The sequence below is a fragment of the Camponotus vicinus genome, unplaced genomic scaffold (assembly GCF_025532165.1).
Source record: "Camponotus vicinus isolate PSW18456_S1 unplaced genomic scaffold, iyCamVici1.0 SCAF_6, whole genome shotgun sequence".
NCBI classification, from domain to species: Eukaryota; Metazoa; Arthropoda; class Insecta; order Hymenoptera; family Formicidae; genus Camponotus; species Camponotus vicinus.
The window spans coordinates 4,858,348-5,303,989 of NW_028141978.1; the positions used below are offsets into that span (position 1 = coordinate 4,858,348).

Below are 445,642 nucleotides of genomic sequence, written 5' to 3' on the forward strand. Positions count from 1 at the left end.
CGGACAAATTTGCATAGGTGCATAATGCATATGCATAAAGAAATTAATCAATCAAGTGTCTAAAAGAAGATGTCGTATTATTATCTTTCTCATATCAAACGAACGAATGTTTGACTTTCCGCGCATACGCATTACGCGCCTGTTTACAAATGCGATTCGATCGACGATCCAGGCGACTGCTGCTGCTACCTGGCGAGCGATCGAGGTAGTCGGCGCGAAATAAGGCGTCGGGAAATAATCACGCGGTTCGATCTGTCGGACGGCGATCCTGGATCGTCCGAGAGATGTCGGATGCCACTGGCGATTCGATTGGCGGCGAGTATCGCGCTACTTGGCCAAAAATGCAAAAAGGTAAGGTGTGGGCAGACACGTAGATAGATAGAGTGAACGATACGCTATGTCGGTTATATCCGTCTGGTCTAGGCGCGGCCTGGCCGCGGCCCGGTCGGTCGCCGGCCCGAGGATCCGTTATGATTCCCACCCGGCGAGCGATCGCTCCAGCGAACAGCAGACTCGCGGAGTCGTCGGGATGCTTTTCCGCCTTCTTCTCTATTCTTTTTCCGCGATATCGCTCCGTTCCCGCCGCGTAACGCCGCATTTTTGCCACGCGTCGCTCAGTTATTATCGGCGAGGAAGATGCGCGGCTCGAGACGGAAAGATTCGCATCCTCTAAAATGCCCCCGTGACGCGTACAAATTTCCGCGTCATTAATAATATCCGCGACGGTCGAATGCTCGATTTCCGTCGCCCATCTATGTCTCTCGTCGTCATTGATCGATCGGCTCGTTGCGCGCCAACTTCAGTCGTTTCCACCTTTCCCGAGGCGTCCTCCCACCTCCCGCTTTCGACGAAACTTTTAAATTAAGTTGTTGACCAGCGGTTACCATTAGCGGTTCAATTTTCTTCGGACAGGACCTGTCTTCGAAGAGATGAATTTTATATCAAAAGGTATATAAATCACGGGATTCTCAGGAAAAATTGTCCTTAGATTGTTGGAATTTTTCGTCGCGTTGCACGAGAATCGCGCGCGAGAGCGGAATGCTACTCGAATTAAATTCGCTCGTTGTAAAGTAACGCGATCGGACGCGTGTATCTTTGTTTCGCGGTGTCCTTTGAACGGCGCGATCTGTTTACGTAATCGGCGCGGGCGAGCGAGACAGTGTTATCGCGAACGAGCGAGAGAGCCCGTCTCTCGAGTCGTCGCCGTCGTCGTTACTTGGAACAACAGTCACATGGCCTCTCTGGACTAGACGAACGAGCGAGCGAAAGAGCAAGGTCTAGGCTGGCTAGCATTCAAGGTCGCGTACAGAGAGAGAGCGCGAAGCCCGGATCTATCCCCGCCCCAGATTTCTAGCGCCCTTCGCTCCTCGCTGTCCCCCCGCCTCTCTCTCTCTCTCTCTCTCTCCCTCCCTCTCCTGTTCCTTTCGCTCGCTCCGTCTATCGCGACGTTTCCCATCCCGCTCGCGAGAGAGCCGCGACCCGCGCCGCGTGTGCAACATCGATTTAACCATAAAAATTCCCCGCGCTCGACTCTATCACTCGGCTATTATTTCCCTGCTCGCCCGGGCCGCCGACGCGACGCGTTCCGCTCCCGGAATTCTCTGCTCTGTAAATGCGCGGCGAAGGAAGGCCTCGGGGCCGCACGTTATACCGTCGCGCGAGGAACGAGGAAGCGCGCGCGCATTGTACATGATCCGCTCGCGCGTATGCGAGAGCGTATCTACGGAGCGCGCGGAGAAGAGGAGAGAGAGAGAGAGAGAGATCGCGATCACATACTTTGTGTGTTCGGGTTCTCATAAGGAAACGAACGGAAGCGTGACGAATAAGATACTAGCTCTCCGCCGAGAGGCGACAGCTGATTCTCGCGCTCGCTCCGTTCGCTCGCTCGTTGCGAGGATGAAAGGGCGTATCGGCTATTAGGTCCCGTTACATACCACTACATCGGCGAGGCATTAGCGGCATTAGTCTTGTTCTATTCTCTTTCTCGCGTATACACATCTTGTTGGATTCTACGCGCGTAGGCAGTTTTCGAAATTTATATTTCAGATAAATATTTGTGCAGGAGACACATGCGCGATATATATAAATACATAGGATATATAACAGATACATTTTAGATGTGATCTTTTGCATTTTTAGAATAAAATTTTTAATGAGTAATATGTGTGCGATTATATCACACGAAAGAAATTGTCTTTTGCATCATCTTCAATTTTATAAATATTTTATTTAATTTCTAATATTACAAGATAATAATAGAAATAAATATTTCTAAAATATTACAAGATATATGAATAACAATAATGCCCAATATTAATACCCAAAATATTTTAGAAGTCAACAGACAATTTACGGAATATATAAGGGATCAAAAACTCATCGTCGTTTTTTGCGTAAAGACTTGTACAGTTAATTTAAAATCCAAAACTCTTTCTCTTTCACATTCTGATCCAGTCGCGACCTAGCAGAATCCAAGAAAGACTGTGTGTGTGTGTGTGTGTGTGTGCCGCGTCTTTTTCGTTGTGAACCCGGAAACGCTTTGCCTATGCGAAGAAGCGGCGCTGAATCTACAGAACGGTATATAACTACGGTAGCCTGGCACTGGGTTCTAAATTCAATTCTGTTGACCTAGATTAGGTGCTACGTGACACGATGGGAGTTCGCAGTTGACTTTCTTCCCTCGTCCTCTCTGTCCTTCTCTTGCTTTCACCGGGCTTTCTCTCGCATGTTCTCTCCAACAAGTGCAAGATAAATTTGTTATTTCTTGATGCGCGAGTGTAAATTAAAAGGAAATTTTTTTTATTAATAACAGTATTTAATTTCAATTACTTAATTTATTTTCAAAAGTTACTTTATAAAATTCCAAAAGGAAAAGTATTCTCGTCGAGATAAATCAATGAGAGAGAATTTAAGGCTTTTTCAAATATTCACAGAGTTGAATTGCGTTTTAACTGACGTTTTTATCACCTATTGAGAAAGAAGAGAGAAAGAGAGGAGAATCGTACGACTTTTTTTGCAACATTTAAACGGTCGAGAGGGGTTTCTTCTCTCGGAACCATCATTGTCGTCACTGTCGAGGGTATCGTGACAATGGAAAAGATCGAGGCAGAGTGGCGCCGAGTTAGCGAGAGATCGATGAATAATTTTGGAGTAGTGGACGGGCGAAAAGCCATTGATTGAAATTTTCATCAGCCTTTCGCGCGCGCGCGCCCGCTCGATTATTTATTCACGGAATAACGAACGGCCGCGACGAACTAGCGAGCGGAGCAACGAGGAGACCGGGAGATAAAAGGCGATGTCTAGATCCGTTTGAGACATTACTGGCCATTTACACGGCTTCGCCGTGAAACTTTGAAACGCATTTAAATCTCGGCCAGCTTGGACACGAATCGAAGGCGGTGGGAGAGGAGAGGAAATCCATGCGAGAATCTTTCTAATAGGCACGCTTTTTCCTCTATTTCTCGTACAGAAACATCGCACGTTTGTGCGCGTGCGAAATATATTTAAAAATTTATAATTAAAAAGAAGAGAAATAACCGGAAAGTTGACATTAATTCAAATCTCGTATTTTTCGTCGCATAATATTTGCCATATTTGGATATTATCTCGATAAAAGCGAGTGTCGGAGAAGGCCTGAAATTTATGCGGCAAAACGCGAGTCTGTGGAAGGTCATCTCATTTTATATGCGGTTTTGAACGGTAGAATCGCTCGGGCTTCACATACATATACGGGATTCGTTTTTGGCGAACAATCTCGAGACTCCTTCGTGACGAAGGAGCGAGAGAGGAGCAGCGACCGGTCGCGAGATCCTGCCAGCGAACGGTTTTGCGCAATCCCTGGCCTTCCCGTCCTCCTTTTCAGCAAATAGCTATCCGGCAAGAAACTTCCAATTCCGGATGTTGCGAGCGTATGGCGATACGAATATTATATCTATCCACATCACGGCTAAGTAACAGTTTCTATCAAAATAGATTAAATACATCGACTCTGCAAACTATGATTTTGCGATTCGGGGATTGATTTCGCGTTAATGATGTCACAAATATAATTAATTAAAATAAGAGATTTCTATACTTCTCCCATAAAAAATTTGTCACATTTTCTAAATTGCATGACACTCTTCTCGAATTATTTTATATCAATTTATAATTGTTATCTGTTTTTCAAGAGATTCGAATACGTTATATAAAATCTGAATATCGCTTCGTTTAAGGCCCTTGGAATTCAGAGTTCGTTGTCGACCCTGTGCCTTTAAAGGCCAACGATATCGGTCAAGCCAAGCTCTCCGTTCGTGTAAGCGACAGGCACTCACCATGTGCGGCGAAGATCTTTGTCAGTGTAGCGGTCACACACGTGGGCGCGCACATTCATATATATACACGCGTACACGGTAACCTTCCGCACTATATCTAGTCCTGTCCCTCAGTTCGCTATAACCGAGCCGAGAGCGTTTCCGGGGTAGGCGGCGAGCGTCGGTCGGAACCGGCTGAAAATAAGGGGCCGTAGGGGGTGAGGTGTGGATACACGTGTCGCTACGGGGTGGTTTGAGAGCGAGACAGACGCCGGGAGCCTCGGATACATCCCTCTCACGTGCACGAGCGAGGAAGGGAGTGGCGGATAAGAGGAAAGGGGATGAGCCGGGGTGAATCCCGCTTGTGGGTGCGCGGCTGGTCAGGTCAGGGATGGAGCTACAAGTGGTGATAAACGAGGCCGAATCCTCGTTATTACCCATTGGGGAAGAGACTCCGGGAATTCCTGCGGAATTCTGAACGCGCCGACTACTTGCCGCGTCGTTTTTCCGCCTCGCCGATCCCGATCGAACTTGTTGTCTTCTCTCCCTCTCTCTCTTTTTTTCTCTCATGTATGTATCTCCTATTCGCATAAGGGTAGTCACATTCCTTGTTAACTTTACCGAAACAATCAGCGGTCACATGTACATATTTCCCTATTAACTCCGCATGTGAATCGAGGGATTATAAAAGCGAAATTCGCATTCCCCGATGAGATTCTAAAATGGCCTTTATTGTGTAATATGCTTGATTATTTTAACTATCGTTGCATTCTTGTATCGATTATATTTGAAAATTATATTATAAGATATTTAACATTATAAAGGAAGAGAAAAGCAAAAGAAAATATACATAGATGTAATTAAATGAAGCAAATTAAGTTAACTATTTACTCATTGTTATTTTATGATGCGATTTTTTAGCTTTATAGATAAAGTTCTATCTTCTATAGGTGAATCACCTATTAAAAATAAAATAACAGTATAATATATTTTTGTTTGAATCGTGAAATTAGAGAAACTTAAAATAAAATGACAGTATATTATATTTTTGTTTGACTCGTGAAAAATTAGAGAAACTCTAAAACTTGACTTGGTATTTTTCTAGAAACAAGCTGGCTTTCTTTTAAAAGACGTTCTCGACGTTCCAAAAATATCTACGATTAATTTTTTCATGCGAACCTCAACGAAGCCTTAAGTTAAGAATCCTGGACTTTTCCAGCAGTGATCTTTTTGTAAATGATAAACGCGACTGAATGCCAAGTAGAATTAAGTGATGATTATTAGTACCAGACTTTTCTTCATGAATAACGAATGGTATGAATAATTGATAAATCACACGGTGGACGACTTGATGAATGGAGTATATAAAAGTCCAAACGAAGTAAAAGACTTTCCGTTTAGCGCTTTTATTTTTTTTTGCTCGTTTGATCATTTTATAAATATTTTACCATCATCTTTTCTCGATAATGTAAAAGCTCATAAAGATGCAACGACGACTATTAAGCTTTTAACTTTTCTTAGAAAGTTGTACAGATGAACACGAGAAAAGTGTTAGCGAGATTATAATGTTTTTAACTTTGCATAAAATCAGAAGCTCTTTACCAGCCTCGGGTCGCATACCATTTATATACAATGGTGTTCGTTCATTAAAGGGTTAAACCTGCTAGGATATTTCGCGCGATATTATTTTGACAGTTCCGTCGATGTTTTCACGATATTATTCTTATGCTTTTGCTTCTTATTTTTAATATTTCTTTAAACTGCAGCTCTCTTTAACTGCATGAGTAATCTCTCATGCAGTTATTTCCTTTTTTTCTGACCGTTTGCGTTAACGCTCGTCTAAAACTGCAAAATTATTCCACAAGACTTGCGTGTAATGCGCATATGACATTACTTATCGACCGTTCAGCTGGTAGCACCCGAGATGGGAGGATAGAAGGAAGTTTATCATATAGTGAACAAGTGATTTATATTCAAACACATGCAATGTGTTACATTTTCGCATTAAAAGTAATTCTTTTCCGTCTAATAGGATTCGATTTAATTAGATTAATTTAGATTTAATTAGATAATTTAGATTTAATTGCATTAATTCAAAAAACTTGTTTTTAGTTTCTATACGCAAACATAATATATTTTTTAATATTTCTTAATTATTTAAACGAAACAAATTTAAGATTCTTTATTTTCCATACTCGTATATTCTCAGTTTTTCTTAATATTTGATTTTGAGCGTCGGAAATGTGATATTTTGGTACACTATTATAAATCTCAAGAAGCGCTCGATATAATATTCTTCTACTTTGCCACTTTGGGCGTTTCGAAAGTACAAACGATACAGAGAAAGAAGACGTAAAAATTTGATCGAATGGCAACAAATAAACAAAGGTTATGCGGACAAAAGAAACGGTTAGTGAAAAAGGGTGGCATAAAGAGAAAGGCACAACCGTCATTGCCATTATCGAAAATGTCGTACGGGTGCCATGTATAATAGGTATCGTCGCGAAACTGAATACAAACGTCGCGTTAAAGTGCGAGAATCGAAGAAGAGAAATTGTGGGGTCTCGAGTTTGCGTGGAAACTCAGTGAATCGGAAAAGAAATGGTAGAGGATGAGTAGCTAAGAATATGCGAGAGACAGCGTGGGAAAATGTGGAAAGAGAGATGATGTAGAAAGAAGAGAAAGAGAGAAAACAACTGGCAAAGGATAAGTGTGCGTGCGAGAGAGAAAAGGGCGCAGTTATCGATTACGCTTACTTTGTCTTCATCGTCTCGTATCTCGTCGTACCTCAGTCTTCGGGGTAGTTCTTCGTCAGCTCTCCGGCAATCAAAAGAGCCGACATTCGCTATCCGGAGTGCAGACGGATCTGCCTGTGAAGAGCCGGGAAGTCGCAATAAAATTGACGTTGAAAAAGAAAAGAGATGGAATCGTTAATTTCCTCTCCAGTTTCCTCGCCTGGCCGCGCGTTCTCTCTCGCTCTTTCTTTCTCTTTTTTTTCCATCATCCTTTAGGGGTGCATATTGCAAACTCTATACTCTCGAACCCGTTTCGCGCCGTTCTCTCCTGTCGTTCTCGCGCCGGAAACGACATTACACACTTCACTTTAAAGACCGCTGTACAATGACTCTCGAAATTGAAAAACGTCCGACAAACGTGGCGAGGATTCATCTATTGTTCAGGTGTTTCGCGATTAATGCTTGATGCGAATTGAAAGAAGATGGAAGAGTTAAATTTGTCAAGTGATATTGCATCATTAAGTATAATTTTTTATATATGGAATATAAATATATTATTTTTGTTATTAAATATCGCGCGATATTGAGTTGAATATATATTGTTTAACAGAGGGTTGATGTAATAACGTAAACTTTCATCGTTCACGTCAAATTAAATAAATTGCTTCGTTTAATGGACTTGACATAGAGTGACATTTATTTCAAGAGCATTAATCATCTCGTAACATAAAATTATAATGTTTAAAATAAGAAGCTGACCATTTTTTTATTATGCTGTTATTCGGGCTTGCAGTTTGTTTTTCAAAATATCCCTATTCGCAATCCTAAGTATTCGCTGCTAATTAATGACATTGGAATTACCAAAAGAAAGAGAGCTCGACAAAAAAGCGTCTGATTACAATCATCATCTGGGAAAGACAGAAAATTGTTACAGATGAGTAAAGCATGGTAGTCAGAATCTGGATCTGTATCGCGGTTGATTGCAAGTTCAAAAATTTCGCATTTATCATAATTGGATAATCAAATTTTAATCGAGTAGCTTGTACGTGACTTCTTTGAATTATTCTATTTATGCGAACATGCAGTTTCTTCGAGGCCTCGTCATTGTCCAACCAGAACAAGATCCACGCTTCCCACCAATTCCGTCATTTACGGTATACATACCGCGAGGCCAATATTTGTGTCCACGTGGATGGCGAATTGGGTAATCAGTGAATGTTTGGGAGCCCTTTGGAAATTCATTAGCGTGCGCTTTTCGTGCACCCCGGGATGGATGGGGAACGCTACCGCATTTTGATGACGGACGTACGGGGTTGCGAGCGCGTGATTTTCACTGCGATCGAGCAAGAGTAAGCGACGGTGCCAGTGTGCCAGTTTCCGGGACAAGTTTCTTAAGAACCTGCGCTCCCGCCGAGCAAATGACATAGGAACGAGGAGGAATTGGATCGTGTAATTCCGGTAGGAAACGAGGACGGAGGTGGCCGCTGCCGCGACGACGTCGAGCACCGGAGTTTTCGTCGCCATCGACGCGAATCGAGCGCGATCATTATATACGAACTTTGGACGATTCGCGTAATTCGGTTACGCGATTCGGAATCGCGGGTTATTCTCGGCAAGCCGAGCAAAGGGACATCAAACTCGGATGGCAGATGTAAAATGGAAGCGCGAGATATCGATTACGCTTCCGCGTTTGTTCTCGTTTGGCGTTCGCCAAAATTGTCACGCGCTCGCTCACAACTCGCATATATATGCCGAACGCCGAACTATTCTTTGACGTGGTGTCGCATTTTTGTCTGGCTTCTCTAACAAAGCGGCCGCAGCAGTTTACAATGCGCTCGTGCACGCGATTCCTCCTGGCGCGCTCGCTCGTGTTGTTTCGAATCGCCGCGGGCGAAAGTGGAAACCGGGAGGGTGCAACGACAATTTTATATAGAGAACGAATCACGGCTGCATAAATTCATCGCAGAATTTCGCAATTTCGTGTTGGCCGACCAGTTAGCAAACCGATGGGAACAAATCAATGCCCTCTGGGCCCAACAACGGCAAATTAATATAGCTCCCGTCAGACTGCATTGATGATACGCAACAAATTAATGAAATGATAATTGCGCGGACCGATATTATTAGATGCGCGCATGAAAAAATTCTTTCGCATGAAATTTTCATGCGGAATTCATTTTGCAAGAAATTATGCCATATTTATTAAATTCCCCGCAGCTAAATATTAAGTTTAATTTTATAGGAGGAGGAAGAAAAATTACGTCTATATTAATTTAGTCTTAAACTCTATACAGACATACATTTTAGATATTAATACGAAAATGTATTATTTAGCATGTGATTTTTCCGAAGAAAATTAAAAGTGCCTCTTCTCAAAAGTGTATCTCAATTTTCTAATTATTTTGGATTTCTATATTAATTACGTTTATATCATCTCCTTGATGTTCCAACAAATATATTAAAGAAATATAATTGCAAAGAAAAAGACTAAGGAAATCTGTTATATATAGTCATGTTTTTCTTGATATCTTGATTGTTCGATCAAATACGTGATAGCGATTCGTGATAGCGATTCGTCGCGGAGAGTGCACGAGAACGGCCTGAATATTCGTTTAATATTGCGTTGCGGAGATTCATTCGTATAACCGGGCTGTTTGAATAAAGTCGCTAGGTTCATTGTTTATCAGAAAAGTCTGGTCCCGTTTTATGCTATGCCTCGATGACGACATCGACAACGAAGCGGAGAACCCGGCGGCGACGCGGTGTCGAGAGGAGGCTGCTAGTAGGTGTTGGGACTTCCATTTTTCAGTTTTTCCCCAGGTCATGCGACTTGTTTTTTTTTCTTCCTTTCTGCCACTTTCGTCGTCGTCGGAGCTTCCCAGCTCCGTAGCAGCAAACCGTGCTGTTGTCGGCGAGTTGGATCGCGAAATCACACGACGATCGCAAAAAAGGCAGAAGGAAGCGGAAGGAGAGAAGAAAAAACACCTTGTTGAGAGCGAAGGGTACAAACGCGACGATTAACTGAAAAACTCATGCTCAATTTGCGAAAGCTCAGTTCACCCTCTCACTGACTTTCTTTCAATATATAAAGTGTTCCGATTCACAATAATCACAGTTTCCTCTTCAAGTACTTATCATCTTGTCATTATCCTGATATTGATTTGTATTTTGAATCTTTTCACACAACTGTAAGCACCTATATCTCGTGTCTTAATTTCATAAATCTTAAAAATGAATTGTTACTTTTCTGGATATACTTGAATTTTAAAATTCCCGATATTGTGGATTTTGTATACCATACATGCTTTTTCAAATTTAATCTTCTAAATCTATAAAACTGCTAGATCAATTTTTTAAATTTTTATTTCCTTAAAATACTTTAATACATTTCTTGTGTCTAGAGTTAAGCGAAATCAGAGCAAAGCGAAAACACTTTGACGTGAATCACCTTCTACTCCTCTTTCTCTCGCTTTCATCCACTCTCTCGTTTCTATCCTCTCGTCTTCTTTCCTTCCGCGTACATACCCTCCACTACTTTCGCCCTGGTTTATACGTACTTATAAGCTGCTAAGCTTCTAAGCTTGCACTTGACGGTTGGTACGTAGTTGGTCGTACATACTCGGCCGCCGCACCGAAAAGCTCGCAAAGTTTATTAATGCTCGATTTTCCCGACGACCAAACGAAAGATTTCATCTGAATATACAATATATCAGCTTGTGTGCCGCTTAAGCCGACTCGCTGTGTCTTCCTGTCTTATGACAGTTACCCTCTTTTTGACTGAGCTATGCTTCTTTTTCTTTTCTACTGTTTACCAATGTACTCATTTAACGATCTGATATGCATATGTATTTTAAATAATAATTTATCTGTACAACGCTGATTTTTTCTTTTATTAAAATATTTAGTCGTGAAACGAAAGAAGTAATTTTTATAGCTGAAGTTTTTACAATTAGAAAGCGGTTTGTCACTTTTCCAATTTCATTTTTGTAAAACAATCAGCAAGTAAAATTTTTTTCTAATAGTATCTACAGAATCGCTGTTGATATTAGTTGATGAGACAAATTTGACACTTTACTAAATCTATATAGTATAATAATATTTGTTGTACAAACAACAATTTTTAATTCTCTGCCGAAATTTAAATATTTAAAAAATTTATTTTATATCTAAACAAATTAGATATTTATTTCAGTTTTATTTGTTTAAAATCCTTGAAAATAATAATAAAGGTGGACAAAATCAATTCTACAAATATATATTCTCTTTTATTTCAATTATAATCTTCTTTCTTTTTTAATTTTAACTCTTATAATATTAATATTATTCCCTATATTAAATTAGAACATTTTAAGTAATATTTTACCTAGGACTTTAATTTTGATAGCTTTTATCAAAAGGCCTGTAAATGTGAGCGATAGGCACGCAAAGGATTTTAATCGTTAATAGCTAATGCGTATACGACGATAATGTTAACATTCTGTAATAACGTAAGACAGAAAAAGAAAGGGAGAGACAGAGCTGCTGCCATGCGTTGTTAATGTCAGCCACTCCGTTAGACACGTCACCGCTGTCCCTGCGCCAATAACAACGATGACGATAAAGACACAGCAGCGATAAGATGATACTATATACAGTTTAATTAAAATAATGTCAAAAAGGGTGATATTCTCTCTTGCGTGAAAATGTATCAAGTAGTAATTTCGTGGCATGGAAACGGAAGTTGGAAAAAGCAGGAAATGGGCAACCGACTAGCCACTGTGAAACGAAGTGAACGACATTGTGTTTTGTAATATTATACTACATATATAAGTTAGGTTTTGTCCCAGATAATTGAAGCGCATTCCGACGTGTGATCTCGTTCAGTTTTCACTCATAAATTTCTCATGAATGATCAAAGAGAGTTGTCAAAATTAAGCTAATATCAACATACAAAGTTACATGTTTTTCAGATTCTTAAAGTTTATACAAAAGAATATATCTTTAATCGGATGGAACAAATGAATGAATCAATTTGCATTTTTCTTTAAACAGAAAATTTTATAGATCTCTTTGAACTCTTTAATATTGGTATTCTAAGATATCCACCACCTTTTTACAATCCTATAAACGATTCGAGAGTAACAAGCGCAAAAATATTTGATGTTGAAAGTATATTCGTTCGTTCGTTATATAACGTGTTAAGTTGTCTGCCGGTAAGTTAATTTATTACAAAGATGGTGGATGGAGTAGCTCGAAGCACAAAGAGTCTCAAGGTAACGAAATTACACTCGAAATTGATGCATTACATTCGAAAGGCTAAAACGTGTATCGAATTTACTTTTACAACTCTCCCACACAACTGATTTGTATAAAATTATATAGTCTATTCTCGTAAAAAATAAACTTATTCGCGAGACAACAATTGTTGACGAATAAACAAATTTTGACACTGACTGAAAATTACAAAAAGCCGCGGCATCGCGAAAAGAATCGATTGTAACATTCGTTACGTAAAGCGATTCTCGGGTAACCGCATCGCACGATCGATTTATCGATCGCCCCTCGGAGAATGCTTCAACGCGGAATTATCCTCCGCACTCCTTACGACCGCGGACATGCCAGGAACTCCAAGACGTAAACCGCCAGCGGATCTCGGCGACGGTCCCGGCGATCGGTGCAGGATGCGTCGGTTGCGAATGCGACGTCCCGACCCGGGTATTGAGAGCACGATGCGATTCGACGAAGATAAACGGCGCGAACCAAACGGCGGAGACCGAGAAAGCTTGGCTGACGGAGACGGCGAACGAGCAGGAACGAGCAAAATGAGAGAGACGGTACACGCGCAAGAGGGACGGATAGTGGACAAAGAGCAACGGGGGAGAGTGGGGGTGAAAGTTTGAGGAAGGACGAGCGTGTTGCGTGTTCGGCGAGGGCGCGAAGAGGACGGGGAAGGACACGAGGAAATATAGCGAGCGATCGTGTGCAGGTGCACAGGAGAGGATTCGCGTACGGGCGGGTGAGTTGTGCGTACCAATCGGCGGGTGCAGAGTACGGTCCGCAGGCACGCAGGAGGAGGCGAAAACCGGGCACAGCCCCAGGAGCACGGCGGTGGCTTCCGCCATACGGGGCAAAACCGCCCCACGCCGGACCCGGGAAGCGGCGCGCGTCTGGTTGCGCTGGCGGGTGGCGGGTTGCACTGTCGAGTAGCGCGCGAAAAGGGGGTTCAACTCGACTCGATGTGCCAACGAGCGCACGAGAGAGAACGAGAGAGAGAAAGAGAGAGAGAGAGAGAGAGAAAGAGAGAGAGAGAGAGAGAGAGAGGGACGAGACGAGAAGGCGAGAGGGATCGCGGGGGAGGCGAGGCGGAGGATACGTCGGTCAGAGGAAGGGGAGGAAAGCGAGCGCGAAGAGACCGCGGGAGGGATAGGGATAGCTAGAAAGCGGCAAGGGTAGTGGCGATGGTGGTGGCGGCAGCGGCGGCGGCGGCGGCGGCAGCGATCCTCGGGTGGTGCCGGTAGAAGAGCGGAGGGTAGACGGAGGGAAGGCAGTGGCGACGGCGAACATAAAATCCCTCGCACATGCCTGGTGCATTCATTAGGGGGGATGTGCCCGTGCAGCGTACACGTCGACCTGCATCCACGCCACCCTCTCTCTCGGTGCCACCCCTGGCCTCAGTCGCGCTCCGCGGCCAACTTAGTGCACACGCCACTCCGTTGATCCTCCCTGGCGGACTCACTCGCGCTGCTACTCGCTGCATCGTAACCGTCTCCCATCGTCAACGTTGCATCGTCGAGTTCTCGTTAAGATCTCGAGTTTGCTGTGAGACGCGCGAACCGTGATAACGTGTGCTACACGAGTCGTTGCTCAATTTTAATCCCGTCGATCGCGAATTCGCGCCTCGCGCGACGATGATCGAGGCGAGCTGAAAGGACTTGGCGCGCAAGCCGACACGAGTGCGAGTTGATAATCCGAGTGCGGGAAAGTAAAACACGCATCGCACACATCGCGAAAGACTTTCGGACAACGAGAATCAGCGAAGGGCCTGCGGCCGCTTCCGGGAGTGGGAGCGAGGAAGAGGGCTTTCCTCGTCGTCTTCGTGGAAGATCGCCGACGGAAGATTGTCCATCCCAGCGTCTTGAGCAGCGCAGCGTCCGAAGAGGATCGCGTACGACAACGACACGGCTCTACGCGCCGCCGAAGGTTGCGGGAGGCCGACGGGATTTCATGTTCACGAATTTCAATAAACCAGGTAACGATGCGCCAGAGACCCGCCGGCGACGGAAAGTCCAGCTGCACGGAATTGGCGCGTCGACGTATCGCGAGTCTCGTTGCCGCGCCGCAACGCGTTTTCGCGATCGGGAAAGGGCGGGAACGCAACGGGGAGGGGATTTATCGATCGCGCGATCGATGACACGCGCGTTTCCGCCGCGCAACTTTTCCTGCGGGGGTGGAAAAACGGACGGAGAGACAGGCGTCGTGCGTCACGACGTCCCGTCGACATCGCTCCGAAATTGCTCGCCGCGATGTGCTGTCACTTGCGCTCGTTTCCTGCTCGCTACCCTCGAGATTACGAGTTGCAGCGAATAAATTTGCATGGACGAAAAGCGGCGCGTGTACCGTAATACTTTTTCTGGACGGGCTTTTATCCGCGCTATACGTAAATAAGTAGACTCGATCGCGAATCGAGCGGAAAATTCGGCGGAGACACAATTCGGGAGAAGTATCGTTGTCGGGAAAAGTAGCGGGAAATCATGCCGGGGAAAGTGGCGCGTATCCATGATAAAGCGGTCGTTAATATGACGGCCGAATGCCAGTCCTGTAATTTAACACATTTTATCAAATGGTATGTTTATCAGCTCGGCAATCGAGTCAAATAGCGGATTCGTTAGCGGGAAAAATGCGCGGTATGCGGATTTCGCACCGTTTCCTAGAGTTGCGTGGGCAGGTGCAAGGATGCAATTATTTACGGTGGCACGGCACGGTCGGATTCGAATTTCCATATTTTCGCTATTCGTTTGCGCGAATATTATTACTGCGCTTGCAGTAAAAGATGCATGGTATTTCCGATGAAATATGCCACGTTCAAGAAACGTGCCTTCTAAGGCGGTCTTATCTTGGCTCGCTTCTTCCTCGTTCGAGCGGGAACGATTTTGATAAAATAAAATTTTGTATAACGATAGGGTACAATCTTTGAAAAATTTAACATTTCTGAAATATAATTTCTTTTTCATTTTCGCACTTTTCACGCGTTAAACAATCGATAAAATACATCGCGCTTTTAAGAAATTTTTGTAGAAATAAATTTCTTATTTTATCGTTTTTTACTGAAAAATAACTAACAAAAGAATAATTTTTTAAGAAGACTCTTATATAGAACAAAATCTTGCTTATTGTATAAATAATCTATGAAAAAGAAAAACGTTTTTACCTAAAAGTAGAAAATTTTAATTTTAATTAAAATTTTAATATTTAAAGATGGGTATTATCAAAAGACAAAATATCGGTTGAACTTTAATGTGAGTTACAAGCTGATGCTTCTATTTGAACGGTGTCGATTAGCATCGCTCTTTTAACGGAAAATATAATATTTGACGATTCTCCCGCAGGAAATATTGCCATATTGATTTCAATTAATTTCTGCGGACATAGCTGTACGATTCATAGCGCGTTAATTACGAACAGGGCTATTACAAATGTTAACTAATTTCAGCCTCGCATTTCAACGTATTTGGCCGCATTTTTCCCGCGCGGTAGCGGCTATGTCTCTGATATATACACGCGTGGTAGTTAATGCCGTCGCTCTACGTCAAGCTTAATTTTTAATCCGCCGCGTAGTGCCGTGTCGTGAAATAATTCGCCGCTTATTATGCAAATTTAATCGCGCGTTTATCGCGAGGCGCGCTAATCGCAGATAACTTTCCCGCTTAACTTCACCGTTACGATGCGTTTACTCCTTTTTATTTTCCGACGTAACAAAGGACGTCCGGGCCGCTTTGTTTTCCCGGCAGCAGATACGCCCGCTAAACGCGGATTAAACATCCCCTCTGCGATCCCTCTCGACGCGATCATTGTGTCGCCGTTCTTATAATCGTCTAGGTGGTTACGCGCGACATTTATGTTCGGACACCAACTCAAGCTACGGCTGTTGCCGTCAACAATCAGCATCCATTCAATCGCTAATCACTCCGATCGGACGTTTCTCTTTCGACAAATTAAAATGGAAAAAAGGAAAAAATGTTTCCGATCTCTTATGCTCTTGCAAGGTGTCTAAACATAAGGATGTAAGAAAAATCATTCGGAGATTCTGGGTCGCGAATCGAGAAATAGATACTTTCGCAAGAAGACGAGCCGAATAACTCTCCGTGATGGTTCCGAGAGGCGGATACTCCCGAGTGAGCTTAGTTCTCCAAAGTTTTCCGATTCCCATCACCTTGGCGAGCATGGTTGCTCGGGACATCTCAAAGCATTTCTATTATTCGGATCGTTCTACTTTGGTCTCTCGAGTCATTTGGAGGGATATTTTGGAGCGCGGAACTCTCGAATATGTTTCTCCATTTCGTCCTTGCTACCAAGTCATAGCGTATTCGGTGTGACGGCGATGTTATAACGAGATCTTACGTCAATGGTGTGGCGTCTGCTCGCAAGAAAACGATTTCGTTTGAAGATTTCATGCTTCAAAGCGTGCACCGTCTTCTTCGTCCCGCGAATGTATTGTAATCGAGGAAAATGCACGCCCGAATGTGCAGCAGTGCGTCCTTTATCGGCGCGAGCGTTCTACATAGAGCTTTTCCGAATATTTGCACGTTATCGCTTGTGTTTGCGTCATGGACTCGAACTTTCAATTCCTAATCGATCCGAGGCGCCAGGCGGAATCTCGGAGACATAGAAACGCTGGCGTCTATTTGGTTCTTTGCGCGTTTACGTCGACGAAGATATAAAAAGAGAGAAAGAGAGGGAGAGAGAGAGAAAGGAAAAGAGTCAAATAGTTTCTATTTTTCTACGCTTATCGTTCGAAGCGAAAATCTATTTTTTTACGTCTCGCGAACTGTACTTTGCTCAAGAGAAAGCCCGAGAGACTCGGTTAAATAGTCGATATAATAGTCGTAGAAAACGGGAATGCGATAAGGCGTTCACCGTTGATTCATCAGCGGAATAAAAACGCGCGCGTCCGCGCTCGCGTTCGCAGCGTGCGAAGATCCACGCGTCGAAGATGAATTTCGGGCAGCGTTCAGAAGATAAAGCGCGCCGATGCGCCGCATCACTTTGTGCCGAAAGCGGCGTTTTCCCAGCCCGCGCGGCCGCGCTGCAGCTGCGGGAAATGCATCGATCGCCGATGCATTTCGATGGCACCAACGTCACGCTTCCGGCGTCAAAAGGCCAAGGTCGACCTCGCTTAATTGCGTGGACGATCGCCGACGTCTTGCCGACACGCAGGATACACAGGTCTGTTTTTTTTCCAAGAAAAAGAAAATATCTTCATTGTCTTTTGTCAAAGGATGAATCATTCTTTGACAAGAATATTAGCCTTATTAAATGCATGGAATAAATTATGTAATATCGATATATTTAAATGTATTCATAAGTTGCATACATTAAGTGAGATAAAAGAAGGTAATTTTCTCTTTTTGTATTGACGATATTTTTCAATCAATTCCCGAGCACGATATCGAGTAAAAATTATTTCGAGGAGTCTTTTAAATTTCTCGACTCTTTATTCACATATCATAACTTTTTTCGCGTTGATTACCTGAAAATATGAATGACATTTGTCTGTTCTCGAATCATCTCTATAAGTAGCTCGTTAGAGGGCGGATTTACTTAAGAAGATGAAAAAGCGCATGACGTAGTCAAACTAATTACGTAATCCTTATTAAAGTTCGTAGGTTGTTATTAAGTCAGGCTAGAAAGAATCTTTGTATCAGGACGTTCTTAGTGCGCGCGTTTAGTTTAATAAATGAGAGATGGGAACTCTGTGTGACTAAATAGTTTTGCATAATCAGGTTTATTATCGGACTAATTATTTATTGTTGGATTTAATTAACTTATATATATATTTAAAAAGTAGATTTTAAATCCTAGATTCTCTTATATTATTAATAATAGCTATAATATTATCTGTGTGAGAGTTTATAATTGGACATGTAAATCTTAAACATCAAAATATATTGTAGAATCATATTGAAATTCTTTTTAATTTTCGAAATTGTGCAGCAAAATATTCCACTCTCTTTTTTCGATTTTTTTGTTAACTGAGATTCGTTGAAATTTTCTGAAAATAGACGACGCGTTTTCACCAATATAATATTGACACATGTTATTTTAAATTCTTACTCGCGACAAAATATCCAGTATATAATTCTCCAGCATATAATTTCGTATATATACGCAGCGCGTATATATGTGTATACATGCGTATATGTGTGTGTGTGTGTGTGTGTGTGTGTGTATATCTATTCGTTTGATGTTTTAGGAGCTTTTTAAACGTGATATTATTCCATATCTTTTAAACGCCAACAAATAAACAAGTATATAGTGCATTTCGCATTTCACGATTAATATCTCATTTAAGGAAAAACAGGAAATTGCGATATGGAACTGAGTACAATTAGGACATGTCCGTGATTGCGAAATGAATCCCGATTGTACGGGTCAGATCAGCTTCCAGCTAGCTATTTCGAAATGGAGCGCGAAAACGCGAGATTGAATTTAAACGACAGATATTGCATCGTACGTCGCAACAAAATTTCATCGCGAACGCGATTAATTAGGTATTTTTAAATCGCGGTATTATTGCATTAAAAAAAAGTATACGGGAATATTGAATTTCTCATTTACATTGCGTTTATCGTATCATCGTTTTGACGTACGACCATTTTATTTCATTTATCGCATTTCTATCTTTGAGCGAGATATACTCGTGAGTCATAATTTTCAGCGATGTCGATGAAACCGCGGATTAAATCTGTTAACAGCCGTTCAAAGCTTGTAAATCCGCGTTGGAAATCTCGGTTGAGGAGATTTTCCAATTTTCCCCGTTGCCTATTGATTTCGCGTGAATAACACGATTATCGTTTGTGGAAAAGGGGAAAGAAGGGAGAAGGATAGTACCAAATGAATATCAGATACTCACGGTTTGCGCAAATTATCATTTATTATCGTTAAATGAAGCTAGAGGGTCCGATTCGTACATCGCGATTTTCCACAAAATGGAAAATGTTCTTTCGCGGAATTTTCTCTTTAATGTATCGAATACTGTTTTCGACTGATTGCGAGTATAGCTCTTTCAGTAGCTGACGACGAGTAGAAAACTAGAAAGAAAATGCAGTCGTGAAACGCGCGCGTATAGTTTTTCTCGCGCTCTTAAGCTCCACGCTTAACCAAATGGATGAAACCATGAGAATCTCTTTTTTACGCGATGCATTGTACGTTGGAAACTGATGTTTACGCGAGTTGCACTCTCGAATTTAATCCTCATTCTCAATCGCGGTTTGTACAAACATTCCCAGATTTTCACACACATTGGCAAGAAAGACGACGCAAGGAATAATAACGCTAAATTTTTTTTTAAATGTGTTAACATCTTAATAAAGCATCTTTCTTTATACGTGTCGTAAAATAAGTAAGTAGGTAAAGAGTCGTAAAATGTGTTGTGAAAACATAAAAAACTATTAGTTTCTCTTTTCGAAAATGTATAGAGAGGAAAATATACATTAGTAGTAGTAAAATTGTATTGACATTTCTTTAATTTATAATTTGCCATCTAAAAAAATTAAATTTCACAAGTAATAATATGCAAATTCAATCACACTCGTATTTTTTATGATGATCCAAAAATGCGTTTGTACAATTATTTTTAAATTAATTTCATATTTTTTCCTCTGCAATCATATTTACATTTCTTTGAAAAAAATCAAAATATTTTAAAATAATAAAAACTATTAATTTTTTTATACACATTAATATTAGATTTTATTAAACGAAGAGCACAATTGTTAATCAAATTTTGAAAGAAACAAGTTAATTAAAAGTATATATTAAAAAAATTACATATATGGAGGTCAAATATATTTTATATACTCTATTTATCTCTGATTTTTCTCATAAACTAAGCTTTGCAACGAATGTACGTGTTAAAATGAGTGCTGAATCACGATTAGATAAACGGATGAAATTAAGTTATTATATTTAGGGCTATATTTTTTTTTAAGTGTATCAACTCTGAATATAATAGTAACTTCATTTGCTCTTTAGATTACACGTTGCTAAAGGTCTATCACAACTTTTATGTAATTACGAAAGCACTATTTATATATGACAAAAAAATCAATAAGATGAGGATATTTATCTTAATGCATTTGCCTAAGCTCGGATAAATTAGTTATTTATTTTTTCATTATTCATTGCAGAATTATTTATCGATGATAGAAAAAATCAATTGTCTTTCAATAATCGTTGTAATCGGCATTTAATAAATATTTTGCACGAATATTGACACGAATTTATAAATAAATAATAAGTGGATGGAGATAGATCTTTAGTTTGCGTCATTAAAATATAATTTCAAATTGTATGGTTAATATTGTTTAACAAAAAAAACAAATCACATATATATCTGCGATTATTATAAAGCGTTTAGTATAGATGAGAATTTAATATTCCCACGCGTTTCGTGACGCATCGTTTGCTTTTTATAAAAATCGATGAATCGCAATAAGCGTAAAGTTAAAAGTATTCGATAGAGGTATATAACGCGCTGTTTGAATCGAGCGCCTCGCGCGCCATATCGCGTACGTAAGCGTGCGAAAGCGTGCGTTATTCGGAAAATAAGAAGGCCGGCATCGCGGATCGATATGGCGGTCGTTGGTATTCCGGCGCGATACACTCGAGCGGGATATATCGCGGGTCGCGATTACAGCATCTAGCGCGTATCGCGTATCTGGCACGCGATCCGAGATCCGACAGAAGACGTCGGCGACGCGAGGCGACGCAACGCGACGCGGCGTTGCCTTAACCGCGTTTGAATCCTCGCGCCCTTCGCGCCATTCCCCCGCGGCAGATGCACGAAGGTCAAAAGTATTTTAAAAATAAGGCCGTAGGCATTGGCAGATTGGTATGGCAGTGGACGTTAAGGGTCGGGTGGCGTTGTAATGGCAAAAAGTTTGCGAGAGGTGAGTAATCGACGTGTGCACGTTAGATAGAGGCGATATTTGGCGAAGGGTGCGCGATGTACGGCGCGTAAGCTGCGTCAGATCGGCGTAAATAAAGCGATGCGCCGTAGGTAGGACGAGTGGTTAGAAATCGGGCATCAACAAATCGAGTTTTCGCGAGGAGGCTCGTGGAGGCTAGACGAGCACGGCCGACAATGGCGCCCAAGCCTCGCGAATATTGACATTGCCAAAAACATTACCTCCGAATATATCGGATTATTATCGTATACGTGGGTGGCACGTACTGCGTCGCAATTAGTGATCTAACCTCGCGGTGGTCCCCGTGTCGCGGCTTATCGCGTAGGAATCCGTCGCGAATTACTTCGATCGGGCGCTAAGGTTATGCGAAAAAATGTTTTCTGCACGTATAGTAGCGCGGCGTGAACCCTGAAGGGTTTTACAGTTATACTGCAATGTGGCACATTTGCAGAAGCACGGAGGACGTTGTGCGCGGGTTTAGAGCCGCGATTTAATCTATCTGGGAGATATTGTCAGGACGATAGGAAAGTGTACGCGGAGGAAGTGTGCGAGGTAGCGATTTAAGGGTTAGGGAGGCATTCAGTTAGCCAGGGTTTGAGCATAACTTTTTATGTAGACGGTTCAAGGCAACTAGTTTGGTTGTAGGGTCGGGATTGGAGATAGACAAGATGGACCAGCAGTATTGTCTACGGTGGAACAATCATCCAGCCAACCTCACAGACGTTCTCAGCTCCCTGCTTGCTAGAGAGGCACTTTGTGACGTGACCCTGGCTTGTGTCGGAGAGACATTCAAGGCGCACCAAACCATACTATCCGCATGCAGTCCATATTTTGAGAGCATTTTCATACAAAACACCCATCCCCATCCAATTATATTCCTGAAAGATGTCAATGATACGGAGATGAAGGCGTTGCTGCACTTTATGTATAAGGGTGAAGTTAACGTTAGTCAGCATCTGCTACCGATGTTCCTTAAAACAGCAGAGGCATTGCAGATCAGAGGCCTCACCGATAATAGTGTAAATAACAAGACGGAGGAAAAGAGTCCATCGCCAGAGCCAGAAACGCAAACTGGAGTCAGACATAGCGATTCGCCTAATCTTCAGTCTCATCCTGAGAAAAGAAAAAGAAAACATTCAGGCAGCTACGATGTTTCCCTTTCTGGTCCGCCTAGTGAGAGATTCTTATCCGATTCTCAGGTATATAAATATATGTCATTTTTTTCTAACTGTATTTTGCGATAGATGGCACATTTTACTTTTATTCTTTTTAACATTCATTTATTATAATTTATACATTTTCCATCTTATTATCTTTTGTATCTTAAAACTTGGACTCTAACTCTAAGCTAAATTAAAGAAAATCATATTAGAAATGAACAACGTAGAATATTTTTTCTTTAAGTATATACAAGTATAATTTTCTAAAAATATTTTTGTTGGAATGTAGTTTATAAATACAAATTCTATTTTACTTCTCGTTACATTGCTTTGCAATAGCATTAGATATACTATATATTCCTTGTTAATTGCTTAAATTACACATTAGTATTTTTATTAAAATTTTTGATTTTGAAATAAACTAATATAAGCTAAAAATTTTTACACCAATATTGTTTTGTGTAAAACTTTTGTGAATAAATTTATGTAAAAGTTGATTTCTGTTTATATATCAGTAAACATATGTTACCGCTTAAAGATCTGTTTGATTGTGACTCATACAATATTATTGATGAATGTTATATGTATGTGTATGTGTGATTGCACAGCTTTCCAAATAACTTTATTTGTAGCCTTGGAGAGTTTAGGCCAAAAGCTAGTGTCTGTTGTATAATTCATGAGGCAGATATTACTATAAGGTGTCTTCTATATATTTTAATGTACAAATTGTATGTTCAAAATGAGATACAATTTATCCGTTCCAAAATATCAGGCATAATTTAACTATAAATCTATGTGATGCAACATAATATTTATTACTGACATTATCATTTAACAAAAATTTATCTCTTTATTGTAATAATTCCATCTATTATTTTTAACCAACATAATTTATTGATAGTTTTTTATTCTCTTAACTAAATTTTTAGTTGAAATAAGAGAGAGATGTAGCATTTAGAAAATATCGAGAAAATTTTTTTAATTGATTGTTTTCAGGCATCCTCGCAGTGTAGTTACAAATCGAGTCCTTCTGTAATTCCAAAGTTAAATAACGCCCTGGGAGTTGAGATGGAAGAGGGTGGTCGACCCATATCTCCTGCTTCACAACCACAGGCTTCTATAAAACAAGAGGTGGATCATCACTTACCGGACTTCCATGACAATATTTCCCTCCCTGTAAGTAATTTTTTATTTGTGCTTTTATACATGTTTCACATTTTTATTTTGAAATTAATTATTTCTTTCTATATTTCTTGCATCTATATAGTTTTAAACATGTGTATTATCCTTCCAATAAATATACACATATTTGATAACACAAAATAATGATTTTAAATACTTTAAATTTTTCAAAATTTGCATGTTATTTAATTTGTATGTAACAATATATATATGTATTTATTCTTATTTTATCAGTGTAAAGTAATAAATATTTTAAAAATTATTATTCATATAAGGAAACATATTATTTTTTTCCTCATATATTTTTATATCATGACGGTATAAAAGATAAAAAAGATAAGAAATGCTTTTACTTTTTTATCTGACTTTACGCGACTATATGAATTAAATATTTGTTTTTATGATTGACATTTTTTTATATTTATCTAAATATATAATTTTAAATTAATCATAAAAATGTACGCTACATATATACATACATACATACATACATACATACATATACATACATACATATATATATATATATAATTGCTTGATATATCATTTCCATAATTATATAATAAAACATAATTTTTTTATAATTATTTTTATATTTAAAGAATGATATATCGATTTACACATTTATGTTTTTAAAAAAATGCACATAAAATTGCTTGTGAATATTCTGTGGTGTGAGGTGTTTGTGTAACAAGGCATTTTGCTACATATTATTCCAGCATGTAATTCTGATCCTATTTATTCGTTAAGATATTTTTATTGCATCCGTAATTTTTTTCGCTATATGCGAAAGATATAAGACGCTATATGCTTCTTCTCGCTTAAAACGCTTTGCATATTCGTGAATGAAGTGCGAAGTTCTCGTAACACATATCGTGGAAATAATTTTCCCTATGACAGAGTTTCGTTACTGTTCCCACAATTGATGACGATTACTTACCGTCATCCTACAACTACTCAGTCAAAACAGACATGGGAAGGAAGGGATTTTCTAATTAGAGATTACAGAATTGGCTTTTCTGCTAAAAGAGATCAATTGATCGAGATGTGTTGATTAAGCACATATCCTTTCCTTCTCTGTTAACAGACTAGTATGGAGTGGGAGGTTCAGAGAGATGGGAAGAGTGACGAAACTATGGATGTACAGAACATGACTTCAAATCGTCCAGATTCGGCTGTGGTGCAAGTTTCTCGCGAAAGTGCCATCATGGCTGGAGGTTCTCTCTGTGTCAATATGTCAGGAACTACATCTGAATTTACTGGAAATTCATATAATCTAAGTCAAACCGTACTTGTGAACTCGCACAATTCGTATAAAAACAATAATGTTTATCCAATGCAATCTTATTCGTTACCCGAATGTAGTTCGAATGTTAAAACAATTGACAGTGATATGCATACATCGCTACGAATCAATCAGGAACCCGGAATGTCTGTAATTCAATCAACATTGTGCGCGAACTTGCAGCGTTCTATTCCGCAAGGTAGAAAGGCCGGTAGATTTAGACCAGGATGGTTAGAAACATATTCCTGGCTGCAATACGATGAACGATCGAATCTTATGTTTTGCAAATACTGTAGAAAGTGGAGCGAATCCATACCAGAAATTCGCACTTCATTCGCAGCGGGAAATGGCAATTTTAGACTTGAGATCGTGAACCATCACGATAAGTGCAAAGCACATAATCTATGTGTGGCTAAAGAAAGCGAAGCAAAAAAAAATTACGTTTATGCGACAAAGACCTGCTAGCCTCGATATTTATCGTATTCTACTCGTGCCTATCTAGCTTGTAATCCGTTCCGCTCAATTAATTTAAAAGAAATTAATATTAAATTAATAACTTATAAATACAACATTCACATCACGTAAACACCATATTTGAACAAAATTTCAACTAAATTCTTGTCTCTTTTAATAATTCGCTTTAAAATTTCAACTCAAACTTGTAATAATGAGAAACTTGTAACAGAATGTGTTACAAGCATATTATTATTTGGCTACCCACAATCTCTTCGATATTCCTAAATCTTTTTCTCCGGTTCTTTTATTTTAACTTTAAATTTTGTAATTCTTTTTGGATTTTATTCTATCCATCGTGTTTTTATTGCATCAGCAATTTTACAAGTGCATTCATACTTCGTTAAATGTAATTTAGTAGTTTTGCATATTTTTATGAGATGATTTTATTGATGTTAAAGTTATTGTTGTATGTAAAATTGTATAAAAAAATAATATGAACATTATTATAATATACACTATTTTATTGTGTTAAAAATACAAAATAAATAAATAAATATATATATATATGTGTATATATATATATTTAATAAAGCTGATTTAATATTTTTACTTTATAAAGAAAAGATATGATATATATACATATTTCTTGCGATTAACAACATATAATTTATATAACATTTGTACATTTAAATAGTATATAAAATAGTATATAACAGTATAATAGTATAAAATGATTTGTACAAGTTTTGTCCCGAAAATCATATAATTTTAATAGATGAATAAATAAAATGTATAATTCAAGTAGAATATGATAGAATATGATATGATAAATATGTTTATTTTTAAAACGATAAAGCGAAATATTTTGGAGATGTCTGAGAATTATAGAAAAATTTTAAAATTTTTTAAAAAATACACATTGTTATATAACTATGTATTGTTAGATCGCAGCTAGTAATTAATAAATTTTCAATATACGAGATAAAAGGATGTGTTAAAGCAAATATTTCTGAGATGATGTCATTCTGTGATGGATGCTTATATTTTTGAATTAGAAATAAAAATAGTTACAAAAATATTATTTATCGTTACATTATATTAATTAGAATCTTTAATCTTCTGTAATTAGAAATTATTATTTTTTAGTTTAATTGTAGTGACACATTTAAAAAATTTATTGCTAAACACTTATTCTTTTTTATTTATTGTTAAAAAGGTCGTATAAACTTTTATTAAGAAAATAAATATTATGTATCAATTTTTTTAAATAAAACACATATACTATTATCCATATGTGAGTAATAGTCATAAAGCGCAAATTACTTTTACATTATTGTCAAATTATAAATATATAATCGTTTATCGCTTATTTATAAATATATAATCGTTTTGTGTGCAGGGTCATCCAGTTGGACTGATGGGAGAAGATGGAGGGACCACGGCAGGGGCTCTCGGTGATGGTATTCAGGGGATCGAATCATCCGAGCACCATAATCCCCCGGAAATGCTCGACGGACTTGATGGTAAGATTGCACATTTTTTTTTAATTTTACGACCAAAATTTCATTTAGATTTAACATATTTCCTTATTTTTTTTTGTTTTGCACTCCAAGCCGTTCTGATTTGCGACTAACTTGTACGTTACGTGAAGATGATATTCGATATTATGTCAGACACGACTTTAACAATCAAACATGAATATTACGCTTGTGGCTATATTAGAGATAAAAGATTTATCAATGCACTTTTTACGACTTGCTTTAAATATTGCATTTAATTCACCACAATCTCGTCAAGAGATCTGACTTTACGTCTCTTGAACGTTTGATATCTCGCGGGTGAAAAGAATGATCTCTTTGTCAGTCGATGTGTGGGAAATATGTTACATCTAAGAAATCGAGGGACATCTGCATGCACGTTTTGCAAGAATTTGATACGAGTCGAGTCGTACGTAGGTATCGTACGAAGCGAGCATCCCTCTATTTCCAAATCTGGCAAGTGTAGTGAGTGTAATTTTAGAAAGTGAAAGATTTTCTCTATATGTATGTATATATATGAAATATATATGTACATGTATATGCGTACGTGCATGTGTGTATGTGTATATATATATATATATATATATATATATATATATATATATATATATATATATATATATGCATACATATTGACACGAATATGCACCGCGCTGTGTGTATATACATATATATATTTTTAACTACATATGTATATTACATGAACCCTTGGTGTTGTGGTGATGGTATCGTGCATTTGCTACATTCGTCATTGTGGTAGTTTTTAATTACGTGTGTTAATATATACAGAAAACATATAACAAAAACTCTCGTTGGTTTGGGACATGGTATCAGCAAATGGACTGTACTCCTATCTTTTTTCTCTCTCTTTTTTTTCTTTTTTTTCTCTTTTTTGTTGTGTCCGAGATTGCGATGGTGTGTGGGTGCGATTGGCTGAGTTCATCTCGCTGTTCTTACACGTGCGCGGGCGCACGTGCGTGCGTATGCGTGGTGTCACATTAACGAACTCCATTTGCGTGAATGCGCGTAAATGTGCGCCATGTGTGCGACATAACGTGTACATACATATGCATGTCATATATGTGTGTGCACATATGTATATATACACACATATATCACATGTGGACATCATATATGCGTATATTGCGTGCACGTACGGATGCTGATATATATACGCATATGTGCAGTTTTCACGGCGAGAGTCTCTGTGCATGTCTTTACGCTGTTTTTTTTTTCTATCTCTTATATACCCTTTGCCGTATCTTGCGTCACCGTGCCTAGCGATCTTGATCTTATATTCTCACGTCTCTCTTGCGCTGTTCGTTTCGATCTACACGAGTGAACGAGAATATTAGCAACAAAATGTGCAATCGGCGCATCTCGTTGCGCAATCCGTCATTTGCATTAATAAAGTTGTCGGTCGCAGGAAAAAAAAAACTCGTTACGTAAGACGTTTCCCATACACGTTGTTTGATACCACGAGATGAATATAGGAAGCTAAACGCGATTATTTAAGAATGAAGGATCCGAAGATTCTATAATCCCAACATCTCTTAAAATTAGAGAAAATAAAATATTTCACTTTAGAAAACTCCTAAGTCTTTTTTTTAACTTGAAAATCTCCATCGATTCTGAGATTAGGGATTGAAAGATTCGAGTTTTTGCATATATTTTTACATGTCTAGAAAAAGTATATAGGTAGGAATTTAAAGGATAAAACATTTTTAACGAGATATCTTCTATCATTTATGCGCATTAATACGTCATGCTTATTTATAGTCATAAGATTCTTATCCATCGTCGATGCATTAATAATAGTTGCCAGCAGCAGCAGAAGCAGTCTCAGGAAAAATCGTAACCCTAGCTCATTTTTCCTTCTAACGATTATTTCTGAAGCTAAGAAATATATGCGATTATACTCATTAAATTGATTTTGTTGCTAACTCTATTCTCCGTTCATATTTCGCATTCTCGACCTCGTGGCGATTTCGTCGTCATCATCGTCGTCGTCGTCATCAGTAGTAGTCGTTGATAGCCGCTCGATTATATATTCTTCTTGCGCGATTGCATATTCATATTATATCAAGTTAGTTAAAATGTTGCACGAGATACATTATGCAATAGTTGCCAATAGTCGCGCGTTTGATCTCCGACGAAGCAATTTATGTATAGGCGGTATTTGAGAACCAGGGAGGGCAAAGTCTATAGTTCATATCGCGATCTCCGTAGACGGAATTTGTCGTGCAAATATCGGTGAATTTCTTTCCTTATTGAGATCTTACATTGAAAATTTACTTTCTTTTCGATTTTCTTTTTGTTAATTTGACATCTCTTTCCTTCTTTCTTTTTCTCCTGTACGTATTGTGACAGTATCTTTAGTCTCTTGGAACGCGATGAAATGACAGTAGAATTGCGCTTTTTACATTGGTATTGACATTTGTTACGAGTAGGTAATTATAGATGAGAAAGAGCACAGGGTGAAGTCCTTGATGGAATTGACTGAATCTCTGTCTTGTTTTGATAAACGCAGAAAGATTTTAATTCTTTTTCTTTGAATTCTTCGTTATGTCCTTGGATCTTCCTGTTTTTCTATTTTTATGTCTACGTTATTTCTTCTGTGTAATTTCTTCATATATACACATATGTTTTTAGCGCGCTTATGAAAACAAAAGAGGAAATTAAGCAATTCCATTTATGTACATAACCCTGTATAAATACGAGTGTGGTGTTCGTTATGATATTCTCGTTGACTTTGAACGTAATAGAGAAAATTCCCTTTTCTCTGCAATTATTTGACGTAGAGTGTGACTTGGGAAGTATATAGAGTGCTCCATTTAACGTTATCATCTACAATATTTTTTTTCGCAATGGCGATCTGAAGACAGAATATTTAAATGTTTTGAAGGATTTTGACAATTTTAAAAATATATTGAAATATGTAAATTAGTAAAAAAAAGTTTCGAAAAAATAAAAAAGTATAAATTTCAATTTTATAAAATATGATAATACAACTATATAAAGTTACAGTTATATGATAATAAAACTATTATTTATAGTTTTATACATATTATTTGTTAATTTGTATATTGATGAATTATACAAATTTATTAAAATTTTATTAATACATAAATAATTTAGCTTTGTCAAAAAACCAGCAGTTACTAAAATAATATTTATCCCGCAAAAAATTCTTGTTTTCGAAAAAAATATTTTAATATGCATATTCAAATATTACATTACAATAAAAAAACATCTTGAATGTAAAATATTTCCATTTAGAATATCATATAAAAGGAAAATATATGTCGTTTTAAAAGCTAATAATTTTGGAAAAGCAATTTAACATTTATTTTGAAACTTTATTTTATAATTTTACATTTATAAATTTTTTTTATTAAACTGATTAGACGCGATGACTTTTTTTAATTCAAGAGATATTAGGAGATAGTGCAGAAATATTATTGCAGATAACATTGCGCAAGAAAAAGGAAGTGATTAAATGTGATAACGTCGAATCGACCATTCTTATCTTGGGATAATACTAGTAGACACAGTTGGCATTGTCCGTGGACTATCATGATGAATTCATTGAAACGGGACCTTGTATTCCAGGAACGACAAGGACTTGCAAAAAAGAAAAGGATATAAGTAAAGACAGTCACAATAAGTTAGAGCACTCGCAGATCGGTATGGAGTGTTGCAAGGTTTGCGGAAAGAGCGTAGCCAACATTAAAAAGCACATGAAATCGCACAACCCCGACAAACACGTATGTCATATCTGTATGATATCGTTGACCAGGTCAGACAATTTGAAAAGGCATATTAAACTCAAACACGGAATACGAGAAGGCTCCTTGATCTCGCCGTTTATGCGTATGGAACATAAACATTTCTTAGCCAAATCCGAATCGAGTTACTTGACTTAGTAACTCTTGCGTTGCATAATAATAGGCAGTGCGTACACGTGCAAAGTATATTAATCGCGGATTGCGTGAATTTTTGAACTAAAACTATTACAATTTTAATTCATCCAGGCGTTATTAAATTACAATAATTTACAATATTCTCTTAATTAGAACGCCTTAAACTATCGCGATATAGAGATATATATATATATATATAATTTGTCTTGTTGTTTGCTAACATTTGGCGCGAGACTATCGTAGGTTTCATTCATCCTTGGATTTTCGAAGCCATGGATATTTGAGCCCTTCGATTCTTCAGAAGACCTCGTATAACGCATGTATTATTCTTACATAATTTATTTTCCTATCGTAAAATGTAAGCTAGATTCGCGTGCATACGTTAGGGAGTTGGCTTGAAACCGGCGCATGTGCAACTTTTTGCCCGTGTTTCACGTTTCACGCGTAATTAGTAATAATTGCTACGATCAACGAAGTGTCACACGAAGTGTCGACCTCGTCGCACAGCTGTATACGTGACGATTATATAGAACGATGTGCCGTTAGGCGCGCATGCGTTTTTTTTTTCTCATTTAAAGTACTATTATATTTAAACTAAAGTTAAATCTATTTATTCTTGTGCGTTTATAGCTCCTAAGTATTTAATTCTAATGGATAAGAGACATGGGATTTCCGTTCTTGCTCAAGAGAACTAGAACTCCCTTAGCTGTAATGAAATATTTCTAGAATCAATGGCCGGAGATCTCAGTGAAAGTAATATCGAGTACAAAACTTTATTCGTGTTCTACCTCCCGCTAATCGTCTGATATCGCGTATCGTTCCGGAATACGGAAGATGAGTAACGTTCCTCCAAGATTACGGGGCCATTCCCTAATCTCGTAATCGCCCTTTTCATTTCCTCGAATCCTCGAATTGTTCTGATTCTGAAGATTTGCGGCTTGTCCGACTCTACGTCCTCAGACGTTTGGAATTTTGGATTACAGTATCTTTGGCTATATCGTTTGTAGGCGCGGCAGAAATATTATTTAACGATATTAAATCTCGTGCACATGTTGCAAAAAGTTTTGCATTATTCAGCAATCTTTCGATAAAATTTATTCGCTCGATAAAAAACGTGAACATATATATTTAGTGTTATAAAAAATTCATTTTATATATATGCAAAAATAATAATGTATCATGAAACTTTCGTATTCTTTAACGTTCGAATCAATCTCGATAATATAATGCAAAGCATTTTTCAATGCATGTACGGAATATATACATAAATATAAATATATATATATATATATACATATTTATACATATTATATTTACATGATATAGGTTGTGAATCATGTCAAAGACTGATTTCTGTGTGAGTCGCCGTGGCTCAAAAATAGTCATGATGAAACTAGTCCCGCAGGCCCATAGGCTGTTACGAGAAGGAAACAGGCTTCTTACTTGTGAGCTCATTTATATGGTGCCTTTCGCTTAAGTACAAGGATAAAATCATTAATGACGATAAATATATACGATGAATAGTAATTATAATAAACGAATACGATACCTCCCTTAGACAGTGCATGGTCATACGTTCGTAGTCCTTCGTACATCGTTATGTAACACACGTACCCTTTTTTCGCCGTCTTCGCATCGTTCATGCGACTTTGGGAAGAAATGGCGTCGAGCCAGTTTTTTTCTTATCTACCTACGTTCTTTCTCTATTTGTAGATGCGACACTTTTAGCTCTTCGAGCCATTGAATTCGCGCCAATAGCGGATGTAGATCAAGCAAATATGTCGAAGTTTTTTTTTTTTTTTGAAAGTATGCGATCGTACGTGCTAGCAAACGTATCTCGGCGATACTCTCGCGCATACGTTTAGTGTCATTTCATCATTAATTTCTTGTCTCTCCGGATTTCTGATTATTTAAACACGATTACTTATCTCGCAAATCGAGAATCTCGATTTTATTCTAAAGGAAAGGAACACATTACATAGAATTATATATTAAAATACATAAGATTACATGTTAAAATTGTACACACATTCTACGGGAATAAGTGTAATAAGGTTGTACCTTGCTCTTTCAATAGTTACAACATTTAATTTTTCTCCGTAATCATTGAAATTCGCTCTTCTCGTCTTTAAGAGTAATTCCTCGGTATTCTAGCAATTTTTCGAAACATTCTCATACGACTGGCGACGGCGAACTTTTGCTGTTTGTTCGTACAAAGCTGTTTCGTACAAAGCGACATCGCGATTTCACGGGAATGTAATGCAATCTCGCACGTTTGTTTCTCTCTCTACACTTACACTGCGCGTTACGCAACAACGTGCGTCGTCTCGTTTTGCTAAACAGATGTTCTGGAAGCGTCACGGTTTTCGGAACTAGCAAAAAGTGGACGCGCAAGACTCTCGGGAATCTATTTATCTGAGCCCCTGAAACATTTGCTTTGATTATGAATAATGATCACAAAATATTATTTGTGCCGAAAGAACTATCCATCTATTTCTCCTATTTTTTCCTTTTAATACGAAGATGTTATTTGCTTTTCATTCGCTGTTTCAATTTTTAAAATTTTTACAACAGATTGATTGAAAGCTATTATAATATATTTTAATGTGCAAATTTAAATTAATATGAAAGAATTTGAACTACTTTGAATTAAAAATTTTAAGATATTTGAATTTTCAAATTTTTTAAATTCAAAAATCTCTTTGCACTTTTTCTTTTCCGAATACTTGATTTCTTATCTTTCTCGGAAAGAATGAGCCATGAATATTTTCCGCGAGATAAAACCGCAGACTAAGTCCGAGATCGATTGCGTCGAACGGTAGTAAAAATTGCAAGAGTTTGGAATCACATAGCTCTGTCAATGACACATGTATCGACTCTTTTTCCGTTCTGGCAACTTGACTAACGACAAACAAGCGCTAGTTCAGAGCACAATGTGACACATGAACGATATTGCTCTTGAGAATCAAACGGATTGGAAATCGTTGTAAAATCTCTTTGTCAAATAATAATGAGAGACGATGTATATATCGAACATTTAATATTACTTTTTGCGTTTGGCGAATCATACGATGCGAGCATTTAATTTCGAGAAATTGTCTCTTCAGAAATGACCTATAAATATTAAAAACTCGGCACATATTTGTTATGCAGTAACATGGTATTTTCATTGCGATACTCTCAGGTATTCGTACGCGAAATTTGGTATCCTCAAGTACGGGATCTACGGACGGCACGAATTCTTGAATCTCTCAATTCCATCTCCATCCAACAAGGAGAACACGTAGCCGGGGCGACAATTCGGATCTGGTAATATTAATGTCGCGAGTTGGCCGTGACATGCAGCTCGTAACGGAGCTTTCTGCATTATATATATATACGTATATATATATATATATATATATATATATATATATATATATATGTCGCCATCGCACGAGACTTGAGAAACGTTGTCGCGTCACGGAGAGGCACTTCGGTATCATAATTTTGCGACCTTCAGCAGCAGAAAATCATACGTTCGTCTTTCCGGGTAACGTAGTTGGATAGTGTCGTTGCATTAGTGAGCAGAGCCTAAATGGAAATTAGTATCGTACGAGATTTTTCTTGCCACAGCATAATTAGGGCTCTCTTTCTCCCTCTCTCTATCGAACAATAAAGAACCAACGTTTTGCATCTCCTTGCGATAGTTCGGTCCATTGATCCATCGTTGCATCTAATTATACAGCATGCCCTTTATTATCCTAATTGTTCTCGCAGCGTGTTGTCCTCTTCTCGATTCTATCGATCCTTTTCAATAGTTTATCGAATTAAATCATATATTTTTAATTGCAAATTGATAAGTTTGATCCATTTCCCTGGATATATAGCTCTAGAAACAAAAATCGAGAGAACTTTTGTACTTTAGGCTTTAACTCAGCTTTACATTCCAATATTAGAAATTTTTTATATTCTTATATTATTTCTATATCTTCGTAAAATACGTTTAAACAATCATAATATTATCTTATAAATCATATGTGTGTTCAAGTAATTTCTTTTTATTAATTAAAATATCACAGAATATTATTGGATTAGAGTAAAATACAACACGTTTTTTTTAACAACTCCACAATCTTAACATTGTATAACTTGCGAGATTGTTCTAATCGGTTTTTCGCGTAAACTTTCTTCTTTTCTTTTTGCTTCCGCTCTTTTCGCCTTTTTCTCTATTTTCCCCTTGATGCTATTGTCGTCTGCAAAATCACTCGGAACTTCTCTTACTCGATACTTATTTTCTTCACCGAGGTTTATCCTCAACATCTATCGATCCTCGAATAAAGCTCCAATGACGACAACATATTATAGATTTTCTTTATTCTCGAAATGCATCAGTTGCTTAATATTCTCATACATGAGCGAACGCGATATTCGTCTATGAAGCTGCGAGATCTTCCAACCTCGATAAGCTCCTTAACTATATCTTCTCGCCCTTATTACATGAGCGCGCCTCACGGAGGTCGAATGGATGTGACAGTGGTTCGAGAACGAAGATAGGAGTGTCTTCAATAAGAGGATCACTGGGAGATGCACCCGAGTAATATCCCCGGTCGCTAAGAGTTTCGTTTCTCGAGCACACGATGAGAGGCTTTCGTCTCTTTTCCGCTCGTATCTGCTTACTTTAAACTCGACGGTTGGCTTAGCCGAGTAGACGAAAAGCCACTGCCTTGCGCCGATACGTCCTTGATAGTTCACTCGTCGAAGTAGCAGAAACTTCGTCTAACACGATCTCGCGATACTCACCATTAACCACTTAACCGTAGGAGCTTTATTAGCGTTCGAATCGTATCGACAATCTTCTCTAGCTTTACAAGCTTACAAAAGCTTTACAAAATGATTTTAAAGCTTTTTTTACAGTTTCAATTTATTTATATATTTGCATATTCAATTTCAGCAATTTTTGCTTAATTGTATAAAATAATTTTTGAAAAAAGCGGCGAAATCCATTCGTAAATTGTGTTCCTTTCAGTTTTTCGTAAGTAGACTCGACTATAAGAAAAACCACTCCTTTCTAGTTATATATAATGCATTCCCCTACTTATTAGATATGCAAATTTTTACTTTTTCGTACTGTTTGCATCGCGAGTACGTTTAAATTTTTAATATTTCTCGTACGCGACTATTGTAAACTCAAATAATCTAAATGGCCTTTGTATTTTCTCAGTATCGAATGATTAGATATAGGTAGTGTTATTCTCTTTGCATCGTGATATCCTTGTTATCGCCATTTCCGAGTAGTTCAATCAACCTTCCTTATGTCTCGAGTGGTTACATGTTCTGGGAGCGCTGCGATATTGTCTTCGAACAAACGGCATGTATTCCACAGACCTAAAGTGCTGTATAGCTCTATATCTATTGACAGGAATACTCGAAATGAACTTCCAACGTTTCGACTTTACGAGTAGTATTCTGGAAATCAACCGCATTGGGAAAGTTTGCGCGACGGAATTTCGTCTCTCCTTGAAATTCACCAGACATGATACGTGCAAATGCAACTTCATTATGAATAATTATATATGTATAGAAAAAATTTAGTTTTATGAGATTATGAAGAAAAATAGAATTTAAATTTAAATATATTATAATTGTATTATAATATATATATATATATATATATATATATATATATATATATGTATATAATATATATATTATATACATTATATAATAATATATTATATATATATATATATATAAAATTCTTGGATCTTTCAGGATCGATGATTATTTTGATATTTTCGCGAGTTTTACATAATATCTTTCACGTTAATAATCGTAAGTAATTCATGTGAAATCAAGAGAATTATTACCCGATCGATATATTATTCCTATAAAGAAATCGCGGTTCTTCAGCTCGGCTTTCACTGTGCGGAATTTAAGAAAAGCTCTTCTTTCGACAGAAACATCCGTAGTGTAAGACGACATAGTAGCAAGTACTTCTTCACGTGTGAATTTAGTGCGGCATCTGGTCCAAGAGAAAATAAAAAAAATGAGAGAAAGAAAAAGTATCGTTCTCCGCGACCATATGATCGTCATTCTCTGAGGGAGACACGAAATCCTGTACTATACTCGTACCGTGTAGACCGCTGTGTTGAATTCACGTGCATAGATCACAGTGCGTCCGCACTCCTCGGCACATATGCAATTTAGTCGAATGTACCGGAGGGAAGCGCGCACACAATGGAGGGTGGGAAACACACTCTGTTCTCTTCTTCTCGCTGCCTCGTCGTTGCTCCCTTCCCTCGTCGTCCTCTACGGCCGGCGTTGCGTCTCCTCGTTTCTACCCTTCCAACATCCCTCCTTTCTAACGGCTCTTTCTGACACAGCAGTACGACACGGTGATCGATGCCGGTATGCGAGAAAATATCGGGTTTTCATCCGTAAAATGATTGGACATTGTTAACACGAACGATTTTCAGGCTTTATGCACCTGACTATTTACATTTATTTAATTCGTGATTAGGCATTTAAATATTGAGAAAATTCTTTGAACAAAAAATTTTTCCAACGTTGATTAAAATTAAATTTGCATCACCGTCTCTTTTTTTGTAATTTTACATACTATATCATCCGAGTAATAAGAGCAAGAGATGAAAGCTCCACTAGGGCATGCATTCGGATGCATTATTCAAAATATAAACCACTGGCGTATATTCCCTTCGCGCGTATATCAACGTTGTCGGCCAAAAAATAGAGACAGCTTACGTGTGCAACGCCCGGTACAAAGTGTGTTAAGCTCCGAAAGGGCCCGTCCGTTTCTCTCGCTCTTCTCTGCATAATAAATCTTCTCAAGCATCCCCTCCATTGTACCGTGTCCTTCCCTCAGTCCTCCCCTTTCTCTCTTTCTCTTTGTCTCTTTCTTCATTACACGAACCACTGGTCTCTCTACCTACCGTTCTTTCTCTCGTTTCCTCTATCTCCGTTGCAGCCAGTGATGTCTCACTAGAGAGAAAGAGGGTTGTCCCGTGGTCAGGCAGTGAAGCACTGGCAGCTGGATCGCGTTGTTCTCCGCCCTTTAATCTCTTTGAGCCCAAGGGTGCTTGCGAATGAGAGACGGCGCAGATCCTAAATTTATAAAAGATATTCGTGGAAATTCCATAATATCGAAAAATCGATGACGACGCGCTTCCCATTTTTCTATTGCAACCGTATCAAATCATTATTTACGCATTTGAATCATTTGAAAATAAATATACTTTTGATGATTAGTTAAAGACAAAAAATCTTCTATTTTTGAGTAGAATAAACTAAGAGAAGATCGAAAAAAGAGAAGCAATAAGTACCTGCAGAGATAATATACGTTTCGGATCGATATTGAACGAACGCTGGAGAGGATATAAAACGCGCGTAGAGTACCTACTCGTAAAGTTTTGGGACGCTTGGAGACATGATTCGAGTGACTTCTGAATGGTTCTCTTATTAATAAATCTCGCTTCGATATATAATCTTTTGCTCTCCTATACAAGAGTATACTTCTCTAGATCTTACTTCATCGATCCACTCAAGATAGAATTGACTCTTTTGTCTGATGTCGGCTCGAAGAGTTGAGAAAATAGGCGTTTCATTTACAAATGGCTCGCTTCTTTGCACAAACAATATCGGACCCCCGTAATTTCCAAGAGTAGATTTCACATATCCGCCCCATTCGTCTCTGTCTTGGCAAATTTTGCAGGAATACTTTTACTTCCGACTGGCTCCACTTCCGTGCGACGCCCACTGTAGGTCCGCCGAGCATTTGAATACGCTTCGTGCCTCGCGATTCCGATATAAATCATCGTGCAAACACCCGCCGGTGATTGTAAGGGTCGCGTTACGTCTCCGATAGGATCAGTTTGAAGTCTCGAAATTAATCACGCTACCAAACGGCCGCTTGCTTGTTACACTAATACGTTGCTGCCGTCCGTCTTCTCCAAGCCGCGTTTTCCATACTTGCTTCCTTACATTCTGGCGCTTTCTTTCGAATGGCACGCGGAACTCATTCGCGCGACACGATATATTGAAACGTGAGCTTTTTACCAAAGCTTACAACTAAGATCTATCTACCAATCTAGCAATTTGGCAGTTGATCTTTGAATTTATTTATTTATTATTTAGTTCTTTTACTTTTTATTTTTTACTTTTATTTTTATATATATATTCTCTTCTTATTTAAATTATTAAATTTAATTTTCTTATTATTTATTTATTATGTAGATTTGTATTATTTTTTTTGTAAAGAATTTGTAAAGAATTGAAAACTTTGAACACTTTTTTCGCACTTTATATCGTTCTCAATATTCTGAGAGCTACTTTTAAGAACTAGTTTTGAGACACTAAACGACTTTTCGTTACAACACATTAATACAAAAGTAAAAGTTTATAGCGTGTACAACTCTATTCAGTACTTCAAGTTTCTTACTTTTTATGGTTCGTATGCAAAATAACAGAATGCGACATGAGTTATCAAAGAGGATCAGAAAGTCGCACGTGCTTTTAGAAATGTGGGCACGTGTTTGGCATACGCGCCTTTACATATATTCTCTATATATATAAATTGCATGTAAAAAAAATTAAATATATATTGATACGCAGGAACATGCATCGAAAATTCATATACGCGGAGACAATGCGGAAATTTCGATGAGAAACGTAGTTTAACTTCACGGCTAATTAGCTAATGTGTGCGCTAAGAAAAAAATCTAAAAGAATCTGTAGATTTGAACGTGGTTTGATATTTTGCACAAAAAGTTATTGATGCCACACGCTAAAAACGCGATGTCGGTAAAAGCTATTTCGACGACCTCGAAAAGTTATTTTCGACGCGTTGTATTTAATCATTCATCCACGATCAGTATCTCCCTTTTCACAGCCAAAGTTCCGCGATAGTTTTCAATTAATGCGTTAAAAAACTTTGTTTAATTAATACACCAAAGAGCATTATTTTTACATATACAAATGCATGATATTTACATGCTAGAGTGAAACGATTCGTTCTTTTTACATACATAAGTTTGCACGAATCTCGTGTATATATTAGGTATAAAAACATAGTGTCGCATAATATGACGTCGACAAAATATTACGTTTAGTATCATCAGTCAACGTCAGATTCGCAAATCAAGATCGTCGCGTCGATGCTCGAATCAAGATTGCGCCATCGAACTTCATTTTCGAACGTTAATTTCGCAGCACGAGAATAATCCTATTTCGCGTGGAGAAATATTGACATTGTCGGCGGCACATCGATTCCTTTTGCTCTATAACTAAAATATAATTAGTAGTGTCACGCTACCTATGGACACGTGTACTGCGCATTGCCCGTGCACGGCATTTTGCTGAATACTTTTCGTCACTCGGATCATGCGACATTGATCACGTAAAAAAATACCACGGAATTTTTCGTGGTTTAAATAAAAATGAATTTCCATCAAGTCTAATATGCCTTTATTAGACGTCAATTTTCGATGGATCTTTTTTGCATCGCTACTTTGGTTATATATTAAAAGCATAGAATATCATAATTGAATATCGAAATCCATAAGATCCATAATCTTATTTATTCGCCTTATCTAATCGTTGTCGAAGCCACCGATTATATGAAAATTCTAAGCTCGATCTCTAAATCATTAGATTTTTGTTTTTTGAATCTCTCTCAATTCCTTTGATGATCTTGAACATTAAAATGTTTATAAAAAATTGAAGATTAACAATTAAATATAAAATGTTAAATTCGTATAACAAATATATAAATATTAAATGTAGATATCTCGATTCGGAAAATTATCTACACATGTGCTGCGAGTCTACAGATCAATTTCCGAGTCATTTTTTTTTTTCGATATAGTAGGTTTCGTATTTTCTGCTTCGACATGCTTAAGAAAGGAAGTACGTTCGATAACGATGTTAGGGCTTATACTGCGTTGACCATCGCGCTTATTTTAAAAGCCTTTATCCTTTCCCTTTTTCCTCGTTCATACAAAAATTGTGCCATAAAAAATGCCTGCCTATGCGCCAACATAGATTAATGTAATTATCATAAGAAATTAATTATTCACTTTTAAAGATAACGTTTGTATACCTAGAGATTAGGATTTTTGTATGCGCGCGCCAAACAAAATTTTGCGCTACTTCGTTTAACCAAATTCACTACAAATTAAAAAATATCATTTTAATGTCACTTCGAATTTTTAGATATTTAACTTTTTAAGTTGTGATAGAATTTAAAAAAAAATTTGGATAGAATTTTAAAATTCAAAAAGTTTACTAGCTTTTTGAAACATCCGCGTTTAGTATCAATGAAAACTTACTTGTTTGTTTTCAAAATATTGAAAATGATCACTATTTAATAATTAGTTTCAAAGAAAGTATTGGAAAAGTGTTTTTGGCGCGCGTAACAAGTATTAAGATTTAAGTATAAATGAAGATAACCAAGTTATTTGACAAAATATTGTAATATTTTTGTACCGAAAAGAGATTTGTGAAATATAATAAACAATGATTATTCAATCTAACCTATCATATATTATGGATTACGGATATATGCTTTCTCGTCATACTCGATATTTTTATGTGATACAATGTCCAAATTCTATTATTTTTTTAAAATTTTCCGTTCTGCCAGAAAACAGAAAAAGAGGATGCATGCTTCGTGGTTCTCATGGCGAAAGAATCGCTCTATTTTTTTGTTACTTAATCGCATAACACGTGCGACAACGTGTGCGAAAAGAGAAAGAAAGAAAGAAAGAAAGAGAGAGAACCATATTTTGCATTTTCTGGGCAAAAAGAGCAAATTCTCGTTTACTTGAATTTTATCGTTTTCCGACATACATGGACGCTTTGCCTTTGCCACATTTTCAATCCTCTTTTCTTTATCTTCTCATATTTTCTTCCCTCTCTTTTTCTCCCCCTTTTTTATATGTATATTTTTCTTTTCTCACTCTTTCTCTCGTATTTATTCTTTGTTATTTACTCTTATATGAATCTTAAATAAATTTATTTGAATCGCGGAACATAATCGTAATAGCAATTGACATCCTTTCGTTCTTCACAAGAGACATTTTATTCTAACCCGGTGTTTTTCAACCTCAATTCCATGTGACAAACAAATCTTTCGCGACAAGTCTGAGGGAAAAAGTTAATTATCTTTTTGTAATCTTTTATAATCTCTTTTCTGCTTTGAAATGAATCCCAAACAATAGTAACAACACAAGGTGTTCGAGAAAGATATTTACAAATAATGGAATTCATCTTGTGCAAAATAAATAATCTTGTCGCACATATCGCGAGTTTGTAAAGTCTCTAAATCTGTCATGTTTTTATCAAAAAGTCAAGATCAAAGGGACTCAGAATGTATCATAATTTTGCGGAAGAGATATTATATCAATAGCAGAAGAAATTTAAGATCGATAGTTACTTGGAATATATATTATATTTTTACAAATATATATTTTTGCATTGTATTTTCCAGAAAATTAATGTATTCATGTCGAGAAATAACTTGATAATTAAATTTTGTATATATAATACACACAAATAATATTACGATAAATAATCTTGTTATAATTTTATATAATCTTGTATATAAATTTTTATTACAAAAATCTGTCTGCTATTGATATGTGACTTTTGATAAGCGCAACCTCCTTGCAATACATTTCGCCACTCTATCGCGCGTTTCAAGGCATTTCTATCATGCAGAAAGGGTTGAAAAACACTGTTCTAACCGAATCTAACCGAGGCTATTCCACTAACAAGAGAAAAAAGGTGCTCACACATATTTATATATATATTGCTCTCAACTTTGTGTATATGTATAATAAAAAGCGACATTGTACAAAGCCTTTTCAACAGCGTCGATGGGACGTCGTATCCACGACTGCATTTCGCACACTCGTCACGGAAACTCCCGGAAAAGTGGAAATGAAAAAGTAACACGGGGGAAGGGCGGACGATCGGGTTTCATTGAAAATCGAATGAGACGATGAAAGTTTTTAACTTGTCTGTTTCTTTTCCTTCCTGTCTCTCCTTCCTCCCTCTTCAGTCAATTCTTCCTTGGTCTTCTCATCGATCGGAAGCGCGGGGTGACCTTTCACCTTCTTTCTCTGGCGTTTCCGCGCACCGTCACGCGAATATTATTTAAATCGCGCATTAATCGGGAACGGAAGCTAGCGTGAATGCAGTCGATCGATATGACGTTACACCGCGGTAGCGTCGACAGCAATCGGCTCTTTGAGGAGCTAGACAGCAATTTAATCCTTTGTGGCACCCGCCATTTCCGCGAGAGTTTCAAGATGACGCTTGCATATACGGGATCGTTGGCAGAACACGCCCAAACATACCGTAACTCGCGCAAATATAATATACGCGAATAAGTTTTGTTATTCTATTGTTGCGATGGTGTATTATTTATTTTTTCTATTTTTTCAATTATTTTCTAAATAATTAATATACAAAGTTATATAGAAAATGTATAGAGAATTAATATCTAATTACAATGAAGAATTTAGTAAAATAATCTTAGTAATTGTGAGATACAACAAGTTTTTCTCAATATCTTTTTAATATTGTTTTAATTGAATATACAACAAAACTTTTAAAATGCATGCTGATTTACTCAATGCGCGAGTTGCGATATTTGTGCGAGTATTGTCGTGCGTTTTCTTGTAAAATTATTTTCTCCGGTGATTTCTTGTATTTTTACTTTGAAACGCGCTTTGCTTCACATTGCTGACTTCGTGGCAAAATAAAGTGGCACGTGACAGGTAACCATCGTGAAAATAAGGCAGTTTGCAAAGGGTTAACACGCGATATCATGCTTGGGGTATCGTTGGAATGGAGTCTCTTGCGAAAGTTCAGTCTATTCAAAATCCGAGATGGTCTTGCCCCGACAAGAATAAATGGCATTCTATAGGGTGTCTTATATAACAATCTATCAAGAGAGCGTAGCAATATATTATTTTTTCAAAAACTCTGGAACAAATATTTTCTTGGTTAAATTTTATTTTACTTTCTTCAAATATGAAGAATCTAAGATTCTTAAATATTTTAAGCAATTTAAAAAATTTAAAGATTTTTTCTAATCAAGGAAACATGAAAGATTAAAAAATATGAGAATTTGTTCCTACATATATGCTTAAAAATAGAGGCTAATTAAATCTTCATTAAACTTTTATCTTATTGAAAATACATTTGTATGAAGTTTTATCAACGATGTATGCGTCACACCCTATGTTTCCATTATGATTGTCAGCGGATATCCCGGATACGCTAAGTGAGATGCGTTAAAACGAATATTGATCAGTTCAAATGGGAGCGCGAGCTTTCAGGGACTCCATTTTTCCAGATCATGGAGCATCTCGAGTATCATTTCCCTGTCACGAGGAATCCGTCGAAGAGTAAATCACTTTTGATTCACAGTCAACGTCTCTCTCTCCGTAAAAATAAATTAAAATAGTTTTATGCGATATGATGCACTTTGAAACGCACATCATTTTTTAACGTAAATTTTATTATAGCGCATATTTATTTTGATCCAGATATCCTTAAAAACTTTGCACTCTCTTGATTACATACATTTTCTTTAAAATATAAACTTTGTATTTTTTTAAATACATGTATGTAGTGAAAATAATTATATTTTATTCATTGTCATGTCGATTATATTAAAACTTATGTCTGCGAATTACGCGTTCTAACAAAGGAGTCACATGAGAGAGACGCTTTGTAAAGGATTGGCTTTGAGGACAGGAGATGTTCCGAGGTGTTCTATGCGTCTCGGCAAGCAGGGATTTTCATGGCAGTACTATAACGGATTTATGCACATCACAACGCAGCGCGTGCGTATTTATGCGTATACGAGCGCGCGGAGTGAGCGGGCTCTCAGAGTGCTCCATTACGTTTTGGGTCTATCTCTTCCGTTTGAGATTTCGGGTGCCGGGCACTTGTGCCTCGAGACAGACAGAACCATTTGGCATCTTTGAATAATATAACGACCTCGTTTCCTCCGTGCATTAGGATATGGTAGGATAATTGTTTCGGTCGTCTCGCGTATATGTATCGTTTCAATAATTAATTCGACCGACTTGGCGTGTATAACGTCGCATGCGTGGTACGTCTTTTAATTTCTTTGAACAAAGTCTCGCGCGAATAACTTAATTATCTAAGTGTTGATCTCATACTTGGAATCTTGAGAACACATCGTGCATAAAACGGAAATAATGCACGGTCCACGATTAGTCAGTCTTTTAAGTAGCGAATGTCGATGTTGATTTCTTTTAGCTTGCGAGATATACATATTAATTATTTCATTCGTAGCACTTTATTATTATCGAGCTCACTCGTGGACTTAACGCGATACTAAGAGGACGAGAAAATTACCCATTTACGATTTCAGCTCGCTTTGCCTACGCACAAAACTTGTACGCCCATTTTGACGCTTTTTCTTTGATTAATCGCACTGGTTTGAAGTTTGATCGATGTTTAAAGAGAACTTACATGTCTGCGCTTTGATCGCACGTTTCCTCACGTGTACCTCAGTTTTAATCGCGTCGAGAGGCAAGTGTTTGCACCAAGTTTGAAAACGCGCGATGTACATTTTTTTCGATGCAACTCTGAATCGCTACTTGATACATATTTTAAATATTTTTAAAAAATATTTTTTAGTCTTTATATCAAACGACAATTGCATATCTGAAAAATAATCAGTAGTTGATGATTACATAATTATAAAAAATAATTTTTTGGAAATAAAATTCGAGGAACGAAAATGGAAAATAGAGTTATTATAAATACACATCATATATTTTTCCAAAAATTTTATAAAACAAACTTTTTGAAATGTTTAAGCAATAATGATGAGGGTGTTTTTTATTTTAAGCATTATTGTAAGCCATTGTCGTTTGTATATATTTTTATTTTTTATGAAGACGATACGAAATTTTTAGTGGATACGCGTTTTAGTTGCAAAGAGCAGTGACGATATTCATTTAACTCGCTAGCCCGAAGCGCTGCTTGATTTAATATTTATTCCTTCATTACATTCCCGCGTTTTTCATATCAGATATTTGCAAAAATAACCCATAAAAGCTGGCGTCTTTCACAAAGCAAAATTCCATGTTTTTAAATACGGAATTATTTAGCGCGTACAAAGAGCGTTTCTCGAAATTATTCAAAGTATGAAAAAAATGAGAAACCAGCGGGTCAATTTATTTAAATTTATTTAAACGATACTACATCTTATATCTTGCAAAAAATAACGGCGCTCCGAGGGAATGCGAAGGTAACGAGCGATCGATTTTTAATCAACAACCTCATATTTTCTCTATTCTCGCAAAAAAGTAATGTCATTTCACGAACGATTCCATTGTGCGAGAAGCTTATTTCGAACGTATTATAATATATTTATATTTTTCCGAAAATACGTTGATTTCTTTTTATTCAGTCAATTCTCGATTGCGAAAAGCGGCATTTTTTCAAAATCGTATCAGTATCATTTTTATAATGATCGTAACAAAAATAAAAAAAAGCTTTATTCACTTTTCTATTATTCGTACATTCGATTAAATGTTCGCATTTTGTTCTGTCTGTCTCTAGCGATTAAAATTAACGCGCATGCAGGATATATAACTAGTATACATACATTTACCAAAAGAATGGAAGGACTTTTAAGGGAAAGGGAAGAGACGTAGAGAGATAGGGAAGCAAAAGCGACTAAAAAATTCGGAGATGACGAACGCGCGATATTAATGAGAGTGAAATCAGGATCGGAGGATCCAAGGATACAAAGAGATCTTGTTCGCATCTGCGAGGAGTTAAATGTCCGACGAATCTCAGGGACTCAAGACCTCGGGGATCTTAGAATCCGAGGATTCGAGAAGCCGAGTATCTGTAGGTTCAAGATTCCGAAGATCGAATGTCTCAAGATCCTAGGACTCGATGATCTAGAGATCTCAGACTCGAGGAATTCGAGAATCCAAAGATTCAAAGACCCAACCCGGGATCTATGTCCACAATTCTGTTCCGAAGGATTCGAGGATCGAGGATCCTGGAATTCGCGAGACCTCCGGGATCCACGGAGTCGAATGCCTACCCAAGTATCCAAGGATCCGGCGACCCTTGAGAAAAGCCACTCTAGAAACAAAAAAAATAACGAGCTTAAATCGAGAAACGTATTCAAGTAAAATACTACAAAAAGCGAAAGCAGCATACGGAAACGGCATAGAAGTAACAGTAACGTAATCAGAATAACATGATGAAAAAATAGAATAAAAAAGAAAAAGTAAAAAAAGAGAGAGAGAGGGAAAGAGAAAGAAACGAGCCGCCGGCGATCGAGTGGCTCGCCGCGTAATTCGTGTTGGGAGGCCAACAGCTGAAAGTGACTTGTCTTGTGTTGATGTTGCAGGTTCAAAAGCCTGGCACATGCGGCTGACCTTTGACCGGGTGCCAGGCGGCTGCAACCTTCACAGGTGCAAGCTGTGCGGCAAGGTCGTGACGCACATCAGGAACCACTACCACGTCCACTTCCCTGGCAGGTTTGAGTGTCCTCTCTGTCGTGCCACGTATACACGTAGCGACAACCTGCGCACGCACTATAAATTCAAACACCCCGAAGCAAGAAAGATCGATCTTAATGATTTTATGGCGGGCTCGTTGGCGCTTTCAACGAGCAACGACACCATGAACACGCTATCCTAAAGACGCCGGAAAAGAGAGAGAGAAAGAGAGAGAGAAAGGGAAAAATGTGAGAGATTATATATATTTAATATATATTTAAATATATATTTAAAATATATAAATATATTAAATATATATTTAAATATGCATATATATTGAAACATAATATATATATGTAATAATACGCGTCCCGCAAGAATTATATATAAATGATAGAATATATATCGAGAGCACATGAATGGCTGCAGCCGCAGGGGGGTATTTCGCATACGGCGAAGATACGGTCCTGAAGTTACGGCCATTGGGGGGATTATAAGGGCCGGCCAATTTCGGCTTTTCTTCTTTCTCGAACACCAAATCTTTTGTAGATTTTACGCTTAAGGGATCGAGAAATTCTCCTATATGGGAGTCTTTTTTAACAAATAAAAATTGCAAAAAATGGCAAAAAAAAAGAACAGAGAAGATTAATATACAGCGATGTGTACAGTTTAGTGTGCGGTGACTTTTCTTGGGAGTGGGCTTGTTGTAGCTAGCTTGTCGAAGCTGTGAGGATTAAGTTTTCTTTTTCTTTTCTTTTCTTTTTTCTTTTTTTTTTCTTTTAGTAGGTGTCGCCGACGAGCGGGGTTAAAGTGCGAAACGAAAGTCGCGGGCCACGAACACGAGAGGTCGACGCTTCGCGTCGCGCGAAAGCGTTTCTCGCGTCGGGCTGATCCGAGGAGGAGAGGTTTCGCGATGAAATTTAATTCGTTGTATATCGCCGGACGAAGAAAGCTCGTTACATCGCGCGACGGCAACAATGACGACGCGTTGCTTTTTCTCGCTTTTGCGGCTCGTCGAACCGGTTCGACGCCGATTCGAACCGATCAGGAAGTGGGTCGCGTAATCCTCGAGGCTGCAACGCCTCGAGAATCCTTGGCCGTTGACTTGAGCGATCCAAATTGACATCTTCAATGTGGCAAGGCCGAGGCCTTCTCGAATTTCGAGTCGCTGAACCGAGATGAAGCCCCGCGTTGTCGATTGCGGTACCGTCGATCGATCGATCGATTCGAGACGAGCCGTATTGTATAGCGCAGGTCGCTTTATCGGAACCTCCCTCTTTATCACGAAAGAAACGCGCTCGCTCGCAAGAGGAAGGTTTGCTCTCTGTCTTTTACGCGGAGCGTCGTATCTACGTGTCTCGATCGTTGCCGATTGAATAATTTGTCGCGATGGATCATGCGCATCAATCTCGCACCCAATCGCGTCCGCGACAATGTCCAAAGACCGGGCAGCTTTATCTTTATTTTTTCCGTGGTGAAAAAACGGGCGCCGATCATCGATACTTTTAACGAGTGTTCGGGGAAAGTCGCGCGATTAAAACGATAAAATGTGAACGTTCGCACGGTTAGTGTGTGCGCGCTGATTTAATTACATAATTATAGTATATATATAAATACACATATATATAAATATTATATATAAAATGGGAGCAAACGTGGTGCCAATTTCCTCCCGTAGACGCCGCTGCCGATCGGTCGAGACGGCAGCCGGAAAGAAAATATTAATGATTCAATTAATTATATATCTATTAATTATAAAACTGAGTCGCTGGAAGTAATTCATTCGATACGCAGGGTGAGTCGTATAGTTGTTGAAGAGTTTATAGTTGAACTTCATATTAGATTGTAATCGTAATTTTATGATTATATACACGGGATATATACGCGCCTTCGGGAACCAGTAGCAATATTAACATTTACGCGTACACGCCTACGCACGTACGTGTTCCTTATAGGCCACATTACACGCAAAATATACACAGACACACATACACACACACATATGCACACGCAGATAGAACGTAGTTCACGAAACATCGGCACCGCGTTCGCGATACACGCAGCACGCATAAACGCGAGCAGCAGGAACACTCGTATACGCGCAAGTAACACGCAACGTAAATCGAGCGACAACGAAATTTCTGTCCTTTTGCATACGTTCGTAAAATTTTCACAACACTGCGTAGCGCACTTTGCAGTCTTAATATGAACTTTAACTATAAAACGCACGTTACTTGTTAATTAACACCTAAAGTTTATATAATATTATAACGGTTAAGCTGCACGCCGCGTTATTATAAAATAACCGCGACCGCTGGGTAAATAGTGGAAATCACGAAGACATTCCACGATTCGGGACTTAAATGCGTAGGCAACAAAATAAGGTTTTATTGTATTGGATGATTTATATAAGTACTATATTATTTTATACTTTATATAACCTATTACACACTAATAATCTATCATTGGTTGAAGATGTAGTTACGTTAAAGAATAATTTTTATTCATGGGATGTGGTCATACGATATTTGTATCGTTGTTGCACATTGATATTTAATTGGTTGGGGTGCAATCTGTTTGTTCTTCTTTTTTTCTTTGTTTGTTTTTTTTTCTCCGTACATCGTGAAATTTACGTGTAACACATATATACATATATATTATATCAATGGTAAAAGGAATACACCGATATACGCCGCTCGAAAGAAATTTGGAAATTATTTCTTCAAACGTTCGTTTTATCTAATATTTTAAAGATATTTTAATATCTTTTTAATATGTATGTATGTGTCCAAACTTAATCTTTATGTTTGCGACTTGCGACAGTATCTAAATGGTTTTAATGACGCTTAAATCCAACAGAATTGCCCGAAGAAGCAATCTTCTAATTATTTTGAGCGATGTATAGCCACATTTATTTACACACATGCACACATGAGAGAGAAGAGGATAGGCGTCTCACGGGTAGACCCGGGACAGAAACAAGAAGCTTTTCTTATCCGGACGAAAGCGTAGCGACCCCCACAGTCTAATCTTTTCAGACAGCGTGATTCACCTTAAGAATTCCCCGTTTTACAGACAACGCGAGATTAAGGTAATTACTAATTTGCGAAATTAATAATACCAAATTCGAGGCCAAAGTCATGGATCATAGTCGAAACTTTCTGCACATCCGAACGTTACAATTATAACGTTAATAACAGGGATAAAAGCATAGCGACCCCCCGCTCCCCATTTGATGACCTTCAATCTTTTTGACGGTCGGGAATCTTTCGCGCTATTTCGATTTTAAGTCTAAAAAGTTCTGATCGAGACACACCCATCCTATCGTTCTCGAGTAGCAGCAGATACATGATACAATAAGATATGTGATTGTCTATTCTATGGGGGTCGCTAGAAATACATACACGCAGGAATACATGGACATATGCATGTGCAATACATGCGTATACGCAGAGTCCGCTAGCTATTCAAAGAGCCAAACCGCAATATGTGATGAAATGATATTACCGTCGATCTTTTCTCTTTTTTTGCAAAAAAGGGGCACTTTGCATAGTTAAGGCTACGAACACGCATATATATATATCTATAATTTAATAATATATAATCAGAATATTAATATATTATTTGCAGATTATTGAGTATATATACATATATTAATATATTGGATAATTTATTTTATTTTGTTTTATCGTTTTATGATTTTATATATATGTTATTCACTGTGTTTATATATACACCGCGAAACATTATATTGCAATATGCGACACACGCAAGATTTATTTATTGACAGGTCGGATTGAATCGTTTTAAACTGCACTTGCAGGCCTACCTCCTTGGCTGAGAGATCACGCGCCGATCGACTTTTCTTTATTCTTTCTTTGCCTTTTTTTTACTTTTTTGTTCATTTCTTTATTACTTCTACGCATTAGGCAACGAACAGTTTGGCGCCGATGTGCATCTCAAATATGATCAATTATAACTGCCGAGAATATTCCGCGTGTATTATCGCAAAAGTTGATAATAACCTTCCAATTCTGATTCATATTAAACAATGATTTTTTATATTTTTCGGATAAATATTTATTTTCATGGTTCTATCTTAAAATTGTGAAATTTGTGGGACATTAGTTAATGAATTAAATTTCTTAAACGCGAAAGATATAAAATTTAACTCTATACTTAGAAATCAGTATTATCTTATAATCTCTCAGAGATTGATTACAATTTTAGACTCGGCAATTTAATAACACAAAATCGTTTCTTTCATACAGAGAAAAAAGCGAGAGGAAAAATTTTAACGCGAAAGAAACAGAATTTAGAGGAGAATAAGAGAGGAAACAACTTTTACGAGCAATGCCAATTTTTTCAGCGATTCCGTCTTCGAAAACAGGGGTATTCAAACTTGATGCTATAAAAAAAATATAAGATAATCTATTTAAAATACTATCAATAGATTTTTATCGCGATCATGTATTTTATATAAATTAATCATTAAAATTAAAAATACCAATATTCTTTTAATAAAAGAGAATTCTCATTGTTAATTCTGATTAAAAGAATAATTGACGTTGAGCTTTTTATAATATTTCTAGAACTGAATATTGTTAAAATCATGAGAATATTAATACAATTTATAAATTAATATAATTTATAAATTCTTTCCAAAATCTTGAAAGATCTCTAAAAGAAACTGCTCGATCAGCTTTTCGCTAGCGCTGTTTGAAAACCCCTGTATCAGAACGTCGGCGTGATATTTTTCCGCATGTTTCCACGATGCTTTCGATATGTTGAACGCGAATAAACGATAAGCGACAGTTAGAGACAGCGGCGTGCCCGCAGATTTTGTCGCACACGTGATTCTCTCTTTCTCTCTTGGTCGATGTCTCTCCTCTCGATGCACCACCCTTCACGGTGCATTGCGGGCTCTTTTCGACGAGGGAGAGAGAGAGCAAGATGCTCGTGGACAGGATCAATGTTTCATCGTGCGCGCGAAATTATGGCCCAAGCTGCAGAATCAGAACGCGCGGTTGTATTTAATTGGTTGACCGCAATAAAGTTTAACCAGAGTTTGCTTTTCATCTTTTGTCCTAATATTGCGAAAGTCAACTCCGTCGCCACTGTCGCTCTATCGTCATTAGAATGCAGTCGTTGTTAGTTAGTCGGCGGTTTAGAGAGGGACTCCATCCTTGGGAAACTTTCATTTTTGCCGCTCGTGCGCTACTAAATGTCGCAAGACGAATGAATGAGCGAAATCATTTCCGCAGCATCAATATATGCACACTTTTGGATGTTTTTAATTTTTTAAATCAATGCTGCACATCAGAGCTCTCGTGTATCGTAAAATTATGTAGATTGATATGAAAAAGTCATGCAACACACTAATGATGAATGATATTAATCGACGAATCATTGCGTGATTGTTACAGTTTTTTTTCTTAAAGCGCAGTAATATTAAATCGCGACTTTGTGGCCATCTCGCCAAATTAATTATTCGTAGAGATTTTTTTTATCATTATTATAATAGATATTTGATCGTATAGTTTAGATGAATGAAATAATTATGATATAATGAATCATTAATTATTGTAAGGTCAACTGCACGAATCTGCAAGTACAATATTATAGCACGAATAATGTGTAATATTGAAATAACATTTGATTTTCAATATTGCGCATCGTGCAATATTTACATAAACAATAGTGATGTATTTACACGGTTACGCGATTATTATTCAACAACACATTCGCGATTCGTACATGACTTTTCGCTCGTTTTGTATTTACATACGCGGTTGGACGTTCGTCGACGCACGGCCGCTGTCAATTTCCGGAATTGTTCATACACGAATTGTCAAATGGCCGCAAACGTACAAAACATCCGACAGCCGACATAAATGGTACACAAATGGTACTTTATACACGCGCATGCACATTCTTTTTACGCGTATAAAAGAATTCTCATATCGCGTAACGTCGATAACAATCTGCAAGAACGATTTCAACGCAATCAATTCTACGAGAATTGAATTAAGCTTGATAAGAATTCGTAATATGTATCCAGTCAGATTTTGAAATTTCTTTATTAAATCTTTTTTTTAAGGTTTTATATGTAAATTATCTTTGATATTTTTAGACTTAAAAATCTTTGAATTTCTGAGCTTTTCAAGTTCCTTTAATTATCTTTTTTGGAATAATTCTTGCCTTTCTCTGAGTCCTTTCAAAATTATTGATATACGAGTCCTAGTTGCTGTTGTAATTTCGTGTTTCATCACAGACCGGAAATCTGACGTGCGCTTTCACGTCCGTATCGATCGACTGACTCTCACGACGATCGAGAGCGTCCGAGTTCACCGATTACATGCAGACATGCGGAGCACGATGTTCGGTATGCTACGTATTTCAAATATTCGCGGATAAATAGCCGAGTGGAAAGCATCGTGGAAACATGTGAACCAGTGTCTTTTAAACGTTTCCATACAAGATTTCTCCGGAAGTCATCTCATTTTGAGTTTTAGATATCGTATTCTTAATTATGACACGATTGTAATTTTTTATTGTCTTATTTGAATCTGAAAATTTTAGAGAGAGCAATCGGATATTTTTCTCAAAAATTGTTGTTAAAATTATATTGTTAATCGAAGGTTGGAAGAAAAAGATACAATTTTTTCTTCTAAATCAATTATTAATATAGATAAAAATATAATATATTTATCTCTTTTTAAAAAAAAAATTAATATTTCATTTACTCAAAAATATATCTCAAAATTTTAAAATTGAATGATTGCATTGATACTCTCGTTGCGACTTATTGTTTTTATAGTGTCCAAATTTATTTCAACACGTTGTTTAAAAGGGAGGCAGAATCGCACGAAAAATCCAGATTTGAAAAAACACTACGAGAACGCCGATCCCCTTTCGAGGATGCGTAAATACGCGAGCAAAATCGAAAAACGACCGCGGATAAAGTCCCCGTCGACTGGGAGACGTAATCGGCATGGATTGTTCTGCGTTGAAACCAGATGAATGGACTTTCCGCCACCCCCACCCCCTCTATGTGCGTGCGAGCGGAAGGTGATACACGTGTGCAACACCACCGGAGATTTTTCGTTACCATCATCGCGCTTTTGCGGTGTCCCTCGTGTGTTGCATTATCGCGTCCGTGTTCACGGACTAATTTATTCGCGGTGTTTTATTTCCGGCCTTCGTCGACGCCGACGCGGGATTTGCTTTATGATTTCACCTTATCCCCCTTTGCTATCGCTTTTTCCTTTATGTATCTCGTATCCTCTTTCGCGACTTTACATTCTGCCACGTAAAATTTGACTGTACGATAGGAACGCGATATAGCGACAGCAAATTTTAAAAAACCTGCCAGAGAAATTTAAATGCGAAGTTGATGGTAAAGGGGGACTTAATGAGGTAATAATTTAGCTATATTATGATATGGACTGTTCCGAGCAAAATGTCAACGAATCAAAGATACTTTTGATGATCGCTATAACGAGAGAGAGTTATCGTATATTAATTCAATTTTTGGATTTAACATATAAAAGGACTTTAAAAAAATAAAAAAGGAAAAACGCGAATAAAAAGTATCTCTCGAATCTTGACACATTATGCATCGCGTGGTTTTTTTATTTTTGTTCAGATTGGCATACATACATCGCGACATCACCTCAAGGCCATTAGAAAATTAAAAACACGGTAAAAAAAAGTGAAATTCCTCGTAAATTCATTGTCAAGTACGAGCGCGTGAAAGTCGGAAAACTACACAATGCTGTTGTAATCTGTGCGACCATTGCAGCTCGGGCAACAATTGCAAAAGTACTGTCACAGGCGTCGTCGTCCGAACAAAACAAATAACTCGATAAAAAGCTAGGTCGAAGCGCGATATAAAAAAATATATAATTCCGTCAAATTTTTCGTCCAAGTATTATGAGCAAAATAAATCGACGAGGCCTATCATTACCAAAATCGGAAGCTTCTTATAGAGTTATAGATTAATGTAAAATAGAAAAAAAATTTTGTTGCTCATTTTAGAAGCAGTTTTTCGCAGCTAGTTGATTGCATTCGGTATTCTTTATCATTACAAATATTCGACAGTCTCAACATATCCGAGGATTCCAATATATTCTCCGTTAACAAATAATTGTCCCTTGGAATACGCGTGTTTGCCGCTGGTTATTCGACGCGACAAGACGTTATATTTCGTTTCGAACGACCCTCGGAAACCCGGTGCTTTTCTATGTCCCGTTGCCACCACATGCGATAGAGTATCGACATGTGATTCTCAAAAAAGAAGATCCCACGGAAAAGCTCGCCGCGAACGATAACGGCGTTATATGGAAGAGCGCGAGGCAATAACCTTTGGCGGAAAGTTTATTTTTCTGGTAGTGGCGTGACGCGCGCGCGAGAAAACGAATAAGACAGATTTCTATAAAGGTCTTCTTTTTCTAAATCCTGTGACTTTTGTACGACCGCTCGCAGAATTTCCTCTTTTTATTTACGAACTATATATACGATATATACACGGCTGAAACTTCTCGCTTTTCGTTTTTCCGCGGGCGGAGCATTGGAGCGGGCGAAATCATGAGAGTGGAACTTGTATACAGGATGTATATATGTGTATGTGTATTTGTGTCCCGAAACGACATATATATACATCACTAGCACGGGTGTATCTCTCTTGTCTATACTTCCCTCGTCCCTGAGGGGAGATTAATCTTAGGAATATTTAAGGATCTAAACACACGAAATCACCAAAATAATTCTTAACGTTCAATCATGCAAGTGTCAACTTTTATAAATGTTCGTATATATTTCATATGCAGTGTGTCAAAGATTCGAACAATTTCAGGCTCTAAATGTGTGCGAAACAAACTCTATGTAATTAATCCTTATATATAGAATATATTATAGCTAAGAGACGCGCGGTTCACTAGAAAGCGATTCAAGAAAGGAAAATCCTGCTAGTGATTTATATCTCTGTTAGGACGCGATTTTACACATGTAAAGGCTCGCATACATGTCCAATCGTACGTGTATCCGCGCACGGATAGCCAAAATACGCGTACATCCGCGGCACATGAAAAATAATAGGAGCGGAACATGTGCAGGAAGGAAAAGGGTGGGTGAAAAAGAGAGAGAGAGAAATACTCGGCACACAATTTTACAAAATATTGAATCGTCCTGCGCGCCGTCGTTTAACTCGGCCGCGGGTCATCTGGCTGTTATATCGAAATCTTTTATTAATTAAACGGAAATTACTACGATATATATATTACTATTATTACCACTACTGCTGCTACTACTACTACTACTACTATTACTATTACTACTATTGCTATCACTACTATTACTACTACTACTACCACTATTACAACTACTATTATTGCTATATATAGGTATTTATATATTTACAACTGCGTGGTATGGAGTGGAACATTGTGATATAATAGATTGGTGCTAACACCTTATTGAAATTGAGATAAATTTAATGAAAAATAAAAAAAATTGTGCAATATATATTGCGATAGTAAAAAATGCGGGGCATGGTGCTGTCGCGCGGTGGACAAGTTGCGTTCTCCGGATATTTTGAGTGGCGAGAACGAGCGGGCAAGGACGAACGAGTGGATAATGTTTCTTGAGTTTTCGAAATTCTCGAATTGCGCCCCGGAAATTCATTCGATTCGAGCGGTGAAGGGCGTGCATGGTTGAGTAACGCTCGAATTTCGGCCGCGTGATCCGCGATGCCGAATTACTCCGCTTGAAAAGCGGAGTAAAACCGGATCAGGAAGGATCAGGTCGTACAGACGCTTTAAGTACTTAAAGAAATTTAATTTTTTGACGCTTGACATTTGGTCTCACGTGAAAAAATACTTTGACCAGCCTTTGTATTGGGCAAAAAATTCCTCGAAACTTTTATTATTACTGTTAGAATGTTAGGTTTCATCATCGATGGTTCGCAAGTTATGATCCTTCGATTCAAAGTTACGCGTCGAAAGCGCGAATTTGGAGAAATTTAATGGGCGATGTTCGTGTTTTTACTCAACTAATGCGCGTATACGATGCGTCTCGATCTCAGCTGTGCTGACGAGGCTCTGAACTGTTCTCAGGATTGCATGGATCTCGGGGCCGGCACTCGAGGAGACGTTTTAAACGATTGAATGCGAGAGAAGCGAAGAAAGAAACTATGGCTGTGCAAGTGAACATTATGAATGTAGTTAAATAGGCGTTACCTAGGGATTAGGCTTAGCTGATAGGATAAAGGGCGCGTTTAGGCGTTTTGTTGTTTTTTTCTTTTGCCGCCGAGCGACAGCACCCCCTGCCCCCTTTGTACATTATTAAACTAAATAAAAAAAGTACTATTATTAATATCTCTTTATATAATAATATATATACAAATTACGGATTAACTATGGATATATATGTATATACACACATGATATATGTATATATATCTATCTTCATATATATATATATATATATACATTTTGTTATTTTTCTCGGGGGATGAATAAACTGTAATAATTGTAAATCATAATACAGGGGATCAGTGTTCCCCGCGAGAATACTGAACGTGTTCTACTCATCATTAAAAAAAAAATAAAATAAAATATGAATCGGCGCGACTGTCAGACTGAAAGTTGTGATTTTACACGGCGCGCGTGTAAATATAGAAAAACAAACCTCTAAAAATAGATTTGATGTTATGAACGAACGGCGAGGGAAAAAAAATCGTTATCCGTTGCATTTTTCGCATATTGTGTGATAAAGCGAGAACGAGTACGAACGCATACAAGAGAGAGAGAAAGAAGAAGCGTGAAAGAAGAAGTGAAAGAGAATCAGTTCGGGAATAAGTGAGAGATTTAAAGCGAGAGAGAGAGAGAGAGAGAGAGAGAGAATGTGTGCGTGCGTGCAAGAAAAAAAGGAACCAAATCGCGATCAACATCTTTTTTTTCCTAACATGTCGTCTCGTTCCTCTTTCGACACACATCCAAGAAAGATACGCATCACTGTTCCATCGTGCTCAACGCACTAAAAAGCTCAAATGTCTATAAATTTACGCGGCAAACTTTAAAAAAGTTCGGCAATCGAGGAAACTGATTCGGTCGAAGGAATCGTGATCGCAAATCTTTCAACGTGTGCGTACCAATCCATTTATTTTCTTGTTACATTGTTGGTTTCGGATCTGACGCTCCCTTTTATCCTCTTTTCGCCGAACTTTGGTTTCAACTCCTTATTTCCGGTCTTTTCTTTCCTCTCACCGTTGTTACTCATTTCGAAGATTCGAAAGCTTTCCGACAGTGCAGTTACTTACGGGGACACTATATATAAAAGCGATCGATCGATTAAACACTTGAATAGAAAGGAAGCAAAACACCCGCCCGACTTAAAGCGTATGTGTTTACGAATGAAGTCTGTGAACATAGAGAAAAACAAGCGTTTCGATTAGCACGATCATCGTCATCGTTGCCATCATTGTCATCCGTCTGGACCGGAAACGATGGCAATTACGACGATCGTCGATAGGGTCGAAGCGGCGGGATGCTCGAAAAAGTTGATATATGTTTTCGTTATATAAATGGCATTTGGCTCGAAACGTACAATAGGCAATATTTAGCGAAGAAAAGGAGAAAGTAAAAAATTCGCAGAGGAACTTCTGACCATGCCAATTAAGGGAATAAAATATTTAAGGCGGTAACCGGTTTTATTACGAGAAATTATTCTTACTACTATTTCTCTCTTATTGTTATATTATATTGTATTTTTATCCTTATGATTATTCTAACATAAAGTCTCTTATGTTTACAACTACATTATTATATATACATCTTTAATTCTAGTGTAGATAATACGGATGATAATGATGATGATGATAATAATAATGATGATATGATGATAAACAAAAAAAATGGAGAATTAATCACATGTGCATTTAATGTATTTCATACTAATTTTTTGATTAAACATAATTGTGTGTTAACCGAGTAGTCTATCTTTCTTTTTTCTTCCAGATCATATTTTTCCCTGTTTGACGTTCGCACGTTCGCTGAATAAGCGCAATTGTGTGTTACCCGGACCGTTTATCCTTCTTTATTCTTCCAGATTATTTTTTTCTCCGGTCGCACATTGTTCGCCGATTAAACATAATTATGTGTTAACCGAACCGACTACCTTTCTTTCTTTCAGGTCATTTTTCCCTCTGTTCGACGTTCGCACGGTGTTCGCCGATTATGTTTATATACTCTTGCTTATATATAATATATACTTTTTCAATTTTTACAATTGACTATTTGCGTCTTTCACGTTTCTATGTTTGTCGAACACCCTGGGAAAGTTATGTAGATTAATTCGAGATTAATTAGCGACATTTTTACGAGCGAGTATTATTAGATATTAAACAATCGTATATAATACGATGTTATTTGCGCGTCTGCACGTGATTGCTGTGCGCTTCATGACAGCCATTTAATCGCAGTGTCTGCAACAGAGCGTCTGTGAGGAATCACGTTCACTTCAACGCCGTGGACTACGACGACACCTTATCATTTAAGCTACGCTGAATTATTTCGTCGACTAGCTCGCGCGATAACGCTATTATTAGTGCGAAATAATGCAACGTTACAACGTTGCTGTGAATCTTTTCGTCGTCTTATCTTGAGACTATTTTATCGATTTATGACGTACGAATTTTTTCATTTTTTTATTCCATTTCTATTCTTTCTATTTTCAATATTTTATGTGATCGTACTGTCGAGTGAAACTGCATAAGGGAATGTAGAATTGCAAAAGTTGATCGAAGTTGAAAGTTTCTCGATAACCTCGGATTCTAAATTCTCAGAGTCAACATCTAGGTTTTTTCTTTTCCGGATTACTTAGTCGATTGAATTCACAATTTCGAGAGTTCTTAGTTCGTTATACCGCTTGAATCTTCAAACGTCTCGAGGACGTTTGGTTTATCATCCGAACGCAGGTTAGATCGCTGTAGTAAAAGAAGGCAACATGATAGACTCGAACAGCTTACATTTCCGAGTCACGTGTGCCCACGCTCTTATTGGAGCTCCGATTTTACGTCAACGTGTCGTTGCGTACATACGAGTATGTATAGCACGTTTTCGCATACGATACATACGGGGAATATGTTCTTCGCGATCGCAGCATCGTCTTCCTTTACCATACGAGAGAGGGATTTTTACGCAGTTCCTGAGATTTTTCGCAGTTACAATCCTTGATCCTTGCGAAGTTCTTTAGGGTTTATGTCAGTACGAATCCTCAAAAACGCGTGTTTCCTTCTCGAGACACGAAGCTGCGTGGATCTCAATCTGGAACAGAATCGTGATTATCGGCTCTATCCTGTTGATTTCTATAGATCGATTTTTCATTTCCTTTCGCAGACTATCGCGGTTTCCGTCGACGTTACAAAGTGATTGCTCTTTTTCGGGTCTCATAATGTTCAAAGAGTATATTTTTAATCTTTGATGTGTTTCCGAATGCTGAAAGATCGTTTTGTAATTTTCCCGAGATCTTCAGCGTGTTCGAATTCTTTAATATTTGACATTTTCGGTTCGCTGGATATCTTCGATTATTCCAGTGTCCTTTGATCTCGCGCCCCTCGAACAGGTAGTTTGATCTCACCACAAACCACACGTCGTGTATATCAATGTGTCGACGTCGTATACATAATTGGGTTTGCTCCAAGATTGTCACGCATCCTTATACGCACACGCCACACGCCACGGGAGATGGATTAAATAAAAGGAATAATGATTTCAATCTGATATCAAAGGGAAAAATTTGGCGGGAAATAAAGAGAGAAAGAGAGAGAGAAAGAAATAAAGCCGGGGAAATAGAGCGATGACACGTTGCGCGTGGAAAGAACGGGCTAATACGAGGTGCTTTGCTGACACTGTGGTTTCTGTTGTTGTGTTGCAGAGCTGAAAAATTGGCGGATATCACAGATATTTGCGAGACAGAGTAACAGCGACGAGAGGAGGCGGTGCTCGTTGTGCGGTAAGGTCGTGACGAACGTGCGCAATCATTATTACGTGCATTTCCCCGGAAAATATGCCTGCCCGCTCTGCCCAGCGGTGTACACGCGCAGCGACACTCTGCTCACGCACACGCGTACCAAGCACGCGCGCGTACCCGCGCAATAGCGCACGCACGCGTCGCAATACCGTGCCGCGTATTTCAAGCTGCGGATCTAGCGCGAATCACGAGAGATCGCTTCATCTTCCTCTTCTTTTTCTTCCTTTTTCTGTCGTTTCCTACTCCGTCTCGCGAGACGCGAGTTTGGTTGATAGATAAGTCATTTGTGATACTATACGCATATCGAAGGAACTGTATTAGGTGGACAAGATTATGTGTATATCGAAAGGCGAGGGATTTTTAAGAAATTAATCCTTAAGAAGGAACCTTAACATCTGAGAAGATAATCGTAAGATTGAAATGTAAATCGTTTCGTGAATTGGGGGACGTGGAAGCGTAAATGACAGTGTCCTGGACTGGAGAAACTGAATTACATGTTGGAAAAGGCAGATCCCTTAATTAGGAGTGCTTCGTGGAAAGTCAAAATGATTGCGTACGCAACACGGCACTCGCTCCCTCCCTTTCGAGCAATCAATAATTGACATTGCATTTAGCGCTATTTACAGACTTCTCCAGACGTACTTGAGTAATCGTAAAGACCGTGTGATTCTATCGTGTAAATATTAGCCTTCACCTCTTTCACCTCGCTTCTCCTTTCTATCTTTTTCCCTTTCTTCGACAACGAAAGGTGCCTGACGAACTAAATGCTCGAATCTTAGGATTTCAAATTTACACCGGCTGTATTTACACGAGTACGCGTTTTTAAATCTCTTTTTCGACTCGTTATTCGTGAGAGCGTGAATTAACTTGCAAAAGGATTCGATGTTTCCGGCTGGCAAGATTTAAAGACGAATCGAAGAAAAAGTCGAGATAGATGAAAGTGGCGGTCTCCTCGTTTCGTTCCTTCCCTTCTATAATTACAATTATTCCTATTTTGAATAATAAGTATGATAAAGGAAAAGGAATAAAAGGCGAGAAACATTATTCGATATTGAGTAGAATTTGTAAGTGGTTTTCTTTCAGGAGATATATATAATTGGACAGGAAAATTAAATCTACGATAAGTTTAATTACGAATGAATATAATTGTCATTAATATTGATAATTATTGATATTTTATGAGACAGATATTTACGTAATTACAGATGCATCGACCTACAGATAATGTATAATTATATGTAATTAGCTCTCTGCGTGTATAGATTAACATGTAAGGGAGTTGATATATTATAATTATTGCATTTGACACACACGACATATTTTAACAAAAATTAATTATAATTCTCTCCCTTGACAGAGAATACAGCCGAGATGTGAATGAGGTCATATTTTTTAAAGTTATAAACAATTAAAAAAGATACTTGATGTTAAGATACTTATTAATATCGAATCTTCAGAATGCGATATCCATTTAATCTTCAAGGGAGATCACTATATGCATATTCAGAGATCAATAATCCAATTCAATACAAATTTACAGATTTACATAGACGTTAAACGCATGTAGAAATTCATAGATCCGCAGCTTTTTGTATTATATAAGAAATGTATGTTGATAATGTGCAATGTGCCGAAAATGGATGTGTTCTTTCTTCAAAATGCCAAAGATAATTCGTGGAAACGTGTTATATGCGTTATATATAGTATAAATGAATGGCGACGTAATGGTGTAATAAGCGTCTGTGTTAAGTTTTCTAAAAAGTAGAAAGAGTTTAATTTCATTTTTTTACTTGTACCTTTGAATTCCTGCGATCGTCTCCGGCGAGGCCGGATTCGCCAGAGTTTTTCATGTTATATATTGCGTTATCTCTCATTCCAAGTCTTCTTCTGCGAAATCAAATGAATCATCTCACGGAAAGAAAGCGCGACGGAGCCGTTGATCTTTTCTCGTTCAAGAATAGAGGATGAAAATTAATGAAGGATCGATAACTCGAAGAACTCGTAGGTAAATCGCTCTCGCGTTTTAACGAACAAGAACAAATAATTTGAATCAGCTTTTACGCGTATGTACGATTTAGACTGTACGACTAATGGCCAATTATATAGAGTTAAGAAGGATTGACAAGGGTTCTTTGAGAAATGTAGATGCTTTATAAGACTATTCAATTAAGAGATGTATTATATACATATACATATATATACATGTACATATATATATATATATATATATATATATATATATATATATGTACGAAATAAAGAAGTTGGCATTACAATAATTTTCAAGATTTCAAACGAGAGACATACACCATTGTTAACACCACTCTAAACCATACCATTTTAACTGTTCTGTAGATTTTTAGTCTTTTTACTACGCAATGTGAATTATCGGATGCTTCATTCGCAGATAATCAGTTTCGATAATCGATATATACCGTTTCTTTGGAAAAGGGGAGGGAAGGGGTTGAATTGGTATTTGCCGGCACCGCAACGCCTTAATCAACTATCTTGATTATTCTCAAGTGCTCACAAGTAGTATGACGTTTGAATAAGAGATAATTTATATGCAAATTGGTAAAAATTATAATTTTCCACACTATTACTAAGAAACTCTGCAAAATAATTTTATTTAGATTTATTTTTTCAAATTATGAAAAAATATATTCCTGTCAACATTTCTTGACTTTTTGTTATTCTATTATTTTATAAATTATTACAAAAATTTTATAAATTTTTAAAAATTATTTTCTGGAAAATTAAATTGCTAATTATCCCTGATTGATTTTACTTACAATTGTGTGTAAATTATTTTTATCAATACCATTGATCGTTGATTAAGAAACTGCATAATTCATATTAGAACTTGATATAATCTGAGACTAAAAAGATTATTAATGTTGAAGAAGAGGAAGAAAAAAAATTATGCGTGGTTAATCACAAATTTACTTTTATTATTATTTATTATTCTATTTACAGTTATTGTGTTAAATGTAAAATCTTAAAAATTTTGTCTTTTAAACGTTCTATAAAATATTTAAGAGAGCAACCTTTCATCGTTCTCTATACAGTGCGTCCTGTATACAGATGATTCGTAAACTTTTTTTGTCAACACACTGACGACGATGAGAGCCTAATACAAGCATACGAATTTTCTGCGTTTTCTAGCACCGATTATTGGAGCTTTGTAGCGGATAATCCCATCCAATAACATCGGTAAATGTTCGGTTAAGATTTTTCTTCTTCACGGTTCCTGCATTAAAGCGATGCTAAAATACATTTTAAAGAATCCTGAAAAATGTTTTTAAATGACCCGACGAATCAGAGATTTCGTTTTTACATACGATTCGTGCATCTAAAAACGGCAATATTTTAAAATTTGACCTGTCGAAGGATCTTAAAGTAGTCTCAAGAATCTCAAGGGGCGTAGAGGCAGGTTATTCTTATTTCTTCTTCGTGTTCCATGACGGCATCGAGAACGTGAGTATAAATCTTGGAATGCTTGTGGAATATGTCTGCGCTTGTGAAAGAAATAGTGAATGTTGATTGTGCGTGCGTGGATGCGTTTACACATCATCAGACAAAGTCGATCATTTCGACCCACTGCCTGCCTTGTGACGTTTTTCTCGCGCGTTAGAGAAATTTTTCAAAAGACAATGTGCACAAATAATGTTTGCTTAATTTTTGCGTGTTTGAAAATTATTGACTAAGCTATCATTTTGCTCGTCACATTTTATTTATAATTCTAATACAAAAAATTAATTTATATTGAAATCAAAATTTATATCATTTTATATCGCTTAAAAAAATCTTAATTCTGTTTTATTATAGTTAATTCTGTTATTTATATATTTGCTTTATGTAATTATATTTCGTTTCTTCAAGATTCATGTATCAATTATTTAAAGTCACAAGAAAGCGTTCACGTCACCAGGTGTGATTCGCAAATTCATTAGACCGCTCAGAGACACTGATATTAAACACTGCATCAAACGAAATCCACCCACTGCACCAAGGGGTTCAAGAGTCTTGAGAAGATCTCGCAGACCGAAAATTTCAGGATCTAAAGCTGATTTCTGAAAGCACGGCGTCCTGAAATCAAAGGATCTGATGATTCAAGGAGTTCGGGAACTACGACAGACTAAAAAGGCTCGGAGATCCTGGGTAAACATGCGATCTTGGAAGAGATTCAACGAGCTCAGGATCTAAGGCTGTCGTGGATCCTGGACTCGTAGTAAAAATCTTCGGATCTGTCAGATGTTTCAGAATAAATTCGTGGCTACGATGGTGTTGATTGTGCACGAAGGGCATGTAGATGCTGTTGGGTTTTGCAGGTCCGATGCCGAGCGTGCCGGTCGGCCTCTCTTATCACGAGATGTTCGCCGTGTCGCTTAACAGTCCGGCGCTGTGGAGATGTCGCGCCTGCGGAAAGCAGGTGACCAATCGCTGGCACCACTTCCATATACATACCGCGCAGCGCTCGCTGTGTCCCTATTGCCCGGCCACCTACAGCAGGATCGACACGCTGCGCTCGCACATACGCACTAAGCACAGGGAGATGCTATTCGCCGGGAAGGGGTCCTTGTAGAGGACGGTGATTGCCCCGCGAAGGAAGCGGCCGCCGCCACTTCCGCCGCCGCGTCTGCTCCAGCGCCCGTTCGCGCCCTTCTTCGGTTTCGGATTACCCTGACCGTCTCCCGTGTCGCCGTACTCGGGGAATCCGTTCACCGAGTGGCGATAAAGCGTTCTCGAGAGGAGAGCGCGGGCTTGGATAGGTGGCAAGTGTTTCGCGCGCGATTAAGAAGGACTCGAAGATTCGTGGGTACCGAAATTCGAATGGTCGAGGGATCCTATTGTACGATTATAAATTCCGGAAGCTTCGATAAATTTAGGATTTTAAAACGACCGTTGCCAACTAATCGGATTCCAGCGTCTGAAAATCCGGGAGCTTGGAGGATCCTCAGGCCGAGCATCGTTTCTCCATGGAAAAACGTCAGAAAGGTATCGAAAAGTACTTTCCCAAGCATTTTCGGCGGATGTTGGACCAGCGATCGGCGCGATGGTATTGATTCGCGGGGCGAATCCACTCGACTTCAATGGCCTCATTAGCGATAATTATTTGCCGGTTAATCTGTTTGTCGCGTCTTCGATGACAAGCCACCACGCCGCTCTACGGGAGGGTGAGGTTGACAGACTGGAAGAACGGTTATCGATCATCGCGCCCTCGAAACTTCCGTCACATCTCGTGAGAGCGGCGGAAGGGCGGACGGGAAAATAAATAGGGCAAGGGGATCTATCGACGAGGTGCTCACGCGCTGACGGTCGGGCGGTATGGCTGGCACGAAGTCAGAATTTTGCGAGGACAATCGATCGATAAGTAACGCTTCAAATAGTTTTCGCGAAGAGCTGTATCTCGTTCGGTTCCCTCTTTCATATCTGCAGAGCGGATCGTCAGAAATGGTAAGAATGCTTTAAATATCTACTGATCATTTAAACGTTTCTATCATACATTTTTTTAATTTTAATATTCTAAATGATCTATTAAATTCTTAGAAATTGTTTTATAATTATTACAAGGCATTTAAAAATTTTGTTTGCACCATTTTATTATTTTATTTGAATAGTATTTTTTAATTATTATTTTTTAATACATTAAATATCATGTGGTACTTTCTTTCATTGTATGGCGGTTCATATTTTGAGTTAATTTGAAAAAATAGCGGAACCTATTATTTATAAAGGAATCTTGATTACATGTTTTACATGAATTACGGTAAAACTGAAAAATTGTGATTCGTAATCATGACAATGTACCGATTAACACATTATATTAACATATATCTTGTAGAATGTGTTTCTGATGGTCCGCTCTCGAAGATATTGCACAAAATATTACACATACGTCACATTCTTGTTGATCAATGAATTTTATTTGCTTAATTGATTTCCATCGAGTCGTCTTTATATCTTTGTGAATGATTTAGAAAGTAAGAAGAGTAAAAAAAGCACAAATGCACAAGAAAATACAAGGTGGCACGCGAATACCCACCATTTTCTAAGTAAAACGGTCTAATTAATATGCAATGGAAGGCTGAAACACGCGCTGTGATTTTCGAACACCGAAAAAAAAATTTTTTCAAAGGATACTACGAATTATCGTGATAGCGATCATTATCATTGTTACAAAGAGAAAATCCTTAATCGTATTAATCCTATTATATTGTTTCATTACGCGCGACAATTAACAATCGTTTCTTATAATTATAATTTACGTTACAAACGCAAACGGTCTATGTATGAGTGAACGAGAATGAGAGAATAATATATGTAGACTACACTGCCAATCCTCGGTATACGAAGACGAAAATTATTAAATTTTACTATATTTTTTAAATTTTTTGACAATTAAGAAATTAATTAAAAATTGGCATTTTTTAATTATTATTATTTGAGCTAATGTTTTATTATAATTTTTATTTTTTAATTTAATCTATCTTCATCTTCGAGGTCTAGATTGAAAAATTTTATGGACAATTTTAAAATCATTTTTTAGCTCGAAAAGAATTCTTCAAATTTATTTTGCTTGCTTATTCTTATATTAGATTTCAACCATGATGGGTTCGGCCCATGATGAATTATAAAAGATTATCGGCAAATTAGAAAACATTCCTGAGAATGCGAAAACTTGGAAACCTGAGAGAGATTTAATTAATTAATCGATAAACGTAATTTGATATCATTGCTGTGTACCCGCATTTGTCGTAGACCGAGGACGGCGGTAAATGAAACGTGTGACCAGAAGTGCATCCTGACGTCCGTAATAGTATTACGTGCGTGTGCGCCGAGGTATGTATATATACTTTGACGGTGGTTAACCGCCGTGTGTATAGAGAAGTCATGATTGTCCGTCCTGCGGAAAATTTGTGTGTTCCGTAATGGATGCGAGTCGTCGTCGGCATCGAGCCCTCCGAAAGCAGTAAGTATATCGAGAGTTGCCTGAATCCATATACTTTATCCGTGTACGCTATGTATAATGAATCAGACAGCGTATCACGCTGGCTGATACATAAACAAGAGAGCGACTTTCGATCGAGACGACTTCGGGTGCCTCGAGCTCTTCCACGAGGCTGCTCGATAACCACGTTATCGAAGCGATGCCGCGTGATAAGCGGGAACAGAATAAATCGGGGATCCTCAAACTTTGCACGATGCCCAGAAATTTTTTAATGCATAAATGATTCGCCGAGATTTCATAGTTTCTAAAAAAATTCAAAATCTTGCGAATTTTGAATCCTGCAACTTTTTAATTATCTCGTTTTGGAATTTCAACATTTTAAATGCTTTGATTGTCGAATTTACATTGTGAACGCAATATGCAAAAATATGCATTCTGAGTCACGCAATTCTTATGGGAATAATGTTGCGTTGTTTGAGGAAAACTTTTTTTCTTTTCCCCGTCTTAGGACACTATCCGCAACGAAATGACGTCTCGAGAGAGGCGCCGCATCATTTCAGATATACCCAGAATATTTCTCTTTGGACCAATACTCTTGATGTAATAAACGGTTGTAATCGCTGTCGAGGCTCGTAAAGTACCTAAGCAAACCTCACGCCGAGAGGAAAGTTTTTGACCGTGTGGTTCCTAAGTTTTATTCATAGCGAGTCAAGTCACAATAGGGATTATGTGATATATTAGGTGCGCGGTATATTTTTAAGGCCAATATAATTTACAGGGACGGACTGGCCCGATATCTCTTGGGAAGTGGAAATGTAATATTTATTCAAATTAATCATCGCTACGTACGTGTGTATATATAAAGTTTGCGAATTTGTCGAAAGAATTGTGTCACCATCCTCTCAATAATTAATATCAATTGTTCGCGTGCGATAGTTTGACGTGAAAATTATAAGAATTAAGTATATCTTGTGCGCTGATACATCAAACACATTTTATGCAACGTTAATTTTAATGGGTAATATTTTCTAATCGATTGAACGTGTATTAGTTAGATATTCGCCCTGTCAGCCAGTCCGTCCATGTCGATTTGCGTATTATGTGTAATTAATATTCGCAAATGCGAGAGAGTGAGAGAGAGGGAGAGAGAGTATCGAGATGGATCACGCGGCGATTTCTTTTTAGCATCGTCGTCGTCATCGGGGATGCGATCCTAATCGCGAAAGATGTACGTCGCCGCGACAAATTGCTCCAATCTCGAACCTTTATTGTAAAAATAGGTGTAAATATCAGAAATATAGGAGGAAGGGGGGATGTGATTCCATTATTATTTATTAATTTTCTTCAAGATAACGCAATTACGCGTAACGTTAGAAATTTGCTTCAGTATTTTTGGCGAAGTACATAAGCTTTTACGATATTTTACCATCAGCGAAAGTTTGCTCGATTAAACTCTGGCTAGTCTCGTCAAGAATTCGCACGTTACAGCTTCTCAAGCGTATCTGTAGTGATCACATTTCTAGTGAGATTTTACGTTAATTTTTCGTAGCACATTTTTTTATATTGTTTTTTTATATTTATCTTTCAGAAATATATTTTTGAATTTTGGATGGGAGGGAAGGAGGGCGATGATAAATATTTACGGTTGTGATAAAGAAACTATCGCTAACTAACGAATCGCGCGATTTTCTAGAGAAACGATTCAGTTTCGGGGTCTATTTAACACATTCAATTCCGATTAGCCGAAGATTGAATCGGAACGAATTAAAATCGCGCGACCCTCGTCGGGAGCGACTCGTCGGCGATTTATCTCGAGTTCACCGATAACAAGAGCGAGGGAGAATTCGCGCGACGTACACTTTTTCAATCGCGAGCTCGACGGTTCGCGCGCTCGATTTTTGTAATGTTCCGTGTTCGATCGACTTATTAAATCTGGGCTGTTTTTGAGGCGAGATTATCCCGCTTCGTGCCTCGCCTGTCGCGTCTCGACGGGGTCATAAATGGAAAGGGGGACACATGTATGTACACGTTCTCGTACCATTGTAAATAGAAGAGGAGGAAGAGGGATGCAATCGCGAGACTGGAGTGGTGTCATCTCGATGATACGTCCAAATGGAATTGTGACGTTTCCTCGATCAGCACAGATATGTCATACACGTCGATCCCATCGGAATCCTCCACACGATCAAAATGGAGCTAGGTATTTCATATACATAGGCTTACACGCGCATAACGTATATTACATAATACATATACATAGATAGCTAGATAGATGAGGGTATACGGGATGTATGTCACAAGAAGCGCGTACCATCGGCACACGAACATTTCCCTGGCAAGGATTTTCGGCACAGTTTTTTTAGCGAGAGCTCAATATTTGATATATTTCGATTGTGATATATTTGATATATTTCGATATTAAATATGTTCTAGTTGAATCTATGATTATTTCAATTTTTGTGTGTTTTATATTTCTGATAATTTTTACTTGAAATCTTTCTTCTTTCAAACGAAATATAAGCTTCTGGTATGCACTCCCTGCGAAACATCCCGTTTACTTATCACTGTGTTGGTGGTCCGGTATGGCGGAAATCGGAACTTCGAGCACAGCTATTTAATTTTTGCTCAGATGCCGCGATTTCCCGATCGATCTGCTGCACGAGGCAAATATTGACTTCCTCCGATGAACGACGATAGTTGAAGCCGGATACGACGCGGGTTTTTACGTTCTTCCAAACTTCAATAGAGCAAGTCGATCGCGACGTCAACGTGACACGGCGAGTTGCTTTCTGTCTTCCGTCTGTCTTTGCGCACTTTCCTTACAATTCCTTCAGTTAGACAACAATCTACAGAGATAAATATCGGAGAGAGAGAAAGAGAAAAGAAAGAGATCTTTGATTTTTCGATTATGTGATTCTGCGATTTTTAATGATATCTTAAATTCTTCGATCTAAAGATCGATCATCCTTGTGGACCTTAAATCTTTCGATGTACAAAATTGATCCGGTTACATCAACAATTTTAGCTAATTATTGATTAAGTCAATCATTTTCCTCTTCCTACATTATAGGCACAATTATGGACTAGAAAAAGAATAATTATTGGTAAACTAGGATTAATTAGTTGATTCTGGTCTTAGTATCTATTTATATTTTAACATTTATTCTTGACTCTTCGAATAGTATAATCTTTATGATGAAATAACGAATTATCTAGCTATGCTTTGCACAAAAAGATTATGCGAAGATATAACGATCGAGAGTAGCCTTGTTACGGATGCTACCTGTTTTTCTCAACGACTATTTGTAATAAACGCTACAGTTCCTAGACGCTTCGAAGCAGCGATCTCTTGCAACTCGACCACCGACATTCGACCGAATTATCGCTCTTGATACCAAATGTTCCTTAAGTTCTTTACGAAAATACTCTTGTAAATAGTCAACGTCTACGATAACCGAAACGCGTGCGATTTGTATGCGAGAAAGGTCAAATTAAAATGTGATAAGAAAGAGAGAGATAAGGAGAAGCTCTGCGAGTTTACCGATTGCCGAGATGACGGTTTTCAAAATGTACTAATTGTAAATTCAAAGAAAGATATTTTTAAAATTTTATTTCAAATATATTTATAAAAGATGTTCTATTTTAGAAATGTATATGTAATTAGTTAGATCTTTTTAATATTTTCTATTCCAAAAATTTTAAAATCATTTAGTATTTTTATTTATAAGGTAGTCCAAGATGTTGATTGTATTCTTCTCTCCATCGCGTGTAAATTAATAGATGATGTGATTCGTACGATTAGTAAATTTTGGAACCTGGTGCCCAACGGCGTATTCTCATCTCGACGGTTAGGATCAAACGTCAGTTATTGCACACACACACACACACACACACACACACACACACACACACACACATACACATGCTCGATGTAACTATATAAATATCGATATCAATCTGTCAGTCTCGTGTCTCTTTGATGGTACTTAAATGAAACGGCCCCTCGGGTCTCTATGCATTCAGCGGCGCAACGTCAATAATGTTCTCTAAAAAAGCGAAATATATATATATAAGTTAATAATAATAAAAAGAAAGAGTAAATAAATAAATAAATAAATCTTTTCTTCGTAGCACACGTTCCTCCTTTGGCCCGACATGCGACTCTCGAGCACGGATCTTTTGTACATAAAAAAACGCCGCGAACGCGGAGTCGCGGGTGCGACGCGCGCGAGAGGTAATAATTAATTAATTAATTAATTGACGCTCTGTCTTGTCGCAAGTCGTGAGCCGACCTTGCGTATAAACTCTTTGCTCGTTTATATGCGATGTATTTTTGTGAACAGTATTGAAAGTGCTACCGTTGTACAGTTATCATATGATAAATGTACTAATGATGTACCTATAATGTACATAGATATATTTAATTAAAGTGAATATGAATTTGTGTAATCCTCAGGTGCTCATTATCCATCTATTTCTCTCTACTCCCTATTCCCGTTTCCAGTTCGAAGATTCGAATATCCCTGGATTCTGCGAGAGATACCGTCGAATGCGACCCATCCTGATTAATGTCATCTGTCTCATCTTTGTCGTGTTAACTTACTGGTAAGAGACGCCAAGGTAAATTCCGTCACATTCAACTTGCCGAAAATTCAGAACCGCTTCATACGCGAGGCAAATGCGAATTAAAGGAGAAACTCGACTAATGAGTTTGTGTCGTTACCTTATTTCGATACGTTGCAGCGTGTTTGTGACGCTGAGGTCAGATCGAGATAGTATTTGGCATAAAAATATTACTACCGATGTGAGACATAATTATCTCGTAAAATATTCCAGACGCTTCAAGCTATATCCCGCTGTATTTATATTGTCGTTCGAGCTGTTTAAAGAGATCTGACGTAACGAATACGTCAGATAACGCCGAAAATACAAACATAGAATAATTAACGTATGAGTGCACTTAAAGTAGTAAAATTATTTTAAAAAATCGACTGCGTTTTTCTCAAAGCAAAAATCGAAAAATCCTCTATTCGAACAAATTTTTCTATCGCGTACATACAAAAATGAATTAATTAAAGAATCTTTTTGCAAAATTATAAGATCTGAACGGAAGAACACAACGGGAAGATTAAATCTAAACATTTTCAAATCAATCGCCGAGTCGAAAGATTATGAGATCAATACCACGGAATACGTTCCTGTTAATCCGGTCGTTTTTGTAAAGCCGCACAAAGGGACTGTGAATCGAACTTCGCCGTCTCGATATGACGGCGGGGACGCTTTAAAGCGCAGGTATTGTTTGATTATGGATAGGATTGACGTTTCGCCGGTGCGATCGTTCAAAGGAGTCTGAATGCATATCGATGTGCATATATATAAGAATAACAAGGAAATTGCTGAAATTATTCGACTGTTATTCGGATAGAATTAAAAAAACAAATCGTTATGAGTACAAGTCTGTCAATTTTACTAGCATATAAAATACAAATTATACAAAAAATTTGAGAACTATATTTTATATTAAAAAAAAATTGTATAAACAATGATGTATAAAATTGGACTTGAAAAAATAGCCTTATGTATTTTTGCATTATATATTAATAAAATTGATAGAATAGAATTTTTTATACTTGAAGCAGTTTGATTTTCAAAATTCTATTCATTTGTTTGCAAACAGCCGAATTTCAACAATTTCTCAATTGACACCATTTATTTAAAAAGTCATGTATATACATATTTATATAATTATATAGATAACACACACACAAGAGAACAATTTTACAAATCGCGATTACAATCTGATCACATTCGTTTTTTTTTTGTATAATACGCGAGACCGCGTGTCGACACGTTGTGACATTTACACTTAAAAGTTGTCGTCGTGAGAGACGATAAATGGAATTATGTCGCGATTTCAAAAGCGAAACAAGCGCATCTCGTCTCTCCTAGTTAAGAAATACATGCACCCTCTTTCGTAGCATTTTCGCGCATTATTTTACACCGAATGATCGCGCTTCTTCCGCGCTGCTTTTTCCTCTCTTCCTCCTCGGTATCTTTGCCAGACTTTATAGCGCACGTGACTCGGAAGTAAAATGATTGACGGGGACCAAGCGGAAATACGCGGGCACCGGTTCTACGTGCGTTACAAGCAAATTTGCAATTTCGAGAAAATAATAGCGAAAATAAGTCGGCGAACGACTTTGCGCGGCCGTCCAAGTTTTAAAACGCGTTTAAGCTTAGACCGTACGGTTCTGGATTATCGGAAATAGTATAAAATCGACATTATACGTGATATAGAGACTTTTCTCGTCTCTAAAACAGTATCTATCGATTCTGTGGGAAATGAATTTATTGGTGTTTAAAATTATAAATTATAAATTTTTGAGGTAAATATATGCGCACTTTGTAAACAGTAAATTGATTTAAAGAAAAAAAAATGTAGATTAAATAATGCATTTAAATGAAAAATGATAAACTATTTTTAATACCTACAAAATCATTATATGTGGCTAATCGAAAGTCATATTGGACCCCCACCGCCTGTGCCTTAAATCATGCAAGCGATGCCAAAGAGTCCACCCTCTCCTCACGATGAGGAGGATGAGGAAGTAGAGAGAATTTCTGAAAACTACTCTCCAGCAGTCCTTCTCCCTTCAAGAAGATGCACGATAAGACGTGGAGGGAGCTAAGAGTCGGGAGGATCCCGAGAGCCAGAAGGAGAAAAAGGTGAAGGAAGCCACAAAGAAAAGAAAAAGAAGGACAAAAACAAGGAGAAAAGCAAAGAGAAAGACTCCGGGAGGAAAAAGCTCTCGAAAATAATGAGAACCGAGACCCTAAAAGGCTGGCCCATCTGCTAATCATATTAGAAATGTCGCCCAACTCTACGCGGCAGACAGAACAGGTGAACTTGCTAAAGGAAATTCTTGAAGCTGTTAGGGGCCTTAAGTCTTCTTTAGATGACCTGAACAGGAAAAGTAATACTTATTACTCTGAATCAGGAATGAAGATCAGACTAGAATAGGTGTAGCTGAGACACGTATTGCGGGCTTACAGCAAGCACGTGTTGAAGCAGTAATACAGGGACCAAGTCAGCTCTTGGCAACAGCCACTCGTGCGACAGCCAGCACTTCGACATACACTCCAACACCTCATTTCAGTCGAACGGGACCTTCCACAACAAGAGGCCTTGGGCTAATGAAAAATGAATTGATCGTTCATTACAAAGTCCTTGTTGGAATCGAGAAAAAAGAATATCCTTTCCTTGTTTGAATTGCAGCTAGTAGCTCCTTTTGTCCTGATTGATCGATTTGATGTTATTCTACCCTGCAGGTAGGATTTCTGAACGTAGCCAAATGTGATGAATTATATGGTTATCATTATGAATGGTACTTATTATAAACCTGGGGCTCAATTCTTATGTATATGAAAACTATCGATAGTTATGAATAAATTATTTTCCTTGTCGACAACTATCAACTGTTAGTGCTTGTCGATAGTATCGATAAATATCGATAAACTTTGCATCCCTGCTAGCTACAGAACAAAAGACTCTCTGACTCTCTTGCAAATCTTCGACCGAGTGGAATATATCTTCCTTGACACTGCAGAAAAAAGGCATCTCTATTTCCTACCAAGTAAAGAACAACTCAGTCCTCTCTACACAAGTGAAAAGGTTTCTATTCTCATAATTCTTCTATTTCCTCAAAGGCAACAGAGGCTGCAAGGAGGAAGCTTATCGGGAAGAAGCTTCTTGTGTATATTCACGAGTATTTGCAACCGGAGGCCAAAGTCTATAGCGACGAGAAATTTCTAGAAGTCCTAAAAGAACATGGATGTTCTACCCCCGCATGAACATTATTGGTATCAAACTGGTCAGGAGTCGAAATGCGCTATTTGTTCCCTCTTGGAGTTGACTCAGGCTTTCTCGACAATTCAACAGTGGCAGTTGAGTGGTGCGCACCCGCTTAACATAACCTCAGAGGGGGAAGAGAGCCCGGACTCTATAACTGTTCCAATGCCGCATCAACATTATTGGTATCAAACTGGTCAGGGGTCGAAATGCGTTATTTGTTCCCTGATGGAGTTGATTGATGTTATCGAGACAATTCAACTGCGGCAGTATGGTGTTGTGCCCCCGCCTAACATAACCTCAGAGGGGGAGGAGAGCCCGGACCCGGACATGGACCGGGAATATGAACCCTTTATTTATTAGATCAAAGCCAATAGCTTTAAAGAATGTGTCTCTTAAAGAAAAATCGAAAGTTATATTGTTAAAATATATCTCTCTGTTAAAAAATTTCCAGTATATACAAATTTAAAGAAATAAAAATTATATAAATTCTATATAGAGATATTATAACGTTATTATTTTAAGAGAACAAAGTTTAAATAAATGCAAATATAACGCAATCTATCAATATTGCATTTTTGTCAAAAAAATTTATTCGATGATAAAAAATTATTTGAACATTAAATATTTTCGTTTAAAGATTTATTTTTTATGTATTTTCCTTAAATATAATGTTCTCTGAAATGTCTGAATTGATTCCAGGAAGTATTCATTTAAACTTTACATTTATTTCGATTATTATTACATTTATTTCCGCTTCTCATTCTGTTATCACTAATATTATGCAACACGCTGGAAGCCTGGAAGATTACATTACATTTTTTCAGTATGTAAAATGTGAAGAGAACTAGAGAATGCGTTCGGAAATCATACCGTAAGGTAAAGTAGCATTTAATTAACCAATCAGGAGCTAAGATTTCTTTGTTCTGATTGGTCAATTAAATGTTGTTCTCTTCACGAGTAGAATTTCCGAACAAATCCTAAATAAAGTAAGAGAGGAGAGATTTAATTACAATCTCGTTCGCCAGATGTCGCGTCATTGTTGGATATATAATCAAAAATCAAACAATTGACGCGTTATCTGAAAAGAAAGGATTTTCTTATCATCTTGGTACTTCGTTGACACGTTCAGATTCCAGTTACTCCAACTTTTCTGTTTTATTCCGTTTTAGTCAAAGCCAGTTTTCCTTGTAGCTTGTTCATTCAGTAAATCTACTGAAAAGCTACTGCTCGCTTGTACATACTGTAACTTGTCACGCAACAACAAATAGTTACGAGCATTGGATAACGATGACACTGGAGGCGATAAAATGGAACAGAGAGGAGAATAAGCTGGTAATTCTGGATCAGACGCTATTACCAGATATGACCCTCTATCTTTATATAGAGGATGTCCAGAATGGTTGGAAAGCTATCAACATGATGAAGGTAAATTTATGAATGTTTTTTTCAGAATATTTTGCGATGTTTATCAGAATAAATTATCTAATATTAATATAAAATATAATAAAATATAATGTTACTGTATCTCTTTCATATTACAATCAAGATGTACACTTTTTTTATTAATGTGTCCCCCAACTTATTTCGATAGTTATCGCTTTATATCAATTTTATACTTTTAATATGTTTTGTCAACTTGATAATATTGTTTTCTAGCAATTATTCGTTGGGCTAAATACTATACAAAAATAATGTCTCATTTTGTATAGTTATTTACATAAATTATATAAATATGATTGAGAGTTGATTACAATATATTTAAAATTTTTAACATATAAGAAGTATATTTAGTAATTATTTATAATTGCATTTTTAATTTTTGTAACATACATAGGTACGAGGTGCACCAGCCATAGCTATTGTAGGCTGTCTCAGTTTAGCATCGGAGATTATTAAGCATAAGGAATTCAAAAATAAGAAAGGCTTTTGTGATTTTATGAAGAATAAATTAAATTATCTTGTAACAGCACGTCCTACTGCTGTGAATATGAAAAAAGCAGCAGATGAATTCATAGAGTTGGCAAATGAACTTAGCAATGATTCTAATTATTCATTATCTTCTATGAAAGACAGGTATAATTTCATGGCTTTATACTTTTAAAGAAACATCTAAATAGTATGATTTATATCTCATTTTGAAATTATATTGTAGAATTTTAAATGATTTAGAAGGGATGTTGAAAATTGATGTGAAAGTCAATATGGCAATTGGAAATAATGGTGCACAGGAGATTTTATCGAAAAATGCATCTAAAGATAGTATCACAATCCTCACACACTGTAATACTGGGAGTCTCGCTACTGCAGGATACGGAACAGCTTTAGGCGTTATCAGATCTCTTCACAAAATGGGAAAGCTCAGTAAATATAGCTTGTTTCCTTGAAAAGATTATCTCGGTTGGATAATTAAGTTATAGACCTCAAGCATTATTTATTTTTTCCAGCTCACGTCTATTGTACCGAGACTAGGCCGTACAACCAAGGTGCCCGTCTGACTGCTTATGAATTAGTGCACGACAAAATACCGGCAACTTTAATTTGCGACGACATGGTTGCCGCGGTATTGAAAACGAAACAGATCACAGCAGTTGTGGTGGGTGCAGATAGAGTCACTCTAAATGGCGACACTGCCAACAAAATTGGGACTTATCAGGCAAGTGTCTTAATCTTTAAACGTTATATAGTGCGATGAACGATATTAATCTAAAAATAATTGGTTAAAATACAATAGCACATATATTTACATAGCTATCTATACTAATTACAGATTGCGATTCTGGCCAAATATCATAATGTTCCTTTCTATGTGGCCGCACCACGGACATCCATAGATACTAATATGCATAATGGTGATAACATAATCATCGAGAAGCGATCCGCGGAAGAAATAACTCACATAAACGGGAACAGAATCGCAGCAGAGGGAATAGAATGTTGGAATCCAGCGTTCGATGTGACACCAGCGAGTTTAATTACCGGGATAATTACAGAAATTGGTACTTTTTCACCGGAAGAGTTGAAAGGACACATTTGAAAAAGATACGAATGAATGCACGAATAAAAATTTTAATATAATAAAAAATATATATGTGCTTATGGATGCATTTATATGCGGGTGCATATACCAATTATAAATATCAAGATTCAAGACATTTAATTTTATTGCGTAAGTACTGTGCCATCATGAAGAAAAAATTGTATGATATGAAAACTCAGGGAAATTATTTACTATATTTAAAGAGTATATTGAAATCGTAATCCAAAAGAGGCTATAAAATTAAAAAACCTGTTGTAGTGTTTAATGGATGCGATTTCAATATTTGCCTTAAGAAATTACATAATTTTGTATAATACTTTGCTTGAATTTCTAAGGATGTTTACCACAATAGTGTAGTACAGTGTATGCCATGCTATTGCATGGTCCATAAGTGTCAAGAGATTTGTATTGAATAAAAAGAAGCAAATTTATTACATATCTTTGTATGATACCCGAAATATGCATATTTATCATTGTGTTACAATTGCCATATCATAACATTCAAAATTCAAATATTTAAGTTTTTACTAGTTATTAGATATATGATTGTAAACTCCTCGATCCTAAATTTCTTAATCCGTGAATCACATATTTATAAATCACATTCCTTCCGAATCTCTTTACATCCTTAATATTCGAATCCAATCCTTAGAAATTCTACGATTTTCGAAGCAACAAATCAATTTACTTAACATCATTCCTTAAAAATGAAAGAGTATGCTCTTTATCGTATATATAATTATGTTTATATTCGATTTGCAGTTTGCGCAGTAACGTATGATAAACACTCTAACTTATGCGAAATTATCCATAATCTATGATACCAACAAGTATCGTCGATACTTGTTCCTGCGGGAGAACACGAGGTTCTATTTTCGCCTTTGAAAGAGGTGCAGCGTGGGATACTGTTCGCATCGCGGGGTTTCCGCAGCGCGGTGCTTTAGTACCGTCAGCCTCGTCGTTTCGCGCGGAACTTGGATGCTTGGAATAGTTCCGTCACGCGCTGTAAAAGTTTTTCGCCGCACGCTGAAATCGGAACGCGGTTGGTGACCGTGTAATAGACAGACCGTGGTGTTTGTCGCTGCCTTCCGTAGCTGTCCGCAAGACCTTTCTGAGATCAGAAGTACGTCTCACAATTCCTGATGGAAGTGGACACGGAGAACATCAGGATGGATAAGACGGACATCAACAGCAACGATAACGATGAGGCGCCCACCGTCGAAGAGAATTACGAGATCACCACTACCAGACGCAAAACTATCCGCACCAGCTATAAGATTCAGGAGGTAAGTTGTCAACGACAATTGCATACATGATGTCCGCGATCACCGTAACTATCGTGGTAACTGCCGGCGCCGGAGGTAACTGCAGCGTGGGCGTTTATGTTGCTGCTATATGTGATTGTATAGCGGGGAGATTTTAGAGAGATAATATGTGTGAGAGCAATGAGTTCAGTGCATTCAGAAACGAAAACGCGAACTGCTTTCTCTCTCTCTTATAATTAAATAAAAATTAACTAGTTAAGATTTTACATGATTTCCGAGCTTCTAAGATTCAATGAAATACATATTTTTAAAATAGATATTTAAGCTCCAAAAATTTTAGCGAATTTTCAAATTAAATAGCTGAGATTTAAACACGAGAATTTCAATGAAACTGAAAGTTGTTTATTTATGGAAAACTCTAAATAGATGAATTCTGAAAAATGATTTTTATAGAGACTAGAAAAATGAGATAAAAGCTAAATATATACATATATTAACTCGCTTCACGATATTGATTCTATCTGTAATTTATTTTGGAACTCCATATGCTCTGGAATATTATTGGTATCGTTTATGCGCGGGCGTGATTATACTACAGACGATAGATTCAGAAGATCACGTGAATTAGTAAACTGTTCCACCAGTGTTTATTATTACGTATATCCAGAGAAACGCATACGATGCAGTCATAGATGCAACGCAAAATTCGTCGTGCAAGTGCGTCAAAGTCGCTGCATATGTAATTTGCCAAATATCGGCCCAACTATCATTTATCGTTTATTTATCGTTTCGCGCCCATTGTTGTATGATTGATATACTGAATTTGTTAGTTCAAATTTAATGCGAAGTTTGAAAGTCGTAAAGTTTTTTTCACGATCTTGAGCTGCGGAGGAACTTGTATTTTTCGCTTGTTGAAAGAGAGGATCCGCTGTCCCTCGAAAAACAAACGGTCACGATCCTACGTCATTGTCAGGACGACGATTTTAGAACTGGCAACGAACTCTCTTCGAACGCAGAAACGACGAGCGACGTAAATGAGTGGCTGACGACCGTTGTTTGCGATCGGACTTCCGATGAACAATGTATTCGTGTTCGTGTCTTCCTGTTCCACGTGTATCACGCGATTTCATAAATCAATCTTGAAGAAATTGTTATCTCAATCAGAAAAAACAGGGATGTCAAAATTAATATTATAAATATTCATTATTAAAAATTGATAACCGTAGCCTTTTTAAATAATATGAAACATTGATATTAATTGTGTGTGAGATCTTTCAGTATTAATATAAATAATTTTAGTTTACTAGAGTGTAAATTTTAATCAGCTTATCTAAAGCTTTTATTTTTATTATACAAACTGACAAAAAGATATTAATAAATTAAAATTATTTATATTAATATTAAGAGGCCTCTCTCAGAAAATGTCTCATATTATTTTCGAAAAAAAGCTTAATGTAGAAGGAATAAATTTTATAATATTAGATTAAAGACAATATAGGTATAATTGTTGAAAAATATATTTAAAGCATCAAAATACAAATGCGGCCACAAACTGTTTACATACTAATGAAAATTGTGAAATTCTTGGCTTAAGTTCGAATGTCATTTCAACGCTGTTACGCCGAATTAACTAAAGAACTCGTTTGGTATAAATTATGAGTACGTTGGTATTGAACAGCCTGAGATTTCCTGAATAAAAATAAAGAGAGAAAGTATCTATGCGAAGAAATTAGCCGCAAAGAGGGTTTTAATCGAAGGAAATTGCGAAAAAGGAGAAAACGCGATGAAAGAGAGAACCATCGAACGAACATGATCTTGTCGTAAACTTGGTCTCGTTTTTCGCTTGTAATGCAATTAACGGTCACAAAGCTGCTACCACGATTCTACATTTAAACGAGGAACGGCGCTTCGTTAAAGCGAAGCGTCTAAATTGCAGTCTACTTTGTCGAGGATAGCACGTGACAACATAAATTTCACCGGCGATCTGCTTTCGTGAAAGCGACGATCTGTTTCCTCCAGTGCTTGATGAAGATGCTCGCTTTTCGAACACCCTGTTGCAACACGACCATAGAAATTTAATCCGCGTAGCTAATTTTGAATTAGTATGTGTCCTGCCAACTGTGCATTTCGTCCGCGATGCGATTCGCCATATCAAAAATTTGTAGAAATAATGGGTACTTGTAAACAGTATAAGATATATTGCGCGTGCAAAGAGTTACGTAGATGATGGATTATTCGTAGGAAGATACTTCGGACGCGTGAAATATTGCAATAATATATGTTTTAACGTTATGATTTTCAATGTGAATGACGTTATCTCGATATTAAACGCTTAGTTTATACGACATTTTTGGAAAACCTTGAATTCTGTATATTTCCAGACTCAGTTACGTAGCCAAGGCAATCTAGCAATAATTTCTCGCGAGTGATGTACAATTCTTCGATGATCGTTCGCGGAACAGACGATCGCCGAAGTCTCGTCTCGACCTCGATGCTATTTTAAAAGTACGTCAACGCAATCGCTCGATCATTCTATCCTGCAAAGTCTGCGGAAGCGGCGGGAGCAACGATTTATCGAACAAATAAATGTATTTGAATATCGATGCCGCTATTTTTAAGTCATGGATGATGGCTGAGTCTCGCATGTTCTCGACTTTATAATTGCAGAGAAAAACGGGTTCATGTTTATGACAACACCATCGGTTTCCGGATAGACATATGTTGAAAGCGATTGTCGGAATACTTTGCTGGTCGAACGCGTATGATATAAAGTGACGGACAGGTAAATTCAGCTCGTGGACGAAATGCGCGGAAAGGCGAATGAAATTAACTGGACAAGATGTCAAACTCCAGCAAACAAACTTAGCAAACGTATGCGCGATTACTTGACGCTAATGTTTAAGGGGGTAAAAGATTGGCGTTTCACTCGCTGTTGAATCGTTTCAACGAAGATATTATATAGAAGCTAGAGACATTTTAACTGGCTGGCTGAAAGCAAACGAAAAGTGAACCAATAAGACGAGTTAAACAAGTTTCTTCGTGGCAGCTGTTGTACATAATGTAGAGAAACGTCGGCGAATTATCTAGGAGGGGACCGGAACAGAAATCAGTTTAAGTGCTGCGTTTGTGGCGTTGAAGTTTGGAAATGTTTGTCACTGCAATATTAACATTCGGAGAACCAGCCGAGAGTCTAGCCGAGTAATAATTTATTTAAAGACTGAAATTGTTTGATATTTATATCATAATCTAGAATTATTATTAAACTTTGTATGGATTCTTTAAGTTACTAATCTTCTAGACTTCGAAATCATGATTGAGTGCTTTCGATTAGCCGGATTTTTTTGAAGCATAATTAATTCTAAATAACGCCAAGAAAGAATTCGTCATTAGAATTCAAAATGAAAAGCGTAGAGGTTCTAATTGAAACGACAGGTATTTTCAAACTCTTGTCAAACGCTTTCTGCGAAACTTATGTTTAATTCACAAACGGCCAATGAAAGGAAACAGCTTGACAGCTAGATATAGAATTGTGGAAGAGGAAGAAAAGTTGTACGGGGCGAGAAGGAGAAAACACGAGGCGCCTATAAACTCGGCGACCTGTTTTCGTAGTCCGCGAATTTGTCCCGCAAATTATTCACCCTGTTCCTGACATCCAATTAATCATCGTAATTCTAAGTTATCCACTCGACTGACGATACCAGTAGTGGCAGCTGTTGAATTATTTTCGAGTTGCAGCCCCGCCCGATCTGAATGAGCTTTCTGTCTGTCATATTTCATAGAGAAATTGTGGAAAAGGATAAGAATATTCGTCGCGTTTCCAAGAATATCATCGATATACACGTCATCATTCTTTCGGTAAAAATGCATTCGACGGAACTAATAGGAGCTTGTAACTTTCTCTCTCTCTCGAAAGTAGTAGAATTCCTTCTCTCAGAGATGAAATAAAAAGTTCAAAAGAATTAATTTTTTATCATCATACACTCTAGAATGTATTATATTTTGCGTTGAATTTTTTTTTACATAAATTTCGTTCATAATATATCTGATTAAAATCGCTGGGAAAGGTTAATCGCATGCAAAAAATGCAGGAACGTCAAGTACTGAGAAATAAGTTGCCGGATTAACAACGATCAACGTTGACATTTAATGCGATTTATCGGAAGGGCGGGAGGAGGCATGCATTGCAGGTCGCGCACTGTAATATCTTTGCCGTTATCGGGGATATGCTCGCGCGCCGATAATGAAACACGACTTTAGTCGGCATCCCATTGTATTCCCGAACTCCCGCCCTATCGTTGGAGATTACTACGGGAAACCTGTTGAATATCATTCACGGAGGGGTTGAACCCGACATTCACAGTTACAGGCAAAGCCATTACTATTCTCTTCCACTACAAATACACAGGTAACTTCGCCCACTCGTGTACTCGTGCCGCTATTGTTAAAGGCCTCCGGCGATCGCAACTGCAGGTGTAAATGGAAACGAGACGGTTCATCGCGATGAACATTGTTCATGCAATACTGAATTCATGAATGCATGATTTGCGAAGCGGGAAAGCAGAAGAGATTACACGCTAAAATTGATTTTAGTTAATAACGATAAAAAAGTATTTATTTCGCTAACGCGTCTTATGAAAAATATGAATGTATCAGTTGTTAAAAATTAAGACGAAATGCTATTCTGTATTCACTGTCTTGTAACACTCGTACTCTTCTGTAACATCTCGTTATTCTAATAGTTCTGGAAATAATTTTGAAATTTTTGCATCTAGAAAACATTTAGTTATTTTCGATTTACCTCACGTCACAATTAATATTTATCAGAATCGTAATAATTAAAACATTCCGGAGAGGACTGAAATTTTTATGAAAGAGCCATGGAATCATTTCAACATTATCCGCTGATAGAAATAGATAAGGGTGAAAAAGACGTGAGAAAACGCGTTGTGAACTCTTGGCACGTGCAGCGTGACCTGACAAAAATTCCTCCTTGTCTTGGATCATCCGACCTTGCATCTAGGTGAGGCCGTAGGTGACGACTTTACGCTCCGCAATTAACGTCGCCGATAAAATCCCAAGCATCCGCGCTATCCGATCCGCGGATCAGAGCGATGGATTCGCGTTCCCAGCGAAACGCCGAATATCGCCCGCTGCATTTTAATGGGATTGTCACGGGATTATCAACGCGATTGAAGAGAAATTCGATACGCGATGCCACGTATCGGTTTTTAGATCGTAGGTGCTAAATACACGAATGTCCAGCCGAATGTTTTCTCTATCGGCCGCCAAATTCTATTTATCGAGAGTTCGTATCTGATGTACGATGCAGCTGACACCTCGTTTTCTTGCGTTTGCAACTGGCGGCGAGTGCTTCCGAAAATATTTCACTCGGTCGACGACGCGTCGTCGTCGGGCTGACGGCCGGGTTTTCGACGTTGCACTTAAATTTCATGCGACGCACTCGTAAATATCGGCGCGCGATTTCGGTTCCGGATGCAACAGGTCGAAACCATCGAATCTGCAACCTCGTCGCAGCTTATAAATAACCCGACGATGACGTAGGGCCACGACACATTTGGCGAATGACGTCAGAGTTACCGTGAGTGGGCGCGTATATGTGCAGTATATGGGCGATGTCATAAATCGGTTTACATTTTACGACTTTAAATATTTTTGTAAAATGCGCTCTCCCGATACGCGTTCGTACAAAACGCTTTCGCGAAATTTTACTGCCACGCGAAATTTTTACTGCCACGAGAAATTATACGAGTCATCCACCGCGAGCTCTTGGAAAGCTTTTCCGCGACCGAAACTGTGCATTACTTCGCGATTTATCTCGTTTTTTAATCCTAGGCTCCAATATTTAGATAAATTTTCGAGTAGGCTTTTATAGAATCGAAAGGATAAATTCCTTGAACTTATTTGTGTATCATAAAGGAAAATAATTCTGAATGAAGTGTCGGTCTCTTGGCAGACTTCGTTACGATTGCACGCTAAACGGATACATGTGCGAACAGCATATTTAGAGTTTTGCTACACTATCGTTTCGATCTAGATCCTTGATATAACGTGTGACAGATCGTAACGCAAGAGTCGAATTAACACGCTCTACTGCATCCGGCGCTCTTGAATATTTTATGTTCATTAAAACACGATGTTTCTGTGTATATTCTATGTATATTGTTGTGTCGCACAAAACTACAACTTTGCTTATCGAAATTTTATTTATATAAAAATTCTACAAAATTTACAATCTTGAAATTTTTTATCAATTTCGTAAATTTTACGATTTTGAATATCCTGAGATTTTGAATGTCTAATACTTATCTCCCTTCAAAGTTCTAAGTTCTCTTACATTCTTTTATTTCCGAAGCTTTTAGTGTCTTTAAAGTCCTCGAACATTTCATAAATATCGATGCTCTGAGGTCATCGATTATTATATTAATGTATCACTACGATAATATGTCCCTTTCAATCGTTCAAACAGACGTTTGGCAGTCGTTTGACACCCGCGATAATATTCTACGAGGCATCGGGTTTGCCGGACATTTTCTGGCAAACGAGACGTCGACGGAGATGGACGGTGTCGGGCTTTTCGGCGACGCCGGGCATCGATTTCGCGTGGTTGATCGAGAGAACCTAACCAAGAGATCGCTCGCAAATTATACGCGCATCCAGAATCCGGAGGCAATTTCATCGTGATGGCAGCGAAAATGTATGAAACGAACAGCCGGTACGCGCGTTACTCCGTTTCGCTTTCTGGTCGATGCCTCCCGGCGTTTCAATTAGTGAAGGCACCAGGCACCATCGGTCGATGGGCCGCTTTCGTCGTCGTCAGTCGTTCCGATCTCGAAATAGATCGAGTTCTCGCCGTTGCCTGTCCTCGGACCACCGTAAGCGGTGCCTGACCCTTTATTGCCCATTTTTCACGCCCGTACGATTAATCCCAACTTTGTCGGTGGCACGATTTAGGTGGACGAGCTTTGGGCGAGCTTCAGCCGTTCGTGAACCTTTGCCCTTAGAGTGTCAAACTTCTCGAACGCGTTGCTCATCGAAGGTTCGAAAATTGATTCTGAAAAGAATATTTCAGCCCAAATAAAAATCACTATTAAACATTTTGATTTGTCTCGAGATAATCAATAAACAATTATTAATTTAATTTAATATTATTAACTTTGAATATTTATAGTATTTTTTAATAGGTCGAGAATAATACAGTAAAGATATATACGACAGTATACAATGATAGAATACAATATAAATAATAATGTGACAGAATATATCACAAAAATTTAAAACATTGTTAAAAGCATAGCAGGAAAATTTTATACATTTATACAGAGAACGATTATGAAGCATGGACGCAATAGTGTCTGGATTTAAATGATTCGTACGCAAGAAATTGCGTCGGCATCGCGATAATCGAAACTCGAGACGGTATAATTGAAGCTTAATTAGCCAGGTGGCTCGCTATTTTTTATTACTGCGCTCCATTCGGTGTTTTAATTGGAAATGACAAACCATGACTTTCCATTTGATAAAGCATCGGTCTGCCACGGACACAGGAAAAATTGAAAAAAAAATCAATATGTTATCGAGAATAATTTTTGTCTTCGCTCAGGTCATCAAACTTATCATCATGCCAATCTCACGGACAATCAAAGTATAAAGAGGATTTGCTGGCATTGCATTATTTGTGTACAAAGTATTGCATAACGGCATTAAACAATTATTTATATGGTTTGCGGAGAAACTCGAATGAGCTAAGGATCTTAAGACAAAGGAAACATTAGATTTCACTGAATCAAAGATAATCTCGATAAATTTAAGATTATATATATTGTCTCTCTTTATTGTTACATGAGGCATCTTGTTTTAAAAATTAAATTTATTTTTCAAAAATTAGAAAAAAATCGAAATTTCTATTGATAAAAATGTATTGAAAAAATGTATCTAGTATTTTTGCCTTAATAAAAATCGCAGATTTAAAAATAATAGATTTGTGTGTTTTTGAAACTAGACTAGAAACTAAATCTTTTACATATTCGAAATGAAAAAATATATTTTGTATCTGCATATAAATTTTTCAAGGCTCGCGATTAAACATGTTATAACGTTCCAATAATACTTTTTTATTCTAACATAATTTTGCTTGTTTACCACACGTTGAAATGATAAGTTAGTTCGAGCGTCGGCGGTGAGGTTTGCTATAATTCATGGTCCGTGCGACGTGTATTTTTCGAAGGGGTGTGTTTTCGTACCTCACGCGTTAACCGGTCTGATAATGGGACTATCGATGACAGTGCTACGTAAGAAAGGTCAGGTCAGAATTGGGCAAGACGGAAACGAAGGTCGATTGGGGAAGGTCCGCGTTCTCAGATAGGATATATGGTTTTCGGCGCTGTAACGGAAGAGAAAACATTCGAACGCATCGTGTTGTTGCTGACGTAAGGATGCCCGGCATCGAAGGGAGGAGCGGTGAATCCGACTTAAAAATAACACGCCACTTGAAACAGCTGCGTCGATGGAAAGTTTCCTCTCTCGATTTCAGGATATAAAGCAGCATTCGATTCGCGATGGATTTCGATAATTTTATCAGATTAATTTAATATGAAGACGTTTTCATACAGGATACATTAAAAAATATATGTATTATATTGGTAGAACTTTTCTAAATAGTGATATAATAGCTTTAATATTTTATTGAGCAAATTTTGTAGTATTTAACACTTTAAATGACTATTTTAATATTTTTAACGTTTTTTTTTCTTTTCCATACGTTCTTCTTTACTCTCCATGTATTTAAGGATAAAACAATATGAAATTGACATTAAATAGATGATTGGATTTTTAATTTGCGCTCGCAAATAGGTTTGATATTGTGAATAAAGGACGCAATTATAACAATGCAAATGGTTGTTTCGGGCTTGACAAGACGGAAGAGACGGAAGGAGTTATTATATTCTATGTCAATAATAAAATTTTATCATCTCTTTGGCGCGGAGCTCCACTGTATCACGCTTGGTAATATCAAACGACACGCTCGCGCTGATTGCTATTTGCTCGGCGTCCATTTCGAAATAATTAATTATATTCCATAATTAACGTCGAATCCTCTGAATTTTGTTCACGTGTACTCGATGCTTTTGTTAAACTCGGACAACGAGCGTTGTATATAAGCAGTTTTGAAATACATTCTTCAATGTAGCTACTTCTTATAATTCGTAATTCGAAGCGCGAAATCTTTGCAAATATTGAATCGTATTGCAATGCAATATTCTTTGTAAAAAGAAACTCTCTTAAAATTAGATTCATACATAGAAACATAATTGATTGTGAGATACTTATTTTTTAGATGAGCCGATCAATTATACATGTCATATCTCGCGATTAATTTTCCGCTCTAATGTCGCATTTTCGGTCTGCGACTTTTTGAATTCGCAATCGTGGATTCGTCGCTCATAACGACGCATCTAGTTCGCCGATAATTTCTGTCCGTTTTCATTTTGTCGCGGAAATGTAAATGTCGATTCACGACTGCGGTTTTCTGATGGAAGTGTCAGATATCTTAATTACGCATCACGAACTTTGTATATAGGACAATCGAAAACTGCACGATTTGATTGTGTTTAAATTAAAAAAAAGATATATCGAAAATAGAATATTACCTTACGAAATATAAAAACAAAAGATGAAAAAATTTTTAATTACAATTAACACAAATTTTATAAATGGTCCAAATGATAAATCAATAATAATCAAAAAGAAGGCTATTTTTAGACCAAGCAAAGCGCAGGTGGTAATGCGTGACAAAAATTTTTTCAATAATTCTTTATAAATTCAATAATTCTTACAAACGTTTCGGTCCCTTTCAGACCCTCCTCAGTGTGACACAATAATATTCATATCAGATATAAAAGAGATACAAAAATAAATAAATGAAGATTACTGTATAGGTCGAAGGATAAAATTGTAAAAATAAACACAGTCAAACAAAAGAAATACCGTTAAGAATTTAAAATAAAAGCAGAATAAAACGCAAAAACCGCGGCGCAATACATTGTTTCCAAAAACGCTACGATGTTACCTAACAATCCTCACCGTCCCACGCAACTTACAAACGTCCGCCTTTAAAAATCCTTGATGTAATTGTTCCCACGAAAACGTTGGCCACCAAACTCACGCTCAAACACACCCCATCGAAATCCATCCAACCTGACGCTTTTCCCAAAGAACGCACGTTAGAGAAAAAGGATCCCGTGCAGTCAATGCTCAAGCGACAGTCCCATGGCAAACCAATGGTAAATATCTGTAAAGGGGGGGGGGGGAATGATAATTTTATTAAAGAAACACAATCAAGAATTGAAACTGAGAGTTGAAAATGGAATTAAGCCATGAAAATATTGTAATTTCGAGTAAATTAATTTATAGAAAACTAACAACGGAAGAACGAAAAAGAACCTTGCAGAAAAGTTGAAAGATAAATCAGAAATTACGTTGTTTACGAAATATAAAAATTTATTCTACGTACGTCTATAAATTTTTAATCATCCTGTATGCATTTTATGCTGCTATATCGCATATATAGCAGTAGTATGGAGAGTAATTTGATTTTTCCGGCGCAAAAAGGAGACCATTCCCCGGACGGAATTGCTTGCTCTCGCCCGCGATTGTTGTCCGTGTATGTGATGCATATTGAAAATTCGCACGAACGATCATCGGACAATCGACGTGCGAAATGAGCTCTTTAATCGCGCAGGTGATATCCCTGCGGCGTCAGAGGAAAACGTTTAATCCCCGCTCTGCATAAATTATTTTCCGAAATGGAATCGATCGATTTAACTTTCGTGTTGTACGTGCGCTGCGACACTCTCCAAATGTGAGAGAAATTTGCATAATGCGCGAAAATAGCGTACGGTATCTAAATGATGCCGGTTTAATAAAACTTTTGCGTGAAATATCGTCAATGGGAAATGTGGGACGTAAAGGAAAAATTGAAAAAAATATAAATACTAAATTAAAACATAGTATATTCTATTAAAACTGGAATCACATTTTTTAATCTCTTCTATTATATATTTGAATATTTTCCGTATAAATCCTTACATTTCCAATCTTATTAGATATTTAATTTCTACAATTATTTAAAAATTTTATTCTCGCTATCCATTGTGCAATTTATTGTTAGTCTATTATTTGTTTTATTCATTTAGTGATAGAGTTCGTTATTATATTATCAAAGCACATCAATATTTCCCAGAATTCCTTTTCTCAAGTCGAGAGCTTTTCTGGCAGCTCGACGACCGAGGGTAAAATCGAGCACAGTGTCTTCTTTGTACTAGCAATACGGGCTTGGCAAGCTTTTGCACCATCTAACGGTTCTTCCGGAAGAGTTTTCGCACGGACAGCTTTTAAGCTCGCGCGAAAGCTCACAAATGGCTGCCGCCATCTATTTGATAAATATAATTTTTATAAATAATTTCACGTTGAAATAAAGAGTTCGTCATCATTGCTATTGATCATCTATAACATAATAGTTAATTCAGATTTTATTAAAAATAATATAATTTTCATCTTTTTTTTTAAATATAAAAAATACAGATAAATTAATACAGATATTTTGCATCTTTTTATTGCTAATCGTAAACTTAAAAAAATTAAAATTGAATTGTGTAACTTTTGTGTATTAATATGAATTTTATTTCTTATATAAAATAACAGAAAATAATCAGAATATAATTTTATTTCTTATATAAAATAACAGAAAATAATTTCTTATATAAAATAACAGAAAATAATTTTTTGACTTTATATTTAGATTGAGGAGATTTCTTTATATATGTAAGTTTATAGATTTTGTAACGTATAAAAATGAGAAAGACAAATTAATTAATCAAACAAAAAGAAGTTAGAAAACTCGATATAATAAAATAAAATCAAATAGTTCCGTACCGCCAAGCTATTTCGCGTTTGTAATTCAGAAAATGTTCCTCGAATTATAGTCTCTTATTATTTTCACATCTATCATTTTTGTATTTAAATAACTCGACCGACATACGAATATCATCAAGTGATCCAATTTTACGTGTGTTCGCGCTAAATACTGAATTATGCATCGAATGCAGCGACTGTCGCAGTGCGCATATCATCGCGCTCGAACATTGCCAAAGAGAAATTCCGGGCGATTTAACAAAAAGGATTTGCATGGATACGACGGCGAAAATTATCGCGGCCGAGGAGACATCACCGGTTTGTCTCGTTTGAGCGAAAACATTGCTTCCGTTATTTCGCACCGTGAAATTCGCGGGCTGGCTCATCGGAGAGAAAAGAGAGAGAGAGAGAGAGAGAGATCTTCACAACCTTTCGCAATCTGTTTTACGCAACTCCCATCACGTACGTTGTCGACATCTTCGCAGGCGAAACAAATTATTTTCCGCGGATATTATTGCTTCTGCAGTAGCGATATGTAACATCTAGATTTGTTCCGCAATATTCAGATATGCGACTGATGAAATCAAAAGATTGCACGTGCAGGATCGATGTTTCCAAGACTTGCATATCGTAAAGATTTGTACAAGCGCGATATTCTCGTCGTCCAGGTACTCTTGGTCTCTTCTATTTGCGATACTTATTTTTAAGAAAAATAAACAATCGCGCGGTAAACGATAAGTTTCGATTCCTATGTATATTCAGTTCCACATATCTCCTTTGTTGTTTTATTCTACTTCCTATGTGCGAAAAATTTTAGGAGGGCGGTAGAGAACAAATTACCTATGTAACACAGATACGGGCCGTGTGTAAAACATTGCAAAATCGCCAAATCAGTATCATCTACAAGATGCACAATAGAATTCTCCGCTTTCTGAATATATCAGGAAATTAACCCGAAAAATTGTCCATCGATTTCTTCCTTAAGCATCTAATGGTCTATAATTTTAATGATATCTTTTTAAAAGAGATTCAAAAATCTAAAAGTACAGCTTTTTATTATTAAGATATTATTAGTGATGTTTCGAAGAGCATCGATTTTAAAGACAAGTTATCGATTTAAAAGATTAAGGACCAACTAACGAAGAATCGCCTCGGCATCTCGCACAATGCGCTTTTTCCCGTGCGTCGTCATCGTGGCGGGTGGCGGCCTAATTATATGTGTTTCTCCGTATTTCTGGAAGCGGTCCGCGGACGGGGCGCGGTGCGGCCCGCTCGCGGTAAAGTGGAGACGCGTTTCCCGACTTCAGTCGTGCGTGGTCCATCTCGAGAATCGCGCATATTTCGAGTTATCTCGCAACGCATTATCCGAGAGACAAGTCTCTCAGCGCGAACTAAGATTGTATTTTGGCCTCTTCGATCGCAGCATTCACGACCATCTAGCTCGTCCATGAAGCGATCACGCAGATATCGAAAGAACGAAAGAGCTCGGATCGATTAGTTGCATCCGTTGCAATTTTTTTCTTTTCGTTTAAAATGAATTTATTTCTCGTTAAAGATATTAAAATGTCCGCCATAATTTCATCAAAGATCGCGTGACATTTTTTTGGCTTATTAAGGCTGCTTCTCGATATTAAGAGTATCAAAATTTTATGTCAACGTTTCGGATTGGATAGATAGATTTTGATCCTAAATCCCCGTATCATTACATGTGACAATTAATTTGCTTCTCAACGAGCAAGGATTAGGGGTACTATGATTATGTACGAACTTGCAGAAATCTTTTTTGACGCGACGATAGATAATCGTAAGGATTTTTTAAAGTATCCGTCTTGTGAGGGATTTAGAAAGGAGTGACATTTAAACTGTGCGAAGCGAGATATTGCAATAATCATGGCGACCACGGAGATCTTCCAGGACTGGGATTCTCCTTATGAGAATCTCAACGCGATGAGGACCACTACTAAGACTACCAGAAAAACTACAACTACTACAACAACCACTAAACGAGAGGTAAAATCCGAAAGAGTTGATTAGATTTTAGATTCTTAATGAGTTTTAGTATGCGTTCTATATTTTTTTGATTTTTAAATATTTAAATTCTTCATTTCTTCTTCGAATTCTTCAATATATTATTAATAACATTCATTAACAAATACCGATTTACTTGTAAATGTTTTTAATTGTTGATGTTCATGTATAAATTTATAATTTTTAAATTCTTGGATTGTTTAGAATGCATAGGGTTTTTAGAAATCTCGAATCTTTTAGATTCTTAGATGGAATTTTTAAGTATATTTTTTACATTATAATTAAGTACTGAGGACTTTACTTTATTTACTTTTGTAATTATAAGTCTGGTGATCTTGCCAGAATTTGTCGCGCATTTCTGCTCTTGCATACATCACGCTGATCGCGTATCTTTACGCCTGTCAAATGAATCATAAACATACGAACGGAAGATTTAAGATGTTAGCTTGCGACTCGGAGATTTTCCGGATTAGCGTCAGTGGATTAAGTCCAGAATGGGTGGAAAGGCCAAGAAAAAGTCTTCTTTCTTGGCGCGTGTAAGTCGAGTGCACAAAGTAACTACTTGCGCATGCGATTATTCATCGAGAGTGGTTTAGAGATTTTCCGGCTGTTTATTCGCGTAAATCGACTCCGCGAAATAATGGCGGCTTTGGGTTCTGGCAATCGTTTTGTAAACGCGCGGAAGGCTCCATATTTTGAAATACATTCGTGTCTTTATGAAATTGACGGATTTTTCATCTTAAATAATAAGAAATATTTAGTTATAATATATATAACTAATATATATTTATTAATTCTTAGATTCTTTCAAATTTTTGTATTGATCAATTTACATGTATTCGATTATTGTGTATTTTTAAATATTTTTTTCTTTCCTTCTTTTTAAATATTCTTTTCTTTTCTAAATATACAAATATATTCATATTTCATCGCATTATTCTATCTTCTTAGAACAATGTGAGCCAAATGCAGAATACAGTAAACAAGTAGTCGAATTTCGGATCTTGTTAGCACCACTTTGACACTGTCAACGATACGTATGGCATATGTTGCAGTTCGGCTGTCGACAACCGCGCGTGATATGTTGGCATTGAAATTTCAAAACTGATAGAATGCATCCGGCTATTGTAAAAATATATTTGATATAAATACGACTAAAGTGACGCTAAACAAAAGCGGAAGACTCGGAAGGACTCGCGTCCGTTCGTTCAGCGAGACTTTTTCCGTTATCTATAAAAAGAATTCGGTGTCTTTTTGTGTCGCGGTTGCAGGTGCTGGCCACGTGCCAGATGACGTGAATAAAAATCGCAATAAAAAAAGATGATTGCGCAATTCTCGATGATTTGATATCCCATGGCCCGTTCCCTCCCGAATTTATGTACGGTTAAACGCTTCGCTTTTCTGCTCCAAGTGTGAAAGCGGCTGTTCATTCAGAGGCCAAGTCGATAATTGAAAACGTCACATTCAGTCGCTGACTCTCCAGCTTGTTGAACAACTTTATAGAAATATTAACGCATAAATAACGCGAATAAAGCGCGCTGCGTTTGCGTCAAAGCGCAATTCGACGTTTTAGATTTAACGGCTTCAGACTCTCGAAACTTTGGTCTCTCGATTCTGCGCGCGCGGGCTCTATAAATTTCATCGACGTAATATTCTTCGTTCGTCTTTCCGGCTCTCCTTGAGGCAACAATGTGTGTTTGGCTTTTGGCGTATCGACACCTGGCTCGGTTTCTCTGGCGATGATCGAATGAATGCGGCCTCAACGTGAAACCGTAATCAATTGCACATTTTATATGTTATATTTTTGAAATTATCTAGCGCGAATCATTTATGAAATACCAGATAGCTCGATATATTCTTGAAATGCTATCGGAAGTGCATTGTATTTTTGAGATTCGATCTTGCTCGTATCTTGCGCACTTAGATGCTGCGCTTACCTCACTAATTTTACATCCGTTTGAAGTTTCATTGATTATATTTTCGAAGCGGCACGATGGCTTGTTATTGGCCGTGAGTGCGAAAAGCGAAATGAAGGTTGTTCTCAGAAATTTTCACGAAAATGCCAGCGTGATCGTGATGAAAACTTTTGATGATCTGGTCAAGCCGTTGCCAAAAGACGCGGCAAGACTTATAAATTATCCACAAGGATAATTCGATTAATTCAGGCAGAGCGTGAAGTATCGTGGCGTACAATATAAATTGCGATGTTTTCTCGCAAAGTCGCACTTCGTTTTGGCGCGGCTCGAATACAATGCAGTCTCTACAGTCTAGAGTATGCAATTAGGAATACGCTTGAATACAATGCTAATGATAATTGACAGAACGTCAGCTATCTGTGACGGGGCTGCGCCTTTCGCAATATTTGCAGCGACTGGAGAAAAACGCGTGATACGTAGACGAGATATACACGCATGACGTATAATGCAACGTGCGTGGGTGGTCCTTGCAATTTTATGTCTTAACAACAGCATGAACGATCTTCCGGTTGGGCACGCAAGCTGAAAAACGAGCATAACTTTAAGAGCGTGATAAAGGTAGACTTTGGCAGGGTTTGCGCACAGAGTAGACGCGGCGCGTAAATCCCGAATTATTTACGACAAGAATCTATTAATTTCGTACAAAATCGTTTCGTTGTTCGCCGCCCTTCTCGCCTCGCCTCGTCCAGCCCGATTCTTGCACGCGAACTCTCCGGCTGCCAGGACAATCTTGCGAGAGGCGTGGGTCTCGCTGCTAAATCGGAAGTCGTAAAGCCGAGATTGTCGGGGTTGGCGCTCATAATAGAATACGCCGTACAATTGGCAGTTTCGATGTCATTTACCTCGCGAACTTTGTCGGACGATCATCGAGTAAAACCGTTCGTGATTTTCTTTTACAAACGATCATAAACGTCGGACTTGTTGTGCACATCACGTTCCGAAAATAGAATCACTTGCTCCCTCGGTACTCTGATTTTCTCTTTCTGTCTGTCTCCCTTGGACTTTTCTAATTATAAATCCCGAACTCTTTGTACACAACGCCGAGAATAGAATACGAAAGCTGCCGCGATAAATGAGGAGTTTCGAGGGTTTCTGACCTCGCCCGCGGTCATTATTCTCTCACGTGACAGAAAAAAATTAAGTACACGTGGATCCATATTTGCCATCGATAAAAGGATCCTTGAACTTTGTTCGAGAAGCACGATTGGATGTATGCATCTTCTCTTCGTTTGCGATTCGATTTTTTTGGATTCGCAATTCGCGATTTGCCAATAAAAATATTTACGTTGCCGGATGAGAACCAGATGCTTAGGCGGCATTCAGTCGGGAAAAGCTCTCATCCGAGCGAACGAAAATGATTTGTTCAAAGCGGTTCCATCCAAAATTGTTTCCGTCCTCTTGCACTTTGCACCGAACTCGGAATAACTTGAAAACCATATGAGTTTTTGAAAAGCATAGACTTTTTCTATTTCTCTCTTGTACAAAACTGTCGAGGATCTTATGACATTATACAACGAATTTTCTAAAAAGCGCATCTTATTTTTCTATATTTCTCCAAAACTCGAGCTAATTGAATTAAAATAGTGATTTATATCTAACAACTTTAAAATTCTAGGAGAGTAGGCGACTTTGTAGATTGATTCGACTGAAAATATGTATTCAAAAATATGGTTACTTCCAACTTCACGTTCTTGGAATGCATAAATTGCTTGGATTACGGAGATACTTCGTACAAGATGATGGCTCTTGAGGAGAGAGAAAGTTTCTATCCTTGGATATTTGTATATGACGCATTTAATAGTGTAAGAAAATTTACTTAGTGCATTTAGATCGCGGTATTTCATCTCCGGCATATAAAACGAGATCTCTCCGTGCTAGAAAGTATGTTACAAAAATATTGCAACGAACAATCGGATTTAATCGTGCGAACGCGGTGACCAGGTTGCGCGTAATTAGACAGAAGAAAAATGCAGCGTAATTTAAAAAAAAAAATGAAAGCGATGCTCTCTCAGAATAGACTATTGTTTTCATCTCGTGTTGTCAGACGGTTTAGATTCGCCATCTCAACGACCGGCTTTTCTCTCTTAGAATAGTATAAGTAGAGATTATTGCGTTGATATATTCTTGCGCGATCACATTGTGATACTTACGATTGCACTTTACGTAAATCATCATAGCATTAGCCTCAGTGTATTTATGAATCGCCTTTTAATTAAATCGCGAAGCATCGTCGATTGTGTAAGAGCTGTTGCCATAAATGTTGAGGATTTTTTTCGCCACTACTTTTGAATATGTAAATCGCTTGATTATGTATGATGCGAGGGCGGCTTTCATTACCGCGTCACGTATGCTACATCATGCATAAGAGTACATGGCTGACCTTTTCATCAGGCATTGCGGAACTTCCCACGCGTGTGCGGGTGAGCTGTGATCAACCGATCGTGACTAAGCAAAGGGCTCTTAAATGCGGGATTAGTCGAAGGGAGAAAGGCGTTGTTATGTTAACGATGATTCTTTTATGACGCCACGAATAGAAATGGATGGCTTCGAGTAGAGGCATTGAATTATTATTGAGTTGATGCACAAAAATATCATTCTTAAAGTAGAATATTTCCCGTTTTAATTATTTAATCATCAAAATCATATCTCTTTTAGAGATATGATTTCTCTCATCTCTCTTCGAATTTGTTTTAAGTATTAAGAGGAGCACATAGATAGCTACTGGAGAGTGAAAGAGGATGCTTTACAATTCCAATAACAGGCTTGCGCATTCGGCCATGGATCACATGTGTCTTTAATATTTGCGACATAAATCGAAAGAGTTCACAAACAGAGCGGAAATCCATAAAATGTCCCGAAGTACGCGACACATTGCTTCCTTTTATCCGTGATCGATTGTGTAACAGCGGAACGAAAATGTGCCAGTCAGCTTTGCGAGTCTGTTAAGCTAGATCGCATTAACATGCGCGATTATTTACGCGGAGATCGCAGAAACAACGTATATTAGGTATAATCCGCGTCATGTCAACGACCCCGTCGTTAGTTTCTCATCGTCGATGTTTCCGATCGATCACGCGCGTCGAGATTGATAACCGTCCCCTTTTCCCCTGTTTGTCGCTGACGGCGATCTCTATTTATTCGTAGACTCGAATATTTATCCGTCGTCGAATGCATCGGACAATAATCTCGTGTGTCATAGCTTAATTTATAAAATAATGTTCGAAAGCGAGGTACGGAAAGCTCACCGAGAGATCGTCTGGTTCATCGCGAGGAAATTGATCGATAGAGAAATGGAGCAAGCGCACATACGCATACACGAGTACGGAAGTGTGGGCGTTATCGATCAAGGACTGCGTTCTCGAAATACATCGATGAATCGATCGGGTCGAGACGCTTCGTCGTAGTCGTATTTTTGTAAATCGGTGATGCGCGGCGGAAAGTAACGACGGAATCTCGTCGACTCTTTCCACGGTTCTAAGATCAAGAACCCGTGATCTTTCGTGAAAATTCTCTTCAGGATTTATATCCTCTCTCCTTATTTCGAGACATACATACTTGGCGTTGAGAGACGAAGGGCTTCCATTTTTATGAAAGGTACGGAATACTTGTTCTTTAGTATTTTTTACAATAAAAGATTATTTTTTTTGTTTGTGTTTGTGTTTTTAATTTAAGAGATATTATTATCTTAATTTTTAAAAATATATATTATCATGGACAATTTTTAAATATATATATTATCATGGACAAATATTATTCCACAAGTTTTTCCCAGTAAATTTATAGCTTCTATTTGCTTAAAATTTTGTTTAGAAATATTTAAAGCGTAGAAAATCTTATATTTATAGAAAAAAAGGATATTATTAAACTGTTTTAAGGCTATAAATAAAAATTCTCTTGAGCTGACCTATGATAGGCTTTGTAGCCTAATTAACATAATTTAATGGCATTCGAATGCTGTTGATGTTTCCAAACATAATGTTAAAGTTCAAAAGATATCGTAAAGACGTCCCAAAGAGATTAGCTTGCTCATTAGATTCTTTTATGATACCTTTATGGCGGCTCGTAAATGTTTGTATAGTCTGGCAATTGATTGATCGTGAGTCTGTGTGATCATGTGTCGTATGTTGCAGAATATTAAATTATGTTTACATTTTTACGGTGCAAAATTCACGTAGCGGCATATACGGGACAATAATACCCTCCATTATTCAAATTTATAGGTATTTTATGGAAAATTCTATACAAGAAGCGCATGGCAATATCCTCGGTTGCATCTCTATCTAACGGTTGATATGTAGGTGCGATGAGGTCATCCGGCGAGTCCGTCAGATGATATCACGCCGGTCTTAAGCAGCAATACGTTGTTTACTCGGACAAGGGACGCCAGAGAGATGAAAATGCCATTCGAGCTAGCTGATAAATTTATCAAACGTCAGATGATATCTCGCTTTATTTGCAACACAAGGACAAAGCATTTGGCCGCATTATTGAATCAATCTTACGCAATGAATTCACTAAATAAAATGTCAATCTTTATAATGATTTGTTATTCAATTATATCTACATGGAATTTATCTTTTCAAGTAATTATATATTTTGATAACTTTTTTCACAAGCTTTTCATATTTTTAATCGAGTTTTAATCGACATTTATATATATTTACTTTGTTTAGCATCTCTTATTCATTAAATATACATATAATATATCCTAATGTTTTTCAAACATTCTTAAATCTCTCTCGAGAGAATTTGAATGTTCTCTTTCCACAATTCTGCAGGAAAATCACATTTAGACATAAGAGAGAAAAATGTAGACGGAAATTAATTTCCGCTGACATCATCACTTGTAATCTCGAGCGAAAACTTGGAAAAACTGGATCCTTTTACGGGAATCAGGACCCGGGGGCTCTCCAAGTGAAAGTCGTTTTGAACGCAATCGCCGCTGGCTCGTAGACTTCGCTACTCGTGCACAATACCGCTCTACCTGGCATCTCTCATCGAGGTTCCAGCATATAAAACTCAGTTGTTTAGTAGCGCTCCAGCTCCGGGCGACTCTTGTCTTAGTTTACGGTGCGCCGCTCCTTGCTCGTCTCACCTGACCGATTACGTTACCGTAAATCCAGAGTCTCATCTGCTTTGTCAGTCCCTTCGCGAACTCGTGCCTGTGTGTCACGTGAATATCTTACAGGTCACTCATTCCTGCGGCCTTCGTTGCGTAAGTACGGCTCCATTTACGGTAATCGTTGAAATTCGCTGTTTGCGTCGAGCTGTTATGGCAATGCGAGCTCTCGCAACAACAATTAACTTAATTGTACACAATATTACATCCTACCACATTTAAGGGCTTGATTTTAGCACTTGAGATTCAAACATTTAAGAAGAAAATTTAACAAAAATATATCGCTTTTTTAAATATTTCATATATTTTCATGAAATACGCGTTTCAGTTTAATCATAATAAGATGATACTTCAGATTGAATGTGCAAAATGTTTTCGCGAACTCTTTCGCATAGTTCCCAAACGATTTCGCATCTCAATTCCAGTGATGCCGCGCAGTCCATAATGGTTGTAGGCAAATAGCGCTTATTCGGATAATGCGTATTTTGCATGCGGTATTCGGAGAAAATGATCGAGTGCCACTAATTAACAACTAGCCAATATTTGATCAGTTTGCGCATATCAGCGATGCCTAGACGCTCCATTATTCTAGTAATTGAAACGGTACAATATCGCGACCGCGCTCGATTGTTCGACCAAACATCTGCGTTGACTAATCATACACAAACCTCGATCTAGCAAACTCCAAATTCTTTTCGCCAAAGTTGATTGAAATGCTCTATATGTTGCTCGAATATCTAGTTATCCACGAGACAGATTTCAGTTCAATAGAATAGAAATTTATTCGTAGTTCTGCTCTTCATTTACGAGATGTTAAAAGGCCTTCGCTCTTATTGTCTCAAGGAGTCTTATTTCGAGGACTATAAATTAAAATTGTACAAATAAAAAAATATTTAATGAACTTTAAAGTTTGATTCTTAGAAGGTTTTTAGGAGAATTAAATCTTCACAAAATTATTAATAACACGCAACATAGTGTTATTGATGCGAAACAAATAATACGAAATGCACGATATCATGAACGAACGTTTCAGTCATTGCACGTCCTCGTCGTTGAATTTGATGAATCGAGCCATCGATTTATAAGACGCATTACAAAATTTCAACGCTTCGTCGCCATCGTTAATAATTATTGCAAAAGGAGAGTTTTCACCAGGAAGTCGAAGATCGAAGCACTGTTCGGAGAGAGAAAGAGATGAATATTTACACGGTCTGTCAAACGTTACAATGGATAGAGCTACAAATTGATACATCTGTGCTATATCCTTATTAAGTATGGAAACCGGTAATTTCATTAATAATAAATGCATGTCGAATAACAAATAATTGAACAGTTTGTAAAGAAAGTATTAGTATTAAAGATCTGAAAAAGTAGAAATAATCCAAGTCTAGCACTGGAAAACTATTTGCTCTCTTAAACTTTATCTGAATCGTTATAATTTATATTTCTGATTTAATGCTTATCTAATATTTGTACACACTTAATTGTAATTTAATCTCGTCTTAGTTTCAGTTTAATCCGAATTTAATTCAAGTCAATCTTAATTTGATGTCAACATTCAATTTTATATAAATTAAAATTCCGTTTATTTTGATGACTTTGACAGTCATTCTTAATCTACAGATGCACGACGTCGATCTAATTAGTAACTGGAGTTTCACATCCGCCCAGCTTTGTCGCCAACTAACTAAAGATGACACGATAACCCAGATCACTTATATCGATATACTTTCACAATGCGCGAGATGGGGGCGATTTTATCCATTCTGGCCAAGTACCTGGCGTGTCGCCAACAGAAATCTGTTTGTACACAAAGAGAAAAGATCGAATAGGAAAAAGTTCGATCGGATCGAGGGGTCAAATTGGATCTGCATATCGGCGAGAAAAATAATTCGACATAATGAAAAAGATGCGACAAGAATACGCGGATTATCGATAGGACCGGCTTGATGAATCGCGACACGAAATTGCGTAACGCGCGTTTTGGCAGAACGCATTTCGTCGCCAACGATCGTAAACTTTGTGTAGTCGTGCCAGATAAATCGTCCGGCTGTGATTTATACCGCGATCGCGTCGCTAGCTAAGATTTGCGAGATCTGTAACGGTTATTATTATTGTTGTTATTATTATTGCGACGATAAACGCGTTGTAATTAGGCTAATTCTCCGAGAAGTGACTAATCATGCGTACTGATTGAAAAGTCACGCGATTGAAAATGGAACGAGTATCGAAGATAATTATCGCTATATCGATTACGGAGGCATTCTGGATCCGCTCGTCGGACGAGATTGCTTCAGGCCATTGAACAATGTCTGTCACGGTACCATTCGTCAGCTGCTAGACGCGCGCATAAATACTAGTAACGTTGTGGAACCACCGTTGTGGCGGTACGTTACGCTGTATAAAATGATGTTTAATGACCGTTACGCCGCAAACGAACCTTAAAGATCGCTTGATTCATATACGCTCCAAGTACCGTAGGTTGAATAAAATCGAGCAGAGGGAATCCACGTTCGAGAAATTAAAACAAAACGCGAATTTTCACGTCAATAACTGAGAATTGAATTAATAGATTAGATCTTTATTTTTTTCTGACATTGAATTCTTAATTCTCGGATTCTTATCTTTTAATAATTCTGTCGATGAAATTTTTCTTTTCGATTTGATTAAGATTGAGGTGGTTACTTGTTAAAGGAAAAAAAAATTCGAGATAATAGAGATGTAGCGCGAAAGTTATCGTTATGTTCGATGATGCGGATCTCGCAGTTTTCACTTCTCGCATCTGCTGAGCGATTAAGTACCGTTAGAAAAAAATTAGCTTTGGACGTGTCGCTATTCAATCTGTTCGTGAACGAGCGAGATGCGTGAGTGGCTCGCTTTCTCGTCGAAAGGAAAAAACTTGGTTGCGTTTTCTAACGCTCTGCTTCGTAAACTGTAGGAAGCGAATTTGTAGATATCTCGGGAAAGTCTGTAAATAATCTCAGAAATTTTAGAGAAATCCAATGAAATTATTATAGATGGCTGAAAATAATCGCTCAATCTCTGCCTTTAGCGATGTTGATGCAAGATAGTTCATATTCTGCATTGCCTCTCAGTCTTTAAATATTACCTTAACATTGAAAATATATATTTCGGAAAACTTGGATAAAAATATCTCGAACAGATGTGACTTTTGTATCTCTGACTTTTTTATGATGATCGTCTGGTCTCAGCGAGGAAAATAAGGAACCACGTGCGGTGTCTCGTGTAAAAGGTGATGTATTTTTAGTAGCTCATTCAAATTGAGCTAGTTCATTTTCTCCAGATTTTTCAAATTTTCTGTTCACATTCTGCGTTATTTCTCGCTTTTAACAATTATCTTGTCGTAAGCATTCATTATTCGAATCTGAAAATTTCAAGATGTAGAACTGCATAAAGTTAAACATACAGAGATAAAATTCTAAATCTTGAAGCAGCTATCAATGAAGAAAATTGTATTGTTTAGCAGCTAACACATTTAAAGAGAATCAACAGCCTCTCGTAGAAGATTTTTCGAACGAGATTTTGGAGTCGCGAAAGAGAAGGAGAAAGGTGTTGATGCGAATCCGCCGACGAGTGCAAAGTGCTAAGTTTCTCATCGCGCTCGGAAGGCATGGCAAGGGTGGTGTCGTTATTAATGCGGGCCTAGGTCACGGGCGGCGGAATGTCTCCTCGACTGGTCGCCGTAGCTGGTTAGTTCATAAGAAGGCCAGTGGCCGCGCTCTCGCGGCCACTATAAATAATCGGGTGCGCGGGTATGTCCAAGTATAGCCCGTTGGGAGGGTGCCAGTCTCAGCGAGGAAGCCTCAGCTATTTTTGAGGGCTGTCGCCGCTACTAACCGCTCGACGGACGGCACTCCGATCAGGACCGTCGACGGAGATGGCGATCCCGCTGCGTCTCTCCCTCCGGATGGGGATCATTGACGCGCGTATCGAGCCTCCTTTCACCCCTTTCACCCTTTTCCTCGCACCACCTTTCCTTTCCAGTCTGATATCGATTCATCTTCTCGCCCAGATCTTACTCTTACGGTGACCTTGAGCGGCGTCGAATCAGGTCGATTATGTCAATGTCGAGATTCCGCGGATTACGTGATCGAGATAGAAGGATAGAGGAACGGGACGCGGAGAAAAAAGAGGAAGGAACGGCAGCAGGAAGGGGAATTGCCGGTTTTGGCAACTTGCATTCACGTGCTAACTTCACGGTCAATCGTAAAACGAGGACTCCGAGGCTCGATTAATATGCGGATGACTCGTACTGTTTTACGCGTTACCGGATGCACACGCGGATAAATTTATACCGGCTCCCGATGCATGTTGAATACAAAAAAAATTAAGCGATGGACAGTGCATCTTAAATAGCAAACGCCTCACTGAAGAATGTTAGATATTTGATAGCGATGCTAGAATTGAAATTGTGATAGAGAGATGTATGAGGAATCAGTTATCAATCGAGATTACAGTCCATTTTTTATTGAAGAAATAAAAGCGACTGATATGAAGCTGAAAACCTTGAGATATTCAATATAGCTTATTTTATATTGTCACAATCTCCGCAGTCTCTGGTGCAATCATACATTTAAATTAGCTCTAGTATTAGCAGTGTCGTAAGGATACTCATAATTTAGCAGAAAGGGTAATCTCATTGCGGAAGAAGTGAAAGGCTTTAATCGATTGATTCGATTCTGCATGTAGTAAAATTATCTTCTATGAATTATTAAGAATAATGTACGATTCTTTTGAATAAAAATTCAAGTTATTCTAAACAAGAATTAAAGATTACTGATGTCGAACTTATAATCGAGAACGTATAACAGTTTTTTCAGGAATATTAATAATTTTCGGGTTTAGTAAAAGTACATATGTACATAAATTTATTAAGAAGAGTATTTTTAGATAAATATTTAAATATAGTTAAATATTTTTAGATTAGAATATTTGTCAAGTTTTTCATCATCTGGAAATTAAAATTTATATATGTGCGTGTATAAAAAAAGTCTGCATTAAGGAAAAACAATTTGTAAATAATCCTCCTCTATCTTATCTAATAATTATATATAAATAATATTATATATATATATATATATATATAAATATATTTTATATACAAATTATATACATATATATTTGTATATATAATATAAAGAATAAATAAAAAAGATAAATTGTAAAAAAGTAAAATAGTAAAAAAGGTAGATAGACATATATCCGTTTGTCTGTTATATTCCAATATTAATATCCAATATTAAATATACAATATTATTTTTAAAATTCCTCTATCGTGCATTCGCTTTGAATTTCCCGCCTCTTCGACTCTTATGCTCCATTCGCCGTAACATCTTCCAGCAACGCGCGTAGTTGTCCAAGCGACGCGCAATCAAAATCGCGTCAATCGTGCCGTATCATTGCCATTATAATCGTGCAAAAAGGAAGATTGCAATTCTAATTATCCTTGATTCATCTATGTCGGAAATAAGAATCGATTACGCATCATTTTGAAAAAAAAAGGTCTCGGAAAAAAGTGGACAAAAGTCGCATCGGGCGCGTAATCGACTCGATCTTCACGCAATCGCATTGTCAACGTTAAAAGGGCGCTGCCGCGATCTGGTGGGCTGGTCGGTGAATCGCGCGCGTCCGTACGTCGTCGTGTATCGAGACTGTGTGCGAGAATCCAGAGCAGGCGTTTCTCTCGGGCTTTTAACCCTCGAATTCACGCACCTAGCGACGGCACGCACAGGGCGCGAGGTCGCGTCCTGTCATCGTCATCATCATCATTGAGTAAGTCCCAGAGAAGGGGGGGGTCCATTCGTCAGCCGGGCGGTGGCCGCGGCGACGAAGCGATTCCGCTTTAATCACCATCGCCGATTTGGCACGCGAGTTGTCAATGAAAATCGATCCCGAATTATCTGGGTCAGAGGGCATCAGTCGCGTTGGACGCTCGCCGAATTTAAATGAGTCATATGATCGACGCGATCGGATCAGTCGATCGCGAACGCACGACCTGTCGACGTTCGGTGATTACGCTTTCGCGATAACAGAAATCGGTCGTGTCGTGTCAGTCAGTCCTCCTTGGCGGGGCGGCGCGTCTCGTATCGACATCTTTTTTTTTCCCTGCGGTCAATGCGCCCTTTGAATAATTGATCCGGCACGACAGACGGGCGCCGCAATAATTAGCCGGAAACGTCAATAACGCGCGACGGCCTTTCTTTTGTTTATAACGGCGAGAGTGTAGATGCGTTTCTTGACGTGATTGTATCTTAAATAGTAGAAGAGATAAAGTTTTATTCTAATTAAACGCTATTGTATAATATATCGGAGCTTATTGAGATACACGAGGATTTTTGCACTTGACTGTACATTATAAAATTTTACAAAATGTCGAGAAAACACTCGGTTGTTGACCAACGGCCATGGGATGATTTACAGACTTCCTCGTCAACCAAGACAACCACCATGACGACAGCAGCTAAGCTATATGGCAAGGACCTAAGCGAGTATGATGACATTGATGTGGATCAATTGTTGGCAGAGCTCACACCGGAGGAACTAAATATGCTGGCCAAGGAAGTGGACCCTGATGTAAGTCTGTTTGTTTATATAAATGATTAGTAATCTTATGTGTTTTTTCGTTGCTTTTTGGAAATAATTGAATTTAAATTATGTTTATAGGATAGCTTTATGCCACCTTCGCAACGTTGCAGTTATGAATGCAATAAGAGTCCTACAGGGCCGCTGAATCGAAAGAAACTCATTGAACATATCAACAAGCAAGCTTTAGAAACACCTGATATTCCAGAGTTGAAACCATATGTACCTGGTGTAGTTAGAGGAAAAAAAGTGAGTACATAGATTATAAAAATAGTTCTTTTATCATATAAAAGATGACATAATATTTATAGCATAATCTAATATTTGTCTTATAAAAATCTAAAGTCTGAAATTATAATTATAAAAGAAAAATATGTGTAGAAAGTCAATGTGCAGTTTTGCACAATATCTGTATCAATTATATGTATCGTTTCAGTGGATACCTCCGCCACAAGAGACTATAAAAGAAAAGGAAGCAGATGAACAGATTGCGATAGATCTTGGGGAAGAATACGAACAAGCGCTTTCAGCTGCTAGCCAAGAGGAAATTATTGATCTTGCTGGTAAAGATTGATCATTTCCTAAAGTCCATTGTATTGGAATTGAAAGATAAGCAATTATGTAAAATCGTCTCTTTCTTGCAGCTATTCTTGGTTTCCATTCCATGATGAATCAAGATCAGTATCACGCGTCTCTATTGAATTCTGGACAACCGGTCGGACTCGGCTGGGATGGAGTGACGAAAGCTAGTAAACCGAAAGTTTATCCTATGGAACCGCCCAATGATACGGACGTCGACGCCACTATTAAACAAGTGCGGAACGATGACTCCACTCTGACTGACTTAAACTGGAACAATATTAAAGTAAATAACAGCAATTGGCAAATATTTTCGTAAAGAGAACAATATATTTTATTCTAAGCTGGCAATGATATTTATTGCAGAATATTTCGGACGAAAAATTCGTACAATTGTTTGAAGGATTAGAAATGAACACACATCTTGAATCACTAAGTTTAACTAATGTTGGACTCAACGATAAAACTGCACAACGGCTGGCCGATGCTTTAGAGAAGAATTCGACACTCAAAGTACTCAAGTGCGCATTTTATATATTTTATATATTCTCACGTTAAAAGTGCATGCTGCTAACTTCTCTTATTATTATTGTAATGTTAAAATTTTTTTTTAGCGTGGAGACAAATTTCATAAGCCCACCTGTGATAGTAAGGCTGATCAGATCTCTTCTTAAGACAAAATCCATTGAAGAATTTCGATGTTCCAATCAGGTATATACATATATAGATCATTGTGTAAAATTATGTTAAAAATCCTATGACAAAAATAACGGTTCCATGAAATTTTAATATTTACATTATTTTTTAGAGATCGCAAGTACTAGGTAACAAGATCGAGATGGAAATGACACAATTGGTAGAACAAAACCCAACATTGCTGCGACTTGGGTTACATCTGGAGTTCAATGATGCTAGACATCGTGTGGCTGCACATTTGCAACGCAACATTGACAGGAGTAAGTACATAAAGAATATTGCAAAGATTTATAATATTTATCAGCGTATTATAGTTCATGGAAAACATGATTGGTATTCTATAAAACAAAACTATTATTTAATACCATTTCTAGACATAAAAGGGTGTCTTTTATAAAAATGATTAATTATTAATAAGAGAAGATTAGCATTGATTTATTTTTATAGTAAATTGCTATAACTAGATATAAAATCTAATGAAACATTGTGGTGTCTATATTTTAGCATTCAGAATAATACTCTTTCCACAGGTCAGCACGTAATAATCTTAAACAGATGTTATACAAATTGTATTAGTAATGAAGCGTCTCGCAGACGCATTTGATACTATTGTTTCTACTACGATGATAATTGTGCTATTTTCCATTTAGATGGGAGCAATTGTATGGGGGACTATGGAGACCATGTGACGAAATGCTTCTAATCCTTCTGAATCTGCTTCGTAGTCTCATGTAGCGCTTTACTGTAGCACATTTCATCATTTCATCTATTCATCCTGCTATATTCATTCATTATTTTTTTAGCTAGGGACATAGAGGTAATTATAAGCTCCTCGTCCCATCTCTATGCACTTGATAGAACTTTCTGACATAGTGTTTTTTCCCCAAATCTTTACCATTTAAAGAGATATAAAAGTAAATCTATATATAGGAGTGACTATTCTTCTTTAACATTTAAATTTTATTTAATAAATGCTGTTTTCTCCCCCTCAATAACGTATCAAGCCTCTTATGTCATGTTTTATACCTCCTGTCTTTATCATCTGCTTTTTCTTTATTACTCCTTCAAAAATCTATTTTATTTCGCGCATTTCCTTGTTATTAAAGAGATAGATAAAAAAATGTTTGTGCAAAGAACACAAACTGATCAGACTATGATCTGTCTGTTTCAATTTTCAGCGAAACATGGAGAAACGAAGATTAGAATAGTTTAATTTGGTATGAATCTGTCGACCAGTTTTCATATTTAATTAAACGCTTTAATAATTCAATTAACGATTAAATTCGTGCTTGATCGATGTTAAAAAATACAGTTTTTTTACGATCTTATTATTTAATAAGACGAAATATTCGGGACGCTTTCATGACTGATATGCTTCATTGTATTTTTAATTTATTGCTTCTTGCTTTCTGCTAAATCTAACATTAATATTACAGAAAGTAACAAGTGATATCTGAATTATCGTGTCACGTTAGACTTGATTTCCTAGCAAAACATGCAAATGAATTTGTAAATTCTTAAATTCCCGCGCGTGCAAATCTCTTAAAATTATATCTTCTTATTCTCCAATTATGGCATGCATCGCTATTGTAGAGACCAAGCAGAAATCCTTCAAAAATATTTTTAAAAAATATAAAAATTACAAAACTTTTGTATTGTTTTATCGAATTTGTCGAAAATTTATTCCCAATTCAAGCGAATGACTTAGATCGAATGACTATAATTTTAATTGATTATTTATTTGACTAGTCCGTCGTGTGGAGGCTCAAGCTAAGTTTCTAGCGATTTCTACTGGCCCTTCAACTTTCACCGTTGTTCCCGCAGATGACTTAAAAAATAGAGCGTAGCGCTATTGCAGCGCAGTGAGTAGTTTTATTATCAAAAGTGAGCTTGTCTTTTCCCATACGATTTTGATAACTTGTTCGAAATACTTACTTTGATCCTTGTACTCGCATTAATTCGTAATGATAACGTTTCAGTAAAATTTTAACATTAAAGAACCTTGAATTTAATAATTTCTTAATAACACTTAATATTTTTTATGACAAATGCAAAAGGATGCATCAGTTTGATGAGATTGATTATTCTTAGCTATCAATGACAATTCCGAATGTTCGGTATCTCAGTTTCAATATCCGATTCATCATTAGAGATAAAACTGTTTGTAATTTTATGTGCATTTTGAAAAACCTCTCTCACGACGAAAGTCATGTGTAACAATTATCTCCCGAATCTGTCTCAATACTAAGCGAATGTAATAATAGTTTATTCTCCACATTTGTCAGAATCAAACAGATATCAACATAAAATGATAAATGCAACTAATATTTCATCCCTCAACAATCCGTCGCACTATCTTATTTTGCATTATTGGCACTCTTATTGGTTACTTTTCCTTACTCTGTTTTCTTTTTTTTTGCATCTCGTCCACTTTCTTTTCAAATTTGACTACCTCACACTTTCTTTCTAATATCTCAATATACTATCATAATACATGCGACATACAGATGACAAGGGTTTAGGTTTTTATGATTCGAGTTCAGGGTTCCTTGGTCAAATCTTTCAGGCAGGATTAATGGATCGCCCCGGTCCCTACTCTACATTATACGTCACATTTATTTGTCGCATATGTATATAGGTGTTCGTTACAACATTCGTGTTCCTTTTATATGCAGTGTCGATATCGAGCTGCAATGTCCATCTTGATTCGCAAGATTGTTATAAAAAATATATGTAGATCGATTCTAGATATTTTGAACGATGCAAATCTTTCTTAAAGTTTCTGGTAAATTTTTGTTTGATTATTACAATTAATTAAAAATTAATTAAACATAATATATACTGATATTGATAATCAAAATCTTATCTTGCTAGTCGAGATTTGGTGCCGTGAAATCTCTTTTATCGTAAATCGTGTACTATCCACGACGGTAGACTCTGCAAGTCCACACAAACTGCGATATATATATACTCACGATACGTATTCTTTCCCAACAGTACGGAAAGATCTATCATTGCGGCTACAGTTCCGATTCTTTAACATGAACCATAGGAAACCTGCCTTGATTCAATGAAAGGTAGCTACCCGTTGTATGGTAGACTGTCAGCAGAATAAGCCGCACCTTTCCCTCTCGCGCGGGAAAGCTTAACCAACGCCAACGCTATTTTTACAGCTTCTACTAATTAGTGCTTTTTATTAAACAAGTTGCGCCACGAAAAGAAGCGTAATCGGTATGTTTAGACGCGATCGGAAAGAGAATATTCATCATATCGTTGTCGAGACATGATATATATTCTGTACAGATTCGCAACATTTTATACTTTCGCGAGATAGATTCGTCAAGTTCGATTTCGATGCTTCATTTTGAAAAGCAATTATACAATTTAAATGTAAATTATATTCTTTCCAGCCTAATTAGCGCATTGATATCGAGAAACAAAATTAAGTAGGTCTTACCATAATTATAGTCGCACAGTATTAAATCGGGTTTTCAGTGAAGAGAGTTGCGTGACTCTTAGAGCGTCGTGTATTTTGACGTACGCACATCACCATCATTACCGTTGCATCGCACCTATCTGCGATGCAATGGAGTTTAGATGCATCCTATCAAACGCAATGAAGTCATGACGCGTTAATTTCCACAGAAGCGAGGTTCCTAGGAGCTTTATTCCCCTCGCGTGACATCCTGCCGACATTAACCCGTCAGCTCGAAGACAGCCTAACACGCCGACGTTGGTGCAAACCGAATCTGACTGACGTCTCATACCGAGTGAATCGTTGTCTGAACTATTCGCGCGCGGATTTTTTTTTCTTTGCTCGAGCACCGCTCAATTATACGCGCACGTCTGTCTAACAAGTCTAGTCGAGCCTTCTCGTGAAAGAGATGAATAGTCTTCTTTTGGAATAATTAGGATGCATATGAAAAATCTCGCAATGCATTAATGTTTGATATTTTTATGAAAACGTGAAAGCATATTCGGTTCTCGGAAGCCTTGAAATCTTTAAAATCTCGAGTTTTGTACAAATAATTATTCCTTGGATTATTTTCTTCAATTATGATATTTCTTCTTTTTTGTATTTTAAGATTTCAAAATTGGAGTTTTGTCTATGAACTGAGTCTTCGAATTTTCATTTATTTCATTTTCAAATTTGTGAATCTTTCTTTCCTAATATAATTTTACAGGTTTAGTCTCTAGTTTTGAAAATATTCGTATGCGTATTATTGGGTTTTAATCTCCTGCGAAATTTTATGATACCCTCGATCGGCGCCGAGATATATCGTAACGATGACAAAACGCACGTACCGCGGAGGTGTTATTTTTAAAATGCAAATCATTGAGCTGAGAGAACAATTTACTCTTTCATCAGGGATTAACGGCGTGACCCGTGTTAATGAGTCTACAAATGCTCGCACCAGGCGCAAAATTGCTAATATTAATCGCGAATTGTATGCACGGCATTTTAAAATAATATCTTGCGCAGTGCTTTCATGTAACACGAAATGTTAATTGTTGATGCGGATGGATTTTATTGCGTGGAATTTGTTTAGGATTACAAAAAAATCTCGCTTGTAACTTGTATCTTTAGAGATTTTAGGGCTTACATTGCATTCGAGAGTAAAATAAATTTAATAACGTGAACCGTATAAATTATTACACATTTTATTAATGCAATCGTTACATTATGTTATGTCGTTTTCAAAATCAAATTATCATTCAAAAAAATGTAGATAATATAATTTTTAACGGAATTTTTTGTTTTAAATTTAATCGGTAAAAATATTCTAAAGAATAGCCAAGAATGATATATTGTCATTAATTTTAATAGAAAACATAATCTGACGATGAGAACTATTTACAAGCTTTTGTTTCATTTTCATTGGGTAAAATTCAAAATAATATAATCTCTGAATAAAAATGTGTATGGTTTATCCTATTAGAATTTTATACATTTCAGATCATATGTATATTCATGAAGAATGTATATATTTGTTTGATATTATCAGTATCGCTTATGTTATATTTTTGAACTCGCGTGACCCTTCCATCATCCTGCAGCTTCGTGCGGATTATTCGGGACTGAAGATTTAATTGCGCGAATAATTACAATAATTTTCACGATTTTCATTTAAACTGTTCGATGGATATATCGTCACAAAATTTCGCGCAGGAACGACGGATATCGACGTTTTTTGTTCGCGTTATACATCTTGCCGTCTTATTTCCCTAATAAAAAATGTCAACGTCAATAGTGAGAATTTTGACTTTTAGCGCTTCTCTGAAAGATTATTTTTTCGCTGCGTTAAACCGTTAGGTAGTTTTTTCTGCTCACTGCGGTTTTTTTCTATCGCAACGTAGACTAAAAATATTCCTCCTGAGAATAAATCTGTGGAGGACACGTGCATTAGATTAATGGTTCTCGCATCTTTCTGATGACTAACAACAATATTGTGTCGTTGTGTCTGTCTTTATCAATTTTACGAAAAATTCTTACTAACAGCGGAGATATACATAAAATTTACCACTTCTCGCTATTTACCTGCTTTTTGCATTTACGTACGAGTTTGTCGCTGTTACGCGTTCGTAATGCATATTAAACCTTTAGATACTTGGAATCCTCTGTTAATCCCTATAAAGGCACGGGCAAAAAATTTAATGGAACGTAATCGGGACGAGTGCGCCTCGAGCTTCGATAAATTACTTACGGGATCTTTAAATCTCCGCTCGATATTGCTAGACATACGGGAATAATTATGAGTTGATGATGAATTAACAATCACGAAAATTAAATCGGCGAATAAACGGGAATAAATTGTGAAATTTTTTCTTCGTCATTTTTTCCGTGGAATGTAATCGTATGTAAAATTCTTGAGGACTCTTAACGTTGATGCAAAAGCAGTTCGCGAGATTGATATATATTTTAAGGCATGCCATGTGTCGCTCGACTGAAATGCGAATACGAGACGTGCGCAAAATAAAACAAAAATAAAACACGATACTTTTGACCATTCATTATTATTGCATTGTCGTTACGCGCGTTAAACTAAAATGCATATCGTATATTTTAATTTCAACATTAATTTTAAATATAAAAACATTTTTATTAAATAAAATGTATACATTTTTTAACAATCTACGCGAATATATATGTAATACATTCAAACCGAGTTTTCGAGTTTGATAACAACGGGGTTGATAAAAAAAAAAGAAAGAAAAATCGGCGCTCGTTTAATCGCGAACGGCATAAAAAAGAAAATTGCGGTGTCGGCGATGGAATCTGCTGTTTCGCCCGATAGAGCGAAACAATTTGGCGAGACCACAGCGAGAACGAAAGACAATTAAAAAGCGACGCGCGCTCGGCGTGATCCACGCGAGGGGATGTTTTACGTCTCCGCCGCGCGTTATTTCTGCCACGCGGCGAGATTACTATTTTACGGCGCGGATTACCGCGCTCTACGCATCGCGTTTCGAAATACGTTCCTTTAATCATGTAATGTGCTTTTTGTCCGGCAACAATCGATCCTGCACGTCGTCACGGATAAACGGGAAAATTGTTCGACGATTGTGCTACAAAGATTACGAGATATCGCGTGTTCTTTTTTTCGTTCGAGAAATTGATACGCGATGATAATTCCGCGATTGTCCACGGGAATTTAATGCAATAACAAGTCCGATAAAAATAAAAGAGATTGTTTACATATGTCTCTTGAACTTTTATGATAGGATTTTTTTTAATTAAAGAATCGGATTAAAGATAATTGATAAAGCGCTTCTCGGATGCGCCGCAAGTCGAGCGATACGTATGTTTGTTTACGTTTTCTTTTTTTTATTTTCTTGCATATTCTTTACCGGCATGCATCGGATCGGTAGAGTATTTTTCTTTTTAGTTGCTAAACGCATATGATGACAGTGTTTCGGGTGTCTGTTGCAGTACGGCAGTCCCGGCTCGGGGTGGCAACATCTTAACGCGAAGTGGCGTTCGCCTAGGTATTTTATTTTGTACATATATATACATATATATAATACACAAGCACACATTATACACTATATACACATATATATATTATATTATGAATGTATACTCCTTTCACGCGCACATATCGACTGATCTTATTGCCGCCTATGTCAACACTTACGAGGCTTTAACCTACTTATCCTGTCGTTCGCCAAACGATTATTGTGTTTCTCGCGAGGAAACGCAAACGAAAATAGGGCGGCGATGGTGAAATGTCAAACAGCACGCCCATGTTATTTGATTCTATTTGCTGTGTGTACACAATATAACGAAATACGAAAATTCTCCGTTTTCGAGGGTCTCGATTCCCAGTTTTTAACTATGATGACCGACTCTTTTAAAGAATTCAAGATGTATGACTAATATATTTACAACTGTAAATAAAAAAAGGATGCGGTATAGTAATAACAAATTTAAACAAAGTTTCTCTCTCTAAGAATTGTTCCTTCGAATTTGGACTGTCACTGTAAATTTCATTTACAACTAATTCGATTAATTTATACACTCGTTAAGTAAATTGCACGATCGATATTCTTAATGATTATTCTATAATAAATTGAAGAAATATGTAAAAAATTGTATCTCTTAAAATATAGACTCAATTTAAATTCAAAGAACTTATCCCTGATTAATTTACATGATAATCGATATTCTTAGTAACCATTGTATAAATTTAAACGAGACGTAAGATTATTTCTTCCAATTTAAAGCAATTTTATTCACAATCGGGGGATTACATACAGATATTGCGAATTGATAAATTGATACTGATAAATTGCACGATGATCAATGTTCATTTTTAATGATCATTCTATAATAAGTTTGGAAGAAAAGCACTAAATTATCTCTTCCAATTCAGACTCATTTAAAGTTCGTAGCTAATCAGATTAATCGAGTCGCTTGTGAATTATTTATAACTTTGCGACGGTCAAACATTCTCGATGACTGTTCTATTTACATATCGTTATCTCGCGACCGTTGAGTATCTTTCGGAATGACCGCGCGATGATGGTGCTGGGAAGGAAATTTGCATAGGATCAACGACTGCGGAGAGGATATTTTATCGGTTACACGCCGTTGATGCGGGGACTTGTTGTCGCGCATGGCAATCGTCGAGATCGAAACACACGCAACGTACTCCGCCGACTACTGTCGCTTAATCGCATTTCTCCGTTTCTCGTTTACTCGCCGTTTCCTCCCCCTGCTGTTTTACATCCCTCTGAGCGACGCTGTACATATTCGCCGCCCACGTTGCATGAGTTTTCTCCGTATAGAACGCTGCACGCTTTAATGTAATTGTGCAATACACATATGTACTTCCTCCTCCTCTTATGGCTTGATTACATCGCGATGTACGATTTGCGAAATTAAACGGCGGGACAATTTCGCCGATGCCGCGATGATACGGAATTATTAATCGCTATTCCTGGATAACGCGTCCGCGTAAAAGTACCGCAAACTTTGCGAACGAAGCTTCCAATTTCTTTTGGTCGCGAGTCGCGAGTTATTTTGTTGGAAACGATCATAAACGAAGAATTTGTTATTAAACGCGCTCGTTAATTCAACTATGTTTCCACTTGCTCGGAGAATCATCGGTTTAAATTTTAACGATAGAATTTTCTCCCTCATGAAAAATTTCGAAAAGAGCGTCGCGTTTCAACTCCCAACTATCTATTATTAAATATTCTGTTAATTAAAGCTTAATTAACTACGTTGCGATGAAAGTATGCTGTTCTAAATCGGTAGAAAAGAGTTCATCGTTAAAACTAATATTGAAAGTTCTGACACGTATTTACTTGCTAAATATTATACCTTACAAACTGGAAGGCACTGTTGTTACTTTTGTAACAATCGATAGTAATTCGCGGTATTCGTCAAATAACAAACTTCTGACGGGGAATCACGCCTGATGTCGAGGTCTCTCGTTGCGCGAATTTCGAGAATCGCAACCTCGTGTTGTTATTGCAGACTGTTGCAAACCGGACGTTGCGTATCGAACGGGGCGAACGAGCGAGTCCGCGCTGTAACTCTTCCGCCCCACGATAACGACCGAAATATCTCGAGCGCGGCGAGCGCTCGATAAATATTTTTCACCAAGACTCGGAGCCATTTTATCGGATCCCCCTTTTACGCGCGGTCTCGTGCCGACCGGCCGATTAATTTCGTCGCGATTGCGCCGACATGCATTAAAGCGCATGCAAGCTTGCATCGGCCGCATATTATCCGATATAATGGCATGCTTAGCACGCTGTAGGCACCGTGACTTTTTTAAAGCCTGCCCCGATTAGCCGTTGTTATAGCTCGAGTTACGCGGAATCGTTATCGCGGATAAACGCGGATGGCAATTCGAAAGTTTCACCCTCTGTGTACGAGTAGTTCGATTTCATCTCACACACGAATATCGAAATTCGAATATCTCACACACACATGCACATGCTCTACAACTCTTTCCACTGCATTAAAAATTTTTAACATTTTTTTTATAATGTATGTTTAAAAAGATGTTACAATAAACAATATACAATACGTTGCAGCAAAGCTGATGTTCTCTCATGGATGATGTACATCGTGTATATCTTTATTCCGCACTTTTGGTAGTCTTATATATTTTATTCAGAAATGCATCATTGATTAACTGATATTATTTCTTTACACTTGGTCCTGTATGTAATTTACACGTTTGCATCCCCAAGACATAGACACCGTAGCACAACTGTATCTCCCGTAGTCAACTATAATTAACACGATCACTATATCTATATGTATACCTGCATTAAATTGGAATATTGCATACGCGGAATGTGTTAACGAGATATGTGTTAACCAATAGGCACATTATGCACAATTAGTACAAGGATAGCATCGGGATTTCACGTTAATAGTAATTAATGACTTAATGCACCGTGAGAGCATGGAGAAACATACTCTTGTTCTGATATTACTGATGTTCAAGTAGACTACTAATTTGTTGCGATTTAATGAAAGGAACATTCCCCGAGGATTGGATAATGCGGCACTATGGCGAGGCACGAAAAAAAATATATTAAAATTATTCATCGTGAAAGATGCAAATGGCTCAATATTATTATTATTAAAATCATAGCGCACACAAAGTTTTATAGACGCAATTTTTCAATTTAAATCCTCATCACACATGGATATTTACCGTTTATTTCTTTTTCCTTCTTTTTTTTTTAAGAAAGAGAATCGAGTTTTCCCAGGTACAATTTCAGAAACATTGATCTACATAAAAAGAAAAAAAAAATAATAGCAAAATTACCGAACGCAGGAAAACGCGAGAAACAACAGAACCGACGAAAAGGTTGGTTGTACGCAGCTTTGTCGGAAAAATAATGGAAGCTTCAATTACCGAATAGATTGCCTCGAATTTCTATTGACGGACGCTATTCTTCCATTTTACCGTTTCTTTCTTTTCGAGCCCTTTGTTTTTTCATTTTTTTTTTTTGTTCAATATCCGTTTGCCAATTTTTCAAAACAAAGTTACGCACTATCCGTCATACGCGTGTTTCGAGCGAATCGTGAGCTTTTTTATATGAATCTGTTTAAATGTATGGGCTTATTTTTTCGTATCTACAAGTTCGCACGTAGAAATTTTAGCCAAACCCAACCTTCTTCGTCTTGTCTGTATCAGATCTGTGAATTTTAATAATTCAATCGATATTTAATTCTACAACTAAAACTTTATTAAATTACGTAACTACAACTCAGTTTAGCTAGATATTTATGTGCAGTTTACATACTTTTATATAATTATACTTCAATAGATTTTTAAACTATTTAAACGTATTTTTTCTTGGCGATAAAATTTCCAGGCGTAACGATAACGACAGTCAAAAATTACAGATTATCGCACGATGACGCAACGAGTAGGTAAAACTCATTAAGAGATGAGAATGCGGCTTCTCTATCAAGTGGATTCTAAGCTTTCGTCGGCTTTACTTATCTTAGCTATCTATCCCGCGAATGGATTTCTTCGGGAACGAGGGTCTTCCCCAAAATCGTACGCGCGCGCGCAACTTCAGCGGTAATGATAAAGCGGATTCGCGACTTCGAAAGTGCGGAGACAGAGAAGACGAAGAGGGTGGAGTCTCGTTTTACGGTGCATTAAATTCTGACGAAATGGCTTGTTCTATATTGGCGGATCCGAATTATCCTGAAACAGATAAACAGACCGCCGACGGGAGCGAGGAGGAGAAAACATCGGGGACGTGGAAAAGGGGAGAAACAGGACAGCGACATTTCTAAGGAGGTTGTAGCGATGTTTTTTTGCGATTAAAGGGGAGAAGATGAAAAGGACAGGGGGCGAATCGGGAAAGATAGAAACAAGAAAGTATGATGGAAGTACTTTGGGATTTTCGAGGGAAGATGAAATCTAGGGACGCGTCAGTCGAGCGTGAAAAGCTCGACGGGGACTGTCTCGGCAGCTCCGCGAGTTTCTTTTCGTCTACTTTTTTACTAGTTCTATAGAGAAGATGTCGTATCTAGAGAAAGAGGAAGATTGCCGAGTTGTCTGTTTTTCTCGCCAATAGTTTAGTATCGCTCATAATAGCATCTCGATTCGCTCGTGATTGTTAGAATTTATTTGTCGCGATTACATCGCGATAAACAGCCAGCTGCGGAATTGAAGCTTCAAAAATAATGAACATGAGTTATTTCTTTAGAAGAAAAAAACGGATGCATTTAATGTAATCTCAAAATTGTAATAACAAATTTTCATTTACGCATAAAACAATCGGAAAAATCCCATCCCAAAGCGAATGGATATTTTTAAATCAAACTTCCATCTCTCTTGAAAAATTTGGTGTATTGAAATTGCATTCCTCTGGTGTCTCACGCACACTCCAATCGCGAGGTTGATTAACGGCGTAATTAATCGTATTTACCGCATCCGCTTTTAATTATCTGCGCTGCGGGCGGTCGGGAAAAATCTGCGCGAGTATCCGGGTGCTGCCGAAAAATCGACGATGATGGAAGCTACGGGAGGGAATTGTCCGACGGCTCGACTAATTACACCCTAACGTATTACGCTTGGTTCGCGCGTAGAGACGTTACGGGAATAATAAATTACTGCAACGGCTCGTCGTGCTTTCATCGCGGCGCGGGCGAGGCGGAACTCGATTACAAGCTCTGGCCCGGCATCTCTCGCGCGTTCCATGATAATTAATTCCCCATTAAATGCAGAATGCGGTTGTTTACTTAACACACGTCGTCGTACATGCCGGCAAAAGCCGACGCGGATGCTGCATTATTAGCGCGGAACCGCGAGATTTCTTCTCGTGGATCATTTCTTGCCGCGAGTAGCTCGATTTCATTGATACTCCGATAACGAATAACGCGCATACTACACAGTTATAGGCTGACATAGAGTCGCGTCGACACTCGAAATGCAAGGAAACGATAAACTCCTTCGCAGAGAGAAATGGTGAATAAATACAGCGTCCCTTGCGCGCAATTCGAATGTCTAAACTTTTCTTGGGCGCGAATCGTTTATCTCCGTATGGCAGACGCAGCCGTTCCCTAATCGGCAAAAAATTGCGAAACACGCCGCGCCAATAAATCTGATTTCTATCGGAAGCTACTACCGGGCGCGATTTTGTTCGCGAGACTCGACGCGATTTATCAGGAGGAGCGTGCCTGTTTTTATCACGAAGCACGGTCTTGAATAAAAATATCGCTATAAATACAAAGTGCGATGACAGCTCTCGATTCTTATTGGCAAACGTATAAAAACGGCGATAAAAGGGAAAGAAATTACCGCGCCTTGAGAATTCAACAATCGATTATTCCGAAAATAATCGAGTGGCTAATAAACGCCGTGATTAGCATAATCGCTGTACGACGAGATTTAACGATCGCGCGAGTGATTACGTATAATGTTATAATTTGAAATGATATAATTTCCGTTTTACGTGCACGCGGCACGGAGATTAACACCGGCACGAAATTTGTTGCCTCTACGACGGGAACTACAAGATTATTCGTCACACATTGAAGAGAAACGCGTGTGTATACCTGATGTACGATCATGCATACACGTATATATCAAAGTGTAATATTCTTCGTGCGAATTAATGCGGCAGGCTTTATATATATATATCTTTACAAGTGCCTGATGCGTAAACCGTTTTATCGCCATGGCAATGGCTTAACACAGTACGCGCGTTAATTACTTTTGCTTTACGACTGGCGAGACACGCAGTAATGAGAAAGAAAAAAGGGAAATCCGGGAAAAGTCTGCGCAGCAGTAGATTATTCTCATCCGAAGGATCTTCATGATGCAAATTACTTAAGATTCTTGTATTTATTTTCTAAGAGCTTTAACAACCGGTAGTCTGCGACAACATTTTGCGACGAAACTTTTACACGTCTACGGAAAATTACACATTGCGTCTCGAGATATCCTGTGTTATTGTCATTTGCATCATATTTATCAAGTGCTTCGTGATGAGCCGTCCTGTAAAAATATCTACAAAATAAATACAAGTCAAAATGAAATTTAATTTGAAATTGCTTTTATACAATATTTCTTGTAATCTTTATTAATGAGAGAAGAGATTCTTGAAAAGATTGTATTAAACTGAAATTAATTCAAGTTACGTGAAATAACCTCGCCACAGTGCCTATCTATCCGATCGTCACGCTCGACGATCCACATTCGAGGATTTAACAATCCAGAGATCAACGATTCCAAAATTTCTCTTGAGTACAATATTTAAAAAAAAATCACTAATCTAAATTATTGATCTGAAAACACACGAAGGTATGTGAATCCACAAGAATTGCATATGGTCGAGTTTTAAAATCTCCTAAACTGATCTTTGGGGAATCCTCGCGTCGATCATCAAGCCTCTAGAACACCATCCATCGTAATGGCTCCCTCGAGCATGTTTCTTTTTGGCAGATCGCCTGCGCCGCATGGGAAGAGCTTCCCGCAATTATACCATCGGCTGGGCCATACATTGATGATGATCGCCACGATGATGGCAACGACGATGACGAAGACGATAACACGCCGATGATCGCGCGTGAGTTTCTCGCTGCGTCTCGAAGCACCGTAAAACGGTCTGTACACATACATATATGGTATCATACCACAACGCAGTGGATCTTTAGATTCCCAGGAATCTTCGTATGCTTTGAATCCTTTGGATCTTGAAATTGTCGCGGACGTCATTCAAAACGAGATGCTCGATTGCGGAGGAGAAATCAGAAGCTTCGCATAATGCGATAAATTAATTTATGCGCGTGAATGTCTCTCGTCTTTGTTGCTCTAAAAAAAAATACATATAAATTTATATAAATATGTAGACCTGCACCAGAACTATGTCGCGCGAAAGATACTCTAATGACGATGTAAAACAAATTTAAATCGTTATATGGATGTGACATGTGACACACGGTATTGTTGATTTATATAATATATAATAAGACGAATATATATATTGTCTTGTAACTGTTAAGTCATTGAAGATGACTCGCGGTGGAAAATGATGCGAAAGGAGCCGGGATAACTTTTTTTATCGTAATGCGCACCAAGATTTCCGTTCATCGCTTTAACGTGGCTATCTAACTGGATTATTTAAATATTTATACACGAAAGAAAAGTTCTCTTTTAATTAATTCGACCAAACTTTTGCTCGAGTGTATCGTTGAACGATCGGGTACAAACTATATTCTGTGTTCATCTTTTTTTTTTTTTTTAAGAGAATATCTTACTATTTCACGTTCTATCTCTTTGCTAGCTACTGCCTGGTCATTGTAAAATGATTCATCGTCTTTTATGCTTCAGAAAGCAAATAATTATGTTCAATTAATAGTTTTAATACGTCACTATGTGATTGAAATGTATCTATGTATCGAAAAATTTATAAATATAAGAAATTAGGATTTTTTTCTCCAAAAATTAAAATGATCGAATCGATATAATTTTTAATGTAGAATGATTACTTCATTGTTTTCACATTGCATTATTTAAGTACCAATTGTTGTATTTTAATTAACTTTGGGCAGCACAATGTGTAAACATCATGACAATGCATTGAAATAGATTAATTAGCTGCGAACACACGCGCAAATTTTTCATTAAAAATAAATATCGAACGCGATACCACCGACCCGATCGTTCCGCTCGGTATATAATGTCACTGTAATATTCGCTATAAGGTACTAACTCGTTGTTTAAATTAATGATTAATTTAGTATACATATATATGTAATCAATCTGTACATATTGTCTTCAATGTCGTTTCTAATCGATCGATGTAACCTACGTGTTATAACGAAAGAGGGAATGGATTATTAACGCGTAAGAGAGAGGGTGGCATAGTTGTCTCTGTGTATGCATGTCCGTGTGGATGAGAGGGAGAAAAAGGAATCGGGAGTGCATGGGTGACGATAATTATACGGGAAAGTTTTACCAAGATAGATCACGCGCCGATTGGCATATCGCTGTATACTTGAACTTATTAAATGCATGGAAATACGCGGATCAAAAATACTTTTGCACTGTACTTGTTCGTTTATGAGTAGAATTGTAGAAAACGTATCGCACAGATGTAAAATATAATATATTGATTTGACATATTAAATCCTTATGTAATCTACAAATCTCTCTCTAGTATTTTTGCATTTTTTGGACGTTATGAATTTTTATGGATCTATCGATTCTCTGCGGACTTTGTAAAAGCCGCGCCTAAAAAAATTTTTTAACATTTTTCAATAAATGACATGCAAAGTTCTCTTTTGAGAAGCGTAGTTGGACTCGTGTAGTTGACAAGGGTAAGAGAAATCGATAACGAAATAGTATTGTAACCATATTTGTCTCGCTCGCCTTCCGAATGCATTCTTGATTGTTGTAAACACATTCGCGTATCTATTTACTCTGCCACACGGAACACTCATTACATTACGTACACAACATACCGAAACTCAAATGCACGCGCACGATCAAAGCCTTGTTGCTAAGCCTTATCTTGTAACACGAGGTTTAAATAAACTGCTGAGAAAAAGACATTGTCTTGTGTTTCGTTTATTGAGCTTATAAATCCATTAAAATCCATTTAAATCTATACAAGATGTAACGAATCAGTGCAAAGATTAATATTGTAATCTTCAATCTTTATTCACGCAAAGGATTAGATCATCTTGAGTTGGCAAATGACTCGATTTCTTGCGTTGTTTGATGCACAGAGAGCATCGCTACATTTTATGTAAAATTGCGTGACACGGAATAAACGAGAGAATGCAAGACTTCTCTTCCGATGTCGATGTATATATATCGCCGTACATATTTACCTTTTATCCAGTGCCTGATGCGACATCGTGGACTATTCAATAAAACGTCTTTTCTGATCTGTGTCTTGTAGGTGTTCTTTATTCTTTGTAAAATCATACAGCAAAAGCGATCGGATCTACACAGTGTAGTGAAGCGAGATACAAGTGAAGTGAACGTTCGCCGGACGAATGACGGATTTTTAAAGGAGTTTGCTTCTTCTCATCGCCTTGATCAATTCTTAATCCGAGGGATGATTTTTTTATTACTGAAAAAATCGATGAATGCTATTTTTCTTCTTACGTTAGAATTGATAAAACATAAAAAATGTTCGGGATTTTAAGGATTTTGAATTGCACATAACGTTTAGATATTTTCTATTTTTTTTTTATCAAATCCACGAATTTTTGTTTCAATCTTCCAATCTAGGAATTCTTTTAGATTCTTATCCTCGAATAAAGAATTGATATGCCGTTGATCCGTCCGCAAACTCGAGATACATATATTCCTTTCATCTTATTTTTTCTTTGAAAATTCGATTGGCCCGAATAGCGCAATATCCTTTCGTGAAAATCGTTGGCTAAAAGCGCCATTTCTGCGCACGTGACTTAGAAACTTAATAACTAATTCAGACGAAAAATACAAGTAATGCAAATATACGTATGTACCTAGATTCTATAATAAAAACTAGAAGTTTCCTCGAGATTAATTATATCCAAAATATATGTTACCTAAGATCTTATCGTCGGCTGGTGACGGTGGTGTGGCAATTAAATATCCAGCGATGTCAATTCATGATCGTGTGATGAAACAAATGTCTTTTATACAAATAGCTCTGTGGTACATAAAATTTGATTTCCCCTACTATAGTATAGGTATATATATATATAATATACATATATATTTATATTATATATTTTTATAATAGAGCTAATAAATAATAATAATCCCTTTTTTTAATAGTCAGTTGTAATTTCTGTGAAACCCGCCTATCCGGCGCTTAAAATACGATATCGTTTACACGTTACGTTATACGCTCTTCGCATTCGAAATTTTTAAAAACCACGATCTCTCTCTCTCTTTCTCTCTCTCTTTTTCTCCTGCGTCTTTCTCCCTCTCATCCCCCTTATGTCACTTTACGTACTCTATATCCTTACATATTAATGATTTACCGTAATGTGTGTGACGTGCTTAAGTTACTGGTTGCACTTACTGGTATCACCTGCCGCCAGAGCGGGGAGTCGCGCTCTCCCCGGTGTGGCCGTAACTTTAAAAAGCTTAAAAACCCCCGTACTTAGGCTAACGAACGTTAACGTCGCGGCGCGTGGCGCCGTTTCATCGAGTCCGCTCTAAAAAGCGCGTCGCTCGGCCCGACACTTTAGTGCCGTTCCTGGACTACGCGCGTAAATGCAATCAGTAGCGTATCCTTGCGTCCTTAAATCGTCGGTTCCTCGGATCCTCAGGCTTCGGACAGCCGCGAAGGAAACCTCGAGGGACTTTTGTAAAGCTACGGGGGACCCCAGGAACCTCGAATTGTCGAGCCCTTAGATACGAATGTGAAACATGTGGCTCGAAATGATCGTGCGACACGAGGACAGAGGGAACGTCTGTCTTCGTGAGAAACTCTTTAAATGCGCGCGCGTGTGTCGTGTGTAAATATGTGTGTATGTTATGCGTGTACACAGGAAACTTGTCGATGCTGCACGTTCGCGATCATTTTCGCCAGTGTTCTCGCGAGATGGAACGGTAGAAGAGTAAAAATGGCGACAATAAAAATGACAACAAGGACTATCTTCGTTACCACGATGACTATATATATATATATATATAGGAGCCGCAATTAATTTACGTCGCGTCAGTTTGACACGTCAACGGGTTTTCTTAATAATTAACGCTTTCAAACGGAACAGTTTCTAAAGTTGGAATGCATAAGGATGATACTATGATGGAATTTTGATCTTAATAAGCGCCGCCGAAACCTGAACACCCATAGACCCATATAAATCCACAGTTTCCTCAAGTTATTTTACTTTTATATTTATTCAGAATTTTTCTCTAGCAACATTTTTAAGATCCAGGAGTTACAGACGATTGATTTTCAGGGATCTTCAGATATCCAGATCCAGCAAACGTTTCATGCAATATCTACTACTCGCTTCTACGAGGATTGCGCGGCTATAATTCTACTTCTTTTCGTAATTAATATTTATAATTAATAATTATTCATAAGGATAGCTAAGCTTAGCTGTATCTGTTCGCCATATCTTCGTTTGCTAATTAGAAATCATAATTGTACTTTCACGTAATTTTTTTCATTTTTTTTCTTTCGTAAGATCAATCGAACGTCATCGACGGTGAATCAAGATGTGAGAGAAGATTCGAATGTTCAGAATAGCGCATTGAAAACGCGAGATTCTTTAATAGCGACGTACAATGAGATTCTTTACAAACGCGGCTTGTCTCTGATTCGTCGGGAATGACGAACGATTGCCCACTCAATAATTTATATTTTTTGCAACATTATTAGTAACATCACCGGCGGCGTGTGCGTCTTTTTTCGTATAACGTTCACGAGCGTGAAAATTTAAATCTCGCGTGGCATTTAATTTCTCGTCTCCCGCGTATCGACTCGAACATTCCCTTTTCGATTTATGGCAGCCCTGAAACCTCAGCTCTTTTACACCGACTGCGTGGCTGTCGAACAAGCTGAACATTAAGACACATCTACACGGAGAAATAGAGTTTCGCTATTTTTTCTTTTTTTTTTTGGTTCATCTAACGAGCAAACAGTTTTAATTAGAGTTTATGTATATTTTATATAGGTAATAATTGTAATAATAATAATAGTAATAATAATAATTCGTAATATCAATTCATCCCAACAACAAGTTTAAGTTATCATCTGATAGTGTATTTTGTTTTCTTTTTCTCTCCTTTTTCCTTTATCTCTCTTACCATCCTTTTTGCGATTCATTCTTCTTTAATCGATACTTTCTTCCTCATTAATATATATCTCTGTTTATTATATATATCTTTATTTGTTTTATATATATGTATAGACTGATATCAACACGTATAACATCGACCTTTTTTTATTTTTGTTAAACCAAGATCTTGTGAAGAAGGTTGTGGCTACTTCGATTACGCGCGCCTGCTAATTACAAATTCTCTTTTTATACGTGACTAACGCGAACAAGTCACCGGATCGTGTTGCGAAACTCAACGACCGATCCAATCAGTCAATTGTCTTTCATTTAGGTTTCGGCGTTTTATCAGTTGAACGTGAACTATTCTGCGTTTCTTGACGCTTCGCCTTTAAGGAGGACACGAAATTTCGAGGTTTTTACCCTCCTTCGAGTTTCGACCGTGCCAAGTACTCGTTTTCTTTTTTTTCAACCCTTTCGCTGCGAAGGAAGCGTACGCTTGCAGCCGGGACTTTATTCGTGAAAGAATGTGAAATCGATTTTTCCATAGCGAAGACGGAAACTAATTGGAAATCTTCGTTTGTTCTTTAATATTCAATATCCTTTAATATTCAATTCTTCGGGAGATAAGCTTACACGAGAATATTCGTTAAGAGAATATTAATTGAGGAATAAAGTTTAGCTTCTTTGTGCTTTCGTGTCCGTCTGGGTCCAAAATATAAAGAATATTTAAAAATTTAATAATTCAAGAACCAATCTTCTCGCGTAAAGTGTCACGATTGTAATATATTTGAGAAATAATTTTGCCGTCAAAAATTAATGTCTCTGTCACGTTTATAAAACATTTTACTTATTTCTCAGCCAGGACTTTAACCGGAGAATATTTCGTGCAGCGAAAGGGTTCGATATTTGATTTTCGTTTCTAATGGTAAGTCTATATAGTTTCTTCTTGGCCGCGTTCTTCGAAGTTTTCTTTCGAGACGGATCCTCGCTATTGCTTACACGCATACAGCTAAGGTCTTAATGGTAAATTCGCTATTTTAGATTCGATAGACAAAGTATATGTGTGTGTGTATGTATGTATGTATGTATGTGTTTGTGTGTGTAATGCAATGAGCATGAATGTCGAGGGAACAGAAAGTTCATTGGAATATAGTTATTACGATGGAGCGGTAGAACTGTCGTGGCACCGAAAGTAGACATGGTCACGGAATGTCTTCCCGTTCCCGTAAAAAAATAGGCGAGTCAAACGAAATGAATAGGAACTCATTCTGTAGAGAATTATGAGTCGTCTTTATAACGTCAGAAGGATTAATTGAACGATATCTCTCTTCGACTTTTCTCCAATTCATTGCCATTCTCTTCTTAATTTGTCTAAATGCGGAATAAAATGATTTATTTCTTTAATTTTTTTTTACTCTATAGAATGCACTTTCCTATTAATTTCTTTGAAAATTTACTCAATCCTAGAAAACATACTTTTAATTACAACAACTTGCAAGACTTAAGGAAAGCCAGAGAAATTAAGCGTCTCTTTTTCTGCTCTCGCGCATTCGAGATATCTTATTTTTTTATCTTTTATTTTTATTTTTTTTTTGCTAAATACGTGTATAATATACACGACACATCTTGACATACCTACTTTTTCCAGGGACCATTTTTAAAACTGCTTTTAAGGTAGAGCTCTCTACCGCTTCCTCCTGCTTCTTTTTCTCTTTGCTTTTCCTTTGATAATAATAATCGTACAAAAACTCAACCGCAAGCCCGCGATACGCGCAACGTGCGTGGCAGTATTCTCGGTAAGTAGACAGTGTAAAAACGATATGATACATAGCGGTATGCCGTGAACCCTTTACGCGAAACGACGAAAAGGTTAAGGTCACGGTATCTCGAAGGGAACGATGTTAGCTAGACGGGATGAACTTTACCCCGAGATACGTCAGTGTTGATTCGATGTGATCGGAGACTACCGCGAATCAATACGGCGACGCTACATTTATTTAAGCCGACCGATTTCCGAGAATCCAAAGAAATGGAAGTTCGAAAGTCTGTGGGATCTACAAGCATCCGAGAATCCGCGATTCTCTCTGGAAAAGTCGAAGAATCGAAAATTTACGGATTAGATGATTTATGAAAAATCCGCGGCCATCTTGAGATCCGACAGAATCCGACGATTCAAACTCAGAGGATCCAAGGATCGAGGAGCATTCTGAAGGATCCTGAAATCGGTTCGAATTTCCGAGACGGAAAGATCCGATGGATGGATCTGTTGTTCCGAAAGCGCTTACTCATTCGCTCTGCTAATTAATCGAATTGGTAACTGCGCGTTCGATTTTATTACCGTCGTCAATCGAAAAGGACGATCAACATTATTGCACTTGGTTTTATTACTGTCGTCGCTTCGGAAGGAAAGGATTATCGTATTTTACGTTTACGATTAGTGTCGTATAAAATCGTAGGATTCCGCGAAGGAATCGCGAAGTCTTGTTCTCAATGTTACGTGGAACTTTCTGATGTATCATTAAGTTCTTATTATGGCTCTCTACAACGTATGAGGTCAAAATTAAATCGCATAATTACCGATCGATCGATTATTCGACTGGTTTAAATTTCGTTTAAATTGATTTATATAATAGAAGAAGAGTAAATATTTTATTTCTCGATTCAAATAGCAAGACAGAGTGGCGATCGATGGTCAAACCGCGATTTCATTTGCACCTCACGCGTCCACTCGTTCGCTCGCTAACAATCGCATGATGTACGAGATGCAATCCGTCGTTGCCCTTGTACTCGAAGTAGGTTCCTCGAAATCTGCACCTCTTTCCCTGCCAATTTATCTTCCCACGCCCCTCCGTCCCTCAATAAATTTATTTAGATTATTTGGTACGATTAACCATTTATTTGGTACGATTAACGCTTCTAACCCGTAAAATTGTCCCGCTACGTCCACGGACGATTACTCAATAAATAATAGGCTATCCTGGCTTTTTTTTGAGGCCGTGCGATCGCGAATGCTCGATCGTCCTTCCGTCATTCCCTCGATGAGAGCGCCTCTCGTTCTTCGAGCGATCGTCCAACGTCTTCTTCTCAACTTTCGTGTCTTCCTCTCTCGTTAACGATTTTTTTAGAGTTACGTATACGCAAACGAATCCGCGGATCCCTAGACCCCCTCGAATCTTCGCGTATCCTTCGATCCTCGCCGCTGTCCTCGGCTCGTTAGGTCCCTGGATCTTTGGTCTCGCGGATTCTCGGGTTTCTAGATCTTCAGATTCTTGCAACTCTTCCCCTTCCCCGCTTCTTCAAGTTGCGATCCAACGTCAGGACGATCGATCGTGCGCCTTCTCGCGTTGCGTCGTCGCTGGCGCCGCTTCTCGCGCGAGAACGATCGTAAACGGCCCCAAGGAAATTCCTAATAGACGCATCTGCATAGATGCGAGACGATGCGACGCGATCAGGTTGCTTACAATTGCCACTTAGCTATCAATATCATGATCAGGTGAGGTGCGAGAGTGGCCAGCGATGCTCCGCCCGTCACCTGGACATCGCTATCCTTGAGAAATACGCCATCGATCACGTGGATTATTCCGTTGGTGCACTCGACGTCTGGACGTATGATATGGATTCTCTTACGCTGCCACTCCAAAATGTAGCCTGAAAAGAAACAAAGAGCGAAAGAGAGATTGACGATGATCTCTAAACCTGGGTGCTAGGGGCTGGTTACAAAATGAGGAGATTGTGAGAACTGAAAGCGCACTGCGATGCAAAATGCAAAGCTCTCTCGACCCGACGATTGCCCGGAGGATCGCCAGATCTCGAATTAACAACATGAGGATGGACGGATACAAGTCTACAAATCCTAAGACAATGTTGTAAAATGCTAAAGGAATATATAAAAATCGATGAATTGTAAAATTGAAAATTCAACCAAAAATTTTCAAAAATCAACGCTCTAATAATATATTTGACAAACTAAATAATATATCTAGTAATGAAAGACACATAACAGTGTCGTAAAATTATAATTAAAATTCTGTTGGCGTATTATCATCGCTAAATTCAACAATGCGAGAGTCACGAATCTAAATTTTCCTGTTATTTTTAATTTCAATTTTCTCACATTTATGGAGCTTAAAAAACTTTACAAGTTTAATTTATACAAGCATTGATTGCTGTTAAATCTCAAATATGCAGTAAATAAACAGTTTCTCACTTAAAGATTTAAAAGGAGAGCTTTCGACAAAACTATGAAATAGTTTCCAAAAAGAATGATCTTACTCTTTAAAGTATCAAACTAGATGTTAGATTGAAAATTGAGATCGAAAGTAGGAGAAAATGTTCGATTCGAGGTAACACGTTTGTGATTCCAACGTCACTTTCTTTCAAATTACTCAAGCATCTTTTCCTTTCGGTTAACAAAGTCGTCTACTTAAACTTTTCCTCGCCCATGTGATCCTCGTTGAATCGCCACGTAGGATCGTAAAACGGAGCAGAGTTAAAGGGCTTCGGGGAAACGCTTCGGAAATTCGTTCATAGACGAGAATGACCGGCTGAGCACGTAGCAATTAGCGCCGCGAATAATCAAGGAATTTGCATTTAAATGGTCGAAAGGTGCATAATAAATTGCGCGACGGTTCCGGCCCATAATAACGCGCGTTCGTTTCCGGTTCCCACCGGTCCAACGCCAAGATCACCTATCCTTCGCGAGTCGACATATTTGTCACGGAAAGTCTCGCACCGACGTCTCGTTCTCAACAACGTGGAAAATTCTGCGCGGACGTAGATATTCGTCATGCTCCGCATCGTAACGCGATGAAAAGGACTCTGTTTATGAGAGTCCGCGGGAGAATTTCCTGAACCTCGTACGGAAGTGGACGTTGCACTTCGCAGCGGTCTGACCGGAAATGAAATCCTTTCCGTAGTCTACACGCGTCGCTCTTTACGTGAAAAGTAGCCGACTCGCAAAGTAGCGCGGACTCGATACAAGTTAGTTGCTGCCTCAACAATTTCCAAATCAAATCAAACGAAATATTGCGTTAAAATTACACTTTTGTTTGTTAAAACTGTGCATAAACTGTTTCGTTTATTCGATAAACTCATTATTAGCGAGGATTATTTATAATTCGGTGTCGACTGATGCAACAAATTAATTATACCGCTTATTTCGATGTTAATACGATGACAGCGGGCTTTTCACAGCTTTAACATATAAAGGGCGTTTAAAATCTTTGATCGAAAACCGATCAAATCGTTTCTTTTGAAATAATTCGCTCTTGTCTCAAATTACAAAAAGTGTAAGCGTTATTGGAAGATCTCTCTTTTCCTCGTTTAAGACGTCGCATTTGCGCGATTTTCGCGAGCGGAAAGGGCGAAATTCTTATCTCACACGTCGCGCGAACACGTTTGCGGTTGTCTTTTTCTCGCGCGCAATACATGGAAATCGCGAAAGCGACGAGAGGGGTGACTCTCCTCATTCTCCCCGCGACAAAGGTAATGATATCCTATTGCCGTTGTTGTAGCAATTAATTTACGCGCAACAATGAGCGTACTCCTCGTCGTAATTAATTCCACCGTTCACAATGAGTATTGTTGCCCTCGCCGCAATTAATACGCTTTTGTTTCTCGCGTAGCGCGCGTTTCGTCCCACCTCGCTCTCTTTCATGCTGTCTTTTCTCTCTCTCTCCCCCCTTTTCTCTCTCTCTCTCTCTCTCTCTCTCGATTCGGTGACTTTTGACCTCGCATTAAAGCCTCCGCGAGTGTCAGCTGCGACTATAACGAAAATTGTCGGCCACAAGCGTGAACGCGTTCTATTGAATCGAGAATCCGCGTTTTAATTGGTCGTGAAAATCGGGGTGAAAACCTCTCGCTTTCGCGGATCGTTGATTGTATTGCGCGCACACACTTATATTATTTAATAGCGAGTCCGATCATCAAGTAGATGCTCTGAAACATCGAAAATAACAAAGGCGACTCTCGAATGAGAGGCTCGCGATGCATAGTTTAAGAACGTCTGCACAAAGTGACTACGATGCAATATAATTAAAATAATAAATCGAAATAAATTAAACCAAGCATCGACGGCTCATGGCCTGTCGCTAATCTCAGTGCGAACGAGGTCTATGCAGTCTCGCGCCGTGCGAAGTTCGAATTTTGTCGACAAAGGACGCCTCTTCGCCTCTCCCACGTCAGATCCCGTTCGTAGATCCTTTTCGTATACGTAAGCATAGCATAAAACTGAAAATCGTATGTCAGCGTAAGCATAAACTTGGCGATACGATCACTGGTAAGCTGAATCAGAACGTCGCAGCATCCAAGGATCTAACGATTCCAGGATCTAGTGAGTTTAGCAGTTTGGAATTCAAGGATCTAGGGCTCCTTCTGTTTAAGAGAGAATTCTTTTTAAGACACTATATAGCATAATCCTTGAAAATTTTTAATGAAACAAAATTATCTAAATGATCAAATTTAGAATAAAAAATATAAGAATTTAAAATTATAAGGATTCAAAAGATGGCCAGAAATTTCGCGGTACGCGTGCTTAAATATTCACGCATTTCACTCTCTTAAATGAAATCAAAGAAATCATCATTTCTATAAAGTAGTTGCAGTCATAAATATAATATTGGAAACGGTGAATTCTCATTGACAAAGATCAGTTAATGATAGCAGATGATTTTCCAGTGAAATTTTACTGTCATAATCAGTGAAACGTAAGAGAAAAGACTAAAATGTGAGTGTTTTCAGTGAAAATCAAGTGAAATGATCTCTCATCTTGGGAGAAATTTTCTTGTTACTTGAATCGATGACATATGCACTGATTCAGTTTAAGAGAGCAAAACTTAAATATCTGACAAGATTGAAAGCGAACTTCGCCGGAGTGAGTTACGCACGTAGTTTCGTCCTCTCGCGCACATACATACGCGTGACAAAACGCACAACATGTACGCGCGAGCGTGTAACGCGGTGCGTAATAGAGGGGTGCACTCCTCCACACTCAGTAAGTGCTTGCTCGTACAAAGTGAAAGCGCTCGTGTGTCGTCGACGACGTTTAAACACACTTAACTCAACTCACCGGATGTTTCTGGACGGATTGCGTTTTCGTCGTACTTCTCATCTACATGTAATCAGACAGCAACCAGGTTTGAGAGTGTCGGTGACAGGCGGTAATGTGACGCGACGACGGTTTCGCGACGACGAGAACAATCACGTGGCAGACGCGACAGTCGATCTCGATAGAGCGTTAACGTTTAAGCGGGTGTTTCGTCGCTCGGGGAACGCGAGCGTCGACGGGGAAACTTTCCCTAATGTATGTGTACTTGGCGAATTTACACACTAGTCTAGTTTACGCTCGAACGAAAGATCTCGCGCGCGTCAGACGAACGAAAATTTACGCGTCAGACGACCGACACCTTGAGGTGACGTATAAGATATGTATATATGCTGTGCACAAGTAAAAGGGTACGGTTACGGTGTACGTTACGAAATGAAACTACTCACTTTCGCCACTTTCCTTAACGCGAATCTTTAGATTGTCCCTGCTAGTCGTGAGCTTGATGGTGTCGTTGCTCATCTCTCTCAACTTCGCCATCGTATATGCCTGGTCCGCTATTACGAGATGCCGCTCCAAGATCTGCTTCGTCTATAAATGAGTCATACATTTTTATGATTAAATACAGTAGTGTAATTTTTTCCTTTTAATATAAGTGACTCTTTTTGCCCTCGCGTATTCGTGGTTTTTAAGAATTTATGAATTGAAGGACTTGAAAAATGCAAAAATATGGATATCAAGAATAACGAAAGCCTCGATGGGAACAAATTTGAATATGAGATCTACATGCGACGTGCACTTAGGAAGATTACTCACATGATAACTAAATTCGGGCATGAAGAGTTTCTTGACAGCTGACGGATATTGGGTCGCTGCATTAAACCAGGCTTTGTCAACCGGAGCAAAATACGTGAATCGCTTCGTCGTATCGTTCAGCTGATCGTTGAAGTTGCGTCGTTGGCCCAGAAAGTATGTCGAGCTGAAAAATACAAAGGAAAAAACGATTTCGACGGTTAATTTCGCGCTGATACCTCGAGGAAAATCGTGAAACGATTTTAGAAACGGTAAATAACATCGTAATGCCTCTCATCCGCGTTGCTTAAATCGGTTTAATTGAATCGTGCGGATTATAAGCACCGGGGAAATTTTTTCGAGGCAGGGGATTGCGAGTAGACCGCGGTAACATCGTGATGTTTACTCTATCCGCTTCCGAGGGCTCACCTTCGCGCGCTGCCTCTTACGGGATTAATCCGCCCTCTACTACCCGGTGCTTGATCTCTCTCGCGTTTTCTCTGTCACTCTCTCTCTCTTTCTCTCTTGCCTCGCTCTTTGTAAAGCCGCCGACCTCGCTCTCGTCTACCTGCGGAGAATGCATCGTCTCTTCCGCGGATATCAATTATAATTTTAAATTAGAAGATAATCCACACAACGCTTTCTTCGCGCGGAAATCTGCCGACAGTATGACGGGGCACGATTGTTGGTCGGCTATTTGGATCAACGTGCATAAACAATCTCCTCACGGAGAGAGAATCTCGGTTCTTCATTGTTGCATCTCGGACTTTGTAAACCGGAGAGTGCTCGGGTCATCAGCACTCCTTAAATCTGTCGTTAAACAAGATCCGCGCGAATCTTGAGAGATCTGTCGTCTGCGAATATTTAAATCGTAAAAATTGTATGACTCTCTAACATTTTGGAATCCTCATATCTTTTTTAGATTCCTAATGTAAATTTCAGCATCGATTCCTTGCCAACGCTTCAACTCCTTGAACTAATCGTTTCCTGGCGCCACCGGGAGATCCCTGAATATTCGGCTTCCTGTTGGATCTCGAATTCTCTCGATCATCTAGTAGAGTCGATCCTCTGAATTCTAGGACGACAGGATGCTGGAGTTAAACGGGATAGATCTGGATGCAGTGGAGAGTGCGACGAACCCGATATGTTCCAGGTCGGTAATCTCGCCGAGTGAGTTTATTTGCTTTTTGCGTGGCGCTTCGAGTGCCGACCGTTAAATTGGACAAGGAGGCAATATCGGAGCACGGCAGGCAGGAACGGAAGGCCAGGTTACGAATTTAATAGGTCCAACCCTGCGCAACTATGCAATTCCGGGCGTAAGACTCTTCACGATTATAGTTTTTACGTCGACGATACTGTCGAGCCGATGGGTTCGCGGTAATTGGAATGAGGATTTGTTGCGTTATTTTAATTAAATTCGAACGAGAAGAGGGCGAAGAGGGCGGGGTGGATGAATCGTGCACAGGAAAGAAAGGTTTGCCGGGGTCACGCGTGACGATAAGATTTTCTTTCAGGAATGGATAAGACGTGGTAGCAATGGTGGTGAAGATCATATCTATAAGCGAGAGCTCGTACAAGTAGATACTTAAGAATGAACATTGTCCTAATTATCGATGATAGAGACACTCGCGAAAGATAGAAATACTATTCTCGTAAGAAGATGAATCGTCCAATCATATCATTTCGTTGTGAGAGTAAAAATCAGATAAATCTACATATTTTATTCTCCTACGAGAGAAGAGAGTACAAAACAAAGGGGAAATTTTAGAAACCAAAGTGTAACGATTTATATCATTTTTATTCATGTTACTAGAATGTAAAATAAAATTAAAGACTTTAATGAGAAAGAGAGAGAGAGAGAGAGAGAGTGTCATTTATAAATAAAATTAAAATTTAATTTCAGATATCAAAATGCATACGATAGATATTTCTTCAGCCTTCTTCTTTCATTTAATGCAACTAACGCTTCGATGTTCGAGAGCTTTCATAAGACGAGAGTCGATGATCCGAGTCGCTTAGCATAAAGATGAATAAAGATGAAGAAGAGGAGGAGAGAGACTTACTTGAGCGTCGGGTCGGTCTTGAGTTTGTCGAGTACGGTGGTGTAGGGAACCCCGAGTAACCTGTCGATTATGTGAATAATCCCGTTGGTGGCTGCGATGTTGGCGGTAATAATGGTAGCGTTCACACCGCCGCCTTCCACGGTGACGGTCTGGTTTCCCCTCGGGCCTTCCACGACGTTGAAGTAGAGCTTCTTCCTGTCGGCAGCGGTCTGTACCTGCAAGAATTCGTGCGGAAGCTCTGTAACGGAATGCTCGCAACGTGGCGACGCGTGACTCGCGTCAACTGCCGGGGTCACGTGCACTGCTTTGAAAGGATTACATTATACGTTGAAGCTGCCACGCGATGCAGCCATAAGACAAGGGAGAGGATGCGAAGAAACGAGCTTTTGAATAAGAAGAACGCACAGAGAAGATGCTAAGAGCTTCAATAAACAAGATCGATTCTTCGAAGGTATTCGAAAGCATAATCTTCGAATTCATTGACTGGTTATCTATTAAAATGTGCCAATATAGTCTGTTCGAGATATTAATTTATAATTTCGATAACGTATATAATTTGCAGGAAAATGTTATACTTGGTATAATTTTCTCGAAATTTGGAAACTATGCAAAGAATCAAGCGAGCGAGAGAAACCTCGAAACCTTTCACCTTCGGAGAATTGACATTTCGTGCACAAATACAGGAGGGATCGCGCATACATATTTGAAGTCGGAAAGAAGGCGGAGAATTAAAAGTTCTTTGCGTTTCCGTGCTCGAAAATTTTCCGCACATATATATATATATATATATATATATATATATATATATATACATGCACAAGAGTGGAACGAAGAAGCAAAGTTTCGTGAGGCAGTTAGATATAAGTTTTCCACAGAGTTACGATTGTGCATGTTCGCTATTGAACATACGCCAATAAATATATCAATTTCACGACCTAAAGTCTGCGAAAAAATTCGACTAGTCATACTTCAATCTGTTGTTAAGATACAAATTGCGTTTCTGATATTCTAATCGTTACCTCAATAAAATAATTCGGCATAGTTATTACAGAGGATCAAAATCGAGTCATCGTAAAATTGCACAAAACTCAAGATAATATTTGTAAAAATATTGTATTGGTATTGAAAAATTTAAATTTTATCTTACAATAGTTTTGAGTGAATTTTGGCAGCAAAAAGTTTTTCTTTTCTATTGTTTTGTCTCGATTTTATTAACATTTTTTACCTAATATTAAAATTGCTTAAAATAATATTCAACATCATCTTTTTAATATAATTTAAGACAATTATTATTATTTGTATCAATTGTATCACTTGTTTGCTTCACAAAATATAATATATATTCTTTGTCTTTATGAAAGAGCAGAATGCAAACTCACACGATCAGAAAACAGCATACAGGTGTTGTATGCGAAGTTTTGTGAAGCTAAATGTTTATATAAAATTTATTATTTTGTTCATTATATTAAATTTGTTCTTTTTAAATTTGCTTTTTAATTCTGCTAACATTTTTATTTATTAAATAAAATTTTTAAAGTTCGTATAATATAATGTATGTAAATTTTTCTCATTTAATTTACAAATATACACTTTAGTTTTTTTTAAATAATATTGATAATCTTAGTTTTAGTATTATCTTGATAACTAATTAAAAATCTTGTCTTAATCTTATTTTAAATTTCGATACAAGACAATATCAAGACTAGACTTGAGAATCCTAAATCATCGCTCTACATTATCATCTTTAAGAAAAAAGAAAAATGAAAGCTTCCGTCCCTAACAATAGCGTGTCAATTACTTCGCGATTATGAGGACATCAAAGGGAAGTCATCAGTGGCGATAATTTTCGGAAGAAAATCGCGTAATCGCGGATCCGGGACGCGCTTTCGAGTGCGCGATCCGCTTTCTTATCGACGGACGCGAAATTTGATCTCGAGAGACAGCCATGTCAGGGCGCGATAGCGGAGTGAAACGAATCCCTTCGATCCGCCGGATTATCCAGACGATGCGGCGTACGTAGTCGTTCCCGGCAGTGCGAGCTTTTAACTTGCAAATATCGTCCGGATTGCAAATCGGCGCTCTCCATCCGTCACCCCGTCCCGTCTCTCTTTCTCTCCTCATTCGCTCCGTCGTCGATGTCGGGACGGAAAACTCGGCATAGAGAGCGCCAAGAGGCAACGATCCCTTTTCCGGCTGATCCAGCTCTCATGAATTTCCCGGTGTGCACTCAGAGCCACTTCCGGTTACTTTCTTGACGTTTATCCCGGGATTCTCCCAGCCGAGAGGCTGGGAAAATGTGTACGCGATGTCTCAAAAAAGATATCAGGAGTATATTTTCGGAGCTATTTGGCGTCGATTTTGCTTTAAAATGAAATGTAAAGCCGAGATTCGGAGTAGCTTCTCAGAGAGTAAAAAATTTAGAAAAGTCTTCAGTTTTGTAATGAGTTCTTATTTATTATTATTCCTGCATCTTTAGATTAATGGATTGAAAATTTTAAAATTTTTACAAAGATAAATCTCAATAGAGGTATCATCAAAATAAATATTTAATATTATTCCGACTAGAAATTCTATTAATCTATTTTGATTCTGTTGAATACATATATAATGGAATCTGTTTTTCTCGTTGTTTTAACAAAAATAAATGCCACGAATAAATAAAATATTTTATTTTTACTGATTTATAGTTTTAAACTGCTTACAGTGGAACGTGGCTTAAAGTGGAACGCTTTTAATTTAATAAGGTAGGGATTTTCAAACATTTTACGATTACTTTTTTGATAAGCACTCATTACTTCTGATATGTCTATGCAATTAATTTCCTATCCATAGCCGACTTTTCAAAACTCGCAGTTATCAATTAGCCGCGCGTAAAGTCACATCGCCGTCAGGACTTTTATTTGCACAGGGAACGATGTTGAATAAATTAATTACGAATACGAGTCGTAACAGAATAAATCACGCTACTGAAACAGAAAAGAAAAGCAAACGCGCGAGACGAGAAAGAGATTGAAATTGATTTATCTATCTTTTTGGATTCACTCAGAAATTCGCATAAAATTTGTACGTGTATTTCATTAATAACCAGAAGAGTTGGAAAGTCATTGAGTTAAATTAAATTTATCAAAGAGACTGCGATTTAATTAATAAAATATTTCGCGATCGTACAAGTTAAATATGAAATTAAATCAAGAATTTTCAGAGTTGGACGTTCATAAATCTGAAGATTAAAGGATAAAAGACAGAAAAATGTAAAAAAAAGTGTAGATCCAGAGAAGTCAGTCTTTAGCGATTCTTTAATCAATACTCGAATTACATCCCGGATTGAATTTGAATCTTAAATCAATATTCCAAACGAAATTACGCAAGGCGAGAGATATTCTCAGAACTCGACACTTTAAGTAACGCATGCCTAAAATACAAAGAGGAGAGCAGTTTCGCGGGATGATCGCGACTAAAATTGAATTTTACGTCGCGATGCCTTCTTTTCCGGGAGCGCTTTATCATTTCATCAGCGTACGCGAGAGAGTCGCTCTTCCGAGACGCGCACGCGTGGGAGGCGCGGGGTCATAAAGCATGAAAGCGGTGTAAAACATATCTCGACGATAAATTAGTGCACGCGAGCGCACTGGTGCGTGCGGTGCTTAATGCAAATCAGACTGGATAAAAAAAAGGAACAGGTACACAAAAAGAAACGTGCATATGTCTGGCGCGCGAAACGCATCGTGCCGTGTGCGTGAGTTGATGCACGGCATGTTTTTTTTCACGAGGGGTTGTTTGCTTATCATATCCTCGGACAGGGGTTATTAATTATTTTTTCTTTCGACCCCGACGCGCGCGCAGCTTAATGCAAATTGGTCTTGTTGCGAGTGAAGAAAAAAATTATATATTCTTTATTTCTAGCGCGGCAAAAGCGGCTGCCATGAGAGATTAATAAGGTAGCTTAGGAACGCGTTTCGCGACGTGCGGTAGACCTCGATGCTCTTGCAACTTGCTAACATTGTGCGAAATCTGGCATCTTCAAAAAAGGCAGACAACTATTGTGACAAGTTTTTATTACGACCATATAAAATGGACGAAATACAATGAAGAATACGTGAAGAATTCTACGAAAATTGTATGATAATTTTCGCGTAAAATGTAGAATTAAAATTTTGTTTATTTATATAATATTTCTATTTCATTGCAGAAACATTATTAAAAAATATACATATATTTATTTTATAAGTTTATTTTTACTCTCTCTCTCTCTCTTTCATGATTATCAAGTAAATGTACTTTTAAATATATTTATTTTATAATCTCAAATACTCTTTTATAGACATAAAGTAAAGATCAAAGCCTCTATTTAATCTCTATTTACTTGGAACATCAAAAACATCAAAATGTTAATCAGTTAATCCGAAATTATTATCTTTATATTAGCATGAGAGATTTTCTAAATCAGTCTGTATTTTATCATTGTTATTTGGACTCAAATCGTTTAGCTCGAACAACTGGCGGAAAGCGGATTCGTCGGCAGAATTGGCATAATACAACACACAGACGAAGGGTCTGAAACATCCTAATCAACGATCGGTCACGCGGCGGCAGCCATGCGAAAATGTCACGCCGCGCAGAAACTACGTTGTTTCCGATTAAGGGCGATTTACCCTTTGTTTACTGTGATTAATATATACACCGCTACATACTGCATGAAGCGCAAGCAGAGTCAATATTGGTTCGCGCACGTTCGTGCAGCGTGCGCGCAGTAAATAACGGCCGATATTGCCGATCGAATCGCCGTAACTACCAGCAATTAGCGAATTGGTATTAGCGCACCTGTTCGTAGCGCTTTTATGATAATCCATTCGTAAATTAATTGATAACGTCGCCTCGACCTATCGCGATCTGCTCGTGCCATGCTGGCGTCGCGATGATGTTAAATCGAATCGTCTCGTCGCTTCTCATTTTTCTCCGACGAATTTGATAACGGATTTGGCGAAAAAAGTACACACGTCTACAACTTGTCGATTGTCCTGATGTGGCAGTTCGTATCGCGGTGAATCGTATGTATGATTGGAGAGGTCGCACCGACTTTACAACCACTATCGTTCTCTCCTTGCTTTTATACGTCCGGCCGAATGTTTATTTATACTGTGATCGAATGTTAATTTATTAAAGAGCGGACGGAGTAATTAAAGCCAACATCCCATATCGACGCTGAATGATTGAAGCGGCTCGATGGATATTGAAGTGTAATTAGCTGTATCGGAGATTTCGCGTAATTGCGTTCATCGTGGCTCAATGTAGGTCGACGTTACGACGAGATACCGACGAGTTGTAGCTGTTGCGCTAGATAACACGGTAGATTTACATAGTCTCATCGTTATGTGGTTGTAATCATTAATTTTACGGAATGCGCGAATCGATGATATTTCTCTCTCTCTTTTTTTCTCTTTAACTTTTTTTTCTCTTCACCATCATCGAGCTTGCAAATTAACGCGTTGCTTTCCCGCGAATCTGCTTGAAATTAATGTTATCGCACTGAAAACACTTTTTTTGCACAATCATTCAATGAGGATTCAATACCCGTAAATTCGCTACGATCGATTCAATGATTGCGAACTTGTGCGTATTTCTGGAAAAAAAATTCGTGATTCCGTCTTTGATTTTAACACAAATTAATAATAAATTTAATTTTAACAAATTTAACTGTTTTATTTTATTCATTTTTTTATTAGAAAAAATCCATCGCAAAATTACGAAGAATGTTTGTCCTTATTTTGCAAATATTTCTTCGCGAGATACGTATTGCGAACCTTGTCCCGTTGATTCATGCGATTCGCGAATGCGACTCGTTAATATTCATTGTTATCTTAAGCAGGGGAATCGAGAAACGAATTAAATTGCCGAGACCGAGCGATCGATCGAGAAACATTTCCTTCCTGAAAAAGGATATCTTCTTGGCCGTCATAAAGTTCGTGCAGTTTGAAATCAAATTCTCACGACCACCTGGATGCAAGTTCCGGAAACTTAACCGCGAAAAGCGCGGCGTTTTGCGCACGCGAGAGTTTCGAAATAATACATATTATATTGGAAGTGCAACTGGCTATGGATATCGCAGACAATCGCAAAGACATGTAGGATGTATCCCGTGTTGGTGAGAAAGCGAACATCGCAGGATGCGCGGAACGCGTTGTTGCTTTACATTTCTTTCACTTTGCGAGTTTTCACGTAGGATATTAGGCAGTTTCCACATTCCGCAAAATAAAGAGATTTTATTACTCGATGATTCTATTTTTTAGTCTTGGCTCATTCTTTTTTGTGAGAAGAAATATAATAAAAATGAAATTATTATATTTTTAAGTAATTTTTATACGAAACGTTTTATATAATATTAATTATAATATTTTTGTAAAATATACCGAAAACTTCGTAAAATTTAATTATTATATTTATTATTATATTTATATTTAATTACTTTTCATATAATAATTTCTTTAATTAAATCTGAGATAATCTTTTTCAGAAAAATTTCGATTTTCAAAGAAAAAATTAAAAGCTGCTTCTAATTCAATCAGAGCTGCCTCTCCTCTTTTATAGTATTGCTATATATATCATATCTTTTATAGTATTAATATAGTATGAGTATAGTATTAGCGGCGCGGATCAATATATCCGATTAATATATCCGGATTAATATACCCGGTATTACGTTCGTTTGTTTGAAAATTGCAATCGAAATAACGCGTCAGAATTTCCATGCCACGTCGGCGTATTTTTCGACCGAGCATTTGCGTGACGCGATTCGTCCCGAAATCTCTCCCTACTTTTGTTTCATCCCTTGTTTTTTCGCGATCCCACGAGGTGCAATCGGCCGGGTATGATTTTTCACCGCGGATTTGCGAGACGTGTCGTATCGGCGGCACCCTATAAATTCGACGAGTGCGTATAGATAACACACGGGCAAATCTGTGCAAACATTGTTGCAAAGCCAATAAACTCAAATTCATTTCAAGAGCATTTCAGGAAGAAATTTATCGATTTTACACAATTATTGCGACGCCTTTCTTTTTCTCGCGCGCTTCAAAAATTATTGCGTATCGCGGAAAGCGCGTGCCACGTGCGTGGGTGCCTCCTCTTCGCTTGCGTATCGCGTATTTGACGGATATTTCGCCATTATTAATAGCGATCATCGTAATATGGCATTAATAACGGCAAGATTAATATAATAAATCGCGCGCGTCGGTGAAAAGTGATGCGCGTGAGCGATTACGCCGTCACTCTGTTGATTTTCTCGGCGCTTCGCGATTATGATATTTGCCGGTTTCTTGTCGTAATTGAGTTCTCGCGTGCGTTAACGAGACGCTCTCGGGGCCGCGTGGAAAATGACGAGTATGATTGATAGAGAGGATAACGGCATTGTACACTGCGATCTCATCTGTAAAGTGTCGGTGTAAGGGGAACGACGACAACCGGTCGAAAAATTCACCGACTTGCGAGAAAATTAATTAACGATGCGCTTGGTCGCGCGCGCCGGGAATACACACAAATATATACATATATTAAAATCGAGAATAAAGAGAGTTTATGACGTTTGCAATTTCATCCTCCGAACAAGGACTGTAAAAATAAACGAAGGGGAGGAGGACAAAGGAAAGAACCGCGGCGGAAAATTGCCGGAAGTTTTTTGTTATTCCGACGAAAAGTTCCACCATGCTGATTGGATGATAATGAGTCTCGAAAAGTGCGAAAACGAACCGGCGATGCCGATCGACTTTGAGCAAAGTTTAAGAGCAGAACAGCCTCGGCGCGTTGTTATGACGTTCAGGCGCGTCTCCTATTCCATCCCGCGAAACTTTTTATCTTCCAATCCACTTAATCCGAGGAAGCCGAGTTTTCTTATCGCCCGCGCCCAGGTGAGATCACTTTCGTTCGTCCTCGTCACCCTCTCGGTCGCGAAGAAAACTCCGCAGCTCCTCGCAAAAATACGCAATTATCGTTACATCGTGTTGCCGACGAAACGGCAGAAATCCATTCCGCCAGGCTGTCGAACCTTTCCGCAATTTTATTCGAGTCGTGCGATTCTCGATCTACGGGGTGACAGAAAAATCAGCCACGTTGGATATCAATTGCAATATCCGCGTATACTTATAATTCGTTCTCTCCGAAATACTCCGAAGAATAGAAAATTTCGAGGATGTACGACCTTGCAAGATAAAATGATTCGTACTCTCAAACATCAAATTCCGTCTGTAAAATTTTAATACGTGACTTTTCGATCACCTCGTATATCGTGTATCGCGGCAAGAATAGAAATCTCTTTGGTCGTTCGATTACTAAAGCTATTGGCGGGACGAGATTTATTGACGCTATCGATTGCCGAATGCCTGGTGCGGCGTGTTAGTGTTGGAAATGTTAACTCGCATTCGTTTTGCGCTCGTAATGCGCTCAACATCGGAAAACGCATGAAAGCAGACAGTGCAAATGGATGTGGACAGAGGAGAGAATTTGCAAAACAATTTGCGCAAAATTGAGAAAGTAGGGTGAATCTATAATTACCCCAAGGGTTGACTTCCCACTCAATGGTGGCTTTGAAAATAAACAAAGAGAAAAACATTGAATTAATCAATGTAATAACATGTATTCACGTGAATGATTGCTGATACAGCGTTTTCAGCAAAAATGCACGGAGAAAAATTCTCTTCAATGTAAGAGAAGCACAATATCAATTATTTCTCGTTAAGATCTTCAAACGAAATTGCAAAATATTAAATGAATCTTACAAATTATCATTATGTCATTATATAATTTATCGTATACTTAGAGCCTGTATATAAACAATTACATAGGCGAAATTAATATTTCACAATATCTCATCTATTATATGACAACATCTATTATCTCATCTATTATAGGATGCAAATGTATAACTTTACACATCAATTTCGACTTGTATCACAATTTTAGATTTTATCATCACATATATAAACGCAAAGAAAAAATAAGACTTACTTGGCTGATGCTCTTATTCTTGATATGTTCGATGGTTAGTTTCTCCTTGACATAATGCAGCTTGAGGATCTCCCTGATGCGCTTCTTGTCTTGCAGCATCTGCTTCACGCCTGGTTCCTCCAGCGCCTCGTTGCTAGGCGCAAAGAGGGTAACCTCACGCAAGTAACTGATGGTGCTCATGATGTCCTCTCCGAAATCGCGGATGGTCTCATAAAACTTGTACACCGGTCCGTCCTCCTTTTCCTACACGGAGAAAAAAGATTTCTGTCAATCGGTTACGCGGTGCTCGTTGCGCCTCGGTTCCACGAGGTGCCGTGTTTCAAGGGAAAAGAAAATGAGATACACAAATGAAAAAAGCGTAATAGAAACGTAACAGAAAGAGGAAACACCCAGAAGACGACATCGAGATTATTTATAAGGGATGGGAGAATCGATGGCGTCCAACTTCGGCTCAAAGTCATCAGCGTTCCATTACGCGTTAATCGGCAGAGACGCCTTTTCGTGTAACGGAATTTTACATGAACCACGCTGAATCCGGACGCCATTAACTCTTCGCAGAAAAACACGAAAAGCGACAAAAATAAGAAAAGTTAAAAGAGGATCTGGAGAAGTCGGAGGATAAGGAACACAAGTCAACGCGCGAAGTTCACGAAGTAAGCTCTCGGAGTTTCCATTACGTCTTCGTTTCCTATGAATTCCCGTAAATTGATTCTCATATTTGATCGCCAGCTATTTTCGACGAGCTGAAGTTGATTGAAATCTTCGTTGAAAAATCTATAAGATTCGACCGACTGGTGAATTCTGATAGAAATCGACATGTATAATTTGGAGAAAAATAAAATTGTTTATGAGGAAATAATATTTTATGTGGAAATGATAATTATCGTTGAAAGAACATTAAGAGAGATTCCTAAAAGATCGTTTAAGATCTTTCAAACAAATACTTGAAATTCAGAGAGTCGTGGACGAAACAGTCGCAATTAGACTGGCGTAACGAACTTGCAGCTTCGTGTAACTTGCGCCGTGAGGAAGAGACGAAATGAATTACTTATGGGAAGAAGACAAGGTGTAAGGGAAAAGAAAGCGTGACTCGGATGTGACCGTTGGTAGTTCACGGAAGTGGCAACATTACGTGACACACATATAATCCACGTTCCTTGTCCCAATTACTCGGAGTGCCAATTGTACTTCTTGTACGGAGGAAAATCATGCGACGCGATTAAATTACGGAAACTCGTAGAAACTAAAAGAAGTAAATAATTTCGACGTAATTCGGTGGCTAGTAAAAGTAAGGAGGAATAATGACATTTAACTTAATCAGAAATTCTTGATACTACAAAAACACATGAACAAATTTCTTACCAAATTTTAATACATGTCGCGTGATTTTCCGATAATTCCGTATAAGAAACTAAGTGATATCCCACTATGAAGCGCGACATATCAACACCGAGTACATCAAAATTATCGACAAAGATAATATCAGCATATCTTTTATCAAAAATATTAAAACAACATGTCGCGTCGTATTTAAATATTCTCTAAAAAATCACCTCTATTTTTTTACGCAATGTAATAAAATTGCAACTTTAAAATGAATTTTAAAAATGTGTTAAAATAATACATCGTAAATACAATATAATTTGACAAGTACTTTTTATTCTAAAATATATGGCGCTCTTTTGATAAATCTTAACTGGAGAGATTTTTTCTGTAAATTATACGGAAGACGAAATATTTTGAAAATCTTGAAAAATTTAAACGTTTAACTCTCGAGAGGAATATAGTTAAGAGAAGGAGACCCTCTCTCGTCTTTTTCCTGCTGAGAACAAGCACAGAAAATCCAATGTTCCTTTCGTAAAAAAATGGTTTACGAGATATCATAGAAGAGAACATGTAGAGATTTGAAAAATTTGAGGGATGGAAAAAAATATAACGCAAAAGTTAAAACGGATATTTTTTCTCGTACAACTCTAGTCGGATCGGATTATACCATGAAAAAAAAACGAAAAGGTAATTAACGAGATGGCAGTTAGCCATTCACAACGCCCGCAGCTTCGATGTGGTTCTCGGTGTTCATAGACGGGCTTAATGAGAGAGAATGACCGGAAAGCAAAGAGGAAGACTTTCGACGCAAAATAGAGATGGAATCGCGCGAGAAACCAATAGAATACACGAAATCCGATCATTGTGTCGGGAAATTACTTTTGGATATTATTGATCTATGCGAACGCGCGGTGGAAGAGAGGAGTAATCTTTTTGAATTTCTCTGTACTATCATAGGAGAATAAAAGTGCAAATCGTAATTTGAAAAGAACGATTACTTATTATAATATTTTAGAAAACGAAATAAAATCGAAAGATTTGAAAATTTAAGATTGTCTCGAACAAATTTTCGACTTTGATTGTCGCCCCTTTTTCTCGATATGTCTGTTGTAAGCGCAAAATTACACGATTCTCGATGCACCAGTCGGTTTGGTAGTATTACTAAAAAATGGGTAGTCTTTTTATACACTCCCAGATTAGAACAACGTCGGCCTTTGCGCGAGGAAAATCTGCGGAAGTCATTTCTCGCGTTCCTTTCCCGTTTGCCGAATGTTGTCAGCATTTCCTTCGTGGCACAAATCCCTCTTTTTTCCGTCTCCTCTTCCTCTTCCACCTATTTATTTCACCTTCCTTCTCGCTTTCCCTTTCTTTTTGCTCGTCTCTCTCGTTAATCTCTCTTTTGCAGGTTCGTGAGGCCAATGGGAAAGCCGAAAACTAAACGAAAGGGAGGATTACCTAGGCACCTGAAGGTGTTGCGGGAGAAAAATATTGATACAGGAGTAAAAAAGAAAGATGAAAAGAAACAGAGAAAAACGAGGGGAGGGGGCGGACAGAATCGTAACAGAAGTCGATCGGCGATCGTTAGCCGGGCTATCTGTCCGAACGAAAAAAGGCGAATTTAATAATGATATATCGCTACTGCTAGGATTTCCTTCTATGTCGGGACAAATTAATAAAAATGTAAGAGGGCGAGAGACGCGCAGCGCCACGAGGCTCGCCCTGTGCGACGGAAGATTAAGAGGAGAGGAAGAGAACTTCTCTTCCGCAACTTGAAATCGTATCGATCGGCGAAGGCTCGTTCCTCTGTTTTTCTCAACCTCTCGCTCGGCTACGTTCTTTTGTATTCAGAGCATCGAGCCGTGAAGTTGTATACGTGTCGGCAAAGTTTTCGTTCTGCAGCAGAAATACATCTTGAAACACGGAACAGTTTCAAAGAGCACGTAGCAGAGATTTTTGGTGATTCTTTGAAATATCTTTGTGGATCTTTAATTATTCCAAGGATTTTAGATATTTAGTTAATTGAGGTTTCGAGGATCAATAGATTAAAGAAAATAAAGATTTAGAGAATCTTGAGATTTTTATTACTAGAATCTTGGATCTTCTATCTATCCGATTCTTTTATCTTTATTCTATCGAGATATATATATTTCTTCATTTTGATTAAGCTCGATGCTCTACTTCGTTGCTTTTTATCATTTTTTTTTATTTATTCTATTATTTATATCACAATAATATTAACTTTCTTTGACTCAAATTTATATCACGTACTAGAACGGATCAGCGAAACGAGATTCCTCGATCGTATTTTTATGTAAATAGCCAGACGTCGTCGTAGAGACGATCCTGGATTTTACTACTTGTGTACAAAAATTTAAATGTTCAAGGATCAGACGATCCGCGTGACATCCCCGAATGTTAGAATCTGAGGAAGGATCTACGATTTCGATTGTCTGAAACGGATCGGGAGATTCAGCCATCCCGAGATCCGAGGATTCTCCAAGATCTCCAAGATCTTCGGTTTCAACAAGAATCTGAACATTCAGGGATCTTAAACGATCCACGAATCCAAAGATCCATAAGGAGTATTTCAAGATTCGAAGCAGATTCGAAACCGAGCATCCGTAGATCGATGGATTCGCGGATATACATGGCCCTTCGGCGACGAGATTGGCGTCTGAAAAGTGTCGTGTGTATTTTTTCGTAGTCTTATGACGAGTTCATTTAATAAGTACTTACGATGCCCTATACGACATGCAGAGTCCAATAGAGACATGCAAAGCACCACAGAATAACATCATTGAATCAATATAAAAATAGTAGACACATGTACACAATTGATCAAGAAAAAAAAGAAAAAAAATACAAAAGAGAAAGAGATCGCGCTCTCGACGGTAACAATACACAGAAAGATAGAGAGAGAGAGAGAGAAAGGGATCAAGCGTGAGACTCCTTTTATTCGGGAGCTCCGCGTGTCCTCTCTGAAAGAAAAATCGATTCCCCGTCTTTTGCTCGTTTCTCCCGACGACGTAAAACAGTTCGAGGCGCACGTTCTCCGTCAGCAAGAAAGATTGATCGCACCATCGCGATTTTTTACTACTATCACGTCGATATACTCTATACGCTAGCGAATTAATATCGCTTGTAAATTGATCGAGTAACCAAGTAGAGAGAGGAAAAGCGAGTTATTTTTCTTCGCGACGTGACGTCGCTACGGCGGCGCACAGAAGGTTAATTAGTCACCGATTACAAGGGTTACTCAGTCATTTGCAACTGCGATTAATTAAGCTGGTCGTACGGGACGGTTGAATCGACGCGCGATTTTTCGATGGAGGGTCCTCCGGCGTATTGTAAATTACAGGTCGAGATTATCAGTAGGTAATTAATAGAGAACCATGGAAATTTAGTGCGTTCAATGCGCCTGGACGGGTAATTACGATAAACGTCATTTCGCATGAAAACGACGATATCGCTACGCCGCTGCCGCGATACTCATCGTGAATAATGGCAAGACGACGACGACGTCGTTTAGAGAGCTTATTTATTAATTATGATCTACGGGCCCCCGAGGATTTCTATCAAGAAACATTCTCACGAACTTTCGCGGTTACGTTCCCTCGGGTCGGATAGAACAAAAGGGCTGATAAAAACAAATATTTTCGCAACCGCTCAACCGTTTACGATCCCCCGGATGCGATGATATCCGGGAGATCCGAGTTTCTTCGAAAAACCAAAGATTCCCTTGAAATACTGGATCCGAAAACCCAGGAGTTTGTGTGGTCTGTATTTAATTAAACTATGCATTAATTATAATCATCGTGGGTGGAGTGCCCCAGGAGAGACGTATATCCCAGCGGCGGGAGTTATTTTCTCAAGGAATTCACACGGCGCGTCGACCTTTCTTTAGCAAGAATTTAATTTAAAAAAAGCGCTTAAATACCGCGCAAAACTCTTTAATTTTCATTCTTTTCGAATGACTCCAAGCAATTAAGATTACGCATTTGCTAAAGAAAAATGGACTGGAGATTACTTGCGGAATATAACATTCCCACGACTGATACGCGTCTTTCCGGGAGCGTCCCGGGAACGATTATAGCGATATATAGATTAGGCGAGATGATGAGATGATTCGAGAAAGGGTGATGAATGGTAACAGCGTTCATGATCGAATGCACTGATAGATATGTCACGTGAGATCGCGGTTATGCCGTTATGTGAATGTCGCGAGGGCCGTATCATGATCTGTGAGAATCATGGGAGAAACGCGGCGCTTCTCCAACTTATATACCGTTATACACATGTTGAAGAAAGTTTTGCCCCATTTCACTTATAAATCTTCGGTATCGCACGCGACGAAGTAACCGAGATGCTGTCTATAAATATAACGATGAAAATTTCCGTCTTTTCTCTAAGCTCTATATTTCTAGCTTCCGAGCTTTCTCCTCTAAATTATTCGAGGATTTTCTCGCATCTTCCGACAGAGACGCTAGATAACTAATAGTCTATTTTCCAAAAATCTTGCTTCGAATATTGGAATTTAATAATTTACTTATTTGAAATTATTTCGCGTGCTCACCGAAAGGAAGATGATGCAAAACTTGATTGACATGTGTATCCGTCGTGTATATCGGTGCTCTCCCGTATTCAACATTCGAGCATGCGACATTCATAGGACTAATCAATTCTAGCAGTGCAACGTGCAGTGCGACTGTCGCTAAATACTGACTGATCTTTTTACAAGGAAGATTTCACTCGCGGCGGCTGGGCCCGTAATCAACGTTCCGTCGTAAAGAGCGCGCCTTGTAGTCATCGTAATCGTAAAATAGTCCTTATATGAGCATCTATCGCGTAATCGCGCGCTCATCTCTCGCGCGCGTTGGATAATACACTTTGGAAATGAAATTTTTACAGCGCATCCAAAGTACTAACTTCTCGGGCGGCAAGAGTGTTGTGCGAAAAAGTTTCGCTCTCGGCGAAACAACGCGATCATCTTCGTCGCCGAGGAAACTCTCTTCCTTTTTTGATACTTGCCGCGACTGAAAATCGACGCTATTTACAAGGGATGGCGAAAATGATAGTTTCTTTCGAGAAACGAGAAGATTACGCGATTGTATTGAAATGCGTTGAAATTAACTTCAATAGAATATAATATAACAATTGTTATATAATTATATATTAATAGTTCTCGAGAGCATTTATGTATTTGTTATTAATCTTCCTTGCAAGGTAAGAGAAAACAGTGCATTCTCATCCACAGGCGGCAGCTAGTAATTCGTACGAGCGCTGTTTCCAAGTCATCAATCAATCAGAACATAAAAAAATGACGAGCCGTCACATGTCTCGTTTTGTTTCATCGCGCCCCTTTAGCTTCCCTCTCTCTAGCGCACTGAAAAATTTACTCTTTAAACTCTCAATAAACCGAAAGAAACCCGTAATAAATAATTTCCGTACGAATCTCACAATTATATCGGGTGTAAAAAAAGAAGAAAGAAAGGAAGACAAAGGAATGTATCCGGAGATTCGCAAAACGTGCCGAAAGAGGCCCGAATTCAATCTTCATCAGGAAACCCATTACAACGGCGGAGAACAAAATTCCGCTCGTAAATCCTTTATCGTCGCCGCAACGCCGGACGAAGGAGCAGATCCTCCCTAAATCCCACTCGATCTCGTGCGTTAGAAATCTAAACTCGATATATCACGGTGGTTCCTCCTCCAATACATTCCTCCCCCTGTACATTATTAGACCCGCGTCGAGGGTCAGCGTGGCTTGGCGGGGTTACATCGATTTACGGGATCCAATCGCACGCGTGCGCGCCATCGATCGACGGTCTGATAAAAACGTAAGGAGTAAGTTGGTCGTATAACGCCGAACGTCGAAAATTTACGCCCTACATTCGGATACAGCGATAGAGGAGAAGAGAAGCGAACGGACGAGTGTCTCTCAAGTTTTCCTTTAACGATCTCGTAAAAGTCACTCCCGCGACACACGCGGCTGCGTTATTTTTTACCGGTCCTGTCCAAATGATTGCATTAATAATCGGTTAATAGTCGGCTTAATAGTCGGTTATATTTGCGAACTGTATTAGCACTTATTTTAGGATAAACTTGCGAACTTTACAAAATTTTTATCACGTCGAAAGTGCATTGGAAAATTTGAGATAATTTTTCACTAGAACCAATATGGAATTGTATTTTTGGGCTCGCACGTTAGAATGATAAGCCATCAAAAGTCATGAAACTTGTATAGCCTCTTTTATTATTATCGCAAAAGTGCATCCGGAAAATTTAAAGTAATTTTTGTTTTCGCTAGAATCAAAGTGGCATTATACTTTTAGAATCGCACATTGGAACGATAATGGATTACAAGGCATAAAATTTATATAGATTCTTTTATTATTAAAAGGGATAATAATTGCAAATTAATTGTTTTTACATTTATATTAAAATCTAAATTAAAGCGAAAATAAAAAGCTGGTTTCAGAATAATAGGAATAATAATTCCATGTTAAATAAAGGGAGAGGGAATTGAACGATTTAAAACATCATTTTAATATTGAAAATGACTAATGCGTCACAGTGATTTTTTTCTAGGATAGAAATAGCTTTTCAATGCCCGAGGATATATTTATGTCAGCGTTTTCGTTTTTCGGATTATTAACACGTCATTAGTATCGATGTTCATTATTCGGAGTGACACGCAGTTATAGTAAAAACGCGAGCAAGCTCTAGATTGGCTATGTGATTGATCGTGAATAAAGTTATTAATGATGCGGCTGATCGCCAAACGTTTATGTCACCGAAATGGGACGCGTTATTTTATTTTATTTAACAAGCATTTCGATTTAATGGCGCACGTTTGCGTTCCATCATTCAATAATTCCAATTTTAGGCAAAATCGTACCATGAAAATCTCAAATTCTACAAATCAAAGTAACAATCGTATACAAAAAAACATGTTTTATTAACTTTTTAATACAAGCTACATGACTTTAGTTTTTTCGTTTCTGTACGAAAAAGGAATATCGAAATACAAGTAATTTCGCGAGTTAATATTCGCGACTTTTAAAAAGTGCAGGCAGATATCACTGTGATTCCGCTTCCGTCACGAAGGTACGAAGAACGCCCCGGAACTTCTCGCGAACTTTCTTACATTTGACCGGACGCTTTTCTTCCGAGATAAAGCCACTGTCGACACGCGGCTGCAAGAAGGCAGCTCGCTTGCATTCCCTCTCTCGATGAGGTACGATTCTCTCGAGGAGGGACCTGAAATTTACGACGCTTGTTTGGCGCGCGCCTTGTCTTCACTATGGAAAACTCGCGAGAAGAAAGGAAAGAAAGAGAAAGAGAGAAAGCTTTCCGCGGACTTTTTTTCGCAACGGCATATTTCATTTCCCCGAGACTTCCCGCTTCTTTCGCGCGGCGCGTCGGAAACCCGGGCTTCCTTTCCTTAGGATTGTAAATGGCGAACGACCGCGTGTTGAGTAATGAATCCAGAAGGATCCTTGTTTCGGGTGGCAGACAATCACTCAACTTCCCGAGAGCGGAGAAACTCAGAAATCTCGAAATGCGAGAATACGAGAATGCCAAAGCTTCCAAGAGATCTTGAGAATCTTGGATTCTGCGGATTCTTAACCTGAGTATTGAACATAAAGCAAAGTTTCATAAATCAACAACTTCTTTCGTAATGTCCACTTGATATCATTTTTCGACTATGCGTGATAGAAAACTAGAATTCTATCGATAATATGAAAATTGCTGACATGCAAGTGTCATGTGTATACGTGTGTACATGTATATGCTTGTATGCGTGCATATATGTGTGTGTGCGTGTGTGTTATGTGTCGAGACTATGTCCTCGTTAACGTCCGTATATACATATCATACAATCTATCAGGCATGCTATAACGAAATTAAACCATAAGTTTTGTCTGTGATGCTCGCAGCGTGCGTTTCGAGTGCAATCGAGTGCAAGGCACGATTTTCTCTCTTCGGATCTTCGGTTAGGAATCGGTTAGGATTGGCTTGGCATATTCTGAAATGAGTCCGCGATCGATAATACGCGATATCCGTAATGGTTGGTTTTATCGGTTAACTTTGTATATATCGGGTAAATAAATTCTTCTGAGAGATAAAATATTCATAAAGTATTCACTCACGAGATATTACATAAGTTGTGCGCTTTTTCCTCATAATAAATTGATGATTAAATGTGCGATCGATATCTCGTGATGCAAATTCAGTTTGTCCAATATCAAATATAATAAATAACTAATAATACAGTTATAAGAAAATCAAAATTTTGTTAAAACAGTTGCAATTAAAGTTTAAAATTTTATTGCTGCGTTTTTCATTAAATTTTTAACTAGATCGTTAAATTTTATTAATGATACCTTAATATTGCAACAGTCATTATTTTTAGATTAATTTTTGGTATTTCTGGTTCTGGAAAAGCACACAATTACAGAACATACTGTGTAACAAACTCAAATATAAATTCTATTTTGTTCCAATTACAAGTTGAGAAACGTGCAAAAACCACCATCATTCTCGAGGTCCTCGTTATCCTTGTATTTTACTCTTATTCACTTTAAAACTTATAATAACTCGCACTTAAACATTAACTAAAATTATCCGTCCATCAAATTAGATGTAAAAAACGATTAAATAATATCTTGGCTTAATTTGCTTTGCAAGGCAAAATTGGCAAAATTTGATTTTTGACTCGTCGACAAAATTGGAAACTCGTCTCCAGTCGAAAAACGAATATTTTACAAGAAAAATCTATTAATAATAAATTATATCTGTAAACGAAAAAATTGTATTTTTAGTAAATTACTGGACTTATCGTGATAAGGTACAATAAAAATATTGTTTCTCATCACTTTTTATTTAAAAAATCTCTATAATTTTATTATCTTTTATTCTGAACGAATGAAGTGAAAAATATTTCGAAAAATTCAGTAAAATATGTAGAATAAACATGTTTATTTAAAATGTCTGGTCTCCTAAACTGGTCTCCTAAATATTTCAATATTCTAAGTTTAAATTTTTGAAAATTTAATAAAGGAATTTTAAGGATTCACGGAAATAGACATAAATGTAATATTCGACATCTAAGTATTGACAAAGATCTCAAAATCTCTGCTAAAGATGTTAGATATCTTTAAATTCTCCTGTACAGTTGTCTATACTTTTGAGAGCCTCGTCAGAATGCACAACAGCCGAGATTTCAACAATCCGATTTTTAGATTTTAGAAATCGTTAATGGGTCTGTGCAAAGATGTACCACAGAAAAAAAGAGGAATAAGTAGGACGGAATCCGCTTCGATTTGCATCATAAATAGCAGCGATGGTACAATCCCGGGGAAAAGGCTTCAAAAATCGCGCTGGGTGGCATAATGGTGCCGTGCAAAAAAAAAAAGAGAAGAAAAAAATGCGCGTTTTTACCGGGCGCGTCAAGCGTGAGGAGGATGAGGTCAGGCGGGGTAACGGGCCTGGGGAGAGAGGAAATAGGGATTTGAAAGAGTGCTGAAAAAGAGAGGCAATAGGACGCATAAAAAACACCGACTACAAAATGCAAAGTCAGCGGTCGCTCTACGCTCGCGAATGCGCACGAATGCGTGCGCGAATGCGTGCGCGTATGTGCATTTTATTTTTATTTTTTATTTTTATATTTTCTTCGTTTTTTCTCGCTTCTTTTTCGCCTTAGCATGCGGGCACGCGCACGCTATTCTCGCACTTTGCTGCTTCTCTACTTGCTCGGTGTATGGACGGACGCAGAAAAGGCGCACATCAAGCTCTCACGGTGGTTCATAGTTTGCATAGCTCGGCGACGTCATGTAATGCGCGCCAGTGTCCGCATTTATGGGCGACGCTGCTCGCAAGCGCAGGATCGATGAAACATGAAGGCGCTCTTCCTTTTACAGAAGGATGTGAGCGCGCATGGACGGCAAAAAATTTGGCATCATCTTCCGCCGGGAAGATGAGTAAGGGCTTTCGTACGAGACGATCCTTGGATAACAGCATCCAAGGATCTGAGAGAGAGAGAGCAACGTCCTCCGCTTTTTCGAGGCGATACTACTTCTTTCGTTACATCGATCCCGGAGAAATCTCTTCGCCAATAAAATCGAACATCGGCGGTGAAGGTAACGACGATGAGCGAGGAGATATGGCGGCGCACGAGAAGAGGCACATGAAGAAACGAAACTATTTAAAAGACGTGAATGTGCTTATGACAAGATAGAGAAATGTTGAAAGAGACAGATAACAAAAAAGTGATAAAAGAGAGTCGAAAATAATTCAGAATGGGCTGTTTGTGTGAATGATGTATGTATGATGTATATGTGTATATGTCACTATAAAAAAATACTACAAAATTTTATATTTCATATGTCTAACTCGAATTTTTATCCTTTTCTTTTATCGTTTTTGTTTTAAATATCAAATGGCACATTTTAAATATCAAATATCATGACACATGTTTTGCATAAGATTTCATCGTTATTTGATCAGAGAGAGAACTTTTAGAACGTAAATATTTGAAACGAAATCTCTCGTCTGATTAGATCTGACAGCTAATTAAATATATATCTATTCAAAGATGCTCTGTATAATTATAGTGACATGGTGACGTAGCGATGATCCGAATGAATGTATTAGAATGTAGTAGAGAGATAGAAATCAAGGCGAAAGTAGAGAAAAAGCCGGTGGCGAATTACCTTGAAGGACTGCATAGAGAAACCGGAAACCAGGGTTGGTCCATAACATAAGAAGCGAACAGAAAACAGAGAAAGGTAAACTTGTAATTAGGTCGCTCGCTGTAAGAGACATTGTAAGCGTTTCGCATGTAATTCCCTGCCAAGAAGATGGGCTGGGTGTGAGTTGACAGGGGTGAATAGTCTTATCTGTGTCTTTCTGTAGATCGATGGATCCAACGTGTGCTATCGGGTGCTGGAAGAACTTTTGCTACAGGATGAACAAACGTCGCAAAACTCAACTCAGGAAAAGCTATAATATTTAATAACGTTGCAATCAAATAGTCAATGTTTTAACGTGAAATTTGATGATTCTTGACGATCATCCTGTAAATTAGGGCATGAAAGCCATTCTATGTACAAAAGTATCAGGCTTTATAATAGAGAGAAACTTTCAGCGAAGTGCGTTTAATCTTTTAGCGCTGCAAAGTTGAAAATTGCAATTCATGCTAAATTTTCAAAGTATTTACATTTGTAGCACAAACTAAAAATTTGCTCAAAATTTCTTCCAAATAATCATAATGTAATTTTGCGAATCGAGAGCAACGGCTGCTGCTCTCGATTCCCTCTATCGATCGACTTGAACAATCGAGTTTTATTATTAGTGTTGCGGCAATATTAACTTATTATTGAACACCCTAGCAGCCAATTAACTCGCGAAGCGCCGTTGTTTGCGCATGTACACGACGCGCAAATATTTATCGCACAATTTCTCTCGGTTATACTCGGCCGCAAGTATTGGCGTAATTTGGAATAGAGGCGCGTGTGCGCCCGCGCCAAAAGTCGTCAGACGTTACCGTATTGCCTGGCGACGATTATGTCATCATGATTCACAATCGAATACGATAAACGCGCGATAAACTCGTCGCTAATTAGCCGGGCTTAATTACGCCAATACGATACGCTGTCACATATTTCCATAGGCTTCGTGCTCAATTTGATTTCCGACTCGATAAAAGCGCGCAATGCAGAAAATGTGCTCGCGCATATGTACATACATGTGTATATATGCGTAATATTATAATTCAATAAATTTAAACTATCTATCAGTGTCACGCGAGTGGCATAATTCTTGAGATTTTAGCGTTTCATGACTGCATTGATCGATCGCAATTCTAGTCTGAAATCGCCAAAAGATAGACGCAATCGCGTAGCCTGTGGATTGTGAGACATGAGTATAGGAAGTAATATTGATAGCGATATATTATAAAAATGCGATCTCCGCGAATGGCTGAGTACCAATCGTAAGGCATATCTCGACATGTTTTACGATCGTCGTAAAATCGTATCTTATATACGCAGTTTATGCAGTCTGCTATAGTGTTAATATAAAATACAGACGTGTTTTATTCGCATATACTCGTGATTTTATCTTTCGACCGGAGGAACAAGAGTCGCATACGTGATTGTTTGAAGACTGAGCGATCCAAGTCTTCGAATATATCGTTTAAATTCTTTTTCAATTCTTAATCAATTCTATAACAACCGTCAGACTTAATGAATACGTTTACGTTGATATTTAAAACGCGTTCGGGGACAACGAGTCGAGTCGACTGACGTCGACGCGTGTGAAATTGCACGTCGATTTCTAATTTCTGCCGAAGACAGAATTCACGCCAGTTATCACGTATGCGCGCAAAATTCCGCTCGAGTGCGCGGCTGTCTATTTTCGTCGCGGTGAACCGATAATTAATTACGACACGAGGACCGGGAAAACGCGAAAATGTCAACCGGTCGGTCGGCCGCGCCTCGATTGTCACAGCCGCGCGTAGGCGACGCGTTCTCGGCGGCGCGCATCTCGTGTGTCAGATGCACCGTACACTGCATATAATATGCACACACGGGACGTCCCGGTTTAACTTTTCAGGGGAATTACGCGCGAAACGCGCCACAGCGAGGCGGTGTTATCCCGTTTGAAATGCTGCTCAACTTCCTGGATGCATCGCGATCCCTGCACGCAGTTTAAATCCATAGCGCTAATAATGCGGGGTAGAGAAGATTTTCGAGAGTGCATATTCCAATATTAAAACGTCCAAGTTATATCTGACGGCTCGAGGAATGTATGATATATCGTATGTATGATATTATTCCTAAGAGGGAGAGATATCATTGTGTTATTAAATTTCTTCTCATGAATGAGTTTTTTGCATTTTTTAATGTAAAAATTTTGATACTTACATAATTCTCTCTCTCTTTTACGATTTTTAATACCTACAGCAATTTTGTCGCATACAATTCTCGCTCCTCGCGCAGGCAAAATTTTTCATCTTGCATCATTTGCATATTTAGGGCGCTATTTTCTATGCCAACTAGCGGTTAATTAGCGTACATTACGCAAACATCGATTTTCCCCTCGTATCGATCGTTCAACATCGTTTGGCTTTTAATCCTCTCGTCGTGAAATGGCGTGGAACACACATAGGTACGAGCGCGATATATTCAGTCGATGTAATTCGATTTCATGCGCGGTCGGATTAAACAATAATACGCTAAAGGATCGTCTGTACTGGCGCGTGTTGTGTCGAGTACACGACAACTTTTACGTTATATATTTTTTTTACCAATCTCTCATCGACGTCGGTCACGTCAAAAGTAGAATCGATGGTCCTTGTTGACCGCGTCAAAATACCATTCTGAATTTTCCGACAAATATTTTGCCATTTTTTTTGGAAAAAAAAACGTAAAACATTCTCGCCAAATCAATATTTTCTCCTAGCGCTGTAATACGATTTTTGTTCACTTTATGTCAAGAGATTCTTTGGTATTTTTTTTTGCGCTACAGTAGTTATTTAGAAAAGCTTGCATAACACGATAAAATTCTTCTACCATATCGATTATTAGAGCTTGAATTATATATTGCGAACATTAAATATATATTGATATGTGGAATGTAATTAAATTTCGGTTACTTCAGCGTCGATTGCGCAAGTATAAACGAATAAACGAGATAACAAATAGTACAAGAAAAAAATATATGCGCGATATTTAATCGTACGCGATGGCATGTGCGTTTTAATCTTCGATACGGTCGAATCAAATAATAACTGCGCGACGAGCCGGGGAATCGTTTATGTTCACACCTGGCTGTCATCAAACCCGATCAATTTTCCATTACTTTCCCTTTCATCAATAACGCTTTGTGGTCCATTTTAGCGATCACCGCTTCACGAAAATCTCTCCCATCACGTGCCGAGATGTATCGTCCGAATTTTTTAGCATGCGTGCAGATTGTGTGGCACGCATTTCAGAAATACATTAATTTCTTTTTATCGTATTAATATGATTCGATATGTATTTTATTGTGCATTAATATTATCTAAATTTTTATTCGCGAGAAAAAATAAATGTATTTTTGCGACTTTACTATAGTTGCAGATAATTAATTCGTATTATATTAGCAGGATGCGCGTTTGTTATTTTCACATTTTGCATTTATCCGTTTTTATCTCCATACGAAGAGAGAAAAATAAGTATATGTTCACAATCTTCTACTGCAGAAAATTATGTACACTTGACGGAGATTAGGAAAATAATCCCGTCATTTAAAAGAACCGTTTTGCCACGCGGAATTATTTCGCGACGTTATCACGCGTGCATTATTCGATCTCAGATGGAGGATACGAAACTGCACGGGGGGTTACTAAGGCGAGTACACGTTCGTTCAGCGAATTTTCCGCACGATCGTGCTGAGGCTGCGACTCCCGGCGAATTTGTACGCGACAAGTGACCCGGAGCTGCTGCGCGTTTTCCGAGTATGTACATCCGTATCTCCTTTCGTGTCGAATCGTTATTATTCACGGTACAGAAGTCGGGATTTTCTTGGCAAATTTTGCGGCCGAGACACCCGACAGCTGTACGACCCACTTTCGCAGCAGTCGCTGACAGTTCGACGAGTTGGCAGGTCAGGAAAGGGAGGAGGGGTGTGTCACCAGAATGGAACATTTAACGGAATGTAATGCCAGGCATTACAGATCGATAATGTTACCGGTTATGGTCCCAATACAGACTTTGATTGCCTCGACAGAATATTACGCGGGCAAATTGCAGGTAATTATATTCGTAGGGGAACAATGATTATTTCGATGATCGTCGAAGAGCGAGAGATATTCGGAAACTTTATGAATTTGTGGATTGTGGATGAACGCGACAAGATTTACAAGTCTCTCCGATATTTTTCTCGAATTCTCCTGGATTTATAAAGTTTCGTATTCTTCGGAAGCGCGTTTTTCACTTTTATATTACTTGGCGCGCTGATCTCTCTGTCGTGACATTTTTACGAATCGTATATCGGCTTTAATACAATTATCCCCGTGGAACGTTTTACGCGAGAGAGATAACCACTTTCGCTTTTACTAATGAAAACTTTTTCCGACATGCGCGAACTCAGCGCGATTCGATTTAACTCCATCCTTAAATCTGATTCTCCCTCGACGACGTTACAGCTATGTTACCGTCGCGTAGCTTTTGCTCGACGTTTACGCTCGTTCGCTGCAAACTAAACTGATCTCATGTACTAACTGTGTGCGTAACCACGGAAGTGCAATAATTCAATGAGCAAGTACGGGCACCTGAGCCTCGCCGTGAGCGGCAAGTAGGCCGTTTTGAAGTGAATCGTTGTACCGGAAGCCCATAATGAAACCACCCGCACACGCTCCGCCGCGATGGTGAAATCTTTAACCGCCGAATTAACGCTGCGAGGGACGTGAGATCGCACATGCGTTACGGCGCGATGAACACCAGGACGAGGAAGTTTCCGAGACTCAACTTATGGAGACGAATCAAGGAAGCGAACGAAGAAAAATAATGGATCCGTGAATCCGGGAACGTTGATATGTCCTGAATACATTCAAGTTTGATTACTGACATATCTCGGAGTTTTAAAATCGAGGGGTAAACCGCTGATCAAAATTATGTACACTAATACCTACTAATGCCCAATTCCTGGGCATTACTGCTAAATTTTTAAAATTTAATAATTTTAATTTTAATAAATTTAAAATTATTATTTGGAAAAAAAGACTTAATAATACTTTAATAACGTCCATAATACGCATTAATACTTCAATAAAACCTAATAATGCTCAAGTAATGCCCAGTAATGCCCAAGCAATGCCCAGTAATGGCTCAAATCTGTACACCGCAATGCCTTCAGCGGTTTACCCCTCGTTTAAAATTTTGAAGTTTCTGAACAATATGCCATTCGCGCTTTAAAAATTCAATATTTACGAAGCTCAAAGTATTAAGACTTTATTAAGGTTTTCGCGAATTCTATAACTTAATTTGTGAAAATACCTATAGAGTTTCTCAAAATTTAAAAAGAGAGAAAAAATGAAAAGGAGAGAATTCTTTTCATTCATTTGATCATTTTACCATTTGTAAAATGTTGGAGGGAGTCCCGATCGATCCTCGATGGATTTTCACGCTCTGATGTATGACATTTTCTGGATATTCGGATATCCTGAATGCGGAGAAGATGCAGCCTGCGACGCGATAGATGCCAATATACAGTATAGTACATAGAGTCTAGCATTTTCGCGAGAGAGATCGATATCCATCGGTGTCTCGTTCTATTTCAATTTTTCGACGAAGGAATTTTTCCTCTTCCGCTTTCCACGAAGGGGATAGATATCGCGAATGGAAGATCGTGACGTGGAAGAGGCGCAAAGGCGATCAAGAGGAGCTGGGCCGCCTTTCGAAGCCGAGAATCGAAGCGATTCGAATGCTCGGATTCGCGAATTGTTCTGCATAATTTCCGATTAGCGTCTCGTCTCGAGGAATTACAGTTACCAAGTTCTTACACTCTCCGTGGAATTTCGCCGACTGCCTCTCTCGCGAACGCCGCGGCGCCACGAGTTGCAGAGCTTTCCGCGGCGTCGATCGCATTCTCTTAAAGGAGAATTCCGTTCCGCGCGAATCCTTAAAGGCCCATCTCTCTCTCAAGCGACGTCGCTTCGCTGGCAATCTCAAAGTGCATAGCGAGCTTTTCGCCAGCGTTTACAACGCGATTCCCTTTGTTCAGCTACACAAGAGAAATGAAATTATTTGCGACGTCGAAGTTGTGATCTTAACATCCCGGAGAACGCTTCGACGCGTCGAAAGCTCAGACGTCAAGAGCCTTGCATAAATAAAATCGTTTGCGCGTGCAATTATCGCGAGAATTCAAAATCCGCGAATAATATTGACAATAAGCAAACGATAAAACGGTGACATTAACAAAACTTAAACAAAGCTTAATACTTTTATGACAATTAAACGATAATATCGCAAGGTGCATTTGTTATTTTGTTCTTCAAAGAATCCAAGAGATGTTATAAAGTTGTAATTTTTGAAAATAAAAAAAAATTCTCCCTTTCATAAGAAAATTTAGAGATATCCATGATTGACAAATATAAAAGTTTCCGTAATCATTTGCCATATTTTTTTCCACGCACTTCATAAATGTCGGAGAAAGAGAGAAAGAGCTACCTGCTTAGCTCAAATGGTTAAAGTTGTATCTTTGCGCTAGCGAAAGCTCATGGGAAGCTCGCGGCGACCGCAAACGTGTCCGGCAACGTAAAACTTTCCGACACCTCGTAGCGCGTTTTTCTCCTTTCGAGTACAGTTCCTTTTTCGGAAGAACGCGAGGGAGAGCTTAAAGATTTAATGCCGTGCCGGAGAAAAAGTTGTCGGTCGTGTAGCACGCGCTCATAAACGATCAACTTTGCCGAGTACCACTTTTCGCGATGCTTTTTTTTCCCTGAGATTTCCACTGATTTTCTTCTTCCGCGCGGAACGAGAGGAACTTTGCGAGGCACAACAGATCGACGGCTCTCTTACTTTCGCATTTCATGGTTCGTCGTGAACGATCGCCGGAGACACTTTTGTTATTGCGGTAGTTAGACGTTTGGCGAAAATAACATTGCGAGAAGCATCTTCAACTGTATCCTTGTTCACAAACTCGAAAAGAAAAACATTAGATTAGGGTTTTAAATGGTGAAAGATACACATTTGCTTTCGATAAATATCCAGATTCATACAATGTTAAAATACCTTACTTCTGATTCCGCAAATTTTTATAATTTGTGTAATTATATTTTTTCATATTAAATATTTCGTTTATTTATTATTCTCGCAATTTATCTTGATTATTTTGAAAAATTGATTTTATGATACTTGATGATAAATTCAATTTATTACTACAATGCAATTAATTAATAAATTTAAAAATGCCTTACGATTGATACTGCGTTGTCAATACTCGATAGCTCGATATACAAGGTAATCGATACTTTATTATGCGATAGTTACGGATATTAAATTAGTTTCATTACTTCCAGACTATAAGTTTCGAACAATTCCTTTTACGCTCTTCGGGAAACTTAGTGAACTCGTCTTGCGAGGTTTATTATTTATAGAAAATATTAAAAGGGAAAATTCAGAAGAACAGACTAAAAATAATCTTGTAATTAAAGGTTATCGAACGAACAGGAACCGCCTTTGATCTTCCGCTCGAAAAAATCTAAAGATTTTTTCACGCGCGCCGCAAAAGAAAAAATCTGCCGTCCATACATGTATATTTATAACACTTATAACCATAAATAACCAACGCATCATTTCCGTGGAAAAAATAAACTTAACTCTCCTCACATCACAATGCAGGCTTCTCGATCACCTTGTATACAAATCATATACTCGAAAGATCGCGTAAGTTAGCGGGCGAACAATGCACAAGAAGGAGGTTAGTTGTGGTTTGTAGAACTTGAGTTGAAAGAGGGGAGGGAGGGCTACTCGCAATATTCGACAAAGTACAAGGAGCGAATAGACTCAGAGGCTCTATGAGCATAAGATGCTTGCCGAAGTAGCAAGGTGAACAAGTTCGCTGTGTGGATACAGGCGAGAGAAGGGATCGCAACGCGATTCAAAGCGCGAGATAATGCTACAGTAGAGCAACTCGAATTCTCGATGTGTATATATATATTTCAGATATAATATATATGTGCTCGTATATATCTATTATATAGATGTACTGTTGTACGTGACAACTGGTGTGTCATTATTATTATGAGCGGAAGCGTGGAACGGAAGGACGAATGATCGACTCCGTTTCGTCCGAGCAAAACAGGAAATGGATGGATAAACGAGATAACAGTGTACTTCGTGTCGATCAGTAAATCACAAATTCGTTATTTATACATCTGTTAGTTTTGGAACAAACGTGTGCGGTTGATTCTCGTGTGTACATCAGCGCGCTTATCGGAAAAATGTGATAATGTAGAAAATTATTTAAACGATCAATACGCATCTGCGCCAATATTTGTTTGATTATTTACTTTCGTAGTTATTAAAATTTCATTAACTATATTTTTAATCAACAATATGTTCTAACGTTTCAAAGAGTCGATCGTCCTTCGTTCCTGCTTTCGATGATGAATGATATAATAACGAGGACATCGAATCGCGAGGTCGCATGAGTTCTTTTCAATTCTAGAACAAATCGGAATCAAAGAAAGTTTCAGAGAGAAGTTACTCGGCGATCTCAGCATTTCTGCATCGTTTCAACAGCCGGAAAACTCAAAAACTGAATAGATTCTTTCCGAAACACCTTTAGAGAGACGCGTACGCTTGGACCTTGATTCGATGTCCCGGTAACAGACGCAATTATGTTTAATTATGGTCTGGCGCGTGGTGTGAGACGTGTTGTCCCTCTTTCGCAGAGAAATGTAAAATCAAAAGGCAAGAGAGCACAGTCAAAGATCAAAGACATAGTGGACGATAGGGGAATGGAGGGAGGATCTACGAGAGGAGGCGGCGAGAGATCTGCGGTGTGAGACACACGAGGCGCGTGGTGCAGTGGCAGAACATGAAATTCTGTGCTCTCCTACACACCGATCTCGGGTACTTTGTCTTTGCTGTCTTTCATTTATCGAGTTTTCCCGCCTGTCTCGTTCTCAGTGTCTATGCGAGTGAACCTGGAAGTAAGTGATTAGTACCTCGCGTAAAACTATCGCCGACCGTCGATGGCAGTCCGAGTCCTTTAATTACTCCGTCTAATTTGATTGACAAACACGGTGTTTGCAAAATCTAAGAATCGTAAATTGAAAGAATCTTTAAAACATACTTAGGATTTTTGAAGTTTTCAATGTCAAAGAGAGATCCGATATATTCAATTTTATTTGTATTAAAAAAATGTTAAGCACTTCATCTAAAAAAAATTCGTCTTTTTGATCGTCTTACTTGATCGTTTCATTTGTCTCGACTATATCGACGATCGGGAAGTTTCTCGAGCACAAATACACAACATACAGGCTCGTTGAATCAAAGGACGAGTACGATTAATACGATTTGACGCGATCTGTCGGAACATTTCCTGCTAGGAAAAGTTCCGTCGCCTTTGATCCAAATTACGAGCCGAGAGGGTCTGGTGCAGACAGTAGGCGAGACGTGCCGAGGATCATTGCTGAAAAACAGTCGATATCGCATGTGACGACAGCTGTCACGTGAACATTCCATTCCTCTGTCCTGTGTAAAACGTTTGTATATATATATATATTATACATATGTGACACATACATACAGAGCGTATATAGGGTGATCTGCGCGATTATGCTAATCTTAAGCAGTTGTCGACTTTGTTGCCGGTAACAATAAAAATAAAAGATTGAAAAGAAAAATTACGTAGTTATCAAACCAATTATGCATAGCGACGCGAAAGTATATATATTCAACCGTGTATTTTTTAATTATATCGTTGCAGAAGCAGATGGTAACTACAATGTAAAATAGACTGTACAGCAGGCAAATAATCTGAATTTTTTAATGTCACCACACATACACACACACACACACACATTATCTGTACATCACAAAGGTAATTATACCATAAATGCGCCATTAGTCGCGCACATCACCCTATATACGCGCACATAGATAATGTGGCACGTATTGCAAGAGGCGAGGCCGCGGAACGGATGCGCTTATCGTAGAACGGAGTTGTGTGTTCCGATCGTTCATGTAGGCATTCGTGTGTGACAGTATATATCGTGAAGTGAAATAATGTTTCAGCGATATTTTTCTCGAATTTCCGCCGAGAAGTGGAACAGCTGTCCAATGGTGAATGAGAAGCGTCTCGAAGGAGGGTTGGACAAGTCAATGCGTTTCAATCGACGGAAACTGCATCGAGAGTCTTTGCACATTTGGGGCGATATCAGCTAAAAATGTTTGATAATCGCGTAGGCCATTATTAAAAATTGTGCGCGATTGCATTATTAAACTTGGATTTCGAATTATATATCGTTGAACTAATGTTTATATGTCTAAAATGTTTATAATTCAAGAGCTTCAAAAAGTTGAATATTTAAGAATTTACGATATAAGTCAATATTAAAAATTAAAATCTCAAACAAGTTGACATTTCAGTAAGATTAATTAATTAAATTAGAATTAAAATTAATTAAAAATTGGAATTGAAGTCTAAAGAGCTAAATAGATATTACATTTAAGGATTTAAGAATCTAATAACATAAATACTTGATAAATGATCGCTTTTTAATTAACATCGCTCCATAATGCCACATGTGTCGATATCGAAACAGCGAAGAATAAAATGAAATAAATATGAATCCTTATTTTTCGACGAGAAGAGACATTCTTGTAAAGAGTGATTTTGTGACCTAGTTATAGTTGTAGTACTTGTGCTTGACGGGTGCCACCTGCTCGAGTAATGAAATTGTTATTGACTTAAATAAAGTAGTTCGAACTAAAGTGGCTCGTTGTTCCTGTTATCCGAGCGATGATGCTGTTATTGAAGTAGAGAGTAACTGCACTTAAGTATATCAAGTATAAATTATTTGTTACACGTGTGATGCAGGAATACAGGCGAGTGTATTTCCTGTCAATGGCGGTGTTTTGGCTCGTGTTGCTGTTCAATGTAAAAAATGATTAGCAGAATATACGTAATGTGGAAAAATCATCTCTTCGTCGAGGAGTAGCCTATATCCCGGATACATCGACCTCGTCAAAAGACGCATTATTATACGCGTCAATTAAGTAGTAATATATCTCATCGGTCATTCTTTTATCCGGCTGCATTTCGTATATATAAAATATTGTATCATTGTACGAACACTGCGCAAAAAATAAAGAATTTTATTTGTTTAATTAAAATACTAAAAGACAAATTATTAGAATCTTGTGTCTAAAGGACTCAATTTTTGAGTTTCAAAAATCTTTGAAATCTTCACCTTTTTCAATATCGAAGGGCTCGAAAATCCTCGAGACTCGCCTTTTAAGTCCAACGTATAAAAATTCAGTCAAGGGCGTTTTACTGCGTAAAGTTGATCGGGTTGTCGAAAGCGTGCATATACCCGGAGTGTTACATTATCACGAGTTATTTCGAGTACGCGCACGTGCTCCGCGTGCAACCCTGGCGCTAAAATGGCTGCGCGAACTCGCTAAGATTAGAATCATTACGATACACGGGATCGGCGCTGTCGCGCCCAGCGGGATAGAATCTTTACGATTGCCGTAAAGCGTGTTCTCTTTCTCATTTCCGCTCGATTCCCAGCTTCGCGAATGCACACACACACGAAATGCAACGCTTATCTCGACGCGACGTTCTAGCCAGCGGTACAAATTGCCAGTCGCAAACGTTCTTTCCACACGTTCTTAAACGGTTAGTATCGCGGTGATCGTTCAATAACGTTCCCGCGAGAGTCCTCTCGACTATCATAACGTTAACAATAATAAGCATTCTCAGCTCGATAAGCGAACAAGTTAGATAAGTATGAAATACGCTCTACGACTCCATTTCGGTGCCGATAAGTGTTGTAAAACGTATAATTTTATAGCTACAATTGTAAAATAAATTATTTAGAAATTTTATATCGTCCCTCTCCGCAAATTCGGATACTTCGTATCTCCCTGAGCTTCTATCTCGCGCACTCTAACTGCGCGAAGGATGAAATTGGTCTTCGCGAATCTGCCACGAACCGGAAGCTTCCTTGCTGACTGCAATTGCCTCATTTAGCCCGAGTCTCGCATAGTTTGCGCAGCGGTCAAAATGTATGCTTCTGCATTCGACGATGAGAGCGGCAGCGATTACGTTCGCAGCGACGACGATGACGACGGTGACGGCGACGGTGTTGCACCCCTCCTCAATTCGTACACAATGCCGGGATCCTTTGAGGTCGACGTTACGGGGGTTCCGCGAAACACGTCACGTCGAGATATACGTATCGGGACACTGCGAATACTAATGCCCCTCTAATGCATCGCGCGGCCTGAATTCATAATAGATGCCAAGCGTCGCGTCGGCGAGATGAAGCACCCGCGCGCGTGAAGTTTCCGCGATTTATCGCAAACGTGTGTGTAAACGGTGAAAATAAATCGAGCTCTTTGTTTTTAAGAGATGGAACGAGAGAGAGAAGGAAAGAGATATGCGCGCGAATTGTTATTTCGATTCCGTCTCACCCGCAAAGTATCTATAAGCGATCTCTGAAAATACGCGATGAAAGCAATTGTTCTTTTTTTTTCGTTTGTCTTAGATCGCACAGCGATTCGAACGATATCCTTTGCGTGTATCGAAAATTGAATAAATTTTCCTTCTATCAATATTCAATCGTACGCTATGTTTTCTCACTCTGTTGGAGTTTAAACGTCATACAATCTGACAGTCAAAGTTTCGGGTTGGATAAATTTCTGAAATAACAATTCTCCGTCATAATATTCGCGTTTGGAGAATTTCACGTGTTCCATTATACTTCGTTCCTCTCATTATTATCGCGATGCTTTCTCTGCGCGCTGATACATCGCGAGTTGCTCAAAGGAGTTAAGCAAGGCGAGCAACGTGAAGAGAGAGGAAGCTCGCTCGACTCGCCGACTGTGAAAGAGCCCTCGTACATAGATATCAAACTCGAGGCTCACGGAAAAACGAAATCCGACGAATGGCGAGCTGTCGTCGCGCCTTTATAGTCGGCGGTGAATGAAGTTCCGAGAGGAACGGGTGGAAACAAAGGTCCGCATTCAATTTCGCAGAGAGCCCCGGTAAGGAGGTTTAAACGAAGTTATAAATTTCGACTTTTTCTTGCGCGTTCGGCTCGTATAAACCGGACCGGTCACAATGCTTTTACGAGCAGACGACTTTCCAGGTCGATTGCCGTCGCTTTTTCACCGCACGTACGTGTCGTTTGCATTAGCCGAGGTTATACGGAATGATTGAAGACCCGTGAAAAGCTCAATGAATTTTAGCAAGAGGATTTTACAGGTTTAACGTATTACAGCGTTTTTCAATTTCATTCAATTCAATAATATTCCTCTTTAGGGATCTCTCTCCCTATCTCTTTCCTTTTCTCTCTCTCTCGATACATCCGTAAATAATTTCCTCCAAATAATTTCTTTATTTTTTCAATTATACCATATATATCCGTTTATTTGAATTTCTAGGATTTGTAGCAAACTGTGAATGTTCATTTTTTATGAGAATACGAGAAATATGAAGATAATACCGCATAAAAATTTCGGTCAAATAATGCGCTTACGCATTTTTAAAAAATAAATATGCTGCTGTTCGAAATGCAAATGTACGTGTGCATCGCGAAATATGAAGATAGCATTGCATTTTTCTAAATGCAAATCTGTTTACATCTGCATCGCAAAACGCTAAAATAATATTTCTACACGTTTTACACGTTGAGATCATGTTTGAAAATGGGAGCGCATTTATATTTGATGTATACGGTGAAATTATTAATTTTAGATAGCAATTAATTTAGATAGCATTAACACGTACGTAGGATGTATTATTTCACGATCATTTTAATTTTAAACATTAGAGAAAGGGAGAGAAAGAGGGAGAATGCAATAATGCACTACCTTATGATTCTTTTAAATTATGTATATATATATGAAAATTTAAATTAAATTATAGCTCCTCGTAATATTTAACAATTTTCCCTAACGAAATGCAGCCGTATTTCAACGTAATCATTTTAATGAATGCGGACAAAATGACGTCGATGACGAGGCCGCGCCGGTCTAAAGCGATGCGACATCATGACGCATCGTACACATTATAAATCATTATATTTGCTCTTTATTAAACTAACCAACTGATTATTTTCATTATTCTCAACATGCGATGATTGAGTTTGGAATAATATTATCGTTTATCGTGTGCTGTTACCGCAAAATTTATCTTATCGCGAAACGATTCCGCAAAAACAAATCGACAGGATTATGCGATATTTTTTGCAAGAACGCAAGTCTCGAATTTTTTGTAAAAGTCGAATGAATCGATGTTACGGAAAACTGTATCGGCGGAACCGATGCGGTTTTCGAACAACGTTCGTAGATCCGATTAATGACGGATGATCAGGCACTGACCTCGAGAAAATCCTTCACGGTGGTGTCGACCACCATAAGCGGTCGTTGTATCAGGTGAACGACACCGTTGCGCACCGGGATGTTTCCCTTCACTATCTCTGCCAGTACCACTCCGGATGGGTGATTCGAATCGCCCACTAACGTGTTCGATTGGACATAGACTGAAAATCGGACTATCAATTAGACATCGAGGTACGTGCAAACCCGTTAAAGTTGTTAAAGCGTAGACATATCCCTTTAGTTGACTGTTTTATTACACGTGAAATCATCTCGCGGCGAGAATGGATCTGTTTTAGCAGGTAATAGAATACCGTCCACTCAATTGAATCACATCATTGTTTAAATAAATTAAATAAATAAATAAACAAATAAGTAAATTATCCCCTGAATTGAATCAATATTATTTCAAGTGTTCGAGCGGCCATTATTACCTTTATTATGCGCCTTCAGGAAGCTGACGGTGACTTTGAGATTGTCGGAAAATACAAGAGTTTTGTACTCGACGTTGTCAGGCGTCGGTGAAGTAAATAGGACTTCGTTGGGTAGAACGTGCCCATCGATCACCTGCTTATCAATCTTCTGTGGCCTCGGTTCTGGCTGTAACAGAAAGAATGCAGGGATTATCTCTGAAAAGAATCGATATGAAATTAAAGAAAAAAAAGATTCAAGTGGTATAAATTATCATTTCTATGACTGATTGTGCCACTTTTCGAGATTTTATTTACACTTTTTGTTATGTATAGAGAAGATAATATAATTTAATATATATATGAGACGGTAAATTTTTTATGAAAAAATTATCTACATCATTTTCTCTTTCTCTTTCAATTTTGAAAATCCTTTCGCACACACTTCCTTGTTACTAGATACACGGCATCCTTTCATCCGACACTTCAACCGGGCACAAAAGGATGGAGACCGCGTTGTCATGGCAACTCGATTTCTGCGCGGACCACCAACTTTAAATGCTATCCTTGCGCGAAAGGATCGACTTCGGAGGAAAAGTCGTCGGACGAAAGGTGACGAAGACACGGAAGGTGCCCGGGTCTCGATATCGGCCGCGGAATTCTCGACGGAAAGCGACCATCCCGTTGAGAGAGGAACTTTTCAAGATTGAGTCGTTACACAACCCTCCGCATCCCTTTCGACTCTTCCGGGTCTCTATTTTCCTCGCCTTCCCCTTGTTTTCCTTTTTTCGACCCGAGTCCATATGTACAGGCGCGAAACTTTCGGTAATTTCTGACGAAATGGCTCGTTTAACTCTGCCTCGTTTTTACGCTCCAACTTGGATTACACGCGCGAATGTTCATTGTACGTGCGAGCTGGATGTTGAAAATTGGAAAAAAAGCGGAATTCCGCGCCAAAATGTAGCGATGCGAGTATAATAAAATCCGAGGGAGGGAAGAGAGATGGTGGAATGCGCGCGGATTCATACACAACGAAATTCATAATTTTTAATTATTTTTTATTTCCGCCGGGGATTAATGGACGTTCCTTGAAACTATATTAAAAAAAAGGAATTAAAAATTCTAACGCGTTGCAAAATTTGTAATATACTGCAATTGGAAAAACATTGTTGAAAAAAACAAATTTTATGGCATTTGTGATGATAATATGACTAAGTAATTGTTTCAATCGGTATTGAATATTAAAGAAATGTAAAATAAGAATAATTAAAAAATAGTATGTCTAGAATTTTCGTTATAGGTTTTTCGTATAAATTATGTCTATATATATAAAATGGATGAAAAATTTTCTAAAACAATATTATGATAATATTAACCCCTTCACTGTCAGTGATCCCTATAGGGGCCAAAAAAATTCGTGCCACTTTTGCTGTGACCTCTATAGGGGCATCTTGAAAAAAACATGTTATTACTATTACGATTTGGTTGTCCTTGGGTATTTTAAGGTTTCTGAGGTCGCTGAATTCGAATCTGAAATCAGAATTTCGAACTTCAAAATGACGGATCAAAATTCAAAATAATTTTGGGTTTGAATAAAAATGGGTTTCTTATCGTTTTTGGGGTCGCCGAATTCGAATCTAATATTAGATTTTCCAAATTAAAAATTGCAAATTTAATATGGCGGACCAGAACAAATAGTTGCCATACATAAAAGATGTACAGTTTTTCTTCAATTACTTATAAATCCCGCTATCTGCCGAATCCAGAGTCACGAATTATCAAATCAAGCTGTTTACACAGAAGTGGAAACGTATACCAGTTTTCAAGAAATAAAAAAAATAAAAAAAGGGAGTCTCAATAACCGCCACGTTCTCGATTCGTGATTCTGGGTTCGGTAGAGAGCGGGATTTAAAAATAATTGAAGAGAGAAATATACAACCTTTATGTATGTCAACCATTTGTTCGAACTCTAATCCGCTATATTGGATTTGTCATTTTTAATTTGGAAAATCTGATATTAGGTTTGGATTTTGCAACCCTAAAAATGATACACATTTTTATTGAAATCCAAAATTATTTTAAATTTTGATCCGCCATATTGGATTCACCATTTTGAATTTTGTAATTCTGGCTTCAAATTCGGATTCGGCGACCTCAATAATATTTATACTGACGTATTCATGCAATTTTTAAAACTTTTCTCTTCAACACACTTTTGGCACGGAAAGTTTCTTTTCGCTTGACAGTGAAGGTTAATTATGTTAAATACGATTTTAAATACTTTCAAATATACCTGATATGTAAATTGGATAACGGTATCTGACGCAGATGCTTAAAAGAAACTCGTTCGCTTGAAGAAAATACGCTATAGAGACTTACATATGCATAGATAAATTTATATAGATAGAAAGTCGATCACCATCAAGAAAATAATCGACAAGAAAATCATTCGACTCTACGTTCGCGACGCTCGCGATTGACCAATCGCGAATAAAAATCTCTTTGTCCTGATTGGTCGATCAAACGTCGCGAAGACTTGCAATCAAGATTGAAGCGCGCTCTCTAAGTACGCGCGAGTTCACTCGCGCGATCACGTGACTGCATTTCCGCGATCGGTCAGTTCGCGCCGAGCGTCATCGGCGCGTAGTCGGGTCGCGATTGTTTCGTGATTTCGCGTATTTGCATCCGTCCGGAAGTCCAAGCGAATGTCGGGAGTGCCAAGTCCAACGATGGGCGATCATTTCAATGTGTTATTTGATCAAGTGCGATTCTTGGTTGTTTCTCGATATTAGTAACCGAGATATTATAATCCTTGCTTTCTGTTTCGCCGGAACGGTCCATTTTTTGTACGTTTGCACCTCGGAGAATACTTATCTGTTCGCATCTCGGTTTATTCGCTCGTCCGAATATCATATATTCGAAATATCGGGAAACTCGGAGAAATCGTGTCGATTCAGACAATCGTGGACAAACGATCTCGCTTTTTTAGCTACGATACGCGTATAATTCTAACTCTAGTTGCCGGCACTCGCGTCCGCCATGATTGCGACGCTCGCGTCTTCTCGGAATTCGCATCGGTCGAGCGCTGCAAATATCGAAGAATCTAACGAGCGATAGTTCGATTCCGCGTCGAATTCCATTCCGGGCAGATTTCGCGTACGAACGAGCGCCAAAATCCAACGGCGAGCGATCATTTCGGTGCGTTAATTGGCCCGATCGACTGCGGTCTCTCGCTTCGCCGATATTCGTCGGAAGAGTCCATTTTTTCAAACGTTCTCGGAATATTTACTCCTCCAAACGTCGCAAGTGTCCCATATTCGAGACATTGAGGAGTATCGCGAGAAACTCGGAAAAATTGCCGTAACTGACAGATGATCTCTCTCTTTCGCGCTACGATATACGCATAATTCCGTTGTAATTTTAGTAACCGATATTCACGTCCGCCATGATTGTTGATATTTCGCGCTTCTCGAAATTCATGTCGATCGAAGCAAGTCGAAAATGTCCAAGCATTAACAAACGATATTTCGATTCCGCGTCTTTTTTTTTGTCGAGTAGTCTATTCAGAAAATATCGTTTTGAATTAATATCGAGATGATTACGTTTTGAGATTACGATATTCTTATAATTTCATTTCAACTGTAATAGCCGGGGAATCGATGACGCTTCCCGGAATTCACATCGACCGAGCATGCGTTATCGTGCGTCTCGAAAACACCAAAGTATTTAATAACAAACTAAAGTGTGTACTAAAGATTGCTACACATAAAGTTACTTAAAAAAAATAACGATCATTTTAAATAATTAAAATTTAATCATTATATATTATCATTTTTTAGCAGAACATGTATTATTATTTCATCAATTTATATATCATGTCGTTACATTTAGATACTTTATATATAGTAATCTTTATTATATGCACATAATACATAATAATCTTTAATAGTGTGGTATAGTGCGGGAGTGACCGAATTTGCCTGTAACAGGCGACAGTTTAATCGATCGAACGTATGAAAAAAAACTCGTGAAATGTGAAATAAAGACAAAATCGTGTCCCGATTTTTTTTTAAAAGTCGCGAATAAATATGTACCTTTCGCGAGCGTGAGTATCGAAAATATCTACGGGCGTTCCGTTTTAAATGCATCAATTAATCGATCGCGAGACGCTCTCGAAAGCGATCAAACGCATTTCTTAAAGTTCAGAAACGATGTCAATCGTGTTCCATTAAAGAGATTATTCGGGAATACGTATTGTCTTTCCGCGAGTGTGATCGAGTGAATCCAAGGACGATCGTTTTACCGTTTTGATTCAATCCCTTTATCGATATCAATCACGTTTCATCGAATCCGCGTCTATCGGAAAAATTTTGTTTACGAATACGCGTGTTATCGCGAGTGGATTGAGTTTGAAAAGTGCGAACGCGTTGCGAGTGGATTGAGAAGCATCGATAAACATCGAGGGATTGTTTTAACGGATTAATGGATTACGTAATGGATTAATAGCCATTTCTTCGCAATATTCGGTAAGTGAAAATTTATATTTTCCTATCAATTTTTCACTTTTTTCATCTTAGAAATTATCCGATGCAAAAAACAGTAAGATACGATTAAAACTTTTTTCATTAAATAAACAAACGTTACACATATAAGGGCAATTTTTAAGATCATTTTTTATACAAAAAAAATACATACACTGATATATTATTCGTAAAATTTGTACGTTGGCATAATTGCGATTACATAGTAATTTTCTGAATCTCTAACGTAACAAGGGTGTAAAAGATATCGCGTGCTCGAGATATCGCGCACTTCGTCAACGTTAAGATAAATTTACGCGTGACGTCAGAATGTCGTACTTGTGACGCGACATTTGAAACGTCTAAGTGCCACATGCACGTATCTGCACGGAATAATTTACACCCGCTGGTAAAATGTCACATCGCGTAATGCTACTGTAACACGGTGTTCCCCGTGTAGGACGGTCTGAATGTGCGCATAAATCCCATAATGTCTAGGATAAAGAGATATATCGATATATCTCACGCAAGTTTTTCAATTTTAAACACATTTCCGTGATCAAATTTTAAATTAAAATTCTCTCTCTTCCTGCTTTTTACGCCAGTCTTTAAGTAAGTCGTGAATTATTCAATGTCAATATATTTTGCGGATATTTTTTTCACAATATTATAACTTAAACACGCGATATGAACTTTAAATACGCGCTTTTTCCGCTTTGAACGAGGCGCAACAACTGCTATTGTCCTCGAATCTTTCAAAGTCGGTCGCAGGGAAAGATATTAAAATCATCCCCCGGATGATCAATTTACGAAGGTCGCTAAGCCGCTTACCTTGAAACCCTCATCAACGGGGATGAAGAAGGTAAAACGACCCTCGGCTTTGAAGATAGACTCCTTCTTTTCGATGACGATCCGCTGTCGGAACGTACTAGAAAAAAAAAAAGGTTAATTACGACGACGTAGTGCACGAGACACGATATAATAAGGCAAATGAGAAAAGTTCGCGTATTTATGTTATTTAAATGATTCCCCGCGCCAAGTTTTTGTATTTATATTCAAATCAGAGGAACTGCATTAATTGATGAACCGGTGTAATAATATCTTTAGACGTAGAACTGTTCGAGAGGATAACATTAAGATATTTAAATTACATATTTAAGTTTAAAAACAATGGATTTTTTATGACACATTATTATTGAATGCAGAGTCAAATATTCACGATATTTAGTTTTTCTTAGTATCACGATAAGTAACTTAAAACGTTTCAAACTGAAGAATTTAATAATAGTTAAAGAACCTATGCGATAAAAGATATTTTCGCTTTTGAAACGCGATGTATATTTAAAACTGAAGTAACGATCTGAGATTCAAAGCGCTCTTTTTTCAAGCGCAATAAACATTTTCGTTACTTTTTATAATCATTAGACATTCTTACTCTCCCTTAAATATCTCTCGTTCGCATTATATAAATAGGATCAAATTCAGCGCTGATTTATATAGTTTACTCACCGTACGCGATGATCGCCCAAATTGAGATTTTCGCTCTGGTTCAGGAACTGAAACGCGTTCGGGTTGTAAATCGGCGTCTCCGGCGAGTTGGATCGTACTGGCTCCAGCACTTCGTTTATAATATGCAGCACCTGAAATGTAAAAAGTTTATTGATAACGTTAGCAGTTTATTGATAACGGAAATATTATAATTTCTCAAATGTACAACTCTTTTAGAAAACAAAGTATACATGTTAGAGTTTTATAAAATTCCTTTTATATTTATTTATATAATTAATATTAAATATTATAACATATATATAATTTTTGATTATTTTATTTTTGACTTCTTTCAATTATTATATTTTAGATGGGAAAAACATTTTTTGAATAAAATCAATTTGAGAATAAAAAAGAATACGTTTATTTAAATTAAATTGACAGAATGATTTTTAAATAATGATAATTCAAAGCTCATAGCTATATAAGAATATTAAAGCACGATTTTAAAGATAAAATTGAGAAATGGGGATATTTAATAAAGATCTTTTGTTCCGAAGACTAAAACATAATTAGCGGATGTAGGTAGGAATATTGAACTCTAGAAATTTCGAGATTAAGGTTTAGAGTTAGTTTCGTTTAAATTTTGAGAGTCTCTAACTTGCGTGCAAGGACTATGTTAATCTCGCCAAGTCGAACGGATCCATAAATCCGGCCGCGGCGGAGAAGACGAAGTGAGACAAACCGACGTCAAGCTCGTGACGCGAACTCTGTGGAAATGAGGACACGAAGAGAGACACGAAGATAAACCCTCCAAAGTGCGGAGGATGCGGAGATGGAGAGAGAGAAAGAGAAAGAAAGAGAGAATAGGAGTGCACGTAACGAGTATTTATCCTGCGGCGACGAGCGCGAGTTATATCGGGTCTGTCAGAAACATCTGACGCGCGCGCGCGCTTTAATAGAAAGCTCATGAAAGAGAGAAAAACATATTTATATTTGTGTGTATATGGGTCTGCGTGTGCGCATGTGTGTATGTATGTGTGTCTAGAAAGGTAACGCACCATGAAATACTCTTTCGCAAGACAGGTTTTTCTTTAGTTGCAATCACGAACAGGAGAGTTTCTTCGGCTTTATTTATCGCGATAAATAAAACAATTGTTTAATTAGAAACTTGTATAAAACGGCAGGCGTTTGACATGTCTCGTGCACATCTTTATATTACATTTTTGTGGAGGAAATAGAAATACGGAAAATAATTCTTTTTTTATAAAATTTCACGATCGAAAAGACGAAAGATGCGGTTCTTTTTCGCGCACTTTGTATAAGCTATTTCACGGGTGTCGAGTCGCGGGAAAGCGAGAAGATGTAGAAACTGTTACCCTCTTTGTGCATCTCCGTCGGGAACACGGGAAGCGCCATCGTTTACTGTCCCGAAAGGGAAAAAGTTCGTGACTAAAACGTTGCCGCCGCTATTTATTCGCTCTCTCCCGCGATCTCGTCCTGACTCTCTTATCTCGCGAGGGATATCCTGTTTCTATAGCTGTTTGCCTTCCTCCGTCTGGGAAAGAAAAGGAAAATGTAGGGCAGAACAAGGGCGTTGGGAAACATAAGCGCCAAAGTTGCAGCCTCCCGAGAGATTTCGCCCTCGGAATATCATTCGAAATATATTTTTGCCGCTTCGTGTTAATAAAAACACGTACATTTAACATGATTCTACTTATTATTAACATATCCATAATCTTCACCGTTTTGATATTACAATATATGTTCTACTATTTTTAATAAATACGATTAAATTTGAATAAGGACGGGAAAACAAAGCAACTTATTGAAAAACCGAGAAACTATGTTGATAGACGACATTAATAATAATTGAATTAACGTAATAATTTCATCCCTAGCGTCATTTTTTTAAATTATTATTAAAATGTTACAGATACCTGCCTGACATACGGCATTACAAGAGTTGGAAATAAACTATATATTTTAGAATCTCGTAAGTGCTTTTAAAACAAACATTTAAAATTTTCATAGAACCAGAAAAAAAACTTACAGCTCTAATGTGACGAGCGTTTGTAGAGCGTATAATTAAATATCCGCGCGATCCATCGTGGTCGCGCCGACAGTTTTAATACGAAATATCCATCACGGTGTCTGTAAAGATGAGGAGAAAAAAAGCTGGTCGTACGGAAAGTTGGCGCCTATGAGCTCTCCGAGAGGATAGGGAGAGAAAGAGAAAGAGAAAGAGAGAGCGCGCGGACAATGTGGAAGACTGTATGATAAGAGGAGAAAAAGAGAGACGGAGAAGGAACGCGTCCCATTTATCCAACGGAAAAAGACAAAACGACAACGACAGACGAGGACAGCGGGACGGGGAGAGGGGAGGTGGTGATAGTGGTGGTTGGCTAGAAACGAATCGTTTTACTCACGGAGAATGAGAGAGGAGAGCGAAGTTTGTGTTCCTTACGGGATAAGACGAGTCGAGCGAGGACGGCCATTTATCTTGCTCCTCGCGGTCGCGAGTCATCCGGAAAAGGGGATCGAACGCGGCAGGACGAATCCTTAATTTTTCACGCGATTACCCTATACGTCTGATTTCCCGCGTAACAACTAAATATGTATAAGGAAGACGTGGAAATTTCAAGACCCCAAGATAGATTTTTAAGATTGCAATAAAATCTTGAGAAATAAGGATTAAAAATAAAAATCTGGCGGCTCGCGATATCTCACCGATACCTCCGCGAACTATCGTTCGATCATGTTAATCTCGTCTCGAACTTCTCTCTTTGTTGCCTCTCAATTTCGCTCGAGCAGCGAGACCGCGACGACGCGGTTGGCTTACCGCGGGTGTATCGTAAAGTTAACGCTAATTAAACTTTACCGATAGTTGGGTCGGACCATTCGCGACCTCTCCGAGAGAGCGGGTTCCTTCTTAATCAGCCTGGCTACCAATATTCGCGATCGTGTATGGTACACAGGGGTATGAGTTATCATCTCAATGCACAGCGCGGCCCGTGCGCTCGCGTTTATTCCTCCCAAACGCCCCGCCGCGAGATAATCACGATTTGCGCGCGGTTAACGATGAATCTCACGTATCGTTATCTTTACGATAAACCCGCGCGAATATGGCTTTCGAACCAGAGATTAAAATTGACGCGAATTTCCAGGTATTCTAATAGAAAAATATCGCCAAATGACATATGGCATCGGGGAATATCGAGGGATAAACCGCTGAGGGCATTGCGGTGTACAGATTTGAGGCATTGCTTGGACATTACTTGGGCATTATTAGGTTTTATTGAAGTATTAATGCGTATTATGGGCGTTATTAAAGTATTATTAAGTCTTTTCTTCCAAATAATAATTTTAAATTTATTAAAATTAAAATTATTAAATTTTAAAAATTTAGCAGTAATGCCCAGGAATTGGGCATTAGTAGGCATTAGTGTACATAATTTTGATCAGCGGTTTACCCCTCGGGGAATATTTTAAGTTTGTTTTTTTCCTCAATTTTTTATCATGAACGATTATCTCTCCCTTTAAAAACGCTCTTTCGATAATTCTTTCGTGTAATTGAACATCCGCTGCTTGTGTCACAAATTCTGGCAAGAGTCCTTTAATGAAATACTTACATTTCGTATAAATTTAGAAAATAATGAACTCCTCGTTTCTCTAGTTAAAACGTTTCTGTGTGCTCTTCAATTAGCGCTCGAAAAGGTGCAAGAGGAAAACGAAGAACGGCAGGAACAGCAGAGCATTTAAGTTTGCAGTTGACGTACGTTAATAATTTTATACGCGCGGCAAGTCGCGGCTATTAAGTAATCAAATGCATTCTTTCCGCATGAATATTCAAGCCAAGGAGAGAGCGCGAAGGTAATTCTATGCAAAGTGGGGAATTCCAAATCCGAATTAGCTCCGCGCGATTCGAGTCATCGCCGGTATAGAAATCGCGCTAATTTTCATCCTTAGCTTCCGGTTTCTTGAGAAAGAGATAAAGTTCCGTACTTCTGTACATTCAATTATCATCGAGATTTATAACAAAGAGATGTAAAAAGGCGAACGGGATGAGAATCGCGACAATTTTCCGACATGCAAATGTTATTCTTAATGGAAACTAGAAATTAAGACGGCTGATATGTTTTTACAGATTGAAGCAAGCGTGAATCGCGGAATGAAATATCGTTAATTTTTAAAACGCAAAATTCTCCGATTATTTTAATCGAGATTCATTAATCTACGACGAATCAATGATCGAACGATGGAATAACGGGAAATTAGACTATTTTTTTAATCTTGAGATTCATTGAATCGAACAGAAAGAGAGAAAGAAGGATACATGATTAGCACTCGTATGGTATGATTTTTCTTACATTTCTTTTTATCCAACTTTTTATTTTTCCATGAATTTTTCATTCTATTTTTTTGTAATGGATGATTGCTTTCATTCTTTTTCTATGGTTTTATAATATTGTAGCCTTCTTTTTTTAGGTAGAGATGAATATTGCATTCGCTACACAAATGTTAACATTATAAATAGGTACAAATCTTATTTTTATCCTTATTTTTATTCGGGTCGTGGATTATTTTAAATAATTGCATTACATTGAGATCTCAGATTTGTTTCACTTTAATACAATTATTTAAGAAAAAAATTAAATTAGAAAGAAAAGCGAGAAATTTTAATTTTCTCGTAAAAAAAAATTTTGCACTTATTCATGTTTTATCGTAAATGTTTAAATAATTGATGATTTCTCGTTCGTTATTTCAAACGAATCTTAAAACATATTCAAGGTTAATCACATTCAAGATTACCTCCGTTATTTTAGTACACATTTTTATGTCTTTGCTACTCTATGAACAATTCTTTCTCCCTTGACGGCAACATGAACTTTCCAGCCAAGTGACTACCATCTTTATTTCACGTAAAGTCCGATACGAAACGCGGCTTCGACCCACCTCTCGCGCTTTACTCCATTCCGCCATCCGCGAAAAACTTCATCCCTTTCTTGCAACTATTCCGAGCGCCTCTCGCGGTGGCTGATTTTCAATTCTCCTCTTCACGGACAAACCGCTTGCACCACCGGCTTCCTGGTGCACTCAAGCATCCCCGGCGTTCCCGCCCTCCCTTTCTCTCCTTTTCCCACGGCAACCCTTCCCGTCATTCCACCCCGGCATTTTTCCCCTCCATTAACCGTAACTCTTTAGGCGATTCTGCCGGCGTTGGTGTAGTTATTCGGACTGGAATTTCTTTAGATTGTTGGAAAACAGGAGCGCAAGGGACTTGCTCGAGGGGGTAGCTGCGTTCCAGGAACGTATAATGAAATCAAAATCCCCACCGTCTTTTGAGATTAAAAACATCATCTCTTTTCATCTTTCTCTCTCTTTTGCCTTCTCGCTCTTTGATGCTTCTCTTTCCTATTGCTGTATGCGATGACAAACTTTGCTAAAATTCAAGTTGAATTCGTTGCAATCTGTGTTCTGTTTTGTCACAGATTGCTGACAAATTATCAAACAAGTTTACGAATTAAATAAGACGATGTTGTAGGATGAAATAGTCTTTGTATCTCAGGGGGAAAGGATTTGATAACGAAATTTGATGCCGAGACGGGGGTGACTTCTCTGTTGCTCGCAAGTCAAATAAAATATCATTCGATCGACAGGAAATAATATATATTGCATCTTCCGGGGAAAAAGCGGGGGACGACAACAAATCTGCGAGTATAAAAAATCCCAAATTGGATTGAAACCTCTCGAATTTCTCTCGTACTTACGAGTAGACTGATGTAATAAAACCGACTATAACTCTGGGGAGCCTCCCCCTCCTCGCGTTTTCCCCTTTTATTTCAACTTCCCGCACGATCTGCCAGGAAATCGAAACTCGGAAAAAGAGCTAAGATGTCATAAAACTCATATCTTAGGAAAACTGCGCGATAAAGCAACGCGAGAAAAAAATGCGTCAGTCAAATTTCTATGAATATCGCTATGAATTAAAATTAGACTTTTTTCAAAGGCTATAAATGCTTATAATATCGGAGATAAACCGAATAGAAATAAAACATTTTAAAAATAAAAATAAATCGTTCGAGAATAATTATTCGGATTAAAAAAAAGTGTTGCCCACGTTTTCAGCGATGCAACATTAAGCCCGATGCATAAGAAACGAAATTAACCATAAATTATTTACGACCGATCTTAAAATGTGCGCATCGACCCGTGCTATATTTCTAATCCGGCGTATCGTAAATACGATGTGTCCATAATCATAAAGTGGCGGAACGGACAGTTACGAGAGCGCCATTCGCTGAATTGCAACGCGATCGGCAAACTATCGGTTTCTATCGACGGGTGGAATGTTTGCGTGAGAATACGCGGTATCAGAAGGGGAGTGCATCGTGAGTTTGTCGAGCTCAAATTGGGAAGACACTCGACACACATACATATAGACACATATCATGCCGATATCGAGCGATTCCTCGTCGCGCGCGCGCCAGCGAAGAGCGCATCGCGATATGTAAAGGATAAAGTTTCGCCATCGGGACGGAATATTTCTCTCTTTCTCCATCATACACGAGACCCTTTGCTTCCGTTTGAGACGCCGCGAATAATGGAATACGTATGTCTATAGGATATACGTAAGGGGACAATGCGCATAAATCCATTCTCAAGTTGATAGATATGCAATGTGCTCACGAGACGCGGCACCGACTGAAAACGGATCGCTGACCTGTTCTATTGTTGGGAAGCAGCTCCTATTATAGTCACACTCGCGATAAAATATATTTGCAACGTTTTTATTTCGCGAATCCGATCTACGAGATCAAAATACCGCACAATTCTTTTATAAAATCAGATATTAATAATTGAAAGTTAAAGATAAAAGTATAACAACTGGGAAAAAATAATAATTGATGATAATAACGAGAATAACAGTTTTAAATCATGTAATATTCATTGAATATTGCACTTTTTAACTTTTATAAAATTAAATATTCTCTCATAACTGACAGCTGCAGAGAAGACAAATAATAGTTATACAATAATATTTATAAAGATAAAATAATATAACTCTGAAAATAAACCACTTTGAAATCAATTAAAAAACTGTATGAAAAATTATTTATTAAGAGTAAATGAATATGATTTATTTGTATTGTATATATTCTTTATAGTTTTTTAACATAAATGTTATTTATTTCAAGTTTCGACTCTAACCATTGCTATTATCGATTGTCAATATTTCACTTTCGTCTAACTCTTCCTATCAATCGTGCATTATTGAATCAATATTGTGCAATTAATAATTATGGGTGATTAATGTAAGTTATTCTAGGTGATCGCGGACCCCCATTCAGTGGCTAATTAGCGCAATCGTGATTATTAATGATAATGTTACAATCAATCATTATCACCAATTTTCACATAATGTACAACATGTACAAATTTTAGTTTTTGCGTCAAATTCAGACAATATATTTCAGCTTTCCACAACTATCCTTTTACAATGATATTTGTGTGTAATAAATACATTAACATATAAAATAATTTTAATTGTATCGAATCTGCATTAAATCTGACAAGCTATAAAATTACCTCTTGAAAAATAAAACATACGTATGTTGTATATTTTTTTTTTATTATTATTTAATTTTTTATTTTCTCAAAATAATGAATTGCAAGTTTAATTTTTTATTTAATTTAATGTATATATAACAATTTTTGCAAAAATGGAGAAAAGTCTGAATTCAAACTCATATTTACTAAAAAAATGAAGCGCGAGACGCGATTTATGAGTCGATATTTTCATGCTCTGGTAACGAGCAGGAAGTAGCTGAGGCAATGGAACTTCCGGGTTAAGTGGATGAGAAAAGTTTCCCTAATATTACCGGGAAGCAAGAGAGAGATTGATCTGCAGGCGAGCTCGTCGAAGGGATTAGTCGTAGCCCTGGCTAGTCCCGTGCGATTTTCATCAGGTGATGGTACTTTAACTATAGATTAAAGGATTCGTCTGGCAACCTGAAATGAGATCTACCTTCCCTACGCGACCGAAAACTCAAATCGGCTGAGAAGGGGGGATACGTTGAAAGGGAGATACGCTATCGACGACGAATTTACGGGTATTTGCAAAAGATTCCACCTTGATAGAGGTCCCATGAACGAAACTACTTGGCAGTATTTGCGCAAAATGCTATACCTTACAACGAATTGCCTCGAATATCTTTTCAAGGAACGAATTTATTTCGCAAGATTCTGTAAAAATCCGTAAATTTTACAGCGCACAAATTTAGCGTTTCCTACGAAATTATATATTTTCAAAAATTATATTTATGTATAATCGTCTCCATTTAATTGGCAAGACAGGGAAAGGGAGGAGGTACAAACTACACGGTAATTCTTGGCTAGCTTACAATTCGGTTGATTATTATAAATTATTATAAATCGCATGCGTTAACATCAGGATTAATTTGCAAGGAACAGTGAGAGCTCCATCGATAACCGACGAGTTGATGACTCTCGCGAGAATGCGAATGCCAGGAAGCGCCGTTCGACATTATCGAAGCCCGCGATATCCATCAACCTAATGGTCTCGCGGCCAAGGCGAGCGTGTAAAGCTCATTAAAAGCTCGTTAGAAAGCCGCCAGCGGCACATCGGGACGGTCGAGGTAACGTGGACGTTGTTACCGGGAAATCGGTCAGAAAAGTGGTAGTTGAATGCGAGGGAAATGAAAGCTTTACTCGTAAAGATAAACTCGCGATTTACGTGACACTAAAAATCTCTCGACTTTCTCTCGTCAAACAAGCATACGCTTGCATGTTTTACGCGACAGTAGTAAACTTTGTTTCTTAATTTTTATGTGTACAAATGTGTTTGAATTATATGTACAAAAACGTTTTTACGCTGCCAAATTTTTTATGAAATTTACTCCATCATATATAATGCTTCCGCAAACATTTTTTTGGGCAAACCTTTTTAAATATTTGTCTTCATGTAAAAATAATAGATTGGCGTGTTTAAGAATAATTATTAAACATTTCTCTATAAATACTCAAATATAAATACGAATAATATCAAAATAAAGTAAAATATTGAGATAAAAATATGATGAATTTCTGTCACTTTTCATTTACCTGAATCATGGTGTCGCCGTTGACTTTTAATTTGGATTGAAAGTTGCTCTGCTCCAAGAGAATCTTAGCGTTATTAATGTACACGTCCACGCCGTACTTTCCTGGTGTTCTAGTGATCCATAGAGGTGGGTTGCCTTCCAGTTCAGAGGATATCGAGTCCCTCAGCTCTTCGATCGTTAGAGGCCGGTTCGCTGTAACCGACAAAGAAAATATCTTGTTAATACTTTGCTCCATAAAATGTACTTCGGATGTTAAAAGGTAAAACCTTCTCATCGATACGCACATGAATAGAGTTGCTTTAGTTCTCTCCAAACAAAACCGCAAAGATTGCGATTTACTCCTTCGACAAATGCAAAGTTTTTAAGTTTTCAAGATTTTTTCTTGGTAAAAAAGAATAATGCGGGAAAAATAAAGAAAAAAAGCACGCGAAGAAAAATGCTGAAAATAACGTAAATGGCGAATGGGACAGAAACTGGAGATAGAGCAAACTTCAAAAAGTCCACAATGAAGCTACAATGCTCGTCGCTTTATTATCCCGTTACCGAGAAAACGTCCTCGTAATCTTGAGGTTTTTTCCTCTTATGCGAGCATATAGTAAGAAGCGCAGAGCAGAAACAACGTCCTTACTATTATTATTTGATACCACGAGAAAGATGCAGTTATGATAAATATTTATAGAACGCTAAATGTTTCATTAAAATTTGCAAAACAAAACACTTTTTTAGATTTAATTCTTAAATTTTTGGATACTTAAACTTTCTTTATGTTTTTGCAACATAATCTATACATTTTTTACCCAATTCTAAATATAATTTTCTTTAAATGTTGTATTGAAAAGTAATTTCCCGAATATACGAATCATGTTTTATAAAGATAGACTTCGAGATTGAGAAATCGATAGAATTAAATATGCATCCACAATTAAATAATTTTATTTGCACTTTAATATAAATGCCAATTAAATAAATCAGAATTCTAAATTTTTATTTTCTTCGAAATAACCAAACCAAATCAAAAATAAAATCTCGATTTAATTTCTGATTTTCCCTGTAGTTTTAACGTAAGAATCAGAATACTTTTGTACGTTCCTATCGAATATCGCGGCATTGTAGTTTCTAAGAATAATCCTGCTCACGACACAAGTGACTGCGAGTACCGTGCAAGCTCGGAAAGTCCAATCACCGTGAGGAAGAAAGCGGGCTGTCCATAGTACCGACAACAATGACGCTCATTACGAACGCTAGGGATTGAGCCGCGTTTCGTAAACCACCGGTCGTTTACCCATAAAAGTTTCCGGGACACAAGAAGCGGTCGGTGCCGTAGAATTTCGTTTTCTCGGCAGCGCGACGACGATTCGGGCGCGACGTCCTTGCGAGAAATAATTCTCCTCATTCGCGAGCTTTTCGCAAAATTGCATTGCATTACGACAGAATATATATCCCGTTTATCCACGGGTCGTAGAAATTATATTTTAAATTATACATTTTTCCCATCTGTCGTAACAGTCGAATCAAAGAGGCCATTGCGATTAAATTTTCGGCTCCTTTATTCCTTTAAATTCCTTTAAATTTCCTTTAAAATCTGCTTGGCTATTTTATTTTATTTTTTTTTTTTTTTCAAATTTTTAACGCTCGCACAAATAATGTTTGCATGTAAACGAGGAAATAAGAAAATTATCTTTAACATGCATAAATATATCGGCGATGATTCATCCGCAAACTTTGACAATTCGCCGACGTGAAAATTTATATGGTTCGCACTACATATATATGTACAATTATATTTAAATAATTATAATATTGGCAAAAGTTGCACATTTCTCTCGCAATACGAAAAGTAACATTTATGATGGCAGTTCGAAATTTAAAACTTTAAACCTGTTGTCTTTTATGCATCGCTCTCAAATATTCTTATATATGATATATACAACAATTATGCGATATATAAAATGTGTTGATCAGTTGAAGACTAATCATTGTTTTTAAAAAAGTATGGCTCAATAATGTACGTACTATTTAGGTCAAGTTTAATATAATGATTACGATGAAAAAAATTCATATATATTCGTAAAATTTTTTCGAGCTACAACTTATTAAGATAAATTTCTCTCGATACGCTATTCTTTTGGCATAAAGTGACTTCTGGCTTATCGTGTACGTACAAGCTTGGAGAAGCTCAGCGCTCGAAGAACCCATCAAGCCACGCCATACACTACATGCTTTTATATTTCCGTGACGCGTCGTCAATCACCCTAGAATGGTTGCATGCGTGATCTTTCTTCCGCTAGGTAGAAGACGGAATATACGAAGAGTGCATATATAAAATGTATTAGAATTTCGATATATTACGAAATATCGTGCATATGAATTTGAATGCAAGCTGAATTAATTGTATAATTATTTCGAATGTGTCAATTTTTTTTGTGGGAGAATCAAGTATTTTTTAAGTATTTAAAAAGATAATTGTTTCATTTTATTATTATATATTGCAAAATATTGTTTGGTCAGTAATTATAATTAATTATAATTTTTTTAGATTTGTATTATATTTTCTCTAAAATATTTAATCAGCATAAAATTTAACATCAAATACATGTATATTTTGCAGATAATTTATTCTATATAATAATAATATTTTAAATATTTATCTCCGATATACATGTATATTCCATACGGAAGCAAAATTTTTTTCAGCTCGTCGAAATTCGGTCGTAAGTCGGCGTGAAAATGCCAAGCACGTTCGAAAGTTGGTTAGGCGTCGACGAACAGCGATCGCATTATCGATCGAAGCGACGGTTTATCGAACGAATCGACGAATGGGGCTTTATTCGCACGCCGGCTGGATTTTTATAGCGCGTCTCTCTCCGCCGGAGCGCATTTTTCTTGTTACGCCGGAGAGTGCTTTATGCGACGTGATCGAGTCGCGGGAACGATCGTATGCCTCTCAGAGGGTAATATCTCCAAGCCCGGGGACTCGCGAGCGTTTTGTCCCAACAGCCGAGCCTTTTCGCTCTTTCAACGAGGCGACCGAATGATTAAGCTGCCGATCGATTCGCATTTATTTTCTTCCCCGCGAGCCCCGCCTGTCCGCCCGTCGTGGCGATGCGAGGCACAGGTGCTACCAGGCGACCACAAAACGAGAACAACCCGCGCAAAGCTGCTTGCGCATCGATTTATATCCCCCATTCCCCCTTATCCGCAGCCTCCACCTCTCGCGCGCGACGTCTCTACTCGTCTCTTCTGTCCGTTTTCGACGTATCCGAAATCCGACTTTCAAACATGCACGTCGGCTTCGTCTGATGAAGGCGAACCGCGCGTTGCTTTATTCGGACTGTGATAGATGGTCTCGGTACACATGTATTGTACAGCTAGATATTTTTGTGCTTCATAAAGAAGAAATTCCTTTTAAATGTATAACAAAGAAATTAGGAACGTGAAAGTAGAAACATTTGTATAGATGAACATCTACATAATTAAGTAAGCGTATGATTAAGAGATTTAAAAGAAGAAATATTAATCGTTCAAATAATATTCGATTGTATGTTGAAAATCTTTATTTTAGAAAGATGTCCTGAATTTATCTTTATTTAAATATACCTTTATATCTAAATATATCTTTATATATTTTAGATAGATGTCTTAAATTTTAAAATTATTCAACCTCAATTTTTTGATGTTTCGAATCTAGGTTTATAAAATCTTATGTGAGATAACTCTTCGAATTTTGAAATAAAATTACATATAAAATATAATATTTTTTTCTCAGCTATTATAGCTAATATAGCTTTTATATCTTTTATATACATATATAGCTTTCTATTTATTTATATATTTATTTTATTAGAGTATATATTATCTTTTATAGAGTATATAAATCTGTATCATATGGAAACATATCAGTTTTATTTTTTAAACGAAATGCATTTATATGCACATATGACATTTTATTCGCATCTGAATAATATCGCAGAGCTATAACAGGGCTGCGTTCGGGAAACATCACCCGAGTGTACCCGGGTATCATTTTATCCTTGTTTAACATTCGGTGAACAATAAGGATAAAATGATACCCGGGGGCACTCGGGTGATGTTTCCGAACGCAGCCCAGCTGTTCTAACGTCAGATGCTCTAAACTCTAGCAGATGCTGTCATATGGCGCCAGCTAGCGGCACAAGCTTTCCTTAATGCTGACTGTAACACGTTCGGTTACGTTACAGTCGTTTGCGCGTGGTCGCGTTGTGTGTTTCTCTGTGAGTGATTTGTTCCTCTTATTTGCGCTATTCGAGACGCGTATATTTAAGACAGACATATATTCGGCAGCTCTGTAACAGCACCGGTCGTAAAATGGAGAATGTTTCCGTGTCCAAGGTAAGTGATACGACGCATGCAACCTGTTGCTATCGCCTGCTTAACCTCAAAATGCATAGCATCAACATGCTAAACTGTTACTATGAATAATGATTCGTATATTTTCATTATTTGTCTTAAAAATTTAATGAAAAATGTTAATGAATATGTCTTTGTTGCGACTTTTTTGTATGCGTGTAATACTATTTTCACTTATATTATTAAAAAGAATTATATTTTATATATCTTTTTAAATTGGAACTGATTATCTAATAGCTTATTGTGTAAAGTTGACAAAAAAATTATTGTATTTAACATTAACACATGTAAAATTTGTATATTGTACATTAGGTAATTACACATTAACAACTTGTACAATAATTTTGTTTACATTTGCGATTTGCGATGTTTGTCATCTTCATCACAATATATATACATCCAAAACTAAAGCTAAATTAATACAAAATTTTTGCTAAAATAAGTTAACGTTGCGAACATATAAGCAATTAATTTTACAAATAATAAATTAACAAAATTATATATTATCCTTGTGGTTACTGCATCGTTGTCTCCTCGGATAATTCTCCTTCTCTGTTTTTTCTTTATTTATATGACATTTACTCAAAAATATAGTTCATTACACACACGCACTAATTATCAAAATATGAAAATTAACAATTTACTATCTCAGACAGCACAAAAAGGCCAAAAGATGTCTTAAAGACGTCTAGAGGACTTTAAGGCGTCTTTAAGTCGTCTTTTAGATGTCTTTTGGACATGTGTGCTGTCTCGAATACTTTATATAGAATATATATACTATTTTATATAGAACTCTTAATATTATTCACATATGATGTATAACTTTATTGTATATGCAATATACAATAAAACGCAAGAATCACAATTTATACAAAGTTGCAATCCATTCAGCATTGTAAAATAGCACGTCTGAATTTACACAATGCTATCTTAATTAAAATTTAATATTATTTATAATTAATAATATTAGTTTTAAAATATATATTTATATTAATGAAATATTTACATATAATATGTAATATATTAATTTTCATAAAATAAATTAAAAGTTTAATAATTAAAAAATATAGCAAATAATTTATTTTAAAAAGTAAAGTTTTATATCAAATTTTAATCAAGATTTTATAAATATTAAAATTTAAAATACTTAATATTAAAAAAAAAATATTTATATATAATATATGATATAATAATTCCACAATGTTAGTTAATGAATAATACTCGCATTATAACAATTCATTGTAAAACTAAAGAGATCTGCAAAATGCAAGAATATATTATCGCTTTACCGAATCGCAGGATGATTTTAATCGAATAATCACTCGTGTTTCAATGATCAATAATGTACTACAAATAACGCATTTATGACACGCGGTTCATAAATATTAATTTAGTATGGAATGAATATAATTCTCTTTGCGCGACATTATGTTAACACGAGACTAGTTGAGATGCGGTAATCGCGGAAGTTAATTAGTTGCGCAGGCTAACAGTCTCTGTTAGCACGGAATATAATCACGTTTGGCATCTCTTAGTACTTGTTACGATCGTGTCTAGAGAGATAATACACGACAACATACGAAGTGTCTTGTAATGCTTCCTTCGAGTCTCGTGTGAATAATAATAGTACTATTGTACATATTTAAATAACAGAATGTTATAAAAATTTTTACGATGTGTTTAATATATATATATATAGCCATTATTGGGTTATCAAATATCTTAGAATTTATATTATATCAAACAAATTTGACATTTAAATGGCAATTGCTGGGACGCATATATTATCTATTGATTTATTTATTCGAAATCGCGTGAATCGACAAAACGATGGTATATTTTTGGATATTGCATTTTGCGAATATTTACTTTTAATTTTAACTTGTACATGTCTCTCTATTCACTTATGTTATAATTAGAGATGATAAAATGCGTGCGTATATTATTCATTAGTAACAGAGAAAATATATTGTATAAATTCAAACACGGGATTTTCCAGTGTCGAGCGAATCATAGTTTCATAATTGTTACTTTTGCATTCTCTTGTTATATAAATAAAGTTGTATTCGATTAACGTCGGAATGTTACGTATCGTGTGATTATAATTAACCATGTTTTCGCGAATGAATATTACATGAATGATATGAAAGAGCAATAAACATGAGAACAGAAGAAGGAACAGATGGTCCGGGGACGCATGACGGAATAATCATGGAATGTATGAGCAATTTCATTATTCTAAATATTATTAATTTATTATAATAAATAAAATTGAGTAAAATTTAATTGCTTCCTAAGCGTTAATGATTCACTTGAACAATTAACTTCGCGCGCACATAAAATACATTTTAATACTAAAATCAAAAGAGAAATATTTTTTTAATATACTTTATTTTTGTACGTCAAACCAACATCGCCTTGTTATTTTAATTTAAACGATGAGTAATAAATCTGATATTAATACAATATATGTCGAGAGTAAATAATTCGGGAAACATTTTAATATCAAAAGAGATGGAGAGCAATTAATTGCAATTAATACATAATATAATTTACAGAATGATAGATGTCAGGACGTTTTCGAATATTTTTTAAAGCTTATTTTGCGACTAAATTCAGAATTATTTCAATAATAAGAATTTGATAAAACAATTTCATATCAAGTTGATATAAAGTTAATTTATTTTGGTTTTTACTATATAATTACAGTATTCTGTGCAATCAACTGTGACAATTTAATACATATTTTTGAAATCTATTTACAGCATTTTGGAAGCAAAGATGCTAGCATAATGTTAAGCATTTTTATTATTAATTTTCTACTAATTGGTAAAAGCAATAAATTTTAGAACAACAAATAATTATCAATAAATTGACATTTAATTATGTTATATATTCAAATTTTACTTCTCTCGATGCGAGATTAATGAAAGTCAATTTGCAAGAAAATTACATTTTATCTTTTTTAATTATATACAATTTGATGTATAATAATTCTTATAATATATACAATAAAATTTAAAAGTGCGTGAAATTTTGAAGTGACAAAGACAATAATATCGTTATTTTAATGTAAGACAAATATTGCATACGTAATAGAGCATAATATCAATTACGATTTTTTTAGGGTGTATTTGCTTACAAAGGTAGTTACAGAATTGGCAAAAGGAAAAGAAAAGCTAAATACCCAGAATATTTTGACGAACCTTGGTATATTGCATATAGCGAAACTTGGAGATATATTGAACAAGCTGCAGAGGTACACAGTATATATCGTGCATTTAGTTTCATCCATAAATCTCAATTTAACAGACGCCAGAGTACCTAACAGAATGCGTTAATATTTCAGAATGTCAGAGCCAAAATGTTTCAACAGGTTATGTCCAATTTGGAGACTTTTGTGTCAAAAATAAAATCGAATCCATTAAATACAACATCCTATGAAATACCTACAGCTATTTTGTTAACAGGTGAAAACATATGTTAAACCTGCTACAATTTTTATGAAAAATTATACTCTTATACTTTTTTACATTTAATTTATCTAATAATCTACCTAAGCTAAAATTTTATTTCGAATTACTAAGGAATATTTTTTTCATTAGCGAATTTCGATAAATACAATTTACAAATAAATTAAAATTATAGGGGTTAATGTTCCCGATCACACGACACTTTTCGATACAGCGATATCTAAGCTTAGCAAGATAACGTCACACGTAGCAGTGCTATGGAGTAAAGACTGTAACAATTTGAAAAATATCATCGAAGATACTATATATCAATTTATTCAAAAATCGAAATCGGTTAGTTCGCAATAATAGTTGCGTACAAGTTTTGCTTATTTCAATTTTCAAATATAAATCATTATTATTTGTAGGATGATGTTCCTCAATTGCGTAAAAGTCAATGCACTATGCGTGCCTTAAAAGAATGGTTTGTCGAATATGAGGATCCTGAAGATCCTTTGATCATAATTTTACCAGATTTCGAGAGTTTTTCCACTAACGTTTTACACGATTTTATTTTGGTGTTAAGGTATGGTATTAATTTTTAATGATAATGTTTTAATGGATCATGCAAGATACACTTGCATGATCAATAAATTATTTAAATTCACGCACATGATAAACAATTGTGAAAAAAATTCTCTAATAAAAAATTTTTGCAGTTCATACAGAAATACATTGAAGTTCGTACTTATATTTGGTGTCGCGACAACATTACATATTGTACATAGATCACTGACATATGACGTCACATCCAAGTTAGTAGTACAGGCAAGTTAAGCAAAAATTTTTGCACAACACCGCTTATAATATTTTCATATTTTGTATTATATTTGCTATTCGCTTTTAGGTATTCCATACACAAACACAAGTCGAAACACTATCCGATGTACTAGAGAACACTGTCTTCTCCTCAAAAATCCCATTCAAATTAATCGGTCGTGCGTTTCAATTACTGACCGATATTTTCCTGTTCTATGATTTTTCGGTTGATAATTTTTTACAAAATTTTAAGGTAACAAAAAATGAAAGAATCAATTCCTCGCAATACACTACTTGTAAATGTTTCATTTTTTTTAGATATGTATGATACAGCATTTTTACGGTAATAATATAAGCTCTCTGTGTTGTAAACCAAAAGACATTAAAGAAAGGATATCTAAACTCGCAGATGAAAACATCGCAGACATTAAAAATTTACCGTCTATTGCAAAATACTTGAAGACATCTAGCAAAGTAACGAATGGGAACGATAAACTTAGCGACATAGAATTTAAGGTTCGTACTGTTTACAAGAATTAAAAGGAGGCCATCAAAAATCATATATACTATCAATAACAGAGGAATATCTTTCAATTAATACATTAATATATATAATTGAGTTTATATATTTTTAAAATTTTAATTTAACATCTCATCAAGCTACTTAATAAAAAGAATAATTTTTTTAATAAGGTTTTTCTGAAATTTGTGTCCGAATAGAATTATTATTGATGTATAATTTTGACTACATGTGCTCTTGAATTATCGCCTTCAAAAACTCAATTTCTTGTAGGAACTACTGGAATCGTTATTAATTAAATTTCACAAATTTATGAATCAGTTTTTAATCATTTTAAGATGTTTGCACTGCTTAGTTGCTCCATTACCAGGCGCGCCAATGGGTAAACAGGTATAATGCTTTATCAATTTAAGATGAAATATTGATATATATGTATATATATATTTCACATATATGTTATACATATATCAGAAGTCGAAATCTCACGAAACAATATAAAAATTATTTTAGTTGCGAGAAGTTTACACCAAAGCGGTTTATACGAATAATCTCACAGAATCATGCGAATATAAAGAATGTTTGAAATTATTGGGATTTTTGTCGAAGGAGGAACTCCTCTCGAAACTCGAATCTATCATAAAGATCATTGAAGATTCCAAAGATCCGGTGATTAAGAAAATTAAAACCAATCTCGACTCTCGCATCAATGCGATTCGAGAGGCTAGCTTAAGTGCCACAAAAGGATCTTTTGAAATAATCAGCGTGGAGGAAAAACTTAGTCGTATGCAGCTAAAGGAAGTATGTGTGAATATCATTCTTTAATTTTTTTACGCTCGAAAAATACCTTCGTGTCACGTTACATTATTTTTTACTGCTAAACTAATGTTTTCATATTAAATAATATCAAGCTGATAAAATACAAGTTTATTTTTATTATACTTTATGTATAAATTAACCAGATTTTACCATTTTACGTAAAGTCACGAAAGTAATTTCTTTTTCTCTCTTCACTGTCACAATCGAATACAAATCAATATCTCGTACCCTAGAGATGAAGATTGTCGACGAAGTATGAACGCGGTGATTAGTGACTTTCATTCAATTCTACCACGTGTCCTCTTTTCAGAAATTGCTTAAAATGAGTCAGCAGCAGTCGCGTTCCGCTTACAAACAGGCGCAACACGATTTAATCGATTATCTGGATCGAGAAGTCTTTTCCGTTCACCTGATCGAGCCGAGTCGCGTGACGGCTCACGAGATATTCTGTTACAGCGACGGAAACCTGGCGAAGCACCACATCCGCGGCTCTTTGAGGGCCGCCATACACATGGGATTGAACGATCCGCAGATGTACCTGGATGTGAGTGGACAAGTTCGGCATGAATGGCTCGCGCACGCGATTTCATTATTTCATTATTTTTCTCGCGTCATCGAACATATCGAGTATGCCCGACAAATCGTTCACGGCAAATTGAATCTTTAAATAATATAAATACATCTATATAAATATATACGCAGTCTCGCGTTCGAAGCCTCGTGCATTAATGCTCACGTATTAAAAATCCAGTATAAAAAGGACGAGAAAAGAGACGATATCATTTATCGATTTCATGCATTTTAAATTGTTAAATCACTTGTGATTTGTGATTTTAAATTATTCAACCTTTAAATTTTTTACTTTTCAATACTATCGGCTCATCTTTTTTTCTCTTGTCCCTTCTTCCGGGACTTTCGAATTGATATAGCGGAATTCGTATTAATATGACACAATCAGTTTTTAAGTACAGGCGATCTTTGGATTAATCGATCTCGCTGCAGGCTGTCGCGGTATTTAATCTTTCTTCATACGAGCCATTCATCGGCGACCGCTGAAAAAAATTGCTCTTATCTCATTTTTCCGCGATGCAGTTAATTGGAAATGCATATTTCAGTGCGATTGCTGCAAATTGGAAAACGACGACGACATTCCGCGCACGCTGCCCGACCTGAGTATAATTTATAAGCTGCATTTGGAGTCCAGGAAGCTGATCAATATGTACGACTGGCTACAGGTAACAATCCCGGCCCGTGCTCATGTTTACAGGTTAATCCCTGTTACACTTACGGTCACGAACTCGGCGGACCGTCTCGTGATTTTAATCGCCGCCGCCACCGCCCCCGCCGCGAGCGATTCACGCAAGCACGTCATTGTAAGCAAGGCGCACACAAGGAGTGCCGAGTGCTTTATCGCCGGCCGGTTGTTAGCCAGTAAAATGCTTCTTGTGAAAATTGCGCCGGCGAAAACGTGCTCTAAGCTGAACGGTTCAACGACGCCGATCGCGAGAGAATTATTGGACGTTTAACATACGAGAGATTAAGACCTTTTTTTCGTAATAAAATTTTTTTCTTCATTATTAAGTTTTTTTTGGTAAGAAATTCAAGAGCTTTGTTTCTCAAGGTCTTTAAGTTTTTGTTATTTGAAATATATTTTGACATTCTTGAAATTTTAAATTATTCCTCATTTTGATTGCGTATTTTTAGTTTTATTGTTAAGACGACGCAATATATTCTTTTAGGCGTTCCTGACAATCATAGATCCGCAAACTCAGGCTACGGAGCAGCGCGATGTGGATCCGCAGCTACAGTATCCTTTATAAAAGTTTCCGCGCGAGAAGCAACCCTCGCGTTCAAAGTGATCGACTCTCGTCGTGATTTGTATTATCTACGTTGTCTTTGAAATTCATATCATGCCTCCTAACGCGCGGATCTTACTCCGTAGACGTAACTTCAGCGAATTAGATGCCTCCTAGTTTGAATAATTCGCACGTATTATCTCGCATTTCATCACGTAGTAACTTATCCTTAACGGAGAGAATTCACAGAGCTCGGTTTACTCAAGCGGTTGCCGCCTTGCAGTTCCTCGGTTTCATCAAGACTTCGCGAAGGAAGACGGATCATGTAAAACGCCTTACGTAATAACAATATTGCGTGTTTGATTGTTTGTCTTGTTTGTTCATACAACTTGTTATGCGTGGTAAAAACATATTTTCGAAATATTTTATTTTGTATCATTTATACGAGAATGAATAAAACAGTATTTTAAAATAAGTGAATCTCCTTTTCTTCTAAGCGCAATCTCATGTATATCTCCCAATTTAAATATTTATTCACTTTCAAAATTCGAAGATGTTGGCATTGAATAATTTTTAATTTTTGATTTTAATTATAAATAAAGATGTAAAAATTGCATGCACACACAATGATTTAATATACATATAAAATATTGATGCTTATGAATTTTATGAATTTTATGAATTAAGAAAATTAAAGCTGGATTTACGGATTCGACTGAATGTCCTAGATTGACATGTACATCTTAATGAAATATTTTTTATCATTTTCACGATAATGACTTGAACGTGATTGAAGACGCGTATCTTGTGTATTTATTTTAATCTTCGTTTTTTAGAATCGAAAAGATGACGGAAGTTATTATATCGAGTTCGTAGTGGAATAATTTAACGACTTGCACATATATCGATGATCGCGCGTTCCGTATTTGCATAAATTTTCGCCCGTCGTGATCTTGAAATCCCGAAGCAAACCGACGTGCAATTTTTCTTTCGTTTCTTTTCTTCGGCTCTCAAAAAATCCGCAATATCGATTACACCGTCTTTGTGGCGGCGTCGAGCGTGCCACGCGTTCCACAGAGATGTGAAAAAAATTCGGCCGAGAGCACACGGCAATCGTTTCCGCATTTTAACGTGGACGAATATCGATTAATCGGATTCCGTCGACGGCCTTTTTTCTCGCCCAGCGACACGGTTGAAAGTTAACATTCCAAGCGACAATTTTTAATCCTTCGTTCGATGATGGATGAAATTTATTTGTGTCAAAATTTAACGGTAATGCCTTTCTAAAAAAATTTTTTCTTTAAATAAAATTAAGACCAATATTCCAGAAGGAATTAAAAGTAAAATCCAACAAAATTGTAGATGACGAATGATTTATGCTTTTTGAAGCTTACGAAAGTTTACGCAGTTACGTAATATTATCCGCTTATCTCTCTAGCCCACATCAAAGTTACCTATTTCTATTATATTCGTGAACGTGACGACATTATCGGTCCTCGTTACACGTCATGTCCTCGCGAACAATCCCCGCGTTACAATCCATTGTCACGAGTATCGTGACGTAGCACATTCACAGTACAGATCCACCGGGATAATGTTCGGACAAAGCCAGACGTAGATTGCCCCTGCGTTTCTCTCTCTCTCCCTTCCTCCCCCTCTCTCTCTCTCTCTTTCGGTTAATCATAAAATAATCCCGGATTCAAAGGAGAGTGACGATGCACAGGCAAGGATTCGGTAAAGGTTACCGTCCATGCATTGATTGGAAGGGATGCTCCTGATGCACAGAGTACGTTAACCCTTGGCTCGCCTTTGACCCTTGCCGAGAAAGGACAAGGGATGTGGAAAGGTACAGAAAGGGGTGAGCTTGGATAGCATCCTCCGTTGTGCAGGAAGGTTCAAGGATATAGGATAACTTCGGTGTCAAAGGAGCGTATTGTGAAATTTCCTGAGAGGATCTTTCGTATCGCGTTCGTAGACATGGATCTGCCTACGGTACTTAATTTTTAAATTTAAAAAATCGAAGAAAAAAACAATTTTAGGATCTAGTTGAACTTTAAAAATACACTTTTTTAAATTCTATGCTATTGAAAACTTAATTAGTCGACAAAAATCCTATGATTCGCATATTAAAAAACGGCTGGACGTGATACTTGATTTTTAAAAAATTTGAGAAACTCTAAAATCCTCGTAATAGATGAGTATGTTGGGTATAATATCCTAAAATATAAGATTCAAAGAATATTATAAGATTTGAATTTGCTAACAATTAAAGATGTAAAAAAAAGAGATCTCTTATGATATTTCGTATCACACACATATAAAGCATCGGAACACAATAATTTCGATATCAAAGGAAATGAAAGTCCTGAGAGTCGGGTATTCTGAGGACGTTGTTCTATTGGTCTTCGCGGAGGACTTTGGCTCGTATGCAGATGAATGGAGATACGAGGCAACCGAGCTTGCATATCCACTTTGCCTTTCACGTTGAACGCAACGCGGGATCGGGTGGTGATATCGATTCGACGCGTTCCCGAAGGTCTCGCTTGGATTGATGGCTATCTTACTTCAAATGGACCGACGCGGCGGGATGGTATGACGAGATATGGCTGCGTTTCAGAGATTGTGCATTGATAAATAAAACAGCTCTCATGAGATTAGACGAATTATGGAAATAATTTTTTGTTCGAATCAGTAATAAAAAATTTGCTTCTTCCCTACAAATATATTTTGAGGACTAGTCTTAATTAAATAAAGATGTCAGATTGCGTTAAAGAATTTTTTGATTAAGATTGAGCTCGGCGCCATCCTATATATTTGCCACGTAGCTTACATACGAGATAGTGAATTAAGTGTCTTACGAGGAGATAAATTTTCAAGAGAAAAGTTTTGTTTCAATAACGCCAAATCTGTTTTCGCACTCTCTATCTTTCTCGCGTCGCGTCCCGATCCTTATCCGCATCCCGCATCGATCCTCGCGCTTCCACATGCCCGAAGAAAATCCATTTGCAAGAAAAATCTATGAGGGAGGTCCACTTCTCCAACTCGAGCAAAGTGCAGATACGCGGCGAGAATCAGTTTTCCGGGTCGGGGCTGCCTGAACTCTCGTAACCTTCGTGCTCAATCGACGGCGCGACCCCGATATCCTTTCGGCATCCTCTTTAACTTGTCGCTATCGTTATATCGGATCTGCTCGGCGACGGTCGACGGAGAAACGAAGTCTATTCTTTTTCCGGCTGTGCATGCACGCGCGAGACCGACTTGTATATTTCTCGGATACGATTGCACCGATTTCTCTCCGAAGCACATAGCTCTTCCGGCGAAACAAAACCAACAAAACTTTATTCTGTTTCGCTGCGAAAAGCCTTTCCTCCATCATTTTTGAAAAATTACTTAGTTACTTTGTTATTCTGCGTTATAGAAATGAATCAAAATAAGTTTGATAAGTATTTATGTAACGATTCAATTGCTTTCTTGTACCTTTGAGGTGAAGGATCGATTTAAAAATTCGACTTAATTTTTTCATCATGTCAAATTTCGCTCGACTTGAGAATTTAAAAAAATATTTACTTCTGGCCCATTTTTTCGATTTTATAACTTTCTAAAATTTTCATCGAAGGGATGACACCGCGTGTACGTACACATGTGGACGCGAACGTTTCTGTTTCGACGTGATGTAATTTAAAATCAATGTGATATTCGATATCGATAAAACGATTGGCGAGTAGATAGATGACGCGCATTACGATGTCGTCGACGCGTTCGCCGCGGTTTTCACAAGTACCTACAATTACCAATTATAATAGCGCGCCGACTAATTAGTAAACAGTAGTAATAACAACGCGCGTTTATCGATCAGCGACCTGGGAACCGACCGCATCGCTCGCTAATAATCATCAGTTTCAGCCGTTCCCTCGTTTGCCGGGTGACCGCTCGCGGATTCTCCTTCTCGTTAGACAAGTAAAAACTGGTATTTGGAGGTTTCGTGAAAGAAAAATAAAATGTTGATTAAGAGAGAATTTTTTCCCATATTTTTAATTCATCTTCGTCGCTATAGATCCACAAATTGTAAATATTGAACTTTTCGAGCGGATATATTTACATCAATATAATGTAAGATAGAGACTTATCAGAGTATCATTCCCCCCAAGCTAAATAAAGGCTGGTATTTTGAAGTTTCATGAAAGAAAAATAGAATGTTGGTCAAGAGAGAATTTTTTTCCGTTATTACAACATTTAAGTAGCGTACCGTTTTTTTATTCTTTATGCGGCTCTCTATTTGCGGATTCGAATATCCGAACATCCGATATATGCAATATTCTTCTGCGCATTTCAAAGACAAATGTGTGTCGGATAAAATCTCTTTTTATTATCCATTAATATTATTTCGATAATTTTCTCATATTCTTTTTCTGATTTATTCTTTCCGAAGAATTATATAGTTTTACTCCGATAATGTAAATTCACGAACATTCGAGGATTAATATATATCTCTTGCGGAGAACAATCTGTGCGTCATAGCGCTTTTATCTCCAAATACAACGACACACACATACAGACATCTCTTCGGAGATCCGCGAATACCGTAGAAAACTACCCTCGGGTATCTCGGAATTTCTCAGCGCAGATGACTACATTTCCCATGGGAGACGGTCTTCCTTCTCGGACTTATTTTCGTGCAAGATGAAAGGAAGCGTTTGCGGTGGTCACAGAGTGTCGCGAGGAGAGGGAAGTGCTCTCGAATCCTTAGAGGTCTCTACAAGCCGTCCTCCAACACGGAAATCAATCTCGACAGCTTCTCGCATCAATCTCGCATCACACCTGAAGCGCCCAATCACGTCCGCGCGGGGTGTCCGCTGTTCGTCCATTTGGGAAAAAAGTTCGCCTCGAAAATCCTCGTGTGGCACGAGAGAATAGCCGATGACGAGAAGCAAGAGGGACGATACCTTCGCCTGAGATCGCTCGCCTGGATGAGCGGTTGGGTATATTGGTTCCCGATAGATGGACCGGCCATCGAACAAATTTTTTATCACGGAAGAAGTACGTCGTGAACATCACTTAGAATTCGAAATATCGATTTTACAACATTTGGAAGATAATTTGCGCATCTAAAATATAAAATTCTCCTCCATGGGGATTGATAAAAAATCTATGAATACAAAGTAATGAATGCAAATTAGCGCGCTTCAAAGGGAAAGCTCAAGAATTGCCCAATGCATTGAGCTTTTGCTCGATAATTATCGATCACAGTCATAGAATGAGAGCAAAGGAGATTGGATGTGACTTCTGATAGGACGCCATAACTACTACGTGGTAAGAGGATTGGAAGCTCATTTTGCACGAGCTTCGATAGCTCCATCGAGAGGCAATCATATGATAGAATTTATCATGAATAGCCCATCAAAGATAGCCGCGAAATTCATTTGCAACGTACGCTCGATATTTGGTAACGTGAGCGAAACTACCTATTTGAATTTATGAATGTATTAAATTGCATAAATAAATGGATTACGTAGAAACATAATTTATAAATAATTAAAGTGAAAAATTAATGTTGTTACGTAAAAATGTGATTCATAAATGTGACAATTTAAATTCTTTATTCTATTTCATATGTAATTTTTTATCTTGTAATATCCTGCTTTATTAAAACCTCGTATATGTCGTGTAATTAAATGTAAAGCTGCGAGGTAAAACAGTCCGACGATATTAATGGCAATATTATGAATTTGTCCTACTTTGATAAAGTCGCTGGCTCAATCTACTCTCTTTCTCTCTCTCTCTCTCTCTCTTCCTCTCTAATCCATCATATAAAATTAATAAGTCTCGATGCAACACAAATGCAAATGAATGGTGCAACGTAATTAAAAATCAATGCTGTCATCAGAACTCGGGTCAAAATAGATTCGTAATATTACTAACCGCGTCAATTAATGTCAACCGCTCGTAAATTGTGTCGCGTTTTATCGTGACTCTTTGCAATGCTCAATTAAATTTTCGCGGACGTGCGAATAAATTGTTGGCAACATAAAAATATATACGCCGAAATGTATGCCGTAATTTGCAACCAACGTATATTTTTCGCTCGTCCGTTCGCCTGCGCAATTCATATTTAAATATCAAAAAATATCCGTGTTGAAACTTTCATATTGCATGTATGCCGTGAGATATATGTATACGTGTTGAATCCTTTATTTATACACATTTTTTTAACAAAAATATAGTCGTAGTTTACAACGCGATAAGCGCGATATTTCTTTAATAATCACAATTTATTTCCACATAGTTCGCGTATTTACACAAAAGGGTTAAATCCGCCGTACTTTTCGCACGAAGAATAAACATATCAGTCACGACGATTACGCGTTATCTCGGATGGAGGGAGGGGGAGCGTTTCATTGCCGTAAATCCTGATAGAAGCCCCTGCGCTTTTGAACCTGACCCCTCGCTTGTCGTCACCCTCCGCAAACGCGTTATTGCGATTGAGTGCAGCCAACACTCGTGCTGAACATCGATCCTCGAGCGTGTCAGAAGCCTCGACATTAATGCACGTTGTCGCGCGTAATTATGAATCAGAATCGAGTAATCCTGCAGGATAATGTAGCGTGAGCCGCGAGAAGAGCGCTTTGTGGAGTCCATCCGTCGCAAGAGGATCACGGACGAGCGGGCAAAAATTATCGACCTATTATCGGATAAAGCCAGAGACTGTATATCCCGGGATAATTATTTTTCAGCAGAATTTCAGCAACATATATAGCAACGGTCCGAAATAATTTCGCGTTATTGCGCAAAGCCCGATGTTATCATGCGAGTCGAATAATTTCCCATTTAATTTCGGGCAGATTTGTGCACGTGTCAAGGCTAGAGCGTTTATCACAGTCGCACTCGTACACGCTGATGAGATTCCGTGAGTTCTGTCACACGATAATTCTCGTGAAATAATAATATGCAGAAATTTCAGCATCAGTGTGCAAAATACAGAAATAATCCTTACTCTATATACATTATAATGCAAGATATTATCGTCGTTTATTTGCATTGTTTTCAGAGTCACTGTATTAGTCGCGGATAGAATATTGCGGTATAAAGCACACTCGAATTTACATGTAATAATCGCAAATGATAATCGATGTGGAAGTTGTATCGCGAGGTAGAAATTATAATTATTAATATTATATTTAGTTCTAATTATATAGCTAAATTCATTTGTTATTTTTGTAATCCTTGGAGTTCTCAATTCTAAAAATCTCCAATCTCCTTACACAAGTGTTTATGTACTTTATTCATATCATCTGTTAATTTTATCGTTTAGAGATTTAATTAAAAAAATTAAAATTGATAAAAATTTAATAATAATAAATAATAACATTTATGATATATATGCGATATAACTAAAGTTTCTCTCTCTCTCTCTCTCTCTCTCTTTCTGAAAAACCGACCATATCTTGTCTCCAATCACGAGTGGGGTAAGTTCTCCCGCTGTGGGCAAGTAATTCGCAATTGGCTCTGCTAATTCTCCGCGCGCGGGCCTTTTCGGCTAATTTCAATTAGGGATAATTGATTGCTTTACACCCGTCGTTCGTACTCGGCCCGTCCTCTTTGTCCGCGCTCGACAGAGGACCACTTCGCGACGGAGACAGTCGTCAAGATCGAAAGGCGGAGTGAGACATCGCGGAGTGAGAAAGAGAGAGAACGCTTGTGGGTGGAGTAGAGTACGATATCTCCTTCAACAATCGAGGGTCCGAGCAGAACGTGGAAGCAGGGTAAGAGGGGGGAATTTAATCGCATGCGGTCCATTCCTATTCAACCATTCAATCCAACTACCATTGCAGTCAGCTACCGTGAAGGATATCGCTCCTCTAATTGTTGACCATCGATCACTCGATGATCGAGTAAGCGCGAAAAGACGGAAGATTAACATGTTTTCGATTAATTCAGGTCTCTTTTGTCACGATTCTTTAAAGGTTTAAAATCTTCCAAAACAAACACAAGTATTTTTTAAAGATTTCAAAATGTTCAAATATTCACACACCCACTCGCACAGTCAGATGTCATCGAGCGACGAGTTTCTATATCCGGCTGCGACACCCCTTCTCGTTAAAGCCCGCGGCGGTCTCGCGATTGCGATGAAGAAAATGTTTGCGCGAAACAAGGAATTAAGGGGGGCGTCGCCGCTTTATGCGAAAACTCCCTCCTCTCGCACGTGCGAGGTCTCTTCTCGCCCTAGGCAAGAAGAGGGAAGATTGCTTCGACTTGGCACAGCCGAGCAAAATTTTATCCCGATAAGAGATAAATATAAGGAGAGAATTTTTTATAAATATTTTTATATATTTAAATTTCTCTTATAATCTTGCGCCCTTTTTACATGTTCTCAATCCAGTCTCATTCTATAATAATCGCAAACTTTTCTCTACTCTGTTAATCTGCCACTAATTCATGAGAAATCATATGCGAATATATCGCATAATTAAGCATTAATTTATTGCTAATTTCTTGTTTTAATTGTATTGTTTTTATTGTTGTTTTAATTTTGAAGTTATTGTTTGCGAAATAGGTTTAACAAATAATCAAAAAGATACAATTATTATGCACAGTTCTATGACTATCTGGATCGTAGTTTACTTGATTGGTTTTTGTATTTTAAAAATTACTGCTTGAAATAACAAATTCTTTCATGTTTTTATTATTTAATTTATCGAGAACTTTTTTGTGTTATAGAATTCTGCGTTGAGGCATATGTATATATTTAGTTTTTAATCAATTTATAAGAATTTCAAAAAATAAAAAAAGAATATATTACATATGTCACACATATATTATACAATGATGTAATTATCGCGAAGACAAGTAAATATTCAATTTACAAATGTAATTTACAAATAAACGAACGTGTATTTAAACACACTTATACAAAACATTTGATAATTTAAACAATTATAGATTTCTTACCTCGTGATTGCTCATTCAATGTTCCCTCGATACATCTTTTTCTCCCTTGTTTATCCTTTGCTCCTTCATGGCACTCACTCGCGAAAACACAATTAATTACAATCACGCGCTACTACGTAATACTCTGGACGCAATTAATCTCACATTTTACTTGATATCGCAACGGAAAAACATTAAATAAAATTTACGCGAACATTACAATCACATTTATCACGTTTATCTTTGTTACTAACGAATAATATGCACAAGTACATTTGAGGTAATTTTACTATAATCTTACTTTTAATTAATTAATCACGCACGTGATAACCGCTAATTGTAATCGTAGAGAATGAACGCGTTTTATATCTCCGAATATTTATCGCGATCGTGCTTTGGAAGATAATACGACACACGGAAAGCACGTTCTACTCATTCGAGTTCGACCGCGCGACTGACACCGTACGTAAACATTAGCGCGGTACACGTCACAAGAATTCGGTAGCGTAGTGTAGGATCGTTGTATGTAAACAATAGCGTTACAAAAATTCGGCGGTGTGATAGAATCAACACAGCGCGCTTAAATTATATTTTGTTTTCTTTATACATAATGTAATCTTTACTGTAATCTTTACACATAAAATTCACATAATATTATCGTGAATATTACTTCACAGATATTAATGCGTAAAAATCTCGTTTCGTAATGAGATGCAACAAATCAATATTGTATTGTTTATTCTTATAAATTGCTTGAAAGCTATATATAGGGTATGTCACGAAATAAGAGCTACAATAAAAAAGTTGTTCAAAAATTAAGTAAAAATATTTGAATTTCGTTTTTTATTTCAAGCAGTAGTTTTTGAGATACAAGTCTAAAGCTGTGTAATCATATAAATATATATATATATATATATATATATATATATATATATATTGCATTTAAATGATGATTTATTCATGAACTGCGCACATGGTAATATTAATAATTGAGCAATTTTGATTTACCAAGTTTATTTTGCGAGAAATAAATTTGGGATTAGAATAACAAATTGAATGGATAATAAATTAATTGCGCAATATACATCGAAATATAATTTCTTGCAGCGAGAGAAAAAAATTGACGGATTTTTTTTTACATTATCTTACGTGTTATCTCCTTGGATACTCGTTTTATTTATCGTGCACTTCTCTTAATCCTCCTCTTCGTCCTATTCCTCTTTTCTCGTTCGAAGTGCGGCGGAGGTTTTATTTATACGATGCCACCCGTTATTGCCGTTTCGTGCCATTGGGACGCGCGGAAGAGGGTTGGTGGCCTTCATTAGGTCTTCTTCGTATTTAATCCAACTTGAATGCCAGTGTCGTGGAATGGGAATAGGGCTGTATTTCATTCTCGCAGAATGCCCCTCGGGGTATTTTGTAGCCATCCAAGCCACGCGGACCAATTCGAGTCACTGACGGATAAGCGTCGTTCTCTTGCGCGCGATGCGGTTTCGTCTCGTACCTGATTAATTAAAGCCGGATGCGCGCGATACTCCGCGGAATTTCGAATGCTCGCAGCGTATGTATAAGAGGGTGAATTCTTTAGCGAGCTTAAAAAAGCGACGGCCGTAAGTTATCAAGCGCGAACATGCGCGCCGTATCAGCGCTAGCGATAATAAATGCGCGGGCAGATTTCTCGCGAAAATGTAACCAATTTATTCTCGTCGCGACGTACGAATGCGACGTCGGCCTCCGTACGTCGTAGCCGCGATGGTATCGTTTGGCTTTCCGGGCACACGAAAAAAAAATGTTTCGGCATAATTACGTCGTTCCGAGAGCGAATCATCGCCGAGAAGGTGTAATGAGGCACCAGCTGTTTCCTCGCGCGGTCACGAATGCGCGCCACCGGACTCGTTACATAAATAATTTCTCTTTATTCAGGTAATTGCTTTTTATTAAGATGATTTGTTGAAAGAGTTTTTAAAGTTTCGCTGTTTCTATGGGCTTTCGGTGCCATGCTATGGGCAGTTTCTTCTCTCTTTAAGAAAATAATGTACTAAATTAGAAAAGAATTTATTACATGTTCGTAAAAGAGTCATATCGAAAGATCAAAGCGCGCATTATCAAAATCATTATATGGACGATAATTATACGCGCGTGCAAAGGTAATTAGGTTGTGCATATCGCGAAGTAATATAAAAAAAATGACTTTTTGCGCGCGCAATAACTGTGGAATTCGCGGCGCGTATCGGCCGGCTAGTTTTTATTATAACATAAAGTACGCAGGGCCATGTCTGTAACAACCGGCATATGAAAGCAATTAGGAAGAAGTTTACGAGTGGCGCGAGGGTCTCGACGAGCGCGTTCCTTAAAAAGATTTTAATTACAACCTATAAACGCGACGGGCGGTCGCATTTAAGTCTCGTTTCATTATCGCGCCGAGCCTCGCAATCCTTTAGCCGTCTTGACATTTATATATGACATAATTATGATTTTTCTGACATGGCAACGCGCCCTCGACAACTGGAAAGTGTCGGGAGCAACCGCTTTTTTTGCGCTTTGCGCCATCATCTTTTCTCGATGTCGAGACGAATCCTCGTTTCTCTCGACGAGGAAAATGCATCCTACTCGTTTTACTCGGCGCGAAAAAGCAGATGCGCGCATTTGAAAAATTATTATGCGAGATGATTCATCCGGTGGTCTTATCTTAATTGGTTTAAACTCAGCGGCGAGACCGCCGCCGCCACGAGGAGCAGATTGGAATTTCTGGTGGCGCATGCACGATTATGCCGGTAGCGTACACGCGATAAAACGTTGCGGAATTAAACGAGATTAAAATCTGTAGGGATTACCAGCCACATCAAAGCGGCTCTTTCTTTTTGCGACTCGTGTATATTCAAATCTGTCGGAATTTTAATCTTTCGCTTTCTTTAATGAGAACATGCAGAAAAACTGAATAATATACTGGACCGAATATTACAAAAAGTCTAATAAAATAATTATATACGCGAGAAGCTTTTATCACGTGGAAATATCGGAATTGCCGGTGCACAAACGTGCACCTTTCCGTAAAAGCTGTCGGATAAATGAAGAAACGAGGATTAAAAATGTAAAGTCCCGTTAATCTTTGAAAATAAATTTCGATTTTGCGGCGAAATTGGAGAAAAATATGTCTCATCAATTTACACGCTCGACGATCGCATATGGTCCGCGAATCGGATTTATATCGAATGAAATCCTCTCCTCTCTCGCGGAGCTTAAGCTCACCGTTTCTCCGCTAATTCTCACAACCGACACTCCACCGTGATTCAATAATAAGTCAATAATAAACTCGATCAACCGGGAGAGATCTCGCCGTCCCCTCCTCCCTCTTCATCTCCCGTGCACTTGGCGAGTTCGCGCAGTCCCCGACAAGACAAACGAAGCCGTCCCTTTCCTGGCCTGTAGCTACAAGATGTGTCACAGACGCCCGAACGGCTTGTTCCCCGGCACGTAGAGCACTGTGTAACCAACTTCCGCTCGCTCGTGGGGCACGAACTCAAAGTCGACGACGCGCACACACACATAAGCGCGCACACATACACATACAAACACACATATATATTATATATATACACTATTCGACTCCTTTCGTCTTCGCGAGCGTTTCCTATATACCTATATACGGACTATACAGTGTCTTTAAGTTTCGCACAAAGACCGAAGGAGCAGTTAAGTTACCTAGAAGCCAGAGTTCGCACCATTCTCCTTTGTCATGCCTCTCTTTCCTATTCCCCTCCCCTGACCACCAATCTCGCAGCCACCCATCTAGCGACCGACGCTCTCCGGGTCTTCTTTGCTTGTCCTCTCCGCGCCTTCTTCGTCCCCGGGGCGACCCAAGTCTTTAACTTTGCGCGACTAAATTTGCCGGCAGTCGAAATACCCCGCCATTGTCACCGTCGCATGTCACGAACGGAATGAAAGAGCGTCTCGTCTGGCTCCAAGTGTTTTGAATTGTCGTTTAGATTCGTCATATCTGCGATTGTTCGAAACCGTAGATTCTCAACGAGACGCGGGCTAAAAATCTTCTATCGTAAGATACTCTGGAAACTGATTCGAAATTTCCTACGCCCCTTATTAAAATTAGATTTCAATTCTTTGCCGAGCATCGAAACTCTTGAAAAATTCAAGTGTAATCGTTCCCGCGAATACGTGCGATACGTAGAAATGTTCTTTGTTAACCTCGTGCAATTTTAGCCACGCCGTATCTTTTGCAAGGCATTATCTCGCCGCACAATGTGACTTTGGAATGAACGGCTCGCCCGCTGCGGTTGACCTACACTCCTTAAATCTTTACTCGATCATCCATGTATTTCAAGTAGGATAATATCCAGCCTCCCGACTGTCGTAAGCTTCCACCGTCGAGTCTCTACACCTGTGTCGCTTCACTCGTAAAAGTTCCTTCCATTCAAATTTTATCGCGAATACAACTTGGATGCTTTCTTCGGTCGCTTTAAAAATTGTAACAAATTTTTATTCCGCTTACGACTCGAAGTGTACGAGACATTTGTATGCATTTAAAAGCTGGATTTGTAAAACGCGGAACGAATCGTAGAATTTGTATAATTTACAATGAAATGAATTATTTTTGTTCGGAAAAAATTTCTTTCGAATTATTCGAATAGCAAGATATCATTAAAAACGCTTAGCCTTTGAGATTCGACTGAGAGCGAGAAATCGCGTGGCGCAAGAATGAACGGGATGGAGGAGCACGTCCGGGGTGAGACGAGGGAAAGTCGAGGTAGTCGGGCGAGAGGTAAAATGATAAATTAAACCGACCGCAGTAACGCTCGGCCGCAAAACAAGGCGGGTTAAGCTGCGGAATTATGAAAGTTCCAAGACTAATTGTGAAACTTTTCGCGATGTACAAAATTGCAGTAGATTCGCGCGCGATAGAGAGAGAGAGAGAGAGAGAGAGACAGCGCAGGGTCAGTCCTTTCGCTATCGCTCGAGGCAAAGTGCCGCCGAGATAGGCGCCGACTTGACGAGATAAAGAGAGCCTTTTCTTACCGCCAGGGACCCGACACTCTCAAGGGATAAAGGGAACGAAGTCATAGTTTCGACCTCTTAGTTCTCCATCCCGTTTGAATTCTGCGCCAACGAAAAAAAAAAAAATGAATTCCACGTTTGTCCAAAGTTACGGTCGGGTAAATTGCGATTTGCTATAATTCCGCCAAAGTTTATTGTCCGCGAGTCGTCGCGAAAAAGTGCGCAACGTCCAGATAAACGAAAATTTAAACATATTTAAAACGTCAAGAATTTAAATCCCTAAAAAAGTTACGGGCGCAAATATCCATAAGTTGAGAGAGATTCGTAATCTAATGTGACGGGATGTAAAGTAAAATATTACTCTTACGTAAAGTGGCGTGTTATTATGAAAGTACGTAACAAAAATGTCGAAGCGAATAATGTTACAAAGTTACTTATCTCCCGTTCATTAGCCCTAGTAAATAATTTTCAGCTTACGCTTTGAGCTGCTTCGAATCGATGCAGTCAACAGCATCACGCGAGCATAACTATCGTCGTGCTTTCTCGAAGGCATCAAGCCGGCGTCTTTTATTTACCCCGCATCACGGCGAGTGGGAAGGGCGGGGAAAGAGCGGATGACGGGGCGAAGGGAAGGAGGATAATGTAATTCTTGACAATCTCTTTCACAAGACGCGTCTCGTAAAAAGTCTTTTGCACGCGGTAATTTCGTTCGAGCTGTTTGCTCTCCAATACGTCGCTCTGGCGTAGACAAAAAAAAGACAAGGTGAAGCGTTCGACGAGCAGTCGACGAGGAGTAGAAGCAGCGGCCCGTCGACGAACGTCACCGGCAACGACCCTCCTTCCTTCGTTCCCGTTGTCGTCGTCGTCCTCGTAGTAGTTCATGGAAAAAATGCCTCGGGCCGAATAACATTGATCGCATCAACGAAAGTCAACGACCTTACGACCTTTGGTTATTCAGTCCGAACATTTCCCGCGGTAGTTTCCGAGGTAATTCGTCCGAGTAACTCGCGACATTATTCCCGATGGAGGAAAACGGACTTAAAGAATAAGTACCCGGGAGTGTATCGTTGACAGAAGTTTGTTTTGATACTTTTATTGTGGTGAGAATGAGTTTCAAGAGAGGAACATTTCTCTCAGATTAGCCACACGCGTGGCGCTAGTATTTTTTCTTTTTTTTTAAATAATTGAAAGAAAATCCTCCATCACTCAAAGCATCATATAAGGTGTTACTTATCACATTATTTTTTTTATATAAGCAAAAATAAATTAACACATACATTTTAATTTTTTAAAAATAAATTAACACATACATTTTAATTTAAACATACATTTTAATTTTTTTCCATCGACAACAATCTTTCTTTTACGCTTCTGCAAATTTTCACTATACCGGATGTTCCCCCGAATCGTTTAACAGACTCGCCAGGAGATTCGCATAATAATACCGACCACCCCACCATGAAAGCTCGCTCCATGAAACGCTCGTTTTCCGGTGCGACGCTCACCGAGAGGGTCACGGGTACGCGCGGCTTAGCCGTTGAAATCGGATTAATTATTTCCCGGCGTGGTCGGTTGCGCGGTCGAAGGCGCGGCCCTTTCTTATCGCCGGGTTTAACGCAAGCACGGAAGGGCACGCGCCGGGGCCGGGGAGCGGAGCCGCTCTACGAGTCTGTTTACCTTCGAGTCTCCGTCGAGATCGATGGCGCCATGCCACGCCGATGCGACTATCCGTGTAAACGTTTCGCCAGGTCGCCCCGCGCGCGCGGCAACGCAAACATCGCGCGACGAAATTACACACCGCGCGCGACATCGTAAACACACGGACGATGCGGACGCGAAGACGGCTAGACGGGGCGAGACGGGGCGAGCCGGGGGCCGGGGCGAGGCGAACGAGGGAGGATGCGCCTAACGAGGCCCGTCGTCGCGTTTACCGTAATCCGCTAAGGATAATATAGATTTTGATTGAGCAGGTTGTTTGCCGCGTATTCCTTATTGATCAAAGACGACGCGTCTCTTCGACGACTGGATGATCGAAACGATGAATTTCAGGCACGATCGAAAAAACGATTTAATAAAGTTTCTTCTATTCCAACTTTCTTATTAAAGTATAGCGTTTTGAAAATACGAGTCTTTTCTCTTGACGACTTTATTGATTTTTCACATATTTTTCCGACGCAGAAATTGTCCGATTATTTCGAAATTCGCGATAGTCGAGGAACGCTTTTGCGTCGATGGAAATTATACGCGGATATTAAAAAACGTACTACGTATTTCTTCGATATTCAAAATGAGAACAATTCGCGTGAATGCGATTGCCTTGCGCGCGCGCGAGCTCGTTTCCATTTCCATTCGACGCACAATAAAGTGCAACAGGATGCATTAACGCGAACGGATCGACTGACACGTCGGCTCGTTGACGCTGCGCGATATTAGTCAGCTACGCTCAATCGCAATGCTCCTCTCTTTCTCCCCTACCCGTTCTTCCCTTTCTATCAGGATCTACATTGATGAATGCCCAAATGGATGGTCGAATGGCCGTAAACGCGAATACGTCGATAACGTTACGGCTACCGTTGCTTCCCGTTATATTCGTGGCCATTGAAGAAGCCCTGAATTACGAAAGCGCGTAAACGTCCGGCGCGCATATAGAATGCATCTTCCGATCCGCCGCGGCTTTGCAGCTCGGCGGATGCATTACGGATGCAAACGTTCGGTCGAGATCAAAGCGCGAAATACCGAAACTCGGCTCGGTGAAGCTAATGCACTTCGGCGCGAAAGCCGAGCGAAGCGAAAGCCGGACGAAGAAAGGAAATAATGCAGATGCGGTAGAGGCAGGGACGGTCTCGTGCAAACTGTGGAAATTGAGTTTCCGATCGTGTCGAGAATTTTCCCGCGTCGTCGCGACCCCCGGTTCCGGAAAACGCGTGATACAATAGCGGAGACAACGAAATTTTCTCGATTGTTTGTGGATTTCGCAGATGCGTGAAGATATTCAAATGTTGCATCGCATGCGCGCGCGCGCATATATACTTTTTATCATTTTATCCTTTTTTCAGAGATTAATTTATAAAATTTTCTTATACGTCTCCAATTTTTTAATATTATATAATCTTAGTAGAAAAAATTTTAGAATATTTTTTCAGGTATCTGCAAAGTATCTTTGCTTAAATGATATATTCTATATTTTTATTTTAACGAAATCAATGAAAATTTGATTTTTTGATATTTTACGATATACTCACACATGTGATACAGAACCAAATTCTTAAGGTTTCCGCCGTACTTCTGGAATGCCCGATTAGTCGGCGCAAACACAGTCACGTGGCGATACGTCAGAGTTGTATTGGCCACCTGACTAGCCTCCAGGAGTTGATAAAACTGTAACAGAAAATTGCAATATGGATTTAAAGCGATCTAGTCTTACTCTTTGATCATCGCGCCACAAATTAACGGACGTGCAATGTGCGTAAAAAAAAAAGAAGAAAAGAAGAAACGGCGCTTATGGCATTATATCCTGCGCGCACCCATATTTCGCGTTCCCCGAACAAAATCAAACAATCGCTCGCCGAGCTCGAAAGGGAAGGCTTATAGGAGGTCGTTAAATTAATCATCGTCCTCGCATGATAAAGCAGGAAACGAGGCCGGAACGAAGCGATCGATTCCGACACCGGCTCCAACGCTTCTTCGCCGTGAGCGAAAAAAGAGAATCCATCCTCCCCGTCTACGACGATAACATGCCTCGCGTAATTCGCATCAGCGGGGATTAAAGTTCTCGCAGTTTGCATCTCGAATTCGGGCAAACGCGGGTTCGACGCGCGCCAACTAAAGCATTTAATCCGACGTGTCGGTTGGAATTTTCCGTGGACTTTCATCCGCTGGCGGCGGCGGTGATGGCACAAAGGAACCTCGTTAGTTATCAATGCTTAATTAGCCGGATACAAAGTCCGATATACCAACGGGTATTACGAGTCCGCCCTCTCCCCTGCAGAGCTCTTCTCCCTTTTCCGTCGGCCATCGCGTCGCTTGAGAGTCGGGGAAAAAACATACCGCTGAAAGATATTAGACTCGTTGGAACGTTAAATATTTTTCAACGCTCGATTTTAAGCAGTTCTCGTTACACGCGCGTTTCGATTCTCGCTTTTCAAACGTATTTTCCGATTAATCGCTGTGTAATTACCGCTTTTGTGATTTTACATCGTAATTATCACAACGATATTATAATTATTATGTCGTAACGTTGTCACGATAGGACAGCGTAAAATGTTTTAATAAAATTTTTAATTCCGCGCTCGCGATATTTCGCGACGATTGCGCGCGACATTTATGCATCCGAACGATTCCACTCTGTGAAACGTAGAAAAACGAATTCATTCGCATTAGACTCGGAAAGTATGTCGGCCGGAACATATATATATGATAAAACCCGTCGTTGCTGTAGCTCGCTTTGTCGATTTTATGACGCGTGTGGCATTCGAACAAGTTTTACCGCACAAAAGCGTCGCCGAGGCTTCCGATTCTCGTAAAACTCCGCACGACTATCGTAAAAACGCGATTATTTCGTCTCATTGCTCGAAACTCCGCTACTGAGGGAGAACTATGTCGGCACTCGGCTATAATAAACTGCTAAAGTTTCCGTACGCGAGAGGGTATACCTTGCCGGTGATTTTTCCGCCGCGACAGCACCCCCTCGTTCTAACGCGCGGACAGTTGTTCGAGCTTTCGACTTTGTTAATAGAGTAATTTTGCATTTTATACTTTCCTGTTTCTACGCGCGATCATGTTCTATATCCAACGTTAAACCTACTTTTTTCCAATGTCGTTGAATCCGCCCACGACATTCTCTTATACAGGGTAGACCATTTTAATCAATACACGCGAATATCTCGAATAGGAGAAGTTTTTTCAAAAAATGTTTCAAACAAAAATTGTATGGCTTGAAGGGGGCCAATATGTAATTTGCAATTAACAATTACATATTTTTTCTTCGAAACAACTATGTGTTTTCTTTACACCAATTGATTCCTCTCATTATTTTGTACATAAAAGTATTAAGGTAAGATAATCGAGAAATGAATATTTTACAAGATATTTTACGGTTTATGTAAAATTAAGAAATGATTTCAAGCCTTATAACTCAAAAAGGACTTGAGGGAAAAATATTTTATTATAGTGTTTTGGAAAGCCCTCGAGATAAGCTACAAGAATGTGTAATAAAAAATAGGGGGTTCCGTTTAAGAAATTGACGATGACCTTCACGTGACCTTCAAATGACTCTCCAAGGTCTAATCATTGCCACCATCTGATGGCCCCCTTCAAGCCATACAACTTTTGTTTGAAACATTTTTTGAAAAAACCTCCTATTCGAGATATTCGCGTATTGATTAAAATGGTCTACCCTGTAGATTAAAAAGAATAAAATTTTGTCTCGATGTAACTTTAATTCCGCTTTACAAGTCGCAAACGACTTTCGGAAAGACTTTGGTTTCGATTGTGTAAAATCAAAATGTTGGTTCGCGAGTTGTTAAAGCTGTAAGTTTCGTGGACGACACTGTCGGAGGCGGGAAACTTTGTTACCGCGGTCATATATGCTAATTAGTACACGGCGGGATAATTGGCAGGGAGATTCAGGGAGCAAGGTCTATTAGTTGCATTGGTCGGTCGGTGGTGTCGGCAGGAAATTTCTGATTAATTAGTGGAAGCTGTATCCGCGAGGATGCGGTTCATTCAGGACGCTTCTATATTTCACGATAATCGACGTCGCGTCTTGTCGTGCGCGGTATAAATTTAGATCTTAAATTGAAAGCTCGATGAGGCGCGATGCATTCGGGATATTATTTATGGAGGAATAACAGAAATACTTCAATAACGAAATTTATGAAGGTGTTACAAATACGTTGAAAATCTTTTTTCATTCCTCGAATAATGGGGCCCGTCGTTCAATTCTCGTTAAGAATAATGGCCACGCGGGCCCAATTTGTGAAAAATAATGGTGAAACATGGCTGCGACCTCCTTTATCTCTCTCGCCCCTTATCCGCGCGGCGCTCTCTTATCCCCTTTGCCTCCCTTTAACGAAGCTCTTGAGTAATGGAGACATGTCGTGACTCCCGGCAATTAATGCGAGTTGGTTCGTCGAGGCGAGCCCGAGAGAACGACGGGATTGGTCGGGAGTAATAGACAAAAGGAGAGAGAGACATGGCAAAAAACAGCTCCGCGGATAGAAAAAGGTTTCTAGCTTAGTAATCGAGACGTTGTGTTTCGCGTGTCGATTGTCTCACAGGTAGACACAAGAGTTTTATCAAGTCTCGTATAATATCAGCCACTCGAGAGACCTCAAATCGCGAAAAACTCGAGGTTTTTAAGTCATTTTAGATAGTCAACAGTTTGGAATCTGTCGCAAGAAAGAAAGTTAAAATCGTTTGAAAGAGATCCGAACGGTTAAGACCTGGTTTTTTCAATGTTTTTGCAAGAACTTTTTGACATTTATATTCTATTTGTCTCTCGATTTCTTGAGTTAAATCGAAAGACTTTCGTATCAAGCAAGATAAATTATTTTAAAGAGTAAATTATTAAAAAAATTTGCACGTTTGTAAAAATTCACTCGATTGCTTTTATTTATAAAATTTGTTGGCAAAACCATCAAAATGTAAAAGTGTTTGTTTATCGAGCGCGCCGAACGTATAGCAATATATGTATTATGCGTTATTAAATCGTGCAAACATTTACATTTGTAAATCTGCTTTTTTTATTCGATAAATAAAAATAATCGCTCCGATAGGTTAAACGGGGAAAAACGATTCCAGATGTTGCCATGAAATGTAATGGAGAACCTGGAGAGACCATCGCGACGAGTCGGAAATTAGATTAAATTGTACGCTAAGATATTTTCTATTTTCTCTCCAACTTTCTGATATCATTTTATCGCGTTACGTGCTTTCGAAATATCGCGCGCGATCTGAGAATAACTTGGTAGCCAAATTTATCATCTCAAAATAAATATATTGTTTTCCGTGTTCCATTTTTCAAGATTATTTGCATCTAATAGATTCAAGCATAATTTTTCGAGAATAATCTTTGTGCTTGTTCGGACATTTTTCAAAACTAGAGGCGACTTGTGAAAATCCAGCTATTGGCGAAGATTTACGTTCTCGTGTTAAAATTACGCGCATAATAAATAAATGCGACATGAATCTTAATTTTATGTTCCACGTCTTAATTCATGTTCACGTTTCAGCCCTCGAGGCATTTTATCTCACGGCATACATCAGCGTCTGACGTTTTGCTGCCGGTTATATATTCTTTTAAAACCGTGCTTACTATTTTTGTTATAGAGAAATAATTAACGAGAAGTTAAATATCCTGTTTGTATTTTCGTTATTACGCTACATTTATCATAACGCATGCAAATGTAATATACAAAGAAAATAATAATTATTTCAACTCGATCTGGTAAAATTAATAGCTTTTTTGGTTATTTGATAATTGAATTCTGTAACATTTTTACAAGATTCATTCTCTCAACATTATTATTCATCTTTTACAGCCTCAATTTTTTGATTTTGAAATATCACTTTTTCTACTTCATTCAAGTTGTAATCGAACATTGTATCGTATCTTTGTCGCAAAGCAGATGTAATAATCATACTTAATTTCAATCATTATGTAAATTATAAAAAACAAGAAAAAAAAGAAATGAAGAACACGAAGACTTTGCGCTTTTACAAACTAGTGAGTTTGAATAAGAGATGAGTCGCGTCCACTACAAGATGAAAGTAACGAAATTTAATTAAGGTGAGCTTACGCATTAAAAAGTTTTCCTGCGCCAGTCCAGTTGCAACTTGAACTTTACATGGTTGCACTAATAAAGCGACATTCGATTCGCGTGCTTCTATCTCCTCGTTTTGCTCGCGAAAGCTATCTTGACGAGATATATTCTACAATAGATGTACGTCGCTTTTCGCATGCGAGCAAAAATATAAATTGTTGTTTAAAAAATGACGTAAAAGTCGTTAATCAAATACACTTGATGAACGAGGATCGTGCATCACCATTTTAAATCCATTACATTATGTATTAAGATGTATCGGACATCAGGGGATGTCCTTAAACTTTTCGCATTTCTACGAAAAGCGTGGGTTGTTTATTTTTGTTGTATGTCACTTCACTCCCTTGTTTTTATTCTTCTATGCCCTAACGACCGCGCCCTCGGTGGATACGGATATTTATGCGAATGGGTGAACTTCCAGGGTCGCGACGAGATGTGCCCCGTCGTTTATGAGTCAACGATATCGTCACTCAGGCGAGAGCTTTTGCGAATTACATTCACGCGTCAAAGAGTCGCGATTAATCTGCATATTATTATGCCAGCTCATCCGTACGAGCGCGCTTTAGTGCTTTACATGAGTTCACCGAGTTAGGACACTTGGAATATATTCTCGTAGAAGTCGGTGTAATCTAGGTGATATAAAAGATGAAAAAATTTTTACGAAATCTTTCAAGCGTACGTGAATTTCTGCGAAATTTTATATTTTAAAATATTTTAATTTTTTATGCATATTAAATTTCTTATAGGATTAAAGAGCGAAATATTTAGATTCGCATTCCCTCAAGAGCGTCGATAGCGCGCACAGTAGTGATTCATTGATGATGAACGTGTGTTTGTATTCTATATTTATTTTTGTTAAACGACGAAGTGATTCATCCACGGGAATAGATTCAATCGGATGCACACGATCACATGCAAATTAATATGTCGTGCGACGTTTTCCCGTCTCTTTTCTCCCCTTAAAAATATTCAATCTGAAACTATTCGATGCGCGTAGACACAATAACGAGCAAACTTGTGTCAATATACGTTATATTCGAGGGACGATCACGCTTGCTAACATCACTTGGATGCATTGATGGAACAGCAATATCATTTCAACTCGATAGTCGACAGAACGTCGTCTCGATGTAATCAGAAGTAACGCAAAGCCAAGGACAACACCTTAGCAATCATGTTGCAGTTTCTCTTTGATATAACTGGTGCCATTACTACGTGCAAATTACTTCTCGATTCGATATCGGAGCTATAAAGCGTTTCTGGCTTGCGCCCGATAACCTCTTTGTTGCTTTGCATCAATATCATAGACGTGTATATCTGTATGTTTAGACATTTCTAGATATATCGAGTGTCTCGAATTATCGCTATTATTACACCGGCTACATGTTCTTTGATTAATCTCAACTCAATCTCTGGCTCGTGCAAAATTAAGACCTCCGATAAAATAATTATGAGGATGATTAAAATTCAAGATTCTCAGAGAGCAAAATCCTTGACTGATTTCGTTCAGTAAATTATTACCTCTAATTTACTCATCATACGATATTCATCATTAGTGAGATTAAAAATTGAAAGATTATGAATGAGAAAACTGAGACTGAATCGATGGTAGAAACCGAGGTCGTTAGTTTCGGGACGCTCTGTATATAATGCGCATCGCGCTCTGCATATCGAAAGCATAGATGGGCTGCATAGATGCATTATGTCTGCGCATTATGCAGCATGGCTCGTTGAGGCAATTCCATTGTAAATTGACCGCGTGCGCATTGATAGGAGAAACGCGCGTCGACAAGAAGGGTGCCAGAGACGGTGAAAAGGATACCGGGGTGGATTAGGAGGAGGGTCGTCGCTTGCGTCGGAAAAGCGTGAGTCGGTAAAAGCCCTTATATTGAATACGTGGGTCACATCTCAATATCTCGATGCACTTACTCGCGCCACCGATATTTCGCCTTCGGGACTTGTCTGAGAGAGCGTCACGTGTGCCCTGCCAATACTAGCGATAAGTAGCGATCTAAAGATTCGAGCTCGCGGTTCTCAAGATTATGAATAATAAGATAGAGACGAACAATCTATAATTCTAATCCGGTCGTTTAGGGGAAATTGTTCCGCGAATTTATTTGCATTTTGTAATTAATAGCGAGCAATTATAAATTGGAAGCAATAACGCGCGCAAAATGTTTGAATATTTGCTCTGTTTAGAATATTCTCCTGCTCAACGAAGCTTTAAATACGGTATTAATTCGAGATACACGTCCGAACGGAGCGAGCAATTTCGGCCGATTAAATTATTTTGGGTTCGCGGAAATTTCCTGTAATATATAGCGGGCTATCTGTCACACATTGTGCAGTCTCCATGTACGTAAAAGAATTTATGGATCTATGGTTTGCGATAGCGCGAAAGGCCGTTACGTTAAAATATTAAACGCCATCTATTAAACTTTCATGGTTCGCATGATTCTGCGATCGTCGTGTACTTTATCGGTCGTAATTTCTCGCGAACGGTCGGGAAATTTACTTCATGTGCCACGTGACTCATCGCCGTGGCATCGTCGTCCCCTTATAAACAATTCGGAGAAATGAATTTCGGACAAGAAGAGAGAGAGAGAGAGTATGAGGGTGAGATCGCCGACTGGCGCCATCGGAACGACCCCTTAAATCCGACCCCATCGTGGGGATCACGACTTCCCTAGATGTTCGTGATCGCCATACGTTGCAATGTCGGGTCGTTATCGATACTCGTCGCTTATCTCGTCAGTCTTTGTCGTTTGATTCATAATATCTTTCATGTCGATTGTTAGAAAGGAGAAAAATCCTAGCAGCGAGTCGTAACGACATGAGAAAATAAAGCAAAAATTAAATCGATGGAAAGAACAAGCATTTAATGGAAAAGATAATCCCCGAAAAATCACAGTTGGTTGGGAATATAAAAAAAAATGGGCTTCATCTCTCGATTCATAAATATTTCATGTTCCGATGATGAACGTTCATCATGGGAACTACCCCGCTGTTAACGTTATTTATGTTACGTGCCGGAACGAATGGCATGCTGGTTACTTAGCGATATGAAAATTCTCGAATTACCATCGTCGTCGAGTCATCCGAGCACGCCTGTCTCTCGCGACTCGCTGTCTTTGACGATCGATCATCCGTCCCTCGCGAGACATTTTTCGAGGAGCATGATGCACGACGATGTAAGATGTCCGTCTATTCATTTTCTCATGACTCGGTAAATCGAATTTTCGCGAATAAACGTTTGATATTTGAATTTCTTTGAACAGCTATCGATACGATTAACAGATACTGCAAGATTCTAACGTTTCAAAGTGTATATATGACGGTTTAAAATTCAAATGAAAAAATTCAATCAGAATTCCAAATTGAAAAAGGAGATTCAAATATACATTCAGCAATTCAAAGAAAGCGAGCATCGATTTATATACATTTCCGGGATTTTTTCCCTGCGAGATTAAATGAATTCTCTAAGAAGATTAATTTTCTCATTAAAAATCGCGACAATAAATTGTTAAAAAATTTATTCGAAATCATCAACACGATAATTGATTATGCACCCTCAATATCATATCGCAATATGTCCTCAATCAAACGAAGACGGCCCCTGGAGAATTTCGTCGGATTCGCGAATCGTATCCTTAAGGGGTTAATCCGGCGACGTGATAATTAATGATACGGCCGCATCGGAACGGAAGCGCGTACGCAACTCGCTGAATAATTAAACGCGCGTCCCGCGACGACGCGACGCGCGGTATCGCGGCGGATTAAAAACAAGGAGGAAGCGGTTGTTGATCGAACCGGCATTACCCGGTTGTGTGTATCGTCGTGCGTCCCCCGCCGCGCGCGCGTTCGCACGCCGCGGCCCCAGACCTCATTAACAATTAGAATCCGCAGTGATTATGCTCGCGCTAATTGGTAATCAATATTCAGTATAACCATTAAAGGCCGGTCCGGCAACTGAATATCGATAGGATCGACTGCTGAATCCGCAGCCGATTAACAGTAAGCGATACGACGGAAGGAGGGGACCGGAATCGGGAAGTAACAATACCGCATCCGGCGGCCGGAATATTACGTGACCTGGATTACGTCGACAAGTTTTCGCGCGGCTTCGGCATAATTTATATCGATAATCGAGTTGAACTTGGAGAAATCTTCATCTTGTAGAACGCATCTTGTCTATTCGCGTGTATGTATGCGGGTGCGATACGTAGCGGAATGAATTTCTTGGGTCTTGGGTCAGCATTTTATGACACATACGTAGATACTCAAGTTCGCGAGAGGATTTATGAACTCAATTATGAATTAAAACATTCGTTCGTCGCTCTCGCGTCGCTCCTCGTGCGGGCTTCTCTCCGGTAACTTTGATTGAGTGAGTTTACTGCAAAGTTGGTCTATAACCCGTCTACTTTTTGGACGTTCACGGAGCAAGCGGAAGAGACTCGCGCGTCGGAGGTGCGAGAGAAAGAGAGGGAGGGAAAGAGAGCAGGATATCATCTACTTCACCTCGTCTCGCGGTCAGGCCTCGATCAATTAAAACTTCACCGAGTTTGATTTATCGAACGACTTTGATTGCGGCTCCGTTAAAAGAGGGTGTGCGCGCGCCACCGGCAATTTCTTCTCCCAAACTTCCCCAACTTTGAAAGTTCTGAAAATGATCTAGTTGCTGTCTTCCAGTTCGCTCAATTATGTCACGTGTTACTTTTCATGAAGTATGCGCGCGAGTAATAATATTAATATATATTAGAAACACCCAAGTTTTGATATAGAAAACTGTAATATCCAAGATATTACAGTTTCTTCTCGCGTCTTCTCGGATGACAGATGCCGATCCGTGTGCTCTCTCGAATCAACGAGGGGTCCCGAATTCCATCCAAATCTCCAGCGAACTAGTTTCGGTCAAAGTAGGTGGTAATTTCACAGTAACGGCAACTACCGCACCGCCACACATCCGATTTACTCTGGTCGAGCGAGCGGTATCCGGGCGCGATCTGCTATTCCCGCGAGGAACTTCGCTCCTCGTTTATCTTCATTATCGTCGTATCTGTCCTCGGTTACGGCAACGCGGGCGGAACGTGAGAACCTCGCGTTTGCTAAACGCGCCTCCGTTCAATCGGTCCACGCGTATATAAACATATGAATATTTATGAGACATTTATCGGAGATGGAGCCGTGGCCGTGGATGTTATCGATTCTATTTTTCCGGATCGTTTTTCGGTTTGATTCCGGTCCTGGGCGATCCCGTCGCCATCATCGATGTCGGAGGTTTCGCGCCCCGCTGTTTCGTACAACGTTTTTCCATTTATCTGCGACGCCGGTGTTTACTATAACCCGACGTACCATATATACTACGCACCGGAGCTTTATTTTTCCGCTGATCCTCCTTTGACCAGCGATGAGGCGCGTATAAACGGACTGCCCTCTTCCTCTTCCGCCGCGAGTTTGCCCCGCTTTTGTTTTTCATCTATTCTTTTTTTCCTTTAGCCGTCTCTTTGTCTCTTTGTCGTTTCTGTTGCGCTCTCTGCTTCGCTTTCACTTGCCGAGTTTGTCCTGCCTCTCGATACTCTTTCACATTGGAGGCAAGGTGTATTTTTTTTAAATTAAGTTCGAATAAAGTTGATTTTTTTACATTTATACACGTTAAATATTTGAAAACTGTAATCCGTTATTTTATTTAAAAACTCAGTTTCAATCATAAAAATAGCATTTTAGAATCTAAAATCTGTCACTTGGAGAATGTGAGACATTGAAAAAAAATTCTTTCTCAATATATATATATTTGTCGCGGTAGAAATGTCGTTTCCATTTTCCATACGATTCTCTGAAAGAAGATTGAAAGAGGTGTTTCAGTTTACATCCCGTGGCATTTTCCGTTTGATAGTCGATAGAGATCGACGGTTGGGGTGATAAAGAGTGCGCGGCACACTTCGAATTTTCGGCATATTTACGACGGAATTGATTTAGGGAGTCCCTCTGTTTTGAGCGTGCGAGCATGGCGTAGTCCATTTAAAAGCCGAGCAAATAAACAGAGAAGTTCGTGTACGTAACGACGCCACGAACGGGTCGTGGGGAAACATGCCATGGCTCGAAACCTCTCAACAAAATGAAATTTGATTTACCTCGAAGCCCACAGGAAGGAATCCTTAAGAGGTAAACAAGGGGCCGAAACTTGTACAAAAGCTTGCACTACGGACCATGTTAATCCCATCATCTTCAATGTTTTCGTTATAAATTACATATATATATATAACTGTGTAAATCTGATATTTGAGGTACTAAAAATGCGAGAATTTAAATGTCAAAAAGTTCGATAAATTTCAATAATTTTTATAGTTATTTTTAGGTGAGAAAACCGAATTATTCGATGGGATTTTTCTCTCCAACAAAACATATATATGTATGTGTGTACGTATATGTAAAACTATTTAATCCCCTCTGTTATTATATAGAAACATATACAGGAAACACAGCGCGTTGAGGGGACGAGAGAATAACAAAATAAACTGTTAACGATAAAGCGACGCGCAAAACGCGCAATTTGGCGGTATGTAATTAAACAAAAGCATCGCTTCAAAAGGCACCCACCAGGGAGACGATTAGGATTTCAATACGACCGCATTTTGCGCAATTCGCGGTGCGTCTGCAAAAAGCGCATTTGCAATCCAAAGAGAGCGGCGTCCGGATTCACATGCAAAATAATTTCGTAAATTGGTACAAGATAATTAGATTAAACGATATGTTCGTGATCCATTAGCTAATTAAATCGCAGAATTACGTTTATGGTAATTAACAATCGCGTAATACAATGGCACGGTCGTTTGTCCGCTCGACAGGACGCACGGCAATAAGGATAACGATATTGTCATTGTGTGATCGCGGAATAATAAATAATTATCGCGATTCGCGTCGCCGATTAATTCCTCTCATCATTTCAAATTTAGATGCGCGTCACCGCTTTGATTTATAATCTCGTTTTCTACGGAATGAAAATCTCTCCGCTGTCCGGACAATCCTTCTTCCCTTTCGCGTTAGACTTTAACGGCGAAAGGGCAAGGAATCTTTCGCTGAAAGGTTTCGCTTTACCCTTTTCAGACGCGCCGTTGCGCAACACTGAGAGACTCTTGTAACAATGCTTTTGCCCTTCTTCCTCCGGAAAACCCTTTTCGTCCGGTCGACACGCACGGACTATTTCCTGCTCGAGAGATGACGCTCTTTGGATGATTTGATAATTCTGTAGAGAATAGCGTGATGCGACGCGTATAAAATAATTTCTTTATTTGATGGAATAATTATCTGCCTGGAAGGAAAGCGACGCGTTTATGGATTAGCAAAATTAATGAAGACAAAGAGGAATTTTAATCTTTCACGATTTTAAACGATAAAAAATTTGTAAAAAGAAACGATTAAATGCAATTTCGAAAATTAGTCGTTGTCATCTCTCGTACTTGAAACTCGGCAGCAACAAAAGAATTGTATTATTTTCGTTTGCTCTACCTGTCGAATTTCACGAATGTAGCGAACTCGTTCGCGGACATTTTTTGCAAGGACGAATGGTGGCAAAGGAGACTATTTCTTTTTCAGTAGAATGTTTGGCTATTACAATGTAACGCTTGTCATCAAAAGGCACTTCAAAGAGTCTGTATATCGGCCGCTCGCTATGAAATAAAACCCGAGAGTCTCTTTCCGCCAAGTTTCGGACACGGCGAGAGAGATTGATCGTCGGCAACGTAGCGTATTACGAAATCTATGTTCCATTTCGCTCGCGCATAGTACTCGGAGGTACTTTTGCCCGATTCGTTTCGCGTCTTCTTTGTGCACGAGCTGTCGGCAACGAGGCGTGTCGGAGTGGCTGTTTGTAGTGTCAAAACGTCGGACGAAATCGAAGTCCGGGATGTTTTTGGACGTCGAGCTGGATCTACTACGGTGGCTTCGTACGGATGGTAGTCGCTGGAAAACAGCGTCTTCAAGTCCGACACGGTTTCGAATTCTCGATAGAACGATCGAAACTTTAGACACGGTGACTACTACCTGTTTCACAGATCGACGTTAATGTCCAAGTAATGACAGTTTTGTGTAAAATTCTTGCACGCTTGTCTTGAAACTGATAAGTTTAATTTACATTAGAAGACTCTTTACATCAGATGCGGATTTAAAACAATAGGATGTATGATGTAAGATTTTTTAATAAATATATTAATTGAAAGAAAAATTTATATATAAAACATATACATGATTTACAAAATTGCACATGATATTTTATAAATGTATAAAATTGGTGAATTTTAAAATTGAAAAATTGATGAAATTTAAAAATACATTAGTGTTAAAAAGAATTCGAAAGTCGTTTTTGAAATAAATATTTCAAAGATTTTTCTGTCACTGTATGCAATTCGATTATTTTACAATCATGTACTTTGATCTTGAAAATATAACATTTTCTTTTACTCGATTTGCGTTTATTATAATATTTAATTAATGGACGTTTCATTCATTTATCTACATATCAGTAACTTTATCCCGGAATCACGCGGCCCTTCGAACATTGCGTGACAGACGGCTATCTAGCCCAGGGGTTGTCAGACCATAACTGTAAAGTCCTAAAATCATTAACGAGTTTGCGCGTACCCCATTCCGTTTCGAGAATAAATCTGTTGATTTCTAGACAGGATTAGGGTCGGACAGTAAACAAATATAGCACTTATCGATAATTCGTAAAAATCTGCGGACCCCTTTTGGGTCGTCGTTAAACACCAGGAAGAGAGGGATGGCGACTGGTTTGAGTATACCCGACGGCGATTAAACGACAACTGTTAGGAGCGGAATCCCCGGCTTCGTCGAGCCGCATCTGCGCGTCCTTCGTGCATTTCTCGATCGACCTCTTTCGATAAAACTGTCCCCCCTTTTTACGCCTTGCTGATCGTCGAAAGGAAAAGTCGACACGATAGATTATGATCCGATAACTGCGGAGAAACAGCTTCCGGCAATGGCTGACTCCTCGTTTTAACGTCAGACTTGGTTGGTGACTTGAGGCTATTTTACCGATCAACCTTCGAAGGGCTCCTCGAAGATAAGAGAATTGTCAGCGAAATTTCGAAAAGTAGTAAAATTATAGTGGAGAGAACGACCTATAAACTTATAATAATCTGGCTTTATACATTACATCGATTTTCTTCGGCAAATATTGTTTCTTAATATTCGACAAGTTTCTGAAAATTAATTAGGTTTAAATTAAAGTTGTAAAGGAATTTTAATTTTTTGAGTAAATTTTAAGTAATAAAAGTCAAATATATAAAATATTGCGCAAAAATGTATTCAACATCAAAGAATTCCCATTTAAAAAAATAGAGTTCCATTTGCATCCTAATAACACATATATCAAACGTAGATCAAATCAAACTTTTCACATTTTTTACCCTGAAAATAAATTGCTTCAAAAAATTATAACTCGGCGCGCAATATTTCATACATTTCTCTGCTCATATACATTCAATGTATTCATATTTTATTTTATATATTTTTCTTCCTTTTATGTTACTTAATATATGAATTAATTCGTATATAATATCGTAAAATCGAATGGGAAATTTCACCAAGAAGATATGCTACTGGAAAGATGAACATCATCAATCAGGCAAAGACATATATATATGCATCCATCCGAAATGAACTTTATCCGTCATGTAACCGCATGCGAAGTAGCAGGTGAAAAGCATCGTGATGCGCGTCGTCAAGAAAAATTCTCTCACGGAAAAAAATTTATAAAATATGCATTACGCGCTCGCGAGAGAGAGAGAGAGAGAGAGAGAGAGAGAGAGAGAGAAAGAAAAAATTTCCTATACACCGCGTTTCAGTGGACATTCATTTGGCCGCGTAACGGCGCTTTGTCGCACGAAGCGGAATGCTCCTTGGTAAGGTATTTTGCCGGCGTGTGTTCTTTTTTCGGAACCCGGTGGCAATCGCCGGCAGCAGGCGCCGGATTTCAAAGGCGAAAAAGCTTGCGCGCGCGCGCGCGAGCTCGTCACCAACCCTTTCCCGAGCATGTGTCTCCGACTCCGCAAAAACAAACGACGAGACGACTGCGTCGTTGCATCGCCATCGGTCCTTCTTTGAAACGCGATATAAAACACGAACTACTTCCCCGTTCCCTTTGCTCGAATCCATATATTTAACTGGCGCGCGGCGGACTTGCTGTGGAATAAAAAAAAAAAAGAAAGTCACGAAGGTAGATTTTACAATCCTGTTCTTGGACGCGGAGCAGAGCTGCACAAGCAGCGTATCTCTAGCGTGTGTCCTTTCATAATTTTTCTCGGCGCGTGAATCTTCCATGCGGCCTGCGCCAGCCGACTCTGTACATTTTCGGTAGTACGCGAAAGAATAAAAATAGAAAAAGAGAGAGAGAGATTTAAAGAAACTCGTAGAATTAACGAATAACGGCGAATATGCAGATTCCAGAAAAGAGAAAAATCAAAAATTCCATTCGAGTAATACAAATTATCGTAGATGAGAAAAAAAAGACACAATTGGATAGAATATTTATAAAATATAATATTGTGTAATTACAAAATCGCGCAAGAATGTAAATAATTGTGAAATATGGCGGGAAATATTTTACGTGCTAATATAACTTAAATGAATAGAGTAGAATAGAATCGGGAGAGAAAGAGAGAGGGGGAGTTTACATCGTGCGTTTACGCGCGCGCGCGCAGCTATATTTTCTAATGGCGGAGGGGGGATTAATGAAACGTGTCTATTAATTAGTAGCTAAGTGTTATGCGGCATATCCATTAGTGATAATCACGTTAACTAAAATCGGGGAATCAGGCAGCGAGGCGCCGATAGTATTTAACGTGCGCGACCGGGATGAATTATCGGATGTCTCTGGTAATTATCAGATAAATATTACACGGGATGTATCCATTAGCGGCGATCGCGCGCTCGCCAGTTAGATGTGCCTAGATTTCATAAACCTGACATGGGTGCATGCGGTCTGTGCGTCGATAACGCTATAAATAAACGGAAATCCGAAGCGAATTGCCGAATATCGTAGAGCCGTTTATATGTGTCCGCTCCATCGCGATCGCATGCATGTATGTATGTACATGTTTTCCTGCATTACGTTACTGTTACATCGCGCGCGGAAATCCGCGGCACGCCAAATCTATTTTGTTGCCGTCCTTCTTGCAGATTGCCGCGTGCGTGCTACTACAGTTACTCCAATTACGGTTCTCCGCGATGCTCGTTACCGACTGCCTGCCTTGCTCGTTTCCGTTGATAGATCCCCGTATTTTCCACGTGATTTTACCACGTGCAGCCAGCACGAATCGATCGCAACGCGACCGTCTATGTCCGAGCTCTACTTTTCGCCGGTACACTTGGGTGAAAGAGAGAGAGAATTTGCGGTAAACTCGACTCGCGAATCTTGTTTGGAGCCGCACGCGGTGCAATCTGGAAGCGCGACCTGCACGATATCCGGCAATTCTCTCATCCTGCGGGCTTTTACAACACAATAAGATGATTACGCGATCGACACATTCGGACATTGGCCCTTTCATCGCATTCTCCGTGTCCCTTCGCAGATTTCATTCTACGCGGGACAAGACAGCGCGGATGCGCCGACATGGGTCGGGAATGGTGGCGAAAGGACAGACGACACGGAAACGTAATAAAGCCCGATATAGTCCAAGGACGACGAGGACAGATTGGGAAGTAACCGAACGACCGAAAGAGATCGAACGACGCATCGGGCGAGGATGAAAAGGGAGCGAACGAACGGGAAGAGAAATGGACGAGGGAGTGGACGACAGCGGGCGCGGAGGCGGCAAATTGAAGCTCGGGTAAGTGGAAAGCCAATTTCAAGTTTCTTGTTGTGAAAATAAGATCATGGAAAATTATTGGGTGTCGTAACGGTCGCGCGACACGTTCCCATCTTCGCGCGGTCGCGAACGGATAGAATCTTTCGCAACGGGAAAATTGGAAACCGCTTTGTCGGCGTATTATGGGAATCCGGCCGGATGCAGCCGAGAGATTTTCAGCGCCGATGTGTCAACGACGCGACGCGATACGCTCGATTTTCGCGAGTCGACTAGGCGGAAAGCCCGTAGCGGATCATCGCGAAAATTCGAGAGATAATTTATGCGCGCGATCGTAAATGCGGATGTCCCATTTCGAGAGTAAATTATCTCGTTTCGCGTGCGACAGAGGAACGCGAAACGCATCGCGTAAAAGTAATATTCAGGCAGGCGGGGATGGACGGAGGGAGGGGATAATCGAGATTTTTGAGTATCGTGTAACATATTATGGAATCTAACCGCGCGGAATTGCAGCGTGATTCGACCGTCCGCGCGTTTTTAATTAAACGCCACGCTTAATGAAGAATTTCGATAGATGCGCGCGGACGATTATATTCCGTCCATTTCCCGTGTCCGCGGGCAAATGATCGGCGGGTACATTTACACAGCACCGGCCGGGTATGCGTTTTGCAATCGTCGTGCCGTTTAATTTATTTCTCCCCCCCCATCCTCACTTACTTCCCTTCCCAATCCAATCCCCGTTAGTGTGCCGTGACGAAATTAAATTTAGGCGTTTGTTTATACGCGCGCAGCGTGCTGTGCGCGCGACGAGATTATCGGCTAGCAACGTTGTTCTATCGAAAATGTCCGACCGCGAAAATGAAAGCGGACGTGTCGCGCTTTCAGACATTTTGCAAATTTGCGGCCGCGCACGCATTCAATTAAATTAACAAATTTTATTCGGCCGCGCGACGATTATCCCTCCCGCGTAGCGGCCATAAATTTTACGAAAATAATAATCGGGGTGAACCCGGAACAGAGAAATTTCGGAGAGGGAATCGTTCGTTTTCTTCCCCTCCTTAAACTAACGTCGCGATCTCCTCCGACGATCAATTTGCCACTTTGACGACATTAATAATGTCAACATCTTGATTCACACTCTCGAAGAATAATATTGTCCCGCAATTACTTTCCGCTTTCGCGATGTTGGAGCGAAGATAGCTGGAACTGTGCAGTCGGTTTCCGAGTGTTTGTACACGCGAGGCAATAAATTTCTGTTCTCTCAACCATTCGCTTAAGGAGCGAAGAGATGCAGGGACGAAAATACGCTTAAAAATAATTTTAATTATTCTCGCGATAGACGAATCGATGTAACGATATGTTATTGTAATATTCGTGTGTACTATTCAAAATCCGCATAGTATTTTGCTTTGATATCTGTCGCAATGTTGCAAGACCTAGGGAGTTATCATCTTCCCAGACTTCATCGAGAGGTATCCTGTTAATCGTTCCAAAGACAAGAGGGCACTCGACGACGGTCCATCGACGATCGTATATCGAATTAGGTCATATCTTATACGCTCTCGTGTTTGTGCTTCGATACAAACACAAGTGCAAGAGCACACAACGTGTGTATATCCCCGAAAGTCCTACGCTCGGTCCTACGTTCGTTACGGACCGGAGCACCATAGTTGAACTTAACTTTGCTCACGGGATGTTTGTCGGTTAATTCTCTGAGTCGTATTACATGTACATGCAGCTGGCATGGAAAACGGGGCTGGATCTCCGTTATATACTTGGTTCTTCGTCGTACATCGGGTCGATTTTGTTCTTTTCAACGTCGTGCTATAATATTCATCGCACAGAACATCCATTCAACGTACAAAGATAAAACCAAATAGAATTTTCCGACAAATTCATTAAACACATAATAACTTTGACAACTTTATATGTGCCATAATTATCATGGTGAGCTCTCGGATCGCATGACGGCTTTTTAGTTAACGTAGTTGCAATGGTAGTAGAATGGCTTCCGTATAGACAGGGAAGGGGGAAAAGGAGGATCATAATAGACTGTAATTGCCCCTAATGAAATATAATCATTGTTTCCACGCTGCTACCAGCATTCTGTATTAAAGCGATCCCGAAACTTTGTTTTTGAGTTATTTATGAGATTAACGCGTAATGAAATATAGTCTCGTTTATGGCAAATATGCCCGTCGGCGTTAAGGGATATATACAATGGAAGTTTATACTCGTATAAATTCCAGCGTCAACCGAATTAATTACTACTTCGAATCGAAAGTATCGCGAGCGCGGAAAATCGCGCGCGATAAATAACGGGTCGATACGTGAGAATTTATCAGTTTTCCATCTTTTTTTCTTTTTTTTCTCCTCTTTTTGTCCGTTCGATTCCGCACACGAACGGCGGGCTCTCATCGGGGAAAACGCTTGACAAATTTATCTGCCACTACTGCCGCTCTAAAGGACAGCCGTACGTGTACCACGTATAGCGTTTATCGATCCTATCGAGTATGCGAAGACACGTTTCTGCTTTCGGGTATAGTATCGAACGGAAGTAACACGGCCGCGTAATCGCGAACTGTGAATGGCCCGGATTCGAAAAATCGATCCGCATAAGAATTAATTCGCGGGAGAGAATAAAATGGTCGAAAAAAGAAATTAAAATCTTGTTTCACATTTCCTCGTCGCCATCGTCTAACATATCGCCGGATATACTTCAAGTCTATGGCGAGTAAGATTCGAGAGTGTAAAATCGGATTAATCACCGAATTATACGATTCTTAATCAAATCCCGTCTTTCCGTCCTACGAGCGCGTACGATTAATCTTCCGGAGTCTTCCGGCTCGTATCTATTTAATTATCCCTTACACTATCTCGTCTACGTAATTATTCTCGAGGATTCGCAATTTATTTAATTATCGGCCGGTGCACATCTTGCTGCTTCGCATTCGATTCGATTTTCAATGATGCCCGTGTCACTTGCTGGCAAAAACCACGCAGATCTTCCGAGTCTGATAATCGTCTAAAATTGCAATCATTCGTACGTCAAGGAGGAACGTTGAGGATTCGGTTTCTCGGATAAATCTTGTACAAGTTGTAACGTCATTCTGTCAATTTTCGCTTCTTCCGTTATCAAGAGAGAAAGGGAGAGAAAAAGAGAAGGCTGAAAACATACGACTGAAGGATGCGAATCTGTTATTCTTCACAACAGGCGCGAGTTTGCGGAATCTCGGGAGAATCTCCGGCCCTATAAGTTTTTCGCGAGGAGCTACGAGAAATCGAGAAGCGATAGATCGTGATTTTCGCGATTAATACGACCGGAATGTAAACGCAAGTGAGGAATTTTACTTGCCCGAGTGTCCTTTGATCATTTGGTAACTACGGTTAACTCGGAATAATGAAACTGACGCTTTACGCTCACTTCGGTTCGCCTTAATTAGTGCCGTAATTAAATGGAAGTTTAAGCAGCGAATGGAGCTCGCTCCGAAGTCCATGAAATCTTCGACGTACTCGACCTGGGTCCTCTTCCACTTGCTTCTTACACGTGCGACTTCATTTTCTACTCAACTTTGTTGTATTAGACGTCGTCGTGTAATTCTATACATATATGCATATCTGATTTAACTATTTGACGCATGTTAATCTACTGATTACAATCTTGATTACATAATCATGTAAGTCTTTGTGAAAGTTTCCAAAGTAAATTCTTTTCTGAACATTTTGCCTATCCTCGAATCTCATGGATTAATTCCATTAATTTCGACACTTTTTCCTTGCAAAAATTATTTAAAAAATTGCTTAGAATTTATTTGGTCAAATTACAAGATTCTAATATCTGAAATAATCGCTCGTGAGGCTAGTGCAAAATTGAGAATGAGGAGGGATCCCAGTATTAATTCGAGAGACCTCGAAAGTCAATAGTTCAATTTCGTAGAATAAATTCTCGTCGATTCCTTCCGCGACGTCCTCCCACCTTACATCGAGCTAAAATGTAGATGAGATATCCTGAATATGTATATTATACGTGAGTAAATACGAAGAATATCTACAGACATATATAGAGATACGTATTTCATACGAGTTGTTACTCTCTCGTTCTCTTGCTCGTAAAGTCAACATTAGGTACGCGTATAATGTTGATCGCCTGCCTCCTCGCGTTGAAACATACTCTCTCTCTCTCTTTCTCTCTTCGCCCCCGCTCTCAAATGCGGCAACAAATGTTTCCCCTCGTGCTCACGTCCTCAGTTTTGCTCACGAACTTGTCTTCAGATCGAACAGATCGCGCGGGCGACCTGAGGGCAACGTGTCGGCTGGCACGATAACTGGACGGTGTCGCCCGCGAATGGAAGTAGCTCGTTAATGGCGAAAGTTCCGGAGTGGATCGATCGTTCGAGAAAACAACCGTCCTCCGCCTGTATTCCCGCTAGAAGAACGTGACGTGAGGGTGGAAGACGTCGAAGAGGGTCACAACCCGAGCACCGTCTCGACGTAATGCTTTTTTGATATTCTACGAGTGGCTACGTGGATCTCGTTGGCCGATCGATCGATACGTCGTCGGATAGAAAGTGTAGGGCTCTTGGAAAAAACGCGGGAATTGGCCAAAAGCTTATTATTTATTATCCCATGCGAATAGAATTTGCGGATCAAGACGCGAAGACGTATCTGTGATTTTGCAAAACTTATGATTATGGATCTAGTTTATTATAGGAATGAAAAGTAGCCTTTTTTGGCACATGTTAATATTTAATCTCGAGACGAATGATTTTCACTACCTTTCCGTGTATTACTTTCATGTTCGCGTCTCGTGTTACGCTTTCTGGGCAATTTCATTATCGGTCGCAGTAATGAAAAAATGTACGAATGCGAGGATATAAATTTCAACCCCGAGGTACTTTCCTCTTTGTGTTCTTATCCGACTCCCCGCGGAAGAATCGTAACGGTAGAAAGAAGATGGGGAAAACTTTTCTGATGCGCGTGTAGATCGCTCGCGTATTAAGGTGCCTGTACATCGAAGAAGGGGGAGGAAGGCATGCTCGGAAGCATCGTCGAGCGAGTGGAACACCGTGACGAGGAGAAACGTTGCGCACGTAACGCCCTTTTGATATTCTCCTTACGAGCGTCTACGTGATCGCTCGTGATCGAAGGCTGACGCGAAACTGCGCGCGCTACCATCCTCCGCGCCATTACATCTCTCACATGGGAGATGGGGCAGGGGGAGAGCGAGAGATCTCCCGGGAGGTTCCGCCGCTGCTGCTCGATTTCCACCATCGTCTCGCGAAACGACCCTGGTCTCCGCCACCCGCGGTTCCCCACGACTCTCCTCCGGAACGACGACGATCCTGGAACTATCCTGGCGTGTGAACCCTCTCTCTCTCTCTCTCTCCCTCTTCCTTTCTGTCTCGCTCTTTCTCTCACCGAGCAAATGGCCTGGCCAAAGTACCCGGTCTTGCTGAGAATTACCGCCTCGGGAGAGAACAGTTACGGTCTCGGGCTTCGATCCGTTGATAATTCCACTAATCGTGAATGAGCGCGCGGACCCTGGAAACTACCACGTAAAACTGCAACGATACTGCGGAGGATCGCGCCGCGAAGACGCGCATAACCCAGGGTGTAGATTCCGTGATACAGAGTCCCCTCTTCCTCTTCCTACCTTCACTCTCTAGCCTTGAACATTTTAGATCCCCCCGCCTCGTAAAATCCTTATGTACTCGGATCTGGAAGATCCTTCAATCTTTATATGCTAGGATATCCAACATTCCCGAGATCTCAGCTCCTTGTCTCCTTGCTCGGGAGTCTCGAAACCCAGGATTTTTCGTTACTCGACGATCGCGCGAAGCGAAACGTCCTTCTTTTATCTTGAGATTTCACGTAAATCGACAAGGGTAACCCGCGCGCGGGATTTTCGACGGGACTGGTCTCTTACCTTGCGCGATTTTATCTTTTGGACCATTAAAAATGGAGGAGCAAAAAAGGGAAAGCGGCGAATTTACTATCGGGACGAGCGCTTTTCAACGCGGTTCCACAGCGCTACAACAGCCATGCAACTGTTAATTGCAGACTAGCCGAATAACTATTATTCCAGTAAGTGGCGCGCTAGGAACTTTCGGCATTAACAATCTACCGGTGCGAAGCAGCGGAGCCATAGTTACTGCATTTCAATGCATCGGTTTCAACGTCACGGTTTCCGCAATCGAAAAACTTTACCATTAGCAAAATCGATTCGCAGCCGCTTCGATTGTACCAAGGTTATCCCGTAGCGAGGACCAATTGTGAATAATAATACTACGGGAGGAATCGGGAACTAATAAATGTACAGAGATCCAGCAAATACGAGAGTTAACTTAGATCGGCCCTAATATCTATAGAGATTCCCCAAGATCAATATTTCAGAAATTATATCCGGAAGGAATTAATATTTCTCATTAAATTAATGGTAATTAAATATATCGAAAATTGCATTTAAATGAGATATAAATAAGAATGCTCTCAAATCGGCAAATATATTTAACTAAAATCATCGTATGATCTTAAATAACTGTAAATTTTCAATTTTCCGAAAAAATCACGCAAAATGATCGCATGTCACGATCGTTTGACTTGCCGAGTGCGTGGATGGAGGTTCATATTTCATCAGTGCGTACTGCAAACATGATTGGAGATGAATAAAAAATAGCAGGACGCGTGAGCGCGAATGACAGTGCTCGCTTCGTAGTATATTTTTGCGCGAGTAAAAAAAATTGCGCGATGTTATGTATTCTGGATAATCGCTATCGTTTTTATCGAATTAGTTGCGCAAGTTCGTATTTCATGCGACGCGCGTACGAACGCGCTTTTTCTATCATTTTGTCCGAGTGTACCGGCGATTTTTTCACAGATTTTTAACATTTGTTTATTTGCAGCTTCTGTGATATATCGCGTCCCAATACGCGACAATATTGAGAGATTATTCACTATGTATTTATCATGCAATGAGAGACACTAAAACCCTTTTGCAATTCAATTACCTTATCGACGAAACTTTTTAAGTTTGAGAAATTTAAAAAAAATGTTTATTATGTGCTCTCTATTAATGTTTTTGATCATTTAAAATCCCGTATGATTTTTCGACATCGACGTATGAATTTCTTTTTTTAACTAATAACTTTCGTAATATCACGAGATTTATTAGAAGATAAAAATATATATGCGATCGCGTATAATTCTATTACAAAAATTTATTGAATATCCTTTCAAAAATAAGAATTTATTAAAGAATAAATTATATATATTTATATATTATTATAGCTTTTATATTTTCAGAGTTTATATTACTTAGTCAGTATTATATGAACTCTTTTAGTCTATGATGTAGCTACTTATATATATTTAATAATATCATTTTATGCTCTATAGATTTCTTTTGTATTTTTTTAGGAATAAACTATCGTTCATTATTATTCATTTTTCTAGACTAGATCAAATATTTGCAACGTGATGCTCGATAAATATATCCGAGCATATTCATTTTATCGCTTGAAAATTGTACGTAGTAGTTGATGCGTTTGTGTGGCAAACATACCTCATATTTCGTCTACACGTACAGTCTTAAATAATGATGCGATGTTTTCAAACATTTGCAACATTGTATTTTAGACGTTGAAAAATCTTGCGAAATAATCTCGTAGCACGCTTGGTGCAATTATTGAAAAGCATCAAGAGAGTAATATATATATGTACATATATATATGAATCGTATTTCATCACACGCAATAAACGGATTTAACGTGACAAATTGCCGGTATCGTATATTTCGTTGATCAATGTTTTCCATGCGTAATGGACCATACGTAATGAATTAGGCACACCACTCGTATTTTATTACCCAAACAGTCGAATAAATGGAGAAGAATAAATAAAAGAGATCATGCGAGAGTGAAAAATTGAACGATTGATTAAAATGGCGCTTTTGTAAATTTCCAAATTTGCACCGATGTCGCTTTCACAAACGTATGAAAAAAACGGACACACATATTTACATTTCGTCACATTACATGTCGAACCCGTATCGTTCTCTCAAACATGGCAATTAATAAAGGTTGTCGTTAACAATTATGATAATCTGCGATAAACAATCATTTAGTACAAGTACATAAGCGATGAGTACAGTAGACACGATCAACAGAACGTAATATGCAAATATATTTAATCGATCAATGGACGACTGCTTCGCAAAACGCGATCGGTATCTACTTGATAGTCACACAGAATAGTCGTAATACATTTCATGTTCCTTGTCGGAGACATGAAATATTTCTTACTCATAATAAAAAATGCATATTCAAATTATATATATATATATATATATATATATATATATATATATATATATATATATGTATGTATGTATTATATAAATACACTGAAAAAAAGTAATGTTGAATTAACAACATCGGTGTAATTGGAATTTATTTTATTAATTCAATAACATTATTATCAAATCAATACATGGTGTATTAATTTGATTAAAATGTTATTGAATTAATAAAATAAATTCCAATTACACTGATGTTGTTGGTTCAACATTATTTTTTTCTTAGTGTAAACTCTTGAAAAAATTACTCTGGATTTGAAACAATTTTTCCAGAAATGTTGAAAACAGAAATTCGAAGCATATGGATCCTCTTTTCCAAAAGCATAAGAAAGGTCGACTCATCCGTGCAGCACGAAAATTGTATCTCCCAACTCCCCCAACTCGTCTCTGGCATCGTAACAGTAACATTGTTGGCAAGTGTACCAGCGCCAAATACGAGCTTCGATAAATTGCGCGACCTGTTTACCGCAAAAAAGCTGGGCGAATTTCGAAGAGGAAGACCGGCCGCGCCGCGTCGCGTCGCCAGATTGTAAACTCGTTTACGTACGCACGAGAGCATTGTTTTTATCGTGGCTTGTATCACGGATGAATTGCAGCACGCTCGTAATCGTATATCGTGTGCTATGATAGCGTTTCCCCTTCCGGAAAATTATAGAGTCCCGCGTGTCATCGAACTTGCGAGGGCTGTCTGTTTTATTTCGAAAGAGATAAAAAATGACCATGGAAACAATTATAAAACTTTTGTCATACACTTTTCATTTCGATATAATAATCTCGTTAATATTATTTACGTAATCTTTTTTTCGATAATTTTATCTCGGTGAAGCAATTTTATTGTAGATATTACATTTATTGCGTCCGGAAATGCAATTTCTCGTGCAGCCTTAAGAGGATATCCGTGTGATCCGATTATTTATTCCGTTGGTTGAATAATTATCTTTTTCGAAATTAAATTTGTAAAATCGCTCAAATTTTCGCAGGAGCAAATTATTTTTATTTGAACATAAAACCTGTCTTTCCGGTATATATTTAAAATATTCAGCGACGCTTGATTCGCTCTATTCATTGCTCTCTGTTACCGTGAAGAAGAGGACCGAAATTTTCGACGTAATGATTAATTACGCTTGAAGTCAGAGTGTAACCGCATTAATCTTGAATCTCCGCGAATTTCGGAATCGCGCAGATGGAACGGATCGAACGTTCGCCCACCTGTAGAGTCGTTTTTGCGCGATAGTCGCGAGTTTCTTACGTTCATCGCGTACTCACGTACGAGTTTGCAGTGACGTAACGGATGTTTTTACGATGACACCTTGCATATAACCGCTGTGATCAGACTCGCATTATGCGCCGGATTGCTCAAAATGGATCGTCACAGTGTACCTTAAATGCATGATGTCATTTGCATGATGAGCAGCGAAAGAAAGGCTTGCGCTATCGTTCTATAAAATAGTAGTCCCATAATATGCCAATTCGTTCCCGTAAATAAATATTAAAATTACAGAGAAGCGAGAAAAAAGAAAGTAAGATTGAAATTTCAACAAGATATTGTTTCGACTCTCATAATAGAAATATGGAAGCCGGAAGAGAAACCGTCTCTTCGGGAGATTTTGCGCGGAGAAAATTTTCTCCCAAAGGTACGGCCGGTGGCGAAACACGCATATACATACACACACACACGCACGCCCGCGCGCGGGCGAGCGGGAACTCTTCGCAAACACGCCGGGTTTTCGTAATCCGCTTCCGCGAGCGTTTATCACGGCGACACGGGGGTTTTCGTGGGGGATTAATACGATTTCGTAGTAATTGGAAACGCAAGCGTGTGCCGGACGGAATTACATTCCTGCCTCTGCCGAGACCGCGCGCGATCCGGATACGAAAACACACGGGCCAACCCAAAGGCGCGAAGCGCGAGTTCACGGGATCTCGTATAAATAGTATCGCGAATGCGCCGCGTTAATTATCGGAGAGGATAAGCCACTGTTTCGAATGGAGTTTGCCGCCACTGTGTAAATCGAGTGTCGGCAAGTCCGGGGATCGAAGATCTTTATCCGAGAGCTCGCAAATGGCGAACGATCTAATTATCCCTTATGATGAACTCGTCTTGCAAGTCGCGCGCGAATCAGAATCAACCAAAAAAGAAGAAATTATGACATGAAATTTTAAAATCTTTTAGAGGCTTTTAGAAAACAATATAAAGCGCGAACATAATCATATTTGACAGTGATCTTTGAGGCAATTTTCGCGATATCTCGAGAGATTTTTATCGCGTTATCTCGCAATTATGTAGATGTGTATTACAGGATAGCGTTTTATAGTCTTCTTAACTCGAAAGATTGACGTTCGTATTACGCAAAATCCAGGCCGGTGAATCTTCTTAAGAGTGTAAAGACGAGAGATGGTAAAAGGGAAGGAGAGAGGGGGCAAAAATTGAATCACTTAGCGTCCGCTATTAGTCACCGTTAACTCAACCATCGTACGGCGGTTTAATATACCGAGGAGGGACGAGATGATGGAAAAGGGTGGCAAACAAATTAATATCTCGTCCACGATGCTATACCTGTCTTATCTTTTCCATAACGATCGCCATCTTTCGATATTCTCTGCTCTCTCTCTCTCTCTCTCTCTCTCTCTCTCTCTCTCTCTCTCTCTCTCTCTCTCTCTCTTCGTTCTGTATCGTCCCTGCTTTGAATAATTTGCTAAAGACTAAGACACTTGTCGATTTCGTTAACTTTTGTCGCCAATTTCGAAGCATTTCTTTGGCACTTTTCGTTCTATTTAACGGAACGAGAACACGTTCTTCATTCCCTCACTTTATAGAAACGCTTAGAGCATTCGAGGAATGCACGGAACACAATTTCTTGACTTTGCTTTTATCTAAAAGCTCGATTCGAGAATTATGAGTTTAATGCAAGCATCTTAAGGTCAAACGTCGAAAGGGCGTTTCCCGGTTCTTCGCTTAAATTCATCTCTCGTAGCTTATAGTAGAAATCGTCGGGCCCATTAATACCAAAGGACAATCACGGTTCACTTCCTACCGTATGAAACGTCGTTCTATCCGTCCGAGCGCTCGATCGGTTGTCTCGCTCTCATCAATTATTCCGGCCGATGAATTTTACGCTCGTTAAACCGACACCCTACGGACGGTGTTCGAGCACCATTAAAAAGTTCACACTGCCGTCGGCGTCCCGTGGAGCGATCACTTATCGACACTTATGTCGACATCATTCCCCACTCCGTTCGAGAACGTTCCGCGTTTCCAGCCACCCATTTCTCGGATTTAAGGCGACGTTTCGCATTGCAAAACGGAGTTAACCGAGAGATTGTTGAGCGATCGCGGAACTTTACTTTATAGAAATTAGAATTAAAAGACGAGTGTTCTAAAAAGCTAAAATTCCGGACAACTATAAGGACTCCCATGACTAGGAGCGTGTCTAAAGTTTCTCCAAAGGGAGAGGAAACGTTAAAGAGAACTCGATGATTCAAGCATCCTGAAATTCGAGGCTTTCAGCCTTTCAAGGCTCGAGTTTTCGACGCTATAAAGTTTAACGCAACTAACGGATTTAAGAACCTAAGTTAGCATCGATGAGATAAGGAGAGGAGAAAAGAGAGAATCGATTTAAATATTTTTATCGAGAATTTTTGGATTCTTATATTAGTTGAGAAGAGAGTGCAATTAAAACTTACGAAAACTGAGGGAGTCTTTAGCAAGGAGAAGAACGACGATCGCTTAATAACTTCGTCGGCGAAAGGAAGTTGGTCGTACGGACTATGTGCAAGAACTAGCGTTTTCCCTCATAGGGCTCGTGCAACAAACGCCGACTTTTAATTCACTTCGCAATTTGTCTTTAATTAACTCTCAAGTTTGTAATGCATATTAAGCAGTCGGCTTCTAGCAGCTAGGTCATGTCGCCGCATCGCGCCAACTTGCATCATGTTCGATAAGAGTAATTTCTTTTGTATCGCCGCATTTTTTTCGAATGCGTTGATCCAAAAAGTTTGCCAATTATTAATCATTCTTGTGATGCATATAAATTTCTATATACGAAAATATATATTCTTGTGTGTCGTATGAGCTTTACAGGATTCAAACTTGATCTACTTCACTGTTTATAATTTTCTTAATTTAAATACCAGCATTAATTAGTGTGTATCATGTCGAGTCGATGAGATACGAGCTTTCGAAAGCTTTGGGCCTTTGAATATTCGATTTTAGCTTGCAGAATCTATAAATTTTGAACAATAAACACGCGACCTATTTCGCGAGAAATTATTATTTCGCGATTTCGCACGGTTGACATCTACGATCCAATTAGAACGAACGCGCTGTCGCCTCGCGAACCGCGATATATTCAAGCGAGAATAAACTCGCTGCCCGAAAATTGTGTGTCGAGAGGAAGAGAATCTAACGGATTGTTTGCAACATCGAGGCGGTAAATTGCGAAGTTGAATTGACGGTCGCACGAAACGCGACAGATTTTCGCCTGATTGCGTGCGATCGGGGCTCCAATGGGGCTGTCCACGAAATCTATGACGCCCTCAGAAAGCATCGTGAAGAGAGAGAGAGAGGGTTCGCGCTACCCTCGAGGACACGAATTACGAGGGGGATGATTTCTCCGATGTGCGATTAAAGCGACGGATGAGCGACGCGATCCGTGACGAGACTACGCCTCGTCCATTCTCGAGCGATCGATATCGCCGACATCCGCTCCATGAATTAGTTATCGCGTTTTATTTACAAAATGGTCGCCGATGTAGTGGAATAATTACGCTGTTCGTCGTATAATGTCACGTTGTTTTTTTTATCGACACAAAGCGTTATTAGAAGTAACGATGTAAGAAATTTTACACGTTACATCTCTCAGACTATAAATCATTTGCGACGGTCTCGGGATCATTAAGGAAGACAAGTTGGACGGCGCTCGATGCTTATGCTCAAATTCCGTGGCAATTGTTCCTAACAATTCACGTCAAGTGAAGGCGAGAGAATCGAACAAAGAAGGAGGAGGAGAGAGAGGAAGGTGAAAGAACACAACACGGGGATGGAGAAAGGATAGAGGATCTAGGGAGAGAGAGAGAGAGAGAAACGGATGTGCAAGGACCGTCGAGGATAGCTTCCTTGGAAAGCCGGGGTTTCCCGTAATTTCCCGAGGGTAAAGCTATAGGAACGTGCTGGCCTCGTCGTCGACGAACGTCGTCTTCGTCGCTGGAGACGACGAGGCCGCTAATCTCTCGAGGTGCAGCGCGAGAAATCCACGTCGAGCAAGGGGAAATGGGAAACCGCATCACGGTGGACAGCGGGATCTGTGCGGGAGTCGACACCTTCTCTCGAAATACCAATAATTTCCGCATAAAGCGTTTCAATAAAACCTTCGATTCTTATGCCTTCAACTCCTTATATGCTTAGATTTTCAATTCTGAATCTATTAATGCTTATATCTATCTGTCAAGATATAGAAAACTTGTATTTTTAGAGCTATACATATGTATTTTTGTGTAAAAGTTGATTCTCGAGTCTCCTTCCTCTCTCTCTTCCATATTTCTAGATCAGATATTTTAAGATCCTTAGCTTATAATAGAAGATAAATAACAAGAATGCTATTTTTAGAGCAAGATTATATGAACAGGGAGGATTGACATTTAACGAAGATTCACGGTATATTTACTTTTGATTGCCTCTCCGTCTGTCTTTCTTCGTCATCTTGCGTGACGCGACTTTCATTCCGCGTGAATAACGACGCTCAAATATCCAAGACGAGGTCTCATTCCCAGCGCCTAATTTAACCCTCAACCGCGCTCTCCTCGACTTTCCGTCCGATTTCTCTCGAATGGGAGAACCAGGCTGCTCGCGACAGTTCGCCGGAGGAGAATAACCGCAGGCTGCGACCGTGTTAAGGCGGGATATGCCCGAGTCATCTGCCGCGAGTAAATTTCGCGGCGTCTCCCGGTCTTAGCCGGAGCCGACATGGACAATCGGAAGGAGGAAGGGGGGAGGAAGGACTCGGCAAAGTCACGGATCTGCTTTTGCGGCTGATCGAGTTGTATGGCAAGACGGGGCGAGATATTGGACCGCGGCCAACGCAATTTTCGACTTCCTATTCTTTTCGCCGCTTTGACTCGGTGTAAACAACGAGATACGACTGTGAAGAACATATGTACGTGACGCCATACAGCACGCTCGAGATTGTTCGCATACGGTTGTCACTTGCTATCGTCGAAAAACGAAAGCGTGCTGGTGATCTAGACAATATCGAGTTTCGAGAATTTGAAAGATTTAAGGGTCGCGCGGTTTAGAAATCCAAAGGTGTAAAAAGAATGATCGATGCACGTATTTCGAGATAAGAGTTCAAAGGGTTTCAAGATCGCATATTTTGAAAAATCAAAAATGTAAGGATCCAAGAATTAAAAAATGTAAGAATTAAAAATTCTTAGACGTCTCTTGTAGCTTCTAAATCTTAAAATTCCAAGAGTCGAGCGTTCCAGAGGAAATTGCAACACAAGCGTTTATAGATTGAAGAATCCTAGGGCGTTCGTTTACATTTACACGTACGTGAGGCTTATCCCGTCCGAATAAATCGAGCGATGTAGCTGGGTAATCTCGGTCGGGTCAGATTTTGAAATGGATTCCGTGAGATCGGTTAACATCGTCCTGGCCCCGTGCGGGTCTACGGAATCGCAGGAATTGCCTGGTCGGCTAAGCCCGTCGAGATTGCTTCCTGTTTCCCGTGCGACACGTCCTTATTTCTTAAAAAAAGAAGCGTCGCGATAAACCTCGACGAGTAGCGGCGCCACGTGACCTCCGAAGTAAAGGCGAGAAAGTAAAAGGTAGCAATTCGCGAGCGAGCGAGAGCAGTCCTTCAGGAATGCTCGTATTCCGGAATATTTAAATCCCAGGATCCCGGAGATTCCCCTTGAATCTTTACAGTCTTGAATCATGGATTCCTTGTAACTTTAGATCCTTGCAATTTCTCTCAACGAGTCGCAGACAATAAGATTCACTTTTCGCGGAAGAGCCAGGGAAACGACGACAAATACGCGTGTCTCTGGTTATTAAATTAAATTTATCCGACTCGGTAAAGCAAATCCTGATACATCGGTTTGTCATAATGAAGACAACCGCGTTTCACAAAACGTCGTGCAAAATGGCGACATTGTGTCGGCGGAAAGCTCCCTCGATGCCGCGATGGTCTTAAGTTCAATTGCGAGAGAATGGTCCCACTGCCAACAGTATTAAAAGGATTATGGAAGGAAAATGGGAAGAGTCACGCGCGAGGAACGCGCTTGTACAAATAAGACATAAATAGGATTCTCAACACGCGCTATTTCATCGCGATCGTTGGAACGATTGAAGCATTCGTAGTAGGACAAACGAAATAAATCTATCATTTATAAAACTTATCTTATGTAAAATCACACATTTCTCTTTCTAAAACGATTTTCAAAGATAATCTATTATTTAAAAAAAGAAAAAAATCGTTTTTAAATATAAAATTATACAAATTATAAACATGTCGCGCTCTTGTTCCGATTTAATATTATTACGAGAAATGATTGTGACTCGATATATCTTTTAATGCTTCAACATGTAAAGCGCTCGTCAGTGCAGCGACCATGCCGTCGCCGTCGCGGCGTATGAATTTCTATCGTGCATTACCCATACGAGTTTAAGTGCTGTTTGAATCGCGCCGGTAAAAAGTTGCCCGTTCGCGGGAGGAAATCGAGCGACACGTTTGGAAGAGCGCCAAATGCGGGCATTGTTTTACGAGTGGGAATTCCCGGGAATATTTCGCGCTGTGACATCACCTTGGAGCCTGGGATCGTGGGGAAACTTTCGATCCTTTGTATCCTTCGAGCTCTCTTTGATCCTGCAACTATGATAAATGTATGAATGCTGTTTGAATATTAAAATCCGTTTTAAATATTAAAATTGCAGATAAAAGTTATAACGCTTTTAAAAAACTAATTATTTATTTTATTGCGATTACAATATTTGAATAATTTCAAAGCTTTTAACAAATTATTAACAGTGTGTGAAATTTGTCTCTCCTTGCGATTTTTTCACCATGAATCCGCAGGATTTCCACATTGCCATTTTCGAAGTACGCGAACAATATTTTTGTATCATTAGAAAACCACATTTCTCTACATTACGCTGTTTTTTTCACTCGAACGAACGCGCGGAGTAAATTGAGCATATTGAGAGTGCTCTCGTATCGCGCTTTGCGTCATTAAAGCGGCGTATAAAGCGGAATCGCTGGAACCGTAAGTGTGCCACTATGCCAGAGATACGATCGATATATCGCGCCATGACGAGAGGGAGGAAATGCGGCGGGGGAGCGTTTCATCCGGACTCTGGTCGCGACTTTACGGACGTCGTCGAACGACGACGGTTGCCGGGGATACATCTCGAGTTCCGGGCGATTCGTCGGCGCCTCCCGCGAGATGCTCCCGAGACGCTCGCGAAACAATTCGTGATTTTTCCGGGACCGATCCGAGGACGCATCGATGCCAAATAGCATCGCGGAAGGTCGTTATATGGATACATCGGATAGATTCCTTTTTTTTTTCCAATGTTCGTAGCAAATGGATACCGCGTTCGTTGCGCGCATCGTCATGCTCGTTATTTTCGCAAAACAACACTTCGTTATCGTGCTCGGATGCATGCATCCGCAACATGAACACCGGGTTCTATCCAGGGACCCATCAGACATCGATGTGCTCTATATTTGTAAATGTATTTTTTTTATCTCGCGACGTATCCGTCCCGTCCGATTATTTCATTAAAATTTTCATTATTCTATGCGCAGTATTCGGGTCTTGAAAGAATCCGGATATCCGGATATCCGGAGAATTTTATCGAAATTAAAACTCCGATTTCAAGATACATTGTTTCGAGAATCTCTAGACGCTATTCGCGAATTATTTCTCACTTTTTCCTTCCCCTCGTAAAAAGCTTCGAGAAGGAAGTAGCTTCGTAGGCACTTCCTTCCGAGCGTGGCCATCGCGTAAATATCCGTATCCATTTACATCGTACTATTCCGACGATTTACGCCGCCGTTTTCTCCCATCCGGCGCAACAATTATCGCCGGTCTAAATTACATAGCTAGCCAAGATCGATCGCGCTATCCTCGAGGTCAGCGATCCACTATTCCGATGCGCACGAGAAGCGAGGAACATCGTACCATCATCGCAATGTTATACGTTAAAGTATCCACGGATGCGGCTCGGATCTCATTGACCTCGTTTGATCTCAAGTCGCGATTCTGAAGGGGAGGTCGGCGAGTTTTACGTTAGTCGGCGAGCGTGATTTTAAACAAAACTAGACCGACGGGTGAAACATTTTCGGTCTAACGTCTCTTCGACTCGCAATTACGACGTCGCTTTTCGTCTCTATCATCAATATACGCCCGGGTAATTGCCAGGTTACCGTCGACCACAACGAACACCCGTCGGAAACTGAAACATTGAGAGCCGTATCGCTGCCGCACGCGATCAGGTGGGCTTGAGCAAGCTTTACTTGGGGGGAGATAATTCGCTCGCAGTAATCGCGTTAGCCTTGAATTTTTGGATATCTAGGTTCCAAGCGCTTTAAAATTACACATACTTTGTATCCTTGAACCTTTAATTCCTTTTCAATCTCTCAAAGTCTTTTTAAATTGATGATTGAGTTGAAGATTCCGACGAAATAAATACAGAGCTCGATATCTATCTTCATTTTAATTTGATCATTATTTTGCGCGAGGAAAAATTTTATGCAATGTCATTTATCGTGGTTGTGATATTTCAAGCACACGCAAAGTTCTAAGAATACAAGTATTCTCGAAAGCACGCAAATAAACGACGAAATTACATATAAAATCAGATATCCGATAAATTAATTAATAGTTTTTAGTTTTTAATTAATAGAACAGTCTGATGATTACGTTAAAATAATTTCGCCGAAATGTCGCTCTCGTAAAAGGAACGGAAAGTTGTTCAATTAGTTTCGCCAAGATTTCGTAGAAATTGGCCGACTAGTAATTAACTAGTAATTAACGCAGAGATAATTACGCTAATTGCATGCAGCTGCAAAGTCGGCCGTTTCGACGACTTCGTGATCATGTGTGGGACCAACTTGAACAACAGTTGACAGGAAAGCCCAGTGCTTTACCGCAGTGTTGACTATAGGCAAGCTCGACGGCGAAGAGGAGGCGGTAACTAGGTTGCCGCAGAGTGACGTCACAATTGCTCCAACCTAACCCACTTCGAGCACGATGCCGTGGCCATCTCGTATTACGCAAATATCACCCCAAAATTACATCTCTCTCTCTCTCTCTCTCTCCCTCTTTCTATGTATATTTGACCCGTTTCTCGCTCGAATTCTGATGCAGCTGACCTTGCAGCATTTCGCAACGTGCGTCATAAAGAACAGCGCATCCCATTCCCGTCAAGGATACGACGAGGAATGGAGCGTCCAAGGACGCTGAGTATCCGGGGCTTCACGAATACATGCACCTAAGCATCCTAGAATCCGAGAATTCTAGGCTACATGTGGTACACTAAGATCATAAGTTCCAAGGCTTCGAGATGACCCAAACCCTCTCGATCCCCCAGGAATGTAATTAAAGACTTCCGTGAGACATGAAACCACTATAAATTTTGCGAATAAAAATCGTATTAAAACCACAAAAAGAGTAATAATTAAAATCTCTTTGGTATAATCGAGAGATTGCGTCAAACGCGCGTTGAAACATTCCTGCCTCCCGTAAATACCGGATGACAATATTACGCTTGTTACGTGACAAAAAGGAAAGGGAATAAACGATACACGGGACGTTGTAAGCGCCATCATTACGGACGTCGCACGGCCATATTCAATCAACGAGGTAAACGCAATTATATCAGATAATACGACGTGTAAAGAGATGATTTGCATCGGCGGCCCCGACCCGACCCATTGTTCCGGGCTCTTCTTCTCGATGTAGGTCGGCGCAAAAGCTCGCGTGCTAACTCGCAGTTCTCGGGGCCGAGACCGGCCGCCGACCCTTCGCGCGCGCGACTACATCCCTTAACTTAACGACCGTCTTCCGCGAGCCTCGCCTCGCCCCGGCTCGTGTCGGCGTCTTAACCAAAACGTTTTCGTCGCGCGGGCCGAGTTCTTCGCTGGGACGATGTATGGCGCGGATCGCGGAACTACGTCCGGCATCAGGAAAATCCGTATAAGGGCGCTTCGCAATTTCCGCGACACGCGATCGAGCGGCGCGGCTCGAGTTAGACCCTCACGACGATGAAAGTGCACGTTTGGCTGAATGTGCGTTTCCGAGGATCGTTATTTATCGCTCAATTAATTATGTTTGAGAGAAAAGTCGATGCGTAATAAACATATCTATATTCATATGTAGTTATTTGTATAAAATGGAATAATAATTAATATTGCAAAATTTCAATGTAATTTAAAAATGCAAATTTTTTTACAGGATTTATTTACGATATCAGGTTCGTATAATAATTAAATTATTATCTCACGCGATAAATTTTCACGTAACATTATTTATGTTTTTTATAAAAATCTTATAATGTTCTTATAAAATTTCTTAAAATTATTATAAAATTGCAACTCGAGTTTCTCTTACGGAGAATAAAAATGTCAAAGATACGGGATTGAAGGTATTTATCTCGGACGTATTTATTGCAATTTTTATATCGAGGATTTTTACACCGATTTGTCGCACTATCGGTAACACTAGGATGACATGCGCACATATCCTCAACGAAGCGGTAAAATAAATACGTGGAAATCCACCGGTAGCGCTTCGCGGAGAAGCGAGAGGATTTGTCGCCGGGGATTAAACGAAATTTATAAAGTTCTCGTTGCACTAAATACCGTTATTAAGTCGCCTGCGCTTTCCACGATCCCGCTTCGAGTTCAGACTCGCCTTTCATGTCAATTCCCGCGCACCGTTTCACCCTTTCAACGCGGCCGCCTTTCGAACGCCAGTAAACTGCGGATAAAGCGAAAGCAACTTGTTCCCCACCTTCGCGATCTCCCCTCGTCCATTTGGCACTCGCTATCTTGATTCATCGGGCCGCCGGAAGCGAGATATCCGTTCCAAAGTTGATTGGGACTCGTTCCAAGGCGGTAAACGCGAATCTTTTGCGCGATCATGGAATTTATTTTAACGCAAACTAACATAACTTTTTCTCTTCCGTTTTGTAGAAATTTAAAGAGATTGATTAACGATAACATGAGCGGATGAAACGAGCAACATTTAATTACGATATTTACGTCTTCATCGTTAATTCAAGTTAACAACGTTTGAAATAAATTTCTAATTAATTTGTCCATCTATCTAGCTGTCTGCTACCAATTCGGTTACAACGATAAGCGAACCGGTGCCTGACTTGTATCAACTTTCTCCACTCATTATTAATTATGCTTTCAAGTTTCGAAAAAATGATCTTATATAAGCTGTCGTCTAGACTAAAAAAAATTACGAACCCGCAGCCTTTTAACGAGCGCCCTTATCGTCCGCGCGTGCGTTGGTCACAATAAACGACCGAGAACGCGCGTTCTCTCGTCGACCGTATTAATTACACGCGCGATACATATCGCGCGAGGTGTCGAGCCCCTGGTCGGGGCGGCATCCCTCCTCGCCCTCTCTCCCTTTCCGCGGTGTTCTCGTCGGTGTCGCTTTAGGTCGCGTTAACACGCGAGATAACGGCGTCGCGTCGCGTCGCGTCGCGTCGTTGCTGTTCTCGGGAAGGAGGTAGAGGAAGCTCGGATCGTAACGAAGTCACGCGCACGGCGTGTCAATTCGGCGCATTTGGTGCGGTCGATGGTGTAGTCGCCGGCTGGCGGCACCGAATAGCAGTGCATGCGGCGAGCAGCGCGCGCGGGCCATTACATGCCGTAATACAGTCGCAGGCTAGTCTCGCCGTAATGCGAGAGATATCCTGCGAAATTGTACGCGACTATATTCCACGTCCGATGCGCCAGTCGCGGCATCGGTCGTGTAGCCTGGCCATTAAGCCACCAGACACGCTCCGCGCGATCGCCCATAGATCATCGATCGTGACCCACCCTCGATCCTCTAATCGCGTCGCCCTCGTTCCTCGCGTTACGTAACAAAGATAGATACGGAGCATCTTCACTATTCCGTCTATAGACGCATTTTTTCCTCGATGCAAAATTCATGCGTGTTCTCGTAATAGAGATAGGATATAAATATACTTTTTGAAAATTGATATTATAGTCAAGAATTACGTCATTTTAGAATTAAGTAATAATTCAGTAGGATTTTGAGACTACATAAGCTCGAGAAATTTTATGATTCGAAAATTTAAGAAATATCTAAAATTAAGATATAGGAATAATTTAAGTCAACATGTATAAATTATGTAAGCTATATATCTAGTTTTAATCACATCATTATCGATTTGATTTTTAAATTCTATTTTGCACTTATTTATGTTTCTCTATGCAAATATCTTCATTTATTCTTAATTTTATCATATATCTAAAAAGAAGAAATATATTAAAATATGTAGCTATCATTGCACGACTACTCGATTAATATCATTACGTAGGACATCGAAAGAAACCAAATCGCAAAGTTCTAGGATTCGAGAACTCTTGAGAAATCAAGCATCCGCGGATTTCGAACTTTTCTAAAGAGTCCGAGGTTAAGTGGATCAGAAATGCAGAGGTTTAAAAATCATAAAGTACGAGAGCGTTTGAGAGGCGGGGGAGGGAAATCAACGATCCAGGAGATCATTGGTCTTAATAGCCGAGGATTCGAGGAGCCAGGAATCCATTGATATACAGCTACCTCTAATCCCTCCAATGCTGTGGAAGCTCGGAAGCTTTGCCAAGATATCGCGAGTAGCCAAGTCTACAAGTACAAGCGCGTAAGAGAAGCATTCTCTTAATATTCCAAACTAATAAACATCGAGATAAAACTTTTCATTCAAGATTACAGATACGGTCGCGTCCCTCTATTTACATGTCGAAACACTCGATAAAACCGAGAGACGAAATCGAAGAAGAGAAGCACTTCGAGCATCGCGCGACGTCTCGGATGATCGCCTCGCGCTTCCTGTTTTCCGTTTGAACTGAGAGGACAAGGAAATAAGGGAAGGGAGAGTGCCTTCTACTTCGTTACTCGGTACAATCGAGCGCGAGAGCGATGCACCCGATGGTGCACCGTGGATAATCTGCGCGACCATCGCGCATTTCCCCCCACATTTTCCCTCCCTTCCTGTCTTGACTCGCGCGTCGTCCATTCCGTCGGCAAATTTCCGTTCCAATTTACCGGGACGGCGTCTCCGACGACGATGCCCCGCAAGAGGGTCACGGTAGAAATGGATATTTGAATCTTTCGAGCTTTCATCGCCGCGAGAACTTTGCTTCCTGAGAACGGTATTTGAATAGCTGCGTGAATAATTCCATTTTCTGTTATCGAAACACCAAGAAATATTTAATTCATAATTAAGCGTCTGAAAGTTTAATGAATAAATTCTGAAGGCGTAGCGCGAATATTAAGAATATTGGAATATATATGATTTAATTGGATCATTAAATCTTGATCGGAAACGGAGTAAATGTAAACCGATTACCGTTAAATCGTTAGAAATATATTCCAATAGTTTAATGTTAAATTAAAGATATCAGAGTAAATCAAACATTATTAGATTCCCCATATCAACAAGTATTAAAGCTTTTTTAAATTCACGCGGAAAATTATCGAGTTTTTTATAACGATTCTCCGAACGGAAATTACTAAAACGGAAGATACACATAATTATTAATTTTTAATCTAGCTAGATTTATTTATAAGATTTTTCAATATATATCCGAAACGATCTCATCTTCATTGTTTGTCGAGAAAATGAAAAATTAGTACAAGAAATTTTTCGCTGGAATATTTTTCCTCTTAATTTTTTTAATAATCTTTGTAATAAATTGTAAAGTGAATCGAAAGGAATAAAAAATATCTACGAGTTAATTTGACCGCTACGCAATGTTTCAAAAGCACTCGCAATGAAATTTATTCATAGCCGTAGTTCATCGTATCATTCGTTTCACTTGCGATTAGCTCGTTTCCTATCGCCCCGCTTCTCTTTTTTCCACAATGTCCCGAGGGATGACTAAATAATAAACGGGTAGCAACGTTCGCTTCATACGACGTTGCAGAATGCCATGAGAGGGAATTATGAATGGATGAGACGGGGTGCTTCTAAGTAATCTTTTCTGATGCTCACGGAGGTGTGGAGCGCTTTAAAGCAGCGCTGTAAAATGGGATATTCGCTTACAACTTTGGATCTATCATCGCCGCTAGAATAATAATCTTTCATGCACAACCGCGCTCTCGAAAGATCTATTGTTGATGAGCATCGCTACTAAATGCATTATCATACATGTAATGCATGACACAGATAACAAAGTCACGTAACTCTCTTCTCTCTATTAGTAATATAATATATTTTGACTGAAACATAGTACTTTACTATAATAGAAATTTTTTAGATATTTAAATTGGTAAATATATTTAAATATATTTAAATTTATATTTAAATATACTTAATATATTTAGATATATTTGACGGTGTTGGTACGCATAAATGCCATTCGTTAAAATCAGATTGTTTTATTTTCAATTATTCGTCGTGAAACGCGACTCTACAAAGTTGTAATTAAATAAATACACAATATAAACGAGAGAGATGATATTTGGATAGCGCTCATTAATTTAAAAGCGTATACTTGCGTATCTATATCTACAATGTACCGACAATATTTGCATTATAACATATATAACCAATATTTGTACATTTGAATTTCATGTAGCTCATAGATTCGTGTCGCGCTACTTTTCATTCTGTACATTTGCCATTTTTAAATTCCGAACAGATAAAACACAAGCTTTAAGATATCGCAAAGACCGTAAATCTCATAAAGATACTTGATTTGCATTGATCTATTAAATCTCCGATTAGTTAGTTCCGTCAACTTTGCTATAAAGAAAATGTATGAAGTTTTTCGACGATTATATCTATTTCGAAAGCGAAAAGAAGCAAAATAAAATTCGTAAAATAATTGCAAAATAATTATTAATATGTAACTCGGCAGAGAGGATTTATTTTGTTAATTTTAGTGATTACATTGCGTCGTCAAGTGACTCGAAATAATCGAAAATATTTTTATTTAATATACATAAATTTATTATCGTATAATTTCACAAACATTTTTATACAATCTTGATAATTAAACACACACGTCATATATCAGAAATGAAGATAAATCATTCATTGATTTATTGATTTGTCGCTATTAAATTTTTAAAATCCATCGAATATTAATGCAAATTGTGGCGTTTCGATTACATTGTCGAGCATAACATTCTATGGTGTATTCGCGTTTATATGTATATTATATTATTCTATGAGGAAAAATATTCTCGAAATACACCATATGGTAAAATACGATTGGCAGGGTCTTTTAAGAATGACACTTTTCCGCGCAAGATGCGTGCCAATGCATACGCCGATTTTCCATATGTGTAAATAGACGTGTATACAAAGTAGATCTCGCGGCTTCGCGATGCGAAAGCGCGAATCTTAGCTGATGCGAGGAGGCATTAAATTTATTCGTTCGTCGCGAAGACTAAGGCAACAAATTCGTCGCGACATGCATTATTCATAGACCCGACATTCCGTTGGATCCCATTTGATCTTTGCGTGGATCTTGCACTACAGAATTTAAGCGCCGACATGCGAGTCAAAGGGAATCTCCTTAATGAAAAATGACGCCGCTATCGCTCCAAGATGGCTAATATCACTCATACTCGGCAGTAATTATTTCGCACCAGTCTCGTTTTAAATAAATTTTTTAAGAAAGTACTCTCCGGCAAAGTAATCCTTTCTGTTGCTCGGCGCGCTTGCCTCTTTTCGCCGCAGAATTGAAGAAATTTATTTGCGTATATAAAATGTAATATCTTGAAACAAGATATTGATATAACTCTCTTTTTTCTCTTCTTTCCATCTCCCTCTTCCTTGGGAGAGAGATAACATACCGCACATAAATTACTCTCCAGACACATACTAAACCGTTTTCGACCATTTATAACATAGGGGTTGGATAAGATTTTGATAAGAAAATAATTTTATGTCGCTTGAAAATAAAAATACGTAGATAAAGAAATATGCACGTAAACCAGTCTATATGTATGAATATTTTTCAATAACGTTTTTATCTTTGTGAATTTTAACCGAGATAATTATTATCCTCTCTCGCTCTTTATCTCTCTTCCTTTTTCTCAAACTAATAACGTGAATTACATCTACGCTCTGAGGAGGATCCATGGCCCCCATGACCCGCAGGCTCCTGACTCATTCCCCAGGATGGGACAATTAACTCGACTGAATTGTCCGTTAAAAGGTCTCGACACTGACGGCTCAAGGCGATCTCCCTTTTAACGAATACAAAGCCCGTCTTTTCGTGCCGGTGCTCGCGTCTTTGCAGGCGCCGTCGTTTTAAAGCATCGTCAGAATCGGTCTCGCTTGGAAACGACTCGCTCGAATATCGAAGTGGTTAAATAATCGCGGAAACTTAAATAACGGTGCCCCGATCATTTCGAATCTTGAGTTTGATTTCGAACAATGACGAGGAAATTGATGAAAATTTAACCGCTTCACGCCCAAACGCGTTAAATGGATCCAATTAATAATTCAACTCTCAACTTTGTTCAATGAAAGACGCAATTAAATAATTTCCCCACACTTTACACTAATAAATATCGTATTGCAGACTTAATATCGTACTTGCTTCTTATGCAAGAAACCGATAATGCAGTTTTCATCTCGGAGAAGCTGACGATATAAAAAGCTACCGGAGCAAGCGCGATAATTTGTATCAATCTTACAAATTATTTCAAAAAGTTAGCGAACCGAGTATCTATCTATAGCGTGAGAAAACGCCATTACTTTTTGCCAACGTCTGATAACGAGGAAATATCCGAGTATCTCGAATTAAATGCAAAATTAATGCGACGACTCGGCTCTAATTGCGAGAAGCAGCGATTTCAAGCACGCCTCGGAACAAGCGAGCATCTACTAATTATCTCCGCGACAGTTATCCGACAAGAAAATAAGCAAGCCGCCCCTTCTCTCTATCTCGCTCCCTGTCTCTCTCTCTTCCAGTTACGTTAATGCGTTTCTTCGCGGGGATTTTTGCCAGCCGCTCGCAACAAATACCTCCGAAGACGAGTAATTTCCGTCGCTGTTCCGCTTTTCCCCGAGAGCCCGGCGCCGCATTCGAGCAGACACGATGACGCTTCCGCGCAGCGAGACTGCGAGCTCGCAAACGTCGCGGAAGATCCGTGGGGAAGCGACGGAGGCGCCGGATCCCCTCGAACTCCATATATCTTGTTGATGGATGTTGTTAGGGTCCGGCGATTGTGCGGCGTTTCTCTCTATCGCGCGTGGCACCGTGTGCCTTTCTCGTCTTAATCTCGTAACGTCGCTCTTAGTAGCTGAGTTTGCATTTCTGTCGTCCGTAATTGCTCCTGAGACGACCATCTCGAGACGGGACGGGCGGCGGGCGAGAGTCGGAGCTTTCAGGATGAAACGTCGATGTTGGATATCAAGAGCCGGATTAGAACAGCATTCGGAGAGGTCTCTATAGCCTCTTAATCCATGCATGTAGTATATTTGATTCATGTCGTGTCTACCGGGATCTTTAGATCTCGTGATCTTAATAATTAATGGAATTTTGAATCTCGATATCCTCGAAACTTTGTGTTGTTAAATATTAACGTATCGCGTGGACTCAGATTTAAGTCGACAAGCTTTCGAAACTTTGCTACAACAAATGATATTTAACATTTTAAATACCAACTGTTATTAGCTTCAATTTGGATATTTAAAAAATCTCATTCTTTATTGATTTCTTTTTTGATATCTGATGATTTCAAGAGCCTCAATTCAAAGTTGCGATTATCTGTGCAATCCAAGGCTGTTTAAGGAAATCCAAGGCTTTTCGGGAACTAGAATATTCGCGCAAGTTGCTAGACAAACAATCTGGCCTTATTTCTCGATCGATCAAGATCGATGTTCGCAAAGACCAACCAAAGCTTCGTAGAACTGCGTGGAATTTCATGATTTTCGAGGATATAGCTCGTCCGCCGCTCTCTATCTTTTACAGGCTTCGCCAAAAAGTAACATCGTAAAGATCGAGATAATCCGAAGCATTACGTTTCTTCGGTAACCCGCGCGAGTCCCAAAATATCATCCCGCCCACACAATCCCGGGACGTCCGCAATCGGTAAATATCCCACACTGTCGTTTGGTATAAGAGCGGGAGGAAGAGCGGTGTCGACTTATATACGTTGGCTCTCTTTTATCCGCGCCAGTGGTCCATCTACCAAAAGCCCAACTCGTCTCTCGCGTTCGAAGGCATTTCGGAAGATTCCGATACGATACATAGTCTGCGAGAAGTAATTCTCAAAATCGATTTAATTTTATCTCTCTCTCTTTCTCTCTCTCTTTTTCGCGTTCGTATTTTTGCTACGCGATGGACTTTGCGAATATCGAAATTGAATTTGATTAGAAAAGACGCGGAAATTATATATATTTTGAATATTAAATAATATTATTATTAGATTTATCAGGAAATTTTTTTAGATTTATCTAGAAATGTAACGATTTTTTTAGCACTAAATCGCGACAATTAGATTTGGTTAAATTTGGATTTCTTCACTCAACTGATTAAATTTCTTCGTCAACTGATTAAATCATTAGCTGCTACGATCTCTCTTTATCTTTACTTTCAATCGATTACTTTCCGCTGCTCGTTTTCATCTCATTCTTGATAGCAACAATGATTCCACATCTCGGAAAGAGGCTTCCATGACGGATATCGTCGAGAATGGCTGTGATTTACGAGGTCGGCGAGGCGCAATAAGTTCTCGCGTCGATAAATCGAGGCCGAAACTTGGATGGCGATAACTTGTTTTGGCACTTTCCTTTCGCCGAAACTCCAGGATTCAGCGGCGTTGCGATTTCATCCGGTAATATCGCGATCGGAAGAAAAATCGATTCGATTCTCTCACGTCGATTCTAATGACGCGGCGCATTGTGAGATTTTAATTCTACACGCTTCTAAATTTTTTTACGCAAAGCATCGATATATTCGACAAATTATATACGATTGCGAAGATTAGATCTAGATTCGGAAAATGAAAATTATCGATTTGAAAAGAGGAATCTATCGCTAAAAAACAATGCTCAACCTTTTTCTACAATGCAACTAATTTAATAAAAGTTGGCAGAGAGTTTGCGGGGCCATTAAATTCCTTCGGACCGCCAAATTAATTCCCTAGGCTCTCGCCTGACTCGCGTCGTACCCGTCGCGAATTAAGCTTCTCTTCAGTTCGCCGGGAACGTACGGGCTGAACAAACGGTCGGCCAATTATGAATTCTCTCTTTCGGCGCGACGCGCCGCTACTCGCGGCACTATTTTAGTGAAGCTCGAGCACCCGACCCTTTTCCCGACCACTATCCAGTTAACTTGACCCTGCACATGGCCGCCCTTCTCCGACAGAACAGCTAATTAGCATGGAAAATTTGCATCCGCGACAAGAAGCCATCTGGGCGCCAAGAATGATGCGTATATTTCTTCCGATAATTACCAGATATAGATTCAGTTACAAAGAACAGATCGAGAATGTTTCACTCGCGCGACTCAATCTCCAACGATTGCGAGCGACGAAAATTTTATCGATCGTAGAAACGAAGCTAAAGTGAACAGTAAAGTCGTTAAACAACTGTACCTCCGTCCGTATAGAGTCTTACATAGATTTATAACTAGATATACTGATATATAAATCTTCGTGGATCTCGGTCCTACGAACGCGCAGAGATCGGAAATTTTTTTCCTTCGTACGATTGTAAATTTTACGCTGGCTCGTCAATGGATTTTATTCCCCTATAAATTCTTGCGGATCCGCGAAATATATATTCCGTGACTTTCGAATTCACGGCGTTTTCGTAGATGTACGGCTCTCGCGTTTCCGCGGACAATAAAATCGTCGTCTCGGAGCGTTTCGGTCTCGTGAGCGGCTTCTTTCCGAAATGCTCCGGCCATTTCATTCATTCGCGCTGTCATCGCGAACCGACGCTTTCGCGAATAATCTGGGTTGGACGAGTCTGATGACGGATGCGTGCGAGGATTTAAAAATTCATAATCCGCCAAAACTTAAACCGCCGGCGGATAATTTTGTCACCGCAGAACCGTGCACGACGATGGGCCCCCGCATTACGCCGTATTATGCCGGTCGTCCTGTAATCTTCTTCTTAGCGGGCGCTCGTGAACGCGCCCATATGCCGTGCCTCGCCTCGGGTAATGTTTAACAAAACGGTCCCATCGCCCGCGGGTGAAATGCAAATTTATCGCCACCTGGCAAAAAAAAAATAAAAAAAAGTATTACGAGCGGACGGAAAATAATAATAAAAAAAAAAAGAAACGGTCCTCCCGCTGCGCGCTCGCCCGGAGGTCGACAGCCGGAGAGAATTGGGAAGGGAAAAGAGAGAGAGAAAGAGAGGAAGAGCGAGAATAGTGCCGGATGCAAAGGCGATGTTGAGGACCGAGGACTGTAAAACGGCGCGGAAAACGAAAATTTGGAGGAAAAAATTAAAAGCTCGCGCGCTACATGGAAATGTGACTGTTATGACTCCGACCGCACTTTACACGTTCGTAATAAAACTGGCAAATACAATTAAAAATATAACACGAACGTAATAGAAATCGCTACAATAGCGCCGTGTTTAATTCAAATTGCCGTACGATTTTATCGTTTTATCGAAGTCGACATAGATTGAAGAAAAAAAAGTCGATATCCTCGTGAATTTATGCGCCATTAAAAATTCGGTTCGCACCGTCAATAACAAGTTGTGAAGGGAAAATATTAGCCTAAGGCTTTTGGAACTCCCGCGCGGCCGCCCCGTTGAACGTTGGGGAAGTTAATGCCTGAATATTAATTATGGCGGTCCAGCTGGCTGCGCGTTGGCCAATGTTTTGTTTCCGTCTCGTTGTTTTGTTCGGTCGCGCGCGGCGCTTCGGAGCGCCGTATGGCCGTTTTCCCTACGTTCCAACCGGTAAAGCGTTAAACTCGTCCATTGTTCGTACCACGAGAGGCACGTATACGTGGAGCCGGAAGCGCGGCTTTTCCCAACCCACGAGGCGCCGATCTTATGCTTTATCTCGCGTTCCTCCGATAGTAACGGCGGTTCAGCGTGGCATCGACTTGTCGACCTTTGGGGAACAAGAACGCCCATCCAGATAATATTACACGCTTCTCGTAATTTCCGCGTCCCTTCTTCCTCCCCCGGAAAAGCGGCAATAATTTATGAGCTAGAAGGCCTAGATGCTTCGGAAGAACGGACTCGGAACATTCGTTTTACTTTTAAGATTTTGCTAAAAAATAAAATCTCTGCAGGGATGTATCGTTATCATCTCATCCCCCAGAATAATCATCAAAGCTCAAGATTTCCGCGAGGAGATCCTATTCGTTAACTTTCGATCGCGGTGGCATTTATTATCTTTACAACATAATTATCGCCGTAATATTATGGCCGACAAGAATGTGTCTAAGACATAAAGAAAAGGGTTTATAGGCCGTTGGCGCGGATCGCTGTTATGGCTCGTCGTTGTCCGCGATTTCGTTTACAGGGACGATCGCGGATCTCATCTCGCGCGGAGCACGAAGACGAGAAATTTCCCTAGGATTTCCACGGGATAATGCGCCCAGCGAAAAGGATAATGCATCTGGGAATACGCGGGACTGGAAGGGCATGATTACCCGTTTGCCTTTCCTTCCTACCGAGTGTCGCGGAATTACTCTGGACAGGATTTACGAGGCAGCTCGTAAAGTAACCGATGAAATGTGAATTTTTGCCGGTTGTCTCAAGTGCTGGGGATGTATGATATATTAACATTCGCTGGGCGAACATTCAAATTAATCATCGTGCACAAGAGCAAATATTGACGCAGCAATCGCACGAGCAATCCTTTTTGACAAATGGAGATGAGAGTTCATCTTTAGTTGTGATTGTAAAGAATCTTTATAAGTAATTGAGTTCAATTTTTTGGATAAGAAGAGTAAAAAAATTTTGCAAAAAGTTACGCGTTCCTATCAATTTATTACACTTGCCGATTAAAATCACAAAGATTGAATCGCGAATCAAGCCTGGGTAAACAAAGATGAATTAAAAATTGGTACTCGGACAGTGATTAAACGTGTCGGCTAAGTGGGCGAAATATCCGGACGATTCGCCAAACTTTATGCAAATGCTGGCACAATTTCAGCGTAATCGGCGTCCAGCGTTCCAAATTGACACATTTGTCGAATCAACGCGAAGCGGAAGCGGACGCATTTCCGCTGCCCGTAAAATTGTCGCCGTGCAAATGACCGCCTTTCGCGAGAGCTTTTTGCGTTCTAGTCATAAAGGTGGGTAGGAAATTGTGCCCGGTGCGCTTTGTGCGCTTAGTGCTATTAGCACTGACTTTTCATTACTTCTTTTCGCGAGAGAGATGTCGCGGGTACATCGCATGATGCTCGCTGCGAGATGTCATATTTTAAACCTTTGTAGTCATCGTCACACATCGTCGAAATTTCGTTAAAAATCCACCATCATCTTCGCTATCCAATATGCGAATGCGGTCGAGAGACTTGTACGAAGGATACAAATAGAATGAATAATGAAATGAGAAATTCCAGAAAAGAAATAAATTTTACAAATAAATGACCGTTGCGTGCATACGTAATTTTGTGCGAATTTTCCTTTTTTGCGTATTCACTCGGTGTTGCATGAATAGCAGAGAAGTTAAATTAAATTATTCTCATTGATGAAATTAAAATCGATTAAATCAGAATTAAAACTAATTAAAACGAGATTATATTATTCAACATCGTTTTCGAACTGCGGTGTTTTTGTATTTGTCCCTTCATTTATTTGTGTGTATTTTTTATGCAAGCGTGGAAAAATATAAAATAATTAATATCATGCAAATTTGTGATACGTGCGGGACGGGCATAAAGTAACATTATTGCGTACCAATTGATGACGTGATGCAGTTTGAAATGCGATAAAGTCAAACAGCGGACTGTTGATCGAACAATGGACCGTTTGTTTCAATCCGTTTCCAATGTGTTCATGCGTTTGTGAACTCGTCTGTTCGTTTCAATTTATTAACGCGTTTATTAGTTCGTTGGGAGCAGTTGGGAAAAATCAAAACTACTCTTCAAAAACTGTCGTAGAGATGGAAAGTTACATGCAAGGGTAATTCTCAATTAACGAAGAATGCATCTTGAATGGCGTAAACACTCGATAGAATTCAAAATAATATCGATATTATAATGATGAAATTACATAAAGAAGATAGAAATTAAAATATGAAAATTAATTAGCAGCGAGACAAGTTTCAATATCGATGATTAATAATCTCGATTGGAAAAATACGTACTATTTATAATTTTATATTTTCTGCAATTTCATATTATCGAATGCGTCATATCTATTATATTATTGAAATATCGCTTCGTCGTTAGAGGTGGGGATCGTTCGATTTTTCTCCCTTCTCCCCTTTGTCCGCTCTTCATCAGCCAGCGAGAGGGACTGCCGCCAAAGAAACGCGATTGTTACACTCATTTGCATGACAGAAGGGTAAACAGGGGTAACGAGATTTGCGGGGTGGCGACGTCCGTATACAAAACAACCGCGGTCGGGATGTCGACCAAACACCAAGCGCTAATATGACCTCGTGTGTACGTCGGCGCATACAAGGGATAGGGATAAGAGCTGACGAATGGGTTTCTTTTTGAGTGACAAGGAACGAAAAAAACTCTGGTCGCCGCTAGACTATATTCACGGTTACCGATGTCATGCATGCGAGATGATTGGAATTTGCTCGTCAAAATGTAATATTTAAATTTCTAACATTGAAGAGATTTTATAGGAAAATACCAGCGATATTTTTTGCGCGGTAAAATCATTTCATATTATTGAAAAATTACCTTTCTGTTTTTCCAGCTAATAAGAGAATGCAATAATTAATATAATAAAACTGAATATATATATATATATCATAGATTTATCCACTTGTTATAACTTTTGAAAGAATTATTTCGAAAAAATGTTTACAAGAGAAGATCAAAAGATATTCGCATGATCGAACATGAACATGAATCGTGTTATTAACAAAGCATTCAAGAGGGATGGGCACGAAAACATGTCGCCTCGATGACTCGCCGATGAATGAAGCTGATGGATTTCAATATATGCGCTGAATTCATTAAAGTAACGACGGTTGACGGGGTGTTGCCCAAACACAGCGCGATAAAGTACACTTACACCGGGAGATTAAGGGTTAAGGGACACGAGGGGTTGTTCTTGACAAAAAAAACCAGTTCCCGCTGCGGCCGGCCTGCTTTCGTCGCTCGTGTTTCTATCGGCTAATACCAGTGGTTACTAGACTACTATCCGACAAAACACTCGGGGACAGAGCCAAGATACGAACATTTGGATTAAAGCCTTCTGTATAATTTTCGTGCATTTTGCTTCTGCATAAGAGATGATGTAATTTCAAAGCTACAATCACAAGTGAGATTCTTGAACGAATTCGAATCAATTTTATTAAAATCTACGTGGATTCTAATTTTAGACATTTTAAAAATTCTGAAAACGAGTTAAAGATTTACATTAAGGAAATGTAAGAAAAACATAAAGATAATAAAATGTAAAAGATAATAAAGAAGAAAGATAACAAAGCATTAAGAAAATATAAAGTGTTTAAATATTTTAAATAATTCCGCAAAACTCACGCGAAATTTTTAATCTTTTGATTACTTTAATCTCAGAGAGCTTATGAAAAATTTCGAGTAAATTATATGTAAACTAATTCTTTCTCCCTTTATTTTATTTATTCACATTTACCGATCCACTGAGAGACTTTTACGGAGATTTCGAAGAAAAACATATATATGCGTGTTCTCTCGAGATCGCTGTCCCTCTACTCGGATTCCGGACGTACCTATTGTATGATCAAACAAAGCGGGGCAGGAAAGGGGTGTCGTGGATTAAATTTCATCCCTACATACTTAAATGCGAGCCTTTGTGTACGCGGCGAACCGCAACGCGGAATCGAAATGTTGCGCTCACGTTCGATTGGCTGCGGTCCCGAGGGGTGACGGCGCGTCCCTTTTCTACCCTCGCAGGGTGTATATGCCGCAGTACCGCCTCTTTTTTGCAAAGATCGAGATAGGGGCGCGACAGCCACGAGATGAAATCGTCGCGATTACGCGCGCCGCATCCGGTTTCGGCGGCCATGTTTTGAATCGCGAACGCGGAGTATCGATCGATGAGACTTTTACATGTAACATTTGCCGCGATATCCAATAACGCATTCAATCCGAACGCGCGAGATGTGTGTTTCATATATTTTTTTTTATATTCATAACATAAAATTTATGATTTATGGCGTAAGAGTTATATAATACCGCATATCCTTTATATGGATTTAAAATGATGTATAAATACGGATATATATTTTTTTCTCGTTCCAATTTTAAATTTATACACTTTGCAGCTTTTATTTACTCTATTCGAAACCTCTCGTCAGGTACTTCGATTGCGTTTAACTTGGCAAACATGGCTGTTTCGCGAGATCGAATAAAAATATAGCGAAACCATCCAGCGGCAACCCAACAAGTTAGTCAGCCAAGTTGTGTAGGAAAGCTCTTTTTCGCAGCAAACCTGCAGTGTCCTGACGAAAGGAACATGAAGATCGAGAGGCCTCGCATCGAGTGAAAAAGCGGTTGTCAAGGTGAAAGCTTTCCGCCTTTTCACGCAGTGATTTTTCTCTTCTTATTTAAACACTGCGATTTTTATCCGCGTTCGCGCTTTGTATTCGTCGATTTCATTCAGCGTAGTTTTCACATTTTTGATGGCAAAAAATATTTCATATGACATGACTCCTCAATGTGATGAAAATCTCATCCAATCTATTTGTTTTGGATTTGAAGAGATTAAGAGATATTTTTTTCTCTCTAAAATAAGATATCGTAAAATAGTAGTTTAATTTTCAGAAAGTACTTTATCAAATGTTTTACAATAGTTTCAACAATTCAACTGACACGGAAAGAAATTTTTATATTATCTGCCGGATGCAAAGTTAAATTAAATGTCATCATAACAGAAAAAATATACATGCGTGGAATTTTTGAAAAAGAGAGATAATTATAATTTTAAATTAAACTTTCATAGAATCGAGTCGATTCTTGCGAAAAAGAAAAGGCGCTTTCGGGATGAAAACGCGAAAGGGTTAAATCGGAATCGTTGACTGGAAGAGGGGTGTAACGAAATTTAACGAACGATGAGGTAAAAGCGAGTCGCGTCCCGCTCGAATGCGTTATTATCATCGCACGCATATGCACGCTAATGCGTAATCATGCGTGAGAGCGTGCGTGGCGTAGCGTAAAATGAGAGATGGAGGGAGAGAGGATGAGCTCCTGTTTAAGCAATTCCCGAGCATAACGCGGCAACGCTCCCGGGCATTTGGCCAGCTATATGAACTTTACATTTTTCGTTTACCTTCGCCGAAGGGTGTTCCGAGTTCGTAGATTTTTCCATTTTCCGATGTTGAAATTGTTTACCGCTTTACTTCGCCTGGTAACGAATAACAACTCGCCATACTTTTCTCTCGGTCGCGTAAATAACTTAATGTTATTTTAATTTAATCATTTATAACGTTTCGCCAAAAATATTCGCGCAAAGTACACATTTTATATCAGAATTTATTTATCGCATATACTTATTAGTAATAAAAGTTATTCTTTATAAAATGTGTAAAGTTACTCTCTAAATTTCTTAGAGTGAAGCTTGCACTCGAAAAATTGAGTGACTGGTCAAATCACTCTAGTTAGAGTGATTTTTCACTCATAGGAATGAAAAATCACTCTAACTAGAGTGATTTGACCAGTCACTCAATTTTTCGAGTGCAAGCTTCACTCTAAGAAATTTAGAGAGTATATGATGTTGCGATTGTGTAAGCATCGCTTTACTTATATTGATACAACAAGATATTAGATCACTATAAAAAGAAGATTATTTTAATTTCCTATTTCCATTGTGTTGATACATTGAATATACTCTTTTATTTGCTTCACTCGTCAGCCAGAAAGATCGTAACTTATCCCTCTATCAACGTCCGGCACTTGTCACGCTACATCCGTAAGAAAAATCGTACTTTCCTCTTTTATTCGGCACGACAAATCAAAGACGACGGTGCTTTATCGCTCCGAGACCTTTTTTATCCTCCATTCTTAGACATCGTCGTTCGATAATTTCCGCGCAAGGATGGAATCTAGCTGTTATACGCCGGATGCAGTCGCCTCCCCGGATCGACCTCATTGTTCGAAACAAAGAAAAGAATAATGGTGCTGGCTATTTTTTTTTTTGTTATTCACCAGATTGTCGATTTTTGTTCGCTTGCGGCGAATAAAGGCGGAACAAACTGACATGTTTACATATTATTGATGATGGAAATATTCACGATTTTATCAAAATATTTTACGCTGATTCTGGCGCCATTTAAATTAAGGAATAATTATCAATGATGAAGTTAAATGAGAAGGGCGAAAAATGTAATTGATGGAAACAACTTTCTCTCTTTTAATATAACTATCAAGAAACATATCCTGAATTGCTTCGATGGACAAGACGGACAGAATGATTCATCGTCGTCCGATATATTCGGCGCAAAAAAAGCAGCTTCCAATGAAACGCAGTCACTATTCGACTGTCAGCAAATGTCACGTGAGATGCGAATTGATTGGGGCGCGGTGCGATTCGTTTTCAGCATTCGTTACGGATATGATTCATCGGGATTAAAAATTGCGGCGCCGTCTATCGTGAGGGAGTCAACCGTTTCTCGCGTTTCTTTAGATCGCGTCGGTGAGTCATTCGTTTGCGGTTTTAAATGCATTCACTAGCTCCGCCGTTTCATCGTATTCGATGCAATATGCATGCGTCGCATTAAGATGCGAGCTTTAATTTTAACCGCGTAAAAGAATATTCGATCTATATCGCGTCTTTGACACAATGACTTTAAAATTGAATAATTCATATACCTCTAAAGTCCCGAAAATATCCGAAATTCCGGCGATTCGTAGGTACGGAAATTCAACGATCCAAAGATCTAAAGATCCAAGGGCTTCCAAGTGTTTCACAAATTTGCGGTTTCAAGGATCTAACAACTTGGAAATTCAGAGCCCATTGCAATTCGAAGATCTTTCCCTTTGTTCGATAGTACCTCACCTTCATTTACATCGCAATTATCATTTTCTCGTGGAACAGCATTGATACTGCAACGACATCAACGTCGTTTGTCTGGATCTTGAGGGAAACTCGGAGAAATCGGCTCGCCGCGCACATATATAAGGAGAAAATTTATTAGCTATTACCGGAAAACCTCTGAACAGGAGGGAGTGATCGATAGCGTAGGGTACTTGACGATCTTGGGAATCCGGCACATTGTATTGATGGATGCACGGTTCGATATGCTTGCACGGTCTTGTTCTCTATTGCCACTCGTGTTTATAGAAATTTACGGACAATTGTTGATAAAACGAAATATTTGGACATGTTCATAACCATCGAGAACTTTGTGAAAACAGACGAGATTAAAAGAGCGAAGAAATATGATTGAATTTACCGTTGAACTTCACAAATATACACTAACGTAAAGTTAAGTCCTTTTCCTATAAATTAATTTGGATACACATTACTATGATAAATTACTGTATGATTCTTCGAGACATTATTAACGTCTGTCATTCTTAATCAATTACTTCACCGTTTCTATCTGATTATTACTTTCGATCCATATATTACTGTAATGTATATAATTACGATATTATTACACTTGTACGTGATCTGTGTGTGGTTTTCTACATTATTACTTCATGATCAGACCGAATGGAATCTGTCGCGAGTCTTTCTATGTTTTTTGTTCCTTTCGTTGACTGGGTTGCGCTTCATCAATGTAATAATCGATATATTTCAATTAGCGCGCGCGTCAGAGAAACGGGACAGCGCGTTAAAAGGAAGTAATAAACCGGGTTGTAAATGCACGATATGTCCTAGACACGAAAGGTCTTTATACGTATACTTGACGAGGACGAGTGACTGGTGGCCGTCGTATCGAGGCAAGGCAGGTACCTGTACCTATTTTAGCCGATCTCCGTGTAATTAATGTCCTCGCTTGTCGGAGCTAATGACGTTTAACACGTGTCTGATGGGAGTAAATGTCGATCGGTTCGATATACGTCAGCGTAATAAGCATGACGCGCCTACCGGCGACGCGCTGGATTAATTAAACCGGATCAAGAATGTTCATCGTCAATGTTATCATTATCACACGCAAATTTGAAATGTTGCAAATGTTTGTCCGTTGCGCGCATTTTAACCTATAGTGTGATAATATCTTTTTTCTTTTATTTTGGTAAAACTAATTTGGCTTTAAAGCGTAGAAATGCATTTCCGAGGGATTTTCTAATCTTCTCTTACCAAACGTGCTGCGCGCGTGCGTGTAAAATTTAATCAGCCTCCTGAGATTTTCTTTCTCCTATCATACGTATTATACGCATGCACACATACACACATACGTATGTATGTATTTCATGTGCCGGTAACGGAAGAGAAGGATGTTGGAACGGAAAATTAATTAAAGACCCGCGAGTAATCCCTCGGATTAAGTAGATACGCGCGGCTGTTCGCTTCCAGAAAAAAAGACAGTATTAGTTTTTACACTCTTCCGGCTATTGTTGGGAGAAGAGAGCTTCCACGGTCTGTCGCTTTCGACGCAACGAACGATCGCGCATCTTTAAGGTGAGACTGAGGTAAGAGATGAGAACCATCTTGCTCGTTGAGCCGTATGGCGTGGCGTATTCAAACTACATAAATCTCTCTCTCTCTCCATCTCTCTCTCTCTTTCTCTCAGACAAACGCTCTCCAGTTAAGCGACGTGGCTGACACGATCGATAAATCATGGTCTACCTTTCGAAAACTCGACAGCAGGACGTACCGATGAGACTGTCATGTTGCGGAGGTAATGCCCTTTAGCATTACACTGCGTATGTTCTCGAGGTTAATGAAGGAACACGTACGTACAGTAGACCTAGCGTTTGTGCGACCTTATCCGTCGCACTCATGATTGTCACGGATGCGTTTAATTCGTCCAATCGCATTAGCAGCGCAGATAAACAGCTTAAACCGCGGGCTGAATCATCCATTATTGCGTCAGGAGCGATAGCACGCTGCTGAATCATCGTCGATCGCGAGATCGGTCAAAGGGGGCCCGGAGGCCCTTTTGACAGCGCGCGATCAATTAGCGTTTGAACGATGCAATAGCGTTTCACCGCGGAAATTGCATCGCGGAATTGCAAAGCCATCGTAGCGCGCTGCTGCCGCACCTTTCAGTGGAACGGAGATTCCATCGCGCCGTTAATTTGCCGTTTTCGCGACATCCTTCCTGGGTTTAAATCCTCGATTATCTTCCTTCGAATGTTATTAATGATGAAGATCAGATACTTGCGCTTCGAACGTTCATCAATAATTATAAAAATGCAATATCTTTGTAATTGCTCTTTATTCGATTTCTGCGGGAAATATTTGCGATTTTATTGTGAATACGTTTCATCATCATCGACGGCCCGAGGGAATAATTTCCTTTCGCATTTCTCGTAATCAGACCGAGCGCGAAAGACAATCTATCCGCTGGGCTAATTTGCAAGAGCCTCGTCTCCAGCGGGCACGGCGTTATTAACATTCGCTCGCGGATCCTTTATTCCATGAAACACTGGTCCCCGCGATGATACCGAGGATCATGCAGGTGCATCTAGTCGGCCAAGCAAAGCCAACGAGAACGAGACCGCCGGGAAAGCGAGGTAAAACGTGGGCTTTTGTGCTTCCTTTGAGTTAACAATTATCCGAGCATGAAGGGGGCGTCGTCCTATGCCAAAAAGACGGCTTTTCCACAGAGAGAGTCGCGTGTCTCTCTGTGCTGGCCCGCAAGGAACAAGAGTGGACCCGGTTGAATAGACGGCGAAGGGAAGAAGGAGGGGAAGGAAGAGGGAAAAGAGTGAAGGAAGAGGAGATAGCCCTTTCATCAGATTCTACCTCGAGACCTACCCTCTTCCCGCTTCTCTCTTTCTCTTGTTGTCTTCGCGATGCCAACTTCTTCCTGCCCTCGTCTCCGCGCACAATGGAAGTCGCGAGTCTCGGATGGCAATATACGCTTCATTAGTTCCTCGATCATCGGGGCGCACGTCCGCTCCGCTACCGTCGCGTGGGTTTGTCTCCCGGGGGTTACCAGCACGTCCGATTCTTTCGATTAAATAGAACCAGATTTGAGATTGGATTTGATTAGCTCGCTTATGTAATTTCGCCATTCAAACGGTGATTCCGAATATAAAATGACATGCTTATTTTTAATCACAATCAACTTCTCATTCATCGCAATCAATTCCATTCTGCTTCACTCCTTTGAGAATATATTTCATACATGACGTTTGATTTGACGTTGCAAAATCTCACAAGATTTTTGACAACTTGACGAGAGACATTGTTTTTAATCATCACATAATATTTAACATACAAAATGTGATTTGAAAATATAGGAATTGTCATAACACACAATAAGTATGAAAGAGATATATTCTTTTATATTTTTTTCAAATTTAAGAGGGAGAGAGAGAGAGAGAAAATGCCACATATCGGAGAACACGTTTACGATTCAAATATTATGGATGGATCAGTTTCCAGCAGATTGTATAAAATTGCGCGAGCACGCGCATATAATACATCGATTGTGTTTAAAGGTTTCGCACGTCGTGCAATTCCGATTTTCTCACTGCTATTTTTTCTACTCTATTCTCTTTTAGCCACCTTGCGCGCGTTATGCGTTTGTCGCGATTTCTGTACGCGTGTTCGCTATTTTTCACAGTAATTTGAACTAGCATCGCAAAACGGCAATTCGATTTGCCCACGAAATGTGCGCAAAGTCGTCTTAATGGCTTTATGAGGAAACGTTTTTGCACGTTTCTGTGCAAGAGAAAATTAGTTTGGAAAACGACAAATTTCAAAGAAACTTTTATAAAGTAAGAGAAGAATGGAAAAGAGAGAAAAATTAATCTTCTTCTCTCGTCTTGTACTTGACTGCAGCGATGCAATTTAAATAAATTTTCGCATTCGTACGCTTGTACACACGCGGATGCGGAAGCGGCGATACCAGCGAAGGCTTGCGAGACCATGGAATTCAGCCTCGTCGATATATCTCCCGCAAATAAATCCAAACTCTCATATCCAGACATGGCGGTGGTCGCGCGCGTTCGTGGGTCCGACCTTAAATTTTCTTAACGCGCCGCGCGTATATTACTGAGTTCCGATAGCGGGTGAGAGCTCGACGGAGGGTGACTTTTGTGCCCGCCATACGGAAAGATTCCCCGAGGTATGCTCCGCTGCGTCGCCCTGGTTGTACATAGCACATATCTACAATTTATCCTCGGATATCCGCCAACCCGAAATATTCCAAGCTGAAAATCGGCACGAACGTACATGAAATCCTTCCATTCTATCTAGAATCTAAGAATTCGGAAAGGAAAAGATCTCCAAGTTTTACGCCGGAGATCCAAGTCTCGAATCTTAAAGTACGAAGGAGAAATTCAACAGAGCTAAATTCGGAGCAATCGGGATTTTAAACTACCAGAAGCGGGATCAAAATTATTTGAAAAATATACCACGACAGATTGAGTATCCGCTTTAAGATCAGGATTGTTGAATTGAAATGTATTCGCGAAATCTCTTGGAGAATTTAAGATGCTTCAAACGTAAGGAATCTAAGAATCGGCGGGAATGCACCGCAAACGCGTACTTTCGTAACGCCGATTCTGTCGACATCGGCCAAGCTCCGGGGCGGCGGCCAGTCCTAGAAAAGAGATATCGAATCGATAAAAGCCATCCTCGCGGAATTTTACGGTCCGGTCTTCCTGTTGGGAGAGATTTACCGCTTTTTTCCGTCGTTCTTTCTCGGCGCTCTGCGCGTGTATTTTCTTGATTAACCGTCTTAACACTTGGCCCAATATTCCGCCATAAAATTAGTACGCGCATTATCTCGCGCCGAACGTGCACGACGGCAATTTCGATACCGACTAATGCACCTTCGATCACGCCGATCGGCTCGAGCCGACTTCCGCATTGTTACTTGTCTAGCCGAGTTATCTCGATGAACACGCAGCTCGCATAATTTTAACGTAAGGGGATTAACGGCGATGCTGTGGACAAACCGATTATCCATGCTCCTTGATAAGGGACTGGCTTAATGCACGGAGAACGTCGGATTACACCGTTGCCCCGGGAAAAGACAACGTTGATGCGCCGACGATAGCCATGTGAGAACCTAATTGAAGTGGACGCGGACGATAACGATTCATCCATACGGGACTCGACCACGCAAACTCCTCGTTTGTGCAGATTCGCTGACCTAAGAAGGGATTAATTCGATATTACGCCCGACAATCTTCGAATTCTATAAATCTAAATAATTTATCTAAGAATGTAAGGAAACGTTCGTCTAGAGAGCGAATCAAAGCCTAACGATTCAAGACTAGCAAAAATTCGGAAATCCGAGAAATCGAACATGGCAAAGGAAATCCGATAATCTAAGAATCTAAAAAGCTTCGAGTTTAAAATTCGACGTGAATCACAAAAAAAAAGAAAATACTCAATAATTGTATAAATGAGAGATGATGCAAGTTAAGATTGAACGAACCGAAGAGGCTTCGTCGGCAGATGTATTTCACACGATAACGACTTTAGTTACGGTGTCACTCGTCGGTAACTCCCGGTGACATCTGGTAGACCGTTCGCATAATGGAACCCCCTCAAAATTCACGACGCGGCGCTGCGGAGCGAGGGGCTTTGGGGGATGTCGTCGACGAAAAATCGTCGCCGCGGCCGGCCCGGGGCGGATCATGCGAAACCGAGATGAGCGTGTAATTTTTGTTGCGCCCGGGTTATTGTTCGCGTTTCTCGTGAATGGCGGGCCCCAGGGATATCGATGTCTTTCGAGTGAGGAACGGCATGGCCGTTCACGGTGGGGCCCGCTCGCCCAGAGGAGCATTCATCAAACCGTAATTCCTTTCCGCTTTTGTCGCGTGGCAGGCGGTCCGTACGTGATGAAAAGTCGAATCGCGGACAGTTTTTCCAACGGGCATCCGTCCATCCGTCAGAGAAGCCATGCGAAAATAGTGTTATTTTTTTTTCGACACAATAGCCACGCCCGTCGAAGGGCATGTGATAAAAAACGCAAATAAAAAACTATTTATGACATAATTGTTATATGATAATATAAAAAATTTTTTTATCAAATTATATTAGATGTTAATTATAGAATTATATTAAATAAGAATATATATAAATTTGTAAATATACATGTATTTACTAGTTGCAGCGATGTATTATTCCGGTTTTTTTTCCTCTAATTTTTCTCGTGAGTTTTTTAGAATTAAGGGTTAAAAATGGGAAAGACGGAACCAACTCCGTTGGTCTTTCTGGCAAGAAAATCCGAAGTCCTTCCGCAGGGAATTGTATTCCACTTCAATCTCGGTACTTATGGGAGTCGTTAAGAGGCGGATTCAATGGAAAAGTCCCTCGATTCGCGCGTTCATTACAGCCACAAGAGGCCAGCCCTTGAGGATTATGTCGCCACTTTGGCTTTTTCACAGGAGACTTTGCGTCAAACGTAGGACGAGCAAATCGAACGAGAATAATAAACATTTTCTAAAGTGACTGCAAAACGAGCGACAATTTTGAAAAGAGAAAATTCGCTTCTCTTCAGCACGAGATGCTTGTTGCAAATGAGCGGTTATTTCGAGATGAATTGCTGAAGATATGTGTGAAATAAAAATAGATCAATGGAGATCTATAGGCTAATATTTTACGAAGCAACTTACAATCGCGTCCCTAAAATTGAATATCCATTTGGAATACTAACATTACATACATAATGTTGAAGAAAAACACTCACGTATAATACATCGGCATAGAAACAGCTATCATCCAGCTAGTCTCACACAAGCGTCCTTTTCCGATTCGCTTCAAATGCTTTTTATATGATGAAATGGCATGCCGTTTGTCGCCTCTTGCGGGCGCATTACTAGATATATTTCCATAGAAAGAAGAAGGGAAGAGTCATTTTTCAGTGAGACATATTGTCCTTCAGTTTTTTTTTAAACGATTGTCGCGTATAACTTCTGATATTCCAGACGCAAAAAGGTCAAACAATTTTAAATTAGCTAATTTTATACAAGGAGATAAAAATTAGACAATACAGATTTGAAGTAACGAGGAAAATATTCAAATTATTAATCTATTTTCTGCTTAAATTAATTAAATAATTCAGATACCAAAAGATAACTTGTACAAAAACATTATTTCATGTGACTTTTCATATATAATATGTGTTATTTGCGGTAAGAATATATTATTTATCACATCCGGATAAAATAAAATTTTAACTGAATTAAATTTAAAAACATGATATCAAAAAAGAATCGCGGTACTTTCATGCATAAGATCTCTCGACGATAGATCAAGACATCGGCGGACAAATCGTTGGACTTTTGCGGAGGTAGAGAGAGGAAATGATCAAATGATAAACGATAATGATGCGCCTTTGAAAAATTGTCCTTTCCATTTCTTACGGAAAAGCCAATGGTGCGTTCGCCATCGAGGGTGACAGATGGCAAGTCGTTCATCCAAACACACACACACACACACACACACACACACACACACACACACACACACACACACAGAAAGACCAGTCTAGAGGAGCGACGAATGTGAGCCAAGAAGCAAAGAAACGGGTTGCGAGAACACTCTTTGACTTCGTTCGCTGCAAATATAAATCAGTTTTGTGCTCACCTCCCACCGTTATACGACGTCTCATTCTTACGTGATGCGACCGTAAGGTATCGAATGTGCGCTATCGACTTGTCGAAAGATACGTCGCATTTCTATCGTCGTATCAACGTCGCGACGTTGATTTTCTATTTCCTTGATGTGTTCCTGCGATTCGAAAAATTATCATTTCACGAACGATGAAATATGATATGTACGTTCGACTTGAATTCCATCTTTCTAGTGCATCCTTTTTTCCAACTTTTTATTGTTTTAAATCTCTATAGTATAATAAAAGTGATGCACAATATATAGGGTGTTTCTTAATAAGTGCGAAAAATTTTAGGAGATAATTCTTTGTCGAAAATTATCTAAAAATATGCATTAAAAAGTTTGATGCGAAAAATTTTAGGAGATAATTCTTTGTCGAAAATTATCTAAAAATATGCATTAAAAAGTTTGATTTATTTAGAAATTTTTTTATTTCTTTTATTTTTTTCATCAAATCAGTAATTTTCAAGAAAAAAGAATAAAATATGTTATCGTGCACAGCACGATGCTAAATAGCATAGGTTCCGAATTACGAGAAGTTAAATTTTAAAATAAAAATAAAATTAGAGTAAATGTTGGAAAAATTGGAACAAAAACAAAAAATTATAATAAAAACCTAAAAACCTAATTTTTACCCCCATTTTTGGAGAAGTAAAACCCCACAGGGAGGGATGTAGGAGTATATGTTTATATGAAAAATCCCTCTTAATTTTCGACAAAGAATCATCTAAAATTTTTCGCACTTATTAAGAAACACCCTGTATATATTATGTATCACCAATGCATGAATCAATGTATATGTATCACCGTAAAAATAATAATAAAGTACGATTATATCATCTTTTCAAAGACTGTCGACTATGGATATCTCGAAATGTGTTTTGCGGACGGTTTTCTAAAAAGATGCATAGGAAACGAAATATTTTCGCTTGAGGAAGCTCGAAGAAACCGCAAACTATCTTTCCATTTGGTTCGCGTTACATACACTCCAAGTAATTCATTCGTCATCCCGACTTGATAGCGGTGGTCGTCGATGTATTCGCGACGTACTCGAGAGTATTCAAGAGACTCGCGGAGCATATTGATTCGAATCCGGGTTGTTTCCGGATTCTTCCGACAATGTCGCGCTCGAGGAAATAATACGGAGCTCGGGAAGGGAAGACACCTGCCTGCGGAAACGTGCACAGCTCGAATTCAAAGCCACATCGCGGCAGTTTCTCGGAGTGCACGCACGTACCGCGGATGAAGGTGTAGAAGTGCATCGCAACGAGTGCATCACGTGAAGAGATTCACAGACCTTTCATCCTCTCATGCGCGATACTTTTATCCCTACAAACACACGATTAAATGCGGTTTTCTCTCGTTTCTCCTTCTCTTCGGTGATTGGTTTTGCGATATTCCATTTGGAGAATACGCTCTAATATTCATTATAATAATAATATTTCTTAATTGAATCGCTATGTGGAAATTATTCCTCGGCGGAAACATAATTAGCATTATCACCGTTCCGTTCCGAATTAATTATTAGACAGAATGCAGACTCGATTATTAAGCGAACGACGCGATGTGGATGAGAAGCACGTTGGTTGGTCTGACTAATCCCATATTTTCCATACTGATAATTTGCCGGCGTAGCTTTGCCGGTGTATCTTTGGCCTCGGGCGATATTTCGAGCAGCGCAAGAACGCGCGGCCGCGGTAAAGGGTTCATTTAGCATGCGGCTTTTCGATTAAGTGGCGCGGGTGCGCTGGGCTGCCAGCCCGGATGCGTATCGAAGACGCGCGGAATGCGGTACACCGGCGACGACAAAACGAGCTCAGGCTGAAATCCGCAACAAGGATATCCGTACAACGTACTATGCAGCGTAATGTTTGCGCCGGATATATTCGCGCGCGAGCATCTAGCCGCATACGTGAAATGCCTGACGCGCCGAAAGCCTGGCACGACGAGAGAAGGAGGAAGGGAGGGAGGGAGGGAAGGGCTCTGCAAACGATCCATGTAAACGTTGCCGGTAAATGGAACTGATTGCTTCTCCCGGGGCCTGACGTGTACTGCGGGGCCACACGAACGTACGTATGCGCGTGTGTGACGTACGTGTGCGCGTATGTCGAGGGTGTGGTGGTGACACAGGACGACACGTATGTCCCCGCGAAGGGATTCCGTGCGAGGAGATTAGCCGCAAGGACAGCCGGATTCTTCTTCGATTGGCCAAAGTAGGATGAAAATGTTCGTGCTCGTCCCCTCCCCCTCACCTGCCCATCGCGACAGCGAAATATTTGCCGTGCGAACCATTTTAGAGGGATTCCTGTCGCCCTGGCTGCTCGAATTCTTTCTCGTTCTCAAATAATTGGAATACACGCTACATTCGTCTCGAGTTTTAACTGATAATTGAATTTTCAAATTTTCAGAATATAATTTTCGAGCTCTTCTGTTATTCAGACATTAGTTAATTATATCTTGGATTAATTATCAGATTAAAAATAAAAAAAAACTAGCGTTTTTAATGTTGAAGGCTTCGAGGGTATCAAATTCTAGAGAGAATGTCAAGATTTTCAATAGTTTTACCATTTCAATTGAACACAAAGTGAACCGTCTAAATATGCGTTTTTATTTTATTAAGATGACGGACACGAATTCTCCACCTATTTGGTAACCGGTAAGCCGATGTCAACGTACTCGACACGATGATAAATTGTTGCGCGACGCCACCGGCGGCAAATGTTTTTCTTCTGCGAGCTGCATTATCGGGAAACAATTTAAGAGCAGCAACATTTACGTAGAAAGCAATAAGTGCATCTAATGCGATTTAATGGTTCCGCGCGGAATGTGTCATCCATCCATTTTTCTCGCTTAATAAGATTCTTTTTAAGATAAAATGGAACTTTTGCAAAACAATTTAATTTTTTAAATAAAAAAGAGCACGCGACAAATTTAATGTTAGTTTTCTCTAAATTAAATGCGACAGCAAAAAACTTTTTTAATAGAAATTGTAATAATAATAATTATTTAAATTATTATTTATTTATTTTAATTATTATTATTTCTTTCCTAAAATAGCGTTTTAAATGTAAAAAATTGCATATTAGTCATTTCTTTCTTTCTCTCTCTTTCTCTCTGTCTATCCGATATCCTAAAAGTCCATCGACCTCAGTTTGATGATAAATTTTTTACATAATTTGCATAATAAAAAATCGATTCGAGAATAAAAAACCATATCATTAAAATTATTCGGGAATTCTAGGACAGTCTATGCATGGCTGATATGGCAATCATTATACGTCTGTGTAATTTGATATTCTGAAACATTATCGGGAGTTCCATCCGATCAGCTTTGTTCGGTTTGCAACAGCCAAGGAAAGATGAAAAAAAGATGAAACAGCCGGGAGTAGTTTCGAATGCAATGCTTTGCAATACAAGACTGTTGTCATCGTTGCCGGTGGATAATCGACAATAATTGACCCGCGATCGAATCGGCGATAAATTTCCCATTATCTGAAGTTCTCGATATTCCCCAGAAATAAAACGCCAGTCTCATGGCGAGAGCGCGATACAAAATAATCAGCGACGACAATGACGTCTGTGAAAAATCACCTTGTCGTGCCTTTTTTGCGGAAATCCGGGACATCGCGAGATGACAGATGGCAAGAGTCGTAGACGCGAGGGAAGGGAGTTTGCCGGGGCTCGTTAAGCGAGAGAGTACTTTAGCCCGAGGTAAAGTAAACGTAACAATCTGCTATCAATCCTAAGATATTACGATCTTGATAATGGAGCTTGATATTCAAGGATCCCTCTCCGCTCGAGGATCTTTAAGACACTTCGTACAAGGCGCAAGAATGTCAATTTGTTACGGCCGCGAGATTCGAAAATCGTAGTCCGCGCGGATCCAAAGAGATTTGAAGACTCAAGTTGGAGCGATATTCGCCAAAGTTTCCCGCGAGTCTCATTCAATTTTCCGCCAAGATTTACGTAGCTGTTTCCGTTATGCGGCGAGCATATTGATAGGCCGCGCGGCCGGAACATGCAATCCACGTATTCCACCGTCGTACTATCGACGCCAATGTTAAATAACAACGCCGACGCGACATCGGCGCCCGACTGTCTCGTGAGGCGTTTAATTACGGTAACGGCAAGTACAGTAACGGTTAGTTTGCGAGCAAAAGCCATCGTCGAGTCGTGCATACGCGACGAGATGACGGGGCGACAAGCTGATCGTATTCACGAGAGAATGACTACTCTCTCGTCCGATCTCGTATAATGATAATTGATTCCCTCGGAGCCATCGAGCCGCGAAATTGTTACCCGATGCATGTGTCGAAACGCACGATTATATGTTGTTCTATTAATAAAAAATTAAATCTAAATATTTTATCTAAAAAGATTTTATATTTTATTAAAGATCTATTTTTCTCTCTTTTTTTACTTTATTTTCTTTAACGTTTTCATAATTTTATTTTTAGCTTTTTATTATGAAAATGAATTGTGAAAATGGAGTTGACGTTGCTCTACTCAATCTACCGACGTGAAATGTAACGCCATTTATTTCTTGAAATGGCACTTACCGCAACGCAATGGCTGCGTTACCTCAATTTAAATGTAGCGGTTGAGGATATTAACGAAGTAGAATATCTAGCAAAATATTTATCAAATGATATATTCGTCTCGTCAAATATTTCGGCGACTGTACGACGCGCCTGCCTTGCCACGATAAACAATGCATACGATTAAGTTTTCCATTTACGCGGCGCCGCAATTCGAGCGGATGAAAAATTCAACGCTCGCGATTTTCAGGGTTCTTGCGCGCTTCAATTACCGTGTCTATCCTCCTCCCGTATTAATCTATGCAAATGAAAGTACCATTTGCATTATCATTGTGCGCGTGTGTATGTCGCGCGAATGATTCAACGACTGTATATTTTATAGAGTTTTTCGTCAGACTTCAAACAGGCGATCGTATCCCGCACTCGTGCGATAATTAATAAAAAAAAAAACACGTTAACGCTCTCATTTCAATCGTGCGATTCTCAATTCATGAATATAATATCGCTCTTATTATACATCTCTCCGACAATTCAATTATATAAGCTTACTTAATAAGAGAAACTCGGTGCATCGGTCGACCACGGGGTCTCTTCTCTTTGGAAGCGAGTTCCCCGCGCGCGCTGCGGTATCGATCGTGCCAGATGACGCGAAGGAACGGTTTAATCGCATCAACGACGCATCGTCGGCCCGGATGCATAGAAGCATCGTGGTCACGAGAGAGATCGAGAGAGAGAGAGAGAGAGAGAGAGACGCGCGTTCTCTCATTCGCGTTCCACATCGCGCCGGCTTGCGAATGTGCATTCATCGCGTGCATTATTGCCTATATGTACGGTCGGATAGGGCGACGGCGTGACTATGAATAGGGAGCAAGTTTAAGGCTACGACGTGTGCACGCAATGGCGGCGGCTGCTGCGGCTCTCCTTGACAGATTTACGCACGAGCGCGTCCGCGATATTTCGTCGTGTCGCACGCGCCCCCGTGTTTCGGGGCGACCGCCACCCCCCGTTTCGGCGAGGCGCGGGTGGAATTTGCTCGTTTCCGCGAGCCGGTTCAATCGATCGCGGCTGACGTTGATCGAATCGGGGATGCTTGAACGCGCACCGAGTAACGTTAGCAGCGTCTTTGTTAAGTTTTGTAAACTTTATGTCGAGGGGGGGGGGAGTTTCGATTTGCGTCTCGCGTTAATTTTGTGCTACTTGTGTCATTTTTGAGGGATTCAAAATTGTTTACGTTGCGAGATGTATGAAATAAAACTGCTTCGCCGATAAATTTAACTCCCGCATTAGTTTTCTCTTTAACTCTTCTCATCTTCCCTCGTCGTTCGAGTGTAAGCGTAGTCCCATGAAATATTTTTGACACGTCAAATGAAAACAAACCGAGCGTTATCCATGCAACACGTGTACCCAACTCGACATCGAATCTAAAGGAGAAAAAGCCGCATGCAACGCGACAAAAAGTATATATGCGATCCTTTTCCCCGTATTTATCGTAACACACCGAATAAACGAGCCGTGGCCCGCCCGTAATTTACAACAAACAAATGTATCTCGCTAGAGTGCATCTCGCGTCGCGCTGATCCTATTTGCGTCTCGTTTTCCGTCGCGTTCGCGCCGACGTGGTCGGCGTTTAGCAGTCCCTTTTTTATCGCTCGGATCTCTCTCTATCTCTCTTCGTTGCTCTCGTTTGACCGAGCAATCGCTCGAGGGAGAAATTTTCGTCGAAAACGAAAGCCACGCAACCGACCGGATACCGCGAGATCGCGGGAACCAGCGCGTCGATGCGTCTGCGTGTGATTGCGCGGTGAAACGCGATAAAAAAGAGCGGCCATCATTTTTGCACAAATGGTCCTGTCCGCCGCAGCTTCCACCCTCTTTCTCGGGACTCGCTACGTTTTTCACCAGATTGATCTCGTTTATTAACTGCGAAACGTCAGCTGTCTTCTTCCTAAATCGATTGTGATCGGACGGAATTTTGATAAATAAAATATTATAAGCGGATAAGAACGATATATCACTGTCTTGAGAAGGTTGGTCTACTTTTCGAGAAATGAATTATAAATTTCCAGCTGCATCAAATATTCAAAATCAAGATGATTTATTAATACATAATTCACATGCAACATTATGTTATACTATCACGTGTGTTATTATTCTAATTAAATTTTAATTACTTTGAAAATTTGACATCTGTTATTTACTTTGTTAAAACTGATAATTGATAAAACGATGAAAATTTCACAAGAAGAATCGTCAATATAGAGGACTCGAAAAATATCTAAAATTCGAAAGTTTAAAAATCTCTGTGCGATCGCAGCTTTTTTCTAAATGGCATCGTAAAAAGGACGAGAAACTCGCGGAAAAAGGAGATGGAAGAGAAAGAGAATAAGGTAGAATTAAGCACTGCGGTTGGGGTCATTCCGAGGTTAAGAGCGTCCAGAATGTCGAGGGGGTGTTCTAAAGGTTTCAGAAATTCGAAAGTGTCGAAGTTGGTCCCTCTGCAGCGACTCGGTAATGGCGACCCCTCGAGGCTACTCTGAGGGTTGTTGGAAAGTTTAACCAGTTTCCGCGGGTCTCGTGGTCAAACTCGTAACCTTGTAAAGTGAGATTTAAATCTGCCACGGCGGCATTTTTCCGAAAGTTAACGGGCATTCGCTATTCCGATATTTATCGCTATGGTGGAAACGAACTTCGACTAGTAGAGTCGCATCGTCAAATACGCGGCTATCGATTTTACCTCGCTCGTTGAAAATTCTTTTTCATTCCATTTCATTCGTCCGGTTCTCTTCGCTCCTATTTTAACCTGTACCTATGTTTCAAAGATTTTCGACACGATTTATGCACACACGCGTCGTCCTTCTCCCGTTCTCCCCAGAATTTTTTTCAAAACGTGGACGACAATGTGCGCACGCGTTATTTGAAAAACCATTGTAATCCCGCTTGTTTCCGAGCTCTCGTGTCTCTCTATTAGCGCGAATAATGGTGGCTTTATTGTACAAACCGAGGGCTTAAGTGTCGGGACTGATTCGGTCGCGGAGAAAAGCTGAAATAACCGCGGTATTGTGCATCTAGAACGATTTCTTTTTCGATCACGTGCGCGTGACACTCGGCAGCTTGCAGAGCTTGCGATACAATGATTTAAAACGTTTTAACGATTTTGCCGGATACCTTGGTTATTCGCGTCTATTTTTCGCGCTTGAGTATTTTCGCGCGAAGCGATGATTGCGCGTAATCGACGGAGGGAAAATTTTATCCTCTCGCGCTTTTACTCTTGGGATTTTATTAAGCGCGGAATGAGTATTACATCGTTGTTGATTAGTCGAACGTGATATTGCCCAATGATTTTACATTATTTACGACGGTGATTTGATTTAAATAAAAATTCGAGCGGGGAAAGGGAAAATCAGCGCTCTTCATCTCTCTCTGATTAAATTTTCGGAGTAAATTTTTTTCCGGGAGAATTAAAACTAAACTAGATATTCTCCAGTCAAGTTGAAACTTGATAAATAATTACATGAGAAAAATACCTGGAAAAACGAGTTTTACCCACTACGCGCAGATGTAACCGCAGTTTGCTCGCGCTGTATAATGCGCCGCAAATTTATTCTTTAAGTTACATACCTGAAACAGAAAAATGAACGCGAAATTATAATTTACTTCCAAGACAATACATACATTATAATTTTGTTATAAATGTAGCGATAAATTATCGCGTTAACAAATTATCGAGTGAAGGAAAACATATAAAAATACATTTAATAATTAGAGATTTGGCTCAAGTGATAAAAAAATTAAAAAGAAAATGGCGTAAGAGCCAACGCGCGGTAATTGGAGCGCAGAGAAGCAACAACACTTCTTTCTTTTTTCAATATTAGTTTATTAAAAAACACATATTATAATAACAAAAAGCGCCTGTTACGCTTTTTGTTATTATAATATGTGTTTTTTAATAAACTAATATTGAAAAAAGAAAGAAGTGTTGTTGCTTCTCTGCGCTCCAATTACCGCGCGTTGGCTCTTATGCCATTTTCTTTTTAATATAAAAATACATTTATATATAAATTTTAATGAGAGTTGAAAGGGATAAATAATTTGAAGACTATTACGACATGGCTGATAAGCCATTGTACAATGTCAGGCCACTCGTGCGATCTCAATTGCACATATCCTAAACATAGTATAATACATTTTTGCGATGCACATCTCCGCCGGCTATTGTACGGTTGTCCGAATGACTTACACCACGCCGGTTTTGAACAGCCATATGTTATCCTGTCAAAAGCAATGAACCGGCTGCGGAATTCCGCCGACTACGCGGCGCTCCTTTGCGAAACAATGACGTTTCGCCATAAATAGCGACCGCATACGACTCGCGCAATTGCAAATCGGCGTTAACGATGGTAGTGTCTACGCGTTTGCATTACGGCCGTAAAGTAAACGCGCGAGTTACCCTTTTACGGCGATACGTCTCGTTTTATCTTCACGCTCGTCGGTTAAAGGTGGAATCTCCGGCACGAGCGGCTCGACTAAAAAGACTGTAAATTCTTAATGTACGCTTAAATTGGCTCAGGTGCAACCGCACGACTACAAACAGCGCGATACGTCGTAACGATGTCTACATTTCCCTATTTTTTTACACGCATTGTTTTTTACGCCCGCAATAGCGGTACGCGTTTTACGAGGGAGCAGAAATTTAAGGATGTAATATTCTCTTTATAAATATTTCCATGCTAGTTTGATAGAATATGCAATGTACGCGAATTATATAAAAATGAAAGAAAAGCTAAAGACATTGAGATTAAAAAATCCAATAGCTCATTTTATTTCTGTATTTTACTTATTTAAAGGTTAAATGTTTTCGTGTTACATCCAAGCGCTCTTTCACGCGCGAGAATCGATGGCATTCAATATGTGTCCACAAAGTTGCGTGACATTTCCAACGTCTCCGTAATTCCGTAAATCGATACGCAGCATTGTGCGCGACACGCTGTGCACATCCGATAAAAATAAGTTGACATTTCGCTAGTCCGTCGATCTTCGACAAAAGCGGAAAGAAAGTAATTCCCAGCGCGAGTAAAGTTGCGACTCGTTTCTCTAGTTGAGGCTCTGCGAGTCTCAACCAAACGCGCGGAAAACTTCGTATTCTTGCTCCGGGACATCCCGAAACGAGGTTTACGTCGGCTCCGACCAAGTGAATTCGTCCAAGTCTGCGAATAAACGCGCGACATCCGCCGCAAAATATTTTTAGTGGCCGCATACGAGCGGATACCCTCTTTTTACGTACGCACGAGATCGGGGAGATCGAGGCGCACACACGTGCGTGCGATGACGTAGCGAGACGCTGCGCTTAGAAGGCCGGAAGAGGATCCTTGAGAATGATAATTCGCATGTGTGCCGCATATAATATATCGCCGCACGTGATGATACCGAGCGAATTTCTATATACATCGTACAAATGGCTTAGCGCGACAGTCGTGCTTGTACTTTTAATTTTCTTGCGGGATTGCTTGATATTTTTGGATTTTTAAACTTTTTAACGTCAAATGCGAGCGTGGCGTTGTCATTTCAAAATTTCTAAAAATACTATAAAAAAATTCATTATTGAAACTTTGCATTTTGAATTACAAAGAGAATATACGAAAAGTGCTCATTGCAGAAGTTTATTAAAACTTTTTTTAGAACCAACGTTGCTTCATCTTCAAAAGCTTTTATTAGCACGGTTCTATTATCAAGAATCGTGAATTGGCGAAATTTAATATTATTTGAAATAATACGTACTATATATATGCATGTACAAAATTCAATATTCGTATTCGTTTGACGAAGGAAACGCTTAAATAAGCCGCTCTTATGGCCATACGCGTCCGCTCAATTCCTATTTAACACGACCGAAAATAATTTCCACTCGCTTAATCCAAGTATATATCATGTTAATGAAATAAACTATTTGTATGTCAGCCACCATTTAATTCTATGATGATATCACATGGAATTATGACGTCGAGGCGAATGCAACGGGGAACTTTTCCGTAGGGGCGCTCTCGCTCCATTCGCTTTAACTGATATACCGCTGCACCGCTCATTCGAAACTGGCGATGAGCCAGATGGATGATATTAATGTACATCGCGCACGTACTCGGTAACGGCGCGTCGGCAAACACTATTTTAACGACGATCACACATTGCCTACACGATATCAGCTTTCTGTTTGTCGGCGGTTCATGGTTTTTCGCTCCTTTTTTCGGCCTAATCTCGACGTGCGTTGTTATAACCCGACGACGATTAATGGAACCGAAAATTGAAGGGACGAGCGAACTAGTTTGAGGAATATCCGCGATTATTAATGCCGCGTTGTCTATTGAAGATTGAATCTTAATTTCTAAAAAAATTCATGCCGATTTCTGTTCCTTTACACGTGAAATTATTGTACTATTTGCGACGATATTTTGAAACAAACTCTTGTGCGACTTTGACGTAAATTATTTAATGTATATAATGGAACGGTCTCTTAAGAATCTTTATTGAGAATGACTTTAACAAGCTCATGATACGAGACAATTTTACATAAAGCTGACGTTAAAGTCTTTGCGGCGGAAGGACGATATAAATTTGTAAAAGCGGGAAGGGAGGAGTGGTGGTTACGTTCGCGGTCTACGAATGAAACGTCATGACTACACGTTTAAGCCCACCGACTGTATTTCATTCGGTAGTCGAGGATAACAAATGGCACAGTGGAGACCGCTACAATGGCGGCTGAATATCGCGGCATTTTTCTCGGTAATCTCGCGCACCGCTCTCGTTCGTCAGCGGCGGAGAACGCGGCACGAATTTATTCGATGGCTATCCAGTGTCGATGGACATCCGCCTTCCTGGCTCGATAGCGCGCACGCTAGTTCGTACAATTCGCTTTAGATTTAGCGACAATGAGCCCAGCACAATAGCGATGATTGCCAAAATTAGCCGGTGCGCGAGATACATACGATACCGCTTTCTCTATCTTTCTCTCTCTCTTTCTCTCTCTTTTGCAGACCTGTGACAGCGAGGTCGACTGTTAGAGACAAGAGTAGCGTTCAGTTTAGCCGGAGAAAGAGACGACCGGAGAGAGAGAGAGAGAGAGAGCAAATTGCAAGCTCCGCATGGTATGGATCGCAAAGACAATTGCGACTTCCTCTCTGTAACATAGGCGTTGTATTAGTAATCTCAGCATCGTTCCATTAAATCACTTTAATTCCTGATGCGTCTCTGACCATTCTCGTTAACGCAAACAAGTCTTTTGCTTGGTAATGCTTTTGAGTGATATTTGCAGATTCATTCATTTTGAATCGCGCAGCTCGAAATTTTGAAGTAGATTTTCTCGTGCTCTGATATCGCGATAAATTAAAGATCCAAAGGAACCGACGACTAATTAAAAATGTGAGCGAGAGAATCAAAGGATTCTACAAATTTTAATCCAATTTACGACGATACGGGACTTAAATACGGCTAAATTCCATAGATAGCGGCCCAGCGTCAAGGGAATAATACGGAGTCCACTGCTGCTCGTCCCAAGCCAGGATTAATACAATTAATTTAATCCAAGCGCAATGTTTCACGTTCGCGCCCTTTTGAATTCCAAGTAGCTTATTCCAACAGGTAGGAATTCAAGCAGGTATTCATTTACAAACCGGCGGTTTTATTTCAGCTACGCTCGCGCGTTCCCCAAACGGGGGGAGAAACCGTGGAATATATTAAGACTCGTCCTTAGCGTTACACGTAGGAACTCATACCCGTGCAATTTCCGAGCGACTTCTTTCTAACGGCTCTGGGCGTAAAAAAACTTTTCTCCGCCGCTCGTGTTGCGTTGTTACGGAAGTTTGTCTTTACATAATTGCATTCTACGCTGCCATCACTTCGCGTCTCGCTCTAAAATCGCGATCAATACGACTAAGGACAAAAAAAGATGCCTCTCGCGTTATTTTTGTTATAATTATCAGAAATAATATCGAAAATTCAGCTTGACGATTCTTTATGCAAACTATTTATATAATATAATACAAATATTATAAGAACACAATTTAATTACTTTTCAAATTTATATCGCGATCCATACGACTAAGGACAATAAAAGATGCCTCTCGTGTTATTTTTGTTATAATTGTCAGAAATAATGTCGAAAATTCAGCTTGACGATTCTTTATGCAAACTATTTATATAATATAATACAAATATTATAAGAATACAATTTAATTACTCTTCAAATTTATATATCGCGATTCGCGATAACCTATTAAAATTCTAAGAAAAATTTAATCTCTTTTATTTCAGGATGCTCCGAATTTCGCCGGCGTTCTCGAAAATCCTTAAACTTTTAATTCTGGAGTAGATTTGAAGTTTAAAATCTTAAACTTTAAGAAAAAAGATTAATATGTCGTGCGCCATCAATTTTTAAACGCCCTGTAAACCACGCGTGACCTCATTCGCTACATCGCGAATGCGACCGCGCAGAGATCTTCTCGCGACTCGGTTAATAATTTCACCGTCGCGCCTTATAAATATCCATAAAATGCTGCCGGAGCCTACCATCTTTATGGCACGGATGGAATCGTATAGCGACGGATATGGGCTACGGCCATTTCTCTCTCGCGCTATATCGGATATTCCAAGCTCCGCGCACGACTGTATCATTTTTATTCGACGCGCAAGATCTAAACCACGGCAAACATGCGCCGCTACACCAGAATGCTAAATCTTCCACTTGCTCGCTCTCAGCGTATAAACGAATGCGGCTATTAGAGCACGGAGATCGACCGGTTGCGTTAAAAGGCGAGGGGAGAATCGATAAACGTGAACTGCGAGATGAAACGAGGGAAGATTCAAGCGTATTCGCGACGCGCTTGCGTAACCGATTAAGCACGCGACACCTTGATTCGCTCAAGTTTCTGAAATATAAAATTCTAATAAGTCTTTCGTATGAAAGCGCGCGGGGAATCGACTATCGTTTAAAATTTTACACGATAATATTATACGGTTAATTAAAACGGTTAATTAACGAAAAATAAATACGGAAAGGAGGAGAATAAAACGGAGCGCGTGGAGAGAACACACTTTTAACTATGTACTTTGGAAAAGTTTGCTCGAATCCTGTTACTCTCGTTTTTTCTCCTTCCGAAAACTTGCTCGACGCGCGATTAATTTCGTCGTCAAGATACAAAGTCGCTCGCTCGCCACACGATAACGTGAGAAGGCGACATAAGACGTAGGCACGATGCACTTCCCTCGTATTGTTCCGCGAACATCGACTATAAATATTCGACTGTAGACACGCTAGAGCGTGCTTCCTTCGTGATCACAGAGTTGCGCGAGCCTCGTAAGAAATCGTGAAAAACGGCGACGTCGTATATTTTTCAAGCGATATCCAGTTCACTCCCCGATTAGGATCAAAAATTAAGAGTGCTCGTACATGCGCGGCACGACGCCCTAATGGAAAGTAGAGGATTGTTAATGATTAACCCTGGTCATTAATCAGCTCCCGTTCATGAAAGCTCATTTGTCCGCTGCTTGTGTAACGCGCGAGCGCGGAAATAAAAACACAAAGGGGTTTTCTGATGGTCGCACGGAAGAAAGGAAGGAAGAGAGACGGGATGATCAAAGGAAAAGATCAACGTATACTCTTCATAACGAAGCGTACAGTTAGTAGTATCTCTTGCGATGAGTGCTGCATTGCGGTAGAAGGAATGGAAAAACGAGTCGAACGGAGGAAAAAACTCTGGACCGTCAAGTTAGATACGATGATTATTGTTTCGCATAAATTGAGAAACCGTTTCAGACGACTCGGGAAAATTTGATTTTAAAGGGGATAATAGCGGTCTCTCTCTCGTGTCTCTCTTGCAAGTTTCTCGCATAAATCTTTGAGTATTAATCAGAAGAAAATGTTCACCTTCAAAGGGAACAAACTAGTGATTTTTAACATCATTGCGCAGTTTTTACAATTAAACTCTTCAAAGTTTCGAAATTACGAGATTTTCAGATACTCAGATTTAAATATGTAGATTGTTGTATATCTAAAAATTCATGCTTATAATCTCTAAAAAGTGTTGAATCATTCACTCGTGGAAAAATCTTGGATTTTAACTTGTGGGAAAAAGATCTCTCGTGTTCCAGATCTTCCGATTCGAGTCTCTAGACAAATGACCTTGCTCATCTGACGAACGGGATGGCAAGTTCAGTGCTGGGTCCACCATCTTTAAAAAAACGAGGGGAATGTGTCTAGGAATGAACACATCACTGCTGGCGAAAGCAAATTTTCCTCGTAGCATACAAAGTAGCCCGCGGGATGTCAGTTAAACGAAGGAAGTCGTAAGCGTGATGGCTTCTTTCCCTGTCTTTTCATCCCGTTCGAACCGTCAAGTCGTTCTTCTTGGCTGCAACCCCCGGCGTGCCTGCGAAACTCTCTCTCGTTTTCCGTAGCCATCAGCAACCGGGACGTTCGCCAAGGCGAAGTCCACGCCGAATACGAATGACCCGGACAAATTAGGTCTCTCGCAAAGTAGTCCCGTCCACGTACGAACGTGCTTGTCTTGCGATAGTTACGACTCGAATGCGTTCTGAACGTTCGTGTATACTACCGACCAAGTTAATTAAAAAGTGCAACCAACGCAAAGTGGTACCAACACAGCGTGTTATTTGTAGATTTCTGTCGCATTTGTTACAAAAAATAAGCTGTAAATAGCAATATAATATAGCATGAAATGATTCGTTATTCAAACTTATATATCTGAATATAATTAGCTTGTAAAATTTGAACATGCATCATTAACTGTTAATGAACCAGGGAGAAGCTTCTGAAACGCACCTCTGCCATTAAACGTCGGCATATTGTTAGGCAAATGTCAACGGTGAGCGATCGATGAATCCGACATGCCTGATCAAGACGTAGCGCCGATGTATGGACCGAGTGTTTTCCCCGGAATATGTCGGTGAGTGGCTTTGGGATTTGACGTGAGAGACAACCTCGTTTCTCTAAGTAGGCGTGAGTGCACTCAGCGGGTGAAAGTACGCGGAAGCAAGGAGAAACGACGACGCCGTAAGAGGGGGAGGGCAAGCGTAGCGCCGTGTCAGAGGCAAAGACAGTCACACTATGCCATGCAACCGGAAAAGGTTCAAAAACGCGTCGGTGCTTTGCTCGACGGGAACGAAACCTCGGTGGCAGCTGAGCGAGCTCCAGGCGATTTTTTAAATAGCCGTTTATTCGTCGAACAATTACGTTTCCGGATCGAATAAATTCGCTCTGTCTTGCAATGATATTATCAGATGATTATTTTCGAACGTAATTCTGTTTCACATTTTTTGTCTTTATTATATAAATTGTCTATTAAATTGATAATTATATAAATTAATATAATTGTTATAATAATAATAGACATTTTTTAAGAATATGTTTTGTTATTAAATAATGTAATTTGTCTGATATAATCTTTTCTTTCTCTTATTATACTGCTTACATTATTGCCCCTTTTACAATTTAAACGTTATACATAAAAAAATTAGTTAAAATTAATTGTTATACATAAAAAATTAAAATCTTTAAATATTTAATCGCTTTAAGTTTGAACATTATTTTTTAGGGCATCGTACTTTTTTATTGTGGATACATAATCACCTCGATAAAATTCTTCGATGCCAAAAATTATCTAAAATTCTCAGTGTGCTAAACTTACATTTGCTAGACTTTAAGACGCCCTTAAAGTCATGAATATTCAAACGAGCACGTTTCTAACACTCTGTGTTCAAAGAAAAAAGCGAGAAAGATAGGAAGTATGAGAAAGTCAAAGACGGCTCGTGTCAGCGAAATAAGCGAGTAGGTCCCTACCAAGTGAACGCCTCTTAGAAAAAGACCCCTCGGAACAACGAGAAGACCGGACAGCTAGCGTCACGAACTAGTATTATCTTGTTCCGATAAGTTCGCGAGAGCGAGTTTTCCCCCAGCGGGCCGACGTTCTTGATTAACAATGCTGCTCGAAAGTTAACAAGTATACTTTTACTTAGAGCGTGATGAACGGAAAGACTGAATGCAATATCTGGTGTCTAGGTTACCGAAAGGATAATCAAAACTCGACGTTTCTCTCAAGAGCTTTTATAATGTAAAAATCTACAAAAATCCAGAGTTTTCGGAAGTTTAATATTCTATTATCTTCGAAGCCAACATCACGGAAAAGACACATGATTCAGATTATGCAAAGAGCTACGGGAGTCTAAATATCTACGCGAATGTATCATTTTCTGGACAGACGAATATTCAGATTTTTACATCCTCGGATTTTTATAACCTAAGATCTCCAGCGATGCGGAACCCTAAACTTATATACGCGGTACCTTGCCCACAAGGTGCTTCCATTACATTAGAGGCGCGCATTTTTCTGATTTACGAGTGCGAGCTGCACAAGAGAGATGCGAGTTTTTAGACTTATAGCTCACTATCTGGCTAACACGGGTCGCTTCGACTTTCCCGGTTTCTTACATTCCCCGCGATTCTCCCCGCAGCCATCGTTCAGTCTTCCTTTTTCTCGTCGCTCCTCTCTCCCTCACTCTTTCTCCTTTTGTACTCGCGTCGCGCGAATATCTTCGGGAACCATAGTCGCCGTGAAATGCTTCTCGCCTTGGAAGGACATCGTCCTTCTATCGGCATGTCTGTATAATCTGGGGAATGCTATTTTCCCTCGCACGGACATCTCGACGCCGCCCCTATCTTCGCACGTGCACACGAAGGGTGCGCCAGTCGATGGCGGAAGGGTGGTGGATCCCTCCGTGCGCTCCTGCTCCTGGTCGTTTCCGGAGCTTTATCGAAGAATCCGTCGAGAAAGGGAGAACTCTCGTGGACATCGTCGTCTCTTGCGGAACGTTGGAGGGTCGGAAGAAGATCCGACAAGATGGCGCATTCGAGGGGAAGGCCATCTACCGATTTCTTCGCCGGAAAAGAGGAGCCCTCTATCTCGCCGAGTAAGATGACCATTAGGCGAGGGTGGCTTGGCAAGCGTCTTTTTATTGCAACACACATCCAAACAAGTTCGTTGTACACACTTGTGGATATTCCGTGAATTCGGTGAAGCGAAGAATGCGATACAATTTACGTGAGAACGAAAAGTTCCTTTATCGTAAAAAATTGTTATTACAACACCTATTCGAATCATGTCTTGCTCCGTTATTTATAGATTACAAAGGACATTCGCGCCCTCGAGTCTCCTCTCTCGGGGAATTTTCGGGATCTTTTCAACGATCTCGTAAACAATCGCCATTTGTCCAACAGGAAAAAGCGCTACAGTTCTTTTTATGCGCGTATCTCAGAAATCCCGTCTCTCGGCGCCCTTTGACACGTAGAATAAATCTTCCAAAGAGGGTGGATTTGTCGGGCTGGCGTATATCAATATAACCACGGAATACAAATAAGACGGTGCGCGCGTATCTCAATGTGGTCGGAGATAGGATAAAGGGACACCTAAAGGTTCATTGTACCCCGCTATCTTTCCCTCTCGATACTTTCTGATTCGACCGCGTAGAAAACGTGGAGCTAATAAATTAGTCGATCCCTCGCGTTGTGCTGCACCGCGACGCGTCATCCGCCACACCCGCCGCGATATCCGAAAAGCAGAATTGAAGAAGAAATTTATTGTTACCCGGGCGAAATCACGAGAGCGCCGTAAATTTTTACATAAAGTAGCGTACGTGATGGCGCTATCGAATCCGCGGCGAACCGCACTTATCTGCTCCGCCGAATCGTTCGTTTCGTCCGGAATACGACAGGAGCAAATCGGAATTGTCCGGAAATATTCTCCGCAAACGTAAAACCGCAGTAATATCGAGCTCGTCGAATAAGGTAAATGATTTTGTAATTGATCCCTCCGAGAATTTATTCGCGGCAAAGTTTCGTATTCGCTTTCTCTCTCCTCTCCTTCTCTCTCATTGCGCAACAAACGCTAATTATTCCTTTGATTGTCGAAGAATGAGGACTGGACGTAACGAGGAAAATTCATTGCACGCAGAGATTTAAGGAGAAGGAAGAAAATCTATTTCAAGAACCTGTTAAATTATAATTAATCCAATTTAAATATTCAAAATTTGTAAAATTTTAAACATTTTAATTCTAAGAATTTAAAAAGAATATGTTTTGTAATAAATCTTCGAGTCGAGAATTTGTATGCGAAAATTTAATATATCAATGTTACATAAAATATGCTAGAAACATTCTGTTGATTGCTGTGAGAAGCGGAAACTATTTAAGAAGAATGAGCTTGAAATTTTCTATTTAAAAAATTTTGAGAAAAATTAAACTAAAGTGTCATGAAAAATCCATAGCAGTTTTTATCATGTCCTTGGAATCAAGATGGAATTCTTCTCTTTGTACTTTATATCAATGTATGAACGAAAAAGAAAAGTTGTGTCGCAATAATATCAGTTGGATCGATTTTTAAACGCGGATAACTTAAAACTGACAGTCGCTATCGAACGAATTGCAGGGATCAATCATACTTTCATTTTTTCCAGATTAGGTCACGGTTAATTGAAAAAATCTTCGGTCGATCAGTTCCGTGTACACGAATCGTCCATCCACGTTGTCCAATTCGCGGATTTGACGTTATTTCAATTAAAACGATCGAGTGGCACGCAACGGGACGAAACGATCGCACGTAATTGAAAACGAACTGCATCAATTTCAGCATCAATTGCTCCGGGGTACAACGTCGCACATGAGTGTTCATCAATTCTCATCATATTAGTGACGAATGCATTGCTCTATCGAGGCTGCATTGTGATTGATTGTTAGATCAAATATTTCTAATATTTACAAAAACATATTCAAATATATCTTCTTGAATAACAAAAAATCTTTGAGATTTTCTTAAATTCTGCAACATGCTTACGATTTATTCCTCGATTTTTAGAACGCTTCAATACGTGATAAAAATTTAACACATCAATATCAATGTCATAGTTTTAATTACGATCAAAAATTGAATCTTTCTTTTAGCGAGAATTCTTCTTTTTTAATTTTTTTTTAACATTTTTTAAAAATTATAAATATATATTTCTTTTAAATGTTTCAAATGTCGCTGTTCATTAAACAGGATGTTATAGGTTTAGCACTCAATTAGTACCTAGATACAATCTATCGATATACCGATTTATAGTAGGGGTAGGAGATATTTCGGGCAGAACTTTGACACACGAAGCAAATCCGAAATCCAGGATAACTAGGTCTCACCGTGGTATTTGTCCGGCGAATGTCCGGCACCTGAGAACATTTCGGTTTCTGTAACTACATCCTAAGGTCGTGAGTGCTGTGACCTTTCTTGCCATCGGGTCACCCTACATGATATTGCACTCCGGGTACGATCTCCTCTAGCGTCTCGACGTCCACGCTGGTATCGAAGATACCCTGGAAAACGATCGCGCGACAACTTCTCGTCGAAAGTCTGCGGCACCTGCTCCACGATCTACTTTGCAGCAGCGTTTTTCGACGTTTTGATCGTTTTACAATTGCAATCTCACGAATTAGAAATTTATCTCGGTCTCTTGTCGTGTCAAAATTGTCAACCTATCTCGATAGGTTTTACATAATTGACAAACATTTGAATAGTCTGTGATTTTATTGACATTTCTAAAACTGCTTGTGCACGTTGATAAAATTCTTTTTCCACATTTCATTTCTTTTAATTAAAAATTTTCAATATCCAATATTTTTAAAGAGATGCAAGTTTAAAGATTAAAGCGCAAGCTAATTTATACACCATTAAAATTGTAATCATCGCGACACGAGCGAAATATTGGCACTCGACGAATTCTTTACACATGTCTCTTTTTGCTCGTTTTACGAAACGTTCGCGAGGACATCGATCGACGTCCAATAAGGAAGCCTGTCGTTTATCGTGCACGGCCGAATCCAATAGCGAGGGGAACAGGAGCTTCAACGGTTTCCAGATTATTCTACTACACGATCGATTTTCTCCGCGTCGCGGGCTGCGGCCATAATGGAAACGTTTGTCGTAGCGTCGCTACTCTCTTGTTCTTTACTTCAATCGTGCAAACCGTTTACCGCATTTACCATAGCGAGAGCGAACGAGAGCGACCGCGTTTACGATCGTGTTTCCCGGAGCTTTTAGAAACTCGCCGCGCACGTCGATCCCTCATTGTTCGAGAACGGCTGACTCACCGAGATTCAATTTCACCAAGTAGTCAATCTACACGCAAATACACTTTCCAGAAATAAAATCTAACTGACGATATAGAAGAATAATAAAATATGTATACGCGAGAAAATTATATGCGTTCCGCATCTCGACACTTTTTTTACATATCAACTTTAATATTTTAACTTTGCTATTGTCGAGTTATTGGAAAATAAATTTTAAATCATGGTGCGAATATTTTTCACACGCGGAAATATGATTTTACAAAATATTCAAGAACTCGATTCATCGCTTAAATTGTTCCCTTCCGACAAATCTTTTGCGAAACCTCGATAAATTACATTAATCAGTCGATGAAATTTATTACTACACTTATTGGTATTGTGAAAAGCGTGCGTATAAAAATATATTGCCTCTCATTACGAGATGGAACAGCTGCGAGGTGAAAACGCCGCTCGTGAAGCTCCTCATATAGACAATCTATAGAGATGTGATTGTCGAGCGTAAAGAATGAGCGCCGATAAAACCAGATTGGATAACCGCATTTATCAGACATCGCGTAGCGACGATGTATCCCCGGCGGGGTGCGCGACCAGAAAATACGGAGGAGATCAGCAGATTCCTACCGCGATCATCATTCTCCTCGCGGACGTTTCCTCGCTCCGGGGAAACTGTCCGCGGGAGATCGGGAAAGCTTTCGCCACAAAAACAGGGGACGATCAATTATCCCTCCGAAGTTTTCCGGTCGCGGATAACCTCGCGCTCGCGCGCTGAGTGGATTAAGCGATCGCCCGTTGGATCGTTGGCGGCTTAAAGGGAAGGAAGAAGTGGAAGAAGCTCGCGCGCGCCAGCCCAGGGTGGATCCATTCTCCCGCTTCCGGGATCGTCTCGCGAGAACGAGCACGGGCCCGAAACTTCGATTCGAAGGAAGCAGGAGCTTAATCGAGTGAAGTTAATTCTGAGAAAGTACGGCATCTCCGTCCATGGTGCCTTCTCATGAGCGAAAGACTGAAAGCGTAATAAACTGGAAGGATGTTATATGCCCTCGCTCTCTTTAGATCCCTTGTTTATATCCTTGATTTCCCGCAAATCCTCCACAATTTTTAGCATACGCCTACGCTCCAATTTTTTTAAATCCGGCTAATCTGTAGATCTAGAATATTTTTCAATCGAATTCGCGTAATTTTGATATTTCTGATAATAACATCTTTATAAATTAAAAAGATGAAAAATTTTTTCATCTCGTATTTTGTGTGAAAATAAATATGTATATTGAATAGATTTTTATAATTTTTAATAACGTTAATTGCGAAATATCGAAAATTAATTTCTGCTTAAAACACGACGCCGTTTTTGCGCGCGTTGCAAAGGCATTCACGACAGAAATGCCAAACGCGAGGACAGTCTACAAGAGGTGTAGCAAAGAAACGGGTTTTCACAATCGCGAGCATAAAAGCGTTCTCGAGCATTTATTCCCGGACAAGGTACGTTAGAGTAATACGTTTTCCCTGTCCATAGAAATGGCTGTCAACTCAGCACATCCACCGTTCCATTGTTCGCGGATTGAGACCCTTCGCGAATACGGCGGGTGTCGATGTAGCCAAGATGAACGATCCGCCGTTTTTCAAAAAGGATCCGCAACAGGGCGCTGCGTTTATAGAGAGGGGTAGCTGTACCAGGACGTCGTTGATCTATGCGACCTGTAGTTAACAGAATGTAGCGGCATTGATCTCACTCGGCGATCCTAACCGCCGTCATATAATAGAATAATACGAAAAAGATTTATTTTAATAAAAATGTTTCTATATTACAATATATAAATATTGCTATTTTTTAGGTACCGTTACTTCTCACTTTCCACTTCTCATTAAAATAGAAAAAAATCATCGATATCAATATTTAATCAAAAGATGTATATACGCGCTCTGTTCAGATTTTGATTTTAATGAGAGAGATATTACCTGGAATATACATTAAATATAATTTGTCCATCATATACAGGGTGAGTTTTTTATCTTGAGACATCGAAATATCTCAAGAAATACGCATCGTACGAAAAAATGTTTCAAACAAAAGTTGTATGGTTTGAAGGGGGCCATCAGATGGTTGCAATGATTTGACCTTAGAGAGTCATTTGAACGTCACGTGAAGGTCATCGTCAATTTCTTAAATGGAACTCCCTATTTTTTTATTGCATATTCTTGTAGCTTATCTCGAAGGCTTTGTTAATTGCAAATTACATATTTTTTCTTCGAAACAACTATGTGTTTTCTTTACATGAATTGATTCCTCTCATTATTTTGTACATAAAAGTATTAAGATAATCGAAAAATGAATATTTTACAAGATATTTTACGGTTTATGTAAAATTAAGAAATGATTCCAAGCCTTATAACTCGAAAAGTACTTGAGGGAAAAATATTTTATTATAGTGTTTTGGAAAGCCCTCGAGATAAGCTACAAGAATATGCAATAAAAAATAGGGGGTTCCATTTAAGAAATTGACGGTGACCTTCACGTGACCTTCAAATGACTCTCCAAGGTCAAGTCATTGCCACCATCTGATGGCCCCCTTCAAGCCATACAACTTTTGTTTGAAACATTTTTTCGTACGATGCGTATTTCTTGAGATATTTCAATGTTCAAGATAAAAAACACCCTGTATAAAGAGCCGGAAGTGATATCGAATCGATCGACTAGTGTTGCAAAAATGCAACGTCGTTAAAAATACCTGTCCCATCCTCGAAATCAGGGCGGCGCGTCGCGTCGCGGCGCGGACGTGACGCGAATTCGCGTGGCGGCGAGAAAAAGGCCCTTGCATAGTCCGATTTCCCGGCGGCAGCGCGCACAAAAGCCAGGGGGATGCCACAGAGCGGGTCGTTGCGCGACCCCATCCTTCCTCCCCGATGTATCCCCGACCACCATGGTAAACCGCTCGCGAGTACCGGGAGCTCGTATCTGATCGGGCCGCTTGTGCACCATCATCCCTCTCCGTCCGCGAAAACACGCGTCAGTGGCTGACCATGTAACTCGCGTGGCGCAGCGCGCGGCTCGGCCTGGTTTTGCGGCGAGTTAGCGCAGCGCGGCTCGACTCGGCTCGGCGCAACCTCGCGAAATAACGCGTGATTTATTCGATCCGCCGTGATATATCGACACCGTCGTTTGGCGGCCCCTCGAGCTGGCTCGCGCGCGTCGGGCGGTATTGTGTTCGCCCGTTGATAAAAGGGCAGGTAGGGATGTGATGTGCCCATTATACGATGTCCACTATTTCTGCGTGATCCTTTTTCAAATAGACGTAATCCGCGGTATATATGAAATATTTATAGAAGATTATTCTCTCGAAAATATACATAGATTGCACGTATTTATATTACCTTAGATTCGCAATTGAACGATTCTCCAGGCAAAAGTTGTTTGAAAATTCCTGAAAATTTCGGAGATCGTAATATAGAGCGGCTTTTCGTTCAGTAAACTTTTTCCACGGCAACTTTTTCAATACGCATTTTATATCTTTGATCTCTATGCGCGTGGTAGCTTCTTCGCGTAAACTATCTAACAGACGGGGCTGAAGTACGCGATTCACGTGAGGAGGATTACAGGCGGACTACACGCGTTTACGGACGAATCATCGCGTAGGCGTTTCGCGCGGGTTCGTCTCTCGTGAATAAGACATTTATGATAATGTCGATGTCGTGCGGAGCTTGCGGAAAATTTAGCAACAGCCGCGAGGAGAGAATTCCTCGCGTGTCTCACCCTTTCGCTCTCTACCATCCCAGAATTTCTATTTCCCCGAAATTCTCTCAGTTTCTCTCCCTCTCCCTCTCTCTCTCTCTCTCTCTCTCTCTCTTTGCGATTCTCTCGCGTTTGCAAGTTTCCTCCAACCTCCTCCCGTTCGCTCCTGTTTCCTTCGTCGTAGAGAGAAGGGAGGAATAGGAAATGAGGTTTATTTAGGTCATCTCTACTCTGTCCCACGACCTCGGGAAATGATTTCCTCCCCTTTGTCCTAAATGTCCGCGCAATCCTAACCCTTTCTAACAGTTGTTTCCTCTCAAACAATACCAGTCGTAAAGTCACGGAATATTCAAATATCTAAAGAAACTACCCTAGAGAGAGATGGTACTCTGCTCTAGACATACTCCGCCAAGTGTACGGTTGATTTCAGAACGCTAAAAAGGTCCACAGATGTAAAAATGTAAATTGAATGTCGAGGTAAACGAAATCCGCTGTCGTTTCCAGGCTGCTCCTATTTTATCCCGCGTCGCCAGCTGATTTTCCGGTTACAGGTGGTTTACGAAAGTCCTGACAATTCGGGAACTTTAAAATCGAGTTGTACCTCTCCCGGAAGAATTATCGCAGCGAGCAACCTCGTACTTATTTAAATTCCTCCCACTCGACCGTGGTACACAATTATAGACGGTAACTTAATCTATTTCGAAATCGCTTGCAAATTTATCCGAACTAGTCGTGAACTTTCAGAATTGATATGCTTGCGCGAGCTCGCTTCATTAGCCTTTCATGACTGACATAAAAACAAGATTAGATAAAATCACGTAAAAAGTGTGTTGGTTCAAAGAGCTTCACTCGAGTGTCCACAATATGTTCAAGTATCTCATTTGGCGACGTTAAATTTTTAGGTGTCGTGTAACGTGCGACTTGGAGCCTGGCGTGGTGTATAAATTTTAATGGGCCACAATATTACCAGAATGAAATCGTCACCGAGATACATTTCGCGCATTTAATGCTCGTATTTTGGCGTTATACGGCCCGTGAATGTTTTTATTTTCAAGTAGCGCGCATTGCATGAAACATTCCTAACGGGCAAACGATAATTAATAGTCGACGCGAAAATTATGAAATCACTCGGCGGCGGGCAGTGGCGGTCGCGTTCTACGGTCGGTCGATCGAAAATAATTAACCGCGATTAATTTCGCACCGGCGGCGCCGAGGCGCACCATTTCTCGCTCCGTTTGGAAAATAATGAAATTACGAGCGCGACAAGCGAGCATCTCGTTCTCGGCAGCGATAAATCTTCGGTCGCAGGAAAAGAAAGTAAAAGTTATATGGAAGACGAGGCGAAACGTGTCGGCGAAGGAGTTGATTTACGTGGCGTTTAAAAATGCTCGTTGGTCCTCCGCTTTAAAATTCGCGATAATTCCGCGACGTAAAATCGATGCGAACTTTCGTAGAGCTTGCAACTGTCTTTGTGAAATCCGCCTGACAAATCGTGTCCGAATGTATCGTTTCAGATTTTGAATTCTTATATGATAATGTGTGTATTTTCAAAACTTTCAAAAAGATTTCAAGACTTTTGGATTCTTAAATGTTTGCTTTTAAAATATCAAAATTCTCGAATTGAGATTTTAAAGAAATTATTTATAACTGTAAAAAACTATCACTTCTAAATTTTTTTCTCCTACAATACATGGTTTTTTAGATGATCCGTCATACGTACAAAAATAAATCTTACTGTTTTCAATTCAAAAACATATAAGCATTTTCTCGCGCACGGATAAAAAAAAGATGCAGCTATCAGAAAAATAAATTTTATCCGAGAGATCTACTGCTTCTCACGTATATTCGACACTTTGTTCTCTTTCATAGTCTCATCTCTCTGATGTTTTGAAACGACTGGTTGAAATAATTATTAGAATGATTGCACAGGTCATTTTATATAGAACTCACAAATTTTGTTTTAATTTTGTTTACTAATTATATTTCAAATTAAAATTCTAAAATTCGTCTGGGGGAAAGAGAGAAAATTCAAACGAACAATAATTGTTTGTAATTTAATTAAATCCTATATCACATAAAATGCTCTTTACTTTTAATTGCTTATAATTGTATGTGAACACTTATTCCTATAACATAATTTAGAAAATTAATCAAGTTAATTAAGAAAAAGTCGATTTTAAATTGATTAAAAAAGAATTAAGATAAAAATACTAAAAAATAAGAACTTTTATGCATTACAATTACAAAAATAAATTGAATCTTCTAGAAAATATTTTAATCATATAAAGTGCTTTGCTTAATTACTTGAAAAATAAAATATTTCTAAATACGTAGAAAATATGCGAGAAAAACGATAGTTTAAGAAACTTAATGATCGATGTGAACGTAAAGTGTATGTGAGATAGTTTTACAGAGACACGTTTTATCGGGTTCCTTTTTACGCTTGCACTTTGTTAATAAAGACACGGATTAAGGGGATGCGACATCGAATGGTCCGGGGATTATATCTCCCGTCGCATCACGTGAGCGTATTTTTGCAACTAATCGGTTCGTTGCACGGTTCGTAGAATGTAGTCGAGCGACTAATGAGAGCTTCGTATAAGAGCGACTTTTACGAGCAACCGCCATTATTTTGCCTCTCCTTGATACAAAGAAGAGACTGTACTGACAATAATGCGTTCTCTGCCCCTCGGGCGTCCTTATGAATTAAAAATTTTTTTCCTATATATATATAATGTTATTTTATTTCATTACATTCTATTTGCAATTCGCCATTTTGAATATGATTTATACGTTCCTTAATCAAGAATATGCAAAATTTAATGATGGACAACTCTGTCAAATAATCAAACAAGTCGAGTTTCGGCGCATTCATAAATTTATGTTATTCTAATATCTAAAAAATGTTTGAGCGCGCATATTTTGAAGATATAAGAATTCATATGTTGGGATTTTTACGTTTCTGAATTTTTATTTGACTAATGATGTGAAAAAACATGAATATAAAAGATATAGAAGCTCGCAGAGGATAATAGGAAAAGAGTTGTCGAGAAAAGATTGAGGGGAGAGAAAGAAAAGTATACAAATATATTTATGAATACGCCGCAACTGCTCTTGACAGCCATTGAATTTCGCGGCTTGCATACCCACGTAGAGAACTTCGCAGAAACGCGAGTGCATATCATCACACGGTAATTACGAAATCCAATCCTTATAGAGAATTTAGAGAGGGATTTTTGATATAAGTAAAAAGTTTTTTATTTCTTGCCGACAAAAAGAATTTAAACTCGTGATATCTAAAAATACTGGTACGCTAAAATAAATACCGATAAACATTTCGTAGAGACGTCAATGCGCGTTTCCGAATGTTACGATTTGAGTGACAATCGTCTCGCATTTATTGCTGTTTTCGCACGCACACACGTGCATGCATATATTCGAGCAGAAAGTATGCGAGAAGGAGAGCCTCGCGAGAGATATTTCAGACGACGCGGAGAGAAACTTCCATCGATTCCCCTGCATGTCGACGATTTCTCGGCGAGTTACCCCTCCGACACTTTGGACAAGCTGCACGTACGTACCATGTCCAACTACGGTCAGACGACATGAAATTTCCTCTATGGAAATCAACTTTCGTTCGACAGATGTAATTGAGCGCGCGCTTGTTTGTGAGTATACCAATGTTGGGCATTGAGCACTTTTGATTGCACGCTTCGAATGAAAACGCAATGTAAATATGATGATTTATTGACGAAGAACAAGATTGATATACAGGCGGCCAAAGTACGCGTATGATTTCTCGTGGATTCGTTGAATGCCTGGTATTTGTCAATTGCCGTTATGACAAAGTGAATATCGAATTTCTCCCGCACAAAAGATAACTTTTAATACAGAATTTCAAGAGGAGAGGAAAAGCGTAATTTATTCAAAATCAGTCATGCAAGATAAATGTATCCTAAATTTAAAATATAAAACATTTAAAATTAATTTTGTATGTTTGTGTTACATATATAGAAGTGTTATTTTTACATAAATATTTGTGTAATTCAAGCAATTAGCAATTCATTAACAGTACAGAATTTGAAGAGAAAGCAAGAATCACTAGCAATATATCTAATTTAACTCACGCGCGTAGAATATCGTCAAATGCGTCCTAAATTTTCTAAATTTAGAAATTTAAATTAGATATATTGCTAGTGATTCTTGCTTTCTCTTCAAATTCTGTACTGTTAATGAATTGCTAATTGCTTGAATTACACAAATATTTATATAAAAATAACACTTCTATATATGTAACACAAACATACAAAATTAATTTTAAATGTTCTATATTTTAAATTTAGGATACATTTATATTGCATGGCTGATTTTGAATAAATTACGCTTTTCTCTCTCTCTCTCTCCTCTGCTCTTGAAATTCTGTATTCTTTTAATAGATCATTAATCTCGTAATTTCGATCGTAATTTAAATGATTAAACATGTAAATATATATACACACATGTGTATTATCCTTTTCCGCTGATAGAAAATCTCCTGCACAAAATGATGCTACGTGTAATTAAAATAAAATCGTTTTTAAATTGTAGCTTACGCGAAACCTGCTCTTCAAAATCTGCGTAGATTGATATTGATGATGGCCACGTGCTCCAGACAGAATGTAATTTCCACATCTTTAATGTGAATCCTGTCACAAGAGTATTAAGACTGCTAGAGAAATTAGAGTGCTGTGAAATCCGAATCACACTTGTCAATTTCTCCCGAGATTATGAAATCTGTAAATCGAAAAACTTTTGACGCGTCATTAAATTCTAGATAAAGGCCTCGCTTCGATATGCTGTTAGAGATTCGGCTAGAACTTTGTAACGCTCTTGACAAGGTTCTTGGTACAACGCCATAAAATAATAATCCACACTGCCGAACTGATTTGCTGATTCAATTACGTAAGAGTACTCGTCAATTTTAAAACTGTAGGTACCGAAGAATCGTAAGAAAAAATTTTGATAATTGCAATTTCTAGAAACTAAAAATGTAATAATTTAGATGTAAAAAATTAAATAGTTTCAAAGAATTAAAAGTGATAAAAATCGATTTTTTAAATAAATATTAAACCCGGCCATTTTAACATTTCGCAAGCATCTAAAATTTAAGTTCCGCGAGCTGCGAATTTCTCAAACGAATTTAAGTGACTAAATGTATATTCGCAGAGCACGTTAAACTTGAACCTGCGTCCGATTAACGTCGCACAGGGTATGTGTGTACGTTCCCTCATCTGTTCCGCATATATATTTCTACATCCGCGCATATCGGCCTGTCTACTTTGTGCGCACCGGGTATGCACAATCGAAAATCCGCTTAGCGAAACGCGTGGCGTTAGTTTCGGACGTTTCTCGCCGAGGCTGATCGTAACGTTCTAATTTGGAGCACACTCGGTTTCATGGTATTACCGCGGGAGGAGGAAACGGCCACGCGGTAACTGTAACGGGGCCGGCTGTGTTCGTGAGCGTTATGTCTGCCGGGGTGCCAGCTGGCGCTCCGTGGAAAAGTAAATAAATGAACGCGTAAAATTTAACTAAATTTCAAAGTTTCTCGAGGCGCGACTCGTCCGGGTGTCGAAACGACGAATACCGGCTCTTTCCATTGTGCTGACGGGAAAAACTGCAATTGGAATAATCAGCTACGACCAGTTGGGTAAAGTATGCCACGCGTAACCCGTCGACTTCTTTCGTAGAATATATAATCTAAAAAATCGTCGATTAACGCGACGCAACATCGAAGATTAAGGTTATCATTCCTTCCTGTTGCGGTGTACGTTATTGAATTGCGTCTCGGCTCGCAGCGTACACAAAGCATTAGCAAACGGAAGAAAGAACGAAAGACCTTCCGTCTCTTGTATTCGCATTCGATTTCCAATGTAGCTACGGCTTGTTCCAGCTTTACCAAAGGCTTCATACATCCACGGGCTCCTTTGATACCCTCTTTGTGTACCCTTTTGAGGGTACACGCCAACATGGCGAGTCGGCGGAAAGCTTCGAGCGGAAGCCGCGACGAGCTTTTTCCGATCCCGTTCGTATAAAGGATCCCGTGTTTACGCGCACCTGGAGTTCAGAAACTGCGATGCACAATGCCCGCAACAATGGAGACTGCGCTAGCAACCCCTTCACCGCACCCGCATTCCTCCCTCTCTCCTCCCTCCTGTTGTCGCGCCAACGGGATTCAGAGGCGAGCGTAGAGTTTTATGCAAATGGTACAAACGCGCTCAGCGTTATGATGGCGAAATAATTTGCTCCAAGAAAAGTCGATGCTTTCTTTAGCGACGCGGAAATCTGATATACATATCTGATATGCATTCGTATAAATATATATTCTATAATTCTGTGTGTGAGACGGAGTTTCAAATTAGTCCGTTCTTAAAATAATCGCCAGTCTTCTTTTAATAATAGAAAGCTTAATCGTTGAATATTAATAATGTTTTTTAGTCCGCGGAAGCTTTCAGGTTCTGAAACGTTTTAGATTTTTTCAGATATTAGATTTGAAATCCGCTCAATTCGATTCGGATTCTCTCGCGGTTCGGGATCTTCGAGTCCTTTGGTTGTACCACACTCGACCGACTACGAGAGCGGAAAATTTTATTGAAACGAAATATACGATGCGAACGCGGACAAAGTAATAAAAGGAAAATATCGTCTGCTCGGCGCGCGCAATTAAACGCAGAATTAGTCCGCGGGCGAGGTGAAAAAAATATACCGGGAGTGCGAGGGCCAAAGAGAGAGGGAGAGAGAGAGAGAGAGAAAGAGATGGGAAACGCTCGTTGGAAACACACGCGCGCACGTAAAGTTCTCGCATCGTTGCAACGTTCGCGCTATCCGCGGGGACACTGCAAATCCGGTTAAGCTCGCTTCTGATTTCAGCGTGTGTATCTCGTGTGTTGCACTCCCTTGTGATCTCTCTTTGCAGTTCCCGCATCTCTCTGTCCGCCATATATATTTCTTTTCTTTCTTCGATCTGTGCCTTCTCGTTTTCCTCTATTCACCATTGATCGCGAATATACGCTCTCCCAACTAAATAGATTCGTGTACATCGAATGATCTTCAAATCTAAAGAAAAAATATTTCCATAACATTGAAGCGTATCTTTGTTTGCGGATTTTTATTAATTATTTATTCGAGTATATATGTATATATGCATATGTGTCGTAGACTTTTTACTTATAAATTCACTCTTTTTACAAAAACTTTGTGCTTTATTAAAAGACTAAATCTATTTATGGAAAAGCTGATTTTATGAAAAATTACAATGTATACATCGAGACAAATATTAATGTGAGGTTTCCCTGTATTTGCTTTCTCGCAAATCATAATAGGTTTCTATTATTTTTCATTATAATCACGGAATAAGCCTTCGGAATTGCTCAAAGACGTTGATGAACGAAGCCAAGTATTCTTCAATGTTGCACTTTTTTATTCCGTCGCTTACCAAGAAGTGCTACTCGCCGAGGGCGAGGGCGGACCGCGGAATGCCATTAGCGGGCGGTCGCAATATCGCCGCAAGTAATATCGGAAATATCGATAGACAGACTTTGTTCCACGCTGTCCGGCGGCTCGATAACTCTCGCAGAAAATGCCGAGGTAACGGCGAAGGCTTAATTAAAAAATACTTGCAGTCTGCTGTAATTACGCGGTGGACTCGTCGCGCGCGCGCGTATGAAAGGAAGAGAAAGCGGAAGGAAAGGCGCTCGCGAGATCTTGTCAAGTCTGTCAGTCGTTTCCTCTTGCTCGCCTCTTCTCTTTCTCCGCTTTTTCCTCCTCTTTTCCCATCGACCGACAGTCCTTGTCGTCCGAGGGTACAAGTAGACACGGCGGAAAAGTAATTAACGTATGTGCGTTTCAAACACGAATGCGAGTGAAAATGAAAAACCGCACGTTAGGTTAGTTACCCGACACCAAGCTAGAAGGGGATGTAGCGGATGGAAGGTCGAGAACGAAGGGGCACGTAAGCGGTCTCGTTGGCGGTGCACCGGTTTATGCATTTTTTAACTCCGGCCGCCCTGTTAATTCCCGAAGAGACTCGTGTCGGTTAAAATGGGTTTTTATATCATCGCGCGCTCCCTCTGATATTAATGTGATGAAAAGGGCGTTAAGAGAGCTCGATAAAGTAGCGAGAATCCGAAAGCTTCGAGGCTATCAGGGTGCAAAATTGCACGATATCACGCCGGCAAAATTTTGCGCGAGAGACTTTAGCAGCTTTCTTAGAGTTCTCCGAGCGAACGTTCGCAGGATCCTGACATCTGTCAACAATCATAGTCATTAGACACTCGTAAAGTTGGCGCGAGGCTACAACTTTGCGCGGACGATTACAATTGTCCCCGGCAGACAACTATGAACGACGACGACGACGATGGACGGAAAACAAGAGCGCGACCATTCGTGGTAGACGAGCATCCGTCACGAGCAGCGTGTTTGCGCGCGAGAGCGCCGAAGTTTGCCGCCTCGAAATCGTCGTCGAGGAAGTTATGATTAACGTTAATTCGCGAAAACGAGCGCACCCAAGTCGGGACCGCGATTCCGCCCCCGGCTCCTCCCCCTGGCATTCGTTTGTTCCATAGATATTTCATGCCTCTCCTCTCTCGCCCCTCGTATATCATCCCCATAACACATGGTGCCATCCCTGGGGAGAGGGTAGCTGCACACAGACTCCCGTTGCGCCTGCGGAGGTGACACAGGCGGCGACGGCGGAGCATCTCCGTATCTCCTCCAAAAGCGAAGGCGAAGGAAGGCGAGGTGGACTTGTGTGGGTTCTGCACGGCTGGCTGGTTGGCTGGAAGAAGGAAAGGACAGGTTGATGCCTTAATTTATCACTGTGACCATCTTCTAGAGACGTCGCCGCGAGGAGACGTCCATCCAGTCGTCCCGTCTCGTTTCGCCGCCCGCCGTTGCATGTCCACCAAAATGGCTCTTAATCAGCCCCGATACAGCTGTCTGCGTCGGTAAACAGTCTAATGTAAAGCGGATTCCGTGCTTTTCGAGTTGTAAAGAAATATCTTGTGATGCGAGGTCTCTCTCTGTCGGGGATATCGAATGATATTTTTATTGGTTGCGCTCAATGTCAGATTAAAGCTTTTAAGTAAACGGAGATTGAATCGGAAAGAGAAAGAGATGCACGAATATAAAATTTTTTCCGAAATGGAACATGAGAGTCGTTATAAAGTTGATTTGTAAAGTGTTGAAGCATCAAGTGTTATATACTATCATATAATTGTTATATACTACGTCAAGTGTTTAATACTATTTACGCGAATTTTTCATTATTCCATGCTATCTCCACGTGATTACTCGAGCTAACTCATAAATTAAATATCAAATTCATTCGCAGCGTGGATCATGTTTGCGCATAAATTAAATATTCCCTCTCTGTTGATGGGAAACCACAAAAATGAACTGGATTCAAAAGTAACGAGTAACTCGAGCTAGCGCGTAATAAGCGGCAAAGATAATGTTTGTTTGCCACGCCACGGTAGGGTGGGTTCACTTTCCAAGGTGCGTTTTCTAGGCGTAGTCTGCTAATTGTCGATGCGTCTATTTTTACTCGCTTCTATGCGAGAGTAAAATTCGTTTTTACTCATCATGCTTGTTGTATTATAATTAGACAAATCGACTGTGTTGCCTCCGTCGCGAATTTACGACTCGTTGATTTAAGTCATCGACGAGTTCTCACGATCGATAGATCCGCTGGCAAGATCCTATTTGATTCTCGAGCACGACTCTGTCGGTCGAGAGCTCTCGTTCGATTACATCGGTCAATCGACCGTGAACAGTTCCTCGATTGCATTTCAGGTAACGAGAAAAACATTCGGCCATTCCTTCCTCGAACACATGTTAAGCGATCGGTTCTAGTGGAGCGGAGAAGAAACCGTACAATTACGAGTAGCCCTGGCAGACGTTAACGAGATTCGACAACTAAGAACAAGCATTGTTTCTCAGACCGCAAACCCATTCGCGTAGTTACTATACAGGAGAGCCGCGTCCCCACGTTCGTGTAGCATGGTAGATTAGACTAAGATCGCAAGTTATACGAGGTAGAAAAATTCCGGTGTTTCAAGAATATAAAGAAATATCTAAAGAAAATAAGAGAAATTTTTAAAGAGAGCCGAGATAACGAATAAAGAAATAAATTTCGAGAGATTGAGAAAAGTTACGATTTTAAAACGTGGTAATGCCAATAGCGGGAATCGAATATCGGCCATATTTCATGCGATAAATAAAGATCGAACGTAGACTTAACGTATACATGCGCGAGCGAGTTGCATGGCGTATTATACCGTTACATTTGCGGCAATTCCGATCGCGGGGAAACTTTCGCCGTAAAACATCATCAAAGCCATATACACGCGCCGGGAAATCAACTGGAAGGCGCCGCCGCCCCGGAAGTGCTCCAGGTATTTCCACATTCATCGCGCAAAGCGGATAACGCGAACTTAGTAATCGGCGAAAGAGGTAATCCGCATGACTGGTAACAAATCCACGCAAGCCCCTTTCTCCGTTTTCTCCGTTTCGCTCGAATAGCCGCAAACTCCTCGAAAGTACCTAATCTGAGGAGATCCGCGAATTCAAGGAAGAATAGAAATAAATTAAAAATAAATTGGAGACAAAAATACAATAGTATCGTGAAAAATTTCAGGATAAGAGTCAGAAATTTACAAGCGGTTATTAAATTTTAAATAATCTTAAATTCGATTCGCAAAGATTCAATTTGTCATCACAGAATCTTGGAAAATCCGAAAAGAATTCACGAATCTTGGAGAGAAAGAGAGAGATCCGATATTCGAAGGACTTTGGCAAAGATCCTGTATTCTCGCCAGCCAATGTACGACTACGAATCGCGACCCGAAATGCGGACGAAGTTGCTGGTGAACAAGGTAATCCCCGCGACTGGTAACAAATCCGCGCATCTCCCCTTTCTCCATCTTCTCGTTACAGCCGAGAACACACGACGAGTTTCGTTGTATTACTTTACTTGTACGTACAGCAGTGCTTGCTCGGTTGCATTTACATACCGAAATAACACAGTAAACATAGCCAATTTTCGGCATTATTAACTCTTAATTCAAGAGAAACGCGAAATTACTCCGCTTAAATCTATCAAATATTTCAATATATCAGTGATTAACGTCAACAGCGAGCCCACTTGATGTTCATTAATCTCGTCAATAGTTATAATCGCTCGTATATTTTCAACGAGGACTGCAATTTAAATGGATTTTCCATCGATTTTTGATTGATTTTTCATTATGCCGAGCAGATCGTCACGGAATATAATAGAGTGAAATTCAGTGCAAAGTTATTGATCCAGTTTAACTATAGTCGTTTGCGCTCGTTAACGATATTCCAACCATTATTTCATTACGTGCCAGAAGAATACGAGAAATTTCATATTTTACCACTTACATTCCTATTCCAAATTCCGAATATTTTTTATTAAAGAGAGATATTTTCAATACGCGAGGTGCATATTCAATAATCTACATCTACGCAGCTTGTTAAATTTTACAGTAATTTCCAATGTAAATTAGCCGAGTAATTAAGCTCAAGATACAAAATTCTTCTCTCGGGGGAAAAGAGTAATGCAAATTGCGCCTCTTTGAAACCGTCGTTTCAAACTTTCGAGTCACTTCGCGAGCACTTGGAGCGATCCGACTAGAGCCGTCTTTTCGTCTTGACAGAATTCCTTCGCTATTGCCGGCACCTATTCGGCGGACAAATTTCGCATAAAATTACCGAGGACGAAGATTCAGGGCCATCCGAGCCACCGCGAGGTAATATTTTTAGCGTACGCGCCGCGAGCGACAAGCACACCGTCAAAACCGCCGAGGCGAGGGTTGCAAGGGAAAACCCCGTTCGTGGAAGGCGGTAACGTAATCCCGGGCAATTTGTCATTCCCCGTGTACGCCGCTTCTTATTTTACCCGGGTGGTGGACACGACGTTGGCGTGCATCAGCCGGCGACCCTCGCGGGAGAGTAAATTATGCGTGAGGGTGGCTTTAGTGGTGGATTTGGCGGCGACAGGCAACGCGCAAGAGACTACCGCGATAAACGAATATAATCAAGAATTTTTTTTTGGAATAACGATAGAAATATTCTGGCTTCTCTCTTGAATTTTGATGTATTCTAAATACATCAGAGGTTTATGAAATTTAGAAATGTTTTACTTCTACGGAATATAAAAAGCCCGTTTTGCTTCTTTAAATTAGAAAAAAGTTTTTACTTTTTTTTAAGTATGTTAACATTTTTATCTACGATTCTTCACTCGAATTACACAGCTTAAAATTTCTTTAATTTTTCAAATTATATCATTAATCGTTTTATATCATTTGCGATTCTAGTCGAAAATATCGTGAGCCACCAGATTACAATTATTTCGGTAAATTCTTTCAATTTTCACACCTCTAAAAAATTCTAAAAAGAGTCTTTCTTAAAAGAGTCGCGATTTAGATATTCATCTGGGAAATAATATCCGGAAAAAGTTTCCTTCGCCTTCTGTCTCCCCAATTTTACACGAGGAGCGACTTGGCTACTTCTCGCTGTGTCATTCTTGTTGGCGATTATCCAGGAGGGGCACTGAACATCTCGATGTCGACGTCGTCTTCATTATAAAGATGCCGCCATGCCCGGCAGTGACTTCCGTTCACGAACGTCACTAGTGTCCGAACAGCTGAAGCACAATGTCATTCGCGTGACATCGTCGCGTGCGCGACGATATGATAGATTGCGCCTTCGAAGTGTATGGACAGATAATCGAGAGAGAGGAAGAGTAGCGCGTGCATACATTTACATTATGTAATGATGCTACCTCTGGCTACCATCCGCTCACAATACGTCTGCGGGATCAAGCCGGGATACGCTCGGCCATCGTACGATCATCGTACCATTCCAACTGGAAGCGATAAAGTTAGTTGCCTGAAGCATGTAGCTCGATCGCCGAACTAATCCCTTACGATCTGCACGCTGGACATGCGATCGATCCTCGTCACTGAAGTTTGTATCGATCACGATGCATTAAATCCAACGGTCGCCGGTCAACCTGGCAGTCGCGATCGCCATGTGATGGACTGGCGTGCAGATAATATGTACTTCTGGTTCGATATACAACTAGTACTGACATCTTCGCATGGAGAGGGCTGTACGAGGCCTACGGCATGAATAATAGGATCCAAAGTGAGAAGAATAGCGGCGTCTTTATAAGCAAAAGTCCCCCTGTATTACTGTAATTGAGATTTATTTCAATTGTCAATTACAGGAAACGGCGAAAAATGAAATCACGACGATGATTTTCCATTAACTGTCTTCAAGAAAAATCGACATCTCGAGTTCATCAGACGCGTGATCTCATCTGCGTAAAACAGTGTACACTGTTTTACTTTTATACGTGGTATCTCGCGTAAATTACGTTGCGGATCGCGGCACTTCCGTATGCATAGACCAGTTTTACGCGCGTCATTTATTACGACTTTCGAATATGAAAAAAAAACGAGATACCACCCGAGCTCGCGGTGTACGTCGCGTAAAGAGGACGAGTCGAACGCTCTCGGGGAAAAAGGTAGACGCGCGGACATATTCCGGGAGAGCAGGCAGATGGTAGATCGTAAACAACGTTCAACGATCATCGCCGAGCCCCTAGTATGGCAGCGAGAACGGAGGAGCAGGGGAAGAAGCTCGTTTTAACCCTTCGTTACCGCTCTCCCCGCCCCTCTACGGTCGGCATAAATCACCGCGCAAAGTTATATTAACGGTATTTCACACCGCGGCGTTTCACGCGGCCCCGCACACGCTCTCCACATCCACGGGGTCAGGAAAAGTAAGTGGCATGTTGGGCTAGGTCGAGATGCTTACCGCGGCATGAGATAGGGAGTTGCCCGGGTGGGTTTCGCGCCAAGATTGCGTCTCGCCTTACGGAATCACCTGCGCTATCTTTCCCAAAGCCGCCACCACCTACCCCCCGGCATATAATTCACTTTTCACGGGAAGAGAAAAAAAAGAGAGAAGGAGCGGGAGATAAGAAGCGCGAGGAGAATAAGACTGTTCGAGGAATCGACGTAAATAAAAATCGATAAACCGAAGGGAATTCGAGAGGCTGCAGCGTTACAGCTCGGGCGATTAAAACGCTAAGAATCTTTATTCGTCCCAGCTGCTAAACGTCCCGGGTGACATCTCGGCGGAAGAAAAATGGGATGCAAGTTGCTCGAAGATAAAGTTGCCGCTACTTGCACGCGCTTTTCTCCGGGCACTTTGTAGAACGACACTTCCCGTAACCGTTTTACGAGAAGGAATATTTTAAGTGACATCAAAGAGCTCATCTCTAGGAGATCAAAACTTTTCCATTGATCCGTCCAAGTTCCGCAAATTGTGCTATAAATGTAAAACGAATGTCGTTTAAAGTGAAAAATTCCAATGATCGCGTGTCTGAGGACCAAATTTCGGCTATTCTCGTGTAAAAATTTCAATTTCAACGTCGAAATTTCAATTCCAACTCATCGTCCCGACGATTTCGCGAAACAACTGCGAGCTTTGTCGGATTCCTTTCGCACTTTTCATTAAAATTTCACATTTTCCACATCAAATCATATAATATATTTCATAATTAAATTAAACGTCAAAATACCACAATATAAATAAAGATATGGAAATATTTAATATGGAAGCGCACATGATCAATTATATATGTATCGTAATGTTTTAATAATTTAATCCGCGAAATATGTCGTAGCACTGTAATTTCCACATTCGATATAAATCGGTCGAATTAATTTCGTTAAAATAATTTAATTAAAAGACCTGGCGCAAATTATATCGAATATTTTCACGCTAAAATGATAATTTAAACAAATCAATCTATTTGCGTCAGAGAAATAATAGATCCGAAGATATTACAATTAATCGCACGACATATCAACGCGATTAATCACTCGGTCGAACGACCGGATTTTCCGCCGACGAAAGAAACTTGCAATAACTTGGCGTACAAAAGCCGCACGATTTTCCATCTGTCGCGGATACAGCAGGTGGCTGGCTAGTAACAACTTCATGAAATACAAAGTTGGTTGCAGCTTCGCGCGGTATTTGCGTCGGACTATCTAACGTCGGGACAAAACATTCTGCCCGGTTTGTTTTAGATGTTACGCCAACTTTCGCCCTCTCCCGCCCCCAACCCCTTCGCTCCCTCCGAGTCCAACTTTGCAGCTTCGTTACAATTTCAGGATCACAACGAATAATTTCGCATCAGGCAAAATTATGCCGCGTACGTGCGCGCCAAAAGTAACTCACTTTAATCGTGTAATCCGCGGGACTCGCCCCTTTCTAATTTCAAACTTGCGTTCCGATTATACGCCGGGAATGATTCGCGTAGCTTGCCCGCGGTAAGATTATCCTGTTTACGACGAATTAATATTATTGAGGGACCGTTATCTGCTTTAGTAAATCGTACAATAAACACCGGAATTATAAGCAGGGTTGTAGCAGGAATTTCGCATATATATATATATATATATCGATTGCTACTATTCGACTTAATCGGCTCCTTAATCTTTAGGCGGGATCTTTGAAGAAAATTGCATAGCCGGTGCGGGTTTCGTTCTAGATTGCACGCACCGCGGATTATCGTTTAGTCGGATATACGATACTGGATGGAAATCAAGAGTTATAAATTACGTGCTCCGCGTTACTTTATGGTTTTTTCAATCGCTCGCACCCGGAGCCACGCGATTGTTACGACTCCCGCGAGACATTCGAACGACCCGTTGGCGTCGCTTGTTATTTTTAGATAATATCAACGAGACATGCGTGCGTGCGTCCGTGCGTGCACGCGTATTCGCTTAGGGTGTGCACCTGCTAAGTACACACGCCTCGAAAAGAGGGAACGGTCTGACTACGCTCGTTGAAAAAAAAACATATGTCAAAGCCACATAAATTCCTTATCGATCGGAGTGTAAGACGTTAACAAGTTTACGAACATGCCAAATATGAAAGACAAACAATACGTAGAAATTATTATGTATTTCTGAATTTCGTATATTTTTAATCCGTTCAATTATGCGTATTCTGAGATCTCCATCATTGATTACTTTTGGATCCAGAACTTTGTAAAATTCAGTTTAGCTTTGTTCGGTTTTAAATACTCTTAGCTCCTATCGCTGCACGTTTCGCTGCGAGTTTCTTTACGAGATGGATGAAGACCCGATAAACTTAATTCCTTGTCTGCGCGAATGAAGTTCGCGCTCGAAGTAAAAAGAATAGCGAGAGGAAATCTAACGCGGAGATCCGGCTACGGGAATGGCAATTATAGGCTTCATTTCGCTGCAGCTCCAATTATCGTCATCATTCTTTGTTCGATGGACCGTCAACTCCAGGCAATGGACACGCCGGCCCGGACGAACCGGAGTGGATGATGCATCTCGCCTCGCTCTTGGATCGTTTAATTAAATTTGCCCGAAGACTGTCGTTCTCGTTAGGATGAAAAATTCTGTCTCGCGCCTGCGGAGCGATAGGTTCCGTTGTCTCGACGCCGCGCTAATGTGATAATTAAAATTATTTTATCGCCGTGTCTCTTGCGAAGGGCGAGATAACTTTGAATAAAAAAAGAAAACGAAAGTAGACGGACTGCGCTATTGAAAGGGCGACATTCGATTAAAGCAATTATCTCCATTAACGTGCGCTTTGAGCGGAGCGTTGATAATCTTTCGACTAGACATATACGGAATACGAAGTTCAAATTTTAGGAATTTTGGATCTTGGTATTATTTACAATTAGAGAGAGATTTATTAAATCTTTTTATCTTTTAATCATAAAATTGATAGAGAGATGCATATTTGAATTTTAAAATTCCTACAATAATTGAAATCTATAAATGTGAAAGCGCGCACATGCTTTATCGCATTCTTTATTTTATTCGAGAATTTCGCAAAGAATTTAATAAATTTTATATAATCTTATACAATTCTCTCTCTGATTGTATTTTGTTCATATTTTTCTGCTATATTTTAATGAACATTATCAAGTCAAAAACATTTTCTCGATAAAATCTATTATAAAGAATATATATATATATATATATCGATTCAGCTATTTCTCACTTTTTTTAAATTTCCATCAAAGTTTCCGATGCTGCGTCGTCGACTGGAACAGAGACAGCGACGGCTGTTATTGCGTTTGAATCGCGCCGGCTTGATTGATAGATTGATCGGTAAACGGAAACGACTCTACTGAATTTTATGCCGTATCCAGGACCAAAAAGACGGTCGGTTCCGCTTCGGACTCGCAGCGGGAACAATGTATTTATTGAAGTGTCACTTATGAAAAATGAAGAATTGAAGATTAGATGGATTGAAAATTTTTTTCAATTATTCAATTATTACAAATCTCGAGAAAAAGAATTTGACTCTGTACGCGCTATTAAATATCTATATTCATGTCAAAAATCTATATTACAAGTCTTAAATACATATTTTTTAAATATTAATTTTTATCCCCAATTTCCAAACATTTTTTTCTCGCGTTTACAAAATGTGAGGTAAGCTTAAGGGGCACGGAAGGATGAGGTGGAACGGAAAAGCAATCAAGCCCCATCCGAGCGCGCGTATAGACGGAGAACAGTAATAATAATCACCGGTTGCATCGACGACGTCCGATAACAAATCCCGAAGAGGGAGTTGGCGGAGAGACAATCGCCGATAATAAAAATAAAATTGACGCTGCCTCGGCGAGAATCGGGCGATTTTTCCTGCTTTTTCCCGAATCGTCGTTCACGGCATCCTCTCGTCGCGCGTTCTTTTTTATCCCATTTTATTTTCCGACGCGTCGCGTCGGTTGCTCATCCGTCAACGGATCGAAGAGGAGGTGCGTTGACGCGTCGACGGAAACGGTAAAGCTTCCGGCGTTATTTTTGACTTTTCGCCCGCTCTCGCCGCGTCGTAAATCAGCGTAGCGCCGGTGCGCGCAATTCTTCCAAAATTCATTGGAATTCTCGCTGGCGCCGGACTGTAAAACTTGGAAGATAGGACAGAGGCATCGCGATGCGACATCCCTATTTTTACGCGACGACATCTCTCCCCGGCATTCGCCGAATGGCGAATTTCCGCGTGTTTATTCCGCACGCAACTAATTAAATTTCCGATGCGAAAAGCACAATGCGCGCAGTGGGCACTGACTCGAAATATTCGCGGTTGTTTGATATGCGATTATTACAAGTTTCCGTTGGCGGTCCGTTACACTCTCGATTGAATTAATTCGACCCTCTCGTACAATTACAATCGCGGGTGTTCGATTAAACCGCGAGAGCCACGCGCGAATAAACCGTAAACGCGTAATTAATCACCCTCGTATTCGTTGCGATTCCACAGTCGAGTGATCTCTTACAAAGGGTGTCGCGAGTTAATCATTGTTATTCAAGAGGAAGCGTCGATTCCCGCCATTCCCGCCCCGGCGATCAAGATCCATCGGAACTTGCTCGTAGTGCATGGAATTTAAAACAAGGGACACCGTGACACCGTGACACGTTTAGAATCTGGCAATTCAATTTAGGCAACGATAACAAGATAAGATGTCTAAATCCTCGCCAATATAACGAATCTTACATCTTACGATGCAGAAATTCTCGAGAAGTACATATTTAAATCTATAAATTTCAGGATTACTCGATCAAATATTTATAGTAATTTTTTTTTTAAATTAATAATTACGCTTATTAACAATCAGAGGTCGCTAATTCCATATTTTTCTCGTCAACTGCTCGCTTTCGCGCGCTCTCTCTCCAAAAAGCAATGTAAACCTGCCCAGCGCGAGAAAGAAGCATCACGACGCGTTCCGCCAGACTTAATAATTCAAACGGAGAAGCCGGGGCGTCTGGCAAAATCGCAACGATACAATGTTTCTTTCCGTCCGGAACCTTGTTGATTCTCTTTTGTTTCTCTCCTTTATGCCCCCACATACCTCCGAGATTTTTACGAGTATTTCATGGCAAAGAGTGAAGGGGAAAAAAAGGAGGCACGGACGGCAGGGGGCTCGCTGCGACTCACGAGCAAAAAGGTATGAAATTGAACCACCGCACTTGCAACTTGCGCTCTTTGAGTCAGGGCTAATTAGCTGAACTCTCTTCAACAAGGTCAACGGCAAGAACGATGTACCGGGAGTTGGGTTGGGTACTTTTGAGGTTAATTCAAGGCTGCGCGTCGCTAAGCAGGGACTGTGACCCGCGCGGATGTAATTTCTGCTTTATTTTCTGGAGAATGGAAGCAACGCTCTGCATGTCGTCACGCGAGCTTCTGACGGCGAATAAGTGTTTGTAGCCCGGACATGTTTACTGTCGAGCAAACGCTTCGTTTAAATCCTTTTTCGCCAAGAATGCAGTAATATAAAGCGATTCAAAAATTGTCACACAAGCGCTTTCATGGAATATATTTCTTAGTAAAACAAATTCTGAACTTTGTGAATATGAAATTGAGTAAATAAATAACAACACTGAATAAAACTCAAGTCTGGTGAAAAATTAAAAATAAGTTGATTTACAATGTTCATTATTACTTTTAAAGTGGAGTTTTGAACAGATTTTTATTCAAAGAGAATAATTGTCGCTCAACCATGGGGATTAAAATGAAATATAAAACGAGCTCTAAATTTTTCCGTGTAATCTAAGAATACATGGGAATTAAAAGTTCAGTTCTTTGCATTTTTCATCGTTGGAGTTAACTGCAGTGTCTGAATAGAGCACATTTGCGTCATCGCGTCCGCGGGATCTTTGGATCCTCGGAAATCCGTCCGTCCGTAAATGAAGCTCGACAGTGTCCTTGCTGGTGTATTCCAGAGTGAAACCGCACGTGCCCGCGGCAGTGCTCCGTAACAAGCATTTCCCTAGGGTCTATCCGGAGCTTACCCTTCGCAGCATCCGCACGAGGGAAACCGATTGCTCACGGCGAATCCCAATATTTATGCGGGCAATGAGGCGCGCCGCCATAAATATTTTATGCCCCGCCACTTTTCGAATTCAACGCGCGAGTCCGAGTGAGAAATATACAAGGGGAAAAAGAGAAAGAAAGGGAGAGAAAGAGAAATATACATGGAACACTATTTTAAAAAGCTCGTTTGTCTTCGTCAATTCATGTCTTCTGCGTATCCCTTTTCAGAATCGATGGCCTCTAAATCTATGAGGAATCTTGAATAGACCTATAAAAGTATTACGAGCCCCGGGCGCTCTAATCTCTGAATATTACTACTTGAGCTTACTACTACTATGAAATTTTCAGATTCTTAAATCTTTGAGCGCTCGATATGCAATTATCTTACATCTTTCAGAAATGTACTTTATATAGCACGACAGCGGTAATTTTAAGGGAATATATATTTTACATTAAACGAATTTCATATATTAATGTTGTATTACAAGTTATATTTAGTTTCCGTAAAAAAGAATGCACGGTCTTTTTATCGTTTTAAGCGATTTAAGCGTGGGACGTAAAACACGATACGGATCATTGCGAAAAGTGCCAACTCCACTTTTGTCGGTGACATTGTTGGAGGGATCATTACCTCTAAATTGCTTGTATCAACTATGATCACTTGCGACCGCGCGTATAACGCACAGAACGTGTAACTGGGTTACAGAGCGCTGACAGCTGATTTGATTGGGCAATTACTCGAGTTTGCCCGTTACGAAGTAACAGCTCGGACCGGATGATTTACGGAAATGACGGTTGAAAGCGTTTTGAAAAAGGAACGTTACGAAATAATAATCCGCCTCATTTATCTCCGCGCGTTCACGTTCAAGCAGAAAAATAATTCTCCCGACATTGCTTTACTAATTATTACATCGCGGTACCTTGTTTTTTTAATAGATTGGATTAATTAAAACGGAGAAAAGAAAAACATATCGCATTATTTATCTATCATTACATAGAACATAGCCAAGGCGATAGAAAAAGCAAAATCGTGTTTAATTATAATATAAAAACTTTTAATATCATAAAAATCTTCTTCAATATTGAAATAAAAATTCGATAGCAGATCCTTTTTTTTAATCTTAGCATTCCAACTCGACATTTTGAAATTACATTGAGTAGTAACGATAATTAGTGAAGAGGTAGCTACCAGCGATTTCCAGTATGTTAATAATGTAATGTCGTCAATAATACGATTTATCACTGTTATCATGACAAACTAATCGTTTGCGTCAAGCAATACCGATGCGAACCACTTTATTTGCGATTCGCATATTACGTTCACATTATTGCAAGCTAACAGTGAAGAGGAACATTCAGCATCTAGTAATCCTGTTACATGTACCCGAAGCAAATTAATATAAAGCGGATAATTCGCGTCGAGTATCGTTACTGCTGCTATTCAATTTTTTAGAATATTAAAATATTCAAAGAACGAGGGAAACTGGATCTTTTAAATATTTCGTTTCAAATTTTTTCGTATATTTATAAAATTCAATTTAATTTTAAAATCTTTATAAATTTCACGAGAGATCTTTAAAGCGTAAATTGGGCCATCCAATTTTCCTAAATTGAATCCTAAATTGAATCTGATTCCTTACAAATTTCCCACATTTTCGTATTTATTAAATTCTGAAAATCCGGGATATACGTATCCTTTATCTCTCAAGTCCACGGATTACCGTACTTCTGTTTGAGGTTCCACATCTTAAAGATGCTTTGCACGTCGTACGCCGAGAGGTACTCGCACCGATATATCGTAGCGGTAAGACGGCAGCACTCGAGTTTGGCGCAGAGTCTATGATTCATCGAGCGGCGAGGTGGTCCATCGGTTATGCCAATGCTGCAGTCCTTCATCCGCGCGGCTTACCCTTTCTCCCTGTGCCCTCCCTTAGCCGTCGCCTAACCGTCCTTCTCCCTCGTGCTCGGACAAAACGTGCCACCCTCCGCGACATATTGCGTATGATCCCGACCGAACGGTCGGAAAGACAAATGGCCGGGATGCCGAGACATCTTCGAGTCACTCCGGGCTAGGATTATTTCGAGATGAAGACAGTGCCCCGGGCTTCCTGAATCCAGGAAGCAGTGCAGCGCGTCGCGCAGAGAGAGAGAAATATGAAGTTAACTTGGGGAAGAATTGCGCGAGCGGACTTGAAGTACTGTTTGCCAGGTGAAACTTATATTTTAAAGCTGGTTCACTGTGTGACGGCGGATAAACTTCGCGCGAAAATGTCTTTCCGTGTAACGCAGAGTTACAGACATAATAATAAATATAAGAAACGTCGTACATATTTACGGGAAAATCGTGAGTCTCCGTATTGTAACCAAATTCTCAGACAGATTTATATCGTGACAACTTTTTGGATGTCCGCTCATAAAATTCCAAGTTTCTTTTATCTTGGACGAATTTAATAATTTTTTAAATCTTAATTAAAAATTTGAAGATTAAAAATTTCTAGATTTATATTAGTGTCTAAAATTTTAGTTTGTCCTTATTTTTCACAATGCGCGCCAATTATCCTCACAATTCAGATATTACGAGCGACAGCAGAGCATATGGCGCGGAAATTTTTAGGTCGCGATAGTGGGGTGAGAAAAGGGACTGCAACGGAATTGCCGCGAGCTTCGCTGCGGAGGATATAACGGGTGAGCTTAAAATGGCTCAAGGTCAGTCGGTATCGATTCCAAGACCTCACAGGGTCGGTACCGGCTTGCGTCAGTGCCGTCCTATAGGAGCACTCGGCCTCGACACGAAAACGTCTCAAATCCTTAAAGGATAGCGCGACTGCATTTCACCCTCCTTTCCTCCCTCCCTCCCCCTCTCTTTCCCCTATCTACACAACTGTGACCGGTGGTGCATAGCGCAGTTACCACTGAGACGACCCACTTTTCGAAGCGAATCACGTCGATGCACAAGTTCTATTCTGTTATTCGCTGGAGAGCGGCAAAGAGGGAGGACATGATATCGCTTAAAGGAAAATATGTACGCTAGACGGAGTTCCGAGTTTAATGACGATGAGAGTTGTTGGTCGACGACCAGTTGGATCAAGAGTTCTATGAATAGGAATCGTATAACTATCGCGTCGCCGATTCTCTCTCTGAATATATTCCGGCTCTATGTTTATATATTGTATGTGTACAAGTTAAATTTGTGTATTCGAGTTGAAATTCTCTCGGCTTCTTTGAACGCGCGAAATCTAGGGAGAAAGATGTAGTCGGAGAAAGACTTTGATTTAACTTTGAGAGTCTCCCGTCATAATCATACATTAAAATTATTACGCTAAAATCTTTAAACAACAGCGTCTTTGCAATTTAATTTCTTAATTCATGCATTTTCGGGCCTTTTGAGATATCAAATAATATATTCTTTTGATATATGATTTTATAGATGAGTCTATAAATAATAGTTGACAGCGTAAAACGTAACATTAAGCGATGTAACATTTTTCACGCGTGAGAACAAAAATGAATTTAAGTACGACGACCATACGGGCGACCTCGAAAAGGGGAAGCACTTTAAGTCCTTTCCGTAGGGCGTAACTCGATATTGCATTAATGCGATATACGGAGGATTTTGATGGCGGACGAAGGCCAAGTCGGTTGCAATATTTCGTCGTTCCGGTGTCATATGGTGAGGCGCCCAGGGGTATTGCGTTTCCGCCCAGGGTTAGTAGTGGATTAAAGGGGATACGTTATTAAGAAATGGCCGCGGTGTCGCGTTTCAGAGAAAACTGCCTTACAAGGAGCCTGGCAAAGTAGGTTCAAACCTGGTGGTAATTACTTTTTCAAAACCTGTGATTTCTCGCGTCTCAGACGCGTCTATTTCAAGTCATGGAACCTTTCGACTCGCAACTCTCTCGAATTTATGAGAAGCTTTGAGATTAAAAGTGCAATTTATTCCTTAAAATGTCGGAAAATGGCATCATAAATTTATCAGACATCTCTTTCGAGCAATAAACTTTCTCACTAAATAAACTTTGAAGATTATATTTATAATTTCAAAAGATAAGAATTTAAATCTCCTCATTCCTGGAATCGAATCCACGCGAAGGACACCCACACACGTTATAAATCTTCTTCGCGCAGGACAGGTATAAAAGCGAATGTCAACGCGGTGTGCAACCTGGACACCAATCGAGCGCGGAAGCTCAATAATTCATAGTATACGTCCTATACCTCGCATCAAAACGTGATCCATTGGCAAGTCGGTCGCATCGACTACTTCATCACGTAATAAGCATATAACCGCGACCCGGTCGATGCTCTACTAAACCAGAACCAGAAACAGTGAACTCGAACGGAGCGGAGAAGTCGATGCGAGGGGCGAACAAGCCTCGAAAACAGGCGCAGTATTCCGCATAAAGGATGAAAGCACGATCCTTTCCTTCAAAACTCTCTGACGCGTTGCTATAAGTCTCGGCCGCATTGTGTCTTTGGCGTTAGCAATGTTATTGGCATCGGTATTAGAGTATCGAACCAACTTTGAAGACCTGTATCAGTGCCAGTCGCTTCTCTCTCGAGGCAGCACCAGCTATTTACGCGATAAATTGATTTACTTGTTCGCAAAGTACAAGACAGACATCGAGCTTGCTATTCGTATTTGCTTGTAATTTCCAGCCAATTAAGTAGGCTTTGAATTTATGAAATTAAACAGACGTGTACCTTCTAAGCATTTTTTAAAGACACTTTTAAAATTTAAATTTTTTATTAATTTTTTATCATCTCTTTTTAAATTTAAAATTAATTGTTATCTCTTTTATTCGGTCATAAAATTGTGTGCCAGTACATCTATAAGAGTATATCGCGCAGAAAAATAATTTTTCTTCGAGAGAGAAAGAGACAGAGAGGGATATTTCATGTAATTAGTAAATTAAATTTCTCATATATTAGTAAATTAAATTTCTCATATAACGCGAGATAAATCGCATATAATTACCTTGTTTGTGCAGCCAGTCTTTGCGCGAAACATATTGTGCCAGAAATACTTATATTCTTTTTGCGACAGTAGATCCAAAGTGTTCTCTATTGCATAAATCAACAGCTAAAAGTATAATGACACGCGAGGTCAAGAGATGTAAAAAGATAGAGAAGAGTGCAACGATTCCAAGATTCCTGCTATTTTCCTCATTCTTCAGAAAACAAGGCGATATGTCTCGAGGCTAAATTTAAACGGAGCGAGATATAATTGGAGCAGAACGATTGATCGACGACGCCCATTCCCTGGAACTGGACAATGATATATCTCGGGCAGGCGCGGTCATTGATCTAATTAATGCCGTACGTGCAACGGCGCGATCGAACAGCAGGTCGAACTTAATCAGGGAATGTCTGCGCGATGATGCGAATCCGACGCTAATTGAGACAACGATCGCCGGCAATCGCACGTTAAGAAACGGGAAATGCGTTCTCGGAAGTCTACGCGATAAATAATGAAGTAAAGCGCGAGGAAAGGAGAGAAAGGAGGTTGGTTACCACCTCCGAGATACATCTTACCTTCGTACAAGGAACGCACAGTTAGTCCACGCGGAAGTTTTATTATACGCGGAAGAATAATGTCGACAGCCAACGCCGACGAGGCGGTAATAAGATATATTTTTCAACGCGCGCGATCTTCGTGCAGGTTTCGGCGGCGCCGAGTGCTAGCGATTTTATTTATGACACGGGTGTCCGCTAGCCCTAGTAGTAGATGCTGCCATACACGTGCCCTCCCAACAGCAAGTCTATATAGCATAGTTACGTATGACCCTTCGTAAATCATAAATATAGGAATCGGTAGATGTAGCGTGTATATACGACCTTCTGAAATTCACGAACGCGCAAAGTGACGAATCTATGAGAGTGCATCATTTTACATCATGAAAAGTGTTTTTACAAATTTATTCATCCAATTTTAAATATCTTTAATATCTTTAATAATTAATTTATGAATTTAAGAAATATTTAAATTAACTATAAATATTTTATATTTTATATTATATATTACAAATTTAAAGATTAAAGGACACGCTTAATTAAATTTAGAAAGATCCGTGGATCCTCTATTATTCATCAACTGAAAAAATATAAAACTTTTAAAAATATTTTTATGTCCCTTGAGAGAAAAAATCCGGCGAGATAAATTTAAAAAATTATTTTACCGAAAAGTGTGCAATTATAGATATTTCAGATTAATTCAGAGATTTATTCGAAAGAGCTTTTAGTGGCAGAAGCATTTACATACCAGGCAAGCTAGTAAATCTAGAGACCAGCTAGCTAGACAAGCGGCCGAAAGCAAAGCTGTTAGTAAAGCAAACTTCACCGGCTTGAATTAAATTAATGCGCGGCATAACGTTGCACATGTTGGTAGTATACTGCAGTAACGAGCGTGCCCAAAATGCTGCGATTATGTGTAAAACTTGGGATTAAGATGTAACACGACGCTAAGGGACTGTATTCTTCCATTTTTTAAAGCATGAATAATTGTTTGAATAACTCTGCGAATATACTCCTTTCTCATGAAATACAAGTACTCGTAATATTCTCTATGATTTCTACGAGATGATAAATTTATCATTGATGGAAATGATTTCGTCAATAGTGATGATTCTTTTATTTTACATGAGCCATTTAATCGATCGTTTTCAGATCTTTCAATATTTTTTTCGTTTTTTTTTTTTTATAACAGCATCGCCAATCGCTGATTTCTCCTTTTAATATATCCTGAATATTAAATACCCCTGCTCGAGCTGGATAATACATCGCCCCGAAATTCCTCGGCGAAATTCCTTGCTCGCGCAATCGGGGAAAAAGGCTACGAAGAGAGAAAGGATTAAAGCTGACGAAAAAATTATTAAAATTATTCTTTTTCTCCATCTTGATCTCGTTTGCTTTGTAATAATAATTGTATAACACAATCGAAGTATATCATCCAATATATTATTGAATTGATAGATACCGCAGCAAAAATAATGATTTTTGTGACGCTGCGGATGACTAACGATCACCGGATCTGATAAAATAGCTCTCTCTCCTCGTGATACAACCCAGTACACGCGACGTATCGTTTATACGAAGTTAGGTCGAATGCTTTACGTTTAACGTCGCAGTTGCTTCCAAGAGCAACTACGCGACTTTTACAACTTTAGCAACAGCACGAGACTGTAAGTGGCGTATATCGGCAAAATTCCGTTAGAGTGAACCATTTAACCTTTGCACTATCACGGAAATATGATACTGATATCTTTAGAATAGAACGCGACGGGATCTTGTGCTTCGTATCTTATATAATTACGTTCAGATATTACGTAATGCATATATAATATATATTTCTCGCCCGCGAGACATAAATTATCTTGGAACAGATAAGAAGTATAATTTTTAAAATAATACACGTTACACAAAAAATCGATTTCGCCAAGATATTGTACGTTATGACACAATTAAAATTCTGATAATACTGACTTGAAAATAAAACAGAATTATAAATAAATTGTAATTTTTTTAAAAAAAGCTTCAACATGTTAAAAACTAAGAATTTTCAGATCCACGATATCTGTATATATTTTTTGATTATTCTCTCTATGAAAATATATAATATTAATATTAATTAATTATAATTTTTTCAATAAAGGGACGCGCTTCGCATTCACGAGAATCATTGAAAAAATCGGAATACAAACTTGATTCCTTAAAAGATCACAGAATGTGAAGAATGGGACATTATGGGAAAAGAATTCACGCTCTCAGTCGTGCGGTTCGTTCATCTACCCTTTAGCGCTCCGTTCCAGTGGGAACCCTCGAGTCACGTTCCTCGTTCCTCGGGGGCGGAAATCTTCTAGAGCTACTAGACACGTACGACATATAACCAACGTTTCGTCGGTCCCAACTTCGAGGACCGTACGAGCGAACAGATCACGCGAGGGCTGGACTATAACCGGGCAAGGACCCTCGACGCGCTCGTAGAGGGAGAAACCGGGAGTCTCTTTTCTCCGGATGGTGAAAACATTCAGAGACCCTTTCGCCGTAACTCCGTGTGCTCTTCGTAACCTCGTAACCCTTTCGTCATTACGGCGCATCGGGGATGTCTAAATCTTTCACTGCCACGTTTGTATCTTTGTCGCGCAAGTTACAGCAAGGCATTCTTTTCCCTCCGCACGTTTCTCGACAGTTAAGCGTCATTCGCATTCGTTCATCGTATCCGTTTCGATTCTTTTATTTATGTAGCTCATCAATGTTCGCTGTAGAATTCGAGATATAAACAATTTATTTACTCTTCTTTCGTACGAGTGCGTTTTTTTCCATTGTGTTCTCTTCAAAAGTTCTTTTCGCTGCAACGAGATCGCTTAAAAGGAGAAGCATAAAGTTTCCGTTGTATTCTCGATACGTTTTAAATTTCTCGAGGATACGTAGACTTCGATGAAATTATTTCTTCCGTTTCTTTCAGTTGGATGCGCAATGCAATTTACGCGGAAAACGCATGGCATGCTGACAGTACATGACGAATGCATTGCTCTACTTTGTCGAAGCGATCGTTGCTCGCCTTGTTCCGCCAAGAATATTCATTCACGAAGCATTCGCGGCAAAGTATTTTCAAAGTGTTTTCAAGAAAAACAATTACGTTCTAGATGCACCGCTGCTTTTCTCTTTCAGACAAACCGTGTCCCGTAACGTTCATCGTATCTCGAGAATTTTAAATTACCAATCGAATGTGTTTACATCGGAAATATCTTTCCAAAAATTTCATTACATAGATTTATGGATGCATTTTCATATTTTTAAAAATTAATATATAATACTTGTGGACTCATATATATTAGAGATTCGTGGATTTCTGGATCCACGATAACATCGACCGATCTCAGGATATCATGAAGTTATTTGTCTAGTAGTTTGTTGCACGCTACGGATCTTTGCACGCAAATTGTAAGCACGCAATTGCAGTGAATGCCGCATTTTCGCAAAATTGTGGAACGCTTAATCTCGCATGCGAAGGGAGATGGAAGAAAGCACGACGTGAAATCCTATTAAGCGATCTCGGCTTCTATCTTCATCTGGCGCGTCTGATGCGACTGACGTCTCGAAACGGCCGGGAAATGGAACGAATGTATAGGAATAACAGCAATAATGCCGCGGAAACAGAAAAGAGGCGATGACCGAGAGAGGAAAATGGAAAGCGTAAGAGCGAAAAAGACTCCAAAATGGAACCAACCGACACGCCTGTCCGGAACTGAATTCCCTCGTGGAACGATAAGATCCTTCTCATCGTTACTGGAAGCCCTGGACCGGAAATCTCGCTAGCAGCTCAAAAGGGCTTTCCAATCTTATCATCCCGTTCACTTTCGGTGTGTATTTCGGTCATTCAATTTACACTTTTATCCGGTTTTCATATTCAAAATTAATGTAATCGTGTTATAAATATGAAAATAATTAAATAAAAATGTTGAGGGGAAGACAGATTATATGATTTTTGCGAGTAAATTAAACAAGAAAAAATCGATGGCACGTTCTAAAATTACTGCATTTTTATATGCTATTTCAAAGTAATATAATTGTATAAATTCTTAACCATATATATATATAAGTATTTTTGCGCACCAAAAATTCTTCGTAAGTATATATTTTTAGGCATCGTTTCCGGCGTCGATATTCTCATCACGGAAAGGAAAATAATTGACCGTTCTCAATTTAAACATCTCAAACATATAGGATATTTTAAATCCGACTCTGAACATATATCTATAGTTGCACACATGTATTATAAACTTTTCGTGAGATTAGCACTTTTTCTGGGGCTACTTTGGCCGGCCGTGATTCGATTCGATGGCCGATAAGGAATATATGTTTGCGCGGTACACATCATCCGGTTTGCGGATGCTTTATGGTGTTTGCATTGATTTCCATCGATGACAGAGCCATGGTAAATATTATCGGAGGCAGCTACACACCGAGGAGCAAACTGTGAATTTAGAGACGCCCGCGGTTTATTTTCGCGGTATACACGCAGACGTACGAGCTCGAGGACGGAATAATAAACCGCCTCCACCCCTGTCTGCATCTGGAGCGACAGGCGGAATGCACACGAGGCGAGGAGATCTGCTATTTATGTATAAAAAGAAATATAATCATACCGCGCTGTTATATTTCAACCATACGGTCTCTACTACTGCCGAGCACTTTTTCACCCCCCGGGCAATTAACGCTTTAACTGGCAAACTGGTTGTACAGTAAACCGTAGCGAGGATTTGTGAACATCCTTTTCTTTTTCTTCTTGTAAGCTGTATTACGTTTCTCGCGCGCATAGACAAATAATCAAATTTTATTTCTTGATTAACTCGGATAATTTATTTTTTTCACGGCGAACGCTTGATTTGTAATTTATTATAGAAGCTAGAAACATTGAAGAAATTATAAATTTAACAAATTATATAATTATAGAGAATAATTAATAATATGTCTTTTTACATTCATTCAAGAAACTGATGCTGATTTATTTTACTCGACAATTTTGAACCGTCCTAAATTTTTTGCGCATTCTGCCGCAAAAAAATTTGATTTTATTAATATTTTTAATAAATACAAAAGAAAATATGGCGACATCTCCTCGAGATGATATTATCCGAGGCTAGCCTCTCTCGGAGAAAGGAGTCATAAGTATTCAATTTCTGCTCTATCTGGAATCAGCTGGCAGGCGGCCATGAGAACAAGCGAGGATTCTTTTGTACCCGATGATTTTACGGAAAGATATTTGTCGGGCATCTCGGTCGACACTACTGGAACCCGAATTGCACTTGACTCTAACCACCGGGGAATTGACCTGCGCCCGAACGCGCTTCCTCTTTCAGCATATTCGCTATCCAAAGCCAAATGTCGCGGCGAATATAATCCACATGAGACGTAGAGCTTGAGATACATAGGCGCGAATACGGAAAAAGCAACACATTTATAAAACGTATAGTGTGTAAATTAGAAATAGGAGAAAAAACACGGAAAAAGATAGAGAATGAAATAAAAAAATGAAACATTTTTTAAATATCTTTTGAAATATTTAAAAATGTAAATATTTAAAAATTTATTTTAAATATCAAACATTCAGGAACTCGTTCAAATTCAAATATATAATATTTTTACGTAAACATACAATAAAACATTTCACACGAAAGAGAAACTTGAGTTACACACACAAAATCCTTTCTGCTTTACCGAGCGTCACATTACGAGCGTCGTATTACGATTGCACAGAGCAATGATGTAAGGAAAACCCGAGAGAAAAGTCTCAGCGGAACCCGAGGGAGACCGGAAGTAAGCACATCGAACGTGCACTTTCTTTTAGAATGAGCGTAAATTTTGCCTTGCATTGTCCGCAGCTGTCCGCAATTTTCAAACCGATGTGACCACAAGGACGGCCAGTTCACCACGATGGTCGATTCAGATAGGTTACTGTTCTTCCATTCCCATAGGTCTTTTGACAGAATTACGGAAATCGATCACAAGAGTATTTATATCTATTTTTAACTAGAATCTTCGAAATCGAGAATTTTTTCTTTAATTTATCCAATGTTGATTTAACGAAAAAAATATTATTTATATTATTATTATTGATATACTCGATCTGCACCATCGATCCCATAAATCGTTAAAAATGTACAATGACAGAATCGTATAAGAATGTATAATCAAAGTGTTCGCAATTTTCGAGCTTGGCGCAACCGAGAGAGCTACTTTGTCTCCACTTACTAAGTCCGTTTAGCAGAATCAGCGGCGTCGGCGATTGGCCAGTTTGGCTTGTTAAACGATCAGCGTAATGGACAATTGGGAATCCAGTCTAATCCCAGAATGCCGAAGCTCGTTCGGTTCTGCTTACGAAAGCTGACTTACTTAATTGCTGGCTTTTCCCCCTCAATGGACTCTTTGTATCATCTCACTGATAATTTCCTTCGAATACAGCTTATTCTCGTATCTCGCTATAGAGGTTTAATTCTCGTATATAGAAGAGTGATCGCGCCCTTCCATTATCCCTCTCAATCCACGATTAATCCGAATAGTTGTGCTTGTTTGTTTAGAATATAACGCGATCGTACAGTATTTCATCGTGTACGTGGTATATGATGTTCTCCACGCGCAATATTTTCATGCACGTGACAAATAAAGCACTTTGGGCCGCTCTTAACGGGGTGAAAAATATGAAAAAGTCTCTCGATCGCGTCCGCGCAAGTACACTCGATAACTCCATTGTGATTATATGTGTGTACGGTGCGAATGTCCACCGTTAGACGCAATTACCGAAAAATAATATTGCGGTAGAGAGATCAGCGCTAATTTTTTATACGATCCCGCATTCTGCAAAGAGAGCACGATAAATTCCAGCCGCACCGCAAACTCGCACGCGCCGTTTTTCATTAAGCGCGGTCGTTGCCCCCTCAGTTTCGGACTCGAGGTTAATGACTGGAGGGGTTAATGAGTTTACATTAATGAGTGCGATGCGCGCGAACCACACATATGCTCCATTTGCTACGATGCGTGTTTTCACATCTCGCATTTTAACGATTACTGCTCGTTTTTGTTGATATTTCATTGAATCCCACAGTTATGCATATATATAGTCAAGCGCGAGCATTGATTTCGCTGATTCGAATCAGAAAATATTTCCTTTTTCTATTTTTTTCACCAAAATGTAAATTTCTCACCTCGTATCATTCTGCACTTTTAATCGAATATCGATTAATTATACCAGTGAAAACGATTTAAATTTCGATGCGTCCAAATGAGTATCCAAAAATATATATTCAAATATACATAAACTGTTTTGTTTCATCAATTTAAAACCTTTTAAACCCAAATTTAAATTCCTCTCCGTTTAATTTCTTTCACTCGGTACTTGTCGTGTAACTTCTCTCTGCTTCGAATTTCGTTATCGTCCTACGTTTTCAGGGCAGAGGAAACGGAGCGCGGGCCGAATTAATTCAGCAGAGATCGCGACAAGTCAACGTCGTATGTTAATATCGCGCCAAGAAAGTCCGTGAATTATAGATCGCGGGTCTTTTTTCTGTCTACGGGGGCAAAACACGAGCGTCGCGGCGCCAAAACCGACGTATGGCGTACACGCACGCGAATTGTGCACGCACGGGTTTTTCTTGCGCAGGATGTTGCGTATCGATCACCCCCTATAGTCTCCATGGTGTCTCACATGACAATATGTCGCGTGACAGTGATCAAGGGTTACGGAGGAGTGCGCGGGTGGAGGAAAACAAATATATCGAACCCATAAATTGCGGCTCATTCCGGCGTCGGCCATTATTTACAATCCTCCATATCGAATTACTTTTCAGGACATTATTTATGGCGATCCAAACTTATACGAGGTTTTTTTCGAGCTCTCTGCTTTTGTTCGAGTGCGCATCGAGCGCGAGACGCGTGATCGATGCCAAGTACGGCATTGTCGAGATTGTTGTATGAGAAAAATTCGCGAGAGAACTTCGCATTTCTCATGGTAACGACTAAATTATCGTAGATAACATAAGTAAAATGTGCGAATAGGAAAGCCTCGAAATTTTGTATTTTTTCTGCTCTGCGAAATTTTAGAATCATCTCTATATTAACTACAATTTTTAAATAACCGGACGAATATGTACACTCTTGCGCATCTTCGAGATTTAACTAGAGATAAGCTTGATGTACATTTTACACGGAAAATTATATAAAATCGCATGGTGATAGCGATTAAATTGAAGAGTCTCACAACCAAATGCATTATTTATATTCAGCAGTAAAACATCGTGATGTAATTGGGCGCACTCACTCTGATGATTAACGACGATCGCACGCGATATTGACATTGTTAAGACGATATACATCGCCGTGAATCAACATTCCGTTGTAATACGTCGGAAAATTAATGCCGCGGGGCGACTCGGGGGAGAAAAAGAATATCGCGGAAATATGCATCACGAGCAGAAGCGTGCCGCCATTTACTATGGAAATGTATTCCGCGACTGTACGGTAGATCGCCAGTAATTCTGCAAAAGTCGCGTTGCTCGATAAGCAAACGAAATTATTTTTGTCTTTAACCATTAATCAAACGTGCATCCGCCCGCAAAGTCACCTACAGTTACTTTACTTCTTGTACATATTTACATTACAAGAAGATATGTATTTTTGAAGCTGCAAACATTATGTCAACTACACGTACAACTCATACCACATTATGAAATATAAAAAGATAAAAATATATAATTTCAGTTACAGTCAGTGTAGAAATTAACCGAACTCGTTAAATGGAGCTTGAGAATTAAATAATTTATGCCTTGTTGCTCGTGCAATGAATTTCAAGCGGATTTCAGTTCTAATTGGAAAATCTGTGAAAATTTATGATGAAATATTTATTGTCAAGAAAAAGCGCGACGCGCGTGAAAAAAGGAAATTATATCCGGCAATGAAATGTTCGCTAATAAATGTACAATCGAGAGAAGAAGTGCATAATTTATATATGCAACGGTAATAATCATATATAACTTTTATAGTGGAAAATGTTTCTCATAAAACTCAACTACTTCACATGAAAATGCAATTACATCTATTTCCGATCGACTTTGCTCATCGAAAACTCCTAACTGCTTCTGTTTACATTGCCATCGCACTTTTACTGCCTCCGGCTTCGATTGCAACTAGCTTTTTTTTTATACACTTTAATATTCGATACTTCGTGGTTTTACGTAAAACCGGCATGAATCTATCGTTCGTACTATCGCTATCGAGCGTGGCGTTTCTCATAAAAAAAGGGGTATGCGTAGCTTTCGGCGTGATATCTGATACCGCACGGCGCGAGATTGGATTTAATGCGTTTTTTTTCGCATTCCAGCAAGAAAAAAAAAATAGGGACCTCCCGACATTCGAGATTCCGACATCGAGAGGTTTTTCTCGACAGCTGTTCCCCGTGCCATCGAAATTTTACTGTATCGATCATCAGCGAGGTTACAAAATTTTCCCGAGATCTCACTTTTTTATTCCATCTCTTTCTTTTTTAATCGCCGTCACACGCTTTGTGTTACGAAAATTTGATATCGCACAATGGCCGATGGGTGCGTGTACTCGCTGCCTAGATAGTATACCCGAGTTATACCCGATTTTCTATCGAAATTGTCACTATTTTAATTAAAATAATAATATGCATCATTCTCTCTTAAGCCAAGCTTCACACAATGCTTCGAATGCATCACAAAAAAATCTTATTTTTTGCGTACCATCGTGATTTGATATGTATGAATCTGGAATATATTTGATTTCATATGTAATTTTTTTACAATAAAAATTTAGAATAAAATTTTTTGAATTACAATCATAGAAATTTTCTATTAATATGTGAAAATATAAAAGCAAATAATTATATAAATATACGTATTCATATATATAATGTACATATATAATTAAATTTAAACAAATATTATATATTTCATTCATTTGTTTATTAAAGAACATTCTATATCAATCGAATGAATCATTGTCTCATTTAATTCCCAGACTCAAGTAATAAAAAATTAAAAAATCCGGAAGAAAAATGAGGTGTGAATGTACTTTGACAATTAATGTAAAATAGTTGAGCGGAGAAGTCCATAAAGCGGGTTATCCTTTCATTTCTCTACGTTACATGTGCATAAGGCGAGAAAGACTTCGTGCTCTTCCTCGTACAGTCATCTCGAACAAGGCCTTTAATTAACTCCATTCTGTCTGACTCAATTGCTCTTCGCAAAAAAAGAAGAAATGGTGTATGCTTCCACGAATGCCATGTTTGATTCCAGTATAATTGATGATATAAAATTTAATATCAACTGCCATCAATGCGATTATTTATTGATTTATCGAGCGAAAAGATGAAGAGGAGAAAGAGAGAGAGAGAGAGAGAGAGAGAGAGGCAAATTCATCGAATAACTTGTTTTATTATGCAGTTATATTATAATATTAATAACCTGCATGTGTGCATTATGTTACACATCCATGATAATATTATAATATAATTTACCTTCTGATCTTTGTATCAATTTCATAAAGAGTTGCACATTGGTTATTTATTTGCCTGATTAATACTATAACCGCATGTAAAGCCCTGTGCCAATTCGAATATCAATGAAATTCATAATTATACCGAAGTGTTAAATATTTTAAATAGGACTAATTTGCAATCTATGTGATTAGATTATTATTGAACATAATGTAAAAAATGTGATTGCAACGAGTTACAAGTCGATCGCGTAACTTTTCAATCACTGCGTAACACCCGGCTACAGCGAAAGAATTGTAGACGTTTTAATAGCGACGACTGTACAAAGACCGCCATCCGTTTTTCTTATCCGCGGGGAGTTTAGGAGAGAAAGTCTCGTAACGAGTTCCGCAGCAACGGCCGATGCGTTTAATTAATGCGAAATTCGCGTGAAATAGATTCAACTCGGCTCGTTTGCAGCCCATTCTTCATAGATTATTCGAATCTGAGATCGATATTTTACGGCGCTTAAAGTGGATGCACCATTTTATAATATTTTACAAGAAACGATTAGAAAGAATTTTTGCGGAAAATTGAATATGGCGTGCATGTATTACTCCAGAAATGCAATATTAATGAGAAAAAAATATGATTCGACTTTAAACGCGCTCGATTTTTACAACGCTCTATGTATTCGATCAATACGGGTAAATGGACTTCAAACAAGACACGAGACAGCTCGTTTATGACATACTTGGAGAGAAAGAGAGAGAGCGTCTAGACTAAATAATTTAGAAATTATTACTTCCTATTGCATACACGTCCTACCCTCGCTATTTCATCGCGTGCGACGCAACGAGATAGCGGAATAGCATATAATCACCGTGTTTTTGATTATCTCTTGATTTCATAGCATTTTAATCGCATATCAAACATCGTTTTATTATTAATCCATACCATACATTCTGATTCAATTTCTCGTTTGTGTTATAATCCTCTTTATTCTCTTTCAAGTAATTTTTTTAAATAATAAATTTATGACGTATTACGTATTATTTATATGATTATTATGTTATTTAATTATATACAAATGATGTGTATGTAATTTATATTCTTCCTTTAGAAAGAGAAGCGTTTATACGTGTAGATAAATTTTTCATTGTTTTCCATTTCAAAGATTATGAAGCTTTAAGCTTCAATTTCCCGCGCATTAGTTTCTCGAAATTACATCGATACTTTGTTGACGCATAATTTTTTCCCCGTGAACGAAAAATTGCGCGTCGTAAGTTTAATTGACGGGAACGAACGGTGAATTATACATAGAGGCATCGCGTTGTACACGACGTCGTGTGGAACGTTGTCGAGGTGTGGGTGAGGATGAGACATGATTACCCCCTCAATTACCGCTCAATGCTGTCCTCTCCACATAATTCATAACGTTACATATACCATGGGTGAAATTCACTCGTGCTCGTACTCTCGGCGACCGCAGAGTCGAAATTCCATTGGTGTCGAACTCGGAATTGATGCGATCCGGCGAAGGGAAATCAACGACGGACAACGTTCGCGTCGCGTAAATTATTTCCATTACGTGCTTTATCAGGGCCTCCCCTTCCATTGTATGCGCATAAAAAAGTAACTCGATTTATCTCTTGCTTTTCGCAGGTTATTTAGTGCATATAAAACAATTATAATTTAAAAAATTAAAAAATTACAATTTAAAATTACAATTAAAATTACAATTTAAATCTCTCTTTCGAAAATCTAAATTATCCAAAAATTCTGAAACATCTTTCAGAAACTTTAATGATTCTAGTAACAATTATCCGATCCAAATCTGCTGCAATTTTAAAATTCGAAAACTCAAATATTAAGAAATAAAATAAGACAAATTTTAAATATTATAACCAGACAAATTTTGTAACTCAATATTTTATAACGTTAAAGAAAGTAGTTCTTAAATAAGTTCTCTCACTGAAATATCTATGTCAAGTCAGACTAAAAGTTCTTACATAACTAAATGATAGCTACTAATTTGTAGCCACCTGTAACCGCGAGAGATATACGCTTTTCTCTTCGCATATTCAGGTTCGCGACGAGCGACCTTACATTCCCTCATGATGACTCTATTCCGTGGCATTCGTCATCGGAGGATTACTTAAGTGCTATAATTAGTCGAGCATACGAAATGCACCATTAAGCAGCGCGAAAAGTCCGCCAGAAACGGTCGTCAACCGTAAAGTCTTCTACCGCGACCAACGATTTTCGCAAACCGTCTTTAACGACGCCGTCGAGAACCATTTCAGATTTGCTTAAAAGTCAGAACAAGACTTTTTAATTCTTGGTCACTACAAATAGTTTCCGGTCAACCTTTTATTTGAGATAATAAACAGCGAAGTAATAAAAATGAATAATTATCGAAGCAGTGGTCAATATTATTTCGGATAATACTCTTCGATAATAAATACAGGAATTACGTAATTGACATGTTGTTTCCGCGTATATCGTTCCACGAATATTATTTCAAACGTGATATGTTTACATCAATATTCAAACAGAAGTGACATTGTATCGTTTTTATTTATATTGATTACTGTAATTATGCGCGTACGCCTATCTGGAATAATATCGGAGAAAAAATAGCAAATCACCGTAATTATACTCGTTTTTAAATAAAGTCTTAGGGAAATTATTGCGTTCAAAGAAATAATTAAAATTCAACGCCGTATATGTGTACATACACACATATATAAGATTGAAACGCTGTTTGCTGTTAGCTGTTTGCGCACAGCTGGCGTTTAAATGGTGACTTTTCGCGAGTAATTGTATCCAGCCTTGGAATTAGAATGATCGCATCAGCGTGACCGAATGAAAATTACGAGGCGAATGCCTTCGACGCGTGATGCAAAGTTAGCACGTTCCCAACTTTTGCGTATAAATTCGCGAATGCATTTTCGAGAAAAAAGCGACTGACATTGTGGCTTGTCGACGCACACGCGACTTATTGATTACCATCAACTCTCAGAATTATAGTTGAAATTTCAAGTACGGTGCTAAAATTTCAAAACTTTGAATTTTAATAGGATTACTTTCACAAGATTTAAAGATTTGCAAAACTATTTAGACTTTTAAATTAAAATTTGTAAATTTAAATTTGTATTTTTACGCACTTATATAGATTATTAAATTCTCTTTAAATCTTTGAGCATTTTTAATCTTAATCTTTAGAACCGTTGGAACTTAATTGGACTTAAATTGTCAAATGTTCAATTTGTAGAACGTAGTTTTAGTCTTTGACCTTTTGCATCGCTTAATTTTAGATTACTTTCTACGGTCTCCAGATTCTCTCTTGATCTATGCCTTTCAAGCAGTCTCCAACACTCTTGCCAGATGGAATGGCGTTCTTATGATATAACGAGAGGTATCCTCTGGGGATCTTAATTTAAAAAGAAACGAGACAGACACTTTCTTGATACTTCCGGAGGTCAAATCCGGCTTCGTTCAAACTGCACGTTTCTTCAACCGCGATACCATCTCTTTTGTGTGCATTGTATACCACGTAATTTATATACGCTTTCTCTCTCTCTTTCTCTCGGAACCGATAACGAGAGCTTGAAAACTAAGGCAAATATCTTTCCGGAGGGAGGCTTCGTGATTCATGCTTGCTAGATTCGTTTCTCACTCGCTTGTGCGCCTTCTGGGCGAAGAAAGAAATCCGATATGATGAAGTCCGGTGCATCCCGCGAAGGTGAACGAACACTATACGACTCCTTGCAGAATGTGTGATCTCTCCTCCTGTCTTCTCTTCTCGTTCTTTTCGACGATTCGGTCTTTTTCTCTCTCTTTCTCTCTCAAGCCCCGACCGGATATTTTTAACAAGCGGTTCGTGCCGAGACGAAACAATGCGCATACCTCGCTGTGTACGCGGCACCTAATAATGCGTTGCGGGAAAAACGCGCTTTCCCACAGGAAAATCCACCGTCGCAGGGAGAAAACATGTTTTTTCCCTGCGGGCCGTGGAATCTTCTTATAACGTCGAAATCTAGCGCGTCGACAAATCGCGTTTCCTCGAATTGTCCCAATTCGCCGCGCGCCAAAAAGACTCGCAACCGCGCGAAAATTCTCATTCTCTCTTCCACATCACCAGAAATTTCATCGAATTCACGGGAAATACGGCAACAACGATACATACGCCTACGCCGGTATGTCGAATTCCACCGTGCAAAATAAAACATTCGCGACTGCCGAAAGTCGCATCATCTGGGGAGTCCCGGCATAAAGGCACCCCAGAGCCGATCTATCGCTCCGCTGAGTCGGGATTCCAATGCATCCGGGATCTGGATGCAGCTACGAGAGACGCGGGATTGGGGGAGATGAGAAAAAGGAGAAAGGAAAGAGAGGAGAGAGAGAAAAAGGACCGTAAACGCGGCCGCGCTTCGAATAGGAATCCGCCGCGCGACGGGATTGGAGCGATAGCGAGCGGGTGCACCGTTTCTCGAAAACCGGAACAATACGTCGTGTAGATGCCTCCGGGGCCGGCGAGGAGAAAAAGCTACGGGCGGTGGTGTGTTACTCGTAAAATATGGAACCCCATAAAGATCAGAGCCTGTGCCGCGTCGGCGAAAAGGCGCCGGCGACGATCGTGACTCGGGAATTTCCCTTCGCTCTCTCTCTCTCCGCGCTTTTTTCCCTCTTTCTTTCCTTCTTCGGATTCGCACACGAGATTCTCAGTTCCACCATCCCGTCGTTCTTACATTCCGCGAAGGGATCTTTAATCTTTGAGATAAATATTTTATTCGGCTCGGTGTAGACCCGGTTTAATCGCGCAACCGGGTTTAACGTGCGCGCTTCAACAGTTATGAATTTATTTATACGATGCTCCGACACGTCGCACAATCGATGAACGCGTATAAACGCAACACGTAAGCAACGAACATTATCGAATCATTTTAGGCGCATAGCTGCAATCAATAGCTTTGAGCGGCGGACCGATGCGACAAGCACGCATGACATTTGATCGTGCGAAATGCGGAAGTACGCTCCATCGAGAACCCATTCGAGAATCGATGCATCGGCCAAGTCTCTCTTCGGTGTAAATCCTTTCGCAATTCGAAACCGATCGACTCTCATTTCGTCTCAATTTCCAGTGAGAATCGAACTTAAGCCGCCGAAATTCCGGGGATATCGAGCCAATTTTCGACAATCGCCGCGGGCTAAAGGACACGCCGTCCTTTCCGACAGAGAATCGCGCCCAGCGGAGCGTAGAGAGCGGTCAGACGCATTGGCAGTTTAAGATAGTTAGGCTGCCACGTTGAAAGTAGCGGTAGTTTGAGATAGTTAGCGACCACGATGAATTTCCTCGCCGCGCCAATGGCTATATAGACGTATATGGGAACGACAGTTCTCTCAGAGGAACAATTGAACGCGCCTGAGACAATCTGGGACTTATTATGCAGATTCAATCGCGACATTTCCACGCGAAATCAATTTTATCCAAGAAATTGATAAATAAACAAATAAACGCGCGACGCTCGAAATTAATTTCGACGATCGATAATCCGGCGATACTAGTCGAAATGTCAATTTACGAGCGTAAAGAATGCGCGACGCAAAGAATCCGATTAACGACTCTCTCGCATTTGGGACTGGACTTACTAAAGCCTGGCTTACTAAAGCCATCGATCTAATCGCACGAGCAGCTTTCAACATAATCCGTGCGCCAGCAGCGGGAACCTGCATCGTGCATAATTGAATGCGATACATCACACGGGATGACCGACGTGATGCGCGGGGCAGCGGTGCCGAAACATCGCTATGGATATGGTTGGTTATAATCTATCGCCCGCATTGAGATCGGCGTGTCACGCGAGCTGTTTTCGCGATTATCTAGGGACACGCTCAGTTGCCTGGAAGGCGACAAGAAACCTGCACCGCATGTAATTGAATTCGATACAACCAACGTGGCCTACTACAACACATCGGGCCAACTCGGGGCTGTCTTGCTCGCGACATACACCAACCGCGGATTAATTTCGCCCGTTAATGAGAATTGATCGCTCGCGTACATTTGCCGCGCTCGGTTACCCATCGACTTTTCCGATATGAAAGAGACACGAACGGCCCGAAATATGTACATGCTATACGGTAGAATGTATGATTTATATACATAGAAATATAATACATTATTTATGTTTCATACATCACGTGTAATTAAATGTCATTACACGTATCAATCATATTAGTAATTAAATATTTTAATAATTGATGGATTGTTATGTTGCATGTGGAAAATAATTGACACAGCCACAAAAAACAGAACGCGTATATGTATATATTTTTTTCTTTTTGAGAAACAATTGATCAGATATCTAAGCTAAATATTTCAAAATTCTGATGGTTACGTAATCCTTTTAAACGCTGCTCCGCGCATATTTACTCAACTTGTCAACTGCGAGCCATACGTGCGGCTGCACGACAGTCTGCCGATTCTATCGGTGTGTCATGCGAACATGTTTTCGAGGTTATCTGAAGTCATGCTAGTCGCGAGTACAGATTTGCATCGAGCGTAATTGGATCCTATACACCGCGGTCTGCTAAGGCTAACAATCTACTAGTGTTGGTATCCGCAAACACGATCCGACCAAGCTATCACCGCGACCTTCGGCGCATTAGATCGATACGCATTACTGCCTCTCCCTGCCCCGTCTATCTCGTCCCGGAGACCTAGATACTACCATATTTGTAAGAAAGACTTGGTCTTGCTTAGTGGAGAAAAATAGAAAAATATCAAATTTCAAAAGATTGGATAATATTCCATTCAATATATATATATAGACTCGGAAAAATCTTTTATTTTAAGAAATTTATCCATCTTTAAGTAGGCAATATTACTGATAATTAAAGAAATATTGATCGTCTGGAAACGCTCGGTAGCAAGAACCTAGAGAACTTGGATAATGATAAAAATTCAGAAATCTCATCTGTGTCATAAAAGGGAGAATCGGACGCAAATTACGCGAAAAATGAGCTCTTGTCTCTATTCCAAAGCTTCGTGGCCTCCCCCGCAGGTCGAGCAAGCCAAATCCGTAGTATTTGTCGAGTAACAACCATCACGAACGAAGATTATCCGTAAATATTTTCGCGAGGTAGAGGTAGCTCTGAAACGCAGCCGCTATCCGGTTTCTATTAGCTCCTGGTTTCTCGGTTCATCGGCTCGCTGAAATTGGAAATGGTCGGTAGTACCAAGCAGCTCTCTTAATTCTTGGGTCTTCTGATGGGAGGAGAAACGAAACCAGTTATTTGCAACCTTCGGTCGACCGTGAGCGAGGTAGTCGATGCGGCGTGTCGATTTCCGATGATTTCCAGGATGTAACAGCCCGATTACGTGATTCACGAAGGCTAAGTATTTACAGAAGAGCGAGGGCAATATGAGCACCCGTTATTTTCTTTTTTTCTTTTTATCTCTACGCGATACGTCTTCTCTCGTTTCTCTCAACTTATGTAATTCTCCTAGGATATTTCTCTCGTACATTTGCGAGCTTTTGACTGGAAAGATACTTTCCAGGCAATTTCATGGCTCGAGACTTTGTAAATCCTTACATATTTCGACCGCAACATGCTAATAGCGAGATTACAGAACTAAAGTTACATTATTGCTACTATGTTATTTCTTTAACAAGACGGGATGTCGATTTTTCACATTATTCTCTTCGAATTTTATCGTCGACCATTCGTACCTCCTACGATCTACACAAATGACTTCCATTTTCATGCAATTTATTGGCACATTTAAAGTTACACACGAACGTTACATACTGGATTATGGATATAAGATACTATTGCGAATCGTAAATTTATATTTCGCTATCGTGCATGCGGCGACACACTACCTCTACATATTTCCGACTACATATTCCCTCTCGTAAAAACTTGCCCGCAGGACGATTGGCCCAGTAAATAAAGTCCGCGAAAATGGGCTTCTATACCTTCATGTTTGGAAATAGTTTGCCGAATCGATCGGGGCTAAAACTAACCCCCGACGCGAACCGTCCGGGCGATTTTTGTCGCAGCAACAAGTTGCCGGGCGGAATCGCTCGCCCCCGCCGAGTCGGGGAGAGAGGGAGGCAAGAAACGCATTATTGTAATGTCGTCGACGGGACGAACGCCAGCTTTCATTCGACACTGACATCGAAAAGTCTATACGGGCCAGCTAATGTCCACTGTAAAAATTTTTTCGTTTTGCGTAGAAAATCAAGCGATATATGATCAATTAATCGGCACAAATCACTAATATTATATATTCTTAACAAAGGATATTACTAGGTTTCAAGCACTCGAAAAAAAATTCTCTCTCTGAATTATACAATATATATAATATATATATTTTTTTAATTACTCCAGTATAAATTAATTATGGATTTTTTATACTTTATTTCTCTAAAATAAAAAAGAGGTGGAGTATATTAAATTAAAAATAAAAATTTAATATACACGAAACATTTATTAATTTAGTTGCAGAGATGAAATTTCAAAGATACTCCGAAGAGTGATTACACATTTTTAATTATTCATTATTAAAATATCTCAGTGAAAATATCAAAACACAAGTAGCATTTCACAGAAATGTTCACACACACAGTGAGAGAATTTTTAATAATCATAAAATATGCGGGTAATGCTAGGCAATATAACGATGATAAGTATAATTGACCGAGCGGAATGCGAGCAATGATCAAGACCATCGACGACAATCATGACCCGATTCGATAACAATCTCGGGGCGCTCGTGGACCATCAGAGGTCACGTTATTCAGTGTCAAAGAACGAGAGTGACGTCGTAACTAGGCGCCGGGCTTTCTCACGCTCCTTTTCTTCCGTGGCAAACCGCGGCCTTGCTTGCGCGCCTTTCACTCTTTTTTTCGTACGATATTTACGCTAAGTCCCGTTGAGCTCCATTCATGCCGACGAGGCGCGACGGCAGCAGCAGGTGCTGGCGCGGCAGATATAAATACGGATCGCTCGTTCTCTCGTAGGTAGATAGATATTACCACCCAGGGGCTCTTAACCTACGGATTATAACCCCGTGGGTCGACACGATCTTTTAATAGAGTGGAATTTCCTCCTACACACACACCCGACGTGATTCAGCATGTCGCGTCGACCGGTTGACGTAATGAAAAATACTGATCCGACCGACTCGTCTCGTCAAGCTAATCGTGCGCACTTCCGAATTGATCTAGTGCAAATCGAAGAGGATGTCGATCGAAGGCATATAAAGAGATGTAAGAATAGATGCCGATTATATAATATAAAATATTTGTTTAAACCGATATAAAAAAAAAATTTGTTTAAAAAAACGTGCTAAAAATTTCACATTTATCGAGGATTAATTTAATCTATGAATGGCGATTCTTCTCCCGATCTCTCGGAATAAATAAGAAGTCTATCTCTGCTCGCTTTGTCGCGTGACTTAATCGACTAGAATGTGCCGATTGGATTGAATCGTGGCCACGAAGCTGATGTCTGAACTTTGTCTGTGATTCGATTGGAAAAAAGAGGCTAAGAACCGCCGGGGCTCCGTCTGTGCTGGTAGACAAAGGAGCAACTGGAGGTCTGTTTAACTGAAATCACGTCATTGACCGGAGAGAGAGGAGCCGCGCGCTACCGTTTCTGCTGCGGGCGCACGCACGATGCACGCACGCGTATGCGTACATTACATCCCACGCGTGAGAGTGTCTTGATGACGTCGCGCTGAATAGACCGCATGGTTTCCTAAGCAAGGGAGCGAAATAATGAGAAAGAACCGCCACATGTGGACGGAAGACACGATATACCGCGTGCGAGCTAACTCCGTTTCGAGAAAGAGTTAATATACCGTATCTTTTTCAAGGAACTTTATTATACTTTATTAAACGAGTCATTTAATGAAATAGGAGTAGTTTGTGCTATAAACCTAATTTCTAAAATTGGAATAATGTCATTTCGACGAAGTAGCGTATGACTCATCCTATGTGTATCGCGAACAGGCATTATGAAGAATAATAGTTCATCAAAATATCTTAATGATTATTATCCTGATGATTCGCAAAAATGTGTCCGCCATTACTACGTCGTTTAATTGTAATCGACATTTCACTATCGAGTTACGAGCGAATGTAACGAAGATAACGAGTCGCGTTTTATTTTCCCGCAGATGTTGTTAAATTCTAACAACTTTTCGCACTATCGTGACGTTTACGACTAAATTTGCGCGGCAGTATTGTATTATCGTGTTAATTAATGATTCTGTAAAAAAAAGCGCGTGATGCAACAGCGCTGCGTTGACATCTGCTCGCTTGGGGAGATTAAAAAAACTTCCCTTTTTTTTACCGGTCCATTATCTGAGATCTGTATTAAGTATCCCAACGTTACTTGATAGATTAGTTATATCTATGTTTTTTTTTTTTACGACATCTGCTGCACATCGCACTTTTATGTGAATTTATATATAACGACCGATAATGATAATTGAAATCGGTTGCGAGAGAAGTCCTCGCGCGCGTTTCCATTCTTATGGGTAAAACTTTATCAATTTATCAAGAAGGCTCGATGTGCGACGAAATGGCAATGCAACTTCGAAATCGCTATGAATTCCGATTAAGCGTAGAAAAAAAGTATAGACTAATGAGAGTTAGGCGCAACTTTTCGTTCGCGCAATTTAATTACAGCCACGTGAAAGAAGTTAATGAAGTAAATAACCGCCGGTTTCATACATTATTCAACCGAGTTAGAAACATCTCGCACACCCGATTTACGAACTTTTCTGCCCCCTCCTCCTCCTCCTCCTCCTCCTCCCCCGCCTCCTTTCCCTATTCCTTCCACCCGGAAAAGTTCCCACGACTGCATACATCATCGAGTCGGGCGATCAGTTTACCACCTGGGTGAGATGCAACTCACCATCTACTCGTGCAAACCGCTCCGAAATTTCGAACCGTTCTTCGGAAGAAGACGCCAAGCTTCTCTCGACATTCTTAAACTTTCGCTTGTCCGAGAGTTATTCCGTTTACGGAACTATCCAAGACGAGATCAAACTCGATTTCTTTTCCTTCATATTTCTTCATCTTACTACACTCTTCAACATTCCGAAAAAGAAATTTCTTCGATATGATCTTTCGTGTCTTATCATCCGCGTGTGAATCTTTCCAATTTATCCGTTACAATTATTATAATGCTCGACGATGAGGTCTTTCAAAATTCAAGATAAGTAACAGGCAACTGCGAAAGTATCAGATGATGTAATACAATGTAATAAATTTGTCCATTTTAGTAAAAAAAAAAAATTGATTTACAATCATCGGTGATCTCGTGTTGGATATGGAAGGCTTAAACAACGTTGAAATGAACAAGTATTGCTGAACGGATAAATCCAGCGATTATGCCGAATCGTGAATTTCATGCGGAAAAAATCGAGCGACATGACGTATGACAGAAGTGTCACTCTGAAACATAATCGATTTCCTGTGGCTCTCTAAAAAACTGTGCAAGCGACAGTTCTCTAATAACAAAATTGATATAAAATTTTGGAAAGATAGAAAATTGTATTTAAACGAGACGCAAAAAAATAATGAAGTAATCAAACCTTAATAATAATTAATTTCCACTTGACATTTCGGTTTGACATTTCTTATTCTTCGGACGTATTCTCCGTTTTAAAAATAAAATGACTTATAAGAAAGACCCGTCTCTCTTTTAAACTTTTCACCTATTCATACTTTTTTATTTTATTCATTGTTAAACTAGAATTTAATAGAGAACGTTGGAAAATCAGATCACCATTTGAAATTTCGACATTTCAATGACTTTGATGTAGTGACGATTTATGAAACATACACACCTTTGATCTTACGGAGAAATTATCGACGTGAGTGTACTAACCGCAGGTTGTATAGTTAATATATGATAATTTAATGATTCACGCTAATTTTCCCCGCTTCCGTCACATTCTTTTGTCGGAATTCTTTGGAATTTTTTCGACATTTATCAAAAAGAAATTTTACAAATTCAATAGCGAAAAACGCGGTGAAAAGGCAAAAAAATTCCGGGGGAAGCAAAAAATGCTAAATGAAAAAAAAGTCACAGAAATGCTCGATAATAGTCGAGAAAAATCTTTCGGTTCTTTCATGACGTCACGGAACACGTTGCACAATCATCGGCGATGAGCGTTCGCTGCATTGAAATTTCCCGTCAGCGCTCGTTCGTTGATTTAAACGCAATTCTCGCGCGCACGGTCGTACCTACGTGAAAGTCCAAGGACACGCGGAGTCGGTGCCGCACATTCGCGTGACGTCATCTTGAATCGCGATCAGCGAGAGACACACACATGGTTCTCACTTACCTGAGACAGATCGGAGTCGTCGCGTATCTTAGCGTCCATGGTCACATGACTGGCGTGGATTCTTGGCGTCGCGACGACGAGCGCCGCGGCGAAGAGGAATGTCAGCATCGTCCTTGCGGCGATCAGCAGATTACCAGGCACAGGAGAGACAATTCACCAATTCACTCGCGGATAAAACGTTCACCACGCGGACGATCTACGCGTATCGATCACCGATGGATCATCGACGAGAGTCAACGCGACACTGACACGCGCTCGCGAGACGTCGCGGAGCCGGAAGTTCTCCACGGACGAGGACACCGTAATCGCGACAAAAGGATAATTATTTGCGCGTCGGCGATTAACGCGATTCGCCGATCGATGAGCGAGCGCGAGACCGCGCGATCGTTTCTCTCTCTCTCTCTCTTTCTTCCTCTCCTCTCACCGCGATTTCTCTATCTGTCGCCGCACTCTTTCCGCTCGACGTGTCAACGATACGAAGGATAGCGCGGTACTGCGCCCTCTCCATGCCTCAACCCCTCTTACCCCCCACCAACCCCGTCGCAACGAGTCTTCGGCGTGGCAGCCGAGTTTCCCCCTCCAGCGCCCTACTCCTCCTACGCGTGCGACCGCCGCGAACACGTGACGTCACCTTTTCGCTACGCAGCGATCGCGTCGCGCGGATTACGAGAGATACTTTAATTCTCATATCGATACGTCTGTTTCGATTTTTGCGCTGGGATCAAATTCTAAACGGAAATTGAATATCAAACAAGCCGTGCTTGGTATAATGGATGCGTGTGATACGCGTGACGATATTACACGATCTTTCCTCGACAAAATATCTAAACGGTAAATAGTTTACGAATTGCGATTAAAAAACAAACAAGTAAATTGTTTTTCAGGAATATAAGCAAATAACAGCGCTCTATTTTCTAGTTATAAATTGAATTTATTTTGTCAGGATAATTTTTGAAATATCAAGATATATTTAATGCTAAAATCTTTCAAGAAGAATTATAGCTTCTAATTAAATTTTAATACAAGAAAGATTATTTCGATAAAAACTGTATAGCACATGTATACTGATTATCGAATACATTTTAATTTATATATACGAGATATTCCATCAGAAAATGTCATCTTCAAATAAATAAAAAAAAGAAGATTTGTGCAAAAGATTTTTGCATATGTATATTCATTGTAACAATTCTTGATTACAATTTCAAGGATTTAATGTATCCACCGTTTGAACCGTGATAATGGCCCCCAATAAAGTTTCTTACAATTGTTGATGGAAGAATGCCTCTCTTCGAGGCAAAGATAATGTAGCTACATTCTTCAATCTAAACGAGTTAAGTAGGTGAATTAAATTACCTTTTTCAGAGTATAAGCTGAGTTGTAAGCCCTATAACTTACCATTTAAACGTATATAAGATAAGATAGCTAGATTGTACTCTATGCTCTTGGTTTAAAATTCTCACTTTTCACACTTTCAGACAAATTTTGTATAAATGATGTAAATGAAATTTGTACTAAAAATAAAAGAAAATCTGCATGACGTAGAGAAAAAAATAAATCGTTAAGAACTCGGGATTAAATTTTAAAATATACTTGTGCTCCTTTTCGAAGACAGACTAGTATTGCGAGGAAGAGTTATTAATTTACAATTTAACGATGTTAGTTATAGACGATTTATTATATCGCCTTGTAGCGAAATGAGAGCAAAAGAGGGAGAGAGGAGGGAGAGAGATACACGATCGAATTGGGAGCGATATAATTGCCAACTCCAACAGAAGTTTATGGGGTATTTACTAAGTGGAGTGGACTTGGACCGATTCTCGAAACCACTTGAGGCATAGCGCGGATTAAGGAAAGATCCTGATCACGAATATAAACTCATAGGTCCGCGTGAAACTTCCGTATTGTGTCCCGTTCTCTGCTTGTACAAACGTTAAGTTCGTCCCAATCCACCTCGGTAATTAGAGTACTCTGGATACATCTCTTTCACCTCTCCCTTTCTCTCTTCCCTCCTCACTCTACCGATGGTTAGACTAACTTAGTCGCTTGGAACACATGCTGCGTGACACGGATTTACTCTCGTCGCGAAATAACATTTTCGAGGGACGACGTTTCATTCGCTGATAAAGTTCGACAAATTTCATCGATGCTGCAGAATTAATCGGCTGGAAATATGTTTTCCTGCTCGGAGTTTGGCAAATGTTTGACTAACGAATAACAGTTTGTGTGCACGGGGGGGGAGGAATATTTAGTTATTAATACGCAAACGCACGCCTTCGCGCACTCCAACGCGCGACAATATACGAAAGTGTTGCGGAAAACAAATCGTGTTACACTTTCAGCGAAATCCGATATCAATTCCCTGACAAATTTACCATAGAAATTCGGGGGATATTAAAACTCTCTCCGGGCACAAAATTTGCGCGGCAAAATTTCCAAATTCCCGACATACACAGGGATTCTAATGTCGCGATTTACAGATTCCGCGATCGATCGTGCGATTTGAAACGCCAAAGCACGGAAAAGCTCCTGGTATACGAGATCTCGGGAGCCCCAAGGGCGTCGACCCTCAATTACGAATCTCACACCCTCGGGCTTCTCTCGTAGCCGACTATCGCCGGGGAAGCTCGCTCGTTCCTTAAAGACGAAACAAACTCGACCATGAAAAGAAAAGTTAAGTGCTCGTGACATTCCCCACGGCGGTCCCCTCACGTCCACCATTTTTCTCAGCGGACCATAATCCTCCAGGAGCAGCGTAATTTTTAATTACTTTCCAGCAACTCCCTCTTGCACACATTTTCTTGCGCGCCGATTTTCCTCGCCGTCTCTTTTTATCCTTCGTGATAATGGAATTAGTTGATTGATAAACTGAGTTTATTTCTAGATCATTACTTTGCATCTAGCAGCGTCAATTGATTTGTATGAATAACTTTAGTTAGTTCAAAAAAATTCAAGATTCGAGAATTTAAATGTAAAAATTTTTTTTTTAAATGGGATATTAAAGACTACAACTATAAAAGCTGAAGATTTAAAGATTGAAAACTTTCAATATTTAAAAAGACACGATGTTTAAATTTATATGTCCGAGAATAGTAAATTGTTATGTTTGACGAGAGTCGCACAATGGTTAGTTCATTGTGTTCCAACGTTTAATTATTCGCGATAATAAAATCGTTGATGCATGCGCAAATACCTTGACGTGAAATCGGAGCAAATCGCCCCAAATCGCCTAATAGCTATCCTCGTGTCATTTCCACTTCCGATCTCGGCCATGTGCTATATCCGCGGCTGTATTCGCGAATAGGACGCGTCGAGCGTTTTATCGCCACGCAACCGGCTGTTATTCTTTTTTTAGAGCCGGGCCCTCCGCGGGAGAGGACCCCGCCGCTTTTGTTTTCGCCAACTGGAGCGGCCCGCGCGATTAACTGACCGTTGTCCAACGATCCCGGTCTCGTTGGGCGAAAAAAATGGACGGGTCTCGCGTTTGTCTCTCCTCTCTTTCTCTCCCTCTTTGGACGCGGGCGAATTTATGGAGGCGCGTAACCGCAGCGCGTAAAGCGTCATCCGAACGACGAGAGAGCGGGAAATTGCGACGAATATTTTAACACGACGCTCGCGAATATCGCGAGATGCGATTTTACGAGCCTCGGCGAAACATAGATGCGCGCAGACATATAATAGGTGCTTTCTATTCATTACAATTTCCCACAGATAACGTATCAAGAATAATGCTTTCTCTCTGATTCGAAATAATTACATTTTTAATTTTCTTATAATTTTTTTACGTTCCTTTCGATGATTAGATTCTTGAATTTTCAATTTATCGATGATCATCGCGATAAATTTGCGAATTCTCAGATTTAGATATTCTTCCTTTCCCAATCTTTAAATTTAAAATCCTCGTAGAATATCGTCGTTCGCAGAGCTTTTCGCTCACAGTTATCTCGTCTTTCAATTACGGGGTTAATCTACCTACCTACCTACCTATCCGATGATGCATAACGGGAGTCTCGGCACTCTGACGTGACTAAACCACCGTCGCATTCAGGAGGAGCTCGATGTGGCCGATGCGGCACAAAACTATCTCTGACACGTATCCCTCCCCGTGACACATTAACGGCCAACCGTAACCGCTTCTAGAGCGAACGCGCACCGGAAGAGCCGGGTCGGATCCGCAAGACGCGACTAGTCCAAGTTTGCCCATTCGCCACTTCCGCCGACGAGAGCCGCCTGCCGCGAAGAGCGAACGCGCGCGTTAGCGGAGAATGCGAACAGATGCAACTGAGCGGGCAGGGGGTGGTACGACACATACGTTGAGAAACGTATTTGTAAACATACATCCTATCCTACGGGGCTCGAGCAGCCGTGTCGCAGTAAATCCCGGTACATTAATATTAATGCGTCTTCGGCATGTACCGGGCCGCTCGCCCTTTCTCCCTGCTCCACCTCTACCCTTCGACGTCGGTCCTCCACGTCGCAGAAAGCACTGGGAGTTTGGCGGAGTTTACAACGCGAAGTGCATACAGAACCTAGAACTCTTTACAATACCCAGGCACCTCTTACTCGCTCCTTTCTCTCTCTTTGTCTTTCTATTTATCTCTCTCTCTCTCTTTCTATTTCGCTTTTCCTAAATTAACGAAACATGTACTACTGAGTAGGAAACATGTACTACTGGGTAGATACGTGCATTTTACGAAATTTCAGGCTCTCCGAATCCCCTGATCTTCGGTCCCGTGCTTCCACTGTGCACCGCATAAGGATGAATATTTTAATAGTGGTCTACAGTCGTGAGATTTTTCGATCCTAGGCATCTTCCGGGGACTTTAATCTTTCGAAATATTTTCCAATTATCATCAATATTAACCCCTTCACTGTCAGTGACTCCTATAGGGGCCAAAAAAATTCGTGCCACTTTTGCTTCATGACCCCTATAGGGGCATCTTGAAAAAAACATGTTATTACTATTACGATTTGGTTGTCCTAGGGTATTTTAAGGTTTCTGAGGTCGCTGAATTCGAATCTGAAATCAGAATTTCGAACTTCAAAATGGCGGATCAAAATTCAAAATAATTTTGGGTTTGAATAAAAATGGGTTTTTTATCGTTTTTGGGGTCGCCGAATTCGAATCTAATATCAGATTTTCCAAATTAAAAATTGCAAATTTAATATGGCGGACCAGAACAAATAGTTGCCATACATAAAAGATGTAAATTTTTTTCTTCAATTACTTATAAATCCCGCTATCTGCCGAATCCAGAGTCACGAATTATCAAATCAAGCTGTTTGCACAGAAGTGGAAACGTATACCAGTTTTCAAGAAATAAAAAAAATAAAAAAACGGAGTCAATAACCGCCACGTTCTCGATTCGTGACTCTGGGTTCGGCAGAGAGCGGGATTTAAAAATAATTGAAGAGAGAAATATACAATCTTTATGTATGTCAACTATTTGTTCAAAACTCTGGTCCGCCATATTGGATTTGCCATTTTCAATTTGGAAAATCTGATATTAGGTTTGGATTTTGCAACCCCAAAAATGATACACATTTTTATTGAAATCCAAAATTATTTTGAATTTTGATCCGCCATATTGGATTTACCATTTTGAATTTTGTTATTCTGGCTTCAGATTCAGATTCGGCGACCTCAATAATATTTATACTGACGTATTCATGCAATTTTAAAAACTTTTTTCTTCAACACACTTTTAGCACGGAAAGTTTCTTTTCGCTTGACAGTGAAGGGGTTAATACGATCAATATATTAAATAATGAATATTACATTCTTATTGTATGGTACACAATCGCAGCGTGAAATGACCGCTGATTGATCGCAAGGAACAGATCGCCGCCTTTTCCACGACTCTGCGGTTGGCCATAACGATCTCTCGTTAGCGCAGCTAATTACTCTGGTAGTGTGCAGTGGACCGTGAAAGGTCGTTAGTTAATAGCATGGGTTAGTAAAACGATGGAAGTCTCTCTCTCTCTCTTCCTCTTCTCTCTATCTTTTTTTTACATATTTGACATTGTCTTATAAAACTTTATCGCAATAATTGGAATATATGACATTCAAAGATTGGAATATATTTCATACTTATTCTGCAATATTTGCATTCTTGCATATATTACAAATTGTTAAACATTTGAATTTGGAAATTGTAGCTTGGGTATTATCGATAAATTTTTGCGGATTTTTACGAATAAGCTTATAAGTTTAAAAAATTTGAAATTTTTTAAACTTATAAGCTTATTCGTAAAAATCCGCAAAAATTTATCGATAATTTAAATTAAAAAAAAATTAATTTGTAAATTTTAACGTCAGTTTTTTTTAAAGTCCGTTAATATCTAATTTTTTAAGTCCTCCCGTGAATTATCTAATCTTTATACTTGAGACATAGGATTCACTAAGTTTGAAGCGCGTTAAGAGGAAAAGGTTACGAACATTTCAGAATCCTTGTGAAGGTAGCATATAACTTTCCTTTGCGTAGTATATTTAACCTTCTTGCAGTTACTGAAAGGAGTACTGAATGCAAGTTGGATATCGGGGAAGGTTTTTATGAAGAGGTAGGAGAGAAACGCGAGGAAAGAGAGGAAAGAGAGCACGGGGTAGTGGGGTTCTGCTCCGGATCCTGCATGCTCGTAAATAGTCCCGATAACGTGCCTCTTATGCGGGATACCCGATATTCAACGCGCTGTTTATTGAATTTGGTCGCGGCTGGCGTTGCGGTTTCCGCTCCTGATTTTTCTATGGGTAACGAAGGATTTTTTGCGAATATTTTTACTCGGATCTAGTTGGGATTCCGCTGTGAATTTTCATACGAATATATAATATCTCTCTATTTTATTTATCCAACCAAGAAAGAGATTGCAAAAAATTGTCCTTTCGTATTGTCCTTACACCTTTCTCGACGGAGTGATAATTTTCCAATCAACATCAATGATAATTGTTGGGATAAGACAAGGAATAAATTTCTAAATGCAAAAGGATTCTGTAACTGAAGCAAATCTGCAATCAGAGCGCGAAATAAGATTACCGAACGCGATGTGGAATTAACGCGTATTTGTATCGTAGTATCACACTCCGTGTTTCTGAATTTTATCTCGTATTTGTCGGCCCTGCGGACTGCCGTTGTACCATGGGTGAAAGAAGGAGATGCGTGCGCGCGAAAAGGAGGGAGAGAGAGAAAGACATAGCGGCGGAGATACAGAGAGAGAACGATTAATAGCAGCTCTCGCGCAATTTGAATTTGATGGTTTCGTGTTTGTTTCAAAGCAAGAGGATCGAGTATCCTCGAGCGCCGGTAACACATTTCAACCGAAATAAATTGCCCGTGGAAAGTGCTTTTGATTATACTAATATCATTCGCCGAAACAGGTATCTTTAAACAAGATATTTGCGATCCGTTTCAAGTGGAAAATTATTAGCTGCGCCCGCGGAATCCAAGATTGAAACTTTATTCATTGCGCGATATCAAAAACAATGCGTGTGCATGAATATTCCGCGCATTTCGAATATATTACGTTTCGCTTTGCAACGTATACTCTGGGAAGCTAATATATTCATTCTACGACATTTTCATGCCTCTATATTTCTATATGTGCCTTGAGCGTGCTTGTAACATCGCGCATATTTCAGTAGGATCGTATCTACATAAACGTCTTATCTTAATTAATTAGTATGCAAATACATAATAAATTTAACAAATTATTAGCTACTTTACGACATAACTTTTAGCGCCGTGATTAAAAAGTACCGTACTTCCATTTTCATTTTACGCGATAAAATGCAACACGCGCACACACATATATTTCAGATGAGAAATATTTTTATCGTCGAAGCGGATTTTTTGTGCATTTTTGATTCTTCTCGTATAAGTAATATTATGTACGCGTATAATCAGTTTTGTGATATATATATATATATATTATTATTAAATCTTATTACTCTGCGCGAGATAACTCAATTTAGCGTAATGTCAAGATATACCCGTGCTTTCGCGCGTGTCTTCCAATTAAATTTATTCCAGTTGTGGCGTAATTTTGCGCTTCTCGTACGCTTCGCGAACGTGCACATCCGTGCGTCTCGGGGGTCTCGCTAATTTGTACCGAGATAATGTCAGCATGTACGCTCCACTCTCCTGCTATTGATGGTGCGTGCATTCGTGGCGCTATTATTAATACAAAGTAGACAGCGATGCGTATACAACGCGTCCCGTAGCCCGTGCTTTGCTCGTATGCGCTTTGAAACGCGCGAGGATCGTTCTGACGCGAAATAACGCGTCGTCCATGTCGTCGCGAAATTACGCGCGGTATTAACGAACAATTTCATCAGTGTCACTTTATTTCAATAATCGCATAATTCTGCGAGATAGTGGATGATAATCGCTGTGATTGTTGTTATAAATGAAAGAAATTTATCGTTCCATTATGTATTCGGCTTTAGAAATTAGGTGATATGTATAGTCGATAAATCTTTGCAAGTTTTTAGAAAATTCGATGATAACTGTTAAAATTTTGAAATATTAAAGATTCAAAAATTCAAGATACACTTTCGAATCCGCCACTTTGAATTTTTAAACTAAAAATTAATTAATGAGTTAAAATTTTAATCATCAAATTAAAAAGCGTCTCAGCAAAAATAATTTTACCGATTCTTTTTTATTATTTATGAAATGTGTTCTTTTTTCGGATATTCCATGTATATATCATAAAGACTCGAATACTTCGACCTCGATATTTAGTGACTCGTTTAGATGTTGCTCGAGCATTTTTTCTCGTTCCAAGTATCACCGGTCGGAAATATTGTCCCTCTTATTAAGATGACGTCAGGATTGGAAATGGGCTAAAGCTCTTTCGGTTGACGGATGTGCAAATCGCGTGCGACGCCTGCGTAAATCGCATTCTCGGTGCAAGAGGGGCATAAGCGAACGGAAATCGCGTGTCACGGCCAAACGCTCCGCTTTATTCGAGCGCGCTCGGCTCTTCGTGAATTTTGATTTTTCTCGATACGTTTTATTGCTTTATTAATCCCTTGATGTGCTCATCACGATGTCCGGCAAATGTGTTGCAAATTTACAATCTCTGTGTTGCCGAAATTGCACGAGAATCTGCGTTCGACGCCTGCAAATTCTCGCGCAGAAACAATTTGACAGTCCGAATTTTTTAATTTTTTTTTACAAATAAATAAACGCATATGTTGCGCATGTATGAATGTGTGCTGCGTTGTATGTATTTGTATCGATAAACGAATAATAGAAATTTTTCATGTTACTCTACGATTTGATTCCCCTCTAGTTTAAATGCGATAGACGTTGCAAAAATCCATGTCGGCGCCTCGAATCTTCACAATATTTCAAATCGTTGGAAAATTACTATCACGTTCGAAAAATTAAAAGGGGTTGGTGGTCGCGGCAAATCAGTTTATCGAGAGCTTTTACTGGCGCTTTTATCGTAAGCGGCAGATGAAAATTGAACTAGCCGTAAAATTTACTCCCCACGATATAAATGGGCGCGCTATATAATTATAATATATTATACATTTATAAATTATATGTATTTTTCCATCTTATAACAATTTTTAACCATTTAAATATATATATGCTCTCTTGAATCTTCAAGATCTGAAATTTCGCGAAAATTGTTAAATTCAACTGCGATTTAATTGAAATCCAATTAAAGTTTTAAATTTGATATTAAATTATTAATTCCCTGCGTTAAAGGATGTTTGAGGTCGACGACTATTTTTGAATTGTTTGGCAATCCTTCATTTCTCGGACTCTCTAGATCAGTGAATAAATTCTTTGTGGAGAATGTGTCTAGTGATATTATTCGTCGATAACCTAACGCTCTGTAAATAATCCCTGAACGATGCTTCGATGCCTCGCTATTCGCGAGTGATTGATGCAATGCTAAATGAGCCTACTCTTAAATAATTGAGACGCTTCATTTGAATAATTGATTGATGGTAATTGCAAGAACGACATCGCCCATGCTACAACGTCGGTGGCCGACACTGACGTGTCCGCCGTTTAATAATTTATTGTCGTTAATAATTGGCGAATAATTAGCGTGCCGCGCTGACGTAATGTTTATTCATGGGGCATCGTGTCGAGGTAAAATTTAACGGGCAGAAATGAATGGGCGCCTCTCTTTTTGATGAACGACTCGTTCGTGACGACGCGGAATATCGATAGCGATTCACAGATATCTATTTCTTCGAGCCCTTAGAATAGCCATGAATCTATCTCTAAAGTCCATTTCTCGTATTTAGATTTGATCCTCTTTTACAATTTTTACGACAATTGAAAAGTAGCGATTTAAATAATTTTTAAATAATTAAAATTTATATCGATATTATTTATTTATAGATTATTATAGATTATTTATACATATTACTTTTCAAATTCTTATCCTTTAAGAAAGATCTGTAAGGATTTGTAAGTCGAAGGAACTGATTATCACAAAGGAAGTTGCTTTCCACCACAAGATTTCCGATAAAAAGTACGATCGTGCGTCTCAGGGAAACCTTCCATGGTTCGATCGCACATCAAGGGATGGGCGATCGTCTGTATTTCCCTCTAGCGATACCGTAACATCTCTCTCGCCATCACGATATCCAGAACGAAGATGGACCGCGGCACGTGAAATATGGTAATTCGCCTGATATAATGCACTCCATCTCCCCGGCGTCCGTCTATGCGCGATGCATCGCGCTCGCGCTCGCAGCAATATGATCAAACCGGCACTGAAATTTGAAGAGGGTATCCGTGTTTCGCGAGACATTTCGTTGTGCCGTGGCGGTTTGTCGCCCGCGGCACCTATCGTGTTTTTCACAACTGTCAGTCATCTCTCAAGGGACATAAAGCTGATCCAAAAATACAAAATATAACATTTTTAAAATCAAAAAGGTGAAAGATCTCGGAAGATAATTCGTAAAAATTTGTAAACTTGATGAGATGCAAAGATTTATTTATAACATTACATTATATATTAACTGTAAATTATAATTATTTACAGTTATTAATTATACGTAGGAAAATTTATAAATATGTAATAAAAAATATACGCGTTTAAGAAAAAAATCGATTTTTGAAAATTTAATTACATATGAAATGTTTCACTTTGCATTATTAAATTCTAGTTCATTTGTATTTCCCAGTCCTTCTACTTTATTCATGTGCCACCTTGGCGATCTTATTTCACCTAATCATCGTTCACTCGATAAAATAATTTCACAATTTCCTGGTATGTGATTGCACATTCAAACGGAACGACACGATGGTCGCGCACGGCAAATGCAGTTTCATTATCGACACATCGGCGCGCCAAAGAAGATCTCGATCGGCCTAGTATCAGAATAAGTCCCGGGTTCCGAGAGAAGGGCGCTAACGATAGCCGTCCGACGTGATTGGAATTGAGAAAGTTCCGGTCAACCGCGTCGTCTCGAAAGTCGAAATACCGTCTACGAACTCGGAAATCGATTCCTGTTCGGAATATATATCGTCGACGTGTCACCTCGTAACGAGAAGCTTTCGGAATAATGAAGTTTTCCTCGGGAAAAATTGGGTCGGGCGCGCGAGCCCTTTCCTTTCGCCGAATGCGCGCTCTCGATCGATACTCTTATCCGATTGCACTCGTGTGCGATGCGATCGCGTAGAGAGCGTAGGCGAGAAAAATATCCCACACACGTCGAAACAAATTTCGCCCCGACTCTCGCGTGAATCCCACCCCCAAACAAACTCACTCGTACCGCGAGTGAACTCGCGGCTCTATTCGACGATAGTTGCCACGCTCCACTTTCGCCAACTGTATGCGTGAATGAACGGGGATCCCGCGACCGACTACGTTACGAGAGAAAGATATTTATTACTCTAATAAAGGTATATATCATAATGACGCGCGCGCGCGCGCGTGTAACGTTCACCGTTTATTTACGCCACGATATTATCGCACGTGCGAAAACTTTACTTTAACGTGGGCGCGGCTACGAAAACGTCAGGTGTTCCGTCGGGATTGTTTGAGATTGCCGCGCAGCTAGTTCAATTTGAATGGAAGAAGTTACGCGTTCATGAGCCCGATGTAATCAGAATTTATACGCTGTCCGCAGCATTATGGGGCATCATGTTCTCACATATTTCCTACATTCAACTAAAACCCTTGGAATCTCGAACTCTTAACAGCGTAAAGTTTCTCCAACTTTTACATCGAAACTTACGCGGTTAAATTAAAAGTCAGGTCATTACACATATATTATACACGTTACAGAGACAAGTTGTAATTTTGTTTTTTTGCTCTTTCCGCAATCAGTGTTCTCATAAAGTAAGCATCAAGAAGACACGCGTTTGATCTTTTTTCCAATTTAAAATGACCGTATTTCCCTTTTTCAACCCGTGTTGCGAATCGAAAAAAAGGTCTTTGAGGCGAGTCGACGTTCCGAGATAAACCCAGCAAACGCGTAAAATGTGCGTCACGTAGATAAGGCAGTCCTCTCGTCAGTTAGCACTTTTTCAGTAACATCGTCGCCGTGTCCGAGATCACGCCGAGAAACGCACGGCTGCGTATTTTCCTCTCGTAAGCGAAAAGTTGCTCTTCCCTCCCTCCCTCCCTCCTTCCTCCCCCCAGACAGATGAAATTGCATTCTCTTCGATAGAGTAACAGCCGCCGCAGTCAGCAGGAATGAGAAACGCGTTTCAGCCGCGACCAGCCGAGACGCCGCGGAATAAATTCGAGCGAGCTCGGTCGATCCTGGCACGCTCGAATTTCGACCCCTCGCCGATACTCGTTGCTCGCCATCCCGTAAGCATCTAGTTTAATTACAAAGCTATTTGGATATTAGTACGAGTGGATGGGGAAAATTTTGGAATATGAGCTGGAAAGCTTAAACACGCTTGTAGCTGTTACAACCAATTGCCTGCATTTGCAATTTTTGCGAGAGATCTTACTCGAGGCTAAAGCGTTATTCGCCCTTGCGTCTTTTATACACCACTCGCGATATTAAATTCTAACGCTCGAGATCTTTTTTTCGTGTCTTTTAGATACTAAAGATCTCTGCCAATCTTGGAACGGGCGACTTTATACCACGTTTGAAAAAAAAGCGGCGGCCAGAACGACGCTTGGAAACGCTGTCACGCTTCTTCTCCTTCGTTCTTTTCGAATTCCGAGAGTTCCGGCAGGATTCTCGAGCGAATTCCCGCCTTTCGACGAGGTGAACGGTAGCGGGCTGATTACGTACTTTTCATAGGGGTAATAAAACGGGTACAATATACGCGGTGCTTTTTTTACACGGTTAATTATATGAGCGAATATACTTAAATATAAAGATTGTCTTGCGCGACAGAATTATATCACGTAATGAATTATAGCGTCAGTCATTTCGTGGAACGATACTTGCAAATTGAAGTCTTATTAATTCATATGATTAATTAATGTCATATGAGAGGCTTCGTCATGAAGAACGATTATTCTTGCAAGAAACAAATTTTCGGGAGGAACAGTAGATCGATGTACTTGTTTTGTTTTCGTATTATTTTTGATCATCATATTACGAGAGGATTTTCAAAGAGAAAAATATATTATTTCAAAATATATTGACATAATTTATTTCGCCGACATTATCGCCATTATCATTTCGTTATTATCATTTGAATCGTCTCTTATCATTTTTCAAATAATCAGTTTATGTATTATTTATTTTCCTAATTATTTTTATTCGCGAATATGTTTCCGAAATAATAATGAGATACCATGGAAAATATATCATTTATAAATCCCTATTTAATTTTCATTGGAATTATATCTCGGTGTGTATCTCGCTGTTACAATATGATTCAATATTTAATATTCATTATCGAGAGCGGTTATTATTTTATATTATGATAAAAGCGCTTCGGTTGAAAATAATCTCCCTGGTTCGACATGATGAGGGATTTGAATCAACGTGCAACTGAATTCGTGGAGTATCATGACGTGCACAGTTCGTCACTTATGTGTCAAGCACGCCCATCAACGTTACACATCGGTCGACAAAGCATTGTTATACGCACTGTGTCGGTTGTAAAACAAATCCTCAACGGGAGATGGCTAGGCAGCGGTTTACGCATTATGCGTTTCGTGGCGCATTCCACGCTACTGTGCAACAAATACGGTACAACGGACTCTAGGCATTCGCGTCGAAATCCACCGCTTCCTCTTGGGAGCTCCAATTACGCGGCTATTACTTCGATAATTAATAACCGATATCCCTTGATATCCAACCCCGTCCGACATCCGAATAGCCGGGATTTCCGTGAAACGGCGGATTATATTCCGCGAGCGATCGGCTTCGAATTGAGCGCGGGAAAGATAATATAAAAAAAAAAAATAAAATAAGATAAAATATCGTATGAACGTATTGTTTAAATATAAAGATGGGGGAAAGAAAAATTTAAGATTCCGACTCGAAGAGTCCGATGAGGAAGCACAAAGAGATTTTCATATACTCAAAATTAAAAAAAAAATCTAAAGAAATTTGAAATAATCTAAAAATTTGCAAATATAATTTTTTGAAACACAATTAATAGAGTAGATTTTTTAATCGTGTCATGAAAGATACATGATTATTCAATAACTAAATTAAAATAAGATAAAATATCATATGAACGTATTGTTTAAATATAAAGATGGGGGAAAGAAAAATTTAAGATTCCGACTCGAAGAGTCCGATGAGGAAACACAAAGAGATTTTCATATATTCAAAATTAAAAAAAAAAATCTAAAGAAATTTGAAATAATCCAAAAATTCGCAAATATAATTTTTTGAAACACAATTAATAGAGTAGATTTTTTAATCGCGTCATGAAAGATACATGATTATTCAATAACTAAATTAAGCTTGGAGCTCAAAATGACATTAATTGAAGCATACGCGAGCAATTTTATTTTTACCGATAATGAATCGCTACTCTCGCCATCGAATTTCAATCGATTAAGTCCTGCGGACTGACAAGAGTCGACAACGTCAGTAACGTCTGCGTTGCTACACGAAAAGCAATAAGACACTGATTGTAGAATAAGCTGGGAAAACGATAGGAGAGCCGATAGAAAGAGCACCGCGACAACGATGAGTCGCGAGAACCTAATAAAGCCAATATCGGCTTGGCGGATGCCAGATTGGAAAATAACCGTTTGGCGACACGCCGTAAAAGAACAATAGCTTGCTGCAGGCGGAAGGGTGATTTAACAAAAAGGAGCGGAGTTGAAGGGATCTGCGCGGATATACCGCGTCGTGGAGATCATCGCAAAACGCTCTCCAGGCTTTCGCCTCTCGATACCGTATTGATCATCCATGCGTAACAGTGAGATTTAAAAAGAGAGGATAATGGAATAACGTTCGCTTATATGAATAAATAGAAAGAAATTCGCGTGCTTTTGTATTTTAAGCATCGTTGTAATTTTACAGATGTTTTTGATTTTAGACATGTTGTGTAATATCTAAATGCAATAGCTACGATTTGAATAAAATCCATTCATTTGCTAATCAGATGAGATTCATTGAACATTTCGCCAAATCTGTTAGACGAGAATATATCTCAAACTCATTTAAACAAGAGATATACTATTCCTGTACTCTTTATTAAAATTTTAGACGATCTACATTCACGGCAAACTTTAAAACAGAATTCTACTTATAATTTTATGCATCACATATTCAAATATATATATATATATATATATATATATATATGCACATATATTGATTTTTTAGAATACTAGCATCTATGAATGGAAGAATGAATGAAATTATTCTCGCGTTGCATATTGACATTATGTAGTTACTGAAAAACATAATGTTTTCCTATGCGGATGGTTTATACCAGTTAAAAACAGATTTTTTTTATGATTTTTTTCAAATTGACATTTAATAATTTCGAAATCGCCAGATAAACAAATAAAATTGTTTCATAATAACCTGGTTTATTTTCCTACGTAAATATTTATCCTTTTTGGAGTCTAATAATTCAATCGAATAATAACGTAATCATATAAAAAATATAAATCATACGCACACCCATATTGAAATATATTTTCAAATATTAAAATGATTTTAATCGCGTGTGTTGTATCTTTCGCGTTTAATTTATGAGGCACAAATATATAATAAGTATAGAGTAAGTGAGTTTTCTTACACAATTAGAAAAAAATATAAATTAATACAAAAAAATAAATGAAAAAAAAATGAAACGATGCCTCGAAATACAGTCGAAAAGGTCTTGTTATGTTTGCCTTTGAAGTTTATCGAGACGTTGACATCGATGCAACTATATAGTGATGCAAATGAGATTTTTTTCTGACTCTTGGAAGTTTTATTTCTTTTTATGTGGTATTTAAGAGAGAGGTATTAAAAGAGAGAAGCGAGTTTTTTTTAATATTAAATAATATGATGATGGACGATGACGGCGCAAAAGGTTCGGAGTACTTTATATGAGCCATTAGGACTTGTGGCAAAGCTGTGCAAAAATGGGCTTAGCTTCCCCTTCACAGTAGACCTTTAGGATACTAAGAATCTTAGTATCCTAAGGCACCGTTCAGGTACTGAGCCATCCCACCGCGTCAAGGTATACCTATGGGATATTGTGTATAAATTTATAATATAATTTGTGAGAGGGAATTTTTTAATGATACCTTTATTTTCACACAAACTGTCAAAATTGACTTTCGAACATCGGCCTTTATTAGAAAGGATATTTTATAATATATTCAAATTTTTTTCTAATATATATATTTTTTATAATATAATAATTTTAAATGTTTTTTTTTAATAGATTGCATAAAAACAATAATAAATACAATTCTGTCTCCAATTTTGGATCGCGAATTATCGTTTAAAATGCTTAAAAATGAATCGACAACGTTAAATACAACATTATAGCAACTTATTAATTTCTGAGTCCGAAACACAAACGGCGATGAAATATTTCTCGAATTTCTTTTTGAGGAACGGTGAATTCTTTTGCTCCATTCGACCGACATCTACGCGATTCTGTTTCCGAGAGAGAAGATTTTGCATTACTCGCAACACGTTCCGCGGCCATGGACAACCGGATCAAAGGGGGCAGGGAAACATCAGCCAGCATTGCATTCAAAGTAAAGCCCCGTAACTTCGTTACCGCGAGCGACGACACACGCGGCCAGGAATACGTGTGTAATATGCACAAGAGTGCTGAAAGTATATCGGTCGCTCACAAAGCCATCCTTACGCGCTGCAACCAAAGTTTCGAGTCTTTGGTCCGACTCGACGATTGCTCGTGAAGTAACAGGATTGCGATCGGTTTCAAATTCTTGCAAATTTTGCATATCCAGAATCTTTACCACATTGGATATTTCAAAAAATTGTTTCTTCGAATAAAAGATAGAAAAAAAGAGAGAAATTCTATGGAACACTGGAAATTTTTCACGTTCGAATGTTGATGATTGAATATTAAAATCTCGAGTCCTTAGATCTTGACGCTCGAATAAACTCTTAAATCCTTCAACTGCCGAATTCTACAATCGTCGGATCCTCAAGTCATTCGACATGAATTTTCTCGACTCACGCGAATAGAGTTGCGTTACCGAAAAGCAGCGTTTTCCGCAATTAATCGGCAGCCGCAAGTTCGTAAGAGCACTTGCATCCTGCCATGGTAAGCCGAGAAGAAACGAGTGGCTTTCGTCTACATCGTATGACGATAGTTCGATGTTCGATGTTATGGTGGTAGTAGTTTCTATTCCGCGAGTCAAGCGTAAAATACCGCTGACGTCACCGAGTATTGTTTGCCGGAATTCTCGGCGAGATGCATAATTTCTCGTGTTTGTTCAGGACAAATGTGTCCTTTCACTTCACGATAGCGAAACCCTTTCTTTTCATTACGAAATCTTTATAATTTGTCTCGAGAGCATCATTTATATCGTGGAACACTCAATTGAAATTCTTTCAATTAACAACCGCATATATAAAAAATGAAAGATCTTTATTTAAATTCAAACAAAATTGTCGATGTAAAAATCCACATGACACTTCGAGTGAAATAATTAAAATATTCAATTAAATATATTTAATTAAATAATAAAAGTGAATATCTTAATAAATATCTAATCATTTCTTACATACGCGAAGAATCGTATTCGTGTACGGAAAGATCCCCATATTAGAAATTATTATAATTAAAATTGCTTAAAGAAATTAGAAATAAATCCAATAACAATAATGGCACAACGTATATATTAATTATATCATCTATATAAAAGCTAGCTATTCTAAACGGGAATAAATTTTAATTAATCAATTAAATCAGTCAGAGAATACGTTCTCCAATTTTCGAGAGAAGGTATAAATGGTCTTACGAACTCGCAATAGTCGGATAATTGCAGAAAGCGTGGCTTTCCGGCATTCGCGATTCCGCTTCAAGAGCGCAACCGATTAATATTTTTAATAGCCCTGTCGGAGATTGGCGGTTTGTAAACCGTAATTGGTTTCAATTTCGCCGTCACTTGATTCCGTGGAATCGCGGCAGGTTATCGGATCCTCTCCGACAGGATACTATTAATCTTCCTTGTTAATAAAACGTGCTTTTATCCCTGCCGCATGTTACTCGCAATGCATGACGCATGAAATTGTTATTTCACGGGGTCCTCTTAAAAAGTCAAAGGTATTGACAGCCATGATTACATCAACAGATTAACAGATTTAATCGTAGGTATCGATACCTTTGATTTCTTGAGAATACTTCGGTTAACGAAATAACGATTTCATGAATAAAAGTGCGTTTTACTAACAAGGAAAATTAATAGTACCTTTGAAATGGAATTGTGATGCTGATGAACCATGGTTTCCGTAATTACTTGATTACTGCGAGTTTGTCAGACTATTTATATTTTTATTCGAAAATATATCCAAGTTCCATATGATTATCTTTTAAATATATATATATATATATATATATATATATATATTATATATGTGTATATATGTACCTGATAGCATATTCGCATAAATCTTTTTTGCGAGATTATAAATATTAATTAATATAATTTATCTCTCACCGATATAATGCGTAACGGCGGAGAGTTATACGCAAATATTGACATATAAAACATATAGAGATCCAAATTGTATATATAAATATTTAAAATAATTATTTCAAAAAATAATTATTGTGCATAATTAAATTTTTTATTTGTCCCGTTTAAATACATATTAATAAAAAAAGTTACATAACTTTTGAAAAGAAATTTCTTTAACCTTTGATAAAATATTATTAAAAAATATATAATTTTTAAATAAATAGTCCAAATAATTATAAATTTTAAATAAAAAAGTATCAAAATATCATACATTTTAAGTGATTTCAAAATAAAACGTTTAAAATATTGTATGTTAAAATATTATATTACACAGTAATATAAAATAAATCATTATCACGTAGAGATAAAAGGAAAATATTGTTACGAGTAATAAATAATAAATTGTTTATATACCTCGAAGTTGCGTGGGTGCCTCCGCGGCATCCTTCTCCTCTCTCTTATTTGTCTTTTGCTGATCCTTCATGGTACTCACAAGACACTTGCAAAAATACAGTTAATTACGATCGTGCACACTAATCAACAAGATATAACGATTACGCGACATTTTATATTCGATGTTAATCAATACACGACGCGCACTTTATTATATTTATATATTATAACGTTGAATGTATCCCGATACCTTTCGTGATCGCATTTTGATAAATACTACGACGCTTTACGTCACAACATACCAGTCTCGTGAATCAAAACATACTATGAATGACAAGGTGATTCAGCGCCGAGGTCAGTGCCTCGCGCGACATACGATACAGTACGTTGCAAAATTTAAGATACTCATTTTCTAGCGATTGAAATAACGAAAAATCACGTTTGTTAATTCAAAATTTAAGAAACAGAATATCCCGCATTTATTTTATACTCTGATAAATGTCTATTTCGAGACAATGAATTAACAATATACGATGTTTGTTTTTTGCCAAATATTGTATGACATTTAATTCACTGCTATTTAAACGCTAATCATGACTTTTTTGTGACTTTAATACTTCAATCTTGTGTTTTGTGTTATTTATGAATCTGAAAATGATTGTTAAATTACATATAAATCGAGCAAATTAAATAAATTTAAATCCAAGCAAATTTAATGAAATAATTATCGCAATGAAGCAATATTAATATTCACAATATTTTTATTACTTTAATTCTTCTTCGAGAGATATACATAGAGACGTAATTGTAAGAAATAGTGATGTGTGTCCTTGGTTGATATGACAGTGCGACGTAGTAGGGAGAGTCTCATTACTACACAATAAGAAAGAAAAAGGAGAAATTGAGAAGGGGAAAGTCCCGCGTCGTGCGGGACAAAAAGATTGTTATTATTCTGTCAACGTCCGTACGTTAAGGAAGGTGTATCATATATGATTCATCATTAAAGTTCTTATACTTTGGTAGCTTTCGGTAGTGATTCTATCCATCTTCTTGTAGTTTTTTTTTACGTAATTAATCACGCAGATTGATTTATAATTATTTGTAATAAATAGTTGCGTTTAATATCTTCTAATATTTATCGCAATCGCGTTATATCTTCCGACAAATACGATCGTGACGAATATTAAAATATATACAAACACAATCATTCTCTATAATTATTATAATTATCGATCCAACTAACTACGATAAACAACATATAAAAATATCGCGACAATTATTTATCGAAGCAAGTAGTTTATACGACATATTAATTTGAAGTAAAAATCAAAACGAGAAATAGAGCATGAGAATCATAAATTATTTATTTACTGCAATATTTAAAATACGAAGGATAATTATTCTTTTTAAATTTTCTGGGATTTAAATATATTTTGTCTCGTGCTTTAAACTTTTATCCATTTAAATATAATTTGCTCATTATTTTCGGGTTGATAATACACAGTAATACACGAACCACAGTATCGAAATTTAAATAAAAGCCAATTAATGTACCAATCGTTTATTAATCATTAATTTGAAAGACACATAAAATATGCATGTAAATTTATCTTGTAGTATTAAATATCTCATAATAGCAACGAGTTAACTACAATGTTCGGCGCTTGTTTTTTACGTATACCATGTTATTGTTGACGAAGGGTTTATTATCATTCGTGCGGTGAGAGTCGTTCCGTGTGTTATAGTTGAGTGAATCACAAGTATCATAAGATACTAAATGCGCGATTATTCTTACAATTAGCGATTATCAATCCGTATAAATAATTATATTATCGTGTATTAATTCGTGATTTGTGTAATATTATGTACCGCGATAAAATTATTTACAAACTGTTGGGTTACTAACAAAATATTGCGATTGAAGAATAGATTGATTTCAAATTAAGTGCAATAGGATGCATTTAATTAATAAATATAATCGTGTATGTATATATATGTATACATAATTACTACAATATTTTAATAGTTATCAATCGCGTAGTAAATATTGGCGTTTATAATACAAGATAATAATTATTCTAATAACTATTCTATGAACGTGTATTATTTGTTAGTAATAAAAGTAACATTTCCGCGAGTAACGTCAGATCTAATAGCAAAATTTAGTCGTAAAAAACTTGATCGTATAATTTTTGAATAAATTAAACTGTAACTTCATACGGACGTTATGTCACAATATAATAAAATGTGCAGTATTTTGTGCGATTGAAAGTGCCGTGTAAAGTGTCACATAATCATCGTATTTTGTTGATTAGTGCGCGCGTGATCGTAATTAATCGTATTTTCGCGAGTGAGTGTAAGTGCCATAAAGGAGCAAGGAAAGACAAATAGAAGAGGAGGAAGAGGAAGAGACTCGGAGCCTTGAAGCGACAACAAAGCAACTATTTGGTGAGTGATTTATAATTTATTAATTGTGAAATTATCAATTATTAAGTGTGAAATTAATTGCATATTTATCTCTGTGTTTAAGTGAACTGTTTTTTAAATGATATAATAAATTACGATTTATATAATAAATTATGATGTAATGATTATATAAAATATATTACAGATTTAAAATATTTAATAAAAATATTTATACATATTTAAACACTTAATAATTGATATTTTTATATAAATACATATGTATGTAAGATATAAGAATTAGATTTTTATTATATTTCAAATACATATAAAGAAAATTCTTTCTCGCGCAAGCATGAAAATTACATAACTTTTACTCTATTAAATATCTGTTTAAAAGACGGTTCTGAAAGATCTGTTTAAAAGATTTTCTGTGAAAAATATTTTATTACGCTCAATAATTTTTTTTAAATAATAATTATTTTAGACTGCTTTTTAATTGGGACATATTTTTATATTTTGTACATTAACGTCGTGTATTATAATTTGTTATATGTATCATATCAATGCTAAATTGTTTTTTATTTTTAATTTAAGAAAATAATATTAAATACACATTAAAATATTTATATCATTTACTTTTCATTCTAAATTGTTTGATTTAATGCAATTAATTTAAATTATATAGTGATTATGAGAGATAGCATAACGACGAATAACTTCATATAAAATAAAAGAAATAATAGAAAAAATAGCACATATATCAAACTAAGTAAATTAAATAAATTTACTTATTTAAGTAAATGTAAAGAAATAGCAATAAAATATATAAAATATATAATCAATAAAATATATAAAATACAGGTAAAATATATAAAATGTTATAACGTTCTACAAGAAATATTTTATAATGTTATAATTATTTAATTATTTTAAATAAATATTTATATAAATTTTTAAATATATTGGATAGAGGCACATCGCGCTGTTCGCGCATAATTTAATGAATATTGAACGAATTTAATTATAATAGATGATTCCTTCAAGTAAGGATTAACCTTCAATCGATCCGGCTTCAAACTCACTGATCCGATAGCATCTGAGCTCGTAATGTCGTGACTTACCAAGCTCGTAATTAATATCAGACTTCTAGTTGCTGGAATCCATGGTAATGCACAACCAAAATACATTCGCCTTGGAAGAGGCATATTGCAATATTAGTCGCGTCAAGTTCGCTGCATTAGGAATCCCGATAGCGTTCATGTGTATATAGATTGATTAGACGCGTGTACGCATTTAACGACGCGAATCGCGCATATTCACGAGGGATCTTCGCGTGTTACGCATATCTGAGAGATGTTAATAGTTTATATACGCGTTATATCGCACGTGCGATCAAACCCGCGGAAATCGTGGCTAATATGGGGACGATAACATTAGACTCCAACGATGAGTCTCCTAATTTCATTAAGCGCCTGATGAAGTAACATCAAGGCAAATGCGATTAAAATCTACAGAGTAGATGAAAATTGCAAAAGCTATTGGATCCTTAATACGATGCATGGAATTGTTAATTCTTGGAATTTGGCATTCTTAAAACTTTAAAATTTTTTTCGATCCTTTAAATATACATCAATCTTTGTTTTTCTAATATAAGTTTATTCTTTTTTACTTAGTAATTTCAATTTAAATCTTTAAATTTTTTTGCATTGCTTACTTTGGATGCTTGAAATTGTTTAATCTTTAATTTTGAAGTCTTAAATCTTTAGCGTTTTTCGTTGCCAAATTCTAGATATTTTTCGCGTAAAAGTCTCTTTAACGATTTGCCAAAAGTTTAGCCGTTATGGAATGGTATTTTAATGCGGCTCACCTCCTTTTTCTCTACATTCCCGCGTCGACAAGGCGGATAGTGTGCGCGCGGAAAATATGTATCTGAAAAATGCTTTGACATGCGCTAGATACATTCTTCGTCCTCCGAAAACAAGTTGCAGACACGCTTAAGCGAGCGCATGCTGTTGCAACAGCCGGTACCCAAAACTATTTCCCACATTATGTTCGCGGTAGTCACGGAAGGATGACTAAGGAAGCGCAAGGCGGGCGCAAGTAACGAAGAGTGCGAGCGCGCAAGAGACGATGCAGGAAGTTGCCGCGAGCAAACAGACTTCCTTCCAAAATCCAGTCGTAATTCAGCTGCTCGTTGCACACGCGCTCAAGATGCATTCTGAATTTTTTCCTTTTTTTTTCTTTTTTTTTGAGAACGGAAAGATAGGAGACTCCGCGACGGGTTCTAAAATTAAATCTTCTCGTTTTTGTTCCTTTTCTTTTCTTTTTTTTTGTTTGCGTAATAGCACAGGCAAATTGGAATGGCGGGCTTAAGTGTACATCACTACGCGTTAATTCATGCGCCCGGTAACGAGAGAGACGGTAGGCGAAAAAAGCGAACGTGTTGACAATAATGGAGCACGTTTAAGGGGAGGAAAAGGGAGCGATTACAGCAGTGCGGGACATACTTCCTTGTCCTGAAGCACTTTGTAACTGGAATGGATGCGGGCGGACCGAGAACACAACGTCGCTTAAAGTTGAAACAAAGTTCCCTGACGGGTAGAAGGAACTGACTCTCCGGAACGTACGGGGTGACCCATAATTCCCGGGTATTGTTCTAACTATCTTGCGGTAGCAATACGTGCCGACTCTTTGTACCGTTTCTTGTCGCATAATGTTAACGTAATACGTAACTCGGACGTTTATGAAATGTAATATCTACGCGCTATATATTTGTAAAAAGTAAATAAATTTGAAAAAAAACAAAATATTCAGAAATCTACATCGACGACGGCAAAGATGAAATATTTAAGGATTTACGAGCAGAAATATCTAACGTCAAGTTATACATACACACACAATATATATTATCCGAGTCAGGCGGAAGGGCATTGCAAAACCCCCGCATGTGGCAAAAGCAACCTATATTCGGGATGCCGATAACTGCAGTTTTCTTGTGCAAAATCATTGAATACGCTGCGGCGAGAGCATACGGAATAGGGAATACCGAATAAAACGAGGATGCGGGAGAAATTTTATATCTCATAGCGCGTCGCGTCGCGGTGAATGTGGTAGAAAATTACAGGAAGCGCGTAACTTGGCTAACTTTTCGGGATTTTCCACAGAGTTTGATCGCCGAAATAAAATCGAGCGACAATCGCTTCCATCGGGGAGACGGAAAATTTCGTTTTGAACTTTTGCTTAAACAGCATCCGGTCTGAAACAGGGATTAAAATAACTTTCAATTATGTTTGCACTTTACATTTCCAGTCTCATTTCAAGTTTTTCTCTTTCGAGGCATTATAAGCTCTGAAATTTTTTTACTCGAATGAAATTAAAATACTCATATTGTCCTGATATTATCGTTTTTTAAATAATGTGGCAAAGTGTATGTGGATTTAAGTATGCGATAATAAAAAGCTTTCGGCGTTCTTTAGCGATAATAAAAGCCTTCAGAGTTTATTAAATATGATTTAGAGCTATCTCGAAGAAAATGAAAAACGCACCGCGAGAATTTTTTATTCGGACAGATCGTTTAAACTATTCACATGCGACTCTGCTATTTTGCTATTATGTCTGATATATATTCGGTTTCGCGCCATATATGTGATATTCGAGTCGAATAACATTTGGGGAAAGCTACGTAGCGTGTTTCGAAGAGGACGCCCGAAGGTGAACAACATTAATTCTCCGGGGACGTTTCGTGACGCGTAATGATGTTAGAATTCGGACGAGAAGCGGGATGCGCAACAAGCCGTACACATGCGATAAAACTGCAAGACACGCAATGCGTTTTGCCGCGCTCATTTCGAATGCAGATCAATGGAAAGTGATGCCGTGCACCTTCATTTCCGGTGGCTCATCTCCCTCCGGCCAATTCCAATACTACGGCAATACACACGTGGCATCGCCGTCCGCCTTTATAGGGCGACATTTTAAAATGGAAATGCAAGCGAATGGCGACGAGACCGAGCGAGTGACGCGAGAGCTTCGAAAAAGCACGATCCGTCCCGGAAAGGTTCAACCTTTCTCTGAGTCTACAAGTCTCCGGCATTCGATTTATTCACGCTTAAAAGTATCTCTTTGAGAATATGTTCGGTGCATTGACAATTTAACGATATCTTCCAGAGATGTAATTCGAGAAACGAAAAGTCCAAAAAGTATCAGTATGGACGGGCACGTTTTTACTATTTAAATGTGACGATTTCCTGGATCTTAAGATTAATAAAAAAAATTCAATTTGAATTCTTAAAGAAGCTTGATGCGAATTAATAATGATAAATTTTTTAAAATTTAAATTAAAAGAAATTCGAAAAAAAGTGGGTATTTTCGAATTAATCGCGATAATTTATTCCGCCAATCTTATTTTATTTTCGAAAAGAATGCGAAACGATGGCGCACGGTTGATGACCGCGACGAATAGAAATCGATGACGCAGCTCCAAGCTACGCCTTGCTACCCTCTATATTTATATATGTACATACGCTTGTATATGTTATCGTGCATTTACGCCATTGGTAGTTTAGTCTGGTTGTCGACGTTACCTTGGCGCAACGTTTTTCTGTAAAGGGAAATCGTGGCTCCATTTGTGCAGTCTGCTTTCAGCAGCAAACTGGATCGGCAAAACCACCGTGTGTTCGAGCGGCGCCGTGGAATGGATTTCAGGTCACGCTCGGCATTCCCCCGATAAGAACGTAGATGCGAATATTTAAAGACCGCGAATTTTCAGCGCTACACCGGCAGGGTTATGCCACGAAACGAGGAATCTGGGGCGAAGTCGAGGCGGAATCGAAATCAGGTTTAGTTAACCCTTTCCCTGCGGCATTGCGCGCACGAAACCCAATTGCACTCGGTTACGAAATTGTACCCGATCTATTTTTCCGCGAGAGAATAACTCTCCTTTCACCGTGTAATTTCTATCAGATATTTGCTCCCAATGTGTACGCGAAGTCACATTGTTACAAATTGAAATGAAATTTATATTACGATTTATATTATATTGAAAGAAAAGAAAAGAATTAATAGACGCGATAAAATATGTTTGGAGAAGCGAGAGATTTTGTAATTTTAGATAGAAAAAATTAATAAATAATTCTTCATGTGACGTGAAACATGCAGATAATTAATGGTAACCGAATTAAAATTGCAGGTATGTAGTCGGGAATTTCAATCAAAAATTTATCCGTTTTATTACTGGCATTCTGTTACATCGCGATAGCGCAAGTAGTACCACCATGTTATTACAACTAATTTCAAACACGAGAAACCGATAAAACGATTATTTATAAACTCACATTTGACCTCTCAGTAAGATCTCGTGATTTGCCATATCAACGCTCACAGAAAAGAAGGATTTATTCCTTGATTGTTAGAATATCAAATCCTGTGGAATATATCACAAGTATATATTTAAAATACTTAAGAATGTAAGCATAATTTTTAAGAATGCAGAATTTATATAAAAATTGCAAAATTAAATTTTTATGCACAAATATTCATAAAAATCTAAAATCGTAAGGTAAAGTTGTAGGCTGAAATTATAAAGTATAATTTAAAATTTAAGAATGTGTTACGTGATTTATCACCGTTGCTTCGCAAAACTTTGAAATTTTAAATATTGATACATTTTTCAATTTTAGATTTCAACAACTCCAAATGCAAAATAACATTTTCAATTTTGAAAAACTCGATGACAAAAAGCTTCAAAAGATCTAAAATATAAGAGAAAGAAAATTCAAAATTCATGTAAAGTTAATGATTTAAAAATTTATATGTATATTTACTTGTAAGAAGCATTCGTCGAAAATACTCAATTAATGAAGAAAAGACAAACTTTGTAGCGGAAAAGCTTTCGCGTGACGTCCAAGTTTTCGCGTTCATCAAACGTTTCTCTAATTACGACGAAAGTTGCGATAAAGAAGGATGTCAGATCGTTAAGGAAATTATCTAATTCGTTGCGAACATCCTATAGATATATGAAGCTAAATGTATTTGGATTCTATGACGTGAAAATCAATAAACCTGCACAATTCAAAACGAATGCCGAAATGACCAACATAAATATTAAGATCAACATTAAAATATTTTATAATATTTTTCATCTCATTAATTTTATTTTGCAAAATTTATTCTTAAGAGGACCTGATATACTTGTCAAAAATTTTTCTTTTTTCTATTAATTGAGAATTAGCTTATTTATTGTCTGACAAAACAGAGGTCACTTTCGAGTAAACTTTATTCGACTGCTATAATCGAATCCTTAACACTCAAATATCGAATTAGGAGTGTCATGCTGAAATATCAAGTAATCGAGGATTGCAAGATTCGCGAATCTAACGATGCATACATGCTATGATACAGCAGTCGAGACGGATCTACGTGTCTGGCGGTAACAGCTGTTAACTCCTTCGCGAAATGAAGCATTCATAGTTCTTGAAAGGAAGAGCCTGGTGAAAGTAAGCCGATTAACATTGAATCTTATGCGCGACTCTCGCGACTACGATCGAGGGAGATCGACTCGTTGAGACAGGGGGTTATAAATAAAGCCGAAATCAGATGGAATCCCATTTCGAGGTCGTATCATATTGGCCGCCTTCCAATAGCAGTAACGCACGTACAATCCAGCTCGACGGGGCAAATCCAATCCATTTAGCTTGACCCAGAATTCTCTGTTCACATCCATCCACGAATTCATACACTGTCTATCTTGCATGTGCAAGTATGGCGTGTGCGAGAACGAAACAAATTATTGGCAAACGCGAATTAACAATTTATATTGGAAATATGTCTAGATTCACACGATAAAATTTATTAATTGCGTGAAATATCGCTTTGTATTATTGCAAAATATTAATATAAAAATATTTATATACACGTTAATATAATTATTCATTATTGAGGTACTGTATTCTCTTTTCAGAGATATATTGAAAAATATTTCTAAATGCAACTAAATTAAATTAATTAAAACTGATTCATATCGTTTGTTATTTGAAACTGTTATTTGTTTTTAGTATTTTTGTTATTTATTTTAGATTCTTATTTGTCAAAAATTACATTGTTTTCATTTAATAATAAAAAGTCAAAGATACATCAAAAATTAAAAGAATCAGAAAATATATAATAAAAGTTGAGATTATATTTATCGATTCGATTAAAATAAGCAAATGGATCCTATAACATTGTGTCTAAATAAGTGTTTGGATGGAAGACAAAGGTAGCGCATAATAAAACGAGAAGCTTGAACGGCGACTACTTTAAGTTTAAAAGCGGGATACTACGGGAGCTTTCAAGAGTCATTTTCAGCGCATAATTCGACGCTTTTACTCGATAAAATCTCAGACGGTAACAATTCGCCTGCCATCGCGTCATATACTTTCACGACACCGCAAAACTTGGACTGCAGCGGTACGATATCGCGACTGATTAAAATATTCCGGAACAATCGATTCCGTGCTCTTTAAGCATTAATATTAAGCGAATGAGAGAGGTTCTTTATCGAACAGAGTGCATTACAATGATGGTATTCACTGTCGGATAATTGATTTTATTCACGTTCTCTCGAAACTAGGGATTTATCAGACGCTTTACGAGAGCATACGTAACGATCTGATTCAATTTGAGCGCGCGAAATCGGCATAAAATATTAGTAGTATTGCTGCAACAAATCTTTAAGCTAGTTGCTCTCAACATTATTGAATCCCCGAGTACCGACAGCAACGGATTAATTATACGATGTAATGCGATTAAAACATTGTTTTGTAAAACAAACATTAATCAAAGAGAGATAACAATAACGGGCGAGACGGAACGAAACAGTTTTAATTGCTCGTAGATCGTACTAAGTAACGTTATGCGCGAACTTTTCCCAGTAAACTCGTTTAAAAACGGATTAAGTCGGATGTTCGTGTATGTTTATGTCCACCAACAAGATACGTTAACAGCGAGCGAGTCTAATCAGAATGACATTACAATAAAATTCCACTTTACAAATCTAAATGTCGCGAATGTAATGAACGTATTTCTGAAATTTTGCAGGTACACGCGCACGTCAATGCTAAATCCAATAAATGCTGTGTCCGACAAATTTTATCTAGTTTAATAATAAATGGATTAAATGTTGTTAAAATTGAAGATTTAATATTATAAATTTGATGATTTAATATTATAATTATCAAAATAATAATAGCGGAATAATATCCACGTTATCAGCAAATTTCACGAAATTGATCATCTAACAGGTCAACATCCTCTTTTCCGTGGTCAATTTTGGAATAACGATCGACAGGCGATTAATAAATATCGCTAATGAACAAAATACTCTCGACCGACTACGACTGACTTAGCATAATAATGAAATATCAGGAAGGAGTACTGGCGCCGACGTTGAATTAATTCGTTCACAAACCGGAACCGCGACGATAGGCAGACCGACTGTTAGCACAGGTCCTGAAATAATAATTCTCGTCGGCTGTTTGCTAACGAGGTTACCGCGGCCGAGATTATTCCTCGAGGAGAGGTGCTTGGACGGCACGACCGGGCCTGAAAGCAAGGCCGAGGGGAGACAATAGGATGAATGGCGCCATGATGAAAGGAAGCGTAGGATCAAGTAGGATGCAAAGACAATCGCTAGATAGCTCCTAGAACGCCGCAAATGAAATTGTGGGGGCAAATAAATGCACTCGCAGCGTATGCAAAAGCTCGAAGACTCTAAAAATCTGAAGCGATTTTGTTTCGGAATAAATCACAAACTTAAATATTTTCCTTGGATGTGTCTTAGACATCCGAATAACAATCTAAATCTCTATCTACGGTGTGTTACCGAATCTTCAATTATGTCTCCCTTTGTTACACCAATGTACACGTAAAACGAGCGTGCTTGGAATCACAAAACACTCTCGTGCGCCCGACTACCGAGAGATAAATAATTATTATTATAGCACACACGCGGCTGTAATACGAATCCCGCTATATCCTCTAACGCGATGGTGAGTTAGGGAGGCCGTAGCTCGTAGTCATGCGTTAGGTAATGTTACGTATGTATGTTCGTATTCCGACTGTGAATTATTTCCGCCCGGCCGTTCCCCTTCGTGACGGCGCGCAAGTGAATGGTACAGATTTATCTGGGTCTGACTTCTGGCCGACTGGTACTACGTTGCTAGTGGTGTCGCCCAGGCTCGAGTCGGACATGGAGCTCCGGCCTGCGGAAAGCGAGACACCTGCCTTATATCGTAACGCCAGGACGGAGGTAATAAAGAGTGTCATCGTTTAGCAAAGCCGCTGGAAAGGTCGGCGATAAAGCCGCGCTGACTCTGTAAACGTAACTCAAGGCAGACGGGCGTTAAACCGCGGGTGGAAGTGCCACGGCGATAAAAGCGCCCGGTTATATTCCGTTGCAGGATTATACCGGGATACAACGTGGCGGGCATATAGCAGGATGCTACATCAAACGCAGCGACGGATGATTCACGGCTTTTTGCCGATCTTTTACACGGCACGCACGCGGTCATTTTCGATTTTGATGTACGCGCGCGCGCGCGCGAATCGGAATTGATATTGCGCTATAACATCAGCGAAAAAGAACTTTTTTTCCAAATCACTTTTATGAGATTCTTTGGTGTAGTATATTCTCGATATCATCTAGTACACTATAACATAATATCTTAAACCAAATGCAATTTTTTTATATAATAATAAATTTACGAATTTATGGAGATCCACGAATATATTTTATATATATATATATATATATATATATATATATATATATATGTATATGAGATTATAATTTTTATTAATTTGAAAATTTTTTTTATTGTGCTTAAACGCGAAAAATTAAAGGCATTTATAAATTTACATTCATACTTAGCAAATGAAGTGTAAAAAAGAAAGAGCAAATATATTAAAATATCACGAATGAGCGAAGATACGATCGAACTTCTCTTCGAGATGCGTACATCACGATTGAATTATCAAAGACGTGTTAAATTACGTTTCATAAATTGACTCAATTCGCACGATCGCACGCGCGACGGAATTTCCCTCTCTCGTTCTCGATTTTACATGAAATGATAACTCCCGATTACCACGCGGAAAGAATTTATTGCGCTTCACTCGCGCCATCATTTTTGACACCTCGTTAATTTCAACGAGACAGTCAAAGGACAGAACTAACTGTTCCGTTGATCCTTTTCGCGCTTGAACTGTTCCATTCACAGCTGTAATGCTGTCGATTGCGAAATTCTTTGCAAATGTATTAGGAATTTACGATGGTTGTCAATTTATTTGAGAAGAAAGCTGCTTGTGGAGAACAGATAGTCCTTTCGCGGATATCTCTTGACAAGAGCTCATACTTCTTTGAATTGCTTCGCAAATTATTTGATATTCGCGACTATTTGCACGAACTTTTGCAATGAAAAGTTTGCGCATTAAGCATCATCGCTATATGCATGCAGATCCTCTAATGCGCACTTATGCTTATTTATGCTCGAGGCTAAATCACCCGAACTATTATAACGGGTTAGGCGTTCGTGTTCGCCAACACGAGACGAAGTTTAAACTCGCCCCTATCACACGGTGGGAAATCCCACGGACGGACAGAAATTTCAGATATCTAAGTCTGCGATGATTGATGTCAGATTGTCCCGGATTCGGTTTGACAGACGCGGATCAGATATCTTGAAATTTCTTTCAATTGATTCCTGCGACTGTGGACACGTAGTTATTTTGAAATACATGAAATGTAAATATATGGAATATACGAACATTTAATGTAATGCGCGGAAATAGATATGACCAGATAATTGATAGAATATATGTATAATCAATGCACATAGTTTTAGCAACGTAAAGAATTAGACATGTAGATTATTTAGCCACGAACATAAATAAGCATTAAGCAAGAAACGTCATGTTGATTAAGCGAACAGAACATCAATACCAAACAGATATATTTAGATAATATACTCTCTAAAAGTGAATCAGTGTATTATCACTGTAATCAGTGCTGTACTTATAACTGCTTGTAATCAGTGAGTATTTATTGTTTTTCAGTGATAATACACTGATTCACTTTTAGAGAGTATATATGATATTTATAATCGCTTAAAGTATAATACACATTATACGTAATATTAAATATACGTTTTTAATAAAACAATGCACAGCAGTTATTATAGAACCGGATCGTCGCTGACATTTGAAATATTTAAATTTAATATAAAAATATACGCTTTACGTTAATATGACAACTGAATGAAATGAACTGATATTTTGCTCCTATTTTCAATCTCTATGTTTTTACATTTATTAATTCGGATAAATTTTTTATAAATTTTATTTATATGAGATTGTAATTTGTATTGTATTGAGTTCTTACTTTATATCTCATATAGGTAATAAACGAACAGTTTTTTAGAGATTTAAAAGAAGATGTTTCGGTAGTAAAACTAAAAATTAAATTAAAAAGTTTCAAAATAAAATGATATAAGCTTAAAGTATCAAAGTAGATATTAGATTATATTGGAAAAAGTGGTAAGTACAGGGGAAAAAAATTCGACTCGGGAAAATATACGTATGTGTGAAAATTTAAATTGTATATTATTAAAGATAAATTTGCATTTACCATGCAAAAAAACTTTCATAATTTTAACTGATAATAAAAATTTTAATAAAACTAGTATATTTAATAGATTAGAATCTAAAATTATGTTACGCATTAAACTCTCTCTTTCAAAATATATACAGAATAAATACTATATAAGACACATTTAATACAGAAAAGTCTTTCTAAAAAAAAGGGTAGAAACGCGTCACGTACGTAAAAAAAATATCCATACTTGCGTGCAACAAATAGAAATTAAAGAAAATAAAAATTTTAAACGCTACATAATAAAATCTGTTATTTATATGTATTTAGCGTTTGTTACCATAAGATAAAATAAATATTTTAAAAAATTATTATTGTATGCATCGAATTTTGTATATTTAATACATATAATAAACAGATATTTAATGGGATATAATAATTTTTGTTACAAGGTTATGTAATTTTTACAAAAATTTCATTCTTTTTAAATACACAAGCTATTGTAAGATATCATATAAAAGCTTTTTCTCTAATTTTTGTTAAGTTTAAATTAACTAAATAAATGAGAATAGATATATACATAAGATTAAGAAAAAGAAATATTCAATTCTGACTCGAGTTCACCGCACGAATATTAACACGCGTATGTAGCGTAGTAAAACGTTAAGATGCCAACGATAACTTTACATATGGTGTGCAGCATGCAGTCATGAATACGATCATGAATGCAACTATAGATATTAGCTTTGAAAACAGCAGAATTGGTACGTTTCAACAGAAGGATAACAGTGTTACACTCTCCGATGCAAGCTTACGACAATATTCCTGCGAAAAGTATAATGTATCTCCCAGTCTTAACTTATATTTCTGTGATAATATAAAGGCCAGTTATCCTTTACGATAACAGCAAACATAATCGTTCGCGTCGATTATTATCTACATCCATGCCTTAGCATCGATCGTTTTTAAATAATTCTCCGACCATTCGTATTTATTCTGTCAATACATCAATATTAATAATAATTAATTTGCGTAGATGAATTCGAACAAATTGTCAATCAAGAATGTATTAAAATAATAACTGTTTAAATATCATTGATATTATTTCAATGGAACGTTCGTCATATCATGCATTCATCAAAACATGTGCGCTTCCTCAAAATTTATGGCCTAACACTTAAATTTATGATCGATTTTGAATTTGAAAAGCGATAAAAATGTATTATCAGAATAGTGTTCTAGCAGACAGCGATTTGGCAGCACTTTTATATTTTCATTACCTTACCAATGTTTTCGTTCCATTACGAATCTGAACATAAATTCTAGAATATGTTACTCCAGCACGTCCAGTGAATCGGAAAAAAATGGCAACATTTTGTTTTAAATGAATAAACATATAATTTTTTCAGCTAAAAAATTTGATTAAAATTAAACAATAAAAAATTTAATATTGATAATTAAAAAGCAAAGGAAGTATGATTAATTAAATAATAATTTTTAATTATTTAATATTATTTAATTAAATAGTATTAATTTTTAATTAATAATGAATTTTTTCTCTATTATCAAACTAATAGAATTTTTACTAATAAAAAAATTGCATTTAAATGAAATAATCATTCTATTATGTTAATGTAGTTTAAACTTGTGTTTGTACTACTTTGCGAACAAATTACCCCTCTTTAATTTTCAAGAATTCGGTCGCGAAAATTCAAAGGCTAAGACCGCCATAGCACATCGTAAAAAAAAGACAATACGAGCAACCTTTCATCTCACGAGCATCGATCAGGCAGTGCTAATTAAGGTAACCCTCGAAAAAAAACTACCTGAATGCTAGCTGATAGAACAGTGCAAAAAAATGCAACTCTCAGCGTATGATCGCTTCAACGAATCAAAAGTGAAATATAAAGAATAAAAACGTTCTCTTTCTTTTTCTCTCTTTCTCTCTCTCTCTTTTTCTCTCTTGCGAAAAGTTCATAGGAAAAATAGGTTGAATGCCTTCGCATTTTCGGGCGTCAGTCTGCCTCGAGGCAAAGTAAAATCCTGTAAATCAGAAATTTTTATTCGCTGAAATTTCAGTCAATTTGCAATTCAATTTCTGCATATCTCTCTGTTGATGATTCGTCTTTTTCAGGTTTTATTCTCTAAAAGATCGTATTTTTCTCAGTAGTAAAAATTTATCACAGTAGTAAAAATATCTAATAATCGTGAAAAGGAGGCTTTTAAGTATCTGGAAAATTGTAAGCTTAAAGATTTTCAAGTCTATTGTAGATCTTCTTGCAGATAAAATAAAGTTTATTTCTTAAAGAATAGTTTTTTTCGTTCTTATAAGCACATTTTTTTATCCATCGTGTGTAAATACATTTATGTATCGGGAGTTTCGAACTACAGCGAGTATCGATGTTTTTGGATTGTATTAAAATTTGGATATGTTTGCGAATTGGAACTTTATTGGTCAAAGATCAAGAGATGCAACGAGTACATCAGGAAATGCGCCTGGAAGTCTCAACGGGATAATAGATGCAAATATAATCTGGCGGGCTTTCACGGTGCATTTAATGTTTCACGAGCATACAAAATGGATACTGTATGCCGGTGCAGTTACATCAGTGTTACTGCAAAGTTTCATGCCGCATGTAAGCAAAGTATCGAAAATCGAAAGTGAAGTTTACGGATATGGAAAGTGTCGCGAAATTTTCTTTGATTTTAGCTTAGATTTTCCAAGATTGCTGTGTACAAACTTCTTCAGTGTTTAATGTCTTAATAATTCTAAAAACATTTATCAAAATAGAGAGCTAAAATTTTCCAGATACTTAAAAGCTCCTTTTCACGATTATTAGATATTTTTATTACTATGATCTAATTTAAATGATTAAAGTATTGCAACTTTTTGAAATAATCATTGAAAAGAGAGATCGATTCTTCTGCAATTTCATTACGTTGATAACACATACAAGTTCTCCGCTCAAACATGTTCCCAGAATCTCTAAGAATAACGTCTTTTAATTTTGAACCATATCTCGTTCACAACGGATTCATTTAATATCTCTCGGAACGCAATAGACGCGAGTACGGAACAATTTTATTTCTTACAATTTCTCTCGTAATGTCTTCTACCACGACTTTTCGCATTGCGTGCGTTCTTCGCGAATATCAAACGCGTATATGCACGAGTATATAAATATAGACCGGTCCATTGCGTACTGAGATTAAATTTCCTGAAAACGAGACGGACTGAGGAACAGTCGAGGGAAAATACAGCCGCAAGAAAACCGGATGCAAAGTTAATCCCGCGGCAGCGAACAATTCGAGCATTTCTTCGTGCAAATCAAGAGACGGGAAAACGACAAAAGTACTTGACACAAGTTATTTACAGTTGTTTCCAAAGTGTCAAATACATTAATGCATCAGAACTTTTCGACATATTATTTTGTATGCAGTTAACAGACACATATATATGATAAAATATTTTCTTTAAAGAATGCATATTTTGTATTCATCAAGATTGGGAACTTGATATAATCAATTTCTTAATAAAATCATAAAAATCACCGGATATATTCTTTTAAATTCCCGTATCAGAGTAATCGGATTTCGTAATTGAGATAACATTCGGCTTTAAAACGGGTACTCAAACAGGATACGAGGATAAAGTAAATATTATGAATTATAACATCATATTGGTGATTATCGATTCCGATCGGATATTTTCATCCGCGGTAATAAACGATGCAGCAAAACTTCGGCATTCCGTTATTGTACGATATTACAACGCCGAACAATAAAACGCATCATGTATTATTTGGTGGAAGCTGCGAGTATGAATCTTTCATGATATCGCCGAGAACGAGCGGAGAGAGTGCTGGAAGTATACGGTAGCAAAAGATAAAAAGGAATTTCAGAATGCACCTTAACAAACATACATTTGCTTATTGATTTATTCATTTAAAATGATTTTTGATGTAGCAACCAAAAGTTTTGTAGATAACTTGTTGCAAACGATATTCTAAAACTTTGAAACTTGGAGCGATACTAATAAGCTGCATCGTACTAGAGAAAATTGATGTTTCTTCTTACAGACATTTTCTTACAAATTCGATTATACTTGTGATATACTATGTATATTTAAGTACATTAAGAAAAAACTTAATAATCACAACAAAGAATTATATATTAAATCACTGATTTCGCGTTAATTAAAGAATTTAAAATTGAAGGAAGCATCTAATTAAAACACGCTTAAAGAAGAATCAAAGAATTTATAACAAAATTCCATTAAGATTATATCAAGATACAACATCAACAGAAACCAAGCGAATACAAGTGTCGAAAAGAAAGAAAACCAATCTCGGGGAAGAGGACAGATTAAAGGATTTACTAGACTATTAGAATTGTACGACGCCGAAACGAGAGTACGAGGGGAACGCTACAGCCAATCTACAAGGCGAACGAGAATTACATGAATATATAAGATACCCGAGTCCGATGTGTACTGTCGAGAGGCGCGCAGTAGAGATAGCACGGCACTGGTCAGACATGAGAGAGGATTTCACTGCGGAAATAGTGGAACGAGGGTCGACGTGCCACCGCCGCCAAAAGTCAGAGCTGGGGATTAGTACGTACACACGGACGCAGATTCCCACATGGTCGGAAGATAATGGATTATCAGCTGGCGAAATTAGTAAGTGGCTTTGTCGTAATTGCGCGAAAACCGTCCGACCGCGTCGCGTCGCTCGTTCGCGTTCGTTTGTCAGCGAATCGATATCTTTTAATACCGCGAGAATCCGAGGAACGAAAAAAAAGGGAACAATCATCTCGGGCGTGGAACCGTAATATTAGGCGCATTCCAGATCTACGAATGGATGAAAAATCATCCTTTTCCCGGTCGAGAGAGTATTACATCGTCTAACGAGGATGAAACGTCATGACAACTCGCGTTGCGCTCGCGCGAGTTAACATATGTTTGCACTAACCCCCCGCATAGTTATGATTATACTGCACCGCTCGAAACTACAACGATGTCGGGGCGTACGAAGTAATTCCGAATTCGTGTATACGCGCGCTCTTAATTGAGCAAATATAACACCGCGATGTTTAACGAAGGGATCCGCGCGGGGACGAAGGATACGTTGCGGATCCACCTACGAATTTCGTCCTTGTGTGCTCGTGCAAAATACAACCGCGTCGATTTTACTCGTATCAATTTTGGAATTCAAAATTTGTATTGCCAAAAGTTTCGAAAACTCATTTTGTGCCTCGAGTATTTCTCCTCTGCATTTTTTGCAATATAATATATTTATCAAGAACACGACATTCCTTTAGAGTGATAATAAAGATATCGAGGATCTGCGAAATATTTAATGCAACCTCGACTGCGGGCGGTGGATGACAAGAACGATGGTAGTCTCGCCTGATAATCCGGCGTGCTATCGGAAAATCCAGTACTAACCTCCGACGAGAGCTTATCTCTCTCGTTAGCACGCGGGACCGTTGGAATAATTTTTCTTCCTTCGAGGAGAGAAGATCCAGCGCGATGCAATTCGTTATTCACGCGATACCTGAGGCAATTAAAGTAAAAGCGATTCGAGTTAATGATGCTAACCCGATTATGTCAGCGCGAAGTTAGTAGTACAGCACGCTACTTGTGCCGACTTCTTAACATTACGACGATCAGCTTTAATTCCTTCGAGGCAAAAGCTGTTAATTGAATCTGAAAGTTTTTTCGCGACCGGTTTTTTTGAATACTTAAACAGTCATGAGTGCTTCAGAGAGAATTCTCTCGTATATTTATGGTCTTCTTGTCACGTTCGGCTATTGATATCTTATAGAGAATGGCGAATTGTAAAAATCTTAAGGAAAAAATTTACTTATGCTCTCTTAAATTTCTATAAAAATATATTATATTATATAATATAATATATTATTATCCTTAGAGAGGAAGTCCTGTACTGGGATGATTTACGACAGGAAAAGGTATCTATTAACTGGAATCATATAATATAAATGAAATGAATAAAGCTGTGGAACATGTGACATTTTGTCAACATGTGACCTAATTTTCTTTCCTAGAAATTATGCCAAGCATTATAACGACGGCAAACCCGCGAAACAAACAGTTGAGGTATGGTTAATAAATTTGCAGTGTCCTCGAGGACATAAGCAACATAAAGTTGCTCCCGCAGCGTTGCATTGTTTTCCTTGCTTTCACTGTTCTCTTCTGTGCATCTGTCATCCTTTCTCTCCGATATATAAATAATAACTTTTTTGCATTCTTTATGCCAAAATCTTCTTAAAACAAATCTTTCTCTAAAAAAGAATCAACAATTGAGCGGTTTCGCAATTCAATCTTTGCGAATAATTTGAAAAAAATAGAGTATCGTCCCAAAATATATAAATAATTTATCATCAATAACGAGTTATATTTTACGAACATTATCATTAAGATAAAAATGCCGATGATAAGCGAGATGGGATGTCGGGAAACCTGCCGAGCGATAACCTTTGACTCGTGTTAACATAACGATAGCCTGAAGGTTACGAGAACGAGAGAGGGAGGCAAAATCAATAACGCAGCTAATAATAAGCACAGAATCCGTTAAAGTGATGACGTTACATCCAATTTGTACCTCATTCTCCTGGCGAGACGTAGAGGCTTCGGCTTTGTGGATTTTAAAGGCGATCGTCCGAAAGTAGGAGCTCGGAATGGTCGAGACTAGTTGCTTTTTATTTTTAATCCAGTGCTTTTTATTTTTATCCTTAGTACTTTTGCTTTCTCTCCTGCGCGAAAATTTATAAGCAATCGCGACGTGAAAATTTATAAGCTCTTTAAATAACTCCCTGCACGATTACAAGAATCCGTGTTACGGCGTGATCCTTTTACCGTGTGGGTCTTTAATCGACTGCCGACGAGCGATCGCGCCAATATACGCTTAACAGCTTTCTAGCGCTTAACTCTCGCCCTAAACAAATGGCTGCAACCGCGAACGAGCGATAGTTTTCGCCCTTCGCATAGTTCCGTCTCGCATACCGGTGGTGCACCGAAAATTTACGCTCCCAGAAATCTCTCAGAATTTCGTGATCGCCCATCTTGACGCGCGCGCCGACAAAAGTTCCGCCTCTCTCCTCCTTGACAACTTTTCATCGTGCGCGAAATATCCTGGGAGAGAAATTAGAGATCGCATCCCCTGAGAATAATGAATTATCAAAGCGTGATGTTCGCGTCTGACGAAGCCGAGAAGCGCAACCGTGAAAACTGACATTTCTTTCAAAATTCACGATACGCATTTTATATTATAATAGACTGCATTTTTTTAAATTTTTAGATTATTTTGACATTCTCTTTTGATATTAAAATTTTTGAAGCTTTAAATGTTTTTATTATAAAATTTGTGCTAACCTAACCAAATATAAATTATATAGATTTTGCATTTTTCACACAATACAATTCTTGCATTTTATGATTCGATTCTTTTTTTTAATAGATAGATTTTAAGAAGTAAAAGAAACATTTTTAAATCTCGTATAAAGAAATGTATCGGCGTGTAAAAAAATAAAAATAGATACCGGGCAATATTCAGTTTTCGATAAAAATTTTCTCGCTAAATTTACAGTCGCCCTGTAGATTTAAAAAATTCAAATAGAGCAGAGAAAGTCATGACTTATTTACTTCTTATTTTCCGAAAGATGAAAGAGAATTAGTAAGCGCAACTGCCGATGAAGTCAAACATGATTATCGACAGGATGTTGCAACGTAATTGTGATCCAATATTTGGATTAATTTGCGCTTGCGAAATTATATACGGTATCAAAGACATTAAGAGTACTTTAGTCCACCTCTCTAACGCGCACACGAACTAATCGTTCATATAAAACTAAGGAAAAAATTCGCGTTCGCACCGTCGGCAACAACTTTTTGCCGGTAATTTCTTAACCAATATTAAATCTCTTAATAAATCAAGTTATAAATTTCAATCAAGAATTTCTCGGAAACTTCCGTCTTCCTTGTCCGGGAGCTTCTTTCATCAGTCAAAGAATTTAACGTCGATTAACTACGCTACTAGTAATTGGCGTCAATATATCGACAGAGATGAATCCCGAGAGCGCAAGGAAAATCTCAACACGAACTTTGACAGAGACCGAACGGAAACTTCGGACTTTTTGATCTCGGTTTAGATTTTAAAAATTGCAAGAAACTCTGGAGAGGAGGATATCTCTGGAGGACTTGCGATTTCTTTCTTTTCCCTACCTTTCTTTTCGACTTTTTACGAGAAAAAAGAACACATAAATGAACGAACAGATAAAAGAACGAATGAGCAGATAAAAAAAGTGTTCCCTGTACATCATTGATATATAATGTAGAAAGAAAAATCAGAAAAAATATAAAACTCTATTCAGACGATCATTAATAAAACGACAAGATAATTATGTGTCCTTCCTTTGACAAAACAATTGCTGTTAATTAATTCACTATACATCTTACGCAGAATATCAACTTTTAATTAATATTTTTAATACGAAGAAAATTTATTATATCATGAAATATCTAAAACATTCATATTATAACAGAATAAGTGTCAATAAAAATCACAACTTAAAATAAAATATTTTTTTTTAAATTTACTTGTCGAATTCTTAATATTTTAAAATACTGTTCTTCATCTATCCGTATAATATGTTTATCGTTCTTAATAGAATGTTACCTAGAAGTATTCTTTTGCTAAAAAGTTTATACTTTATAAATTATTTTTATATATAATTTAACTTAGAAATTCCTGCGTTTTTCTTCTTTCTTTTGTTATTCGTGGAGTCGATGACGCGGCTATTCGAGAGCGCGTCGGCCCTTTAAATCAAAAGTTCTTCATCGACATTCCGATCGAGTGGACACGAAAGCGCGGAAAGAGCTGCTCGATTATTCTCATTTCGTTCTGCCGCCATCACTTTAATGGCGTTGTTTCGTATCGGACGTAGGCCTTTGTGTGGAATATCGAATAGCGACGCTTTGAGTCGTTTCGAGCTAAAAAGTTTCTCATCGACATAACGAAATATCGACGGTAATTTTTTTAGTATCGTCAATAGGATATATCCTTGCAACAGAATATTATAAACATTTCCTCTCTTCTAAAAGAGATTATGATTTCATTCACAGTATTATGTGAATTTAATACTATTTTTTATATTCAGGCTTTCGATATAATTTATAGAATTTTGATTCTTCTATATCGTATCGAAATGAATTCTAGAAAGAGAATTCCTGATATGTTTTAAAAAGATAATAACTATATATAAAAAATAAGTTTAAAGATATATGTTAAAAATGTAATGTAAAATATGATAAAAATATAATTCACTTTTTCCGATTTATGAAAAGCATTTTCGATCGATTTTTAGCATTTTTCTTTTATTTGAATCAGGGGATCCATATAGACTATAATATTTTGTCTATACAAAATATTATATTGATTCCGTGAATTATATTTTTATCATATTTTACATTACGTTTTTAACATATATCTTTAAACTTATTTTTTACATATAGTATTTTTTACATATTATCCTTTTAAAACATATCGGGAATTCTCTCTCTAGAATTCGTTTCGATACGATATAGAAGAACCAAAATTCTATGAACTGAACCAGAATTCTATGTTTGAGATATTATCCCAAACATTTAAAAAAATGCCAGACTTTTAAGATAAATTTCTATCTGAAAATTGAAAGAACGCGTTTACTATTTCATAAAATGATTATTATTTTTATTTTTACCATGTATTAGTTGTTAGAATTCTTTTCAAAACATATCAAGAATTTTAGATTTTTTTGTAAAAAAATCAGACTACCTATCAACTATATTAAAATTTTGAAAACGAGATGTTAATTTCATAGAGATCAATGCTACGCGTTAATATATTACGTCAATATAATCATTAATTTTCTCTTTCATCACATTTTTATATATTATTTTATCTTTTCTCATCGACATTTTATTTTTCTTTAACTGTAGTAAAAGCACACGAAAAAATATATACAAAAGTATTTTTATCATAAATGTTTTTCTATTTATCACACGTCGTTCATTTTTATTGTGCAAAATTTGCTTCTGTAAATATTAAAAAGAAAACTGTAAATTGTATTTATTAAATATATATATGTATATGTTGCGTTGGCAATATAATGTAATTTCCGCTGCTATTTCTGTATTGGGCACATTGTGAAAATTGCTCAAAAGCTTGTGTTTTGTGGTTTGAAAAGTTATCCATCATCACGCACACTAAAAACTATAAATTCCATTTCGATGAGCGGCCATTGAAACTGTAGCGCATTCGAGCGATGTCGCCCGTAGCGTCATGTTTGCATGCGCAACATCGCTTCTAACTGGTCAAAAAACACATTGCCTCTGTCTATTTGAAATATTTTAATCGGACGAAGACAAAGGGCCTACGCGTCAAAAAATCATTTTTCAATTCGCTCATCTCAAAGCGAATGTCAAATCGCTGCTGCGAGAAATACCGACCATCGTTTTTTCGCGGTATCGTATCAGCTTTTGTGAACTACCTCGAACAAACCATTGATTTGTGAACAAATTCCGGGAAAAGGCTATCAAATCCTCGTAACAGTATTTTTCAATAATCAAACAATTTAATGTCTACGATTATAGACTTGTTTTGTTTTTACAGGATGTAAAATAAAAATTCTTACAGAATGATTAAATATTAATATAGCCTTATAAAATATTAAGTGATCAATATTTTCGAATTTACGAATATTGAATAAATATATTTTTGGATTCTGCAATTTTTAATTATTTTGCCTGTATATATATTTTTTATTAATTTCACAAATTTTTTACCATTTATTCGATAAAAATGCAAAGCAAATGCACTAGCAAAAAAATTGAAGAATTTTTAAATTATTGATTATTAATATGATGAAATATGTGAGGGAAACAGTATCGGTGGAAAGGATCTAGCGAAATTCTTGAGCTCGTAATAAACTCTTATAGTTTCGACATAAAGCTAATGGATATTCTCCGCCGAGGGATCAAAGGCTGCCCGTAAACCATCCTCGAAAGTTAACATTGTTTTCAACAAGAATGCACAATAACCAGTAATATAAATTATAAAGTAATATAAGTAATATAAATTATCTCGCGAAAATGAGAGCATGTAATAATAGTGTAATAGTCGACATAAGTGATACAACCATATGATTTTGTCAGTCATTTTTTTGCGTGACTAACGACGCAACGAATATGAATTACGAATGCATACGAAAATATAGCAAAGAATCTTTATATAAAATATGTACATTACACGCATTTAGTCTAACACAAAAAATGCAGTCGCGATATCCATGTACCGATCAATAATACTAAAGTCTGACTTTTGCTTCGTCCGACCACGATCTGACACGTATGATCCTATGGCGAGTCCACTTTGCAATTAACGAACTTATAATTAGCGCACGACGCTGACAACTTTCCTCAGTTCGGATTACGGTCCTTCCTGTCAGCGACAAACGCGTGTTAGCGTGTTACTTTGTTGGCAGTGTCAGATAATAATTGTGCTCTCGCGTGTACGTTTATATAATATGTACTTGGTCAAGCTTCCGGTTCCCATCGTTATATTAACGGAAGATGAACGGATCGATACGCGTATTTTCGTTTATCAAGCGTGTCTCGTATCCTTTTATTAAAATATAATAAACGATGTAATCGAAAAGTGATGCGAGATTATATTTATCGAATGTGTGACCAATATTTTGTGGTGACTGGCGTCATTTAATAAAATGAAATATCGATGTAAGAATTATAAGCTATTCGGAATATCAAACGGAATAAAGTAATTATTCGCTTAAAATAAAACATGAATGGACACGGAAAGCAAATTGAAATTGAGTTTCAGCTTATTTCATTTTGTTTCATATTCATTTTATATGTCGAGAATATATGTATTATACATGTCATTTAAAGCTTCAAATAAAAATTTTTACGATTGAAGATTTTTCAATAATAGAAAAGAACAGATGAAGCAGCCACGCTTAATTTTATATATTACTCTATATTTTATAATATAGTGAATTATTTAATGGAACATATATAAAAAAATAAACATGTCATAAGAAACTTTGAACTAATATTAAGGAAAGTTAAATTAATGACTTATGCCTTTATTTTAATGACTTATGCCTTTCTTTTCATCTTCAGAATCTTTCATCGGCGAATAATAACATGAATGCAGCTTGTGATAAATTAGGTATTAGAAGAGACGTTCAAAAAAATGCGTTCAAAATCGAACTTGCTCGAAAAAATTTTCGAAAGTTCACTTGCGGATTTCTTATACAGGTGTTTTCTAGTGCACAAGTAATCCCGATAAAAGACGTTTTTCTTTATAAAAATAAACGGAATTCGATGAACAAGTTTAACAGTTATATAAGATTATCAATATGAAATTATATCAATATAAAAGGTAATCTTTTTCGGAGTAAAAAAAATAAAAGCAACAATTTATGTCTAAGAGCTAAAAAATTTAAGTACGTAAAGAGAGAATAAATATTCATTTAAGAAAATATATCGCTACGCGAGAAATATCAAAAATTTGTACGAGCTATAAAATTCTACTGCAAGTATACGTTTTTCTAGGATATCCGATATTTTGTTACACAGTTACAGCTATAACATTTTGTAACCGTTTTGTAACCGTTATCGTAACGCTGCACGCCGAAAATAGTCATTTTTTCACTTTGAGTTGCGTAATCGTATATCGATTAGAAATATTGAAACAACCGTTCGTACACACATATTCCATATATCGTACGAAATAATTTTCAACAATTTAAAAAAAAAATAAAACAGTTTTAGGATTATCGCATTCACGTTATTTTTTATACATGAACGTTTATTTGTTTCTTAAATTGAATACAATAATAAGTTATATAAAAAATATATGTAAACGTCATAAATACCTAAAAAAATGTAAGAGAGACTTTAGAAAAATCAAAATGTATAAAAATATAAATTGATAAAAAAATATATATAGTTAAAATTTTCTTAAATATTTTTAAGTAAACGGAGACTCTGATAAGGGAGTCAAATTTTAATTGATTTCGCAGTTAACGGATGTGCAATTCCAGAATATCCTCGGATTTTTCAATTATTTAAGAATCTAAATATCCACAAACTTGCTCGAGTTCCTGGAAACACCCGCCGCCGTTGAAACAAATTACAAAATAATTTCGCTGCCGAAGTTCAGCTAGCGGATAGGTCCATTTGCTGCAGCGGCGCCGCGCGTTTCGATCTCGAACGATGGCGCAGCTTGGCCATTCTTTCTCGTTTCGTCGGCGACGGCGGAGTCAGCGCGTTCGTTAAGACGCCCGGCAGGAATCCCGTCGCTGATTGCGAAGTCTAATTATAATTTCCGGAGGTCTCGGGCAATTAGCATCCAGCAGCTGCAACGGGCAACGTTGCACGGCTGCGCATCTTATTATATCGTCTTTTGTCGTACAAGCGAGCGATTCGAACGTGGAGAACATTCGCGTCGAGGATACCCATGTTTTCCTGCGTTTCTAGACCTTCTCGTGATAACTCATGACCGATAATTTATTAACGAAATTACGGCATCGAGCAAAAACGCGGGCGAGCAAACAAACGGAGAAAAAAATATGGTTCTTCTTCATTAGGCGCAATTATTCCGACGAAAATTGTATAGTTATCACGCCCGTAGATAATACGTTTATTATGATTCTATTCATGTTTATATAATGATTCATGTTATGATTTACACAATTTATGTCGATATAATTAATTGTCTATTTTAATTGAGGATTTTATGATACAGCGAATAAAATAAATGTTAGTTTAGACAATTTTCAAGTTTCGAGATAGTAAACCATTATATAATATTATTTCAAAGCCTGGCATGCTTTAAATTATTTTAATAATTTTTAATAATTTTTGACAAATAACATCTATTTTTTCCATGTTTGAATATTTTCGAATCTTTGTATCCTAAAACTCTAATTATAATTTTTTATAATCAATAAATCTGTAATAAAAGTTTTTATTCTTTGGTCTATATTTATCTCTATGTTTTTTTTGTTTTAAATTTTCGAAATCGAGGATTTTTCGACTTCTATTCTGTTTTAATTAAAAATTCTATTCAATCTGTTTTAATTAAAAGTTAGATTTTAAAAAGTACTGGAAGCTTAAAATACAATCTCTTTGAACTTCTTTATCTTGATTACTCAATCTTTGCATTTTAATAATCGTGTTTAAGTCAGCAAATTTATAATCCCATGAAAATTTTGAAAATTTATATTTTCTTGCTCTAAGGTTTAATTATATATGCAAATCGGATAAATTTTTAACATTTTAGAATTAAATAATAAAACGCTGTTTTAAAAATCAGTATCAAGTTTTTTCTTGGACATTTATTTTATTTAACATTGGACTATATTTCGAGCAAGCATTGATCTCGCAAAGGATTCCATTAGCACACCATTAAGCTCGCGTCGTATATTGTACGATCGCTGTCTGCTTTCACGGAAATTACGTCATTGGTACACAAACGCGACGCACCTATGGCTCTTACAACGTTCGTTGTCTCTAATCGAGCATCGAAATTGTACGTGAAAATCGGTAAAACTGTGGCCAATGTGCGGAAGGTGCTCCATGAAACATTCATAACTTCCGGCGCAGGTTGTGCTCGCCATCCTGCGACAAGACGCGCGCATGTATGCGTGATATGTTTGATCGTGTCGGTGAACGTTGTACGAGAGAGACTGTCACGGTTCCGGGCTAACATCAATTTCAATCTAGAGTCGCTTCACTCGACTCCCTCGCAATGAAATCGAATGTATCGGTTTTACGAGATCATTCAGGTACATCGAGGTCATAAGGCTAAATTGTCCTCAAAGATACATATCGATATAAAATATCCATATATATCTCCACATATATTTTATCTTGTAGATGACATATTCGAGTAATCGTAAAGTATTAATGAAGTCGAAAATATGATATAAAAATGATAATGTCTGAGAAATCGAGGTTCAAGAATCTAAAAGCAATTTTCATTATAAAAGAAAATAATCTAAATAGAATACGAAGGAATTAAAATAACTTGAGTTGGAGATTGGTAAAGATTTATGTGCGAATGTGCAAGGATTTGATGAGATCGGCTAATGAAATATCCGAATATTCGAATAATATATAAGGATTTTGTTAGAGAGAATCAAATAGATGACACTAAAATTAAATATTCAATTTAAATGTTTAATTCTGCGATTTACCGCAAAATACTGCTTTCAGATCATTTCGACAATTGATTTCTGTTATACCCGATATATATCTCACTTAAAATCCCCCTGTCGCAGCAAAGCTCCCTTTTGCCTTCTCGGTAACTTAATGAAGGGTCGATTATTTCCAAACGATTCACTGCCCTAACACTCGTACTTCTGACAGATGGTGTAGCGATAAAATTACATTTCACCTTCTTGGAAATCTGAGGGAGCGATCACTTCTGACCCTAAGCTTGAATATATCTTTCTCTTCATATGCATTTCGCGATAATAAAATTACATTTCACTTTCTCGCAAAAGCGGGGAAGCTCAAACGAAGATATGATTATTTCCAAACGATTCGTCAGCGGTTACGAATATCGATGTACTTCGCAAACCGGCGAGATACTGGCGAGATATCAGCGAGATACCAGCGAGTCCGAGAAACTCGATAATCAATTTGCATTCAATAATCCACGATCGCGCGTTAAGACGGATGTATTCGATGGAGCTGGCATCTCGGGGACTCGGAACTACCGGCCCGGAAATCGGCATGCGGATTAGACGCTTTGTCGTCGCCAACGGTGGTGGTCTCGATCTGTGCCGGTCTAGGATTCCCGGTTTGCTTATGAATGGTTCATGCCGAGTTAACGTGCACCTATGTACATACGTATCTATACTCTCCGCGCATTCAACCGCGCATGAATATTTTACCCGACTGCGGAAATTACGGAGAACGCTCTATACGAACGATCGAGTACGAGAGAAACTTGAGAGATCTGAGGATCTTAGTATTTAAAGACTTAATGAAGGAGAAAAATACGAAGATAAAATATTACGTATATATATTTTAAATATTTAAAAATTTTAAATTTCAGTCGAAATCTTGAAAGGTTTAATTAATTTATGGATTCTTGACTCTCGATACGAAAATATACCAAAATATATGAGAAGCATTAAAAGCAGTTCTCCTAGGAATTATTAAGAATGAAAAGCAACTGTTTTGAGATTTTTTAAATCTTAAAATAATTATTAATAATTCCAGATTTGTTTATTCTATGACTTGACTATATGAAAATATTTCAAATTTAAACAGAGAGAATTTAAGTGTCACAAGCATATAAAAGAATTTATAGATATCCAATAATATGTATGCAATAACAATATATGCAATAACAATATGTAATCATTATATTATAATATAATATCATATTATCATTATAATATAATATTTTTATTTATTTATTTATATTCTTTTGTTTATATTTTATACTCAATTTCATTATGTTTATTTAACTTTTTTCACTCTTGTGAAATAATTTTAATTGTATAATGTATAATGTTACTATTAAAGATAGGTTGTACTATTAAAGATAGGTTGTTTTATGTAGAAAATATATATTAAAATTTGTAATTAATTACAATATCTAGAGAGAAAGATTTCAATACAAAATATTGATATATAAAAATCAATAATAACAAAATATATGTTTCTCTCTCTCTCTCTCTGTCTCTTTCTCTCAAAAAGCATAATATATAATTATTTTAGTTTAACATTTCAGATGTCACTTCTCACAATTTCTCTTTTTTGCGTAATTATATTTTGTAATACACGTAAATACTTTAAGAAAGTAACTAAATTTTATATAAATTATTCGCACAAACTATATTTTTTAATATAAAAATAATATTTATGTTCTTTTATAATAGTAAAAATAAAATTACTATTTTTAAAAAACATAGAAAAAAAGAGAGAGAGAATTATTCAAATATATCATTTAAATAAATTATTTGTCATATATAATATTAAAAATAAATCATATCATTAATGTTGTTATGTAACGGCACTTCAGTGTAAAAAGTTAAATTATTTACATCGATTATAGATGAAACCTTCGAGATTATTCATTGAAGCGAAATTGAGCTGGAAAAATAATATACCGCCTAAGGGAAAAAAGTGAGAAAAAAAAGAAAAAGATACATATGTATATATAAATTTCCAATATTCATATTTCCTATACATGCGTTTTATACAATTATTTAATAATTCATGTATCTTATATACAAAAAAATACATGATATTGGAAATACCATATGCAATTAAATTCATAATGTAAAAGGCTATATCTTTTATTTCTGCGACATTACACATATGTAAACGATGATAAATAAAATAAATAAAATAAGTGCAATAACAATTATTTATGTTCCTGCTCGATATGTTTATCATACAAATAGACAAATTTTTCGTACGAAAACATTTTTATATTCTTCCAAGCCCAATTCAGTTTTGCATTATACACGCGGTGAGCACATGCATGGCTTTTACATATATAAATATATAAAAGCCATGCATGCTCACTTACCTGGGAAATGTAAGTCGTTGTAACTCGACGTAAATGGGTGTCCCAGGGCCATGTCTCCATTCGGGCCGTCTTCAGCTACGGGGAAAGACATTCGATTGTCGTCAGCACATTCTTTCACACAATTCTTATCGAAAAATTACGCTCGTTTCACTTTTCGTAAGCGCGCGAATCGAATTGACGCCTCGGCAGCTCTCGGTGATCTTCGGTTTGTCCCGAAGAATGCACAATCACCTGTTAAAAATTAAAGATGACAATTAATATAACAATGATATACTTTTGTTTATCGCTCTTAACATAAAGAATGCAGAGATATTTCCATCTCTTTTCTATAAATCGAATGTATTGATAAACGTTACGTCATGAAACTGCTCTTTTATTATATTCATGAGCCTACTTATATTTAGAAGCCTATTTAAAGTATTATAAAGGACACGTAAAATTATTTGTACGTATGGAAGCCTATCAAATATATCGAATCGATCATGCAATTGAATGTATCTATGTATAGGAAAAGATACACACCCACGTATATCACTTTAGCAGAGGAATGCAATCTCTCGTGACGTGAATTGACGCGAATTGGCAAGTCAAATCGCGATTGCCTTGCCGTTCGTCTTTAATTTAACGGCGAATAAAACGAAAGAAAGGGCGTTCACGCTTTCACTTTAACTCGATTTTAATCGCGATACCTTCCGCGCGTCCTTCCTTCGCGATCGTTGAAACTTGAATGGCAGTAACTTCAGAGCCGTTAGACTACTCTCGACTCACTTCCGGATTAAAGTGCGAATTTGAATGTCGGCTAATATCTGTCCGTATCATATTGTTGCTCATATGTCACAAAGTTTATGATGATAAAAATGTTTTTTATCATGCTCATGTGAGCTTATGTAATGATAATGAAAAATGTATTTAATACACATACATATACATATAAAAGGATTGCAAAATATTTTTTACTATTCGTTACCCTTTCGAATAAATTTTTGTATTTTAATCCGGGATATTACATACTAGTGCGAACATATTTCGAACGAAACGTGATCTTTATTGCTCTCGAATAATGAATACGCTGCTCTTAATACAGATCGAATTACGTGTTTGAATGTATGTATATGTGATGCACATCGGTGAGAAAAATACTAACCTCGCTACTTTCCTGCTCTTGTAAATCGCATGCGTTAGAATTTTCGAGCCAAATCGCAATCACCTGAAATTCAAACAAGTTACCTCCTCTTTTATTTTTAGCTTGATGGAAAATACAAGAATTGATCGATCGTGCTTTCGCATTTAATCTTACCTTACCGAAAAATTTTGCGCCCTATTCTTCGCGATGGAATTTGAATGGCGCTTTTACGACACTCGGTTACCTTCACTGCCCTAAGAGTACCTTGCCCGCGCGATTTAAAAGCGTCATATTGAGCGTTATTGTAATTTGATGGTTACTTTATTAAATATTTATGCAAGAGAGGAATCTCTAATCGTTCAAGCACAATTATATACTATACTATCGAATTGTTCTTTCTAGATATTCACATATTTTTCTATTTCATATATATTTTACAAGAACAAAATTCTGCTATGGAAAATGAATCAATATATATTTCTGCCATTAAATGGAAGGTACATGCAATTCCTAAAAGAATTGACTGATGAATTTGCTAAATTATTTTGGCAAGAAATAAAAATTACAAAACTAATTGTGTTTGTGGTAAAATTAACAATGTTGAATGGTTTAAAAATCGAAGATAAAATCTCTAAATCCAGGATTTTTCATCGAGGAACCCGCGAAAATGATCTGCATTTTCATTCGCGACAATAGAGTCGCAATGATTAATAAGATGCATGTTATTTTATGTAATATATATCCACGAACATTATTAACATTAACATTTTTAACTGTGCATTAATATATTAGAACTTGAACTTCCCGCGGAAGGACATCATAAACACATCATGGTACATCAGCGCCGCATCGTCGATGCACGGACGCCGCGTAGACAGGACGATACCGGACGGTAAAATAATCGCTTTTCCGTCAAAATCATTCGATATCCTTGCGAATTTTGATCCGCTCGAAGCAATAAAGTCCCACAGACAGCGATCGGGACGTGTTCGAGCGTAATATTCGTTCCAAGGGAAGCCGACGAGACCCACTTCTCATCCTATTTCGCGAATAAGATTCGCGGCGGCGAAGAATGTCGCAGGAAGACGACGTCGGATTTTTGTACAAAACAATGAGTAAGTTTTGACACAATCTATGAACGATTCAGTCTGTCAATCGCGCGATAAGATACAAGGAGTTCATTCATTCATCATTGGTTTGTTCATTAAGGATTTGAAATTATGGAATTTTATAATATAAAAGATGTTTGTTAATTGTAGATAGTAAGCAATTATGAAAGAAAAAGTTCAGTAATTTATTTTCTTCACTTTGTATGAACATTTAAATGCTGAGTGTGCCGATCGCACATTGTTTTAATTTGTTAAATAACAAATGATATAATTTAATAGAAAAATCATTCTTTATACATATATATAAAATTTGAGCGCTTTGAATATTGAATATTGAATGTAAAAATATATTAAAATATAATATTTAATATAATATAATATTTTCTTTAGCCCACAATATACAGAAATATAGTAGATATTAATATAATTATAGGGCAAGTGTGTAATTTACAATGCATTGATATGTGTATTATACTTCAATCAAGAAAATAAATATATATATTTAAAATAAAAATATAAATTTAAAAAAAAATATGTGTGTGTGTGTGAGTGTGTGTGTGTGTGTGTGTGTGTGTGTGTATGTATTTATTTTATTCAACACTATGTATATTTTAATATATATTTTCTGCAGTAATTTTATGATAGTTGATGATTGATGTGACAATAACATTAAAAAAAGTAAAAAATACATATATACACTAAATAAATAATTATATTACATTGAATACAAAATTTTCATACACAATTTTGTTAAAAAATTACATTTATAAATGTGAGACATATATTTATCTATAAAAAATTCTGTATGAATATCTTATATTTAATATAATATTTTTGTTTTTTCTTATATTATTATTGTATTGTCATTACTGTTATAATTATCATATTATGATAAAATTACTATAGAAGTTTGTGCATCAAATATCATAAACAATATTAATTATTGTTTAATCAATGTATGCATTATTGCATTATGAATTAGTTATCCTATAATTATATCAATATATATTGTATTTCTATATTACATTGTGTTTATTGTGCTTGTAATTTTAGTGCCTGTCATTATCATTATTGTAACAATCATATCTATTATTAATTCAATGCATATCAAGTGCATATGATAATAATAATCTAGTTTGTTTCTTTTGTGAATACATGATAATAACTAAAACCAACTACTTTATTATTATTATAGCTTTGTTATCATTTACTGACACACAAAATTAACCTAACATGTACCGGTAACGTAAATGCCCTCGGCATACATACATACGTATGTGTAAGTGACGTACTCGATGTGTACAATGTATATGGGAGGCTTTTAAAATTGTGTAACGTTCCAATATGTTAGGGATTTTGTACGAGAACAGTAATTGATAATTCGCGCTATAGAAAAATAATCGGATTTTAATCAAAGTCGCAAAAGATATTGAAAGCATCATGACTAGCACATGTATGTTCAAATTTACTTACAAACATAACCTATCATTGTTTGTGCATTTTTTTCCATAGAAATTTTAATCCAACACTTGGTCAGCAACATATATTGTTGCTTTTTCACAAATACATTTTCATACAAATATGTAACAATGAAAAAAACATTTTTCTCCATAAATATATTTTCTCCAAAAATATATTTGGATACTGTGTTTAGGAAAAATCAAATTATTCTTTACAGTTGAAAGAGATCCCAAGAAGAGAAGAGTAAAGCCAGTGGAATCAGCACAGCAGTCTTTGTTGGACTTTGATTTAGGAGAGAGTTCAGATGATAGCGATTTTAGGATCGAGGATCATTGTGAAGAATCAGATGATGATTCCGTAGATTCTAACGATGTTGGCAAAGGCGAGTTATATGAATTATATTATATGTTTGTGTTATGTGTTGCATAATATTATAAAATTGTCTCATATACTAATGGCAAGAAAAGAATGAAAGTAAAGTGCATATATTATAGGAATAATATTTTATGAAGATAAAAAGATGTAAAAAATTTATTTGCATATTTTATATATAATCTTGTAAGTAATATTTGTAATGAGACATTTTTCATAACAGAAGAGGAAGATGCATCCGAGGAATCCGACGATTCATTAGATGATCCATTGTTGAGAGGAAAGGACAATGCTGGTTTAACTGTGGAAGATGTTATCGAACAAGCTCGCCAACAAGCTTTAAAGGGTGCTCCTCTTGATGAGAAACTAAATAAAATGCTAATTTGTTGTGGTTGTTTAGGAGATAGAAGTGACGACATAAACGAGATTGTTGAATGCGATGGTTGTGGAGTTAGTGTTCATGAAGGTCTCTATCAAAAATATATTCAAAAATTATGTTTAAAATCCTTTTTATACTATACTATATATATTTATAAACAAACATTAAATTTCAGGTTGCTATGGTGTATCTGATGTAGAAAGTTTTTCGAGTACTGACTCCCTATGCCAATCAGCACCATGGTTCTGCGAAGCTTGTAGTGCGGGGATCGAAGATCCATCATGCGAACTCTGTCCTAACAGAGGTGGAATTTTTAAAGAGACAGATGTCGGGAAATGGGTTCATTTAGTGTGCGCTCTTTATGTACCTGGTGTTGCTTTCGGCGAAGTAAATTAATCTCATATCTTGTCTCATATAATAACATGTGTCTTGTATAATCTCATAAATTGTATATTTTAGGTTGATCGTTTGTCAAGCGTAACATTATTCGAGATGGCATACAGTAAATGGGGTGCAAAGACATGTTCTTTGTGTGAAGATTCACGTTATGCACGCACAGGCGTATGTATCGAATGTGATGCTGGAATGTGTCATACATATTTTCACGTGACATGGTAATACTTTCATTGAAAGAGCTCATCTCAATTTATATTCTCAAAGTTATGCAAATTTAAATTGCAAAATATTATTTTCACAGCGCGCAAAGAGAAGGCTTACTATCCGAGGCACACAGTGAAGAAGTTGATCAAGCTGATCCATTCTATGCACATTGCAAATTGCATTCTGATAAATCTCTCGTTCGTAGACGTAGACGTAATTGGTTAGCTTTGCAATTACGTGCGCAATATCGACAACAGGTGTTAAAGCAGCCTAATCATTTAGATACAGATGAACAACGTAGAATTCAAAGAAAATTGGCCAAACACAGACACAAATATTTAGCTCACAAAGCATCGCGTCCACCTCCATGGGGTATGTTAATTTTTTTTCATACAAATATTATATTAAATATATATATTTTTTAATACCATTAATTATAGTGCCAACACAAAAGATGCCACGCTTATTAACTACGTCTGCTTCTGCTTGCCGCCAATTGGCAAAGAAAGCCGAGCTGATGGGCGTAGATACAGCCGCATTGGAAGCACAAGAATCTCAGCTGGTAGCATTAGTCGACGTTAGAAAGAAGTGGCATATCGCTCCCGCCTTCAGCGTAGAATTTATCGGCTATTATTTGGATCGCAACTTGCGCGTGACATCCATGAAGAGACGATTACAGGAACTTCTCGATATTAATTCACAATTATTGAACGAACAACAAAAACTGGACAGAAAATACGACGAAGTAATGAAGGATAATGAGGAACAGATCAAAGTGAACGTAACGTTGAAAGAAAAGATCGAATTGTATCATCAAGTACTTAAGAGCGCCGGTTACACAAAGTCCCTACCATCAATCACTGATTTAGCAAAGCCAAGAATAGCACCTACGCTTGGTAAGAGTACATCATTTGAATTTTTAAACATAATGAATATAACGATGTATGTTTCTTATCTTATAGGTACAGGATTAGGCGTACCTACGGCAGCCGCTCTGAAAATGGGCGTTGGATTTCCGCTGCCTGTGGGTAAAGGTGTTGAAGGTGTACGCGAGGGTAGAGTGTTGAGCAGTCAGGCGGCACAAGAACAAAATCATAAAAGCGAGCTTACGACATTACGACATCAATGCGGTATCTGTAGACGATCGACTAATCAGCATCTTCTTGCAAAATGTGACACGTGTCATTTGCATTATCATTTGTCCTGTTTGAGTCCACCTCTAGCACGAATGCCTAAGAAAACAAGACAGATGGGATGGTATGCATGAAAGTATAAATAAGTATTATAAGCTCAATTATTGAAATTATTATATTAAAATTTTTCAATATTGCAATTTTGCAGGCAGTGTTCAGAATGTGATAAAGAATCATCAGGATCGGAAGTGGAACGCGTAGACACATCAGCGCCACGCAAATTAAGGCATTGTAAGGATGACGCCAATTCGACACCTACACCACCACAGGAAATGCAAGCAACTATGACTCCAAGCACACCTATTACGCTTAAGAATTCCACTAGCAATATAACAAACGTTATTGCTCCTGATACACATGCCACACCAAAAGTATTTATTTTATAAATAATAAGATTTAACTCGCTAGCGTTAATATGTAAAACACAAACAATTGTATCTTTGTAGTTAACTATTAAACCAATGGGACCGCAACCATCAACTATAGAACTTGCACAGACAACTGAGTCAATGTACAATCAACAATCCATTAATAATATCACTATAAGAGAGGGTTCACCAGAATACATGGTAGCTTCAGCAGATGGGACAGAATCTGTCTCCCAAAGAAGTGGAAAGAAGAGAAGGAGGTGTGTAAAATAATCTGAATAAATAATTTATGATTTATTTTTAAAAATATATCTAATTTATATAAATATTTTATTTTAGGGAAAAACATAAGAGGTATTCTCCAGATCCAATAACTGGAGTCAAACAAAGAAAAAGGAAACATAAAAGGAAAAGTTTAGATATAGAAAATCCAGAAGTTCAAAGTCAACCAGAATTTCACAGAAGAATTACAATAAAAGTATTTATTTGTTTTTTCTCTTTAATTGTATTAGCTTTATTGATTCAAACATTGAATAACAATTTTAATTGAACGCAGATAAAATCAATTCCACGACCGGAAGGAGATGCAGCTTCAGAATCGAGCCCACAAATGTTTGTAGCCACTTCCACAAGTACTGAAATCACATTGCCACCACCATCACCTGTGCCACCACCAACTGTAAATGTTCCTCCCGTAAACATGTCTGTGAATAGCAGCGGTCGACTATCGACGGGAACGAAGAGAGGGAAAGATACGGACCTTATGACGCAATGTAATGTCTGTGATACTCCCGGCACCAACCAAAATCTCGTTATGTAAGTTTTGAAATTAATAATTATGTTTAAATCTTAAAGTATTTAGAGTTATATTCTAGAATTGCAAGATGTTATTGTAATGATTTTTTTGCATTTATTCTTTTTTGTTTTAGGTGTGACGAATGTAAAAAGTGCTACCACTTTACATGCTTAGATCCACCTGTAAAAAAGTCTCCAAAGAGGAGAGGCTATTCTTGGCACTGTGCCGACTGCGATCCTAGTGTAAGTTCATAAATTTTTATTGTTCGTAAACAATATTTTTGAAAATATTAGAGATTGATGTACTTTTTATTTTGTCTATATGTATATTAAATGCATCACATGATACATAAAAGCTTTTAATAAACAATTATATAATGTAAAAATATTTTTTAGGTAATTTTTCTCTTTGTAACTTAGCCTACAATATATTTTTTTTGTTATACATATAATTTATAGAGACAATAAATACTAAATATGTGACAAAATATAAAGTACTTTAATCTGAAATGTATACGAATAATTAGTTGATTTGACTTCATGAAGAAATCAAACAGAAATTATAGGTATTGTCCCGTGATGATGTAAAAATTAATATTATAGGGAAGTGGGAACAGAAAGCTTTTTTGTCTGATGCAAACTAAATTATATTTATTGTTATTTTTTATGTTACTTTGCAGCAGACTAAAGAATTATACATTGAAGTATTTTGAACTCTATTTCATGTCTTCCTCTTAAAATATTGTCAATGGGGATATATATCACTCTGGCACATTAAATGTAATAAAAGAAAGAAGTTTTTATAGTAAAAATATTTCTTTTATTTCAGGCCTCTGAAACTGAGACTTAATATCAACAATTTTCTATCTACAACTACAATTCTACGTTCAAATAAATAAGGCATTCAATGTTGTTGTATATTTTTTTTCTTTTTTTTATAAGATACACAAGAGAACGAAGAAGAGAGAAATTTTGCTATAATTTAAAGAAAATCTATGAAAAGATTATTATTACAAACTTTCACTTGAAAATGATTTACTTGAGCCTTAGATTCACGCTATTTCTTTCACTGATTTTTTCGTAACGCTTTATAGTATTATATTGTAGCAATTCTGTGAAAAGAGAATTTTTAGCAAAAAAAAAATATATATATATATATATATAAAAAGAATATACAAAAGAATATTTTCGCATGATACAGAAAAGTATATCATTTTAAATACAAAAATACAAATTATAAAATATAAAATGAATAAAAACAACAATTTATAAATATTCCAGGATAAAAAAAAACATTGATATATAAACAAATCTTTTTATTCTCATAATAAAATCATTGCGTCAATATTACATTTTGTACATTCTAAATTATATAAATCTTGCTATTGTAGTAAATAAAATTTTAATATCATTATCTATTTCTCTGAATAAAATTATCATAGAATTATAAAGGAATTTTACAGTGTCTGGGACAAAAGTGGCGCTGTAAATTATATTACATTACTGTGAAAAAATATCTTTTCTTTCATTTTGCCCTGCATAAATCCATTTCTAAAGTCCATCGCGTTCATAGGTGAATAACCTGTTATTTTTACTTTTTTTACCGAGATCCAACTTTCTCCTTTACATGTCACAATTAATACATTGCTTTTCCAATCAAATCTTACCAAACCTGGAAAGTTGTTCACATCAATCACATGCCTTTTATTCGAAAATAATATGCAACACAATGTGTGTATGTATGTGTGTGTATGTATATATATATATATACATATATGTATAATTATATTTTCAGATAAATAATTTTTTTTTCCTAGGAATAAACTGAAGGTTTAACGTTTCACAATTCTTGGAATTGATTTAGTACTGTACTGAATCATACAGGAATGACGATTGATTGATTACCTGGTACATCATTCTTCACATTTGTTCTGCTAATCGGTTTCAACGTCTGCTGCACATCGAATAATTTTATTGTCTTATCACCAAACTTTGTGGTTAATGGGTACAATCCTAGGAGACCGCGATGCAGATCATATACATTTTTCGCAGTCATCTCGTCCCACTTCACCAAAGAAATCTTTGATGTAATTTTAGGTGCTACAATGTGTAATCATTGAGAAATATTAATAGCAAAAAATTTAATTAATTGAAACATGATTGTATTTTATTACTTAGTACAGTGGTAAAAAGATAAGTAAAAGATAGTAAAAGTTACCATACGTTATGCCTATTTTTTCTTGAGGTCTTGAGAGTGATAATACTTGTGGCAATTTCCCTATTACATTGACTAAAATATTTGCACCCATTTTTGCTAACTTGACATATAATTCTGGTAAAGTTTCATCTGGATGAATATCTAATTTTTCCTGTGCTACTATTTCCCCAATATCAAATCTGCAATAACATAAAAATAATGAGGAATCATTTGCAATCTATGTGGTGTACAGTTGGTTGCATATATTCATTCTTTTATTAGTGAAACTTGAATGTATAGATGGTTTTCTATTTTTTTCTATTAAAGAATTGAAAAAAAATTAAATAATAAAAATTTATAAAATTTTTCTACTCTGAAAAAGACTAAACTTGTATATAAATTTATCTCTTGTATCACATTTTTTTATTTTTTAAAAAATACTTAAAGAAAATAAATTTAAGAGAAAATGCTTACTTTTCTGGCATTATTTTCATGATTGTAATTCCTGTCTGTGTATCTCCATTAATTAAGGAATAAATTATTGGAGCTGCTCCTCTCCAGCGTGGTAATAGACTAGCATGCACATTTAACATACCACTGTGGCAAAAAAAAAATATATTAATACATATATTACAATACAATTTATGTATGTGTATTGAGATGGATAAAACAACTTACAGTGGAAAGGAATTTATAATATTTAAAGGTATCAAGTGGCCAAAGGAGACAACTATCCCAATGTGAAAATCTTGCAGATTGTCTTCAAGAGGCCATCGTTTAACATTGATTCCTTTTTCTTCTGCATATTGTATAACAGCATTCTTTTTTCCTTTATACGCAGATACAACTTCTAATCGACTTAGTTTTTTGGTTCTACTACATAATATGTAATTTATATATATACACATATATATTTTTATAATCAAAAGATAATAAAGTACTAACTATTCATTATACAAACTTCGTAAGCTTTCAAGAGCAAAGTTATCCGTCCCGAAAAATAATATATTCCATGGACCACTGGTTCGAATTGAATGCAATTTTTTCTTTTGAACATGCATACAATGCCAAGAGGTTACTTCACGTGGTTTTCCATAACTCTTGAATATTGTGAGAAAGTACGAATATTTACTTGTTATACGTGATGAATTAATGTTTAACATATCGTATTTTTTCTTTTACATAGAAGATTCACGAGTATTAACATTCATATTCTCTTCGTTAGAGATTTTACTTCTCTAGATACTTGAATATGACATGTTTGAAAAATGGAGAGAAACTCGAGGAACTCGACTATGATTTCATGTTTGTGTAATAATAATGAAGATGCAGCATTATTTTATCAAAGATTGTAAAGTTATAAGATATGTAAAAATTTTTTTAAAACATTTTAATACAAGTTATGAGTTTTTTCTTTAAACATAAATAAGTAAGGAAATTGTGTCATATTATGAATGAGTCATAGCATATAAAATATATAGATGGAACACCCACCAATCACAAATAGCTAAACTGAGCCTACTCGAAAGAAATCGAAAATCGCATTTGGATGCTTGCTTTATCCCCATTTGCCAATATTAGTAGCTAATGCTCCGTCTATGTATTTTATATATCTATGACCTATGACATCAGCTGATTAATTAGTTTAATTTTGTTCTTACTTTTGATGCATCTCTTGTGCTTAAAATGATATCTTTAAAGTAATATTATATTTGTCGCGTATAAAGTAAAGTTCTAAAAGCTTACGATAGGAATTCGGGAAAATTCTTTATTTGATAATCAATCTTCACTTTTGGCGTATGGTGTAATATATTTTTTTTTTACAATTCTCACATACAAAGGATACCATTACAGAGAATTTAATCTTTCACAATCAAATGTAAAAACTTGCAGCAGTTTTAAGTAATCAAGATTTGTTCCTTCGTAATAATTATTTTGTTTTGCGAGAAGATCTTTATATATAGAGTGTTTAATCCCGCAATAAAGAAAAAAAATTAGAGTTCAAAAAATGTTATGTATGTAAATTTTACGGATCTATGAGAGAGATATAAACAATGTATATGTAATATATATGTTTACATAATAATATATCTTTCTCTTGAATTTTTTTTCATTATACTTTCATTATGCTAATAACACGAAAATATTAATTTGATGACAAAGAATTTGCTTTGCATAATCAGTTTCTTTCTTCAAAATTAAAGATTTTTTTTCGCAAATGTATGTATATTTTTGTATGTGCAAAATTTTCTTTTGTTTCTAGCATATATTATTGTATAGCGATCACCAGCAATATTAGTCGATAATTACAGACTCATATATATCTTTAATTTTTTTCATAAAGGTCATTGAAAAGGCTGATAAAGTCATGTATGAACAAACTATAAACAAATATTATACTAATCTCGAATATCATTTTGTCACTAAAAAAGTGAGTGTGAATATATATATATATATATATATATATATATATATATATATATATATATATATATAGTACATATAAAAATATACTCTTAAAATAAATTATAAAATTTAATGTTAATATTGGAAACAAGAATCCTTAATTATTTACTTTTAATTATTTACTTTTGATTAATTATTTACTTTTGAATTCCTTAATTTATTACTTTTGATAAATGTATATTTTTTAGGAAGCATTAATAGTAATACATAATTTATCCAAACAAATAAAAAATAAGGGTATTAAGAATTTATCACAGAGGTAAATAATTTCCCATACAGCACAGAATATTGCTGCAATATTACTGCAATGTTCTGTGCTGTATGGGTTAATATTAAGATGCAGATGTGATATGATAAAAAATGTAAAAGATTCTATGTTTAGCATTATTTTTTAATAACTTCTCTTTTTTGTATTTGTATAGATTCTTTGATACAGCACTTATAATAGGAACACATTTACTTTATTTTGTACCTATTTGTAAACATATAGATGTAGTCGTTGCTATTATCGAATATTTACAATATTATGGTGGTCAATTTATGTTTAATCAAGAATATGGTATGTGTATAACATTATTTTTGCAATTGTAAAATATTAATTATATTGTTATTATTTTATTCATTTTTTTAAATATATTTATTTTTTCAATCTGTTTTGTAGACAAGGCAGAGTATGCATATAAGGAACATTATATACCTATATCATTAATGCTTACAGTTTTTAGTATGTGTAGAGAAGAAGCAATTATTTTATTTTTGCAACGTGCTATTATGTAACTATTTACTAAAGTTTAACTATATATTTAGTAATGTTATTATATTTATAGTTACATTTATTACATATGATATTTCATTTAATGTTGTGTATTTCTTGTATTAACATATATTATGAACTTTATACACACACACACACACATTCATTATGTTTATATTCTAGAAACGATTCAGCATTATTTATGAGCGAAATTTTTTTTTACTATATTAAAATTATGATAAATGAATCAAGTAAGAAAAATATGTTGTTAATGTAATGTAAAAATATGCTTTTTATCTTATAATTAAAATCTTAAATTTACACAGATCAGAAAAATGAAATGATAATTCTAGAAGATTCAGACTTGTATGCAGTTATTAATTGTTTAATGATAATGGATAATTCTTGTGTAAATAAAATTTGGATTCAAGAATCAATAAGACAAAAATTCTTAAAGCTTATAAAAAAATATCTTAATTATTTTAAGTGTCCCATTCATATACTTCGATCACAACAAGAGCTATTACTTACATTTAATACACCTTGTAAGAGCACAATGAGCACCATATCTATATGGTCAGAGGATATTGTAACTGCAAAGAATTTAGCTTCGTGCTTAGATGTACATAATTTAAATTACATACAGTATCTCCAAAAGAATTTATTTAAACATTATTGAAATATTCCTTTTTTTGTTATTCAGGGAGATATCATATTCATAAATACACATATGGATTTTACTGGTGGCGTTTTGCTTGTGCCTTTTGCAAGAATAATTGACAATTTAATAAATCATATAATTATGAATAGTATCGACAAAACGAATTTGCATATATTTGATATAACTCCACCTAATAACGCTATAAAAATAAATGCAGAACATTTGACATCAAATCCTGTAATTCATAATCTGTTTTATGATGGCATATGGCAAAAACCTGTGAAAGGCATGTATTGGAAACGTAATGACGAAATATTTGCAAATGCAACAAAGTATGAGTATTTTTTTATCTTATTTTCAACTACAATAATTTTGCGAGCTTAACAATTTAATACATAAAACGTATATTAAATTTATAATCAATTTATTATTATTGTAGCGACGATATTAGGAGATGCGTTAAATCAGCAGAGAAAGGATTCGAAATTTGGCATGCTTATACCATTGCTTCTAGAATAGAAATATTATCTAAGCTTGCAAAAACATTAATATACTATCGGTATGTTAAGTCTTGTAGGTTGTACATTTTTGCCTTATTCATGATTATATATGAGTTACAATGTCGTGTCGCAATTTTAAGTATCTCAAAGTGCTTAAAGAAAGTTACAAAAAAACATATATTCCTTAATACTTGTAAAAAATAATCGTATAATGAGAATTGAAAAATAAATTTTAAATATTTTTTTATTAATTAAGGCCTTTGGGATATTCTATTGTTAAAAATATTAATAATAATAATAGATTCAAAATGATCTAAAATGATCCTTAAAGATTAAAAAGATAAAAAAAAATTTATTTACACAATATTGTTTAATGTATTTCTTATTTTACATATACATAGATGTATATGCATATTTATGTTAATTCAATCTTGTGATAATCTTTTATTCTAATTTTTTTTAGCGAATTTCTATTATCAACTTTAATATCAAAATGTGTGCAATTCGCATGTCTTTATGAAAATTCAAACGGTTATTGTACTCTAGAAGAAAAATACGAACTAATAATAACTCGTAAACCAAAAGGCATTATTATTCTTAAAGAAGAAAATGAAAATACTTTATTTTTTCGATTGATGCAAAGTTTACTTGCTGGAAATTCTGTTATTGTGATATTTAATGCAAATTTTTGTAATTTATCACGATATTTTAACATATTTTCAATATCTGGCATACCTCCAGGTGTCATTAATATGTTATCAAGTGAAAACATAACAGATTTAGAATCAAGATTATGTGGAACAGAATATTCAATTTATGCAAAACGATTTTTCTCGGAAGGAAATTTAATTGAAAAATATATCAATTCATACACGCAACTTAGCCTACCAAAACAAGTTATACATCCTCTTAAATAATTTTATATAATATAAGCCAAATAATTTTTGATTAAAGTATAAAAATGTATACATATATAATCTATGTGCATAAAGTTGATGTATTTTGTTTATATATATTACAATAGAGAAGCAATATATTTCTGTCATTTATTATTCAATTCTTTAAAATATAATACTAATGATTAGATAATTGTATTACAGTGTATTCTATAAATCAAAAGACTAAAAGAGAAGAAATTTAGAATATGTCTTATATTTTTACTTTTATTTATATAGACTAGATTAATATGTAATCGCAATGTTATTAATAAAATTATTAAAATATCTGACACTTGACATGCAAACTATTTACATTTTGTAATATGTAATATTTTTTTATACATGTATTATCTCTATAAATAAAAAAATGATTATTTTGTAATTATTATTTTATTATAAATGAATATATATATATATATATATATATATATATATATATATATATATGTATGTATGTATATATATGTGTGTGTGTGTGTGTGTATTTTTTTTAGTATTCATTATTCATAAATTGTGTTCTATTTATGTTTGGATCTCATGATCCAAATAAATAATAAAAAAGATAATTGCCAAATGAAAATGATGAAAAAAGTTGAAAGAAATATATATATATATATATATATATATATATATATATATATATTTCTTTCAACTTTTAAAAATATATATATATATATATATATATATATATATATTTCAACTTTTCACACACACACACACACACAACTATATGTATATGTTTTGCTTTTCTACAAACAAAATGTGTTATAAAAATCTTCAATTACTAATATTGACCACTAAATATAGGGTCAAAATTTGAATATTTTACAATCTTTAAAATGATTCATGTAACTAAAAATATAAAAGCTTCTCTTTTTATTATACATATATTTTTTAAATACTTTTTTATATTTTCAGATTTCTTAGAATTACAGCATTTGTATGATAAAAAAAAAAAAAAGAAAAAGAATTTATCTCTTTTTTACTTACTTGTACATATATAGATATATACAGTTTAAAGTGTAAAACATAAATAATGCATTAATTTTTTTTATAATATTCTTTATTACGTACATTTGTTTTAGGTTTTATTTTGCATCAATATGTAATAAATTAGTCATCGTTAATAATTATGTAAATCAGCATCCTTTTGTATAAATATTTTTGTGATGTTCTTTGCTTTTAGTATAATTATTATATGTATAATTTGATATACAAATGCATTATAAAATAATTCATACGATCCATCCTTAAAATATTGTCCATAATATTAAATCATCCAGATAATTAGAAAGGAAAATGTAATAGTAATAAATATAGAATAATGACACTAAAACATTTTCTTTTCCGAAAATCTCAGGCATTGAACGAAATAACAATTTAAATAATTAATTAATAAACTTGCAGACTTATCACCAAACAAATACTGTACAATTTTTCTGTCAATTCTTTGCACTCATCTGAATTAAATTGGACTGAATCCTGCAGTAGATAAAAAAATATTCTTTTACACACTGCTTAAATCTTAACAAATAGTGAATAATTTTATAAATTAACAATAATTAATTTAATTCAAAATTCATTCAAAATCATATAGAATATGCACATTATTTAAAAAAAATCAATGTACGAATGCAAAGATATGGATGATTGTCGATATACAGAAAAAAATTTGTGTTATAAATATATAACAATTATTATTATATAATATTTTGTATTATGCATTTATAGAAATTTGTGTTATGATATTAGATTACTAGGGATTAAGAAAGAATTTAAGATATATCTAAAAAGAGATATATAACATGAATAAAATTAAACCCAAAACTACATAAAGATGTTTTACATTCGAATATATAAAAAATTCTATCAAGTTCTTTCATTCTGAATATAATTTATATATAGCAATAATAATGTTGTGTATGTATATATGATGTTGCCATTTTCATAAAGTTCCCGTATATCGAGTATCATTCGCAATGTGAAAATTATTCCAACATAAAATAATATTATAACGCATAAATAGAGCTGCCGAAATAATTTAAATACCAAATATAATATTTTTATACATGCGCAATGAATCAAATTGCATTTTTTCTAATAACAATGCAGTTATATATTCCACAAAACGAAGTTTTTACATAATTATTATTTTCTCTTATTGTTTTGTTTTTTCAACTATAATGAGAAATAATAAAAACATTTACATTAAAATATTAAGAAACGTTCGATGTACTTTTAAAAATTTTTAAACTTATAAAAGATATTTTTTATCAATATCAGTATTCGATTATATAGAAATAAGCTTATGTAGATTGTCCATATATATATTGTAACAATTTTTTTAATAATTTATGAATAGCATACACGAGACAGTTGAATAATTTGATACTAGTTGAGCCTCAGATTCCATTGATAGTAAATATAATGAGAATGATTTGTTAATGACTCATTTATATACTTTCCCTTATATATTTTCATAATATATTTTTAATATTAAAAAAAGGTGATGCAATTGATATGTATATTATATAAACATATTATTTTCTTATGTGTAAAGTATTGCACTAAAAACACTTTCAATTTGTAATAATGAATTATAGGTCTCTTACAATCGTTATTTTATCAATTTATTTGGCAGTTCATATATTAATGATATTGCTATATTACAAGAGTGAAAGCAGATCTTTATGATATCCTCATGAATAATGCACAGACTTTATTTAATGCTATTAAATTATAATCTCTTATTGGAAGTGCAAGCATAATTATTCATTAAGCACATATAATTATATAGAAATATAAAATGTATCTATTTGTTAATTTACTGTACATATTCTATTCTTAAATTGGCACTTGTATATATAGTTATATATATATACGAAAATAAGTTGCATCTGTAATGTAAGGAAGAAGAGATCTACATAAATTTATCTCCTGTGCACAAATTCTGCAGAGAAAAAGTATTTGCTTAAATAAATCACTGTTATGCTCTATTATTGCCGATAATTCGTTTCTTTTAACAAGTCACACAAAGTAGGCCATATAGAACTCTCAGAAATTAGCGATTTTAATGCAGTACTTCACATAAAAAAATTTTTTAAGCATGATATGCATCTCTTTTGTTAATTTCTCGCAATGCTATCATTAATAATCATGCTTATACAAACGGTATAACAATTCTTCTGTTAAAATGTATATACAATTTGCTTAAAAAGAAACAGCAATTTTTTAATCGTCTTTTAATCATTTAATTTCGAATTGAACATAAAACGCGCTACAATTTGTAATTTGTCAAAAATTACAGTGCAGCTATTAAAAGCCTTGTCTATACTAATATTTTATCATTAAATACGATTCGGTCTTTCTTAAATGCTTGTAAAAGAAAGGTAATCTTTAGGCAGATAAAAATAATATCCTCGTATAAAATTAATAACCTTTTTGCAAAAATCTGATTATTCTATCATCAGATTTGAAAAGGCATATATAGCAAGGCTTATTTCGTTTAAGACACTTTTTAAGGGAGCAGAGATGCCAGAAAGCATATGTTTTGTAAATTTCGCTAGTTCTGCTCTATATGAATCTTATTATATTACATAAAATAGATAAATTTTAACTACTTTTTTCTTATGCATTCATTCTCTTTTATAAAAAACCTATAAATGGCAACTTTTCTACTACTTTCACAGCAGCTGTAATATCTATTTTTTTGGCGAATTCTGTAATCTTACTCTCTCTTTCTCCTCCTCGCTGACAAAAATTCTAGTAATTACTATATCACCTGTACTAAGTGTTTGACAAGCCACAGTACTTCTAGCAGCTTGGCGATCACTTTGACACATGCAGACGCATTTGGTAGGTGATGCATCAGCACTGTTGGCAGAAAGCTGATCAGTTGCACAGCTAGTAACAGCTGATAATATAGCTTCCAATTTTTCTATCTTTTCCAGCTTATCCATTCGCCCGTCTGAGAGTATTTCATCCATCATTTGCATCGATTCGGTTAAGCTTGGGGTGTCAGCATTTCGTGGGGACAATATACCACCTAGAGAAATTGATTTCAAACTCATTATGCAAAATCAATAAATCTAAGATATACGAGAAATAATCTTTTTGTTTGAATTAATATGAATTGATAATTTTTATTTTAATTAAAATGCGCAAAATGTGTGTGTGCTCATTTTGATGTAGTAAACTCTTTTACCAGAATGAGAATTTTCCGATGTGTAACTTTCCAAACTCTGATATTCAGGATCATCTGTCTTATCCTCATCATCATCATCACTACTGTCAGCTTTATCCTGGCCCATATTCTCTAATTTTTCCAGTTTTTTAGCAACTTTATGACTTCCTTTAAGTTTTTCCTTTTCATCCTCAGTAAGATCCATATAACGGAGAAGTCGCATTTCGCGGTTACTTAATACGATATTTTTATTCGTTGCTTCTTCCATTCTTTTTTTCAGATCTGCCATCTCAGTTTCCATTTTTCGTTGTCTCTTACGCGTTTTTACATCTTCTGGTCTTATATGCATTTGAATTTGTTCTTCGCATAATTCTGCAAAAAGACCTTGTACTTCCGGCTTTATAAGTCTGTTAATAATATACAGAAATCTTCATTAGAGAAATCATATATGAAATTTGCTGTGTTATTAGCTTTATAAAATTTAACTATTCAAAATAATAGCGAATAAAATTATACCTAGACATGGCATTATAAACTTGAGGTACAAGGCTCAAAACATCGCTGCTTGCATAAATTAACATGTCTCGCGTCATGGGCCGTCGAGACCAATAACGTTGATCTTTACGATAAATATTTTTCAATTGTTCCTTAAGCGGATTACATGGAGCACCGTAATGATCGCACAAGGTGTTCAGATTAACATTTTTGACTTTATACACAGGCTTTCCTGTTTCTTGGAACTGAAGCACTGCATGTGCTGCCTAGTATGAGATATTACAATTTCAAATTACACTTTTAATAATATGTTAATGTTTATTTGGAAAAAAAAGCAAGAAACATTACCTGTGTATCAAAAACATTCATCAATGTAATCTTAAACTGATTGTATAAATTGACACTATCATTTCTACAATCATGAATCACCTGTAAAAGTAAGTGCAATTTTATGCGATTGAACTAATTATATGTATATTTTTTCTATTATTACTTAATGATATTTTGGTTACCTTAATAACATGAGGATGTTCTAACAATTTCTGAAGACCTCCCTCTTGAACGAGTCTCGGACATGTGAATAAATCGAACATATATGCTTGACCACTCATTGTACCAATTTGTACAAGTGTCAATTGTCCCTTGACACCAAGATTTATGCCCTCACAATCAAAAGACACGACCACTTTACCATCGGGAGGAGGCTTCCGAGGATTTATTATATCTTCTATAACTTGAAGACTTTCCCGCGTTGTTGCTATCACTCTAGTCTGTTGTAATACTTTCAGTTTCCATGCATCGCCCATTTGAGCGGTTTGTAAACTGCGATCCCGCTCCGTATTATCCGCTAGAGTCCTCATAACGATTGTATTGAATCTTTGCTTGAGACTCTGCTGTTGCAAACTAACAGGCGGTGAATTATTATTATTATTGCTCTCGACAGGTGATGTGCATGCGTTTTGCACCGAATTAGATTGAAGTGTTGCATTATTATAGACATTCTCTGATTGATTTAAAGATGGTTGAGAGAATTGAATCTTGCTCGGTGAAACGACCGGTACTGCATTATTCGTATGAGTCACACTGTTACGCTGACTGCCACTTGTAATTTTTGTTTTTGCAGCCACAGGCTCTGTCACAGAAGATTTCGGTCGGCCTATCAATGTCACTAAATTAGTTTGCACATGAAAAGCATCCGGGAACATTTTTATAAAAGTAGATAAATCCTGTGGTGTCTTAAATATAATTGTCCAATTTTCGTGCAAGAATTTTTCATTGACCATATTAAATAGTTGATCTATAAGAATTGGGCCTTTCCGTTCAATGCATATACAGAAAAAGTCTAACAGCTTGGCTGTAACATCAGGATCTATTGGGATATCTGGTTCTAGTTCATGAAAAGGTTCTGCTTTCATGCCTTCATATTGCTTCAATATTACGTTATCTTCGCTGATTATAAACGCATCGGGGTACTTCAAAAGAAAATCGCGGAATTCCTTATAGTGTTGACCAGATATATGCCTAACTTCTGGCGAGGCTTGCGATCGATGACCTAAGAGGCTTTTGATAGGGACCTCGGTGCCCACTCCGTATTGCAATAACTTATTTGTAAAGTATTCTACGGCCTCGCGAGCATAATCACGTTTACCGGATTTATTTCCGCTTTCTTCTTCTACAATCGGTTGAAATGTATTAACGGACACGTAATCGCCGTCGATCAAAAATAGTGCCGGATATTGTGCTAGAAATTTCTTAAGGCCACTTTGCGATCCTCCTGCTATCTGACGCATTTCCTTGGTGAAGCCTTTTGCTCCAAATTGGCAGCTTAGATCATGCAATGTACGTGGACCACCCTTGTCCATTAGTCGTTCAAAGAAGAAGAGAAGAGTCATGTTTCTGACCATTTCATACTCTGAGCTATCCATTTTTATATATCTATAGCCACACCTTTGAAAAATTTATATTTTTATTAGGTTCTTTTTCCTTAAAATGTCAAGATGATTCCTGCAAGAGCAAAAAAGGAAAAAGATGAAAATTTTATAGTAAATATTAGATTCTTTGAAAATATTTTTATTGCTTAGAAAGTTAAATATAGTCAAATTTATTGTGTAATATTTACCGTCATAGTAATGTTGAAATACCAAAGGCACATTACTAAACTATCACCATTTTGTATTTATGCCTTTATAAGAAATATATCCAAGATTTGTTGACCACTGATGGATATATTTATTGAGATTAAATAATTTCTAATTGAACTAAACAATCGCATAACCAGCATAATGGAGGAAAAGGTTAATCTGAAAATTTCAAATGTTTGAAGATTCAAATGTTTCAAGATATGTTTATCTATAAAAAAGTCTTCCCAGATGAAATATGTACATACCTTAGTCCAACATGGGTAAAATTGCATTATAATAATTTACTTTCAATCATCATTAATTATCTTTGCATGTTTTTCAGAAACAATACATTATAAGATCTTCTCTTCCTCCTGTGGATGATAATATACAAATGTTAATGAGATTAGTTTAATCTGAAGATTAAGATTAAGATTTCTGATGCTATCTAACTCGGAAACATCCAATGCAAATTAACAATAAAAGTTACATTTATTGTCTGAATTAATAAGTTTTGATATTTTTTGAATTAAAATGCAAACAAGTGTCATAATTGAGACATATGCTTTTGCACGTTTACTTCTACATCAAGCGACGTTATTTTGCAGCCAAGGCAAACGGCCTCAAAGAATAAGTCTTGCGAATTTGCAATTTATTAGAAGAAAGCGTATTTGTGTAAAAAAATGTGTATTTCTTGGCGTAATTTTTATAGGTCAAGCAATTCTCGCGTAGTTAGAAAGGGAGAGACGAAAACGAAAAGCAAACGAGCGATTTCCCAGAGGTTATTGGACGACTTCGTGGATTCCCACGATCGTGTCCTCGTCGCCGTTTGCAGTATCGACTCTCTCACTCTCTCGTCGACGATGTACCTTGGCAGCGGTGCACGACAGAATCACAGTTAACCCCAATGCGATGCAATGCATGCAATACGTAACGTATCTCGAAGAGCATATCCAGAGGTGCGTTCGAAAATTTTAATCATAGAATAGAGTAGCATTGAATTGAACCAATCAGGACAAAGAAAGCCTTGCTCTTTTGTGGTTCTGATTGGTCAATTAAATGCTACTTTATTCCACGAGAATTTCCGAAGAGAATTTCCGAATGCGCTCCAGCATACTTGCTGAATCCCTGTTTGGGACAAACATCAGAGGGATCCTCGTGCACGATGACAGACGACGTGACTGGGACCCGGAATCAGGGACCGTCACCTGTCACTTGGCTTCCAGCTGTATGTACATATCTGTGGCCATAGCGGAAATGGGAGCGGAAATGTCATGCGTCTCCTTATTTGGATTTATTTTTTATAATTTACCTTTTAAGAGATTGAAAAAATTATATATAATTTAGTTCAAAAGTTGTATCTTTTATCATTTGGTAGAGTTAATCGTATATTTTATTGTCAATATAAGTCGAAGAGAACGAATTCTATACGTATTTCATTATTGTTTTCTCGATTACTGTCCTTAATTAATGCATCCGTCGTTCAAAAGTACTTTTTTCTGAAATAAAAAGCTACAGAGAAGACATATATATATTTAATATATATTTAATATTTTTTGCAAATTTTATGTTTATTTTATATTTTTATTAATATGATGTGTGCTTTTAATTGTGTTAAGCTGTTTAAATTTTTATTGTTTATATATTTAAAAGAGACGGTTAATCACATATTTTACAGAAGAAATATATACAAAATATTTATTATTTCATTGACTTCAAAATATTGTATACATGGGATGATATTAGTTGTTATTTTTATATTCCATTTAATTATTACAAAATTTATTTATACTTTGAGAATTTGTTAATATATTTAAAGATTAAAAAATTCATTATCTTATCTGACAAATTGTATCTGTATGAAAAAAAAGAAAATATTTGCTAATGGGTCACATTGCAAAACAATAAAATACATATACACACGCGTAAATATATATACATAATACATACATATACACACACATACACATACACACATAATTTAAATAATAATATAGTCAAGACTAGTACAGTGTTATATGAAAGTCAGAACTGTTTCCCAGATGTAGAGAATTATAATCATCAGTTTAATAAAAATAAATATAAATGAACAAATTTTAGTGACAATGTTAGTAATAATATAATTAAATATTAACATTGAAAAAATTTATTAATTTAATTAATGTATGAATAAATTTTAATAAACTTGTGTGATATATATAATCAGAATAGAGATAATGAGTGAAATAAAATCGCATGACAATATCAAAGAAATTGTGGAAACACAAGTGATTACGGCGATGCAGGAGCAAGGTAATAGTAACATAATTTTTTAAAATACATGAATTGATTAATGACGTTTAATAATTACTGCACTTAATGATCGATGCTTAAACTGATATGAGTTTTTTATTTCGCAAAAAATTATACATCCATTTTTGTACATAAAGACATGTTGGCTATATACGCGTCTTATTAAAATTTGTAAAACGCACATTATATACGAGATCATTATTATTATAAAAATAAATGAAATATAAAATAACTTTTTTTAAGGATACACCTTAAATGCTGTAAATAATTATGATGAGAATTTGCTACATATAAGCGCAGCGAATGACTGCTTCCAAATCGTAAAAGAAATTTTGAACCAGAAAGAAAATTGTCATGTTATAGACAGGAAAAATAAATTTGGCTGGACCCCGCTGATGCAAGCAATTCGTAACGGAAATATCGATACTGTAAAATTACTTTTAGAGAAGAACGCCCAAGTTGACAAAGTGACTTACCTCGGTAAACAAACAAATCGCAGCTATTCGCAATAAATTAATTTTTATTATCAAATGTAATGATTTTTTGAAATATATTTACATACAAATTTTCAAACGTTATGAAAGTTTATGATTGTTTTGAAATAATCACAAAACCACATAAATTGCATAATAACTTTGAAATTAGAAACTGTATAATATTATGATGTCTTTAAACGAATAGAACGAAATCTTTTACTTATTTGTTGATATATTGTTAATTATTATAGGTATGTCAGTCCTCGGATTAGCTGCTGCGATCAGCAAGAAGATGTTCGAAACAGTGTACGACGCTTGTCCAGACGCTTTGGCGGATGCAGCTAATGATGACATTACTCCATTATGTGTTGCTGCTATGAAGAACGACAAGGAACTTTTTTTTAGACTGTTGGAATTGGGCATGCCGCTTTCGACTGATAGTAAGATGATTTTTCACTAAGTCACAAATTTCATGTGCAAATATTTATACGTATGTTACGACTTGCTTTTGAAAAATCATATATCTAGATCTAGATCTAGACCTCCTCTATATTTATTTTATATAGATAAGTAATTTGTCATAAGGACAATTGTTATAATATTTGATGAAAAATCTTAAAATAAATATCTTAAAATAAAAAAATGTAAACCTTCGTGAAATAGAATATCTTCAGTAATTTAACTGAAGGTAATCTATTTCTAATGAAATGTTGATTGCTTTGGTACTGTATAATTCCAAGTTGTTTAAAAAAATCGATTTGTTTTTATCAAATGCATTCTTTTATACTTGTTCTCTTCTTGTTTTATCATTTATTTATTTCAAGTACAGAAAAATTATAGTTAAAAAGAATAAATTTTTATATTGAACATAGATGAGTACACTCGCCTTATGATGAAACGTTCTACGATACCCGAGATAGCCGCTTTGATGAACGCAAATCCTTCTATAGATGATTATTGGAATGATACATCAGATAATATCCAAATAGAGGAGAATATCGACGGCACGACGAGATATTTTAAATTAATTTCAAAAAAGAATAAAAATGAAAAACGAAAAAACTTGAACTTATCTCTACCTGTAGAATCCCACAAGCAAGATTTAATATCACCAAACTTAACGTACGACGTATTCGTACTATCCCCGAGTGTTGTTTGCTTTGAAAAGAACAATTTTACAGAAAAATCGAATATATTTTTCCAGGATAAAGATGAGAGCAAAAAGGCAACGGAAAAGGATTACATGACGAGCGAGTTTGAATCACCTGTTGCACTTAAAAGGTAGATCAAGTATAATGTGTGTGTGTGTGTGTGTGTGTGTGTGTGTGTGTGTGTGTGTGTGTGTGTGAGAATTAAGAAATTATTTATATTAAAATTTAAAAAAATATTCCTTTCTTGCATTAAATTAATATTCCTTGAAATATTATAAATACATAGAAAATATTATTATTTCTTGATAAACACAAATTTTTGACAAACACAAATAAATTCTTGTAGATTTAATTCGGATGACACGAAAAGTTTTTCTTGCGATCTTAATGTCACTCTCGGATTCACACCCGAATTTAGCCCTCCCAAATCACCCCATGTACCCCCAGATGTTAATGAGGAGAATGTGTTTGGCGAAAATACTCCAACACCGCCGCGCTGCAAAACACCACCGAAAGGAATGCTCCTAAATTGGTCGCAGACAAAAATGATTATGATATTGAAACAGTTTGGACTGAACCAACATATCCCTATATTTCTTGAACAGGAAGTAAGTATTATTTTTGTATAATACATATATATATTTTGTAAGTATTATATTTTGGATGCGTCCAACTTGTCATCAAAACGAATAAGTAGTAATATTATTTCTTGCAAATTTATAGCTAATAGTTGTAAATTAATTATAATTAACTCTATTTAGCTCTCTGTTTAACTTCTATTCTAATTTTGATATCAATTTCTGCAATTTATAAATTGTATATACAATTTCTCCGTTTCTTTCTTTGTTATTTTATCTAGGTAGACGTTGATTTATTTTTAACACTTACGGATAAAGATTTAGTAGAAATTGGTATCGAATATGAGAAAGACAGACAGGATGTGTTGAAAGCAATAGAGGAATATAAAAATCGTAAAACATATTAAAACTTAATAATGTTTATTTATAAATTAATGCGAATACAGTTTGTAATTACTTGAATGAGAACAATTTAAAGCATTTTATGTTTCTTCTTGTATGTCTTGTATGTGTTAATGAGTTCTAAGATAAATTATCTATAATTACTTGTAAAATTTAAACTTTTAATTTATATAACTCATTTATTATTTATTTATATTTATTTTGAATGGAAATTGATTTTTTCTTTTTTCTACTAATTCTCCTATAGGAATATCTTCTTGTTTATATTAATTAACTATGTTTTAAAGAAATGAATAATAATAAATAACTATTATTGAAAAAGCAATTTGCAAGTACAGTTTCTTAAAAATTCCTTGATAACTTATCCTTTAAACTTGTTGTTAGCTTATCGGGCTCTTTTTCTTGGTTTGTCAACTCCTTGAACATGATATTATCTTGCTTAATTATTTTATTATATGAAAAATTATTATATATAATATATATAGTATATAATATATTTACCATGAAAGATTTATTCTCAAATTTTTGTTCCTCAGTTTTAAAATAATATGACTTGCTTTCATCTTTTTGTACAATTAGTTTGCTGACTACACCATTATCTTCATCGCATAATAAAGTCGAAATACGGCCAGTAGTTTTTAATCGATTAAATTTACTCGCAGAACATGGCTTGATATCCAAATCAAAATCATCAATTTCAGTCGCGCATGTAAGGAAGTCATCAGTTTTCGATAATGATAATCGAGATCGTTTCGTAGGAATATCACAGGTATCAGGCATTCGAAGCATCACAGTATTAATTTTTCTCGATTGTGTGCCATATCCTGTATCATAAGCTGAAAGTCTAACTCTTGGTAATGCTGGTAATACTGGTGTACAAGCTAGAGCCGCTGTTGGAAATGTATTCTACGAGGCAAATTATATATTAAGTAACACAGTATGATTAAAATATTCAAATGTATTGATTCAATTTCTGATTTAAGAATAATAGATATATTTTAAAATCGTTTAGAAATAATTTTAATATTTACTCATAATAAATATAAAATACTCATAATTAATATAAAAAATATAAAAAATTAATAGAAAAAATTAAATATTGATATTTATACATACGTATCGTATATAAAACATAACATAATAATTAAAATGTAATTATATGTAAGAAAAAATATATTAACTTGAACTCTAAATAAAAGTTAATATGAGAGTTAAATAAGAATTTATGATTGAGAGAATTAGATAAAAATGAAGATAAATATTATAAGATATAGTATAGCTTTTATTTTCTTACTTTCGGACATATATCTAATTGTTGTTCACATAATTTGACCACTTTCCCTCTTAGATCCCCTATGAATTTATAGATTCTAGACAGTGGGTCCACCGCAGACGGGAGAATTTCTAAGGGTCCTGAGGTTAAACATATTTCTGGGTATAGGAAAATGCTTGACTTAAAATAGAAGAATTCAATATCGTAAAATAAAAATCCGTCCTCGTAATCTGGTAATATATAGCCGTGCTAAAATAAGATAAAAATTGTTTATAGTTTACAGGATTATTTTACTTAATTTAATAATATCGAAATATAATTTAATCAGTTTTATTTGTAAAGTTTCTATTATTTTTGACACATTACTGATTTTTATTTCAGGGAATAAGAAATATAAATAAGAAAATAAAATTTTGATATAATTGATAACCTTAGGAAATATTAATTTTCATAAGTGATAAAGTAAGTGAAAGATTTACCATATTTTTCCAATATGCGCGCAAATCCTCATAATCTTTGAAAAGATGTTTGATTGAATTTGATACGCGCAGCACATTTGCCATTTTCATGCTATTTACAAAATTATTAAATAACATTATTAAATTGTGTTTAAGTAATTCATTGACTGACACAGAGTTTTACGACTTTATAATATCGGTTTAATAATATTCGTAATTTTAATGCCTCACCTTGGTAAAACACGTACTGGTGGCTGTAAATCACATTGTAAAGAGCGGCGTGTTCTAGTCAATCTTACAAATGGTATTTTTAAATTTATAGCTTCCATGACAAGCTGAGCACAGTTATCTATAAAATATTTCTGTATTATAATATATCGATTTATATCTAAATCTCATTCTCTACGCGTAAAAGATTCTGTATATATCATTAAAATATATAAATAATACACGTATTTAACATTATAATAATTTTAAAGTTTCTGATTATAAAACGAAAGAAAATTTTATACCGCGAATTTCCTTAATATGTAACATTACTGCATCGACATTTTCTGTCGATCTAAGAAAATTTTGTCCTTCGACAAGATACGGCCCGACTTTATTCCATTGTGGCACCATTTTATATTCCATAGTATAAAGTAGACACGCTTTGTAAATGTAAGTTGGAATGGGATCTAATAGATCTATCTATATAATTCGTATCAAACAAATAATATCAATTATTTTTTGCGAGAAATTTATTTTGAAGAGATATAGAACGCTCTCTTCTTTTTTTCTGTTGCAGATCGTGCGCATACATACCACCTGTATATTTAATATATCGCAATGATTTTGAAAAGCGCAGCTCCCAAAAAGCTTTCTCGTAACGATAATGTAGATAGAACCACCAGATTCGAGTATTTTTCGATTAGATATTGGAGCGGCCATTGCATGAGGATTTTCTTGAAGAAATTCTCTAAAATCCAACGTATATATGTATATGTATATATATTAGCGCAAAGAAATTAGGAGAAGAATCTCTGATAATAAAAATTCGTGAGATTCTTTTCAAAATATTAATTGCTCCAGCAATTTTGTTTTTACTTCACGCATAAGAAATATTATTATTTTGTAATTTTTTAGAAAACAATAATATGTTTTTTAATAATCGATAATATTTACCGACACTTGAGCACCTTTGCACAAAATTTAGAATAAATCAAATTGTTTTCGGAATTAACAATTTTGCAAATAGCACAGGATAGATCGCTTTTTTGTGGTATAGTAATGTCAAATATTTTCACAGTAGAAACCATAATTAACTTTCAATAATCAAACACTTATATTTAATATAATTTGCAATAGAAAATGCAATCATTCCACGATGGAATATGAAGTTTGTATAGAATAAGGGGAGAAGAATAATACTTGCACTTTTATTGCACAATTTTAAAATAAATCAACTATGAACAATTTGATTATTATAAAGATGATTAAATTTATTAATTAAATATAAATATTATTTTTACAAAATTTATTTTCTTTTAAATTAAGGCCTATTTGAAAAATATAATGTTATATTATGCATTATATATAATTAAAATCTTCTTATTCTTTAAAAAAATTGGCGGTCTTTACAAATTTAAATAATTCAATAAATATTTATATTTCTTATTATAACTTTTTTCTTATTTTCTTATTAAAATCTTCTTTTGACTTATTAATCTCGCATATTTTGCTAGTAAAAGGATATAAACTTTTTTGTTTTTTTGTAAATATATAATTATTAGAAAATAGTTTTATCATTAATATATTTATTAAATATAATATTAGTCAAAAACATTTCTCAGAAAATTGTGATTGGCTGAAATTTAAATAGGATGCTGTGTGTGTGTTTGGTATATTGGCGATACTGGAAAATCATTCACATTTATGTATATCTTCATTCATATATGCATCACAGCTGACTGAAAGATGACAGATGCGTTTAAAATCCTATCCGTAGAGTAAAGTAGTATTTAATTGAATAATCAAGACAAAAGAAGAGCAAAGATTATTTTATTCCACGGGTAGAATTTTCGAACGTACCCTAAAGTGACGCACGTGTTTTGTGTGTCAATAAGTTAAACTACCGTGATTATCTAACCTCACATTCAGATTAAATATCTTAACATTTACATTTACACGAAATATGCTGAAAATATTGAAAAATGCCGTTTATTTGGGAACGGTTCGAAAGATGAAGCCCAAAAGAATAAGAGAATATAGCCATCAGGTTCAATTATGTTTTGTCTTAACTACAACTTATTTCTAAAATAAAATTGTTTTTAAAAAGAATTTAATTTCTTGAAGATTTAATGAATATGTAATTAATTTCCACAGTTTCAAGCATTTTGTGACCACATTTTAGATAAATTGATTATAAATTATTTTTACTATGTATATTTTATCTTGTAGGCACCACAGGCTAAATATCCAAAGAGGATATTTTCTGGAATTCAGCCCACTGGGAGCGTACATTTAGGCAATTATTTTGGTGCTATTCAAAGATGGGTAGAATTTCAGAATGCAGGCGAAGAAGTTTTGTGCAGCATAGCAGATTTACATTCAATAACTTTATCACAAGTATAAAAATATAGCAGATCCAAAGAATTATTTTTATATTACTATAGAGAAATCTACTGCTAATATGTGACTTACAGGATCCAAAAAAATTAAGAGAAAATACTCTGCTGATGGCTGCAACATTAGTGGCTTGTGGTGTAGATTTTGAAAAGAGTATTTTGTTTCAACAGTCTAAAGTACCTATGCACACAGAGTTATGTTGGGTTTTAGGCACTATCACCACTATGGCAAGATTAGCGCATTTACCGCAATTTAAGGAAAAAAGTGAATCCTTAAAGAATATTCCTTTAGGTTTATATATCTATCCTGTTCTACAGGCAGCTGATATATTATTATACAAGTAAATATCTCTATTTTAATATGTAATGTTTATTATATGATAATAATAGCAATAAGCTGTATATAAAGATTCTTTATTTAGAGCTACACATGTTCCAATTGGACAAGATCAAGCTCAGCACATACAATTGGCACAAGATTTAGCACATATATTCAACAAAAGGTTTGGTCAAACTTTTCCAATACCGCATACTCTTATAAGCGGTAAGCCTTTAAGATAATAAATCTCAAAATTCAATTGTTAATTTTGATTTTGTAAAATCTTCCATCTACATGAATTTTTATATTTTTAGATGGCCCAAGCCAAAGGATCAAGTCTTTACGTGAGCCTATGAAGAAAATGTCAAAGTCACATACAGATCCCAAGTCTAGATTGAATATGTTGGATGAACCAGATGTATTGTTGGAAAAAATAAAGAAGGCTGTGACTGATTTTACATCTGAAGTGACTTACGAGCCAGAGAAACGACCAGGAGTGACTAATTTGATTAATATACATTCTCTGCTTACTGGAAAGACACCAGACAAAATATGTAAGGAAGTTGTAGAGTTAAATACAGGACAGTGAGTATAATTATATTACATAATTTTCATTAGGAAAAAGTCAATTCTCTATTTACACGCGCGTGCACATATACAAATTTTGGAGAAGATTGATAAATAAAATCTAAGGTTTATTCAAATCTAAGATGAATTCTTAAGGCTTTTTTTTTTCAATTTAATAGATATAAATTGGTGTTAGCGGATGTAGTGATAGAGAAATTATCTCCAATTCGTGAGAATATATTGAGATTAATGAAAGAACCTGCTCATTTGGACGAGATTTTGTATAAAGGTACAGAAAGAGCAACAGAACTTGCGACAAATTGTTGGGAAGAAGTAACGAACAAAGTTTTTGGTATTGATACAATACAGGAAGTAAAAAATATGACAAACACTGCAAACATTATGTAAGATGCAACTATATATTATAAATAAACTATATAATTTTTATAAAATAGATATTTATTTACTTATATTTAATTCAATGATGCATGATTATCTTATGTCAATGACCAGTTTACCTCTTAAATGACCTTGTCTCATCTTTTCATATGCCAGTGGCAAATCTTGAAAAGGATATACTTGTTGAACGATAGGTACAATCTGCAAAATTCAAGACATAAAATATCATACTATATGTAATATTATTAACAGAATAAATATATTTTAAAAATTTCTATAATACTTGTCCATTTTCCACAAGTTTTTGAAGAAAGTTAATTCCAGTCTGAAAGGGAATAAAAAATCCCCATTTTACACAGCTTTTATTTTCTCCTTTTGGAATATTAAACTTCAAAAAATCTTGCATATTCTTTGCCATTCCTACAATTAGTCCATGTTGATCAGTATTTCTTAACAATGGTGAATTTAATCCTATATAAGTACTATGTGGATATCCTTTCATTCTGACATGCTCCGGTCCTTGATTGGCACAATCTAAGATTATGTCGTATCTGAAATTTAATATACAATATGATAACTATATGAATGCAATGCATCAGTTTGATATGAAATTACTTACGGTCCCTCTGAAATAATTTTTGTATCTGCATTATCTTGCTTATAATCAATGACAATATCGGCACCTAAATTCTGTAGCATATCCACAGCATCACTGTTACATGTGCTAATTACCTAAATAAATTGAAATTTATATGTTGCAAATTTTAGTACAAATTTTGTGTGACAAAATACTTACATGCATATTCCAAGCTTTCAATAGCTGTATAGCTAAAGTTCCAATTCCACCTGAACCTCCTATAACCAGAACGCGTCTATTTAATCTTGTGACTATTGCTGTTTTATAAGATAATCCTCCTGTAATCCATAATGCAGACCATGCGGTTAATCCAGCAAATAAAATACTTGCAGCCTCTGTATGAGATAAATTCCGAGGGCGTGGATTTACCTTGCAAGGGAATATTTATAATTATTCAATATGTAATTGTATATGTGTATGTGTGTGTGTATAAGATTTTGCCAGATACTTACAATATTTATAATTAAAAAATGAAATGTCTTACCAAGTTACTATTAACCACAACATAATTTGCATGACAGCCTTGCTGTTCTATTGGAACTACTCCCCAAACTTCTTTGCCTAACTCAAGCCTGTCTCCCACATTATATCCTTTTGATACAATTACCCCTACAAAATCTCTGCCTAACGTTAATGGCAAATCTAATCCATTGTATGTCCCATCAGTCAAATTCTTGGCTTTGCGCATCAAATTTAGAACAGTTATGCCATAACCATCTATAAAATATACATAGTTTTATTGTAATATTTAAGTCTTTTATTGTAACTCATATAAGATTAAATGTATTTTACTGTAAAAATAATATGAATTAAAAATATATTCATAAAAACATAATTTATTAAAACTTAATAGCATTAATTTTTGATCATTTTTATACAACTTCTATGTTATAATACATATGCTGTTACATTTATTTACATATTTTTGGTTAAAAATATAGAAAATGTAATATTTTATTTTACAAGTTTTCTATTTTATAAATATTTCATATATTTTATACGTGCTTTGATTTGAAATCTTATGTTACTTTTACACAAAGACACATACAATCAGAAATAGAGACATACTTGTCATTGCTACATCGATGGGGTTTACACTAGCAGCTTCAACCTTCACCAAAACATCTGTTGGCTGCATAATCACTGGCATCGTGACATTAGACAGCCTTAAATCTTCCAATCCATTATACGAATGTATCTGCCAAGCTTGCATCTTGTTGGGTTTTTCTCCCAAATTGACCGACAGTTTTGTTAAAGAGCGAAACTGCGTCGATCGTGCGATGCATCTTAATCTCAGAAATGTTTTTTGTAACATTTCTTATTAAATCATCTGAAACATTGAATATGTTTATAGGTTTGTTCTTTTTAGCTGACCTAGTGCTGCACTGGGACTGCACTAGAACTGACGAGTTCACAGAAAATTCTGTCAGTGCACGAGTGCAACGAAGAATAAAAAGAACGGTTCAATATTTGTATGGATATTTTCTATATATATATATATTAGAATACAATTATACAATTAGAATTATTAGAATTTATATGTAAAAAATATATTTATCAAATTATGAGGTATTTTATACACAATACCTCTACTTATATTACTTATTTTACTTACGTTATTTATGTTAAATATTATTAATATCTATATCTTTTATATTAATGTTACTTACACTATTACTGTTATGTTTCTTTTTATCGCAATTATTTGAATCAGAGGTTAAATTACAGGTTCACTATTTAGAGGTTATCAGAGGTTATACTATTGTTTATGTTTTATGTACGTCGCCATATTGAACTACACCGCTGCACTACCTCAAGACCTAGGGCAGGCAGTGCAGTGAACTGTTGCACTGAACAGTACTGTACTGCTAAAAAGAACAGCAGCATCTGACGTCACTTCCGCTAAAAAGAACGTTTCAGTGTACACTTTCTGAACTAGTGCAGCCAGTTCAGCTAAAAAGAACAAACCTTATATCAAACAGATATTTGATATTTATACTGGTGGAATTATTATAACAGATATTTGAGATTAGAGTACATATAAACAAATTTTTTGGTTAGGAATGTACGGCCAGAGCATAAACCTTAGTCATAATCACATTAAGCCGGGTCTACAATAGGTAATTTAAGCATTAAGAAATTGACCAATCACAGTCAAGTATGAAGAGAATACTCGACTGTGATTGGTCAGTTTCTTAAAACTTAGGGCTTAAATTACCTATTGTAGATCGGGACTTACGGATTGTAGGCTCGATGTGATTGAAATTGACCAATCAGAACAAAGCAATTTGTCGGCCGGCTACTCTGATTGGTCAATTCCAGCCGCAATCAAGTTCGCAGCCCGTAATGTGATTACGTCTTTACATAAGCACATGATCATAAACACACATAAGGCGGAATTGAGTACAAATATATATATATATATATAAGAAAATGGAAAAATAACAGTATAATTTGTCTACAATTATTTCTACCTGACAAAAAGATAGGAAATAAAATAAAATGTAAGGAATAATATATAAGAAATAAAAAGAAAAATGACCCACTTCTTTACGAAATATTAGAAAAGGGGGGATAGATAGATGAATATTTAAAATTATATAATTATTATATATATATATATATATGCAAAAATCTTATTTATTAAAATATTTTACCAATAAAATAATTTGTAAATAATTTTTTACTTTAAGCAATTACTCAATTTCGAATTATAATAATTATATAAATATTTTTTCTCTTACATATATATAAAATAAAGTAATGCAATTTTACTCGATTTCGAATTATAATAATTATATAAATATTTTTTCTCTTACATATATATAAAATAAAGTAATGAAATATATATATATATATATATATATATATATATATATATATATATATATATATATATATATAATATGTCTCTAGAAAGTTGGTTATTATATCGTCACATTAATTTATAACAAATATACAAAATGCTCTGCATTAATGTAAAATTATTTTACAATATATCAAAAAAAGAAATAATAAAATACATAAATATATTAAAGAAAAATAAAATAGATAATAGAAAATGTTGTAATAATATGCAACTTTTGGCATTTAGGATAATCCTAAGTGAGCTGGATTAATTAGAGTAAATTTTTCAATACATTCAATTAGCCATATGAGTGGCAGACTCTTAACATGTGGCATTTTATATTTAATACGTGGCTCATCTTTACCTGGCATATATATAATATAATGCGTACATTTATATAAAGGATGAGACGAATCGTTTGCAATGTGAAAAGGTATCGCTTGCATCATATCCTTCAGATCTTCTGGATTTGGTTCTCTAGTGAGAACTGTTCCCTCTCCTGCTTTCACAAGTCGTATCAAGTCATCTTTTCTTAATTCCACATCACCAATTCGATAAATTATATTTGCTTGTAGAGCAAAATAAAAGAAACAGTTATTGAATAGGCGTGGACTTTGATTTTCCGTATTTTCTCTCGCTCTTTTTGGAACATCAGAAGTTGGTGCGCCATTAACTTCAAACAATTCAAAATCCACGTTAGATATGTTGTCTACATCTTCTGCTAGTACAATCCCTTTAAATAAATTGTATAATTTTATGAAGATATATTAAAGAATAACTACAAACATATTGTTTTACATTTACATTCCCTTACATTCACTATTAAGAAGCCAATTGCCATAGACAATAGTAAATAAAACATCAAGTGTCAATTTTGTAATGTTCCGTTCATTTACCTCCACTATGACATGTGTAACAGATGATCTGAAATATAAAATTGAAGTATAGATTGGAGTACATTAATATTTTACTAATTTAATTATAAGAAAGAAAAATTATACCTATATGCAGTCAAAATCTTGAGTTTATGTTTTGTAGCTATGAGACTAAGTAATTTTTGATTTTCATGCTTTAAATTTGAGGCATAAATCACAATTTTATCGCATCTTATGGATAATGATGTGTCTAATGTTTGATTAATACTTTTATCCAATATTTTCTCAGACGAGGATTGAGCATCTATCAAAAGTTGTCGCATTTCATCTGATTTACAATAGTCACTGCAAAGTCAAATTAAGAGTACAATAATAAGAGAAAAATAAAACTTCCTAAATTTTTTCTAAACTTTCTACTATTTTTTCATACTATAATGTATAAATATATATACATAGGTTTTTTGCCATATTGATCATATAGATCTTTATTAGCATGATGATCCAATAACAACTTAGCTTCTTCAATTCTATCACACTCAACAGCTTCATGTAATGGGGTTTTCGCATCATAACCTGATATATTAGGTGATGCTCCACAACTCAGTAATAATTTAGATATCTCAATATATCCATAACTGACCATCTCTTGCTGAAATAATGTACAAAATAATAAAAATAATCAAACTTAATTTTGGAAAAAATAATATAAAATGTAATTAAAAAAAATAAATATATAATCAATATAAGCATTTTTTACCAATGGTGTCCAACCTGCATTGTCCTTTGTATTAGGATTTGCACCAGCTATCAATAAATGTTTAACTTGTTCAGCATTTCTCTATAAATAAATTAAAATTTATAGTTTATGTTTAATGTATGGCAATAGAGAGTTTAATTTAAAGAGTTTAAATAAAATATAATTATATTATTTTGAAATTAAAGAGAAAAAAAGAGATTATATTAGTATTTGGTATACATACCCTTAAACATGTGGTATGCAATTGTGTTTCTCCTTTTGAATTTTGTTTATTTATATTCTTTTTAATATAAGAATGCTTTTTTGGCGTATTAAATATTTCAGATACTGCATTGTCTAATGACATATTAGACATATCCACAGCATTGTCCCATATATTATCCCTAATATATTTATATCATTAATTATTAAAAATTATATATATATATATATATATATATATATATATATATGTATAAAATACTAGTTAATATGTATTGATGTAATATACTAATAATTGTTTCGTTAATAGCAACTTTATATTTAAAGAAAATCTAATCAAACCTTTTAATAATTTGTGCAATAGTATCACATGCTTGAATGAGATTTGATACTAAACAATCAGGATTCATTTCGCATGGCTGCACAGGTATATCACATTTAATACATATTGTCGCAGACTTGATGCATTCGCGACAAAAGAAATGTCCACAATTTATTAATCTTAGTGGAGATACTGGTTTGGATCCACTGGAAAAATAGATATTGCTATTTAAGAGATTATATATACTCTTTAATTGATATTTATATAAATCTAAAATAAAGATATAGCAACATATAAATGTATAAAATGTTTATAGAAGCAATACTTTCTGAAAAATCCACAAAATTTGCAAAAATAATGTATTTTTGCAAAAAAATCATTGATATAATTTGGAATTGTTGTCACTTTAAGCTTTAAGTTTTAATCAAACTTTGATTAATTAATTCGACCTTTAATTTATTAGTAATATCTTGTAATATTTTACGAATAGAATAGAATTACTGATTATTAATCAAATTAATTGTATTTCGTTCAATCCTTAACTAACAAAGGAATTTATAATATAATTACCATTTGCCACAAACCAGAATACTTGCAAAATCTTGCAATGCTTTTGAAGTATTTGTCCACGAAATATTCATTTCTTTATTTATTTATTTACTTTTTTAGATTTCTACCTGTTTGAAAATTTGAACATATATATCATATGGGAATTATATAAACGTCTAAAGCTCTATCTTCAAATTAACCGAATAAAGAAATTGACCAATTAAGTGTCTGATACAAAAACGTTACGTACTAGACTCGTGATTGGTTGATTTTTTTCTACATGTGCATAAGCCCCAAAGATCATAGTGAACGAGAGAGACCACAGAGACCTCTGCCCAAGTACCTGTAAAATACATATTTGCAATTTTGTCTTATAACGAAGAAAGATTTACATCGTAATTGAGATATTTATAATTAATATTAGAATGTTTTAAAGTAATTTTTTGGGTCACAGTAAGTTATTTATTCGTAATTTCGGTTTGCCACGAAAAATGTCGTTTGAATCGAAGCTGTACGCCATACTACTTGATTGACCAATCAGGACACAGGAGCAGTAAAGATTTCAAATACCAAGTGGTATGCACATTTCAACGCAACCTGTTTGTTTCAGCTACATTCTTTTGCATTCAAAGTGAAATAACTACGGAGAAAATAAGAAGGTAAATGCAAGAAATATAATTAAACGAATTTAACTTTGGTTCATTATGTTTACTATTTTTTTCTCGCCGGAGAGATGATAAGAAAGATTGTATCAAAAAGTTGCATGGATAGCTGCATTGCGTGAGTATAAGTATTAGTATATTTGCTTTTCAAGATTTTTTATATATATTTATTTATACATGTACACAGCTGTGCGCTCAATACAACATGTTAGATCATTACAAATCAGACGATAAATGAAATGCATCTTCTCCAAATTTGCTGATTTTTTTCATAAAATTGCATAAATAAAACGATATCAAATAAGCAAATGCATGTATAGAATAAGATATAAAGATTAACAAATATGATTCAAAATGCAATTACGATAAAAATCATACTACATTAATGAACGTGCACAGATTGAAAATTTAAGTAATTCAAATTATAATTTTATAAATTTTCCCCGATTGCTCTTCCATTTAATTTTAGAAATTTAGATTTTTGTAATTGATATAATTTAGATAATTATAATAATTCTGTATTTTATATTTTCAGTGCGTTTTTTTGAGGACAATGACTTTGAGTAGTAAAACTACAGTTAAATCTACAAGTAGAAGAGGACCGTTTTTAATCAGACATGACTACATACGTGGTTGGATGCCACATTCTTATTGTGAACGGTATAAAGGAACGAAGAAAATATATATAAGTAAATATATTTATTTTATAATGATATGCGTTTTTTTATACAGAATATCGATTAAGTTTCATCTTTTTATATCTTTATTTATTGTATTATGAAATATATTTGTGTAGAATCATACTTATTACGCATTGGAGCAACGCAGATTAATATATTAGACGATTAGACATCGAATAAAGTTGCAAGGATCACGGATTCTCTACGAATAAATGCGTCTGCTCGACATCGATCACTGATTTCTATGGTTACGTCTTGGCAACGACGATGACGATGCTGGTGACGACAAGGACATCAATCGTCCTGCATATGTCCACGGTAGGTGAATAAAACTGATTGAAAGGATCATGGGCACTTGCTGTGAAATAGGAAAATATATCAAGTGTACAGAAAAAACGAGAAAAGGGATGGAATAGAATAAATTTTTAGGAGAAATCATTCTCTTGTCACGATCTGCGCTCATTTCGGTTAAGAGGAACGGAGAAGATTGTAAAGTTAAATAACGAAGAAAACGAGATTGAATGGCTAGAATGGCAGTGCAAAGAAGTGTGAGCAGAATCGTGACTGAGACGGATTATTGGAATATATAGCAGGGTTGAATTAGCAATCTTTGTAAAATAAATTTTTACGAATCAAAGTATATTTTTAGTAATGGAAGGCAATATGCAATGAAATATTTTTCCATCATCCATTTCTTATTACTGTGTATAATTAAAATCTTACATTCTGATAATATCTGAGATCTTTGATGACCATAATTTTGTCCTTGAATTGATAAGTTATAGTGGTACGAATGAAAATAAAAAAAAAGAGAGAGAGAGGGAGAGAAGAATCGCTACAGGAAACGGGAATACGAAGAGAAAAGATCGCAGGGATGTCGAAAGGGGTTAACGGAGAACGAGAGAATGGGAAACGGGAGCGGTACATGGAAAGCGTGTATGTAAGGGAGCGCAGGTACAACGAGGGTGAATACGGAGGGAAGAGAGGGCGCATCGCGGGCGCAGCGCGCGAGAGAGGATATTGACATTTTCGGTCGTGGGGCGCGCATCGTGGCGGAGACAGGAGGAAGGGGCACGGGGTGCGCGCGCGACGGGGCAGTCGCCTCTCCCTGTCGGATCCTGCAGTATCCATGGCTACGTCGTCCGCGAGGATTTCCCGCGAAACACCGGAAGCGTGATCGCACAGCGAGGCGACGACTGTCGCCCAGCTATAGGGGCAGACAGAAAGAGAAAGAGGAAAAAATAGAAAGAAAGAGAGAGAGAGATAGAACAACGAGCAGCGGACGACGAAGCGGTGGCAATAGCAGCGACAACAGCGACGTCAATAAACGGCGAGGGTGCCGTCGAAAGCGGCACCCGGATAGCGTCTCGGCGATATTTCGTCGGCGTTTTATTCCGGTGGGTCTCACGAGAATCTCACCTTTTCTTTCTCTGTCTGTCTCTCTTTTTGAAAATAGGGTGGATATCGTGCCTCATTCCGTGTTTCTCTCGAGAAATCATCTTCCCCTCCCCGCAAGCTAGCGCGGAGGCCACGTAACTCCAGCCCTACCACCCCCGTACCCCGTTGTCGTCGTCGCCGCCACCGCCGCCGCCCACGACCTCCTCTCTGATTGTCGCGCGCGGCGCTTCCAGCATCCCTCCGACTGTTCTCCGTCTATCTTTTTCCGTCGCGATAGTGTTGTTGCGAAGACTCGCGTTCGTGGCATCCAGACTAACAATAACCGAGAGTGCGCGTCCGTTTTCGGGAGAAACGCCTGACCAAGGCGCCGGTATATTTTACTGAGTGCCAGGAAGCTGAGGAGAAGGCATCGCCGTGTCGGTGAATGTGAGTCA

General features: G+C 37.7%; 14 protein-coding genes and 2 long non-coding RNA genes across 50 annotated transcripts; 9 read left to right on the forward strand and 7 right to left on the reverse strand.

The window, feature by feature from the left end:
- The first annotated feature begins 13,403 nt into the window (after positions 1–13,403).
- LOC145973417 (uncharacterized) lies at positions 13,404–63,463 on the forward strand. Of its 11 annotated transcripts, XM_083102756.1 has the most exons (6): positions 20,576–21,174; positions 21,838–22,391; positions 23,349–23,528; positions 26,675–26,798; positions 47,154–47,492; positions 50,104–59,234. In XM_083102756.1, the coding sequence occupies exons 1-5, from the start codon at positions 21,063–21,065 to the stop codon at positions 47,444–47,446; spliced, it is 1,263 nt and encodes a 420-aa protein (XP_082958882.1). In that variant the 5' UTR covers positions 20,576–21,062; the 3' UTR covers positions 47,447–47,492; positions 50,104–59,234. The 11 variants fall into 11 exon arrangements, with proteins under 11 accessions (XP_082958877.1, XP_082958876.1, XP_082958875.1 ...); XM_083102751.1 differs by lacking the exons at positions 20,576–21,174; positions 26,675–26,798; positions 47,154–47,492; positions 50,104–59,234 and adding exons at positions 13,404–14,255; positions 16,103–17,449; positions 24,622–25,767; XM_083102754.1 differs by lacking the exons at positions 47,154–47,492; positions 50,104–59,234 and adding an exon at positions 30,426–30,877 and having other exon boundaries at positions 20,022–21,174.
- LOC145973419 (uncharacterized) lies at positions 31,478–32,979 on the reverse strand. Its single transcript, XR_014439467.1, has 4 exons — positions 32,798–32,979; positions 32,286–32,692; positions 32,054–32,208; positions 31,478–31,728 (listed from the first exon to the last, which is right to left on the reverse strand). It is a non-coding gene; the product is annotated as an uncharacterized LOC145973419 (long non-coding RNA).
- A 12,212-nt stretch (positions 63,464–75,675) lies between the features above and the next one.
- LOC145973418 (uncharacterized) lies at positions 75,676–76,640 on the forward strand. Its single transcript, XM_083102761.1, has 2 exons — positions 75,676–75,861; positions 75,935–76,640. The coding sequence occupies exon 2, from the start codon at positions 76,056–76,058 to the stop codon at positions 76,437–76,439; it is 384 nt and encodes a 127-aa protein (XP_082958887.1). The 5' UTR covers positions 75,676–75,861; positions 75,935–76,055; the 3' UTR covers positions 76,440–76,640.
- A 471-nt stretch (positions 76,641–77,111) lies between these two features.
- On the forward strand, positions 77,112–79,547 carry LOC145973426 (methylthioribose-1-phosphate isomerase). The gene is made up of 5 exons (XM_083102787.1): positions 77,112–77,504; positions 77,914–78,152; positions 78,232–78,440; positions 78,524–78,732; positions 78,847–79,547. Exons 1-5 carry the CDS (start codon positions 77,367–77,369, stop codon positions 79,111–79,113), a joined length of 1,062 nt encoding a protein of 353 aa, XP_082958913.1. The 5' UTR covers positions 77,112–77,366; the 3' UTR covers positions 79,114–79,547.
- A 497-nt stretch (positions 79,548–80,044) lies between these two features.
- Tmod (tropomodulin) lies at positions 80,045–125,359 on the forward strand. Of its 11 annotated transcripts, none has more exons than XR_014439468.1 (11): positions 80,045–80,402; positions 107,877–108,029; positions 108,120–108,287; positions 108,475–108,601; positions 108,683–108,903; positions 108,984–109,138; positions 109,232–109,328; positions 109,426–109,573; positions 111,063–111,175; positions 116,245–116,300; positions 123,251–125,359. XR_014439468.1 is itself a non-coding variant. In XM_083102777.1 (10 exons), exons 1-9 carry the CDS (start codon positions 80,259–80,261, stop codon positions 111,158–111,160), a joined length of 1,311 nt encoding a protein of 436 aa, XP_082958903.1. In that variant the 5' UTR covers positions 80,045–80,258; the 3' UTR covers positions 111,161–111,175; positions 123,251–125,359. The 11 variants fall into 11 exon arrangements, 8 of the variants coding, with proteins under 8 accessions (XP_082958903.1, XP_082958906.1, XP_082958907.1 ...); XR_014439469.1 differs by lacking the exon at positions 111,063–111,175 and adding an exon at positions 112,311–112,390 and having other exon boundaries at positions 80,048–80,402; XM_083102777.1 differs by lacking the exon at positions 116,245–116,300.
- A 343-nt stretch (positions 125,360–125,702) lies between these two features.
- On the reverse strand, positions 125,703–405,378 carry Fas1 (fasciclin 1 Fas1 domain-containing). Of its 4 annotated transcripts, XM_083102769.1 has the most exons (16): positions 405,342–405,378; positions 405,189–405,251; positions 404,045–404,275; positions 218,383–218,518; positions 189,418–189,608; positions 180,313–180,443; positions 179,635–179,731; positions 174,308–174,473; positions 173,877–174,037; positions 147,442–147,684; positions 146,989–147,018; positions 138,445–138,659; positions 136,406–136,568; positions 136,039–136,180; positions 135,614–135,655; positions 125,703–132,195 (listed from the first exon to the last, which is right to left on the reverse strand). In XM_083102769.1, exons 3-16 carry the CDS (start codon positions 404,102–404,104, stop codon positions 132,005–132,007), a joined length of 1,968 nt encoding a protein of 655 aa, XP_082958895.1. In that variant the 5' UTR covers positions 404,105–404,275; positions 405,189–405,251; positions 405,342–405,378; the 3' UTR covers positions 125,703–132,004. The 4 variants fall into 4 exon arrangements, with proteins under 4 accessions (XP_082958895.1, XP_082958892.1, XP_082958893.1 ...); XM_083102766.1 differs by lacking the exons at positions 404,045–404,275; positions 405,189–405,251; positions 405,342–405,378 and adding an exon at positions 352,907–353,406; XM_083102767.1 differs by lacking the exons at positions 146,989–147,018; positions 404,045–404,275; positions 405,189–405,251; positions 405,342–405,378 and adding an exon at positions 352,907–353,406.
- Orc3 (origin recognition complex subunit 3) lies at positions 193,616–201,680 on the forward strand. Its single transcript, XM_083102788.1, has 14 exons — positions 193,616–193,784; positions 196,930–197,061; positions 197,152–197,272; positions 197,451–197,608; positions 197,683–197,840; positions 197,974–198,082; positions 198,162–198,326; positions 198,392–198,589; positions 198,867–198,983; positions 199,104–199,391; positions 199,720–199,953; positions 200,525–200,644; positions 201,149–201,216; positions 201,455–201,680. Exons 1-14 carry the CDS (start codon positions 193,761–193,763, stop codon positions 201,546–201,548), a joined length of 1,986 nt encoding a protein of 661 aa, XP_082958914.1. The 5' UTR covers positions 193,616–193,760; the 3' UTR covers positions 201,549–201,680.
- Positions 295,250–302,649, forward strand: LOC145973427 (uncharacterized). Of its 2 annotated transcripts, none has more exons than XR_014439471.1 (3): positions 295,250–295,415; positions 295,526–295,670; positions 302,394–302,649. It is a non-coding gene; the product is annotated as an uncharacterized LOC145973427 (long non-coding RNA). The 2 variants fall into 2 exon arrangements; XR_014439472.1 differs by having other exon boundaries at positions 295,250–295,357.
- A 624-nt stretch (positions 405,379–406,002) lies between the features above and the next one.
- On the forward strand, positions 406,003–414,114 carry LOC145973420 (PHD finger protein 14). Of its 3 annotated transcripts, none has more exons than XM_083102764.1 (14): positions 406,003–406,282; positions 407,955–408,119; positions 408,333–408,575; positions 408,664–408,875; positions 408,948–409,102; positions 409,186–409,460; positions 409,529–409,984; positions 410,051–410,345; positions 410,430–410,652; positions 410,728–410,909; positions 410,989–411,127; positions 411,206–411,465; positions 411,579–411,687; positions 413,262–414,114. In XM_083102764.1, the coding sequence occupies exons 1-14, from the start codon at positions 406,240–406,242 to the stop codon at positions 413,265–413,267; spliced, it is 2,763 nt and encodes a 920-aa protein (XP_082958890.1). In that variant the 5' UTR covers positions 406,003–406,239; the 3' UTR covers positions 413,268–414,114. The 3 variants fall into 3 exon arrangements, with proteins under 3 accessions (XP_082958890.1, XP_082958889.1, XP_082958891.1); XM_083102763.1 differs by lacking the exon at positions 413,262–414,114 and adding an exon at positions 412,274–413,236 and having other exon boundaries at positions 406,004–406,282; XM_083102765.1 differs by lacking the exons at positions 406,003–406,282; positions 413,262–414,114 and adding exons at positions 407,546–407,729; positions 412,274–413,235.
- Positions 412,746–415,074, reverse strand: LOC145973425 (methionyl-tRNA formyltransferase, mitochondrial). Its single transcript, XM_083102786.1, has 6 exons — positions 414,587–415,074; positions 414,320–414,517; positions 414,116–414,238; positions 413,663–413,841; positions 413,350–413,544; positions 412,746–413,116 (listed from the first exon to the last, which is right to left on the reverse strand). Exons 1-6 carry the CDS (start codon positions 414,802–414,804, stop codon positions 412,935–412,937), a joined length of 1,095 nt encoding a protein of 364 aa, XP_082958912.1. The 5' UTR covers positions 414,805–415,074; the 3' UTR covers positions 412,746–412,934.
- LOC145973422 (uncharacterized) lies at positions 415,022–419,257 on the forward strand. Of its 6 annotated transcripts, XM_083102775.1 has the most exons (11): positions 415,022–415,861; positions 415,986–416,072; positions 416,296–416,366; positions 416,530–416,666; positions 416,769–416,880; positions 417,045–417,112; positions 417,188–417,270; positions 417,349–417,483; positions 417,565–417,854; positions 417,962–418,081; positions 418,486–419,257. In XM_083102775.1, the coding sequence occupies exons 2-11, from the start codon at positions 416,010–416,012 to the stop codon at positions 418,937–418,939; spliced, it is 1,533 nt and encodes a 510-aa protein (XP_082958901.1). In that variant the 5' UTR covers positions 415,022–415,861; positions 415,986–416,009; the 3' UTR covers positions 418,940–419,257. The 6 variants fall into 6 exon arrangements, with proteins under 6 accessions (XP_082958901.1, XP_082958896.1, XP_082958897.1 ...); XM_083102770.1 differs by having other exon boundaries at positions 417,188–417,483; XM_083102771.1 differs by having other exon boundaries at positions 415,022–415,656; positions 417,188–417,483.
- Positions 419,258–420,015: 758 nt separating this feature from the next.
- Egl (Egl_like_exo domain-containing protein) lies at positions 420,016–426,735 on the reverse strand. Of its 2 annotated transcripts, none has more exons than XM_083101545.1 (8): positions 426,628–426,735; positions 426,025–426,132; positions 425,758–425,938; positions 424,151–425,642; positions 423,987–424,067; positions 423,660–423,904; positions 423,165–423,550; positions 420,016–423,005 (listed from the first exon to the last, which is right to left on the reverse strand). In XM_083101545.1, the coding sequence occupies exons 4-8, from the start codon at positions 425,561–425,563 to the stop codon at positions 422,662–422,664; spliced, it is 2,469 nt and encodes an 822-aa protein (XP_082957671.1). In that variant the 5' UTR covers positions 425,564–425,642; positions 425,758–425,938; positions 426,025–426,132; positions 426,628–426,735; the 3' UTR covers positions 420,016–422,661. The 2 variants fall into 2 exon arrangements, with proteins under 2 accessions (XP_082957671.1, XP_082957672.1); XM_083101546.1 differs by lacking the exon at positions 426,628–426,735 and adding an exon at positions 426,339–426,621.
- A 1,075-nt stretch (positions 426,736–427,810) lies between these two features.
- Positions 427,811–436,332, forward strand: Trprs-m (Tryptophanyl-tRNA synthetase, mitochondrial). The gene is made up of 10 exons (XM_083101550.1): positions 427,811–428,050; positions 428,294–428,530; positions 428,778–428,966; positions 429,399–429,807; positions 430,024–430,285; positions 434,828–434,995; positions 435,073–435,335; positions 435,417–435,538; positions 435,628–435,898; positions 436,060–436,332. The coding sequence occupies exons 1-10, from the start codon at positions 427,975–427,977 to the stop codon at positions 436,286–436,288; spliced, it is 2,226 nt and encodes a 741-aa protein (XP_082957676.1). The 5' UTR covers positions 427,811–427,974; the 3' UTR covers positions 436,289–436,332.
- LOC145972719 (uncharacterized protein C18orf63-like) lies at positions 430,770–433,686 on the reverse strand. The gene is made up of 8 exons (XM_083101547.1): positions 433,553–433,686; positions 433,193–433,346; positions 432,901–433,078; positions 432,620–432,737; positions 432,410–432,500; positions 431,952–432,179; positions 431,159–431,563; positions 430,770–431,074 (listed from the first exon to the last, which is right to left on the reverse strand). Exons 1-8 carry the CDS (start codon positions 433,684–433,686, stop codon positions 431,000–431,002), a joined length of 1,383 nt encoding a protein of 460 aa, XP_082957673.1. The 3' UTR covers positions 430,770–430,999.
- LOC145972720 (NAD(P)H oxidoreductase RTN4IP1, mitochondrial) lies at positions 435,393–438,770 on the reverse strand. Of its 2 annotated transcripts, none has more exons than XM_083101548.1 (7): positions 438,587–438,770; positions 437,985–438,246; positions 437,401–437,633; positions 437,076–437,285; positions 436,899–437,011; positions 436,563–436,830; positions 435,393–436,480 (listed from the first exon to the last, which is right to left on the reverse strand). In XM_083101548.1, exons 2-7 carry the CDS (start codon positions 438,229–438,231, stop codon positions 436,373–436,375), a joined length of 1,179 nt encoding a protein of 392 aa, XP_082957674.1. In that variant the 5' UTR covers positions 438,232–438,246; positions 438,587–438,770; the 3' UTR covers positions 435,393–436,372. The 2 variants fall into 2 exon arrangements, with proteins under 2 accessions (XP_082957674.1, XP_082957675.1); XM_083101549.1 differs by having other exon boundaries at positions 437,985–438,318.
- A 1,060-nt stretch (positions 438,771–439,830) lies between these two features.
- LOC145972783 (BRCA1-associated RING domain protein 1) lies at positions 439,831–442,650 on the reverse strand. Of its 2 annotated transcripts, none has more exons than XM_083101708.1 (8): positions 442,490–442,650; positions 441,940–442,125; positions 441,620–441,779; positions 441,397–441,477; positions 441,092–441,288; positions 440,766–440,984; positions 440,579–440,688; positions 439,831–440,437 (listed from the first exon to the last, which is right to left on the reverse strand). In XM_083101708.1, the coding sequence occupies exons 1-8, from the start codon at positions 442,558–442,560 to the stop codon at positions 440,007–440,009; spliced, it is 1,455 nt and encodes a 484-aa protein (XP_082957834.1). In that variant the 5' UTR covers positions 442,561–442,650; the 3' UTR covers positions 439,831–440,006. The 2 variants fall into 2 exon arrangements, with proteins under 2 accessions (XP_082957834.1, XP_082957833.1); XM_083101707.1 differs by having other exon boundaries at positions 439,831–440,497; positions 442,490–442,649.
- Between the last annotated feature and the right edge of the window lie 2,992 nt (positions 442,651–445,642).

Excerpts from the sequence above, each read along its gene's own strand:
- LOC145973417 (XM_083102749.1), top strand. The coding sequence starts at position 21,063 with ATGCACGAAGGTCAAAAGTATTTTAAAAATAAGGCCGTAGGCATTGGC. Across the intron at positions 22,392-23,348 it reads GATTCTTATCCGATTCTCAG|GCATCCTCGCAGTGTAGTTA; the intron begins GTATATAAATAT and ends GATTGTTTTCAG. Across the intron at positions 23,529-24,621 it reads ATGACAATATTTCCCTCCCT|ACTAGTATGGAGTGGGAGGT; the intron begins GTAAGTAATTTT and ends CTCTGTTAACAG.
- LOC145973418 (XM_083102761.1), top strand. The coding sequence starts at position 76,056 with ATGGATGTTCTACCCCCGCATGAACATTATTGGTATCAAACTGGTCAG.
- LOC145973426 (XM_083102787.1), top strand. The coding sequence starts at position 77,367 with ATGACACTGGAGGCGATAAAATGGAACAGAGAGGAGAATAAGCTGGTA. Across the intron at positions 77,505-77,913 it reads AAGCTATCAACATGATGAAG|GTACGAGGTGCACCAGCCAT; the intron begins GTAAATTTATGA and ends TAACATACATAG. Across the intron at positions 78,153-78,231 it reads TTATCTTCTATGAAAGACAG|AATTTTAAATGATTTAGAAG; the intron begins GTATAATTTCAT and ends ATTATATTGTAG.
- Tmod (XM_083102777.1), top strand. The coding sequence starts at position 80,259 with ATGGAAGTGGACACGGAGAACATCAGGATGGATAAGACGGACATCAAC. Across the intron at positions 109,329-109,425 it reads AATTTCGATGTTCCAATCAG|AGATCGCAAGTACTAGGTAA; the intron begins GTATATACATAT and ends ATTATTTTTTAG. Across the intron at positions 109,574-111,062 it reads GCAACGCAACATTGACAGGA|TCCGTCGTGTGGAGGCTCAA; the intron begins GTAAGTACATAA and ends TTATTTGACTAG.
- Orc3 (XM_083102788.1), top strand. The coding sequence starts at position 193,761 with ATGGAGAATGTTTCCGTGTCCAAG. Across the intron at positions 193,785-196,929 it reads AGAATGTTTCCGTGTCCAAG|GGTGTATTTGCTTACAAAGG; the intron begins GTAAGTGATACG and ends CGATTTTTTTAG. Across the intron at positions 199,954-200,524 it reads ATCCGCAGATGTACCTGGAT|TGCGATTGCTGCAAATTGGA; the intron begins GTGAGTGGACAA and ends TGCATATTTCAG.
- Fas1 (XM_083102766.1), bottom strand. The coding sequence starts at position 353,014 with ATGCTGACATTCCTCTTCGCCGCGGCGCTCGTCGTCGCGACGCCAAGA. Across the intron at positions 189,609-218,382 it reads TTTGGTTCTGTATCACATGT|CGAACCGGCCTCTAACGATC; the intron begins GTGAGTATATCG and ends TGTCGGTTACAG. Across the intron at positions 147,019-147,441 it reads AGAATAAGAGCATCAGCCAA|CCACCATTGAGTGGGAAGTC; the intron begins GTAAGTCTTATT and ends TTATTTTCAAAG.
- LOC145973420 (XM_083102763.1), top strand. The coding sequence starts at position 406,240 with ATGTCGCAGGAAGACGACGTCGGATTTTTGTACAAAACAATGA. Across the intron at positions 409,461-409,528 it reads ATCGCGTCCACCTCCATGGG|TGCCAACACAAAAGATGCCA; the intron begins GTATGTTAATTT and ends CATTAATTATAG. Across the intron at positions 409,985-410,050 it reads AAGAATAGCACCTACGCTTG|GTACAGGATTAGGCGTACCT; the intron begins GTAAGAGTACAT and ends CTTATCTTATAG.
- LOC145973425 (XM_083102786.1), bottom strand. The coding sequence starts at position 414,804 with ATGTTAAACATTAATTCATCACGTATAACAAGTAAATATTCGTACTTT. Across the intron at positions 413,842-414,115 it reads ATGAAAATAATGCCAGAAAA|ATTTGATATTGGGGAAATAG; the intron begins GTAAGCATTTTC and ends ATGTTATTGCAG. Across the intron at positions 413,545-413,662 it reads AAAAATAGGCATAACGTATG|CACCTAAAATTACATCAAAG; the intron begins GTAACTTTTACT and ends TACACATTGTAG.
- LOC145973422 (XM_083102770.1), top strand. The coding sequence starts at position 416,010 with ATGTATGAACAAACTATAAACAAATATTATACTAATCTCGAATATCAT. Across the intron at positions 416,667-416,768 it reads TATGTTTAATCAAGAATATG|ACAAGGCAGAGTATGCATAT; the intron begins GTATGTGTATAA and ends TCTGTTTTGTAG. Across the intron at positions 417,113-417,187 it reads AATTATGATAAATGAATCAA|ATCAGAAAAATGAAATGATA; the intron begins GTAAGAAAAATA and ends AAATTTACACAG.
- Egl (XM_083101545.1), bottom strand. The coding sequence starts at position 425,563 with ATGGATAGCTCAGAGTATGAAATGGTCAGAAACATGACTCTTCTCTTC. Across the intron at positions 423,905-423,986 it reads TGAATGTTTTTGATACACAG|GCAGCACATGCAGTGCTTCA; the intron begins GTAATGTTTCTT and ends ATCTCATACTAG. Across the intron at positions 423,551-423,659 it reads GTTTATAATGCCATGTCTAG|ACTTATAAAGCCGGAAGTAC; the intron begins GTATAATTTTAT and ends TATTATTAACAG.
- Trprs-m (XM_083101550.1), top strand. The coding sequence starts at position 427,975 with ATGAGTGAAATAAAATCGCATGACAATATCAAAGAAATTGTGGAAACA. Across the intron at positions 428,531-428,777 it reads TGACAAAGTGACTTACCTCG|GTATGTCAGTCCTCGGATTA; the intron begins GTAAACAAACAA and ends TAATTATTATAG. Across the intron at positions 435,539-435,627 it reads ACCGCATACTCTTATAAGCG|ATGGCCCAAGCCAAAGGATC; the intron begins GTAAGCCTTTAA and ends TTATATTTTTAG.
- LOC145972719 (XM_083101547.1), bottom strand. The coding sequence starts at position 433,686 with ATGGTTTCTACTGTGAAAATATTTGACATTACTATACCACAAAAAAGC. Across the intron at positions 432,501-432,619 it reads CCAGTACGTGTTTTACCAAG|CATGAAAATGGCAAATGTGC; the intron begins GTGAGGCATTAA and ends TTTTGTAAATAG. Across the intron at positions 432,180-432,409 it reads GCGCATATTGGAAAAATATG|CACGGCTATATATTACCAGA; the intron begins GTAAATCTTTCA and ends ATCTTATTTTAG.
- LOC145972720 (XM_083101548.1), bottom strand. The coding sequence starts at position 438,231 with ATGTTACAAAAAACATTTCTGAGATTAAGATGCATCGCACGATCGACG. Across the intron at positions 437,012-437,075 it reads TGAAAGCTTGGAATATGCAT|GTAATTAGCACATGTAACAG; the intron begins GTAAGTATTTTG and ends CAATTTATTTAG. Across the intron at positions 436,481-436,562 it reads AACTTGTGGAAAATGGACAA|ATTGTACCTATCGTTCAACA; the intron begins GTATTATAGAAA and ends TGAATTTTGCAG.
- LOC145972783 (XM_083101707.1), bottom strand. The coding sequence starts at position 442,560 with ATGAATATTTCGTGGACAAATACTTCAAAAGCATTGCAAGATTTTGCA. Across the intron at positions 442,126-442,489 it reads ATTCTGGTTTGTGGCAAATG|TGGATCCAAACCAGTATCTC; the intron begins GTAATTATATTA and ends CTATTTTTCCAG. Across the intron at positions 441,780-441,939 it reads ATTGCACAAATTATTAAAAG|GGATAATATATGGGACAATG; the intron begins GTTTGATTAGAT and ends TAAATATATTAG.